This window comes from Planococcus citri, chromosome 5 (genome assembly GCF_950023065.1).
Source record: "Planococcus citri chromosome 5, ihPlaCitr1.1, whole genome shotgun sequence".
In the NCBI taxonomy this organism is placed as follows: Eukaryota; Metazoa; Arthropoda; class Insecta; order Hemiptera; family Pseudococcidae; genus Planococcus; species Planococcus citri.
This window is the reverse complement of record NC_088681.1, coordinates 28,607,785-29,081,130: the sequence shown is the minus strand read 5'-3', so window position 1 is coordinate 29,081,130 and position 473,346 is coordinate 28,607,785. Positions and strand designations below refer to the sequence as shown.

At 34.0% G+C, this 473,346-nt stretch overlaps 36 protein-coding genes, 3 long non-coding RNA genes and 2 other non-coding genes across 58 annotated transcripts; 17 read left to right on the top strand and 24 right to left on the bottom strand.

Moving 5' to 3' along the window:
- The first annotated feature begins 11,920 nt into the window (after nucleotides 1-11,920).
- Nucleotides 11,921-107,585, top strand: LOC135847264 (arrestin domain-containing protein 3-like). Its single transcript, XM_065366721.1, has 9 exons — nucleotides 11,921-12,271; nucleotides 24,015-24,304; nucleotides 44,050-44,172; nucleotides 64,400-64,530; nucleotides 95,806-95,901; nucleotides 102,373-102,552; nucleotides 102,672-102,869; nucleotides 106,344-106,458; nucleotides 106,547-107,585. The coding sequence occupies exons 2-9, from the start codon at nucleotides 24,193-24,195 to the stop codon at nucleotides 106,726-106,728; spliced, it is 1,137 nt and encodes a 378-aa protein (XP_065222793.1). The 5' UTR covers nucleotides 11,921-12,271; nucleotides 24,015-24,192; the 3' UTR covers nucleotides 106,729-107,585.
- Nucleotides 107,586-108,173: 588 nt separating this feature from the next.
- LOC135847127 (uncharacterized) lies at nucleotides 108,174-110,378 on the top strand. The gene is made up of 6 exons (XM_065366561.1): nucleotides 108,174-108,361; nucleotides 108,442-108,689; nucleotides 108,768-109,035; nucleotides 109,112-109,240; nucleotides 109,331-109,492; nucleotides 109,576-110,378. Exons 2-6 carry the CDS (start codon nucleotides 108,469-108,471, stop codon nucleotides 110,008-110,010), a joined length of 1,215 nt encoding a protein of 404 aa, XP_065222633.1. The 5' UTR covers nucleotides 108,174-108,361; nucleotides 108,442-108,468; the 3' UTR covers nucleotides 110,011-110,378.
- Nucleotides 110,379-110,835: 457 nt separating this feature from the next.
- Nucleotides 110,836-112,051, top strand: twr (signal peptidase complex catalytic subunit SEC11 homolog C twr). The gene is made up of 5 exons (XM_065366565.1): nucleotides 110,836-110,996; nucleotides 111,069-111,178; nucleotides 111,257-111,406; nucleotides 111,481-111,658; nucleotides 111,730-112,051. The coding sequence occupies exons 1-5, from the start codon at nucleotides 110,949-110,951 to the stop codon at nucleotides 111,778-111,780; spliced, it is 537 nt and encodes a 178-aa protein (XP_065222637.1). The 5' UTR covers nucleotides 110,836-110,948; the 3' UTR covers nucleotides 111,781-112,051.
- Nucleotides 112,052-113,262: 1,211 nt separating this feature from the next.
- Vps26 (vacuolar protein sorting 26) lies at nucleotides 113,263-116,548 on the bottom strand. The gene is made up of 7 exons (XM_065366562.1): nucleotides 116,265-116,548; nucleotides 115,959-116,102; nucleotides 115,637-115,872; nucleotides 115,401-115,565; nucleotides 115,227-115,333; nucleotides 114,944-115,155; nucleotides 113,263-114,851 (listed from the first exon to the last, which is right to left on the bottom strand). Exons 1-7 carry the CDS (start codon nucleotides 116,265-116,267, stop codon nucleotides 114,657-114,659), a joined length of 1,062 nt encoding a protein of 353 aa, XP_065222634.1. The 5' UTR covers nucleotides 116,268-116,548; the 3' UTR covers nucleotides 113,263-114,656.
- Nucleotides 116,549-116,718: 170 nt separating this feature from the next.
- On the top strand, nucleotides 116,719-119,388 carry TfIIFalpha (transcription factor IIFalpha). The gene is made up of 12 exons (XM_065366555.1): nucleotides 116,719-116,958; nucleotides 117,035-117,102; nucleotides 117,170-117,301; nucleotides 117,373-117,507; nucleotides 117,578-117,748; nucleotides 117,816-117,931; nucleotides 118,010-118,114; nucleotides 118,179-118,308; nucleotides 118,385-118,650; nucleotides 118,722-118,815; nucleotides 118,894-118,953; nucleotides 119,041-119,388. The coding sequence occupies exons 1-12, from the start codon at nucleotides 116,947-116,949 to the stop codon at nucleotides 119,264-119,266; spliced, it is 1,515 nt and encodes a 504-aa protein (XP_065222627.1). The 5' UTR covers nucleotides 116,719-116,946; the 3' UTR covers nucleotides 119,267-119,388.
- A 173-nt stretch (nucleotides 119,389-119,561) lies between these two features.
- LOC135847132 (uncharacterized) lies at nucleotides 119,562-120,600 on the top strand. Its single transcript, XR_010559089.1, has 2 exons — nucleotides 119,562-119,820; nucleotides 119,895-120,600. It is a non-coding gene; the product is annotated as an uncharacterized LOC135847132 (long non-coding RNA).
- Nucleotides 120,119-122,580, bottom strand: mtTFB2 (mitochondrial transcription factor B2). Its single transcript, XM_065366560.1, has 8 exons — nucleotides 122,206-122,580; nucleotides 121,974-122,125; nucleotides 121,767-121,899; nucleotides 121,553-121,692; nucleotides 121,310-121,477; nucleotides 121,072-121,226; nucleotides 120,700-120,999; nucleotides 120,119-120,623 (listed from the first exon to the last, which is right to left on the bottom strand). The coding sequence occupies exons 1-7, from the start codon at nucleotides 122,474-122,476 to the stop codon at nucleotides 120,708-120,710; spliced, it is 1,311 nt and encodes a 436-aa protein (XP_065222632.1). The 5' UTR covers nucleotides 122,477-122,580; the 3' UTR covers nucleotides 120,119-120,623; nucleotides 120,700-120,707.
- Nucleotides 122,581-122,896: 316 nt separating this feature from the next.
- On the bottom strand, nucleotides 122,897-124,344 carry LOC135847130 (putative OPA3-like protein CG13603). The gene is made up of 2 exons (XM_065366564.1): nucleotides 124,097-124,344; nucleotides 122,897-123,989 (listed from the first exon to the last, which is right to left on the bottom strand). The coding sequence occupies exons 1-2, from the start codon at nucleotides 124,236-124,238 to the stop codon at nucleotides 123,472-123,474; spliced, it is 660 nt and encodes a 219-aa protein (XP_065222636.1). The 5' UTR covers nucleotides 124,239-124,344; the 3' UTR covers nucleotides 122,897-123,471.
- Nucleotides 124,345-125,397: 1,053 nt separating this feature from the next.
- On the top strand, nucleotides 125,398-131,644 carry LOC135847129 (solute carrier family 25 member 45-like). Its single transcript, XM_065366563.1, has 7 exons — nucleotides 125,398-125,501; nucleotides 125,675-126,109; nucleotides 126,198-126,313; nucleotides 126,423-126,687; nucleotides 126,762-126,873; nucleotides 126,991-127,118; nucleotides 129,546-131,644. The coding sequence occupies exons 2-7, from the start codon at nucleotides 126,055-126,057 to the stop codon at nucleotides 129,785-129,787; spliced, it is 918 nt and encodes a 305-aa protein (XP_065222635.1). The 5' UTR covers nucleotides 125,398-125,501; nucleotides 125,675-126,054; the 3' UTR covers nucleotides 129,788-131,644.
- A 2,672-nt stretch (nucleotides 131,645-134,316) lies between these two features.
- Nucleotides 134,317-224,827, bottom strand: wdb (widerborst). Of its 3 annotated transcripts, none has more exons than XM_065366556.1 (12): nucleotides 224,605-224,827; nucleotides 223,539-223,971; nucleotides 159,363-159,559; nucleotides 154,355-154,456; nucleotides 150,537-150,629; nucleotides 149,989-150,119; nucleotides 143,277-143,336; nucleotides 142,580-142,793; nucleotides 142,072-142,191; nucleotides 141,749-141,978; nucleotides 135,190-135,321; nucleotides 134,317-134,631 (listed from the first exon to the last, which is right to left on the bottom strand). In XM_065366556.1, exons 2-11 carry the CDS (start codon nucleotides 223,675-223,677, stop codon nucleotides 135,237-135,239), a joined length of 1,371 nt encoding a protein of 456 aa, XP_065222628.1. In that variant the 5' UTR covers nucleotides 223,678-223,971; nucleotides 224,605-224,827; the 3' UTR covers nucleotides 134,317-134,631; nucleotides 135,190-135,236. The 3 variants fall into 3 exon arrangements, with proteins under 3 accessions (XP_065222628.1, XP_065222629.1, XP_065222630.1); XM_065366557.1 differs by having other exon boundaries at nucleotides 224,623-224,827; XM_065366558.1 differs by lacking the exon at nucleotides 224,605-224,827 and adding an exon at nucleotides 224,158-224,560.
- A 432-nt stretch (nucleotides 224,828-225,259) lies between these two features.
- Nucleotides 225,260-228,204, top strand: LOC135849070 (uncharacterized). The gene is made up of 5 exons (XM_065369226.1): nucleotides 225,260-225,449; nucleotides 225,674-225,811; nucleotides 225,880-226,077; nucleotides 226,155-226,267; nucleotides 226,349-228,204. The coding sequence occupies exons 1-5, from the start codon at nucleotides 225,423-225,425 to the stop codon at nucleotides 228,093-228,095; spliced, it is 2,223 nt and encodes a 740-aa protein (XP_065225298.1). The 5' UTR covers nucleotides 225,260-225,422; the 3' UTR covers nucleotides 228,096-228,204.
- Wdr92 (WD repeat domain 92) lies at nucleotides 228,191-229,966 on the bottom strand. Its single transcript, XM_065369229.1, has 8 exons — nucleotides 229,784-229,966; nucleotides 229,614-229,714; nucleotides 229,405-229,532; nucleotides 229,229-229,327; nucleotides 229,032-229,147; nucleotides 228,815-228,946; nucleotides 228,622-228,719; nucleotides 228,191-228,548 (listed from the first exon to the last, which is right to left on the bottom strand). The coding sequence occupies exons 1-8, from the start codon at nucleotides 229,964-229,966 to the stop codon at nucleotides 228,359-228,361; spliced, it is 1,047 nt and encodes a 348-aa protein (XP_065225301.1). The 3' UTR covers nucleotides 228,191-228,358.
- Nucleotides 229,967-230,605: 639 nt separating this feature from the next.
- Nucleotides 230,606-232,591, bottom strand: LOC135849072 (aprataxin and PNK-like factor). 2 transcript variants are annotated; one of them, XM_065369228.1, is made up of 5 exons: nucleotides 232,360-232,591; nucleotides 231,950-232,279; nucleotides 231,490-231,871; nucleotides 231,240-231,409; nucleotides 230,606-231,165 (listed from the first exon to the last, which is right to left on the bottom strand). In XM_065369228.1, the coding sequence occupies exons 2-5, from the start codon at nucleotides 232,260-232,262 to the stop codon at nucleotides 230,975-230,977; spliced, it is 1,056 nt and encodes a 351-aa protein (XP_065225300.1). In that variant the 5' UTR covers nucleotides 232,263-232,279; nucleotides 232,360-232,591; the 3' UTR covers nucleotides 230,606-230,974. The 2 variants fall into 2 exon arrangements, with proteins under 2 accessions (XP_065225300.1, XP_065225299.1); XM_065369227.1 differs by having other exon boundaries at nucleotides 231,950-232,264; nucleotides 232,360-232,590.
- Nucleotides 232,592-233,460: 869 nt separating this feature from the next.
- LOC135849069 (glutamate carboxypeptidase 2-like) lies at nucleotides 233,461-242,042 on the top strand. Of its 2 annotated transcripts, XM_065369225.1 has the most exons (17): nucleotides 233,461-233,579; nucleotides 233,760-234,020; nucleotides 234,117-234,314; nucleotides 236,285-236,441; nucleotides 236,533-236,649; nucleotides 237,267-237,389; nucleotides 237,469-237,613; nucleotides 237,701-237,785; nucleotides 238,188-238,366; nucleotides 238,668-238,787; nucleotides 238,928-239,074; nucleotides 239,184-239,346; nucleotides 239,448-239,586; nucleotides 239,681-239,906; nucleotides 240,008-240,089; nucleotides 240,168-240,251; nucleotides 240,327-242,042. In XM_065369225.1, the coding sequence occupies exons 2-17, from the start codon at nucleotides 233,881-233,883 to the stop codon at nucleotides 240,484-240,486; spliced, it is 2,265 nt and encodes a 754-aa protein (XP_065225297.1). In that variant the 5' UTR covers nucleotides 233,461-233,579; nucleotides 233,760-233,880; the 3' UTR covers nucleotides 240,487-242,042. The 2 variants fall into 2 exon arrangements, with proteins under 2 accessions (XP_065225297.1, XP_065225296.1); XM_065369224.1 differs by lacking the exons at nucleotides 233,461-233,579; nucleotides 233,760-234,020; nucleotides 234,117-234,314 and adding exons at nucleotides 235,038-235,567; nucleotides 235,642-235,774.
- Nucleotides 242,043-242,167: 125 nt separating this feature from the next.
- On the bottom strand, nucleotides 242,168-243,264 carry LOC135846473 (uncharacterized). The gene is made up of 2 exons (XR_010558967.1): nucleotides 243,003-243,264; nucleotides 242,168-242,827 (listed from the first exon to the last, which is right to left on the bottom strand). It is a non-coding gene; the product is annotated as an uncharacterized LOC135846473 (long non-coding RNA).
- On the bottom strand, nucleotides 242,389-242,460 carry TRNAQ-CUG (transfer RNA glutamine (anticodon CUG)). Its single transcript has one exon. It is a non-coding gene; the product is annotated as a tRNA-Gln (tRNA).
- Nucleotides 242,532-249,953, top strand: LOC135846464 (L-asparaginase). Of its 3 annotated transcripts, none has more exons than XM_065365566.1 (15): nucleotides 242,532-242,805; nucleotides 243,599-243,679; nucleotides 245,844-245,970; nucleotides 246,659-246,770; nucleotides 246,874-246,999; nucleotides 247,156-247,366; nucleotides 247,450-247,464; nucleotides 247,946-248,058; nucleotides 248,131-248,316; nucleotides 248,398-248,511; nucleotides 248,587-248,796; nucleotides 248,875-248,999; nucleotides 249,076-249,198; nucleotides 249,521-249,620; nucleotides 249,705-249,953. In XM_065365566.1, the coding sequence occupies exons 1-15, from the start codon at nucleotides 242,772-242,774 to the stop codon at nucleotides 249,849-249,851; spliced, it is 1,824 nt and encodes a 607-aa protein (XP_065221638.1). In that variant the 5' UTR covers nucleotides 242,532-242,771; the 3' UTR covers nucleotides 249,852-249,953. The 3 variants fall into 3 exon arrangements, with proteins under 3 accessions (XP_065221638.1, XP_065221637.1, XP_065221639.1); XM_065365565.1 differs by lacking the exon at nucleotides 242,532-242,805 and adding an exon at nucleotides 243,305-243,511; XM_065365567.1 differs by lacking the exons at nucleotides 242,532-242,805; nucleotides 247,450-247,464 and adding an exon at nucleotides 243,306-243,511.
- A 435-nt stretch (nucleotides 249,954-250,388) lies between these two features.
- LOC135846470 (uncharacterized) lies at nucleotides 250,389-253,821 on the top strand. The gene is made up of 5 exons (XM_065365579.1): nucleotides 250,389-252,108; nucleotides 252,204-252,324; nucleotides 252,670-252,862; nucleotides 252,938-253,124; nucleotides 253,279-253,821. The coding sequence occupies exons 1-5, from the start codon at nucleotides 252,011-252,013 to the stop codon at nucleotides 253,457-253,459; spliced, it is 780 nt and encodes a 259-aa protein (XP_065221651.1). The 5' UTR covers nucleotides 250,389-252,010; the 3' UTR covers nucleotides 253,460-253,821.
- Nucleotides 253,822-253,924: 103 nt separating this feature from the next.
- On the top strand, nucleotides 253,925-323,146 carry ERR (estrogen-related receptor). 4 transcript variants are annotated; one of them, XM_065365573.1, is made up of 10 exons: nucleotides 253,925-254,062; nucleotides 263,359-263,486; nucleotides 307,899-308,063; nucleotides 308,282-308,410; nucleotides 315,523-315,649; nucleotides 315,799-316,029; nucleotides 316,162-316,326; nucleotides 316,412-316,596; nucleotides 320,958-321,130; nucleotides 321,233-323,146. In XM_065365573.1, exons 2-10 carry the CDS (start codon nucleotides 263,433-263,435, stop codon nucleotides 321,396-321,398), a joined length of 1,395 nt encoding a protein of 464 aa, XP_065221645.1. In that variant the 5' UTR covers nucleotides 253,925-254,062; nucleotides 263,359-263,432; the 3' UTR covers nucleotides 321,399-323,146. The 4 variants fall into 4 exon arrangements, with proteins under 4 accessions (XP_065221645.1, XP_065221648.1, XP_065221646.1 ...); XM_065365576.1 differs by lacking the exon at nucleotides 263,359-263,486 and having other exon boundaries at nucleotides 253,932-254,062; XM_065365574.1 differs by lacking the exons at nucleotides 253,925-254,062; nucleotides 263,359-263,486 and adding an exon at nucleotides 269,264-269,803.
- On the bottom strand, nucleotides 263,726-263,797 carry TRNAA-CGC (transfer RNA alanine (anticodon CGC)). The gene has a single exon. It is a non-coding gene; the product is annotated as a tRNA-Ala (tRNA).
- Nucleotides 323,147-326,307: 3,161 nt separating the features above from the next.
- LOC135846465 (glycerophosphocholine phosphodiesterase GPCPD1-like) lies at nucleotides 326,308-336,476 on the bottom strand. Its single transcript, XM_065365568.1, has 14 exons — nucleotides 336,187-336,476; nucleotides 335,921-336,053; nucleotides 335,700-335,854; nucleotides 334,817-334,974; nucleotides 334,565-334,639; nucleotides 331,879-331,986; nucleotides 328,295-328,445; nucleotides 327,926-328,067; nucleotides 327,602-327,830; nucleotides 327,371-327,523; nucleotides 327,156-327,286; nucleotides 326,929-327,064; nucleotides 326,690-326,850; nucleotides 326,308-326,616 (listed from the first exon to the last, which is right to left on the bottom strand). The coding sequence occupies exons 2-14, from the start codon at nucleotides 336,049-336,051 to the stop codon at nucleotides 326,556-326,558; spliced, it is 1,791 nt and encodes a 596-aa protein (XP_065221640.1). The 5' UTR covers nucleotides 336,052-336,053; nucleotides 336,187-336,476; the 3' UTR covers nucleotides 326,308-326,555.
- A 140-nt stretch (nucleotides 336,477-336,616) lies between these two features.
- Dph5 (diphthine methyl ester synthase) lies at nucleotides 336,617-338,691 on the top strand. Its single transcript, XM_065365578.1, has 5 exons — nucleotides 336,617-336,856; nucleotides 336,936-337,169; nucleotides 337,253-337,373; nucleotides 337,463-337,594; nucleotides 337,668-338,691. The coding sequence occupies exons 1-5, from the start codon at nucleotides 336,722-336,724 to the stop codon at nucleotides 337,853-337,855; spliced, it is 810 nt and encodes a 269-aa protein (XP_065221650.1). The 5' UTR covers nucleotides 336,617-336,721; the 3' UTR covers nucleotides 337,856-338,691.
- Nucleotides 337,872-338,657, bottom strand: LOC135846472 (synaptic plasticity regulator PANTS). Its single transcript, XM_065365581.1, has 3 exons — nucleotides 338,513-338,657; nucleotides 338,264-338,425; nucleotides 337,872-338,181 (listed from the first exon to the last, which is right to left on the bottom strand). The coding sequence occupies exons 1-3, from the start codon at nucleotides 338,582-338,584 to the stop codon at nucleotides 337,957-337,959; spliced, it is 459 nt and encodes a 152-aa protein (XP_065221653.1). The 5' UTR covers nucleotides 338,585-338,657; the 3' UTR covers nucleotides 337,872-337,956.
- A 10,658-nt stretch (nucleotides 338,692-349,349) lies between the features above and the next one.
- LOC135848094 (uncharacterized) lies at nucleotides 349,350-351,284 on the top strand. The gene is made up of 5 exons (XR_010559312.1): nucleotides 349,350-349,616; nucleotides 350,397-350,527; nucleotides 350,667-350,746; nucleotides 350,824-350,919; nucleotides 351,001-351,284. It is a non-coding gene; the product is annotated as an uncharacterized LOC135848094 (long non-coding RNA).
- A 678-nt stretch (nucleotides 351,285-351,962) lies between these two features.
- Nucleotides 351,963-358,203, bottom strand: LOC135848080 (glucose dehydrogenase [FAD, quinone]-like). 2 transcript variants are annotated; one of them, XM_065367856.1, is made up of 2 exons: nucleotides 358,027-358,203; nucleotides 351,963-353,966 (listed from the first exon to the last, which is right to left on the bottom strand). In XM_065367856.1, the coding sequence occupies exon 2, from the start codon at nucleotides 353,936-353,938 to the stop codon at nucleotides 352,070-352,072; it is 1,869 nt and encodes a 622-aa protein (XP_065223928.1). In that variant the 5' UTR covers nucleotides 353,939-353,966; nucleotides 358,027-358,203; the 3' UTR covers nucleotides 351,963-352,069. The 2 variants fall into 2 exon arrangements, with proteins under 2 accessions (XP_065223928.1, XP_065223927.1); XM_065367855.1 differs by lacking the exon at nucleotides 358,027-358,203 and adding an exon at nucleotides 356,536-356,669.
- A 1,291-nt stretch (nucleotides 358,204-359,494) lies between these two features.
- LOC135846463 (glucose dehydrogenase [FAD, quinone]-like) lies at nucleotides 359,495-366,510 on the bottom strand. Of its 2 annotated transcripts, none has more exons than XM_065365562.1 (2): nucleotides 366,107-366,510; nucleotides 359,495-362,847 (listed from the first exon to the last, which is right to left on the bottom strand). In XM_065365562.1, the coding sequence occupies exon 2, from the start codon at nucleotides 362,818-362,820 to the stop codon at nucleotides 360,955-360,957; it is 1,866 nt and encodes a 621-aa protein (XP_065221634.1). In that variant the 5' UTR covers nucleotides 362,821-362,847; nucleotides 366,107-366,510; the 3' UTR covers nucleotides 359,495-360,954. The 2 variants fall into 2 exon arrangements, with proteins under 2 accessions (XP_065221634.1, XP_065221636.1); XM_065365564.1 differs by lacking the exon at nucleotides 366,107-366,510 and adding an exon at nucleotides 365,955-366,078.
- A 4,658-nt stretch (nucleotides 366,511-371,168) lies between these two features.
- On the bottom strand, nucleotides 371,169-372,961 carry LOC135848352 (glucose dehydrogenase [FAD, quinone]-like). Its single transcript, XM_065368252.1, has 2 exons — nucleotides 371,747-372,961; nucleotides 371,169-371,704 (listed from the first exon to the last, which is right to left on the bottom strand). Exons 1-2 carry the CDS (start codon nucleotides 372,894-372,896, stop codon nucleotides 371,169-371,171), a joined length of 1,686 nt encoding a protein of 561 aa, XP_065224324.1. The 5' UTR covers nucleotides 372,897-372,961.
- A 5,402-nt stretch (nucleotides 372,962-378,363) lies between these two features.
- Nucleotides 378,364-381,283, bottom strand: LOC135847857 (glucose dehydrogenase [FAD, quinone]-like). The gene is made up of 2 exons (XM_065367585.1): nucleotides 380,967-381,283; nucleotides 378,364-380,832 (listed from the first exon to the last, which is right to left on the bottom strand). Exon 2 carries the CDS (start codon nucleotides 380,802-380,804, stop codon nucleotides 378,939-378,941), a length of 1,866 nt encoding a protein of 621 aa, XP_065223657.1. The 5' UTR covers nucleotides 380,805-380,832; nucleotides 380,967-381,283; the 3' UTR covers nucleotides 378,364-378,938.
- A 3,930-nt stretch (nucleotides 381,284-385,213) lies between these two features.
- On the bottom strand, nucleotides 385,214-397,338 carry LOC135847856 (uncharacterized). 2 transcript variants are annotated; one of them, XM_065367583.1, is made up of 2 exons: nucleotides 395,284-397,338; nucleotides 385,214-388,726 (listed from the first exon to the last, which is right to left on the bottom strand). In XM_065367583.1, the coding sequence occupies exons 1-2, from the start codon at nucleotides 395,296-395,298 to the stop codon at nucleotides 386,417-386,419; spliced, it is 2,325 nt and encodes a 774-aa protein (XP_065223655.1). In that variant the 5' UTR covers nucleotides 395,299-397,338; the 3' UTR covers nucleotides 385,214-386,416. The 2 variants fall into 2 exon arrangements, with proteins under 2 accessions (XP_065223655.1, XP_065223656.1); XM_065367584.1 differs by lacking the exon at nucleotides 395,284-397,338 and adding an exon at nucleotides 391,537-391,660.
- A 1,849-nt stretch (nucleotides 397,339-399,187) lies between these two features.
- LOC135847861 (glucose dehydrogenase [FAD, quinone]-like) lies at nucleotides 399,188-401,649 on the bottom strand. Its single transcript, XM_065367590.1, has 2 exons — nucleotides 401,441-401,649; nucleotides 399,188-401,230 (listed from the first exon to the last, which is right to left on the bottom strand). The coding sequence occupies exon 2, from the start codon at nucleotides 401,200-401,202 to the stop codon at nucleotides 399,346-399,348; it is 1,857 nt and encodes a 618-aa protein (XP_065223662.1). The 5' UTR covers nucleotides 401,203-401,230; nucleotides 401,441-401,649; the 3' UTR covers nucleotides 399,188-399,345.
- A 2,346-nt stretch (nucleotides 401,650-403,995) lies between these two features.
- Nucleotides 403,996-406,834, bottom strand: LOC135847860 (glucose dehydrogenase [FAD, quinone]-like). Its single transcript, XM_065367589.1, has 2 exons — nucleotides 406,463-406,834; nucleotides 403,996-406,050 (listed from the first exon to the last, which is right to left on the bottom strand). Exon 2 carries the CDS (start codon nucleotides 406,015-406,017, stop codon nucleotides 404,155-404,157), a length of 1,863 nt encoding a protein of 620 aa, XP_065223661.1. The 5' UTR covers nucleotides 406,018-406,050; nucleotides 406,463-406,834; the 3' UTR covers nucleotides 403,996-404,154.
- A 79-nt stretch (nucleotides 406,835-406,913) lies between these two features.
- Nucleotides 406,914-411,118, bottom strand: LOC135847858 (glucose dehydrogenase [FAD, quinone]-like). Of its 3 annotated transcripts, none has more exons than XM_065367587.1 (2): nucleotides 410,943-411,118; nucleotides 406,914-410,046 (listed from the first exon to the last, which is right to left on the bottom strand). In XM_065367587.1, exon 2 carries the CDS (start codon nucleotides 410,008-410,010, stop codon nucleotides 408,148-408,150), a length of 1,863 nt encoding a protein of 620 aa, XP_065223659.1. In that variant the 5' UTR covers nucleotides 410,011-410,046; nucleotides 410,943-411,118; the 3' UTR covers nucleotides 406,914-408,147. The 3 variants fall into 3 exon arrangements, with proteins under 3 accessions (XP_065223659.1, XP_065223658.1, XP_065223660.1); XM_065367586.1 differs by lacking the exon at nucleotides 410,943-411,118 and adding an exon at nucleotides 410,655-410,936; XM_065367588.1 differs by lacking the exon at nucleotides 410,943-411,118 and adding an exon at nucleotides 410,125-410,607.
- A 4,627-nt stretch (nucleotides 411,119-415,745) lies between these two features.
- Nucleotides 415,746-419,246, bottom strand: LOC135846403 (glucose dehydrogenase [FAD, quinone]-like). Its single transcript, XM_065365481.1, has 2 exons — nucleotides 418,963-419,246; nucleotides 415,746-418,555 (listed from the first exon to the last, which is right to left on the bottom strand). Exon 2 carries the CDS (start codon nucleotides 418,520-418,522, stop codon nucleotides 416,660-416,662), a length of 1,863 nt encoding a protein of 620 aa, XP_065221553.1. The 5' UTR covers nucleotides 418,523-418,555; nucleotides 418,963-419,246; the 3' UTR covers nucleotides 415,746-416,659.
- Nucleotides 419,247-421,423: 2,177 nt separating this feature from the next.
- On the bottom strand, nucleotides 421,424-424,335 carry LOC135846402 (glucose dehydrogenase [FAD, quinone]-like). The gene is made up of 2 exons (XM_065365480.1): nucleotides 424,046-424,335; nucleotides 421,424-423,503 (listed from the first exon to the last, which is right to left on the bottom strand). Exon 2 carries the CDS (start codon nucleotides 423,474-423,476, stop codon nucleotides 421,614-421,616), a length of 1,863 nt encoding a protein of 620 aa, XP_065221552.1. The 5' UTR covers nucleotides 423,477-423,503; nucleotides 424,046-424,335; the 3' UTR covers nucleotides 421,424-421,613.
- Nucleotides 424,336-424,972: 637 nt separating this feature from the next.
- Nucleotides 424,973-426,789, top strand: LOC135846404 (uncharacterized). Its single transcript, XM_065365482.1, has 5 exons — nucleotides 424,973-425,501; nucleotides 425,609-425,739; nucleotides 425,872-425,954; nucleotides 426,323-426,421; nucleotides 426,497-426,789. The coding sequence occupies exons 1-5, from the start codon at nucleotides 425,361-425,363 to the stop codon at nucleotides 426,640-426,642; spliced, it is 600 nt and encodes a 199-aa protein (XP_065221554.1). The 5' UTR covers nucleotides 424,973-425,360; the 3' UTR covers nucleotides 426,643-426,789.
- A 757-nt stretch (nucleotides 426,790-427,546) lies between these two features.
- On the bottom strand, nucleotides 427,547-429,261 carry LOC135848508 (uncharacterized). 3 transcript variants are annotated; one of them, XM_065368422.1, is made up of 5 exons: nucleotides 428,995-429,261; nucleotides 428,748-428,884; nucleotides 428,559-428,677; nucleotides 428,362-428,460; nucleotides 427,547-427,995 (listed from the first exon to the last, which is right to left on the bottom strand). In XM_065368422.1, the coding sequence occupies exons 1-5, from the start codon at nucleotides 429,136-429,138 to the stop codon at nucleotides 427,739-427,741; spliced, it is 756 nt and encodes a 251-aa protein (XP_065224494.1). In that variant the 5' UTR covers nucleotides 429,139-429,261; the 3' UTR covers nucleotides 427,547-427,738. The 3 variants fall into 3 exon arrangements, with proteins under 3 accessions (XP_065224494.1, XP_065224495.1, XP_065224496.1); XM_065368423.1 differs by having other exon boundaries at nucleotides 428,583-428,677; XM_065368424.1 differs by having other exon boundaries at nucleotides 428,595-428,677; nucleotides 428,995-429,260.
- A 3,302-nt stretch (nucleotides 429,262-432,563) lies between these two features.
- LOC135848705 (uncharacterized) lies at nucleotides 432,564-434,337 on the top strand. Its single transcript, XM_065368670.1, has 5 exons — nucleotides 432,564-433,084; nucleotides 433,193-433,329; nucleotides 433,400-433,482; nucleotides 433,623-433,721; nucleotides 433,917-434,337. Exons 1-5 carry the CDS (start codon nucleotides 432,941-432,943, stop codon nucleotides 434,171-434,173), a joined length of 720 nt encoding a protein of 239 aa, XP_065224742.1. The 5' UTR covers nucleotides 432,564-432,940; the 3' UTR covers nucleotides 434,174-434,337.
- Nucleotides 434,338-436,569: 2,232 nt separating this feature from the next.
- On the bottom strand, nucleotides 436,570-438,409 carry LOC135848310 (uncharacterized). Of its 2 annotated transcripts, XM_065368200.1 has the most exons (5): nucleotides 438,165-438,409; nucleotides 437,502-438,059; nucleotides 437,331-437,413; nucleotides 437,117-437,215; nucleotides 436,570-437,001 (listed from the first exon to the last, which is right to left on the bottom strand). In XM_065368200.1, the coding sequence occupies exons 2-5, from the start codon at nucleotides 437,699-437,701 to the stop codon at nucleotides 436,766-436,768; spliced, it is 618 nt and encodes a 205-aa protein (XP_065224272.1). In that variant the 5' UTR covers nucleotides 437,702-438,059; nucleotides 438,165-438,409; the 3' UTR covers nucleotides 436,570-436,765. The 2 variants fall into 2 exon arrangements, with proteins under 2 accessions (XP_065224272.1, XP_065224271.1); XM_065368199.1 differs by lacking the exon at nucleotides 438,165-438,409 and having other exon boundaries at nucleotides 437,502-438,140.
- A 3,037-nt stretch (nucleotides 438,410-441,446) lies between these two features.
- LOC135847265 (uncharacterized) lies at nucleotides 441,447-443,094 on the top strand. The gene is made up of 5 exons (XM_065366722.1): nucleotides 441,447-441,735; nucleotides 441,879-442,015; nucleotides 442,097-442,179; nucleotides 442,318-442,419; nucleotides 442,616-443,094. The coding sequence occupies exons 1-5, from the start codon at nucleotides 441,592-441,594 to the stop codon at nucleotides 442,858-442,860; spliced, it is 711 nt and encodes a 236-aa protein (XP_065222794.1). The 5' UTR covers nucleotides 441,447-441,591; the 3' UTR covers nucleotides 442,861-443,094.
- A 13,484-nt stretch (nucleotides 443,095-456,578) lies between these two features.
- On the top strand, nucleotides 456,579-459,175 carry LOC135848006 (uncharacterized). The gene is made up of 5 exons (XM_065367770.1): nucleotides 456,579-456,818; nucleotides 456,897-457,033; nucleotides 457,709-457,782; nucleotides 458,352-458,468; nucleotides 458,675-459,175. The coding sequence occupies exons 1-5, from the start codon at nucleotides 456,678-456,680 to the stop codon at nucleotides 458,830-458,832; spliced, it is 627 nt and encodes a 208-aa protein (XP_065223842.1). The 5' UTR covers nucleotides 456,579-456,677; the 3' UTR covers nucleotides 458,833-459,175.
- Nucleotides 459,176-467,747: 8,572 nt separating this feature from the next.
- On the bottom strand, nucleotides 467,748-472,505 carry LOC135847629 (glucose dehydrogenase [FAD, quinone]-like). The gene is made up of 2 exons (XM_065367259.1): nucleotides 472,276-472,505; nucleotides 467,748-470,853 (listed from the first exon to the last, which is right to left on the bottom strand). Exon 2 carries the CDS (start codon nucleotides 470,822-470,824, stop codon nucleotides 468,980-468,982), a length of 1,845 nt encoding a protein of 614 aa, XP_065223331.1. The 5' UTR covers nucleotides 470,825-470,853; nucleotides 472,276-472,505; the 3' UTR covers nucleotides 467,748-468,979.
- Between the last annotated feature and the right edge of the window lie 841 nt (nucleotides 472,506-473,346).

The following is a 473,346-nucleotide window of genomic DNA, read 5'->3' as shown; positions in this document are numbered from 1 at the left end:
ACCCCAATAATAGTGGCTGTTGATGGCTGCGTTACTTATAGAAGGACGGATAAACACACACTCCAGTTCGTAGATGCCTGGGCACATCTCAAATTGGCCAAAAAAGGTAACTGAACATTAGATTATCCCTTTGGGTAAATCCAACTTAGAATGATTAATAAAACACATTAATCCCAAATCTGCATTGGGTGAAAACAAAGGAACGATGCAACTTGAGATAAATCTCGACTGTTGCATGCCGACAAATATACTTAATTACGCCTAACCTCCATTGTTGACAAGACTCATGCCACAGTCGACGGCTGGAATCAAGTGATCATACGTTCTCTTGGTCTTTAGGGTGTAGCGCAGTTTTTTTTTGGTTTTGAAATTTGGTGAGGGAATTTGATGAAAAAATGCCGGTACACCTTAAAAAACAGCAGGAAAAATTTTGGATCTGAGACATAAACCATCACTTTTTTTTAACACAGTTACAAATTTTAAATGTCTGATTTCAACTCCAGGTAACATGTTTAATAAAAAATTCAAATGTGGAAAGTACCTAAGTAGGTATTGTAATATGTAGAGGATTTCTGCGCCAGGAATCTCACAGTTTTATCTGTGGTGGAGGTACCCCTGGAAAGGAGATGTGGGCCCTTAAAGAGAGGACATTTTCGAAAGAATCGTAGATTTTTCGCTCTAGAGTGTACGTAATGTAATATTCGCGACTGAGGTTGCTCCAGTTGCTGATTGTGGATTTAGTAATGCAGTAAATTAGGACAGGTTTTCGTATACTTGTTTAATCTATAATGAAATTTTTTCCAGCTGTTGTCTGATATTTGTATAACCCGGTACAAATCATTAATGGGACAAAGTACATATATCTATGATGATTAATAAAGCGTACAAAAAGCAATGTTGAAACCAAGGTGTCGCAATGTGTTTTCGTTCGATAAATTTTCAAGTGTCACACTTAGAATTTATATTAAACGCGCCAAAATACGAGGTATATTTCAACGGTGGCTTTCTCAGTTCGCCGTATTATATTGTACGTATACGTCATATCTATGAATCTGAACGGTACGTAACCGTGTATAAAGTAAATACCTACGTCGTTGAAATGAGAATTACATTTTAAATCTGGTCAATTATTGCAAATAACGTCGAATTGTGAGGGTAAAAAAATGAAATAAGCGGGAATATTCTCACAGAGTGATGTATTGAATTCCGAAGTAAATTCAATAAGATAGAAAGACTTTTTCAATCTGCGGTGTACGCGAATATCAAAAATAACTTTTGATATTTCTGTCTCGAATTTTCAATACATCCCTACAGACGTGTGTCGAGTAAACAAAAATTACCCTCTAAAGGAATTGATAGTTGGTATATAGGATTTTGTAGTATTTGATTTCCCCCCCCCCCTACCCCCTTCACGGTATTCGTATAAAGTCAAAACTTCTCGGTAGAATTTTCTTCCAATTTTTGATTTGTTTGATGTTTTTTTTTCACCCTTACGTTTCGTATGCCGAATGTACTACGCGAGCTGCAGGTTGAGCACTGAGCAGGGGTGCAGGACTATAAGTTTCGCTTTTAGCGCGAGAGTTAGCTTCATTATAAAGTTTTTGATTGTCGTTAAAATTTTATTACGTACAGAATGTATATTATTTCCAGTTGATATATTCAACGAGCGATATTATACAAGTTCCATGTTTAATGAATAACTCCGTTTCAAAAATCGTCTTTAATTATTTTCCTGCTGCTGTTATATAAAAATGAATTCTTGCTTTTTTAACGCTCGCGTTGGTCCAACTTCTGTTGATTGTATAATAACGTGTTGCACTATAGGTTATGGGATATAATGATTTTTCTTTTTTATAAGAGTTTTTTGTTGGATATTATGTATTAATGCTGGTTTGGCTTTTATTCCACTTGGTATTAAAAAAATATTGATTATATTTGTACTTGGAGGATGCTTGTTGCCTTTTCATACAAAACAATATGGACATTTTTTCCCTCATGCAATCTACGTACTCTATGTTGCTAAAAAGTTGAATATTTTGGCCAATTTTACTTGAAATTTAAATTCTTTATTTAATTTTGACGCAAGAATTTAAAAAAAAATTCTACCAGATAGTACATAGGTAGGTACTCGTATAATTTTTGCAAAAAAAGTAATGAATAGGTACCTACTTATTTACTTCTTATCACAAAAACGCAGGTAAGTATAAATGTATGAATAGGCTCGTAAAATTCTTAGTTACCTTACCTACAAAGAGAAACACGCTTACAAATATGTGTACCTATATGCATAAAATATCAAACGTAAATCATCTAACATATTTTAATAGGTACAGGTACTAGAAACGAATAAAATAAGTACCTAACTTTCAAATTTCGCGCATTTTCAGAAGTATTTTACAGCCTAAAGAATTCTAAAACATCTGACGTCTGGTGATAACTTTGAAGAATTTAAATTTAGTTCAAGGATCGTTATTTTTTTTTTTTTTCTAAATTCACTGAAAATCAAACAAGCTAGACTGCGAACATTTGATTGAAGTCTTTGATGAAAGTAGGAACCTTAAATAATAAATCAAAGATGAACGTTTCACTTGCCTTAACCACCGATAATGTAGCCTACAACCCAAAGTACTTACAATATTTTTTTTTCAGATGCATTAATTATAATTAAAATTTAATAATTCGTTTGAAAAAAAAAAGTTAAAATTCTCTATCATTAAATTACCTAATATTAGTTGATACTATCTACGTAATGCAAAATATATATCGTATAAAAGATAATACGAAACATCGACTTCAAAAGATTTCATGTATAATAAGTATAACTCAATTGTGAAATTTTAATAAGGCTTAAAATCTTCTCAAACGTCATGCTAGTTAAATAACATACCTATACTTACTTACAGAAAAAACACATTCTGTAATGTCGAATCGATTAATTTGTCTATCTCTCTCTCGAAGGTGCAAAAGCTCACTGGTAATATTTGCGAATAAACGCAAAATCCGCAAATGAAATCAATTCAGAAACAGATATGTACTAATCTAACAACCTTTTAAAACGCAATTTTAATAAAACTAGAACCATTTATCAAACATGGCTTTGTCTACGGATCTCTTCTTGTTCCTTTTTTTTTTTTTGGTACTTTACAATAGGCATATCAAATAATGAATGAAAAGAGTGAAAAAGGCTAACAAAATGGTTCCATTCGATGGAGGAAAAAATCTGCCAAGTGAAAATGAAGAAGGTCGTGGAAAAAAGAGAGGAAAAACCAAAAAAAAAAAGAGACATTATTCGATAAAATACACCATCGCGTCTTAGGGTGCTGTTAAGAAAATCTGTTCAACTTGTCATTGTCGTTTAACTTAACACTAGGCATTATCGGTGTAAAACTTAAGGAATGGGTTGCTACAGATGATTTTTTAAAAACGAAAAACCATCACTTTTTAATGGGAATTGAGGCTGTTTTATTCGAGTTGGTAGGAAATTTAAAAAGAGAATTTTCTTTTTTACGTAGGAATTATGGGTAAAGTAGCCTGTATTTATAGAGAAGGGGGAGGGAGGAGATGAGGTTATCGATAAAAATGTTTGGAAAAAATGGTCAAATTATAGAATTTTGAAAAAATTGTATTTTCACGTTTTGAAATAAGATGTTCTACTTCAAGCAGTTCAAGTACCAAGAAAAATAAAAGAAAAAGGTAACTATTACACTTGAACATTTTGTATTCTAAAAAATTTTCCCAAGGAAATCAGAAAACTTTTCAAGGAGTATTTTTTTTAAATTCATAGATACCTATCAGAATAAATTACCTCATCTCATGTTTATTTCGATGATGTTTTATTTGCATGTAATACCACTCTACTAATACTCGTTTCCAGATATTTTCAATATTTTCCTTCTTTTTATTCATAACAATCTACCTACTTATTTTTCAAATAAAAATTTTTTTCCCCATTTTTTTCCCTTCGAAACACTTTTACTTAAAATTTAAACGTTGAAATTGAAATTTCATTTTTGACCCTCCAAAAAAAACTGTACCTACCTATGTAATGTAAATGGTTTTTATTTTCAAAAATCAATGGCGTCGGGAAGTCGAATAAAAGAGCACAACGTACTCCTAAATTTTTCAAAGAGGTACTAAACATCATTTATACATATACTTCCTCTCCCTCTTCTACAGCAAACTGAACAGTTGGTAAGAAAAATTGCTTTTTAAAGAGAATTTTTTTATGACCATTGACTTTCTTTACGCTGTGCAAAGGCTTCGTAGACTTCTTTTGTGGGAATTTTTTTTTGGCCAGTCATTGATTTATTAGTTAGTCTTGAATTTCGCTCATGAACTCGATTTACCCTTCAGGTATTTACTCGTAGTGCCTGTGTTAAGAGTTCATCCCCTTTATCTAAAAATTTATGGTGATGATACTGCAGAATTTCACTTTTTTGATATATAGGTACCCTGTATATAGTAAGGAACTCCGAAGGTGAAAATTTTTGCCCAATATCATAAAAAACTACAAAACGAAACAAAAAATTAAAATTATATCATCATTTGAAAAATATTTTTTGTTAATAGGTATACTTGGGTGTCTCATGTACACAATAAGTAGTAACGCATTTGACCGATATTTTAGAAAACTGAAAAAACTAGGGTAGATATCTATACTCGTAGGTATAAAATGCAAATCGGGTAATTAAATATGTAAATAACCTCGTTAAATGTGGGCTAACATACGGTACCGTAAACGTATAAAGGTGTGATGGGTTCTAATTGAAATTGATTTTATCGCCCGTATTTTATTAATAATTTATATGTACCTCGAGTTTGATCCGTTCTTATGTAATGAATATTTACCTACACCAGACAAAAAAAAATGTAACCCACCCATAATACACAAGCAACAAGATATTATTCCTCTAAACATTACTTCCTATCTAGGTACTATACACGATGACAGGAAATTCTCTACAACAATCGTTACCTATACTTAGCCTACCAACAGCACAACAAAAAATAGTACAATGACAAGCATTTTAATAATACCTACTCGACTTATCAACATTTAACGAATGTTGGAATGTTGACAAAGGATGTCTCGAATGTTTTTTTTTGTTGTTGTCCAGATTTTTAAAAACTTTAAAGATCCTTTAAAAAAAAAAAAGCATCCGTGCGCACAGACATATCCTATGAGAGTAGATATTACCTACCTATATGTTGCTACGTATTTCAAAGTTCACTTCAGGTATACTTACTCGTCAGTTATCCTTGATGTCAGTTAAATAATTGACAGCATGGTATTACCTTTTTTTACGGCTAAAATTGATACGTATCACCTTTCGTTTGAATTTACTTAACTTATACCTACCTGTGCCATCTTGTTGGGATCTATAAAGGTGAAAATTTACAGTAAAGGAAAATTGAGAGAAAAATACGTATCTTTCTAGGTACTAATGAAATACCTAATGCCTTTTTGTTTGGTTATGGAAAAAAGCTGAGGTGATTTTCCTAACGACATCATAAGTACCTAACTACCTACCTATGATATTTATGATTTAAGAATTATTAAGAAATGATACAAATAAAGCATAGAACACTTGAAAAGAAAGACCAATTTTGCCTATACTTTTAGGTCTTTTATTTCAAAGAGCTACTGAAAATTTTACATCAAGTTGTTAAAAAACTGTGCAGAATTAAAAGAAGATTCTCTGGAGACTCGGTACAACCAGCTACTTTTAACGCAATCAAAGCTTAAAACCAACTTTTCACTAGTTGCCAAGTTACGAGTATTTACCATAATTAGACTACTATGTTAATTACTGTAATTCTATGGTTAGAATGTATTAAACTTCCAATAAGCTCGCTGAGTTATTTTGAAAAAAAAACACACAGCTAATTCGCGTCGATATTAAACCACAGTTGGTGAATTTTCCAGCTACCAGTTTAACCGCTTACAAGATAATTCGTTAGTGAAATTCGAAAGCTCTGAAATTACTCCGATAATAAAAATATTCATCGACTCGTATAATCGAAAAAAAATCTATTCAAATGAATCGATTTCATTCGTTGCATTAGTTGGTTAAAGTTTCTCTCGTCAAACGTACCGATATACCATTTTTTCAAAACTAAGTCGAATACCTATTTAATTTGAAAAAATGGATAAAAAAGTAACTATGCTACGTGTAATCCGTTTAGAAATACGGATTACTCGGTGAAAAATGGATTTTGATTAAACGTTTAGGTATATATTTCAATATATTAGGTTTAAAATGTCAATTTAGCATTTGAAACGACTTTTGAAAATAAAGCTTACACGAGGTTATACGCAATACTCGATCTGGTTAATTCATTAACTAAAAGTTTACCTACGCGTTGAATTTTTCCTAAATTCTCTCGGCCCAACTTCACTAATTGAAAACTTGTTTGTATAAGCTTCAAATGAAAATTTCAAACCTATGATACTAAGCCAATTGGAAAACTACGTCATTGAAGTTATAATTATATTTTACATACAAAACCAAACGAGAAGTTTTGCTTTTTCCACCAAAAGCGAATATCACTACGCCTATAGTAGGTACCTAGCTACATGCATATATATAAAATTGCCAACATGTGTAACAAGGCACCTATACGAGAAAATTCACCAACCAAAGAGAAACCATTTTTCAATGAGAGAAAGCCACGATAACGAAGGCTATATCGTCAAACATTCGTCATACTGCATTGGAAATAGATTTTCTTCCGTTTTTTGGGGAGTAAATTTCGGCAAAATCGTTGATAAAATTATATTTACGTTGGATATTTATTGCATTCTTATTTTTTCCTTATTGTGTTCATGCGGTTATTTATCAAAGGTTCGAATCGCATTCGTATTAGAAAATTCGATGATATTTTTTTGTTCCTTCGGGATATAAATCTTATATCGGGCAGAAATCGCACCGAGCGAGCAAAAAAAAAACGGCGCAATCAAAAAGGGTAAAAAGGTTGTTAAAACAGGACCAGAAACTAATGCAATTTATGCACTAGCCCCGTACGAGTATTTTCCAAAACGAATTTATTTTTTCTCCATTTCTACGAGTTTTCTTTCATTTTTACCAGAAAAATGGTACGTACCCGCATTTTGTGTCGAATTATGAAGTCTTATTTCTTTTTTTTCTCTTTTAGTTATCGACAGCTTTCTATGTACAAGGAAGAAACGTACAAATACATCTAACAAATAAATGGTTGTTTTTTGCGATGTCGTTGTCGTTTGGTAAATACTCGAATTATAAATCATTTTTCGATATCTATACTTTCATATGTGTACTCCTTTATAAAGCTTTTTTTTCGTTATGCTTTTCGTACTCCACTTTGGTGGAAATTTTTAGTTTTTTCTATGAATCTAGGACATGTTTCGGTTTCTCATTTTTTTCCCTCTCTCGATACTGTCATGGTGACGGCTAAAAATGGCTTTTTTGAGGAGGATTTGAAAAAGGTTAAAATGTGGTAATAACTGAAGATGATCGTTTTATCTTAGCTTTGCTTCTATTTACTTTATTTTAAAGTAGGCCTACCTATGTTGTTTTTTTTCAAAGTTTGATAAACCAACAATTGGCAGAGCAGCTATTTTGATTGATCTTTTGATCATTTGGGTGGGAGAGAATGAAATAGGATGAATGGAGATGAAAGAGAGGAAGCCGTTTTTGTTTATCCTTTATCAACATCAACATATTTTATCTCCTTCAAAAGACAAAAGTGAGGTTGAAACAAGCTATCATCGATTTTTTGAGTAAAAATTGGATTTAAAATATAGCTCAACCATTAACATTTTTCTCTGAAAGTTCAACTTTCAAAATGAAATTTGAAGCTGAGGGGATTGGGAAAAGAAAGGGTAAGTAGAACCTATCCCATTCTGATTCAACCTGTGCCAAAAATTTTTCTAAAAGCCTGCCTCCCACATTAATTTTAGTCGGATTTTTAAGAAATGTTCCAATTTTTACAAATTTCAATCCTTATTGGGACATGAGTTTTTGATTTTTGTTTCTGCTCATGTTTTCACCATTTTACTTTACAGTGATGATTTTGGTCTCATTCGCTTTTTTTGTTGAAAAGGAATAAGAAACAATTTTTTTCCGTGAAGATTCCAGCAATCCAGCATTATTGGATGATATAGGGTGGGGGTCGGATTTAGGAGATGTGTTGACAATAGAGCCTTTTACAGTCTGTTTTTGATTGATATGGATATTGGATATACCTATTTTTTGAGCCGTGGGTCAGTCCAAAATTTTCATCACGCAGACTTTTGAAAACTTGGAAAAAAATTGTTCAATTCCTCATAATGTCTGACTTTTAAAAGTTTGGGAAAAATTGCGTTAAATTCCAGTCATTGCGCTAACTTTTGAAAACTTGAAAAAAAATTGAAGACGTCATAACAAAAAGAAGTATATATGACACATATGTCCTTTTTGAGACGAATCCGTATTGTTATTCTTTAGATCTTCCTCTATCATATGAGACCACCCCCACTTCACAAAGTCGAAAAACCAGTGAGCTATTGCCATTTTAAAACTACAAAGTCGATTAAAAATTTACTTTTTCATAGATAATGGGTTACTTGTGGTCGATTTTGTGTTGTTAACCATTATTCACCTGGTTTAAATCCAAAAATTTGCTCAAAAATATTTTTAAATCAAGAAAAAAAATTGGCCAAAAACTTGTCTTTTTTGCTATTTTTTTACTTAACATATTATAGCGATATTTTTTCAGAGATAATGGGTTACTCATGGTCGATTTTATGTTGTCAACCATTATTTACTTGGTTTAAATCCAAAAATTTGCTCAAAAACATTTTTAAATCAAAAAAAAATTGGCCGATTTTTTGCTTCAAAAAGGACATATAATTCGAAATGTTTGAGCGCTTACTACTAACACACAGTTTCCTCCAGACTGATGGTTCATAGCATTTTGTATGGTTGGATAGTGGGAAAATAAGATAAAATCGTCACCATGTTCAAATATGCACATTTCCAAACTTCACAAGCACTCAAACTTTCAAACAGCTTTTTCTTAAAATACAACTTTCACACATACATAATTATGATGTCCTTTTTGCTATGATGTCTTCAATTACTAAACTTCTGGGAGGCCTGACATGGTAGACAGACAACCTTGAGAAACCAGACAGATGAGTCAATGACCTTGATAGGACAAACAAGCAGACAGACGACCTTGAGAAGCCAGACAGGTGTACCTACGCAGCAACACAGCGGACAGATAGGCAAACAGACTACCATGAGATCCTAAACAGATAGGTCAGTGACCTTATAAGAAATTAGATAACTTGAGTCTGTACAAAGTACAAACACATCTGACTGGTACTGGGTGTTAGTCTGCAGAAGATATCAGCATAAACTGCAGGCTTGGTGTCTGGATCAGGCTGAAGACTTGATCCAGATGATCATGTCTGATCAAGCATTTGTCAACTTGACCATGTGAGATAGCCTCCATGCCAGTATGTGATACTATGATTGTGACTGTATTATTCTCCTCCTTGGTCTATGTGTTAAAAGTGTTAACACCCATTCAAGCCAAACCCAAAGGTGACTGGAACAGTTCAGCTTCATGCACCAAGCTGGAACTTTCTCTCGTCACTGCATGAGTAGCTGGGGCGCAGGCGAAGAAATACAAAAGAGAATTTAGTCTGTTATACTCATAATTGATGTACTCGTGGCACCATTTTATATACTTTACACACGTTCAGGCACCAAAATTTACATTGTGGCACCACCAAATGGTGCCACAACGTATTTTATTTAAAATCGTGTAGAATGTCATCAGGGCACTGCCAGGGGTCATTAGGCAAATTTTTGTACTGGTGCCACAACGACATTTAAAAGTCCCTTTTAATATACTGGTAAAATTATATAGTCAACAGACGTTGTGGCACCCATTTCAGGTCTCATTGGTTTTCGATGTATTCTTTTGTAAAAATTCGTTGTAAAATGTTTTGATTAGATGGCGCTGTTGCTTATACCCTTAATCATCACTCTATACTCATATAATATAGAGGCACTAGTTGGTTTTTATTAATGAATAAACAGTTGCCGGAAAAACGCTCGCGTAAATGACTAAGTTTTTTTCACTTGCTACCTGGTGCCACAACAACATTCAACTAAATGGCGTCATAACGCTGCAAAAGTAGATATTGATACTTATGTATGTCCTCTAACTATAGATGACCTAAGATGGTAATCTCGAGTACCTGATCATTACTTGAGCCCTTTGTGTGTGTCATGTTGTGATATGTGATAAATTGTTGCGATATTTATGTTTTTTACATCAAGCCCTTAAATTGTTGTGATATATGTTACTATTTTAAGAGGTCTATCACGAACACGGATTCCTTTTCATCATTGCTGTGGTATGTGTATAGTATTTTCTTAATTAAGGTACAATTAGTAATACTCTATCTTGCTAATTTGTGTGTATTGGTAAGGTGTATATTTGTAAATATACCACAAATATACTTACATATGAGTGTAGATATAGTAGTTTCGAGTTCTTATCTCATTGCAAGCGTCTACAATTAAATATACACTCTAACTATTATATCAGTTGTGGATATTGTCGAACCTATACTTGGTAGTTTGAATAGGTGAGACTACGTGAGACCCTGAGACTATAGTCTCAGGGTCTCACGTAGTCCAACTTCACATTAATGTATATACATTAATGTGAAGTTGGATTAGAAACCATAGGGAACAATACGCCTATTCTTTGTGAATATATTCTGACTTTAACCACCCATCAGACTAATAAGTAATTGTAATCATTACCGGAGAGGAGATTTAATTACTTGATTACACTCATTTTTTCAAATATCACTTGTATAGGTTTTTGATTTCAGAAAATTTCTGCTTGGAATATTTTGAAATTCAGAAAAGTTTGGCACCTAAGAACTAGAAAATTTCTAATTTATGTACCTAACAAAACTGCAAAAATTTTGAATTTTTTGAAATTACATTTTGTAATTTGAAGGGGGAAAAAGAGATGTAGGTTCAGTGTAAAAATTAAGAAATTATCTTATTGCCAGATTCAAGTTCCAAAATTAGTTTCACAAGGTAAAATATCATGAGGCTTTTTGATTTTGAAAAATTCCAAAATAAAAATACATGTCAACCAAATTTTTGAGGGGGGCCAAATAGCCAATATTGTATACTTAGAAGTATCTACACATGATCCACTATCGGTATCTAGCTGCCATTCCGTACTCCGATAAACGGAAACCCCCCCCTCTCTTTGCTCGTTCGTCGGTCTTCAAATTCAATGCTTTCCAAAGAAACGCAACATAAATAAAATCACCTTCTACACATAAAAATTTATACCTACTCGTACATAGAGGTACCTAATGTATCAACCAATGAAAGTGATTTCTTGTTAGTCTACAAACTTTCCAAAAAAATCACTCAAAAAGAACTCGTAAGAAGGTAATTTTTAAAGATTATCTTTCTCTTCGGATTTTCTTCATTTCTGGTCACCTGGACCTCAACTTTCACCAACGAACAAAGAAGACGAGACGGTATAGAAAACCACCTACCTACGTAAACAAGCAAAAGAAAGGAGAGATTAGCTTTGAAGAAAAATTCAATTCTAATCCTCAACCGTGTACCTGCCAGTTTAATGGTTCTCTCGACAGTATAGATGTGAAAAAACATTATTAACCATCGTTTCGTTTCTACAAACCCGGAATGTTTAAGCTGGCTACGCTACACGAGGCCGCAAAGTTTTCCAATTTTTTACTAGCCACTGGAAAAGTGTACAGTACACCACGTCAGAAGTGTGAGAAAAACTACGCTGACTTTTGTGTGAAGTTTTTCGCATGCGCTGCTGCGATGCTGTGTATAAAATTTTCAGTTTCATCTTCTCTTCTGTGTACAATGTTTATTGTGTGTACTGTGTGTATACGTACTCGAATGGTGAGAACACTTGGAGGCATCTTGCGCAGGATTCAACTGGAACACAACATATCTTCTTCGCAGTGTCAACAGATTGAGGAAAACAGTCTCCTTTCAACGATGATGGTTTTCGTTCGCGTGTCGCGTGTGCGCCGCACTCGTCACATTTCGCGTACGTTTTGAAAAAGAAAATCACCTTCGGTTCGCTTTTTTCGCACGTTCGTCGATTTACTAGTAGTTTTTTGTTATGTGATTTTTTCCCCCTATATTATTTTGATGTGAAATATTAGCCAGTTCGCGAGTATTGTGTCAGTGTTACCGGAATGATTACGAAATGTTTGCATTAGGTGAGTTTGCGACTTGAAAGAATTTCATGTATAGAATGGAAAAATTAGGCTCATCACGTTGAATTGTTTGTTTTTACAATTCGACTCGACTAGAATTTAAATAATTACGATTCCGTACCCAGATAAAGTAACATTTCCGAAAGTAATTTAATATAAAATGGGTATCGAATTAAACAGCAAAAGATCTACTTACCTTTTTCCCCCAATTAATTCGACGAGTTTTTCAATGAACCAGTCGTAACACGAGAATTGTCCCGGTTAAATGAATCGAGTGAGCTGGTTACAATTGAATGAATACAATTGGTATTGGAAAATTACCCATAAGGTACTTAAGTCGCGTTGACGATTATTGTATCAACATTTTGTATGTCGTGGTCGACCCAGAGAGGCACCTGATACGTTATAGGTAAATAAATACGTTGGTAAGCAGACAGGGAGTAAGGTATATTTGGGTGGTGAAAAATGTAAATTTTCCGCTCCCATAAACGAGGAAATCGTATCACATGTCGAGACAATTTGTGCTACATAATCTTTCGCTAAATATTTCCATAGATTATCTCGTCGCTTGTAATGTGTGCCTTTTAATCGTGTGTGCTGCAATAGTAATCCTTTCAACGTGTACCTGAATGTAATACTATAACGAGATTATTTGCGAACAATTTGGCAAAATGTTCATTCCAGTATGCTGAAAAATATGACTATACACGTAATGTAAACTGTTTACACACGCTAAGAGCTTTATTCTGGTAGTTTATGCGAATCGTAAATGTTTTTGTTTCGTATCGGAATCGTGAAAGTTCATTAAAAATTAATAGCCACGTTTCTTGCCACAGCATATAATACACAGAATAGGTACGTGGTCGTGTATCGTTACATTCGATTTTAAGCGAATCTTTGATGTTAAGAAGATTTAAAATTATTTTTTGCTCGTCTTGTTTGTTTTAACTACCTCGTAAAGGTTTACAGATTCGCCTTCTCGTCTTCCTTCCCTTGTTTTTTATCTCTTGCCTTTTTTGTTTCATGTAGATATACCACATTGGCACGCGATCGACGCAACTCCCTCGTGTTTTTTTTTTGTTTTGTTTTTCGAAAAACCAACATTTGATACACCTAATTCTAAATGTTCTTCATTCAAAAAAAAAAAAAAATGTAGGTACGTACGTGCATACTTTGTAGATTCTAAAGCCTTTTTAAAACGCTTGTAATTTGATATTTTATTTTTTTTTGCCTTGTCTTTTCTTGCCAGACATTAGGCAGGTATAATTTTTTATTGCTCGAATTTTCAGCTACAGGTGATATCGGAGAAGGACGCCTGGGTGAATAATAAATGCAAATGTTATTGAAATGATGTTATAAATGTACCGACTGCTCCATAACTGAAAGCTAACTTTTCGAAGAGATGCTGGAGCGATTCGAATTGGGTGTTTTGTTCGTAAAAAAACGAGGCCAGATATGGCAAGCCGATTGATTTAAAAAAGATCTTACTGGTTTAACAAGAGAACTACATATTTGAATTCGCAGCAACTAATGATTTTTATAACAAATTTTGCAGTTTTTTTGCAAATTTTTTAAGACATTTTTGTAGCCAAAAGTCAACATTCATTGGGTTTTCAGACTAACAAAATCCTACAAAACTTCATTAGGTTAACACTGGATCGTCATCAGCTGATCTCCTTCTGCGATTTTGAAAAACGGAATTCTTTTTTTGGATTTTTGGAGAATTTTTGAAAATTTAAAATTATTCAATTGTTTGAAAATGGAATTCAAAAAAATTTCAAGCGCAAGTACTTATTTTGCATAATTGTTTGAGATTTTTTCATCCCCCCCCCCCAATCATGAAATAATTTAGCCTGTTTCTAAATGTTTTAAATCCTGCAGTCGATTCCAAATATTCTCTAACAAAATCAGATTTGATAGGTAAGCTACTGCAGAGTGAACCAAAATCAAATTTAGCCCTATTAAACTTGGTTGATGCTTATTTGCTACCCCTATGATAATTTTATAAAAAAACGCACATGTTTTAAAATTGATCACATTACAGTAGGTATCTAATTCAAAAAGAAAATAATAGTCGAAGTATTTTGGCCAAAAGTGTAGAACTTTATCTTAAGCTGAATGTAACTCAGAAAAATGTCGAGCTTTGGGGGTGCCTTGTAGGAGGGATATTGATCCTCGAAGAGATGGTACATATTTCTGAAAAAAATCTCTATTTTTAGTCATTATAGCCAATTTCAAAAAATACCCAAAAACTTCCAAATGTTTTCACACCAAAAAAATTGGCAGCACTGTATCATAAAATACTTACTTATAGTTATTTGTAGAGGTACAAAAATGAAAAGTTATTTTAAATGACAAATAGGTAAAGGAAAAGTTTCTGATTGTGAGGAATAGAAAAATAATTTCTTCTTGAAAATCAATAAAACCATTATTAAAATGAGTCACTTGACATTTTCATTTTTCTCTTACAAAGAGGTAGAGGTACCTACCTATTTTAAAATTTGAATTAGAGAAGATCAAATTCAACAGGTGGGAGGAAGGGCGAGCAAATTCTTGATGCTCTCAGAAAAAAAAGGAGAAAATTATTCTTGCAGATTAAGGTAGATTTTAATTGTTTAACTAAATGCAGACACTCCTCGTTTGTGCTCCTTTATTTGTTCTGATGGTAATAATTATGATTGATTGATTAAACTATAGGTATGTACTTACGTGGAGATTTTGAAATTTTCATTTCTACACTCCATCCTCCTGAAACTTATGGGGGGGGGGGATCTAATAGTTGAACAAAGATAAGAAATAATTCCAAGTACCTACCTACCTTCATAAAATATTCTCACGGGTTATACCCTCTTCTAATTAAAGTAGGGGTTAAAATAATTAACTTGAAAAAAAAATCGATCAAGACTTAACTTACGTTAAAACAGAAGTTGAAAAATCCTACAACTTGCTTTAGGCACATTCCAAATTTCGTAATTTTTTAGCAAAGTCGCAAGAACATTTTTTCAAAATGGTGTCCACTCATTAGAAAAATTAATTTTTAATTACCGTACTAGGTAAACTTATTTTGTTTTCTTTCTTCGCGTGTTTTTATTTTCTAAATATAACCCATCTTGAAAATACTTACTTATCCTTATAATGTGCAGAAAAAAAATTGGCAGACTTGGTAAGACAAAAGAACGAACAATTTTCTAATGTACTTACTTTGGTACCTATGAAATACCTAATTGAATTAAATTTTTTTTTCTTAAAAAAATTGGCACCTAATTTAATTTTTGGAATAGAATTTTCACGATGTTTTTCAAATTATTATGTAGGTAGGTACCTATAGTCTAACGTTCAGGTATTACCGACTCCTTCTTACTATACTTTTCAATATTTAATACAACACGTTTATTACATTTAGGTACGATGGTTTGTCCAACTCCCGAGCGACATGGAGCTACTACATACAAGCACATTAGAAAATTAGAAGAAAAAGAACAACTCCGCGTGACGTGGTTCTGCCAAGAAAAATTTGTTGGGAATTGGCTCCGGGAATCTGAATTTTCAATGATTATTGACAAATTTTTGGTTTTTATGATGAAGAAAACCCAGTACAGTCTCAGGGTATTTGACATGGTTCCGAAAACTCAATATTTTTTTCACGTTTACAATTTGTCTGAAAATATATCCAGTTTGGTAGTTCTATACATTGAAAAATTTAATTTTCTGACCTTTTTCAGTTTGTATAGGTCTACACCTGCCTTATACATATTTTGAAAATGTTTGAAAAAATTGAATCCACTGGGATCTTTAGTAGGTAAGTCTTTGGACTAATGAAAATTATAATATGGACAATTGGACGTACGAGTATGTATATTTTTTTTGCTCGGACGAGAATCTTTATTAGATGAATTTCTTTCTTCATTCTCAATAAAAAAAATTCGTTTCTGGAATTGTTCTCCTATCACTTACTTGAAATCCTAAAAATTGTCCTTCAAGGTTACCAAAGATTTTTCATTTGTGCACACTCTTTTCAAACAGTAAAAAATGGAACCTTTACCCACACTTTTCAAGCAATCCAATAACGAGGCTCTCGCAAGGTAGTTCCTGCTTGTCATAAGAGGTGACTGAAAAAAAAAGAACAAAAAACAGAGGTTCGCTTCATTCCTCTTTTTATCTCGAGCGAATTGAATATGGCTATAAAAAACACATTCGAGATGTCCACCTGGAAATCAGCTCAGGTGAGTTAATGTCCATGTTTTCTGGTGAGATTTGGAGATTTTGGATTCCTGGAAGAATTGCAAATGTCGCTGAAGTCTGGTGTGATTCGATATGTTGAAGTCCATATCGGCTTCAGAACTGTTTATCATCATTTTTTCCGAAACGGTATAGATTTAAACAAGAAAAGACTGAATTTCAGAAAATCACTATTTTGAGATTTTTTGTCACTCATTTCTTTTTAAAGTCATGAGTTTTTGTAAGATTTTAATTTTTTACGCATTTTTACGTTTTTTTTTTCAAATTTTTTGCGTCATTTTTCTATTTTTGTGAGTAATAAAATTATGCATGCCTCGCTTAAAAGTAAAAAACTTCGATGAAATGATGAAAATTGAGGCCTGTTGAGGGTTCCACTCGATTTTTAAAGAGTCCCTACGAAAATTTAGCGAAGAAAACAGAAATTGATTTTTTGGTCGGGAGGTCCCTTTTCCCAGTCGCCCTCACTTATGGATTTTTTAAAGAAAAATTTAAGTCATAAAAATTCACTTAAAATAGACTTCCAAACGTGATGACAGATGAGTTATAACAGAGGTACATTTGCCCATTCGCGCTTTTTAGCATCTTACACAGTTTTTTGGTATTAAAATTGGGTCCTGCAACATAACTTTGTAAGACCCTCAATTTTTCGATAAAATGGCTGACCATTTTTTTTTTGTAAGCCACCCTATGGGAACCTATTCTTAAGGAAAAAATAAACGAACTCGATTATCAAGAAATCGAAGGTTTCGTTTTCTTAATTACAAGTTCAAAATTTTCAACTTCACTGTTCCTAAAATTGTGTCACATTAAATTTAAAGTGCTAAAAAATGAAAACAGTGGCAAGGGTTTGATTTTCAAAAAATGAAAAGAATCTAATGGGAACAATTTTTTGCTCCTGTTATTCATAAAAACTTTTTTGAACAAGAAATGATCATTGATCTTGCAATTTTTGCCTTCTCTTTATTTCCTAGGATGAGAACAAATACTTATTGAGAAGCCTCAAGTTTTCTCAAAAGGCAAAAATGACTACGATGGTTAAAATGGTCTGTGGCTCACATAGCGATGAAATTTTACGTGATAATTGGGTGATTTTTATGTTACAGTTTATGCATAAATTCATTTTTTCAGACTAGATCTTTTTCCTTCAGATTAGCTAGACTGAATTTTTTTCAGATCAAAACCGAGGATAAGTATATTGAGAATTTTCATTTAAAAAATCAATACAATTTTCTCTGCCTGAATCTTACCAAATTTTGATTTCCAAATTTGAATTTTTCGAAATTGGCTAACTTAATTTTTCAATGTACAAAATGCTCAATTGCACACAACCTTATCATCTGGAACTTTCCAGTAGACGTGACAGAGAACTTCTATCTCTCTCACATCTTCTCTCATGCAGATATCTGAAAAAGTATCCTCATTTTATATCTATAAATAACTGTTGAAAAAATTGTCAGCAACATTTTAATGGGTATCTAGAGACTTTATACTTCGTTACCAACCTAAATAAATTATGAAAATCAAAACATCATTCATTATATTTTTAACGTATTTTTCATTAATCTCCGCTACGAAAATTTCATAATTTGTATTTTTTTCCCCTTTATAAATATGTCACTTTTTATAGCTCGATCGGAAAAACTGTTGCGCATTTATTAAAAAATTCTTGATAACTCGCAGCGAAAATTTTTTTATTTCGTACCTAATAACCGTCGAATGAATAAATAACGAGTTAATAAAACACATTTTTGTCAACTACCGAAACTTTTTTAATAAGATATGAAATATTTTTACTTCGACTAAAAAAATGTTGACAATTTAAAATAAAAAAACAGTGTATAAAAATTCACAAAAAATGCGAAATTAATATCGAACACGACGTGTGCGTAATGGGAAAAAAATAATTAAAAAATGTACCTACCTATATAGTACAAACTTCATAGAAAAATTCATTGATTCGGAAAATTTTCTCTGATACCTTTTAACATGTGAAATGAATTTTTTAATTTTATTCTAAGCCTATATTTAAACACGTGCGCTCGTTTTATAAACCAACGGCCTAGTTTATGAATAATTTGCGAATAAAAAGCCAATTACGAGTTCGCATATCTCGTAGCAGAGAAAATTTTCCCATGTAGGTATAGCGAACGACTATATAGCGAAATATGTTTGTTTATTGTGATGCTTATGTACGAAAAAACAACAAAATAAAAATGATACCAGCAACCTTGTGGTATTTGAACTATAAGGTGTTTTTAAAAATTGACTCGAGAATACGAAAAAATGTTATATAATAAAAATATCGAAAAAACGTGCGAAGAATGCCTCACTCGACAACCGAATTATACGAATTTAACCCTTAAGTTTTTTTTTTGTTATGATAATTTGGGTTGTTTGCGTTATACTGCGGTGTTTTCCGTATATTACAACGCTATTCAAATGCTATACCGAAGAAATTAATATTCTCGGCGGTGTTTTTTCTTATTTGAGAATTTCCAACGTTTTACAATCATTTATGATTTTTATCACTATGGCGACCGAATGCCACACGCTCCCAGTCTCTTTTCTTTGCTAAATCTGATGATAAAATTGAAAAATACTTACGAATATAAGTTGTGATTCAAGAGTTGCATAATCAAACGTCGTAAATTGCGTTTTTGTTTGGGTTTTACACGAAAACGTGAAAATGATACCGATCCTTTATGTCCTTATTGTCCTATGTAGTTTTGACGGGTAAATCAGGTAGAAAGAGATTGAAACTTTTATTTCTTACTCAATTTTATGCATACAATCGAGCCAAACAACGTGAAAGAAAGTATAGCTATGCAACCTTGTAATGCTAGAATGCCTAATGAATGACTAATATTTTTGTATAGTTACGTAGTAACAATTGCCAGGAGAGGTCCTTTCAACAGTTTCAACTATCAACCGTTATCAACTTATCACACATTGCATCACTACAAGATACGAGTATGTATGTAGATGTACCTATAGATAGGCAAAGGCATCTTTCGATCATTGCACATGCATACCAATGAAGCAAAAGGGATCCGTATGAATACAGTTTCTTACGAAGTGAAAACAGTGACTCAACTTTTGAATGACTGATTGTGTAATATTGCTATAGTGGTGCAACGTGGCGTTTGATTGGTAACTTAGGGTACCTACCCATTTATTCAGCACGTTTGATTTAAAGTACTCACGTACTATGGAGAGATGTGTACCTAAAGGTTCCTATCGAATCGCAGGAATAGAGCATAGGGCAGTCCTCTCACTAACTGCGCTCTGAAATTAAAAAATTTGAGAATTGAATTGAAGCATTCCGAGGCATCGTTGGGCTTTATGACATTTTACTGAGATTTCTCAATCAAAAATTGAAGGAGTACGGCTGTTTCAAAATATTTAAAAATGACAATTGAGCACTTTAAGGATGAATCCAGTCGTAATTTCTGGAAGAAAACAAAAAAATCTTCTACTTTATTTTTCTGGTGAAAAAATCAAAATTTAATCAAATTGACAAGAAAAGCAGAAAGATTTGTTTGTATCCTATTTCTGACCACCCGAGTCCATTGGTGATGGTTTTGAGCCGTTTTGGAGCCTCGAGTGGATTTTTGGAGATTCTCCAGTTTTGCCATAAGTAGAGTGAAAATAAAATTCAGCTATTTATTCAATCAATTTAGGCTCATATTTTCAAAATCTTTATGTGCCGGTTCAAATCTAAAATTTTTCCAGTCATTATTTCTAAAAAAAAAAAAAAAAAAAAAAAAAAAAAAAACATTTTCAATGCAGAAGTTTTAGATTTGAACCAACACAAAAGAATATGAGCCTAAATCGATTGAAAAGCTCACAAACATGAAAAATCCAAATTCAGAAATGCTGAGAATTTCATTTTCACCCCACTTATGACAAAAATGGAGAATCCGAAATCCGCTGAAGGCTCTACAACGGTTCAAAATTATCACCAATTGACTCGAATGGTCAAAAATAAGGTACGTAAACAAAATTTTAGCTTTCTATATCGATTTGATGAATTTCTGATTTTTTTTTTTAAAAATAAGAAATGGACTAAATTTGAATTTTTCAAAATTTACCAAAAATCGAAAAATGACTCTCAGCATCTGAAATTTATTCTTATTGATGGTGTATTTTTGGGCCATTCTTTTTTATGCCTATGGCTCAGAAATTTTTGAGAAATGTCATTTACTCGTGTTTCAAAAACTTTTCTATGTACAGAAAGTTCCTGATTTTTGGAATTCTTCACTTCAAGTAATACGTTGATTAACCCATACTTACCTACTTTTGTCTTGTGGGAATGCCTGAGGTCAACTTTTTTGAATTTTTCAAATTTTCATAAACTTGCCATAAATTCAAAAATGACTGTTAGTAGGTATCTGAAATACTAGTTACAGTGGTTGTAGGACATGCCCTTTTGATCTAGGTACCTTACATCTTCAAATGAGAGAGTGTCAGTTCAAAAGGTTCCCTGGGCAGTTTTTTGAAAATGTTGGGTCTTCAATCAACTATCAAGGTATTGCCTCCCTTGTTCCAAAATTGGATCTTGCAATGCAATCGTGGTTGAGTGTGGCCAAGAACAATGCTCAAGTTGAAGAAATAATTTACCCATTTTCAAAAAAATCATGGTTCTTTTCACTCCATAATTTTAGGAAAATGGCCCAGTCTCAAATAAAAATATCTATGCTACTACCGTCAAAATCGAAGACCACTTTTAAAGTTCTCCTTGGCAGTTGTAAATATGTATCATCATCATTGAACTTTGACCTGGTGAGCTGTTTAGTCCATCTGGGAAACTGTAGAAGAATTGCTCGCTGATGTGTCATCAAGTTTTTTCTTCAGTCTTCCTCTGATCCTCCGCCTCCTGCTAGTTGGAGTGTACTCTTTGACCTTGGACTTTTAGAAGGGACTGCTTGTCAGGCATTCTATCAACGTGTTTTCACCATTTCTTTCTGTAATCTTTCACCTGTCCAATGATTGGCTCTGCTCCCAACTTGTTCAGGATGTCTCATCGACCGTATATAATCGACAAATATTTCAAATCAGCGTATATGATGCCGACTTTTTGGATGCAGAATCCAGGAAACGTTCCGCGCATGTGTCACTTTACAATTTGTTTACTAGGGTTGATTGCGTGGTTGGTTGTATAGGAGTGACGACGTTGACTGTGTAGCAACTGCAACGCTGAACCTGTGAACTGTTTCTCTCTCCGCCAGCACCGTAAGCATCATGTTTGGTGCATAAAGCAGAAGGTTTCCTGGATTCTGCATCCAAAAAGTCGGCTTCATCTTCGGCGTTTTTTTTTTTTTTTTACATTGAAATATTTGTCCATTATAATGGTCGACGGGATGTCTTCATTCCTTTTCCTATTCCATCTAGTAGGTATATCCTGCCATGGCTCACATGAATCTCATTTCCACTACAGTTACTCATCTGCTTTTTATATCCTTTCACATTGTCCATGTTTTGCTTCCATACAGCAGCATTGCCCACTTGACAAGAGATTTGCCGTTTAAGCCGAAATGCCGGTTGATTTTTGTAAATTTGCCGTTTACTAGGCGCGCAAAAATGACAGTAAATTTGCCGTAGAAAAAACACCGGTTAGAAAAAGCTACTTTTTATAAAAACAGCCATTTAAACAGCCGTTTTTGACCAGCGAATGGCAGAATTTTCTATTTGCCGAACTGCCGGTTCTCACAAATCAGCTGTTTTTTATTCACCGATTATAGTGCACATGCACAATAGGTATTCACAACTTCTTTTTAAAAAATTGAATAAAAGTATGAAGTGCGGTACATGTATACCGTTCGAAAACAGAAATATTCACCTTGCAATGATAGCTGCGTGGTTAGAGTATTGGATCGTCCATCGTCAGGTGGGAGTCCTGGGTTCGATCCCCGCTTGGGCTAGAAATTTTTTGTAGATTTCAGGTTTTTGTACAGCGATTTAATGCATTAGGTATTTAAACAGCTGTTTTAAACAGCAGATTTTTTCCTGGCGGTTTTTAATGGCAAATTTACTGTCATATTTGAGCCGGCTTTTTCACTGGTTTTTTTTTATCGGCGAATCTATTGTCAAGTGGGTGGTCTTGCCAGCGTATTGTGGATTCTTATTTGAGTTTCAGCTCTGACTTTTCTCAAGGGAATGTCTCAGTTCATCATCCCGTTTACTCTCAGGAATTTGTTGATCTTAATTGTGGATAGACCTCTCCTTCATAAGATAGTTTGCACCCGAGATACTTGAAGATTCTGACTTGTTCAGTTGTTCTACTAGTAAGTAGTCCATTTACAACAATTTTGCTGTGTATTGGCTCTTTCCCCTCAAAGGCCCATTACCTTTGTTTTTGACGCCAAGATTTTCATTCCCTACTTATCTCCTACTTTCTGAAGATTGTACATCGCTCTCTGTAAGTCATGTTCTTTGACAGCAAAGACCACCTAATCATCAGTGAATAGCAGGGTATTGACATGGGCGTCATTGATGTCTAGCCCTTTTGGCTTGGTTTTCAGCCATTCTTCAGTCATGCCGTTGAAGTAGATGTTGAACAGGCTACATGACAATGGGCATCCCTGTCTTACTCCTCTTCCTATCTTCTTATGCATGATTTTCCCTTTTGAAATCCATTTTGGCATTCCAATATTATTGGTTCCGCATGGCTCCCGATTCTTCTCGCCAGCATCTTTGCAAATATTTTGTGGGCAGCATTTAGTAGTCTTATTCTGCAGTAGTTTTCTAGGTCATTTCGGTCTCCTTTTTTGGAAATGAGTAAGTATTACGATTACTGTGAAAACGTCTTTGGGTATGGTAGCACCTGTTAGTATTCTATTGTAGAAAGCTAGCAGTCTCTTCTTAACAGTTATTGTGGTGTCCTTGAATAAGTCTGTTGGTAACTTATCACTGCCTGGGGCTTTTCCATTTCAGGAGCTTTTCAAGGCTCCATCTAGCTCTTCCCAAAAAAATGGCGCATACTCGATCTCATCATGGTTTGTCTCTTCAACTTCATCGTCAGGATTTGAAAATTTGCAAATATCTTATTTTTGGATATAAATTCGTGTTTTGAAAATCATTTCTAGGCAAATATTTCGCATTAATTATGCAAAAATACTGAAAAATATTATTCTCAAAACCGGGGAAATGTTTTGGAAGGCAGTGGTGCCAATTTTTTGATCATGTTTGCCAATTTCAAAAAATCAAAGAAAGTTGCCAAGAACTTACAATTTTTTTCAATTTTTTAAAGTTAGCAAAAATGATCAATTTGTGAGGAAGGGTGAAGGGAGGGGGGGTCAACGTTTTGCATCGAATAAAGGAGAAGAATCTCATTTTTATATTCCATTGCCAAAACATATGTACAAATCTATTGTGACCCTGAAATATTCGACATTCCAGCTTGGAAAGAACTATCGTTGTAGCCCAACAATGAGTAATTCTTACGAACTATTTTACCTATCAAACTCTGGTTGTAACAGAATTTCTTTTCCTCTGTCTTTTTTCACAGATACCATCGTCGAAAACGAAGTACTACCTATTCACTGCTCATCATATGTATCTCGAAGAACGAAAAAAAATTAATCACATGGAATATTCGACCAGAAATACCATCAACAATATTTCGAACCGCGTGATGAACTTGTGACACGCGAATTACATACGAGTAAATTCGTCACAATAACAATATGGATTACATTCGTGAATTCGACATAAGACTGGATCGAGAAATGTATTATGCCGGCGAAGTTGTAGCTGGGCACGTTTTTCTCGAAACTACAGAAAATTTTAAATTGAAATGTAAGTATCTTTTATGTTTAAAATAATATAATGAATTATTCATAAAGTATTGACTGGTTACTCGCGGTTAGGAGGTATTTTTCTCTCGTTTTTACACCCCCTTGTACCCCCTTCTTTCTTCGTTAACTTTCGTCGACGTGTAGGTAGGTAAACTATACATATACTTGGAGTATAGATAGAACAGACCTACCATACTACATGTACATTATGGTATACGAAACACTGTTGGGAAGTGGAAACTCGTAATAAATAGCGAAGCGCTGACTAGTAAACCAATTTTCTAATGTAATTTTACCATCGTACGTGCGATGAAGTAACGTAATTTTGACAGGTTTATCCGGTTTAAAAAAAACATGGCTTATAAAAATTAAAAAATGTGTAGAGGAAATGTCTATGCCTACGTGTGTGACTTATCAAGTGTAACGTATTTTTCCAGCTGTTTTTTTTTTTTTTTTTTTGGAATTTATTTTTCTGGTGTAATGTGGTGACGCGTGGATATAAGATGGGTAGAATGCTGGAGGCTTTCCTTTTTTTTAAAAGAAGAAGAGTAATTTTTCCATATCCAAAATAAGAGAACACCTATCTGGACTTGAGACACATTTTTGGTACATCAGTTTTTGTTTCATGAGCTCGAGTCAAGTTTACATGAGAGAGAAGTTTGAAATCCGATCCGAAAAGTTCAGATCGCTGCGTATAAAGTCTAAATTCGAGAAAATCTCGAAAAAGTGAAAAGCACTAGAACAAAAAGCTCTTCGACAAAAATGCAAACCACCGAATCCCAAAGAAAACCCTCTCGTTACCTCTTTTGATTTGAAACCAAATTCGTATTGTTGCTACAACACCACCGCGTCAACTTTTTCTCTCTCAGAGTAAAAGCAAAACAAGAGGACAGCAAACCGAGCTGTTATTTCCAATTCAAAGATCAAATTTAAAACACCGCACAAAATCACCGCACAAACCGTGTTTGCGGTTTTGTATTGAAATACGAGCGAGGGAAACACTCGACAGTGGAGAATATTATGCAAATGTATTCTTGGTGTGAAAGAAAATCCCTTATCCGTGTTAAATTATACACCGCTAGAAACAAGTGCGAGGTTTTGAATATTTCGATATTTTCAGTTATTTGTCAATATGCGGCTGGAAAACTGTACTTTTTAACGACACGAGTGCATAAATTTTAATGAACGTTGAATACGGTATTAAATAAATACTAACGGCAAAGTATATTCTTCAACGTACTTTCCTTATTTTTCCCCGAAGGATGAAAGTTCATCGTTCAAGAGCAAATTATTAAGCGCAGCATTCGCGCATTAAAACGTTTATATCATAGTAAATGTACAGCGTGTATTTGTACCCTACGTAAGTCTGTATGTATGCGCTTTCAACTTGAGAGAAAACGTGCTGTGTACTAAAATTTTTTCCTAACTATATCTTTGAGTGGTGGTGGTGTTTTTTTGAGGTAAATTGCTTCTCGCACATCGTTCGTGCATTTTGTGCAGCAGGCCAGTTGTACGTAATGCTTATACTGCTTACTCGTAGGGTATGTTGATGACTTTCGTGGAATTGATAATGTCTTTGGTGACTGATTCGATTTGTTTCCTTGCCACGAAAATGGGTTTGAGATTGAGTTAACGTGCTAGAAAGTAGGTACGGAAATTAAACTGTGTCTGCGTGAAGGTAATACGAATAAATGTAATCTTTTTTTCGCTTCTACATAGAATTCTACGTGTAGAAGTAGATTACCTACCGGTGTATTTATTCGTTTTTCTGTACTTTAATCGAACTCGTGTAGAGTGTTTTGAAAATGATATTTGGGATTTTGGGAACTGATAAAGGAATTTTACAGGGCGTTAGTCTCAGATTATTATTCGACTACACTAGATCAAAAGGTGTAAAAAATTGCTGGAGTTGATTTTTTTTAGACAAATTCAGTGGAAACCCTAATTATTTTGAGTTTAGAATCACAAAAAAAATTTAGCTGCGGAGATGAATGTGGAGGGGAGACATAAGATCCTCAAAGAAGAGTCGTTTTTGCTCCAGTACCTAAGTACCTATCCAACCTGTTTTTTTAAAAAAAATCCAGTTTGAAAAGATATGCTAAGTATTTGATATTTTACGCCGACCTAAGTCAATTACCATCAAAATCCAAGACCAGTTTTGGGGTTTTACTGAGCTCTTGAAAATTTGCACATTGCTCGCTTATTGTTAGCAAATTCGTAATTTAGACGTTGTTTCTTCTCAAAAGTCATGTAAAATAAAAATTCACCCATTTCTTTCTAAATTAACCTATTGATTTTTTTGAAATTTAATTTGACTCTCGAACATGGTATTGAAATTTTCAACGTCAAAAATATCTAGAGAATTCCTGAACCAAACCCTCCCAAAATTAATGCAGGATTTCCTGCATTGAAAAACTCGTTAGCTGGACTGCTCAATAGTGTATTTATGGCATAGGCTACTAGTGATGCAATTTTACTAACACTGTATTTAATTCATATAAAGCAAGACAGAGATAAGATAATTTTATCACAATTATTTTTCTAGTATGAGCTGCATCTCGACGTATTTTTGTGGAACGCAAAAAACCCTGATTTTTTTGAAAACTTTTTTTGCCCCCTACAGCGACCCTAAAATCTACTCTAAAAACTTCAAATCGACGTTGAAATGAGTCCAAAATCTGGAGAAAAGTCAAAAAAAGAGTACCTATTTACCGCTGGTAATTTTTTCAAAATTTCTCAAGTAATGGCCGCTGATCCATGGCCATAAAACCATTTGGAAACGTGGGTTTTCTCTCCTAAAATGGTCGATTTTGGTGCAAAATTTTTTTCTTCGAAATAATATCTACATTATCATCAAAGACACGAACTACATGATAAACCAAAGTTTGGACCAAATTCATCAATTTTGCAGGTTCTGCCGATTGAGATCAGTTACAAGAAAAACGTATTCTGTTAAAATGTCGTAAAATTAAGAATTTCTTCACTCGACAATTTTTTTGCATAATTGTCTCACAACCCAGTTTACAAAGCAATTTTTTGATGAAATTCCATATTATTTTCTCAACTTACAATATTATTTCAGTACCTACGAAGAAATGAAAAGATAATACTTTACATCCAGCCTTTCCAACAATCAAGATCAAAAATTAAATTTTTCATTAAATTACTTCCACAAGATTTTGTTTTCCATCCGGAAACAAGTTATGGAGAAACCTAGCTGTACTTTTCCATTTACTTTCTAGAACTTACTTGCCTTTATCTCGCACCCAGTAGTACCGTACATTTTAAAGCGCGCTTATCTGTAATATTTCTTAACCATAAACCCCGGTGTTATTTTCTCAAAAAGCGAAAGAAAAGATTTAAAACACTCAACTTGATTATTAAATTGAAAAGAAAAAGAAAGAAAAAAACTACAAAAACTACAAGAATAATTTCATAAAAGAAAAATAAACAAGGAATCGCGTCGAAAGCTATGCTCGATGAAACGCAAACTCTCAGATGAGAGCAGATAGTGATAAATACGCGAAATAAATTCAAAAGACAATAAAACAAATCTAAAAAGGGTGGAACTTGTTGCTGTAATATGAAATTATAAAAATTCTTCTCGTTTTACCCAAACTTTTAGCTTCATTGGGAAATTGAGGAGGCGTGTTTTTGATGTTATATAGCCTTATACCAGTAATGATTGACGGTGTGAAGTTGAATGGTTTTTACTGTGCGCCGAAACCTTATTAAAATTTATCGAGGTTTTGTTTTCTTTCTTTGCTATATTTTTTCAAATATGTTCCGATGCGAGAATCGTTCTGGTACATAATTGGTGTGTTAGATGCAGAGATGATCATAGCGAATAGCAGGCTTGCGCTGGAGGTGAATTGTGCCATTTTTGATTATATTGTTGGCTCGAGCTACGTTTAAAAAGATGTACTTATGTAGAACGATGAGAATGGTGAAATATTATCATTAATATGGATGTTTCGATTGCAATTCGCAGAGCTTTTTATTAAATGAGTCGGTATAGTGTGAACTACCTATACCTACACATTTAAACAAAATTTGTAGGTTTTGAAATTTTCATTCCAAATTTTTTAAAAATTACAAGTTCATTCTACATAGGTACTTCACCAGAATTAAGTTTACTCAACGTCTAATCTTCTTCTTTTCATGTCTGGGACATTCGGATCACCTTAAACTCTCCCCTTCCAGCTCTGCACCAGGTCTTCTGTGCGGTTGTTCATTTCTCCACACAGCTCCTCTCCAGTGTATGCAATGCAGCTGTGCCACATATACAAGGAAGTGGTCGTCATGCTGTCTTTGTCTGCAATCTGGACACTTCACATCATCCTGGATGCCCCATCTAGTAAGGTTTACTGCTGTCTGGACGCATCCAGCTCGGATCTGGTTCAGTGTGAGCCACTCAGCACTTGCCGAGTTCTCATTACATGTGGCCTTCTCCAGATCCGACCATCTTTTCTCTCTCCCCTCCACTGGATCTACTTTCATCACATGCGTCTACTTCATAAAACTCCTCCTGGACTTCAGCCTTGGGGTCACCTCTTTTTGGTTGAAGATAACATAATGGGGGGGGGTTTGTTCCTTTTTTGTCCTCTCTACATCTGCCGCCACACACCATCTTCTCCCAGGAGGTGCAATGCCGCATATTCTTGGTAAGTATTTAACACTGTTTGGTCTGAGGCAACCATACACAATTCTCATGGTGTTGTTGAAAGCTACATCGATCTTCTTAGTGATGTGCTGATCTGCCCTAAGTGGCGCATCCATACTCTGCTGTAGAGTAGCACAGTGCCATGGCTGTTGTCCTTAGTGTCTTTGGCTTTGCTCCCCATGTTGTTGATACCACCCTATTGACAAAAATTATGCGATAGCATGCTAAAACGCATGCTTTTATGCATAGCACAAGCATGCGTGAATTTGGACTTTTTTCAAAAAAAGCATGCGATTCTGCCTGCGATTATCATGCATAAAAGCAATGTTATAGCATGTCAAGTGAAATAAAAATTGTAAAAAAATTTTTGCCCTGGGCAGGAATCGAACCTGGGACCCGCGGCATTGATTTATCCGCGTTGCCTAACCCACTCAGCCACTTCGCTGCTTGCGAAGAGTGGAGTTATTTCCCCATAAACGTTTGCACTTTTTGGACTTGAGAAAAATTTTAAAATTTTTAAGTTCACAACGCAGAAGCATTTATGTGGAAATAACTCTTCACTTCGCAAGCGGCGAAGTGGCCGAGTGGGTTAGGTAACACAGAAAGTCGGAAACCATAGGTCCCAGGTTCGATTCCCGCCCAGGGCAGAAATATTTTCAATTTTTTTCAATTTTCCTGTTATTTTACATGCTGTAACATTACTTTTACGCATGCTATTCGCTTACTTTTACGCATGCTATTCGCAGGCTGAATTAGCTGAATTGCATGCGTTTTTTTGGACTTTCACGCATTACGCATCTACACGCCTGTTTTTATGCATAATTTTGTCAATAGGGCAGTTTCTGCAGTAAGTTGTTTCTTGCTTCCACCTTAAATTTGCTCTAAAAATGATATTTGAGAAAAAATTTATTTTTTAAAGTGACAAAAGAAAAATTTATAAATTGTGATTCAAGCAATATCCAAAAAAAGTAGATTGTTCAGTGATAATCTGCTGAATGTCGGCCTTCCATGGTACTCAGCACCTGAAATTTTGCGACTATCACATGAACAGTTTATAGCGCCAAATTGCTTCCTAACTTCAAATAACATTAGTATAATATGTTTTGAGTAATGCTTGATGGATTTTAGTCATAATTATGGCAACCAAAAAAATTTTTTTGTCCAAATACCACTTTTGGAGGAAATTTTTGTATCAGCACTATACTAATAACGCTGTAAAAAATGAACAACCCCTATTGACAAAAATTATGCAATAGCATGCTAAAACACATGCTTTTATGCGTAGCGCAAGCAATGCTTAAATTTGGACTTTTTTAAAAAAAAGCATGCGATTCAGCCTGCAAATAGCATGTGTAAAAGTAATGTTGAAGCATGTAAAATAGAAGAAAAATTTAGAAAAATTTTGGCCCTGAGTGGGGATTGAACCCTGGACTCTCAGTTTCTGTTTTTCCGCATTACCTAACCCACTCGACCACTCTGCTGCTTTGCAAAGAGTGGAGTTATTTCCCCATAAATGTTTGCACTTTTTGGACATGGGAGAAAGATTTAAAAATGTAATAAGTTCACAACGCACAAACATTTATGCGGAAATTACTCCACTCTTCGCAAGCAGCGAAGTGGCCGAGTGGGTTAGGTAATGCGGAAAAATAGGAATCGCGAGACCCGGGAGTGATCCCCGCCCAGGGCAACATTTTTTTTCAATCTTTCTTCCATTTTACATGCTTTAACATTACTTTTACTCATGCTATTCGCAGGCTGAACCGCATGTTTTTTTTTGGAAAAAGTCCAAATTCACACATACACATCTACATGCCTGTTTTTATGCATAATTTTGTCAATAGGGACGCATCTAAATGCAAAATAAATTTTGTCAGCTCTGGTCAAATGTTTGAACTAGATTTCCCCCAATTTTGGTGAAAAAATGTCTACCATTTTAAAATCTACACCCATGTGTAACTTACTTTTTGATTCACCCTCGCAACATGTGAGGGTCAGATCTAGTGTGATTCCTAGGTACTTGGGATTTTCAAAATTCTCCACCTGCACTTTGCCTTTGCATTCTTCAGGTGGAAACTACACACTTGAGTTTTAGATGGATTTGGTCTGAGGGCATTATCCACATAGTATGTCTCTAGTTTATTCAGGGTTTCCTGCAACATTCCTTGTACCTCTATGTATGCATCCCCCTGAGCAGTTGCTGCCAGGTCATCTGCATACAGGAAGTGTCTGGTCTGGTCTCCGATTGGCTGGTCATTCGTATATATGTTGAACAGGATTGGGGTGAGAACACTCCTCTGTGATAGCCCATTTTTTTTGCCCTCTCCATCTACTGAACATTCCCAGGTGGGTGACATAGAACATCCTATTACTGAGCATAGATTTAATGATGTGGTGAAATTGTGATCCTGGGTGACTTCGTATACTTTCTTGCACAGTTGATGGTGCTTCACAGTATCATATGCGACAGTTAGATCAACAAACACTGCACCTGTGATTTTCTTCTTCTCAACCCCATCTTTAATGTGTTGTATTGTACTAGGTTGGTATTGTGTCCTATACCTACTCTATTGAGAAGTAGTTGCTCAAATAGTTTATAGCAATGGCACAGGAGTGAGATGGGTCTGCTGATTGCAGGATTTGAATTTTTCTAAATGTATATCGTATAATACTATCTACAAAAATTGATTATTTTCCGTTGTTTTCACAGTTAGGAAAACACAACGAGCAACAAAGTTGGTACAATTTAAAAGGTTCAAATTACATCTCGAATGAATCAGATTACACCTTAATTCTCATTCAAGAATCCTTTTACTCCCGAGTTTATATTCGAGCCCGCGAAAATAATACGAATAATATTTATACCCCTGATTTTTTGCCATTTAAATGAAAATCCGCTCAACAAATTTTTTACGCCTCGAGACGAAAAAAAAATTACACGAATTTATACGCATTATAATAATACACGAAACGGTCTAATTAGAATTTACGATTTTGGACGCGCGTTGGAAAATATATTTTCATGATTTCGCCATCTCTAAAGGTGCTGAACGCTGTTTGCAAAATGCGAGAAGAACAATAAGAATTTAATTAATTTGAAACTGTCACCTCTTCAAAGCGCACGGAGAGACAAAAAATAACGATGTTGCCGGAGCAACTAACTATAACTAAGCACGAAGGAAGGTGAAATTTTTAAAACTTTTTTTTTCACACGCCTCCGCGATGCGAAGTTATAAACGATTTTTTAATATAATGAAAACACTGATAAAAAATTTATCTTCTTCGTTAACATATTTAATTGATGATTACGGGTAGATTGTTGAGCAGAAAAAAAAAGTATATCTACCCCGCGATGTTCTCTAAGGAGGAATATACAGCATAGAGGATATAAAAAGGTCGCAAAAACCCAGTTACTATCAAATACCATACCACGCGATCAACCGCGAGAGAGAGAGAGAAAGAAAAAAAAAGAAGGTACCTAAAATGAATTACGCGAGTTTGTATAAAAATGTATTATTACGAAGAAAAGTGTGTGGTAAAATACAATGAGATGGAGTATATTTACACGAAGAGTGGGGGGTAAAAAGATAGTAAACTTTACATAAATAAATTTAAGCTGACGCCAGCGTAATAGTTTTTGGAAGAATAAATGCACACGCGAGTACTTTTATATATAGTTACATAAGGAAGGAAACGAATAAGACGCGTTCTCAATTCTCTGTATAGAATTTCGCTGGCGCCACTTCAGCTGCCTTACTGTCCCACATTCTCGCCATCTTCAATTATCACCGTTATTCGGAGCTTTTATGAATTTTCAATTCGTTGTTAACCGCGTGTGAACTATTCGTGTACGTACGAGTATGTCGACATAGATGTTTGCCACGCTGTCAGAAAGGTGAACGGAATTGTTAAAGGTTTGCCAGAGAGAGGTTGTGATTTCAATTCGGAATTTTATATCTGGAAATATCGAGTGTATGGTTTATATGGCCCTGTTGATCAAACGGTCGGGTGCCGAGGAAGGAGACGAATCAATCCACCAGAAGCTTGTAGAGTCGTTAAAATAAGGGTCGAGTAGTAAAAATGAATTCTTGTTTTTCATTTAGCTTTGTTTACGAAACACAAAAAAGTATTGCAATTCGTGTATACGAGATACTGCGAGGAAACCTCAAAATACAGGCTATACAGTGTGGCTCGTAGTAACTGTTCACTTTTCGTTCAAATCGAACGAATCAAAGTTAGGTGGAGATAAACATTTCCAATTTCCATATATTTGTCAATTTTCGAAAGAATTTTTGAAAATCAGCTCCACCGATGGGACTGAAATTTATAAGATTTACTAAGGGAATGCTTTTAAAGATGAAATAGGCATGTACGTTCAAAATTAATTTTCAGCCTATTTCAGTCTTTTAAACGATTGTAAATCACATTTCAACCATTCTGGAGCTTTCAACGGATTTTTATTTTGCCCACCTCGTATTCTTTGTTCTTTACCCATTTTTAAACATCATGATAAAATTCTTGGTGTTCCGAGCAAGAATTAAAATTTTGATAATTTTTTCAATAGGTAAATGTAATTATTATTTAAGCCTTTTCAGCCTAATTTCTGTCAGAAATGATGGCTATTGTTTTTTTTTTAGTAATTTGTAAAATGTCGATTCATTTTATTTTTTATTTTTTGTCACAAAATGTTCATTTAAGTACTAAATTTACTTTTTTTTGTATGTTTTTCAGGAAAATTTTCAAATTGCATTAATTACTTATTCTTAAATTTCATCCATCTTTTGAAAATCATCTGATTTTTCAAAGAGAAGAAATTGTTCTTTTAAACCAGATTTTCAAACTAAAAATAATAATTAGTCTGGGTAAGTATACATTTTTGCAGCAAAAAAAGTGCTGAATAATAAAAGATGAAGAATGCTAAATTTTCTGATATTTTTACAAAATGAATGAGTGAATGAATAAATTTTATTTAAAGACGCCCAGCAACTTGGACTTTTTTTGTTGCGTTGTTCCAGAATCTGTGAATTATTTACTTACATTCATTGGTGTTAATAAAATTGCATAACTAGTTCGCCGTAAAAACACTGTCAAAATCATTCAACATAGATTCCAATTTAAAACGAATGATCAAGGACTTTTCCACCTGCTTATAAAAAAATCTTTACAATTTTTCCACTCTAATTGAGCTGAAATTTGACTCTCACCAAAATTTGGAAATTGTAGGTAAAAAAACGAGATTTTAAAGCAATTGTTAGATATGTAAAAAATTGAAACTTTTGTAATTTTCTACAAAACACAATTTTTAGTGATTTTTAGCAAAAAAGTGAAACTTAAGTTATTTGATTTATGAAAAAAATTAGAAATTTTCAAAAAAATTGAAACTTCTTAGAATTTTTTTCAAAAAAGCGAGATTTTTTAGCAATTTGGGAGAAAGCGAGAATTTTTGTCAGTTATTTGCAAAAAGCAAGTTTTTTTGGGAAATTACTGGCAAAGAGTGATACTTTTTTTGCATTTTACCTATTTTATTTTTTATTTTATTTATTTATTAAGAGCCATTTACAGCAACTTAGGCTAGGGGCCCTATATTAAGACAAACTTATGATTAGGGTATATACATATCTAGAAATAAAGTCACAATCAGTACAAAAAATGGGCTACCTGGGTTTTTAAATTTTAAATTTTTTTATCTAATTTAGTAGAGTAAAGAAATTTAATGACATTGTCTATATGAGTGGGGTCATCAGAAAGGAGGACTTGAAGTTGGTTGGAATTTAGAAGTCTGGAGCGTTCATTTTGGTAGGAAGGACAGTCTATTAGTAGATGAGCAATGTTTAAAGGGATGTTGCATTCTGGGCATGATGGAGGAGGCTGTTTGAGGAATATGAATTGGTGAGTAAGAAGAGAGTGACCAGTTCTGAGTCTGGTGAGAAGAACTTCAGATCTACGCTGAAGTTGTTCAGAAGTTTTCCACAAAGATGTAGTGTTTTTTATTCTTTTTAGTTTATTTGAGCTAGGGATTAGAGACCATGAAAATTGAAACACTTCATGCATTAAAGTTTTTGAATGGAGCTTTAGGTCTGATAGAGGGATTGGAATGTTGGCAAGGGGGAGGTGCAGGTGTGCTTGCTTAGCTATTTTATCAGCCAACTCATTACCATGAATCTGGGAGTGTGAAGGTATCCAGCATAGTATGGGTGTGCTATTTTGGAAGAGTTGCAGGAGTTCAACAATTTCAAGTGATATAGGATGTGAATATTTTGACCTATAGTTTTTTATTGATAAAAGAGCTGATAGTGAGTCAGTAAAAACTGTAACTTTATTTAATGAAAAATCAAGGGAATATGTTATTGCAGATTTAATTGCATATAATTCAGCAGTGAGAATGGTGCAAAGGGAGGGGAGAGCAATGGGAATAGAGATATCGTCATGAATGATAGCACATCCAGTGAATTGTTTGGTTTTTGAGCCATCCGTATATATGTGACTGTATTCTTTATACTTGTCAAGAAGAAGAAGAAAATGTCTTTTAAGTATGATGGGGTTGGTGAGATTTTTATTAAATTCTGTCAAAGATAGGTCAATGATAGGGTTAAAAGATTGCCAAGGTGGGGTAGGGTTTACTAGCAAATGGTGTATTTTGATGTTATTTTCTTCTACTTGTTGTAGAAAAGATTGGAATTTTACAGATAGTGAATGCATGGGAATCATATATTCCAACTTCAAGTTGAAATCTGGGTTTGATTTTATGTTCAAGTATGTTGATGTAGAAATGTACTGTCTACGTATGTCAAGTGGACATTCAGAAGCATCATTGAGAAGACTTACTGTGGGGGTAGTTCTAAATGCTCCAGTGGAAATCCGTACAGCTGTATTTTGGATAGTGTTTAGCCTGCTGAGGCGATTTTCAGGAGCATAGGTATAGATAGAGCATCCATAATCTAAAACTGGTCTGATGAGTGTGCGGTATAGTTTGAGTAAGGTATGACGATCAGAGCCATAAGAGGTGTGTGAAAGTTTCTTAAGTAGGTTCATTTTTTTGAAGCATTTAGATCGGATTTCTTCTATATGAGAGGACCAGGAGAGATTATTGTCAAAGTTAATACCTAAGTATTTGATAGTGTTGAGGGTTGGAATTTGAGTATTGTTGAAGTGTATGTTTAGTTCATGAGTACAATTATTTCGTTTGCAAATATGTAGGGCAGCTGATTTGGAATGAGAAAATTTTAAACCATTTTGTTGTGACCATGATAGCAGCTGGTCTGTGGCTTGTTGTAGTAGAGATTCGCCAAGTTCTATGTCATTACAAGATAGAGAAATGTTGAGGTCATCAGCAAATAAAGCTTTTTTGATTGGAGAGGGAATTGCTTCAGTGAGGTCATTAATTCCTACAATGAATAGAGTTGGGCTTAACACAGCACCCTGAGGAACTCCATTGACAAGAGAGTATTCATCAGAGATTTCACTTGAGATTTTAACTCTGAAGTGTCTATCTTTTAAAAAGTTGGCTATAAAGTGCAGTAAGTTACCTTGGATGTTCCATGAGTGTAAAGTTTTAATAATTTTAAACTTCCAAATAGTATCAAAGGCATGACTAATGTCATAGAAAACTGATAGGAAATGAGTTTTATTCTTTCTAGACTTGTTGATTTCAGAGTTAATGAAGGCTAACTGATGAAAAGTTGATCTAGAGGAGCGGAAACCACATTGAGATGGGGATAGTTTTTTGGTTGATTCAAGGATCCATAAAAGGCGCCTGTTTATAATTCTTTCAAATAGTTTGCAGAGGTTGGAAGTTAGAGAGATTGGGCGATAGCTGTTGATATCAAATGGGTTTTTATCTGGTTTCAAGAGAGGTAGAACTATTGCAGTTTTCCAGCAATTTGGAAAAGAATGAGATGTCCACATTTGATTGAAAATTTCCAATAGTAAGAGGGTCACATTTTCTGGTGCATTTTTGATGAATTGTAAGTGAATTAAATCAGCACCTGGGGCTGAGTTTCTAGCTGATGAAAGAGCTGTGTTAAATTCTTCAATGCTAATGGGGGAATTATAAGGTTCATTTGTAGCATCATCAATATGAAGAGTAGGTTCATTGTTTAGTTTAAAATTGAGGAAGTTCTGGTCAAGAGCTTCATCACTAGAGGTTTTAGCAAACATCTGGGCAAAAGCATTAGTAATGGTGTTGGGATCATAGATAGAGCAATTGTCTACTTTAATACATTTTGGAGAGGGGTTGAAATTTTTGGAGCCAAGTTTTTTAATAGCTGACCATAGTTTACTAATTGGAGTTTTATAATTAATATTTGAGATAAAATTCCTCCAGGAGGATTTCTTTGCTTGCTTTATAATGTATTGAGCCTTAGCTCTTAGTCTGCGGTAGTTAATGAGGTTGGTTTCAGAAGGATAATTTTTCAATAGTTTCAAGGCTTTCCTACGATTTCGAATGGCTAAGGCACATTCTTCAGTCCACCAGGGGACACTTTTTCGTTTGAATGGATGGATTTTTGGAATTGAAAGTTCAGCAAAGTGTAGAATATATTTGCAAAAATTGTCAATAATAATATTTATGTCTTGACTGAGGTCAATATTAGGGAAATTTAGGCATAGCTCTTTGAAAGCTGACCAGTTTGCTTTCTTAAAATCCCATTTAGAAGATGGGTTTTCATTGTGGTTGTTTGGAAGTGAAGAATCACTATATTGAATGAGTTGTGGTACATGATCACTGCCTGACAAATCATCATTATAAAATACTTGAAGAGAGTCACACAGAGATGAGGAGCCTAGAATCATGTCAATTGTAGACCAAGAATTATGAGATGGGCTGAAATGAGTAGGCTGGTCAATATTAAAAAGGGCTATGTTATCTTTATCCAGGATTTGTTCTAATATTTTACCTTTACTATTTGAGTAGATGCTTCCCCAAAGGGGGCTATGGCAGTTCAGATCACCAGTGATGAGAAAGGGAGAAGGTAACTGTTCTATGATTGAGTCAATTTCTTCCTTTTGTACAGATAAACTTGGTGGTAGGTAGACACAACATAGAGATAATGATTTTTTACCAAAGTGTAATGAAACTGCAAGAGCTTGTAAGGAAGTTTGAAGTTGAATTTGAGAGTGATTTATGGAATTTTTGACTGATAAAAGTACACCACCATGGGCGCGATCCATTTGATCTAATTCTTTTCTATAAGTGGAATAATTTTTAATAAAAAATTTTTGATTTTGGCGCAAATTAGTTTCTTGAAGAAGAATTACAGCAGGGTCATTTTGTTTTAAAAGAATTTGAAAGTTTTCATATTTTGAGTATATGCCATTGCAGTTCCAGTTCAAAAAATTTAGGGTCATCAGATCTTAATTTCCACCTACAAGCTACATCTACATAACAATAAATCAGACATGAACATTTATCTAAGACATAAAAATATAGAGATAAATAAACAAGTAAAGATTTGTAAATTATAGAAATTAGAGATCATCATCTGCTGAAGAGTCATCTTGAGGTCCAGGAGATGCATTGGGTTGAAGTTTTTTCTTGAGTTTTGTAAATCTGACTTTCATAGTACGAGTGTCTAAAAGCTGATAGTTTTCTTCTAGAATATTGATGATACCTTGGATGTCGTTGGTAAATTCATTGACCACAGGAATGGGAGATTCTTTACCTTTTACCATGTCCATCAGAAGGCTGAAGTTTGCAAAGTTTATAGGATACTTTTCTTTGTTGATCTCAAAATTACTTTTTATAGGTTTCAATAGCTCTTTGATTGATATAGGTGTCAAAGAGTCATTCGTCTCATTTTTGGATTTTTTAGGTATTGGACTTTTAGGTTTAGTTTGGTCATTATGATGGTTTTCTTCTTTAAGCTGGTTATCATTCTTATTATGTTGGAAGTTGGATGTCTCACTAGTGATGCTGCTGATGTCTGAATCAGTGGGAAGTGGTCTTTTCTTTGGAGAGGTTTCTGGAGAAAAGATTTCTGTCATATCGATGTAATTTTGTATAACTGGAGTGGAAATTGTTGCATTTGGTTGCTCTGGTACTCCAGTTTGGATAAATTTGTCATCAGGTTGGCTAGCTGAAGAATTTTTGGTAAGGTCAATGACTCCATCTGTAGCTGTTGGTTTGAGGTTTTGAATAATATCTTGGTTATCATGGTTGTATGTGCATTGCTTTGATGAGTGACCTAACTCATGACATATGAAGCATTTTATTTTAGAATCATTGAAAAATATCCGATATTGGTCATCCTCGAAATTTATAACAGTTGTAGTAGGGAGCTTGTCCGCGGATTCTTCAGTTACAAATATGGATCTACGTTCTGAAAGAATTGATCGTAGGCTTTCCTTCATTGTGAGATGTAGAAATTTGATATTTGTTGTAGGTATAACTCCGAGACCAGTAATTGTATCCAAAACAACTGAATGAGGAACATGTGGTGGAATATTTGATATAATGATTTTCTTGTTGTTTGTTACATAAGGTCTGGCTTGTAGTTTCTGTCTGTCAATTTCCAAAGTGCCACCACTGTTGAGGAATTCTTGAACAACACTTTTGGATTTCAGATACATTCGGACACGTTTATCGGATATAACCCCACAGTGTAAGATGTTCTCAACACCAATTTGAATTGATAATTTTTCAGCATAATAAGATGCATCAGTACCTGGTACATGAGGGAAGATGATTGCTTGATCTTTCTTGGGAAACATCTCAGATTGGACAGCAGATGCAAAAGATTTTGTTGTGGTACCTGGTCTGTAGTCAGAACCAGTGGTTTTGTTATCAGGTGGAGACATTGTAGATAAAAATGTTTTAATCCGGCTCAGGCGAGCTGAGACCGGAGTGTAGAGAACTTATAACACGATGCACCAGTTATCTACAAATATCAATGCGCAAACGATAAGATAAACAGCAAAACATGCGTAAATAGACGAAACCGAGCTCAACTTATGTAACAGCTAACGCAGCAAAACACGTCCGACTAGGTACACGTCTGATCTAAAAACTCACCTATTTTATTTTTGTCATAGTAGGAGTCCTTTTTTTGAAATTTTTTGATAAAAAAGTGACTCTCTTTGGAAAGTGTTGCCAAAGAGCGAGAGACTTTTAAAAAATATGAATATCGCTTGAACATGCATGATTTTACAGAACCTACACTTTTTTTATAGCGCTTGATATTTTTCAGCAATGATTTTATTTTTATTTTCTAATTCATTGCACTGTATTTTTTTCTCCCTCCATCCTCGAAAAATGGTATTCGAAATTTACTTCCAATACTACAAAAGCAGGAGGAAAAAAACGACTAAAATAAAATTGATTCGCCTATTTTACATCGCCATAGTCTTATTTTATCATTCGTGTTAATAGAGTTGCATAACCAGTTTGCCGTAAATACGTTATACAGCCTTTTTATGTTAATTGTTGACATTATACATTGCGGGGTGGATCGCGGAAAAGAAACATGTCGGAGAATTTTGACCTAGTTTCGAAAATGTCCCTGGAAGAAAGATATTTGTCAAAAATCGTGTTTATTTCACTCAATAGCTCCTTACCCAACTTGCTTTATGAAATATGGCCCAATTACAAAAAATGGTATTTGAGATTCTATGTCGATCTAGCCTACTGTTATGAAAGTTCAAGATTACTTTTAGGGTTCTAGCGAGCGAATTAACAATTTAAAAATGGTTACTTTGGGGTGAATTTTGCATTTTGAGATTTTTTTATCAAATAGTAATTTGCATTGATTATACCAAAACATTGAAAGATATAATTTTCTGATGGGAAAATATTTTTGAACGCGGTATTGCCAACTTTTTGGTCATTATTTCCAATTTCAAAAAACAACCAAAAACTTATAAATTATTTCGGTTTTTTTGAAATTGGCAATGATGACAAAAAATTGGCACCATCTCGTTCCAAATTGTATTTCCTCAACGTCAGAAATTATATTTTTTAAATGGTTTTTGGGAATACCTACCTATTATCTATTAATGAGGAATGTTTAAAAAAATTTTAAAATAAGGAACAAAAAATCAAATTTTTATTTTGAAAAAGATTGCAAGGAATAAATTTTAGAAAAATCGTCGATTTCAGAAAATATGTAATCAAGGTCTTATGTAAAGATATTTTTTAAAAATATAAAAAATTAAAATTTTTATAAAAGTAAGACCATTGAAATTTTTTTTAAGAATCAGGATTCGTTTTAACAAACTGGTTTGCCTTGTTTAGATTGTTCTGATCTTTAAATTGATTTGTATTGGACAAAAAAAAAGTTCTACACACAAATAGAGAAGTAGGTAAATAGAAAACTGATGAAATGAAACATCAAAAACTTTAACTTACAATTTGAATATCTGCAACAAAAGAATAAACACAGTATTGTGCGAATCTTGATATTTTTGTGCCTTTTTTCCCCCTAAATCTGCGAAAATCATATTTTCTGGGATTTTTGATTCAACCCCATCACTTTTCCATTCCATCGCCTTTGGATAAAATTACAGAATTTTTAGAATTTGAAGCTTGTAGTAGTCCTATTATTCATCAATGTCAAGTTTGAGTTAAAATCCTGATTTTAGATCGGACCTTTTTTTTAATCGAATGATTTCAGAGCTTTTGAATTACGATAGTGAATGTTCAAAAAATTTCCTTTCTACGAATAAACCCAGAAAAAATGCACTCATAATCGATTTGAGTATAAGCTCAATTTTTTGGGATTTCACGTGCAATTTACATTCAAATTTCAGATACAACCTCTTTATTTTTCCCTCCACAACTCTTTCGACTTTATAGAATGAGAAAACAACATACATACTCAATACAGAATCGCAATTTTGCTCAGATTCAACAAATTTTTCAATTTTTTGCGATATTTCACTCGCACAAAATGTAGACATATTTATATTCCTCGAATTACTTACACATCAGTTGAGCATATTTCTTGAGAATTACGCCGCATACTGTATTTTACATTGTTCCTAGATTTTCGCCTTTTAAACATGTTTCGTTTTTTCCGCGCCAGTAAAAATATTTCTACAATATCTTCTTCGACATCGTCTCGTCGTCGTGATTTCGAATAGAATCTCGTCAGATTTCTCGCAGCACACAACTCGATAAAAACCCTCGTAATAAAAACGTAATAAAAAAAAATTTAATCGGAGTTACGAGTATATACGTACGATATATGTAAAGCACGATGACATATCCGAGTACAGTAACTCTTTCGTACCGCTTAAAAGCAAATTTCGCATAAATTTCTCCCTCAGGGTTTATCACATACCGCAAAAGCCATTATATTAGAAAAATTTTACCCACATTCAATATCGTATAGCAAATAGTACGTTACGTAGTATATAAGACTTTGTGAAACTTGCCTTATTCCGTTCGTTCGCCGCTACACATAGCCTAGCATACTTTACTTTAATATTCAACGAAAACCAAGTCTTTTGGATGACCTTTTATGTAGACCTTATCGCGCGTTTTACTACAAAAGAAGTTATGCGAAGATTTCGTCTAGGCTATATGTCCTCTCCATGTTATATACGAACTTTCACATTCTGGTAATTCTTTTTATTTTAGGGCAAAAAATGAGAGAAAATAAGAAGAAAAGAAAAAGAAAACGAGGAAAAAATTCCTTTTTCATTTAAAAATTATCATGTTGGAAAGTAAACGAAATGTCTGGTTTGAAATTGATAACGTTGATGTTGAATTATTATCACTATTCGAAAAATGAAAAAAAACTGCGCGCAAATTTTCCATTTTATTTTCTGTTTTTTTGTTCTATATGTCATATGAAATGATAACTAGCTACCTTGCAATTCCATTGGGATAATGTTGGGGCATTTTAGGTGAAATTTTTAAAAGAATTTTATCTCTGTTGTAGTATGTGTAGAATGTTGTTTTATGCGATTGAAAAAACAACGAGGAGAAAATTCATCGGAGTTTTCATTCGAAATGATGTACATTTAATAGGTGTATAGCCAGGAATTTATTTTTCCCTCGAGGTGCTATCGAGCTCTCGACGGTTATGCTAAGTATAATTTTATGAATATCTACGTCGTCGTCGTCGTCGTTGTTGAAAATCTACAACCTTATGGCTTGGTTGGTTTATTTTTCCACTGTTGCGAATTTACCTGGCTGCAGGATTCTAAAGAGGCAAAAAAAAGGTAATAAAATGGTGTTCATTAGAACGCTTGGGTGCTATACGATGGGGATGATTAAAATTACCCAAAAAATCTAGGTAATCCCGGCGTGAAGTGTGACCGCCTGTTCGCCACGACGACGAACCCGTAGTACCAAAAAAGGAATTAACCTTTGTACGACAAAAGGGGTAAAATTTAATCACGTTCCATATAATAATTTAATCTGGACGCGTTTGCGAGTAGAAATTTTCGAAAAATATTCCACCCTTTGATAAATTCTCACCCTAAACTCGTCTCTCTAACGCAACGGTGCGTCTAAAAGTTTTTCTCGACGAGGAATAATTTTCAAGCGTGAAATATTTCCTGTAACAAGTTCGCTTCTCAACTGTTTGTCATCTTATCTTTAACAACATAACTCATGGAGCAGAAATTTTGAAATTCTTCGGGTATCGGACGCGTATACGCGGAAACTGTTGCAATATTTTTAATTCTTTTTTCATTTTCGCAGCCACCGTCGCGTTGTGCCGAATATTATAACCGAGCTTTTAATATTACAACGTAAATATTTGCCTTAAACTTTTTCCACCGATTTCGTGTAACACGTAGTTACGATCTTTTATTAAAACTTAAACGACGATGGGCCTTTTTTTTAGGTGTTGTTTTTTTCTGTCTAGAGACGAGAAAAGTTAAGGGGTGATTGTTTATAAAAAATAATACGTTTTTGGACGTTGAAAATGTGAGAACATATTTTCCATGATCACGTGCTCTTGTAATACAATACCTATTACGAGAATTGTGGAATAAATTGCCTAAAATGGCGAGAGAAACTACTTTTCGAAAATGATTACCTATATTGAAATATCTAACCTTCGGTTTGCTTTTATGTTTTAAAAAAATGCCTTTGGTAATAATTTTCACCTCGTCATATTGAAATGTACGACTCTTTGCAGGTATACGAATTGCAATGAGAGGCAAAGCACATGCTGAATGGAAAGCTATAATTAGTGGAGATCAAAGAAACATTGAAGATGATCAATATTTCATCGATGAGCGAGATATTATATATGGCAAAGGTATGTTTTCTTTTTAATTGGCTTCTAGTGTAACATTGCATATCTATAGGTACCTACATGCTCGTGTCGACCAAATGTGGGTCTATTATGAAATTCATATACCTACTACCCCTACTTATTATACCGATACATATGTACGAATCAATTGAACGAATGCCCCTCGCCCACTTGCATCGTATAATACCTACCTACATCAATTAAGATAATTAGCTAGTACATAATGTGGTTGATGCGACGCGTTCATTATTGAAATTAATTAATTTACAAACTATAAAACATGGGTATCGAAACCAAAAGATAGTTCATTGAAAAGCTCATTGATTTCACAACACAATATTTTGACTGAGTTTTAAAAACTTGAAAAGAAATAAAAAGAGAAGTCTGGCAAAATATCAAAAAGTCGTTTTTAAACATTTTCATTTATTGCACTTCATTAGTTTTTTTTTCTCAAAAGTCAAACTTGCAGATATCTAAAAGTCGGGTCATTCCACGTCTATTCGGCCAAGAAGTGGCAAGGGCGGGGGGCAGCGATTTTTTTTAATTTTTCTCCGTGGAAAGGCCTTTTGAAGAGATGGCCAGTGGCTCAAATCGCAGTTCTCTAGTCCGGTTCTGAAGGCTGCTAGGGTGTGTCAAAGTTTTCAGTCAACTTTAAATATCATCCATTTCTGCAGTGGATTACCTACTCGATAACCGCGATACCTACCAAAATGAAACTTTTTCCAATAGTTAGAGGTTTTGAAAGGCTTTTTGGTGATATCATAAAAATCAGTGTTGCCACTTTTTTTCGTACGAAATCAGCTCGAAAAGTTTTAAAACGTAGTTTTCATATTGTTCTGACTCTCAAAAATTCTGAAAAAAATATATTTTGGACAACTTTTTATGCTGAACAACATATTAAAAAATTGGGATGGCATTATGTTGTCAAGTTGATTTTAAAAAACTGAAAGTTTGCGAAAAAATGCGATTTTTTTATTTAAAACATGAAAAAAAGTTTTGACTGAAGAAATTCACCCATTTGACCCCTATGTTTACGTATCCGTTGAAAAAATTGAAAAACCCCTTTCACTCGGTGAAATGAACTCATTACAAAAAAATCGAAATTCGAAAAAATTCAATTTTCAATTCCAAACATCAAAAAAAGTTTGAATTCATTCATTTGTCTTATTTTGACCTCTTTTCTGACATATTTCATGAAAAAGTTGATAAAAATCACACTTATAGCAACAAAATTGTAATTCGTTCATTATTTGAATTTTGATTTTTTTTTGTGATGAGTTCATTTCATCGAGTGAAAGGGTTTTTTCAACTTTTTCAACGGATACGTAAAAATAGGGGTCAAATGAGTCAACTTCACTAGTCAAGGCTTTTTTTCATGTTTCAAATCAAAAAAGCGCATTTTTTCGCAAACCTTCAATTTTTCTAAATCGACTTTACAACATAATGCCATCCCAATTTTTTAATATGTTGTTCAGCATGAAAAATTGTCCATAATATATTTTTTCCGAATTTTTGAAGCCTTTTAAAACCCCTAATTATGGGGAAATGTTCCATTTTGGTAAGTATCGCGGTTATCGAATAATCCACTGCTGAAATGGATGATATTTCGGGTACATTTCCCCCTACCCACCCATTCACGGAAGGGGGTTAAAAACCACCTAGAAGGTTAGTGCTAGGTTAGTGCTGGTTAGTGCACGCATCCCCGACGTTAGTGCACGCCCCCTTCACCCCCATTTTTTAAAAAATATGTGGGGGGGTACAGGGAAACGTGGTACCCCCCCATTCACGGAAGGGGGTTAAAAACCACCTAGAAGGTTAGTGCTAGGTTAGTGCTGGTTAGTGCACGCATCCTCGACGTTAGTGCACGCCCCCTTCACCCCCATTTTTTAAAAAACATGTGGGGGGTACAGGGAAACGTGGTACCCACCCATTCACGGAAGGGGGTTAAAAACCACCTAGAAGGTTAGTGCTAGGTTAGTGCTGGATAGTGCACGCATTCCCGACGTTAGTGCACGCCCCCTTCACCCCCATTTTTTAAAAAATATGTGGGGGGGTACGGAGAAATGATTTACGAAAAAAGGGGAAGAACGTCGTTGAAATGGTTAAAACCCACATAGTTCGACTCAGTTTCGTTAGTGCTGGTTAGTGCACACACCTACACAATCACTCCTCCCCCCTCCTCTAACTTCCCCTCACCCTCACTATTACACGAAATGTTGGCATCTGGAAAAATGTGTGCTGTGTAAATATCGATGCTTCATTGTCTGTAAAACCACATACTTAGGTATACCATAAGTTTCAATCAGTACAGATTCAATTTTGACTTCTTTATTACAGATACCCTATAAGAGGGCTGAAATTATTTTTTCGGCAAAAAGTTCAACTGGGATATTCTGAAACATCACTCAAAAAAAAATTTCCACCATTCCCGTACGTACCTACCTACTCGACAACTCATTTTTTGAAATAAGTTCAAAACTAGATTTTTTACCAGAGACTAAGAGAGAGGAAACATTAAAAAAAAAAAAAGTTCAATTTGGAAAGTTCATGCATCATTCAACCACTAAAAACAGTAGAAAATTAAACAACTTCTTGAAAATCCCACTTCGAGCCAATGGGCAGTGGGCGCGCACCCTTCCCCCTCCCGCCCGCCCTTATGGGGCGAATAAATTGACAATATGCGTATCGTTTTCATATGAATTGAACCCGCTAAACACGAATATGAAATTGGATTTGTAGTTGCATCCCCCTAAGGAGTTTCTTCGAATGTAGCTTTTATAGAAGGGTTAAAAATGACTTCATATTCGTGTTCAGTGGGATTCTTCGCAAATATTTTGCATTAATGATGCCAAATACACTAAATGAAAGAATCATTGGGTGGGTCCCCTGAAATGGCTCCCCCACTCATGACATGAAACTGAATGAAACCCACATAGATTGATTGTCCACGTTAGCGCAGGTTAGTGAAGCTGCGTATTTCTGACGTTAGTGCAGCCACCCTCTCACTTTTTTGAAAAAAAAAATGTGGGGTGAATCATGAGGAATGATTTACGAAATACGTGTAAAAAATTATTGAAGCATCTAATTAGTTCGATTCATTTTTATTAGTGTTGGTTATAGAGCTTAGCGCACGCAATTACACAATTATTCCTCCTTCCTCTGATCCTCTCCCTCTCCCAATCATCAACTAGTTTATTTGCAGCCCAGTTACTATGTACATGAAAAATTTACCTCACAAAAAATTTTCAACTTTTTTCTTAAAGGGGGAGTCCGAAGAAACATTCCTTGCCCTTGTACTAAAAAAAAGTGGTCCTACCTAAATGGCGGCCATTTTGATTGACATGGCAGCCGAAATCGCAGATTTTGCGTTCCAAAACGTAGGACTTTCACGAAAATTTAAACCAAGACAAAGGTAGATCGAAAGAGCAGGCAAAAATTTATCAGCTGTCAAAATTTCAAAAGCTAAAGTGCCTTTTTCGATTTTTGGTGAATTTTTGAAAATCTAATTCAAGCCAAAGAAATGAGGAGAAAAAATCGAAATTTTATCAAGTTGACATAGAATGCTGAAATTTGGAATATATCCTTTTTTCGAACTGCCAAATGCCTCTACCAGATTTTTGAAACTTGAAACTCCCATACAAAACATCATCAAATGGAGTTGGAAAGCCGAAATTCATTCTGCAAACTCGTCTCAATACGCTACTCATGAAGTCGATTACAAGCGGATTTCAAGTCATTTTGGAGCCTCCAGTGACTTTTTGAAATTTACTGGAGCCTCCATTAGATGCCTGAAACTCGAAATTTCCCTATTGAAACCACCTGCAGTCAATGTCATATCCTATTGAAATTAGTTTGCTTACATTCAACAAAAAAAAAACCAGAAAGTTGAGCAATCTTATTACATTTAACGAAAAAAACAAAATTTTTCAACATACAATTTAAAAAAATTGTAAATAGGTATTAACGAGTAGGTACTCTAAGCTTATACTTAATTAAATTCAATAAAAAAAATTTTCCTTTATTTTAAACAATTTTATGTGTACCTACCTACCCATTTTGCAGAAATTAAACGTTTCTTTATTTTTTTTTACAATTTTCTCGTCAATTACAACTCAGTGGAGTCGTTTGCAAATATTTCGCATTAACGATGGCAAAATTTTGAAGGATAGGTATCATTCTCAAAACCGAGGGAATATTTTGGAACGAAACGGTGCCAAAGCTTCTGATTTTAAAAATTCGAGAAAATTTGCCAAAAATTAAGGAATTTTTTCAATTTTTCAAAGTTGGCAATAATCACCAAAGCATTGGACACACGTGCGTTCCAAAATATTTCTTCAGTCTTCTGAATGATATCTTTCAGTATATCCACAAAATAATATGAAGTCATTTTTAACCCTTCTATAAAAGCTACATTCGAAGAAACTCCTTAGGGGGATGCAACTACAAATCCAATTTCATATTCGTGTTTAGCGGGTTCAATTCATATGAAAACGATACGCATATTGTCAATTTATTCGCCCCATAAGGGCGGGCGGGAGGGGGAAGGGTGCGCGCCCACTGCCCATTGGCTCGAAGTGGGATTTTCAAGAAGTTGTTTAATTTTCTACTGTTTTTAGTGGTTGAATGATGCATGAACTTTCCAAATTGAACTTTTTTTTTTTTTAATGTTTCCTCTCTCTTAGTCTCTGGTAAAAAATCTAGTTTTGAACTTATTTCAAAAAATGAGTTGTCGAGTAGGTAGGTACGTACGGGAATGGTGGAAATTTTTTTTTGAGTGATGTTTCAGAATATCCCAGTTGAACTTTTTGCCGAAAAAATAATTTCAGCCCTCTTATAGGGTATCTGTAATAAAGAAGTCAAAATTGAATCTGTACTGATTGAAACTTATGGTATACCTAAGTATGTGGTTTTACAGACAATGAAGCATCGATATTTACACAGCACACATTTTTCCAGATGCCAACATTTCGTGTAATAGTGAGGGTGAGGGGAAGTTAGAGGAGGGGGGAGGAGTGATTGTGTAGGTGTGTGCACTAACCAGCACTAACGAAACTGAGTCGAACTATGTGGGTTTTAACCATTTCAACGACGTTCTTCCCCTTTTTTCGTAAATCATTTCTCCGTACCCCCCCACATATTTTTTAAAAAATGGGGGTGAAGGGGGCGTGCACTAACGTCGGGAATGCGTGCACTATCCAGCACTAACCTAGCACTAACCTTCTAGGTGGTTTTTAACCCCCTTCCGTGAATGGGTGGGTACCACGTTTCCCTGTACCCCCCCACATGTTTTTTAAAAAATGGGGGTGAAGGGGGCGTGCACTAACCAGCACTAACCTAGCACTAACCTTCTAGGTGGTTTTTAACCCCCTTCCGTGAATGGGGGGGTACCACGTTTCCCTGTACCCCCCCACATATTTTTTAAAAAATGGGGGTGAAGGGGGCGTGCACTAACGTCGGGGATGCGTGCACTAACCAGCACTAACCTAGCACTATCCTTCTAGGTGCTTTTTACCGCCCCTCTCAAAATGGGTGGGTAGGGGGAAATGTACCCTGATATTTCAAGCTCATTGTAAACTTTGACACCTCCTATCAGCCTTTAAAACCGAGCTAGAGAGCTGCGATTTACGCCGTTGGTCATCCCTTCGGAAGGTCTTTCCACAGGGAAAATCCGACCCCCTCCCCTTACCATTTCTTGGTCGAATTGGCGTGGAATGGCCCAGTTTATTTAAATCCAAGTGGGAATTTCAAAAATTGATGATTTTTTCAACTTATTTTTAAGTCTGACATCCTATGTAATAATTGTGATACATTAAGAATTCATCCTTATAATTTTTTCCAAGTTCTTAAAATTCAGACAAGATTCTGAAAAATCAGATACACTCTAAATGTTGGATATTGATTGAAATGGCATGATACCAAAATGTCAGAAAATGGTCATATTTTTCTGTTTTTAAAAATGTGACAAAATGTCGAGAATTAATTGTAATTTTTTTCCAAGTTCTCAAAAGTCAGACAAAATAATGTAAGATCAGGTGGTACTCTGAATATTGGATATTTATAGAATTTTTATGAGTTTTTGAAAGTTGCCATGTCAAAATCAAAATTTTACTAAATTGAGGTGAAAAGCTGAAATTATTTCTCAACTTGATTGGTGATGGCCTTGAGTCATTATTCTAGAGCCTCGTGAAGATTTTTTGGACTTATGTATGTACATGTAGCAGTAGAAATGATCACTTTTTCCACAATAGGCGGTAGAAAAAGAATGTTTCTACGTAATTCTACAAGGTATTCGTGACGTCATACGCATTTTATTTAAGGTATTCGTGACGTCAGCCGCAAGAAATATTCGCGACTCATCAACCCTTCCACGATACCACCACCAATTTGCTACCACCAATGAGACCTACGCGACGCGCGCCATTATGTCCCTACTTTCACACCAAATATCCGTCATCCCTGCCGCTTTTACATTGAACTTTTGCCTTTATAAGCGCCTGCATAAGCGTTTTTTCCTCAGTTGTTAGTTCCAACAACTCACCACGCTAGCTGTTCCAGTTGTTGTACGCATTCCTCCTCACGCTTTCGACTTCTTGCTGCCCAGTGGAATACCTTGGTGACCAAGACTTATGAAATACCAATTTATGCTGTGGATACGCTTTCTAAGGACGCTTGGAACTTATCCCATTCATCATGGACCAACATATCGAGTCATGCCTTACGCGTTCTTATATCTCCACCGTATCGTGGGATATAAGTCATGAAGGATCATAAATGAGGAACCGTGGAATGTAACTAGCACTCAGGCGTCGGGGTTAAAAGCTCGTCAGTAGACACGGCACTCCAGAGAACGCGATGTCCTTAACCAAGACCCCAACAGGGGGTTGTATATGAGCTTTTCGGTTTTGGGCTCAATATGCAACTAAAAACATTGAAAGCCTGCCACCAAATTACGCATTGGATTTATTACGTTTTCTATTGGAAGTTTATAATTATCATTTAATTATAGAAGTCTCATTCATGTAAGTATATGATTTGAGCAACCTGTGATATTACGTGTTTACGCTATCAATACATGAATTTATTATTTGGCTAATTAAGATGTCATAATTTCCTTTGTACGCTTTAACCCTGAGAAGATCTATTATCAGGGTTGCCTACCTGAACAACTTATGACGTTTTCTACTATTTTATGACTTTGTGCTTCACGATATCAAGTTCCCCGTTAAATCCTGTATTTGTTACGGTTCACGAGGCTCCTTAGGAAAGAGTCAGAGGACATAATGTTGGTGGATAATTGCATTTATGCGAAGAAATGCAATTATATCGAGAATCAACAAAAGTAATGTGTTCGAATATGCAATCCACACCCCTACATTGCGGACAAGGACAAGATAATTACTTTCTCCCCCTACATACATAAGTTTAAAGAAATGTGATTAAGTTATGAAACTTTTTTCAATTTTAATTTTTTGATTTTTTCCCTCAGTAATAAATTTTACTTTTCTGCATTAACTGCTTTCCATTATCAACTACCTTGAATTTCACATTAACACCTAGTTAATCAGATTTTTTAAACCGAGTAGGTAATTTCCTTCTAATATTTTGATAATTTCTCCTTCTCTCAAACGAACAAAATTTAAATAATAAAATCTATATATAAACCAACGAATTCGTCGAATAATAGGCGATACTTTCAAATGAAAATTGTACTTTAGTTTTATTTCAATGGTACAAACAATAATAGGCCCTGTGAAAAGTTATTTAAAAATACTGAAAATTGCCAGGTTATACGACGACAAAGTATTTTGTATTCAGGAGATGATGATGACTGTAAGAAGGCGGTGTCTATTCGTCAACACCTAATTATTGCCTTACAAAGAAAATTTGAATCGAAAAATTTCTAGAGGATAAATGAAAAAGCAATTTTTTATTCGTCTCTTTTACTCGCTATTATTACAAATTCTCATCGAGATTTGCTTTTAAAAAAATGGCGTCTGATTCATTGGCGTTATAAACAATTGTTAAAGGCTATAACATTTTTTGACATTAGCCTTTTTTTTTGGAAATGTCATTTTGTGTTCTTCCATATTTTGCCTGTTTTTGATCTAACTGTCATGTCATAATGAAGCCGATGTCAACGCAAATGTTTGAAAATCCAAAATCAACTTTTCTCAATGATTTTTATTATTTTTTTGAAAAAATGTAGGAATTAGAACAGGAATTTTTTGATTTTTGACGAATTTTTGGAGTTTGCAGGAACTGCAGAATACCAAAGTGAAAATTAATTTCAGACTTTTTGGGGGCTCTAATTCACAAATTTGGAGACTAATTTCGAAATTTGCAGGAGCTTCAAACTACCTCTATGCAATTTTTAAAAAAAATTCAGAGCTCGCAGGAGTTCCAAATTATAAAGTCTTTAAATAAATTTCAGAATTTGCAGGGAGGTCAAAAGTAAAATACCTATAAACAAAACTGCAGCGTTCCACCTCAATTTTCACCAAGCCAAGATTTCTTTATAAAAAATTGACATAGTTGAATTTTTAAAAATTCGTCAAATTTTGAAAAATGTAGGTAAGTCTTCGATTTTTCTTTACAGAGTGCGAAAAAATTTTTTCCTGTTGCCGGGAATACCTATAATAGGTTGATGAATAAAACCTAAAAATAAGAAGTCAATTCCAGGTGCAAACTGACAGCGAATCTAGAAGACAAAAAGGAGTGGCAAATCCTCGCTGATCACAAAATAATAAATTATTAAAGGGTACCTACCTAAGAAATTTGTATTTTAGGTGAATTCCGGAGTGGAGGAAGGAGGATGCCTCCCTGAACACAAAAAAAACTAGTCGAAAAGCATAACTTTTTCCTTCAGTTTAGTTCTCGTCTCACGGAAGTCTGGTAACGTATATTTTCCTCCCTTTCCCCCCTTTCACCGTAGGTACGTACGCTTTTCGAGCATAAATTTGTAAGTATCGTTTAACATCTGCCCACGTAATCTGAAAGGCAAAGACTTGGGAAATTTAACAAAACACGATTAAGTATAAGTGATACGGTGTATTCCATTCAAACGTCATGTCACTAAGCCATTTAAAGCTGAAAAGCTTCAATTCGGCGGTAATAGGCGTACGTTGCACGTAGATAATAAGGGGTAATCAGATATAGTATTTAAATTAATTTCAACACCGTGCTTGCGGAGGCTAGAGGGTGCAGAGGTGAAATGTAGCTTGTATATGCGTCACGATTTATTTAAGATAAGAAGCTCTGCTACTCTGTAAACTCGTATAGGTAGTTAGGTACCTACTTCTCGTAGCAGCGCTCGGCAATATAGATTACAGGTGAATAATAAGAAACAAGGAAAATGGCACAGCAGCAACGGTTACTTCGGTAAATACAACTTTACCAGCTGACTTTTCACTTAGTTTAATGTACGGGCTGAGCTTTATCTTTGGATTTGGTTAAATTACGCCCGTTCCAACCGTCTGCGGTTATTTTTCAAAGTAACGTCGGTAAAACTCGGTAATTGGTCATTTTGAAGCGTAAAAAATTGTCGAGAGCTTTTATGTCCGTAATTTTATAAACCATAAGGAAAAGCTATTGAAAATGTCAGTCGACGAATATGTACCTATTTTATTCGTCGGCTGGTTGTTGGCTGGCAGCGTTTTACCTCGTTTTGACAGTTCGCTAGGTTTCATTAAATATTCATGAATGTAATTAGGATTGACAAGGAAAATTTTACTGTACGGATTTGTCTCATGGGTGCTTTATTCCGGTATTAATACAATACTGTTTCCTCTCTCTCTCTCGTTTTATCATCTCTATACCAGCGTAGGCTATATACTCGCTACGAGCAACATTACACATCAAAGCGGCGATTTGTCCAAGTGAAAATTATTTCCAAATGGAAAAATTAACGTATCGTATTCGTTTCGATATACGAATTACATGTTTTCGTACTTTCGTCCTGCGGTTGCCATATACCCCGTAAAGTATTAGCCAAGTTGTATACCTACTATACGCCATCAGCGCCGCCATGTTTTTGTATAAATACCAGAGTAATTTACCGGCTGGGCACATGATTAAAATAGAACAAAGCCAGCATGTCTTTGCCTCTTTGGAACGGTATATATAAAGCGCTTGCTAAAATTAAATTAATAACAGAATTTCGCATGAGTTTATTTTCTAACTTAATTCAATAGATGGAACTGATGCATAAAATGACTTTCTCGAATAAGTGCCATATCGGGTAGCAGATTAGGTAACTTTTGAGCAAACTCGCTTTTCATGTGCAAATTCAATGTACCAAATTGTTTATGTGGACAGCTAAATAGGTAGCCTGCCTACCGTACTGGTCATTTGATTGCACACAAAAAATATGAGAAAAATAAAAATACTAACACAGTTGAAGAAAGAATTCCATAAGACGGGTTCATTATCACCCTTTGTTCTAAGAATCATTTTAAAAACATACAGCTACACTTGCCACTTCATGCATACAGTTCAAAAATTTCAACATTTCGAATAAAAAATTCTGAAAATAGGTATGTGTGCCTACCTCTTTATAGACTTGAATGCCTAAAAAGAAACCATTTTGAAAAATCCAGCATCGATTCTCTCAGGTTTTATGACTTATATATATAAAATAAATACTTGTTCGAAAATTATATTTTCACAAAATATACTACTCAAGTTACTTGATAAAAATTCCAAAAATTTTTACTCTTCTATTCTAGAAAATATTCGCGAAAAAGAATACGATGAGCATTCTTTTTTTTTCGAATGCTCGGAAAACGAGTTTTTAAAAAGCCGTTTCTTCATGAATTATTCGCATTTTTGATTATTCGCCAAAATATGCTCAACATTTCAAGTAACTCCTTCGATAAACGAGAGAAGCAATAAATCCATAAAACATTTTTTTTCATTCATTTTTAACCGAATACTATCTGCAACTTCGACATAATTTTTTCCTCTTTTTTACGAATTCGCGATATAAATTTTTTCGAAATGAAATTACACGAGGCTGCTTGGGTTTTCAAATTGTTGATATCGAACAAAGTTCAAGTCGAATGAAAAATCGTGGCGGAGAAATATTTCAGACTTTTTTTTTGTACTGTGGCATTTAAACTTATAGTCGAAGGTTGTCTGGCTAGCGGCGAGAACAAGGTATTTTTTTTGTAAGTTTTCGACGTGTTTATCTAAAACGGTATCACAAAAGATACACGTAAAAATGAAGGTTTTCATGAGAATATTTCGTCGAGTTGTGTAGAAAATTGAAGCTGAAAAAAATGAATGAAATTTATACTGGTGGTACCTAGGTATACTTATTTAGGAAAAAAGTGAAAAAACACTCAAATTTTGATTCCAAAAACATACACCTACTTAAAAAATAATGTCATGATTAGGATAACCTAATTTTCATTTTAAAAACACTCGTAAGCAAGGCCTGAAATATACGAATATGTCCCATCACCAGAATTTCATCTGCCCAAAGACGATTTAGATAAGCTTTTTTTTAAAAAAAAAATGTTGGCAAAAATATACACCCACCGAAGTACTTATTTATTCAGAGAAAATTACGAAAATTAGTCCTGAAAGTACATATAAACCCCCTCTCCTCTTTGACTAGAATTTTACCAATTCCGATCATTTTAAAGTCCGAAGCGCGATTTTCAACTTCTCCAAGATTTTTGAATTTCTCCAGAAGGTGCAAAATTATTTTTATTTTCTTCATCATCATCAACATCTTAGTCGCAAGCAACTAGTGTGCCCCAAATAACGACCGCTACTCCTCTCTAGCTGTCTTGAGATAGTGTGGCCACAGTCACAACTGAGACAACTATTTTCCGGACTGTGTCAGTCCATCTTGTTGGAGATCTTCCTCTCCATAGTGTCCCACTGTCCCAGGGACCTTGCCAAAGAGAATTCCTTTTTTGATGTTTTCCAGTCCTCTTCCGGCTATTTGTCCAAAATAACTCATTATCCTGGTTTCACATATTATTTTATTTAGCCTGGTTGGTTCTTGCAGTTGTTCCACAATTGATGCATTTGTTCGGTGCGCAGTGTATGCTATCTTCAACATCCTGCGCCATACCCACATTTCAACTGCGATCATCTTGTTTTAATGCCCAGGTCTTTGTTCCATATAAGGAAACTGGAAAAACTAGCGTCCTGATTAGTCTTGTCCTCGTTTTTATGGAGATTTTCCAGTTGGTGGTGACTTTTCTCAACCGAGACATCGCTGCTTTTCCAAGAGCTATTCTTCTTCTGATTTCCTTGGCTGATCCTCCATCAGCATCCACAAGTGAACCCAAATAAATAAATGAGTTCACTATTTCAAATTCATTCAGAGCTTCGGATTTGGTAAGTATCTAGCTCTATCAACAACCATGACCTTGGTTTTCGCCACATTTATGAGGAGTCCCATGTCCTCACAGACCATCCTGACCTGCCTAATCAGATCTGCCAGTACCTCTTCATGGCGTAATGGAGATTGGAGATTCTTCTTCCACCTATCTTGATGCCGCCTTCCCAGTTCTTAATTCTGTATATTTAGGCCTTTACGCTCGGTGGCGTAGTGGGTTGAGCCACAGCTTTCTGAACAAGAGGTTGTGGGTTCAAATCCCGCTAGAGACGCAGGCGTTAACGTGTAATGTATACATTTTAGTGCATTTAACATCTATTACATGTTAGGGGAGAGACGCCAAATATGGAATGTTGCCTAATATGGAATGCGACAATATCTCGAATGTTTACCATCAAAATCTACCGGCGATGGTCAGAATCGATTAAGCTAGTGAAATAACCTGGCTATACGAGTTTTGGTGGTGATCAGTAAAGTTGTCTGTGTTTAATTGACAAAAATGTGATTTGATATCAAAAAAATTTTTCTGTGAAAAATTTTGAATTGAAAAATTTTAGCAGAAAATTGTGCGAAAACATTTGTATGAAGATTGCTTCTAGAAGTGAAAAGTGAGTACTTTCAGAATATTTCATCAGTTTTTCTCGTAAGCTGCAAATAAAAAAGTTATGATCGTTTTTTATTCAGATTCTTTGGGTAGCCTATTATGGAATATGTTTTGTTTCTTACTTTTTAAGTATTCTTTCGATCATACATGTTCAAAACGTTAGTAATTATGCATCTTAGATGTATTTTAGGTCTCAAGTCGAATAAATTTGATTAAATACGCAATTTTATCCATTAATTTTTGAAAAAAATTTTCTTTTCAAAGTCGGATAATTTCACATTTTAAATTGATTAAAATGTGAATTTTGTTATTGTAGTCAAAGGTTTTAATTACTTATTACATTTCAAGTCAAATAAATTCATTTAAATACATATTTTTGCGAGTAATTTTTGAAAAAAAAACTATTCCATATTTGGGAACCATTTTTTCAAAGTCCAAAAATGACACTTTCTACAAAATTGGGAGTGGGGGGAAAAGTTTTTGGTTTTGAGAACTGAGCTTTTAGAGGGTGAAACTAGAGGGTTGCAGCTACCCATTGGTTGTTTGAGATCACCTTTAAGTTGATTTGGGGATGAGCAATCTCAATTTTAAAGATGGTATTCCATATTTGGCGTCTCTCCCCTAAGCTCCGAGCACCAGAACAGCAGTAGCAACAGAAATGCACGCTATCTGTTGCCGGAATCAAAAAGCTGTAACTGATTGAGCAACTATAGGTAGCAGTGATTACGGAACTCAGGGTTGTAAAAACCCGACTAGTGATGTATGAGCTACTTTGTAGATAGCGTAGAAAGCAACGGGAAACTACTACGTTGTAGTGGGGACTAGGGACTCCTAGTTACCTACCTAGTGGGGTAATTTATGCCCAGGCTGGGGGTAAGCTAACTAGATTAGCGCCTTCTGGTGGACTAGTTCCATCCAGAGGTAGACCCTGCCAAAAGTTCCTGCCTCTGTGCAGTTGTTTTAATCTCTTGGACATAGTAGCTTTGACACTGGCCACTAATAGTCTGTTAGAACAACGCTCAGCAGAGTAATACATTGTATTGTATCTGTCAGACGTATGACTGTCTGTCAATTGTGCTTAATATAATAAACGTTAATAAGCAACTGGATTGTTCCTTATTCGGTATTATATGGTACTTGTTGGTTACCTATACAGCTTAGGCTTGTTTAGTCCCGAAATCTAGTGGGGCCCCTTGGGAGTGTTAGGACGTGGAGGGCACCCCAGGGAGGGAAAGATAGGTATTACCCCCAACATTGGCGCCCAACGTGGGGCCCTAGGGAGTGTTAGGACAAAGAGGGCACCCCAGGGAGGGAAAGATAGGTATTACCCCCAACATTAGCGCCCAACGTGGGGCCCTCGGGAGTGTTAGGACGAAGAGGGCACCCCAGGGAGGGAAAGATAGGTATTACCCCCAACAACGTGAAAGCTCAAAACAACGTTGATTCCCCAGAATAATTGCAGTGGCATATAGGCATTCACCTCACCCTGGTAGGGTACCACAAAAATGCAATTTCCAATGTCCTGTAAAGGACAAGGAACCATGACAACGACGACGACGAGAGCCTTTAAATTACAAACTTCGAAAAATGATTTTCAATTGCAAACTTTAAGCTCCCGCAAAGTCCCGAATTACATTTCAACTTTGTAAGTTGAAGCTCCTGGAAACTCTAAAATTTAGGTAGGTACTTATTTGAAAGTCTCATAATTTGAAGCTTCTGGAAGCTTTTGAAATTCATTTTCAATTTTGTATTTTGGAACTCCTGCAAACTCCAAAATTACATACATTTCAATTTTCTAATTTGGTGCTCCTTCGAACTCTGAAATTGACTTTTTCAATTTTGTAAAGCTCCTGCAAACTTCGAAATTAATTTTCAATTTTGTAATTTGGAGCTCCCGCGAACTCCAAAATCACTTTTCAATTTCGTAATTTGGAGCCCCAGAAAATTCCAGAATTATATTGCAATTTCGTAATAAATTTTCAATTCTGTATAATTTGGAGCTCCTGCAAGCTTTGAAAAATAATGTTTTGGACATCATTGAAAATTACAAAAAATTCTGAAAAATAGCAAAAAACGAATCAAATTTTGGTTTTTTGAGATTTGCAACAATGACCAAAAGATTGGAATCACTGCAGCTGCAAAAATATCTTTCGATTTTTGGGCTAATTAAATCGAAATATATAACACTTCAACTCGCCCAAAAATAAGCAACTTGCAAATTTTCAACCGCTCAGTAGAACCCTAAAAATGGACTTGAATTTTAATGTCAATGGCCTTGGTCCACGTAGCATATCAAATCATCTTTTGGAAGTGGGCCATTTTTCACAAAACAGGTTGGAAGTGTGCTAGAACGAAAAAACCGCAATTTCTTCGAAAATGCCTCCTGTTTGAGGACCCAAATGATCTTCACTCCAGGAGCACCTCCAGAGCTAAAATTCTTTTTGAGTGACTTTAAACTCAAAATATACGAGAGCTTTTCACTGAATTTGGTCAAAATCTGAATGAAATTAGAGGCGCTGACTTATAGCCTCAAAATCATATCTCAAATCCTGTCAAGGGCATTTAGGGCATAGGTATAGTTTCGATAAGACAATTTAAAACTGAAGTGGTATATTGTATGAGGTCGTTTGTCAAGTTTTCAAGAACATTGATATGAATATTCGTTTTTTCTATTAATTTGAACGCAATTCCTCACCAGCTTGCCAATTTTAAGAAAACAAAAGACAAACTAGGCTATGAACATGTAGTGTGAATTTCGATTCTGAGCTTTTTAGAGTCACCAAGTTCAAGTATCCGTTTATTTTTAGGTGATTGGGCAATAACAATTTCTGATCGTAGAAGTATACATATAGGTAGGTAGGTACTCCAATATAATAATCGATTATCATACGCTGGGAGTCGAAGAAAAAACTACCAATATCTGTGAAAATATTAGTACCTAAATACGTATTTGGGACACAGTCGTAAAAATATGGCAATAACGATGTCAGACTCGAATAGCTGATACTTATTTTAATTACAAAACCAGACAGAAAAGTTATAAAACAAAAAAAAATCAATAAATCGACGATAGTATGACTTAGCTACTGTGGAAAAGCTATATGGTATACAGTACAAGAACGAGAACTGAAAACAGCTTTGGTTATTTCGTCGAATTATAGCACTGGTTCGCTGTCGCGGTATTAAAGGGTAAAAATTTCCAGACCATGTGCACGTCGTGAATTCGGTCAGCGTTAACTATTTCTGCTCAATGAAGCGCGTAATTGAATATCTGCGAAATTTTTTTCATTAAAAAGAGCGAATTTCCGTGCATATACCTACCTATTAAAAAAAAAAAAAAGGAAGAAAAAAAGGCTTATATGGTAATTGTTTGATATTCGACATTATAAAGCTCCAAAAGTAAAAGGAAAAAAAGTTGTACTTGCAAAAAAGTGTATCGAACGTAGCTCGAATATGAATTCGTCGCAATTACGAATCAGGCTACGTTTTACGGTTGAGAGATTTCGCCATTTCGCGTATATATACGTATCTGGATGCGATAAGCAAATAAGGGCGGAATAAGAACTGTTTGTATGGATGAAAATAATGCTCGAGATATTTTGATGAACGATCCCTTTATTTCAACTCGGTATCAGTAAAGGTTCCCTTTCAAGTAAACCTTATAGGGCATAGGCATTATCAAAGCAGCGAGCAGATAAAGTGTTAATGGATCCGAGCCGCCGAAACGTTTTTCCAAATAATTGTTACTATGGCCGTTTAGAATATCATTGGCGACACGTCAAACTGGGGCAAAATTACTGCCACAGACGTGAAAAATAACTCCTTACAACTTTATATACTAAGCCATTTGGGCAGAATGATTAATTACCGAGTTGTTTATTATTGTTATAGTATAAGTAGGGGAAAAATAGTGTCAAATGCAACGCGTAACGTTTCGCTCTGTACACACGATGAGCTTTTCATTTCCAGTTTCAAGTTGAGGTTGACTGGTGTTATGACATTTGTGAAATGCGCGGAATCACTTTGTTTTGATTATAGGTACCTGCCGGTGGTTTTCGCGGGATAAATCTTTGAGCAAAAGTTCGTCAACATTTCATTAATAGTGTGCTTGAATACGTATACCTACGAAGTAAGGGTAACCTGCAGGCCTATTTTAGCTAATTTGTCAGTAGTTCTGGGCATGACTCGGACTCCTTGCATAAAGCTCAGGCTTGATGCGGATCAAGCTGAAGACATGATCCAAATGATCATGTCTGATTGAGCATTGAGTACTTAAACTTGACCAAAAAACGTATACATTGATTTAAAATTTTCATTGGAGAGGAGACTTTACAACAATTTCTTTATTTTTAAATACTTAACACTGAATTGAAATTGTCAAAAATCACCTTCAAATCTTCAGAAAAGTAAAAAATATTGAAGATAAAAAAATCACGTTCAGTGGTTCCAAAAATACAAGTATCGATAATTTGACAGATACAGAAAATTTTCGTTGAATACTGTTTTTGAAAAAAAAAGGCCCGATCACTCAATTTATTTATTTCATCATCAGATTCCTCAATCTAACACCTATAAAAGTTTCTGGGGACGTAGGTACATTCCCCCTCTCATAGCCACTTGAATAAAATGTTGTATGAAAAACGTTTCTCTTTAGATCCCAAATTAATAAACAAAATTTGAAGGTCACAGAAGCACTACAAAAGTATTACAAAATTTAAAATACATTGCGGAGTTTGCAGGAGCTCTAAATTAGAAAATTTAAATTTTATTTCAGAAATTCAAATTTGAGTCAAAATATAGGAATAAATTGAAATTTAATTATGTAAATCGACCTGGAAAGCTGAAATTTGGTTTGAACTCAATTTTCGATCACCCGAGTTGATTGGTGATTGTTTCAAACAATTTTGGGGCCTCTAGTAGATTTTTGGATTCTAGTCGAAAAAATGCTGTATAATGTAGAGTGAAAATGAAAATGAGCACCTATTATTTCAGATTCGCCATTTTTGTGACCCATTCGATCAATTAACGTAAATATTTTATAACTAGCTCGATTTTGCGTCGGTTAAAATCCCAAATTTTCTCCTGCAATTATAGGGTATTCTCAAAAAATAAAAAAAATAAAAATAAAAATTAATTAAAATATAAAATTTCCATATTGTTATCTTAGAATTGATAATGATCAGCGATGATTGGTGTAATTACTCATTACTGTTTCGATGGTTTCTCTCATAAATATCACCTTAGGGGGGAGATTTATTCGACTCTCGACTAGCTCAGATGGGAGTTCTCTTGAGTGACCACTAAAGATTCTAAGTCATCAAGTACAGAAATGATCAACATTTAAATACCATTTATGTACAAAGGATTTATTCGGTCAAGACATTCACTACATCTACATTATTTATAACATATTGTAATATGTTATTTATTTATTAAATGCGTTCAATCTAGACAGATAGGATCTCCTGGCATATCATGGCAATTATACATGGAATTGATACCTTACTAGCCGAGCAATTTACTAAAGCTATGTATGCGAAATAGGTTCATAATGACGTGAGTGAGGAATCCATGCTCCATCCCTCACGTCTATTGACATCATCTATTAATTACAATAAAGCTATAATTAATATAGTGGAGACACCACCATGTAAGTTCACACTTACCAAACACTGCTCACTGTCACACCACCTCTTTTCCTTAGCCTACCCCAATAATAGTGGCTGTCAGTGGCTGCTTTACGAAGAGACACATGTATCACACGCTTCATTCAAGATGCCTAGGAATATCTTGATATGACCGCAAAGGTTATAATCGTGGGATCATTACCTCAGAGAATTAATTAATAACTACCAACGATTACGATAAAATCAAAATATTATCTTAAACACACGCGAGGTGGGTTAACCTGAAATAATGTAACTTAGGCCTAGGCCTGTTGTCACACATACAAATTACTCCTTGACCACATACTTCGACGAGGATCTTGCCACGGCCAATCGCAAAAACTAAGTGATGATACCTTTCAATCGACAGAAGCTCGTGCCTCCTTGACTATTGAAAGGTATTGTTCACTCTCTATGTTATAATATTTTCCCATGTTACTGGAACCCTCTTTACTAAATAGCAATAAATCACATCGCATAAAGGGTTACCCTAAGATCTATCACCTAGCAGGTGGAGGCAGATTGCACCATAACAATATAATTTTGAAATTTTCTGGGACTCCAAATTAGAAAATTTAAAATTAGTTCTGGAGCTCACAGGAACTCAATATTAAGAAATTTTCACATGAAATTCAAAGTTTTCAAAAGCTTTAAAAAATTGGTAATTGGTTCACTTTTCTCAAAAAAAAAAAGAAACTTGAATAATATAGGTAGCTGTTTTAAGGACCTGAAATTTTGATTAAGGAACTCTTAGAATATCATCTTTCGATCTAGCATGGTTTCGTTCAAATCTCTGTGTACCATGGAGTTCAAAAGGTTCCCTTGTGAGTTTTGTGACGATGGGGGGGGGGGGGTTATATACAAGATTATTACATCCGTACAGCGGGGGGGGGGGGTTCTTTTATTTGTAGTGAAAGTCTGTTTTGTTTCAAATGAGGATTTGGAACTTCAATGTGAACACTACTTTTTACTCTGGTATGAAAATTGTGATCTACAATTTTATTTATCGGTGGAATTTTGGAAAATTGAAAATTTTGTTGGATTCTCAAATTTTTTCTTTACCTATAGCTGGTCTATGGGTACTCATATTTTCTCTGAAGAAGAAAAAAAAATATATGCGAAATCAGTGACTAAGAGACCGAGAATTTCCTCTTGTTTCGTAATTGATCATTTTCACACAGTATTACTGCTCGTCGTGAGAATTTTCGTGCTGGTTGTGAATATGATATAACTTAACGAAGCTCGCATTATTGAGCAACGATGTTGATGTTCTATTTGAAAATACATGATTTATTTCAAACTTACCTATTCGCGAGACGCGAATCGAATAGAGGTATTTACATTGTATTGGTACTTCATATTCATCGTTACCTACAATACAGCACTCATTATTTACGGCGTTTAGAATAATGATAGAACAAAATCGAAAAAACGTATAAAAAAGGTACCTAGGTACCTATACGTAGTATTCGCAAATGCAGGTAACTCTAGCTAGGTACAGGCAAAGCTAGGTACACGTTAACGAGAGCACAAATATTTACGTTCGACAAAGTTTCTTCTGTAACGTAATGAAATTAGGAATGATTGAGTAAATATTTTATGTTTCAGAAAAATACGAAAGTAGTGTTCCAATATTACCTCGCGGAATCCATCAGTACGCTTTTAAATTCCAGTTGCCGGAATCCTCGTTACCGTGTTCATTTGAAAGTAAACCAGGTTACATCAGGTATTATATAAAAGTAAGTAAATGACAATTTTATTTTACAGTTCGTTACAACGCAAACAATCGCGAGTACAATTTAATATTTTAGAAAAGATTGTTTTCGAGTCAATAATAATGCATTTTACTCGGTTACCTTTACCTAGAATCTATTCGGCATGCTAACGAGCTTGCAAAATGTATCCTAGCAATATAGAGGAGACTGAGGTGCAATGCGTCACACTTTTTACATTTTATTTTTTTTTCTCTAAAAAAACAGTCTTGAATTTAATTGCATCATGAGATAGAGAGATCTTTTGCGCATATTTGAGATTTTTTCAAAATTTTAGAAACCTCATACTTTTGAGCAATTTTAAAAATTACTCTATGATTTTTTTGTAGTGACACTTCACCTCAAATTTCGCTAGGTTGCATCACATACAGATGGAGATTTGGCGAGTATGACACTTCACCCTTGAAGCATTTAACCCCAGTCTCCCATATCTATCATGCAGAGCGGAAATTTTCGTCGGTTGCTTTAAAAATACTTATTCTCTGGTGCAAACGGGTTCTGCGCCAGGAATATGCATTCTTTGCTGCTTTTCTCTAAAAATTACGCTACGAGATAATATTAAAACATGAATATCAACTGAGTTATACCCAGGAATGAACTACCTTCTTTATTTAATTATTTTACGACACAGTTTGCATCGTCGTTGGTATTTAGTTGGTTTAGGTACATAGTAGTAGGTATTTCTATGTAAGTAGATATTGGTACTTTCTTAGCCATCATTATGATACCATATGCCTACAGTAGTCTATCCACAACTACGTCGTGGGTATTTTTGTTGGAAATTTTCAGCACATTTTCTTGTTTTTTTTGTTGGATTTGTTACTATACGACGATAGGTATATTTATTAAGGTCACGATTCTGCAAATACCGTACCTATACTATACCAAAATGGTGAGATATCTTTTACGTTGACACATACGAGGTGTTTGTTTGACAGTGAAACGACGGAAAGCTATATGTGTTTGAAAAGTTACCTTACCTTTTGATGAATAAAATACACGTTTCTCGTATCAAGTTGATAGGTTTGATTGGGCAGCGGATATTGTTACGGATTGTGACGAGTAATGGGCAGATACATACGAAGAAGAACTACGCGTATCTCGTATGAATGAAATTTTTTCATTCTAACTTAGATGAAGGTACCTAGCGAGATAAAAGGGCAAATGAAACAGACCTTGAGAGTTTGGAAAAGTTCGGAAGAAATTTTTCACGATTTTGTTGTTTATAAGATTTCAGACGGGTGCAGGTATCTTTTCACTATTTTACGCTGAAATAAATAACATTGGACATTAGACAAGGTGGTGAATTTCGTTTAGTGCTATAAACAGCTTGTGAAGTTCATCGACTTTGGTACCTATCTTCATAGAGCAAGGGAAGTGCGGAATGGGCTTACTGAATGTGTATGTATCTACGATTTAATTAAAAATGTGTAGGTACCTACCTATTAAGGGAGATTGGGGGAAGGGGGGACCAACAAATTTTCATCATTTACATTGAAAACGTTAGGTTAGGCTAGGTTTGGTTGAACAGCCTCATAATTCAACTCATATTTGAGGTAGGAGTCTAAAATAGTGGATCGAATCGAACAATAATGATCATTGAAATAGATTTCATTTATTTAGGTATCTGGTATATTGAACAGGTATCGATCTAAGGTGATTGATCTCATTGGAACCAAAAAATTGTTGTTTGAAAAAAGTAGGCACTCATAAGAAATTACATCAAAATCAATTGAACCTTTCGTTCAAAAAAATATGTAATACGTAATAAATGAAGGTTATTCTGAACTTTTTAAGACCAAGTACATGTGTATTTAAAAGGATAAAAACTGAATTTTTTGTGAAAATACAAAAAAAAATATTATGATTAAAAGATTAATCTCTCGATCAGATCAATTTCCAACAAATGAATTGATCTGTTGTAATCGAAAAAAATTACCTCAACACTCAACATTGGAAATTTATCAAAATTCAAAATTCAAAAAAAAAGAACAGTTGAAATTGTAGTTGAAAGTATGCAGATAAATGATACGATATTGCAAGATTTGAGCTAATACGTATGGTACTAGGTAGGTACAAAATTGTTACAAAAAAATACCACTAAAATGATGATTTCTGCTAAAATGTCTTGTAATAGACAAATTGTTGCATCGCTAATGAAAAAGATTAGATCTGATCCGGTCTAAATAGATCATATCTGATCAAAGCTCTGATCTGATTAGGTCTGGGAAATATTTAGATCTCACTAGATCTGACCACATCACTGATGAAACGAGTCTGATCAGATCCAATTAGGTCTCCCTGGTTAAATGTGATCGCTGATCAGATCTGAACAGATCTAATTTGGTCAAAATTTTGACGTGATCAGATCTAATGTGATAAAATTGTATTCAGGGAATGTCTGAATATGATCTGATTTTATAAGATCCGATCAGGTTCCCTCTATTTAATTCAATATTTGGTCTAAACAGATTTAATCTGATTAAAATTTCGATCGGGTCAGATCTGACTAGATCAAATTAGATGAATGGAATGCCTAAATCTGATCTGATCTAATCTGATCTGATCAGTTCAGAAGAGATCTAGTTTGATCAAAACTCTGCACTATAGTCAAATCTGGTCTGATTAAATTGGATTTGGAGAATGTGTAGATCTGATCTGATGCAAGATATTCATATATCTGACAAGATACAAGCGAGCTTTCTGTATTGGACTAGCTCACGTCTGAACAGATCTAATCCAAAAAAAAATTCTATCTGAGATTTAGTCAAATCAAATTGTAGGTAAGTATCTAGAGAACGCGCAGAGCTGATCTGATCTTATCAATCAAGCTTGCTCGGATCTATTCAGATTTGACGAGATGATGTAGTCTGATTTTCTGAATTGGATCTAATCTGATCTGATCAAATTCTACAAAAAGTTCGATCTGAGATCTGATCAAATCGAATTGAACCAAAGGAATGTCCGGATCTAACATAATCAGATCAGATTCAATTGAGGCAACAAATACATAAATAAGCAGCGAATGAATGAATTTTCCGCTAGGAGCCCAAAGGGAAAATATTGACTCAAATTAAGTCAGAACAGATTTAGTCCGATCAGAACTCTAGCTGGCCTGATTAATTCTGCTAATTTCAAATTTTAAATTGCATCCGGAAAATGTCTGAATCTAAATCTGATCAGATCAAACAGGTCTCATGACCGGATCTAGTCAAGCCAGACAAGATGTAGTCAGGCTGTCAGGTTTTCTGTATTGAATCTAATATCTCGGATCTGATCATTGATGTTTGACTGTTCCTCTGAATTGCTGTTTATTTGTAGCAGTGTTCAATTTTTGAACTGAATTGTCAAATTCAATTTTAGAACAAAAAGTCAGAATTTGCCTCTAAGAATTATACCTTTCAAAAACATTTTCTTTGAACTTTTCTCAAAATTTCTGCAGAATTGCATTGGTAGGTACCTACTTTTTTTTAATTCAAAAAGTAGGTAAAAATAAGAAAGTTCACTCGTAAATTTTTCCTTCGAAAAAAAAATTGATCTCACTCAAGAAAATTGAATTTTTTCCCACTCATTCAATTTTTTGTTGTTGTTAAATTTAACAAAAAACGTGGAAAAAATTCAAATGTGACCTTGAAAGAAAGAAAAACGTTAATGCTTCGATTTTACACGTAGAATTTTCATATAGCAGACCTAGACTTCATAAAGAAACTCGATCAAATTAAATTGCACACCATTAAACGATTGAAAAACCTCTTACATTTGAACAACACTCCAAAAAAAAAAAATTAGTCCAACGTTCGGTAATTTTTATTTTTAAAAGACACCTATTCAAAATACGTGTTTTTCTCCTCCCAACCAGTACACGTTCTACGTCTGAATTTCTTCACTGGTAAAAAATTTTAATCTCTTTCGATAGCTGAACGGACTCTATGCAAATTTATTCTAAAGCCAAGTCGAATAATTTAGTTTTTATTTAATTATTTTTACGGGCTTCTTTTTTTACACAAAGATTTCGATCGGTTTCTTTTACATTTACTTGTATACTTCAAGTCCAATGATTCTGTGCTCGAGAAAATTAAAATTTTCTACGTTCGTCGTTTGATCAGTCACAATTTAAATCTTCAATTAATTTCATTCGTTTACGAGATTAATCGGCCTCGTTTCTAATTAATTTTGTTTTCGTCGCGTTCCAGTTATTTCTTTTCACCACGCTACGCCGACAATAAATAATCTTTATGCGAAATGAATTTCACCTAGAATTTCACTCCAATATTATATTATATTTTAAGCAAAAAAAAAAAAAATCAACTTGAAGGTCTTTTATATTCTTTTGTATAAGTAGGTATAAGAAATGTTAGTATGCTTCAAGTATAAATCCATGAAGCCAAATTCAGACCTAGGTACCTAATCAAATAAATGGATAGAGAATATAAAACGTTTATAGGTCTAACAAAAATTACTACTCAAATCTAAATCGCAGCAAAAAAATAAAATAAGATACTTAAGGATAAAAATCGTATTGCACGAGGAGATTAATTAATTTCTCAAACGATATCTCGCAGATCTTCATTTCGAATATTTGAAGATTATACTGGAATATGAACTATTAAGGAGTCCTATTTGGTGAAAGATCTGAATGATGGTTCAAATTCAAACGATTACCATTTTTTTCTCTACGGAATCACTCGTATAGTTCGTTATTTGAAAGACTATAATTTAATGCTATACTATTTCTTTTGAAGTATTGCCAAAGAAAATTCCAATCGGAAAAATGGACTTTTCCTAAAATCGTTGCTTTTGCAAAAAAAAAATACTTAACCATTTCTCTGTTGAACCATCTATCTTGTAGTATCCTCTTGAGTTTCGCAACTCTCTTAGGACTCGAAAAATACACTCGTATAGCTTGTTCTATTCACCTCGAAAGCTCATTTAAATTTCGAATACCTACCTACAAAGATATCGAGTAAAAAAGGTAGGTACTCATTCGATAAAAAAGGAATTAAAACTTGAAAAAAAACGCTTAAACTGAAAACAATTTGAAAAAGCTGCCATTTTCAGAGGTGAAATAAAAGTATATCCGGGCATAACGTCAGCTATTTCGAACCCGACTATTGAATAATGACACGGTTTCATAGTTTTTCTAGTAAGTATATATATTATTTTACTGTAGTGGGGGGTTTTTTCCATGACTATAGGACGACAAGCTGAAACGTGTAAATTTCTCGTAATAAAAGTGCAATCGAAAACGCGTAAATTTTATCGCCGATAATTTAATTTTAAGAACAGCCGGTTCCTATGTATTTGCGAATTTATGGCCGCTTCTTTCGGCGTGTATTTTCAAATAACGTCAATTTTTTCCAATTATTTTCGCGTTTTATTGAACCAACCGTTTGGCGTATTGTTCGAATTCGAGAAGAATATAGGTACCTTATTTCTTTTATATTCCTATTTCCAAAACGTCTCGAATTGGCGACGTCGTCATCTTTTTCAACATCCGCAAACAACCGAGTCGAATATTTTAATTCTTTACCGATGGTATTTTATTTTATCTGGTCGGGTTTTCTCGATTGTTTGGCAAAAAAGGGATGCATATTTTGAATATTCTCTATGGCATCTGTGTGTCGTTTAATAGCTGTAAAATGTGTATTATTTGGCAAAACAATTTTAACTGGGGTTACAAATCTGTCATTTTTAGAATTTTTTTTTCATTTAGAATTATTTTTAAACGTACCTTCTCAGAAACTTGTAGGTATTTCGAAAATTATTAATTTATTAATTTTTTTTCAAATCATGAGCAAAAAAAAATGTGTACAAAAATCTTGAGCACATTCTCAAATACAGTGGTCCATAATGCTGCAACATAGATAAACATTTGAAAAAATATCCTTAAATTCGACGTGTTATTTTATGTTTTGGCTGCGAGGAATTTAAATAATCTCAGATAAAGCTTTTGTATATACACCGACGACGTATTGCCATTTCGCGGTATAACAGCTAGCTACGTTTGTTTTATGCATAGACAAAGAAAAAGAGAGAAAAAAAATAGTGTTTCCAGACACGAAACACCAGAATATGAGAAAATGTGTACGGAATATCATTTTATCCTTTCGCTGTCTCCGGTGGAAAGTTAATACAAAGCATATTGTTTGTCTAGAGGGTTACTAAAAAAACCTAGATGCTTCGATTTTTATCGAAAAAAACACTTTGAGAGTCTTCGAAATTGACGTTTCTTTCGGCGATTAAAGTAATACCGCGTGATATTTTCTAGTCACGATTAGGTATAACTTCTCGCTTAGTTTGAGAATGCTTTCAGGGCACGAATACCGGGAGCTATGAACTAAGAAATTGATCAGGATGAAATTTCATGTGTGGGATGAGATCAAAAGTGGAAGTATAGGATTATTTTAGGGAAATATAATAGTGCATGCCAAAAAAGAGAATGCGTAACGACGACGAAAAAATTTACAAAATTTGTGTTTTCAACGACAAATTATGATGTTGGAACGACTACAAAGATTTGATTTTTTTTTCACTTTTTCAGAAGTTTTTGGTATAAATTGGTCAAAAGTTCACTTTTGAATTGTTACTTTTGGAATTTCAAGGTAACCACCTAAAACAGTCGAGGGAGTGCTCAATCTTCTTCTTCTTATCATGTCCGGGACATTCGGACTTTATCATACTCTTCCCGCACCAAGTCTTGGGTGCAGAAATGTGTTCACTTCTCCCCAAAGCTGCTCTCTAGTATACCCTCATAGAAAATCACTACTAGTGACTTCAAAAAATTACTAGCGTTTCTGAAAAAGTTACTAGTGATACCAAAAACGTTACTAGCGCTTGCACTGACGCTACTAGCGACCAACTTGACACTACTAGCGACCAACTCGTCACTACTAGCGACCAACTCGTCACTACTAGCGACCAACTCGTCACTACTAGCGTCCAGCTCAACGCTACTAGCGATCAGTTTGGCGATACTAGCGATTATCTCAACGTTACTAGTGAATGATTTAACGCTACTAATGACCGAGCCGACACTAGTAACGAATGAAAATAAAAGAATTACCAAAAACCATAATTTTGAAAATTTTCCGCTTGTGTCAGATCATTTTCCTTTTTCTTTCTCCGACCAAAATTAGATAGTAGCAAAATTGACTTCTCACATCACAAATAATGCGATGTTTTTACTTGGATTTTTTAAAAAAAAGATCCTCCGCTGCATTTCAGTCAAACTACCAGAAATCCTCAATCTAAAACTCCCTTTTTTTTCGCCGAATATCTGGAAATAATCATTTAACATTTTAATTTTTTGCCAAATTGGTTATTTGTGAAAATATAGAAATTATATCCTGAAAAACATGAAGAATTGTCAATTGTCAAGAACTTTTGTTGTGGCTTGCTCAGTTGCTCTGGCCCCATTTATATTTTTAATATTCGGAGGGGGAGGGAAGGGGAGAGGAACGGAAAAAAATTCATGAATTTTGCGAATAAAGCCTAAATTCCAGTCAAAATAATTAAAAAAAAATCGAGGTACCAGCCCCCTCGGGGGTTGAGAGGAGGGGAGAGGAACGGAAAAAAGTCCATTTTTGCGAATAAAGCCGAAATTGCAGTCGAAAAATGAAAAGAAAATCGAGGTACCAGCCCCCTCGGAGGGGGGAACGAGGGGAAGGGGATAAGGAAGGGTCCATTTTCGCAAAGAAATATCGAATACAAGTGTATGATACCCATTTAATTTTGATCCAGAAATATTAACACACCAAAAACTCAGTTTTAATTTTGTAAAAAATCATCAAACTTGAAATTTTTTAAAGTCCAGAGTGCTAAAAAGTGCATATAAATGTTTCAAACATCTCATCTTCTAACTTCCCCAGTGGCCTAGTTGGTTAGGCAGATGACTGAAGAGTGAGTGGTTGCGGGTTCAAACCCCACTCCAGGCATGAAATTTTTTTTGATTTTCAAAATTTTTTTGGGAAGAATTCGTTGTTCTAGGAGGGTCTACGAGTAAATAGCTGCCATTAACATGTTTTTGTCATGATTTTCAGTGCAAAAGGAGGTGGTCATCATTTTGTGTCTGTCTGCAGTCTGGATACTTCACATCATCCAGGATGCCCCACCTGGTGAAGTTTACTGCCATTCTGGCGCATCCAGCTCGGATCCTAGCTGTTCAGTGTAAGCCACTCTGCATAGGGCAATTTGTGTCCATTTGCCAAGTTCTAGCTACATGTGGCCCCCTCAAGGTCCAACCATCTGCTCTCTCTCCCCTCCTCAGGATCTATGTCCATTACATGTGTCTCCCTCATGAAACTCTTCCTGGACTTCAGTCTTGGGGGTCACTTGTCTTTGGCTGAACATGACATAGCAGGGTTCCTGTTCTTTCTTTGTCCTCTCTATATCAGCTGCTACACTCCGCCTTATCCCAGGAATTGTGATGCCACATATTCTTGGTAGGTATGTAACACTGGTTGGTCTGAGGCATCTGGCCGGACACCATTCTCATGGTGGTGTTGAGGGCAATGGTGACTTGGCATGTGGGGATCTGCCCCAGACAGCACATCCATACTCTGCTGTAGAATAACACAGAGCCATGGCTGTTGTCCTCAATATCTTTGGTTTTGCTCCCCATCTAGTTAATACAAGTTTGCACAGTAAGTTGTTTCTAGCAGAGCTGAAAACGGTACTCGCTAACAGCGGGTAACTACTGTACCCATAAGTACCATAAATTCCCACTGCTCGGTAGTAGCTGGTAGCGAGTCAAAAAATATTTACACCTGTTCACATTATAGCTGGTAGCATGTTGTATGCAGGGCCGGACCCATGAACACAGAAAATTTAGTGGCCTACCAAGATATCTCATTTTAGCGGCCCTGATTTTGGGCTCCTCAGTTGATCGGCCAAATTTTTTTCTCCCATTTTTTAAAGTGCAGGACACTGAGCATAAAAATTTATTCAGAAATTTTCTAAGCGACCCAGTTTTTACCTCATCAGCCCAAATACATTGTAGCCCACTGAGATTTTCTCGGTAACTCAGTGGGTGGGTCCAGGCCTGGTTGCATGTGTAGATGGTGTATCGGCATTATGTCGGGTGGGTCCAGGCGTGGTTGCATGCGTAGTGGGTGTATCAGCATTATGTCATCATTGCCAAAAATCATTGTCAAACGTCAATCACACTCAACTCACCTATGACAAGTGCCAAAATGTAACTCCCCCCACTTACACATTATCATGTTTTGTGGTGCTTGGGGTGCATGCGCAGACTAAGTGCAAAAACAATCGGGTTGTGCTCGCTATATGCTACAAATCTTTACCCAAATCAACTCAATACCAGCTACTATAGTGGGTTAACTGGTATTTTAATTTAACCAGATTACAGGTTAGCGGGTAGTGTAATTGTTTTCCACTCTGGTTTCTAGCTTCTACCTTCATTTTTGTGTTCTCACAGTGACTCTTATCTTATATATTGTATGTGTGCGTGTTCAGTCAAGCGTGATACCAAAGTATGTACTTGGGGTTTTCACAGTTCTCCATCTGCACTCCTCCCCATACCAGCTTCAGTGCGTACACATTGCTTTTGCATTCTTTAGATGGAAGCTGCACACCTGACTTTTTGGATGGATTTGGTCTGTGGGCATTGTCCACATGGTAGGTTTCCAGTTCATTCAGGGTTTCCTGCAACTTTTCTCGTACCTCTATGTGCATATCCCCTGTGTGGTTGCTGCCAAATCATTTGCGTATTGAAAATAAACTTGAAAATTTTGAAAATGAAATCGGGAATTCTGAAAATATATAAACATCAAAAACTGAAATTAAAATCATACAATAAAACAGCTCTGTGAATAAAATCAGAAACTGAGAATTCTAAAAAAGAAATACGAGTATGAAAATTTAAACTGAAATTAATTTAGTGTAAAAATCAAGAACTTTTCATGTGAAACAAAGAAAAACAAAAAATAAAATGAGAGTAAATCAGATAATAAAATTGAAAACTGAGATTATGAAAACAAAAACTGTGAAAGTTAATAATTGTAATTTTTGAAATGTTGTTGGACTTGGAGTTTCCAAAAATTTTAACAACATCAAAAATTAAACACAAAATCATGAACTTATTAAAAACGAAAATAAAAACTGAAAATGTAATGCTAAAAATCGAAAAATTGAAATGCAATAAAAAACTAGGATTGAAATTAAAAACTGAAAATTAAAAATTAGAAATTAAATTTCAAATCAAAAACCAAAAAATTTAACTGAAATTCTTGGAAATTAGACCTTCCATTCCTCCCCTTCCCGCCAAAAATAACCGATAGGTAAGTGAATTTCGGAGGGGGGAGAGAATCAGAGGAATAAACTAATTAGAATCGCAATCATGAATCTGGGTCAATTCAAGAGCAGTTTTCCAAAATTCATGCTTGCCCGAGTCGATTTTTCAAAAATTAACAAAAAAGTACGAAAATTGTATTAAAAGTTGCTACCATCGCTCCCCCTCCACCACCTGCTATTCTGAGCATATATAATACATATGCTCATACCTAGATACGGTACACGTGAATACCAGCAAGTACAAACGCCTTTAATTTTTATTACAGACATCCCCTCTTCCCATTTACCTACCAAACAGACATTTCAAAACTTATTACATTTCGCTAGAAATATATTCGCGATTTCTTTTCTAATTTACTTTAGCTTAAAGCAAAATGCATCTCTCGAGAAGCTGGCTAGGCTCACATAACCGTAATTTGAAGGTTTTAAAGAAATCTTTTGAATTAAGTTTAACGCGAGGGAAGCTTTAAAATGATGAAGATATAGTACTACGAACATAGTTACTTAGTAAATACGTATACCTAACATCGAGTCGTAAAAAAAAAAAGCAGAAAAAAAAGTATAATACCTACTGTATAAAATATTTAACGAGTCTTTTCCCCTTTTCTTTTGAATAAAGAATTACATTTGTAATATTCGATATTGTAGATACCTACGAATAGTATTTTTCGTACAGTAAAATACCTTTTGGGGTTATTTAAATTTTTTTTACTCGTCCGATACGGAGATGGTGAAGATTCTTTATCGATTACGTAGCTCGCGAAAGACGAGCGATGGCCATCATAAAGTAACGCTGATTTAAATATCAAAAGAGAATTTCCATCGGAAAGGAAAGAGAAAAATTTTGAAGGCAGAATAAATTCCGAATTCCGATTCTGTACAGCAAAGCGTGGTTTCATCGATGGCTTTGAAATTTGTCGATTTCATTCTCCCCAACGAATACCGCCCATGTCTAGAAATTCCAGCCACTGTATAGTTAATTGGGGTGCACGAGGGATGGGAAAAATAAAATAGAGGAAGAGACTCGCTGTGTCTTGTTTTACCAATGCTGTACTTACTACAGTAGTAGGAGTAGGAGTATTAAAAGACGACGATAGCGATGCACGAATACGCGTATTTGTAGTAAGTAGGTAAGCTAATCGTCAAAGAACAAACTAAAAGCTTAAGACAGCTTGTAAAAATAGTACTTAGGAGGTTTATTACGTTTTAAGAGCTAATGCGATGTAAAATTATCATAAGGGTGAAGGTCGACACAGACGTAATACCTACGTAGAAAACATACCTCCGTGTAGTTAACTAAGATTTTAAGTAAGAAATTACACCCTAGGGTACATATACAGCTACCTATACAGCATAGAGATTGATCAATTATACAATTGTAACGTTTAATCACGCATTGAATATGATTGCGAGAGAATGCTCGTCGCGCGCGGTAAACGAGTAGAAAAGAAAAGCTCGTCGACTCGGCTCGAGTGTAATTTATTTTTCCACTCGGTTCATTCATTTGTTGGGGTAATGGATGTTTGAAATTCTTTCAAGCTCGAGTAGCTATATGTACATTGTACGTACAATACAGTATACCTACTCGTCGCGCATAATAATAAAAGCCAACATTACATTTTAAGGTAAAGTATACAGACACACGGAATGAAGAATGTAAAATCTTGACGACTCGTATACCTACACACATACATATACAACGAAAAGATAATTTACTAAACCTATGCTGAAGCTTTATGTTTTACAATAATACATCATTTTGCAAGCTATAAAATTATATTTCGTATATACGGCGGCTGCTTATTGCTTTTCGTTCTTTTTGGCGTTTTAATAAACGAGAAAACGTGTAGGACGTATAAGATGACGTTTTACTATGGTGGATTTTTAAGCGCAATTACGAGTATTTCGCGTACACGTGTGTGGTATCTTTTCACGTGTCGGAAATATCTATTTTCTACATACTACGAGTATATAAGGTGACAACCAATGATGACGAGAGAAGTCGATGTGTGTAGTGTATAGATATATAGTGGTTTCGTGGCTATTCACCCGACCGACCTATAATGATGTACCTACCTATGAGTAAGGTAAAGGTATGGTAACCTCGCACAGCACATCTTTGTGTGTGGAAAAATTTCGTCGTCGCTTGTATAAGCATCTCCATTTACAAAGGTCCTAACTAAATGGTATTGAGCTCTGAGACGATGTCGCAGTAGGCGTGATTCTCGCTACAGGCTAATTGACCATTATTGTGAAGCTCGGAAGCTGTAACGATGACGATGACGCACAGAATATGGCTTTTATTCGAGAGAAAATATCCTGCGGTTTTTCTCCGCAAGTAATAAGGATACGGCGATGATGAAATATGCTTCCAAGTCCATAGCCAGTCGTATTCGTTGTGTGATATGAATTATTTCCAAAGAAAAGACGACGATTATGCGCTAGCTGTTTCCAATGTGACAATGCTGAGATTGTCTCGTCGTACGTCTCATCGTTTGCTTAAAATGACTTTATTTCGTATCAAGTCGGAGTATTTATCGACTCGATGTTATCTTTGGGAATATTGCTTCTTCATCCTGTAGAAAATGGGTTAGTGGGCATCAATGATAGATAAGTTGACGATCTAAAAAAAAAAAATGTTGAAAATTCGAACTTTTGTGGTCAAATTTTAACCTCCCCCTCCCTCCCTCCCTCCCTCCCTTCCTTCCTTCCTTCCTTCCTCCCACCCTTCAAGCAGAAGCATAAGGCTTGAGAATTCGATTTTTTAAGGAAACAGTGTGGGAAAAAACACACATCACAGTGGTCTGTGAGCAGTGTGAGCACCCACAAAACGGGCGTAATTCAAAAACTTACAATAATATTTTTTTTGTAGGGGTATGGAGTGGAGGGGTGAGGGGGGTCAAAAATTCAAAATTTGACCATAATGACGTGTGATATGTTGAAATGTATGTTTTCGAAGGTGTAGATCACGAATCTGACAATATTTTTTTCGTAGGGGTGAATGGTGAGGGATAAAGAGGGTAAAAACGGTGAAAAATTCAAAATTTGATTATAATGATGTGTGATACGTCAAAATGTACCAAGTATGAATAATTCAACTGAAAGTAAGTACTTTCCATCAATTTACTGGATTTTAGTTTTTATAAAGTATGTAATTATAGAAATAAAATTCATCTTGAAACCCCGTTTTTCTCCTACTCGGCTGCACAAATTGGAATAGAACAAATTTTCGCACGTAGATGCACGGGAAATTCCAGTGGCTGGTAATACTTGAGATAGTGTACATATTTCAAGATGTCAATTGCCATTTTTGACCGAAAGTGACCCAACGACCCCCACAGTCGATTGTAGTGAAAAATCATAGCCCCCAACAGAAAATTCTTCATCCCCCACCCTTCACCCATCCTACACCCTCGAAAACGTACATTTTGACATATCACACGTCATTATAGTCAAATTTTGAATTTTTCGCTGTTTTCACCCCCTTCATCCCCCACGAAAAAAATATTGCCAGATTCGTGATCTACACCCTCGAAAACATACATTTCGACATATCACACGTCATTATAATCGAATTTTGAATTATTCACAGTTTTTACCCCTTTCATCCCCTACCATTCAACCCTACGAAAAAAATATTGTCAAATTCATAATCTACACCCTCGAAAACATACATTTCTACATATCACACGTCATTATGGCCAAATTTTGAATTTTTGACCCCCACCCCCCATACCCCTACAAAAAAAATATTGTCAAATTCGTATTCTGCGACCCCAAAAACATAAGGGAGGATATCATTTTACAATTGTTTTTGGGTTTATTGTAAGTTTTTGAATTTGTTTTTGGATTTATTGTAAGTTTTTGAATTACGCCCGTTTTGAGGGTGCTCACAGCCCACTGTGCGATGTGGATATCAAAAATGATCAAATTATATCTCTACGTTTCAGCAGCACAAAAATTTTTTGAATAATTGATTCATTTCTGTTTTCTTTTGCTTCTAAAATAAAGGGGTATAACATCATCAATAAACTAATCTTCAAAAAAAAAAATTCAAACCCCATTTGTTTTAAAAATATGAAATCCTTACAGACAAATTAACGGTTCAAGTCAGAAACTCAAAATCTTTCCCACGGTCTTTTGACATCACCCCGTCACGTCTTCAAATCAATCTCCATCGTCAAAAAAAAGTCACATGACCTATTCTATTTCTCACCTACCTACAGTAAAAGGAGAAACAATAAATGTGAAGAATCGCTTTTGATAAAAAAAACTTTGGCTGTTACTTCCTAGTTCCTCCTCTCTTCTAATATTGAAAGTTCCCAAGTCTTGAAATACACTGTACCTATTAGACATTTTTTGAAACATGAAAATCTTTCAAATAATTTTAAGGTTTTTTAAAAATGATGCTGAAAAATCTGAAAAAATGACAACCTATTGGTTTGAGCTAACAGGGTAAGTGGAGAAATAGGCAAGTGAGATATTTACACCGAGAAAATTATTCTCTTACCCTACGGATTCCGGAATCTAACCTATTTATCTGAGGTACGTTTCTTGAAGTAGACGTCCCATTGAACATTAGATACGTCCATGCGAAGGTTTTAATTTCCAACTTTTCTCTTACCCTGTCTAAAACAAACGTTACATTATTTCACATAACCAGATTATCTACTAGAAATCGTAGTTTCGGCTTGAAACTCAGTTCAAACATTTTTGTGAGATATATGGAAGGAAACTTGCGTTAAGGATGCTAATTTCATAGTCAAGGGAAGAGATTGTGAGATCGAGGGAAACTTTTGAATGTTCATAAGCTTACTTAGTAGATATTCTGCTTCGTTCATTCTGGCATCGATATGTCTATAGGCTACCAATTTTGTTATTTTTGTAATTTTGTACATCTGAAAAAAATTCGTGAATAGGTTAAGTATACCTAGGTATGTAGTTCAGAAAAAATACTTTTTTCAATGGTACATAATTGATGTTGGAAATTTTTTGAAAATAGACTGGTATTATTGATCAGTTGATTGGATTGAAAAAGAAAGCAATAAAAACAAAAAAAACTTCGGAATTGAAATTCCATCGACATAAAAAATTTAAATTATTGCCCATTGAGCATTTCAGTGATATCGAATTTATGTTAAGTAATGTTAACGAGTACGTCACTTTTTTCCTTTCGTTTGATAGGTGGTATCAGCAGCGGAAACAATCGACAGTCACCTTGAATGATCGTAAATCATTCAATGCCCATCAGTATAAGAATTATCAGAACAACTTCTATCTCGTAATAATGATATAATGGTGTGAAAATTGACTTATATACCAACTAACTCGTATCTTTGAAGTGTTGAATGCATGTAGGTCTGACGGTAATATTTTTTTCGCAAATAAAAGAATTTTTCAATACTGAAAACTTTAAATGTAGGTAGTTAGATACCTGAATCAAGCTGTGTATAATTATTATCAACAAAAAAAGCTGTTCGTATTCGTGTTGGATTTCTTCACTAGCTCCCAAAAATACTGTCAAGGATGGAATTTTCTTATTTGTTCAGTGTTGTAGTTGTGGCAGTTTTCATGATTCACCAATGGGCAGATTCAACCGAAGCTTCACCGTTCGTAATTTTATACTTTTGATTAATTTTTTGTTCTTAGATCTTCATAGGTAATCCATTAGAAAAAGTTATTGAAATTTTTTTTAAAAATGAGATCAGAATGTGATTATTAGGTATATCTGACTAGATCTGGTTAGGCCAGAACTTTGATGTGGCCAGACCAAATTGAATCTGGTACTTACCTATAATCTATTGAATCCGGGGAATGTCCAGCTCTGATTAATTAAACAAGTCTAATCAGATCTCATTGGATTTCACATGAATGGATATGATTTGATCTGTTGCAATTTGTGCTATTGGTCTATTTTGGCCTTTGGGATTCTTTTTTTAATTCCTTCTAACGAACTACTTACAGTATTCTAGAGATTGATTTTTAAAAGTTATTGCTGATCCTGCTGAAGGCTTTCAACACGAGAAGAGAAATTAGTGTTACAAAGATAAGCATTTTGAGGTGTCACATGTTGGAATATTCTCATTTTTGAGCTGAGAAATTCCCTAATATGCGGGGGTAGTCTCATAATATTATACTGATTGTAACACAATTTTTGATATTTTTCATAGAGTTGGAGATCCTAATGTTGTAGAAGATTTTTACAAGCATATGTATTACAAGTGATCCAATTTCAGTAGAATGTAATGAACCAAAAAACTCGTCTCACTATTCAAAACAAAATATTCTACTGCTTCAAATTGGATATCTCTACAAATCAATATATTCAAGCCAGGCATAATGTGGATAATAAATTTTACCATTCAGTAAAAGTTGAGTGCCCACAGAATTTATAAAACAGTAAGAAAATCAGGTTTCATATAATATAAATAACTATGTCATGTCTTACCATAAAATGTAATCCCATCTCTATTCATAATAAAACCTATTGAAGCAAAAATTGCCTACCTTCACGTTGTATACCTGCCTACCAATCATTTTAAAAATATTCGTTCGAAAAACATGTTTTTTTTTACATTCTGCGTTGTTAATTTACTATAGAGCTGGTCGCTGGCTTGATATTTATAAAAAATATCACGTAAGAATATCGACATAAGTCGGTAATTATAGCCACTAAAGTTCTCGTTATACAAAACACCAATGAAAAGGGGAACTGAGGATGAAAAATCTGGTGAAAATAAAAGAGAGACTAAAAATAATTTGCGGTCGTAACTTTACATAGGATATTTTGCGATAGGTATTTTAAATCCTTTGGGTACCTAAAGTAAGCTCATATTTTTAGTCTGTGTACAGTGTGTCGCAAAAGTCCTACTCAACTGTAGGTGTAGGTGGTAATTTTTATACATACAAACAATGACATCGAGTTGAGGTAAAGTAGTTCAAAATTCTTTAACTGCAACTTTATCATTGCTGTTGTAGTTGAAGAACTGTACTGTAGCACCTACCGGCCTGATTTTTGAAGGTATGGAAATGAATTCTGTAGCCCAAACTGGTCAAGAGTAATGAACATTGCAGTTGAAAAACTGTTGAGTACATATCATGACATTTTTTCAAATTGACCTCATCCATGGCCCCCAGAACCACCCCCAATGAGTAGAGTCCCAAAAATTTATACAGTAAAATACTCGTTTGCAAAAGATATACCTATATTCCAATACGATCTTACTCTGAATATGGAAATCATTACCAATTTATTGGACTTTTACCTATTCGGAGAGGTTCTGAGGGCCATCGGAAAAGGTCAATTTGGAAACCAAGGCAATATTCGTGTTCAGAAAAATCGAAAACAGGTACAATTTCATGTGTCACACGAATGCAACTATTTTTTTGACATTTACTCCCTTTGGAGAGGTGCTGGGGGCCGCGTGAATGGAGTCAAATCAAAAATCTGACGTCATATTCGTGTTCGGCGTCACCAAAAATATACAATTTGGTATATCACATACCCCTAATTTTTTTTGAAAGTTTTGCCCAAATTTGGGGGTGGGAGGGAGTGCTCCCCTCCATTAAAAGATCCCATCTCGAAAATTAAATATCTCGAAAAAGCACCTGGGAATTTTTTCAGCATTTTAAATGGTAGCTCCCACTTACATCGCCATTTTGAAATTTGAACTTTCAATTTGAAAGTTCAACTGAACTTTTGAACATTTCACAATACTTAAAAAGTTCAAAATGCAATGCTCTTTCGAACTGTGAAATCAGTTTTGATCAAAATACGTATCATAATAGTTTTGGAGATATGCGCTGCTGAAGTTGAGTACCTCGAGACAATGTGAAAATAACTGAAGCTCCCCCCCCCCACCCGCCCACTGAGGAGGGTGGGACAAAACTGATTGGGGGTTTCTTACTTACCTATTGGGTGGGTATAGACATTGTAAGAAAAATTGAGCGAAATCGAAGGACATGACTCAAAAATGTTGGTCGAATTGAGCTGTGGAATGACCCGCAGCTCAAAAACTGTAAAAAGAAAATTCACTTTTGAAACATCCTGTGCCTTACTATAATATAGGCAAAAAAATCCCTTCAACGTTGATAACATTTCCTGGTGAAAATTGAACACTGCTCAGATGGTCGTTTAAATTACCTACCTTACAGTTATTATCAGTGTTTAAAAATGATTACAGAAATGATACTTTCGTGACATACTGTACCAATTCTGTAGCTAGTTACTTATATAAGTTTTCAACGCGGTCGAAGACTTGTCAAATGGTGGTAAAAAAGATACAATCAGGTTAGTAACATTTTACAGCGGTGATTAATGAAGATTCGTTATAACTTTGTTCGTATCAAAGATGAATTTAGCTTAGCCTACTCTGGCCAGGTCGCTTCACTTCCCATACAGGGATGTTTAAAAGAAGAAAAAAAAACTATGCGACAGTTTATGAGCAGTACAGATGAGGAAAAAGGAGGGGTAGCATGGTTATAATTTTTTTATCTCTAATATCCGTCCTAAATTGAGTAATTAAAGGTCAATTTAACGTTTTGCCTGCGTATAGATGGTTTGACATTCGATTCGATTAAATTTCAGTTGATGCTTGTACTCTAGGGTGCCATACGCCGAGTGCGATGCCGGGTCCGGGCTGGGTTTGTGTTGGGTGTGTGTGAGTGCGTCGAGGAAGAATACGCTACGTTTTCGATTGCTCCCCTAAAATACGCGTTTAATACGATTTTCACAGACTTGTGGCATCAAAGTTCAGGCAGTCGACGGAAATTGCGTCATTTTGCGGATTACACGAGGATGACGCGAATACAAACCGCGAATAAATTACTGGCGTTTGTTTTTCTCGCGTAATATCTCTCTTCTCGACTATACTCTTATACTGTATTGTATGTGTACAATACAATTGTATGTCAAGTAATTTCTACGTTGCTCTGTCTATGCAGTAGGTAAGTATACTTATGGTAGTGTACACTGTATCTACGCGTTCTTAATTTCATTAAATGTACTTCACGACGATGAAATACACTACTATTTTACTATGGTATGAGGTTAACGATGTACAATGTATTTGAAACAGTGTTAAGTGCCAGTAAACTTTGGTAGAATAGTGAAATTGTGTACGGTACGTTTTCTCTCAAATGCTTGAAACGTGCGTTTTATCCTCTTTGAAATTTTGAATGAGTATACGGTAGCGTACAGCTGCGTTGCTCGCTTAAGGCTATTTCCCTTTTTGCCTTTGCCTATGCCGAATAACGTATCGATAGATGAGTCTGTAGCTGTGAAAATGCAAGATTTTACTAGAGTGTGCCTATACTTAATTATTCCAAATTAAACCGGATCAATAGGTTAATACTGATGAAGAGTGAAAATCAATCAGCAAAAATTCGATGAACTTTGGGCTATGGAAATCGCTTTGCAAATATCCACAGTTAATTTGTGCGTAAGGTTGATAGATGAACATGGAAAAATGTGGTTTGCTTTTTTCTTCCGTCACTCGAGTATTGTACCTATTGTACCCTATTATGAAATTAATTTGAAATTGGCGAACATAACTATAACCCGGTGGACAATTTGATAAAACAATGTAAATTCAATTTTGCGTAAAATTACATACAGGCACTACAAATACATTCATCATGCACATCAATAGAGTTTCATTAATAGGCGTGACATCAAAATGTGTTGTATCCCACATTTCCTTTTCGATAGGCCGTACATTTCAGATGAGCTAAATTAACCATCAACTGAGAAATAATAAGCTACATGACGTTATATTATCTGGTCAAGTGGTCAAATAAATTGGTACTATTTGTAGTTAGGAAATGTCACATGATTATTATATAACCTACTAACCATAACAGTAACTATCCCTATACCGGCACAAACAATTTCAAGCCGGGCTAAGAGGTATCGAAATTGGTCTTCAAAATATGCCACCAGTCAAAATTTAAAGTGTTGAAATTCATTTGTCAATTTCTGGCAAACTTTTTCAAATTCAAATTTGGATCAAAATTTTTAGCAAATCGACCAAGAAAGCTAAAATTTGGTCTCTATCCTATTTTCGACCTCCCGAGTCGATTGATGACGGTTTTGAGCCGTTCTAGAGCCTCCAGCCGATTTTATGTTCCTCATTGGTATGTTTTCCAATATCAGTTCCCAAATTATTAGTCGAACCTACCTCTATTGATAGTTTCGTCCCTAGAAATAGGACCAAATTATATTTGCCCCAGGCCCGCATTGGCTCTCGACATCCCAGATGAAATGACATTTCAGTTACCAAAAAATGTTTTTTTTTTTTTTCATTTTCAATGGGTATTGCCAATTTATTTTTTTCGTAGTTACCTATCAAAAAAAACTGTTTTTTTGCTAAAATAAATAAATTATTGCAAAAAAAAACTTCTGCTTTTAGCACAAGTTTTTAAAACTCAGCTGCTTCTTGTCAAAATTGCCAGCAAGTTCTACTTTTTTGACAAGATATTGTAGGCAAAGACCTTTTATTAACAAGTTATCCAAAAAGTTCTGTTTTATGCCGAAATGGTCAGTAAAATCTTGTTGTTAGCTGAAATATTCGGAAAGTACAGCTTTTGCAAAAATTGTCAAAAAGTCCTAACGATTGTCAGAATCTGTCTAAAAAGTGCTGCTTTTTTCATTTTTAAAATCAATCTTTGTAATTTTACATTTTTCCTCTCGATTTCCTTTCCTATTCATTTTTTCAAGTTCTCTTTCATCATTGTCAGGTTTCCATATCCTTTACAGGACATTGGAAATTGCATTTAATGGTACCCTAACAGAGTGAGGCGAATACATTTTTATGAGCTTTCACGCAGTAGTTTCCTGTTGCTTTCTATGTTATCTATAGAGTAATTGATACATCACTAGCCGGGTTTTTGCAACCCTGAGTTCATGTAATCATGCTACCTATAGGTGCTCAAACCAGTTACAGCTTTTTGACACCAGCAACAGATTGCCATGCATTTCTGTTACCTCTGCTATTCTGATGCTCAGAGCTTAATGTATAATAGATGTTAAATGCACTACAATAGATACATTACACGTTAACACTTGCATCTCTAGTGGGATTCGAACCCACAACCTCTTGTTCAGAAAGCCATGACTCATCCCACTACCCACAGAGCGTAAGTTCTCTTTAAAAATAGAAAAATTCTGACCCAAAAAATGTGTAAATGATACTTACCTATGTTTATCACTTCTATAGATGCAGTACACAACATATATTTTTTTTCAGAATATTTAGTATGGGTAAAGGACCTCCTCTTGATGGGTCAATTGTTGGTCAAAAAATTGTTTTCTCTCATTGTCAAGCCAATTTTGGATTAAGTGGCAGGTCAATTTTTTTTAGGGTTTGTAATCTCCATTGAAAGATATAAGCTTATTGTATAATTTTATCATTCACTTTCATAAAATGTTGACCTGACTTTTCCATGTATAATCGCATAAATTACCTCTTGATTTTGGGACAATAATCTGATTTTGAAGCAATCCATGCTTTAGAACAAATTTTAGATGACAATTTTGGGATTTTTTTTTCAAAGTTTTTGAATTTTGGTAAGATTTGTTGAACACGTGTGTATGGTACTGTGTAGGACTGGGAGTACTTCTACTTACTAAAAGTGAAGACGTCTTCCTAAACCACATAAATGAACTTGGGAAACCCTCGTTCTTCGCTCAGACATACGAGTTCTGAGTAAAACTGTGTTGCTATGCAACTTGTAATAAAACACATAAAGTGCGCACTTGTAATAAGTTGTATTTAACAAGTAAAGTACAACTTAATTACTAAAACAATTGAGAGACAATACAGTACGTGGCACATAGGCCTAAAATAATTTCCCTAGCACAATAAGTAGGTATAAGAACGTTACGCGAGTAAGGCTATACCTATAAAAACTGTAAGCTGTGCCAACATTACAGCATTGGAAGTGGTCCATGAACCAAGTCCAATAGATGGCTCTGCCTTATGGAAGTTTCCATAAGCAGTGCTACCACTTCCAAAGGAGCACAACTTCCCATTAGGTGGAAGCTGCGGGCACATCCCCTCCTGGTACAGTACTTTTTGGATTTGAAAAAGATCTTGTTAAAATTTTTGAAAATTGAAATTGAAATTGAAATTTGTATTTCCTGCAATTACTGGTTTTGAGTTAAACTTCTAAACGGTTTTGGGTAAATTGCCGGGTAACTTTTTGTAAGTTTGACTTGCAATATTTTCATATCGAAGGATTTTTTCAACAAGCATTATGGAAACGTGTTTAAATTGAAAAGAATGTGAGAATTGTAACTGAATTCATTACCTTAATGCCAAATCCGAGTATGTCCATACAGAAAAGTACGATTTTACGCATCACTGATAAGGTTTGGATATGCTCGGAAGGGTTCGTTGAGTTCTGATTGAACATCGGTCAGCTTCGTGCATCTTTGGTGCTGCATTTTAACCGTACTCAGATGCAAATTTTTCAATTCAGGGCTTCCCAGAGTCTTATCAGAGACGCAAAAAGACGATTTTGTTTTTGATGGACATACACGGATTTTGCATTAAGGTAGCAAATTGCTCTGACCTCAAATTGAATTTTTTGGTATTTTTTTATTCACAGCTACAATCCTTGGTAACTCCTTTTGAACATGATTTCTAGGGTGAAATTTGACGCTCAACATATTTTGTTCTACTACATTTTTCGCATATTTCGCATAACTTTGCAAACAAAATGCGAAAAACGGGTGAATTTTTCAGTTTTTTTTGGAAATATGAGCCTTATGCAGACAAAATTTCAATTTTATGGATAGGTATAGGAAGAAAGTACTTCCTTGCAAAAGGCGAAAACAGTTTTTGTTGCCAACTCTTCAACCCGGAGCTGTGGTGGTTCAAAGTTTTCTTTTGTCAATTTTACCCCCCCCCCCACACTGTGATAAAAAATGTTTTAAAAAATCATGTTGAAAGACCCATGCTTCCCCCATACGTTCTGCGTGGTACCAGCATTTTCTCCCCACTACTCATGGATATCGATTTTTTCCTGCAAAAAACGCGTTTTTTAGCTATACTTACTGTCCAAGGAAATGGGTTGAGGAGTAGAAATTCCGCTCGAAAATTTTTTTAGAGGTACCCAACAATAATCCATCTTTTTCCAAAACTCGAATCTTCTATCTAAAATCAACAGAATTAGTGATTATTATTCAATCAAATTATTCAAAAGGTTCTTTGAATCAAAATCGTCACAGCCGAAATTATGGAGAAACTTCAAGCTTGGAACGAATGAGTTCTCGTGCCGGAGGCTTCAAAAAGACAAGAAATGAGAGAAAAAACCACTTTGGCTGATGGTTGACATTAGGTAGGTAGTAACAAATTTCAGCGTTTCATACCTAATATCATACGGTTTTAAAATTTCATATAGGGAAGGCGAGGAAAGAGTAAAATTTAAAAAAGGTAATACTAAGAAAACTTGAAAATTTTTTCAAATAAGAGCTGGAGGGCTGAGGTGTTTTCTTATCGTAAAAATTTTCAGTGCTTCGAAATCATAACTTCACAAAACAAGTCCTTGACCTTTTTTAAAATTCAAGTTAAAGCTCAATTTCGAGCCTGCAGCATAAATTTGTAGTTAAAAACAACACATTTTCCACGAAACGCGGATTTCTACCTTTTCAGTGGTTTCCAAACAATTAAACGATGCGAGTTTCCATCGAGTTACGATTTTGGCAAGATAAAAGGTACTTATTTTAGACTCTTACGTTCAAACCATAAAGCAATTATATCAGTGACAATTATACTCGATAGTGAGTATTCAAAATTGAAATCATAGATAATTTTTTCTGAAAAATGGTGTCCCTTCTCAAAAATATTTTTTCCAATTGTCCGAAACTTGGGAAAACTGTACTCGTGCTTTTTACGTAGGTACAATTATGTTGCGATAAAAAATTTTGGAAAAAAGTTCTGCAGTGATTCCAAAAATTTTGAAAACTTTCAATTTTGTGAATAAGGCGTTCTTCTAAAATAAGGATTTTTTGATCAAAGTTGAATTTCCCAATTTCCAAATAATTAAATCATCGTTTTTGGAAGCATTCCTTCTTGGCCTTACTCCCTTCCTACCTCTAAAAACCGTATGAAATATTTATCCGGTATCTGGAAACAAACACCTATAACTAAACGTAAACTAGAAAAACAGACAAGAAAAACGTACAGAGAAAGCGAGAGAAAAAAATGTGTTTATTTTATTGAATAGAAAAATTTATCATTACAAATGAGACGATTACTTACTTTTCCCAAATGGCCGCACACTTGACGTAAAACAAATCACCTCGAGGTACAAATGGATGGCGCGCAAACTGGCTGAAAAAATTTCCCGCGTATTCACGATTGGGAAGTCATTTATTTTCTTGTGTGTTGTTTTAGCGCGCGGTGGGCCAGGCGGGCCCAAGTTCGCAAAATATGATGTCGAGGGTTGCCAACTTTCTTCGCAGCAGCCGAATATAGTATTGCTTTTTACTCAATGTATAGTATACGTAGACGTACGTATAAGGTACCTTATACATATAACTTGTTACTTGTGTAAGAATGCTTGGCCATAGTCCAGTTTTACGATTGATGGTCAAGTACGAGTAGGTACCTCGCGTATAGCAAAGAATGAAAACATATTTTCCAAATTGTTTGCGAAAAATGTAGAAAAAATAATATTCCAAAGAATATATACCCGCAGCTTTTCTGTCGAGATTTGAAAATTTTTTTCTCCCTTATGACGGTGTATGAAAATTAAAAAGAAAAAAATTGCGAAAGTGGATCTGGATATACTCTCTTTTGCTTTTGAATGTTATTTTTTTTTCCTTTAAAGAAAGAAAAAAAAGGGTACAGAAAAGGAAAAGTATATAACGAAGTTCAAATATACGCGTCGTAGTATTAGGCTATGAAAGAAGAAGTACATAAGGAGGGGAAAAAGTAAACACATATGACCGGAAAATTCTTAATGCTTTTTATTTGGGTTTTTGTTGGCTTTTTCAAAAGTAGCAGCAACAACAAAGTAACTCTGTAACAAATTAGTTCACTTTATAGTTGGAAATCGATTAAATTAAACAGAGCCTGGCTTCGGTGTAATGAAACAACAACCTACCTCAAGATTGGCTGTTTCGAAATCGAAATCTCCGACTCGAATGCTCTTTTAAGAAAGATGAATAGGCAATCTAACGTGTATTTACAATCGTTTCGAAATAGGTAGGTACTTATACCGTACGTATGGATTCTTTCAATTCGACGTAATCAAAGGAGAACGAAAAGAGCTTCGTTAATTTGAATTTTTCCATTCTCGAAAAGCTGAAAAGTGCGTAGCTGTAGCCTGTATAGAATATAAGGCATCGGCGAAGAAATCAGATGTCTTTCGAATAACTATGTTACAGTGTCGACGAACGACGATACGAGCATTTGCTTTTAATACTATGGATTTGCGCGTTATCTCGAAGCCCCTTAAGCGTGGTCGAACAAGCGAAAATGTTAACGTTATTAAAACAAAGCAATAAAAACTCTCTTTCTAGCCCGTTGAACATTTAATGAAAAATTTAATCGGTTGTCGTTAGGCGTCGAAATTCGATTACTAAATTACCTATAGCGAAATACGGATGGCATAGTGATATCTACTTTGTTTGTATACGTAATACGATGAAACACCTACTTGTATCGAAGATTGTTCGTATTATTGGCCGGATATTTTTGCTAAAATTACACGCTTATAATTCGGTCTTATTTTCTTTCACTCGTATACAGTGATATTGACGTCACATTCAAACTAAATGCGGAATTAGGCTACCTCTTTTTTTCTTTCGATTTTTTTCCCGCCAATACTAAATTCATCGAAACGACTTAATTGAAGTTTTGTGAATTGACGACGGCGGCGATTTCCCTCCTGGCCGCTCTCCTGCTCGTTTGTTTACTCGGCGATATTAGTGTTGTTGTAGGTAGTAGTTTTACAGAATGGAATAGGTAGGTACGAGGGGAACTTGGGGGTGAAAACGATGACCCGGAATCATTTACAGGGGTAAAGTTGAGAGAGCGTCGATTGGTGATGTTGATTTTAGAAATTTTTCATCGTTGTTGAGAGAAAAAGTCCGGAAGCAGTTTGAAAAAATTAAACCTTACGCAATCAGCACTTTTTGTCTACGTTTTTACACGGTACGTTGATTCATTTGTAAAAATATACCTAGTTGGCGCGAATTATCATTATTATTCTTTAATGAGCTGCGATGAGATGATAAAGTTACAGCACGTGGAATTATTTTTTTCGCCCTCTTCGTGTTACGGAGATTCGGATATTTGAACCAGCTTGTTTTGCAAAACTTTTCGAGGTAAAATTTTACCTCAAGATGGAGCTCCTAAATGTACTACAGTAGGTTGTTTTTCTGATATTTTTGAACTTTTTGATGAGACGTATGGAAAATTGAAGTATAATTAATGATCTTCGAGCAGATCTGCAAATTTAAACCCACTTTGCTTGAAACTGTGCCACAAGAAATTTGAACTTTTCTGCTCTACGAAGAGACGAAAACACATTTGATCCCCTTAGAATGTTCAAATTATTGTAATTTTGAAGGCAAACAATTTTCTACAACGCTGCAAGTCCTCTTAATCTGTTTTCCAATTCATACAAATTTCTTCAAAAAAAAAAAAAATGAAACTCTTTGGACCAGACTGAGAAAATTTTAAACAGTGCCTATCCAAAAATACAACTCAAAGCAAAATTTCAAGAACTGAATTTAAATGTTCGATTTTCTGAAAAAATTTTACAATTTCAAATTTGCCTCATTTGCAATGAAAAAACATCAAAATTTTCTCCAATTAAAGTTCTCGTAGAACGCTGAAATTTGGTTTGTGGACTACTCTATTTTAGATTTGTTTTTGAAAAAAAATGAAAGATTCGCCAGTAAATAGCTAAAATTTAATTCGAATCAATTTTCAACATTCTGAGTCAATTAGTGGCGAGTTTGAACCGATCTTGAGCTTCTGCTTTATTTCATTAGTTACCTATTCATTTTTCTATTTATAGTGGTTTTTGAAAAATTTCTATGAAAAGGGAGAAAGGAAAAAAAGTCGGTAAAAGGTGTTGGAGTTGAAAATAAAAATCAAGTTACGAATTATTGCAAAAATTCTTCCTTTCCTTCCCCCCTCCCCACTCTCCTTCTCGCCACTCCCTTATTATTTTGTTGTTAAATAGGTATTTTTTTGAGGCAAAGTAATTCGTCTGCTTACAAATGAGGCACCTATCCCAACAAGCGCGATCATTTTTCAAAAAATTCGTAGAAATTGAGCATATTTTCGAAGGCAAAATTTATACGTTCACCATTTTTTCATTATTTTGTTCATGCAGTTTAAACATTTTTCTACTCTGTAATTCATTTTCAGTCACTCCAGAGAAATAGGTAATTTCCTCAAAAATTTGAAACTCGCTGGAGGCTTCAAAGAGGGGGCGATGGGACAAACACACCAAACAGTATCTTGTCAAAAAACTACTCGTTCGTATTCCTGCTTTGAAAATTTGATCTTTTTCATTTTTTCTAGAATTCATCAATTGCCCGAAAATTCACTTCTGAACTGGCACTCCAGGAATTTGGCAGTAACCACCTAAAATGATCGAGAAAGTACTCAATGAGCATTGTCACAAGTTATTCCCCCATCCACACCATGCGGTGGGGGTATTTTAATAATAAAGAAGAATAAACTTATGTCTCTAAATATAATTATAGCTTCACCCCAAGTCTAAGCGGGGAGGGGGAGGGAGGAGATGAGACGGATTGTCCACCGCAACCCAAACCCCTAGGCAGTTGCCTAAGGCCCAGTTTTCACTTCCCAGGTTTCTTTTCCATGCATACCTGTTCCAATCACAACTGAGCCCCCAACCCATCTCAAGGTGAAGTTTGAAGGGGGAGTGATTTCACCTAGGGGTGATCCCAACCAGTTAGGTCCCCTAGTTATTGCCACAAGGTTTATTTTGACTTTTGTGGGGCAGTCAATGCACTTGCTTAGGGCGCTTCTCATCAACTGCCCACAAGAAAAGATTGTTTTCTATATTATAAGTTTAGTTTTTGGTATTTACAAGTATAGATAAATATTATAGTAAATTTTAGGATTATCTCAAGATCCAGGTAAATTTGGTCCTGAGTATTTCATGTCTTGAATTTGGCTTCGGGCATAATTTTATTTACAGTTGACAATATTGGTTTTTGACATCTTGTTCAGGTAGTCAAAGTCATGCTAACAGGGTGCAAACTCTCAAGAGTCACCATAAGGCCCTTGAAGCACCCTAGGAGCGCTCTCTCAACTAATTTCCATCAAGTTGGTCCAAACTTCACCCTAATCTTGGCACTGTGATTTTTAGCTCTACACATTTGGCTGTCGGAGCTTTCATTGTTTGTACAAAGTCTTCTATTATCAGCTTGTCCTTGCCTCTTTCTTTGGTTACTGCATATAGAACGCAGTTCCCTTTACTGTATACAAAATAATACTATCAACTGACGATACTGGCAACTCTATTTAAAATACATTGAGCGTTTTTGTCTCAGTAATAGCTCGATCTGAACAGCCGGGATAACTAACTCTTATCAAAAATGCTCTGATTGGTTGGTTTATAACTGGTTTGAATCTCATGCATCGCGCATCCGCGAAATTCAAATAAGCAAATCAGATGCTTGGGGTAGTTGTGGTAAGATTTAGTTTCACCCTAGGCTGCTAGGAGGCTAAGACACCATTTTCGATGGAGTTGCCAGTAATTGTCAGTTGATAGTATTTGCTGTATATCTCCACCACATCACCCACTTAGGCACTTCTTGACTTTAGAGTGTCAATATTGCCAAAAGCTTGCCTAAATAAGAGCGCAATGCCCTTACTCATCTTGAAGTCTCGGCTAAAACAATGCACCAAGGTGTACTCTGGGATTTGCAGCATTAGGTTGTCTTCTAGTTCTTATATCGCAAATACTCCATTTGATCTGACTGATATATGTCCCCAGTTGTTCCTCTGGATCTGTGCTTCGCGTTTTTTTTTTGTTGATATGTTCAAGTATACTCTTCACCTGAGCTGGGGTCAGTTTGCCGGTGTGCAGTTCACTGATGCTTAGGTACTCCCTGTATGGAAGCAGGGAGGACACAGAAGCTGGCCCCACTGGGTGGTAGAATCTCTCCTTTATGGCTCTGAGCACAAGATTTTTCATTGAGGTGGTGTATCTGTGGTTTGTGAAGATCAGGCTGTAGGCCGGTGTCCCAGATCATCGGATACAACTAGCTGGTCCATGGCCCTATCAATTATCCTACACGCCACATTTTGGTATTTGATATCGGCGAAGTGCTTCCCCAGAATGGACTGGGGGCTGATCGGATTGCCCTTAACAGTTGGCTTTTTTGTATGATCGAAGAATGACCTCACCACTGCCTCACTGGAAGTCTTGAGTTGACATCTTCTAATGTGTGGCTGTTCTCATATGGTCCCGGTGGTATGACCCTTGTTCCAGACACCAGCCCCCCCCCCCGGGAGCTCTCTTCAGGTTCTGGTTTTTCTCCTACCACCAATTGTGAAGCCTCATGCCTTTCAGCACCACTCAACATATCGGTCGTCGCGCCACAAGTTATTGGTTTCAAAGTTTAATTTGGAACTTCCAGAGCGATTTGAAATTTCTAGATAACCAAAAATGAACTTTAGGACTTGAAATGTTGTTTTTAGTGGTTTTAGAATATGTTTTTTTAATCTAGCTTGATTTTGTTCAAAATTGTAGTACACCAATTGAAAAAGTTCTCTTTTTCAGATTGATTCATCCTGATTCAATCTAATCATGATCTCAATAATCTTGATCCATTCACCATAATTCGATGATTATTGTACTAAAAATTTCTCTTGGCAAATCCTAAACGTTTCATTTTCTTAAGGATTTTGTTTACCGACTATTACGAATGATTTGATCACTCTTGATCCTGATAATTTCAAGTGCCACACCACGAAGTACTACATACTACTATGGGAGATGAAATAATTCAAAAAAATCATACCCTTTTTCAATTAAAAAATCAATTGTACTTGGCTTGTAAACGCTTTCGGAATATTTTTCGTAAAAATTGTAACTTCTTACGTGACTGGAATAGGTAAAACTCGCTGATGAAATTATTAGGAGAATAAATTAATTTATTCGTCAATTAATACGCGCTAAACATGAAAACGCGGAACAGCGCGAGCATAATATCAAAGGGTTTTTCGCTTCGTGTTTCGTTTCCACGTACCTAGCTAATTAAACAACGACCAATGAAAATTAACGCTCATTTTAAACCAATTTGTTAGAAATTGAAAAGTTAACGTTAGAATGGGGTTTCTCTGTCTGTACATATATAAAAGAAACGAGAAACATGTACATACGTTCGCTCTATAATACGTAGATATACGTCTAGCGCGATTGAAATAGGTATACGTACCTACAGTGAGTAGATGAGGAACCCACTTTGGTATTTTTTTTTCACCCTATTTCGTTTGTAATTCTTCGCATTGTGTGGGTACCGCAGTTTCCACCAACATGGTCGTATCATCGATTAAAATTTAATTACGTGATGAAATTAAGAGCTCCATTTGTGTCAAACGGTATTAATTGCGGTGTTTTTGAAATCACAGCCGAATTGGAACGTCGTCGCTGCACGTAGATACTGTAATTAAATTATTCAATATCGTAAACCGCTTGATATTGCCTGATTATAACTCTACTGGAACGACTGTGTGAACTGTAATGTGTTGTATACTGGCAAGGATCGTCGTGAATTCCTGGATGAAAATTTTTATTTGTTATAAATTCTGTTACAAACTTACAAATAGGATGTATTCACGAATAATTATACGATATATGCGTGATTGCGTGTGTTTTGTATGCTGATCCCGATGTATTCGTAATCAAACGAATGTGTTTTGGTTTCAGGTTACGTTAGATGTACCATATGCGTCACCTCCTCAAGGCACCAAGTATTTCACAATTATCGGACCACATATTGACTGCATGGATGAACAATATTTGGTAAGAGGAAATTAACATTTTTGTTTCTAGTTTTATGTAGATTAGAAATTAATCAACGTACCTACATACATACAATAAGCATTTATAAGGAAAACGTACAACTTAATTTTTAAAGTATTTTCAATTTTTATAAAAATAAGAGAACTTTGAGTACTCTGCCGAGGGGAAGGGGCGATAATAAAATTCAATTTGAAAATTAATTTCTTGGAAATTGAGTGAAAATTGGTCTTTACTACAACTTTTTCACATTATTAAATAATCACTGAGAGAACTGTTTAGTAGAAATTTCGGTAAAATTTAGTAAAGTGGCCCTCTGGTTACCCTTTTTGTGAAATTTACTACATTTTTTAGTAGTATGTACCATAAAATGTAGTACAAAAAGTAATTTTTACTATGTTTTTCAGTAAGATGTACTATAAAATGTAGTAAATACTACAAAAAGATGACCAGAGGTCTCCCTTACTACAGTTTTTAGTAATTTTTACTGAAGTGATTTTTCTCAGTGTAGCTTTCAATTTTGTACTTGCCATCAAAAAATTGAGCTTTCGTACCTTGAAGGTTCAGTTACACCATTTTCTTTAAACCTCCGAAAAATGATTAAGTAATTCCTAGTTCAATCAGTCTTGAGATATGGGCCTTTATACGAGTATACAATTATACATATAGTCTACTTAGAGTCGCAAATAGATCAATATTAGATTAGATGCCAAAAGAATTGCATACTCGGTTTGCCGTAAATAATAAGGTGTATTTACGGCAAACTGAGTATGCAATTCTATTAACACCATCGAATAGGCTTCCTAAAACCTGTTCTTTATAATCTGAAATTATAAATGCAGTCGAACTCACTCTCTTATTTTCTTTCGTTAATTTCACAAGTTCTCTTTGAAGGCCTGTTTGTTTCAAATTTTATGAGAAATAGTCATTAGCTCATGACGAGTAAAATTTTCTTAATAAAGAGCAGATCCTAATTTTTTCAACTCGAAAGTCAACTTTATTTGCTGTTTTAATGAAATAGTCTGCTTCTGTTAGTTCTTCGTGTAATACGATGCCCCCCCCCCTCCTTCCCCCTTCGCAAATTGTAAAATCGAAAAATTTAGATCAAAATATTTTTATCTTCTAGCTCTTTCTTTCACAAATACATACGAGTAAATTTTAAATTTTATTGTCCATATTTACAATAATTTCAATAAATGAATGTTTTGAGTAAAAATTCTAATTTTGGACGCAATTTTCAAAATTTTATACCTAAATTTAAACAATAAGGACGAAAGGGAAGGAAAAAATATAAATGATCAGTAACTTTTCAGTGACCTTGATTATCTATCTTTCAAAAACTGACAATTTTCTATTTTATTGAGGTTTTATTTAAAAGCTATATAAAGTTTGAATAACGTTTCATCATTTTAAATCATTATGGTTCACAATCCTTTTCAATCTTTTTATTTGTAATGACGCGCGTGATTTACTACTTTTTTTTCTCGATTTCTTATTTTTTGACCTCAGAAAAATAAAAATATAATTTCGTTGCTGGATGAGTTTTTCTTTCAAAAATAATTTTTTTTCCAAAATTGTCATTTTATGTTATTTTTTTTTAGAATGATCTCTCCTCCTTATTCCCATTTAGCAACATATTGCAACAAGTTACTTGATATTTTTCAAATTATTTTTCGTAATTTTATATTTAGCATTGAATCATTTTTTTTGGTCGAGTTTGCAACATTTAATTGAATAGATGTAAATTCACATTTAAAAAAATCATTTTTCTAAAAATTGTTTAGTTTTTGTATCTTTTTTTAGTTTTTTTTTCTTAATGACTTCTCCTTCCTTCCCACCACCCAACGTTTCAACAAGAAATTGTAAATTAAATCACCTCGTGTTTTACTCGTACAATCATTTTTCAAAAATTAGATTCAACATCACATACCTAATTTTCACACATATACTTCTTCGACGTTTCTATGAAAGATGAAAATATAATTTCATCAAAATACACCTATTCTCCGCATAATTTTTTTTTAAATTCTGTCAACTGGAAATTTTTTTGAATTTACTGATCTACAAAGGACCGATTTTTATTTTTTTTTAAATTATGTAACAGTGGGGTTAGACAGGGCTGCTAGAAGAATGGATTATAATAATTTTCTCCTAAGGTGGTTTTCTGAAAAACATTCCTTTGAGAAGGAACATTTTCCAAATAAATACCTAGCTAACTCTAGAATAGGCAATCCTTTCTACCTCAATGTACATAGTGAGAAGGTACTATACTATAAATAAAGAAAGCCTTCTCGTACCAATTCGTCGTTGTTGTGGTTCCTTATCCTTACAGGACATTGGAAATCGCATTTTTGTGGTACCCTAACAGGGTGGGGCGTATGCCTATTGCCACTGTGATTATTCTAGGGAATCGACATTGTTTCGAGCTTCCACTAGTAGTTTCCCATTGCTTTCTAGTGACATCTACACAAGCACCTTGGAGCTAGCCGGGTAGTTTAGAGACTCTGAGCTCCTCAGTGTTGACCTCTATAGATGCTCGAACCAGTTTCAGCTTTTTGATTCTGCTAACAGATGGCGTGCATTATCTGTTAGCTCGGCTAAACTGGTAGTCCCACAGTACTTGGCGTGTAATGTTGATAATTGCAGAAAAGATTTTTTAATTACACGCACAAGCTTGCCTCTGTAGCTGGCAACTTGATTGTAAATGGAAGAATGCAATGTAGTTGTATTCTTTTCCATTTCAAATGCTGAGGTGATTAACACATCATCAACTATCATTTGGGATATTGGATTAATTAAAAAGCAGGGTAGACAACACTAGTGTGAATACAGCATACTCGGCAATAGTATACTTTGTAACATAAAAATAAGGAAAAGTACCTATTCAGATGACATTTATGACGTCACATTTATGACGTCATCTGCATACTTTCTTGATGGCACTATATAAGGGCGAACGCAACCCCGGTAAAAGAATTGAACAATTTACCTTAGATGATGAAGATACATATTATAGTTTTACTGTACACGTTGCCTTCCTCTCCCTGGCGACCCCAATACTAGTCACATCGGCAGGTATGGTTAGTAGATCCGCTTTTGTAGGGTTATCATCCCTGTCATCCGGATAGATTAGGGATGAGCCAAAAAGTACAGCGATCTTACGAGGAAATTAATGAAGTATCGCGTTATAGAAAGAAATCAAAGATACCATCCATAGATGGGTATATTAAAAATAGGGAGAATGAAACTAGCCATACCAGCCTTGTAAACATTTGTCACGACTGACGTTGATCCAGAGAGCTCGAGTGTCCTGGACCAAGTGATTTTTCTAGCATCACAATCCTTGCAACAAGGCTCAGATCGCGAGTACATTACGTAGCTTATTGCTCCTCCCACAGGATGAGTACAATAATAACCCACGCTCATAGAAAAAATTAAGCTAATAACTACTAAGGCGATCAGGGCATATCTGCTCATCACAATTACTATTCCAACTTTTTTTTCATTTAGAAATAAAAAGTTGCTTTAGCGACACAATGAATAAGAATTATGTTTACTGTCTTGAAAAGATTATCATTCATTTTCTTTACTTTTTTGGAAGGACATCATCTCCCTCTCCTCTGTGCAAGTTGTTTCACTAAAATTTCTTAAAAAAGATGGGTATATAAAAATAGTAAAAGCAAAAAATCTACATTTTACATAATTTGGACACCAATGACTAGAGAAGATAAGGTATATAAAAATGAACTCTCCTGAAACCAAAGAATCGAGTTAAATAAAAATCAATTTCAAGATTTCCAACTCTTTTTTTTTAATTTTATGAATATGATAGATCCTTTTCTTTTTAACGTTGAAAAAAAAACAATTTTTTGAAGTTGTCAAAATTAAAAAATGTGTTCTTATATTTTTTAAAACTAATTCAATTTTTTTAATGCATATTTTTTTGCAAAATATATATTTTTTTTTTATTTTTATTTTCATTTTTCCAAATTATACCTACTTATCTGATCAGACTGGAATATGATCTCAATTCTATTTCGATTTCTTCTTGATATTTTGTCAGAAATTTTTTATCATAGGGATTTGACAAGACAACTGTCGCGCTCTAGGAAATGGTAGTCAAAAACACTGGAACTAACGAAAGGTCCCGTTGTTATCAGCAATTTTCAACAATTTTCCTTCAATTTTCACAACATTACATTCCAATGTTTATACTGGGACCTTTCATCAGCCAATCATAAACAAGGCGACACTAGCGCGGCGCACCTCTGTCAAGTTCCTATTGCTCAATAATTTTAAATCCTAACAAAATAATTGTTACTTTTTTTTTTACTTTTTTATGATTGATTGAAACTTTGGTTATTCGAATTTATCTCTCTAAATTTGAAACAGTCAATTTCACTGCTTAGCAGTCACGACATTTTGCCTTTTTATAGCAGTAGTTTTTTTTTACTGCAAAACAGTGAAAAATTACTGAATTGGTCAGTCAAAATGATTTTTTACTGACCAATTCAGTAATTTTTCACTGTTTTGCAGTAAAAAAAAACTACTGCTTTAAAAAGGCAAAATGTCGTGACTGCTAAGCAGTGAAATTGACTGTTTCAAATTTAGAGAGATATGTATCTATGCTTTTTGATTGTTTTATTTAGCTAGAACAAGAAGCATGTAATATTGCTCTGCTAGTGCTAGTTGTGTTTGAAAAGTTCAAAAATGGACCGTTGCCCTTTTCATTGAAATTTCAAAAAAAATCACTCGATGGTACCTATCTTCTATCCAATGTCAACAAAAACGAATGCCTACTCGTTTCCATTCCAAGTACATTGTATAATCCTCTGCTTCATTCTGATATATTTAGGGTATATGGACTCAAATTACATAAAGCTACAGTGCAGTATAGCTTTGCCTCTCCTGACATATACTCTCTGGGTACATCATTAAAATACCCGCAGCTACAAACAGACGTAATGTAGGTATCGAATCTCTTCACAAAGGGATGTAATTTCACATCGTATAGAGTGTGAGATTTTGCGGGCACACTGTACCGTAATAATAATTTATTAATTGCGTTCTTCTACTCAACCAATCCTTTTATATGCGAAGAGAAAAGCGAACAAAATGTTCTCTGTATAGTCTACGAGTAGATATTCGTTCGCAGCAGCCGAAATCATCGTAACAACAAATTGCACTATCTCGGCCCCACGATTCAATATTTGCGAAGAATCAATTAAGTTGAAAGCTATAACTATACTGTAGTATTGATAAAAGCAAAGATGTCAGATTGAATGTTGAATTATTTTAGGGCAAGTTTGTCTCTCCATAATTAAGATGCAAGAACAAATTAACCGATCTGAAAGCCTAATTTGTTGCTACGATTACTTCATCGTTGCAAGGCTGCTTTTCGATTCTAATTTAAATGCAAGTTGTTCTCGACGTTTTCATTAAATTTTCAAGACGTACTTATTTTCAGAAACTTTCTTGGAATAGAATTCTTTTTGTTGTCGAAATAATTTTTTTTTGAAACTGAAAAAAAAAGGGAAAGAGGGAGAGTATCTTGAAATCTTAAACAAAGATTTTAAACCAGCGTTCAAAAATGTAAAAAATTAAAAACCGATTTAGAAAGTAAATTCGAATCTTACCGCGAACAAAAAAAAACACAGAATTCCATAAATAACCCCCCCCCCCTCCAAAAAGGATATCGAAACACTGGGAAATCATCGTTCGTTTACGATGTTTGCGTTTTCGAAATGACTCAAACGATACAAAGTTTGCGTTAAAGTTTCTTTTAACGAAAGAATTGTTGGAAATTCGTTACAAAAAAATATAATCTATCCTCGTTTTGAATGGAAATTTCGTACACGTAAAAAACCATTTTTATACAGAAGACGATGGAAATTTTCAACAAAGTTGCTCTATGGAACTTATAAAATGCTCGATAAATTTCATTTAATTCGGATTTTCTACGTAGAGGTATTTAAACGACTCGAGGGCGTGCTATTGAGGCAATTTTTCCAATAAACATTCTATCAATCGTAAAACTCGCTCCTCGCTGCCGCCGTTCGCGTTCGCGTTCGAGTGCAGATAGGCAACTAATCATTGGAGCATAAAGCGGACTTAATGGTGTTCGTTGACCGTCGTCGCACGTTATAATAGAAAACAAAACGATAGAGGAAAAAAAATTGAGAGAGAGATAGAGACGTGTAGTGTAGTAAAATCATTAATCCTTTTATATAAAGAATACCCGCCACAAAGCTCCTGTGAATAAAGAGAAGGAAAATGCCAAAGTGTTTTTTAAACGAGTAATTACCGGGTAATTTTTTCGATAGTGTAACGAGACCTGTTTGGGGTATACCACGGGGGTGTAATTTTTCAACCACGTCACCATACATATTGAGAGAAGATTGATGAGATTTCGCTGTATATATATATCGTCGTGTATTTTATAATAAAAAGCAACGGTTTTTTTTTATGTCGTAGAAACCAGTATCCGGATTGAATAAAAAAACAACTTGTTGTCTGTGCTGTAAAAGAGGTCCGATAGCTTTACGCTGCCAGTTACTCAGATCTGCGTACGTTTGCGGTGAATCAATTAAATTAAAAGCCACTATCGATAATCAAGGCGAAGAAGATGTTAGATTAAAAGTTAGATTATTTCAGGTAGGTACCTCTACACCTATCCTATAAATAGTATGGTCAAATACGAAATATAAATCGTATACTAGATTGGAACGTATACCTACCTATTCATAAGTAATATGTATTTATGATTGTTACAGCATGTCGAGTATTTCATATTCAGAGGTGTTCTGGGAATGTCGAAAGATATCAATCATTTAATTTTGGAACTAACCGGCGACATTGTCGCACCTTGTACGCAAATTAAATGGGATTCGGCGGATAGTCTAGTTGTTCCTATTATGCCACCGTCACTGTCCAGTAGTTGTAAATTAATTCATATTAATTACGTTCTTAAAGTAAGTTGCCATTTTAATTAAACAAAAATATATAGGCTCGCAACTTTGACGCAGTAGTGGCGGATTTGACTACAGGCAAGGGCGCATGAAACGACCATCATTTACTCCCCAGATCCCAGCAGAGCTCTCAAGTGAGCCTTTCCGCATTCTATATTATACATACCCGGCGGTAAAGCGCAAAGAGAGGGTTGATTTATGCCTAAAAACTATATGCATAGCGTAGAGTATAGAGCTGCTCTCGTAATATGGTTATTTTCCACCAACAAACGTGTGGTTTCTGCAAATGAATTTTCACTTATAAATAATGCGATAAATATAATCGAGTGCTTGAAAACAGTGGGTAAGCCCTTGGATTATTGAACCATCTCTGAATCTGTTTGTCTGGTCAAAGGTTTAAAAAAGGTTGAGTTATGGAATCTCTTTCAATTTTGCTTGACCATTTTAAAATCGTGCTTAACCAATGACCCTAATTTTCATTGGTTTATGTTTTTGAGATTTAAAAATTTATTTAGATAATTTTTACTAGATTTTGTTCAAATTTCGAGGTATGTACTTTATTATCTGTCGTTTTTAATCGTTTTAAAATAATTTTAAGAAGTTTTAACGACGTTTCATGAATTTTTCGTTGAATTTTGCTTTATAGAAATTTCTGATATTTGTACCTAACATTTAGAGTTCTTATGCAGATTTTACTTAAGTATACATATTTTCCTTTTCTTTTTTTTATGATTTTTGTTATAATTTTTTTCAAGTTTTCTGTTTTTAGCCAAATTTTTGTAAAAAATGATGGCTATTGCGGTAGCCCCGACTTTGGATAAAAAGGTTGGATAAGACCTGAAAAATTAAAACCACGTATTCTACTCATGAATAGGAGTAAAAAATGTTACGAGTGTATACACCATGGACCAAAACCTCTTCATTTCGGAGTTATTGACCTTTGAAGGGGGCCAGCTGTTTTCTTAAAATTGGCTATTTCGGCGTCTCTATTGAAAATTTTTGGAGGGTAGGTGGTGGAAAAAGTGAAAGTGAGATCTCAGAAATGTAGAGCACCATTCTTTTCTGTTTTGGTTCATAACTTGATGTTTTGAAGTCAGAAATGTGTTTTCTTACATGAAAAACAATCAAAACTCCAAGTTGAATTGAATTATTTCGAATTTTATTAATTAATGCGGTAGCACTTCTCATTCGACACTCATTAAACGTTAATTTCTCTTTTTTGGTCCACTGGATGCTGAATAATCAAATTTTTCAATTTTGACAAACTCTCTAATTTTTTATAAACTAATCACTTTGAAAGTTTCCTGGACTCAATTTTCAATTTTAATTACTTTTATATAAAAAAAAAAAAAAAATGCTATTCCTCAATAAAACGTGATTTATCTCAACCAATATGCTCACTTTGGCAACATCGCAAAATTTTTCACCGTAAATTACGATTTTGTTTCCTAAAAACAATAGAAATTGGTGGCTGGCAAATGATTGCACTTCAAATCAACTAATTTAAGAGGTAAAAAATTTGAAAACGAAATTGTAGTTGCGCTTCCCTGATTCGAATAGGCGAAATGTAAATGCGGTGTTGCCATATTCTACACAACTTTAATTGCAAATATCTCATTAAGGGTTGGTTTTTCAAAATTTTTGCAAAGGAAATTTTTTCTCAATTCGACGAGTAGAATAATTTATGTGGTTTTAATTTTTCAGGTCTTATCCGAATCACCCTGTATAGATTTATAGCTTTATAAGTTTCAGCCAACATTTTATGACCTGAAACCTGTTCTAATAGATCAAATACAGTCAAATTTGGCAAGTGGGGTTTTCTCAAAAAGTATATTTGACCCTTGGAGTGGGGAGGGTCAAAGTTGAAAATTACAGAAATGCCATTTCTTTGGAGGGGCATAATATAGTCCCAAATGGACAAAAAGGGTCCAAAATCACACCATTGGTCAGCACCTCCATTGTGATCAATATATGCAAATTTCAGCTTCCTAGGTCATCCCCACCTTATTTTAAAAGGGAAAAACCACTTTTCATCCCTATTTTTGGCCCCCTCACCCCTAAAATGTACCTGGAGGGTCCAAATTTTCAGCATACAATAAGAGGGTGCCCCTTGAGTGATTTTTGCAGGTTTCAACCTTCCAACCCTATTTGACCCCTCTCCAGGGTCAAAAAGTGGATTTTTGGGCTGTTTTACGTGTTTTTCGACGTTTAGGAAAGCCTACAGCGACAGCCCCTCCAAATTGACCAAGAGGGTCCAAATTTTCACAGTACAATGGGAGGATGTACCCGAAGTGCCTTTTGCATGTTTCAACCTTCCAACCCCATTGAACCCTCTCCACGTCTCCAGAGTCAAAAAAGTGAATTTTTGGGCTATTTTATGTGTTTTTCAACTTTTGACCAACGTTTAGGAAAGCCTACAGCATCTCCAAATTGACCTAGGGGGTCCAAATTTTCAGGATACAATGAGAGAGTGCCCCTTGAGTGCCTTTTGCAGGTTTCAACCTTCCAACCCTATTTGACCCCTCTCCAGGGTCAAAAGGTGGATTTTTGGTCTTTTTTAGGTTTTTCGACATTAGGAAAGCCTATACAGCCCCTCCAAATTCACCTAGAGGGACCAAATTTTCACAGTACAATGGAAGGATGTACCGGAAGTGCTTTTTGCAGGTTTCAACCTTCCAACCCCATTTGACCTCTCTTCAGGGTCAAAAAAGTGGATTTTTGCACTATTTTATGTTCTTTGACATTTAGGAAAGCCTACAGCCCCACCAAATTGACCTAGAGGGTCCAATTCTTCACAGTACAATGGAAGGAGGTACCCGAAGTGCCTTTTGCAGGTTTCAACCTGCCAACCTTATTTGAACCTTTTCAGTGTCAAAAAAGGTTTGTTACCATAGGTTTTTTGGAGGGAGAAGAAGAGAATTGGGGGAAACCGGAAGGGGGTGTGGGGAGACAAAGTCCTCTCCCCCCCAGCACAGGCGAAGCACAGGAGCGAAGCGAGGGTGCGAGTAGTTCAAGAGCCCTCATGTAAATACGACTTGTAGGTACGTGTCCATTAAAATTCTCGAACTGAATTTTCAATTTTTTACTGAATGATTGGAGAAAATATGCTCAATTGCTCATAGTCCATCCTATCGAGATGTTCATTGTAATAAAAAATGATGTGAAATAAGTTGCCTAATCGGTTTGCCGTAAATACGTATTTCGAAAAATGATCCGTGTAGACTAAGTTGCCTACTCGGTTTGCCGTAAATACACATTATCATTTTCCAACGTATAGAATTTCAAGTACAAGTTTCCTGCAATAAGAAAAAAATACTAAAAATTGTCTAAATCGTTGCCTGCATCGTACATGAAATTTTGAAATATGCGTTGAATCTGCCACCACTACGCTGTTTTAAACCTGTTGTCGATGTAGTACTATTGGTTCATCGCATGCTGAATAATACCTATTTACTGAACCTTTGTTTATTTCCTCAGGTAAGCCTTGAATTTGAAACAAAAAGTGACGATTTACCTATGCATTTTCCTATTACAATAGCGACTGTACCGTTCAGAATTCCTAATTCGAATACACAACCAAATATATATTACGGTAATGCATTTGATTAAGTTTCACGCAAGTACTGTTTATCATCATCTTCAAAAATAAAATGTATCTCACGTTATGAATTCATTTACAGATGTGGCTTCAGAGCATGCCGAAGGTGGCATGTACATTGCTCCAGAATTTCTACTTGGTCAAGTTTACGATGGTGCGAATCCAGAAACTATTGTACTTTATCGTCCTGTATACGTTGCTGTTCGTAAACCTCCTCAAGAAGAAGCCAAAGCAGGCGGTTCTTCGACTCCAAAATCGCAATGAAATTGAACGAATAGTACAATCGAAAAAAAAAATATATATCAGTATTATTTGATCGATATGCGATATTTAAATGACTCGTGATATCAACCTTCATTTTGAATTTTTGGTCGTCTGTTTCTGTAATACTATACGAATAAAAAAAATCTTATATAGGTATTAGTACAATAATGATTTTTTTGGATATGTTTTTCCAAGTTATTTGTAACATGTTATATTCTTTTTAAATAAAATGATCTCCTTTTTATCACCAATACAACTAAATGGAATAGAGTGCACGTGTTTTAAGTGCGTAATTTTTTTTTGTTTTTGTTTTTTTCTACGTATAAAAATTACCTATTTTAAATAAAGTATTGCGATGAATTACAGATACTCGCAATTTTATGTCCTTTTTCACTCGCTGAATACATGCCTATGTACGAATATAGGCTGTACACAATTGTACATTAAATGTGACGCTTTATTAGCGGATATTTTCAAAAAAAAATGCAATATATTGCGCATTTTCTCCTTCTTGTATTTATGTACCTATAATATGTTGATGTGTCCATGTCGGTGTGTACTTAATGCTCAATTTATTTAACAACTTTATTTTCGTTGTGAAGTAGATTTTTTTGTTATGGATCTGTTATCGTAGCTAAACTTTTGACTACGCGTTTTTTTGTTTTTTTTTTCTATTTTTACGAATTACCCATTATTGTAATTAAAATTGTGGTATTTTTAATTACGTTTACCTATGAATTTGTTTACACGTGGAGAATGAATTATTATGTATGTACTTTGATGTTATCTAGAGTTACGTAGAAATTGAAATTAGTTTGCGGTTATTTGTGTTTTAATAAATGTGACTACGAAGTTAATCTTGAATTTAATTCCTATGGTGGAGGGGAAATCTATTTGTGGTATAATTTAATATGTACTACTGAAAGAACAAAAGTAGGTACCTACAAATTGATCGAAAAAATGTGTTTGGTTTTTTGACTATTTTCAGGTTTTACTCTCAGTTTAATTTTCAGTTTTTCATTGTGCACAAGATACGTATCACTCGATCAGGTAATGTATCATTCAGTATCATGAGCTCAAGCTCAGGGCATCTGTGAAAGTTGATTTCTAAAAAAGGGAAGCGAACATAAAGATAAAGAGCTTGCTGATCTTAAAACAAATTTCTCTGTCATTCAAATTTCAAACTACGATTACGATTGAAAGACGTGCAGTAGCCCAGTAGGTACCACAAAAAAGACACTGAGCTGAGAAAAAAAATTGATTAAAAAATAAAAATGTTTAAATATTATTATTCATTATTTTTTTTAGAAAATGAAATGGATTTTATTTTTAGCACTCCTAGTGCATCTAAATCGTACTAGATTTGAGCACTTGCTATTGGGTGAAATTATTACCTACGTAAAAATATTACCGGGTTCGTTATTGAGCACCCTGTACTTTCTTTATTTACAAAATAATTTTAGCAAAATCGAGTGATTACAGAAATTTTACAAATTAATTTTTGTACAGTCCTGTATCCTCAAATTTCGAATTATAAAAATGTTACCAGTGGTTTAATATTACCTAAAAAATGGAATTCCGGTGACACCAGGTCAGGCAGACAGACTTTCTTTGAATTTTCGCTTTGTGTTTGGTGAGTATATTGACATAGTTTCTGTTTGCCATTAATTGCAAATTCATTTATCAAAATATCACCTTTTGATGTTATTTTAGGACATCGAACTTGTATTTAAGACAGCAATGGATGAGAATAAAGAATGCTTGAAACGCTCGCGCGATGAGGAGTCCTCGGACGACGTTTCGAATCTTAAGAAACGAAAAGTTGACAATGCAGCGTCATCATCTTTGAAAAGCGAAACATCAAACGAAGTAGATTCAGAGGGTATATTTTCGCTATCCGACGACGTTTTATTAATATTGCTCTCCTATTTAAACTCCACCGATTTGTTTCATCTGAGTCGGTCAGTAAGCGTTGGTTAAACTTTCAATATTTGATGTAGTCAAAACACTCAAGTGTTTTTTTCTTCTTCGACAAACAGGTGTGATCCTCGTTTATTCGATATTTGTGGAGATAAATCTTTATGGGTGAAAGTGAATGCAAATTGTGATGGAAGTTGTCCATCGCATAACGAGCAAGCTTTGTTTTTCCATCCAGCTACAACTCATTTGCGTTTCGTGAAGACCATAAGCAATGATAATGTTACGGTGGATACGTGTTTTAAAGATGATTTTTTCCATACTTTGAGTAATTATGCGCCGAATTTGAAATCACTGGTGATTGAGAATCATATTTTATGTTCCCCTGCGGTACGTTGAATTTTTTTCCATTATTCAGTGACTGGTATTTTTAGTGAATCGCATTTTTACTGATTTTAATTTACAGTTTACGTTGGAAAATTTGCCTGCGACGATTACTGAATTGAGATTACCGAGGGTTGAATTATTGCATTCCGATCAAGAAAAGAAGAGTAACTTGTTCCAAAATATTAACAAGATGCTTCCTAATTTAGAAGTAATTACATTAATCTCAGCTGACTCGTTCATAATAGGCTTCAAGCTTTAAAGCTACAGATCAGTAATTTCATATATTTTTCCGCTACAGATCGTCGATGCATCGTATTGTCAATGGTTCAATCCACATGCTCTCCTTGCATTGGGAAAATGCGAACATTTGAAAGAATTACGAATCGCAGGATGTCGTAATTTGAAAGATTTTATCCCTTATGCTAGCATAGCTGCAATAATTGGATTCCAACAGTTACATGTAGGATTTTATTCGAAACCCTATTTTTCTAAATTTTTTCGCTGTCAAAAACTTTTTCAATTAATGTGTTTTGTTTTCTGTAGACTTTGGATCTACGTTACACAGGTATCGTCGATAGAGAAATAGCCTGTTTCAATAAAACCAAATCTTTGAAGCATATTTTTCTCGAGAAACCGGACGATATAGAAGATCTCACATCCGACGAATCCGTCACCGACGTGTGTACTACATCGTTTTGTATGCGAAGCTGCGAAACCAATCATTCTCCGAATATAGTTTTCATTACTCGAATTCCCCAAGACGGCGGTACCTTTACGGATTACACGTTGGAAACACTCGTTGTCCGTAATTATCCTGGTATCACCGATATAACTTTGAAACATGCTCAAAAATGTCTCAAGTCGCTGAAATATTTGGACGTTACTGGATGCAGCTGTACTCCTCAGCAAGCGTCTATATTCAAGCAAAATCGTCCCGAAGTGGAACTTATATATGATGGCGTTGCGTTAGAATTGTGAGCTTATATTTTCATCTCTTCTTTCCCCTTTTGTAATTATTCTTCACTTCAGTATCTTTTATTTATTTTGCAACTTGTATATTTCCTTTTTTTAATGGTTGATTATCGTGTGAGTTTAGTCTGTATTTTATGCGCCGCTCGCGTGAAATGAATATTTATACCATATTATTCATACCTGTACTTGACGCAGTTTTAGTTTGTGATTGTTGCTAATTTTTTTTTTTTTTTTAATTATTAATGATTTTTCAGAGATGCGTTGTAGATTCTCTAATATTGTTTTTCTTTCATGTTCCTTATAACAATTATGTAGTACAATTACTGCCAATTTTGTCCTCTTCATCGCTGAAATAAATTGTATATTTGTTGGTAGTTGGTACGATTCTGTTCTTTTTATTTATTTCAAGTTAACTCGTTTATTCAAATAGAAAAAATAGACAAAAATTTTTACTTGAAAAAATTGCTTAACTCGTTTATTCAAATATGTAGAAAAAATAGACAAAAATTTTTACTTGAAAAAATTGCGTAAAAAATTTTGGTGTGACGGAAAATTTTCCTCTCGGTGCCCCTTTACCTGAAGAACTAATTTTTAATTTTTGACTACGTAAACGAAAATTGCACAAAAACTTTTGCCGTCCAAATTTTGACACGTCTTCATTATGAAAATTGAATGATTTGCTCATTCATTCACAAACCCGTTTCGATATTCGTAACCTAAATTGATTCAAAAGAAGAACGAACTTACTCATTCTTTTAAAAAAATTCCATAAAATTAAACGAAAATAGCAACATCACGATGCCATTTCCTCTCCCCTGTAAGACGCTGACCCGGCTTATCAGAATAAAAACAACTGTTTGGTGTCGTTTTAAAACTGACGTGTGTTTTTTCTCATTTAAAATTAAGTTATTTTATAGAATATACTTTAAAAAAATCAAATAACCATGATTCAAGGAATGTTTGAGGAAATAAAGCGCATGAATAAACGACAGGTAAACTTAATCATCTATTAACAATGCAAGTTTCACTGAAAACTAATGTCATGTAAATCCATCTTCTTGCAGTTTATTTATCAAGTTCTAAGCTTCGGTATGATAGTTTCATCAGCACTGATGCTATGGAAAGGTCTAATGGTACTCACTGGAAGTGAAAGTCCGATCGTAGTTGTACTCAGGTAAAATCCTATTACATCCTCGATCCACCGGAATATTCGTCCAAACTTGAGTTAAATTATGTTTCTGTGTTCGTTTAGTGGAAGTATGGAACCTGCATTTCACAGAGGAGATCTGTTATTTTTAACTAATAACAAAGAACAACCAATCCGAGCTGGAGAAATAGTTGTATTCAAAATTGAAGGCCGAGATATACCGATTGTACACAGAGTTCTGAAGCTACACGAAAAGTAATTCAGCAATAATTCATCTTGCAAGTAAATCTTATTAAATTATAATCGTTAATCGTCCATTGTATTCGTAGGAGTAACGGAACGATTAAATTCCTGACCAAAGGTGATAATAACAGCGTCGACGACCGAGGTTTATATGCTCCAGGTCAGCAATGGCTGACAAAAGATGATGTGGTAGGACGAGCGCAAGGATTTCTACCTCATATCGGTTTAGTTACTATTTACATGAACGAATACCCTAAAGTTAAAGTAAGTTTTCCCATGTTCCTCCCAAGTTTTGGTTTAAAGTGCCAAAGTCTAATTTATTTTTCATATTTCAGTACGCAGTATTAGCTTGTCTGGGAGTCTACGTTCTTCTTCATCGCGAATAAATTCAATTGATTGAGAAACAGTGTTCCAAAAAGAAGAATTTTATACTCTATATTATTATTTTTTTCCTTGTTGGTTGATGTAAATAATGTGCGAATTTGGAATTCATTTATTTGTAATTTATTGTGTAAATGCGTTGAGTTCTAAGAAGTCAAATATTCAATTTAAGTACGATCATTCTTGCGAATGTTCTTTATTTTTAAAATCTCTCGATTCCTCATTCTCATGTATAAAACTTTGTTTGCGTTTAAATTAAAATTTCTTCATTAGAAAGGTTGATGTTGATTTGAAATTGATCAGTGTACATAGGTATTCTAATTTGAACTGTTGTGTGAATTTTCGATTCGCAAGAGTGCGAAGATACCTATTCGAGATAACATCGTTGAAAAAAGTAGAGAGGAGGCAAGGATAACACAAAGTATCGGATGAAAATATTCTGGTAGGAAGTAAAAAAATCTAAGGTCATCCAAATTAAGTGAAACCAGTTTTTGTAATATTTTCGTAAAACTTGATCGTAAGATTTCGGAATTCTGTAATATTGAATTATTCCAGTATCTTTTTTCTAGGTACCTAGCTACCATCATTGATGTGTTTCATCGATTACGAAGCCTCAAAGTAGGCTTGAATAACCATCACTTACAGAAACTTGGATTCTTTACTCCTCCATTTTCGCTAGAATATCTACTTACATAAACTCATGTTTCGCTACTTGACGAGAACTAGGCCTCTCAAAGTTTTCCATTCAATGGGGTTTTGTCTCCAGAATGAGATTTCAACTAATCAAAAATCGGTCTGTGAACATTTGAATATTCAATTTTTTGGGAACATGTCAAGGTAATTGAGAAATCGAAAGAACAAATTTCTTAATCTTCAAAACTTAACAGAAATGAAATTTTTTGTATGGTTTTCTAGATAGGAGTAAATAAAATCTCATGACCAATGAAGAAGGTCAATGACATCTCAGAAACGCCGAGCCTCGACTTCTTCGAACAACGATGTCAATTTCATTACCTCGTTCACTTTCAAAGATGGTAAATTTCAAGAATAATTTTTTCAAAATATTCTCGATCAGTCACGCAGTATTCAAGTCAACGATTAGAAGTTAGAACAATTTTATGTAAAATTTGTCCCCTTGCAGCAATTGAAAAAGCAATAAGCAATTAAAATTTCATTTTCTGGGTAATAATTACGATTTATCAAGTATAGATAAACAATGTAGCTAGTTACACGTATGCTTTTGTCAAAAATTATGAGTAATGGCCACTGCTACATTCCAAAAACCCTGTTCTGATATCACGATATTATATGTATGTATGTTAAACACTTCTTTTTTTTTTTTAATGAAGAGATATGCAATCACCGGACGAACAGGATATTCTTTTTTCCTAGATTAGTTGGTGATGATTGATAGAACGTATGGAAACTCCGTGCAGTAAAATAAATCACATGTTTTTCCTCCACGATTATTAGAATAGATGACCCGATTTTCATTAAGTAATAATTTATTAAAATTGTCGAAAATGTACATAATAAAATCGACGAAACATACGTAAAAGTATTCGAACAAAATAAAAACGCACACACAAATGCAAATTCAACGGTTACTTTGTAGGTACCACCATAAAAATATGTAATAAATAAATACAGTATGTAATGTACTAATTTGGGCAGATGAATATTCAAATTACGCGTACAACCACATTTCGTAATAAAATTCAACTGAGCTTTTCAACTTTATGCGGATTGCATAGCTTCAGGCGGAGTTGCCTACCACCGATATAGAAGAAAATTTAAAATAAAACAGAATTTAACAATTTTAAAACGTTCATTCGGATGATCGATGAATTGTAACACCTGAAATAAGTAAACGTTCAAAAACTGTCAAATTCTGTTTCATTTCAAATTTGCTTTAGTCTCCTTGGCAGTCAAATCCGCATCAAGTTGAAAAGCCCACTTCATATTTTCTTTTACACTTCATATCGATGTTAATGAGGGAATAATAATATCGATTATTCTACTACGGCTATGTTTTTTCTTTATAATACAATAGAATAGAATGATAACGTTATACTGTATAAGAATAAAAAAAAAATAATATTAAAAAATAATCAATATAACGTTTGTTTTTTTAAAAACTGAAAAAAAAATTGTAATAAAATGAGAGAAATTAATAATAAATAATACGATATATAAAAAACCCGATATTATAAATAAATAATCGTTAATGTACATGAAGTAGTAACAAATTTACAAAATTCAACGAAAGAGGTCGTTCATCTGGCGTTGGATAAATTCTATGGGAATATTACAAGGCTACCAAAAAAAAAAAGGAGAAAAAAATTAATAAATTACCCTAAAACTATTCCGCGGGTACATAGGCCTACGTATGAAATAATACCATCGGTATAGTAAAAAGGAAGAAGGAAAGAAGTTGAACTAAATTGGACAATGGCAACGATAAAACAACTCGTAAACTTTCATTCGATTGAAACCAGTTCAAGAAAAAGACATCTCACTAGGATGATTTACAAATTTAAACATTATAAAATAACTAAATTGGTAACGGCACAGCTTACGCGAGTTCGATCATCGTAAACTATGTAACATTGTAACGAAATAAAAAAAAATTGTAATAACTAGGCCTATTATAAAAAACCACATTACAACACGGTACAAATAATAATTTATTAAGCACACGTCCTTTTCAAAAAAACAACTGTGCAGACAAAACGAAACGAACGAGAATCAGAGTGTGTATAATGAATATACACACACGACACACGTTTAAGTAAGGCGGAAATTAAATATCTTTCTATTACATCTAGAGAGGTACGTAATGTGTTAACTTTTCTGGTATCTATGTACAACGCGACGATTCTTAATCGTCGTTTGTAGGAGAAATGGCATCGTCTTCTTCCGGTCTGTTTTCTTCGCTGGGGGTCGAAATTGGATCGTAACGAGGAGGCTCGGAGCCTTTAGGACCACCCTCCATGGCTACTAGATGTGACGGTCCATGGTGTACTTGCGACGAATTTCTATGTAATTTTTCGCCTTTACGCCAAAGCGTGATTTCCTATCGGAATAATAATAATAATAGATGTAACCATTATGTTATCTTATCAGTAACATTGAGCAGATAACGTAGGAGAATAAAAATTAACGCACTTGTTGCTTAAAGTATCGCCTATCTTCTTCGTCCATTAGGACTAAATTCAAGTAGTATTTAACGGAGAATTTTTTATTTATATCGCGCATCGTCGGACTCAATTCGTACCCTGCCAAGAATACACGGATCGGTATACTTTCTCCTCGTACTGGAGCACCGTCCATGATTTCGTATTTAGCGATAGTTTCATTTTCGGTGAACATATTCGGCCCTGTCAATGAACATAACACGGTTAATTGACGGAAATATGAATTAGTTCATAATCACTTGTAGAATACAAACCAGAGCCGGTTGTTTCTCTCTTGATAATGGCGATCTCCATATGCTTGATTTTTATCCGCACCAGCAAGAAGTATATTTTACCAACGATCACATCTCTTAAATGATATCTATCGAAAGAAATGAACTAATTAATAAGGTCGCCAAACTAATCATTCTGTCGAGTATGCTACGCACTTGCACTTATTGTATTCGAATTCGATATGCAGACATTCTTCTATGCCCACCTCCATTTTGATACTGTTATTCATCTCTGGATATGACGACAGCGTGTGTACAATTATGTCTATCTCTTTAATAATATCTGAGATTCGTCGCACGATGGTAACACGTAAAAAGTACCTGAAAATATATCCTAGTCTCAAACAGATGTTCCTAATGACGCTGAACAATTCACCTAATCAAATACCAACCTTAAACGAACATTAGCACCAGTATACGATTCGTATGGTTTTTCCACATTTACAAATTCGAAAGTGTAAGACGTATTGCGTTGATTAAGTTCTCCTGGTTTAGCCAACTCTTTGACTAACGATACGAATTCGTGATGATTACCTCGGTCATAATATAGTTCGATTTGTCCGATGAATTCTATTTTAATACCTTGATGCTCGAGTTTACTTCCTGGTTTCTTGAGTACAATATCAACCTGAAAAAAGTAAACAACGCGTGATGACAAAATATGTTACAATTTTCGAGTGTCACAACATTGAAAGCGAAGCAAACTAGAGGTACCTTTCCGCTGACTGTTTCGCCATCGTAGTATAGCAAGTGTTTCTCTTTTCTACCATCTTCAGCTTTGATTTCGGCATATTTTCGAGTTTCGCGTCCGTCTAGGACGACATCAATATCGGCGCTCTGGCCAAAGCCGAAAAAGCTCTGAAATAAGCGTTATCAAATTAAGCCAATTTGAAGTCAACTTGCCAGAAAATTATATTGTGCGAATCGTGTGGCAAATAAACGATGTATAATTAATATGAAATACGCCCATTTTACACATCAATAATAACAAGTTAGACTAGATTATGTAATGCGTATTACCATGTTTTTTTTTGGTTAGTATGTCGTTGCTGTGATAAACTGTAATCAGAACGATTTCACCATTGTTGTTAACGATGTCGCGATTCCTATGTACTCATAATACCTTGTAAAACGCAAATTAATTAAACACTAGATAATTTAAATCACTGAAATAGAAACACTACAGTAAATAGAAAATCGCAAATAGATAATTCTTTCGAATTATTCTTGTTCTAGGATCATCATAATAAATAAGCTGCAGGCAGCATTTTTTTTATTCGTGTTTCATTTAGTTCGTGCACTTTTAAAGTGAGTTATTCGGTTTTGGTAGTCGTTCATCAGTTTCTGTCGTTCGCAAAGTAGCAAAGTGAATCATCTTTGCTTATACAGCGTTCCTATCGTGCAAAAATATAACTACTTGACCTAAATTTTTTATTTTTTTTATTTTTTGAGGGAGGAGTGGGGGGTTTTTGTGACAGGTCACAAACCAACCTGTAATCTTTTTATCAAAGTTGTTGAAACTTCCAAGTACCCAAGTTTCAACTTTGAGTATTAAAATTAAACTGGTAGGATTGTTCAGAAAATTTCAAAGTTCCGAAGCTAGTTAATTTTTAAAAATGAAGTAGGGAAATCTGTTTTTAAAAAGGTATAATATTTTGTTTATATATTGGAATAATTTTCTGCAGTAATTTGAAAAATCAACATGAACGTTTCGGTACGTATATCTTCTCTAAACCCTTAGAATATATGTTTTTAGTTATAATTATTTTTCATCACGTCGTTCTTTACAGTCTAGTCAGTCATCCGACAGTACTTCTACTGCTAGTTCCACTCAGGAGTTCTCCATTAGAGTCCCCAAGTAATTATAATTTAGCTTGATGATGCAATCAAACCCAAATAAAACTAATGATACTGTTTTAAAACAGGAACCAGAAAAAAAAATTCAACATTATGCGGTTCAATAGTAATCTCAACGTAGACTTCTCCGAATGGAAGCAGGTGAAAATGGAACGTGAAAACAACCGTGGAGAAAAACACGCTAGCGAAGAAATGCCTAAGTTTGTTCTTATCCTGTAATTACAGCTTTTACTTTCTACGTTAATATAATGAGATGACATTTCGTTATTAGGTACGGCGCTGGTAGCGAATTCAGACGTGAGGAAAAAGAAGAAGCCAGAAAGAAGAAGTTTGGCTACACTTCTAGAACTTATAACCCAGACGATCAACCATGGATATTGAAATGCGGAGGAAAAACTGGCAAAAAGTGGGGCAAACTTTTATTAGATAATTCATCTGAGAAATTACCTATTGTTTTTATGATTAATTTGATACAGGTTTCGTGGTATACGAGAAGGAGGTGTTGGAGAAAATGCAGCGTATTATGTGTTCACTCAAGGTAACGATGGCTCTATCGAAGCGTATCCTGTTTCAGAATGGTATAATTTTCAGCCCGTTCAAAGATTTAAAGCATTATCAGCCGAAGAAGCTGAACAGGAGTTTGGAAAGTAAGTAATACATATTCGCTTAAATGAACCATGCTATTGGGAAAATGATGACTCGATTTGATTTCAGGAGAAACCGTAGTTTGAATTATTTCTCGTTAATGATGCGTAAAAAATGCCGTAAAGATGAAGACGATGAGATAGATGAAGAGGGCAGTAGTAAGAAAAACAAAGGCAGAGGTAGAGGTGGGTTATTGATTATTTTAGTCAATACGTTAGAATATTATTTTTTGTGCGCATTGACAATATTGTGTATCTTGACAGATTTCAAAATTTCTGATATCGATGATTGGGTTGAATCGGACGATGACGACGACAACGATAGCGAAGATGACGATCCCGAAAATAAAGAAAGCAAAAAGAAGAAGAGTACGTTCTGTTACTCGCTAGTTTATCTGATTTCGTTCAATATTCAATTGATTTCCTTTTGTAGAAGAAACAGCCAAGAAAAAAGCTACTCAAAAAAAGAAAAAAACAAATACCGACGAATCTGCCGGTGAAGAAAGCGATGACGGTGACGAAGAAGGTCGAGAACTCGATTATATTTCAGATTCTTCTGAAAGGTTTGAAATTTCCTAAAGTTCACTTGCCACGTTATGAAAATGTATTATTACACAATCTAATTCTTATTCTACACAGTATTTCCGATCACGAAGCCAAAATTGATAAAGAAATGAAAGGTGTATCGGATGAAAGTGCTTTACGTAAATTACTCACCTCTGATGAAGAGGAAGAAGAAGAAGAGGAAGCTAAGAAAAGTGGTGATGAAGGAAATAAAAGCGAACAAGAAGAACCAGCAGCTGCCGAAGAAACACCCCAACCTGCCAGTAGCTCTAAAAAGAAACGTAAAAGAGAACCTGCTCCAACGAAACCTAGCACTAGTGACCCTCCTATTAAAAATGAAGGTAAAATATTGCAGTAAAAAAACAAAACTCATTTGTTTAACGTAATGTTGAATTTATGGATGTCTTTTCAGATACGTCATCAGATTTTAGTGCAGATAGCTCCGATTCTGAAGGAGAAAAGACAAAAAAAGCTGACGTTTCAATTGATGGAGCTTCGGTTTCATTGTAATATTTTTTATTCAAGAATTTTTATAATGGAAAAGTATTAACAATTCACGTTTTTATTCATTTTTTTCTTTTCAGAAACGACTCATTAGATGGTCCGGAATCTCTTACCAAGAAACCACGTCTTGAAACTCCTGGGTAAGTAACTCAAACTTTATTTACTTAGAAATGGAATATAAGTACGTAATCCATAGGTATATTAATTTCCGAATTTATAATTTCCAGCGAGGTTGGTATTTCCGAAGAAGCAGTCCGCAGATATCTTACGAGAAAACCGATGACAGCGAAGGAGTTGCTGCAAAAATTCAAGAAACCGAAAACAACTCTGACTTCAGAACAGTTGGTTATTGTTATGACTCAAATATTGAAAAAGATAAATCCTGTTAAGCAAACTATTAAGAATAAAATGTATTTATCTCTCAAACCGGAGAATCCGAAGCCTAAACCTTGATCTTTCATTTTTGTATTATTTGAAGTAATTGAATTATCGCGTAATTTTTTCTCTTCTTGATTTAGATAAATTATCTATTTTATTACAATTTTTCTATTTAAATATATTAATTTGCAATCGTTGTTACGAATAAGTTTTATTTCTTCGATGATACGTTGCCTGGATTCTGAAATCAGTAAAATCATAACATCTTACCACTGTCTTTTCTAGAGGCAAAAATTACTCTTCGAAAAGGATCGAAAATAATTTTCTGTAATTTGCTCCAATTTACAATTAACCTTCAATGATTCTTCGTTACCAGAACCAAAACGTGGCAAATATTTCAACAAGTCAGTCGCAATTTTTCGCCAGCTGAGGTATACGTACGATATCACAAAAGACACCTGCATTCAGCAATCATTTCATGACTTTCTTGTTCACGTTTACGAACGTTTTTAAATCATATACGATTCGAGAACTTCTTTCCTCAGTCAATTTTATCACCTATTAAATTGAAAATGTCATCTAATTCAAAAAAAATCATTCTCATCATCACCATTTTAATAAGAATTCGAGTAAGTACTAAAAAAATAATCATTTACGAAACATTTTAGGCGTCAATATTCTCAAATGAATTAAAAAATTTCAGATTTCTTTGCAATTGAATTTCGCCCAGGAACAAATAAAAAATAAACTTATCATTTCGACTGCAAATTTAGATCCAAAAATGAGAGTACAATTCGCCGATTATTTGAAGACTTTTATCGACTCAGCACCTGCGCCTATGATACCGCAGTTCGTGGTTAAAATGATGAACGAAGTTATAGATGAATACAAATCAGAATGTTTGAACAATTCAGAAAAAAAACTAGGTTCGAACTCACAAACGCCAAATTTAATGGACGTAGAATACATTTACGGTAACATTTTCGCGGATAAAGTACAACAACGTCTGACTCCAGAAGAGCTCAATCACTTCATGAAATCAGTAAACGAAGATCAACAATCCAGCAAAATAAGCGCGGCAAGGTATTTAACAATTCATCTGGAGAAAGAGCTGAAAAAAGTATCAGAACAATTCGCACAACAATTGGAAAAAGTAATCGATAAATTGGCGACAGATACAATCAATCATATAAATGAACTATAAATGAACACAAGTGAAAACCAGACGTCTGATCATTTGGTCGAACATGATGATAAATTTCAATTCAGCATTTTCTATTTTACGAAAGTTCATCACTGATATTCATCTTCCAATCAAGAATCTTCACAATATTGAAATCATGAACGAAACTATTCTGTACCCAGTAGAATCAATTTTTTGAATAATACAGGTACTTTTTGATCAGTCTTTTTTTTTACAGAAATTTGAAATCTGCAATAAAAATAACCAATGTTACACAAACATAGGTACATAGGTACTTGGCGATTACGATGACGCAATATCCTACCTCATATTTCATTTAACGTTATTGCCAGGTAGAAATGCGCCATCATCATCGTCTTCATATTCATCTTCCTCTTCTTCATCATGACCACTTGGCAAGTCATGAACCGCAATTTTCTCAGATGTTTCACTTTCGTCACTTTTATTTTTCCAAAACGAATAAAAAGCTGATTGAGGAAATTCAGGCCATTCGGTGAATTTTATGAATAAATCGAATAATTCGCTAGCACTCAATTCGTTAAACGTCGAATAAATATTGTAACCCATCATTACGACTCTGACTCCACTTCCTGGGATAATGGTTCTGTAATAACGATTCAAAATTAAATACGAATGTTTACTTTCGTAGAAAAATGGACTGAAATACAGAACGTACTCGAAATATGGCACTATTCGTTTTTTTCCGAGCATATTTTGACTTAGAAAGGAAAAAAAACATTGATACATGTTTTCATCTAATAAATGCGTTAGATTTTTCGCTTTTAAGGACATTCTAACGAAATACATGACTTCGTGATCGTTTTCGTATTTCTGCGAAAAAGAAATCAATTTACACCGTTATTCAAAATAAAGAGAAATACACGTAATTTTAAATAAAAGGAGACAATTTTTACCTCAATATCACGTGGCTTTGATTTCTTTGCTGGTTTTCTAGGCCAAGGTAAAAAAGCTCTTCTAGGGATATCATTTATAAGTAATTCTATATCAAATAGGAGTTGAGCTAACACAGAGAACTTCTGGTAACGAGGACTGTAGTCATTTTGAGGCGAAGCTATTAAACGCTAAAAAAAAAGACCGAAAATTATGAATACCAAACACGAAGGGAATTCCAATCAGAATATACAAAATATACTCACCGTATAAACACTAGGAGGTATAATAAGATAGAAATCTAGTTGACTGAATTTCGAAAAATAACGTTTATTCAATATGTGTTGAATCCACGCTACAATTAATCTCTTATAAGGTGCTGTCATTATCACATTTACTCTGACATCTGAAATCATAGAAGACAATTCGGTGAACGTGTTTTCGAATCAATATTATGATTAACAGCAATTGAAAAATTACCTTCAGGAATGTCACCGAATAGTAAAGCTTTACGATTTTTATTTTTAGGATCACCTTCTTCGTCCAATTTACTAATCCATTGTAAGCTGCTATCCAAGATTTCAATTTTAGAAGGATGCTTGTCTTGCAAATTCTGAAAATGAAAAATCATTTTTGAGCACATTGAATAACTTACGAGTAGATCGCTTTCAAGATGAATATATTTACTCTTAAATCTGAACGTAAAATGGTATCCTCTTCGTATAATCTCAAATATGAAACATTATGAATTAATTCCTTCGATAATAGACCGAAACCTGGATCTGATTCTAGCACATAAGCTCCATTTAGGTACAATTTCAGTGCACGACATATTTTATCTAGAAAAAAAAATGCAAATTTTCAGTAAAGTTGTGTAAGTTCGAACCACCAAGTGCAACAATAATTTGACCACACTTACTTGCAACAAAAGGATTGATGAGGATGTGCTTGCTGCTTACTTTTTGTTGAAAGAAATTTGTGGGGATCTTTTTGAATAAATGGGAAGCATCATTATTCTTCAAATATTCGTATATTTCATTGGCACGTTTTTCACTTGCAGTAGGTTTACTTTGGAGAGATACGTACTTCGATTCAGGTATATTCACGCTGAATGAACGATAGGAGATCATCAATAATTGACTTCTTTTACGAATATACTTGAATATAAACATGATGAATGATGATTTCATAAAAGCAATTGAAATTATTCAATTCAGCAGAAAATTGCGCCATGCTCAACCTGTAAAAATATTATCAGCTTGATTCAGCTGTTATCACTACAACGTGCACGCATGCGCAGAGATGAGCCACCATTCCACCAATCAGAACGGTGTACCCGAGGCTCCGAGCTTTCAAGCTCCAAGCTCTGCAATTTGCAATGTAACTTTCACACTTTCATGTTCTATGATTTCAACACTATTCTCAGTTCAACCATCAACTTTGAAAAAATAAAACAGAAGGATCATGGTATTCTACACAATTCTCTCTTCTAAAATCTGATGCAATGAACCCAAGTTTGAACAAAAACCTGCAGTAGAAACAAGAAAGATCTCAGCTTTGTCACAATCAAAATCAATCAAGTTAATTTGCGAACAAAAATGAGGAGAAACTTTGATTTTCAAACATTTATTCTTCAACACAAAAATGGGATGACATTACCACTATCAACAGAAACCAAATCACAAAATGGTACTGCATCAGTTCGGTTTCCAAATTCGTAATGAATCACAAAACTTACTCAATAGCATTGTGAATGAAATTTGAACCAGATCGCCCCATTTTTGCGATAAAATCAAACTTATAGACTGAACAAGCGTCCAAAAAAAATCGCAATTTATGCTTAAAATAAGGTTTTCTTTGATAGAATACCCGTATATTTAACGTAAAATAAAAATCGTATCCGATAATCGAACGAAAAAAAAGTGAAAAATGTACATCCCTTTTTCACTTTAATAAATCTCGATAACCCAAAATAAAAACATTGGAAAAATTCGGCTGATAATACGTAATCATTGGACTAGCATTAGAGATAAAACTCATAAAATAAACCGAACGAGAAGAGTGATTTAAAAAGAATTTAGTGATTTGCATAAAACAATTTTAGCATCGGGGCATGTCATTACACGGTAATAATAATACAACATAAACGACTATTTCGGGTGAAACTATTAGGAAATTTTATACATTATCTCTTCTTTTCATCATCTTTCTTCGTACCATCAAGGTTTGCACTTGTAGTTGCAGCTCCATCTTTGGTAACCTTGTTATCGTGTTTATCTGCAGGTGCACATTTAGAGGTATCTTTAGTCTCCGGTGCAGGTTTACTTTGAGTAGTATCTTCGGTAGGCGGTTTCGATCCACCTTTCCAAGGAATTCTAATCGTTTTACTGTCTATTTCAGCTATCGAATGCTCTAGCCTTCTGATTTGAGCGTGATGTGTTTCTATACACATACTTAGATCTCTAATTTTATCATTCATGGCGTCTATTTCTTCTTGACGCATAGCTTCTTTGGTAGCTTCTTTACGAACTTGTCTAGAATACTCGAGAACGATGACTCCGGCAGCGACTACAAAAACGATTGATTCGCCGAGTAGATTAGCTCCTAGTTCTATAGCCATTTGTTCGTTCAAAGGAGGTATAGAATCCGGCTTGCCCATGTTCATTACCCACATCTTTATTCGTACTTCGCACCAATTATAAACTATCAAGAACAGAAAATACAAAACAAAAGGTGTTAGGAAACGACGAACTATGCTGAAAAATACATTTAAAAAGATGTAAATATTGTTGAGATGAATAAATACTTACATTGTGCCGGTGGCATACAAACATAGGTACGAAAGAAGTAATTGTGTTTTGCTCTTTCTTTGGCAAAGTTAGCTATAGGTTTGCTAACTTGCCTCAGGAACAAAGCTCCAAGTTTAGCGATAGGAAAAACACCGACGACCATTTTAAATAATTGAATTTAACTACATTTTACGATAAAAACTACTCAACTTAAAAGCTCATCTTTCGCACATTTCAGTTTACTTGCAAGCAGCAAAAAGTTGAATGATAAGGTTATCGAAACAATGTTGCCATTTCGAATGGTAATATTTTCATAGCTTTGAAAATATGGAAATTTTCGAAATTACGTCGATATTCGGTAATGGTAATGGTAATGGTAAACAGAGATTTCAAAATTCAAATTCAAAAAATTTAAAATTTTTGCAAATTTTTAATTCTGCAGAAAAATTTTTAATTATTTTTATTGTATCTCTAATCTAATCTCCATCTCATTCCATTCCTCCTCGTTCTCCTCTTCTATTATTTTTTATTTTATTTTATTAGGTAATCAGCTAATTACTATTTTTTACTAATTAGAATTAGCTAATTATAATCACAAAAATCATGATTACCTATGCTTTTTGAAAATGATATAAAGTACTTAAGCAGATGTGGCGAGGAATCAGCACTAACCACCATTTCCACCAATTGAATTAAACACTCTGTAATCGACTAGACGACTACCTACCGGCTAATTGACTTCCGAAATTCTGAATTTGATTGAATAGGTAAATCTAGGTACATCACTACATCTAGATAATTTTTACAGCATTATTTTTTGCCTCCTGTGTCATGTAAATCAGTTTATTGACAATAATTAATTTTTAAATTAGCTCCCAGTTGGGCAAAAACTCAAAAAGCGTTTTTTGTTTCGTAAATATGTACCACTGTTTTTTTTTCCTTAAAACGTTTCAAAGTTCAAAGTTGACCTATGATAATGTTTAATTTAAAATGAGAAACTCTTAGCTCCTCAACTGGACTTGATTTAGATTTGAATGAAATATGTAGTATTGAAGAAAAGAGGAAACAAGGCACTAAAAAAAACAAAAATTAATTGCGGAAGAAGTGCAAATTACCTACAAAATATTTCGAAAAATATGAACAAAAACGAATCGATGGAAAAATAAAAAACTAAAAATTTTCCAAACTTGAACGTGCTTTTTTCTACTTGAAAGTTCGTGTACAATATAGCCTTCCCTAGTTCACAAACGTTGAATTGACCTTGTTAGGAAAATTCACGTGCGCAGGACATATTTTTGCAAAGGCTTTGAAAAATTGATAAAAATTATCAGACATGAAGTTGGGAAAATTCATCTCCCACAGTTTGATACATTACTTGAATAATTTTAAAAAGATGAAAATTCTTAGTACCTGTTTACAATTCTTGGTAGGTACATTTTTACAAACCTTTTTTTAAACCTAAAACAATAAAGATAATTATTAGGCATACCTAAATTGTACATTTCAACGAATTTTTAGCCGAACCTACTTCCTACTCCAGTACATTTTAAGATTGGAATAAAAATGTGGTAAATTTTACAAACGATTATGTTTTTTCAGTTACCATTTCCTAAAATATGTAGAAAATGATTTAGCCAGTAGCCTGCGATAGCAATATGAATAGTTTTTCATTCTGTGATAACCGAAGAAGAAGCTCGAGACATCTGCTGGATTCACCAATGAAGCGTTTTCGTTTTCTCGATCAAAAAAATGAAGTAATCGACGATAATTACGAGTAGGTACAACGAAAATTCTCCATCAGGTTATCAGTATATAGACAGGTGAACTCTGACCCAAAATAAAATTATCTGCTCATTATCTCTACACAAAAGCTTCTTCTGTGTCTGACTATATCATCACACTTGACTATCACGCTCTCGAAATGTTCTCATTTGGTGCTAATTTTCCGTAAAAGTTGTTCATCTCTCGTACTTGGTAAAATGATAGATATCGAATTTCTATCATGGAAAGATTTCACAGCAGGATGGGTTTCAGGTAAGAAAAAATTATAGTATTCGTGTATCTAAACAAAACAAAAAAAATACCTACCTGAAAGCCTATACAGGAATATTTTGATCCTCAGGAATATGCAGCACAGCAGTAGGGTATCCGATGGAGACGATAAAAGTACGACAGCAAATGACTCCAAATTTCGGATCAGCTTTCAATCAAGCAGTAAAAATGGTAAAACGTGAAGGAGTAAGTCACATATGTACCTACCTGTACCTAGTAATCTACATACCGAGTGATTTTTTTTTTTCAATGCCCTAATTCCATTCTACCTACATCTGCGTGTTGATCATTTCAGATGCCTTGCTTTTTCAAAGGTCTCAGTTACCCATTATGGACAACCGGAGTATTGAACTCGTTATATTTTGGATTCTACGGCAATTCTTTAAGAATGATCGAAGAAATGAAAGGCCAATCTCATCATCGAAATTGTTGCGAGTATGGGACAATTTACAAAGGCTGGCATTTTGATTGTTTCGTGGCTGGATGTATAGGCGGAACTGTCGCAACGTTAGTTAACACGCCGATTGAATTGGTTAAAACAATTTTGCAGGCTGATTCTAGTAATATACGAGATAACATGGCTTAATTCAATTATCATCATTAAATTCTAATCGATTTCATCCTATGAATGCAGGTGTGACGAAAATCAATACTAAGAAATTGACACCGAATGCTTGTCTAAAGAAGTTATTCAAGACGAATGGTGTACGAGGGTGTTATCACGGTGGCCTTATATTATTATATAGGTAGGTAAATATTGACAATCTTTTTCGTAAAAATTACTCCAACACTTATCCTTATAGATACATAAATAATTTTTGTAAATCAGAATTTCTTAGAACATACTTTTTTGTTATTTTTAGAGATGTTCCTACTTACGGTTTATATGCAGTGATTTATGAACATATCGCTTGTATGTTAAAAACTCGAGATAGATCGAAGGATCGATTCACTCATATTCTATACGAAGGTGTTGCTGGTGGATTATCAGGTATAATGATGGATAATTCATAGGAATTTAATCTGATGTTTTGAATTTTCAAACTTTTCTTCTTTCTCGTCTCTTGAGATATTGGATGGATCATTATACTCAGGAAAGCGCTTTTCAATAGAATTTGGCAAACTTTAATGAAATTTTATCACTTTTTAATTTCCATTTATACTTTTTTGATCGTGTTCAAGTACATAATCTTAAAAAATTTTCAGCACTTTTTCGTTCATTTTTGACAGCTTTCATTGAAATTGGATCACTTTCTTGTGATTTGCAGGGTTTTTAATTTTTTTGAGAATGTTTTTTAACATTATTTTAACAAATTTTCGACCATTTTTTCACGTTTTTTTAAAAAAAAATAACATTCGATGAAATTTTATCAATATTTTTACTCATTTTCTGTGATTTTTATGCTTTTTTTAAAACTCTTACATTACCTAGTTCAGCTCTTTTTTTCATGCATTTTTGGCATCGTTACTAATTTTTAGAGATTTCTACACTTTTTTTTTTGCATCATTTTAGTACAATTTTAACATTTATGTATCTATTTTTTCATGCATTTTTGTTGGAAAATTTCACAAAAATTTGTAGCTTTTTGACATCTTTTTGATACTTTCAATGCTTTTTTGACTGTTACACATCGTTTTAACAAGAATAAAGTAATTAAAATTTGGAAAAATCTGAATACTAAAATAGTCAAAACTCAAAATAAAATAACAACAACAACATAAAATCACAAACTTTTCCAGAATTATTCAAATAGCCAATTCGTCAACTTGTTTTAATTCTTGAATTAAAAAATTTTTTTTCAACTGAAAAATTCGTATCTAACTCAATTTTGAAGTGGGCATGACAAAATTGCAAAATTAAAAATTACACGGGAGTGTTTCAAAATTAATTTGGAAAAATCTGAATACTAAAATAGTCAAAACTCAAGATAAAATAACAACAACAACATAAAATCACAAACTTTTCCAGAATTATTCAAATAGCCAATTCGTCAACTTGTTTTAATTCTTGAATTAAAAATTTTTTTTCAACTGAAAAATTCGTATCTAACTCAATTTTGAAGTGGGCATGACAAAATTGCAAAATTAAAAATTACACGGGAGTGTTTCAAAATTATCCATAATTTTACAAATGTTGCAAAAATGAGAAAAAGTCTCAGCCTCAAAACACAAAATTTTGAAATCGCTTTTACATTTTTTACTCCTAAAAATTTTGAAAATTAATCAAAATTTCAACAATTTCAAAATAAGAAAAAAAATTGAAATAACGTAAAAAATTTGTCAACTTACCAACTCACCAATTTTCAAAACAAATAAACTTCGAGAAAATTTTCAGACAGGAAAATTGTTTAAAAACGAATAAAAATTAGACAAAATATTCTAAAATTATGAATTAATTTTAGATTGATAAAATACATAAAAGACGGATAAATCATTTTTCAAATTGAAAAATTGATTTGAAATTTAAAATCTTTAGAATTAACACCACTAAAAATTGAAAAAAAAAATTCTAAAATAGACGAATTAGTCAACATTTTACAAATTAGGAAAATCATTTTGCTAAATTCCGAATAAAATCTAAAAATTTGATAAACATTGGTCAAGCTAGGAAAAAAAGAAATGTATTTCAAAACTTTTTAAAATTTGTATCATTTTGTTGAATCCTAGAATTTAAAGTCTCGAAATTGTAAAATTCAAAAAAGTCATAAACATTATTATGCCAATTTGTAAAATTCAATCGAAATATCATAAAAATAATCCAAAACAAAAATCAAAAAAAAATCCTCAAAACTTCATGAAAGTTTTGATTTTTAAAATTTCATCCATCATGATCGAAGCTTTAAAGTGAAAAATAACCCATAAAAATTACATTTTTTTGACACGAAAACTTGAACTAAAATTCAACAAATAACGTAAAAATTTGAGAAAAATTTCACAATATTTTTTTTATCTTTAAATTTAAAATCTATTTGAATTGTCAAAATTTCAAAAAAATATTCGAATTTTCACCAAAGCACGAAACACTGAAACTAACAAAAATAACCAATAAAAAGTGACTGCAAACCCCCTTTTTTTCTTGAAAAAAATCAATTTTTACTTTTCAATTAGCATTTCAGTCAAATTTAGAAAAAAAAAGGATTCACTTCGATCGATTTCAAAATTAATTTTTCACCATATTCTTCTAAAGCTCAACTTCAGAAAATGTTGAAAATACCCATCAAGTTGATTATATTGAGAAATCGTCAACTTCTCAAAAATACTCGATAAAAAAATCCACATTTGAAGAAACCATCATCTCTTTCAATGTTCTCTATACTTTCAACTGAATAAACTTTCTATCTTCCAAAAAAAAAAATCCCATTCGTTCAAATTGCCATACTTTGATCCTGCAAACGCTCAACTTTTATTCTTTTTACAGGAGTAATAACGTGGATTTTGGCATATCCCGTGGACGTAATAAAAAGCCGATTCATGTCAGACTGCTACAATAAAAACCGAAGGTATTCCGGTATTACAGACTGTATCGTAAAGACTTACAAGCAATATGGAATTAGAGCTTATTACAAAGGTATTTGGATAGCGATTGTTCGAGCATTTCCGGTCAATTTAATTTGTTTCGTCACTTACGAGCAAACGTTAAGACTTTGTGCGTATTTTTAAAGCACGAAATTGTAATGTACGCATACCTACCAAAGTATACATTACATAATACGTATTTAAACGAGGAGGGAAAAAAATCAATATTTGGAGTTTTATTTCTTCGAGTACCACGCGAGTACTTCTAGATAGGCCGGAAATGAAATTTAAATAATTTCCATCAACACGCGACGTCATAGTTTAAAATAAAAAATAAAATATTTTTCAAAATGTACCTAAAATTTTACACGAAATCGCGTCTATCTGTCGGTGTTACCATTTGAGAGATTTTTACAATATTGTAAGTAGAAAAAAATAAGTCGAGAACGAAGGAAAAAATCATCATCAATTATAAAGCAACATAGATTTATATTTTACAAAGACTTGACTGGGTGAAATTTTCATTCTCATATATTTCACATTCGAATAAAAAAGTATCCCTTGTATTTTTTTCGTAACTATTGTAAGACGATAAAAATAAAAACAGTAATGACAAAAAGAAAAAAAAAACGTAAATCGTAACAGTAATAATAATAATAGTTTACAATAATGATAATGATGTAATAACAATTAATATAAAATAAAAATAAATATTAATCGTAAATTCGCCTAATCGTACGATTAGCACGTTATTTTTAAAACATTATTTTCAAAGTACAACTACACAGGAGTTTTAACTCTTTCTCGTTACACATTAAATTAACTATTTAACATAACTATCACAAGGACGCGTTATATACTAATAAAAAGGGTGATTATAAATTACATAAATTTAAACCTTTTTTTTTCCTTTTCGATATTTTTCATGGATTTTTTTTTACTCAATTTATTACATACTCTCTGATACACACGTATATAAGGTAACAAGTAATGCATATTCTAGAAATGAACGATCTACTAGAAAAAAATTTCCGCTGAATCTATAAATTACACGTAGGTATATATTTTTCAGTACAATACTTTTTCGGCTCCTTTAAAATGACCGAATAAGTAATAAACGAAAGGGCAACGGTTTAATTTGTAGATTTTTTAAACGAGTTGTACAGCAACCAATGTATGTAATTGCCATTTGCCTACGTTTATTTTTCTTCTTTTTCGTATATACGAACAAAATTCCGGCCACGTACCTTTTTCGATTAATATGCTTTTGACACATAGTTCATTCTTTTTTCTTTTTAGCCCAGTCGCCTTTAACAGGCTATAAAATTAGACCAATAAGTTGGTACTTTCAATCTCCCCCTGTCTCCTTCCTAACTCGGCATTTTCCAATTTCACGACCAATAACGTTGTAACGAATGGCATTAAATTTTCATCGGATTTTTTTTTCACGTCGTAATAGGCTTTTATGACAACCTAATTAAAGAGAAACATTTTAGTGAAACATTATTGAAAATTTTTACCACCCGGTGTGAATGAAGCCATTGATTGCAAGTTCAAAAACCTTTTCTAGGAACTTTTTTTTAGTACACGCGTTGATCCAAATCATGAAAGTGGGAACAAGTGGGAAATCGCCGAAAAAATGAGGCGTTTCCAAACTTGATTATTTTTATATTGATATTCGACGATGAATTCCTTTTATTTAATAAGTACATGAAAATTAATAAAAATTGACCATTTTGAAAATAGGTACGTAAAATTAAAATTAACGAGTTCGATTTTTCATTTGATTCCTCGAATGAACATTTTGAATTCGAAACTGCTAAAAAAATCCGTCGAAATCGATTCAAACAATTCATTTTCTCAAAATCCCTTCTCTTCCAACCCTCCCTGGAAAGGCATTAAAAGTCATAGATTGTTACGGAGTACGACACGACGAGCAATTTATCTATTCAAAAAAAAAAAAAAACACGACAAAATTACTTTTGATTTTTTTTTGAAAAACTCAAACCTCATTTTATACGTTGCATTTAAAATCAGGTCGACGAATTAAAGATACATAAATAAATTAATTTCAACAGAACAACTCAATAAATTTTTTGAACGAAGTGATGTTTCGTTCAGTAATATTTTGAAGCAATTTATTCGCGAAAAATTCATATTTATCGAACGTTCACCTAAGACTCAGATCGTATCCTGAAACACTTCTATGCAAAAAATTACCAACCAACGACTTCGACTTGTTCATTTATATGTTTTTAGAATGCATCGATTATGTACGAATTTTTTGCGAAAAAATCGTTCTTCAAACACAAAAATATTTTTTGACTAGAAAACCGTTCGCGAACGACTGATTCACCTTTCGAGAAACGTATCGTATTAGCGATACTTTATTTTAAAAAAAGAATTATTCACGAACGACTAGATCACTTACTGGCCAAAGCAATAATTTTACAAATGAGTCTTGACTGTCTTAAAGAATTTGTATTCTCAATGAATATTTTTCAAACATGATCGTTCGCGAATTACTCGTTAGTTTTGTTGTCATTTAAAAATTAAATCTTCAGTATTTTTTATAAAAATAATTTTTTCGAAGGAATTGTACGCAAATGACTCGTTCACGAACGACTTGATTCATTTCAAACGAATCATTCGCGAAGGAGTTTACGTTCAGTTTTCAAAAGAATCGTTCACGAATGACTCAATCCATTTTGTTGAGTGAATGGTTCACGAACGATTCGGTTTTTCAAATGAATCATTCGCGAACGATTCCATAACCAGAAGAAAATAATTTCACGGGCAATTTTCAAAGGAATCGTTCGCGAATGATTCGATCCATTTTGTTGGGTGAATACTGAATTGTTCATGAACGACTTGGTTTTTTCAAATGAATCATTCGCGAACGACTTCATAACCAGAGAACAATTTTGCGTTCAATTTTCAAAGGTATCGTTCGCGAATGATTCGATCCATTTTGTTGAGTGAATCGTTCACGAACGACTCGGGTTTTACAAAAGAATCATTCGCGAACGACTCCATAACCACAGAACAATTTTGAATGCAATTTCCAAAGGAATCGTTCGCGAATGATTTGATCCATTTTGTTGACTGAGTCTGAATCATTCACGAACGACTTGATTTTCACAACAAAAATAATTCACGAACGAGTCGATGTTCATCATATGAAACATTCATACTTAGACAAAAACAAAATGATTCGAACATTCGCGAACGATTCTTTTGAAACATGTTCTTTGAAATGAGACCGAAATGGGATATTTTTACACGGATTCGAGGGTAATTAATTAATTCCACAACAATTGTGTCGTTCGCGAATGATTCGTACCTAGCTGAAAATGATTCCTTTGTTTCAAAATTCATTTTTTCAACGTCTTAAAAATTTAATAAAATGTAAAAAATTTAGTCAAATTAAAAAAAAAAACGTCGTCGTTTGAAAATTAGCTGATCATTTCTTTATCATCGTTCGCCACCTCAATCGAATAAGATTTATGCAAATAAAAATACTTTCACTGGGTTGAGTGATTCATACACTCAAATAAATACTTCTAAAATCGAATAATTTTTGTAGCAATAAATCTTTAGAACCAAATCGTTCGCAAACGATCGAAAGAATAATGTAATTCGAATAAATATAAAATCTCAAACTGAGACGAATTTTAGATTATTTGAGATGAATCAAAACTAAAACAAAGAATCGTTCCTCGCGAGAAGTTCGTTAATAAAAATAACGATTCGTTGAGATCCGTAACATCCCTTTAAACGTGAAAAATTCCAATTTCTTTCAGAACTAAAATTAATAATCAACAGCTAACGGGTCAAATTAAACATCTTCGTTAGATCTATAAACGAACTACAAAAAAAAAATCACGTATTTTGAATCTCTTCGCAATCCAAATCAAAAACCCGCGTAAAAAATTCAACGATATCGTCATCAAATCATAAAACTGATCGATTTCATTGATCATCAGCGCCGATCCAAAACGCATAAAAATTAAGCTCAAAACACCCTGTAAGACACCGAAAAAATCCCCAAAAAAAACATCCCCACACAAAACCATCCATCCCAATCGCACTTCTCGAAGAGCAAAAAAAAAAAAAAACACCCCAACACACCCGCACATCGTATGGCCGAAAAAGAAGAAGAAACGTTCGCCGTCGCAACAGTACAAATGACAAAAAAATACATAAAGTAAAAAGCCGGCAGAATTTTCCATTTTGCACACCACAACGTCAAGACGCCATAATAAAATGTAGGTATAAATCACTTAAGGAACATTATAAAATACGAATATACACACCGATTGCACTATTTAAATAATAAAAAATCACATAAGAATCGTTAAATGCCACAAAACAAAATCGAGCACGTTAAAATAAGAATTTTTTTTTCAATTTAAAAAAAAACGCGTTTTTTTCCTTTCCGTAATAAATTTAAATTAGCCACAGGAAAAAAAAGTAGTAGTAGTAGTAAACATAGTAATACATAAAACAAGAGACGAGAAAGAAAAAAAAAAGAATAAAACCACACAATCGTCAAATCCAGCGGTTCTCAAACACGTATGTATAAATCGAAGCCGCTCTCTGCCATATTTGCTGGCTATGCTCAATGCTGGTAACAAAAGGGTACGTAGAAAAAAAAAAAACTTTACACAACAAACGCTTTGTAAAAATATTGTCTAATATTGAAATAGGTAGGTAGTTAGATTATACAGATACGAGAAAAACACCTCGGTTTGCGGGTCGAGCCTCGCCAAAGACATCGAAATTCTACATAGATTGATACGATAGGTAGGTAAAGGTATCTCTAGACCTACATCACACACCGGTCGAGCGAATGACCCCGATATTTAGATAAAAAATTACCCGATACGGAGCGTAATACATAAATATCGTGAGTAAAAAACAACATTTTCGAACTTCTCTCTAAAAGCACATAATACTCAATTGAAAACGATCCGTGTGTACTCAACCTGTTATACAAAACCAAAAATAACAACATTAAAATGCGATTAAGAACAGAAAAACAGAAAAGAACAAAAAAAAATGCCTAAAAATAAAACACCAAAGAGCTACATCTCTCAAGCTTGAGAACCGCTTTAAAACAAAAAGAGCTAAAAAAAAAAAGAAAGAAAGAAAGAAATCCCCGGCATAATCCACATGCTTTGAAGAACTTACGAAATTGTTATTTTTTGTTTTCCAATAAATAGTAGTACATCGTATATAAAATAAATGCTGAAAAATCTCTAATTTACACTTTAAAAAAAAAAAGAAAAAAAAAGAAATAGTAACACAACAATAACAGTGAAATATTAAAATTTATACACACACACAAGTCACCACGCGTATAGTAGAAAAAAAATTGGGAGTTGAAAAAAAAATCATATTTTTTATCGTACAAAAAAAATCGTAAACAAGGAGTCGAATCTCGATGAATGACGTAACATTCGTAAAATACTCGTTTTAGAAATTATTATAGTAGGTATTTATATCGTAATCGTCGTATTTGTAAAAATATTCTTTGGACGTACCTTAATTACTTTAAAACTTTTTTTTAAACTGATAATTATTCTCTAATCTAATCGCCTTTCGATTTACTAGAAATTTCTAATTCGGACAGTCTTTTCCATAATTCGTCTCTTTCTTTTTCACGTTTTTTCTCCCTAAAACACAATGCCATACAACACAAATAAAAAATTAGCTAGTATAACTTTAACGTCGGTTGTTGGGAGTTTGCTGTGTTAATAGCCCGAGTAATTTGGGATGAGAAATATGTAAAATATTTAATAGAGAAAGTTCATGTTCTTTTTTTCAAATCTTTGATGAAAAGCTTGGTTCATATGGTAGAAAGTCAACTTCCTCACTTCACTTGCGGTCATCCAGAAAAAGGCTAGATGAAATTTCTACCAAAAATCAAAAGAGTTACCAGAAAGCAATTTGAGGAGAAATTATAAATGCAAGTGTTATGGGGAAAATACGTAAGCGAAAGAATAGTTCAAAGTTCAACCAAATGCCCCACAATTTTAGAACTCATTTGAATGAAACCATGTACATTGTACAAAGTGAGTTGGAACCTAGAACGGGAGAGGGAGGCGACAAATAACAGAATTTTGAAGTAGAAAAAATATGCTCTGAATTTAAAACAAGCTAAACAAAACTGAAATTGGGGGGAAAATTTTTAAATCATGAAAATTATGTTTCCTGGAAAAATAACAGAAAAAGAGATTTTTTCTTCAAAAAAGAAAAAAAAAGTCATGCCAAAAAAAATAATTTCCAAAATTGATTAATTTTGTTGAATTTAAAAAATGAAAAATCGAAAAATTCAGACAAATTTGAAAAAAATTTTTAAAAAACATTCAAAATCACATTGAACGCTTTTCAGAAAACGAAAAAAAAAATTGAAAAAAATTTCAAATAATAAAAAGCTGAAACATTTTTGTGATCAATAAAGTGACTACTTTATACTCTACATTTTGAAAAATTAAAAAAAAAGTAATTTTGTGATAATGAAAAAACTGAAACGAAGCAAAAATACTTCAAAACTGATCGTAAAATTCCAAAAAAACTAATGTATTTTTTTCTGAAGGTGAATAATTACAGACTTTAAAAAAGGTCAAGAAACGATGGAATGAGCCTATGACTGAGGTGTAAGCTACATACGAGAGAAAAGAGCATGAAGAGTTCAACAAAAATACAATTTAACATTATAGCTCAAAATTTTGGAATTCATTGAACAAAGTAACTTATTGTTAGAAATTTAGGTAAGTAAGTCCTATAATCTGTGGGTGGGGGAGGGAAGAGGGGGGAAGGAGATACGAGATGACAACAGAATTTTGAACTGAACCCAGTTTGAAGAAGAAAAAATGTTCTAAAATGGAAAACAAACTGAAAAAAACTTTGAAGCTTGAAAAATTGTTTTGAAAAAATAACAATTTTGACTTTTTAAAAAATCAATCAAAAAAGTCAAAAAATCAAATAAAAACAAAATTATTCTTTCAAAAGCGTCTCAAATTGTAAAACATTCTTTTAAAAAAAAACAGTTTGAAATTTTTTTTTCATAATAAACTTGAAAAAAATTGAATCTAAAAATTTCGTAAGATTTGAAAATTATTTTTAAAACTTCAATTTTGAAAACAAAAACAGTCGGAAAATTTTTTTTTTTGAAGAGAAATCAGAGAAATCAAAAATTGAAATGATGAACAAAAAATTTATGAACACTTGAAGAACAAAATGTTTACATTTTGCTGAAACATCAGAAATGATCTCTGAAAATATAAACCCTCTACCACTAAAATGGTAAAACAATAACTGAAGTATTTCTCAATGGTAAAAAAAGCAAAAACTATTTAATAATTACTTCATTAAAAAAAACTTTTTTTTAATTACGTTTATTGTTGTAATTTTTCCCCCAAGAAAAACAACAAAAATAAATTTACAAAATTCATTTTAAAAAAAACTAAAAAATTTTCGAAAATGGATGAAAAATACATAATAAAAATAAAAACAGAAAATCGAAACGAATTTTGAAAATACATAATTATCTATCATTTTGCAGAAATTCTGACAAAATCAATCAAAAAATTTGGGACATTATAACATTTTTTTAGAGTTCTTGAAATGAATATTTTCCAGGGCAGGGTACCAATCACATGCCAGTCACATGAAAAAAATACTTTCAGACAAAAACTACCCACTCCCCTCTTTCTCAACTTAAAAAACAACAAAAATGTCATTTTTTGGCAAAATTATAATTGAACGAAGAATTAATTCGAGAGAAAATGTAGAAAAAATCATAATTTCAATTTCTGTTTCAGTTAAAAATTTAAAAAAAATTTGATTGAACATGATTCAGCATATTTTGTGACACATGATGGTCTCAATTGGACTCTTTGGTCATTACAGTCGTAATCGAACTAGAGATGAATGAAATAGGTACACTAGTAGTAGTCTGGAGTATTTTTTCACATCTTATTTCAATTTTTGAAAAAATCCAGCAAAATTCCAAAAAATATTTGTATCACACGAGGACGCCAGTTAACCAAGAAAGTTGAGATTCCACCATACAACCAATAATCATAAAAAATTTCCAACACTTTGAAGCAAAAATAAAACCAAATTCGTTTCCAAATCCTAATTTCTCCCGGGCTACGTAACACAAATCAATTATACAGACACCAATGGGAGGTAAAAAACTAGCAACGATATAACTTTTCCCATTTTTTTTTTGAGACGTATTCGTTGCGTGTTTTCCCTCCTTTCGATGTGTTTTCTTTTTCTTTCCTTCGTTTGCACAGCGTTTAGTATTCCAGCGAAACGTTCACGTTCGCTCGAACGCGTTAAAACGATTTCGCAAATTAATACCAACCGACATACTACATACATACTATGTACGAGTACATCTACATCGTACATAGCACAGTACACGCGCCCTTGTGTAGGCAACGTTCATTAAACGCCCAGCAACCGTAAGAAAGTACACAGAAAAACAAATATAAACAAAACATCATAAGCGAACATGTTATAAGCATAAACAATTTTTTCACCAGCTTCGAGCTCGCACATACATTCACTCTATCTATCTCTCTTGCTCTGCTACATCTATCATCGTTATCGTCGTCTTCGTGTTTTTTTTATTCTTCTTCATATATTACATCGATTTGGTAGAGAACCTTGCGAACACCGTGTCGCGATTCGCGAACCAACGATGAGTGAATTTTTCCATTGTCTTTTCGTTAAGTACCTACAGACCTACGTAGGACGGTACGGTACTATACGATGACGAGCAATGGAAAAATTAAGTATTGATGATTCGTGGCAGTACTTCACTAGCTTTTAATATTAAAAATCGATCCAGAAAAGAACGAGATGGGTTTTCTCTCAGTCATCAGAGCGACTGAATAAAAAACACAATTTCCAAAACCAAAATTATCGTAAACATTTTTGTAAATTTTTGAAGAAAAATCTTTTTTTAAAAAAAATAACCGATTCAGAAATTTGCATATGAGAGGATGAGAAGGAAGGGGGGGGGGAGGAGATTGCTTTCTTCTTTCGCTATCAAATTTTAAAAAGCACTTCTTCTGGCTCTTCTTTCAACAATTTTTTCCAAATTTATTCAGAAATAATAACGATTGATTTTTAATGAGATCTTAGAAATTTTCAGTTGGTAAATTCATTTGTGAAATTCAATCTGCTGGTCTGGGAAAAATTTACCATTTCAAAACAAACCCAATTAAAATTGTATTCCCATCACATACAATCAAAAATGAATCAAAAGCTCAGAAAAATACATAGGTATAAGCTAAAAAAAACCAAAATGTTCCCAAAAAAATTAATCATAAAAAATACAATTTTCCACAAAGCTACCACTTTCCTTTAAAAAATTCCCCCATCAGCACTCAAAAAAATAAAAAAATAACCAAAGATCTTCATTTCCTCAAAATCAAAAACCACAAAACCGCATCACTTCCACAAAATTTCCAAAAATGCAATTCAAAAAATCTCTTCAAAATCAAGAATAGATTTTCGTAATGAAATAAAAAAACTCCCCGAAATGGAAATTTTGCTCAAATTCCACACATGAATTTATCGAACCCGATTAAAAAGCGGTTTGCGGTTTTGTGCGGAGAAACCTACAAAAGGTACACTTTATAAAATATAAACTTTGATCTCACGAAGCTTTCTTAAAGCGTAACAAAGCTTTGAAATCAAATAAAGGAAAATAATAGAGCCAGTACACACGAAAGAAAAAAAATAATAATAGAGAAGACAGTAGAGAGAGAGAGAGAAAAAGAGAAATAAATAAAAAGCAAACACACAATCACACTAACACTCCCGTTTGTTTTTATAAAAATAGTAACTTATCGTCGAATATTCCATTTCAAAAGCACTCGACGCAATTATAAATAAGTTCAAATTAATCGTAAAAGTTTTTCTGAAATGTTGAAGAATCTTCGAAGAACAAACGCGACGCCTCGCTCGTCACGCTGCCGATAAAGGCGAAACAATGAATTTTCTTTCCTGCTCGATTTTTGCCCCCCCCCCACCCCCACCATATTCGACGTATGAAATTTCGAGTAAAACTTCGCTAATGCAATTCTTATCGATAATCTATTTTTCCTGCTTCGGCATAGCCATCGGTTTAGTTTAGTTCACCGTGTAAAAATACGCGACATCGAATCTCTCTACACAAGCTTTTTCCAAGGTCAAATTCAAAACTCGTTGAAAAAAAATTCGTTCGAAATTTTTTTACTCGCTAAGCGTCGAATTGCGAAACCTATTAAATCCTAAACAATGATAACGTAATGAATAAACATCGCTATACAAGCACGAAATTATGTATTATGGGGGCGCGAACGAGGAAAGTTGCACGCCCCCTTTATTCGTATGGTTATTCAACGGAAGCCCTCCATTTTAAATACCTTATTTGAGGAGAAAAAAACACTACCTACATTTGAAAAAAATGACTATAAACGAATAATTTCCAAACTCGATCGATTCGCAAGGACGAAAATGAGAAGGAAATTTTATCGATGTTCCTTTTTTTTTTCAATCTATCTTCAAAATTATTAATTTACAACTAATACATATCGAACGTTATTATTTTTAAAACACGATTACCTACATAGGGAATTATTAGTTTGAAAATACTTCCAAGAAAATCGCATTTTTTCAAGTTCCTATTTACATCACCCTGACTCTTGATATCACAAAAAATTTAGCACATGGACGAGTAAACAAGTAGAGGAAGCTCAAACAGACCGAACAAAATGACAAATAACCGATGGTCTTGTTTTTAAAAAAATTTCACAATAATTCAATTGGATAAAGAAAACTCCCTTAATTCGATATTAATATTACCGGTGAAGAATTTGCCCAACGATGCAGCAGGATTTCTCATCCAATCCGATCTACAAAAATTCATGTCAACGTGTTCTTTGAGCTGTACTGGTGAAAAAATTCACTTTTTAGTGATTGTTGAGAAGTAAAAAGGCTGCCGTTGGACGGCTGCGATACTCCGAGTTCTACACGTCGGTTTTTAAAACCGCATGTTTCAAAATTCGAGTGCATTTTTCAAAGAATAAACGAAGGTTTTCTACATTTTTTTAAATATGACAGAGACTATAGTAAAACATTGAAATAAAATGATCCCACGATGGAGTGGTAAAAATTTGGGCACTTCGAACCAATACTTACTTACTCCCCCTCACGTGCGACATCATCAAATCTCACTATTTCAAATTTTTTCAGGGCTAAAAAAGTTGAAAGACATGAGCGAGCAAAATTTTTTAACGTGAAAAAAAAGACAAAATAACAAAAATTCCAATGAAAATCTAATGATGAGGGATTTTTTGGCAATTATTGCTATCCAAAAAAAAAAGATACCTTTACCAAATTTTTGTCAGGAAAAAGAGACAATTCAATTTTGTAGAAAGCAAGAATTCTTCATTTTTGGCAAAATTATGACACTTTTTTGTAATTTTTTGATAAAAAGGTGACCTTTTTTTGAAAAATGTTGGCAAAAGTTACTCAGACAATAAATCGCAAAACGGCAAGGCTATTTGGCAATTTTTGGACATTTTCATTAACAAAACGAAACTTTTGAGCAATTTTCAGGAAACAATTCTCGGAAAATGACCTCCCCCCCAAATAATGAATTACAGGAGAAGGGAGGGGAAAGTGTGTGACGTGTTTTTTGAAAGCCAAAATGAAGATTATCCACACACAATTATCCAATCACCATTTTATAAGAATTTTAGTCCCTTTCACTTCTCTTTCGTACAAATTTATCTACTCTTCGTTATCATATCTCCAAAAATTTACATCCCAGATTTTCTCCTATCGCAAAATTCTTCGTAAAAATGCACCCGAATTTGAACCAGTGAATTATCACCGAATCGTCAAACGATCACAGAGTATCTTCACTAACTTACACCTCTACTTCCCAAAATACTTAAAAAGTAACTTATTACATTTCGCTATACGATACTTAAAAGTACATTAAACTACATAGGTAACGTACGAGTAGATATACAATTACTCGATTAAAAACCGATCCCAAAGAAAAATAATATCCTTAAATTCTTCACTTACTTTTGCCTTTCAGCTTTATACGATGCGGATAATTCATCGAAGAGTTTACTATTCATCTCCATGAAAGTTTTCAAAACATTATAAACTAACGCTACAATAGTTTGATTCCAGTGCTCTTTACTGATACGATATAGTGCCGGAAACATGATTGGCATAATTACAAAATTATTTTCTTCTATAAGACTCATGATATATTCATTGTTCCAAAAATATAAAGCACGTTCGGCCACCTGAATCGTGAAAAAGAAAATCGATTACAAGCTTATATTGATATTATTACCCTTAGGTTTTTTTTTTAAATCATAAAATGTTTCATCACTTACTTGAAAATGTGGACTTGAAACGCATTTAGCGATTTGTCTAAATAAAGGTTCTTGTATTTTTAAAAATTGCGTAGGTTCGATTACATCCAATATTTCTTCCATTTCTCCCAAAAACATCACCTGTTTTCAAAAAAAAAAAATCAACTTATTAGTGAACGATTTCATTCATACATTCTGAGCTCGGATGAATTGAATCAACGTAGGACTTTCCACAAGTTTTCCCCCCTAAAATTTCTAATTCAAAACCCCAAAATGAAGGGGGGGGGGGGAGGTCGACTGCAAAATAAAATAGTTCTAATTCAATTTTTTTCAACTCAATAGGAGAATCTCTCAAAAATTAATTTTTTTTATTACCGTATTACATGAACTGGAAACCAAATGGGAAAAGGGTGTATAATAACCAATTTCCAAGGGGGGGGGGCGCATTTTATTCAAAATTCTGTTCAGTACCGACCCAACTGAAATGATTTTAAGCAATAATAACGATAAATCGTAACTCGAAACTGACCTCTTTTTGACTACACGTTTTTGGCCAATACTTGAGCAGGCCTTTGACAACCGGTTCCGTCAGGGTTGCGTCTTTTTCCAAAAATTGCACCACGCAGTACGCCAATTGGGCGTGATACATCGACAAACATTTTACTTTATGTAATGGAATCAATACTTTGATCAGGAACTGTTTATGTTCCATTTTTAAAGGTAACGCAAAACCATTTATAATGCTGAAACAATAAAAATATTAAAAATTATTCAAACATGGCGATTAAATTACACTATCTTACGATTCTGGCGCTTTAACCTTACACTCTGCGTAGTACCTCTACCTATTCTACAAACTTGATCCCTTGTTCGAGTTAGAAATTTTCTATTAATGTCGCAGTCGAATGGTCGACCGAGAGTGCACGACTTACAATACGTGCTGCATCGAACACGTGCACACGAATAAAACGACAATCTAATAAAAACAGCCAGCGGGCATCGCTTTTTTAATGCCACGCGAGTCTGCATCAGACTGACAAAAGATACGAAAGAAAGAAAGAGAAGAAATTACTCTTCGTAATAAGGCAATGTAGTAATATACCTCCTAATATGAAATATCAACCTTATCTATCCATTTTATGAAGGTACTCGAGTGCACTACAAAAGCAAAAACTCGGCGAGTAAGAAAAAAAAAGGCAAATAAGGAAAATTTTCACTTTACGTACCTGCCTAATATTTCTAGTAATTCTCCGACTCCGTTAAAATGTTCCGTTTCATAAATAAACCTGAAATTAAAACAGAAAAAAACATTTAATTCGCGAAATTTTTAAATTAAATGTTCTCGCATCTAGTTTTATAATTCGTATAAGTACGTAAGAACGATAGCGAGGAAAATGTCAAAGAGTTAATGCGGATAAAATAAATCCCATCATTTCTACGTACGTAGGTATCGCACAACCACACGGTAGGATTTTTTTTTGCCCTGGAAGTGGAAAATTTACCAAGTTTCATGTAAAATTTACACATTATCTTTCGTAATACGACACTCGTCATTGAAAGCAATAAAAAGTAAAGCCATTGCGGAGACCTTTTTTACCTTGGTGCGTTGAAAAAACGACGCTACAGACCTTTAAAATCCAATCTCATCCCACACAGAACGCATACAGCTTGAAACCCATCAAAAGAAAATAAGGTGGGTACATGGAAAATCAATTTTACTAACCTTTATTTACGTAGAAGAATGAAAATAGCAGATATACTCATATTCGTTAAAATTTATAAATAATTGAATGAAAGCTCACTCTTACGTACGTGTGCTTATCCCACATTTCTTTAATAAAAGAGATCATTATTTTATACAAATGAAAGAAGCAAAAGAAAACCATCCAAGTGTTCATTCATAATTTTATGGTAAAATGTTCATTTTTTTTTTTTTTTTCTAATTAGGTACATATCAACAGAGTGATCCAAGAATTGTTCGCCAAAAATTAAACAGCAGATGGGTATGACAAGCTGCTTTATCATCGAAATCAAAGGGGCAAATATGATTTGAAAATTAAGAAGTTTCAAAATTTAAAGGTTCATGAAAGGTTGAAAATATTCAAATCAGGTTTCCTCATTCAATTTTAAAGATATGCAACTGGTCATAACTGATTTTCTTAGTTCGTTTCTTTTAATGTTACGTATTTGTCTACGTCATTGTAGTTGAATTTGACAGACAAATTTCAGAAACACCCTGAATATTTTTTTCAAAATTTTAACCAAAATAAAAATCAATACTTAACAATTAAGTTTGCATTGGAAAAAAATGGTATTCAAAAAAAAAATCCAAAAAACTCAGAATTTACATTTTTCAAAAAAAAAAGTAAAAACAAATCCCTTTTAAAAATATTGTAAGAAACAAACGATAAAACCTAACGTAATTTTCTAAAATGAAAAATTCAAATATCGAATAAATGATTAATTTGAAAAGAAGACGAAGTTTCTAAATTATTTTGCATCATACAAAAATTCTAATGCTGCAAACAATGTTTCTTTTTGCTAATGTGGAATCTTGTGAGAAATCCCAAAATGAAAACAAAGAAAATTGACCAAGAATCAGAAAAATAAAGAACTTTCCCAACAAATTGGGCATTTGATTTTTTTTAAAAAGCAGCCTCTAAAATAAATTCAAAATTCGCATTAAGGTGCAAAGTTTAAAATATCAACATTTTTTTTTTTTTTTTTTTTTGAAAAGTAGGGTAGAACAGAAAAGAAGTGGAATACATTTTTCAGGATTCTAAATTGAGATTCAATAATGGTCATTTTCTAGTCCATCAAATCAAAAACTATGTACCAGTTTCACTAATTTTGAAAAATTTAAGCTTGTCGGTCAATGAAAAATATTGCTATCAACTCATTGAATAATCCCTACTTTTGAACTCTCTGATTAAAACGACAAAATACGTACTTCCTGGTGAAATACACACCCCTCAATTTTCAAAATCCATTGTTTTTTTTCAATTTTCAAAAGTTTTCTTGTCAATTCTCAATTTTTACAGTAGATTGCTTTTTTCGTGATTTTCGAGGATTTTGATAGTATTTTACCAATTTAGATGTTCATGACAATTTCGCCAGTTTTTTGTACCTTTTTGGCCATTCTTTTGTATTTCACATAAATCTAATAACATTTCATTTTTTTGGGGGGAAGGGGGGATTTCCAAATTTTTTCCATTTACGTCTGTTTTTTTAATTTTTCAGAATTTTTCAAGATATCTTACCGAGACTTCTGCAGATTTTCATCCTAATTTCGCCAATTTCCAGAAATTTCTTGTTTTTTTTTTTCAATTTTCATTTTAAAAAGAGAAAATGTTCAGGGATTTTCACGGAAAATTTGCCATTTTTTTCGAAATTTTTCGTCAATTTTTCATGTAGGTTAATCGACTTTTTTTTCGTTATTTCTAAATACTTTTATGACAATTTTTACAATTTTTTGGTTCAGAATAGGTACCTTATTTACTATTTTATTTGTATGGAATTTCATTTTAAATAAGATACAGAGCTTTTCAAGGTCCTCAGTTATCTGATCGAAAAATATGAAAGAAAACGAGAAATCTGAATGAATCATCAAACGAGAACAGGAAAAGAACCTCCATCATTTCTTCAAAGACACGACGAAGAAGGTAAGTTATCCCATTCGGTATCAAGTATTCCTTACAGTTCGATTTAACAAACCACGGAGAAAAAAATTGACAGGTATAGGTACATAAACATGGAAGTTTCACCTAGTTTCTATATTTTAAGGCTTTTCATAGCTCGAAATAAAAGCACACATTTGAAACCGAAGCGACACAGATTCGTTCGTTTATCGTCCCAAATTCGTTACACACGAATGACCATAAAGTTGTATGAATTACACGCGAGTACACCTACGTCGATGAAAAATACCGAATTGGCATGCTACATATATCTCTAGCGGTCAATTACTTCGGAAATTCTTCCGTTTCAGAGATTTTTTTCCCCTGCTCACTTGGGGAATTTCAACTCTTTTTTTTTTTTTGAAACCCCACGAAGCCGAAGTTAGCAAAACACCTACGTGCCAGTTCCTGGCGACCTACACTTTCAAGCCGGCTCAGTGTACTTCACTTGGTAAAAAAAAAAATCTTCCACTATAAACACAAGCAGGATGAAGTCGCAACAGGGCGAACCCGCCAACGCACTTGAGCCTACTTTGAAACAGAACCCTTCTAAAATAAAGGCGAGAGCTCATCGTAGCGAATTCATTTACTTAAAATGTCATTTTCAATTCGAGATGACAATTCGGAGTCGATGAAAAAAATATATCACCGTCACGATAGCGCAGATCCTTTTAATTTTCAACGCACGTGCGAAAACTTCCAGACAAGCATGAAATACCACACGTGGATATTGTAAAGTTCCTCGAACGTTAGTACATACTCGTACAAAATGTACACGTCGCGTCGTATGGCTCAAATTATACATCTGTCGTGCCTAAAAAGGTACCTTTCCAAACCTTCGGCTTCGAAACACACGAAACTTGAATTTATGGAAAGGGTCGGTAAAATAAAAACGAAATAGAATTTTGGTTTTTCAATTTATTTCTCGATTTTTAGCGAATTTCTAAAATTCAGAACTCCACCACTCGTGTCAAAAATGAGATTTTTGAAACTTGTTTTTCAAAAAATAAACACTCGTGGTTTATTTAAAATTCTCTTTCTCAAATGCCTTTTCAATTCTAAAGGTACGCAATTTAGTTGGAGAAGCTCTTTTAAGCACCTTGAAAAATAATACCATGTACTGTATTCACATTCCACATCTAAAAAATTGTTCACTCGAAAACATTCAAAAACCGCAACCTCCTCGAAAGTTAAGATAAGCATTCTATACACAAAAGTATACAGCAGACATTTGACAAGGACATTCTGTACAACGTTTCGTTACATACACATACACAATAAAACTTTACGGAGTAAATCTTGATTTTTCTAAAAAACCGATCGTCGTTCCGGCTCATGCCAAGTTCTCTCATCATCGCGTACTTCTACCTACGTAATAAGAAAAGACCTTTTCATCGATAGCGTTCAAGAAGACGACGACGATGTCGTCGTCGCAAACGAAAAAAAAACGCACCATCGCCGCAAATTATTTTCATAATTGAATAAAGCTCGAATAACATTACAACGATAACCCATTTACCGTTGACAAAGGTTCACGCCGAAGTAAAAGGGTTTGAAATAAAATTAAAAGCGACGTCCTGCCCTCTGTCTTTCGCTTTGGCGAACAATCTGATGATGTTTTCGCGATTGCGAGTCGAGCTTTTTACTCAGCGATGTTCGCCGTCGTCGTTTAAACTTCGTTATCGGCCAATTTCACGCTCGTACTATGAGCAAAATGACACTGAAGGCGATCATCGTAGGAAACCGCCCTCAAATTCTCTCTTTGATCTGCCCCGTCGAATACCGATGCGACTTGGAGATTATTTACTTAGCAAAACCGTACGTATATTATACGAGAAGTTCCTAATTCCTCCACCTCTTCATTCGAACGCATCCCAGCTCTCCCTGCCCTCATTCGTGTTAATTTGCTGCTTTTAACTCGACATAGTAAACTGTACTAGTCATATCGTCTCTTTCTCTCGCCGGACTCTAATTAAACGCCATAAAGTTACGTAAACAAGTACCTAAATATACCTATACCTTTACCTGTCCCCTGGTCCCTTTAATTTCGCTTTGCTCGTAAAGATACGGATAAGTACGACCGAATGATTAACCACTATACGTTCGAGTTTGACCAAACATCAAATATTTTCCCAATTTAGGATACATATCCCTTTTAGAGGTGGTATTTCATCTAACCACAAGTAAGTACATGTTTCTCCCCAACACATGAATCCGATGAGTGCTACACGAGTGTATGTACATAATTTACACGTCATTGAGAACCATGAAATTGGATGACAAAACTTCCAGAATGCCGATCTCGAAATGTACTAGTCATAGAAGCATCCTTATCGATTTAATTTTACTTTTCATCTTTGGCTTTCTTCATGAACCAAACCTAACTTGGACAGGACAAATCAAGGAAAATTTATGGAGACGAAAAAAAATGAAGGTGTTCTATAGCACGAATTAAACCATTCATTTTTCAATTCAAAACGCAACTTTCTTCATTTTTTCTAATTTTTTTTTAATGAATAATTTTTTACTGTGTTAATCGATATAAGTAAGTATTACATACTACAATTTTTCGAATTTTTGATGAAAACGTTTTTAAACAATTGAAAATTCTTCAATTTTTTTCAGCGTTTTGTTCTTATGTATTTTTTAAAATTTCAATGAAGAAAAAATCCTCATCATTTTAAGATTAGATTACAAAAAACGAAATGTTTAAGTCTGACAACGATTTAGAATTTTAAATTTCTTTAGATAATCTCATCAGAAATCCTTTTGAGCTATTTTTCTTAATTTTTTTTTGAATTTTCGTCCCATTCTGGAAAAAAATTTTCCGGTGTTTTTCCCTCTCAATTTCTCCAGTAGCAGAGGCTTCAGTTTTGTAATATGTATTAATGTTTCAGAATAAATTGAAATTCTGTTGTTTTCATGAGAATAATTTTCCGATGTTCATGACTTTTTCTGAGTAGGCCTAAGTATCTGATATTTTAGCTTCAGCATGAGAGCACTTCAACCACCAGGAACATTTTTGGATCGGACAGAGAAAAATTAAGAGCATCTAAAAATGCACCAGCAGATCAAATTCTTGATTAAATTCCATTTTTCGATTTTAAGCTAATTTTTAAAACCTCAAATTCAGCCCACTTTCCACGAAACATTTTTTATTAGATAAAATAAGAGAAGAAAGTTGAAATTGTATGTGTTCTGTATTTTTTGATCACTCAAATCGACTGATTGTGGAATCGAGTCGTCTTGGAACCTTCAACGGATTTTTGAGTCCACTAATTTGAGAAAAATTGACATAAAAAACACCAAAATGAAATTCAGCACACGAATACTCGAATTTGCCGACTTCGTGGTTCCTTTAATCGAATTTGGCAATATTTCCAAAATTTGTAGCAGAGTCGGTTCAAATCCATACTCATTTCGATTTTTTTTTTTGAGAACTGAAAAATTCAAAAACCGACCAGAGGCTCTAGATTAGCTCAGAAGAGCCATCAATTGATTCTGTACTCAAAAATAGGCTGTAAAAGAAATTTAAGCTTTTCACCATGACGCAACTGTAAACAACCGAACCATTCATTCTTTTTTTCAACCGTTGGAGAAAAAATTTTGGATAACAAACTAACAGAAAGGAATTTTGGAAAATTGTTCCCAAATCGATCTAAACGATCACAGATATTTTTTATCCGAATTTACAAGTTCTGAATTTCATTTTGGCTCATTTTTTTCAGCAAAAAATTGAAAATTGAAATCGAACATATAAAATTTAATCTAATAGTGTATTTTTTGATGTTTTTTTGATTTTATTTTTGTGAAAAATCACTTATTTTTATAATTTTTTGACATTTTAAATAAATCTTACTATATCAAATATAGAAGCAGTCCCTCCTCACCTCTTCCCCCAAAATAAAATCAGCTCAGTCCAAAAAGAGTAACAAAAATATGGAATTAAATGGAATAAATTCTTTTTTTTTTTACAGAAATGAAAGAACTGTTGCAATTTATCAAGCAAAAATTTATTTTGGGCTGATTTCTGAAAATGATGGCGAATGTTTTTGAAAAAAGAAAATTGTAAATTTTCATACAGGTTGTTCTCAGAGTGATTTTTCAACAGATTTCGATTTCAATCCTGAATAGCAACGATAAATTTCTACAGCAGTACATTTTGATTATTTCATTACTCTTTTTCAAAATCTTCACTATCGTATCATCGAACCGAATAAATTTATAATTTACGTATCACGATCCGAGCAGGAACACTTACCTCAAGAAAATATTATTAATCTGTTTACGTATGAACGCTCTTAAGCCGAGAAATTTCCCATAAATACGATGCAGAACAGTCTTAAGGTAATCTCTTTCTCTAGGATCTTCGCTATCAAACAATTCTAGTAACTGAAACAAATTTGAAACGAAAAAAAAACATTAATTAATCGTCCATCAATTTATAGTTCACTGTTGCTCATTATCATTAATACACAATATAAACCACGAGCTAAAAATACCAGCAAACAATAATTTTACATCTCTATAAGTAACTCTTAATTTTGTCATCTTCATCGTCACGTCACATTTTCCAAATTTTTATTTCTGTAACCAATCAGATCACAATATCTAATTCGGTAAACTAACAGAACTCCCCCTATAGTATACTTTTTCGAGAATCCATACAAAATTCAAAATGAATTCCAAGGAGAAATAAAAACGCTACAGCGAATAAAGGAAAGCATTTCTAAGTCATATTGCGTAGAAAATAAAGAGTACAACGAGACAAAGTAACAAAATTTTTGTACTAAAAAAATTTCGTCTTACCTGTAAAACAAATTTTTGGTCAATAACTCTTTTGCCAATCGTCGGCTGAAAGTCTTGTGATTCTAAAAATTTTAAGAATAATTCGTACACTATCTGCAACACACGGATTAAACACAAATCATCATATTAATACGAACATTCGATAAAAGTATAAGTAGATATCTATTCTATTCAAATACATATTAAGTAGGTATTTATGCGATATTAACTTTACTAAATATAGCTAAGTAGCTGACTGAATATTTAACAAATTGAAAAATCTAGTCTATATGTAGTTCGAGCTCAACGTCACCAGAGAGAAAGTCGGCTTTTCCAACGTACAAATTACAATTTCCTCGTGCATGACTTTTAATGCAGCAGCTCACAAAGCAACAGCGTAATATTTTACCAAAGTTGACAATTTGCCTCACAAAGAACATCAATCCTTTAGCCAGCCGTCATTTCGACTGCACAGCAGCCCCTTGCCTATCGTCGTATACGCCAGTCGCGACTTCTTTTTACCCTGACATATTGCCCTGTCTTTCGCTCTCCTTTTACCCAGACCATTATACCGGTACAATGAAATAATCCCTTTGCGAAAGTTCCACCATATTTTCCATTTTATATACGTACGATATTATGCGAATATCGTTAGCGAGTGGAATAGGCGTAGATATACGTAAATGTATGTAGCATACGTGCATATTACACATCCTACCACCAATAACGAGAGAGATGAAAAAAATTACGTTTTTCGCTTTTCCATATTATAAGGTTTGTGAGTAGGTACATAGTATATGTTGGCTCTCGTTTTTTTTTCATTTTCATTTTTTTTTTTGCCTTCATTTCATATCCGTTTAAAATATCGTGGCGTAGTTAGTCTCATTCTACGAGTAGGTACGTTTCTCCGGCATTTCACCCTTTCCTCGGTGCGGGGGTTTCGTTATTTTTTATTCATTAATTGGCGGTTGTGGTGGCGGCGATGGCATCCTCGAGCCTCGACGCCGACGGTAAACCAAGTCGAACTATTGCCAGTCGTTTCGCCAACTATAGACGAATTTACCATTCGCATATTAAACGTAAGCAAACGGAATATTTCCGATGAATTTACATAAATTACCATTACAGCCAATATGTGCAGTACATTACATAGCCTACTACATGTGCGAGTATATTACTCGTACGTATGTATGTGTACATCTATGCATAGGTACTTTTACGCTCGTAAAGCTCGAATGTAATGACGTAATCGAGCGAAAGGGTGGCAATTTGATTTCGATTCGGTATCCATTAAATAGTGCATTTTCAGGTATGTTAAGTATCTCTTCAATGTTCAATTAATTCGAGTGGATGGTAAGGAAAAGGTACGTATACAACTACGTAAGTCTAGGTACTCGTTTACGATTGATACACATCGTATAATCGTAACTACGATTCAAAAAGAATCATTTGCCGAAAAATGAATAAATTCAAGAGATAAATCTTCTTCAAGACGAACATTTGTCCAAAATGATGAACGAATGTCATAATACAATTTTTTCGACAGGCAGAAAACGAATCACTTGTCATAACGAATCGTCCATTCATGTCCAAAAAATACGTCTGATCTATAGTCGAATCATTCACAACCAAAAATTCATTTTGATCTACAGGGTGTTTTTTCATGAAAAACTCCCTTCTTACCACAGCATAGGCAACCCATATTGAGCTCATGTGCACATATTTGCCTAACCTCAGAATAAAAGGGGCTGAATTAAGCTCTCACAAAACAAAATTCTTTCAAGGTGAGGAAATGCACTTTGTTGAGCTTAGCTAGTTGATTACGAAGACTCGTACGAAGCAAAATATTCGAAAAATATGCTCATTTGAGTTGATCATTTTCACCATTTTCCTTAAAAATCTCGAACATTTTTTTACGCTTCAATATTATCAAGTAAGTACATAAAAAAATGCCTCAAAATTGGAGCCAATTCCAGCAAAAAATTGTGAATATTGAACATAACATTACTGAAAGTGATCGAATATCAGAATCAACCTTTTTTCAACCAAATTTTCAGAAATCTCTCCACTCAACCCCCTCCCCTCCCCTCATCTTCACTCCCAAACACACAAAAAAATTTACAAAGTCAAATTTTCACAGGAAAATTTTCAAAAAATTAAAATTGGAAGAAAATTTGTACACTAAGTATTTTTTAATTTTCAATCAAAATTATTGAAAAAAAAAACGAATTGTACGCTGAATTTTTTCATTTTTTCCCTACTTTTATTTCCTGTTAGACACCTTGAGAATGAAATGATCCTCTCAAAAATTACATTTAAAATCATAAAAATCACGAAATCAATAAAAAAAATTCACTAAAAATTTTCCAAGATTTCTGTCTGAGTTAAACGGTACTCGAGACATGAAACATAGTAAACAATTTTCAACATGACATAAAAACAACTGAAAACTATTGAAAATCGTTTTTAAAAAAAACATCGAAAATATACTCATCATTTCATCAAAAATCGCTTGAAATACGTCTTAAAAATTACCAAAAATTAGAGTTCTATGTCACCAAAATTGAATGAAAATTTGTCAAAAATTTCAAACTGATCAGTTGTTGAACATTACCAAAATATTTCAATATAGTTCGATTTCTCAAAATGACATTCAACAAGCGACTTGTTTGATTAGGTGTCTTATGCTAGATCTATTCAACCACTCTCGACTTGAAAACCCACCAGTTTTAGCCCATGCCCATTTCGGAGCTCCTAGTAAATTTTCAATTTTCTCCATAAATTTCAAATTATTTTGAAAAAGTCAAAAAAGTATTTTCCCTAAGAGTAACTTCGATTATTATTACTGCCTATTGGAGAGATCGATGTAATTTTAGCAAAATTTCATTCTATTTTGGATGATGTAGGAACTGTAATTTTCGATAATTTCTTAGACAGAGCTTTTTTGTGGGGGAGCGCGGGGGGGAGAGACTAAAGGAGAGTTCAAAAATATCAAAAAATTGCCATAAAAACTAAAAAAAATTTAAAAAAATTTTTGGTAACTTTTTCAAAAAATTATGATTTTTTTTTGGTCACAATTATGCAAATACGTATGTACAAAATTTATCAAGGCTGTCTCATTGAAATTTACTCGTAAGAGCCATGGTTCATTTTTAGTCCTTTCATTTCCAGAGAACACTGAAAACTCGTTGCAGGCTACAGAATGGCTCAAAAATGCTTCTTTATCAGTTGGAGAGTTGAAATGACGCAGTTGAGTACTACCGTTCTCACTGGATTCAGATTTTTTTCAGTTTTCTGATTGTTCATAAGTTCACCAAAAATCTAAAAATGAACTTCGCCATTTAAAAGTGAAGTTACAGAGGTTTTAGGGCATGTTCTTTCTATCCAAGTTGGTTTTGAGGGGTTGCTTCAAGTGATTATTCCCTCAAAAATAGATTCGTATGCATTTTTAAATGGTAAATTCCTCGCGAAATTCTAAAAAATATATCACTGGGAGAAAATACACTGAAAAATGAAAAAATAATTCTTACAGTTTTTTCCCTCAGATTTTGGGTCCTCCTTCTACACATTGATTCAAACTTTTCAAAGTGGATTTTAAGCCAAATGTATGAGGTACAAAAAAAAAATAGAAAAAATTCAGGGTTATTACTCTCAAGTAGGTACTTCCACTTCTCGAATATTCCTTCTCAATTTACACTTCTTCATTCATTCTTCAAATTTTACACCAATCAAGCGCAAAAACACCGACCATTTTCCAACCTCATATTAAATAGTTGTTCTATATTCTTAATTTCGTAAACGATTTTTCGTAACCAGTTCAATTTACATACAATACTCACAGCTAAGTGTGGCCAGGCAGCTTCTAGCGTAGGATCGTCTTCTTCTGGATCGAAGTCTGGATTCTCACTCGGAGGTAATGTACGGAATAAATTCGCGGAGATCTGAAACACATTAATAAAACGTTGACATGTTAATTTAACGCACAAATGCTACACAAAGTAAAGCTTACATTACATTTACACATCAATGAAAAGGTCTCCTTGTCAAGGTGTACCATCATTTAAACCCATTTACCATCTTTCCTATACGTATACGAAGTACCTCTACCTGTACCTACCTATGCATTCTTTTGATTCATTAAAACGTACAACATTTAAGCTAATTTAGCATTTAGTGCTTCGATCCGATGAATGATTAGATAATACAAAATCCTTTCGAGCAAAAGAGTATTTTCAACACGAGTACGTCTACGTATGTATAATTTCGACACGTACTGCAATAATTTTTTTTTCCGGGCCGATTCGATAATATTCTACGTAAGGTTATTACTGTCGTCTCTTCGCCCTGCCGGACAATGGTGCGCATTTTCACAGTATTTATTTTTCATAGCACGCTTAGTTTCATCAAATAATGACGATTATTTATTCATCGCTTTTTTTACACGACTAAAATTAACGCGAAAAAATTTGCTTCGAAATGAGAAAACTGTCAACTGAAAAATGACATTTTTCCCCGTTTAGTTAGGAAAATTTTAATTTTCAATTTTACGCGTTTGGAAAATGAATTGCACGCGAACGTTCGGCGTTAATGAATTGATTCTTCGAACCGTTTGATGAAAAACAAAAAAAAAACAAAAAAAAAAGGTTTAAAAATAATGAAATGTCGATGGCAGTTTTTGTAAATATCTTTTTTTGCCGGATTTCGTGTCTGGAATAAGAGTAATATTAGGATTATTCAGCTATTTTAGCTCTATTTTAAAAATATGATCAGTCATGATTCTAATTTTTTTTTTTTTTAATCAATGTTATTTCGTTGTCGAATCAACAACATTGATCAAGACACGGTGAACTTGAATGAAAAATGGTTGTGATTTCAGGATATTGGAGGTAAGTAAATGAAAATATACCCATTAGCCATTACATTTTAGACAAAAGTACCCGAATAAAACGACCAACGAGGAAAATTCGGCCAACAGGAAAAGGAAAATCCTTCAGTAAAAAGGGTTCATTTTAATGAACGATGATCCATAATTTTCTGCGAATATAGTATTATTTTTCATTTTTCATTAATTAAATACTGTATAACGTCCGACTTGTCCTTCGTCCGACACTTCAACGAACTCCTATATCTACTTCAGGATATACGAATTCGATGTTTCAATAAGTTTTCCAACACCACTCGAAAAATTTCCCAATTTATTGCCAAAATTTCCACTAGTCTGGCTCTTTTCTCTAAATCCATAAATTTCAACCGTATACAAGAAAAATGACATTCGATAAAAACCTATCTATCGCACAACTGGCCATTAAATTTCTTCGGAAAATTTTCTAATCATTTTTCACATCGAAGTAATTTCCTTTTTTGATCTAATTTTCTTCTTTTGTGTACATTCTTGTACGTCGCCCACGGTCATAGACGAGTAACCCGATCGATCATCTTTCTTTTTTTTCGCCAGCTTTTTTTCAACGGCCCGATTCTCGTTTGGAGAAAAACCACAGACGAAACGAACACCGTTGGTATTAAATTATATTTTCAATATCTACCTACTCGCGACAAAAATTCGAATCGATTTGCGATAATTCGTCATACATGTGCACTGTGCAGGTATACTACGGTTGTATATTTCGAGCTGGTAGATTTTATTACTATGACACTGGATTGTTTTGAAATGTACACACGTAGGTACGTACAATACACATAGTTTCGCTTACCTCATCGTCGTGTTCAATTATCACACGTTACATTACGCACGTTATTACGACCTCGGAAAATACCGCGATACAAAGAACGAGTAAGATTTGCATTTTGGAAAATGTTTTTCTCGACTTGTGAAATTTTTCGAAACGACAATTTCACAAAAATATAATTTACTTGCATGAAGGCGTTTCGTTTACGTAAGAAAATGGAATGAACTCAAGCAAGTAGTTTTTTTTTTTTTTTGGATTTTTTCGGAAATTGTGAAGAAGGAATGGAGAAAATGTGTAATAATTTTGTTTCGAGATTTCTTAGCAAAAGTTTCGTTCAGAAAACGTAAAAATAGAAGAAGTCTGTCCTTCAAAATTTTGAGTCAGAAAAATTACAAGTACAAGAAACACAAGGAATAAGTTGATAGTTTAATTATTTAAACGCTGAATTGAAATACGTACAAAAGTATATTTTTGTTTAAGTAACAAAAATATAAAATTAAAATTCAAGGTGTTACGGTTCAAAATTGTTCCCTCTTTTATCCTCATAAAAGGATGCATATAAATTCAGCTTGATAGGAACAAGGACAGTAACTTTATTCAAAAAAAAAAAAAAAACATGGGAACTTTGCATCAAATTATAACAAAAATTATTCAGAAAAATTAACCTTAAAAGACTAAGAGTCGAATTTCGCCCACAACTTCACGAATCATAAGACCATTTAGAATTCTAATAATCCTTCTCTTGCGTATGAATCGTTTTCACTTTGATGTTCGTTCGCTTTAGAAAATTTTGAACCTTTGGTGAACTTTTTTTAAGACTTTCAATCCAAACACATTTAAACCGGGGTTTCGATTATATTTTTAAAAATACAATTTTTCGTTTCAAATTCATAAATTTTTTTCTTGGAAAATCTGAAACAGAGAGTAGAAAGGAACGGAATGTGAGCTAGATAAAGCGTCTATCAAATTCATAAAATAGAATTTTTTGACATTTTTTCGACCTGGTGCTGGTCAATTTTTTTAATGATGTGCCCCCCCCCCTCATCTCTCAGTTAATTAAATGTTTTCCCATCATTTTAAAAATGAGAAGGGAACGTATTACCGAATCGAAAAAATGAAAAAGAATGACATTTTGATGACTTTTGAATGACTTATTTAAAAATTATAGTCCAAAATCTGAGATTCAACTTGAATGGGCAATTTTGATGACCCTTATATTATTATCACGAAAATTCATCAATTTTTCATTATTTTCCACAATTCTTCGTAATAATTGAACATTTTTGATATATTTTGCTCAATGTTCACAATTTCTTATCAATTTTTACTCAATTTAATCATTTCTATGACATTTCCAAAAAATTTCGAGCGATTTTCAAAAAATGTTGCTCAGTTATGTTCATTTTAAATTCAATTTACGATAACTTCAAGTACATAACTACATAATTGCCAAATTTTGCAATTTTTATTATGTTTTCGTAATTTTTAATAATCTAAGCGATTTCAGGACTGGTACTCAATTTTTTCCAAAAAAAAAAAAGAAGTAACTTTAGTAATCAGAAAAAGTCAAAAAATGACCGAAAAGTGACCAAAAAAGTACAAAACCTGAACAAAACATTTAAATACAGAAAAAAAACTTACGAAAAAAAAACACAATATCAGACATTGAAATGTTGTGATTTTTAATAATAATTATAAAAATTGAATCATTTTGAAACTTTTTGATGGAAAAGCGAGATTTTTTGGCAATTTTTGGAAACACAGTGAGAATTTTTGCAGTTTCTGGAAAACAACCCAGTTTTCGGCAAAAAGCAAGGCTTTGACAATTTTAACCAAAGGCAGAGCTTTTTGGCAATTTCTAGTGAAAAAAACGAGACTTTTTGGACAATTTATGAAAAAAAAGACTTTTTGAAATTTTTTTGCAGAAAACAACAATTTTTTAGCAATTTTGCTGAGAAGCGAGAATATTTAACACAAAACAAGACTTTGACAATTTCAACAGAATGCAGGGCTTTTTGATAATTATGGGCTAGAACGTAAAACGTTTTGGCAATTTTTGGCAAAAAGACGGGACTTTTGAATTTAAATACCTAATAAATTCAAAAAAAAAAAAAAAAAAAAAAAAGGTAAAAAGCCAGAAAGCCAGAATTTATGTCAAAAAGCAAAACTTTGACGATTTTAACCAGAAACAGTCATTTTTGGGAATTATTGGCAAAAAAAGACATTTCTTCGCAATTATTTAGGAAAACGGAGACTGTCTGGAGGTCTTTGGCGATTTCAGGTAAAAAAAAGCGAAAGGAGACTTTTCAATTTCTAAAAAGTTGGTTTTTAGGAAATTTTTGGCAAAAAGAACGAGTTCGGGACATGAAATATTTTTGTCAATTTTTGAAAACGCGAGAATTTTGAACAATTTTTGGTGAAAAGCAAGATTTAGGTACAATTCAAGTAAAAAGAAGGATTCTTGACACAAAATGGTCCCAATGCAATTTTTCATATTAGAAAGAAGAAATGGAACAAAGAGGAAGAAGAAGCATTTACATAGAAATGGGAAAATTCAACACCTTGAATTCTCGAAATTAAAAACATGAGTAAATATCAAAGATTTTGAAAAAAAAGTCGTTGACCGATCTGTCAAAAATGATATTCCACGATTCAAAATTCGTCAAGTAGATCGGTTCAATTACTTTAATATTCATTCATCTTCCCCCTCGAATATGGAGAATTGTCATAAAACGTTGACATATTGCAATTGGAGTCCCGATGCCTGCATCAGAAACTTAATTGTTTGCACTATTGTAGACACTGTACCCGGAGGGCACAGGTACACTGGTACAGTGTCTATAGTTTTGCACTGATATATTGGGGAACCTTGATTTCCAAACAAGCTGACCCAAAAAAGACTTTTTATTTTATCACTCGATATTTCAACTTTTACGTACAAGCAAAATTTTATTACTGAGAGATAAGTGGAGAGGGTGATATGACACCTTCCATTGTTCCACGTTTGCTAAAGACGCTTGCTGCTTGCAGGAAAATGCATCGGAGGGATTTCATCAACAAGTCTGTGTTTATTTTGAAAACAGCTGTTTTCATTTTCATTTATTTTGTTCTCAAGAATATTGAGAAATTGCTTACATCTAATACGACAATTCCAACTCACCATTTTAATAATCTCCGGGTAGACGGATTCTGTAAGGATGCCCCTTCCTTGGGATATATATTCGACCAATTCGTTTAGAGTATTCCTTTTAATTTCTTTGCCTTTTAGATCGGCGGTGGGATCGATGAAATCGAACGTAACGCAGCACTGCCTCAGCTTACGAATAAATAATTCTTCCTGTTCTGACGATGGCACATCTACAGAATAACAACAGCAAAAAAAAAACAAACAAACAAAAAACCCATTAGTAGATCATAAAGTAAGTACCTCTACCTATGTGAATTTTTCAATTTTATTATATTTTTTCATCGCAACAATCGTAACACAATTTTCATTTACTTGCGCTCAGCGTCATATTTCGCGTCGTTGATTGACGTCACTCGGCGTACCGCACCATTTCGCGTCAGCCGATCAGAGAGTTAAAAAAAATTCCAAAACTGGTTCGTTTCCGTTCTTTTTTAAATGTATGTATTTCGACCTCTCTTTCTACGAGTAGTATCACACACTTTAGTACATTGGTTTACAAAGCCGGTCGGCGGTCGGCGGTCTCGCGAATCGTGTTCGAGGCTTATTTGTATTTTATAATACACGAAAACACGCTTTAAAATTCGCGCTACAAGTATACGTATAGCCTACGATTTGATAACGTTAAACACACACGTGAGATTGGCGGCGGTCGCACCAAACGTGTCATACTTGTACTCATTATAACGGTAATAAGCGACTAAGCAGCAAAAATGCCATATCTGTTCGGAGTTGCGAGCTGCCTTGTAGCCTGTAACCGTAGCCGTTTCGGCTCTGTGGTTTCCCTCCGGCTGCTCCGGTGCAAAAATCACACATATACGCGACTATTTCTTCGACGAAAGAAAGCAAAACTTCGCGTCAACTTTTTCACAGAAAATGGCTTTTTGAGAAAAAATATTGTATTTTCATATAAACTATAATACTGTCTGCTCGGCCGGTATACGTACTTCCAACTGACTCGGTTAATTAAAACGACCTAAAAGTACAGGTATCGTACTCGTTTAGTTTTCTTTTCAAACTCGTGTACGGCGAGACGCGATTCCGGGTCCGTTCTTTTCATTTTTTTGCTCGTGTTTTTCGGTTCCCATTTCATTTACGTGAAAAATAATTAAAACTTTATCATTAAAACGAGCGTAAAAATCGAGTCGACGCTTCTTAATTACGTAATACGCGCGAATATTGCCTTCTTTTGACAGGCAGCTCGACAATGCGACGCATAGTGGACCATTTTTATTTTATTTATTTTTTTTAAGAAAAAAAGGCACGCTTCTGATATTATTTTGATAATAAAATGAATCGAAGTACAGAGACTTCGGACTAAAATAACAAATTTTTCAATTATTTCAGCGTTCAGAAAAAAATTTGCTTTTCAGCAAGTCATGCCCTTGGCTCAATCCAGAATGGCGAGCTGAGCTAAACGATACGCTGGAGGCAGCTCCCCTTCCGCAGCATAAATTGCAAATTTTCGACGAAAAAAAAAATCACGTTTTTCAAAACGAAAATTCTTGATCCCCCTCCCCCCATGTTTTCTTTTGATCGTCTATCATCTGTCCAAAATTATCACGGAGATAAAATGAGGTCAAAATTGCAAATTTATAAGCACGATGAGACGTAATTTTGAAAAAACATGTGTAGACACTTTCTTTCTTCGAAGCAGAATTCAAAGTTGAAAAATAAGCGAGTCATTTATAAAATTAGCATATCGAGCAAACTTTCGGTGCATTTCACCTAAAATTGAAGAAAAAGTCACGTTTAACTTCATGAAAAAACCTACATATCGCCCACGAAGAGAAAAATTAAACAGAAATTCCCTTGATTTGTTCTTTCTTGACATAAGAATTTTTTCAATAACTTTCCATCGTGTCCTCGAAAAACTACTTTAATTTCACTCTAGGTCTTTTTTACCAACGAATTTTTCCGCCTCATCGAAAAAGGTCTTTACATGGCGGAAAAATTTAACCAAAAACGTTTAAGTAAAGCAATCAAATTAAAATCTTTAGATAGTAACCAATCTGTTACCCTAAGAACCCAGCTAATTAAAAAAGAAAATACGAAACTTTGAAAATTTCAAGGAAAGTGACTTCCATTATTGGAATTTTCATCATGGAAATCTCTTTCTTTTCAAACATCGTATGTTCGTTCAGTAATGGCAGAAACAGCGATGTAAAAATTCCCTCGATTAAAGCTTCTTCTTTTACGAAAGTGTTTTTCAAAGACAGTTAAATCAGGTACGAAATTTTTTTCTTCGTCATTTAAAACGAATAAAGCGTGATTTTCAACTAGTAAATCACTAAATAAGCACATAGATTATACGAGTTCGGCTATTCATCGAAAATAACTCGACCTTCTGCGAGGAAAATTAATTACCCAATTTAGCTAAAATAATTGATGAAAATTTCGCAAAATTTCAAAAACAACTCTATCAATACGACTTTACCATCACTGAAGGCCTGTCTCGTCAAATTATTTCCTAACCAGTGTCCAAAATTAGACGCTTCTCACGAAATTGTGTTATTTTCACAACATTGTTACTATAGTCGACGAAAAAAAAATTGTAAAAACCTTCCTAGTCGACGTTCTATTTGCATTTTTTTTTCGAAACTTTGCTTATTGACGCACACGTCGTCGTTTATTTGCGAATACTTTTCTCAATCTCGGTTTGATTTTTTCTTTTATCTATTTGACTATTTACAATTTACCGTTTCTTCGAAACAACTTAGCTCACATAATCGTCATCTAAGATAAGTATAAATTCGCGTCGTCGCCGCATACTAGAAATGGGATTCTTTTATTTTTCATCTATATAACCATAATGTGGTATAGAATCCATTACAAATCTAGCTCGTGTACCGTACGAGTATCAGTCGTCATATCGTACCCGGCATGGCACCTCTTTTACAACGTCTCACAATAAGGCGATAAATTTACGTTAAGCTCGCATCATCTTTATTCCTTCTCGGCAAATATACGAGATATTCGACCGAAGTAAATTTTCTTCGCCGCAACGAAAACATGTAATATATAAGGCCAAAAAAACGAAAAAGAAAAAAAAATCAATTGTTCTCAAAGTCAGCTCGACCAAAGTACATATATTCTAAACGAGTGACATTTCTCAAAATTTAACTCGACTCGATAAATAAACGTAAAAAAAAAGGCCAGCACCAGCGAAAGGTCTACACGAAGACGAGCAGTTTTTCAGCTTCTTGTGTATAATTGACGAAGAACGTTTTACTCATTTTTAGCTTCCTGTCTGTTGTATAATTCGCCAGCATATCTTCCTTTCTTATTCTTCTACGCCCTGTTTTTTTAAATATACCTTTTCGCTGTAGAAATTTTAAATTTGCTTACTGTCTTCGCTTAATGAACGAAGATCACTTCCGACCTTGCCTCCTGCTTCCGTGCTTTTGTGAGCTTAAACGAGTTCATACCTTTTAAAAGGTTTAGCGAGAAGATAACGTTATAATATCGTACGCATGAATTTTATAGTCAACTATAATATAACTTCGTAACACGAGTTTATGATACGATGACTTCCTCGTCCCCTCCTTTTTTTTATTTATTAAAATGAATCTGCCTCGCTTATAAGTTCAGTCGACAGAGAAAGTATTTCTAATTTTCAACGAAACAGAAACTAATATAGGTGCATATTTGAAAGAAAAAAACTGGACTGGAATTTTTTATAGCACAAGTTCGTTAACGAAAAGAAATTTTTCACGTTTCATTATTCTTACCTTACACGAGTAGGTTTATTTCTAATGTTATTAATTCCACACCGCGTGGCATAATTTTTCAATTTAATTAACATGGAGAATTTTAAATCAACCATTTCTGTAAAAATTTTTTCAGTTTATATTTTCGTTCATAAACTTTTTTACACCCATCAAAATTCTCATATTTTTTTTTTAAAGGCGGGGAATGAAAATTGCCAGCTGCTTCTCTGCTTTGCTCGATTACTTGTTTCAATATTACAAAATTTTTCAAAAAGTTTTCTGATAAAGTAATACCTACAAATTGAAAACAATATTTTAAAAGGAAGCAGGAGAGATGCACAGAGAGGAGGGGCCTCAAACTTCTGAAAAAATTCTCATCTACGTCTCCAGTTCTGTACCAGCTTAAAGTTTAATTGAACTTAATTTTTGAATAATTGCTCTTGTTCACCATGGTATGTATTTCGAGTGAAAAACTAAAAAATACATCAGAATGAGTCTCCTAAATTTTAGCACCGAAGTAGGAATTTCGAATTGAGGCTTATTATTGGCAAGCTTCATTCTTTTTACTTCTGATACCAAATTCACATCATAAAGATACAGTAAGCAGGGATGAAACTACTGGAGGTGAAAGGAAGGGTACATTCATTTCTCTACTCAAAAATTCATCAAAAAATCGGAAAATTTTTTCAAAAATTGACCATATTTTGTTTGAAATTGGCAAATTTTACGACTTGAGCTGAAAAATTATGTTTTGACAAAAAAAATTGGCGAATTTTTTGTTTTCACAACTCGACAGTAAACTGTAAAAAAATTGAAAAATTGACAACAATGTTGGCAATTTTCATAATTTTGACGACTTCCCTGACATTATTTCAAAAAATTTGCAGAAATGACTGTAAAAATCAGCAAATACTATTTTGACAAAATTTTGTAAAAATTTCAAAAAAATTGCCAAATTTTTAAAAATTTTTAAAATTGACTGAATTCTAAAAAATTAGTCAAGTGTTGAAAGTGCAACAAATTAATGAATTTAAAAATCCGAATTTTATTTAGCAAGTAAAAAATTTAGAAAGATTTGATTCGTTGAAAATTTTTCCGAAGTAAAGCTAATTGCGTCAATTTTATAGTAGATGCTTGGAAAATGATCTGTTCGGAGGCAAAAAATTGAATTTTCATTCTTAAATTACACGTATTTTTGTAAGCTTTTGCTCTCGCTTCGCTTGGATCTGTTCGATTTCCTTTTCCTAATTTGAAATTTCTACAAAAATCATATTAAATTCTGAATTTTCGAAGACAAAACAAATACTCGTAATCTCCTCACATAAGAAATATCGTTTTTTTACTTTTCAAGATACAAATTTTCGAAAGCTTTTGCGCTCATTTCTCTCGGGTAAATTCATCTATTTTTTCCAAAATGAAAACCCCAAAAATTTAAAAGAGAAAATGAAAATTGCTATAAACTAGTTATATGAACATATCAATTGGTAAAATTGGTATTTTGTCTGAGGCCAGTCAGAAATTTTCAATCTGACCCTCTCCCTCCCCCACCTACAGTTTCGTCTCAGACTGCAAAGCGTTATAGAAAATTAAAAAAATTTCAAAATTTCAAAATGTAAACTTTCCAACCCTTCATCACTTCCTCAATTAAAAATTTCTTCAAAAATTGCGATTTTCAAGAAAACGAGAAAAACAAATTGATCGTGATAATTTATGATGGAAATAAAAACAGGGTTGCCGCAAAAAACTTTTCAAAAATGCTTCTCTGAAGTCCAAAACACCTGCCACAGTTCAATTTTTGTTTAGAGCCAGCTTTGAAATACGTATACTTTCAATTGAAAAATACAAAGAATGGTTGACATTATTTCATACCCTTTTAAATAAAAAATTCATTAAAAAAAATAATAATTACAAAAGCTATATTACCGTTATTTTTAATTTGTCACATTTGACTCATATCATCATATTAAACACGAATAAAAACATCCATCGAACATGATTTAAGAATAAACTTTTCATCCTTTCGAATCTCTCATGATTAAATTTTCCGGTCAATATTTTCCATTACTCTAGACACCTTTACGACCAAAGCGATTCACGTTCGATTAAGGCACAGGTACATCTCTAATTCCAGCCATTACGTATACCTACGTATATTGCGAATTTATGTAGCATTGGAATAAATTTCTAGAATCGGATTGTACATACCTAATAAAATGATTTTAACAATTTTAATACCCCCCTAAAGACTAATATTTCATTAAATTACAACTTCACGATAACAGAACAACACACAGACGAAATTTACGACGACCTTTTGGTCTCTACATGTAATTCTACATAGCTTTTCTCTCATTTCGCTCTCTTTCTCTCTTTCTTTATTGGTCTTCTTCCGAAAAACCCCATCGACCGGAAAAATTACCGGAATTCTTTTTAGCAGCCTTGGCCGAAACATATCCGTGTCTCGGTGGCTCTTCTAAAACAAACCAGACACACCTCGTAAATAATAGTATCAGTTAACGATACTCGTACTACGAGTACATACAGCGAAGATTAAGTAGTAAGTACTTGTAACATAGTTTTTACGGCGTAAATAGTGTATAAAAATAAATTACTACGATAATAATATCATCATGTATAGTATTATAGTACCTTCGTTCACACTTCACACACTGCTCTTCGTCGTCGGAGCCCTATGCTCAGTGCTCACTGTTTTATTTTTTTTTTTTTTTATCACATCCGTCGTCTGTCGAGTTTTCCATATCAATCATCATGTTCTCGCGATTTCATATCCCGCGACCATACGATTAGTTTTCCGTTCATCGCGTCCTCCTATCGTTCATATCGAAATTTAATACATAATTTATTATTATCGTGTCCGCACCAACTTCTTCCAAAACAATATGCAACATTTGATACGTGAGCCCGCAACATTGATAGTTCTTTCTTGTGTGAAGAAAAATCTCATAGGTACGCGAATTTTAATCACACATGAGGACAACAACACGTGGATGGGTAATTTGATCACATGTGTATAGTGTCCCTGTCCATGCACAATGCACATATTTTCTCGATCTCGTTGATCAATACACTGGACGTTCAGGAGGTTTTGAAACCAACAATATAACACGTAGGATTTTTTTATGCCCTTAAAAACACTGAATATGCAGTTCACCCCCCCCCCCCCCTTACACAAAAAAATATATAGATCTTCGGGTTTTTTTTGCCATAACAAGGTATTTGAAATTTCTGGACAATTCTGATATTCTCGTTATTTTTTCAAAAGACCTCTGAAGATCAAAATACGCTAAAAAAATATGCCTGAATTCGCATTTATGACCTGAATTACAAAATTCTCATATGCCTTTCAAAAAATTCATCATTTTTTTCAATTTTTTCTCAACTTTTCCCAAAAATGGCATTCTAGTACCTATACGAATTGAAAATTCAAATGCATGGTTTTTTGATAATTTTCCATCTTCTTATGACTAGTTTAATAAGGCAGTTTTGTCGAAAAAAAATTGCCAGCTATTAGACGAACATTAGGTATAACATATTTCCACAAAATAAGTTCTTCAACTCTAATGGATTCCAGAATGAAAGACGATTCACGAAACACCCTGTATTGTATACCGGATAAATATCCAAATATAGCGAGTATCAATTCTCGTCGAACAATATTACAAAATACCATCGCGGATATGATATCACCTCGATGAATTTGATAAAATCGAGATAGTTTACCATTATTTTCGTAACAACGCGCACGTAATTAGCAGATATTTCCAACCATTTAAAAAAATTCGATAAAATACACGGTCAATTCGAAAACGGTGACTATCGGGGCGAGAAAAAAAAATATGGATTAGTTGCACATTGAAAAACCAAACGCGAACGAACCTTTTTTCATTAGCTTAATTAACTCTTTCGAAAAATTATTATATCGATGGTACATATAAAATAACGTTACATCGCCGAAGCTGACCAGAGCTGAGTAATCTTAACGATAGGTACGTAGGGATTTTTCCTTTCACGTCGTCGATTTATGAAAAGTTTTCTCTTCTGTATGATTACTTGATTATATAATAACCTTTGATAATATACGAATAATTTTTTGCACGTGAATGTGTTTATTTTTATTAGGTCAAGTTTTCAGAGCGCGTGTGGTGTTCGAGAATCGATTACGAATTTTGCCATTTTCAAGTGCATTTATTGATTTTGTTTTTTTATTTGTTTCCCCCTTATATTTTTAAATAGCTTCGAGACCGATTTAAATTAATTTATTCCAAGTAATAAAAGTGATTCCGAATATACATGAACTGATGTTAGTATAGAAGCTAAAAATTTACCAGTAAGGAAGCCAAATGGAAAATCAGAATGAAATGCTGATCGATCTCAAAGACCTGCAATTCAATTAAAAGATGCCTTAAATGTTACTAAAGGTCATAAAAACATTTCGACTAAACTTGCCTTGTTCCTAACACCTCGATTGAGAGTCATTACCTAAATCTTTGAGCACGACGAGGAAAAATTGGCAATTTTGAAATTTTTCACGTCACACTCCGAAAGTTTTTTTTAAAAAATGAATCCTGCAAAGACTGAGAAATTTTACGAACACCAGTTATAAATTTCAATAAAAGAAAAACGACAGTTTTCCTATATAGTAACGAAAAATAGTTCTTACCTACATTTCTACTTATTGGATCACGAAGGCTCATCAAGCAAAAGACAGAAAAGGACTTCGTAACAATCGTCATGTCAAAATTTACCATTACGTTTAATTAATACCACGACAACGATGAGGCCGAAATTAGGCACCACGTCAGTCGTCAGTCGCAAAACATCGTTCGAAAATAACTTCAAAGTAAAATCTCGCTTTTAAAAACTTTACGAAGAAAAAAAATCAAAAAGTTAGTACTTTGAAAGAAAAAAAAAAGAAAAAGAAAAATTGCTTCTAATTCGCATCATCTATTCTTCTCCCTTTCTAAAAAAAATTAATCACCCGGCAATTTCGACGACAGTAAAAAAAAAAATCAATAATGTAAATTCAATTTAATCAAACTACTCGTTTTTTCTCTCTCGATCGTACAACTTGAATTTCACTTTTCAAAAAATAATTCGCCGATAGGTACTTAAATGAAATTTTTTTACATTAAACTTCAGTCATTTCTGTATAGTAACTCAACTTGGAAATAAATTCGACTCCGTAACGATTTCCTATTTCCTCGACGGTTACATTGTTGTTTTCAATTTATTTTAAATCCGTCGTAATTAATTTTATGCGTTTTTAATTGAATATTTCTTTACTTTTTTTTTTCCATTTCAATTACGAATTCAAATATCTGTACCAACTCGGTATTTATTTAAATAGAAAAGAAGTCATTTTTTCCTAAATACACACGGAGGTATATCCACCCAGTATTTTCATACTATAATAAAGGGACGAGAGCTTTGCGTTGAAAAAAAAATGCGTGGTCGATTCGTGTTTCCGAAACATTTTGTATAGTCATTAGACCACTAAGAAGCCGTAAAAAATGCTCACGTTTCAATTTTTTTTTTCATTTCAGAGATTCCTCGTGAAAGAAAATATAAGAAAATAGAAAATGATTACGTAATCTACATATTATATCACTGTCATACATGTACTGTAAAAACAAGGTGCTTTCAAATTTTTGGAAAATTCAAAATTTACACTTTTTCTCGAGATTCTGATCAGATCTGAAAGTACACGAAATTCATCGAGGAGATGACAAAAGGAGGGAAGAAGGGTGCAAGAAAAACCTTGAAAATATTCAACCTCAAAAATATGGAAAAAATACAAGAAAAAAAATTATTTTTCTCATTTTAAGGGCTTGATAACATGTCTACGTTTTCGAGTAATTTCCATATTTTTACTGTTTCGACTCTACCCCCTCCCCTATTCGAAGATTCGGAGAGTCCGTCTCCCATTTGACCAAAATTTCATAATTTTTCATCACTCATTGTCATTTCACTACCTCCAATTCGCTACGGCACCATTTTCCTCCCATCTCCAATTATTCGAAGTTTTTCTACGCAAAAAAATTCGTACAATTGTTGCAGCACATCAGAAAACCGAAACTCTTTCCCCATGGTCAAAAAATTGATACTTCAGTGCGTGCCAGTAATAAAAAAAAACGATTAAATCGTCTAATAAGCAGCATTATTATTCGTTCAAATTACACGAATCACAAGAGTCATAATAGACCTATAATTTGATGCCTCGTAAACATCAATTTTAACTACCAACGTTACAATTGGCGAATCGCCGCCCCTGACTGGTATCCAGTCACATCAAACACACAAAACGCGAATTATTTTCCCTTTTTAATCTACGTATATCGAGCATAGATACCCACGTATGAAAAAAATCCTCTTTAAATCGCGGGAAAAAAGGCGATAAATCATTCGAGTACTTCGCCATCACACCTTCATCGTGCGGAAACATCCGACATGCGATTTTCGTCGTTCGTCATCAGGGTATTAGAAGGGTAGGGAAAGGGATGGGAAAACATTAAAAAATATACGCATATTGTACAAATTTTCGCGTCATTTGTTCGCGTATTTAGACATCCCCAGAAACAGTACAAAAGTTGTCAACGATAAAAGGTTTTCTCGTAGCAATTTTCTCGCGTGTTTTTTTCCCTCCCTGTTGTTTTTTTTTCTCTCGCAAAAACTCCCGAGTGGTGGAATTCACTTAAGTTGGTATTCTTTGCGGAGCGTTGTGTTTATACACGAATAAGACGACGCGGCCCGAGCCGTATAATTTGTACCTTCTTTATACGCCGTCTAATTATATTAATTTGCAATCTAAAGTGCAACTTATAAAGTAACTAGGCGAGAAAGCCGTATTAAACGGGCCAAAGCAGCTCGGGCTCCTCTTTCGTACACACGCTGATACTTTTCAATATGGACGCGCGACGGAGGCGATTACGTTAAAATTTAATTAATCTCGCAACGTTTTAGTGTTTCCATCGTCTGGAAATTTTCGCCTTATCCGGTTCCATTTTGTCAAATTATATATTGTGCCATTTCGCGTCGCGAGTATACCCTTCGAATTCTCTTCATCCATCATCGCTATAATACAGAGCACAAATTTTCTTAACCGTCTCTTCTTTCTTTCTTTTTTTCAAATTTTCTTTTCCATTTTTCTCCGAATCGACGACGCTCCGTAACATGCTATTAATAATAATCGATAGATAATAAATTATTATTACGTACGCGTCCGTCGCCATTCCATTCACCGCTCGCGTATATTAATCAAATCAACCACCACCGACCACGATAAATAAGTACACATAACACAGACGTCAATGTTTCGGCTAACTGTGTCATTCACCACGTATACTCATTTACCCGCTGCCAGCACTCTCTTTCCATCACCACGCAGTGAAAAATCAATAAAACATACGCATACTGACGGACTCGAGCACTTAAAAAGGTGTACTATGCGATCGCTATCACGAAAGCACTGACCTTTTCCCATACTTTTGTATTCGACGTATGAACACTTACCGAGCTTTGACGACGCATTATCGGCAAGAAAGGCGAATTTTTCAGGTCGACGTAACTTCCGTGCGTGTAATATAATATGCACAGTACGTCCCAAAAGTCTTAAAAAAGCTGTGATAACTTTTGAGCGACTCGAGTTAGACTTAGTCCCGTAGATACTTCCAATGGGGATATAAAAATTCATCGTTCAACAGTCACGCTCTCACAAGTCAAGAAAGGTATTCTTTTAATGCAAAAAAATCAAGCTCAAATAGTTTCTGCCACCTCGTGTCAACTCAACTATAGCTATGATTCGAGCACAAATCATACTTACACTAAGGTTGGATGACTTTTTCAAATTCTGACAGTGGGAAGGGGAGACGAGTGCTCAGGATAAAGATGATATCCGATCAGAAAACTAAGATCATATTCGGGTTCACCGTCCATGAAAATGAAAACCTATTAATCGATGAGTTACACCCCTGAGGTCAAGTTTGAATTTTGACGAGGGGGTGGTGGTGGTGGTGGTGGCTGAGAGTTAGAAACGGATCCCATAAAAAAAATCAAAGTCATATTCGTGTTCACCGGCTCCAAAAAAGTGCCAATTCACGAATCGCATGCCCCATATTTTTTGACATTCTGACCCAAGCTACCCCTCTTTACTAGTGCAATGCCTATCTCGAGAATTATGCATGCAAAATCGACGTCAAACGCCAGGCAACTTCAATAAAAATTCCGGAATCCAAATTTAAATTAAAGCTCCTTCGGACGGTGAAATAAATTCAGATTTACAAACTGAATTCTTGGAATTTTTTCATTTTTTCATTTTATAACAATATAATTCTGTGCTTTCCCCTCCACCCTCATTGTTTCATCCGAAAATCAAATCTTTAACAAAGTGTCCTCACTCCTCAAATTAAAGTAAAATCAGTATTTTTTCTTGAAAAATAAACTTGAAAATTCAAAAAAATTCATCCACAAGACGTGAGCAAAACAAAATAAATTCTATTTCAGAAAAAATTATCGTGAAATCCAAAAAAATGATCCGCGATTTCCGAAGCAGTTTTTGGGGGTAAGTTAGATCAGAATAAGTTGGAAAATCTTAAACGTAAATAATGCCGATTTTTTTCTGGCATTAAACGCGAAAAAATCTTTTTAAAAAATCCAAAACAAGTATCTCTTTATTATATGTATTTCTAACAAAAAAAAAAAAAAAAAAACGAAATCGACAATATCATTTCATCAATACCCATTACCCTAATAATTTTAAAAACATGAAAAAATATTCATCGGAAATTTTTCGAAAATTTAAGAATAGTTTGAGAGATGTGAAAGTGAAAGATATGAATTTTAAAAAATGTTAGAATGCAAAGGCAAATTTCAAGAGTGATTCTGCAAGGCTTGAGTTCAACTCAAATGAGTGAAATTTTCACCATGGGTAAGGTAGGTTTTGATTTAAAGACCCCAATTTTGGCAGAAAGGGTCTCAACACAAACATGAAATTTTCTTGGAAAAATTTTTTTTCATAAATAGCATTTGAACTTTATATCCAAAATTGGAAAATATTTGGTCCTATAGAGTCCGAGATATGTCCCAAAAAACAAATTTCTGGAATTTTAGGACTCCACAGAGGCATTTGATAAAAACTAAAAATTCTCAAACAGTACTCACTCCACACAAAAAATAATACTGACGGGTCAATTTCGATATTACACATAAGGGCACTAAATTGGGGAGGAGGTTTAAACGTTGATTAAAAATTGTTTTAGCCACGAATTCAAAACATGAACAGATTTCGTCTTATAGGGTTGAGGTACGCCCCAAAAACCAAATTTGTAGACCCCCCCTTAATTTTTTTTTTTGCAAAAAACTGAAATGAAACCAAAACATATATGAGTAATTGAGTACAATAATCTCCTCACAACGAGTACTCTACAGGAAAAATATGGTTTGGGCCAATTTTGATTTTAGGGGCCCCAAATTTGAGGGTGGTTCTAAGATCACCAGGAAGTGTTTTTTCTATTCCGTTTTAACCACAAATCCAAAATTTGAACTAAAGTCCGTGTACTATCCAAAACTATTCAACATCGCCCCTGGACCCCTGGAACTGCCTGTAGGACAAAATCCTGCAAACTTTTTATGACTTTTGAAACATACTGTAGAAGTGTACACGTACGTAAGACGGCAGGGTGTAGGAACATCATAACTAGCAACTCGTATCGCAATACTTTTCTTATAATATGTAATATACATATGTATTAGTAAAGAACGCGTGCTTCAGATACGTTTATTACACACGTATACTCCCAGTCGATTGCAATTGGAAACTTTGTCGGAAAAGCTCTTCGCTATCGGCGAACTTATCGCGTCACGTCGTCGACCACGTCGCGTCGCGTCGCTCGCGCTCGCGCTAGTGCTTCGTGTCGTCATTCTCATTCCAATTTGTTGCAACTTTGAAAGTTGCGAATTGCACCGCTTTCCTCTGTCAAGTTTTCCGCAAACAAGAACACGACATATCTACTACATTAAGCAATGCGAAAATATTTCGAGCATGCAATGCACGACACCACTTACACAGTGTTTAACGGAGAGTCGGCGACAAACGCGGTGCAAATCGGTGTCACTACGTGCAGTACTTGTGTGCAGTAGACGTAAGTATTATCAACGTACGAAAGAGAAAGAATTCGACAACTATTAAATTCAAAGAAATTCGTCGACGAGTGACGCAGACAATCAATTAAAGTAGTTGTCGCGCCACGCTAACTTCGTAAAATCGCTGAACGCGAGAATCCTACAATCCTAGTTCTACAGGACGGTGAAGAAGAAGGGGGAAATGAGTAGACAGAGAAATAAAAAAATTTACGTTTCCGAATCGTCATTAATTTCATTAGGAAACAAATCTTTCCTTGAGCTCAGAATTTTTAAAAATGTTGATCCTTCCTTCAAAAATACTTGAAGAGATCCATAAACCTTAATACAGCCACTCTGAAGAAATTTAAGAATTTCATAAAGGAAAAAATCAAAAACTCAACTCAATCAATTCTGAAGGATTTCATGTTTCTTATGGATACCCTCTTAATAAAAACTCCACAACGAGAATTTTTTCTATCATGCAAAAGATAAGAATAAGTTTTCCGATCGACGAGCCCCACCCACCCAAAAAAAAAAAAAAAAAAAAAAAAATGAAAACCAACCCAATCACTATACTCGCGAAAAATATAATAAAATCAGACTACCAGTCAAGTGGTAACATTGCGTCGGATCGGGATCGCGTTTCATCTGCTATCATTCATTAAATTTTTATTAGCATTTTTATTAAATTTTCTTATACATAAACGATTGAAATTGTAAGAGTATATCTTTTCAAAGAAAAACGGTATCTCGTCTATGTCAAATTCTTTAACGTAATTCTGCCAACTCCCCCGCACTACATACTATCTTCATCCTATGCATATTTCACCACCAAACATAACATTCAGACGACTTTTACAATATACGAGTACGTATATTCGATAAACTTCTGCTTTTCCTTTCGCCTTGCCATGCCATGCCACCGACGACGAATATTTTTTAATAAAAACCTCGCGATATAAAAATCTTCGCCGATGTTTTTTGATATAATAAAGAAACGAACGCTTAGAAATAAAATTCATTCATCCACAAAACACAACGTTTGATCGGAAAAAATGCCAATTGTAATATTTCTATAACGAATTCCTCTCGTTTCTATACTCATACGACAATCACTCCGCCAATTTGCTTTCGCCTTGCCTTCATTCAATCACGCAGATTCGCTTGCCATCGCGAAGCAAAACGAAAAAGCTTCTCGCGATATCGAAAATAATAACAAAGAGAGGAAAAAACCGACTTCTACCACCTTTTATAACAAAACGATGAGCGACGAATGCTTATTCGTAGACAGTAGGAAATTCTACATAAATGCTTTTTTCGATTTTTTTTTTTGGGGAGGGGGAGAAATTTCAAAATTTACCTTAAAAGGGGAAACATTGTACGTAACAGACGTAAGTTGAACATTTTTGGACGAAATACTGAAAAATTGAAAGAATATCAAAAAATGCATTATGTAGTAAACAAAATTTAAGATGCATAATTTCATTTTTCAATTTGTAACGAATTTTGGAAAATTTCAAGTAGGTTCATTTTCCATGAAAAAATCAAAATTTGATGGAATGGGGAAATTAAGATTATAATGTAATCGATTTTCAACCCCCTCCCCTCAGAAGAACGACTGATGATCGTCTCAAGCAATTTCGAAGCTTTCAGTGAACTTTCAGATTTTTCAGTTTTTAAAGAATCTTACATAAAAAAGTCCTATTACAAAATTCAGCACCTACAATATCAAATTACTAGTTTTTCTGACTTTTCCGATTAATTCGTGCACAATATTTCAAACTACGTAAGTACAATATCGGCTGGCCTGTTCAATGATTTTCTTTAAAATTAAGGAATCCAAAAATCTGCCGGAAATTTTATCTTTCGAACTTGGTTAGTGGTAAATCCAACCCCAAAGTACACCAGACGTTTGATAGGACACCCTGTAGACTCGCTACGACCTCTAAAGCGCAATTTTGAAAGGAATACCAGGCGCTTTACCGCCACCAGCTAAACCGTTACCCCATTTTGCGGTTAATGTTGTGTTTTAAAAAGCACGCAGGCTGGCAGACGTATGATTTATTTAACGCTGGTTCATCACACTATCATCGTACCCATCATTTTGGCTTCAACGTAAAAAGCAAGATACATAGTATCTACATACCGTACACATTTCGGTTCGTCCTTACAGCAAGAGAACGAAAAGGAGGAAAAGCGAGAAAAAAAACGCAACTTTACACACCCTTATGTATCCTTGTGATTCTCATAATATGAAATCGTCAGTCGTCTTCATAGGCGGCACACGCATGTGCTCGGTCCGCGTGACTACCACCGCGCCGCTTGGTCTACCGCATCCTATCAAAATTCCGACACCTGCGGCGGAAATGCTTATCAAGGAATTTTCAGCATATATAAAGACGCGAAGCTACCTTACTTCTATACACTGTACCAACGCAAGAGGTCACGACCGCGGGCCATTTTACCCCTTTCCCTGCTTCGACGAATTCGGCGGTGGAAAATTGTATTCGCCTTAATCATCGAGCTAAAATGTGCACGTATGAGAAAAGCAGCTCAATTGGTGAAAGTTTAAAGTAAGCCATGGTTTCTTAAAAAGATTTAAAATGTTTTCGTTGAATTTCAGGTATTTTTTCTACCTTCGAAGATGTTTTGAAAACACCTCAGAACATTCACTCCCAAATTTGAAAAAATACAACCACAGCTCACAACGAACAGTTTTTTCTAATACTCTATGTAAATGCTCCCCCCCCCCTCCAGACTATCCTCCCATTTTCAACGTTTAGAGCTGTGAGGAGATCAGAAGTTAAGAGCTCAAGTGCTATTTTGAAGGGGAAAAAAGTTTCTTTTCTCCTTCATTAGCCATACAAAGCTGATAAAATCTGCGTTTAAAATCGAAATAAATTAAAGAAAAAATTAGCAGGTGGATCTTATGGCAAATTTCATCCACTTTCAAAACATTTTTCAGTTTTTCCACAAAAAATGATATTTGTATTTTTTTGTAAAAAAAATTTTCAAAACAATTAAGGAAAACATGATCACTTGGTTAAAAATTTTCATTTGACTGCAGAGGACGAAAATCAATTGAGCCACCATAAGGTAGAGAATTTTAAATTACTTCCGTGAAATAAATAAAAATTTTCATTAATACTAAGTACAGCCTAAAAATTTGCTACAAATTAATGTAGCCTTATTAGGCGCACCTACTTCAGAATCAATAATTTGAATCGATTAAGCAAAATACTTCTAAAAAAGTAGAAAATGACTCACAAATAGGTTCGTACTAAGCTGTTCTCATTTCCACAGCTAAATTCAAATTCAACTCACCTGCAACAAAGAAAAAAAAATTCTCAATTAGTTTATTAGGTATAATTACGTAATCATCTTAAAATTTAGCTTATTGTACATAGTCAGGTAGAAATCTTTAACAAATTTCGATTTTTTTTAAATTGGTAATGACCAAAAAATTGGCACCACTGCGTTCCCAAAATATTTCCCCAGTTCCAGGAATGATATCTTTCAATATTTTGGCATAATTAATACGAAATATCTGTGGAGAAAAATTTTCAAAATACGAACTTATTCAAAAACAAGCGATTTGCAAATTTTCAAACGCTCAATAGAATCCTGAAAGTGGTCCAGAATTTTGACGGCAATAGCATAGATCGACACAAGAATCTCAAATATTTTCATTTAAGCCGGGATCATTTTTCCCAAAACAGGCTGGGTTGCAGCAGGAGCGAAAATGTTTTCTGAGTTATTTTCAACTCAAAATGAAGTTCTCTGCTGAATTTGGTCAAAATCGGTCGACTTTTTTTTCTCCCGGTCCACTTGAATGGTTTAAAAGTAAATCCAATGAATAAGGGTCAAGCTGGAGGGAAAAAATTGGAATTTTTGTCAGATCATTTCAAGTTCTGGATCCTACGTACTCTTGTACTACAGCCTTTCCACCACTTACTGAATTACAAAAAAACAAAAAGAGAGTGCGAAACGATATCCTGAAACCCGGGTTTTAGCAAGAAAAATTGAAATCGGTCTAAATTCATCATTCCTTCATCGTCGTCGTCGTTTCCTTATAAGCGGTAGGCCTATTGGCCTGTCTGCTGCGGTGTGGAACCTGTTGAGGATGAGCCTGAGGTATCCGTGAGTTTCCTCCTTGGTCTCCCTCTGCTTCTCTTCCCCGTTGGTGTATATTGGAGGACCTGTTTTGGTGATCTTGTTTCCTCCATCCTTTTGACATGATTTCTCCAATCTTTCCTATACTGTTTTATCTTCTTCATGACTGCCTTCACTCCGAGATCTGCTGTTATTTTCTCGGATGGGACTCTGTCTCTGAGAGTCACCCCTGCCGTTCTCCTCATGAACTTCATCTCTGCTGCCGTTATTCTTCTTTTATCAGATTTCTTCAGTGCCCATACCTCGCTTCCATACGTCATCATTGGTATTGCTAGGGTATTGTACACCTTCAATCTTGTTTCTTTTCGCACCTTACTGCTTCTCAGGGTCCTATTTATCAGTCCTGTGACTCTCAGGAACTTTGCAATCTTTCCACCAACATCTACTTCTCCCTGGTATGATATCGTGTTTCCCAGGTATTTGAAATTGTTGACCTGTTCAATGATTTTTCCATTTATTACAATCTTGCTTCTTACTGGCTCCTTTCCTTTGAAGGCCATTGTTTTTGTTTTCTCTGAAGATATTCTCATATCGTACTTTTCTGATGTCTTTGTTAAATTATACATTGATCTCTGTAGGTCATCTTCTGTTTCGGCTAGTACTGCTTGATCATCTGCGAATAATACTGTAACAACAGGAAACGGATCGTTCCTTCAATTTTTCATAAAACAATAGAATTCTTGAAAATATTTACTAACAGAACATTTTGAATGAAAAGAAATAGACAACAATCCATAGAAGAAAAAGTGCTCCAGAAGTTGATTTTGTCTGTTTTATTATCGGCAATCGAGAAAATGCTCTGCAAAATGAAGGACGGTATCTAACCTACCACCTGTCCCATTTAAAAACGTGCATCTTCAAAATTTTCACCTTGCATAAGGGTGGAGGTGACCTTCAAAAAGATGATTTTGGGACGTGTTCAAAATTTATGTAAATCACAAAAACTCGACTGATTTACGAAGGGGAACTTCTATGAAATAAAATTGAAAAAATATGAATCTTTTTTTTTCGAAATTGACTAAAGTGGGCTTAATAGTTCCTTAAACACATAAGTACTATAGGTCACGATTTTTTTACACACTCTATTACTCGTCATACCGCATACAACTGTACGCATTTTGAGACCCCCTATTTAATAATCTACTTAAAACGCGCGCGTCGCGTAAAATTGTTAATCGTTATCCCATTATTGCGAATTCTACACCTCTGCCACAAAGTAAATTCAATGTTTGATAATATAAAGATTACGAGCACTCGCTAAACCGATAAAACAGCCGCAATTAAAAATACACCCAGGTAAGGTACATTTTATGTAAAGTACCTGTGGAGGGCAGGTAAAGGTAACGAACACAACGCACACATGACCATAATGACCATACACAAGAACTGATTCGATTACTTACACTAATACTCAACTCACACATTTAAAATGCACGTCTTCACCTCTGCTCATCTTTCCCTCTTTGCTGGTATAATGTATCCGATTCAGTAAGAAATCCGAACAAATTCAATAAAGCTTTTACACACGTTGACAAATCACCAATTCACTGATACACGAAAAGCCACAGTCAATGGGTCAATTCGTCATTCTATCTCTTTCCCCGTGTATCTGTTTTTTCCTCCATCTGTGCTTTGCGGTAAAGGTACGTATCAATTTAGTTGTCTATTTCGATGGAAGTCCTTTTTTTTTCGCTTTCTATAGAGGTCATCCAATATAATCAATTTTATCCTCCTAATGAGCGAACTGTGTTTTCGTCATACCATACTCAAAATACGAAGATTTTTTTCGACCTTTTTGTTGAAAAAAAGCAAAAAATTCCCTGGAATCGCAAAAGCCTATATATATGTAGCTTAGAATATACTAGTGAAAAATTAATGAATCTCAACCGCGAGGAGTTCATTTTCCAAGGATGGATTTTCCTCTTTTATTTCGATCATTGTTAAGACTTTCTTCTTTTTTTATTCGTATAAAACGTATTATACGAAATCGAAAATAGAATAGCGAGCTAGGCCTCTCTGTACCTTCCTCCCTTTCTAAGTACCTCACCATTAATACTCGCCAATTCGAAAGACGTGTTTCGCAATTCGATCGTTATCTGAGGTACACATAGACATACTTTTTCGACAAGTTTTTGTCGCATTTTAAGAATCTTAAAAAAAATCCATTGCGTTTGTATAACGTAAATTGTATGGTATGTGCACATTACATATACGACCATGTATGTAATACGTATTCGGCTTCGTATTAAGGATATATTTTTCCTTCGGGACAATTTGACCGAAAATCATTATCTTGGGGGTTTCTCTCTTTTTATATTCTTCTTCTCGGCGTATAATTTTGACAAAGAATGGTTTTTCTTTCGTTCTTCTCGCTAGAATTTTTTTTTTTTTCGATTACCTGTCGAAAATATAAACAACCTTCTGGAAAAGATAGCGAGAATATAAAAGGAGAGGTGAAGGAAACACCACGGTGTATGTTATTTTCTAAGAGAAAAAAACCTCTCTTTTTTTTCTTTTTCTAAAGGTCACCGCGCATAAAAAATGAAACATTAGAATCAGAATGAAAACGATGAATGGAATATACTGAATGGAAAAAGGAATTTTACATCAGTGTTGTTCGGAATTGGAAAAGAAAAATTCGTGAGAAAGATCATCGAGCGAGGCGAAGCAATACGTCTTTTTCTTTTGTATTTTGACGGTATTTTTTATTTCAATTTTGAAAAATTGACAATTTTGCAAAATTCAATAGAAGATTTTGTAAGCTATTCAAATCTTATACAAACCATCCCGGAAAGAAATTTATTTTTAGTTATTCTTCCGTTATAAATCATGATGGAAAAATGTCGTTCAATTTCATCTCAACTCGTTTTTCATTTAATTATTTTCGTGAAAAATTTGCAGATTATCGAAGCATAAACATGTTCAAGCTGGAAAATTCAAATTTCAGATTAAAAATTCATCAATAGATACGTGATAAATTTATTCGAAGAGTAATGAAGGGAAAAGTACTTGAAATTTTAAACTCAGATGATTGAGACAGAAATTGCACTTTACAAAAATGTCATCTTGTGTAAGGAAATCGAGATTCCCAAATTATTTCAAAAACTACGAAAATTCGACTATTTTTCAAAATTTTAAAACATTTTACATAAGTGAAAAAAAACTGAAAATGCTTCTCAACTCGGAAGTTGAGATCGAAAAATTTAATCAAAAATTTTCCTTCTAATAGCCCACAAATTCCGCCATTTTCCGCTAATTTAAAATTCGCCCAAATTTGTTCACTCGAACGACTTCGTTTACGATAAACTTCACCAGCATCTTATACTTAAAAATTCCATGAGCACCTGGAACACGCTGCGTCGCCCTCGCCCCAAGTCTAATGAAGTCGAAACGTCAAATTGTACGAGCTCTTGTTTCTCGACGAATTCGCATTCCTGGCATACCACTCGTACTCGAAACGCCTTACTCAGTTTATTATCTATACAGATACGACAAAGAAGATAGATTTTTCACCCAACACAGCAGAGCGGAGGAGAAACAAAAACTCAAATTTGTCAACATTTCCGTCGTCTGTGTCCGTTTAGGTACGCTACACTGTTGAACTTCGCCCTTCTTAAAGTCCTTTTTTCATTTAACGCTTACACACCTTTTGGAAAAGAAATGTATCTGGGTATAGAAAAAAAATAAAACCAACACGTATCAGCAAACAGAAACCAGCCTTTTACACAGCTTTCTCCGCATTTTCCATCCTCCTACCCTACCAAACAAACAACGCCAAAATAAAACAAATAATCAAACTTGCGAAATTCGTTGACCGCTAACAGATGGCGCTGACGTTTCAACTTTTTCCGACACATCTATCTCGAGTATAAATTAAAGCATAGCGAGAAAGGACAGCACTGAGAAACAGGCAGAAGATCATTTTTAATAGGCGACGACCAACATCAACAGCCATACAATGTTTTATGCAGCTTTGCCCAAAAAGCCAACACTATACAGGGTGTTTCGTGAACGAGTACTCCCTTTCAGCGCAATATTTAGACCATTAAGATCGTGGATATTAAACTGTTTTAATTTCACATGATCGGAAAATGAGTAGTTTCCTAGTCGGTTTTGTGGTTGGAAAATACGTCTTTAACGCATATATCAAAACAAGCGCGGAAAGTAGTTACTTTCCTCCCTAGGGAGGAAAGTAACTGTTTTCCGCACATGTTTACAAATTCGAAATTTACATTTTTTTAACATTTCTGCATTTATTTTCCTCTCATATGAAATTAAAATAGTATACGCGACAGGATTGGACAGTAACGCGATTAACTTGTGCGATTTAAGTCGCTCGGCTTCGCCTCGCTCCTTAAACTTCGCACTCGTTAATCGCATACTTTCCGCTCCTGTCACGTAATGTACTATTCTAAAATGAGCTCACTGAGGGGAAACAACCAACCGAATTACAGATTGAATTAATGTTTTATTTTTCTTCAACTTCCGTTGTTGTTATTATTATTCAATTTAAATCACCCTTCAAGCTTCAAATTTAAAAAAAACAAAAAAACAAAAAAACAAAACTATTTCAAAGACATAATAAAATTCAAGACCACAAAAAAATGTTCAGAATTTTATTTCTTTTCAAATGAGCTGCATTACCAGAATTTTCCTCGTCTCACCTTTATTCCAGTAGATTCAGGTTCTCAACAAGAAGTTCGGTTATTTTTAGAGAGGCAAAAATTAATTTCCAGAATAATTTTTAAAATCGGAGAAATGAACGATCGACTTTGATTAAATATTTCGGAATATTTTTTGGATCAAGTCTCGAAATTGATACGTAGATTTTTGAAAAAATGATTTTATATAGTGCGTTTATTGTGTAGGTTGTGGTTGATAATTCATAAGAGCAATGGCAACTTACTCACAACTTGAGAAAACAGCTCCCTCGAGAAAATAATGTTCTGTTTCAGTATTAAAATTTCATTAACTGGATTGAAAGACGATCACCACTTATGAAACACCCTGTGTACACAACCCCCATTCCCTTCTCTCTTGTCTTTCATACTACTTCTTATGCTTACCAAAATGGAATTTAATTTCGCATCCACTTTTCGCGACAACAACACTGTTGAGCTTCACCACATACATTAGAATATACACCTACCTATCTAGGGTAACCAAGACCACGACAGAGTAACTACATCGACTAACTACTTAAACGAAACCGTAAGGCATAAGGAAAACACCCGCCGCCATCTTGGCTATGGAACAAACTCTTCTGCATATACTCGTAATAAAGCTACCTCTCACAATGATATTTAATTAAACAAATTAACACAGTGGGATATACTATACGTCTACTAGGCATGGTATGTCTACGAGTATGGTATAGTATTCGGCGGTTAAGCTAATATATTACATCATGATACATACGAAGAGTTTACCTTTAAACATCCTATAAACCAACTTTCATCGACATTAATTACATTAAAATTCGGATTCGGTGCGTTTTCAAGTATGCTTCCAGGGATACCTTTACCTTTAAAGCACCTACACTATGTTCGTTCTAATCATACGCACTTTGCAATACTACTACACTATATCTACCTACGATCTACATTAACACACATACACACAAACACCTGTCAAACATCTACATAGTACGTAGACGTTATATAGGCATATTTATTTCATTATACTCGTATACTGGCACATTACCCAGATAACTAGGTAGGTACATACATTTATAAGTATTCATACGCCACATAAAAATCGTCTACACTAATTAATCGAATCAATTTCAACACGCAAACACTTAACGATACCGAATATATTTCGTCATTCTATACTAATCTCAACATAATTGTTTTAACCGACACGACATGTACTGTATCGTACCTATACCTACCTACACCTACAGACGACTACTGCAAGTTATACTACTTTTATCTTACCAACCTACCTACCAATCTGCTCATTATTTTGTTCGATTACCAAGCTTGTTTAAAAGCAACATAACGCATCGACGTTTTACTCGATTTCGAGTGTTTTCAGAAACGATACAGGTACGAGTATACCACGAATTCTTCGCTCGGTAATACTCATTTCGTCCTTCGTCGTCGACTCGTGAAAACACTTGGCCGGAAAATTTCGCGTTGAAAATTTAGTATATATTTGCAGGCCAATGGGATAAGTTTATACTCGTAGACTAGAATTGAATACCCGATGGGGCGGCGGAGCGGCGTTGCGGTGTATTTTCAATTATTCCTGAAAAGAGGTAGATTTTTACCAATGTTTACCCAACTATAGAAATATGGATCGAATGTTGCTAACCATATTCAAGTTATCGAGGAATTCAATTCATTAGGAATTAAGTAGGTATTTTCGAGCACTGTTCTCGCGTATTCAGCTATATTATACAGACAATCGTATGGTATATATAGCTATCTTTTATTCTACAAATTTACGTAAATTAGAGGATAAAGAAAATGAAAATATGGCCATTACCCTTTTGTTTGAGTACTGAAATCAGAATAAATACCTATCTGAGTTGAAAAATTTTTTATTAACCTAATAATTATGTATAATTGTATATGAATAGGCTAACATGTATTGATCAGAATTTTCACAACTCGAAAATTCTAACTAATATTTTTGAGAGATATCTGAGAGAATCGATATAACACCAAATTTCCAACATTGTTTCAAATTGATAGAAAGCAGTAGATACACCACCTACATTTTCAATTTTTTTTTTGCAATTTTGTCAGCACCGCTTGCTGGGGGGGGGAGAAGTCAGCAGAATTCGATCGAAAAAATAATGTCAAAATAAAATTTAAAAATGTCTTCATAATTTTTCAATTCCAAAATATTTTCAACCCCCTCCCCCCCTCCCGATCGATTTTTCCCTTTCTTTTCAGGTTCTCTACAACAAAATTTTAAAATAAAAAAATCGAGACTTCAACAGGACGTTTTTTTAAACATTTGGGATTTTTCAAGAGGGGGAGGGGGTGGGCGAGACAAAACATTTTTTCGCTTTTCTATTGTCCTAGGTTCTTTACTTTTGATGGAATTGGGCGAAAAAAAAACTTTTTACAACATAAAAAATTTTTAAAAAATATAAAAAAATTAATGCAAAATTTGAACGATTTTTGTGAAACAAATTTCCAATTTTTCGAAATAAAACAACGAGTCTTTTTAAAGTAAAATAAGTAAGAGATACGTAAAGTAACAACGTTGTTATTCGAAAGGTATAATTCTGACTAACATTCATAATTATAACGTATAAAAATTTTGATTTCTCCTTCAAGTCTGGAATTTTTTAATCATCATGGAAAAGAGAAACAAACTGGCCCTGGCGAAACGAGGGCAAAAGCTTTCAAAAATTCATGTTTTGAGAAGTAAAAAAAAAAGTTTCTTTATGCATTACTTTTCTGATTCAAACTTTGAACATTTCTTGAATTTGAACAATAACTTGTTCATTTGGAAAAAGAAGAGCAGTTCTAACAAAGTCGATAAATGAGCCTCTTTCTACAAAATATTTTTTATGAGTGACCTTTTTTCATTTTTCACTACTTTTCAAGCAAAATTGCTAAAAATCACTACTTTTTCACTACTTTCACTACCCTGTAGACACCCTGTCTAAGCACTGATTTTCGTACATCGAAAAAACTAGAAAAAAAATAAAATCTGAAAATTTCGGCAAAATGGTCCTCCAATGAGCAGGGCTCGCCCCCTCTCCCCCAAAAAGTACTTTCGTAACCATAAAATTTTGAAAAGTAACCAAAAACAATAAAACACTTGAATGCGGAAAAAAATCTTTGCAAAAACTACAACTTTTCGTTTTTAAATTAGAATCTGAAAATGAAACTTGATAGAAGCTTGTACAATTTTAGTAGAAAGCAGGACTTTTTGGCAATTATTACCAAAAAAATGATGAATATTCGAACACGGAAAAAAAATTATGGATAATTTTTACTATTTCATACAGTAACCGGATCCCATTCAAAAATATTGCGATTTTTACTACGAGATTAGTAAATTTTACTATGAGAGTAATAAATTTTACCTAATTCTATAGGTAAAATGTATTTTTTGGCTGAGTAAAAATCACTATTATTTTTGGATTGGATTCGGTTACTATACTGAAATAGTAATTTTTATTGTTTTTTTTTTTCAGTGAAATGTTTCAAAAAAGTTGAACTATTTTGCAACGTTTTGATCAAAAAGTGAGGTTTTTTAGCGATTTTGGGCAACACAGTGAGAAACGAGAATTTTTGCAATTTCCGTCAAAAAACCGACACATTGGATGAATTTTTGGACAAGCGTGAGACTTTTTAAAATTTTATGCAGAAGCCACAGTTTTAGCTATTTTTGGCAGAAAACGAAACTCCGACAGTAATTTCACCGAAAAGTAGGGCATTTTAGCAAGCCAAAGGTTTTGGTAATTTAAGCCAAAAAAAAACTTAACTTTTGAGAGCTCATTTTTTGGGGGGGGGAGAAGTGAGATTTTTTGTAGGCAATTTTGGTGAAAAGGGGGATTTTTCGTAAAATTTTTGGCAGTTATTGACAAAAGAATACTTTTTCGTAAACAAATGAAGCTTTTTGAAAACTTGGAAAAAAAGAGATTCGTTACAATTTTTTGCAAAAAGCGAGTAAGAAACTTTCAACTAAACTGAATTCCAAATTTCTTGAACAAAATCCACCTCAATTTTTACAATTCTTCACCGAACAGCATTTCACGACTTCAGACATTCGGGAACCTCGGATAATGTAACAGTTAACGAACGGAATTTGCAGGCAGCGTGACATTATTAATAGGTACCTACTTGTTTAATTATTCTTCGACTAATTATAATGTGTGGTTAAATCGAGAAATTCGAGCACGAGTCGACAGTTGACACACAAGAAAGTTATCAAAATTTCATCGTATTATCAACGCCCATCTAACCACATCTGCCATTGATTACTGAGAGGATTCAATCGGTAGGTATACACGAGAAATGTAAAACGCCAACATATAGGCACACAAATACCTCAACGAATCCTTTCCTTTCCTTTTTCATCCTATACGTATACACAGAGACACATATTGTACTCGTACATAACAAAGTATACGAGCTGCAGGAGCAGAAATAAAAACGGCGGCGATTTATCTCGTATAATTCACGACGATGCGCAGTCTGTTTGGCAATATTCGAATTCGAAGCCGATGCCGTTAACAATAAAGGCTTATCGGTTTACCTAACAATCAATAAGACGTTGTAATGATGCGTATATATTTTTTGGCGTACGATTTATTTCGGATACTTTGTTAACAACCTATTCTTATGTGAGAAAACATAACGATACCGATACAACGTCGCCGGAGGACCAGCAGAATTTTTCAGTTGGATGATTCGACGAAAGTTCGTTTCAGGTTGGCAATCTTTTTGACTGCGAAATAAAAGATTTCTGCTTTAAAGCGCATTCGTCACGAGAAAAATTCTGCCTTTACCACCTCTATATTTCAACGCATACAATATAAACCACACCGTCGTCGTATAATGTTAAATCCTACTCGTCTCGAGTATTTTATTAGGCTTTCGCGACGAACAAAATAAAGAAAAGCTCATTAATATCATACACAAAAAGTATTTAACCAAAGCAACAATTTCACGACGACGACGTCGTTGTCATCGAGGCGCGAAAAAAAATAAATAACCGAGTTCAAACGGGATTTATTTACCAGACTACGGGGTCCCGGAGCACAATCCTCTTTTTGAAGCCGACCAAACCGAGCGAGAGGTACGAGTAAAAAAGAACAAATTTACGGCGAAAATTACCCCTGGCCGCGCTGTCCTTCTGATACTTACGCGAGAGATGAAATGAATTCTAAATCATTCGCGTACCTTTTTTCCTCCTTCATCCTCTTCATTTCATTATTCAAATTTCACAAAGGTTTATTTTTGTCGCGTACTCTTTTCTGCTTTCTTTTTTTTGGTCGATTATTTTTTTTTTCGCTCCTTTGCAACGACGATGCGTGCTGCCTTTTTTTCCCTACTCGAGCAATATTGAAAGTTATATGTAAATTTTTTTCCTCTTTCGTACATACGTTTATTTTTAATTTCATTTCAAGGTGATTTAGTGTCCGAGAAATTCTACCAAAACCATTTCAATACTAAATTCGTATAGCAGCTTGATTTTCTTTCCTTTAGCCCTCCTTACCTTACCATCAATAAAAACATTCGAACGGTTTCGTTCGTCTTGCGGATAGTATAAAAGAAAAGCCGAAAATAAGTTATAACAAATCTTCCGAGCACTTTTGCCATAAAACTGTTATCTCAAAATTTTTTCTTTTTTTTTACATCGATGTTACAGCTGCTGCAGCCACCACTGCACCGCGCCGCTTAAACACGACAATAAATTTTCCAATACTTCTCCTGCGAGAGAAAAAGGAACGGAGAATTAAAAGGAAGCTCGAATAATCTTCAAATCTAATACACTTAGCAGAATGTTCAAGAAGTTTTACTGTCCGATCGAAGCCAAGCTGAAGCTAAAAGGTGCAGATAAAAATATTGCTTTCTATTTTCTGGATACGAATTCGTTCTATTTAAAATCTTTACAAATTGCATCGATACGGTAGCTAATCACTTCACATTTCATTCTGAAAAAGTAAAAACTGTACATGGGAATCTGCGGACCATTTTTAAAACGAACCTCTTCCACTTTCCCCATTGACATCGAGACTGGACAAACAGAATGAATATTGAATTCCAAACATCGTGGGAATAAAATTATACTTAGTAGTTTTTCCCACCACTGTTTTCAATTTTCTCCATTACATATTTTTTGAAAATTAGATGTCTGTTGAACGAGAACAGGAATTCATGATTCAGAACTACTAAGTATGTACTCAAAAAACCTCCTCGATCCATCTGTACAATCCACCATGAAACAGTGTGTCTAATAAAGTTCCCAGAAAATGTAGGATTTTCGCAAGAGCTTTTCAAAATTTCTGCTCCTTGAACAGAATTTCTCTCTGATTCCCTCCTTTCTCTCCCACTCACTATACAGTCTCACACAAGAATATTTTTCAAATTCGTTCGCGAATGATTCACCAGAAACTAATTAATTCGTTCGTGAATGATTCGCTAAAAAAATGAATAAATGGATCAATTCGTTCGCGAACGAGTCACTTACGATAATGATGGCGTAATGCCAGGCTTGAGGCTAGTACTCTTCGTTCGCGAATGATTCACCAAAAATTATTCAATTCGTTCGCGAACGATTCACTTAAAAAAATGATTAAATGAATCGATTCGTTCGCAAACGAGTCACTCATACAAATCAATTCGTTTGTGAATGATTCGCCAAAAATTAATCAATTCTTACACGAATAAGTTAATAAAATTCAAAAAAAAATAAATAAATAAATAAATCCGTTCGCGAACGAATCACAAGAAAGTGTAGCAGAACCCTCTTTATTTCCAACAATTGTCAAGTATAAAATATATTGCGAAAGAAAACATTAAAAATTGATAAACATCAACTTAGACGTTCAAGTGAAGCAAGAGAAATGTTTCTGAAATCATAAACTATTCATCCCTTTAAAAGTCCATTTTTTAAAAATTAAAAAAAAATCTTGCGCGAATATTTTGATATTTTAAATTTTTCAAACCCTTGTAAGCTACCTACTTTTCAAGTTAACTACCAGAATTTTTCAAACAACTCGAGTCACTACCTTTTCCTCATCTTTTGAAAAACATTTCAACATTACACAAGATTTCCCCCCCCCAACCGTCCTTCAGCCTCTCATGCCTTGTAATTCGAGTACAATAGGCAGACATCAGACAGAAAGGACGAAATCGACGCCGGAAAATTATTCGATTTTAAAAGCCTTTGCCAGAAGCTCTTACAAAGGTAGGAGTAAAGAAAGTGCCGGTCGTTGAGCCAATTTCGCTCTTTCTTCCAGGTCGAATAATCCGCCCAACACTCGAATTACATTGCTAGCTACTTTTCTCGCGTTAATTTTCGTCTTTTTAAAAGACATCCAAACCTTTTTTTTCCTCTTCCATTGGTCGTTAAAAACTGCCGTTACACGAAGAAAACCAAAAAGAGGAAGACAATTTTTGCGAGTTGAAAGTACCTACATACCCGGTGCAGGGTGTGGTGGCGATCGCCGCTGTCGCGTCGCGTGGTTTAAAATCTCGATCGTGTCGTAAAAACTTCCACCTTATATAGAGATTTCTTTTTACAGTGTACGCGGGTACTTTGCCGCACGTAAAACTCTTCTTCTTCGCGACATTACACCAAAACCCATATCATTAACTGTCTCATCTTTGAAAGAAAAAAAAAAGAAGAAAAACTTCGCCGCCAGCCACCGCGTAATACTAATAAACTGTTCACACGTACTGCACATTTTATGAATCGAGGAAGGAAGGAAAAAAGCAGGAAAAAAATAAATATATTTAAAAAAAAAAAACGAATGAGCCATAACCTCATTACCATAATGCACAACAATGTTACGCCTCAGATGTTGCAAATTTAAAATTAATGGATAATATTACGGTTATTTTTCGCCATAACGAGCTCCTCCAATTAACTCGACATCATTTATTTCGATGTTGATGTCACATTCTGCTATTTTTTATGCTCTTTTTTTTGTTTTTGTTTTTCTTATATCACGTATGTATATTTTTTATTTATTATTATTTTATTGTTGTTGTTTTACTTCGTCTTCGAACGGCGAAAACGTGTGGCAGTTTTAAAGACGGCGAATGGTAAAGAAAAATCAAACGAAAACAACATACAGTAAGAATATGTATGTACCTAACCTATATAATTTGAATATTTTATCTACTCCATTGTTAAACAGCCAACGAAAACTTTTCTTCGATACATGGACAGATCCGTAAAAAAAAGTAATTTTCCAAATAATTAATATGAAGTCAGCTTTTGTATTACTTTTTCCATCAACAAGGGGGAGGGAGACTCGTGTACATCTAAATGCCACAACTCATCCAATCAACCCTCATTTTTATGGAGTAAAAATCAATATTCCAGCTGATATTTTGCTATCTTAAACTTGGATTTCGAATTTAATAATTAAAATCTAGGAACCTAATATGTATTTACAGTTGTCATCGTCATGTCACAATTTGTCGCTTATATTATTCGAAGTCATCAATTATAACGTTTGATATTTGAACAGTGAAGTTTGAAAGAAATAATACAATTGTATTTACAAATTCAAACCAACATTTACTCTCAAATAACGATGTACAATCAAATATTGCCATATCGGTGTAGGTGAGCAAATTGGAAACCAGAAATTAACAAAACAATGCAGAATATCTGAATAATGGAAAAATATGCGAGTACCTATTAGAAACTTCTGATACATGGGTCTCCATTTGATTTAGAACCATTCTTAGGATTTTTTCCTCAAAAGGTAGGTTAATACTCAAAACGATGGTGCATTTTTGACGTTTTTTTTTTTTTGGAAAACTTAAGAAAATAATTTCAAATGAACGGGGGGGGGGGGTTGGATTTTCACCCTTCACGATTTCCAAACAATCTCTCGACTGTACCCCCTCCCTACTCTCAAGGTTTAAACTTGAAAAACTTTTTTTTTTCATTGGCTCACTTTCCTCATCTCCATTGGGGGGGGGGTAAAATTTCTATTCAAAACAAACAACACACTAATCGAAGACGTACAAATTTTTTCAATTCGCTTTTACGTGTTGAGTCGTGAATTTCTATGCAACAACGTTTCATGGAAATTTTAGAAACCTTACAGGAAGGGGGAGACAGTCTAGAGGTGATTTCGAGTTTGCTTGAGAGAGAAATCCAACCCCTAATTTCATTTGAAATTATTTCTATTGCAGGATTAGTTGAATCAAGAAATAAAAATACTCTTCTTGAAAAATGACAATTTTGGATGGCATTTGCATAAGTGGTAAAAAAAATCAAAAAGGTACGTACTACGTAGGTAAAATTGGTCTAATTTGTTTTCTTATTCTTGAACGAATACAACACAACCAATTATCGTCAAAAAAATGACAAAATGAAGAGTGATATTCCAAAACTCGCTTTGTCCATTTTTATCAAAGTTGGGTTTTCAGTGGTACCTGGTAGATGAAGTATTAACTCACATTCCTACATCATCAACCTACCAAAATGAGGTGTTAAACTCACCTAAATAGCCAATTCACTAAAAATTTAAAAAAAAATAACGATCCAAAACGCGTTTTGTCCATTTTTATTGAAATTTTTTTCAGCAGTATTTAGTGAATGAAATGTATACCTACACTCCTACATCATAAATCCACCCAAATAAAGTGCTAAACTCGCCTAAAAGCCAATTTACTCGTTTAAAGGGAAACTGTTTTTCCACTCTCCTGAAAAGTTGTGAAAATGGACAAAGCGAGTTTTGGAATATCACTCTTCAAATGTTTTTTTTTTTTTTTAAATTTTAAAACCGTGGTACAAAAGTGATGGTACAAGTTGGAGACCCAAAATTGTCCCATCCCTACAATTTTTGGAGGCCCCTGCCAATTTCCCAAAAAAGTCACACAACCAATAAGTATTCTGAAAAAAACAAATGAGGGGGGGGGGGGATTCTCCACTCTCCACACCATATACTTTGGTCCGGAAATGAGCCGGTTTTCCTCGAGTAATTTCTATTGCAGAACGCGATTCAAAACTCAGCTTTCATCAAACCTTCCATTTCATCTAGATCAGTGCAATTCCTTCATAGATCGCGATTTCCTTCGTTTTTCCAACTCCTGTGGCCTGTTTCAAGAGATCTTCATCCTCCGCCTCTCCTTTAGGTACCATCATGTAACCGCCAATTATCATTTCAAGATTTCAGAAAGAAAAACCTTGAACAAAGCGACATTTTCCTCCTCCCTCTCTTTCCCTTCTTCTCTACCTTTGACACGAGAATTTGCATGCGTTAGTCACCAAAACCAATACTCGGTAATATAGACGAATATCTGCTAATGAAATGACAATGACACTCGGCATTCTTTTGTTTCCGTTGACAAAGCTTTCGCTCACTGGTTTGTTTTCGAGGGTATTCAGCCCAAACTCATCATTGGTTGCATGGAAACGATTCGAATTCCACTATAACTAAAACCACACGAATAAAAACCAACTCGTGTAAATTGTGGATACCCTATTCGATTGATCTAGAAATTAAAAACCGTAATACGCGTAGATACAAATACGGTTTTGTAACTCGTCCACGTATAAGTGTTCCCCGAATAACACGTTGATCCGATCAGGATCGTCCATTCTTTTTTTCTACCAACGAACCGTGAAAAAAGCTGAAAAAAATTTCCACTATACGCTACGCTTATGCTATCTTTGGCTATCCTATACGACGGCGACGTGTTTGAACACTTTGATTCGAGCTTTTTTTTTTCAATACACGTTCGTATAAAAATAAACGTTCCAAATCATCCCTGGAAGCGGGTTATAATTCAAAATTTTCGTTCAAACTTGAACCACATATCCTCGTTTACGTAATCCTTTCACAAATACCGGATTACCATACTAGGTAAAAAAAATTTTCCTTCCGATACGCGATCAATGTGTGCCCGTCCCTCGACTCGGAAAAGTCTCACATTTTGGAGGACGTACCCACTACCCACCGAAAAAAGCAAGCCCCCGTTACAGCCGGGTGAGAAACGAGATCTCGCGCCAGAGATTTCAAAGGCCGGCGCAGGCGTAACTCGTTCACGCCGCAATCGATACATCCTTCTCTTCTATCTACTTCTCTATTCTTTTTCGTTTCCCGGCCATCGTCGCATATTTGCCGACCCCTTTTCGCCGTACCAAAGTCACCAGAATTTTACACAGCCTATATTATATATACTTGATACTATGTAAAGCTCACGCCGCTGTATTTTCAGCTCTCGTGATGTAGGTGGCATAGGTATCTCTATATAGTGGAATCCCAGAAATACCTTTCGGTCTATCAAGGTCGGTGTCGTCGACTTCGCGGTGAATTTGCACAGAATCGAATCGAGTGTACGGAGATTGTACTCTTTAATTTTCAAAACACTGATCGCAGCAAGCAAAAAAGTACAAAAATAGACACGCTTATCGCTTTTATTTGATGTAGGTGTAGTTTATTGCTATAGGAGATCAACTCGAGTGGTTGTACTTGCAATCGCATACCTCTGACGTGACATGAAAATAACGTTAAATGGGTTATCGTGACTACAAAATCTCACCATGTAAACACCTCTATCAATTGGGAAATTTTCATTCATTCGTGTTTATCCAAAACATGAGTCAAAGAGAGACTTCTTTTCTTTCTACGTATTATACCGTTCTCAATTTTATTTAATTGAAAAATACTTATTGAATTTGAACCAAAATGCAAATTCAAATGCTGAATTTCATTTTTCGATTTTTTGAAAACTTATTTTCCTTAAAAAATCAAAATTTTGTTCAAATTGAAGCAGAAAGCTGAAATTTGATTTGTACGTTATTTTCGATATCTATAAAATTATTAGTCGCAGTTACAAGCCAGATCTGCAGATTCCCAAAAAATCTCTCAAAAAACTTTGTTCTCGCGGCTCCTTTGATCGATTTAAGCACAAAATCCGCATTTTTATGGTGTTTTCAGCAATTGAAAAATTAGAAAAATCCGCCAGTCTCTCAAATAACTCGAAACTTGACATCACCGACCGATTCGAAAGACTGAATTAAAAATGTTGACCTTTTAAATAAAGAAAGAGCTACTTTGAATTTTCAAAAATTCAAGGAGATTCTACATTTTTAATGCACTTTCTACAACAGGGAAAATATTATGACCAAGAAATGGAAAGTGACACTGACTTTCAAATTCTTGGCCAGAATTTTTTGAAATTGATTAAAAAATCATCGAAGCAGCCAAAACAAAAGTTTATTCAACTAATTAGATATCTCGTCTAAGTACTCAAAAAATGAGAAAAAAAAACCTCAAACATAAAAATGTGAAAAGAGCGGATGAAAATGCAGGAAATTTCCCATTTTCTTATTAGCTTTCATGTTTTCATCAGCAAATAGCGAATTATCAATCTTCGTCCAAATCGTACAACACTGACACATGACATACGTGATCAGATTCGAAGAAGCCTAACTTCTATTAATTCATTTCAAATAAACACGAAGAAAACGACGAGATTTCAACGTACATAAATTTTACGACGACTGTTATCGTTCTTTCTTTCGAGGCATTTTCCTGAAATATTTTTTTCCCTTCCAAAATAGCCTTAGCTAGCGGCTTCAAAGTCAAAGAACTTTCTAAATTCGTATCCGGGGGTAAGGCTTTGTCGAGTAATTTTCATTAAATTGCGCGAGAAAATTCGCCATTTGGAAAAATTGCCAAGAAAATTTCAATTTAAAATACTCGAATGCGAAGGAAGGGTCTTTTTAAAACACCATCTAATGAGTACGAAACCGAACAAAAAGCCGAATACCGAGTATGCTCGTTACGTTGGCTTTTCCTCAATGAAAAGAATTCTCTTCGAAAAGATTCACTTGTTTATAATTTTACTGGAAAACTTTTTTTCAACTTTTCAACTAATAAGAATTCCGACACTTTTTTTCATCAATTTTTTCACCAACATAAAGAAAAACGCGAACGAGAAAAAAATAAATAAAAATACACAATTAACAGATAAAAATTTTTCTTCAATTCGAAAAACATTTTGAACGACCGACGAGACGATGTAATGTAATTCGTAAAAATATTTTCATTGCTTTTTTTCAAATTGTAAATCGCAACGTTCCTTTTCTGGCTAACAAATCGATTACAAAAATACATGTAAAAAAATTAAAAAGAGCAAAAAATCGACTCGTTAAAGAAACTAATTCTTATAATATTACGGTAATTTAAGGACGGCTGTAAAATTATGGCAATGTTTACTAATCTCTCTTTAGAGCTTCATCTATAATTCTCGATTAAAAATGCTATCTCGAGAATTCTGTTGAAAAAAATCACCATTTTTCAGCGATTAGTCGTCTAATTTTATTCTCGATAACGTTGCATTTTAATAAAAAAAATTCTCCATCATCAAAAAGCTCGTATTACAAGAAAAATCTCAATAATAAATAAATATATTAGTTCTTTCATCATCACAGCAAAAACAAATCGACGACGTGTCATTATTTTAAAAATTAGCTTTTGAAATCTACGTCATCCTTACACACTTCCCTTTTTTTTTTGGTCTCATACCTACACATTTGCACACTTTCATCGTAAAAAGAAAAAAAAAACTTGAATTGAATTCATTATTCGTCGCAAAAACTCTATTTCCATCCGAGCGTTGGTTTTCAATTCGAATCGCGTCAATTTTCCGCGTCCGCGTCAATACATTACCTCGGGGATTCCGTAATTTTACCTTTTGATTTCGCCGCAGCAGCCTAAAATAAATAACGAAATTAATTTTCAATCCTCGTCCGCGGAGGCCATTTCTAATTAAAGACCTTCGTTCGTTGTACGAACTGATCGAGCAACTCTGTGTAGTTTTTCAAATCCGAACGATAAAAATCTTTCGATATACGTATAAGAGAAAATAAACGCTCGGCTACCTTTACCTTTTGAGGAAAATTACCAAATACCTTTTCAATTCAAAACTTTACCGACGAGTTAACCTATATAAATAACTAATAATACACTACGCGTTTGCAAAAACAAATCATTTTTCAAATCACGTCAATTATTTCAAAATCGACAGCCTGTAGGAAGGTACCTTAATTTTTCTCCAATACAATAGGTAATCGTATTTTGGAAAATTTTCGATGGCCTTACGGCTTATACAGAAGCTATTTAGGTAATAGAACCACAAATCATGCGTCATGTTGTGATTTATTAAGCTTATGTAGGTACTTTATTTATCGATTGATAAAAAAATGATGAATTATTTTCAAGTAGGTAGGTACGAACGTAATTTTGGTGAAAGAATCGTAAAACTTTTTCAATAATGTTACATCGAATATTACCTACAGATACGATGAGGGATTTAAAAATTCATTGGAAAATACCTATAAGTATAACGAAACAGAGTCGCTTTTCACAACAAAAAGGTTAATGTCTTTCTTTGATAAAAAATTGATTGAACGGATGAAAAAAATCTAATAATGCTGGGCAAAAAACGTACCTAGTTCTCAAAACCTGCAAAGGTTCTGACTGTCAAATTCGAAAGAAAAAATTGGGAACTAAATGAAAAGAGAATCGAGTTGTCAAATGAAAAGTTTTCTGCATCATTTATTAGCCCAGTAATTCTGAACATATTCTACGAAAAAATTCCTAACAACGAGGAATTTTTAAAAAAATGGTGAATTCTGTCCATATAATACATACTAAAAGTATCCACCCTTGGATGATGAGCATCGCCCAAGAGAAGTTTTTAGAAATTGAAAATACAGAATTGGCACCAGCACAGTCAATTCCAAAGTATCAGAAATGATATCTTTCGATGTTTTGGCACAATAATTAATGCAAAATATTGAAGAAAAAAAATTCAAAACACCAATGTATCCAAAGATTAGTGATTTGCAAATAGCAGAGTCAAAATCCTGCGACACTTTTTTCTGCTATTCGTCACAATTAACAATAAGATAGAAATTTCAAGAGTATTTGTTATATTCAGTCCTACAGTTAAATTCCCTCGATTTTTACTAAATCAATCAATTTTCATTTGAAATTCTACAAGACGAATTTAAAGTTTCCACATAATCGAGATAGTCCAAAACAAAATAAATAGGTAGAAAAACAAATAAACATAGGTAAGATTTTCTTCATTTCTTTCTGGTACGTGCTACGAATAATAATCAAAATTTTTAAGTTTTTATTATGTAGTATGTACGTACAAGTCAACACAGTTTGAGAAAACTGGAAAATTTCCACTCCACGTTCGCACCAGTGTCAACAAAATATGAGTGCGAGGAAAAAGGACAAAGAGAATTCCAGCGATTTTTCACAACCTTTCGTTTGTGAAAACTGGCAGATAGGTGTTTTAGCATAAGTACTTACTCGATTTCGAGAATTGAATATTTTTTTGAAGAAAATCTTCGATAATTTTTCACCAGTAACAAAATGCTGTAGTTTACGTAGATTGAGGTACGACATTATAAACTCACCTGAAACAGAAAAGAAGAAAAAAAAACACGTTATTTATTTCGTCTACAAGCCAACATATGCATATTATATTTCTCATAATTAATTCATTCTCGTTGGTTTTCCACGAATACAAAAAAAAAAAAAAAAAACAAGTACCCTTTCAAGTTGAAAAAAAGCTCACTCGGTTTCTTTGTCGCGTCGTATGTAGTGAAATTTTAATACAGGTAATTTCAGCGTCTCGATGCAATCATCTGAATAAGAAAGAAGTATCGTCTGGGGAATTTGCCCGAGTTACTTTTACTTTCAAAAAACGCTGGTATTACGAGTATGATATTTTTAGAAAATAACAAATAAATAACTTCCTCATTCGAAGCTATTAATCGTCGTCGCGTGAGTTGAAAAAAAAAAGAAAAAAAGAAAAGGGTAGTAATTCGCATCATTACACATTTTGGTAGACCCGTAATCGTAATACGAATAAATTGCGAATATTTCAATAAGCACGCTTGATAGCTTAATTTTGTACACATGTATGTTGCGTACCTCTACCTACATCGCTAGCTATCATATCAATATAAAAGTCTCGTAAAGTATGCAACCCTTTAAAACGGATTATCTCGGTATATTACACGAGGCAAAAACACTCGCCACAGCGCCATAAACATTCGTAAACAACTCCTATTCGCGATGTAATTTACACGAAGACGTGTTATAGGGTGTAACACTCGCAGTCACACATATAAAAGGAAAAAAGGTACCGAAAGCACACATACACGAAATCCTGTCAAAATGTATATCCACTTACTATCCTCGTTAATAAAATCGTTTTCATTTTAGGGTGTTTAGCACGTGGTTTTATCCCTCCCCTTGCACCTGGCTGCCAGCTAAGCCGCAATTCTACGTACATGAGATCCTTCTACTATGTATGTATGCGAGATACGAAAATACCCACACGACGACATTAGGTTGCAAATTAATTTCCATCATTAGTTTTTTTTTCAACTTATCACCTCTGAAAGTAAATGTTAAATTTGACTTTGAGACGAAAAATATGAGAAATGAACACAGAAAAGAGTATCAAACTACACTTGTAGCATTTTTCGAATATCTGCACAACTACACAAGCCCATTCTTTTTTGCACCGCAGCTTTCAGCGTATTTCGAATGGATGTATAAAACGTAGGAAAAATAACACGTGAGGAGAGCACGGTGCGCGGGGATTGTTTATCCTTATAACGTTGGTACATATGATATGGTAAATTTTGCATCACATTACGGGTATATTTTTCTTACGGCTTTTCTGGGATTGAAAGGATAAAAATATACGAATGAAGGTTAAGTGTACGTATCGAATAAATTCATACTACGCATATCTAGCTATATAGGTAGGTACCTCTACCTACATTTGAGGAATTGTCGTGTCGATGTACTTATAGGAGAGTATGCTACAGTCGTTAAAACACACCCTTATTTTGTTCTGCATGATTAAGGATGAAACCTACGGATCGTCAGTTATTTTGTGAGGAGTTCAGGTGAAACAACGGAGGCATGGGAACGAAATATCATCACACGAACAAATGATCCTCCCTCGAGCTAAAAAAAATACGTTATTTCTGCGTTAACATTGACGTGTTTTCGTGTTGGAGGTTTAAAGAAAAAACGTATCGCGAATTTGGAAACAAAAAAATTTGTTGTAGGTATATTGATATTGAAATGTCAATTTTTAAATGTCCTTTAAAAAAATGACTGGAGAGAGTTTAAAAAATTTCCATGAAAGATGAAATTGAAAAAAAAATTATTAAAAAATAAACATCATAAAAATTATTGTTAAGAAGTCTAGCTTTTCTGAACCTTGAAAAAAAACTCAATCAATTGCTCAAATTTATCATGTCCAAGTTTTGAAAATGACTTTCATTCATATTTTGTCAGACTTTTCGTTTTCTTCGGAATTCTAAGCAATGAATTACTTACTAATAACATGATCTAATGATCTATGATTTATAACTCGTTAGAGAGGAAACTACTCGCATTTTTGTTCTTTTTTATGACATCCACAAATATCTCAAAAAGAGAGACACGGTATCTAACGGATTTTTTCTGCTGAAAAAAATCACCATTTTTCCACTACCTTTTTTCAACCAAATTTTCAGAAAGCTCTCCACCCACTTGATTTCCCCCTCCCCCCCCACATGCACAAAAATTAACAAAGTCAAATTTTCAACCAAAAAAATTGAAATTGGAAGAAAATTTGTAAATAAAATATTTTTTAATTTCAATTACATAAAATTATTTTAAAAAAACAAGTTGCCAATTTTATGTAAAATAATTTTTTTTCCAATGATTTGAAGGTTTTTGTTGCGTGTTTGAATTTTTTTCACTATCTTGTTGACTAAATTCACTACTTTCACTACCCATTTTTGAAATCACTACTTTTACAACCTCTTAGATAACCTGGGTAAGGTATCCCAAATATTCAACTAGCGCAAAAAATCTAGAGTCGGACAAATTCAGATCGAAAGATCATGTAAAAATATATCACCTGCCAAAATTTGAGGGATCGAAGCACATTTTTTTTTGATTTTTGGTGAATTTTTAAAAATCAAAATTTGGTCCAAAAATTGGAAAAAATTGAAATTTTACCAAACTGACCTAGAAAACTTGAATTTGATACGTGTCTTATTTTTGATCCACCAAGTCGATAATCTGTGGTTGACTCCACCAAGGGTAATTTATTAAAATTTTGATTGTTTGATTTTGGCCAAAAAATGGAGTAGGATTCTTGTTGGTTTTTGGCAATATTCGGAAAAATTGAATTTGAAACTGTGTCTCACACAACCCAGATCCTTACTTGGGTCTGAAAACACCCACTGATTGAAAACTGTGTCTGACTCAACCATAAGTATTTTCTTGGGTCTCATTATAACCCCAGATTAAGTTGAAATTTCTACAAAATTTTACCAAATTGAAGTTGAAATCCTAAAATTCATTTCATATCTGATTTCAACATGCTGAGTCGACTGAATGTAAATTCAAACCGTTCTGGAGTCTCTGGGTACATTTTTGAAAATTCCAGTTTTCCAAAAAAACACCAGAAAACCTATCCAAATCAACTTTAGCAATAATATGTGATAGTGATTAGTGATCCACTTGATCTATTACAGACTATTTGTCCAAAATCGGTATCTGCCAGTTTGGAATAATTTCCAAAATGTGACTGAAGGCTCCAGAATGGCCACTGCCTAGCTCAATTCTTTGAAATAAAATTTGTGTTCAACCTATAATTATGATGAAAGTTTTCCCCTTTCAAAATTTTACATTGAACTCCTTTCTTCCTGTTCCTCCATAGCCCCTCATATTGTTAGAGGAAAACTCTCGACAATTTCTTCTCAAGATCATTTCCAAAATACGCATAACATCTCTTTGAAATACCATTTCTTTTCATGTAAAATAATTCTAACGCACAACACCAACGATATCAATATCATGAGTAATTTTATTTAGAATCGAATCATGTAACACGTACAATTTTTAAAATTATCATGAAAACACTTCTGTCTTATCTCAAGACGCTGATAAGATTCCTGTATGTAAAAAAAAAAAAATGAATTTACAACTCGCACGTTTTTCAACACAATTAACTTATGCTGTAAACTGCATTTGTACAGCAAAGAAGCGTCAACTCATTTGGGAAAGAAAAAAAAACAGCTGTTCAAGGGTTATTAATGCCCTTTCTCTCTCCTCTGTTGAAATGAAGCCGCACAAATAAGACCTTAGCAATGATTTCTCTTTTTTTTTTGTACCAAATTTCTCAAGTTCTGTACAACAAAAGAAGAATAAATTTCAATCTGTTTTACATTGAACTTGAAGAAGAGATTCTTATCCCTTCTCTAATCAAAAAATTGTTCAGCATTATTTTATGACCTGTTATTCACAAAAGAAAATGTCTATTGTTCTAATTTTTTTTTTTCCAAATTCCGCGATCCCTGCCACATTGGGTTCTAAATTTTAGGAATTTATTCTTCAAATGCTGCAGCATAATCGGTTGAGAGTCACATATGCAGATGCACATTATACTGTGATTCGCCATTTTCAAACATTTCTCAAACTCCGGAATGACCCTACTTTCAAAATTTATTACTGACTTTTTTTTGGCTACTTATCACGACTTTTGAAACTGATGACTTGGCAAACCCCATCAATCAACGGTTTCTTCGTCAAATCTAATATAAGACGACCACATGCACCTCCTCGGACACCGAATACACTTATCAGAAGGCACACGACTCGATTTCCTCGTACTGTCTACCGTCACGGGAGTTTTATCTAATTTACCATCTCGCAGTCCTTTTATAAATCAATTACAAAGCATCGTACACCGACGCGTGTTAATTATAACCAGATAAAACTGGTTGTTCAATTCGACGCAACGACCGGCCGGCTGGCACCGACCAGACCGCGACGACGATGACGGACTCCTGTGGGACACGCTGGGCCAAGGCGTCTTCACTGCCCATCGTAACTCGTATAAGAAACACATACACTGTAAGTAACACCGAGACATTAATAAATACTCGAGTAGTATTATGTATCAAGTCGTCGCGCCGCCTTCACAAACCAACCAATTTTTCTTCCATACTTCGATAATCTCTTGGAAGCGGTGCGGCGCGGCCGCGGCGGCTCACGGCTGACGCGGTGTAATTACTAATTAGTCGGTAATTTTGATTAGTTCGCGCTTGAAATCGGTATGATGCCGCCTTCTCGGGTAAGTAACGCTTCCGCGAGCCGGTACAACTCGTTGTATTCGCATACAGAGTGTACCAGTTTGGTTCTGAAGAACCAACATCAACACCAGACGAGTAAGATCCACTAAGTACAGTAAAGAAGTTTATAAATTGACTTAAAATTTGATATGAAGGTAACAGGATCAGAGGTTAATGACCCTGCATTTTTTCAATTTTTTTTTGACCACAATAACGACCTCAAAATCAAATTTTGAAAAATTTCAGGTCCAACTTCTGGAAAAGGAGCATCCTCCAGCAGAATGATTTTCAAGCCCTCTCCTCCCTTTCGACACATCTTTGATTAATTTTTCTACATCTAGACCTACTTGGTTTTTTCAACTAGCCAAATTTTTTCATCTTTCTTTTCAAACATTTTTCAAGTTCAAATATTTTTTCAAAAATGGAAGTCATTCTCACCTTTTTTTTTTTTTTTTTTTAGCCATGATTGAGAGAATTTTCATCAATAATAATACCCACGAATTTTTTCCCAGGTGTTTCGTAAATTCGCCATTTTCAGCCAAAAAAATTTCAAAATTGAATCAAATATTCACCATAATGAGCCTGTGATGAATTTTTTGAATTTTTTTTGCAAAAACTTGATCGAAAAAAGTGATATTTTTGGAAAGGCTGGCATGATCAGAAGATATGAAATCAATTCTTTCATGGAAAACTTCGATCATTCAAATACCCTCCATACAAATCCAGTCAAGATACCATTCGCCAGTAAAAAAAAAATTTAAAAATAAAAAATGTTTTCGAATACAACAGAATTGATTAAAAAGTGAAGTTAGAATTCTTGAGTAGGTAATCGATTGACGGCCAAGGTATTTTGGTGGCATTCAAGTGCTCAAGGACGTTTTGAGCATAATCATTTTTTTTCTAAATTACTCATTTCGCACCCAGCTCATATTGACCTAAACAATTGCATAAAATTGATAATCAACTTGCACCCAAACAAAACCAGGACACCTTGTATACTGCGATATACTGCAATAGCGCATTTATCCGAGTGTAAGCAAAAAGCCAGGACCGATCATCGCGTCCACGCCAGCATATCGGCTAACGCTCGTATCGGTATACAAATGTGTGAATGTCTATCTATACCAAGTCTGAAAAACTTGGCCAACTTCGAAATAAAGGTCAACCGATTACGTTGGCTTTCGTTCAAAAGTGAACCGCCGCCGCGTACATATTTTGATCGTTTTTCAAACGAACACAGAAATTTGTACGTTTCAACCGAGCGTTAAATTTCTGAATACATCGTACCTCGTCGTCATCGAACCATCCACCACTTCTTCGCCCTACCGTCATATCTCTTTCTCGCATACATTAGCACTATTTTCTTTTCCTTTTTTTCATTTTCTTTTTCTTTTTCACGTACCATGTATTGTATACCCAATTACCTGCGTGTAATTTTACCAACTCCCAGAGATCTGCTGTACCTACACGAATTCCCACAAATCCAAATTACTCGTATTTTGAATGTAACTTCGCAACCTTGATTGAGTTCAAATTTTTCTTGAATGAAATTCCCGCACTCGATCGAACTTCAATTTATCAATTTAGTCTCTTGTTTTCTCGCTTCTCGCCCCGAAACCATCCTACCCCAGTGTTACACCGAGTAACTCTGCCCCATCTGCGAAAGTTATCGTTCGCGTATCTTCATCAATTTAATTTTCGCATCATACGAGAACGATTCTCAGCTTGGCAACGGTCAAACACAATTACGCGTATGTGGAATGCGACCGTATGATATTGGGCTCGCGTCAGTGTGTATATATATACAGCCATACCCATACTCATTTACTTACGTATACAGCGTAAATATACCAATTTTCTTATCACATACACAACATTTATACTATAACGAGTTCGAAGCCAGCGCGCAATGTACCACAGATACCAGCGACAAGAAGCAAGCGGGGGGTTGAAAGTAAATGAAGGAAGGCAACGTGTGCGCTGTGCGATAAATATTAAAAAATTTTCAATACGTTAACGAGTTCTATAAATTGCATAATGTTGAAAAGTCTGTAGGATATAACCCTTCGGCCAGATCAGCGAGTATTTATGCGAATTTCGCTCCAATTTTTTCGCTCATTTTATCTATTTTTATTTTTACCTGCGCGTAAGGAATAGTCAATAGGAAGCAGATCGACCCATCATCTCCACTTCTTTTACATACGATACTAACCAATCATAAAAAAAAAACGATCGAATCGATTTTCAAGATTATTCTAGTATTAGGTATGTATATGTAAGTATAAAAAAAAATGAGGCAGAATTGGGAAAAATAACTTGAAAATCATTTCAAATCACAAATCGTCCTGAAAAGAAATTTGGATGGAATCCCAAAATATGATTCGGGTCATGAATCACAATTTTTTCCAACTTCAGAATGCTGGAGGGTCATTCTAAGTCAATCCAACGAAGAAGTGGTAAAGGGGGTCGACGATTTTTCTGAAATTTTTCCTGTGGAAAGTCCTTCAGAAGGGACGACCAATGGCGTTAATCGCAGCCCTCTAGCCCTTTTTCAAAGGCTGCAAGGGGGTGTCAAAGTTTTCAGTGAACTTGAAATATCATCTATTTCAGCAGTGGATTACTCAATAACCGCGATACCTACCAAAATGGAACTTTTTCCAATAGTTGGGGATTTTGAAAAGATTTTTGGTGATTTAATGATAAAAATCAGTGTTGTCACTTTTTTTTGTACAAAAAATTAGCTCGAAAAGTTTCAAAACGTAGTTTTCACATCGTTTCGACTCTCAAAAATTCTGAAAAAAATATATTATGGACAACTTTTCATGCTGAACAACATATTAAAAAAATTGGGATGGCATTATTTCGTAAAGTCGATTTAAAAAAATTGAAAGTTTTCGAAAAACATGAAAAAAAGTTTTGATTGGTGAAGTTGGCCCTATTTGACCCCTATTTTTACGTATCCGTTGAAAAAGTTGAAAAAACCTTTTCACTCGATGAAATGAATTCATCACAAAAAAATTAAAGTTCAAAAAGATTCAAAAAATGAACGAATTTCAATTTTTGTGCTATGAGTGTAATTTTTATTAATTTTTTCATGAAATACGTCAAAAAGAGGTTAAAATAAGACAATTTATGAAATTGAAAATTGAATTTTTCGCAAAAGTTGCTACAGGAATCTGAAATTTCACAGAAAACGGAGAAAAATTGCCAAGAAATTTGTAAAAACGTTGAAACAATTGATTGAACAGAATATTGCAAAAATTTTATAAAATATTGAAGAAGTGTTCGAAAATTCACGAAATTTCATGAAAGTTACATGAAAATGAGCATAAATGGCGGAATTCATCGCACGAATCAAAACAAAAAATTAAGAAAACATCATCGCAAAATTGGCAAAAAAAAAAAGTATGAACACACAGTACAGACACACAAATTGAAACAAAATTGAAAAAATATCATGAAAATCTGGTAAAGAAGAGCAAAATTTGCTTAAAACGCAAATAAGGACCGTTTTTGTTATTTTCACTCTCCTTTCTTTTTTCAACATTTTTAACTACTTAGTTATGAAAACTAAATGCAGCAAATTTTTTGGGAACGGAATCGATAGTTTTGAATGAGTTGGTAGTAATTACTCGTATAAATGAGCGTGAACGACAAACGTCCAATGTTTCAAATTATCGAACAGCAACAAGGAAATGATTCGAGATATTTGATCCAAATTTCGGAGAAAGACAAAATTTTTGAAAATTGTATGTTTCAGAACTCTCATAAGCGAAATTTCAACTGTCCAAATTAATTTTTTAATTTTTAATGAATTATTGAAAATTTTAAAAATCAATATATTTTCTTATTCAACGGCGCGGCGAGGCCAGTTTACGCAAAAAAGTAATTTTTGAAACGTGTATCAAGGGAAATTAATGAAAATTCATCCACGATTCAACATCACTTTTCTAAAATCGAATTACGTTTAACCAATCCAAAATGTCCAGAGAATTTTCATTTTTTTCGTAAAATTTCGAAACTGAAGCCTTGAAATTTAATATGAGTCACTGAAAATTTGATTGCTGCCTAATTATCTCTTGAGAATTCGAGCCAGACATCGCAATTAAGAATAACTTTTTTACTTCAATTAATATGGTACAACAGAACTTTACCTAACACTTCTGACATCACCATTTCCATCAGTACCTATGGTTTTTTCGAAAATTTGAACGCAGTCAAAAATTAGAAAGAGAAAATTTTTTTCATTTTCGAGGGGGAAAAAATCTAAAATTTGACTAATTTCTACCTCAAAGAGGGTCACTCAAATTGGTGAAAATTTTCGACATTTAGATTTAAAATTTGTTTGAGTCGAGAATTCGTGAAAAAAAATCTCAACACTAGAACACATCTCACCTCAACAGCAAAATACCTTTCTCAAAAGCAGAACGTGCTCGAAAAACAAAGACAACAATATAAAATCTCAGATTTTCGTCCAAAAAAACAACCCATCCATTGAAATCAGCTCTTCAAACTCAATTCATTCCGCTTAATACATCTCGAAAAAAAAGTGAAACTGCTTTCAATCGACCTTTCTTGAAAAATCATTAACACAGGGTTAATTAATCGAAACAGGAATCTGAAAAGAAGTAGAAAAAAACTCTAGTAAATCTCTTCTTTTCTAACTTCTTTAACAACCATGGTCGGATAGGCAAGGCAAAGTGGCGGAGCAGCGCAGCATGCAAAAAACTCGGTCAAAAAAGCTCTGCAGGAAGAATAAGGGGAACGCGAAAGAAGGTACCACCTCCGCGTGAATTTTTTGTTTCTCGAGTTTTGTTTCGCGAGAAGATTTTAATTAACGAACTACTCCGGCGGCTTTTTAAAATCGTACAACACGTCGAGCTTTTAGATTAGCGCGAGCAGCTTTTTTTATACATAATATCGCGCGCGTTTCGGCGTTCAACTCGACGGTTCTATTCTGAATTTTTCGTCGTCTCGGTTATCAAGTATTTGAGAAAGTTGACTGAAGCCGAGGGGGCCGAAACTGGCAGGCAGGGATACCGGAGGTCTCGGTATCGTAATGTAACTACATCGTGAGCAAATATCGCAGCATCTAGCAAATTTTTCCCAAACAAACAACAACAACAACTATGACAAGTTATCGTAGTAGGAAGTCGAGGAGGCAAACAACAAACTTGACAAAGAAACTGCTGCGCTTCGCCTTCGCCCACCGCGTCCTTTAGATTCGTGAAAACGTTGAAAAAAAGCAGACGAGCTGAAAAATGGCGATAAAAAGATGTTCGTTTAATGAGAAAAAATGGTAAACTTTGCAAAATACATTATATCTTGCTGGTTGGATATCGCAGCCGATCGATATTCTGGTATAATATTCTTCTTTTTTTTTCGCCTCCCATATAGTACATTACATATAGAACATATACCTGAATCTGTAAAGTTAACACGACGGCGGTAATGTTTATTTTCATGAAATTTACTCGACTGACGCATAAATCTACATATCCCACTTCCTTTTTTGTTTCTTTCCTTCTTTTTCTTCGACGTATCTATATTCCATTTCGAAACATCTTTATTCTACATTTAAAAAAAAACGCCACCGATAAAAATATACCCCTATAAAAAGGCAACCTAAAAACAAATGGTTTTCATTTCTCAGCATCCAACATTCGATTAGTATCAAATCGTTCGCGTAAATTTTGTTTAAATACCGAGATTTAAATAATTCTCGTCGAATTACGAATTGAAAAAAAAAAGGAAAAAAACCACGAATACTAAATGGACGTAATTTATGGCGAATTGAAAAATACACCGAGACTGATACACCACTAAACAGCGCACAGTTTACATTCGATTCGAGTAAACATTTTCATTTTTACGTCGTATCGTTTTTTCACTTTTTTTTCTTTTTTCAAGTATGTTTGAATTTGACTGATGTTTTTATTTATTTTGTATCTTAAGAATTGTTGACTCGAAGCTGCTTTTTTCATCCACGCTGAAAAAAAAAACGCCGAAGAGCAACTTGATCTAGTATAACGTTCGAATTCATCGCAGGTAGGGCAAAAAAAAGTATATAAGAAGCTTTTTTTTTCAAGTATGATGGTTTGGTCATATTAGTAAATACTTGAAACAGGTAGGTATAAGGTAAAGTCAGATATATCTAGGAAGGAACTTTGCGATAGGAAAGAGAGAACAAAAAGGGATGGGAATTGTTCGGAGTCAATTTACGTCGTGTCGTTTCGTCCAATTTTCCATATACGAGTATCTCATTCTCGAGTTTCAACCGAGCGAGGTAAAAATTTTCTCGCCGATTTTCGATACGATTTTTTGATGGGATAAGTTTCTTTTTTTGTGCGCGTATTTTCACTTTTATTCGTATCTTTTCAACTAACCGTCGATATTTCCTGAATTTTATGCTTTTCTTTACGAGATAGGTCGCGAGGATTCTCGCCGTATTGACCGAGATAAGAAAACGGAAAACTTGGTGTTTCCGTTATATGTTTTAGACGTGAAAAAATTCGCAAATTGATGGCAATGTTCATAATAAATAAAATGTTCCGGCCGAACTTCGCTCGTCGTCTTCATCATATACTTGGTACAAATTGGATCTTGTCCTGTCTTGTCCTCTATTCTGATGTTTTTTGCCTTGTGATAAATGCATCCTTTTCGGCGATGGTCGCTTATCTTACGTCATCACAGTTCGATAGGTTTTTTTTGACGTAAAAAAGATGAAAGTTTTCAAAACTTTTGACCCTTGTAAATCGAGATTTGCTCAAAAGGGAGTCTCGATTTTTTGAAAAGAAAATAAACCAAAACCTCCATAACCAAAAATTCAGATGCCTAAATTGATTTTTCGTATTTTTAACGAATTTTTGAAAATTCAAAATTGACCACTTTCGACAATTTAAGTTTTCTAAAAAAAATGATTATTATTATTCAGAAAAAATAACGGAAATATTCTGAAAGTAATAAAATAATCAACTTCCTCGAACTGAATAAAATTTCACCATTTTTTGTCTCTAGAGCCTTCAACACGATTTTCGATTTATCCACAATTGAAAATACCTCCAGAAACCATGGAAATCAATTATAGGACATCTGAAAATTAAGTTCTGGATTATTCTCGACCTATACAACGACGTTTTTTCTGCATTTGGCCCAATGTACAGATTGACTTCTCAAATGAGTTTTTTGACCAGAATATCGAGGAAAAAATTCAAAAAATCGAAAATATGTCTTATCACGGAGAGATTTTTGAAATTTGCACGAACGACATTGTCTCATCTAAAACTAATCCTCTCAAATTCGATTACAACCGTTTCGAGTCATTCTGACGTCTCCAGCGCGATTTTTGGTTCTCACTCCAGAATTTTAAAATTTCTCCACAAGACGTCGAAATTAATTTGGGCAGCTGCGGATCATTTCATACCCATTTGACGAGTTTATTCACATTTTGCTCAATTTTCAGATGGACACCTGAAGTGCGTTTTTGGATCAGAATAAGTAAATCTAATGATAACTGGACATTTCTGGTCAAAAGACACCTCGAAGCGTCCGCCTAGAAATCTGCTCAAACCAAGACACGAATTCTTCACAAGTTAACTTCAATAATTGCAGAATCATTAGCTCATTTCCTAGAACAATGATTAATTCAGACTTCTAAAAAAATCACAAATAAAATGAATTTAGAATTTTCGCCTTCATCAGTTATCTTATCACTATTACCAAAATCTTATTTCACTTTCTCATAAGTCATTATTTTTCACTTGAAAAAATCCGAACAGTAAAATTTCTAATAATTTACATAAGCAAAAAACCTGACAATTTGTCAAACTCAGCATAAAACCCAACTTATACGAGATCTATGACTGAGCTTTCGTTCGTTAGTAGAGCATTGTCACAATGGAACGTAATTTCTACACGTTTACTTATTTAATGAAAGAAATATCGACGTGCAATGCATGTTTTCTTAACATCGACCAAACTTTCCATTCGAAGATACGAAAAATTTACATTTGACAACTGATAAAGCAGGTTTCCCAGATACCAATCCTATCAGTCTACCGTCGTGAAGTAATTTTTTTAAATTTCTACACGATTCAAATCAGCTAAACGTCGCATAAGTAAATAACCATTATTTTTACTAAATGAACATTCTCAACCATTAGGGAAAAAAAATATGAAAAGGTTAAACACCTCGAATAGGCGATTTTCAAACACCTCGTTCGATAATCGATAATCATTCGCCCATTTTCGGGCCTTAAATTACGAACTGTCGGTGTTAAAATTCGGCACCGCGTTGCTTTTTTTCAAGAGTACAGCGCATAGGCAGATAGGGAAGCAGGGGAGGTGTTAAAATTCCCACAATTACGTCTTGATTGACAACATCGACCTCGATTTAAGCGCGAAAACTTGTTTGAAATTTTACGAGTGAAAACGTGGACGTAAAAACGGAATTCCATTTAATCTTCCACCCCTTTTTGGACCTGCCGAGTAGCACGCTGACGCGCTATCAAGTGCTAAAGGTGGAGTTGGTGGAGGTAGCGGCGATGGCGGGATCTTTGACGAGGCCGATTAAAGTTCGCGTGACCAAGTTTTCGCAGCCAGCCAGCCACCAAGTACATTGTGATGGCGCGTTAATCGACGAAATCGCCGCCGCAGGTCGCTGCGAGTAGGCAAAAGTTATGCAGGTAGTTTTAATGTAGTTTCGAAAAGAGTTTTTACCCTTCGATTATATGCCTAGATATGGGTTAAATATGTATGTGCACAGCACTACAGGGTGTCTCGTAGAGCTTTCACCATGCTTAAGGTACGTACGTGAAAGAAAACAAATCATGCTAATGGAGTGGTTACCTTGACGCCAGACGAGAAATTTTTTGGAATACCCTTCTCATCCCTTTCCCTTCAAAAAATTCAGCACCATACAAAGAAAAACTGAAACAGCATTCAAATCAAGACGAAATTTCAGAAACTGAATTTCATTTCTCGATTTTTGAACAATACTTGAAAATTCAAATGCCAGCTCCTTTTCTATAAAAAAATTCAAAATTTGATCAAATTGAGGTATAAAACTTCTAATGTTTTTACCATTCCTCCAATTTTCAAAAAATTCAACGACAAGAGCTTGAATAAAATTGAGCCTCAATAAACTCCAAATTACAACTTTTCTGGAGGCTTTTTCGGTTCACTAAACTCTCGCTATCTCCACCACACGATTTCAATTCGATCGAGTTTCAATTTATTCGTGGAAAATGGGTGAAATTTGAATACCCTCCTCCAACCCCGTACAAAGTTTCGTTCTTGAGGAATTCTTGGCACCGTCTTACACCCTAATTTCCACGAGCTCTTCATAGCACATTTCTCTCATCTACTAAAGTAAACTCTAAAAAATAACAAAATAAGTAGATAGCAGGACAATTACATATACGTATGCCCACGTCTGTTCACGTAACTTACCGTCAATTGACTTATTTTCAAATCCACAATAAACTAGCGACATTTTACCCAAACATCGACGTTTACCTTATTAAAAATTGATTTTCCGTCATATACGTCGCACATCGCACGCCTTGTTTTTCGCTCAACAGAAGAAAAAAATATAATTTCGCAATTCTATATTCCTCGCCGTCGACTTTGTCGTCATCGTCGCCGCCGCATTGAAAAAATCGAAATCATCGCGCTACCACGACGTCTCCTCTTTGCCTCCAATGCATCAGACATAGCGACCACACCGTCGTGATGGCTTTTTAAAATATTTAGCGAGCAACGCAGATCTACCGCCATTTCTTACCCTTGCTCCTTTTCCTCGCTCTCTTTTGCTCTTTTCGCACAGGCTACGGAAATTTAAACTGTCGCCGCGCGTTAAAAACCATTCGCGCGATCAATTTTCACTGTAACGACAACACAACGCTGATTAGCTTTGACAGTAAATAAGAGTAATTGATTCTTCCGCTTTCCGCGTCTATAAATTTCAGTCGTTCTAATGTTGAAAACGCGCCATCCATGCCATCCTCGACGAGTAAATTTCTTCTTCTGTTCGTCCCTCCCTTCGTGCCTCGAATATCCTGATATAAAATCGACGTGTATTCATTTTAAATCTCTGTATATGGTATAGAAATTGAGACAGATTTCGTGCAAGTATCAATTGACGAGATACGAATGGCGGAGGAAAATTGTCGTGTTTGGGTTTCGCTACGATTGAAATGAGTACTTTTATTTACCTACATGGGGGGCCCCGTGAACCATAAACCATCTGTCAAATTTTAGAAAAGAGAGAACATGCGAAAAAAGTCTCTAAAATTCAATTTTTATTCTGATATTCATTCCTCGAATCGATTTTTGGCTAAATGAAAAGCCATGTAGAAACACTCTGTGCAGTAATTAAGAGTCAAATTTCGATTATTCAGGGATCGTACTGAAAAAAAACTAAAAAAAACTTAAGTAACCAAAAAAGTGACAAGACGTGAGCAAAGTATTATAAGAGAAAAAACAACCAAAACATTTCATTACAAAATGTAAAAAAGGACTCTGACAATTACTGGCAAAAAAACAAACCTTTTTTTCTAAATTGTTGTCAGACAAGTGAGACTATTTCACAACTTTTTGATGATAGAGCAAAACTTTTTGGCAATCCTGATGAGGTGAAGTTTTGACTACTTCTGCTAAAGGTAAAGTTTCTTTGGCAATGTTTGGCAAAAAAAACGAGACTTTTAAACAATTTTCGGAAAACATTGAGACGGTTTGGAATTTTCTGCAAAAAGGTGTCAATTTTCAATAATATTTGACAAAAAAGTGAAACTTATGGGCAATTTTTGGCTTTTTTTGTGATTTGGTGAAAAGAGAAAATGCAAGTCAATTTTAGGAAAAATCAAGACTTTTTGAAAAGTTACTAATAAAAAAGCGAGACTTTTGGGCAATTTTGGGAAAAAAGCGAGACATTAGTAATTTTTTTCAAACAAGCGCCAATTTTTAGCAATTTTTGGCAATTTTTACAAACGCTGAGATTTTTTGATATTTTAGATAGAAAGCTAAACTTTGACAATTTTAGCCAAAGACAGAGCTTTGAAACCGTAACGCTGAAAAGGAAAAACAACCTGTAATTATTGACTTGTAGATACATAGACTATCACCAATTCAACATTTTCGTTTTTTTTCCAAAAAGTAGGGTCAATATTTAGAAAAATTGAATTTTTTAAAATTGAAAAAAAGCACATATTTTTTTACAAAAAAATAAACAAAATAATAATTTTGTACCCAAACAGTAGCCAAAAAGTAACTAAAAAGTGACTGAACATGGGAAAAACATTTTAATGTAGAAAAAACAATCCGTTTTTACTGTAGAAGAATGAAACTCGATAGAAACTAGCACAATTTTAGCAAAAAACAGGGATTCATTTGTTACAAAAAAGTGGCACTTTTCCTCAATTTTTCTAAAAAAGTTGAACATTTTGTAACAAGCAAGCAATTTTTGGTAATTTTGCCAATTTCTAGCAAAAAACGAAACTTCTGACATTTGAACAACGAAAAAGCTTTTTAAATACATAGAAGTGGTTTCTTGCAGAAAAGCAACACATTAGGACAATTTTTGATAAATGGTGAGACTTTTTTGATTTTTTTGTCAAAAAAAAACACAATTTTTAGTCATTTAGACTTTTAGCAACTACGTATTTTACCAAAATACAGGACTTCTTAGCAATTTTTGGTAAAAAAGCAAAACTTTTGGCAATTTTGCTAAAAAAGCTAATATTTCTGACCATAAATTTGCAAAATGCAAGATTGAAAATTTTTGCAGAAAGCGTGGTTTTTTTGGAATTATTGGCAAAAGTGGTACTTTGTGAAATTTTTGGCAAAAAAACGAGACTGTTGGGTAATTTTTGAAAAAAAGTGAAGCTTAGAAGCGATTTTGCTAAATAACGAGAACTTTTGTAATTTTAGCAGAGAGCAAGGCTGTTGTAGCCAGTCGGAAAGAATAAAAACGCGTATATACTTTCACATATTATTCATTAGCAGGGCCAAATTTGGAAAAAATGGATTTATTTTCAAAAATTTAGAAAAAAATTAATTTGGTGAATAAAATTAAAAAAAAAAACTAAACAAAAGTGACTTTCAGTAACTTTGATATTTTTTAATTCATTCGAAATAAAGTTCAACCCTCCACCTCCAACCACCATTTCGATCGAATCTCTTCCATCAAAACAACTACACAGTATACAGACACTACATTCAGCAAAGCAGGTTGAACAATTGAACACATTCTACAACCAAATCATCATCATCACACTTCATCTCACTTTCATTACCAAAATGGACGAAAATTTCCATTGATCGTTCCATATAAGGAGATTATGATTAATCGACGCATCTGCACACCTCGCCTCACTCACCATCATCAGTCTGTTAGAGCCTTACAATACGCGAAGACCACTCCTAAGGAAATTCTGTTCTCGATGCGGGCAAAATTTGATCATCGACGAGTAATAAACGCGAATTCGACGTAAGAGTGTATAAATTTAAGGCACGCGACGGGGAAACAGGCGGCAGTGGCGACGACAGCGGTTTAAATTGTGGGCGTAATGATGACTATACTTACTACGGATTCGCACCACATACGAGTACACGTTCACATACCCACCGCATTCTTCTCGGTCGACGAAAACGTTACCTCGTATCGACCGAGTTAAAAATACCGCCGTAATATACGAAAAATTTCCACCACCGACCACCGCCATAACGCCCCATTCATTCATTCCTAGGGGGTCGATGATGATTGTTTTCCTATATCAAACAATTCATTTTTCATCGCCCGTAAAATTTATTATATTAGTTCGCTACATCATCGCACCAAAAACCTTACCATACGTTCAAGAAACGCCGCCGTCGCTCAGCGTTAGCAAAAGGAAGGACGAACGAACGAACGCACGGACGGACGGACGGACGCCGAAGATGCGAAGAGGAAAACCCAACCTTCGAGACAATTTTTCAGCTTCGTGTAATTTGTCGACGCGACGTACCTTACCAGCCTACCACCGTTTCGAGCAATGGGAAAATAATCGACTATATGTTGTACTCTTGTACAGTAAACGAAAAACAAATGCCCGGGGTCAAGGACGAGAACACGTGAATTCTATTCTAAAGTACTCGAATTGTAAGCAGAGCAAAAGCAGAAAGAAGTACAGAGGGAGTAAAACACGGCTGTTCTTTCATCTTTCCAACACCGCATTACAAACATACGAGCTAATTTTCGCCAGCCTCGTCTTTTTTTTTCAGCTCGATGCTTACGTTTTTCCAAAAAAAAAAAAAAGTTGAGAGTTTTCGAAGGTTTTGTACACATGTATGTAATTTTCAGCCGCTAACGAAAAACTTCAAATCGTTTCATTTTCTGTGGAAAATTTCGCTCGACGGAGAAAATCGGCTGTTTAACGTCGATTAAATACGACGAAGAGAGGAACGATGGTCGTTTTTCAAAGGTCCTGGGTAATGAGTATAGAGCTGTGATACAGATTCGAGGTAGTCTGTTCTGTACGATCTGAACAGAGTACATGCCGACGAATTCGTTCGTCCAGTCGATTTATTATCTCTTTCGAGAATCTACCCTTCTAATACGATCCCTTGCAACGTCCTCGAAATTTTCCTCTCAGTCTGTAGGTACATGAATCGAACCGAGAATTTAATTTCCTCTAAAATAGAAAAAAAAATTTCATCCGCGTCACTTTTGAAAAATTGAACGTTTTCGAAGATAACCCAAGCAAGATTTTTACCTGACAAACAAATCTCATTAAGGGTTCGTGAATATTTTTTTAGCCAAGGGTCATTATTTGAAAAAGATTTCAAGTTTTAAAAAAATCAATAAAATTACGAAAAAATTAAAAAAATTAGAAGTACCTAATGAAGATAAATGTTGGAATTCATTTAAAAACTAAAAAAAATGACATTTCGGAGGCAAATTTTCAAAATGATAAAAAAAATCATAACCAAAGTTCAGAAAAAAAACGACGAAATATTCTCTGTAAAAATTTGATATAATTTTCAAAAATACAAAAATCTCATCAAGTAATACCAATAAATTTGTACTGAAAAATTCGAAAAATTGGAACACATTTATTTCAGAATAAAATGAAAAAAAAAATAATAATATAAATTTTGACGTTTCATTGGAAAATAATAAAAAAAACTTCGGAACATTTCCTTTTCAGAATCAAAATCCAAAAAAAAAATATCACCATAAACTGTAGCCTATTTCAAGGTGTCTTAAAGTAGGACAACATGCAAAACAAAAACAAAAGCAGAATTTTTGCAGAGAATTTTTTTTAATGCTTTCATTTTGAGAAAGGGGAGGGTAAAAGTTGAATCAAGTCCAAATTTGTTCATGTCAAAATTTTTCACCAGAAAAAATGAAGATAAAAATCGGAGAAGTTTTTTGCATTTCCAGCAAAAAAGGATAATTTTTTGGGAATTTTGGCAAAAATAAACAGAGATCTTTGAAATTTTGGCAAGAAAGCATGAAAAAAAAAATAGTACGAAACACAAGCAAAAAGCAAGACAATAGTATGGAAAGCAGGATCAGCAGTACTATCGACACCCTACATAATATTTTATGATTTTGTTCCCATTAAGAAAACGTACAAGACTGACCTATAATATTTTATAAAAGATTCATCTTTAGAGAAAAATTCAGAAAAATCACAAAATTACTTTTCTGTTCTGATAAAAGTTGTCAGGCAGAAACTAAAAATTACAGATGAAAAAATTTCCAAATAAAATTCAACTTTCATCCAATTTTTTCAAGATTTGTATGAGACAAAATGGAAACTTATTTTTCAAATACGTACTCCAATCTTTCTAGTACACATATTCCAGTAAGAAATAATGGCGAAAGAGATGAAAAATGATACACGGCAAATTGATATGGCATTTACTATCTATCTCATCCGCTGAATTTCCCAAGATGCAAAACAAACAGGAGTAAATTTCTGCTTACCTCATCCTTCTCTCGGTATTGTACATTAATATGAGTATTTTTATCAAAACAGAAAAGATATGCACTTTACAAAAGTAATAATAAAATCAGGGCATAGATGCGAAGGAGGAATACTCGAAATTCAAAAAAATCGTAACAAATGCTACTTTTTTCATACGTACGCTACAGACAATTTTCGTTCTTATATTATTTTTTCGATCCTGAATGTAAATAAATTACTATTCATTTATTCTTTTTCCTCCTCTCTTCGCTGTTTTACGATATTACAAAATTGAAAAATCACACAGCACGTTACATGCAGAACATGTAAATTTCAATTTCAATATCATTTCAAATCACTTCTGTTCGTCACAATTTGAAGAGAACGTCATGCGCCAGAGACGAAGCGAATGACAAGAAAATCATAATTCATAAAGAAAATATGTGATAAAAAAAATCAGAAATGAAAAAATTACTTCCTAATTTCTATTTGAAGAGCTAAATTACATCAAAAAGACCCTAAAACACATAATTATTCATGCAATTAACTCTCACGTGTTTGAGGCAAACGTGAAGGAACGAATTCATTAAATTTACTTTCTTCCTTTGGATACTCACACATCTGCGTCAACCACCCGAATTAAATGGATGAAAATTTTTTCAAAAAATAGTAGGTCAATGCTACATTTTAAAAGCTACAGTCTTCTCTTTAATACCTCACTAGGCATATTTTTACACCGCGCGAAGGTTTCCAGAACCCTAAAAAAATACCACCTAAATTTAAAGAACAAGGTCGTGTAAAATTCTATTCATCTTACCTGCCATGCCGTCGTTTCCAGCATTAAAATTTAAATTTACGGATGAAAAATTTCGTTTCGTGCGGAATAAATTTTCCCTCAGCTCTTTGTGTTTGCTTTGAAAGAAGATCAACTAACCTAGCAACCCGGCATTGCTCAATTCACAGACCAACCTTCACCCTTGCTTCCATTCAAAACTTCAGATACTAACAAATATTAGCAAACTTCCCATCTCCGGTGAACGTTCCTTCCCACGCATCGAACCCGGTTAATCAGATCGCGAATCCGGTAAGTTAATCAAAAATGCTCGACACAAAGCTCGAGGCGATTTGGGAAAAATTTAAAAAAGCAATTCACCGTTTTGGAGAAAGCCTTCGTATTCGTTCTTCTACGGACCAACTGTTCGTAAATAATTAAAACACCGTAGAGTCTCCGATACATCATTGTGTATAAAATTTCGCTCGACAAAGTCGACCACCTACGTTATTTTCAAACTGTTTTTCACCCTTTTGTCGAGCTCAAATGTTGGACGAAAGGCAGTCAACACGTTCGTGTCTGTTACGAAAATTCGGTCGAAACAGGGAAAAAAATCGTATTAGTTCTCGTCCGGTGACGATACCGACACCGAAACGATATTTCGAAAATTAGCAATAACTTTAATAACCCTTTTTTTGCGATAAAAATCAGCTATATTTTTTTATTATTTTATACTCAAAGATCGAAAAACGCATTAATCTTCCTTTCTTCATCTCATAACTGAATTTTTATAGAAAAAAATTTTTTTCATAGCAAAAAACATCAAACTTGCCCGAGAAAATTATAGGTAAGACCAACACTTTTTTCGACAGAAGGATATAGACCTACAGCAAATCTCATTCGTTCTTTTCCTAATATTTTTTCCCTCTGAACCGAAGTGAGAATTTCAAAATTCCAATTTATTTTCCAGGTTTTCCATGAAATTTCCTGGTTTTTCGCATTTTTTTTTTACACATGGCAGCCCTATAAATAAACAAGGAACGTTTCATTTGAAATATTTTTTCACTTATCCATTCAATGCTCTCAATACTTTGAGCAAAAGAGTAATTTCATTTTAGTAAAATTCGCTGTGAAAATTGGTTAAGGAAAAGTAACCTCATTCGAATGCCTGAATTGATGCTGCGGTGAGTCATCCTCACCATACGGTGCGAAATCGAATTCCGGCGGTATAACCTTTCGAAATACGACGTGAGATAATGGGATGAAGGTCGCAGGGAGAAGACAACCGGCGAAGGGGGTTAAATTCGTCATTCATCCGAAAGGGTCGCGCGCACCGTTACTATGCTAATTTTTTCCTTCTTTTTTCTCATTATACACGTTCGCGATTCGAATTTTCACGTAATACGCTAATAAAATTGTACGGCAATACTTTATACGTTTGTACCTCTACCCCATCGTTTTTATTTCACTATACAATGCAGTTTTTTTTTCTCTCTAGAAATCGTACAATGTAAAACGAGCAAAAAATTGTAATTATTTTGTTATTCGAACTTTACTTCGTTCGTAAGTTCGCGGATTGTTTCTTTACGTAGCGATTTTGACGTGAAAAAGAAAACACCTTTCAATCGGATTACTTATTGAAAAGTTGATAGTTGTCATTTCGTACGATATTTTTGAATAGAGTTCATCCGATTATTATTATCGTTTACGACATTGTTAACTTTTTCGACGACGTTCGACGCTTTTTAGTAAATTGTAATCGTACTAATTTCAATAGAGTGAAGTCAACTTTTATACTATTCTTACACTTTTTTTCATACAATAATTTCTTTCTTCTTCTTCGTAAGTTATTTCTATTATACGAATATTGTTATCGATTTTTATGGAAAAATTATACTGAAATGACAGAAAATGAATAGAGAAAAAAAAACAGTTCACAAAACTGATACTTAATGAAGAGTAAAGAAGTTCACCATTCATCACACATGAATAAACAAATGCAAACGAACTCGAAATATTTTTCGATATTAATTTTATTACAGTATTTCTACTTTTTTCAATATCATGCTTCATGCATTCTCGCAGTCTGCTATTTCTCCCCTAGAAGTACATAGTATAGATATCATTCATCATTAAAACTTGTAAAATATTTTAGAACACAGTGGTTCCAATTTTATGGGCTTTATTGCCAATTTAAAAATAAAAATCGAATAAAAATAAGAAAAGGCTTGCAATAATTTTTCGAATTATTAAAATTGGCAGTCATGGCCAAAAACTGGGAACCACTGTTTTCCAAAATACTCTACCAGTTTCAGAAATTATATCTATCGATGTTTTGGCATAATCAATGCATAAAATTCGAAAAGAAAAGAATTTTCAAAACACGAATTCCCCTCCCCTCACTAAAAAAGGGCAAGCTGATCTGCAATTTCCATAACCGCTCAGCGGAGCTCAAACAGTTGTCTTGGATTTTGACGAAAGTGGTCTGGGTCGAAGCAGAAATCTCGAATACTATCTTCTGGAATTGGGCCACTTGGTAGGGACTGGAGCAAAAAAATTTTACAATTTAAAAACATTTCATTACGTAAGTGAAGAAGGTATCCCAACTGGCAAAAAAATCTTTAATCAGGCAGAACTGGATCAAAAAAGCATACAAAAATGTATTGGCAGATGCTAAACTGCATTTTTGAGCGACTTTTCAATACTCTGATTTCGGTCAAAAATGGAGAAAAAAATCAAAATTTCATTAAATTGACTTGGAAAGCTGAGATTTAGTACATGCACATCTTCATTTTCGACTGACCAAATCGATTGGAACATGTTGAGTCGGTTGGAGTTGATTTCAACCCATCAGCAACATTTTGGAAATCTCAATTTTTCCAAAAATATGGTTCCGAACTGGCAGTCACCAACACAAATCACGACCATACCTGGTGAAATAATTTGGCTAGATTTTATGGTTTTTTGGAAAACTGGCCGAAACCTCGTCGCTGGAGGCTCCGTACGGCTTGAAACCACTTCCAGTAGACTCAGCACGTTGAAATTGAACTATAGTGAGAATTCTAGCTTTCCGGCTCCATTTGATAAAATTCAGTAGAAACTCCAACTTTGAAAAATCTGCTGGAGCCTCCAGAACTGCTCATAACTGTTCGAAGCCATTTCCAATAGATTCGCAGGGTCACAACTAGGGTATATACTAAATTTCAGCTTTCTAGGTCAATGTGGCAAAATTTTGATTTTTCTTCAATTTGATTTTCAAAAATTCACCTAAAAATCAAAAAATGCGTTTTAGCACCTGAAATTTTGGCTAGAGATCAATATTTGTTTTTGGTGGCGTTGCGATACTTTCAAGGCCAATCAACATTTTGATTGAAAATTTTAGAAAGAAACCATTCTTGCGTCGAGATTGAAGTAAACTGGACAAATTTTTCTCTCCTTATTCTCTGAAAGCTTCTATAAAATATTAAATTTCAAAAATTGAGCATGGGTGGAAATTATTTGAAGAATGTTGCTAAAGAAAGGAAAAACAAGAACATAATTTTTGGAAATTGAAAAAATGTGACCCATTTGATTATTTTTTTTATCAATTTACATATGGCAAATATTTGGAAATTGCTGGTTTTCGGTTTTTGGAATTAGACTGTTGGATTTGGTTGACTGATTTTGGAGTTCAGTTGTGAACAATTTTTACTCCTAGTAGAGAATATCAAAATTTCATTTATTGATCATCACAAGGAAACAATGATACCACAATATTAACAATGAAATTACCAAAAATACAAAACATTCCAAAAAATGAACCAAAAATATGGCAAAGATCGCATAATTTCATCTCAAACACAACAAACTAGAAAATGAATTGAAAAAAAAATCTCATCCCACTCCTTTACAAAAAAATAGAAAAAATTGCGGGGTTAACGATATAATTCCCATTCAATTACGCGACGTTTGACGATGTAAAAATTAATTCTCTCCGAATATTACCTCAATGCATTAATTTTTAACGTAACAATCGTCATTTTCAAGACCAGATGCCACCTTGAAATTCCTACACGTTGATTACCTTAAAAATCGCGCGTAACACATTCCCATTTAAAAAACTTTTTCACTTCTGCACATTTTCTTCGCTTATACCATATACCATATAACGCCTCCGCCTTAAAAACTGATATAATTCATATGGGAATTACAGCACAGTTGAAAAATTCACTCCATCAAAACTGCAAACTTTTAGCGTTTTATGTACGTATTTTTAGCTCGAATATCTCGGACGATACGAATAATAAAAAGCTCGCATGTTTTAGCGAAATGAAAAAAAAATCAACTATCGAAAGTTCTGCTGGAGAGGGGGGGGGAGGCAGGGAGTATGGCCAAAAAAATGGATCAGTTCGAGCGGATTTATTCAATTTGTAAAAATAATTGGTATTTTTGTGTGTAAGTATAGCCATTGTAGATACCTACATGATACCTGGCGAGATTACCGTATAAATTTTTATGGCTTTCGGTCTCATTAAAAATGCAATGCATTAATTAAAAAAATCTTTTAAGCAAAGAGGGAATTTAAACATAACAATGACATGTTTGCCGCTACAATAACACGTTGGTTAATGATTAAATTTATTAAGTATTTCAACTAGATAATTAACTACTTTTAAATTTACGCACGCGAAATTTTGTTATAATATTTAACGCGTTTGCAACATTCGATTTAATAATGTGGAACAAAAAGCCGACTTTATAGTATACTGGTAAGTTGTAATACGAATCGAGGAAATAATTTCCGAAATGAAAACACGCCTGGTACTTCGAGATGAAGAGAAGAGAGAGCATAGTGATGGAAAAAAGAAGCAAGAAACTCCTACCTTGTGCTTGCGAAAAAAAGTAAACTTCCTCGAACGAGCCAGAGCCAGTCGAACTTAAAGTGTACGAAACCGAAATAAAATAGAATAACTTTCGGTTAGGTGATATTTTAATATTTTATAATGAAGCGCTGATACACTAACTGAATACGAAATTAGTTTAAAAAGTTTGCCAAGTTGAAAATTTTTAACGCTTTGGTGTACAGCAAAGGATGATGGTTCGCCTCTGGTGGTATCAAGAGTAAGTTTTAATAAGAATTTCAGCTCGGCGATTGTTGACGAATTTGATACGAGAGGAAAATTTTATGGCGCGGAAAATTCTCCCAATAGAGACGAATTTTTCCACAAATTGATTAAGGCAGCTCGCAGCTCGCAGCTCGCGTTATAACACACTAAATCCGGACAGAGAGTCGAATTACGTTATCTGTATTTCGCGGATGAGTGAAACACGCTGCTTGAAAAGTGTAGATAAGAATTTTCAATTAAAACAAAATGCACGCTACAAGCGCATATGCCCGGAACGTGAACGTCGAAATGCTTCTTGGCTTAACTTCGACAGCGCCTCTTCCAATTAAATCTCTTTCACTAATGATCGATTATGCGAATAATTACTCTTTACGTTTTTCGTTTCCGCAAACGGCGCGAGCCGGAGCTGAAGCCGGATGACCGGCGCTTGAAAAATGTATCTAGAGTGCGGAAAAATTTACCTTTTAGTAACGGTAATTGCTGTAGTTCGACATCGGTTGCTGTCCGGTATCTTGACGAGCCTTGCGACTTCTTCGATTTCTTCTTCAACGATCGTTTGGCAAAAGGATCTATCCTGTCGACAAATGTACCGGAAGACATGTTGGTTGCGAGAGCAGGAACGTAACTTGGGGTGGAAAATAAACCGCACAATTAAACAAACGAATTAAACTTAATTATCGATCGATCCGACAGATAACTCTTCATTAAATAGTAAAACGTATCACGAAAGCACGAACGTTATCACTGATTAGGTCACAAATAACGCGAAAATCAAAATCATCGGACAACACTAACACTATGTAGTTTCAACAGTTACATTTCTAATCGAATTTTTCATTTATTCTCGCATCTAACCGACGTATGGTATTAGCAATTCATTCAAATCCGTTTAACCTAAAACAAAAATACAAAATTTTACTAACACAATGCCACACTCGTATATGTATCTACCGGTTGGTGTTCTATTAAAAAAAAAAGTGACAGAGAAAAAAAACGCTAACTAATTGCAATATACAGCGTTTCCGCGAAGGTCACGAATATTTCTCTATAATATTACTGATAACATGAAAAAAAACCTACACGATCGAAAAACGTTTTTCGTACAAAATCGATAATATCAAATACCGAATCGAATAATACGCCGAAATCCACACTGATAAACATTACGTGAAATTTATTACGGTAAATAATTTCAAATGGGACTACATTTAAATCAATTTTAACACACGTAAGATTCTATATAAACATGTATACGTTCAATTTACAATATTTATTTCATATCTACGTTCAACGGGTCGGTCAATTTGATGATGCACGGACGGTTAATTAATAACCTCGACGAGAAGCTTTGCACTTGCAGATAGAGTAACTTGAAAGCATTTTCAAACAAATTAGCACTACGTATTACGTTAAAACTACACAGTTTTTAAGCAGAAACATAATTCAAACAACCGATTCGAGTTTTCCGACTATAGATTATATTTATTACAGCGAACTGACATAATATCCTTGTGGTAAGCTACGTACATGTATTGATAAATTTACCATTGGGCATTTTGTTTTCATGTCGCTACGGATATCGAAGATTCGAAAATAATTAAACTGTACATTTAATACACGTTGATAATACTTCGTGGTATTAATTTATAAATAAAACATTTTGCACGAACTACACCGCACCAAACGAAATAGAAAAACTCGCCTTCTATCTAAATTACTTTTCACTAACGTGAACTCTCATGGTTGACGAGAAACATCTCATACGATTTCATTCGATGTGTTCTCAAAGTTTCATCTGTGATATGAAACTCCAGCTGAGAAAAGTATTCGAATAAAAAATTAAAATACGGTTGAGTCGCTGGTGCGTATGAACTTTGTGCAAGTTTCTATGTGTTTCTCGAACGAACTTTCAATTTGATTATTTTCAATGATTTGCGGATGAATTTCATTGTATGGGTTATATTTTCATTGCTAATTAGCTCATAAAATTGATTTAATCAATTTTAAGACCGAAACTTGAAAATTACAATCAATTTTGGCACAATAGAACTCCTTTTGACAGTTCTGAAAGGAAATTCGCTCAACAAAACAAAATCTCTGATACAAATTTACCGTAAATTGCGTAATTTACGTTCGATTTTCTGTTTTCTCTATCGTAGAAAATTTTATACATTTTTTTCGCTGGAAAAAATGGATTGATTCGCAATGGCGACTTTGTCGGTTTTCCAGTGAAATGTGATAATTAATCGCGTATTATTCGGTTTTACTCTAATGTAAATAATTGAATATTCAAAAATTCAAAAGTCGGATATCCAATTTTTCAGAAGACTTCCTGGGAGTTCACGATGCCTCCCTCAACAAAATCGGAAAAGGTATTTTTGATGATGAATCTAATACAGAAAAATTCGAAGTACTTGCAGAAGTTGCAGAATTTTTTACGTGAAAAAGCAACACGGTGATCTATACGAATGTTGACGTTGTTATCAGTTCTGATTTACAAAGCTGTGTTATCAACATAATATTTCATCGAGAAATTGCTTCAAAATGTTGACGAACTTCAATCCTATGATAAATCGTTTCACTTGCCATGTTATAGGCAAAACAGAAACCGAAAACACAGCTGTATTGTGCTGTCTGTATGACTGTATTCGGTAGCCGACAATCGATGCGAAAACATATCCTGAAAAAGAACCATACTATCACAACCTGTTCATCGTTACCAGATTTTCTAAAGGTTGACTTACTCGTCACTTTATGTAGGTATGACCCTGCCTTATTAAACAGCAATTCTTTGTGTTTCAGAATGTGTTACCTCCTGAGAAAACACTTGCTTCTAAAGTGCAGCAAGTGAATGATGGATTTACCGCAGAAATCTATTTACCCACTATTGTTACCAGAGAACTTCTTCACCGATGGGTGGATACTTTTATGAAAATTAATAGTTGTACTTACGTGCGTTCCAGGGCTTCTAAAAATGCTACAACTTCTATAATTATTCAAGTGAGTTACGAACGTTTTTTCTGTTTTCTGATTGAATCTCAAACATTTTCACGAACTTATTTTTGTGACTTTGACAGGAACATTATCAATGCGAACACCATACTTCTCCTAATCCTGTTAAGAGAAAGAAAAAATCCAAGGGAACAAATTGTCGAAGCACTTTGTATGCTGTGTTGAAGAAGAGTATTCAGTAAGATACTGGACTCTTTTATTTAAAGTAAATTTTGACTATGAATAATGAACATACTTATAAAAATTTTATTTTTTACAGAAATATTACCTGGATCCATATAAATTTCGTTCACAATCACTCGTTAACCTCGCCAGAGCTTTTACGTTTCAAGAAACCTACCGAAGATATTCGACAAATATTTATAAAAATGTTTGAAGACGGAGCAACTCCTGCTGACGCTTTAAGATATTTTGAAATCCACGTTCGAACTCAATTGAGTGAAAAAGAATACAAATTATATTCTGTCGACCGAAGCAAAGTTCCTGATTATGACTGGGTGAGGCATTTCTTCCATAAAACGGTTAAAAAACAGTATATCTCGACAAGAACACCGGAGTATTTAAAATCAGTTCAAGAAACAGTCGAATCCATCCAAACACCGGGTGTACTTTGCCATTTTACGGAACTGGATAACTATAGTTTTTTCGTCATAATCATTAGCCCACTGATGAAACGAGTTTTACAAACCAAACAAGCTGGAGATTTTATTTTCACCGATAGCTGCGGCAGTGCGGATAAATTCGGTCTCAAAGTGGTATTTTTATTTACTACGATTTACTCGACTGAAGCTCCGGTCGGCGTAATAATAATATCTCAAGATACTACTTGGGCTCTTATCCCAGCTTTCAAAGCATTCCTTGATTTAATTGATACCGATGCTTTCGATGGAAGAGGCGCGAAAGGGCCGAGCATCATAATGATCGATGACAATCTAGTGGAAATATCCGTCGTTCGATCAGTATTTACTTCGTCTAGTGATTTCTTCAGCGTATCTCATTTTCTTCGCTCGTGCTATCGATGGCTTATGAAACCAAAGAATAAAGTCAATCTGTCCGATCGAAAAACCATCTACTCTTCAGTCAGACAAATGGTTTACGCTGTCGATGAAAGAACATTTAGTAATTTATTCGCCAACTTTACACAAAATCACGACAGTAATATTGCCGTAAAGAGATTCGCTAGACAAATATTTGAGAAACGAAAGAAATGGGCTCGATGTTTCCGCACCGAAGAGGTATTGAAGTACGATACCAACTACATCGTAGATTTCGAATTACGAGTTTTGAAAGAACAAATTTTTGCTAAAATTAAAACGCAATCTGCTTCCCAGCTAATTAACTATATAATCAACGAGTTTAACGATTTTTACGAACAAAAATTTTTAGACTGTTGTTTAGGTAATATTCGATTTTTCAAAACCAAAGAACTTACTGAAGATGATCTGAACAATTACGTACTTATACAAGTTTCTGATAGTCTTTTTGTGGTTTATAGTAGAAATAAAAATGTCAAGTACGCTGTTAATAGCGATATCGGCGTTTGTACGTGTTACATTGGAGTCTGCGGCACTTTCTGTAAACATCAACAATTGCTCGCTAAAAGTAAAACAGCATTCTATGTTCCAATGCAGTACCCTACTGATGATGAATCTAGAAGTATTTCCTATTATATTTCTGCTGGAAATCTAAATATTCCTGAGAATTTTTCTACTGGTACCATCAGTGAAGCTGTGATTGACGATATGGTTGAAGAAGTAACCGAAGAAATAATCGAAGAGTTTCCTTATTCCGAAATTATTGAAGAACATGTTTGTGATACAGAAATAAACGATCAACTGATGCAATTAGATGCGCATAAAAAAGATATTTGCCAAGAAGTAGTGTCGCAAGGTACTTTTTACTTGGAAGCTTTAACGAATATTAATCAGCAATTGAATTTAGTCAAAGATTCCTCCTCCATGTTATTACAAGTGATTTCTAGTTTTAATGAAGACGAAGAAATTTGATGTTTTCTTTCTTTATCGTGAAACTTACAACTCTTTTCTTTTTTAAATTACGTGCTCCTGTGATTCAACATTTTTAAAAATAAATAAACAATAAGTTACAAATAAACGATTTGTTTTATTAAAAAATTTTACGCATTACATATTCGTATCACATACAACAGAATGAAATATCAAAATGACTCCGACACATAATCGATTAAACGCTCGAAAAAATACGAACAATCGCATGAAGCAGAATAAAAGTAGTTTTTCACCGATCAATCTCATTGCGAATACTGATTTAATCTCGATACAATCATTAAGCGAATCATTTGATCCATCGATGAACAAACAGCTAAACCAATTTTATCGGGGCTCCAATCGAAACTGGTGATGCACTGATTAGTGACAGTATTATTTTGGATTACTTTCAAAGCACCAGAATCGCTGCTGGGATCATCGGAACAATAATTACTGCAAATTAAAATACATTAGTTGGATTGAAATACTTTCAAACTGCTCGACAATAAAAAATAATTTTCCGTACTATTTCCAAAGACATAGAGATCCAGAACCGCCACAAGTCATGAAAATATCCCTGTTCTGAGGTAAGTGTTTTCCACACCATACTGTAGACCTATGGACCTAGAAGAGTTGAATACATAAATGAATGAAGCATTTCTCAGCCTACACACTATCTTTTAGTTCTGGCACCGTAATGAAAAGAAAATCGTTCTTACTCGTTCGGTGATTATAGGATATTGATAGGAGGATCTATTTCTCATAATGCATAAACTTATATTATCTTCTAGCCCAGTAGCAAGCAATTTATTCATTTTAATATCCTTTCGATCAAATTCCAAAGAACAGATCTGAAAAAAAATGACCGTTAATTATTTTTCAAAGGAAAAATTCAGTTATTTAGTATCTACAGAAAATATGCATTTCTATTCTTACTCCATCTGGTAAATTAAATTCATCGCTGAGAGCCATGTTTCTTAAATCAAATAATTTGAGATCACCGTTGTCGTAACCAGCGCCGACTATACGCTCCTGAGAATTGTAAGCGTTACCTATCCACAAAAAAGACCGTAAATGTTAGAATAAAGTTGATAAATTGATATGAATTAATTAAGAAAGTAATATGTAGATACCGAAAGTAACAGCCCAACACTGCCGTTTCATTTCATCCAGCGGTTCCATAATTGCAACCGGTTTCTCTTTCTGTCTAGGATCCCAGACTTTTACAAAACCTAAACATTCCATGTTCAATACACAGTCAATTTTGTACATACAGAATAATTTCTTCGATATTTTACGGATTACGAACCATCGTAACTTCCGGTGACAATTTCTGGAGCACCGCAATGTAGAGATCTTCCTGCTATACCATCAACGCTGAATATAACATTTTGATGCGCCTTAACTGAATAAATTGAGGTACTAGTTTCTAAATCCCTACAAACGTTTAATAAAATTAACACATCTCTTACTTAATCTACATCATGTTTTGGGAAAATGTTGTTTTGTTTATCTTACCATATATCTAAATTCCCGCAGAAATCACCGGTAGCCAGATGCCTATTTACCAACGAAGATGCACCAAAAGTTCCACATTTGATCGATCTATCGTGTTTTTTCTGAAATTCATTCGTGCAAGAATTAAAAATAGTTGATAAATTGAATGAATATGTCAATACGATGCTCACTTCTTTAATGAGCTCAACTTTTCCATTGTTCAGCTCATAGATTTGTATCACACCGTTAGAGGTTGGAGTAGCACCTAAAGTAACAAATTTGGCGGAACATGGAATCCAAAGTGACTCGAATAAGTTATAATTGACTTCCTTTTCGGCGTAAGTGGTGATACAAACACTATCAAATTTATCCATTATTGTTAATCAACTCTTAATAAAAACGAAATAAACAAGCAGATTTTGAAACCGTTGTTATGGTAACAAATAAACGTGGTGTTATTTCACACTTATGTACATTGGAATGTGAGTGAATAAGTACTCAGGTACATATATGGAATATAAAATATCTGGAAAACATTTCCATATAATTATCTCACACTTTGAGCCCGCAATTTAATTCACTCGAATGCAAATTTTTTCCGAACAAAACCTCCAAAATTGTTATCAGGAACAAATTTGATAATGGCAAACATCGATACATCGATAAACATCGATACTACCATCGACTCTCGACTACTTTTATTTCGATTGAGAAATTTAAAGAAATTAAAATCGAAAATTAAGATTCAAATTCAAATTTGAAATTTCAAACTCACAAGCTGAAATTATCTAAACCTAAAGACTAAAACAGAATAACAAAAGTCTGAAGCGCTACTCCTACTCTCTTCGATATTATTTTTTTTAACGTTTCGAAATCCAAAAGCTGCGGTTATCTGAACTGAAGTAACCTTATTCTGAACTCAGAAACCTATGATCTGAAGGAACTTGACTAAATACAACTTGCATTGATCTTCCTTCACACTCGACATTTCGACTTTTAAAAATTTAATAAAATGCAAAACAGAACTTTATATTTATTCAAGAACGACATACACACTATCATTGTTCGAAAGTTAAATTTGAATAAAATATACGTAAATATAAAAGTAACGCTACAAAAGAAAATATGAGCAATTATCAATATACATAGACTATGTATAAAAAAAACAATTCTAAATTCTATGTCAATCCCTGAGATATTATACTTCGATGTAGAACACACAAAAAAGTAAATACAGGAACAAACGCTTATACTGCCTAAAATAATAAAGTGAAAAAAAAAGAAATAAAAAACATTTGAAAATCTCATCTGGTTAACGAAATGTATCACATTGAAAAAGTACAAGTAATAAGAAATCCTCCGATGAATATTTCAATCAGCAGTTACGCAGCTACTAGGCTATCATCAGCATCAGGTTCGAAATCCGTTTCATCAGAATCCGTATCATCGGAAGAGTCGGGATGAAATTCGTCAGAAGTGCCATCGTAATCTTCGTACAGATATGAATCATCGGAGTCGCTTTCATATTGAACACTGGTTGTCTGAGAAGTAGCATTTTTTACTTTTCTTCTTCCTAATAAAAATTAATACACATTTGTATCTTCAACAATACGAAACAGCGAAAAATTGATGAAAATGAATACTAACGTGTATTGCTCATCGTATTATCGGGTGACCTATCGTGAGTAAATCGTTTCCTATGTTCTTCGTTCTTTCGGTAACAACGAGTTCCATACTTACATCTAGGTTTTTCAGGGCTTTTCAAAGGATCACTTCCGGGTGGATGGGAAAAATTCACTCGATGTAGAGTGCTCAATCTGAAACAAACCAAATTTTAAAAATTTCACTGTATATCAGCGAATACAGACTTAAGAGATGTGAAAAAAGGTATAGGTACCTGTAACAGCGCATCCCATACCGACAAGCTGGTTTCCCATCGGTAGATGATGTAACGCAGTTGGCTTGAGCACCGTTTGGAGGTGATCTAGATACAGAAGTAGATGGAACTGAAGACGTTAGGATGTTTGTAATAGCACTACTCGGATCTCGCGGAGGAACAACTGGAATGTAATTAGACAGCGTACTGGTACCAGCAGTACTCTGATCAACAGTTGAATTTTCATTTTCTTTCTTGACAGCATTAGTCGTGTTTTCAGTCTTGATATTATTACATGGGATTACAGGTTGGCTAGAACTGCTGGAGGTGTTATCAGTACCGAGTTCTGTTTTAATTTCAGCTCGATTACGCTCTGCGTTTGAATCGGCCTCATCTTTACCGCCTAAAAATATAAGTACACATTGAAAATAAATGACCCTTGTGAACCACTAATTGCATGAAATAAATGAAATTCAATTACCTGACTCGGTTTTCATAAACACTGGTTCTAGGGGTTCTGTCTTCACGACATCGACACTATCGGTAAGTGAAGCGATGGAGTCATTGAGATTATTCGAGTTGTTAGGCGTCGAACTAGCGCCTGAGGCCAGAACACCATTGGAAACAGAAAAGGAATTCGTAATCCTTATCGACGAACAACTTGCCTCCTCTTCCAAAGGTTCGGTTTTTACTTTCTTTCTATTATCAACTTCATCGGCGACAAATTCGTCATCTTGCGATTCTGTTTTAATTTTAGTTTGAACATCTAATTTAATGTTTGCTTGATCTCCCATAACTGAAAATAAGAATGCTGAGGTTGAGAAATGAAAATTATGTTTGGATGAATTAGTAAATGGTAGTATGGTAGTAGAAAAGAAGCTAATCCCTTACCTGGTTTTCCTCCTTCAAATGAACATTGACTCAAATTAATCGACACGAAGATCTTTAGGTACAGCAGTGGGATTATCTTTATCTGTTACAAAATTTTCGCCAACATTTTTATATAGATTAAACTGGAATTTTTACAAAATTATTATTTAATGTTGATAATTTAATGATCATGTTGTCTTGTTTTCAATGTTTTGCAACAAAATTAAAAATTGATTACAATTACAAATGGCGCGCAAAACATTTTAATATCTAAAAATTTCCTATAGATGTCGTTCTCGTTAAGGCTATTCTCTACCCCAGTGAAAACGTTCGAAATATGAAGCCGATTTGTTCGTTATTTTCATCGTTCGTTCATAAGATTGCATGTAATCGAGTGAACGAATTTAGTCGTACTTATGTCCCGCGACCCGCTCCCATCTAAACTTCAGACGGGGATTTCTCCGTGAATTTTCAAAATTCTTTCAATTTTTTTTCACCAATGCTAATAATTTATCATTAAAAGCGAGGGTATGTAGCCATATTTTCCAATTTAGCTTTTCCAACGGAGATCTGAGCATCAATAATACCTCCATTCAATTCCCAATGACGGCCACAAAATGACATAAATCAAAAATATCTCGACATACCCTCGCTTTTGAATGTTTTCTGAGTAAAATAAACCAAACCCCCACGAAAATCCGTCCAGTAGTTTTCGCACAATCCCCGGCCAAAGTTCGTAGTTTTCATCAAAAATCGCTACTGGCTACTGATAACAGGGGTAGAGAATAGCCTTAAGTGAATCCGTAAAAACCGCAGAGAAAAACCAACAATTTCAATTTTACTATTCATCTTTAAATTTTTATAACTTTTTTGCTGAATCCTGAATTACTATACTAGCATAATGGATAGAAAAATGTTTCTTTATTTTAATAAAATTCACTCAAGAGAGTCAAGGTACATGGTGCAATAAAGAATGGACAAAATTAAATTTCGAAGCTTGTTGTGCCATGCGCGAACCTGCGGATGAGAATTGAAGGAAAATAACGTGAAAAGTGTGAAAACAACGGAAGTGGCGGAAAATTCAACACCCACAATTGACAGACCCACTGAAAATCGTTAAAATTCAGCGAAAAACGAGATGATATTGCGCTGAAACTGATAACGATACCAAACTTTAATACCTAGATAAAATGTTATTGTTATTTTTATTAACAGATGTTCACTTGAATAAATTTTAAAAGGTAAGCTTTTACAGAAATTTTATTAATTGTAGCTCGTATGATGACTACAAGGTACCTGGGAAACCTCAAATTAGATTTGAATCATTCTATTCTCTGAGCACCTTTACATAAGTGTCTAGTCTACTTACTACTACCGAGCTGACTATAGCATGTCTCGAATGTTTCTGTTTCTTTTTTCAGAAAATAAGAAAAACTTTATACGTTTACTAATGTATCAAATCATTATCTACATCATAGTGATCTAGGCTATCTCAGAAGATTCTTTCATCCATCAAAGAATTCAACCATAACCTGAATTTCGATGATGTCGGGAGCTCCTTTGATTACAATGCGAGAAACAAAATTTAACAACAATTCACATTTCAAAACTTTATCCGATGAAGATCTTTTTACTGACGAAGTTGAACCATTAAACAGTATCTTGTCTAAATTTAAATATTGGTTTGTAATTTTTTTTTTACATTATTCTTTCTACTAACAATTAACATTCATAATTCTCTCGAAGATATAATATTGAAAATTTGTTTGTTGAAATAGGCCACGAAATGGAAATAAAATATATACGAAGAAATCCATGCTATTTTGCGGTTTTCTATTATTTACCTTCGGATTTCTCATTGGTTTCTTTATATTTGGACGAATAAGTTTTTCTTTCAACGTACTTCCAGCAGATAGAACAATTTCCATACACGACGTGCAAGAGATATTTCAACGTTCCATAAACGTTCATCAAACGTACGTATTTTTCTTTGTTATCTTTTCGGTTCAATAAGAGATGAAAAATCGAAAATTCAATTGAAAGTACAACAACGTGGAATATTTTCACTCATATATGGAGTGTTGCCAAATAACATACATCATTTTTGTCCCAAGGATAATGCTTTCGAGTGTCTATTTATTTCGCATGTGACTATTTATACACACGACTTTTGGAATAGAGGCCTATGAATATTTGTTAATAAATAGGTACCTACCTAATTATTTAATAGATCATTGATGTTTGATGAAAATTGAAAATATCTGTTCAATTAGGTACCTAGCCGAAGTACCTAATCCTAATCAGTATAGTGATAAATGGGTGTTGATAATTTACTTCATTGAATTACCAAAAATTAATTCAATTTCTCAAGTGGCAGATCATCTTTTGATTTGTTTCATGGTATGCCTACCCGATGTGCTAAGTTTACACATCACAAATTCAAGTCTATAAAGATTATCGAATAATTCACAATATATGCATAATTTATTTTTGATGAAGATCCAAGAATTCTAGAAATCTCACTCGTTATATTTTTAAATATAATAGTTGAATGTTCGATTCATTCTTCATTCATTTGGTAAAAATGTAACTTATTGGCAAGACTAAAATGTGAAAATTTTCCACGTTATACATATATATTATTCTTAACAAAGTAATAAATTTAAACTCATTTGCAATCCTATAGCCCCTTCAATTTTTAACATTTGCCAAAGAAAACAAATCTGCTTTGTGACATAAACCTTGGAACATTTCTACTTAACTGATACATCCGTCAACACTTTACTCTTTAAACAGAAGTTTTTCTTTTCCCGTGCCGATCGCATAGGTTCTTGAATTGTCCAGTTGAAAAAAAAATATAACCAACGTACACGTTGTATTATTGCTGGTAAAATAATTAATTCTGTCTGTTGTATGGACGAGTGAGGGAGAAAAACACGAAAATTTTATTTTAGTTAATGTTATGAAAGATTTTTGGCGCGTACTGTTAGTTTTTGTTGCAAACTAATGTTTGCCGGCGTTATCATTTTCTCTAATTTCGGCTTATTAATAAAATTAAAATGTGAGAAGAAAGTCATCCTATTATTGTGTCTGTTTACCTTCATCGGCAACATGAATCGCGTGCTTAGTTTTCCTCAGTCACAAACCTGTGATAATCCGTCCGAAGTTGTATCGAAACGATTTTGTTTTTCGTGTATTTTTTCGGTATCTTTTATATCGGTTATTTTGGGTAAGTGTATATGATTAATTTTTTTACCAGTAGAATAATTCTAATTTGAGTTCAAACGTTGAAAAATGTAATAGGTTATTTACTGGGATCGAGACAAACACCACTTCATCCTGTTCGATCTTGTAATATCTCAGATCAAAATCGAGATAATTTTGGGAAAGATTTCACATATGCTGACGTACTTGGAAAATTAGAATTATCAAATAAGTAAATCAAATTGGCAGTTTTATTGTGTTAATGTTTGAAATCAATTGCCATTATCACTAATCAAAAGCTTAAGATTGTCGCTTTACGTCACTCAATTATAAAAACTCAACACCTAACTTTAATCCAATGTATAATTCTGCATCAACGAAAACCATACCCTCACCTCCACCGCCCTATCTATAGTTACCTACTCAATACAACATTATCGCTTAAGCATTATCATATTTACGGCGCAAGTAGGCAATTATTTTAACATCCAATGTAAAATGAAGATCTTGATCAGATTCCCTCGGTCTACTGAGAATTGATTTATTTTTTAAAACACCTAATTGATTCGAATCAAACTCAGTTGTGAAATTATTCAATTATTTCACACATTTCACACCTGTTTGGATTGGATCACATGCTCTGCTAATAACTGCTCACGTGCTCACTATATCACTCTAAAATGGTAATTTAAGCTAAAAAAAGAAAAAAACTGCAGAAAATGATGATGCTTTTATTTTTTAGAGATTCCAATGCGTCGAATCGAATAACTATCTACACAAATTACGAAGAAGCGTTACTTCTGAAACAACACTTCGAAAAATACCAATTTGACGAGATATCACCTATAAGTACTTCAAATTTATTGCTTACTTTCAAAAATAAATACTCCCCAGATGCGGTAAGGTGCATCAAAACTACCGACTTTAAATTAAGCACAAGTACCTAAATTGTTTACTTATAAATTAAATATTTATGAAAATTAATTGCAGTTGGAAATAGTGGTAGATAAAGGAGAGTTGAGATATCGTAATGCCAGAAACGCTACGTACACGTATGTAATTCCAGATGATGCCAGTGAGATTAAAAATGTCACCAATCGCGTCTCAGTAAGTACAATTTAGACAAATCCATAAAGAAATTTCAAGTGCACATAATAACGTCTTAAAATAAACAATAATCAATAACCGACTACCTAATACCTATCTGAAATTGATCAAGTGGGTATAAGTAAAAGAAGATTTGCGTTCACGTGTTTAAACGGTGCCTGAAGAGTGAGATTTTAGATTTTCACGATTAGGCACCTGGCACCTATTCCTTTTTAAAACTCGAATAAAAAATTTTAAAATATCAAATGTTGGCGAAAAAATACCTACTTGTATTTCTTTTTCGCCTTCGCTCACTTTTAAAAAATTTAAACATGAATTCTACAACCTCACTTGGGAACTTTACAGCTTGTCAACTTCCATCAAGCTCAAATTTTATTTACTGAAAAAGAATTGCACATTTTCTCTAAGAAAAAGAAAAACAACTTTCAAAATCATTAAAAGTATTATTTTTGGATTTGAAAAAATTTACATTCATCAGATTATAAATAAGTAGGAACATATTATATTACCTATTATAGTTTTTTTAATTTTTTTTTTTTTTTTAAAATAAAAAAAGGCATAAAAGTTGAAGTAGCTGTAGCTAAATCAGTAGATTGCTGACCAGTTTATTTTTTCAGGGATTACCAGTATATGGGAACTATGGCACACTAGACGATTTCAACTATTTAATGGAGAAAGGGATATCTCTCCGAGGTTGCATAATTTTATTAAGATTGGGCAAAATACCAATTTTAGAAAAAGTAAGTACCTATTTTGAATGATGATTTTTATAAGAAAAGACATCGTCAGTCGAGTAAAATTCATGTCATAAATTCACAGGTAACTACTGCTTTGAAAAGAGGCGTTAATGGAGTTTTGTTATTCGCTGATCCGCAACAATATCCGTACGTTGATATGTTTACAGTGACCGAAGAAATATCACCTACACTTTTGGCCAATCTACAAAAAGTGTACAACTCTTTAGGTACCTATTATTTTAGTATCTGTCTGTAGGTAATGCATTCGTTAAGCTATTGTATTAAAATTATTTTAACGTGTTTTCTGCTTGCAGAAATACGTCAGCAAGATGCACTTTATGACAATAACGGTATCCCTGTTCAAATAATTGAAGCGATGACAGCTCAAAATATTTTAAGGTGGGTACATCTGCGTTTATTATTGCTTCATATTTTTATGTTTGAGCTCAAGTGTCCAAAATAAGGCAATGTGTACGTGTACCCCAAAGTTGTCTTTTTAGTGATCAACACTGGAAAAATTAAGAGCCAAGTAGGGAATTTGGTGAGTTTGATGATTTGTAATGAAAGGTTCAACATTATTGCAATCATAGAAAATATTTGCAAACAAAGCTGAATCGGAAGAGCATGCAAACATACATCTACAGTCAAAATTTCAGAGGCCAAAGCGCATTTTTCAATTTTTAATAAATTTTTTTAAAAAATCAAAGTTGCCACATCTGGGCACTTTACCTTACCTATTATTATTGTCTACCTCTATCTAACTATAGTAAGTACCTACTACATGAAAAATAATTATTTCAGAGAAATGGCTGTTATTAATAAATCTCCAGACTCATGGCGAGGTTCTTTGAACGCCCTGTATTCCATTGGACCAGGATTTGTATTTCAAAGTGGCAACCTAATTTTGTATTCGTATTTTATCAACGTAAATTACACAAGTTACGATATTGCTGCGTATTTAAAAGGCAGTCACGAGCATGGTAAGCAGCAGTCACCCTCAAAATGCTTAATTTTTTGTTATCATTTAATGAGAAAATTTTCAACTCCAATTTAATTTTTCTCACAAAATTTGAATCGCAATTCAAACGTAAAAACGTGAAAAGAAAAAGAAACCAGATACCTAATTGCAAACGATGAAACACGTAATATCATGACCCCCTAATTCCGAAATTACTTTTAAAATGATAACATTTTGATAATAAAACATCACTTTGGTGATCTTATTGCTTCTGTTAAACTGCTTTAATTTTTTGAATCAATTTTATTTTATCTGTGAACCAGATCGTTACATTATACTTGGAAATAGAAGAAGAACATTGAAAAATGACGAAAAAACTTTTGGAAGCACCAGTACTTTAATGGAGGTGTCGAAAACATTATCAGAATTAAAAATTAATGAGGGTATATATCTAATTATCTAAGTATATTTTTCTAATACAGATCAGTACCTAATGATGATTACTTCCTAATTGTCACCAGGTTATTGCTTATATCATACCTACTTATTTAATTTATTTACGTACCTATACCCTATTTTTTAGGATGGAATCCAAAAAGAACCGTAGTATTTTGTAGTTTTGGTTTAGAAGAAGCTGAAATGTATTCAGAAGATTCTTGGGCACAGATGAATAAGCATATTATTAAAGAAAGAGCGGTCACGTATTTAGATATAAGAAAATCAATGAGTGGTAGGCATAATTTATGAATGTAGAACACCTATACTCTTACTTACCTGAAGTTGAAAATGCACTTCGTTGAAACAGATGACTTGAAATTTTGAAAATTAATTTTGTTTAGGTTTGGAATATCTGAACGTAAAATCGAGTCCAATATTGATGGATTTATTCGAACGTGTTTCTGCTTTAGTTGAAAATCCAAACGCTGAAGAAAAAGTAGGTGAAAGAAAATCTCTTTTTGATGTATGGCGCCTTCAGAAAAAATTCATCTACAGCGATTACAGGTCAGCAAACAAATCTGTCGAATTTGCCAAATATTAAAAATATTGAATTACCTATCTTCTTTTTTTTTTTTTTTTTTTTTTTTTTTTTTTTTTTTTTATAGGCAGCAAATTCTAAACAGTAAAACCAATTTGACGAGATCACAAATAAATCCAAAATTTGAAAGTTCAGATTCTGAAATCGAAAATAGATTATTTGATTCTTTTGAAATACCAATTCTCAGCGTGGGATACACCAATGAGGTAAGTCAATATTGTATTGTCATTTCTTTGTAACATAGGTACCTGACATAAGATATGATTATTCATTTTCACATAATGCGTTCATTTTTTACAGGAAAATAAACCTAATACGAATGAGAATGCAAGCGGTGCTGTGAATATCTTCGAATACGAAAACGCAATCGATCAGTTATGGACTTTATTGACGTTTTCACATGCCAATAGTTTACTCATACCCTTGAATATCTCCGCATATGGCTCAATTCTCAATAATTTCTATGAAAAATTATACTCTGAAAATGAAAAACACCTGAAAAATATCAATATAATAGATAGCTTCAGTAAGTTTAAACCCTATAAAGAAATCATTGTTAAGATTCCATCAACACTTGTACCTACCTAGTACCTACTCATATCTTCAAATGAGCTTTCATTTTTCTAGAACATTTTGGCGACTCATTGAGCAATCTGGCTTCCAATATTACATCATTCCAAAGTAATTTTCAAACATTCGACGATTACAAGTAATGTCTATTAAGTAATATCAAATATGTCTCTTGATGTGTTATAAATTAATTGAGTTCATGTTAATCAATATACAGATTATTAGAATTGAGGATATTGAACGATAAATTGATGCAAATTTACAGACTATTAAGATGCAATGAACTGAACGAAGTTGACAAGTAAATTATCGTATTTATAATCGATCGAGAACATGTAACATGACTCGTATGACGACTCGTCTTTTCAATTTTCAGACTGCCAATATCGATAGAAACCCAGTATCCAGTTTTCTTATCATTACAACAAGCTTTAAGCGGAGCTCAATCGAACACTAGTAACTTAAAAGAAGCTCTGAAAAAATCTCACAACTGTGTCGATGAAATCAACTTTTTATTAAATGAAGTTAGCTCGTGAATGAATCACGAATAAATCATACAGCTGAAATGTACTGCCAACGAAAACTAATAGGTTAGGTACCTAACTGTATTTAGGAGGTGGTTGCGCTGACAGAAGCAAATTTTGTTTTGCGACGAAGTGACGATTACGCGCATGATTTTACCAATTTTTACCTATTTTATTGTCCGTTCTTTAAATTGATAAGTACATACCTACCCAAATGTTGCATTTACATTTGATATATTAAATCAAATCTCTAGCATGTAAATTGTTTGAATATTTGAAAAATTGAAGATTTCAAATTTCTCTAAGGAAAAATCTTCAGATCGTGGATTATTAAACGTAATTTTGAAACACGTGTTTTCATGTTAAAAAATTCACATTTTGGAAAAAAAAGGGCAAAAAATGGCAATCTAACGTTGCAAAAAATAACAAAATTCTTCGCTATTCTCGGTCAAAATTTGACATATCAATTAAAAAGCCATTAAAATCAAATTACTTTCTTCTCCCTCTTCTTCAAAATTATAAAATATACCTACGTTGAATGCGACCCAAAAACATATCCACCTTGAAATCGATGGCATTTCTAAAAGCTTATTGACTGTTATTAGCCTACATTGCATGAAGATTCTACAACCTTTACTCTGGTTTAGATATTTACACCTGTTTCTATAGTGAGATTTTTACGTTATTAGGTACGAATATTATTATAGTAAAAGCCATTACCAATGAAATATATGTACGAAGTAGGTAGGTATTCTTCAAGAAATTAGCATAGCTATTGAATGTACCTACGAGTATTTATAATTATCATTTAATTACGTGTACTTACCTATTCTGAAAATTTTCAAAGACAATACGGGGGATGTCTATAAACATGACGTATCTTTTTTTTATTCGTTCGTTTGTTGTTGTTTTTTTTTTACATATCTTCAACTTTATTCATTTCATTCAATGAGAATAAGGCAACCTTGATGTTAAAAATAAGTTACCATTCTGTTAAAAAAAAAAATCATTCGATGTGATAAATTTTGTGATTGTCCACTAACCCTAAACCAATGCTCAATTTTATTCTAAATCAAAATTATCATGGAGTTGTCTCATTGTATCCTAAAATAATGAGAAATTGAGAATTCAAATCATTTTCTGGATTATACTGATCATACTTCAAGACATAACTAGAATACGTGTACTTGTATCTTTATACTTAGGTACCTTGAAAAATCAATATTGCTGCATATTTTTTAAGCAATTGAATCATTCATCATAGGCTTTTACTCGGCTGTGACCTCCGAATACGTAATAAATCCAATATACAGTGTAATTTTTCAAAGGAAAAGAATCTCAACTTGAAAGATGATCAATGATAATGATATTTAAACGTTTTATTTAGCTTGTCGTAGAATAGAATTCTACATATTAAATGAATGAAATATGCTATAATACTTACCTATGTATACCAAGGCCTATGTAAAATTGTAACTATTTCATTTTATTCATATGTATTTCTTTTTTTTGTTTTCGTTTCATGTGTGTGTTGAATTTTAAATAAATGTCGCTTATAAAGAGAAAAATTTCTTCTTACAAGTTCTTCACTTTCATACAGAATTTTTGAAAGCATATTTTTGTCATGTGACAATGTGAACGTCCTCTACGTAACGTAAATTCAACAGGATAAAGAAAATGAAAAATACATCAATCAAAACTAATTAAATTTTAATAAATTTCATCGTTAACATATTGACAAACCATTAGGTAGGTATAGAATATCACGCAATAAAAACATGAATTCTGATGATGGCGAAATAGAACAACCGAAGATATTACGAAATTGTTTTGTAAAAAATCAAAAACCTCATTTACACGACGTATTCGGGACCTTAGAGTCTAAAAAAATTATATTTCAGTAAAAAAAATTACAGGTCCCACCGAGATTCGAACTCGGATCGCTGGATTCAGAGTCCAGAATGATAACCATTACACCATGGGACCTACGTACGCGATAGGCCACTAGCAAGCATTATAAACGGTATCCCCACCCGCGTTCCGTTTCGGTGGTGAAATAATCCAAAATACCCCGGTTTGCCGAAAACTTCAAACGAATTAATTTTAGAATTGATTCCAATTAACTAAAAATGACAATCAGGTGCTGAAAATTGTAATGAAAGTGACGTCACGACATGAATTCGTCACGCAGTCTACCATTATTGATTCCGGTCTAGTTTCACCGCCGGACTAAATTCATCATCAGTTCTTCGTTTTCCAAACACAAAATTTGTGCGAGGTGTTTGTGGTCAAAAGACATGAATGGCACCGTGCTGAATAGAATTCTACGAGGTAAGTACTTCGATTATTGTTTCTGAAATCAAAATTGAAATACATCTTCACAATTTTTAACCTTTCTAATCTTATGCACACGCTTGAAGTTACTTTATGACATTGTTATCACAATAAGTTTTCTGTACCTGTGGTCTTATCTGAAATTTATAAAAAATTAAGATTAATCGATAACTTAATGGTCTTACAGTACTTACCATCTCATAGAAATTATGTAATCGTAGGTTTCCATTATTTTTATCACTTTTGCTAATAAAGAAAACGTATCATCTTTCGATTACTTACTTGATATTTTAAATTTAGAACGGCCCCAATTGATCACTTTTTCACGGGTTATTGAACTTGACTAGATCGAGTTAAGGGTCATCATTTTTTCAAATATTTTATGCTTACATTGCAAACTTGTACGAAAAATTAATTGAAAAGAAACCTCTAGTTTTAATTAATCATCATTTTATCCCCACCACTGACCGTTCTCATAGTCTTAATGTTGATACCGGTTATTATCATTATCAATTTTGTGTACAACCAACTTCAGACTACACTTACCTACTTAAACTTTTGTGAACTAAAAAAGTGAATTTTTTACCAGTCAATATACAGTTATCTTTTCGTCTTGATTAAGAGTGGTTCATTGGTGTTTGTAAAAAAAATTTTCTTGAAAGTATGCCCCAATTAAATTCAACGGAGGTGTTTGTTTCCGATGGTAGTGATATTTTTATTTTTATTTTTTTGTGGTGATTTCTTGATGAGTTGGATTTTTAATGATTTATTTTTTTAAACTTTATTTTAGGTCAAAAAGAAAAATTAGAATGTCACGTTTTAGTGATATATGTTGGAGGAACTATTGGAATGATGAAAAATGCAGAAGGAGGTAAATATTATTGATATTTATTTTAAAATTTGCATACGTACATAGCTTAGGTAGGTACTTGATTAACATTTTGAAAGATTCAGAAGAAGATCGCTGCTTGGTTCATTAAAGTCTTTTTTCACTCTTTCATTCCAAAGAACTATGTATGAGGTGTCTACTCCTTAAATTGGACGAGAAAAGTCATAATTTAAAGGGCTCACAAGTCACAACACACAAAATTTATGAACTAAAAATTATTTCTCCCTATTTATAAGATGATCTGGGAAAAATGTCTCCTACGTATTTAACAAAAATATCCTAATTTTTTTAGGGGAAAATAGATACCTATTGAAAAGATAGTCAATTACCTACCTATTTATTTATTTGACTTTTCCTTGTTTTCAAATCGAATCACAAGAAATTTCGCATTTAAAATTTAGAATATTATGCTCGATTTTTTTTTTTTTTGACCAAGTAATAATGAACATGAAGAAACAGGAAAAGTGATCAGATTTGACCATAGTGACCCAGTTTTTTGAGAAACGTTTTGAAAAACGTTGGAAGCTTGGAAAAAATTAGTACCTAAATGAAGAATTCGCTGTTTTTTAGACCTGATACCATTTTTTTCACAAAATGATAGAACTCATTTCACGAGGAGAAATATGTTTACTTTTGATGATATTTTTTTGCGTAATTTTGAGATGTGGGTTCATAAGAAATTTAAATAAATTAAAAGTTCATGCAAGCTCAATTGCTCAGTTCCTCACATAAAGTTTTGAAAAAAAAAATGAAGAAAAAAGGTAGGAAATATAACAATTTCCTTCACTCGCGATTTTTTAAATAATTTTCAAAATAGCTCGTATAAAAATGCTTATTAATAATTTATCAAGTTTTTTTCTCAATTTGATAACGCTCCAACGAAATTATTTATAGTTTCGTTTCCAAAAATGTTCCATGAGAGCTCGAAAAAGTTGGCCTACTTAGAGAAGTTCAGATGCATGGTAAAAGTTATCATTTTAGGTCGTTTTCTCCAGCGTGGAACATTTAGTTTTGATTTTCATTAAAATATCGATATTTTTTCATCAATGTACTTAGTACTTACCTATACCTATTTTAAATTTTTTGATCTGGCTGACCATTCTTGATTCTTTTTCTTGTGATGTTTAATGTTACACTCACGACTTCCAATCTCTATGTTTCTGTACTCTGCTCCTACTTGCTCGTTTTGCTGAATTAATTCGACTTGAAGCGTAACAGAAGGGAGGATTATCTCTCAATCGCAAAGGGCAAAAGATGCTATTTTTGATCTTTTTTTCTTCACATGTAACTCCATGTAGGTAAGTACATACCTACAAAATGTCATCCAAGTTTGCTTAGTTGTGGAGGTATCTCATGGCAAATTTCAAATTTTTTGGACAATTCTACATAATGTATCTACATTTTCTATATAATAAGTAGGTACACTTACCTATATAGAGTAAATTTTTAGAATTTTATAATTTCTTAGAGTCGAAAAAAATCCACGTTATGTTTTTAAAATGATTGAATAAGTTCCCTTCATTAATTTGTTTTTTCCAAAGAACTTAATTTGATTTTGAGTGATTGAAGGGCTGCCCAAGAAAACAATCCGAAATTGATGGCGATAATAATGGCAAATTTTATCGATTTTGAACGTTTTGTTTGGTTTATGATACTACGTTTTGGTAGGAAAATCTATATTCCAATGGTGTATGAAAACATAGATAACTTGCAGGCTTTATTAGGTATCTAAAAATAAATCTTTCACTTTGAAGCCTGCTGCCTGCTTTACAATTTCAAAACAATAATAATAATAATGACGACAACGATGTAATTTCATCCTTTAGTAGGTTAAAATTCGAAATGCTACCTACCTATTTGATCTAATTGTAAGCTTACAGGGTGCCCAGAAATATCGAGTACCCCTAAAAAAGTTTTCTCCAAAAATACTTCGGTTGGTCACAGTGAATGATAATAATAATAGCACATGATTGGTTGTTGGACTGGAAAGATAACATTCCACCAATCATATGCATCTGTTCCACATTGCCAACCTATATTTTTAATGAAAAACTTTCTTAGGGGTACTCGATATTTCTGGGCACCCTGTATCTTCTTTAATTTGTATTTCAATAATAAAATTTGAAAATTCATTAATGGATTTCAGTTTATGCACCAAGTTCGGGTACCATGGTAGCCAAAATGCGTTCCGATCCTAAGCTTCATGACCACAGTTACATGACCAAAAGAAACGAAATTGAGACAGCTCATCCATACCCGACCTTAGTTTTACCGTAAGTATCATAACTACATAATTAAAATACATAATAAGTAAATACATCATAATATTATTTTAAAATATCTATTTCTCGGAATTTTCTCAATTTCTACTGCGTTCTTTAAAAATCTCCCTAACATGACTTCTGCAGTCTGCTTATTAATATCACGCTAGTCTTAACGTGATTGAGTCGTTTTAAAACGATGGTTCATTTATAAGTATCGTACAGTACCTAATAAATTGGTAATCTTTTCTACTTGAAAATCAGACTTTGTGTATTATTATTCTGGATAGATGTGACCTTTTCGACTGTACGAGCCCGTGAAAGGGTACGTTTGCGTCATTTTAGATCATTACTTGTATGGTATAGGTAGGTATTCGACATAGTGCCTCTTATAGAGAACATTCAACCGACAGATGACTGTTCATGGTGTTCACGTGCCAGAGTAATTAGCTGTACTTGAATTCTACTCGATAAAGCCCGTGCACACCTTTTGTAAATTTAATTAAGCGAGACTGTTCGTTGATATAGAGATATGAATAATCTGTAGATAGGTAACACAGAAGTATTTTAACTAAGTATAATCTTTATCAAAAATATTGTACAGGTTTTGCGTATAAATTTTATTCATTTTCAAGAGGTTATCTAACTTTCGTTTGTTATGAATGAAATGTCTTTGATTGTGGTAAATTTGGGTTTTCAGTGAAGTTCATCGAATGCGCAGAATTGTTTATTCGGTTTACGAATATGATCCTTTGATTGATTCATGTAATGTGACATCTTCTCATTGGGATAAAATTGCTACTGATATTTATGTAAGTATAGGAAACGAAAAAAAAAGTAATAGGCAGCTAGATATCAATTTATTTTTATAACTTCTCACTTTTGTTACCTAATTTTTTTTTTTTAATTCCATAGAAAAATTATGAATTTTACGATGGATTTGTTGTACTGCATGGCACCGATACTTTATCTTATACTGCTTCAGCTCTCTCATTCATGCTTGAAAATCTTGGAAAATCAGTCGTTATCACTGGATCACAGGTAGCTTAATTTATCTAAAAGTAACCCACTCAAGATAAAAAATTTCTATGGCTTTTACCTAAGCGGTATTCAAATTAAAATGCGTTTTTTTTTTGTGTTCCTACTTACGAGTATACCTACTTATCAATTAATTAATGATATTTTTCATTTAAATAGATCCCTATTTACGAAACCAGGACAGATGGCAGCGATAATTTCATTGGGTCTTTGATTATTGCCGGCAATTTCACTATTCCTGAAGTTACTGTATTTTTTCACAATAAATTAATGCGTGGCAATAGGACAATCAAGTTTAGTTCAAATACACTCGATGCATTCACATCACCAAATGCTGCTGAATTGGTCACTTTAGGCACTGAAATCATCGGTAATTTTTTAGAATTTAATTTTGATCTGATTAAAACGAAGATGAATTGTGACTAAATGCCTCGTCACCTTTTTTTCTTTTAGCCAACTACGCACTGAGCAAGTAATCCCTTTTAATTTTCAAAATTGGCTTTATAAGTACAATCATGGCCTAAAGCTTTTGATTGGTTATCAAATTGGGCTGTAGTATTGATAAATAGGATTATTTTGGGAGGAATGGAGGAATGCTAAGGCTAGTTTCCTTTTTATTTGGGTTAGGCAATTTCATATACATTTGCGCGCTGCTATTGTATTTGAAATATTTGCGGCGCATTCTGATTCATATTTTTCATGTCTTTTTTCTCTCAGTTTCGAGTTTCGACTTGAAAATATGCTAAGTGCTTTTTGGTTTTTATTTTTTAAATTTGATTTTTGAATTTTGATTGCTTTTTATACCTATTTATTTTGCCTTTTTAGTTTTTTTGAATTCCTGCTATTTTATTTTATTTTCAAATTGATGATTGCATGTTCAGCAATTTTAAATTTTATTATGACAATTTATAAAATATTATTACTTACAATGCGTTTTTTATCATTTTAGTGAATTACGATGAAATTTTTTGTTACGTGAATATGGATAAATTCACCATTCAAACGAGATTGAATGAAAATGTTGGCCTATTACGAATTTTTCCCAACATATCTCTGCACTTGGTAATTGTTTTTTATTATACAATATGAAATTTGTTTTAAAACTTCTAGACTAATTGACTTTTTTTTCTTTAGGTGAAATCGTTCCTACACTCTGAAATGGATGGCATTGTTTTGGAAACCTACGGGTCCGGAAATTTCATCTCCAATCGTAAAGATTTGATTGTAGAAATAAAGAATGCTGTCAAGAGAGGAGTAATCGTTGTCAACTGCACCCAGTGTTACACTGGCAAAGTGCATAGTAATTATGCCACTGGCCAAGTATGTAATGGGCTACATCTTTTTTTTAAACCGCATTGTAATTTCTTCAATATTGAATTGCTTAAAATTTCAATTTTATAGATTTTGAGCTCTGTTGGAGTTTTATGTGGTTACGATATGACTTCTGAAGCAGCACTGACTAAATTATCGTACGTTCTGACGAAGAATGAATGGAGTTTGGAGAAGAAGAAGGAGGTAATTCGAGTACAGTTCAAATAGGTGCCTATTTTTAAAAAAATATCTTTTTAAACGATTGTCCTACCTTGGCAGATGTTTTGCACCGTCTTAAGAGGAGAAATGAGCACAGAGAGAATAAAAACTGATAAAGATAATATCAACTTGATGGACGTACTCGGAAGTTCCTTAGGATTATCATCGAAACGTGAAGTTATGGAATTAAGTAATACTATATTCCCAGCCCTAGTCACAAATGCTGTAGTTAAAGAAGATATTAGTCAACTAGATACTCTCAAGTCATGTGTACGTAAAAAAAAATGACTAGAATATTTTAAGATTTCATTTTAAACACAACATAATCATGGTAATTTTATTCAACAGGGAGCGAACTTGAATGCGCCGAATTATGATCACAGAACAGCTCTGCATGTTGCTTGTTGCGAAGGAAGTATTACAATGATAAATTATTTACTCCATAATGGATGTTTACTTCATGTAAAGGATAGGTAAATTGAAATATTTGATAAAAAAATTCTAACTTGATGTATTATTTAATAATTACATTCTTATGAAATTTGGCAGAAATGGTCGTACTCCTCTTGCCGAAGCTGTGCTTCACGATCATCATGAAGTTATCAAATTCCTTAGAAAGTGTGGAGCTCATTTTGTCGGTTGCCTGAAATATATTGGAGAAGAACTGTGCAGGTGAATAAATTTGAAAACTGAATTGAATTATAGGTACCTCAAAAGTATAAAATTAGAGTCTGTGGATTATTTTTTCATCAAGTATTTTTAACAGATTGAAACAAGAAATAAGACGATCGTCGATCATCAATTAAAAATTAAAATTTTGGTAGTGGTACTTACTTTTCTTCCTTGTTGTTTCAAATCAAAATCTTAAATCACAAAAAATAGTTTTCACCACCCCCTCCCCCCTCCTTGATAATTCTTTTATACCTACTGAAATAACAATTTTGATCTCTATTTCACTTGATCTCTAATCGTAAGTTGACATTTTTTGGTACAGTGCTGCAGCTCAAGGTTTAGTCGAAAGATTGGAATCTTACTACTTGGCTGGAATTGATTTAAATAGTCCGGACAGAAGTGGACGTACTGCTTTTCATATGGTACGAAATTACGAATATCATTGAAATACTCTCTCAATCAAAACGCTGGTGTATTCTAATTAATTCAATTTTTTTTCTTTTTAGGCTGTGATAACTAACAATATAAAAGTTGTAGAGTATTTATTGAGTCGCGAAGTCGCGCCCAAAGTTCAAGATAGATTTGGTCAAACAGCTTTGGAAAACGCCGAATCGCTTAGAAATACAGACATTTTAAAATTACTGTCCCCATGAAATAAAATCATCAGTTACTTACAAAAGTTACCCATATATTGTTACATTTTAGGCCTCAGTATTTTTTATATTTCTCTTGTTTTTATTACATTTTTCCCTAATTTGGTTTTTTATTTTACTTTTTCGTAATTCAATCACCGTCAAGAGTGATCATGCTGCGTTATCTAAATCATTTTGCGTACTGGTACATTTCTGGTTGAATTTCTGACAAGTTCCATTTTCTGTTTCCCTTGAAGTACCAATATTCTCCAAGAAATTCCATATCCAGGTGTCTTCCAGAATGAATTTCAATGAATAAAAACTGAAAAAATATAGCTAGATCAGTTAGGTATTGCAGAACATGGAGCAAAAAATCATGCTTTGGAAAATCAAAATCACACGTAGGTACCTGCTGAGAGCATCGAGTAATTTTTCAACTCTATTAGCTTTACCTTGTTTGACATTTCTTGGAAGCAGTATAGGTATTAAGTGCGTGGCAGAGTGCTTTTTGGGTGCAAGAAAGGAATATCAAACACCATTCCTACCTATTTGAAAAAATATAAGCTTTAAATGTGCTGAAAATGTAGGTACCTACACAAGCTGCATAATAAAGTGAAATTTCTACGAATACCCTGATATGACTTGCGTCATTATTAAACGTTTAAAATCGCGTCAATCTATCGCTTGATGTGGGTATGTTTTTATTAGGTAATGTTTCAATTTTTTTAAACATACTGTCAAGTCTGAAATACAAGGTAGACATTCAAGGACTTAAGAGCTTATTTCGTTTTCATAAGGGAAAAAATTTGAATCGATTACATAAACACTTACACTTACTTACCTCTCATTAAAATAGTTTTCACGTTTTCAGTCGTGTCTTCGTTATCACAATAAACATAATTTTAGCAGAGGAATATCACAATCACAGACAAGTATGTACATTTTGAATTTTGCAACTGATGAAAACATGTTGTTGGATTGAGAATTCCTTTTGGCTAAAATTTTCCAACTACCTTTACCTAAGTAGTACCTACATGCCTAATTAAGAAAGTAAAAGTCGAATATTTTTTTGTGGAATAACAAGTGTCTGGGTCAATTCAATTCAAATAATCGTCAAATTTATAATACCTTTGGAATTTTTCGTAGGAGTGAAGTTGAAGTTGATTTGTAAAACTTGTAGACCGGTATGGGTTTAGAAGAAAATAAGTATTTATTTTTATATTTTTCTCATTTTTTTGTTGAAAATCCTGCCTTTAATAGGAATGAAGTTGATGCAACTTTTGTCGGATAACAAAGAACTGCAAAAACGATTTGGAAAAAAATGGTGTACCTAGGGTACACATAAATTGGTAGGCAGGCAGACTTCTAGTGAATATTCGTCCATCAACAAGGTTGATTGGGTAGTATTTTACATGTTCCTGCCACTCATCATATTTCGTGATCACAAATACATACAATACCCAGCTCATTGATTGAAAACGTTTCCTCTTTGGGCACAATACAATGTTCTAAGGTACAGTAGGTACATACGTACATATTTAAATCGTTTCATTATAACCTTGATTGCTGAAGATGAGCAAGATTTTGTTAAATGCTCAGCAATGCAAAACTCATGATAATTGATATCAAACAAGTATCCAATAAAGTTGGCTAGGTAACCAAATCTTTCTCAAATAACAAACTCTTATTGCTTATAAGTATAATGATCAGTGAAAAATGCATATCGAAATTGCAAGATCTTGTCAATGCTTTACTCCTCTTTTAACCAACAATTAAACTGTTTCAGTTTGTGACCATAGACAATGTTGCAGGAAGAACAGTTTACTGAAAACGAAAGTAAATTTTAAACTATACAAGGATGGACGTGATCGAGCTGTTGGCACTTTTACTACGTTTGATATAATCTGTGTTGACAATTCTTACATGAATTCATTATATTATAACTATTTCATAATTATTACAATATATTTAATTTAAATATAAAATCTGAGATTTAAATTACATTCTTATTATTACTTTGATGTGCTTGGTGTCAACATCTTAACGTGCTTATACATACAGGCATACCTACCTAGTACCTACATACCTACAGTTTTTAAAATAGTGCTGAATAGTTACCTTTCTTGTTGTGAAATAAAGAATACATATTTTTTTATTATTTTGCCAATACCTACTTCAAAATGAATTTGTCTTTTTATAAATTATCTTCGTTATATGTGATTTATTTTGCAATTAGTTGTGTGGCAGAAATATCTAATGATATTGAAGATCTAAACAGGTATTTTTTTGTTTACATTTTCATTTCTTACAAATTACTTATTATGATTCGTTCCTTGTGCCTTTTGGTTTTAAAAATACAAATATTTTATTTAGGAATAATTCACCTAAACCTGTGAATTATTTGAATTACGCTTCTAACGAAGAATCGTCGTTTCAGAATTCTGAAAAACCTCTTGTAGCCAGGTTCACGTATCCGACTGGTGCCACTTTAGAGGTAATACCTACTTACATTAATTAATTTTAAAATTCCTAGTATTTTGCTTTAATCCGTCATTTTTAATGAGATATCGAATATACTTGATAAAATTATAGAGAATTATATCGAATTAAATAAAAATTATTTCAAAAAATGATTAACATTATCTTATTTCAAGTTACTTACTGACTTTATTGTTTAAAAACTGTGTAAATTATGCACATATTTATCTTTAAAAAAAAATCATCACAGTCATTTTTATCACTCTTTTTATACTTACATTTCTCTTGAGTTGAATTGATCATTCATATATTCATTTTTTATTATTATTCTACTGACTGAATTTAAATTCATTGTTTCAAGGGATACGGACCTCATGTCTTAGGCCACGGATTGTACCCTCAGAAATTTGACATCGCCGGTTTATTTCTAGGATCCATGTTTGGACTCTGTGCATTACTCTTCATTCCAAAATTAATACACATTTTTATTCCAGAATTAGCAGCGTATGGTCACTACGCTCACGGAGCTACACCTTTTGGAAAAAGTGGAAAAAGTTGGAAATTTTTATGTTGATTTGATGAAATTTCTTTTTTAAAAAATGGTCAAACCTAATATTTTTTTGTTTTAGACGTCGAAGATTTGCCTCAAGGTGTTAACCAAATTGTGTATCAGTTTGATAAAATAATGTCAGAATACAACATTAATTCTTCGGAGTGCATGCAGAAAGCAATTTGTTCTTACGTTCAATCATCTCGCAGTCGAAATAGCCGAGCTGAATACCTTGATAATAATAATGTGACTGATAATACAATAAGGTGATTTACACGGTTCTATTGTTATAATTAGTAAAAATTGCTTCATTTACATATTGCTAAAAATTTTGCAATTTATATCAGTCGACTTCAATACTAGTCTAATTATTACACACACCAATTCGTTCGATGATGCTGAAAAAGAAATTTTTTTCAGTGACAGTTTAATCAGTTTCTTAATTGATGGTTCGAAATTCAAATCAGCTATCGATAATGGGAAACAACATGTGAGTTGTAGTGTATTGTATCCGAAATGCCCATTTAATCAGAACAGTATCAGCAATGGAATCAAAGAACTTTTGCTTCAGAATAATATGTCTGCAGGAAGTCATCAATAGTTGAAAGTGGTTCGTTTTTTTAGGCCTGTGTGAATAACTGCGGAATCCTTACGAAAAGGCTGCCCTTGAAAAAAAATTGCGGTTATTATATTATAAAATAAACGCAGCATTTAATTTTTTGATTTTTTTTTCTAATAAAAAAATTGTTGACCATTTTTATTTTTTGCCAAAAACTGATCAAGCTGTACCTAATAATAGTTCATGTTGATGACATAGTCATTTGATCTCTAAAATGTGTAAGAAATAAGAATGATTACAAAAGTAGCCTAATTTTAATATACGAAGTAATTTAATTTAATTAGGTATTCGTAATTACGTACAAAATTTTAATTTTTAAAAACTGAATAAAATTTAAAAGTGTTTCCAAATCGTTCCAATCCAAATTCCAAATGCAAAACACACATGTCAGTGCTACTCCTAGCGGCATAATCAGGAAGTTGAAGTACTGATATTTGATATTCCCACCTATCTTTGACAAAGTGATATGATCATATCAATAAAATCATCATAAAAAATAGAAATGAGTTTTATAGTCGTTATCAGTTAATTAATTATTAAAATAGTACAATATCATGAAAGAATAATGTTCAACTACTCATCGAGGTAAGACGGTTTAACGTAACGTATTCCTTAACGTATAATATAAGTTTACCTAAAAATAGAACGATGAAAAAAATCACTTGGTAAAACCGGTAAAAATACTAATATTATTCGATCTGTGCGAATATTCGGGCGTATTTGTCGTCTATTTATTATATTTGAACTCGGTGAAGCGAATCTATTTCAGATACATGTCATTTTTCATCGGTATATTTCAATTTGACCGAGTGTTGCAACGGAGCCTATTTATAGGCATGAAATCCACTCGAACTCCACCTTTCGTACGGCTGATAGTGCAGTGATAATGGTGTAGATACGTATTATACTTTTTCTAAACGCATACTCGAACCAACTTACGCCCCAATATTTACAAAAAGTTTTACGTATTTGGATGGTAACGTTTTAGAGTAATTTTTCACCTGATGGTAAATTTCATTTCGATAACTTTCACTCCACCCATTACCGAGCCAGTTTCCTGTTCAATTAAAACTGCTCTGACGCACAGTGTTCGTATTTTAAAAATACAATTCATGTTCTTATGTAAACTCCATATTTATATACATCTACCGACAGATAAGTGTACGAAAAAGATTCCCCTACGTGGTGGAACAACAGAACAGAGCTGCCCAATCACACGGTGAACTTTCACCATTTTTTTTTTTTTTTTTTTCAAACATAAAAGCTCGACGATAACGCACCATCGTGTAATTCTCGACCGATAAATGTACCTATAAAAGAAAATTCATTAAAAATTTCGATAAACGGCGATACCAAAGGTTAGCTCTTCGTGTTAGTAATTAAAAATTTTTCACCATGAAGGGCACTAGTAAACTTTCAATTTTGCAAAGAAATTTCGCATGCGATTTGGGTTAAAAAATTAGATTTATCGGCAAGTTCAAGGTTTATGTTATTTTGAACTTTAATCCTTACCAGTTACCATCGATTTCCACACACTCGCACATATGCACATTGTTGTTGGAAAAATTTTCAAATACGTTGCGATTTTTCTCAAACGCCATACTATACTTAGTTATTCTCGCAGAAATAAATTTTTTTAATTGAATTAATTAATAGTTGTGCATCGATTCCAAGGTTGTCACTTGATCGCTAACCGTACAATTAATCGGATAATTATTATCGTCTGGGTAGGCATCATCATCGTTTCAAAATTCAACAACTGAAAGCTAATCGTAAATACTTATTGTACTCAATGGGCAATATAGAGCGGAATTCAAACCTACTCGTTTTTATTATTTATTTATGCGATAATTCATTTTTATTTTCGAATTAATTTTCATTACACAATTTTTCATGTCGGAGTAAGTAAGTCATTTTGACTTATTGGTCGAGCTCGAGTGATAATATTATGTAATCTGGCTATGCGACGTGAATGTAAATATGTAATTCAATAATAATACTTACATAAAATCAACTTTTCATGCATTTAGTGTTTGCAGCTGTAGGTACTGAGAAATTTTATCAATCATTTTCATTTTGTCTCGGTCATTAAAATAGGTGTGTTTTTCGTCGAGTGAAATTTTACCTACCTTCTTTTTATAATCGGGATTTAAGATTATGAGCTGAATTTTTATCAGTCATGTTAGGTATACTATGTTTTGATTACCTACCGTGTAAAATGCCCAACAATCCCAGTAATTTAGAATGAGTTTTTCTTTTTAATTAAATTATTCGGATTTTTAACGTTTATTAACCCTGTGAGTGCACACTTGTACCTATAACGCACAATGCACAAGGCGCGAAATCCGCGCCTCTGCAAAATTTCAATTTTGAGATCAATCTGGAGACCGAAACGAAACTTCTACATGAAAGTAATTTGTAGCCCTATTTTATCCCTTTTGAATGCCGCAAATCCCACCTCGATTCGTTTCCTCTAACCCGAGCTATGGCAATTAGAAGATAGAGAGTTTTGCTGCTGAAGGGTGGGTGGCGAATAACTGGTTTTGTAGTCATTTCTCCGCTGTTTTCGTCACGTTTGTTTGTCATGCTCGTTCTGTGGGGTAAAGTAGGACTATTAAACACAACGTCATTGTTTTCAAACATCTCCTTATCTTTGCTCGCCATTGTGAACAATTGAACATCATTTTACTAACTTTGCTGGTTTTACATTTGAATTCAAAATTTTCGAATTCATCTTGTTTGACAAAAAAGTTGATTTTCTGGGCAAACCGTACATCCTACGAAAAAAATAGTTATGATCAAAATTGTAGAGAATAAAATTTCCTTTCAGATCAATGTCATTAGTTTTTCTCTAGGAGGCTCCGTTCTCGACCTACATGCGAAAATGTGGTTTTTGATAACGTTAACTGACTTTTAGCCACCCTTTTATTTAAAATTCAGCATATTGAAAACCCCTGGTTTTGAAAAAGGACAATTGGTCACTAGTAGTTCACAATAATACCCGAATTGAAGCGCCCGACCGTTGGGGCCCCTACTCTCATTACTTAAATTGCAGCGGTGGTAAAAAATTTGAGAGGCGCGGATTTCGCGCCCTGTGCATTCAGAGGGTTAAAACGTGCCTACCGTAAGTTTAGAATAATCCTAATAACTTTGAGAAAAATTTCCTTTTTTTTTTTGTAAATCCAGTCTGTATTGGTATTAATGATTATTATAGCAGAAAGTTTTGAAGTATTCACATTCATTTTTAAATGATTATCTTCACCTAGATGTTTAATGTCCAGTCTTTAGGAATGAATGTGTTATACTGTATCTACGTACTATATTTTAATCACTTCAAGTTTATCAGATTACCTATCAATTATTTTAATTGCCATAGTTGCGAAAAATTCTCTATCTTAGTCATATTCGAAGCTTCAAAAGTCATCATTACTAATACAGTCTGATTTATGACTTCGTAATAGATAAAAAAAAGGATTACTCTATTAGTTTTTCATTGGGTTATGTTATAACAGTTATAAGTACCACACAATTATTGTTACAAAATTAAGAATATAAAACAGAAAAGAGGGAGAAAATTTCTATTTTTTTCCTTCCACGATTTGAATTTCAATTGCTTCGCCTGCGATGACATTAAAACATATATTTTCTGGGGAAAAACATTAAAAAAAAAATAAACCTCTGAAAAAATTGGGCAAAACTTAAACTTGAAATCTGAAGCTATAAATTTTCTTTATCAAACAATCTTCTGCTTGGTATTATTTATTCAAATGAAAAAAAAAAAAAAAATCAGCAATTTATATTTTTCAAAATGGGTAATTGAACCAAAGACCAATTTTTTTCTGCGGTTCTTTGTTGTAAACCACAACTTTTTTCGAATCCCTCCCCTTCCATTCCATTCAACCCCCCTCCCCCCACCCACAAAAATATCGTAGACGATCCTGTCTAAAATCTTCAATGAGTTTGAAAATTGAACTGGACGGAAGAGAATCGGAAGAGGATCCCAAAATACCCCACCAACGAAAATTTCAGGTGCGGAAATCTATTTTTCGGTTTTAGGCAAATTTTTGAAAATTCAAATTTGTCCCATTTCGCACAAAAAAAAACGTAATTATCAAAATTTGATCACATTGACATAAAAACCTGAAATTTGGTTTGTGCCCTATTTTTGAATTCCGAGTCGCTTGGTGATGGTTTCGAACCGTTCTGGAGTTTCCAGTAAATTTTGAATTCTCCAGTTTTCAAAAAAAAAAAAAAAAAAAAAAAAAGGCTATAAAGCACTTGTAAACTTGGATTCAATATCACTGTGACCTTTTCGATCGATTTAGGCTCTCGTTTTCAAAATCGATCTGTGCCGGTTCCAATCCAACCGCTCTGGAGTTTCCAGTAAATTTTAAGTTCTCCATTTTTCAAAAAAAAAAAAGCTATAAAGCACTTGTAAACCTCGATTCAATATCACTGTGACCTTTTCGATCGTCTATGCCGGTTCCAATCCAAAGTTGTCTCCAGCGATTATTTTTTCAAAAAATTAAGGAATCCGTCGTTTGCAAACATGTGATCAAAAAAGGATGAAATTTGCTCGTTACACTATTTTCGACCTTCCGAGTCGATTGGTGATAGTTTCGAACTGTTCTGGAGCCTCCAGTGGATTTTCGCCGGTTCTAAATAATCGCTCGAAAAAATTTTGGATTTGAAAGGGTCGCAAACGTGGCAAATCTGGGTTTATACGCGTTGAATTTCATTTTCACCCCAACTTACAGCATTTTTTTGAAAACTGGAGAATTCGAAAATCCACTAGAGGCTCCAGAACAGTTCGAAACCATCACCAATTGACTCGGCAGATTAAAAATAGCGTACAAACCAAATTTCAGTTTTTTATGTCAATTTGATTAAATTTTGATTTTTGCATGAGATATAGCCGAAATTTGAATTTTAAAAATCAGGGTGTCTAACAGGTACTGCAGGTACTGCAAGTACTGTAAAAGTATGCATTTTGAAATCCTCGGTACTGCAAGTACTGCAAAGTACTGCATTTTGCCTGAAAAGTACTGTATTTTTTCTCAGAATTATTGATTTGAAATTTTTTAAAAGCCAACCTCAAAATGAATTAATTGGTGAAAATTTAAAAAAAAATGTTCATTTTGTACCTCAAAAGATGGCAACACTTGTTAAATTAATAAGTACATACATGTAAAAATTTTATCGACAAATTCCAACCAGTTCAAAAATATATTTTTTCTTGGGGGGGAGGGGTCGGTGTAAGCTGGATAAAAAAATAGGGTAATGCAAAAGGTACTGTAAAAGTACTGCATTTCTTCGGAGAAATTTTGTTAGACTCCCTGAAAATTCGCCTAGATTCGAAAAATGGATTTCAGCACCTGAAATTTTTACTGATGGTGTATTTTGGTGTACTTTTTCGATTCTTTTTTCTTAGATTCAAAATTCTTTGTGGTGATTGAGATATTTTCCTTGTAAGGAAAACTATCGTGCGAGGGAGAACATGGAATAGTCACTAGTCAAGTCAGGATGTCCAATTATTCATTGTTCAAATGGTGCCGCAATGCTGGTTATGTCCTTTTTGTAAAAACTTGATTTTGTATAAAAGACCTGCATTTTGATTTTGAAATTTTTTAGACACCCTATGCTAATTTCAACTATACAGAACTTGAGCTCATTTTATAGGTACGATGGAATGAAAACAATGAAAAAACATGTCCCGTATTTTTAAAAACAATTTCAGGAAGTTTTAATTTGAATGGGAGACTATACCCAGGAAAATGTTGAGCTTCCTGTCCGTACGGGGTACTGCGCCAGGAGCCCTCAAAGTAGGACATTTTTGAAAAAAAAAGTTGTGTTTTTCCATTTTTGGATACTGTGACGGTTGAAAATGTGCTATTTCAGGTTTTGAACCCCCTGACTCGATGACTTTGAAATTCAATTCCACATTAATGTACCCGTTTGTTTTTTTAAATATTTTTGAATTTGGATCAAAATAGGATACCCTTGGCTTAGGCAGTCCAAAAGAGTCAAAATTCCGTTTTGAAAAGTTATTTGAGGTCTTCGCTGTAATTTCTAAAACTTTTGAGTACAGCTTTTCATTTTTTTCATGCATTATTAAAAGTTGAGCTTTCACTCTAAATAATATTCTGTTTTGAGGTTATCAAATTTCAACGGTTTATTTCGAATCCCAATCCACTGTTAAAATTTGTACGCTTAATTCATTATTCTTTCAATTTCGAAGATGACCATCATGTTGAAGAGCTTTTTTGGTCAAAAGAAAAGGTTCTCCAAGAAACTGTGAGGATACTTGTTTTAGAAATTCTGTCCCTATATAGGCGCAGGCGTAGTACCCACACCACATAGCCTCAAAACTGCAATAAAAATTGATTCGAAATAGATTCCTCTTTCGACTACGTCTCTATTGAATTCCAAATAAGTATTTTTAGAAATGAAAAGGGAAAAAATCAATTCAAAAAAAGATAACGATTGTGTTTGAAGTTTTCAACTGCGTGTGTGTATTGCTATGTGGCACATACAAACGAAGTGTTTATAGCTCGATGTGGAGAAAAGCTAACGAAAACATAAGCCACTTTAATATTTTATTATTGGTTTTTATTGCAGACAATACGAGGCTTAGGAGAGATAGATGTATAGGTGTATATTTTGGCCGCTCCGCGTTATCTCTGTTTTTACGAAATAATAGCCCAGCAGGGTATTAAACAAGGTACCCTTTTGAGTATATTTTGAAAATGAAACGGTTTCCGATGACGAAAGCACCAGCGCGTCGCGTCCGCCTCGGATCTCGCTCGTATATTTTCCACAGTCGGAAAAATCGTGCTCGAACTTTCCCCGTTGAGAAAAATTTATTATGGGCGAATGCGATGTTACCGAATAGTGTACTCGCATCCTGCGAGTTTTTCCGCTTTTAGCACCGCGAGCAACGTTGCCAAGAATCGTATTCAGCTCAGCGGCGCGAACGAAGCAGCGATGCATCGGATCTTCATTTTCTTCACCCTCGCCCTCTACCTCTCCTTGGCCAAGTTTTTTTTTTCGTTTTTTAAAACCTCCCTTTTACCTCCCCACTTCACCGCTCATAATTTACCTTGATGATTGCGTTGACTGTGACGTCACGACTCGTTCGGTTGTATTGTAGTGTACGTAATGATGTTTTGGTGATGGTGTGTGAATGTGGGTAAGTGTGTGTGTGTGTGTGTGTGTGTGTGTGTGTGTGTGTGTGTGTTGTATAAAGGCGGCTCGCAATCAATATCGCTTTACGCTTATTTGGAGGCCACGGCCAAGGACAGCTGTGTACCCCCTTACCCTTCCTCGTACATCTACGATTGCTATTTGTTCCTTCCTCTTTCTTCTATCTTTGAATTATTAAACGTTCCGCAGTTCCGATTCTCTCTCTTTCACCCGCCCCCTGCCCCCTGTCACCCCCTGAGCACACTCTATGTGCAACTTTATATCGGTGAATTTTTTATGCATTAATTTTTTACCACCATTAACAAAATTAATTCGCGGCGATGGTTTTCAGTTCTTGACTTGAAGCCCTAATCTTTTTCATTTTAGAAATATTGGGTTCTCTCGTATTGGAATGCTACAGCTCCAGGGGGTTTAACTTGTTTCGATGTTTTTTTTCTTCTTCAAGGGAGTGGGCATGGGCACCATCCTAGAGGTATATCGATAGATGAAAAATCAACTTATATTGCCTTGTCTCCTCGTCTGTGTAGGGCATAGGTAAAGGTAGATTATGGTGAGCTTTTTATCATTTTATGATTTGGAGTATGCGAATTACGCATGGAAACGAACTTGAGATGATAACGTTTGCTAATATCATAAGGCTATTGCATCAATTAACGTATTTTTCATAATTGGCAGATTGTTAATTAATATTATGTCGGTTTTACGTTCGATTCTTCGATTATTTTTGCCTGAAAATACTGATAAATAATGTATTTTATCAATACGATGATAATGTGCATTTTATCTAAAGTTTTCTTTTTTCTTTCTTTTTTTTTTATGAAAAGTATTTTAGAATTTTTTAATTCCGATGAAAAATTTCTGATAACGTGTTTTATTGAGTATGCGATTTTTTTTCGCAGAATTGAAATTTATTCGATTTCAGATTTTGTGATAAAAAGAGAAAGGAGGTTACATGAAAAAAAAAAAAAAAACTAAGAAAGAAAATGATCGAGTTCGTATTTAATTTACGTAGAATGTCCCAAAAAGAAATCGTGCAGTAAAATTGAGCTTTCTAATTTTGATTCAAATATTTAAATTTGAAAATCAGAGCCTCCCCCCCCCCCAGATGCAAACTAAGCACATCCTGCTGGTGGGAACTTCAATATTCTATCTATCTATATTTTGATTTTTGAAGAAAAAAAAATATTTTTGCCAAAAAAATGATGATGAACGAAATTGTAGAGCATAAAATTTTCTATCAGTTGTGTGTTCGTTCATATTTTTTTGAGAGGGGGGGGGCAAACATTGTTTTGGATGATATTTTGAGCAAAAAGTTTTGGATTGTTGCAAATGGGTCATCCTGTGCACATTTTTAATGTCTTGAAGACAATCCTCAACCTTCAACCTGTAATGCTTTAGAGAGAAACGAATAAATTTGCTAAGCTTTGTCTTGGAGTAGTCTCACACCCACTCCGGACTTTTTTGGTGCACTCTGCTCAAAAATACCAAAATCAACTCTTTTTTTGGTCATCCTATAGTTTTGAATTACTTCAGCTAAGTTCAAGTTCAATTTGTCTCTTTGTCAGAATTTCCAAAATGTGTTGTATGTCACTTCTTTGTGAAAAATTAAAATTTCAAATTGGTATTTCCCTTTTTTTTTCAAAATTTGCCCAAAAGTCTCGCTTTGTGTCCAAAAATTGCCAAAAATGCTTGATTTTTTTGCCAAAACTGTCAAAATCTCTCTTTTTGTTTTATTACTAAAAATTTGTGAAATGACAGTTCACTTTTAAAAATTTAAAAAAAAGCTTAATTTTTTGCCAGTGATTGCCAAAAAGTCCTTTTTTTTCAATTTTCAAATGAAATGTTTTGGCTTTTTTGTGACTTTTTTTCTGCTTTAAAATGTTTTTCTCACGTCTTCTATTTTTTTGGTTACTTTTTTTTTTAACTTTTTGGCTACTAAATGTTACTTGAAAAAAAAAAATGAGTTCGAGCCTCGTGCTTGTATTTTTATTTGATAAAATACGAAATTACAAATTGAGAAACAATTGGCATTTTACGTGTATTTGCATTATTATGTGTACCTTGTGACGCAAGTAAAACTCAGGCTCCACATTTTGTGAACTAAAATTTTTTGAAAGAGCCTGTAACACTGGTTAAATTTTCGACCCAGATTTTCCTGTATGTATTCATCATCATGTAATAAAAGAACTTACTCGGGGGAAAACACCTGGTCAAAAAATCAAGAGAGCTGTGACTGTGAATTTATTCAATACAAATTGGATCAGTAGAAAAATGAGCCTCCATTTATTTTCATAATGTACATATAAAATTACCCTTGTGTCGATACTTGGCTATTCTCATAGGTATCGAATTTTTCCACGAACTATCTCATTTATTAATTACTGTTGTGTATTGAAAGTTACAAAATGACAAGTGTAATTTTCACCTAGTTTGTCGTACATTTGGATCATCGATGATAAAAAACAAATTCAGATTCGTTGAATATTCATCGTCGTTCTGGTGTAATTTTATGGCTTCTGCATTATCGTCATTATTGTATTCTGATTTACGAGTAGTAATCTCATCACGATTCCAAAAATAAGGATAAAATTTCTGCGTCATCGAAAATTTCATTTTTTTATCTCGTAGTAATTTTGTGATTTTTCTGTTTACCCATTTTTTTTCAAATTTTGTTTTAGGTTTTAAAATGTAGCATATACGTAAAACTCAGCTCGAAGATTACACAATCATTTTTTTTTGTTTGCTCAACAAAATGCCAATGGAAACGTCATTGAAGGATCGAGTTCTCATGGAAAATAAATTAAAAGTGAGTTTAAAGATTTAAAAAAAAATTTCCTTATGTTAATTCGTATTTTTAAAATTTTATACATCGCGAATCGCGTGCTTAGGGTATTTTTTCCATCATCCCTGTAATTTCATTTTTCGTATTTAGACGTTAAAAATTATTTAGCATGTCGGAAACGCGAAGAAAAAGGTGTATTCGGGTGTAATAATTTACGTAGAATCGATTTACAGCGAAAAAAGTGTAAAAAATTTTCAAAAATATGGAGGTACTGGGACTTGAACCCAGGACTTTCCGCATGCGAAGCGGACACTCTACCGCTGAGTTACACCCCCTTCATTGAAAGTTGGTCGAAATCTGCGTACAGAAACGTTGGCGGCGCGTTACACACTGTTGCCATTCTCGCCAACGCTAAATGTATCCGACAATATAATGATCGAGTTACTCTTCGCGGATGCGCGTTCGTAGTACCTACCTAATAATTTTTTTTTATCTACTGTACTCGACAGTCTCGACTACTTACATAAAAAATTATTGTTTCTCGTATCGTAATTCGAATATGATAATATCGATATATTATGTATAAGAAACTGGTTTTGCTTTTTTGTAGCTTATGAGAAACTAGCGTATGGCGAATTTTTTTCGAACTTTCGTTTCATACTGACAATAAAGTTCAAGGCTACGATAACGTTTTTCGGATCATTAATGTGGAAATGTGCGGAGCGAGACCTTGAATTTTTGAAACTAAATTGTATGGCGTGTGGCCAGGATGGTGAAGGCTTTTGTATAAGATGCAGCAAAATGTTATCTCCACCGTTTTGAAAATTTAGGAACGTGTATGACCCTTTTATATTGTACCAGGGCTCGATTCAATCGAACAGGGGGCGTTATTTTGCCAGGCAGAGCTGCACAAGTATCCAAATTTGTTCAGTATGGGTAATTGGGTAGGTAGGTGTATTTTATTCATTTCGGGGTAAAATCACTCGTGAGCTCGAAATTTTACCTCGTTTTGGAGCATTTCAAATACTGATGTGTTTTCGTGAAAATAACAGCGTTCTTATTTGTTTACCAATTTTCTTGATTGATACGAACCTGTCGTCTTCGATCTGCGCGAAATAATATTGTGGAAAATATTGAACACTTGTCAGTATAGTTAATTGGAAATGTCTTGTTAAGTTTTAAAGTCGACTGTACGACGTTTCACGTCTTCTTGTCTTTGGGTTTGTTTTTTGCTTCAATACATCGATGTGTAAGTAAGAATAACCAAAAAAAAAAAAGAGGTAAAACTCGTCTATTTTGAGAAAGACGGCAGAAACTAAGTTGCAATCTTTTTCCAAGAAGGTTTTATTTAATGGTAATTCTGAAAAAAAAGTGGAATAATCAAAAATAAAGTTGGAAATTTGACATGAAGTACATTTTGATTGAAAATAAATCAGATTGGCAGGTTTCATTTTTTTATCCCTTCAATACCATTTTTTTTTCTATTTCTTTCTAAGATTACGTTGTCATATGATTAGGTAATTCATTTCGAAATGAAAGTTGGTTAAAAGAGAGAGAGAGATATGTTTGATTTTTTGTTCCATATTGAAGCACCACACTCGAGTACTCAAAACATTGCTGATAAAATTTGAGTGGAAATCGCTTGAGAAAAGTCAATTTGAAATTTTTATGAAAGATTGAAAATATATGTAAACTTTCGATTTGACTATTTCTTCCCATCTAGATGGTCAACCCAACAAATTTTCTGTTAAAAATTGAAATTATTGGTATTTGTAGTCAGAAATAAAATCTACTTGTGACATGAGAGAGAGGGGAAATAATTTAATAGAAAATAGGTACCTACCTTAGATTTTGATGATTTGATAACTACGTACCTCTCAAATTTTTCAAGTGGTTTGAAGCAAAAAATATAACACACTGTGAAAATAATAATTGGTAACTTTTGGTAATTTTTTCCTTTTAGTAAAGTACTGAAGTTCATTAAAAAAAGTGTCTCAAAAATTCAGATTGTCCAACTCTCGTTTTCTGCCAAAAATTGCTATCTTTTAACAAATTGGTTGAAAGAACTCGTTTCTTGCTGAAAATTGATAATAATTGTCGTTTTTTTTTTGGCGAAAAATTCTAAAAATTCTCACTTTATTTTTAAAAACTGAGTCTTGCTTTCTGCCAAAAATTAAAAAAAAATTTCACTCATTTCTCCAAAAAGGCTAAAAATTCTCGCTTTTTTACGAGTGACAAAAAATTTTCCTTTTTTTTTTCATTGTAAAAGTGTCAAATTTTTACTCAAAATTTTGTCAAAAATTGCTAAAAAGCCTTGCTTTAATACATGTAGTGAAAAGTCTCGTCATGTGTCAAAAATTCCATAAAGTCTCGTTTTTTTGTATTAGCATAAAATTGTTGCTGCTTTGCAAAAGTACCAACAAAATTTGTCTTTTCGCCAAAAAATTGCTAAATTGTCTCACTTTCTTGTCAAAACGTTGCAAAAGGGTCATTAGGTACACGTCAATTGGACCAAGAAGTGGTAGGGGGGTTCAGCGATTTTTTTGAAATTTTTCCTGTGGAAAGACCTTCCGAAGGAATGACCAATGGAGCAAATCGCAACCCTCTAGCCCATTCTTAAAGGCAGCCAGGGGGTGTCAAAGTTTTCAGTGAACCTAAAATATCATCCATTTCAGCAGTGGATTACTCGATAACCGCGATACCTACCAAAATGGAACATTTTCCCATAGTTAGGGGTTTTGAAAGGCTTTTTGGTGATATCATGAAAATCAGTGTTGCCACATTTTTCGTACAAAAAATTAGCTCGAAAAGTTTCAAAACGTAGTTTTCATATCGTTCCGACTCTCAAAAATTCTGAAAAAAATATATTATAGACAACTTTTCATGCTATTGCTGAACAACATAATATTAAAAACTTGGGGTAATACCATGCTGCAAAGTTGATTTTAAAAAATTTTAAGTTTGCGAAAAAATACAATTTTTTGATTTAAAACATGAAAAAAAGTTTTGATAGGTGAAGTTGACCCATTTTTGACCCCTATTTTTACGTATCTGTTGAGAAAGTTGTAAAAACCCTTTCACTCGATGAAATAAACTCCTCACAAAAAAATCAAAATTCGAAAAAATTCAATTTTCAATTTCAAACATCAAACAAAGTTTAAAATTCAGTTGTCTTATTTTGACCTCTTTCTGGCGTATTTCATGAAAAAGATGATAAAAATTACACTCACAAGTTCACAACAAAAAAATAAAAATTTTGTTTATTTATTTTTTTGAATTTTTTCGAATTTTGATCATCCCTTCAAAACGTCTTTCCACAGGAAAAATTTCAAAAAAATCGCCGAACCCCCCTACCACTTCTTGGTTCAATTGACGTGAAATGACCCAAAAATATCTCTCTTTTTTATCAATAATTTTCAAAAGGTTCTGCTTTTTTTAATGCTAAAAGTGCCGAAGTTTTGATTGAGTTTCATTATCAGATTTCGATTGAAATATTTTGTTTCGTAATTTTTTTTGCATAAAATGTTATTCAAATTAATTTTCTGCATGAAAATGTTTTACTCACGTTTTGTAATTTTCTTCTTACTTTTTGGCTATTTTTAAAAACTTTTTTGGTGGACAGAATTACTTACTTTTTTTTTGTTGAAAAAATTGAGTACCGGCCCTGCATTTGGAGTTAGCGAAAAAACCAACTTTTCAACTCAATTCTGCAAAGATGTTATTTTTTCATTAATTTTTGGAGCATACTTATCAATATTTTTTTGGACTTGAGTTGCTAAAATCTTGAGTTTCAGGATTTTCGACATGCTCTAGCTCTTTCTGAATGTATTTTTAAAAACATTTAAATCTGAGACAGATGGTTGTAGTGGTTTGCTTGCAAATTTCATTACAATTTTCAAAAATAAACTTTCAGAAGGAAACCAAATTTTAAAAATTGTTGAGCATTTTCAGAAGTACATAGAGGTATGTACAGCCTGTACAGGAGTTGAAGAGCTGAGAGGTTCTAAAATTGAAAGCTGGAGGGGCACGTGGAAATGTTTTCAAAAAATAAATGAGGATTTCTCGCTTATTCCCCTCAAAAACCTGAAAAACAATGCGCCGAAAGTCATCTTCAATTTTTCTGGTATTTCAACCGTGCTCGAATCTGAAAAAATCAACCAATATATTTGAACTTATCAAGTTATCGCCTTCATCTTTATGCCACTAGATTTTTAAAACCGGTTTGAGTTTTAATTTATCAAAATTTGGGACCTTTTTATTCCTCGCTTGGCAGTTGGCAGAGGAGTCGAAACCACAGTATCGAAACCACAGTTTGAAAATTAATTTGTTGAAAAAGGCAGGCCTCATCCTTGTGGCAAGATAGGTATATGTATGTATATCCCTTCCGATCTTTGGAATGTGAGATCCCACCTCGAAAATTAATTTGTGGAAAAATGCAGGGCTCATCCTCGTTTCAAGGTGTTCACTGGTTACCTCTGCCCACGAGATCCCAGAAAATTACAGGTCTAATCCTCGTGACAAGGTACATAGTTTACCTCTGCTCCCATTATCCCAGAAAAGGGCAGGCCTCAACTCGTGACAAGGTATGTAGCCTACCCCTTCCCCCTTGGAAATGTTGAGATCCCATTTTGAAAATTATTCTTTTAAAAAAGGCTTTACCTCATCCTCGTGGCAAGGTATATAGTTTACCTCTGCCCCCAAGATCCCAGAAAAGGTCAGGCTTCATCCTCGTGGCAAGGCGTTCACCGGTTACGGCGGTTACCCCTGCCCACGAGATCCCAGAAAATGACAGATCTAATCCTCATGGCGAGGTATATAGTTTACCTCTGCCCCCGAAATCCTCGTGGCGAGGTACATAGTTCACCTCTGCTCCCATTATCCCAGAAAAGGGCAGGCCTCATCCTCGTGACAAGGTATATAGCCTACCCCTTCCCCCTTGGAAATGTTGAGATACCATTTTGAAAATTATTCTTTCAAAAAAGGCTACCTCAATATCGTGGCAAGGTATATAGTTTACCTCTACCCCCAAGATCCCAGAAAAGGGCAGGCCTCATCCTCGTGGCAAGGAATGTAGTCTACCCCCCGTCCCCTGCGGGAATTTTGAGATCCAAGTTGAGTACCATAAGACCTCGGTGTATGGCAGATATCAGATAGGAGGACACTCTGTTTGCAATTTTTTGGTGGTGTTCGATGCTCTCAGCTCTTACTTATACTGATGGTCGATAATTTATATCTCTGTAACGATTGCAATGTAATATGTAGGATTGTAGGAATAGAATGAAGGAAAGTGAGCAAGTCTGAAATGCTGAAGCTGAAGCTGTAATGCTGTAAATATTGAGAGAAGAGATACGAAAGGCTCCATTGGAGAGAAATGAGGAAACTCTAGCAGCTCTCTAGTCTCTGCAGTTTGCAGCCAATGCAGCCCAGCTTGAGTATAGGTGGGTTAGGTACCTTCGATAGTGATATTTGTGTACATGGGTTCGTATGACGTGGTACATACATGCGTTTTGCGAATGTATTTGCAGCTTTTCGCTCCCCGATACTATAATACTCGAATGTGTAGTATGTTTCGGTCGCGGTATACTACATACAAAAGGGTATATTCAGACACATTCGCATTGTACACTGCGGAGAGTATACTGTGTATAGGCCAGGCACTATACACTATACAGTGTACAGTGTACACACACGAATGTATGGCAACTCGCTGCTCGCTAATCCAGCGCCGCACCATACACCGATCTCACAGAGCTGTAATCATTACGGGTACACGCACACATACAGACGCACAGTCGCACTAGACGAAACCTTCAGCCTTCGTCGCTCAGTTCAAGTTCAGCTCCTTAACTGGCGGTTGTTTTCGTATCTTTTGGTCGGTCCGGGTAATCGTAGTATACACGATTTTTTGAAATTTTCGATTCGCCGTCGAGATTTTATTTTATTTCAATTCTCGCGCCGAATGGTTCAATTTTATTCATCTTGAAATTTTTTTTCTCAAATTCGTCGAAATCCTGCTTAACTAATTTCATTACCGTAACGTAACACATTTCGACGTCTCCGTATTCGATTTTTTCATCTCGCATTATGCGTTAGAAGACGAGTTATTTAATCAGTTTTATTATTGTTTTTAACCCTTTTAGCGCAAGTTTAAAGGCTAGAAATTAAATTTTACAAAATGACATAAATGTTTTTCTAATTCGATTTTTTTGGTGCTACGATATCGTGGCTTGTGGAGTGATTTTTTCTGTACGTTTCGTCTGGGCTTATCCAGCTCATTTTGTTGGTCAGTTTTTTGATACTACAAGTTTACCCAAATGATGGAAAATTGGATGGTCGATGTGGTGAGTGTGCCTTTTATAACTCATCATTGGTATTCTGTCATTTTATTTTTTGTTTATCTCGAAAAAATTCGGTCTGATTTAAAAGTTTACTCAGTTCGATTACATAATAGGTAATAATGAGCTAGGTACATTCAGCTTATCATCGTGAACTTCCACTTGTGATTGGTATTTAATTATTTAATTTTGGAATCCCTTTCATTATTACACATTATAGGCTATTAAGGAAAAGATAGGTACTATTACATTATTGGAATATAATTAGATTATTACATATTATCATCGTGAATCAACAATTTTTTTTCAAATAAAAACACAATATAGTATTGATAACATACTCGATCGACGCGGTTAATAATTAAATAATTGTGTAACGCGAGGTACTGGTACTATGAGTATATCCTTTTCCCCTCCACCCTTTGCTGATTGCTCCTCATCATCAGGCTGATGATCGCTGCTGCCTTATTGTGTTTCCATTTATAGAGAGACACACGGTATATTCTAATTAAGTTGAAAAATATAGTATATTGTTGGTTTAATGCGGTTTAATTATGCAGGCTTGTTAAATGTTAGACTTAGGGGTTAAAAACTATGGAGTTTTTGTTGATAGTGGTGTTGGAGTGAGAGAGAAAGAGAGTTTTTCCGCTTCTAATTCCGAATACTGTAAGCCAAGTATCAGCTCGTAGTGTACTCATTATTTATTCTTTAATACTCGGTATAAGTACTTCGACGAGTAATTTTTTTTCTATGTAGGAAGTTGATCGTATAAATTACCTATGTCTGTGTTTTGATTTCACATTTTTATACCGTCAACAGCTATAATGCTTACTGCGTTCGCTTCGACTTGTCATGTATCAGCCTATCGTTTTCATTTCAGAAGTAGGTACCTTACCTATACCTAACTGCATGCTGGAAAATACGATATTACGATACGGATGTGCAATGTGGAGTCCTTTCGTGGGAACTTGCTCGAAGGTGGAAATGTGTGTGGTGTGTGGTGAGCAGGATTGTCATCTGACTGATCTGACAGATGTGCTAATGTAATGCTGATGCCGGTACATTGGATGTTACTAGGGATAAAAAAATCTTCCAAGATGGTTTTATCCTTAAGTGGGCGGTGCTGGAGTGTTTCTTTTATCGTCAAGTGGTAGAATGTCGAGTGTTGAGATTGTTTTTAGAATATTGATAAGTGAATTTCATTTTAATCGTGTCACCTATAGTGCTTGAAATTTATACAGATGTGAATTATTGTGGAAATTTTAGGTGTTTTTGTTGACTCGAGTATTTGAGAATGTTTCAAAAGATAGAAAATGTCGCGAAATTGTGTTGCCACAAGTTTATATAGGGTGTCCCAGATGCCTTTGCCATCGATCGTCTTGTCATGATTCAAATTCACGTACCTGATATTGTGTAACTCATTTTGAGAAATGAAAAACGTCGTATGGAGAAGGGTTTCTGCATTTTAATTTAGGCTTTTGGCCTTATTTTCTTTTCAATTGAAAAAAAAATGTGAATCATTTCAAAATGAATATAAGCAAATGAAAAGGAATGAAATTGAAATTGGAAAATTACGAGTATGCAATTTTAATACGTAATTCTAATTCAAATGAAGAATTTGTGGTCTGACTCTGACGTAAAAGTTTGACGAAAAATGGTGAAAGATCACATGAATCGAATGAAAAGCAAAATTTCTGTCAAACTACTCTAAATGAAGGATATCGACTTTCGATATTCGCAATATCGATATTTTTATTCGATGTTATCGATATCTTGATCATCGATTTTTTTAATGAGGTATGAAAGTTTTGTATTTTGAAGGAAGAAATGGCCAGCTTGTATCTATGTCGTGGGTTGTCAGGAAAATTACCGTAACAATAATTTTTTAGAAAATTTGAAAACATTTCTCATGATTTTCTTTTTTTTCTTACATTTTTTCAATGAATCGAAAATTTGTGACTTTTCAATTTGAAAATCGATCAATGAAATGATGATTCGGCAGATAAATCAGATTTTTCTTCTTTTAAACAAATAAAATAACTAATCAGTTTTTTTGAAAAAAATTGAGCTTTTTAAATTGGGAATTAATTTTTGTACCTGAAATGTGTTTTTCGATCGAAGATTATTCTGGTGGTGATTTTTTTGTTCGTTTTTCTCAGTATAGTTTTTCTTTCAGTTATTTTTCATCATTTTTTGAGGATTCAAGCAGGACAATTCCTCAGAGAATTTGTCCAGAAATCATAAATCTTCAAGATCATTGAATTTTTTATTCACGTTGGCAAGAAGTTTAAATGTCAAAAAAATCTTTGATTTTATTTGAATTTTTCAAAAACCATGGTTTTTTAAAGAGAAAATTGGTAAAATACTCATCAAGTTGAATTAACTAGGAGATGGGGGGGGGGAGAGAATTTCATTTCGAGCGAGAAGGTTTACTGACTCTCAATTCTCATAATTGCTCATCAGGCTCAGCTCTGGAAAATTTAAAATTCATTTTATTGCTAAAATTACCTAAGTATCTATAATTTTTTTTAAATTTTCAAGTCATTTGTGCCAAATGTAAAAATTTTAGCAACACAAGTGAAAATCAATTCAATCAGTGAACATTCATTGTGAAACATAAGTGTTAATTGTTGGGATTCGTTATTCAAAAAAAATTCTCGACAAATCATGGCAACGATGTAAATACTTACGAATGTGGTTAAAATTTCAGTCTTGAAAATTATGTAAGCTTGAAATTTATTCAAATATTCTATCCTTGAATGAGCTTTTGCTAATTGGTGATTTTTTTTAGAAATAATGAAACGGGAAATTTTCTGGAAACATTGGATCGGAATACTTGAATTTTTCAAATCGGGTAAAAAAATGAGAAAAAAATTGATACGAATCAAATTTATAAGTGTGAAAGGATGAATTAAAAATTCAGCATGTATTTCCAATTACATCCGGCCACTTCATGTTTTTCCCCTATAATTAACATTTCCTTTCTCATCAGGTAGACTCTTCAATTAGACGATTTTTTTTCAAATTTTAAACCCAATTTGTCTCAAATTAATACCTATATCCGCGCCTGTTACGTTTATGTACGATTGAAAATTCTTCTAACTGAACTTCACCTTTATTTCGAGGTGAGGGCTATGACGATAATTTTCAACGTCTTGGTGAAAAATTACAAAAAAATAACCATTCAGGGGGGAAAATGATGTAAAATATACTTGGCACTATGCGCTGGCACAATTTCGCTGGCGAACATTTGCGAAAGTGATGCACATTTTTTAACACATAAACAAAACAGTTTAGCTAATTAAATTTGATTAATCTCCTATCAGCCGTTTGGAGCATGTTGCTTGGAGGATTTCAAAACACTTTGATCGTATGTTAAATTGTAAATCGTTTCAGAGGTATCAGATTGCTCCGTTGTGGTAAACTTTTGTATGCACTCGAGAGTACATTTTCACATTCATGAGGTTTTGAAAAAATTTAAATAGAAATTGAGAGCTTTGTAATTTTTTCGAGAAAAATATACGTGCAGATTTTAAGCCCATTTTTAAAATATTTACCAAATTTACTCACAGTTTCACCCTCCCTCCTCCCAGATATGATTTTTAGGAGGAAGTGGACGAATTCCTGAAAATGATTTTGACCTTTCTGATCTTATTCAAATTTTCAATACGAAGTGAAAAAAACACTATCCTATAATATGTATCTTCCGCTCTACTTGAATCAACTCATTGGAGCCAAGACGCTGAGGTTTTTCCCTTAGAAAAAATTATTCCACCTCACGAACCGCGAAAAACACCGCATAAAATAAACCATATCGTGCAATTCAAAAAAGGAAAAAAAATGAAGAAACAACTACCCGAACAAAACGAAGCCAGTAAGGTGCACTTCGCGTATACATTTTCAATTAACATTTTACCATTGTCGCGATGATACATAGGAAGCATAAAAAAAAGGCGGAAAATGCACTCGTAATGAAAACTTTGTATACAGTACAACGCAAAAAGCAGAAAAAAAAAACTCGTTGAAATTCTTCATCTGGGCAATATTCTACGCGTTTGCTCATCAATTAGTATACTCGACAACGTAATTGTCATGGTACGAAGATTTAATTTGCAACATTGCAACGCGATGCTGTTCCTCTACACATCCATAGGGTGCAAAATTGCAGCCCAGCGACGTACCATGTAGTACGACTTTGATATTATACGTCAATTAAAATTTAAAACGGGCGACCTTTACGTCCAGACTGGATAGAAATTTAAACAAAACATGAAAACGCAATTAGTTTTTTTTTTTTTTTTGCTAGAATCACGCAACAATGTATACACATGATTGAATTTCAGTGACAAACCAATTCGGTTTGTTTGTAAAAATATATACTGACATATGCGACGAGTGTAATTGCTTCGAAAAAAGAAATATCGGCAGAGAAGAGAGAGGAAGAGGATAACATGACACGTTGAATATATCGATGACCACTAGACTAATTTAACTGGTGAGGTCGCTTGGCCTTAGACAATGATGATGATACTCGACCATGATAATTACAATATTGCATTCGAGTATTTAACATCAGCTTCACATACTCGTACAATGTATTATTAGTGGCATAGGTTGCTGCATCTGAGCAGATCGAAAGGCAACAAAAAGCATACACAGATTTTTGTTGACGAGATGCTGCGACGATGCTGGCAAACGAATCAAGTACGTACCTGGTAATACGAAAGAAATACCTATTCGTGAGCTGCATGTTGCTCTGCATTGAAAAAAATTATAAAAAGAAGTCGACTTTTATGCTGGAGGGAGATTGTACCGGGTGGACCAGATACTTACCGGTGTGCTGACTGCAGCAGAGTATAGCTATACCAGCAACATACTATTCTTGGTCATAAATGCAACGAGTTACCTCGCTCGTAAGCCGACGTTAATCATGAAAGTAGTGTCTGCTGCTAATGAATCCCTCCTCATCGTGTAATTAAGCTGGCGAGCCAACCCAATCCCAAAGCAGCGATGAGAAGGTATCTTGCAATATGACTAAACATTTCTTCCACAACACCAGCCCATACCCACCAATCTACCTACCCAACTTTATACGTATTTATGATTTATGTCACTTCTTGGTGAAGTTTTTTTTTTTTCGAAAATGATTATCGAATCAGAAGATGCTCCTAGCGTGGTATGTCTTTGAGCTGAAGCGACATACATAGGCGACATACGTTGCTATATTAATCTACCCATAGCACGTTTCGTTTACTTACTCTATCAATATTTGACTATAGTACCTATATTGGTTCTCAAAACTAACCACAAGGACATTTCTGCCGATACCTATATACCTACCATAACCAATATGGCGAAAAATTCGAATGAACATAAGGTATAGGAAAATTCCCGTATAGTTCGAGATTCGGTTTATTATCAATTTTTCAAGGTTTGGTCAACTGGTGTATCGAAAAGTTACAGAAAAAAATATGAGGATCGTTTGGAGCCTCCTGTGGTTTTCCATTGCGAAAAAAATGACGCCTAGAAGGATTTTTTACTCAAGTTATTAGAGTTTTTTGTGTTAAAACTGTTTTTAAATGGAGATAAGTATTTTCAAAATCCACGTTTTTAAAGTTTTTTGTACTTCGTCATCAATTTTCAAATTGAATCTCACTTGAAATTATGTTGGGATCTAGAATTCATCTAAAGAAACAACTCGTGGGTAGCTTAGCTTCTTCAATTGAAAGAAAACAGATTATCAATCAGAGCTGTAATATTTTGTATGTAGAAATAGAACTTTTTTGAGCTCTCTGATTTGAATTTACAAAACGTTGTTTTTTTCAAAAAATTAGAACTGAAATTTAGGAATGTCAATTTCAGTCAATTAAAGTTCTTTCAAGTTGACCCAAAGTTAACAAAAGTCAACTAATGTTAGTAAAAGATCAATAATGATTAATTTGAAGTTACTTAGAATTGATGGAAGTCAGCCTTGAATAAACGCGGAATGAACTGAAATTGACTAAATCCAATCCGAAGTCGACTAAAGGTACCTAACCCATAGTTGCATAAAATTAATGAAATTGATAAAAAGTCAACCAAAGTTGACTCAAGTTTACCTAAATTCATTCAAAGTCAACTAAAAGTGGACGAAAACTGACTAAAGCTAATATAAAATTGACAAAAGATGGCAAAGGTCAACTTAAAGTCACATAAAATTAATTTATGTAATTGGTTTAAACTCAACTAAGCACAAGTTGACCTAAAGTAAAATATAGAAGTAAGTTGACTAAATTAAATTAAAATTGGCGAAAATTGATTAAACTTGAATAATCTAAAGTTGACAAAAGTTGACCAAATGTGATCTGAATTTGTATGAAATTGATTGAAGTAATTTGAAGCCAATTCGAGTGAACTCAAGTTGGCACAAAATTACACAGAAAGTGAATTGAGAGTTGATTTAGGTTATATTCTATCAACTACTGTCAACATTTATCAACATTGGATTGAATTTAGTTGATTTCAATCAATTTTGGTTCTACTTTAGTTGACTTTCATTGACATTATGCTATTTTGAGTTGACTTTCGTTGCCTTCAGATCACTTCGATCAATTTCATGCAACGTCGGGTTGAGTTTAAGTCAACTTCAGATTAGCTTTGGTTGATTTTAATCAATTTTGAATCAATTTCAGTTCATTTTAGAATTTCAGGTTGATTTGAGCAAACTTAAAGCCATTAAACGCTTGGTGATGTTGACTCTTGGTCTACAGAAGTTGACCAAAGTCAACTAAAATTAACCTGAAGTTGATAAAAAGTAAAAGTTGAATTGATTATAAATTTTGTCAAAATTTGTGAACTTTAAATTGAGTTCAATTAATTTTAATCAATTTTGGTTTGATTTTGGATGGCTTATTTCATCCACTTTTACTCCAACTTGAGTTGACTCAGCTAACTTCAAATCATTTCAATCAATTTTTGTGAAGTTGAGTTGATTTTTGATCAACTTCAGAGTAGCATTTGGTTAATTTTGATCAATCGTGGGCCAATTTCTATTCATTTTAGGATTTCAGGTTGACTTTAGTCAACTCAATGTCATCAAAAACTTGTTGAAATTGATTTTAAGTCTGCAGAACTTGGCCAAAGTTGACAAAAACCAACTAAAAGAAAGTAAAATTGACCTAAAGCAGTAATAAAAGGCAAAAGCTGATTTGAATTTGATTGAGATTGACAAATATTATCTACCTGAAGTTGACCTACTCGCATTTTTTAATTCGACCGATCATTTTTTTTCGATTTTCATTATCGATTGGGGGGGGGGGGTTGAAGAGGGCAGGGTGGCTTGTATATTGTTGTATAAGTAGAGTAATTTTTTGGTATTCTTAATAAGAACATTTTATGAACTTACTATGCTCACGAGTACTACGTTACCTTCTAAAAAATTTCAAATAGCCTGTAATAGAGGGACAGGAATAATATTAACGTTTTATTAAAAGCGAAATCGACGAATCAGTAGTAAACTGAAAAACATTATAACAATTTGAACAACCCTCGCTGGGTATTTTATTTATATTACAGGTAGGCATAAATTAACGAGTCATCTATGTACATTATCGAGTATTCTTTTTTCTTTCCTTTTTTTTTTTTTTTGGTCGTCTTTAATATTCATCGCATCAAAGGCAAGTATTGGGTCTAGAAAGATGTTACCGCCGGTGCTAATAAAATTGTAATTCTTGTGCATTAAAAACATGAAAACGGTCCGGGTTTTGTTTCGATATACCTACTCGATATCTTTGTGTGAAGGAGAACAAACGACGACGAAAAGGGATCTATTATGATGAAAGGTCACGTCTCGAATATTTACTTCCTGGATGCTCGTCAAAAGACCATAATGGTCAAAAAAAAAAAAGGGACATCCTTATAGATTACTAGACGGTTGTTTGAAAAAGTCACGTTGAAGGAAACCAGCATTTCGGGTCGAATTTACTCTCGGCTGTCGAAGTAGGAAATTCATTCTATAATTTCTTCTAATTACTTCGACAAGTACCTTGAATTTTTCACCATTAAAAAATCATTACCATATACGAGTATTAGCAACCAGTCAGTTAAAAATTCATTTCTCGTATCGACGAACTCGCAAATCGCTGGTGATCTGTTTACCGAAAGTTGTAATCTCACCTGCACCGAACACAATCAACGATCGTTACGACAACGATAATCAATCATCGAGGAATAAAATCACCTGTAGGGGTAGCAGAGTAGCAGAAACCAGGGTCGCTTTTATGAAATTAACAACTACGTATAATCGGAAATTTGTTCTGCGAACTGCTGCAGTACTCTATAAAATGCCATTGTTATTACGACGAGTAGCTTAGGTAGGTACGTACACAGGGGGCGAAGATTTTCGGGCAGATTGAAATCTCCGAGGTACCGTCGTCGTAAATTTGTAACTGTCCCGTTAACGTTACCGATATCTGTTCGAAAATGGTTTTATATATGGAAGTTATTTATTCAACCAACTGTGTATAAATACTCGTCGTACTATACAACAAATGTTTATACGGAATTACGTAAAACGATAATATTTCAATTTACGTACCACCCACGGCGTCAGGCTGCATTTTCCAGCTAGACAATTTTATCGTACGTACGATTTTCTTTCAATTTTCACGCGTATATCGGGTGTAAATATACGTACGAGTGAAATTACACCCGAGAACTGGTTTCATAATATCGAGCCACAGCTGAATGTACGAGTTACGAGTACATTTTGAAAACACACATACTCGTATGAAATGATTTTTTAAAAACCCGTTAACGAAGGCTAACCGGTGTCACAAAAAAGAGCCTGTTTCCACCCAATGATCCTATACTAATCAATAAGGAACAAGAGAAAAATCGTCGAATTTTCATTTCTATCATCGACTTTTGCTCAGATCTCATAAATCATTGATCTTTTCAAGGAAAAGCGATCGATATGATCACTTTTAGACGAAAATGGTTCTTGACCTTAGACACCGATCATCGTATAGGTTAAATTCACCCCACACCCCTTCATCTATGTGCATTAATTGCCTCTCTCTTCTTTCTCCGTGAGATTTTAATCCATTCGAACCGGTTTGAGTATTAAAGCTTTTGAAAATTGACGTTTTTGCTGATAAATGTTCAACGAGGGCGGCGTGATGGTGATTTGTACCTAATCTTTTGATTTTTTTCTTCTTTCAAAGTTCGAATTCTTCGAATTTATCACCGTTATGCGGTAATCATAATGTTCTCGTTGCGTTTGTTTACTGCATTTATGAAGCGAAGTACTCTGCTGAACCTGAGATCTTCTTGATATCGTGACGTGAATTCGTACGAATGCTGGAAATTATTTGTGTACCTGTTCTCGAGGTCTTTTAGATTTGCTGAGTCGTGAGCTTGTATGATTATATAAAGTAATGGTGGTTTGAGTGAAACGATCGGTTGTAATTAGCAGATACGAGTTTGAGATGCGAGTTTGCTCTGTCAAAAGGTGAAGTGCAAAATCAAGGGGATCGGAAATTCGGTGTTGGATTCCAATTTCAAGTGGAAATGAATTTTGCTTCTATTGAAGAAGTAAGCTGTCACCTTTGTCCGGCCTCCTCCTTCCCCTTCGTTTGGTTTAGTCTGATGTTGTAAACTAATCCCGAACAGTTTCATTGACTCTTATATTGAAGCCCCGAAATTATTTTTGAAAATTTTGAGATCCGCTGTTAATAAAATTTAAAAAAATAGTTTTTTTGGTCCAATTTTTCAAAAAAATCTTCTTCGATCTGATTAACTCGAGAAACAAAATGAACGAGCCCGAGTTTGATGTCTGAATTATTTACGAGCGAAGTGATCAAACAAAAATAACTTACAGACTATTTCAATAAAAATGTCAGATCTTTGTCAACCCGATGTGATCTGAACGAATGAATTTTTCAAGAATGACTTGATATTTCCATTTTACTTTTTCCATCGCAGAAAACAGAGTAATAATTTTAAGGTATCAATTCTTATCGAAAGTCGCGGAAAAATTTTTCTATGAAATTTTTGAAACAAACCGAAAGAATTTTAAAAACATTTCAAAACACATCACTCACATCAGACAATTTTTCGTTTTTTTTGCGAATTTTCGCAAATTAAAATTTGACTTATTAATTATAAAAATATCAAAATTCTGTGAAACTTATACATTTTTTTTACCTCCTTTATCGATTATTAGTTGCCTTAATGAAATAAAATTTTTTGGATCGAAACCATCGACAATTGATTTGCAAGGTTGAAAACGAAGTATGAAAACACATTTCAGCTCTTGACGTCAATTTTTAGAAATAATTTTGAAAATTTACAAAAAGAACCACAACTTTTGAATTCTGATTAGAATTTAAGATTATGTTGGGGGGGGGGTCAAGAGGGTAGAATCGTACAGTTGGGGATAAAGTCAGACCCAAAGTATATAAAAAAGTATGTATATTTTATGCTGCAGTTTGAAGGCTTTTGACCCCCCCCTCCCTCACACCTCTCAAAAAAGAAAAACGTTCACGTCATTGGGTTTTTCGCCCTTTGAAAGAGATGAAGATGACCATCGAAAGTTTGGAGGTTCATTTGAAAGGCTCAAAGAAGTATGCTTCCTGCAGCAGGCCTTCAAATAATTTTCAGATGAATTTTGTGTGATGTGTAAAACCTCAATATCTTCTCAGTTCTCATGATTACAAAATGTTTTTAATAAAGTACTTCTACCCCTGCTTCTCCTCAGCAATTCAAATAAAAACTTCGAATTTGCTTCAACTTTTGACTTTATGTAAATTTTTTTCAAATTCAATGCATAATTTTTGAAAATTTTTGGTTTTCCATGCTTTGTTTTTTCAACTTCTAGCCAATGGGCTCTAAAAAAAAAAATTCAAAACGAAAATGATCCAATTTCAAGGATCTATAGTGTCTTTTTATGACTAAAAAATATTGGATGCTAATACCATTTCAATTGACTGTAGTTTCCAGGCATCCTGATTGTAGGTAGAAATAATTCTTCGAAATTCAGCCATTCGGGCGCTTTTAGCCAAACTCGTTCGTGTACCACGATACATAATTATTTATGTAAGTACGAATTTCACGCGACAGCGACAGACAAATGGCAAATGGTACTATGAACTCAACCAGACTCGAAATAAAAACCATCACCATCCCATCGTAATAGCATCGTCACGATAAATTGACTCGACAAACATTACAATGACTATAGAATAGACAGCAGACACTCCTTTGGGCGATGATTTTTCATAAAGATCGTCAATCCGTGACGTCAATATCGTGGTCTCTTCTCTGCTGCATTCGAAGAAACGTCAAGCCAAGAGACACTGTGTACAATTTACCACTAGTAGAATAAAACCCAAGTAGAAAAAATTACTACCTTAGGCCCAGTGGTTAGCAAATATAATATATTTAAACATACTGATCGGTTGACTGAATCTTGTTCAAGTCCGACGCAAAAATTTACCTCTGCCTTGGCCTAACATAAGAATAAGAAGTTCATGAACAAATTTTCCAACAATCGAAAGTGCATTTTCATAAACGTGGCAACGTTGCTTCGGAGAACTGGTCGAATTAGATAACCGGTGTTTCGCATTATAAAGCCCCAGAGAGCGCGTCTGGCGAGATTTTTTATTCTCTCATTATAGGTACTTACATTTTGCCTTTTGGTTAGTGAGGTACATGGTATCGAAATATACCAAGAGATCGGATTGTTAAGTTGCTGTTGGAAGATTAGGGAGTGTTGACGATGGTAGGGTCATGGTTGAGGATACTGAGAGAGGTGAGGTGTGTGACTTTTTGACTCGTCGAAGAACGGGTTATGGTACCTACTCTACCCAGAGAGGTCTTTCTCTCTCTCTCTCTCTCTTGTTGGTTGTATAGATATGCGGTATGTACGTATATGTATAAGAGAAGAGCGAACACAATCAATGTGACGAGGCGAAAAAATGTACGAGAAAAAAATCTGGTTTTTGTCAATGAAACTTCACCTGTCAACCAAAACAAATCAACAATCGAAATTTTTACATCGTCATACGAAAAAAGACGTAGAATTTACCAAGCAGACATAGGTTTCCCGAGCTGGGGCCAAAGCCAGCGAATCAGCCAACCAGTGCAATAGCTGCGTTAAAATTCTAACCGCGTGTAAAACTTACTATACTTGATGAAACCACAGCCGAACAATAGCGACCAGACCGGATCACTTCCACTATCATGAAAGGGAAGTACCCGTACCAAGTGTCAGAGGTAGGAACATATTACCCATTGTGTTATTTTTTTCGATGGAATCTTAATTCACCTTACGGTAAGGCAAGAGGTAGAAGTGTTTTTCCATCCAAAGAGTTAGACGTGAGAGGACACGATATGTGCGATTCGTCTTCCTATCTCGTATTTTTCTTTGCTCGGTTAAATCCGATCTGATGACATAATTTGTCCGCCTATAGGTATCTGTCTGCTCGACTGAAAGTAAAAAAACAGATTTTTTTTAACCCAAAACGAATCTTAGATGAAAGCGAAAGTACAAAGGCCAATCAACAAGTAAGTTTCCCTTGTTCAGAAAATTAGGAAGTGAAATACCTAGGAACTTGAAATTTTCAGGGAATCTTGATACAACCGTTGAGCACCACTCTGCAAAATTTTATTCGGATCCATTCAGTAGTTCATTTACAATGAGAGTTTAAAGATGTGATAGGAGTTTTATAGCGTGTCCGAGGTTTAAGTGGCTCAAGGAGGAGTAAAAAAATTTTTAATTTCGAAAAAAATACGTCAATGGATTTTTACAGATGCCTACTGATCCTCCAGGAAGAAAAAATTGTTCTAATTTGAACAATATATGAGTGGTGCCGAAAATCCGGCGGGAGCACACGAGTGTGGTAAGTGATCACAGGGTAAGTTGCACAACTAATGTTTCAAAAACGAACTCAGCAGCAAAAATTTCTGAAATTATACACAATAATCTTAATATCAGTATCAAAAACATCATATGTGAGAAGAATTCTTTATATTTGACTGCCTAAAAAACATTATTGAACTTTGAAAGTCATTTTCAGTACCGCAAAATTTGAATGTGCTGTATCACAAACAAAATTTCGCTGTTCATGTTGCTGCATGTCAAAAGAATTGTCAGAATTTGTGTAAGAATGATGTAAACAAGTTCCTTAACACAATGGTAACCAAAAACAGGGTTGAGTGCATCACTATGCCTCGCAAATTTGGCATAATCCCCATTGTGAAATCAAATTTAAGTATCAACTCGGACCCGCTATAAAACTCCTACCACATCTTCAAACTCTCATTATAAACGAACTACTGAACGGATCCGAATAAAATTTTGCAGAGTGGTGCTCAAAGGTTGTATCAAGATTCCCTGAAAATTTCAAGTTCCTAGGTATTTCCCTTCCTAATTTTCTGAACAAGGGAAACTTACTTGTTGATTGACCTTTGTACATACCTACCGTACGTAAAATCACATTATGATCAGCTTCAGCGAAACGATGTTTTCCATACATTCGTGTATTTGTACTAACAAGATGAACTGGGTCACGAAATCCCAGCCAAATCGAACTTTTGAAATGCAACTTCAACGAAAAACTTTCGCTCACATATGTACACGAATAATGAAAAGTGAAATCTCTAGCGACCTCAGAGTCAAACAATAAACGCAAAATAAATTTGCTCGAAAATTTCGTATTACCAGTGTAATCTAGCCAATCAGGATCAGGATGTCAACGTTATAAACAAATTTTGATTTCAGTTCATTTCGTCTGTTTTACTATCCATTCGTTTGTCTGCCGGTCTGCGACAATGTATTTTCCTTTTTTTTTCTTTCAGCTCATTCGAAGCTTTATGGTTTTTGATTGTATGTTTCCTTTTTGAAATGTATTCCACGTGGCCTTGAAATGCTAATAGTTGGCGTTTAAAAAAAAATTTGCCATTGTTATACAGTCGTAAAAGCGCGCGATGCTCGATGAGACGGTCGCGTCAGTCAGAACCTTCGTAGTTTCGTAATTAATCTCGGATTTGATTTCTTTGCCGGATTAGTCGCCGTGAAATTTTGATTGATTGATGGTGCGAAATAAAGGTGGGTTTTTGCTCGAATACGAGTAGGATTTAAATAGATTGCGAAATAAAATACGAAAATTTTTTTTCGTCCTGATCGAGGCAGTTATTGAATTTTTTTCCCATAAAGGTTTTCTGCGTGTTTTTAAGATCGGAATAACCTTCGAGAGTGCATTTTTATTGTCGCAATTTGGAGTCGCGTGATGGTGTTTTTTTGAATGTGTGGGGTCGACATTTTTTTTTTTTGGCTCGATCAATGATCTATTTAAATTGATTTCATTACAATGTTTTTTGCCCTGAAAAAAGTGCATTTGATTTTTTTGGTGGGTGAAAGCGGGAGGCCCATGAAATTCAAAAATTGAGGAGAGAAAGGGTCAAAAAGAATTTGAGTTCAATCTTGAAAGCTCGGTGGGCACGGTTTAAATTTATGATAGGTACCTATAGGTGATTTATTTTCTGAATTGGACGTTTTTACTTGAAATAAGGAGAGGAGGGGGAAAGTCGATTTTGAAAATTCATAATTCGATTTTTTTGAGGGGAGGGGAGGGGGTAAATAGTGTGAAAATTTTCATTATTTTTTTTGTTTTTTGAAAATCGCTTGTTAGAAAAGATGGAGGGAACATTTTCAGTTCTGAACGCCTATCATTTTATAAAAAGTAGATTGCATGGGACGAAAAAGGATGAGGTTACAAGTTATTATTTTTTTTTGTTTGATGATAAATTATTATTGGCGATTATTTTAGGAAAATTTTAAAATTCGTTAGGTCTTGGTTACATTATTTTGCCTTGAAATGATCAAGTTCAATATTTTGTGGTAACTATGTTTATTTAAAAAATTTTTACCGTATTTTTTTTTGAGGTTTTTGATTAGTCACTTGTTTTTCTCATTATACCGGAATAAAAATACTTATCTATTTTGGTTGAATACTTATACCTAATTTTCTGAAAAACAATAACCTATTTGCGTGGTATTCTTTTTTTGAGAGGAAATGAAAATGGAATTGAAAGCTGAATCACGTCTTTTATTTTAAACTTGGCAGATCACAAAGATATCTTTAAATCAGTGAGACTGTGGTTAAGGAATTTGTGATGATTGTTTTTCATCATTTTCAAATAATTTTGACGATATTTCGATGCATATATTTTTCTAAATATTTTCCTCCATTTTTATACAAAATTTTGAAATGTTTTATGCATGGTTTTATGTGTCTTGAATTTTTTAAAACTAGAATTTTCCAATTTAATTGATTTTTAACAACTTTTAACTGAACATTAGCAGAATTTTTAATCAACATTGGTCACTAACTTTTTTTTTTTTGCTTTTTGTTTCAGGTGAGTATTGAATTTTCATCATAAGAACAAACGAAACTAGAAATCAGTAAGTTTATAAAGAAATCACTCATTTTTATGTACAACTGATGCAAGGAAATTTCCTACTACCAAGTTTGGAAATTGATTTCGACTTTGTTACCTATTTTTTTGCAAACGTAGGTAATTTGTTTTTGCAATACTGAAGATAAGCAACATCTTCATTGTGCATCGTGAAAAAAAGTAGGATGATTTCAACCAAATTCTGTGGAAGCCTTCATTTTGAGTTGAAAATCGCTGAATTTTTTTTTTTGGCTTCAGAGGTGTTTTAGAGGCGTGAAATGATGGGTTCTCAAAAAAGTGACATTTTCGAGAAAGTCGTGGTTTTTCGCTCTGGCTACATAACCTATTCTGGCAAAAATAGTCCAGTTATAGAAGATGCTTTGAGATTCTACGTCGACTTACGCCATTCAAACTGAAATCCAAGACCTTTTTTAGGGTTCTACTAAGCAATTGAAAATGTGCAAATAATTCTTTTTTTGAAAAATTTTTTTTTACAAATATTTCGCATAAATTATGCCAAAATATCTAAAGATATAATTTCTGAAACTGGAGAAATATTTTAGAACTCAGTATTGCCAACTTTTTTTGCCATTATTGTCGATTTCAAAAAAACAAAAAAGTTTCCTGTTTTGGCTACTTTTTTAATTTTTGAAATTGGTAATAATAACCAAGAAATTAGCACAACTGAGTTTCAAAAGAAATGCAGAATACTGAATCTGCACATTTGTTTTTTTATCACTTCTTGAGGTTGGTTCTCGTTGTCCATTTTATTGTATTCTGTCCGTCTGTCTTTACTATGTATGTACGATTACTTTGGTGTGCAACCAGTTGGGCCATTCCAGCAAGCCTCATAGGCTCAGTCTAGGGGAAGCGGAGGGTATTACAGGAATACCAGCATAACCCAGAGGTGGTTTGTCTATTTCTGTGAATTCGTTTCCTCATTGTTCGGCCGACGTGATCGATTTGGACGGAGTTCAAATGATTAGTAGGAATATCATATTATCATAACGATATCATTGTTATTCAATAATGGTACGATATGTATGTACTTTAAAATTGAAGGTGCACGCATAAGTTTCAGGGTTTTCACAGCCTCATCATGAGACGAGAGAAGTCAATTAGATGCAAAAATTTGAGCCATCGTAATTCCTGGAGCTGGAATCATTTTTACTAAATTCTTCGAATGAGAAATTGAAAAGACATTCCTAATTTCGCTTGGAGCGTCTGCTTACTTCATTAAGATGGCTTGTTTGTTTTAAGGCTTCTCTTCTTTACTTTTCATCCGAATAGATTTGAGTGAAGGGGCAAAAATTCTAAATCTCAAAAAGGCTCAGCTCATGTAGACTGTTTCTGAGATGGTTGGAAACGAGAGACTGAAACTCTCAAAGAGTTGTATCTAGAAAATCGTTATTCTGCAAAGAAAACCGAGCTGAAGACGATTGATTGCTTGTGGTATAGCGATTCGGAAATTCGACGTGTGGGTAGGTTTATACCTCGGTCTCGAGATAATTATTGCCATCTAGATAGCAGCGATTATTCTCGAGTAGAGCACACACACTTGTGTAGAAGATAAACACTCGAGAAACGTCTTATATGTGTGGGCGAATAACAAGACCCAGGGGTAAGGTAAAGGGTTATTTTGTTTGCAAAATGTACGGCTCGTTTTTAAGTAAGAGAGCAGATTTGGTCTTATGTGCGAAAAATACGCGATAGATAAGAAGGTGCTCTGCAGAAAAAGAGCTGTAAAATTACGAAATAAAAGCTCGGAGCTTTTGTATACTTGTACGAGCAAAAATACACATAGTATAGTATAAGGGATGATGATGATAGGTGTGATTATGCAAATGACGCTATTCGGTATTCATCCTCTCAGCTGTGCTGGCATTACGAAGCTCGTAGAATTCCACCTTAAAATTGTATACTACCCACGATTACGTAGTTCACCTATTTGAAAATTCCGTCCGTCGAGGAGGCCCGCGAGACGAGGAAGGGTATGGGTAAAGCTAAAGCAGGTCTAGAAGTACTCGTAGTACATAAAATAGCCGAGGGCTTTCATTTTTCCTGCGCCTTTGCTGGTTCACAACGATGAGGTTTCATTAGAGACGAATTCGTGTAGCGAATTCTCAAACTCGGCCTGGCCATGAGGATAACGTTTCAGCTGAAATAATTGTGCAGGCTCTGCTGCCATTACGGCAGCAGCTCGGACGCAGGGCTTTGGGTACAGGGTGAGGAGGCGACTGAAAGTTTTTTTTTCGCACAAAGCTGCGCAAATAGAGAGGAAAAACAGAACTTGGTAGGCTACGAAGGGCTAGGCCGAATGGCGCGATGAGACGCGCGGGGTCTAGTGCGGAATCTGCGGCGGCGGCGGCATCAGGGCCGCCGCGTAATACGACGTGCTGGGCGTCGTGATGTTTTGTGATGGAGAGCAGGCGAGGTACCGGGTATAGCCTTGAACTTGACTGGTCGTGGATGAGCGCAGGCATGCGCACCTACGCCCCGCGCCAGCGTTATTTTCGTGTCGCGCCCTCCCCAACACAATTACAGGTGAGGTCGCAAGCGATGCCGCCGAGCGGCGCTCTTCTGCTTCTCCCGGTTCCTCCGGCTCTCTGTGCCGGTGCTCTGCTCTGCTCTGCTACCTCCTCGCGGTCGCGGTGTATATACGAGTATGCTCACCGCATATACACTGTTCTTTTCGCATCCAAGGCCATTTCCACGTAACAGAGAGCGTCAGCGTCGTCGTCGTCAGCGTCACCGTCACTTTCCAAGCTCGACTCCAGCTCCACCAGCTGATTGCTGCGCGACTTGGCGGCTTCGCGGCCACTGGGCTGGAAAACGGTTTACCTGCAGCGTGGTACCGCGAACCGTAGCATAGCTGCAGGCTTCAACCAGCCTACACACTGTTCGGTTCTTCCAGTTTCCAGTTTTTTTCTTCTTCATTTTTTTTTTTGGTCGCTTAGGCCGGTTAGACTGGTCTAAGGCCTTAGGCTAGACTATTGTGTTGTAGCAGAAATACATAAAATCGTAGCACCGTAATTAATTCGCATTCGCTTTTTTTTCATTTTCTTCCTTTCAATCTGTGAAAGTGAATGATCTAATAGCTTTTTTCGGCCAGTTCAAGTATTGCAATGATGCTGAGAGTTGTATTGGTTTATTATTGGTTCCTGCCAGAGTTCATCTAACCGGGCAAGGCTGGGTGGAGAGTGAAGAAGGCAGAAGGGCAGCTTGCTTCGAGATAGTCCAAATCGTGGGTCAAATTCCGAGCAAAAAATTGATCTGAATTATACGATTGAATTCGAATTTATGGAACTGTAAGCTGGTCAATGTGTTTGCAATATTATCGCTTACTGTCTTCATTTGAAGATTCATACAGTGGTGCCAATTTTTTGGTGATTATCGAAAATTTGCAAAAAATCAGGAAAAAAACTTGCCAAAAACTTGAATTTAATTTTTTCATTTCTTGAAATTGCCAATAATTACCAAAAAATTGGCTCCACCTGTGTTTTAGAATATTTCCTCAGTTTCACAAGTAGTACTTTTCGATGTTTTAGTATAATTAATGCGAAATATATGGAAATTTTTTTAAAACACCAATTTACACTGAAATGGGTGATTTGAAAAATTTCAACAGTTCACTGGAATCCTAAAAGTGGTCTTAGTTTTTGCTTGCGATAGCCTAGGTCGACGCAAAATCTCAAATGCTAATTCTGGAACTGGGCTATTTTTCCCAAAACAGGGTGAGCTGGGGCTAGAGCCAGAAAACCACGATTTTTTTGAAAATGTCCTCTGTTTGAGGAACCATATTTTTTCTGAATATCTTAGACTGAAAATGAAGGCCGAGTTTGCTCAAATTTCTCCTAATTTTTATTTTCGCGATCCCCACCCTAATGATTATTATTGAGATTGTACCAATGGTTTGAGCAGTACGTTTGCTCAACAATTTTTTTCTCTCAAAGATGACTGAAAATTGCATGAGAACTGAGCCTTCAGGAGAAAAACTGATTTTTCATGTTTTAAGAAAGGAGGAGTGACGATAAGGCCATTTTTTGGGTCCGCACAGTTTTCGACTGAACCACTCTTAAAATGTTGTGATAAATGCCCCAAATACGACTCCGTGGTTAGTTAACCCAAAATGACCATTTTTTGGGCTCCAGGGGTTCCCAAAGTTGTGAATAAAATTATTTTCAAAACCTTTTTTAGCGTAAAACATCTATTTGAACCCGATAAACGTCATGCGAGGTGATTTTCTTATTTTCGATCCTCGGGGACAGAAATTGGGGGGTTTTGATTTTTTGAAAATTTTGAAACCACCATTTTGAACCTACCCCTTTGAACCCCGCTAAAAAGCTTTTTACAGTTTATTAGTACCTGAAAGACCTCCATCCTACCAAATTTTGAGTTCAATAAAATTTTCCGCTGGTACTCAAAAATTCAATTTTCCAATTTTTCGTAATTTCGATATTTTGGGAACCCCTGGAAAACTAGGAACCTGCGATTTGCGCCAAACGTAACGTCTTGAGGTATATATTCGTTTATCTAGATGAAAAGGTTTAATTAAGCTCCCCCAATATTCGTAATTTTGAACCCCTTTTTTAGAGCCCGCCACTTTAGGCACCCCTGAAAAAAAGCGTTTATGCACATTTTTTCAAATAAATTACAGAATTTACATTTAGAACACACTAGCAAGAGCTCGATAATTTTTCATTTGATTTTTCCTGTAACATTCAAAATTGAGCTATTTTGGGTCAAATTCTGACATTTTTACTTCGTTGAAATCGTGAAAACGTTATTTTCACGTCTTTTCGAAGAGTTAAATCTCAGAATTTGATCCAAAATAGCTCAATTTTGAATGTTACAGGAAAAATCAAATGAAAAATTATCGACTTCTATGAAAAGCAACTTTGAGAAAATACAGTAATATTTTTCAAAGAATTTAAAATCTGAAATTTTACAAGAATCTTTTACAGAATTTTTTTTTTTAATTTTGGAAAAAGATGGCTCTTTATTCAAGTTTTGATAGAATTGGCGTATTATTTTAGAAAAAATTGTGCACGTATAAAAATTTGGTCGTGTGTGTGGGAGGGAGTGTAAATTATTTTTCAAAAACATGTCGTTTTGAAAGATTCAGTTTTAAAGAATTCATGCAAGGTCTTATTGAACTCATTTGAAATATCCAATGTGGAAATTTTTTCATATTTGATCATCTACACTAATTTTTTGATCACGAGCACTACCAGCAGGAATGTATTTCAAATACGATGCACATTGAGAACTTGAATCTAAATTCAAAAATGAAATGTTTCTAAATGCATTGAAAATTTATGCAATATCCTCTTTATTTTTATGGAAATTTCTCGTCGTCGTATTCAAATTTTTTCATAAAAATTCATAGTCGTAAAAAAAGTAAGGTTGGTGTGAAATTTTTTTGTACCTAATCGTCAAAAAAAAACTTCAGAAAATGAACCTTATACACCTACGTACTCGTACATCAACGTAATCTATAATTTTTGAAGATGGATTTCACAGGCCCAACCTTTTTTAGGAGGAGAGAGGAGACCCATTTGAGGGAATAGAGCATCGTTGAAACAAGTTAGAGCACTTGGTTTAAACTTTGGAGAAGCCCCCCTCCCCTCCTTTACAAAAAAACTATTGGTGTTCTGGCGAAATAGTAGCTCTACCTATATGCAGTCAAAATCATGCTAAAAGATAAAGAATCGATAGAGCTGTTTAGAGCACCGAGTCCCAAAATTGACAATTTTCTGTGGTCAAAAGCTCAAAATTTTGCCTACCCTTCGAATATGTAAACCAAACTAAGCAACCTGAAAATATTATTCCCGTTTGTAAGTCGTGCTTGTTGTTTTGCGAAATTTTCATTGTATGTACGTACTTTCACCTCGATAGCAATTAGTGTATTTGCCTAAAAGCCCGCGTAGACATTTAACGAGAGAGGATACCCCCAGCAGTCAATTTGAGGCGACCACTAAAGTTGATTTGTCGTCCAGACGACGAGCATTATTTTCAATAAAAGCCTCGTTACCATTACTCTAACGTGTTGTCGGAAATTCGAATTAAATTTCAAGGATGACATCGTTTGTTTTAAAAAAAAAATTGTCCTCGTGTGACGTCATAGTATGTTTATGTATTACGTATACGTCACCAATATGTGTGTCGCGGACTCGCGAAGCTCAGACAGAAACCATTTTTCATGATGTCATTGCTACACATGTGTTTGTGATATTTTTTTTTTTTCGTTTTTCGACTTATTTTACGATCGACGATATGTCGCGGTTTTATGATATTGTGGTGCTGGACTTACTGATGCTCGAGCTGGCGTCTTGATAATATTTTTATTAAATTGCTTATGTTTTGGTGGAATGAAATTTAAACTGATTTTTAGGTCGAGTATAATTATTGCTACGAGATAGTCTATACTGATAATTGAACGAAACATTAGTATTTATTTGGGTTGTTGGGTTTCGAGGAAAACATTGTATTTGAGATTATTTTTGTTGTTTTTTTTACGACGTAGGCGTGTACGTGATGTTTGCATCTATCGAATAGCGATGTTTTTCCTCTCTCTCAATTAGGCATATAAATGTACCAAAATGAGAATTGTTTGATGTCCTGTAAAAAGAAGAGATTCTAAATTAGTAGAATCAGTTGTGATTTTACGTGTTGATCAGTAATCTCCACTTCTCCAATTCTCCACAGCAGTTTCGTTTTGCATTGAAATTTCTAATTTGGGCTTTCGACAAATTTCAAACGATGGTAGAGTTTGAAAAAACCGAATAAAATTCCATTTTGCAGCTAAAGAACTGAAAGAACTCTATTCTGAGGGTGAGGAGTTGAAAAAATTCCTTTCGAAAAATTATATTTTGAGTTTAAAAAAATTTTTAAATTTTGAGCTTGAAAATTTTTTTGAAAAATTGTAGGTAAAATTGATTTTTTTTGAGTCTGAAAAATTTACCATAAATGTATGGAAAAAATTCCGTATTGAACTCGAAAAATTCAAACGATTTTTGTTCTGAGCTGAAAAAATTGATAACATATTTCATTTTGAGCTTAAAAAAGGAACGGGTCCTTTCTTTTATTTGTAACCTCCTCCGGGAATGATATCAGACTCAAAATGAACATCTTCTAGATAAATAAAAATTGCACACTCGTACTGGATTGAGAAAATAGAGACGAACTTGATTTCTCGAATACAATTGGAAAACCTAAGTAAACTACAAAACTGCATTGTCGAGTTAGTCATGAAAATAATAGAATCTGAAGTCAACAATGGGAAATTTTCACCCATTCGCTTCTCGAATAATTTTCCTACAGTTCGTCTATGGAAATTCCTATCAATTTCTGGAAAGCAGATCGCCTTGAAGTTATTTTTACTCCTTTACCTGATTCTTTCCATGCTTCTGATTTTTCTCAGAATTATAATAACTCGTCCTTTTCATTGTGCAAGAAAAATTATTCATACCTATAAAAGAAAATTATTCGAGTTAGCATAACTTAGTGTAGTACTTAGGTAGGTTAGTTGGGTACTTGTGTGAAAAAATTTTCCAAATCACGTGGTCACCGATTTCGAATACACGTTATTAGCACAGATTTCTTAATTTAGCTAATTTTCTTCGCAAAAAAGATAAACATGCGTACGGTCGTCGGTGAATCGCGATGATAACATATTTATCTAAAAACCTGAAAATAACTCTATCACGCGGTAATTAAGCTTATACTTGTACGTGAAAACACAGGCGAAGAAAAACATAAATTAATCGGAGTTTTTCTTTACATCATTTTCATTATTTTTTTAATCACCTACCCTTATCTTACTATTTAGCTGAAAAACGTTAGAATAAAATTCATTCTCGCGATCTTTTTCTTATTTCAATGCGGCCTATACACACATATCGTAATCGTGTATCGCACTCGAACATACATTGACGTAGTCTTTGACACGACACCGGCACCGCCGACGAATATTGAAATTTTTTTATACGAGTACATTGTCTATTTGTGGTCAAACCTTGACATTCGAATATGTTTACGTACATTTTCTCGGCCAATCGATTCTTTAATATTGAATTAACCATTTCGCGTGAGAGTGTGCTTGTGCGTAATATTGCTACCGCTCTGTCTCGGGCAAATGCTCACGATGACGGTTTAATTAATTAAAAGTTCACGCCCAAATTTAACGAATGCGGCGGACATTTGGTTCGATAATTCTGCGGTACGCGTGTAAGCAAGGTTGTAAAAGGAAAAATATCATTTAGATTTATTACTTAAATCATATGGCTTTTCTGAAAGTGGATGATGGTAAAAGAAGAGGTTAGAGAGGTGAAAAAAAAATCGCTAAAAATTTAGCGAGGTATTAGAAACCTCTTCACTTTGCAGTTTGCAGGCCCGTGTTTTACGTTTGAAATTTTCAAACTGTCAAAACTTTGTGAAAGGGTGGACTAAAATTCATGGGGGGGGGGGGGTGCAGAACTTTCTGAGTTTGTTTCTAATCGATTTACATCAACTGCTGCGGTGCTTACGTAGAGCTCGAGGCCACCAAGCCCTCCTCTCCTTATCGGTCATGTTTCAGACCTTAGGATGTCCAGTCTTTTTGAAAAACCCATATAGAAAATTCATGTGGGATGAACGTCGCAAAATAACCCTTTCACCAGCTCAGCTGGTATAAAATTGAAAAAAAATGTCAACTCGTGTCAACGAACGAATATTCTATACGAATTCAAAATTTAGCTATTCAACCATCTGCGATTCTTCATCGGATATTTTTTATGAGAAAAACACACCCTTGCCCAATTCTAAATTTAATTCGGTTCCCAATTCGTGGTTTATTCCATTCCCGTATCTATAATTCACCCACGTTCACGTCAACCTATCCACATATCCAATGAAATGGTATTAGGAAAAAAAAAAGGAAAAGGGTAGTCGACTCGACGTCCGACGTATTTAAATAATATAAAAGCCCAGCACAGCGGGCATTTTATCAGCAATAAAAGCCTTTAATTAGGGAACGATGAGATTCGGGTATCGGACCAACTCTCTCTTAGAAACGGAAACCTGACGTAAGCATAAAAACACCCTTAAATGACACTTGTGTCTTTCACTGTAGCAGGGGTCCGAATAAATAAAATTTTCGCGAATAGTCGTAAATTTTATACGAGCACGTTTACGAGCGAGGGGCGCGCAACGTTCCAGGTTTTCTCTTTGTTTACACCCCATACGAATATAGCTCTTCATCTGTCAATACCATCGAACTTTTCAAATACAAACACAACGATGACGACGATCCCGGTATTTTTGAAATATAAATCTACGCCTTCGAACTGCGAACTAATGCTAAAGCTGAAAAAAAATTGGAATTTTACCAGACGATGTTCTAGTACATACATATATTATCTAATCAAAAAAAAAGCTGACTATCGAAGTCAATAAAATTATTTATACAATAACTTAATAGTATGTAGTGTTGTATTTATAATAGATATACGGCACACGTTGAGCCCCGTGTGCTTCACCTCGTCTTGTGGAAAGTTACTAAAAACTTGTTAGAAAACGTTACTACGTAGGTACAACAAAGTTGTACATATGTATCCTATGTTGGGCGTATAAGAAAGTGAAATTTCGAGTTAATTTTACACGATGCGGCGTTAAACTTTCACGTATTCGAGTCGAAGCACCGAGTACCTCGATATTGAAAGTTTATATGTGGCCCGAAGGCCAATTACCTTTGAAATTTTAATACACAATCTTGGATCATTATTAATTTATCGAGAATTACCTATATGAAATAGGCGCTTGATTTACCCCCCCCCCCCACCCTACGAGATTGCTCACATCCATATGAACGTTTATAGTTTTTGAATTCGTATTTCAAATCAAATTATTTCAAAGAGCCGAATTTTGGCAATCACTTCGCATAGGTATTTAAATTGCCTAAATTCATTATTCCGCATAATGGTTTGTTTTTTCAATAAATTGTATTGTATAAACACTCGTACTCGAATTTTGTGTCATTATTTCGTGTAAATTACCAGAATTTATTATCCTGTATGGTGTGTTTTTTGAAATTGAAAATTGTCAATATTGGGATGAAAAAATGAATTTTGAAAAATTTTGACTTTGTACTTGCCTAATTACAAGTCAAGCATTTCAATTGGAACAAAAATTTTTGAACCGGAGAAATGGGAATCGAAAGAGGATCTCAAAATACACAACCAACAAAAATTTCAAGAGCTGAAATTCATTTCTCGATTTTTTGAGAATTTTGGTAAATCCAAATTTGACTTATTTCTTATGAAAAAAAAAACACAAAAATTTGGTTAAATTGCCATAAAAGGATAAAATTTAGTTTCTACCATATTTTCGACCTCTCGAGTTCATCCGTGATAGTTTCGAGCTGTTCTGGATGCCCTAGCGGATTTTCGAATTTTCCAGGTTTCGAAAAAAACGCTGAAAGTTGGATGAAAACGTAATTCAGCACCTGTAAACTTGAATTGTCCATTTTTGTGACTCTTTCGATCGATTTGGGCACATGTTTTCAAAATCCTTTTGTGCTGGTTCAAATCTAAAATTTTTGAAATTTTAATTTTTTTTTCAAAAACAATCACTGGAGAAAATTTTGTATTTAAAGCATCACAATTTTTGAAAAAAATGTTCTTAAATAGATTGAAAAGGTCACAAAAATGATACGATTTGATCTTATTTTGATTTTCTTTCATAAGATCATAAGAAATGGGTCAAATTATAATTTCAAAAAATTTGTCAAAAATCAAAAAAAATAATTTTTGCATTTGAAATTTTGGCATTTGGACCACTCATGTCATGAAGGAGGGGGGGGGGGAGTGCTGACTGTTCTAAATCTAAATGTTAAAATCCGACTTTTCGAACCTGAAGAGGAGTAAGGGTAAAAAAAATTGGGTTGAAAGGCTGAAACCTCCGGAAAAAATTTATCAATGACTTCCTTTTTGCTTTCGTTATCTATGGCACCTTCTCACTCGTTGTGTCAAATTTGGATCATTTAGGTCAATTTGCGGTGGCTAGGGGGTCAAAAATAAAATAATAATCGAGTTTTTTCCACTTTAAATGGAGTAGGGATGACTTAGGGCCTGCATTATGGTTCTCCAAAAAAATAACTTTTCTGGGATTTTCAAGTTTGATTTTCTTCACTTCAAGAGTCAATACACTTTTCTAGGAGAAAAGTATCTAAAAAAATACTGCTATTTAGAGTTTTGGAAATCCGTAGACACCGTGAAAATGTGATTGTTTTTCAGGTGAATGAGGGGGGGCGGGGTACGAAGTTGAATTTTTGTAGATACCTTGACTAGCAACATAACATTTAAACAATTTGACACCCTTTTCCCCGATATTTAGGTAGGTATAAATGTGTAGTTAAAATTTGAAGGGCTTGAAAAATTGAAAACGTTGGGTCCGGAAAATATTCGGCTCTATACCAGTTGCGCTTTTCCCCCTATTTTTTCGATTTTTTTTTGGTCAGTTGCGCTTTTCAGTAGAAGCAATAATTTTTACCCACTTGCGCTTTTCGGTTGTTTAAAATTCCGAATGTGTTCCCAAAATTGAAAGAATTGAAAGATACAAACTGATGAACGAACGAACGAATTATTTTTATTACATACCTAACATACCTAATCCGTCTGATCTCACCAAGGGGAGCATTTTTTTTTATTATACTCTCGTAGGTACTGTCTACCTACATACACGGTAATGGGGTAATATAACAGAATCTAACTACCCGCAATTTTTGCAATTTTTTTTTTGAAAATGTAAAATTGCCAGAAATGTGGTGAGGGAACAGAATTTTTGCGGTCCCCTCAATTTTGAGGAAAATACTCAGGTAGTTAGATACTGTGATGCTAACCATTGGTACGCGTCACAATATCTAACTACCTTAATTTTTTTGCTTTAAATCGCGGGAGGATGTGTATGGTGATTCTCCTTAATGACGAGGAACATTCTCGTGATGTTACGAATGCCAAAACAACGAGTCGAGGCTTTTTACATACCTATTATAATTTTGGGGAATATTCGAGCAGAGTATCAACACTAGATTTGAAGCAATTTATTGCATTTCTTACGTGTTTTTTTATGTACACTAGTAGAAAATGAGGAACAGAGACGAATATAAAGTGAATAGCTGTTACCTGTGATCAATCAAAGAAAAAATTGAGGTAGTTACATACTGTTCTATGCACCATGGGTATCTATCATAATATCTAACTACCTTGATTCATACGTGAATATTCAATATATGTACTGGAAAAATGAATCTAATTACGCTGTATTTCAGCATTACGTGATTAATTATATTTTTATTCATTTTTTTTTGAAGAAATACTGAGTAAAACTATGAATTGATGTGAAGTAAACGTTTGCTCGTGAGAATTTCGAGGGGTATCGGTCACGGGGAGGCTGCGGAGGCGCTGAGACCATCTCCTTACATCCACACGGAGAGGATTGACACATATGAACTCTGTTCATAACCAAAAATATCAGAAATTTCGAATAATGAGGCTAAAATTTGAGAAAAGCGACCTTAAAGAGGTGCGCCCCCAGCCTTCCCGTGCCCGGCGCCCCCCGTAATTCCCCCGAGCGAAGCGAGGGGGAATTACGGGGGGCGCCGGGCACGGGAAGGCTGGGGGCGCGCCGGTGGACCAGTGCTATCTCCTTACATCTAGACAGACTGACAGACCCATATGAACTCTGTTCAAGTATTCATGACCAAAAAAAATTCTGGAATTTGAGACATGTAACTAAACGGGTAGAAGAGACGCGCCGCGCTTGCGCGGCGCGCGCCCGCAGCCCCCCCGCGACCGGCGCCCCCCGAAATTCCCCCTCGCTTCGCTCGGGGGAATTTCGTGGGGCGCCGGTCGCGGGGGGGCTGCGGGCGCGCCGGGACCATCGCCTTGCATCTGCACCATCCCTACACACACATATGTATCAAGCTTTGTTTATAGCAAAAAATGAGGTAGTTAGATTCTATGATGGTCACCCCATGACATTTGGAACAGTATCTAACTATTACTTCAAGTTTGCTTTTAAAAAGCATTGGTAACTGCAGCTATAGAATGTTATACTTTGTATTTTATGGCATATTCTTGCTCCTTGCTCAAGAAAACAAAAAAAAAAGGAATAAAACATGAATTCATGCAACACATTACCTACAGATTTTTTTCATTATTTTTCAAAAAAAAGCCTCGATTCGTTGTTTTGGCATTCGTAACATCACGAGAATGTTCCTCTTCCGCACAGTAATCCAATATCAACACCATAAAAGAACGACTTTGCACAAACATACTCGTACTATCAAAATTTCCAAACTTTGAGAACCCCTGAAATTGGTTTTTAAGAAGCGCAAGTGGTATTTAAAGAAGCAGGCTTGGAAAAGCGCAACTGGTCAAAATAAATTGAAGGAAAAGCGCAAGTGGAAATCACCGAAATATTCTGTTGCTTTTAAAAATTAATTTCTGAACATAAATTACGTTTCAAATAACGTGTCAGTGCTTTAGTTTATTTTTATAAAATTTTTGTTGAAAAACAGAATCATATTTAGTTGAAAATTTGGAAAATATCTGTATCAAAATGAAATTTAGAAAAAATTTTCATTTTCATCCCTCCACTTAAATTTTTTTTTGAACAAAACTGTTGAAAACCTTAAAAATCAGTGGTCATTTGATTATTTGTTTGGTTATTTGTTTGATTTTTTTTTTTCATAAAAAAAGGGTACTAAAATTACTTATTTTCGAGACCAATTCTGTTCAGAAATTTGGCTGACTATGAGAAGAAGGGCATAGAAAAGTTTTTCGGAGATGCCTTACGATTACGCAAAGAGCTCCTGAAATCTGCTGAATCTTTAAAAAGTGAAAGATTTCTTGTTGAAGAATCTGATGCTATCCTGATGAGATTGGATAAACTTGAGAAGTCTTTCGATGTACTTACTTTAATTATCAATTTTATTTTTTAATCGAAAAATTAAATTAAATTTTGTAATATAAAATAATCCTTTGTGCACTCATCTGCTTATCAAAAAATATAACAATTTGCACATATAAATATTTCAAATTAATGTTCAATTCTTATCAATGATAAAATTGATATCAGTAGGTAATCAAATTCATTGATGTAAAATCATGAAAAAATCAAATAATTCCTCGTTAGTAAGCCTACATTATTAGGGTTTTTTCAACTATACGACAATAATAATAGTCGAAGACATAACATTATTTTTATTTTCGACATTCATAAAAACCAGTCGAGAATTATTGGTCGTTTGAGCTCGCGTTTTTTTTCTACATCATTTAATACATATTTCGGAAGTTATCAAGCTATTATTAGTGGTGTATAAATCGGCAGCCTAAATGGCGTAAATCACATCCTTTGCGGCGGCAGTTTCGTTAAAATCGAGTTATTTTTTCGTCTGTTGAACTGGCACAGATTACTTTATTGACGCCAGTCAAGTCACCGCGAAGAACCAAGAATTTTTTCTCTTTTTCGATAAAAATGCTATCGTGTACTTATCGATGTGCACGAGCGAGGTACTTCTCTTGTAGGTATCGGAGGAGAGAAAAAAATTTTGCAATTTTAACGCTGCGCAAAATTTGGCGGCGTTAATTCAAGGCCTTGTTAATTATATCGCAATACATGTGCGCTTATCTCCGGTGTGTGTATCGGGTTCGCTTTGAAGTTATGGGTACGCATCCACGTAGTCGATTCTAAGCGTCATGTCATGAAATTAAATCTACATGTGTAAATCGTCATGTAGTACTATTTTTTCCCCTGCGTGTTTGCATTATCGACGAACGTCTCTGTGCATCGAATACAGGCAGTGTTCGGAGATAAGTTTCATATATTGTGATGTAGGATGTAGACATAATTTCCAAGTGTATTTAGGCTAGAGAGAATTTTTTCTCTCGGAGATATGATAGGCGCCATGATAAGGCAATTGGTCACATTTTACATATTGATAACTCTGCTTTAGAATTACTCAGTCATTAGACTAGACATGGATATGAATTCTAAATACCTATGAATGGTTATACAATTGAACGAGAGAATTGAAGACTTAAGCGATTATCTCAGGTATGATGTGACTTTACGAGACAGTCGATTGTGTATGAATTTTTGCTGGCGTTTGCGAACTAGGTTTTGCTCCTCTCTTTCTCTCTCACCGTATAATGTCTATAATGAATAATAATTGATGATGAGTCTCCATTGAAATGGTTTGTTGCATTGTGAGTGGATCGAATGGCATTGACATTGGTATATTTTTCAATGGCATTTCAGAGTTTTTATGCATTAAGAGCGGAATTTGCAAGTAGACAGTTCTAATAAGACGTACAAGTTCTTCAAAAATGATCGTGTTCGTATTTTTCCAATGACGAGTTTGAAGACTATCTCAGCCTAATGCTGACTCTGGCTCATGGTGGGGCTAATTAAAAGCTCAGTGGTGATTTGGGAAATTCGTCTCTTTCTTGTAAAATGTTTACTGACTTATTCAATGTTGTCAATTCATACTAAGAATGAAGTTTGATCTTTCCATTTTTGATCTGAAGTTTTGCTCAATGGTCTTGTAAAACTACCACCTTCGCTTCCGTCCCAGCCCTCGAGAGTAGGGGGGAGTGAGAGGGACGAGCCTCGTAATTTTCACTTTTCTGTGATTTATTGTGAACCAGCCAAGTTTCAAAGGTTTTGATAACTCGAGACTTGGAGAACTTGGAGCCAATCTGCTTACAGGGTTTTGAATAAAATCCATAGAAAATTCAAAAACAATAAATGAAATTTTGAAAGCTTGAAGTTGTCGGGCTTTTACGGTAAAAGCTTAACTTCTCAACACAGTTGCATATAACATAGAAAAATTTGCAAAAATTGTACATAGTTACAACTCCTTTTTTCAAAAAATGATTTTATTCAAAATCAGATATTTAAAAGACGTTGCGAGGAGAGGACAGGGATGAGGGTACGAAGGGTGCCAATTTTTATTATTTGAAAAAATTTTCGATTAATATTTTTTTGATCTGATTTTTTCAAACCCTGCAATCTGTGTCATAATCCAAATTTCAAAAAAAAAACAAAAAAAAAAAACAGAAATAACATTTGTGTTGCCTTGTTTATGCCCCTCAATTTTTTCAAGGCTCTCTTCTGAGCTCTCCTTTCCCCCTCTCACCTTTATATTAAAACTGGTGAAAATGCAGCAAAAAATGAAAATTTCGAATAACGAAACGTCAATTTTCGTTTATTTGAGGGCACCCATTACTTATTTTTGCACTTGGAAGGGGAATTTGCACCTAATATTCGTTTTTTGACACGATATAACTCAACTTTTCAAGGCAAACAAACTAAGCTCTCTTGTAAAATGGCCTACGTTTGAAATTGAAGACGCTATTGGCAAATAAATTTTCAAGGGTGGCCCAAACTTTTTATAGGAAATTTCATACTTTCGAAATTGACTAAAAGTTCAACTTTCAAAAATTTTGAGGAACTTCCTAAAACAAAATAATTTTATAATGAAAATGTTAAAGAAATATTTCCAAACACATTGTCAAAAGTTGAGCCCTTCAAGTATGTATATTATTGGACTTTGCTTGGTAAAAAAAATTGAAATATGTATTGTTAAACAATGGTTTTTAAAGAAACAGATAAAAACAAATTTCCTTCTAGAGAAAGATAGGGGAAGGGGGAGAGGGGGGTTTGTATGGAAGAATAAAATTTGATTTTTTTTCTTGGTTCTGAAGCTGAAGGCTAATGTCGTGAAGTTTCTTCCTTCGTCATTCTTGATTATATGTACATAGTACGAGTAGATACAAGAAAAATGATTTTTTTTTTGGTTTATAATATGCCCCCAACCCATAAGAAGGGGGGTGAAGCGAGAAATTGAGAGAAAATACTCTTATTGAGTGAAAACCTTATCACTTGAAGATTTTCCCAGGAAAGTGTCGCCTTCGCCTGAATTTCTCAAGTCTGAAAAAAAGAACATTGAAAAATCAAATTATTTTGGTTTGAAATATTTTTACATCGTGTTTCGTTCTATATTTTTATTAAATTTTTTTATGGCTGTGTATCATTACAATAAATCGTCGAGACTACAAAGTGTTTTTTTTGGATTGGGGGAGGGGGAGTGGATGAAATACGCAGATGGAAACTCATAATATGTATAAGAGGTCGTAGGAAATGAACACGTTTTGAAAATTCCCTCGAAGCAGCGCAAAAACAAGGATAATGAAAAGTGTAAAAATTAAAAAAAATCACAAAAGTATACCAAGTATTCAAAAATGTAAAAGTTTTGCTTCAATTGTCAACATTGAGTTGGAAAATTAATGAAATGCCTCAAAAATTGCCAAAAATATAATTAAAAAAACGGTGAAAATTCCTTAAAGTTTTGGATAAAAAGTTGCTTAAAACACTAAAAATCACTAAAATACAAAATAAATCGTCTGAAAAAACTTGTGCAAGTTCAGAAAAAATATTTTCGAAAAAAAAATTTGCCAAAATTTTTGACAAATGGAAGAGGATTTAAGCACTTCTCTTCACCCTGCCTCAATCGTGCCTTCTTGCTTCTGTTATGTTTGCTAATCTTGTGAATTAAACTTGAAGCCTGAAGAATGGGGGGGGGGGAAGAAAATTTAGAAAAAGTGATATGGTTATCGAATTTTATTATTTGTTAGCTAAGGCGTTCATTCTGATTTTGTTTCCCAATTGACGCCAAAATCAAAATTAGACTCTTCAGAAAGGTTGAATTCTTTACTTCAGTGATGCACTTTTCAAAATTTTAGTCCCCAATCCTTCCCTGAAGGTTCACTAGTTCAGTTTTGGTTTCCAGGTTAAACAGTTATCAAAAATCAGTGCCTTTGAAAACCGAGATTCTGACACCTACTCACATTTTTCAAAATTTTGGGCTTCAACTCCCTCGAGCAGGATACCTTTTCATCCTCTAATCTTTCAAATTTATTCAACCCACCGATTTTTTTTTTCAAACCCCAATTTCTCGCCAAATTTCGATATTTTTTTTACGTTTAGAAAAATATGCACATATGCATGTACTCGAGTTGCGTCGTCGTCTACATGTACGTACGTCGGCGATTTGAAATTATAACAGCGGCGGCAGCGGCAGCGGTGCTGGTGTGGCGGAAAAACAAAAATAATTTTTCGAAGGTTACAGTACGTTTATCGTTGATTGGGCGTATGGCGTGTGTATTCATAATGGTGGTAAATTCTCCCATACACACCTGGGACATAAAGCATTGAGCAATTTACCAGCGTATAGACAATTTAGGCACATATCCAATCCTGGCCTCCAACGCGTTTTTACTCAATTCGGACCGTATAGCGAACACAGTTCGTAGTTCGTATTGCGCGCTCGTGCTCAGATCGTGAGCTCTGTGGTGTGCAAAAAAAATCCACACAAACGTAATTTTTAATCTACAACGACAATAACGACGGCGCTGATTTGTTTTATTTTTTCAAAAAAAAAAAATACACTCGTAAGAATGCATCGCGCGCCAATCTCGATTCTCGAAGAAAACAATGTCGATTCATGAATTCATACAAGAGTAGTAATTTTTCCAGTTTTTTTTTTCTGTAACAATAAAATAAAGGTAGTGGTTTTGTAACCGAGAGTTATTTATAGAAATATTTTTTTATTTCATATTTGTTTGGAAAAAAATACGTCGATGTGGTATTTACATCTTCGAAGTATAGCCTATACAATACCTACCTAAGTATTTATAGATGGGTTTGAATTTTTCTCAACTATTGTTGGCGAATTTTTATTCAAATATTTATTTTTTTCATGTTTTTATACCTATACTACGTTCGTATTCAGTACGTGTAATTAGATCTATACGATAGAATGGGGTTGGAGAATTTGATTATACATCTCGAGTAAGATGAATTTTCTCACCATTGGTGATTGTTTTTCCTACACCGGATGGATAGGGTAGGGTACCGACGTCTTGTTTTCGTTGATGAAATTCTATGTACTTTACTCATTCGCTGAAAGCGTATCGTCGATCAGCCGAAAAATATTGCTTAATTGTAACATTTGCTTTATCTCACGAAATAGCGATATTTTTGATAATGTATTGTTACGCGATTACAGACGTAATATGGACGAGGTTTTTTTTTTGCATTCGCCTGTTTGTTTCAACACATTATACTACATACATACATTGCGATAAGAAAATAATAAATTTATTTTTTTTCTTACGAGTGAAATTACTTTTGAAGGTTTTGATCTATATTGAAGCTCTGTTGTGTGATTGGGAAATTTGTTTCTATGATGTGCTTAAATGAGCTTCTTGGGATTTTGTTTCAGTTTTCGAAAAAAATAATAAATTGGTCAGAAAGGTCGAAAATTTTTCTCTAAAATCATTTGAGGTCTAGAATTTTTCATGCTTTGCACAAAAATTGAGAATTTAAATCTCCAATTGTACATATATATTTCAACAAAAAAATCATCAACTGTAGGCATTTTTATTAGTTTACCCCTCTCCCTTCCATAAATTCACTAGATACATTTCACATTTCTATTTTTTAAAAATTATGAAACGTTGGAATTTTAATTTTTAATGTGTGTGTCTCTTCTTGAAACAAGAGTAAGACATTTTCAGCGAAAAATTGATAGGACTTTTCAAAATTGAGCATTACGTTTTTAAACTAAAAATTTTGAATTTGATTCGTCATTTTTGGAATTTTTTCAGGTCATTACTTTTCAAAAAAATGTAGCACGTGCGATGTTTGTACAAAGAATCGGTTTTCTAAATTTTAAAATGAAAACTCGGAAATTAATTTTACGTAAAAAATTGGAAAACATGAAAAATAATCGTGAAAAGTGGTTCGTGTAAGTTGTCGAAGTCGTAAAACGTGTGTTTGAAGTTCACATATAGTTTACAGTACGGTTAGAGTTTCAAAAATGAACAAAATTAGTAAAAAAAAAATTGAAATTTTGAATATCTTTAAAAGAGACAATTTTGGAATTAGCGTTGAAGAAAATTGTGAAAATTCATTCCAAAAGGCATCAATTTCTCAATCGTAAACTTCCATCAGTTCTTTGTAAAGAAATTCTAAAAATTTACAAATCTTTACTGCACTTGATAAGTTGATGATTTGAAAAAATTTACTGGGCGATGGAGAAGGATAGAAGAAAGGAGAGGTGCCAGAGAGGGAAGAGCCGAAGAGGGGAGGTAGTAATGAAAGTCGGTATAATGATAGGATACTGTTGCTGGAGCATTTAAAAATCATAAAATTTGGTAAAAGATTTCTGAACATCAAAAATTGTTCAAATTGAAATATTTCAGAAATTTCTAAATATTTGAAGTCTTATGTTTTTTTTCTCAAGCATGGGTAAGTTCCTTACACCAGAATTTTGAATTAGAAGGGACGGGATGAGAGGGAAGGGGAAGCGAAGAGGGAGAAAAAATTACTTGGATGAAAAATTTTTCAAAATTGAATTCTGAGTGAACATTTTTTTGTAAGTTTTGTTAAAATAAAATCGAAAAGCAGTGATCAAAATAATAGATAATTGTGAAAAGAGGGGGGCAGGGTAGGGTAAAGCATTGAAAAAATACCTTAATAGAGTATAGAAATCTCTGGAAAAGGCCACTCGAGAAGTTCGGCTCTGATTTCAACAAAAAATGGATTAGAGAAAAAAAAATTTCAAATAATTCATTTTTTTCAAGAATGAAAAATTGTGATTTTTCATGTGTATGGATCTGAAGCCTTCTGCGAAGTTCAGAGAGATTTTGATTTCTTAAATCAATTTTCGAAATTTTTCTGAAGTTGGAAATTTATTTACCCAGGCATGCAGCTGAATATTTGGTTACGACTTTTGTACTTTCAAGGTACCCAACTTGAAAAATGGAAATTGTTCGTTTCAGAGATATGTAATTTTCAGCCAAGTCACAAAAATCTGGTTTCTCAGCCATTTAAAATTTCGAAAAAAAAACTCATGGAAATCGGCCTGTCAAAATTGACTACTATCAGGACTTCTTTTTTCTTTTCCAAAATTACAAATCTGATGGAAAAATTAGGCTCGAGTTATCTGGCTGGAATTTTCTGGAGCAAACAATTTTCTTATTTGGTATCTTGATTTCTTAAGTGTAGCTGAAAATCACATTTTCGATTAAAATTATTTAAAAAAATCAAAATTATACTGGAGGCTCGGTTCTATATTGACTGAAAATGCCTAGTCAAAATTTTCATCAATTTCACTGCATGAATCCAAACTTTAAAAGTAGTATGTCCTTTTTTTCGCGAAAAATTGCACTTCTAGATGCAGAAATTGAAATTATCTTTACTAAAAATTCGTCATTATTGATCAAAAAGACAGATCGACCTTCTTAAATTCAGGTTGGGGAGGGGGAAGAGGACTTGGAACGTTTCACTTGATAAAAATCAAATTTTCGTTGAAACGAAATCTGATCCAGATTTCTCCAATTAGGTCCCATTTTATCTATATGATGGCATCTCTGAAAACTGTAAAATTTTCAAAAATCTTATTCAAAAATTCTCATTCTTAATCTTGATATATTCCTGTTGTATTTTATGCATGTCTTAAGATCGATGATTCTTCAGATCATTAAAATTAGTTAATAAATTTGGTAGATTGACACTTCGATTTAAATATCCTCTTACTCAAAATTTCGATTCCTATTTTTAAAAAAGTGTAAAAAAAAATAGGTCAGAAAGAACATCATGGGGTGGAGCGGTGCAATTATGAAAAATTGCATAAACTTTTACAAATTTGGTTATAAATTTAGCGTTGTACGTTCGATTACTTTCTGCCAATTCGATTAATTTATAGTTAGCTATTTTCCATTGATTTTCCCTTACCTATTTAAAAAACTTTTCTCGATTACTTGCAATTCTTCTGAGAATTTCGTCAAAATGAGAAAAAATGTAAACGAGGTAATTCGATTAACGAGAAAAATATCGATTCCGTTATCGTATCATTTCCCACCTGGATATACGAGGAATATTTTTATCTATCTACTGGGGTTCATCTTGCACACCGGAAAATAGACCGGAATCCGATGGAATGGAAAATAACTATCCATCGGGGTACGTAGAGAATGTAATTGTACATGTACAGATTCCTATTACGTATAGCCGGTTAGAAACGAGTAGATTTTTCATATTTATTTGAAAATTTACGGGGTTTATCGTACTACATAATATGGTTGTATGGCGTAAGTACGGAAGTATTTCTGGTCCATTTGTATCGAATATGTGGTTCTGGTACTTTTAGAGCTCATGGTACGTCGAGATATCAACGTTGAAAATATCCGGTAAACCACCCGCACCCTCCACCGTTGCCTCAGGTCGAAAAATTTTCAAACTCGAAGCGGATTCGATTCGCAGCATATGTTATAGCGATAATTCACGATAGTGCCAGGGCGGAAGGGAAAGGTAGAAAAGCCATTTGAAAGTTTCTTATCACAGAGACGAGTGATTAAGTGAATCGAAAACCTTGAAAAAATTGTGTATGTTGTTGTATGACTCGATGTATACGTATGTATTTGTGTAACGACCCGTTTAACTGCTTGACATAGCGTCCAATTGGCATGTACCTCTGCCTGGTCCCGGTGCCTTCTCAGTTCTCACTTTCGTCTCTACTTATCGCTCATGTGGTCGAATTTTTTCAATGTTATAGGTTTCCATGATGAACTCCACTCCTGTGGAGGCTGATGAGATGGTGGCGATGCCGTTGATTAAGAAAGAAGAAACAGACAGTAAATCGTGTTTTCAGCCGTGTTCTCCATCCAGTGTTGCCACAACGACGTTATATTCGCCGACCACCACCGTCTTACCCACCGATGTAAGTACCTCTACCTACCTTCTACGTACACGTGAAATAAGTACATTCGTATTATTCATGTATGTACCTTCAGTTGGTTCAATTTTTTAACCACTGATGGGCTGGCTGGTTGCTCTTGCTGTTGCTTTTTTGTACTTGTTACTTTTAAAAAAATTAAAACTTAGTGTAAGCTTTCGTTTTCTATACTCGTATGCTTATTCCATTGATACAATTTTCAGTTGAAATTTGGAGACGAGCAATATCTAGAAATTAGCGAGAACAGGCCAATGTCACCGGCGAGCCCAGATCATCAATATTGCTCAAGTACTACGCAATCCATCGGAGATTCGATTTTCCCTCATGTTGAGGTACGTTCTGGTTTGACATTGAGACTTTTTTTTTATCGCTCTGGCGACCATAGCCTAGGTCAATATGTATTAAGTTGTCCACTTATCTGTCCCCTTCTTTAAATAGTAAGATAATCAAAGTGCAATAAAATGATCTGTTTTGTTGGAAACATGGTCACGATTTTAAAGAAGACAAATTGATGAATGTTCTCTCAGTAGTCGACTTTTTGAGAAAACGCTGAATAGGAAACTGAATCGAGTTTTTTGATTGGATGGAATAATTTTTCAAAAGTCTAGTGAACTTATACAAGAACATCTCGGTTACTCAGTCACTGAGTCTGAGTCACCGATTTTCCTAATTTTTTGCCAGTGCATGGGTCTGTTGAGGCAGTTTCCAAAAAAATTCAGCAGCCCAAACAAAAAATTGGAGATCCTACCGTAGTTTTAAATGTTCTAGAATAGTCAAAAAATGGTAAAAATTGTTTGAAAAATCCACTGGTCACCAATATTCCAGAAAAAACATTTTTAAACCCATTAACATTTTGTAGGGCCCAAATTTTTTTCAAAAAAAAATTTCAAAATATGTATTCGAGGTGCTACCTACACATTTTAAGGGAATCTTTTGACGTTTTGATATGAATGAGGAAAATGCTCTAAAAATACTGGCAGAGTTCCTCATCAAAATTCGATCTTGATCGGAAAACGATTAATCGATCCCTAAAATCGATTTCATTGTGATTTCTCATCCCATATGATCGATAATATTCCGATCTCATCACATGTCTAATATGAAAAATAAATTTATATACTTGACCCCAAAAATGTACTTGCCCATCAGAAATCGATTATGACTGAAAATCGATCAATCGAATCCCAAAATCGATTTATTTGCAATCTTCGATCTCATCAAATGTTTGATATGAAAAATCAATTTACTTAATCTCAAAAGTATACTTGCCTTTCAAAAATCGAGTATGACTGAAAATCGATAGATCGAATTCCAAGATCGATTAATTTGCAATTTTTGATGTTTTGAAATACAGTCGGCCCCGCTTATTATGGATCCGCTTAATAAAATCACCCGTTTAATGCAATCAAATTGGTCCCGATTTTTTGTACCTAATTACACAGAAAATCACTCGTTTAATGTAATCAAACTCCCCGCTTAGCAGAATCATTTTTGAAAATATTGAGGTATTTTTGGGAAAATGACTTGTTTTTTCATACTTTAAATCAAAAACTTTGGAATTTTTCACTTATTATTCTCTTATTTTTGAATTTTGATTTCTAACAACTTTCTCTCAAGTGATAATAAAGGGAAAAAGGTCTAAACATTTGAAAATTTGAAAAATAGATATGTTATGTACCTAAATCGCGAATTTTGGAGTACCTATCGTAATTTTAATCCATTTTTTTAGTATGCATGTACATTGTGAAGTTGTAGTAAATTTTTTTATGTGAAAATTGTGTTTTTTCAAAAGTTCGCTTTATAAAATCACCCGCTTAATAAAATCAATTTGCCTCGGACAAATGCGACCATAATAAGCGGGGCCGACTGTATTTGAAATGAAAAATCAATTTACTTGACCCCAAAATTATACTTGCCTATCAAAAATCGATTATGACTGAAAATCGATAGATCGAATTCCAAGATCGATTAATTTGCAATTTTTGATGTTTTGAAATATTTGAAATGAAAAATCAAATTTAGCTTTAAAAATAGACTTTCTGATGAAAAATTTATTATGACCAAAAATCGATCAATCGAATTCCAAAATCGATTTATTTGCAATTTTCGATCTCATCAAATGTTTGAAATAAAAAATCAATCAATTTAACCTCAAAAATATACTCGCTGATCAAAAAATCGATCATGACTGAAAATCGATCAATCGAATCCCAAAATCGATTAATTTGCAATCTTTGATAAAAATGAATTTATCTCCTGAAATAAACTTTCTGATCAAAATCGATCATGATAAATCAATGTTTTAGCTTCAAAAATGAAGGTTTCGATTAAAAATCGATCATGATCGAGAATCAATTAATTAAACTCTGAAACTCGATACGTTTTTGATTTTGATCTCATATGATCGATATCGATCATATCCGAAATGAAAATATCAACTTTTTTGCAAAATTGACCAAAATCAAGTTTTTCTTTCAGAAATTGATCGATCAACTCTTCGATTTTCTTTTTCGATTTCAAAGAGTTATAAATCTTGTCAAAGATGATTTTGAGAACTCTGTAAGACATCAGTGAGAAAAGGTGTTGGTATTTTTGGGTCTAAAATTTGAAAAAAAAATTTTTAAATACCCCAAAATTTCAAAATGCGTGATTGAGATGTCAGTCACTGAGTCAGATTATCATCACCAACGCGTTTTGAGGACTATACTTTCGTCATGAGTGAGATTAATATAGTTTTTAGGTACACATTTTTTCAAAAAAGTGCTCCAAAATCTGGAAATGTGCGATTGAACATTTACAACTCCGGGAATATTTTTTCTAGGTGATTTTCCAACTACCACCAAGTTCTTAGAACTTCTTTCGACATCCATACAAGTGAAAAAAAGTGTACTTTTTAGGACATAATTTTTTCAAAAAAAAAACCGAAACTTCGCGATTGGGCAGAAATAACTTTAAAAATCTTCATTCTTGGTCAAATTTCTCCAAAAAAAAAAAACAAACAAACAAAAAACTCCAAATTTCTTCAAAAAAATCCCAAAATACATGACTGGATGGCTATAATTCTGAAAATCTTTCCATCCAGGTCGTTTGAAAACACGTTTTTTTATGTACTCACTCCTCTTGTAGAGGAGGAAAAGGGGGTTTAAATTTTCAATTTTGATATTTTGCGTTTCAGTTTTCGATCATTGGCTGAACGATAGACTATTAAATTTACACTCGAATTAAGTTTGAAAAATTAGTCCAACTTGATAACACGTAAAATACTAAATTACTCGATTATCGATTTATCGATCAATTACGCTACTTTGTAACTATATAGGTCTATAGCTGCTTTGAAATTTTTTACGAATTTTTTCAGATTAAAAAAAATTGAATATTCAATTACGTGCCTATTATGGTAACTCGGTCATCGATCGTTCTCTTTTTACTCGACACTGATATTCAAACTTGCTCGGTTGATCGATCTGCGATTTTTTCCCCCGCACATGTTTTCGTTATCGCGGAAAAAAAAAGAAAAAAAATGTATATTTACCTATACTTCGTTAGCAAAAATTTTTTCTCCGTTTTAATTACAATCGCCAAATTTATCTTTTTTAATTAATGAATGTAGATCGCTAATTAAACGTTTATTGGTCGATTAGATATGAGAATTTTTTGCAATCTGCGTAATTAGAATACACGTTTTGTATTAACCTTGACCTTGCTTCAAACGATTACGTTATTTTTTTAAATATCACTTTTGATTTTCAAATTTTTTCCCCCTTGACCATTTTAACGCAACCGCACCGCGTCGCCCGCTCGCCCCACCAAAAAACTAGTTTATAGTGCATTCCCCTCCGGTCTCCTCGCTTCGCACGCCATCAACCGCGACTATGTTGTTGATACGGTGTAAAAAAAAATTCGCGACTTTTTTAATTTATTCTTCGGAACCGGTTTCGTGCGACTGAGACGCGTTGAAAGGGCTAATTCTAATTACAATACGCCGGCTAAATTAGATACCGGAGTTCTTTTTTTTTTTTGCGGCGGTGCAAAGAAACTAGAAAGAAAAGCCCATGAGATCGAGCGTGTCAGATTTTTGAAAAATTTAATTATCGGGGCGGTTTGTGGTCATGTGGGAGGGAGGGGGGGGGACAAGATGCACGAAAAGTTACCATTCTGCGAACGATTACGTGGAATGATAAGTATAAAAATAGGTGTATTATTACACGATGCCGATCCGGTTTACTCATACATATAGTATACCAATACCACGACCAATAGCATCACCAAAGTATTGTAGGTAATCTGCATAAATGATGTAGACAAGCATTATTAAAATGAGGCATTTCCAAGTTGACATTTATTTATCATCTCATCGAGTTTCCTGTAAACGACAATGCTGCTCGTTTCGATTTTTTTTTTTTTTTTGCTTTCATTTTCATAAATGCGTATTGCTCTTGCTCATTGGGTCGCATTATTCAAATGTACATCGAGTCTTCTCTAACGTGTAAGATGGATGTGAATTTAAATTTATTGATGGATGCGAGAGCCCGACAACGACGTATTGTACCTACGTTTCGGATCAAAATAAATGACGTAGTTGTGTGTTGAAATCTTGGTGGGTTTTTATAAATATTTAAGCATCACCTGTTTTTTTTTTCTTCTGTTTGGTTTCGATTGATGGCGGATAAGCTGGAAATACGTTTAAAAATGATGGCATAGGGTTTTGAATAGGTATTGGGAGATGGTAGATTGCTGGACGGATTTGAAGAGGTTTTTTTTTGGCAAGATTAACTTTACGTTTGGAGTGATGTGTGTTGCAGAAACAGTTTTTTTTTTCATCAAAGATTTATCAACTGATGAAAAAATAAATTTGTGAAAAATTCGAAAAAATTTGAAAGTTCCAGGGGCTTTTTATTGAACTTTTTTTTTGGGGGGGGGGATTTTGGTCATGCCTGTGCTTGTGTGATATTTCTATGAAGAGTTTGTCTGAATTGACACCGAAAAAGAAATAATTTAAAGATAAAAAATGAAAACAATTCCAGAAAAGGCAGAAACTTGGAAAATCGTTTCTAATTTAGAAGGCAAAACACTGATCTTTCTGACTCCTCCCCTCTTCCCTCATTTCAACTGTTCAAATGGAATATTGAGGATTCTACGAAACGTTTGGAAAAAATCAAAAATCCATTACTCGACCAAATTTCTAGTGACCAATTTCAATGTTCAATTTTGACAACTTGTTAAAAATTCAATTCAGAGCATTTTTCATGAAAAAAAAATTAATAAAATTTTATCAAATTGAGGTGGAAAGCTGAAAGTTGGTTCATACCCTATTTTCGACGTCCTGAATCGATTTGTTGCAGGTTCGAACCGTTTTGGAGCCTCTGGCGAAGATTAAGGTTTGCTATTTTTTCGACAAACTGCCATAAAAAATACTAAAATGAAGTAGCAATAAGATTTTTTGGAAAAAAAAACTCACAAAAAAACGAAACAGCTGTCGTTTAAGATCAGAGCGACATAAGAAGCTGAAATGTGGTTTATTGTTCATTTTTGACCCCCCCCCTCCTACCCTCCCTATCTTTCATTTTGATTAAATTTTGATTTTTTTTTAGATGTTCAAGTCTTTGAATTTTCCAAAAATTCATCAAAAATGAATGGGCGTGAAGCCTCGTAAGGAAAGTTTTAATTATGGATAATGTTCTTTGCTAAATTCAACTGAATGTTTATACAATCTCAAATAAAAGAAGTGTGACATAACTTCAGAACGATTTTTGAGTTTGACGTTGTTTTATTTGTAACTCTTTAATGAAATTTTTCAATTTTTCAAAATTCAGATTTGACATCTAAACTGAAAAGTAAGCTATGAAATTCATTGAGATTTTTTCAAAGTTCTTTAAAAGTCAGAGTCAGGCCAAATTATTGTAAGTTGAAATGTACTCTCATGAGTCATGAAAAATGATTAGAATTTTTTCAAAGTGTTTAAGAATATAATATTATAAAATGTTGAAAATGTCACTTTTTAAAAAAGTTTTCAAAAGTCTGACTTAATGTCCAAAACCCATCAGAATTTTTGTGAGTTTTCAAAATACAGCACAATCTACTCTAAACGTTGAAAATTGATCAAATGAATGTCAAGTTGATGAAAGTCAATCAGATATTAAGCATCAAGTCAACTTGAGCAAAACACATCCATGATTTAGAATTTTCCATTGAGAAGAAACTTTACACCATTTGGAGGAGGGGGGAGGGTACATTTTTTTTTAAAATGTTGTAAAATTCCAAAAAAAACTCATTTGTTTTTCGCTAATGTCAAAAGTGGCCTTCGAAACACAATGATCGTGGGAATGTGGCCTTGATGAACGATTTTCAGAGTTATGGCTGCCCAATCGCCTATTTCAAGTTTTTAGAGTTTTTTTTTTTTAAAAATAAAATTTGATCATAAGAATACACTTTGTTTCTCATGCCAAAGGTGGCCCTTAAAACGCGTCAAAAAGAGATGAAAATACATTGAATTGAAACAAACTTCAAATTTGGAAAGATTATTTTTCAATTTTCTTTTTTTTAAATTTTTTTAAGTTTAAATAATCTTAAATTTTTGAAATTATTAGAACAAACTTTTATTTTTTGGCATAAAAACCAAAATCCCAAATGATTGGTTTTTATGTGAGATGATATTATTTTCATTAATTTCATTCAATGTGTTCCTTATTTTGTTGAAGAATTGAATTTTAGCAAAATTTGGAAGTTTTGGGGTCATTTTATTTAACGATATTTTTTTGAATTTTGTTTTTGTCCTTTATTATTATTAAATGAGAAAAGAATGCTTCAGATTTTTAACATTTTAACAAAAATCTAAACAGAACAACGATTTTTTTTTATCGATGGCTAATTTGACTGTTTTTTGATTTTTTATGCGTTTTTACAAATTTTTTCAATTCAAAAAAATTATAATTTTCTTGAGTGTGAAAATCCATTCTTGAAGTTGAAAGTTTTCACTTCCTATACTCGTGTTTTACTACGATTCGGTAATTTTTTGAAGTTGGACAATTATGTGTATTTAAATGAGATTCTTTGTTCAAATTTTAGGGAAAAAAGTCTCCAAGTATTTGACTTTGACTGAAATCTATCAAAAATTGATTAAAAAGAAAAAAGGCATTTGGCATCTTTTGAAATAAATAGGGAAAATGTACTCGTCACGTTTTGGGAATGAGCGACTTGATTCTTGATCTATCAATACAAGAAATCACTCGAAGACACCCAATGATGTATTTTTATTGCACTTTTTTGAACCGTCGATTCTAATTCGTAAAGTACTGACGAAAATGTAAACTCACGTAGATAATTTCTATGTAGTAATACCTTATTCATCTAAAAACGTGCATGATAATAATTTCGTTTTTATACTTATTTCATTTTGTTGTTGAAAAAAAAAAGGCTTTCACAAGTTTTCGCTTTGTTTATTTAGGAAGGTATGAAACAAGATGACTTACCAAGAAGATTATGTTTAGTATGTGGCGATATTGCATCCGGTTTTCATTATGGAGTTGCCTCTTGCGAGGCATGTAAAGCATTTTTCAAGAGAACCATACAAGGTAATTACGTACAAGATTATTTTTCAGTCATCTTCAAATAGCGTTATTATTTTTTTGATTTATTAAGACGTGACAGTTTTACGACTTTTTTTTTTTATTGTCGAACGATTTATTTTTTATTTATTTTTTGGTTCGGTTTGTTTTCGCAGGCAACATTGAATACACCTGTCCGGCGGCCAACGATTGCGAAATAAACAAAAGACGCCGAAAGGCTTGTCAAGCTTGTAGGTTCCAAAAATGCCTTCATATGGGAATGTTGAAAGAAGGCGTTCGATTGGACCGGGTTCGCGGTGGAAGGCAAAAGTATCGACGAAATCCAGACATGTCGCAATCTATGCAGAGTTGGCCTTCTGTTATAAAATCTACTCCTTCGTTAGAAGGTACGTGTGCCTAAAATCGATACCGTCGTATCATCGAATCTGCACCAATTTTTTTTGAACCCGAGAAGGAGGAAACGATCGTTAGAATTTATTGCAATTTTTCCTTATTTTTTTCTGTCCGGTGTGTTGCAGATAATAAAATTCTAAGTGCCTTGACTACGTATGAACCAGAAATTTTGTTAGCTGCGCATGAAAGTAACGTGGTTAACGACCCATCTCTGAAGATCATCAATATATTGAGCGATCTTTACGATAGAGAGTTGGTCAGTACCATTGGCTGGGCTAAGCAAATACCAGGTTGGAAAATTTCGAATCGATTATGCCCATAATTTAATGGAGATTTTTTTATACTAAGAGATGTTTTTAAAATTTTTTTTCGCAGGTTTTACGGAATTGTCACTTAATGATCAGATGAGACTGTTGCAGTCTACGTGGGCTGAAATTTTAACTCTTACGATGACTTTTCGTTCACTCAACTATGGCCATGGTAAATTGAGATTTGCCTCAGATTTCGTCCTAGAGGAAAGGCAAGCTAAAGAGTGCGGAGCATTAGAAATTTACCATCTGGTATGTGTTAACGAATGATCCTATCCCTGTGTATTTTTTTATTTTTTATTACGATGCTGTTGTTCTGTTCTGTTTAATGTGGTAGTCTCACTTTAAGGATTTGTATTGGGACTGATGATTTTCTAATGCTTTGAAACTGAGATTTGTCTACCGGAGCATTTGAAAAAATACTTACATTAAAAAATATTAAAAATTCCTGCATAAAATTAGACGTGGAGAAAACTTGCATCTTTTCAATCAGATAGTCTCCGGGTTCACCAACAGTTCCGTCATGGATAGATAGGGTCTTTTTACTTAAATTGATTGGAAATCAAATACCGATTAAGAATGAATACTTGGGCAAGGACTCGAATTTTGGACCATTAGGCTAAGAAAGATTCAAAGTCTAGATAATATTCCGACGCTCTTTCAACTGATAGTGAATTATCCAGGCGTCAGTACAGATAAAAAACTTCGTTCATCAGTGATAATTATGACTTATATGAGTCATGTTCAGATGATGCTTATGATAAATGGTCATCAAAGTGAACAAAATGTGAAGAAATTAAACATTTTATTTCAGATTTTTTTCGACATGAGAACCTCTCGAGATGTCCGGCTCTAATTTTGAACAAGACCTTGAATTTCTGAAAAAAAAAACTGAAATAAAGTGTAAAAACCGTCTGAACCCCCATAATTAAAATTTCAGCTGCTCAAATTGATCTTTAGATCTTAAGCGAATTTTTGAAAATTCCAAATCCACCATTTTTGGTGATTTCTACTTTTTTATTGAGAAAAATATTTCCGGAGGAATTGAAAATCGCCTTAAGAGGTTCTAGAATGTCTGGAAATTGTGAAATTCGATTCAGGGGAGTTGGTATATTAGTTTTAGAACTGATTGTCATCATTTTTTTTTTTTTTTTTTTTTTTTTTCAACATAAATCGTTGAAAATGGTCAGTTTTTCCTATTAAGTAGGTAAACCATTTTTTTAAAAATTTTATTTCAAAATAAAAGTTTTTGTTTTTTTTCGATAGTTATTGCAAAAATGCTTCTGTTTTTTTGGTAGTAAAACCAGTACACTCGTCACTTTTTCATCTGTAGTCTGACTGCTTAGTCAAGATTTTTGCTGAATTAGAATTCTTTAGGACTGAGCGAGAAAATTATTTCTACGTTTTGCCTATTTTGCACATTCAAGGCGCCTGGTAATCTTATAACCCAATGCCACGATTTAATTCAATCTGCAACTTGTCATTCGTAACATTTTATTCAATTTTAATGTGCTCTGTAGAACAGGTTTAAGTTATGTAAGTTGGAATTTTGTCCATGTTGCGTTTTATATACTACCTAGTACCTACTAGTTACCTGTATTAAAAAGTGCTGTACCATGTACTGCAACATTATGAAACTTCCCACAGACATAGACAGCAGGCTCTTACTCTATGAATTTGCTAAATGGTCAAAAATACGATTCTATTTAACCTGACATGTTGTAGACGATGAAGAGCTCTTTATCTAAATCGTAGATTAGATGGACACAAATTTTAATTATCTGGCTTCTGGAAGGTTGAAATAATTGTAAAAATTGTTGATGCCTTCAACATGGCGTTAAATAAGCTCACCAATTAATAACTTTTATCAAAGGTACTTATGAATCATGTTTGATGTTTCGTTGATATCAGTGAATGCAGTTGTAGATAAGCTTCTCATGTTACAGAGTGTCCAAGTGTAATGGGCGTGATAAGAAAAACATAGGTAACCAAAAAAGAGAGAAAAACTCCTCAACTCGGAAAAATGATTAATTATAAAATGCACAAAATTCACTAATTAACTTCATTAAAAATTATCATTTTCAAAAATAGAATATTTGAAATAATTGTCCATTCGTTAAAGCGAAGCATTTTTCAAAAAAAAAGAAAAAAAATTGGATTGAATTTTTTATTTGCATTAAAAGGAAATTTTTTTTCACCACTTCTTTAAAAAAAAAACATTCTAAAGAAAATAATTCCCCTTATTCTTATAATAATTTTTTTACTAGGTTAAAAAATAAAAACGATTCCACAGTTTTGGAAGTGGAACCTGAATATTCAGAGCGTAATTTTGTCATCCATTTTTCTTTATTTTAGGAAAAAATTTCAATTTCAACAATTATTTATGAAAATATTTATCTGCCGGATGTTTTTTTTTTTTTTTTTTTTTTTTTATGCGTTTATAATTACAAGATTATTACACCCTACGTAAGATTATATTAAATTTGTCAGGTTGTGTTTTTTAACAAGAGTAATAAATTTTTCCATTTCGGAGGGGCTGTCAGGGATGGAGAGAGAGTATTCATCTATTTGGAGAGCTAATCGATCTTGGTGTAATTGGGGACAATAGAAAAGTAGGTGTTGAACAGATATATGTTCAAATGAGCAAAATTGACATGAGGGCTTGGGGGCTTTTAGGTAAAGATGGTTATGTGTAATTTTGGTGTGTCCAATTCTCAGTCTTGTCAAGATAACTTCTTCAAGTCTATTTAAGTGGGATAGGTTTTTCCAAGGATGAACTGATTTTTTATGTTGAAAGAGCTTGTTGGTTGTTTGTTGGGACCAGAAATTTTGCCAATTCATGTATATATTTTGAGTGAGAAAAGATTTGATGTCGTCAGCTGTGATGATGTTAAGGGGGGAAAAAGTAGTTGCAGATTTTGCATAAGTATCAACAGCTTCGTTTCCAGTGATTCCAATGTGGCTGGGAACATACATAAACTGGATAATAAATTGGGAATTTTGTAGCTCAAATAGTTTTTCAAGAATATTTTGAACTATAGGGTGATCAGAAAATAGGTTTTGTATAGAAATCAATGAACTTAAGGAATCACTTTGAATCAAAAAATGTTTGTTATTTGGTTCAGAGGTGAGTATATCACAGAGGCAATGATAAATAGCAGTGAGTTCAGCAGAGTAAATAGATAAACAGTTTCGGAGTTTGAACTTCCGAAAAGTTTTACAAAAACGTACACATTTTATCAAACTTTTTCGAGCTTTGTTAATTTTAATTTTTAATTTTTCACTACTTTTTTTTTGCTAGAAAATGCTTCCATTTTTTGAAATTTTATTGGAATTCAAAGTATATTGTTGCCTTCTGATCATTTTTTTGATTGAAAACTTTTTCATATTTTCAAACTTTTCAAAGTTTATAAAATATACTTTATTTTGACTCAAGTTTCCAACTCTTTCATGTGGAAAAAAGGTAATGATTTTCCATGATCATTTCTTCAATTTATAAATTTTTCAAAATAAGTTTTCACATTGTGATTAAATTAAAGCATTATTAAATTTACAAATTTCTTTAAAATCATAATTTTTCCATTTTTTTTTTTTTTTTTTGAAAATTCTTTAGTTTTTAAAGAAATGTTTTAGTTATTTTTTTTAATCGATTGAAAAATCGAATAAGATTTTTTGAAAATTCAAATTTGACCCCATCTTCCTGGAAGGATACAAAATTTGATCAAATTAAGTTGGAAAGGTGAAATTTTGTTTCTGACCTACTCTTGACGTCTTGTTTTTTGGTCAAAAACATAAAACAATTTTTCTTTTTAAAAAAAATAATAACGAAAAAAATAAAATTGAGTGATTTAAAATGAACGCATTTTTTTAAAAACTATTCTGAGGTAACATTACTTTAAAAATTGTAATATCTGAAAAAAAGTCCTGCCAAAGCGAAAAATATGATGTTACCCTGTTCGTGAAATATTTTGTTTTATTTTTCCATATAAAAAGGAAACTTATCAGTCACTGATTTTGCCAATTTTTTTACCGAAGCATGGGAGCTCATTGAGAGCTTTTAAAAGATTTCAGCTGCCCAAACAGAAGATAAAAAATTTTGGGGTTTAAAATTTCCCACAATTATCCAAAAATTGCATAAACTGATGAAAAGCCTCGAATAGTCAATTTTATTATTTCTCCTGAAAAATTCAATTCTAGTAATACTTACTTCAAAATCATGTCAAAAGTGGTTTCTAAAACGCGTCAGTTGTTGAAATACGACTTCAAGTGTACATTTTGTATTTTTGGGGTATTATGCTGAAAAAAATTTAGGCTTGAAAAATTATTTTTTTCACTTGTGTTGAAAGTGGTCCTCAAAAATGCATTAATGGTTAGAATATATACAACCTATAAAGAAGATTCTCAAAGTTATGTTGTCCAGTAGTAAATTTTGAGACTTGAATTTTTTTTGAAAAAGTTGTTGGTATGATTCATGAGGTGAAGTCATTTTCAAAAATTCTTCTTATTTTTTCTACATCAGATTCTTATACTTAATATTGGTAACTTATTAGTACATTTTCGTATTCCGAGGCATTTATAATTTAACTCATTTTTCTTTCCATTTTTTATTACAGTGTATCCATATAATCGATAAATTAAATAAACTATCCATCGCAAAGGAAGAATATTTCTTATTGAAAGCGTTGGTATTGGCAAACTCGGATGTACGATTGGAAGATGCTTCAGCATTGAAGAAATTCCGAGACAGTATACTGGCAGCATTGTGCGATTGTGTTTACGTTATTAGGTACCTAGACTTCTTATCTATCTACCTTGCTTATTATCCGAGCAATTTTTTTCTTTACCAAATTATTCTGTATATTTACATTTCTGTATTATTCTTTTACAGACCGAACACGTGCATAAATCACATACAAAATTTACTACTTTGTTTACCATCGTTACGTCAAGCTGACCAGTACATCAGACGATTCTGGTGCGGAGTACATAGAGATGGTAAAGTGGTCATGAACAAGTTATTCATCGAAATGCTTGAATCTTGTTCACCGCGGTAATTGTTAACTAGTTAATATTTTTAAAAAAATATGAAACAAAAAACCGTTTCTTGAAACTGAGTACGGCGTATTGAGAAGAAATAAAAAGCCTTTAGTCGTATAGTTATATTAATGTTTAGACGACTGTAATTTGATTAGCTTTGTTTTTTTTTCGGTATCTTATAAGATGAAAAATCAAGAGCTTATTTGAGTGCTAATTATGTACCTTGTTAAATAATTGTAATAATTGTTTTAATTACGCAATCCTCTTCAAGTAAACGAGCAATTTACCATTAAAAAAATAAGCGCACGAGTTAACTTTCATTAGAGATGTAAACGTTTGTAGATGTGAGAAAAATGATCGCCAACCCTTCGTGTTTTTATTTTACAAAAAATGATTGAGCCTGGAGCGAGGGTGATTACAGACTGCGTAGGAATGACCAACGATCTCATGTTATTTTATAGGTTCGGCTATGTAATTTTTTTCTATTCATCTTCGAGAATCGAGTCGAGATGATTGTTGATGAAAAACTTGGATTTTCTTGCTCGTTTATTACTTACCAGAATGTATTTTATTTTAAATTTTAGTTCTATTATCGTAATAATGAATAAGCATTATTAATGTTTCATGTACGTAACGAGATGGTTAAGTGAATATTTTATAATAATTCGAGATGGTGAAAATTTTAATACGATCGGTAGAATGGGTAAATCTGGTTTCTGATTCGATTATGTACTTGTATTGTTATTTCAACGTTATTTAATACTTAATTTCGAGAGAAAAAAATCCTGATTAGAAAATTATTTCTATTTTTAGTTTTGAAAAACTAGTAATATTTCGACGACTGTTTTTTTTTCAATTTTTCAAATTGTATTTTAAAATCGAACGATTCTTTACGAAATATTAATTTTAATTAATAATTATTGAATTTAATTCTCGACTTGGAAATGCGTTTTTCGACTCTAGTTCTGAAAATAATTAAATTTTTTTCACGAAAAGTAAGGTATTTTGGTGTAGGTTTTTTCAATTCGAAATTCTTCAAAAATTAAAATAACAGTGAGAATAATTTAAGAAGAAAAAAAAGACAATTAATTGGATGGAATCAGATTTACCTTCCTCCTACCACGATCTCTGTTCGAAATAATTCTGTGTAGTGGGTGTTATTTATTTATTTTTTTTTTGATAAAAAGGTTTTAATTTCATTCATTTTGAGTTATTTTGTACGCCTATGATTAGAAAATTCTTTTTTTTTTGGATTATTTGTTAATGTCAAGTGATAATGGCGCTTTTAGATGCTTAAAAACTTTCAAACATTGTAAGATGAAACAGTGTAGAATAATATTTTTTTGTTCACCTCAATGAGGGCTTGTTTTTGTTCGGCTACTGGTCTAGCCAAATTCGGTAAGAGGTACGATCGTCAGTAACTCTCTAAATAGATTGTGTTTATGTAATTTTTTCTCTTTTTTTTCACGAGATAATAATTTATCACGGTGAATGTATTAATATTTATAGTTCTTAATCATGTTAATTTATAATAGATCTTGTAAGATGATCGTACGTTATTCGAAAATATTTAAATCAATATTATAACACGTAGCTCTCAAAGGAACACACAAATCGCTATAATTGTTGTTTACTTGTTAAACTGTGATTTTGCTAAAATCTTTAAAGAAAATATTGTGATATACGATTTTGTTATTTCGAGCAAATCACCTTTGAAATATTATAGCGGTTAAGAAAAGATGCGAAATAAAACAATGGAAATTCACGAGTGTCATTTTTTTTTTTTTTCATTTACATATTATTAAAGCATGAGTTTCGATTGGCAGCATTGATTGATTTATGCTAATTACAGTGTGGTGTTAATTCTCATCTGATATCTTCGTAATTTGAGCTCTTTAGTGCAGGTCCGTCATACAAGAGTTCATGAGATGAATGATGAAAACCATACCTAGGTGCGAGGAAATAGTTTGGGTCCATAAAAATACAAAAAAAAAAAAAAAAAAAAAAAAAAAAGGCAAAAGGTTGGTAAATTTTGAAGAGCTATTCAGGCATGGAAACAATGATTAGATGAAATAATATTGAAATTCTGAAAGAATATTTCAATAGATATCAATTTTTTTGAATTTGAAATTCAGTGAAATTTTCCATCGAAAATTAGTAGTCTGTTCCTCGATAAACGTTTTTCAGGTTTTTACTATTTAAATACCTACATCACGATCGTGAAATAATTATATTAAATTAAAGCGCATGATTTGCTTTTATAAAGGTACCTACGTAGCGTTATTATGCATTTAATGAAGAAAAAAGAACCCCTAGTTTTTAATTTGTTGTTATCGTTATGGCACTTGTTAATGATTTTAAGTGATAATGAATTTTTTCCTTTCCTCTTTCGTAAGTATACTTACATATAACTTAGTTATTGTTATTATCAAGACTGAAAGTACAGGGATAAAACAAAACACTTTATAGTTATTGTACCTAACGTAATTAAAGTAATAAAATTTTTGTAGAAATCATATCCATATTTTTTTTTTGCAAAGTTTTTGAAATCAAATGGTTGAAATGGTGATTTGGTTAGAAATTAATCATCAACAGTATCTGCAAATCTGTATGTTCAAACTTCGAAGTATTATGCATTGATATTTAGATACTCCCTTCCCCTTCCTCTCCAATGTACTCACATAAATATTAAATACTGATTACCTATTCATGAATCATGACAATTTGTTACCTAGTTTGCAATAAATTGCACCTTATTTATCTAATGAGGATTCATTTTACAAATCTGCGTGCAACGTAATTACTGCCAGGTCTGTTCGTAAATAGTAAGTACGAGTACGTAATGTGATACCTATTAGATTCGATATTTGAGATGAGAAGCAAATTAAAATTATGATGAGTGAACAAATACGAGTAATACCTACCTCTGTGGAATATTTGTTTTTCGATTGTCTGCTATTGAATTCAGGTAGGAAAAAGTCACGTAGTCAGTATATTGAATGACCAAGCAGTGCCTTTTGTTCCGAGGAAATTTTCACACAACTGATCTTTGAAAGGAATGTCAAGGTATCTAATAGGAAAATCTACGACGTACGTTCGCGATGACGTTGCATTCTCTACTTGAATGGAATTTGTAAATTTTCATTTACGATTTTATTTTCCAATGGGAATGGATTGAAGAAAATGACTGACGAAGGAACTTTTTAAACCAGCACTCTCCGATTTGAACTTACACTGATTTAGATCGAAAGAGCAAGTTCTAAAATTCCCCCAATCAAGATTTCAAGTTTTAAAATTAATTTTTTAATTTTTGATGAATTTTTGAAAATTAAAAAAAATTGATAAAATGACAATTTTCAAGTTTTTTCATCAGGTAAATAATGAATAAATTTTTGAACAAATGTTAATATGTAATTCTTTCTAAATTTAACGTCCACAAATCAACAACTGCTAGTTTTGGGCCATTCTGGAACCTCCAGTGATTTTTCAATGTTATCTAGAAACTTCAAATCTCTCTCTCTAGAGGCCAAAACTGAACTTGAGGACTTATACAACTTTGATCAGTGCTTATATTGGGCACTCTTTCGACCGTTTTAGGTGGTTATCTCGAAATTCCAGAAGCGCCAGTTCAGAAGTGAATTTTTGACAAAGTAAATTCCAGGAAAAGTGAAAGTTCAATTTTCAAAGAAGATACGTATATAACGACCTTTTTGGAGCCTCCAGTAAATTTCGAATTTCACAGAAATTTCAAATCGTTCTCGAACGATTAAAAATAAACTGACCTTTCCACGTTGAAAAATCGCTGGAGGCTCCAGGATGGTCCAAACTAAAAATAGTAGGTAGTTGTTCATGCGTGAGAGTTGAATTGGAGGAATTATTTACAATGCTAATTTTACTCAAAAAATTCATGATTTATGAAAAAGTTTAAAAATCGTTCTAAAAATACAGTTTTTTATTTTTTTATTTTCAAAAATTCGCGAAAAATTCAAAAATGAACTTTAAGACCTGAAATTTTTGTTATGGGCGTTTTAAGACACACTATTTTGATGTACATACTTAACTTGGTTTCATTCAAACCCGAGTGTATGAGTTGATAAAGTTCCCCTTGTGGACAAAATCAGGCTCATGAACAATTTTTTGAAAATTTATCAATTTCAGTAATAGGAGTTAAATTGCACGATTTATCAAAACTAACATTCTATTCGCTGTCAATGATCTCAAATTAGTCAAAAATTACGAAAAATTTCAGAAATTTCAAAATTTTTTCAAAAAAGTGAGAAATTTTAGATAAAATTGTATTTTGCGCCTACATATTCTATTAGATAGGCAACTGCAACAACACGTTTTTCAATACACATGAAAAGCTTTGTATCTAGACCTAGAGAATTGAAGATCCATCGCTGAAAACCGATTTCAAATTTGTGCTGAGTAATCTTCAATGACTCCCCTCCCCCCTCCCTCTCCTTCCAAGTTTAAGCTTAAATACACCTCATAAAAGTGATTTCAACTTGACGACCGAGGTAATCAAGACAATGCATCATCAGGTCCTCCTGAATTCAAATTTTTTTGGCGTCTTTCAAGTTTTGTGATGAGACAAGAGTGTTCAATGTGCAGAAGAAATGATTTTTAAAACAAAGATCTTGTATTCTTAGGTCAGTTAGTTATTTAAATCGCTTATTGAGTATTTTTATTTTAATTTAAAAAAAATAAATTGACTCAATATTCCGGAATTTCTCGACACCCTGTACATCAGACACTATCTTAAATACCTTTTAAAATTGTTAATAATTAAAACAAAACTGAACTTTTAATCGTGAATCGCGATTTTAACTTTAGATTGAATTTGAAACAGTTGAAGACAATAATTATTTAAAAGTAGATAAAAAATTATAGCTCTTTACTAATCCATAAAAAAAAATCAAAAAATAACTAAGGAAAAATTATATTTAAAGATTGCCAGCATATGAACAAAACAAGATGCTCGTCAATACAACAACTTTACAAACACAAATACTGATACGGAATATTCCTTAAAATGATTGAAAGTATACATACTTGTAGATTTTAAAAACCTACTGAAAAAAATTTAAAACCATTTTTTAAAAAATGTTCAATAATACTAGCAAAGGTTCAACTTTATAGAACAAATACACTCGAAATTTGAAATCTTTTTATCAATTTACAACAACATTCTGGAACACATCCTTCTTCAATTTCTGACCATACTGATCAATTCTAAAAAACGAAAAAAAAATCATAAGCAAGCGTGAAAATGAAACGAAAAATCGTAATTTTAGCTATCATTTACCTGTCGAAAATAATACCATGTACTCCTTGTTCGCGAAGGGTACATATATTTTTCTCGTCGTTATTATCATCACCCCAACAAAACAGGACCAAGTTGTTATTCAACACGTATTTAACATGACTATAATTAACCAGAAGTTCTTCGCTATGAGCCACAATACCCTAAACAAGTAAAAAGAAAAATCCATTAAAAATCAAATATCCAAATTTTCAACGATATTTTAAAATCTGTATTTTTACCAATAAATCAGCGTAGTTGGCGAACTTGACGGCGTTTTCAACGTTACTCATTCTATGATCCGAATAAGGTGGATATTTTTTCGTCTGTCCTTGAGTCAGGAACATCACCGGGTATTTGTTTTGTTTCATTCGAGCCCTGTAAAAAAGACCAATTTTGAGAATTATTAATCTCGCATTAACGAGTGAATATTTCTTCGGGTTAGTTTTACGTATCAAGAAAATCGTACATCAGGCAAACATCCGGATTGAAGGAAGAAAATACGATATATCTTCTTCCGGCATTCGCGTAGACTACTTTTAGAATTCTGTCTACGTATTCGTTCATATCAATCGGATGGTCGAGTTCGTTGCTTCCGTCCTGAGAACAAACGAGATAATTTACTTAGATCGTATAATTCGGAATTCAGTCTCAAGCACTTCTCATCGCAAAAAATAATCTCACCATTAATTCAGAATTGTATTTGATTTCTATATTGAACCCAATTTGCGGATCAATTGCTTGAAGTACCTGCTCCAGCGATGGAAACGGGGAATACTCTTCTTGATCGTCATTTTCGAACGAAAACGTTAAATTACTTTCGTTCACGTGATGAACCTGACCAAAGAAAAAAATAAATTAAATTCGTTTTAAACCCGAGAATGATTCGAATTCGAGTCCGAGCTCAAAACTTACTTTGAAATCTTTCAACTCCTCGTATCGTAGCTTATGGAAAGGGAATACCATTTTTCGACTGTTCTGATCCATTTGCTCTTTCTTCCGTACATCCAACAGAACATGGAAATCGTGGTAAATTGTAGGAACTAGATCGTTAGTTAGTTGAACATCGAACTCGATGAGATGGGCACCACACTGACCGGCCGATTTAAACGATCCGATCGTGTTCTCGCGGAATTTCGCGTTTCTGCAGATTGAATATAAATAAATAAGGTGTAATTCTGATCGTGACAATCGAAACAGTTACTACATATTTTACTGTACATGAAATAATATACAAACTTTTCTTTAACTTTGGAATAAGATACACCGGAACCTCTGTGCCCAATTTCAAGACCGGTCCACGAATTATTCCAATACTTGGCGTATGATACTTTGAATTTACAGCTTAAATCAGCGGTTGGCCTGATGATTAAATATTTAACTGAAAAAGTTGAAAAATAATAAAATTGAAAATCATTTAAGACATGAATTGTAAAGTACAGAAAATTATTCATGAACGAAAAGAGCCCAAGGCATGGCCGAAATTTTGTGCATTTTCTATCTTAGTTCTCCTCCTCTGGAGAGTAAATTAAAATTTTACTGATTTTTTTTGCTCCGACAAAAATCATTTCGCTGAGCTAAGAACGATAAAATGATGATAAAATTTACCAGAAAGTGTTCCAAGATATTCACGTTGCTCAGAATGAATTGGTATCGTGAAACTTCCATGGCTATTTTGATTTTTATTTTCCAACACGGCGAAGCTGTAGTACTTTTTTACTTCCGATTCTTCTAAATCGACGAATTCGATTTTAAATCCCTGAAAAATACATTAGGAATAAGGTTAAAGTAATGCAGCTCACAAAATAATACACGACAATCATCATTTTGATGCAAAAAAAAAAAAATCGACAACATATTTTTCAAAATGGAAAATTCTGATTTCCGCGGAAAAAAATCATTTTAAAAAATTTTACCTTTTTTTGCTTTAAAAATAAGCTGATTTTCAAAGAGAAAAAAAATCAGTATTTTGATTTTAAAAAAATCAATAAAAGTAGGCAACTTATTCAACACATTTCAAAAAATCTGAATGAACGAATAAGTTGGGGGGGGGGGGGTTACACCCGTGTGAAGCATAATTTTTTCATTTTTAAAGTAGGTAATCTGATGATTGAAAAAAATTATTTGAATTTAGCTTCTCAGAAATCGGTCACGTTCCTTTTTTTTCACGAAGGTAGCCTTCGAACAGAAAACGTTTGAATTAAAAAAAAAAAAGAAATGAAAAATTGGTAAATAATTTATCAGAATTTTTTCCCCACATTTGTTCTATTAAATTTGAAAAAAGTTGACGAATGATTAAAATTGATAGGGTGGATGTAAGAAAGGGCGGGGGTGTGGTTTGAGGAGTGAAAAAAGGGAAACTATTTTTTGCCAAATAATAAGTGGGAAAAATTCCAATCTAATGAGAAAAATTGACAAAATTTATCAAAACTTTCAAATGTTGTCATTTCTTTATCCTTGCTCCTTCAAAATTTTCAATTCAACGAAATGTTAGAAAAAAAACAACAATAAGCAAAGGGCATGGGGTGAAATTAAAAATCAAAATTTACAAAAAAATATGCCTATTTTCAGAAAGAATCGACAAAACAAATAAGTAAAAAATTTTAATTTCCAAATACTTTCTTAATTTTGAACTTGAATTTCTTCTGTTCCACGAAATAAATATTTCAAAAAATTGACCAAAAATTGGGTAGGTAAATGTAGGAAAAAGAAAATAGAACGAAAAATCGAAATTCAAAATTTGAGTTAATCTTATCGAAAACATCAGTTTCATAATTATGATGACTTTCTGTGGGATTGTCAGGAAAAAATTTGAATATTTCTAGAAAACTCAAAAAATTATAAATTAAATTCAAAATCAATTCTCCTTTTCCAACTCAAATTTCTCTACTTCAGGAAAACACATTTTTATAAAATTGTAACGTTGAGTCATTAAAAAAATGCACAGTTGCCAACCCCTTATTTTCTACTACAAAATTTCCCTTTCAACAAAAAATATCAAAAAAATAAATACGAAGATGAAAAATATGGAGTTAGAAGGGGAGAGTGGGAGGGAGAAGGGTAATTGAAATTGAATTTTTGTGTCATCGAGAAAAATTGGTTTTAAATTCAAAAGCTATCTGTTTATTGAAATAGCCTGCATATTTTTGAAAAAATTGTTACGGAGATGGAAAAAGAACGAGGAAGAAAAATCAAAAATTAAAATTCAAGTATAAAAAAACACAGTTGCTAGTTCTTAATTTTCCACTAAAATTTTTCTGTTCAATGAAGTTTTGAAAAAAATTAGGAAAAATTGATATGAAAATAGAAATGGCAAAAGGGGAATGGGTATTAAAAATTAACATTTCCGATATCGAAAAAATCTTCACTTTGTAATCTGAATTTTTATCAAATGGTAAAAAAAAAACCGGAATATTATTTATTTCAGAAAAGTTCATGAAAATCATACAATTTTTAAATTCGTTCTTTATCAATTTTTCATTTTTTAAGTACTTAATATAAAAAGTTGAATGAAAAATGAAATAAAAAAGGGTTAAAATAAATTAAAAATATTACAAAAACTCACTTTTGAAAAAAAAATGGTAATTTGAGAATGACAAACTAAAATTGGTTTTTAGCTCAGAAACAATTGAAAAAAAATTTTAACTTCAGAACTTTTGCAGTAATTTTGGACGTTTTTTGGGTCTCCATCTCCTTCGCCTCTCCTACCCATATGATTTTTCAAGGAAAAGGAAGGGGAATATGAATTTAGGATTGAAATAAGATTAAAACGTTGAGAACATTCCTGCTCAAAACTGATATAGGCAACTTATTTAACATCTTTTTAAAAAAATGAACGTCGTTTTAGGATTACAGCCAAGAAAATCTCATTTGAAGTGTTTTTTATGCAATATTTCAAGGTGATCGAACAAGATAAAAGTATTATCCTGGTTTAGCTTTGATGTCAATTGCACGATAGAAAGCGATACAATTTACAAATCGAACATTATTTTCTCGAGAATAACGTTGTCGTGTAACACTTACAGGAAAGCAAATGAAAAAATTATAATTTTTACACGAACAATACGAAAGTTTCAACCTTTATGGGATCCTTTGTTTACCAGTTTTGTGATTTAAAAAACATCAAAAGAAATTACTGCACCTATTCATTTTTTCTGTTGCCTATTGAATTTAAATAGCGAAATTGTTGCACGATAACTTACTAAGTCTACTTTGGAATTTTTTTTAAGCGATTGAGAAATAAACGTCTACACGTTAATTTTGCAGAATTTTTCCTTAATTTTTTTTTTAATTTGAAAAAAAAAATGCGAATCAGATTTCAGTGCTGTTTTTTGAACAGAGCAATTTTTAAACTTCATAAAAAAAATGAAATTACGACTTTTACCATAAACTCAATGACAATGACGGTACATAAAAATTCAATTTTAATGCAAATGCAATATACATTGCTATTTGGCAACTCAGCTTTCATAATATAGTAGAACATGGTGTTTCATAATGTTTGTAAATACATATGCGAAAATATGCTTTTCAGTTTTCACGATGAATTATTCGCAAATATGTAAAACTACGTCGCTTCATTTCACTTCGAATGATAATAAAACTAATTCAACATTCAGTCACGTGTCGTATACTATGCCTTGAGCTAACCCAACATTCCTTCGAAACATGATAAAAGTACTCGAGTAACACGTAAACTATAAAGACTAGGTACTCGATGTCGACGAACAATATCATAAAGTGTTTCCAAGTCAGACTCGAGGGCAAAAAACCGTATAAAATATCTGACGATATTATCTCGTCATTACTCATTTACGTACGTAATCATTCGCAGAACATGAAAATTTATCAGCGAATTAAATCCATACTCGAACCACGTTTCTTGGTTCGATTAAACTATCGAACGAGTAGGCCAACTACATAAGTTAAGTACGTTAATCAAAAAAAAAAAAAAAGTATTCGACTCGCGACGGGGTCAAATTCCAAACGACATTGGGTGTTCGGTTCTTAGAAAGGCTACCCAAATGGTTTAAATACCTATCAGATGATTAAACACCAGTCAAGGATATATAAGCAAGCAATATGTACCATCAAATCTAAATAAGCTACAGATATTCTCAGTACCTACTATTTACACGTTACAGTACATTAAAAAAGCAAAAAAATCATACCTATCTCATAAGTATACTCACTAGTTTATCAATGGAAAATGCGCGTGTTATAAAAATGGTCGAATCTGATTTATAATACGCGTATCCATTTTCTTCTTGCTTACATAATCTTCCGTTTTCCTCGCAAACCTGCGATAAATCATTGATTAATTCAAAATGAATTGGTTAGCTAGGTAGGTGTAGATGTAGGTAGGTATTTCGCTGATGCTGTTGCAAGTTCGCCAACTCTTTGTCTTTCGATCTCTCTGCGATTAATTAACAACCCATACAATAAACTGCACAGAGAGATACGAATTCTGTAACAATAATATGCGTTCAATTGTTTAAAAATCTCGTTTTCTTCAGTTGCAAACATCGCTTACCATATTATAATGTGTATTTTAAAATCGTTATAATAAGAATCGTCGCTATTGGCCCGTGGTCCGTTCAGTTTTGGAATTTTTTCAATGCACCCCACTACTCATTCCCTCATTTTTTTTCTCCTTCAAAATGAGGACTGGAGAGACACGAATAGGTCGAATTCAACAAATAAATGGATATTTAAGCTCAGAAATATCGCATTAGTGGGAAACAATACGTCACATCACATTTTCATCAAATTATTTACATTTTCCCCCAAAATTAGGCGGCTAGAGGGGTTATTTATGGTTGTATCCAAAAACTAAGAGAATATTCGAACTCAGCGTCCTTGAAAACCTAACAAACGATACGTCACACACGATTTCTATTTTTTTGGTGTTTTGGCCAAGTTCGAGGTCATTAGGGGGGGGGGGGGTTCTGAACCGTCGGATCGAAAAAATGAATCGATATTTCAACTCTACGCATTCAAATCAGTAACAATCGATACGTCACTTCGCTTTTGAATTTTTTTAGAATTTTGACCAAAATGAAGGCTCTTGTGCCCCTTCCCCGCAGCTAAAATCTCATTTTGAATTATTTTGGAAAATTAGATTGTTGAAAAGAAAGTCAAAAACTCAACAAAGACTTCTCTGCAATTTTTCAAATTTTTAAATGGCAGCTTTCAAACTTCAATTTTTAACTCATTGTAAAAAGTTGAGCTTTCATCTTGAAAGTTGAACTGTAAGCTTATAAAATTACAATTACAGGTTTTGAATCCACGATTTATTAATTTTTTATATTTCAAGAACAAATTTGCTACAAGTTAGGGGAATCTTAAGCTATGAACTTTCAAAATTCAGCAAGTTCATTTTCAAATTTAATTTTTGAAGCTACAATAACTGAATTTTATTATGAAAAAATTGAAAAAAATAAAATTGATTTTTTAAAGTCTTATTTTTCATTTTATTTTCTCAACTGTTTTTTTTTTTTTTTTTTTTTTTTGGAATTTCAGCATAATATTATAAACAATTAAACATCCTCCCCCCCACCTTAAATAAATCGAAAAAAGTATTGAGAAAAAAGACAAATGAATAAAATTTAAAAAATGAAGAAAAAAATGAAAAATTACTTGAAAAAAATATTGTCGAAAGTGTTTATGTTGAAATTCCAAAAAATAATTGAAAATGTCAATAATTATTAATGAATACAAAAATAAAAAATAAAAAAAATAAAAAATGAAAAAAAATTCAAATTTCAAATGAAAATTTTTTAAAGTATAGAATGTTGAAATCCTTTATAATTATTATTAAAAACAAAGAAAAAATGATTAAAAAAAAAAATGAAAAATAGTTCAAAAAATTTTTTTAATAAATGAAAAGATTGATCGATTGACAAAATGTGAAGAGTCAAAATAAATTTAAAACGATGAAAAAAATAAAAATAATTAAAACAAAAAACAACAAAAAACTGAAAGATTATTGAAGTTTAATTTTTTTCTTTTCAAGTTCTAAGACATTTGAAGAAGTTTTTTTTTCGCTCGATATAAAAATGAGAAATGAATACAAAAAGAACTCGAGAATAAAAATTGAAAACCCCCCATTTTGGTTACATAAAAAATAAAGGCAAGACGATTTTTAAGAAATGATAAGATTGAAAAAAAAAGTCTTTTAGAAGAAAAAAATCTTTTTTACAGTTGAGTATTTTGCCACAAGTCGAAAATTTTGAGAACTCCTACATCGTTCAATAATTTTGATAAGTTGGTAAACTCGATTACAGATGAGTTTTGCATTATCAGTTGATTTACTCGTAATTGCAAACAAGTTTTAATTGATGTTAGGTCGTAAAGGTTACGTATATCGTCATTTTATTTAAACGAGTACTTCACACCTCTTTTTTCCTATTCCATTACGAAAAAAAAAAATAGAATAAATTCTTCACGTGGTTTTTACATAAGGAAAAATTCAACACTTCTATTTTTTCATCATTAACATATTTTCACCAAAAAATTTCCACCTTACGGAACAGTTTTTTCTTTCAGTGTCAGTGAAACGTATCGCTGATGAGGAGGGAAGAGGAGCGGGGCGTCTTAGTCGATAAACATATTGCTACCCAGACCTCAGACAAAACTATATATTATGAGGCAAAAAATGAACAAAGAGGGAAAAAAACGCTCGATAATATTTTCCAACACGCGATTTCAACGACGTGGCAACGCAACGATATTTTTAGAACTTGGTCAATACACAACGACATACGCGTGTCATATTCATATGTATAATGCCACGTTCACTTATGCAAACGAAGCTGTAAAGTACACCTATATCTTCCGATAGAATGTTACCTAGTTATATAGTAACAGAATACTAACCGATAGTAAAACCTCGGAACAACCAGCACCGGTATTGATATCGCAAGGCAAAGCTGACGATAATTTAATATTGACCTGAGGGGAAAAAATAAGAGAAAATTAATTATTCGTAACTCGGAAATGATTGAAATGCGTACAAATAAATACATCCAAAAGTGTAGATTATTTTCATAATACATATGTGAATTTTCTCTTCTCTTTAAAAATTATCGTACTTGATTTTACTCGTATCAATTAATCGCAGTGGCTTACTTTTTTATTTTGATAATTTGGAGATTGCCACTGGATAGCATCTCGATTAACGCTCAATTGTACAAATACGTCGGATGTGAGCCAGCCATTTTCTATTTTCTTTGTGTTCTCAGAAAGGCCAAAAACATCTACTTTTGTCTCCGATTCTTTGAAAACACCTGCGAACAATGGGCGAAAGCGTATAAATAGTACGTAGAATAAATGACGTTTGAAAATGGACACAAATATTTTGTACATTATGTAACGTAAATGGATAACATGACGAATGATTATTTTTCTTTTTTGTTTTTTGCTTATCTAGGTGCTTTAGTTGTTTTGATACCAGGGGTATTTTTCTTATTTACATTTCTGAGAATTATCTGTTTTCTAATCTTTTGCTCGATTACGAAAAATTGATAAAAGTCATGATTTTGCCTTTGTCCATCTTCGCCATCAAAATGACCAATTTGTAACGTATTTCCACACCTTAATACTTGAAAACATATTCTAATGTTGTATTTTTTTTCAATTCTACTTTAGAAGTTTGATTAATAATTAATTTGCACAATATTGCAACACCACCTTTGACCTCAATAGTAATAAAATTACGTTCCCGACGTGGCCAAATCATCGGTACCCAACAAAGATCTCTCTTCAAAAGGGAGAAAACATCAGATTCGAAACGAATAATTCAATTTTAAATTCGTTTAGCAATCATTCGTCATCAGTCAACTTTTCTGGCATTCGTAATAATTTTCATCACGATGCGATTAAGCCAGCAAACGGGAAACTTTAATCCAGTCAATTTATGCAATAAATCACCGGAAAACAACGACTTATTGGATGAAATTTCAACCAGAATGATTTAAAAAATTTAAACAAACATGTCCTGTTTACTACTCACTGGTACTTTGGATGATTCGAGACTGTAGATTTGTTTCCCAGTAGTGAATCATCGTTTTTGGCGGACTGGAATTGATAAATGTACACAGAACGTACCTGTAATGGACGTCTCGATCGGTGGGAATATCTGCAGAACCTATCCACGAATTTGTAGCTCTGTGAAACGAGTCAAAAATTAAGTAACGCAATTTTAAAATCGATTAATATTACGAATTGACCAACTTGTCTAGTTTCAAACGAAGTAAGTTGTTTGGACACCAATTTCCTAAAGTCTCGCAGTCACCAGAGACGCATATGATGCCAACATTATCGGGGTCGTATTGAACTCGGAATGTCCAAGATTTATTAGCCATTGCTAGAGAAAAAGAAAAACAACGTATAAGTAACTCAAGCTTGGTACTACAAGAAGAGACACAAATGCATAGGTCAGTGAAGCGATAACTCACACATTTGCATATTAAATTCATAAAATCGAAATGTATTCTTACCAAACAATTGTTTAAAACGAACAAAATGGATTAGAGAGTTACAAAAATACTAAAAAATTGCTCTTCACACGAAGAGCAAAATGGCACGCGAACGACACAGATGTACTTGGCAAAATGTTCGCAAAATGAATGAACGAACCCTCGAAGCGTGAATTTTAATTTGACATTTCAAATATATCTAAATTAATTCATGATCTTGACTAAACCTGTAATTTAAATTCATACTCGCGACAGAATTTCTAACTTTCGCTTATCATAACGTAAACAGCGCGATTGGCGATTAAAATTTTTTTATTTACAATCGTTCGATCTGATTCAAGGACGAAGAAAGAACGAAAAACGAACGAATTCGAACGAAGTTAAACGAACGATTTGTTTTTGTTTTGTTAATCAATGTTGCCATTACGTTAGAAATAAATAGTAAAACTACGAATCGAAAAACACGTGATTGATAAAAAAATGATAACAGGACGAGCTGTGAATTTTCAAATTTTCCGGCGTCGGTGTTTCTTCTAATAATTAAAATCGAGTGAAAATGTTTTATTTAATCGGAATTGGTTTATACGATGAGAAAGATATCACTGTCAAAGGTTTAGAAATAGTCAGAAAAGCCAGCAGAGTTTACCTCGAACACTACACATCCATAATATGGAAGAGCAAAGAAGACTTGGTGAGATTTCACTTCCTCTTGAGTAAATTTGCTTATTCATTAGTCATTACGAAGCTATCCCTGCATTCTTATTTTCTAGGAAAAATTCTACGGTTGCAATTTAATCCTAGCCGATCGTGAAATGGTCGAGATGAACTCCGATGAAATTTTGCACAATTCAAAAAACGAAGACGTCGTATTTTTAGTAGCTGGTGATCCTGTTGCAGCCACTACTCATACAGATTTAATTCTCAGAGCGAATGAAAAAAATATCAAGACACAAATCGTTCATAACGCATCGATTTTCAATTCGGTTGCATGTTGTGGACTACAGGTTTGTAAAAATATTCCTGTAAATTATCTTATTTCTCATACGAAACGATGAGCTTACCTAATGATATTATTCATCTTCTGCAGCTTTATAATTTCGGTGAAACCATATCCATTCCTTACTGGACTGATTCTTGGAAACCAGACAGCTTTTGGGAGAAATTAAAACGAAACGTAGACGCAAATCTTCACACATTATGTTTATTAGGTTAATGATCTATTTTTCATAGCTCAGTCAGCATATTCGTCGCAGATTATTCGATAGTATTACCTATTACTTATACCGATGTATTTCAGATATTCAAGTCAAAGAACCTACTCCAGATAGTTTGACGAAAAAAATTAAGCAATATTTACCACCACGTTTCATGTCTGTTAAAGAAGCTTCCCACCAATTAATGCAGATACTTCAAATGAAACCAGACTCGAGTTAGTAATTTTTTCTCTATTCGTATTCTCAAAATTAGAAGGAAATTAATATACGTAATCTTATGTAATTCAGAAATTACACCAGAAACATTATGCGTTGGATTAGCTCGAGTTGGAGCTAGTGATCAAAAAATCGTAGCTTGTTCGTTAGAAGAAATGCAATCAGTGGAACTTGGTCTACCTTTACATTCCTTGGTAATAGCAGCTCCAAAGTTACACCCTTTAGAAGAAGAATATTTGAAACAATTTTATATTTCTTAACCCAATAAACGATTCATTTCGTAAAAAACATAACAATTTATTGACTAATATACAATCCATATTACCGAGAAGCGAATTTCAGAGAGGGAAAATCGGCGACCTTAAGAAATAGTACATCTAGATCCAACAGAAGCATCGATACCTTTTTTCATATCATCTTCCCTGCCGATAAAGTAACTTTCTTCTCTTTGTTGTTCAAGATGTGGTGGTAGAGGAGCATTCCAATTACGAGGAGGACGATTAGTACGCGGTTTCCAAACATCATTGTTTTCGTGTAATTTTATTCTATTATCTAACGTCTCCATTTCGCGTTTGATTAGCCGAGCCTACGATGAAACGATTACGATAATTAGCGTTGGATTATATATCATATGTATTTTAAAGTTTAAATATTTGAAATAATCATACCCCAGCAGCGAAATCGTCTTTCGCGTACTGTTTGCAATCTTTGTAATTATGGTACCATACATTACAATCTGCAAATTGGCCATCTCTGTAATATTGATAGAAGCGTGATTTTACTGCTTTACAGTTGGCGTATTCTACATCGTATATTGTACAAGGTCTGATCTAATAAAAAATAATGAAATGAATTAGAAACTCTGAGTAGTTAATTTATAAATATGTAATAATGTAGACGTAGAATGTTAAACTTACCATCCATTCGTTATTATCAACAAATTTTCGATCTTCTTCAACCTTCTGCAATTCCGGACTTAATTGTGCCATTTGGATATTTCAGCACGAGAAATTTCGCATCTGATTAATAAATTTTACTGATCTAAGCTGCCTATGATCAAAATTTAATTTCTTTCATCATTATTCGCTACTATCAATTTGCCGAAAAACGAATTTCTTATCAGTTCAATTTTTTTCGACAAAAACAATGTTACCAACTGATGAACTGACGATGATTTTCGTATCACAACAAGGAACTGAAACCGAACCGAATCAAGTTTAAATTTTTAAATTAATTTTTTTTAATATTTTTAATAAATTAATAATAGTTGATTATTTTGAGATTTTTGAATTTTTCGACGAATTTTGACTTTGAGGTTTATTATATTTTCCAAGTGGAGCAAAAGAAGTAACTGAGTAGTAACTCCTAGTCCTAACTCAAATTGTTGCAATTAATATTAAATAATATTTATTTTCTATTTTGATTTTTTATTTTTTTAAAAATATTTTTTTACGAATTTTAAAGCGAATGAATTTTACGTGAATTGGAACTTACTTACTAAAAAAGGTTATTTTATTATTTATTATTTGATTTTTGATGTATGAAAAAATTATGTATGGTATGGTATTATTGAAATGGTATGCTCAATATTGATATTGAATACTCAATTCGTCAACGGTGCATATATGTACATGTAGGTAGAAATAAGATTTCTTCCCTGAAAAAAGAATTTATTGATGGAATTATCAGAATTGTTTGGTTTGGTCCTGAGGAGGATTTTGTTATAATAATACAATACATATCAATCACCTGAAATATGGTTGAATATTATAAAATCAATAATCAAACTTGAACACCAATCATTTTTTGCAAAAAAAATCAAAATCACAAAATGTAGGTGTAGGTACATTAGTTGGAGTTTAACCAGGTTGTATAGCTTTGGGTACGCCGGTACAGACTTCTTTCATCTCATCACAGTTCTGAATCCAGATTATTTTACAGCATATAGGTATTTTTCATTTGTCATTTTATTCTGTTTTTTTTTTTTTTTTTTTTTTTTTAAATAGTATGTTAATTTTTTGTTAGTCTCGAGGCCGACGAGTTCTATCTTAAGATACCATAATCGAATTTAAACATCTATATGATAGCCATGTGTTCCAACTAGGCACCTACATTTACATATCTTTGCAAATCTCAAAAAAGAAAACATTTTTCAAAACCATAGACCTATCTATAATATCTACCTACCAACAAATAAAACAAATTAATATGGAAAACGTACGCCAACATAACATAACATTCCTTCGCAATTCGGTTTACTTGGAGTGATTTTTCACCGGAAAATTTACACCTAATTCCAATTAATGACAAAAAATATAACGATGAGAATACAGAACTCGTCAACTTGAAAAACCAACGAGGTGATGGTTTTGATATTTCAATGGAGAATTCCCTCACCTCCCTTTTTAATAACGTAGTACGAGCTGTGCTTCATCCTGCTCATTGTAAATATGAAGTACACCTTCATCTCACGTTCCTCTATCATTTATATGAAAGTGCGTGAAGTACGCCGTACGCGATGCCGTGATGCGTGACTATAAATCGGAGCGTGTTTCCAAGTGAAAAAAATTGCACCTCGAGATTTACACCCGACACGTTTTACACAAGAAAATTTCCTCATCTAAAAAATAATAAGCTTCATTCCCACCACGCAGAGATCACACAAAAATTCCATTAATATTGCCGAACACTGAAACTCTACTCGTAGGTAGGTACTGATATTGTTTCCAGTCGCTTTCTGAAGCTTTGAAAAGACTGTTAAAGTGGACTGGACGGTGGACATTTCGGTGGATTTGATAAACACCATCGTAAAAGTAGGTATTTTCCTCCCGAGCGTGAATTTTTTCTCGTCCGTTTCTATTTTCCCCAAATGTGGATATTTTACGAGTATATTTACAATGTCGTTGTCGTTTGTGGTGCGAAAGTTTGCTCTTTTTTTTTAGCGAATGGGTAACTCCACGTATATAAAATATATTCGTCGAGTGTATAATATGAAAATAAAATACCAAAAATATTGTCGAGTTGACAACTTTGAAATTGTACTCGGTTTATATGGCGAAAATGTTGCACAACTCGTAAAACCTAATGGTACTGAGATGGCACATACTATTCCAATACAATTAATACCATCTTCATAAAATTTCATTACCTATAAGACTTTTTTTTATTCATTAACGAAAATTTTGCATTTCTTTCTTTAGAGCATATTTTGCGTACGTGTTTGTATGATTCGATTAGAGTCAAATATTGAGATCCATTTATTACAACACCTATTTCAAGATTTTAACTTATCAAGTACCTACCTACCTATATGCAAAGGTTTTGGGACAAGTAAATGAACCCCTATAGTAGGCTATATATAACTCTTGCCTAACTCATTTACTGTCGTGTTACGAGTACCTATAGGAAAGTTATTTCTTTTCCGAACACCCTAAAAACCACCTCAGGTGAACTGCATAATATTATAATAGGTATAAACGATGGGTATCATATTAAACCATTTTGCGTTGGTAAAAGTTGCCTGTAATTTAGTCAGATGTTCATAAAAGATAATTATCGTATCAAATGCAGCACCTAACATTTTGTCGAATAGAATTTGTCCGGACAAAACTTCAAACTCGAATTTACCACGACGCTAATAACGTTACCAGACCAAAAGATACCGCGACGACGACGGGCTATCTTCCACAAAAGGACAATCAAATTGGCAATTTCTATGTAAATTGGGCGCTGCTCATTTCAGTTCAAGTGCGTGTTTTCTTCGCGTTTTCAAATATAGTTTTTGTTTCGTTTACAAAAGTCCTGCAAAAGAATCTAGCGCGAAGAATAAGAAGTCTATTTCCGGTACAAAGAGAGGAATAGCTGTAGGCTATTGTTCAGACTTGATTTACATATACAATTATCTACCCTTTTATCTTTTTCACCCTTGGAGAGCAATTTTATCTTTATAACGCCTTCTCGTGCCATTTTCATTGTATATATGTAATGCAACGGTGACGTTTTTGCAATAAAAAATTATATTCCATTTTCTTTCCTGTGCTTCTCATTCCTGTTTTTATTTATTTATTTTTTTTGAAAAACTTTCCAAGTATTTAATGATGATCAAATGAAAGCATATTCAATTTGTACTTACTAAATTGAAAATATTCGAGTGTACATTTTACCATTTCCCAATCATGTAAGAAGTATTTGAAATAATTTAAATAAAATTCAACTTGAATTGAAATATTTTAAAATGAATTATAAGTCGAATTGAATTTCACGTACATGAATCATAAAAAATTCAAATACATAAAATTTTAAAATGAATTAAATTAAATTATCATAAATTGCACCACAATCAATTTCAAAATTGAAATGAACTATTCTAGAATCAATTACATACATAATACAAAAATGAATAAATAAAATTCAAATTAAACTAAATTTCATTTAGTTATAAATTAAAATAAATCAGGTATTTTAAATTAAATTAAATTAAATTAAATTAAAATCAAATAAATTAGATTAGGTAATACAAAGTAAATTGATTAAAGTATCTCTAAATCAATTGATTTAAAATAAAATGAAATAATTTAATTTAATACTTACATACTTACTTGAAAAAAAAAAAAAAAAACATTAAAGTAGGTATCTTCAGATACTAAAAAAAGAAATAGGTAGTGAGAAGGAAAGTAAACCTGAAACGTTTCAACAATAAGTCTTTCTTAACAGAAGACAAATTTTCTCCTACAAAACATATGAAAGGAAACGTCATATCATGTTACCTACCTACTTTTTAAAGTTGGCCTCTCGTGTAGGCACGTTAGACCTATTCTTGAACAAAATTAAATTTCCTTCACGTCGTTCATGTAGCATTTTACAGTATATCGTAGCACCTAAGAAAAATTGATAAGTTCTCGAGTGCCGTAGACGGTTTTTAAATGTGATACATAATTTACACGAATTCATAAAGCTTTTGACATGTCTCGTAACTGACACAAGAATAGACAAGCTTTATGTACAATAAATGAGTGAAAAGCAATGAAACGATACATAAAAGTTTAGTTTTCTAAAAGCAAAACTTTCTAAATGGTGAGATCTTTTATCGTAGGCTAGGTAAAGCTGTTTTCTATCACCAAAGCGTAGAATTATAACCTACGTATGTTGGAAAAGTCACCTGTCAGCAAAAATTTCCGTATACAGAGTTATTCAGCATTCTATACCTACACAAATAGAAAAGTACCTCGTAAAAAACATTCTAAATCACACCCTGTATTATATACCTTTAGGGTGCTCTATGTTGAAGCTCGAAACGTGGGAATATTTAATTATACAAAATGAACTACCTACCTACTCTTCGCTTGAAATATACTACCTACCTATGTTTGTTTGTTTGTTTATATATATTTTTGAATCCATTTTAATAATCTAATCCGCGAATACATCATCCTTCCAGGTATTTTTTCTCAAAGAGGAGAGGTATACGAGGGGAAGTCAGAGTTCTAAATGACGTTTTAAAAAAATGGGAGGCAGTACCTACCTAAATTAAATTTTATGAAACCCGCTTCATTGAGTATAAGGTGAGTAGGTATCTTGTTGGCGAAAATTTAGCGCACAAAGCGTCAAATAAATTTCTGCGGTGAGCACTTCCGCGATTACCGTTTTAATTGCCTTCTGGCAATGAATCGGCGAATTTAACACACACGTAGGATTTGCGTGTACATAAAATACATGTCACCATAGCTGGTGATATTTTTTCTTTTTGTATTTCGCAGTAATTTCCCGATTCTGTGCGAAGATTAAAATCTACGTTAAATACGAAAAGCAGAATGTAAATGGCGAAAAGACCGTTTTTAGTCAGACATTTTAATTAAAGGAAGAGGTCTTCCTTAATTAAACAACCTTTCAGTTTTAATTACTAGCGTTTACTTAACGCACGACCAGCCTCTTATGCATGCTGTTTGTTTTCAGAGAGTTTTAGCATTTCTCTTCGAGCGTGCTTGTTTCATTTTCAATGGCAAAAAATTCAAATTATTCGATTTGTTATTCATTTGGCAAGCTGAACTTTGCGAACGTGTCTGTAAATAAGAAGTAGGTATTTTGAAAAAATTATCATTTTTTTATCTTATTGCGAAAAAAAATTGATAACGAATGCGGTTTGTCGATAACACCTCAATATTCTCTAGCGAATTACCGAGTCTAATTTGAATTTGACAGGCTTACCTATTTTTCTCAAAACAAGTTGGGTAGGGACTGGAGCGAAAAAAATCGAGTTTTTTTGAAAATGTCCCCTCTTTGAGGATCCATACCTCTCCTCCTGGAGCACCTCCGAAGCGATCCTCAATGTGAAGTAAGGTAGGTGTGGGTATGGTTTTTTTTTTGAAAGAGTAGGAAGAAGGGCCAGCATTAGAAATTTATTCAATCAATTTTTTGGATGCCCATTTTTTATTTTCATTTTTAAACATTTGAAGGGGGAAATTTAGTATCCAGCGGGGGGGGGGGTGGTTCAGCTGAAGCTGTTCCCCTGGATTTTCAATATATTGGATTTACATTAAGATTTTGTGGGGCAGTTGATGCACTTGCTTAGGGCTTCTCACTGACTGCTCAGTGCTCAGTGCTCACATGATTTGGTCAAATTGTATTCACAAAGGACAATATTCATATTTGACAAGTAAAAATTACAGTTTTAGAGTAGATTTGTATGGTTTTAACTTGTATCAGTTGTTGTACCTAATTCGAGTTTGGGATTTTGGTTTTTAGAGTCATTAGATAAAAGGACTAGTCTTGCATTTACCAGAGCTGTGGGTCTATACAATTTTGGGGTTAGTTTTTGGTTTTGGGATCACAATTTATTCATTTTGGGATTAGATTTGTTTTAGTTTCGTTCTTCTAAATTTTCATTTTGGTTTTGGGATTGAAAAAGTTCAAATTCAAATCATTTATTTTGAGTCACTACAAGCGGCATTTATACAAGTCAATTACATAGGCATTGCTTATTGAGCTAATTTATAATAAATGCGCTTATGATTATCCAACATTTCCGGTTATTTTAGTACGTAGGGGACCCTGCCCTATGAGGGCACAGTTCCTAAGACGGTGCAATTCAAATTTCTGGCATCTGGCAACACTGATGTAAAAACCAACTACACCCTGTCATTGTGCTTCACATCTTTGACTTTTCAATGTAGCAGTACCGGCTTGAACTATTACCTAGCTTTCTTGAGAATGTATTTTTGTTTTTTTGCTTAAAAATTCGATCATTGCAATTTTTTGCTGGAAGCTCTTCCAAGTTGGTTTCATTACTAAAAGTGACTGAAAGCATCTTATAATGTGCAAAATTTCATCTACTTCTTAATGCGCTACTCAGTTTTTTCATTAGTATTTATGTTCATTCAAAATTGAGACTAAAATAAAATCTGAATTTGTATAACCAGTCTTATGATGGTGCAGCCAAAAAAGCAGGAGCTTTTCATCAACAAGAACAGGCAGATTTCAGTGAATCATGTAGCAGTGTATATAGTGTGCCTAATGTTACATGTTTCTGTTCAAAATATTTCATAAAAATGTAAGTATTACTGCGAAAAGATTGAAAAAAACAGGATTATCAGCCAAATTCACTGCAAAAACTAACACTTAACAGCCTTTAAACAAATAAATTGGGGTAAATTAGGGATCCTAATGCTTTCAACATGATAATTTCAATTGAATTCAAACGATATAGTTACAGTTTTACTTTAAGATTGGATTTGTACCATCTTAGGAATGAATTTGCACCATCGGCGCATGCCTCATTTGACCTTACTTACAATTCATTCGATTGAGACAAGAGCTTGAAACCAAAAGTTTTACATTTCTGGTGGTAAGTAGTAGATAGTCTGAGGGACCTTCCATCAAATTTTTGTCCATTTTGGTTGGATACTTTAGGAGTACCAGGCTTCAGAAAAAAAAGTGTGCCATCTTGAGGCAGGGTCCCCTAATAAAGAATTTAATACCGTCAAGTGGGGTCGCTTTGATAAAAAAAATGTTTTCGGCTCTGTACGCCATAGAAAGATGTTTTTGAAAAAATTGCACCACTCAGTGTGTAAAGTACGTCAAAATGCACCAAATGACCTTTTTGTTTTTTGTTTTTTTTGTGCCTCAAAATTGCCCTCAAAGGCCGTATCAAAGTCACCCACCAGATGGGGCCACTTTGATAGGGGTTCTTTTTTTTCAGAAAATGATTTCTCATCACCTTTAGACCTACCATACAAAATTTCATCAATTTTGGCCGAGAGGAAGTCATCATATTATTGTATAAAGTGATAAAAGCCCCTGTATTTCCTCAATTCTTTATAAAATTCAGCTTTTCAACAAAATTTTTAGATATTCAATAAAATACCTTTGCGACCTATCAAAATGGGATGAAATTTCACACTGAATCTGAAAATGGCATTGATTTTCACTTTAGTCTCAAAACTTAAATTTTTAATTTTTAGCCTCAAAAATGAAAAATTGATAACATACCCATTACCCACTGTCCCACTGAGAACAATGAGCCAAGGATTGGAGGCACCTCAACCTAGAAACTCAAAATTTTTGGAGATATTTCCCAAGGAGTGTAGCTTTACGATAGACTATCAGCCAATGTTCTATTACATATCTGAAAATACTATAACATCAACTTATGTTGAGGGATGAAAAATCTTTAAAAATTACCACTTTTTAAAAACTCGATTAAAAGCAGGGACGAAAATGATTATTTACCAACTCAACACCGTTATCTTATCAATTCACCATCAGTGTAACCATTATGTAATTTGACGTTTTACTCGCTCCACAGATCAAAATGTGCAGAAAAATAAGCGCTATCGAAGTCCCCTCGCCAAATCAAAGCGACCCCGCCTGGCGGTAAGTACTTATATGTAATGATTGAAAAAGTTGTTTCGGTTTCAGGATGAATCGGTTCAGGTTTTGGGATTTTCAATTTAATTCCAACCAATTTTAAGCCCAAATTAACGAATGGACCCTGCATGGGGGCTAAGAAATGGGGGGTTTTGACATGAGGAATCCGATGGTATAATTAGTTAGTTTCAAATGCATATTTTGCACCCTTTCGCTCCCGACAGCTGATATGGAAAAGCTTCCTGTGGCCCAACCGAATTTTTTACGTTTTTTGCCCTATAATGGTGTACAGAGATAGGATAATGTGAAATTTTGTCAAAGCGATGCTCCCCACCCCTTTTTTGACCCATGTCACACATGTGTGACATTGGGCAACCATAACCTAAAATTGAGTCACAATTATGTTTTCATAGAAATAATAATTAATTTCAAGTTGAAACAACTTTATTTATGATTATTTTAGTACTGCAAATTCAATTTTTGCAAAATACTTCTGTTTTACAAATAATTCAATCAGTTTCTTTTTTTTTTCAACACGTAAGTATGAGAAAATTAGACGTTTCCAGCTGTTATTATCAACTCGAAAATTACGTTAAAATCACTTACAGCTGTTTCGGAACATAAAAGTTACCATTCGAATCAAAATTGTAACAAAAAAAAAAAAAAAAATCAAGAAAAAAAAATATTTTTTTTTACTGGATGTTGGTAACACTGCGTCGACCCAAACCACAGGAAGTCTTGTCTGGGTATACACTGCCCAATGGTGTACAACTTGAAACGTTTTGATAGCCCAATACAGATAAAATCGCCCTAGAAGAGAATGAAAACGATGTCACATATGTGTGACGTCGGGCAGTTGAAGACTTCCAGTATGTCACATATGTGTGACTTCGGGAGCGAAAGGGTTAATTTTCAGAGTATGTAATTGCCATTATAATCTGAATGAATGATGATAATGATGTAAAATGACGATAATTTATCAAAATTCATAATCACCCCGCACCCTATTGGGGGAAAGATCAAAAATTGAAATCCTGAAACCAAAACGGTTTTGTTTCAGTTCCAGGTTTTTTTCAGGTTCGAATGAATTATATTGGTTCTGGGAAATTTTCCATTTTGGAATCAAGAAAAATAACGATTTCGATTTTGGATTTGAATTTTGAATCGGGATTTAATCGATTCCAGTTTCAGTATCGTTTCAGTCTCACAGCTCTGGGTGGTAGATAGAGATACCCACCTTCAAAGTGCTATAAGTAGGTACGTAGGTACCTTAAAAAATGACCTGCTCCATATGATTTTATTTTATTTTTATCAATTTGATTACATTGCATTTTCAATTAAAATATCAAGTTGAAAAAAAATATTTTCAAAATAAATTAAACTAAAAGTAAAAGTATTAACTCCAAATTTTAATAATAGGTAGGTAAATTAAATTAAAAATAATACCTACTAAGTATGTTTTTTTTTCATTATTTTTTTACACAGATTTTACAAGAATCCATAATCTGAATTCTGGGTGGATTGTCAGTTCAATTCTGATGAAGTAAAATCTAAAATCCATTCCCATAATCTACTACCCCGGTAGATTATGGATTTAAAAAAAAAAGGATTTTGACAATCCATAATCCAGATTATGCAAAATCTGTGTAAAAAAAATACTTAAATAAAAATATTTTAACACAACAAATTTTACAGTCTCAAAATATGAAATTCAACAAAATAAAAAACACAATCAAGAATTCCCCAGGTGAAGTTTTCTTGTAATTAAATATACAACGAGTAGCTGGCCATGTTTAATAGCAATAATATCGCGTTCGTAAAACCAACAATAGAAGACGAATAACGACAAAAACACACCTTCTGTAATGAGATAAAATGCACGCGAAGAATCACCATCAGCACACGAAGTGGCTGGCGTTGGATATTCAAAAGCTTCGCATTTCTACTTCCCCTCCCTCTCACCTCTCCGCAGCGATTCGTATTTACTCGACCAGTTAATACCGGTGCACGGAAAGTTGCACGTTTGATAAAGGAAAACGTAGCTACAAATCTTTAAAGAAAGTTCAACGTTGTCTTCTAAATGTTAATTACACTCGGTAGTATTTTGCAAAACAACTTTCAACCGAGTTCCAAAATTACGCTTGATTTACAACTACCTACCCACCTTTACAACCATTACTGAAAATCTTTTCTACAAACTACTTTCTTAAATAATTTTGACGGATAAATTACATTTGTTCGAGGCGGATTGCAAATTCCTTTGTACTTATATGTATATTGGTGGTACATGCATGCAACAGTATTATAAGTAAGAAAAGGAACATATTAATAGCCTATGTAGGATTGTAGGTAGGTTTTTACGTACCTACCTGAAAGAAATGTGGAAGTGAGCTTTCATATACAACCTCATTCTTGGAAAGACTGAAATAAGAAATTCATTCAATATTATCTGGGTCTTGAAAAAATTTCTGTCTCATTTTCGAATTTGTCACAATTTCTTTGGTTTATTCTTCATATTGTTTGTTTTTCGTTTCGCTTTGAAAGAGAATCTATTGAAGGTATATTTGCAAAATTATTGTTGATACTATAAGTAGGTATACCTATTTAAAGATTGAAGAAGTTGATAGTAGAGTTTATGCGATAGATTGTGCTTTTAATGTTTATCCACTCGAAAAATTTACCCAAAATACATAAAAATGATTCATTTAATCATTTTGTAAAGAGAAAATTTTGGACGAAAGTCCTAGAATTTTTTTTAAAATTTCTAATATTGATCCAATTTACTTACATTCGAGTGTTTAGAAACACTCAAGATTGAAATCGAGTAACGAGTTATTATTTTTTTTGAAATAAAAATATCTTACCTTCTATAAATACAGTACCTAGTGCTTGAAATGGGTTATTCTTGATGTGCTTACTTGGAAAAGCTCGAAGTTTCTTTCAATTACCAGATTATTTTGTTCATTTTAGAGCCATCTGGGCTTGCCTATAATTTTTTGCACCATGATGAAGTTCAGTTTATCAATTTGTATCTGTTTTTTAGTGTTTTATAATGGAAGTGCAGCAGTAATAAACAATGAAAACTTGCAGCCAACCTTTGGATCATTTTTTGGCTCGTGTCCTGAAGTAAAGGGAATTCCTCGTTCTCTCTTTGAAGGCGTAAGTGAAATATTCAATAACCCATATAGGTATTGTTATTTTTAAAATCTGAATTGAGGAGGTGGATAGCAAAACGCAATAACTCCAAAATTACGAAAATTGAGTTTGATATCTATCCTTATGTAAAATTCAACGGCGAATCCATTCCCGGTGTCAGATTTTGTCCATCAGTTGAATATCATAGCGCAATCGAGGAAAACAAGTCTGATTTTAGAGCTAAATGCACTGAAAAATGAGATTTTGTTTGCAAAACGCAATAACTCCACTACTTTTTATACATTTCAGTTGCGCAGATGTGGTAACACTGTTTTTTTTCATCGGGTGGGTACTGAAAATCGTTGGGTAAGAGTTACTTAAAAAAATAGTGCTTTCGTTGCCACTCTCTGAATGCCATATCACACACAGGAATTGTTTGAATTTCACATTCCAGTTTTTTAATTGTTTTTTATCGAAAATTCTCGATTAAACATCAATTTTTTCAAATAAAAAATACGTTTTTTTGCAGAAAAACACCAAAAAAAAAATTTTGCGTTCAAAACGCAATAACTTTTTTTTCTTTTCCTCACTGTGCTTACCCAGGTGACCGAAATTTTGAAATTGAGTGGAAATTTTATTTGTGGCACCTTCCCCTTTCATTTGACACCAATTTCGGAACTCGACCCCCCACCCTTCCCCTCCTGACAATTTTTCCTAATTTCCCAAAAAAAACAAAAATGGAGTTATTGCGTTTTGCTATCCACCTCCTCAATTGAAATATCATAATTTTTTCATCGTTCGAAGTCTGAAAAAGAATGGTATACGCATCGTGTGCTGGGGAACTCGCCATTAACGTATGTGAGATGCCTATCCAACAAATTTGATTTCAAAACAGAGGACAAGCCCAGCATAAAAACACAATTTTTACTACCCATGTGAGTACTTACTTATTTGAGAATACATTATTGATTATTCAAAATTCCGAAGGAATTTGTAAATTGCTCCTTTGTTCAAAAAGTACAGAATACAGTTTCCTGTAATAATTCAACCTTTCTTACCTACTTCAATTTTTAGTTTACCCATATCGTTCGAAATTACTGGAGACATTCGTTCTTCGAATCCAGGAGAATATACAGTGAATTATGCTCATGAAGGTTTGTAAAAATTGAATAATTTTTCTAAATCAGATTTTATACCTACTTATTTATTACCCATTCTCGTATGGTTTCAGTGCTTGGTAATATACTTGGGAAACTTGTTGTGACGCAAAATCTTGGCAACACTGCAGTGGTATGGAACTGTTTGGACTTCAAATTTTTCCACTTGGGTATGTAGCGTACTAAAAAAGCTCCAATGTAGAGTATTGAACTTAAATATTTTTGATTGATGTTGTTACCTTTTTTTTCAGAGAGTGTTGAGGTGTGGGATACGACTTCTTCCGATTCCCTTATCTCAGGTTCATTAAACAGGGCTACTCAAGCTGGTGCCAGAAGATTAGGTATTCCACCGTACCCTAACCCCTTTTCTGAGATTGATCAGAAATCATGCAAATGAATCCTATTGTGTAATCGATTGGCCTAATATGTACTTGTATTAATGACTAGGTACCTAGTACCTACCTATTTTAGCCTCGTCTTCGTGTATCCAAGTACCTATACTTACGTACAATAAAATATATGTATATTAGCATTATTATCATTTGAGTACCTATACCTAGGATTTCATTTTGTTCTACAGTTCGTGCCCATTATTTAAAAAACTGGCCCGAGAATCATGATTTTGAAGAATTGATCAATTCAGTGGTCTTCATCGAAATCTTTTCTCAAATGATTTTTGAACCTTGAAAAAAAGTAGTTTGTAATAACGGTGAAATTAACAAACCCACAGTTGGGATTTTGAAATTATCCATTGGAAGTCGGTTCTTGGAGCTCAGAACTTCAGTAACAAAATTTTTAGATCGCTATGTAGTGTACACCTTACCCCTCCAGAAAAGATGGAATGAAGCAAATTCTACTAGTTAGGTACCTAGTTCAAAATTCGGAAGTAAGACTTCTTTTTACCTATTTTTCCCAGGGATACTCTTTGGTAGATATTAGGTACGTACCCATATCAATCTTTGGATTATAATTTTTATTTTTTATTTTTTATTTTTTACTTTGCCTAAATGATTTACCTATTTGAGCTGGAAGAATTCCAATCAATTATCTGTTGGTTTTATTTGCATTTTTTTCAACATGAAAATTTAAAAGATAACTGATGTTGATTTGCAACAATTTACTAAAACACAAGTGTCAGGAAATTGCAAATACGTACGTAACTACGTACGTTCATTTTACCTATCATCGACTTATTTCATCTTTTGAAAAAGAATCCGAGAAAACATATTGTATTATAAATGTGAAAAAAATTACAACAGAGAGAAATTTACAAAATTTTCAACTAAATCATTGGTATGCACTTATAAAATAGACATGTTTTTACAATTCATTACGACTGGACTTACCGAGCCAATCTTCCTTTATCATATCTGCAGCCTTTTCGCCAATCATAATCGCAGGAAGGTTGGTATTTCCACTAACTAATTTTGGCATTATTGAAGCGTCAGCAACTCTTAAACCTTGAACACCGTATACTTTGAGTCTGGGATCAACCACAGCATCTTTATCGCTTTTAGGACCCATTTTACAAGTACCCACAGGATGATACACAGTTTGGACGAAGTTACGAATAAGGCATTCGTAATATTCATCTGACGATCGCTTCAAATCTTTGCAATCGTTATAAGGTTGAATTTCAACAAATTCGCAGCATGATTTGAATGTTTCAGTATTTGTGAGATTTAGAATTACTCTTACCCCTCTTATAAAAGTTTTTATGTCATCAAATTCGGTCAAATACCCAGCGATGAATTTGGGAGGGTCTAATGGATTATTGCTGTTCAGCATTACTCTGCCTTGGCTTTTTGGTCTAAGCAATGTTGGCAGGAACTGAATCAATTGATGTTTCTCGTTTGCTTTGACGTATTTCTCGACAACTTCATCATGAAAATTGGCAGTTTTCAAAAATGCAGTCAGAAAGTCACTTTTAACAGGATAACTCATATGATGTATTTGAATATCTGGATAATCATCCGTTGTATTCAGAGTGTCAACGAATGCCATCGTGTTCAAAATGGTAACAGATCCCAGGTCAGTCCTTTTAGTCAAATACGAATATAATAGGTCGAGTGGGGAAACTTCTTTGAATTCTTTGGAAGTTATTTTAGCCAATAAGTTGAACAAAAATATATGATCTTGTAAATTGTAACCGACTTTCAAGTCATTTATAAATGAAATATTCAAGTCTTTCAAATGATCTCGTGGACCGATTCCCGAAAGCATTAGAATCTGCGGTGAGTTCAGTGCCCCTGCGCTCAATACGACTTCTTTCTTAGCTATTATTTTTTTATAAACATTATTTCGGAGTACTTCGACACCGTAAACTTTCTTATTAGCATCAATTAATAGTTTTGTGACTAAGGTTTCTTTCATTACTGATAAATTTTTTCTATTTTTAATAGGAGCTAGATAAGCTTTGGCAGTATTCTGTCTAACGCCATTTTTCACAGTTCCTGGAATTACAGTAATCCCTGTTTTCTGATTTGCGTTCATATCCTTAACATAAGGTAACCCTGTTTCATTATATAATTTTATCGCCAACTCTCTAGCAAATTTATTACCAAGTAAATCTCCTTCTGGAAAATCTTCTACGTGAAGATAACCATCGTATCCATGAGCCTCCTTCTCCATTGACTCCGAATTCGCCATCTCTAACTTCTTGAAATATTTCAGAACGTTTTTATAACTCCATCCAGGGTTTCCTAAACTTTCCCAGTTGTCGTAATCTTTGGCATTGCAGCGTACATATAATAAGGCATTGATCGAGCTGCAACCTCCCAAGAATTTTCCTCTAGGCCAAAGACATTGATTGCCTTTCATACTTCGGCAACTTTTTTCTGATTTTTCCACTTTGTAATTCCAATCGTACTTTGGTTCACCCAGAAGTGAAACGAACATGGCTGGGATATCAGATTCAACCGGCGGATCTGGTCCAGCCTCTATCAATAATACTTTCCAGGATCTTATTTCACTCAATCGATTGGCCAATGCGGATCCAGCAGAACCAGCTCCGACAACGATGAAATCAAATTCATCGTTCGACTGGATAATCTCTGCACCTCGATCAGCTGGATAAACTGTGCTCAAATCGCAGTAGGATTTCATCAAAGTTGACAATAGGTAAGTAAATAGTAGCTGAGAACTTCCTACACTTACGCTATTTGCACAAATTCCACTGGCGGATTCCATTATACGGTATGGATGGAAAGATCAGCACCTGAAATGTGCATTTTTGGTATTAGCTATTGTAGGATTATATTTTCCGATTAATTTTTGAACACTGTGCAAATGACGACTTCTTTCATAGGTAGTAAGTATGTTTTTATGCTCATTAGTCCTTATGATGGATAGGTATCGTGATTTTACCATGTGGGTCATTCCAAGTCAATTCAACCACGAAGTGGAAGGGGGGAAGTCGGCGATTTTTATGAAATTTTTCCTGTGGAAAAATCTTTTGAAGGGATGACTAATTGCGCAAATAACAGGCCTCCAGCCTTTTTTAAAGTCTGCTAGAGGGTGTCAAAGTTTTCGGTGAACTTGAAATATCATCCATTTCAGCAGTGGAATACTCGATAACCGCGATACCTAGATACTAAAATAGAACTTTTCCCAATAGTTAGGAATTTTGAAAAGTTTTTTTGTGATATCATAAAAATCAGTGTTGCCACTTTTTTTCGTACGAAAAATTAGCTCGAAAAGTTTCAAAACGTAATTATTTCGTGAAATCGATTACAAAAAATTGAAAGTTTACGAAAAAATGCGATTTTTTGATTTAAAACATGAAAAAAAGGTTTGATTGATGATGTTGACCCATTTAACTCTTATTTTTATGTACGTTTCCCCACTCCTTTTAATAAGAAAAAAATCGAAAATAGGGGCAAAATAAGGGGATTTTCACCTTGATTTCGCTTTGAATGGGGTGGGGATGACCCAGGAAGCTGAAATTTTAATATGTTGATCACAATGGGGAACTGACCGATGGTATGATTTTGGACCCTTTTCATCCATTAGGGGTCATGTTATGCTTCTCCAAAAAAATAACCTTTCTGTAATTTTCAACTTTGACCCTCCAGACTCTAGAGGTCAACTCTAGCTCCCAAAAGAATCCCATTCCCCAAGTTTGACTTCATTTTATCAATTAGAACAGCTTACAAGTCCCAAGTCATAAAATGTAAATTACTCGTAGATATTAAAATCACGTCACTTTTAGGGATCGTAGCGCCACCCCTCTTAAGGCTAGGGAGTTGGTCGATAGCTCATTTGATAGGTATCGGAGAGGAGATGAAATGATCATTGAACTCATTTCACTCAAAATTCAATATTTCAGGAGTTTTGGACGAAAAACTGATTTTGGGGGGATTTGATCCACTGTGGGGAGCTTAGCTCGTGGGGTAGGGGCGGGGACTTTTAGTATGTTGTTCAGCATACCACCCTAGACAATATTCATCAAAAAAACCTTTGATCGCAATTATGTTTGGGTCAAATTGCATTTTGACTGGGCTATATACATATATGCGTTGAAAAAGTTGAAAAACCCCTTTCACTCGATGAAACGAACTTATAACAAAAAATCAAAATTCCAAAAAATTCTGTTTTCAATTCCATACCTACATCAAAAAAAGTTTTTTATTCAGTTGACTTATTTTGACCTCTTTCTGACGTATTTCATGAAAAAGTTAATAAAAATGACACTCACAGCAAAAAAATTGAAATTCGTTTATTTTTTCAACTCAGAATTTTGATTTTTTTGTGATGAGTTCATTTCATCGAGTGAAAGGGGTTTTTCAACTTTTTCAACGGTTGCGTAAAAACAGGGGTCAAATTGGTCAACTTCACCATCAAAATTTTTCTATGTTTTAAATTAAAAAATCGCATTTTTTTTTTTGAAAACTTTTAATTTTTAAAATTAACTTTACGAAATAACGCCATCCCAATTTTTTGATATGTCGTTTAGCATAAAAAGTTGTCCATAATATATTTTTTCAGAATTTTTGAGAATCGGAACAATATGAAAACTACGTTTTGAAACTTGTCGAGCTGATTTTTCGTACGAAAAAAAGTAGCAACACTGATTTTTATGATATCACCAAAAAGCCTATCGAAACCCCTAACTATAATTGGGAAAAGTTCCATTTTGGTAGGTATCGTGGTTATTGAGTAATCCACTGCTGAAATGGATGATATTTCAAGTTCACTGAAAACTTTGACACCCCCTAGCAGCCTTTAAAAAGGGCTAGGGGCTGTTATTTGTGCAATTAGTCATCCCTTGAAAAGCCCTTTCGACAGGAAAAATTTCAAAAAAATCGCCGACCCCCCCCCCCTTACCACTTTTCTTGGTCGAATTGACGTGGCATGACCCACGTATAAAATTTTGATAATAGGTATCGGTGACAAATTTAAACAGGTCTTTTATTTCAAAGAAATAGATGGCATAAAAAAATGTAGCTTAATCAATAAATCAAATCAATTTTTCGTGAAAACGATTTAAACAATCCCTATGTGTATGGTATAGGTATTCTCGTGGAAAAATTACACCATTCAAAATTCTTCAAACACGATTTCCTGCTTTTTGCAAATTCTGATCCCAGACATTCTGTCTACAATACATATGTGACCCTCTCTGACAAAATCGACCATTTCGACAAAAAAAGTGTCCAAAATAATGACGTTTAAAATGAGTTTTATGGGTTGAAAGATCAGATTTTTGAGAAAAAAACATTTTTTGAAATTTTGTCGAAATGGTCGATTTTGTCAGAGCGGGTCACATATACACATTTATGACTTACCTACATATTGGTTTGGTAGGTATACAAATTAAAACTCACATCAATATAAACACGTTTTCTTTAACACAAATACGTACCTACATGTAGCTCACCTACCTACATTTATAGAGCTACATCGGTTCAAAATATTTTATGGAGGTATTGTGCGATAATGGACACCCAGTGACAGAAATTTACCGTCGTACAAGATCTTTAAAATGTCTATACCTACTTCTATTTCTTGGAAAATTCATAATCTCTGGCTGATTAGTTCATGTGTCATTTGGTATTCGTAATATTCGATAAAACGGACAGTTGCATTCGATTGTGCAACTTTGAGCTCTGATTGTCGTAAAGTTTCCATTCATAATGGAGTGCATGTAAAAGTTATTCAGAATTTTGTAAGAAGTGGCAGATTATTTACTTGAGAGAAAAATTTCCTTATAAATTTAACACTATAGATCATTGAGGTTTGAAAAACGATCCCCCCTCATTCGATCGGAAAAAATAATGGGAAAGAAAAGTTCGGAGTATCAACCTTTTTAGAAAAATTCAATTTTGAACGAAATTGCGATCTACGTACCTACCTGTGGACAATGGTAAGATTTAGAAGGGTTGCGATCAAAAAACAAAGTTGAAATTTGAGCTCGTCAGTGCCTCTGAAAACCTAACAAACGATGCCACACAACATTACCGTGTTTTTTCATCTTGAAGCCAAATTGAAGTCCCAGATGTGAGGATTGGAAAGGTCGATCAAAAAACTAAGTTGGTTTTCGGGTTTAGTGCTCACAGAATCCACCCCTCTCTCTAAACTCCAGAGCAAAAAACGCCCCTCTTTTGAATTTTGATGCTCGTTCGTTCGAAGTGTTTTTTCGAACTTTCTATCGCAGAAGTCCATGTCCATTTGGGTGAATCACCCTCAAAACAAGTGAGCAGATTTTGACCAAATTCAGCAGAGATGTTCATTTTGAGTTGAAAGTTGGACACAAAAAATTTTAGTTCTCAATGTGCCCCTGAAGAGAAGATATGAGCTTTCAAAGAGGGGACAGTTTTCAAAAAAAATCGTTTTTTCGCAGTAGCCCCCACCTTACTTGTTCTGGAAAAAATATTTTGGAAGATAGTGATGACCATTTTTGAACCATTATCGCTAATTTCGAAAAATCAAAAAAATTTCATACGTTTTTGGACACCTATTTTTCTCGAATTTGAAAAAAGTCAACGGTAAAGTGATTGGCTCATTTTTTAAATTTTAATCCAACCTCTGTACTTGTTCACCAATTTTTTTTTTTTTAGAAATGTGATCAAATTTGAGGACTTTTGAGTCACAAAAAAGGAGGTCTAAGAATTGAAATAAGTGCCCGTTAATTGATCAGTTTGTACAACAAAAAAAAAAAAAAAAAAAAAAAAAGGAGAAATATTTTCAAATTTTTAAAAAATTTTCAAATCGTTTGGATTTTATTTATTTACTTATACCATAATTGACCAATTAAAATTGATCTACTAACTACTTACTTTGGTATTCTTTTTTGAATCTTCCAACACTAAAAACAAAACCAATCACTCAAATAAGAAAAGACATGGATATCGATTTTTTAGTTATGTTCTACATTCACAGCAGATTTTCTACATTGAAATCATAAGATGACAAATGAATCACACGAAATAGTTCGATCGAGACTGGACCAAAAATCTGATCACCGAGAATAAGCAGACACCTACCCTACATACAAAAATAATTTTACGACTATATTATCGAATGTGATACGAATTTTGATAAATTTTCAGCTCACAGATATCCGTCAACACCTACTCTTTCCAAAATTCACGAGAACACATCTATTCCGACACATCTGTAAAAATGATTAGGTACTCAGTATAATTATCTCGATATTACGATCAGCTTCATCATAACTAGGCCTATACCTACGTAAGAAAATACCAAGAAAACATACATTTCGTTAGAAACAGCCGAACAGGTACCTAGGTACGGATAGGTACATTCGACATTGATTAAGATAACGAATATTCCATCTAGAAAATACGATATGGAATGATTATAAGATAGGTGTATTTAGGCACAAATACCCATACAATGTATGGATGAATTTTCGAAATCTGTTTCCGCCAATTAGTTAGGTGAAAATCCATATCTTTATTTGGCGATTATTCGAAAGATAATAGTAGTTTGAACAACGTGTATCAAGTGTGTGATTAACTGATTACATATATAAACGAGTGCAAAGTGTGTTCCACGAGTCTTTAAACGAACGTGAGGTATTAATTGAACGAGATTTTAAAGAATGCATTTTGATCAATTTAGGCGCATGTTTTTAAAATTTTTTGGTGCCAGTTCAAATCCAAAATTTTTTCCAGCGATTATATTTTTGATCCTTTCATTTTTTTTCATGAAAAATGATCCTCTGAGTTTTTAAAAACTCGCCATTAATCGAAATATGAATTATTTCAGCACTTGAAAATTTTCGCTGGTGTTGGTGTATTTTATGGTCCTAGCTCGATTTAATTCTCCATTGTCGGCTTCAAAAATTTTTGTGATGGGTTGAGACATTTCTCTTGTCAGGATCCATCTCTAAGACCACAAAATATGTATACCTAGTACCTACTACCTACATTGATTTTAGTCAAGTTCTGCGAACCAATTCACAAACATCAAGTGGCGGAAGTGGAGGAGGAGGGAGTCGCATCGAGAATGCATTCATTTAATATTTATCAGTGTCGGCACTGTCGGCGTTGGGTTCCTCGGAGCATGTACATATAATTTAAAAAAATTGATGAAATCTTCGATAAACGAATTTTTCTTCCGATAACATGTGATACATTCACCTGCAGAAGGTGATCTTTACATCACCTATATTAATGCAGTAAAGATCTTTTTGACCTGATTAACTTTATAACGTATGTATCGTGAAATTATTTAGCACCGAGGATTTATTTTTCTGAGAATTTTTCGTCAATCACTTGAAACATGGTGGATTTATTTATTTACGAAAAAATTCATTATAACAAATTATAGGTACCTATTAAAAAGATACACAATTTTAGTTAAATTTATTGATACCTCATGACAAAATGCACAAAAAAATTGTGTATCTTGACTTTGACATGAACATTACTGGAGAACATCTTACTCTTCCTTTTAAATCATAATAATAGGCAACCACATGAGCAAAAAAGTATACCAAATTGTATTTTGTTAAAAAATAGAAATGAACAATATACATATTTGCTTACCTAATAACTTATGTACAAAGTATCATAATACTTATATTGCTTCAAATTGCACGAAACTGGTATTTTTGAAAAAAAAATAATAATAATGACTTTTCAATTTTACGAACTTTGAAAATCTATAACTTCAACGGAAAAATAATTCAACAAAGTTCAATAAACTTTATACACAACTTCATTTACATTAATTCATGGTTATTATGTAGTTACGAGATCAAAACGATCGAAAAGTAGAAAATTTAGAGGCCGTTGAAGAGGTGGCGTACCAACGACCATCGCGATAAACAAATAAAGGTTCCACAGAAAAGGGGCCTTACACTACCTAGTCATTTTTTTATTTTTATAATTTTGAATATATTAAAAATTTAAAAAAATTAATTTCACCATATTCAGTGATGAAAAAAAAAACAAATTGGAAAATATTTGATTGTAGAAAAAAATTTCAAGTCTATTTGAACAATAAAAAAATGACTAAGGCCCCTTTTCCATTTAACCCTTCAAATAATGTACAAAATAAGTAAATAAAAAAAATACAACTACGCAACACCGCCCCCCTCCGTAGCAGAAAAACAAATTTGTAGCTATCAAATTCAATTTCATAATTTGGTGATTTCTGATGAACTAAATCAATTGTGTCTAAGTATTACAAATATCTTGGAGTGAAAATGAGACAATTTCAAAATATTGTGGGGCCTTTGGCAAAATAAAAGTATTCATTTTCCCAACTTTGCGAATATTTTTTTTCTTTCGCGAGGTATTTATTTTTTGTAAGTTCAAAAATAAATTTCGAAACGAAACTTACGCTGAAATGGAAATGACGTTATGTATTATTTTCTAGTAGAATCATCATGGAACGAAATGATAATAAATATGTATTTAAATTTTCAAATAATAAAGCTGTCCTAAAGTTATAAAATGTTCGAGTTGGAACCGTTTTATCGGCAGTACACAAACATCCCAAACTTATCGAGTACCCACTACCTAATACTCAAGCACTTTCTTCTTCTTCAGAATACGATTTGATAAACAATTGAATTCGGTCCCTATTTAATATTTTTCATGATTTTTTGGAGGGTTTTTAAACCTAATTTAAAGCTTAATAAATTAGGTATCTGAGAAAAAATTATAGCAATTTATAAAAATTAAATCAACTCACTATACAGGTAGGTACCTACCCAGGAAAGTATTCAATTTCTATAATTCTTTATGATTGAGATCATCGTGCCAGTCTTCTTTTATCAAATCTGCAGCCTTTTCTCCGATCATAATCACAGGGAGATTCGTATTTCCATTGACTATTTTTGGCATTATCGAAGCATCAGCCACTCTCAAACCTTTCACTCCGTATACTCTGAGTCTGGCATCAACCACAGCATCTTTATCGCTTTCAGGGCCCATTTTACAAGTACCCACTGGATGGTACACAGTTTGGGCAAAATTACGAATAAGACATTCGTAATATTCATCCGTTGCTGGCTTTAAATTTTTGCAATCATTTAGAGGTTGAATTTCGACAAATTCGCAGCATGATTTGAATGTTGTGGTATTTGCGAGCTTGTGAATTAATTTTACACCCCGAATTAAAGTCTTAATATCTTCGTATTCGGTCAAATATCCGGTAATGATTTTTGGCTGCTCAACAGCATTATTACTGTTTAGCATTATTCTGCCTGTACTTTTAGGTCTCAGTAAAGTTGGTAGGAATTGAATCATATAATGTTTCTCGTTTACTTTTTCAAACTTCTCGATAAGTTCTACTGGAAAATTAGCACTTCGAAGGTATCCTCGTAATGCGTCAGTTTTAACCAAGTAATCAAAATGATGCACTTGGATATCAGGATAATCGTCAGTGGTATTCAGAGTGTCAGCAAATGCCATTGTATCGAGAGTGGAAACGGATGCAAATTCAGTCCTTTTACTCAAATACGAATACAATAAATCGAGCGGTGAAACTTCTTTGGATTCTTTGACGGTAACTTTAGCTAGTAAATTGGTCAAGAATATATGATCTTGTAAATTGTAACCGACTTTCAAGTCATTAATTAATGGAATATTCAAGTCTTTCAAATGATCTCGTGGACCAATTCCTGAAAGCATGAGAAGCTGAGGTGAGTTCAATGCTCCGGCGGTCAATATGACTTCCTTCTTGGCAATTATTTTTGCATGGACATTATTTCGAAATACTTCAACGCCATAAACCTTTTTATTATTATCAATTAATACTTTAGTGACCAAGGTTTCTTTCATCACCGATAAATTTTTTCTATCTTTAATAGGGGCTAGGTAAGCTTTAGCAGTATTCTGTCTAACACCATTTTTCACAGTTCCTGGAATTATAGTAACTCCAGATTTCTGCTTTGCACTCATATCTCCGACAAAAGGTAATCCCAACTCATTATATAATCTCACCAATAAATCTTTATCGAATCTATTACCAAGTAGATCTCCATCTGGAAAGTTCTCCACATTGACATAACCCTCATATCCATGGGCTTCCTTTTCCATTGAATCCGAATTAAAAATCTCCAACTTTTTGAAATATTTCAAAACATTTTCATAATTCCAGCCAGGGTTACCTAGACTTTCCCAGTTGTCGTAATCTTTGGAATGGCAGCGTACATACAACATACCATTAATCGAGCTGCAGCCTCCCAAGAATTTACCCCGAGGCCACAGACACTGTTTGTTGATCATACTTCGGCAGCTCTTCTCTGATTTTTCTGCTTTATAATTCCAATCATACTTCGAACCTAGAAGGGTCAGGAAAATGGCTGGGATATCGGATTCGATCGGAGGATCAGGCCCAGCTTCAATGAGTAAAATTTTCCAGGAGCTTATTTCACTCAAACGATTCGCCAATGCGGGTCCAGCTGAGCCAGCTCCGACAACGATGAAATCAAATTCATCGTTTGTTTGGATGATGTCTGCACTTCGATCGGCTGAGTAAACAGTGTTGATACCGCAGTAGGATTGTATCAAAGTTGACAATAAGTGAGTAAATAGTAGCTGAGAACTTCCTACACTTACGATATTTGGACAGGTTCCGTTGAAGGATTCCATTCTGCAGCGCAAACGGTAGTCTGGCTCCTGAAAAGCAGAATTGGTGCCAGTGAGTGAAAATCAGAAGTGGTCTTGGAGTTTTTCCCACTAATTTAATCGAGTAAGTGTCTATTTACCTAATAATACTTTTGAAATCTTTTGAAACTAATTTTTTAAATCTATAGCTTTCAAAATTTTCTGATCGTAATTTTTTTGATCTTTATTAATATTAGTATTTTGGAATTTTTTATTTTTTGGTAACCACTGTTCAGTTGTTTTTTGACGATTTTTTGAATCAATTTTTGTCCGAAGTTGATTTTTTGATTGTTTACGAAATTACAAAAATGACAAAAATAGCTTATATTTATGTATGAAAAGAAATGAATAATCTGAACCGGAGGTCCTGAATTAGTTCTAAAGAGGTTGCAATCGATTCGAAGGTCAGCGATTTTAGCATGAAGGCCAATTTTTAGATTCCATCTCAACACAATTTTGCCATTGCCTCTTATTAAAAAAGTTCAAAAATTCAAAAAAAAAAAAATTCAAATAAGCACGAAATATTTTATGTTGTTGAACCCCCCCCCCACCTATTTAAATTTCATCATTTCTATACTTTCTGGAGCCTTCAGCGTGAGTTTAGATTTATCCTTGGTTACCTATGCCTAAATGTTGGTTGAAAAAACACTCAAGTTTCCTCCTGAAAATCGACTCAAATGGGAATAATTTCGTTACCTAAGTAGGTCAAGAATGAGCCACAACTTAATTCTTAGCTGCCTAAAATCAATTCCGGCGACTTCTGGAAAAATTTTAAAATTTCGGAGGAATTTAAATTATCCTTGGAGCTCTATAGGATCGCTCGAAAAGATGAAATTCAGTTTTTGGGAGTTGATATTGGTTTTAGGTTTAGTTTTAGTATTCATTTTTTCATCATTACTGAACACAAATATTTTTTTTAGCATAGAGATCAAGAAAATTCGCCAAAAATCGAAATACGAATTCGGGCAGCTTAAATTTTGTTTATCAAAGATAGATTGATTTAATCACCTGTCAAAATTTCAAGTGCTAAAGTGTCTTTTTCGATTTTTGGTGAATTTTTGAAAATCAAATTTAGGTCAAAATCGAGGGAAAAAATCAAAATTTTACCAAATTGACCAAGAAAGCTGAAATTTGGGATATACTCTATAATCAACCTGACAAGTCGATTGGAAACTGTCTCAGTCCGTTTTGAGCAGTTCTGGAGCCTCCAGTACATTTTTGAAACTTGAAATTCGAACCACAAAATTTCATCAAATGGAGTTGGAAAGCCGAAATTCATTCTGCAAACTAATTTCAACACCTACGCTACGAAGTCGACTGAAGATCAATTTCAAGTCCTTTTGGAGCCTCCAGCGCCTTTTTGAGAATTATTGGACCCTCCAGTAAATTTTTAAAACTTGAAATTTCCACAAAATTTCATCAAATGGAGATTTACTCTGCAACTAATGTCTTCTGGAGCCACCAGCAACTTTTTGAAAATTACTGGAGCCTCCAGTAGATTTTTGAAACTTGAAATTTCCCCAAAATTTCATTGAACGGAGATGGAAAGCCAAAATTTACTCTGCTCTCCAATTTAAACGTCCTCTGAAGACAACTTCAGCCTTCAGATGGGTTCAAGTCATTTTGGAGCCTCCAGCGACTTTTTGAAAATTACTGGAATCTCCACCAGATTTTTGAAACTTGAAATTCCCACAACATTTTATCAAATGATGAAATTCACTTCGTAAACTAATTTCAAGTCGACTGCATGGTGGTTTCAAATGGTTTTGAAGCTTCCAGCTACTTTTTGGAAATTTCAATTTTCCAAAAAATGCCATACAACCTTTCAAAAAGTCGCTGGAGGCTTCAAAATCGATTGAAAATGCCTGAAATCCATTTCGGAATAATGCCAAAAATGGGATGTCAATTGAATATCATCTTTCTACTTCAAACAGTGGCGGGAAGGGTGAATTTTTAAAATTTTAAAATACGGAAATCGATGCACAAAAATATATTTCAAACTGAAATACACCGATTTTAAAAAAAATAACGGGTGGGTAATTTATCGGTCATGAAGGTCATTAACAAGCACCAATCTCGAACACACGTGATTAAGAGTAATTGAACAGGTTTTATGACGTTTTTTGGAAAATTTAAATTTCAAAAAAGTAGCTGGAAGCTCCAAAACCACTTGAAACCACCTGCAGTCGACTTCACATCGTATTGAAATTAGTTTTCAAAGTAAATTTCAGCTTTCCAACTCCATTTGATAAATTTTTGTAAGAATTTCAAGTTTCAAAAATCTGGCGAAGACTGCAGTAATTTTCAAAAAGTTGCTGGAGGCTCCAAAACGACTTAAAATTCATCGGCAGTCGACTTCTTAGTGCATTAAAATTAGTTCGCAGAATAAATTTCGGCTTTCTCCAATTCCATTTGATGAAATTTTGAGGGAATTTCGAGTTTCAAAAATCTACTGAAGGCTCCAGAACTAAACGGAACGGGCTGAAACAGTTTCTAATCGATTTGGCAGGTCGAAAATAGGGTGTATCTCAAATTTCAGCTTTCTTGGTCAATTTGGTAAAATTTTGATTTTTTACCTCGATTTTGACCTAAATTTGATTTTCAAAAATTCACCAAAAATCTAAAAAGGCACTTTAGCCCTGCAAATTCTGACAGGTGATAAATCTCTTTCGATCTACCTTCGTGTGGCTTAAAAATTGTTTTGCAAAGTCCACGTTGGAACGCAAAATCTGCGATTTCGGCGGACCTGTCAATCAAAATGGCCGCCATTTTGTGAGTGGGGACACTTTTTTACTCACCCTTCATGAAAAAAGTTGTCCTGTGGGTCGACGGGGGGGGGGTGGTGCAGTTGATCCTTATGCGGGTCCCCCGACTATATAATTTGTTATTCCTATATCCAGTAGATACATACTCGTAGGTAGTGGTACCCTAACGATTTATGCTAAAACTATTATCACACAATGCACTGACAGAATCTGAATTTTTAGATAAAAAATTTACACTTCTTTGATACCTAATTATTTTTAATGCAAAATGTTCAATTTTTTCAAAGCAAATAATTTTCAAAATAATTCCAATTTACATAGTAATGCTATTATTACTTATTCGGAATACATTACCTATTTAGAAAACTATCAATTCCAAAACCGTATCAGCTCTATAAAATTATTGTAATGCATTTTTTTAAGAACTAGGCAACTCGGAAATTATAAATTACAATAACTAAGTACCGTAGGTACATGAGAAAGTGTAGTAAAAATCGAAACCATACCTTATAAGCATACAGCAGCAACACGATAAGTAAACAAAACGAGAAACCGGTGGGCAATTACCTAGGTTAAATTTAACCGCAGACGACCGACTACAGCGACATGTTGTTCAGAATTGTCTAAAAATCAAACGCGGTAGTTTATTTCGTAATTCAAAGGCAAACTAATTTAACCGTTTAATTACATATTTATAATTTGTTAAAACTACACCAGGTATTCCAAATCTTGTAAATCCAGTTTAACAAGTGGATTCACGTGCAGCAAAAGTAACCACATTTCAACAAGTAAAACGGTAGGTAGGTACTAAGGTACCTAAGCTTCTGATTGACGCATGCTTCTTATAAACACAGCATTATTAGCTCGTCGAAAAAAAAATGTCTGCATCGTGTAGGCATGCGAGCATTTTTAAATTTCATCTTATCGTTTTAAAATAAAATAATTTGAAGCGATTTTTTGGTCATGATTTTAAGACATGTAATCAAACAATCGATGTACCTAAATTTATACAATCTTACAATGATACGAAAATTACAAAGTACATATAATGAGAATTTACGAAATACCGATGCATTCATAACATATTGGTCGGCATAATTAATTACGCGTAGGTAGGTAATTAACTAAGTACGCATCGAATTAAACCATACAGGTACCTATAGATACCTTCATACACAACACTGTCTTCTTTGCTCTCTTTCATTAGTAGCAGTTTTATCAACTTATCACACTCGTAGTTTCTTGTAGATTTAGCTACGAAAACAATATAATAAAAATTGGCACACGAGTACCTACCTACCTACCTACCTCTTTGACGCTATTTTAAACAATTTGAGTTCGATTCGTAGAAAAAAAAACAAGCAGGTAAGGCACTAAAAGAATCTCAGAAATTTTGTCCATTTACAATGAATTTCAGTGAATTTTATTTTGAGAGGATGAATTGGGGAGAAAAGGCAGAAACTGTTTTACTGATTTGGCAGTATCACATTTCAAAAATGACCTACTTTGAGATGTTTGCCGACCTTCTTTATATCCCAGGTGAAATAGATACATATGTACATTAATGCATAACGATAAGTTGAAACCTGCGTCATACATCTTATCAAATTAAAGCTGATGCGAAAAGTTCAGCATAAGTGCGCGAAAATTATTTACATTTGTATAAGTAGAGGCTGAATAGACAAACTTTAAGGTCGGTTCATTTAATGATTATCTAATGACCAGATTAATTTATCCTGCAAACAAATAAACCATAAAATTTTATATTAAAAAAAATGAAATGAGAACTTACTTATTCTTTTTGAAATCAATTAATGTATGTTCATGTGAACGTAATTATAGTAAATAAAATTTTACTTTTTTTTTAATAGTTTGGTCATTAAATTCTATTTATATTATTTTAAGTGTTATTCGTTTAATTATTCAAAATTTATCATTTGAAATTTTATTTATATTAATTTTATTTATATCGAAAAAACTTTTCTTCAATTTACTATGCACAAAGACACAATTAATTAAATGAAGAATAGCTTTAAGAAAAAATTTTAAAAAAAAACAAAGAATGTAGGTAATGTAAGTATAATTTCTCATGCAATACCTACGTTATTATTGAAGGCGCAGAGACTTGGATGTTGGGTGAGGATCCTTTCGTCGAAGGAGTTCCGTAGTGCACACGATAGGTAGGTACTCGTCTGTTATCAGCGAATCGATTAACCCTTAAAGACCCAGGCTAATCCTGAGATGTTGGGTGAAAATGCTTTCAATTTCCTGAATTAGATCATCACAAGCATCACTTTAACCCACAGTTTGCCTCCCAGCCCCTTAAAGCCGTCTCGTAAAAGCCGTACCGATTTATTTAATTTTCCTTGAAAACCGAGAAAGCAAAAACCCCAATGAGGTCAATCATGGAACTGAATGATATAGTATCATTAGGTGTACTGAATGAGTGAAAGCATATCGCCAAAGAACACCCCACCCCTTTTTGGGGGGCAAATTTTCAAAAAAGTTGGGATAAAAAAATTGGACCCATGCTCCATTTTTGGATAAACATATTGATGGTAGACCCTTCACAAAATGAAATCATGAAAGGTGTGAAAATGGTGGACCAGAGCGATTTTTTGAAAATTTGATTCGCTTGTCTCGATAAAAACCCGAAAAAACAGAGCATGAATACGCAAAGTACATAATATGGGAAATATTATCAAGTAGGCTTGAAATGACAGAAACAAGAATTGAAAGGAACACAGATGCTTTTAACAGCACATAAGTTCAGATAATCTACAATCCACCCATCAAATCTGTTTATCACTCCGTGGATATTCTTTCTCGATATTTGTCACCAAATAGTTACATCCTACAAAGGTTAGCAGTACGACTGTTTTTCTGCAGAAATATCGAAATAGGTTTATCTACCACTTTGAAAAGCTTTACACAGTCAAATTGCAGCACTCCCTGGCATTTCATAATGTTCAAGCATTCATGAAGAAGTCACTATCCCACCTTGATCATAGATAATGTAGTTCTACATCATGAAAATTGCACGAGCAGAAGTCGTCGTTTATAAGCATGAGATTGTGTCTAGCTTATGACTACAGGATTCAGGGGATTTGAGATTCAGTAAAAAGCTTTCAACTATTGTTCAACCACAACTCTGACCTTTTGAATGTTTTGAGAAATTCCTGCTGAAGTTGATATTCTTTCTCGATATTTGTCAACAAATAGTTACATCCCGCAAAAGGTTAGTGGTACGATTGTTTTTCTGCAGAAGTATCGAAATAGGCTTATCTACCACTTTGAAAAGCTTTACACTGTCAAATTGCAGCTGTTTCTGGCATTTTATAATGTTGAAGCATTCATGAAGAAGTCACTATCCCTCCCCGATCATTGATAGGCGGAGGTTATACTGACAATGTAAGATGCGGATGAAGATGTCTAGTCGCACCTGATTGGTTAGTGATAGTAAATTGACCAATCAAATGAAAGATGCGGCGATGAAAAGTTAATTTGATTCAACTTTTCATCTTCGTCCGCATCTTTCATCTTCAGTATAACCTCCGCTATAGTGAAGTTGTACATCTTGAAAATTGCTTGAGCAGAATTTGTTGTTTCCAATCATGATATTTCATGATGTTGAACTACACTATCAATGATCTTAATGTAGGTAATGAAGAGTTAGTTACCTTTGAGATTAATCTGCATTCTCGAGCTGTGATAAATTTTATTTTTGAGCGAATGAGAAAATCAAGGTTTTGAAAAATTATTGATGGAAAAATAAAAATATCTACTTATTTATTTTGTGCAGAAATTGACAAATACTTGTAACTTGGAGAAACCAAAAAAAAAAACAACATTATGTTAAGATTTTTAAACAGGAATATCCTTCTCAGGCTTTTGATAAATTATTCAGGATTAAAAAACTTTTTCAAAAGGGTCTAAGTATATGTGAAATAAAAACAGCTTGAATAAACACTATACATTTCAAGACCTTCTTACAAGGGAACCCTTGAGGTGTCACATTCCGATTTGAACGGGACCGCGATTTTTGGAGAGAGCATAGTCTAAAACCCCCAAAAACCAAATTTTCAGCTGCCCAAATTCATTTTTCGATTTTTGGCGAATTTTTGAAAATTCAAAATTGACTGTTTTGGCGCTATTTATGCTTTTTTTTTAAAAAGTACGTACTTGATCAGTAAAAATAGTCAAAATAAGTCCCAAAACTAATATTAATTACTCAAATCCAAGTTTCACCATTTCCAGCCATTCTGGAGCCTCCAGCGCGATTTTTCAATTTCTCTGCAGAATTTTGAATTTGCTCCAGAAGGCGTGAATAAGAAGTTGGGCAGCTAAACATCGAGTTGTGTATTAAACTTGACCTGTTTAACGAAATTATCCACATTTGAGCCGATTTTGAGAGGGACACCTCAAGAGTGGTTTTTTGAGGTGTCACTCTCGCTCCAAAACGGCTGGAAATGGCAGAATTTGCGCTCCGGGGGTTAGTTTTTGAAGAAATACAGCGATTCGCGTGAATTTCGAAAATTTCCACACAAACGGGAAACATTTGATTTTTTGGATTTTTTAATTTTGAAAAAAGTTGATCAAAAAACCACTCTTGAGCTGTCCAGCGGTGGCAACCTAGATTTCGCCTGGGTGTAGCGAAACTGGGTTTGGTTGGAAGAAAAAAGTGTCGATTTTTTCTGGATGTAGCAAAAATTTTTGAGGTTCTCAAACTGATTGAAAAAGAACAAAAAAGAGAGATTTTTCACTGTTTATCAACTTTTACCACAAAAATTGTGTCTGTGTAGGTAGTCAACTAGCAAAAAACGAACAAAGCGAATAGTTATTGCTAAAAATTTGAGTTATAACAATGTAAAATTGAAGAATAATTTTTTTATGGGTGTATCGAATTTTTTCTGGGTGTAGCAAACTGTTTTTCTGGGTGTAGCGAACTGCTTCTGGGTGTAGCGAGCTGCTACACCCGCTATACAAAGGCTGCCACCGCTGGAGCTGTCACTCCTAAAATCGGCTCAAATGTGGATAAACTCGTTAAACAGGTCGAGTATAATACACAACTCGATTTTTAGCTGCCCAACTACATATTCACGCCTTCTGGAGCAAATTCAAAATTCTGGAGAAATTGAAAAATCGCGCTGGAGGCTCCAGAATGGCTGGAAATTGTGAAATTTGGGTTTGGGTAATTATTATTAGTTGTGGGATTTATTTTGACCATTTTTACTGATCAAATTCGTATGTACTTTAAAAAAAAAAAAAACACAAATAGCCAAAAACAGTCAATTTTGAATTTTCAAAAATTCGCCAAAAATCGAAAAATGAACTTGGGCAGCTGAAAATTTGGTTTTGGGGGTTTTAGACTACATATGTTCTTTCCAAAAATCGCGGTCCCGTTCAAATCGGAGTATGACACCTCTAGAGGTTCCCTTGTTAGACCTTTTTCTATTTTGTTGGTAAGATAATTAATACAAAGCAATAAATCATAACAATCAACACTTTAAATTTAAACCAACACATACTTATTGAAAATACAGGTAGGTAGATTCTTACCTACTTAATTCACTTTCTGGTATGCCTGGATTTATCGAGCCAATCCTCTTTTATCAAATCAGCAGCCTTTTCACCGATCATAATCGCAGGAATGTTGGTATTTCCATTAACTATTTTTGGCATTATTGAAGCATCAGCCACTCTCAAGCCATTCACCTCGTATACTCTGAGTCTGGCATCAATCACAGCATCTTTATCGCTTTTAGGGCCCATTTTACAAGTACCCACTGGATGGTACCCAGTCGCGATAAAATTACGAATAATACATTCGTAATACTCATCCGTTGTGGGCTTCAAATTGTTGCAATCAGTTAGAGGTTGAATTTCGACAAATTCGCAGCATGATTTGAATGTTGCGGTATTTGCAAGCCTATGAATTACTTTTATGCCTCGAATGAGAGTTGTTATGTCATCAGAATCGGTCAAATACCCGGTAATGATTTTTGGCGCGTCAAATGGGTTATTGCTGTTCAGCATTATTCTGCCTGTACTTTTTGGCCTGAGTAAAAGTGGCCAAATTTGAATCACATGATGTTTCTCGTTCTCTTTTTCTTATTTTTCAATAAGTTCCGTTCGCACACGGGCACTTTGTAAATAAGCTCTCAATCCAGCATGTTTGACAGGATGACTGAGATGAAGTAATTGAATATCCGGATAATCATCTGTCTTATTCTGAATATCAACGAAAGTCATCATATCTGGAACGAACAAAGATCCCAATTCAGTCTTTTTGGTCAAATACGAATAAAATAAATCGAATGGGGAAACTTCTTTAGCCCTAAATTCTTTGGAGACTATTTTAATCATTGAATGTATCGGGAAAATATGATCTTGTAAATTATAACCGACCTTCAGATCATTGATTAATGGGATATTTAACTCTTTCAAATGATCTTGAGGACCGATTCCTGAAAGCATGAGAAGCTGAGGTGAGTTCAATGCTCCTGCGCTCAATATGACTTCCTTCTTGGCAATTATTTTCTTATGAACATTATTGCAAAATACTTCAACACCGTAAGCATTCTTATTGCCATCGATCAATACTTTAGTGACTAAGGTCTCATTCATTACTAATAAATTTTTTCTATCTTTAATATGAGCCAGGTAAGCTTTGGCTGTACTCCATCTGACGCCGTTTTTCAGTGTTCCTGGAATCTTTGTAAGTCCTGATTTCTGCTTCGCATTCATATCTTTGACAAAAGGTAATCCTAATTCTTGATATAATTTCATCAGTAACTCTTCATTGAATTTATTACCGATTAAGTCACCATCTTGATAATTTTCTACATGCACATTACCCTCATATCCGTGGGCTTCCTTTTCCACCGACTCCACATTAGCAGTTTCCAACTTCTTGAAATATTTCACAACATTTTCATAATTCCAGCCAGTGTTTCCCAAACGTTCCCAATTGTCGTAATCCTTGGCATTGCCACGTGCGTATATATTTGCGTTAATCGTGCTGCATCCTCCCAATACTTTTCCTCGAGGCCAAAGACACTGATTGTCAATCAGACTTCGGAAGGCATGTTCTGATTTTTCTACCTTATATTTCCAATCGTATTTTGAGCCCAGAAGTGTAAAAAACATGGCTGGGATTTCAGATTCGACTGGCGGATCAGATCCAGCCTCTATTAGTAATACTTTCCAGGTACTTATTTCACTCAAACGATTAGCAACCGCTGCTCCAGCAGAACCAGCTCCGACAACGATGAAATCAAATTCCTCATTAGTCATTAGATTGAATGATTTCTGCGCTTCGATCGTCTGGATAAACAACTGAGCTCAAATCGCAGTATGAATTTGTCAAAGTGGACAGTAGGTGAGAAAACAACATTTGGGTTACTCCCGCTCACACTGTTTGGACACGTCTCATTTATGGAGTTCATTTTGTTGCACAAACGGAAGGTTTGGCCCCTGAAATGTGCAAATTAGTGTTAGAGTAGGCACAGTGAAAATATTCGTATCTGTATTCATTTTTATTGGCTTTGGAAAATCGTACCTGATTAGGACAATACAAGTAGGTATCTGCTTAAAAACACGAACGACGCACTAAAACAACGCCTCGCGGTGAATTTTTAAAAAATCTTCGCGGATGTTTTATTCATGATTCTATGGCAAACTAATTTAACAGCTCGATCATTTATAATTCATTTTCGATTTACAGTAAGTACGCGTAAGTATCATAATGAATGTTGCAAACTCATTTTATCAACTGGTGGAATTTATTTAAGTAGGTTCCATAGAAAAGTAACGTCTTTCAACCACATTCACTAGGTATTGAAATGAGGATGAGATATGTTTTTTTTGTCTTATCAATATCATTATAAAATTCTAAAACTATAATTGAATATTTTTCGTTGTGGTTGGACGAAAATATGTACGATAGTTTCAAAGATTTTTGCATTGTTGATCCGTAATAGCTTAAGTATTAATCCGTTAGGTAATGCTGACAAGTTCTAATTAGTGAGACCCTTAATGAGATTCGAATTACTTACATATTGCATGTATGATCAAACAATTAGACACCTAAACCTACGTACGAGTAGGTAATACACACATACAATTGATCAGATTAAAATAATATCTCTTACGTTTTTTTGCTCGTATTCAATGTTTCAGGAGAACATTATTTCAGCTAAGTACATACTTAAAGGCAGCATGCTTTGTGAGCATACAATATTGAATCTGCAAAAATTCATTCTGTATTCGTTCGCGAATGATTCGCTGAAAAATGAATAAATTCGTTTGTGAATGATTCACCAAAACTGAATCAAAATATCGAAAGAAACTTGATCAATTCGTTTGCGAATGATTAACTAAATAATGAATCAATTCATTCGAGAATGATTCACTAAAAAATGTATCAATTAGTTCGCGAATGATTCACAAAAAAATGAATCAATTTGTTCGCGAATGATTCACTAAAAATGAATCAAGCAGTCCGGTCGGACTGCCCCGCCAAGCAAGAAAAAAAAACGAACACAAAAAAAAAACAAAACGATAATACCAAACGTGATGACAGTCCGGCCACTTACTGCTTATATTCCCTGAACAACTAAGCGTATTTTCGATGATGAATTTCTCGCGAATAAAAACACGCACGAATCTGATTTTTTGATATGTTGTTGGCATCAACGAGAGCTTTAATTTGGTATGCTTACAAACTTTCTACGGTAAAAAATGATGTAGATTGGAATACCCAAAGTTGGCATTTTGGGGTAATTTTTGAAATCACTAATCTTCGTGTTAAGAGAAAACTACTGAACCAATTCAAGTCAAATTTCGTACACTGGTGTAAATTAATGAGTTATTTTTAGATACAACGTCAGTTTTGAAAAAAAATTATTTTTGACCCCCTTTTTCTCAATTTTAAAATTTCTATCCCCCCTAAAACACCCCCAAAATGAAAATTTTTCGCGGTACCGTAAAAAAGGGTCATCTACATTATATTCGCCATCATTGTGCAAAATTTCAAGCAAATCGGTTCATTTGGAAAGGCTGTAGCCTTGTCAACGGAAATTTAAGCATGAAATTTCGTGATGAATATTTCCATTTTTCATCCTAAACCACCCAAAAAATGAAAATTGTTAGCTGTAACATAAAAAAGGGTCATCTACATCATATTCACTATCAATGTGCAAAATCTCAACCAAATCGGTTCATTAAAAGAGGCTGTAGCCTTGTCAACGGAAATTTCAGCATGAAAATTCATGAAAATTTCCGTTGACAAGGCTACAGCTTCTCCAAATGAACCGATTTGCTTGAAATTTTGCACAGTTGTATTAAATGTGATGCAGATGACCCTTTTTTATGGTACAGCAAACAATTTTTATTTTTAGGGTGATTGAGGGTGAAAAATGGAAATATTCATGAAATTTCATACTTAAATTTCCGTTGACAAGGCTACAGCTTCTCCAAATGAACCGATTTGCTTGAAATTTTGCAAAATGATAGCGAATATAATGTAGATGACCCTTTTCTACGGTACAACGAGAAATTTTCATTTTTGGGGGGTTTTATGGGGGAAAGCAACTTTTAAATTGTGAAAAAGGGAGTCAAAAATGATTTTTTTAAATAACAAACGTTATATTTTGAAATAATACCCTAATTTAAATCACTGTACGAAATTTGACTCACATCAGTTCGGTAGTGTTCTTCTAGTGAGAAACTTTGTGATTTAATCAACAAATTATTCTAAAATTGTTGGTGTACCCGAATTCCCATTACTAATTTATAATAATCTACATTATTAAAAAAAAAAAAAAAGTCGTGATATCAATCGAAAATACTCTTAAAAAGCAAAAATTCCGCCAACCAAAAAAAAAAAAAAACTTACCTATAAAAAAACAAAAAGAATTGTCAACAAAAATCTGATATTCTCAACTTCTTGGAGTATGTACCCAAATTCGCATTAACAATTTACAATATGTACACATTTAAAAAAAAAGTCGTGATATCCATCAAAAATACTTTTAAAAAGCAAAATTACCGCCAACCAAAAAAAAAAAAAAAAAAAAAAAAACTTGCAAAAAGAATTGTCAACAAAAATCTGTTCATTAAGTAACTTTATTGAAAAAATTCATGATATCAAAACATCGCCAAGCAATTTTCATTCAGCAGTTGTGATCAGGAATTGATATGGAATTTCAAATTAATTTGGTACTTACTGAAATAAAATATCCATAAGTTTGAGAACTGAATTGAAAAACCGGGCCAAGCGCCGGCGGAATTTATCGGTCCGGTTTTTCAATTCAGTTCTCAAACTTATGGATATTTTATTTCAGTAAGTACCAAATTAATTTGAAATTCCATATCAATTCCTGATCACAACTGCTGAATGAAAATTGCTTGGCGATGTTTTGATATCATGAATTTTTTCAATAAAGTTACTTAATGAACAGATTTTTGTTGACAATTCTTTTTGCAAGTTTTTTTTTTTTTTTTTTTTTTTTTGGTTGGCGGTAATTTTGCTTTTTAAAAGTATTTTTGATGGATCATTCTCTTTCCAGGAATATTCCTCTTTTTAATGGCAGAAAAATGTATTCCATGAGACCAAACTTAATATACCAAATTCTTTTTATGTCGGTTTTTTTTTTTATTCATTATTACCTATTTGAGTCTAACGTGATTGAACTGGTCACAAGTGCTTTTTCATGAATTTTTTTCAAAACTGAAAAATCCAAAAATCCACCAAAGACCTCGAATAGCTCAATTTCTTCCTCCACATAAACCGATTTTGTAATCAAGAAATATGTAGGACACACAGTAAAAATCAAAAAATAAAATTCAGTTTAGTATATTGATCTAAATTTTAGCGTGGATGGTGTATTTTTAGATAGATAAGCTACTCTTTCAAATAAACTTTCCAGTTTCACAAGAATGGTGTTGGGCCCAAGTGTCATGAAATCATGAGTAATTATTCTGACTGCGAATGCAACTTGAAAATATGTATTTATGTACAATGTTTTACATACTTACCTTATACTTAATACCCATGTACCTAATCAGCGGGTATAATTTGTAATTCTACACAAAAACATGAAGTCATGAAGCAAATCGAACAAACACGTGCAACGTGCATATTCATTAATTACTTATTTATGAATCTTTTGTAAATTATTACCCAGGTAACACACACACCGTAACCTATAACTATCAATTTGATCACTAGCGCCGTTCGCAAACTTATAGAAAAAATATCTTCTTAGGTAGGTTCCTTTAAGTAGGTAAACGTCATGTCTAGAATATTGAATATTATGTACTATGTAAAAGAATTAGCAACCAAATTATATTTGTATTTGCAGTGCTTGTACACATAGATAATGGAGAAGTCGAAACTTGAAGTTCCCGATTTTATGAAAATCTTTCATATCTATTGATAAAATAATTGAATAATATACTCACCTATACGATCATTTCAGCGAAGCGGTGGCGACAATTTCTTGAGAAAATCAAAAAAAGATTATATTTTTGTGTTTACCTCATTGTTATTGTTACTTAAAACGTTTTTATTCAAAGTGGGGAGATTATCCCCCTTTACTCTCTCTTGATTAGAAAATTGGACTACGTATAAAAATTGTGAAAAAATATTCTAGGCTATAAAAAACAGACTAAGTATAGGAATAGATGTACGAGTATATGTATTGTAATAAAAATTAGATTCGATAATTGCAAAAAAAAGATGCTTAAAAAATTATGGTAATTCTATATTACAGGCAACGAAATTTATCAATCAAAAGACAGTGAAAATTAGGTTGCTGTTCGCTAAATTGGTTCAACTTTCACAAAATGCAAAAAAATTTATCAATTTTCCCTGTAAAAACGTTGACTTTACTTACCTATACCTACTTGGTGTTTTTTTTCAATCAATTCTGTAAAAATGCGCATTTTTTAAATTTAAAAATAAATTTTAAAAAATGATGAAAACACGACTTTTTTTAGAAAACAGGTTCACCGCCATATTTTATTATAAATGAATTTTCTTTCGAAAACAGTATCTATACCTATATTTTTCTACTCGTAAGTATATATTACATAATTTTTTTAGTAAAATCATTTTTAATATTTTAAAATGAAAAATTATAAAATGTCAATACAAAAAATTAATAAATTTAATAGGTATTGGTATAGGTAAATATTTCAAAAAATGTATATAATTAGGTAGGTACATAAATATTAAATATATGTAATATTTTTTTCTCAAATTTTTACATGGGTGATTTTTGAAATTCAATTTCCTATTGGGTCTTGGCTCAGTATAGGCTCGTGTATTAAAAAACCAATAATTATGAGAATTGGATATCAGTGTCTTCATAAAATTCAGCACCCAATTAACTATACCCCCTTAGCCCACATAAAATTTTCATTTTGCTCATACCAAAAACAGTAAATACGTCGCACAAATGTTTTGTTGGTGGGAGTGGGGAGGGGGGGGGGGTCAGTAAGAGTTTTGTGTAAAAAAAAATCAGTTAAAATTCGTAATCATAGCGGTCGAAAACATAACAAACGATACACTGCATAGTAAATAATATTTTTTTCAAAATGTTGTCTTTCCTTTAGAAAGCTTTTCACGGGGGTAAACGAAGCTGATTTTCTTTTGGGGGGCGGTGGGAAGGGGAGGATGAAATGTGTATACACATTATTCAAGAATTGAGCTTCACAGGAATCACTGATTTTTTGAGGCATAAAATTTTTGGAGGTATTTTTCATTTTTTTTTTTTTTTTTTTCAAGTAATAGTACATTACATTACTAGATTAATAAAGTGGGTGATTATGAACGAGTGCAAAGTTACTGCGCGAGTCGAAGACGAGCGCTGTAACTTTGCTCGAGTTCATAATCACACACTTTATTAATCGCGTAGTGTAAGGTGCTTTACATAATAAACACTCGTAACCTCACCATTTTACACTTCTGTTGTTTAGATGCAAAAAATTTGCGTCTATGAGTGACCAAACTTCACCGGTTAAATTTGTTAAATTATGTCCAAACGTAACACGTACGTAATGGCGAGTTTCGCGGCGTTGCCACATAACACTAGGGATATAATACGCTCATTATGTACGTGTTTGACCCGACATTAGGTCGCTCATAATGACGTACATTTTGCATCTAGCGACAGAGGTGTAATGATGAGATTACGAGTGTGTATTACGTAAATGCCTATACGTACGTACCTACTTATTGAATCTCAACAATCAACATTTTAAATTTAAACCAACTGACAATTATTGAAAATACAGGTACCAAGATAGATTTTTACCTACTTAATTTACTTTCTACAATTCGGTATGCTTGGATTGATCAATCCAATCCTCTTTAATCAAATCAGCAGCCTTTTCTCCAATCATAATCGCAGGAATGTTGGTATTTCCATTAACTATTTTTGGCATTATTGAAGTGTCAGCCACTCTCAAGCCCTTCACCCCATATACTTTGAGTCTGGCATCAACCACCGCATCTTTATCGTTTTTAGGGCCCATTTTACAAGTACCCACTGGATGGTACACAGTCTGGGCAAAATTACGAATAATACATTCGAAATATTCATCCGTCGATGGCTTCAAATTTTTGCAATCATTTAGAGGTTGAAATTCGATTAGTTCACAACAAGATCTGAATGCTTTAGTACTTGAGAGGTTACGAATTAATTTTATGCCTCGAATGAGAGTTGTTATGTCATCAGATTCGGTCAAATACCCGCTAATGATTTTTGGCTGGTCAAATGGGTTATTACTCTGAAGCATTATTCTGCCTGAACTTTTTGGCCTAAGTAAAATTGGGAGAATTTGAATCAAATGATGTTTCTCGTTCTCTTTTTCAAATTTTTCAATAAGTTCCGTTGGCAAATTGGCAGTTTGTAAGTAAACTCTCAATCCATCATTTTTGACAGGATGACTCAGATGAAGTATTTGAATATCCGGATAATCATCAGTCTTATTCTGAGTATCAACGAAAGTCATCATATCTAGAAGGAACATTGATCCCAATTCAGTCTTTTTGGTCAAATACGAATAAAATAAATCGAGCGGAGAAATTTCTTTAAATTCTCTCGAGACTATTTTAATAAATGAATTAATCGTGAAAATATGATCTTGTAAATTATAACCGACCTTCAGATCATTGATTAATGGAATATTTAAATCTTTCAAGTGGTCTCGCGGGCCAATTCCTGAAAGCATGAGAAGCTGAGGCGAGTTGACTGCTCCTGCGGTTAATACGACTTCTTTTTTAGCGATTATTTTTTTATAAATATTATTTCTAAATATTTCGACACCGTAAACCTTCTTATTGTCATCGATTAATATTTTCGTGACCACGGTTTCTTTCATTATTGATAAATTCTTTCTATCTTTAATCGGAGCTAGATAAGCTTTGGCCGTATTCCATCTAACGCCATTTTTCACCGTTCCTGGAACCATTGTAATTCCTGATTTCTGTTTCGCATTCATATCTCTTACAAAAGGTAATCCCAACTCTTGATATAATTTCACCAGTAACTTTTTATTGAATTTATTACCGATTAAGTCACCATCTTGAAAATTTTCTACGTTCATATAACCCTCATATCCGTGGGCTTCCTTTTCCATCGACTCCACCTTGGCAGATTCCAACTTCTTGAAATATTTCAGAACATTTTCATAATCCCAGCCAGGATTTCCCAAACTTTCCCAATTGTCGTAATCTTTGGCATTGCCACGTACATATTGTAATGCATTAATCGAGCTGCAACCTCCCAATACTTTTCCTCGAGGCCAAAGACACTGATTGTCAATCGTACTTCGACAGCTTTTTTCTGATTTTTCTACCTTATATTTCCAATCATATTTCGAACCCAGAAGTGAAAGAAACAAAGATGGGATATCAGATTCGAGTGGCGGGTCGGGCCCAGCTTCTATTAGTAAAACTTTCCACGAACTAATTTCACTCAATCGGTTCGCCACTGCGGATCCAGCAGAACCAGCTCCGACGACGATGAAATCAAATTCATCGTTAGATTGGATGATTTCGGCGCTTCGATCGTCTGGATAAACTGTGCTCAAATCGCAATATGATTGTGTCAAAGTGGACAGCAAGTGAGAAAAAAGTAATTGTGTTAGCCCAGTGCTGGCGCTATTTAGACAAGTCCCATTGAATGATTCCATTTTGCGATACTGATGGAATGTGTGACACCTGAAAGGTGTAAATTAGTGTTAGAATATGGGCACAATAAAAATATTCTCACCAATTCATTTTTGTTGTCTTTGGGTCATGTTATTAGGCATAAAAATAACAAAGGGTATGCGATGAATAAATTAATATCGTACCTGATTAGGAAACTATAAGAAAGTATACGCTTGAAAAAACATACGACACACTAAAACAAAGCCTTGCGGTGAATTTTCTAAAAAATTTCGCGAACGTTTTATTCATGATTTTATGGCCACTAATTCAACAGGTCGATCATTTATAATTTTATTTGATTTACACTAAGTACACGTAAGTACACTATAAAATGTTGAAAATAACTAATTTTATCAACTGGATGTACTTATTCAAGTACCATAGAAATAGCAACGACTTTCAACCGCATTCACTAGGTATTAAAGTAAGGAGATAAGCTTCTAATTATAGCGTAGCTTGTATGTATGATTTTTTTTTGTCTTATCATTATAAAATAAAACCAGAATTAAATATTTTTCATTGTGGTTGTACGTACATATGAAAGTAGTGTGAAATATTTTGACATTGAACCTTTTTAATCAGGTAGCTACTTAGGTGTCTGATGATAACTAGTTCTAATTAGTAGGTGGGTAGGTATATGACCTTGATACGAACTGAATTATTTACATATTACGTCTATCAATATGTCGCGTTGGTACCTCCATTTTTTTCCTAAAAAAAAAGTTTTTAAAAATTTGTATGTAAGTGGTTTTTTTGGGACTTGATGAGATCGTGGAACCAAAAATATTCAGATTTGTTTTACGTACAAAAACATATGTAGGGCGAAGTACCCATCTATGGTTAAACGAAGACATTTTTTGTTTTCCAGTTTTTATTGCAAGCAATAAAATTAGAACATTAGTGATGTAATTATTTGTTCACAAAATTTGGACATTATATTTTCCATATTTCGAATAATTGGTTTGGTCACAGAATTGCCATAAAAATTAATATTAAAGTTTGAAATCAAAAAATGAAAAATTTCCATTTTTGGCCATCCACGAAACCTTAAGAAAATGGCTGTTTGACTATTTTCCCCATTTTTTGCTACCCTGCGTTTCCATCCATAGCCACGTCCATACCAATTTTTGGAAACTTTTTGAGATTTCGCAATAAAGTAAAGAAAATGACTGTAGAACATGAAACTATTTTTTTGAAAATATGTAGTAAATAAATTTTTATTCTCAGCCTGTTTGGCAAGTTCAACTTTAATAAGAACCAGAGAAAATACTTATGCGTACCTACATAAGTGTAAAATAAATTATAACATGATATTACAATATTATCGCATTAAGAAGTAAAAATGCTGAAAACTTGCGTTTGTTCCTTCTTGTATAGAGGCAAGTGCATCGATCATGTCCTTTTGATGATACCTAATTAAAGAAAATTGTAGGTACTCTTTTGATGGCATTTTCAACTATAGGTACCTACTTGAACAAAAACTAACAAAATACTAATTAAGAATTTTGCTGGGGATCGGATTGTAAAAAAAAAAAAAAAAAAAAAAAATACTGATAGACCAACATACATACAAAACATCGGAATATCGGGGGTGGCCAAAAAGATAGCTACTTTCCATTTTCAGAGTTCCCAACTTGGTCACTCGAATTATTAAAAAACTTCATCTACAAGAAAATCAATCGGCATCATTCGTCAAGTATTTTCTCAATTTTCATGCCTACTAGACCACCTTAACGTGGGCCCTTCTGAGCAACATGTTTGCAAGAAAACTTGACATAAGTACTTTACTTACCTATTCCAATTTTCGACTTGGGAAATTAAAATTATAACAAATCGGAACACGGTTTTTTTTTTCAGATGATATTACATCTCATCAATCTATTGAAGCGAAAAATTAGACCACTACATATTTCTTAAACTGCGAACATGTGATTGTTTTTTACTCTTCCTGCTATTTATTGTAGGCAACCACATTTACATTGAAGTATATCAAATTGTATTTTTAAAAAATAAAAGTGAATCATAGCTTCCAATTGCGCGAAACTTGGGTTCTTAAAAAAATATTATGTCCATTTTTTCACAAAAAAAAACACCACATAGTTTTCTAACTACCGGAGTTGATGAATCAAAGTTCTATGTCTTATAAATCTTAAGGTCAGATGTCCCTTACCCAGAATATTCCCATTTTTAATGGCAGAAAAATGTATTCCATCAGACCAAATTTAATATGCCAAATTCTTTTTATGCCAGTTTTTTTTCAATTCATTATTACCTATTTGGGTCTAGCTTTATTGAACTGGTCGCAAGTGTTAGATTTCATTAGTGCCTTTTTCATAAATTTTTTTCAAAACTGAAAAATCCAAAAATCCACCAGAGCCTTTGAATAGCTCAATTTCTTCCTCCACAAAAATTGTTTTTGTAAATTAAGAAGAAGGGCACGCAGCAGAAATCAACTTGAAGCTTCCTAATACTTCAGATTTTTAAGAATTTCCTTTTTGGCAGAAAATAGAGCGAATTTGAATTTTTCAAAATTTATAAAAATCAAAAAATTAAATTCAGTATAGTATGATCTGCTCCGCGAGGGCACAGGTTGTTGTCGCTAGAGGTAGTCTCTAGGTAGTAGCTCGGATCATCAAGAGGAGCCAGTCCCCCAGGACAGATGAGAAGGCGAAGACAACACCAGGGGTATTCTGCGCGTCCACGTCGTGCGGAGTGGTAACATGTTGCTGTTCGATGGACTCGGAATCGATAAACATGGCTAAAGCAGAATTCTCCAGTTGGTGGAACGACGGGGAGGAGTGGCAAGACGAAGGCCAAGCCTCTACATAAATCCGGATTACAAACAAGAATGCATAAGAGCTGCAGAACACCAACAACTCACTCGTTCCAGCCCCAGGGAAGCGCAAGAGCTTCAGAGTGAGTAGGCGAATACCAGCGCCTAAAAACTGGCAAATTCGGCTAAGGGAGTAAACCCCAACAGAAAATCATGGTGGAAGGCAACGGGAAACCAACACCATTATATTTCCCTAGAATTATATGGACATCAATTTAGCAATGGCCCTAAGTCTCCGTCAGGCTGATCCTCATCCGCCAAGGCAGCCGGATAGGGTGCTAAGAATACGCGGAGTTAAAACAAGGCGGAACAACATCAACGTCGCAACCTGGAATGTACGAACTTTGTATAAAATTGGACAACTTGCTAGTGTAATTAAAGAAGCCAGGAGATTGCAAATCGACGTGTTAGGAGTAAGTGAGACCCGATGGACTGGAAACGGTAGATACCGGGTAGATGAGAATTATGAAATGATCTTCGCTGGGAAAGACACACACGAACAAGGTGTGGGTATATTAATACATACCAGAATCAGCGATAAAATCAGTGCCATAATTCCAAAATCAGAGAGGATACTACTCGTGAGATTGGAGGTCAAGCCAAAACCAATGGTGATAATTCAAGTTTATGCGCCAACAGCGGAAAGCAGTACAGCAGAAATCAACAACTTCTACAACGACCTAGAAGAAGTGATGAGATGCTCGAAAAACAATGATGTTGTGTTTTTGATGGGAGACTTCAATGCCAAAGTTGGGAAGGATCATGGCAGCCAAGTTGCAGGGAGATACGCACTTGGAGAGCAGAATGAAAGAGGTGAAATGCTCGTAGAGTTTGCTGAAAGACACGATCTAGTAATATGCAATACCTGGTTCAAGCAGCATGAAAGAAGATTATACACTTGGGTCAGTCCTGGAGATCGAGTCAGAAACCAGATAGACTATATACTTGTAAAAAGAAGATTCAGGAACACAGTGAAGAACTGTCACACATATCCTGGTGCTGACTGCAACTCTGACCACAAACTACTGGCTGCAAAATGCCAGCTAGTCTTGAAGAGCCAGAAGAAGAGCAAAGAACGATACCAACAACTTGACATTGCAAAAATCAAATCAAAAGAAGTTCAAAAGAAATTCCAAGAAGAACTGGAAAAGCAAAAGGAAGACAGGTTGGAAGAAGAACAAGGTATCGAGGAAAAGTGGCAAACATGGAAGCGAAAGGTTAAAACAGCAGCAGAAAAGTCTATTCCATTCAAAGGAAGAAGAAAACACAAACCATGGATGACTCAAGAGATACTGGATCTGATGGAAGAACGAAGACAAGCAAACAGACCAAGTAATGAATACACAGTGATAAATAATCAGATCATGGGAATGTGCAGAATGGCCAAAAACAAGTGGTATGAGGAGAAGTGTCAAGAAATAGAAGATCTGGAGAAAAGGCACAACTCTAGAGAAATGCATACCAAAGTGAAGCAGATGATGGCCACTGTGGTGTAGGAATTAGGAATAAGAGAGAATTTTAGAACTAGGAACAAATAATGAGAAGATAGGTATTAGGAAATTTTATGATTAGGAAATATTGGGATGGGTTTGGATTAGGATAAGACAAACCTACCTAACCACATAATACAAAAATGCTCTATTTTAATTCAAATACACGAAGATATGTTTCAACCAATACTCAATCGAAAGAAAGGGATTTTATTTACAAGGTAGGTAGAACCTACATCATACACAATCTTAGTTAGAACGTATCCCAGTGTGAAAATAAACTCGAAAAGTAAATTGAATTTACATACATTTCTAGACATTGCAAGCAAGTCGAAATAGTTGGAAATCTACTAAATCTATACCTAGATTATTCAGATTGAATCACTGTATTAAATCCTTACCTAGATTATTCAGATGAATTCTAACTACTTTACCATTAACCTAATCATTACCTTGACCATATCAATCGTAGTTGGACTGAATCTATTCATAGATTATATCGTAGCCCTATACTTTGAAATAAGAACCTAAATGCTGACCAACATATTGGCTAGAGGATTTCCCTCAGCCCTGCCGGTAACTCGACCAGGAAACTTACTCCATTAGAATTGATGTCCAATTAATTAGTGAAATAAATTCATAGCAACACAAAATAACACTCGCGTTACCGGAGAAATTATATCATTTTAATAAGTTCAATTTTAAACAAAATACTCGAATTCAGCCATGTAATGACTGGTAAATTTAAAGATAAAAAATTACAGAAAAAATACGAACGCACGTTCTTAATCGAGTGGAAAAAACATACTGAAGAATAGGTAGGTATTACCTATTGTCATAATCACTCGAGTTTCCCACCATAGATTTTAACCTTGAAATGGGCTCATTGAATTTATGTACTAAGTTTTGCCTAACTATTTCTATTCAGGCTCGTCTATAGCACATAATTTCTCCCCCTGCCAAAGAGAAAATCTGTGGAAGGGAAAACTCGAATGCAAGACTGAAAAATTACGTTAAACTATTGAAAAAACAGCTAATCTAAACTCGAGTATGATTAACAATGAAAATGTAAAAAAAAAAAAAACAAAGAAAAAACAATAACAAAAAGAATAACATGAAAACGACTATCGCCAGAAAACACACTATCCAAAAACGAAAAATGAAATTACAATACAATAAGATTCACGATGATAACGTAATAACTCGAAACGGAAAATACAAAAGAAAAAAACCAAAAATTTACAAAAAGGAAAAATTTTGAAATCGAATCTTATTTCTTCTTTTTAATAAGATATTCTTCTACCGGATAGAAGTTATCTCGTACTCTAAACCGATCCATCGCTCGAAGGCTTCTGAGAAGACCAATCATTCGAACTCGTGGCACCTTTTCTTTACACCTGACCGTTCTCGAATAGGGGATTCCCGGCGGTCCTCGAAGATTGATTGAAACAGCGACAGGATCGTAACTTTTGATCAGCGGACCGATGTCTCGTACGCCTAAGATTACTGTACCGTGATGCGCTTCTACTTTCTTCGTAGTCTTGAAATTAGCGACATAACACGGGAACCAATGAACATCGTTCTTGTTACGTTCAATACCGGGAGTCAATCTTAGTGGTACATTGACCTTTCGTCGTACTACTAACCGGAAATCATCCTTCCAAGGTACGTAAATAACCTTAGGATGGTGAAGGACTTCGAAATCGAATGAGACATTCTTGTCGAAAAACTCGAGTGCGGCAATATTAATCAACGATACCTGCAGCGTAGGGTCGATGATTATTTCGACGTAATCGTTGGCTATTTTCCCTAGAACAGTGACGAGGTGTTTCATGTTGGTCTGATTCTGGTACGACCATCTGGGACGGAAAACATGCTCACGTGGGTAAACCTCATCACGATAAGTCGAACGGACCAAATTCAGATGGTTACGCCAAGTAGTGGCCTCAATTTCAATTCTTGGCCACTCAAAAGACTGCCGTTTCTCGTAATATTCAAATCTCGGAGTCACGATCTTAAAATGAACATATGTTCCTCGTATCAGTGCTTCCCATAGGTCAATCGCTAAATAGATAAACACTCGGTCTGAAGGATCCCACTCGAATTCATATGGCTGATAACTATCAGGCCATTGTTGCGGAACGTATGGTCGGAGGTTGCATTCAGGAATCTCATCGTCGCCTATCAACTCTGGTGTGAAAATTTGAATTCCATCGATTTCAGCGTAGTTCAGTCGAGGAAACTTGGCCGTGACATATGCTGGTTGTGGTGGTGGAAGAACGACGGGAACCACAGCAGCGACGGGAACAGCAGCAGCGGCGGCTTGGGCAGCTGGTTCTTTTTCATCAGCTAATGGAGCTGGTGGGACGGATTTTTCGGCGTTATTATCGGTAACATTATCAACCTGCATCGCGTCGGTGGATTGAGTTGTCGTTGCTGATGGAGCAAACGTTGAACTCAAAGTGGCAGCGGTGACGTCAGTTGAAGTCGACGCAGAACTCGAGTCATTTTCGCTAATCGGTAGTGTTGATGGTCGGTTCTGCGGTGGAATCAGATCGTGTAGGTTGAGATCGGCCATAAGAGAGTTCTGACGGAGAGTTGCCAAAATGCTATCTACTGATGGGTCATCTTCGCTAGGTTTCGGTTGTTGAAGTTGATACGTTTTTGGCTCAGGAAACCGAAAACCAACGGTTTTCTTTTCACCGGTACTGTCTTCTTCGGTGTAACTTAGTTTTTTCGCCGGTGGTAAACCTTCGTCGGGGCTCTTCAGTGCACTCTTGAGAGGAGCTGGTAATCGAGTAAGCGACACTGACAGATTTTCGTATTCTGTAGAATGAGTTATACGAGTATCATTCTCAAAAGAGGTGATTGCGAGCGAGCGATTCGTTTGATTCAGCAAATCAAGATTCGTTTCGAAAACATCGTCACTACCGCTATCAGAGATGTTAATCGGTTCTTCATCCCGTGTCAAGTCAATCGCCGGTTCACTCGAGTTCGATACAACAGGCTCTGGTTGACTCTCAATGTGCTCGAAGGAGAAAACAGCAGGTGGACGAATCAAATCATTCTCGGAGAATGCTCGACGAATATTGGCGATTAAATTCGGTCGTTGAATCGGTGTAGGAAGAGCGGGTGGTATTGGTCGATAGAGGGTCTCCATCTGCTCGAATAAAAACTCTGTTAGGCCTTCGACTTCGACGGCTATGCGGGAGGATAAATCTTGAATATTCGGCGTCTCCTTTGGAATGAGGCACCTTTTGCAAGGCGATAGGCGATCGGCGGTAAAGATGGCTAGAAGATACTCTCGTATATACAACTCTACACGTTGAATTTCAGCTTCCATGATGTGTCGAGATAAAGACGCAGGTAGATCGAGTGAGGAAACGGAAATCTCGATGATCTCAGCGATTGGACATCTGACGTTTTGTTTCTTGATCGTAAGAGTATCTTCCTGATCGTTTCGGATTACAAATACTCGAGTGTCGAGATCTTCAGCTGAGAACGTTTTCTTTAAATTCTCAGGACTCGAGTTAATGATCGGGTGTATATGGCTCTGGCGACAGGTCGCGTACAAATCATTCTGTGAACATTTTAAAACCATACACGAAAATAGATTAGAGTAATTCTAAGAGAGGCTTTAAACTTTTTACATGCTATGAAAGAATTATAACTAAAAATAAATTAGAAAATAAAAGAGAGACAGACATAGAAGGCTTAGACGAGTAGACAAAGGCTCCTATTCTATCGGCGGTTGAACAGTGTCATCGGTGGCTGGATTGTATTTACGAAGATGACGGATATTTTCTCGAATAATATATCCTGGATTTTTTTCATCTTCGAGTTCGTAAACGTTGATGAAAGGCTTTGTGATGACTTTATATGGGCCTTTCCATTGGTGTGATAGTTTTGCAGCTACTCCTTTCTCTTTCGATGATACTGGTCTATTTTTTACAAACACTCGTTCACCCATATCCAATATCACAGGTTTATGAACTTTATGGAAATAGGCTTGTCGACGTTCATGATTCTTTTTCTGGTTTTCGAGTATTCGCTGGTTGATATCGAGTGGTAATTTTCGTTGTTTAATTATATCGACTAATGAATCGGGTACTAATCGTTTACGTACTGCTTCATAGGGAATGCAACCTGTTACAGTGCTTTCGGTATAGTTCAATTTACGCTCGATATCTGGTAAAATACGACACCATGATTTTTGTTTATCGGCGATATACTTTCTCATACTCGAACCAATAGTGCTCATTATTCTTTCTGCAGGGTTACTATTCGGAGTATACCTTGATGTATACCGAATTTGAACTCCTCTTTTTAACCAAAATTTTCTCCAATACCGAGAGGAAAATTGTGGACCATTATCGCTGAGTACTATTTTCGGTAATCCAAACTCGTTAATCCAAAGAATCATACGTTCGAGTATATTTGCTGAAGTCACGACTTTTAATGGGTATAATTTGACGAATTTGGTAAAATGATCTTCGATCACGAACACAGTATCGACGCCAGCTGTACTACTTGGAATTGGTCCAAAATTATCCAAACACAAAATCTCGTTGAAACGTTCAGAAGCGAGTGTTTGGATTGGACCATACAATCGAGTTGTTGATCTCATTGAAATTTGGCATGAGATACAATCATTCACAAATTGGCAAACTTGCGTTGTTAAACCAGGCCAATCAAAATGTCTTCGTATAATGCGAATCAATCGAGTAATTCCAACATGACCGTATTCATAATGATAGTGTTGAATTATTTCTCGTTGTAAACTTTTTGGAATAAATATTCGCCATTCTTGATCATTGTGATTCTGATAAATAACCAAGTTCAATTTTTTATCAACTCGAGTACGTTCAGGGTATTTCTTGATACACGCTTGTACTATTTCATCATTATTCTGGATTGATCGAAGTCGTCGAAATTCGGTAAATAAACACTTTGGTGTTTTGTACTCGAACAGAAAAATGGTGAAATTTTTGTTGTTTTCGGTAATGTTGAAAGTATACCTAGACAAAAAATCTGCAATAGAGTTATCAGCTCCAGCGATATGTTGAATATCTATTCTGAAGTTGTCTAAATACAGCAACCATTTCATGATCCGATTAGGCAAAAGTTCATTTTTCTTCAGGTATGTTACCGCAATGTTATCAGTGTATAAATGAACTTTATTTCCGGCCAAAAGATAGTAATTTTTGGCGAGAAGATGGATAATTGCCAAAAGTTCGAGTTCCATTATGGAATAGGATTTTTCGTAGCCTTTTAACACTCGAGAAGTAAATGCAATTGGCATCATAAGGTCTTTATCGTTCTTGCGACTCGGTTGCATTACTACACCAGCGATAGCTTTCGTAGAAGCGTCGGTGTAAATGTAAAATGGCTTTTTGAAGTCCGGATAGGTCAATAGTGTTTCATTTGCAAGTTCTTTTTTAAGCAATTCGAAATGTTTGATATTTTCTTCTGTCCATACTATTGCACCTTTTCCAACCGTAGTCAATTCGTAAAGAGGAGCACACAGCACGCTGATTCTAGCCATATATTCTCGGTAGTACTGAAACATACCGAGAAATTGCTGGAGGCTCTTTACGTCTTTTGGCAACTCGAAATTTAAGATTGGCTCAATCTTTTCGGGATCCACTTGGACACCCTCATCGGAGAATATCATTCCGAGGTATTTTATTCGAGTTTGACACCATTGGGTTTTCCGAAGATTGAGTGTCATTCCAGCCGCTTTCACCTTTTCGAGGAAAATACGAATATGTTCGAGGTGTTCTTCGATAGTTTTCGAGTAGATAATGACGTCATCGACGTACACACCGGTGAAATCTTCACAACCACGTAACACCAATCGAAGAGCATAAACAAAAGCAGCCAAACTATCTTCGGTACCGAAACCTACAACCGTCATAACGAGAGGAATACCATCGATGGTGAATGATAGAACGCATTGTTGATCCTCAGCTAATTTTATTTGGAGGAAACCATTATTGAAGTCAAAGATCGAAAAATACTTCATGTCCTTAAACTTCATCCGCATGTTGTTAATATTTGGCGGTTCAGTCGAGTGTCTGAGAATGTATTCATTTAATGGTCTTCCATCCAAACATATACGAACTTTTCCACCTCCTTTATCTACATAGACGAGACCTAACTTATAAGGTGATTGTCTTTCAACCACTTTTCCTTCTTTTTTCCATTTTCTTATAATTTCATGGACACCGTCTTCGTAGTGATGGGGAATAGGTCGAGATTTACACCATACTTTATGTGGAGGGGGAAGTTCGTTACCTACGAAAGCGAATCTATGTTCGTAACAGTTACACAAACCGATTCTGTTCTCAAAAGTTTCATAATTATTATGTATGTGTTTTCTTAACGTACCTTTATTTTTACTCGTGAGTTCTGTACCCTCGACAGCTTCTTCTATTTTATACAGCAGCTCGGTACAGATGACATAGGAGGGATTCTCACTGATCGAAAATATCTCTTCAGGTTTTGTAGACGTGATATACTGGACTTCTTGTAAAGGATATTGTTTCGGATCCTTTAGTAACTCGAAATTCATCGCGTTTTTTTCTGAATCGTTATAATGAATCTTGAATGTTTTATTCTGGAGAGCTGTTATCGTTGGATCGGTAAGCTCGATGTAATTCTTTGACGTGTGAATTACTAACTCGAATGATCTCATTAAATTACGTCCCAAAATCAACGGTGTATTCAGGTCCTTGACGATAAATGCCTGAATGTTAAAAACACTTTTATTAGGTTTTTGTGTTGGAAAACTCATCGGTACATAAGCCATTTTCGTGATTTTTGGATGAGCTTTGGTAGCAGCTAGCGAAAACTTTTGACCCATACCGTCAGCTTTAACTTCGCTTTTCTTCAGTTCAGGGTAAGCTGCAACGATTCGCTCGTATACACTCTCATTCATAAGTACATGAGAGCATCCATTGTCAATTAATGCGTCGACGTCAATTTTACCAAATTGAACTTTTATTTTCGGCGACACGTCTTTATTCGAGTATTCAATATCGACTGGATCGAGTACGTCGAGAATACTATGGTTGAGATTGAATACAACTGGTTCATCAGTTTTACCGTACATGCTATCGAGTTTCTCGTCTTTCTTCGAATCTTTATACGGCTGTGTTTTAAAGATATTGACTCCGCAATATTTCTTGAAGAAACTACACAACTCGTAGTCCAATTTGTTCAAATTGAAGGTTTCCCAGCTTGCGTAATCTGGTTTCGATCCCGGTGATGCACCATTAGGCTTGTAGAATTCTTTTTTAATATCGTAAAGAATAGCACCATCTGACGTATATTTGAACCATTTCTTTTCAGTTGGTACAAGCTCATTGCGTTTCACAAATGGAGAGAATGCATTCCAAAAAAGACAATTGTCTTGCTTCGTTGCAGTGAAATAAATCTTCTCATTCACTTCTTCGAGATTCTTCCAATAATCAAGACTTATATTGGGAAAATTCACAGGAGCTATCAACGCAAATACGATATTTTTAATTCGATAAATATCTCGTAGCGTAACGACTAATTTTTTCAATTCATTTTGAAACTGAGAGCTATCAAAATTCTTGAACATTGATTCTTGAAGTCCAAGATGGATTAACGCATGTTCAGTACCAAAAGGTATGTCAAAGGTGTTTTCTTCTAATAATTGATTCACCTTTTTTGCCGTCAATTTATCACTAACTAATGAGTATTCGGCATGATCGGCGATATTCTTAAATTCGTGATATCTCAGAAATTTATACATGACGTTACTTCCAATATATGCAATTCCATCACAGAAAAGATACATCTTTTCTTTATTCGGAATATCAGGTACGACTGGAGGAATTACTGGAACTTCTTTGTTGTGTACTATAGCAGCTTCAAAGGTCGGCTGGTCGGAATTAGAGGTAACACTGCGACCTTCGGTGTTACCTAATTCAAGTTTAAATCTTCGAGTGAAATGGAAATATCGCAAACAGAAAATTCCTCAAGATTCGGTGGATTTTTTCGATCATATGGTTGAAGGTTATGGTTCATATCCACATAATGAACGGTGAGACCAGGTTCATCGAAATTAATCTCATTTGCACTCACCACTTTAGTAAATTGAGCTCTTCCACCTCGATCAAAACGTTTCAGGATTTGACCTTTATCGAATTTTGTGAAAGGATTTTCTTTCTTCGGAGGAGCGTTCGATCGATTTTCACCGGAACTGTTGCTTTTACTCGAGTTGGAATCTGATTTCGAATTTGATGATGATTTTGATGATGAAGATGATTTTACTTTATCCATCAATGGTTTCGCAACTTGGTTATAATACGATTTAGCATTGACGCTTCTTTTATTCGCTGTTCCAGAATTTTCCATTTCAGTAATCGCTTCGATAATTTCTTCGATCGTATCAGTTGGCTCGGTTTCTTTGAAAATTTCGCGATATTCTTTACCAATTTTTTCGGTCAATACTTGTGCAACCCATTTTGGTGTAACCGAAGTATTCCATCGCATTCTTCTCAGCCAAAAAGTACAGAAATCAACCACACTCTGATGTTCGTTTTTCACTTCTTTTTTAAATTCTTCGATATCGAGTTGGTGATTCATGATAGTGGAAAATTGCTTAACTAATTTTATTGCGTTTAAATGCCACGGTTCGTCGATCTGTAACGCTTTTTTATAATTGATCAGATCGGTATGTTCGAGAAAATAATCAAGACAAAGGTTATATTCTTGATTAGTTTTGACCAATTGACGGATTTCGTTCTCGAATTCGATGAGAAATTCTTCGACTGTTCGGTAATCATCACCAGCTTTCCACTTCGTAACTCGAGCTCCTTCGCAGATTTGTTTTACATTCTTTTTACTGCCAGTATTGTCAGTACTCGAGAATTGGACAGGTGAAATGACCAATAGTGATCGACAGTCTTCAATTGGAAAAACTAACTGTTCATTTTTTGCTTTTAAATGAAAATGTCGTTGTGGAATGGTTAAACATGATGGTTGAGGAACAAAATCACGACTTCCGTCGCCTCCACCACGACTTTGCCTCGAATGAATCGCAAATTGCTTGGCAATATTTTCCGATAACGTTTCATTATTTATCTCGATAACATCCATTAATAAAGCAGCTGTTACTCCGCTAGGACCTGGAGAAGCTCCATCTGACGTGGAAGCAGCAGTCGTGTTAGCGAGAGACATACGCTTGGTGACTTTTGTTTGTAGCTCTTCGTTTTTCTTTTTAATCGCCGCATTCTCGGCCAATAATCGTTCATAATCTTCTTGAGTGAACGACATTGTAGGTATAGGTTGGTTTTCGTCTTCGTCGAATACGTCAACTTCTTCGATTGGTATTTCTACTTTTATACCAGCAACGTCGTCGTCAGTTGAATCGAATGTCTTAGGAACTTTATCACGAAAACGGGATTCCTTAAAGAAACCTTCTGGAAATCGAGGTGATCGTAAATAATAGAGAGGAGTTGGTCGAAATAATTTCGCTCGTCGACGCTCTTTTTTCTCTTCTGGATCTAACTCGAGTGAAGAAGATGAATCAGAATCGAAATTGTCGAATTGTCGTGATGTCTCGTTCAATCGATCTCGAATACCGCTTAACTCGTTGTCAATCGAATCGTCAGCTTCTTGATCTGGATTTTCAAATTCGTTCAAATCGTCGAGAGAAATTTCGAGTGCAATATTACTGCTATCGATAAAACTAATAACAGCTGGATCGTGAAAATGAGCACTCGCAGAGGACTCGTTGAGTTCAATATCAGGTTCGTTTGAATTATTCACTGTTGAATAAGCTTGATTATTAAACACTCGAGTTACCATATGGCAATGTTGAGTCAGCATTATGGTCCCTAACTATCTAAAAAATCCCTAACTAAGGATCCCTAGATTCCCTACAGACCAAGGTAATGATCTCACAAGTAACACAACTAACTCTAAATCGTTTGAAAACACTTGATTATGCATGAGAAAACCAAAGAAGAGTACATACCCACGCAGGCGCCAGGTTGCGGAATTACAACCAATTTTGGCATATCAAATATTTTCAAAACGAAACACAATACATATAAGAAGAATCAAAATAATGGTAAACAAAATAACTAGATCTAATTTTACCTCAAAGGAAGCCATAATCGAAAATAAACAAACGAGATAATATTCCAATATACTAATCAGCTACGTATTCGGCTGGAACATCAAAATACTCGAAATACGACAAGCTCACGAATCTTTCGAACTTCACTTCACATACGAAAGTTTATTAAATCATTAAATAGAAAGCTCGAATAAAAATACGATCGCAATAATCGAATCAATTTTAGCAAAAAATAAAAATACCGCACTAAAAAACCATACGCATAACGCAAACTACTCGAGAGATGTTTACAGTACGAAGGAAAAGATAATACTCAAACCGAATGCGTTTCAGATTGCGATCGAAGATTCGACTAGAAAGATAAGAGAATAACAAAATGGCGATTTACAAAAATAATACAATAGCTAGAAACTACGACGAACGTTTCCTAGAAATTTTGTTCAGCCGGATACCGATTCTTCTACACTTACACAAACACATATCTTTTTGTATTTTTTATTAATTTTCTTAGAAAAACACGCATCTTAATTCTAAAGGCATAAGCTGAATATGTGGATATCCAGACATATGCGGGAAAGGGGGAAGGAAATTTAGTGGCCTTTATCAAAAACCTATCCTAGCCGAAGCTTTACATAGTACCATTCGTAAAACTAGTTGCAACATGTTTTATTATACGTTAAAAATACTCGATCATTTTTCTGGTACTCGGAGGTCTTGATGCAATTACTCGATATCGTTATCTCGTTGATGGTGGTACATTTCATTACATGTACTATACCAGAACGACTAGTACAATTCGAAGCTGGTTTCTTCGTGTATTTAAAATATGCTTTCTAACAAACTGTTCCCTAAGTGAAGTAGGTACCTACTACCTATTCGATACCTACTCACAGGCGGACCGCACTTCTCATCAGGCGAAAGCATAGCACAATAGATAACGCGCTCGAGTTACTATTCTAACGGCCATATTTTATTGGTTGAAAGAAATCTTCGTGTCCAACATGAAACACATGTGTAAAGTGGAATTTTGACACGAAATTTTCTGAAGATGAATTTTGAATAATTAATACCTAAACTCATTAAGCCCTAGCCCCACGTTGGGCGCCAATTTTTATATTATGTGGTGTAGGAATTAGGAATAAGAGAGAATTTTAGAACTAGGAACAAATAATGAGAAGATAGGTATTAGGAAATTTTATGATTAGGAAATATTGGGATGGGTTTGGATTAGGATAAGACAAACCTACCTAACCACATAATACAAAAATGCTCTATTTTAATTCAAATACACGAAGATATGTTTCAACCAATACTCAATCGAAAGAAAGGGATTTTATTTACAAGGTAGGTAGAACCTACATCATACACAATCTTAGTTAGAACGTATCCCAGTGTGAAAATAAACTCGAAAAGTAAATTGAATTTACATACATTTCTAGACATTGCAAGCAAGTCGAAATAGTTGGAAATCTACTAAATCTATACCTAGATTATTCAGATTGAATCACTGTATTAAATCCTTACCTAGATTATTCAGATGAATTCTAACTACTTTACCATTAACCTAATCATTACCTTGACCATATCAATCGTAGTTGGACTGAATCTATTCATAGATTATATCGTAGCCCTATACTTTGAAATAAGAACCTAAATGCTGACCAACATATTGGCTAGAGGATTTCCCTCAGCCCTGCCGGTAACTCGACCAGGAAACTTACTCCATTAGAATTGATGTCCAATTAATTAGTGAAATAAATTCATAGCAACACAAAATAACACTCGCGTTACCGGAGAAATTATATCATTTTAATAAGTTCAATTTTAAACAAAATACTCGAATTCAGCCATGTAATGACTGGTAAATTTAAAGATAAAAAATTACAGAAAAAATACGAACGCACGTTCTTAATCGAGTGGAAAAAACATACTGAAGAATAGGTAGGTATTACCTATTGTCATAATCACTCGAGTTTCCCACCATAGATTTTAACCTTGAAATGGGCTCATTGAATTTATGTACTAAGTTTTGCCTAACTATTTCTATTCAGGCTCGTCTATAGCACACCACCCACAAGAAAAGGAGAAGTGGAATAGCATATATGCGAGGAAAAGACGGAAAGTACTGTGTTACCAATCAAGAAACTGAAGAGGTCTGGATCAGCTATATACAAGAACTGTATGGAGATGATACACGTCCGGCTCAATTTGCAGTTTCATCCACAGAAGAGGCACCACAAATTGAAATGTGGGAGCTGAGGAATGCTGTGAAGCGAGCCAGAAACCACAAAGCAGTGGGAGAAGATCTCATACCAGCAGACTTGATCAAACATTTAACACCAGAGTATGAAAAGGAGCTGCTGAAGATAATAAACAAAATATACGATGAAGGCACTCTGCCTAAGGACTTCAAAGCAGTAAATTTTGTACCAATACCAAAAAAGAACAACTCGCAAAAATGCTCTGAATATAGAACCATCGCACTGATGAGCCACGCACTGAAGCTACTACTCTCCATCATAAATGCCAGAATTGAAAAGAAGATAGATGAAAATCTAAGTGAAACACAATATGGCTTTGTAGCAAAAAAAGGGACGAGAGATGCAATTGCCCTGCTGAAAGTGATCATTCAAAGAGCACTGAATGCAAATAGGGAAATCATTGCTTGCTTCGTCGATTATGAAAAAGCATTTGATCGTGTCAACCATGAGAAGATGTTGGAGATCCTGGAAAAATACAATATCGATAACAAAGACCTGCAAATAATCAAGAACCTGTACTGGGAGCAAAGCGCTAACATCAAGATTGGAACTGAGTACTCGGAGAACGGATGTGGAATAAAGAGAGGTGTGAGGCAAGGATGCCCCCTCTCACCCAGGTTGTTCAACGTGTACGCAGAAGAAATAATGAGAGAAGCGCGAATCGAACGAATGGGATTCAAGATCAATGGCAAGAGAATAAATGAAATAAGTTATGCAGACGACAAAGTGATCCTTGCTGAGACAGAGGCGCAGATGCAGAAAATGATCAACCAAATCAACAGTGCTGGATTAAAATATGGAATGAAAATAAATGCAGGCAAGACCAAGGTGATGAGATTTACGAAAGGAGATGATAAAGAGGTCAAAATCAACATCGGATCACAAGAAATTGAAAATGTAAAGCAATTCAGGTACCTTGGAGCACTGATAAACAACGATGCTAGAGATCATAAAGAAATCAAATCACGGATTGGAATGGCAAAGACTGCTTTCAACAACCTTGCCAATGTGCTGGGAAATCGAACGATGAGTATTGATCTGAGGAAGAGAATTATGCGATGCTACGTATGGACCGTTCTGAAGTATTCCTGCGAAACATGGACCATGAGTGCAGAATGCGAGAAGAAAGTATCCGCTTTTGAGATGTGGTGCTATCGAAGGCTACTACGGATCTCATGGAAGGACTTCGTTACCAACAAGGAAGTACTAGCAAGAATAGGAGAGGAGCGGAAAGTCGTAGTTGAAGACATCAAAAACAGAAAGCTAAAGTATTTAGCTCATAAAATACGAGAAAACGGTATTTTCATGCTAGCGGTACAGGGGAAAATCCAAGGAAGATCGACGAGAGGGAGGAAACGATCGGAACTGTTAACAACAAACTCACCGGCCAACTCCCCCTGCAAGACCCTGAAAGAAACAATTAGATACGCTAGATACCGGCTAATATAGATGGACATATACGCTATCTCCTGTAAAGGAGCGCGACTACGACGACGACGATAGTATGATCTAAAATTTAGGGCGAATGATGTTTTTTTCAGATAGGTAAGGTACTCTTTCAAATTAACTTTTCAGTTTCTCAAGAATACTGATAGGCTCAAGTGTCATGAAATCACGAGTAATTCTTCTGACAGAGAATGCAAGGAAAAAATCGAATAAAAAAAACTGTTGAAATTTTTTATGTAAAAACTTATCTATGTACTTATGATAATGAAGAATTAAAATATGTTAGTACGTGAGAATAAAATTAAATAAAAACTTACAAAATTTCAAACCAAGCTCCGCTTATAAAATACAGGTGCCTTTTTATTTTACAAATTTCTAGATATAGTTCACATTGAACCAGTCATCTTTGATTAAATCTGCTGCCTTTTCACCTATCATAATTGTAGGAATATTGGTATTTCCACTCACAATTGTTGGCATTATCGAAGCATCAGCCACTCTCAGCCCTTCCACACCGTATACTTTGAGTCTGGGATCGACAACAGCATCTTTATCAATTCCAGGTCCCATTTTACAAGTACCCACTGGATGGTACACGGTTTGAACAAAGTTACGAATAAGGCATTCGTAATATTCATCAGTCAATGGCTCCAGGTTTTCGCAATCATTTAGAGGTTGAATTTCGACGAATTCGCAGCAAGATTTGAACGCTTCGGTATTTGAAAGATTGTGAATGAATTTCATAGCCCGAATAAAAGTTTTTACGTCGTCTGATTCGGTCAAATATCCAGAGATGATTTTTGGCTGGTCAAATGGGTTATTACTCTGGAGCATTACTCTACCCTGACTTTTTGGTCGCAGTAAAGTGGGTCGAATATTAATTACAGAATGTTTCTCGTTTTCTTTCTCATATTTTTTGATAAGTTCTTCCGGGAAATTGACACTTTGCAGGTATGTCCGTAAGAAGTCACTTTTAACCGTAAAAGTAAGGTGAAGTACTTGAATATCTGGAAAATCATCGGTAATATTCTGCGTGTCGACATATGCCATCGTGTTTAAAGTGGACACGGATCCCAATTCAGTCTTTTTGGTCAAATACGAGTATAATATGTCGAGCGGGGAAACTTCTTTGAAATCTTTGGAAGTAATTTTAGCAAGTAAATTAATCAAAAATATATGATCTTGTAAATTGTAACCTACTTTTAAATCACTGATTGAGGGAATATTTAGCTCTTTCAAATGATCTTGTGGACCGATTCCTGAAAGCATGAGAAGCTGTGGCGAGTTCAATGCTCCTGCTGCCAATATGACTTCCTTTTTGGCGATTATTTTCTTGTAAACATTATTTTGAAACACTTCTACACCACGTGCCTTTTTATTACGGTCGATTAATATTTTTGTGACCATGGTTTCTTTCATCACTGATAAATTCTGCCTATCTTTAATAGGAGCTAGATAAGCTTTAGCTGAATTCCATCTAACACCATTTTTCACTGTACCTGGAGCCGTAGTAATTCCAGATCTTTGCCCCGCACTCATATCATTGACAAAAGGTAATCCCAATTCTTGGTATAATTCCACCAGCAACTCTCTACTAAATTTATTGCCAAGTAAATCTCCTTCTGGGAAGTCTTCCACGTGAACATATCCCTCAAATCCATGAGCTTCCTCTTCTATCGACGACGAATTGACACTTTCCAACTTCTTGAAATATTTCAGAACATTTTCATAATTCCAACCAGGGTTTCCCAAATTTTCCCAAGTATCGTAATCTCTGGCATTTCCACGCACATATTGTAAAGCATTTATCGAGCTGCAACCTCCCAAAAATTTTCCTCGAGGCCAAATACATTGATTACCAATCATACTTCGGCAACTTTGTTCGGATTTTTCTACTTTATAGTTCCAATCGTACTTTGTTCGTAGGAGCGTATCCCCCAAGGCTGGGATATCGGATTCGATCGGAGGATCAGGCCCAGCTTCTATTACTAATATTTTCCAGGAGCTTTCTTCACTCAAACGGTTTGCCAGTGCAGATCCAGCTGAACCTGCTCCGACGACGATGAAATCAAATTCTTCGTTCGATTGCATTATTTCTGCACTTCGATCTCGCGGATAAACGGTGTTGATATCGCAATAGGAATTAACCAAAGTGGACAGTAGTTGAGAAAATAGTACTTGGGTGAATCCTATGCTCACAGTGTTTGGACAGGTCCCATTTAAGGAGTTCATTTTGCAGCACAAATGGAAAGTTTGCACCCTGAAATGTATAATTGGCGTTATTGTGCTGGATAAACAATTGTAAACTGCTTTTAAATTTAGTGCAAGGAAAAAAAACTAGAAAATTAACATTTCTACAATTTCTGATTGTGCTCTTATGACAACTTATTTGAAAAATATCAAACTAGGTAGGCATATCAGTAGGATATACCCACATAAAGAATAATGTCTATTCAAATTGAAATCATACCTCAGGTAGGTGGCCAGGCACACAATATAGGTTGATAGGTATTCGAGAAGAAAATGAAAAGAGAAACCAAAAGTGGTAATTGCAACTGGGTAAAATAATTTTATTCAGAATTTTTTAAAAACTAATCGCGACTGTTTGACAGGTACATTATTAATTCAACAGGTCAATATTTATTCATAACTTGTCTGGATTACGGGCTATGGTGGGTATTTATACTAAATATTGTGAATTCGCTTAATCAACTTGAAGTACTCATTTTGCCTAGCTACATACATTTTTCAGCAAAATTCAATTCTAAAGTTTGGAGATAACACATGTACTACTGATTAACGCAATTCCTTTGCCTAATAGAGCATTGGTTCCGTAAAAAATGTCGTTAAGTACCTATTTATGCGAGAATTTTTCAGCTCTGCGTGTTTATCTTATCGTTTCAAAATGAGTGAATAAAAATTTGCCATAGGTGGGTACCTACTTGAAAATATTTACAATATTTTACGTAGCTTAATACCTATATAATCAGTGGATATAATTTATAATTCTACAAAAAAACATGAAGTCATGAAGCAAATTAAACAAACACGTGCATATTCATTTACTTATTTACAAAATGTACTACATATGGATCTTATGTAAATTACTACTCAGGTAAACAAGCAAATATTAAAAAGTGTAACACCTGAATCGACTTTACCTACCCAGTGTTTTTAAAACAAATCTGAGAAAATGTGCATTTTTAAAATTTGAAAAAAATTAATGAAGACATTTAAAAAAAACCGTTTTGCTGTCACCTTTCTTGTTAAATGAATTTTCTTTTAAAAACAATACCTAGGTACCCTGTATTTTTTTCTAATAATTTTTTCGATAAAATAATTTCTTTTTTCTTTTTTTTCTTTTAGGTGACTGTTTAGGTGGTAAAACAAAACTATAATTTCTTCTTTTTTCAGGGAGAGGGGGGTTAAAAATGTACAAACACATGTTTCAAGAACTGAGTTTTTGAGGAGAAGTTTTCATTTTTGTACTCGTAAGTATATTTTTTTTCAAATTAAAAATTTCATTTTGTTCTAAAAATCAGGGTTGTGCCGTAGAATACACCATGTAGAATACATGGGCATTCTACGCGTAAAATAGCACGTGTAGAATAGCCTGAAACAAATGTAGAATGCGTAGAATGCGTAGAATGCGTAGAATGCGTAGAATACGACGTAGAATAAACATGCAGATTATTTTTATTTTTTCAAAATACTTATATTTTTTTCATTTTTGACATCATTTATTTTAATGCTTATAATGTAAAAAAATGAAATGGTAATAGTAAGGTTAAAAAAAAAAAATAAGAGGAACAATAGGTAAGCTAAAAAAAAACGAAATAGTAACAGTATAAGGTAAAGAACAAGAACAAAATAGTAACCAGCAACGTATTTCAAATCACCTGCTTTTCCTGTAGTTTTTATAATTTTGAAATTAAGCTCACCTAACACAGCTTCATTCGGCTTCGGCATTATGATTACTAGTCTTATCACTTTTTCAGTTCAGTTCATACCTAAGTCTATTGATTTCTTTTCTCAAATCAAATTCCTAATTGTTATAATCAATTTATATAATTCAAAAGAAGAAAACCCAAATTCATATTTCAAATTTCATTTCCTGAACAAAAAAGTTAAACTTTCATTTTTCAAAAGTGCATTTTTGGTAAATAAACAATTTGTTTGGCTTTCAGATGGGTGGTTTTGTTGCATTCTACATTATACGCATTCTACACCGTATTTTACGCATTCTACGCCCATTCTACACATTCTACGCGCATTCTACGCATTCTACGCATTTTACGCATTCTACATCAAATTTTACGTATTCTACACCAAAATGTAGAATAGGCTATTCTACGCGTAGATGCCCAACCCTGCTAAAAATCACTAATTTTTTTGAGACTTTAAGTAATTTTTGTATTTTTGTTTTTTTTTAAAGGAGAAAATTCAAAATTTTTACTGAAACCTTCTGAAATTACCATTTTTTTTTTTTACAACTCGAAACGTTACATAATTGTCTTGCTTGTCTCATTCTTCCTTCTGATGTTCCTATTAGGCAACCGCATGCATATAAAAGTGCGCCAAATTGTATACGAACATAAAAGTACACTTTTTTGATTAACCGAATACAGCTCATTGAGTCAAATGAAATACGTACCTTAAGTAGAAAATTCCCATCTCAATTTCACAGCAATCAAATTTTTACAGCACGAATTTATTCAAAATTTCAACTTGGAATAAGTTTGACATTGAAATAATTTCAAGAAATAATCTCAAAAAATGAATTCTTGATCCAGTTCCACATTGGATTGGGTTTTCAAAAAATTTGCTTAGCTTTACTACAATTTTAAATCAAGTCAATAGCTTTGGTTCTCATTTTACCACATCCATCACTATTAAATCTCTATAAAACACATACTTATTTCCATATTATTTTTTGTAACACAAAAATTGAAATGTTTGATCTTCTAAAGAAAAATGCTGAAAAATTTACCAAATCTGTCCATTTTAAAAAATAATTCACGTAGGTAAGTGTGCGAATTTATTCTAAACGTTTTTTATGCAAATATTGAACAGAAATCACAAAAAAAAAAATACAAAATAAAATTCAAGATACAAAATTTCAAATAAAGGCAGCACTGACAACTCGAAGAAGCATAGGCCTATACTCATCTATTTTAGAAATTTTTACAATTCTGTATGGCTCAATTCATTGAGCCAGTCTTCTTTTATCAGATCTGCTGCTTTTTCTCCAATCATAATCACAGGGATGTTGGTATTTCCACTAACTATTCTCGGCATTATTGAAGCATCAGCCACTCTCAACCCTTCCACACCGTATACTTTGAGTCTTGCATCAACCACAGCATTTTTATCGCTTTTAGGGCCCATTTTACAAGTACCCACTGGATGATACACAGTCTGAGCAAAATTACGAATAAGACATTCGTAATATTCATCCGTTGATGGTTTCAAATTTTTGCAATCATTTAGAGGTTGAATTTCGATTAGTTCACAGCAAGATTTAAACGCTTCCGTACTTGCGAGTTTACGAATCAATTTTATGCCTCGTATGAGAGTTGTTACGTCATCAGATTCGGTCAAGTACCCAGTAATGATTTTTGGCGGGTCAAATGGGTTATTACTTTTGAGCATTATTCTACCCCTACTTTTGGGTCGCAGTAAAGTTGGATTGATGTGAATCAAATTATGTTTCTCGTTTTCTTTTACATACTTCTCGATAAGTTCCTCTGGTAAATTAACAGTTCTCAGATAATCAGGTAATGCGTTAGTTTTAACCGGATGGCTGAAATGATGTATTTGAATATCCGGATAATCATTTGTCATATTCTGAGTGTCAACAAATACCATTGTATCAAGGATGCCCATAGATCCCCACTCAGTCTTCTTAGTCAAATACGAATACAATAGGTCGTGTGGGGAAACTTCTTTGAACTCTTTGGCGGTGTTCCTAGCCAGTAGATTAATCAGGAATACATGGTCTTGCAAATTGTAACCTACTTTCAAATCATTGATCAGTGGAATATTTAAATCAGTCAAGTGATCTCGCGGACCAATTCCTGAAAGCATTAGAATCTGCGGCGAATTCAGTGCCCCTGCGGTCAATATGACTTCTTTTTTGGCAATTATTTCTTGATAAACGTTATTTCTAAATACTTTGACGCCATAAACTTTCTTATTGCCATCGATCAATACTTTAGTGACCAAGGTTTCTTTCATCACTGATAAATTCTGTCTATCTTTAATAGGAGCCAGGTAAGCTTTGGCAGTATTCCATCTGACGCCATTCTTCACTGTACCTGGGATCGTAGTAATTCCAGATTTTTGTTCTGCACTCATATCTTTGATAAATGGTAATCCTAATTCTCCATATAATCTCACCAGCAGGTCCTTATTAAATTTATTATGCGTTAGATCTGCATCTTGAAAGTCTTCTACATGGACGTAACCCTCATATCCATGGGCTTCCTTTTCCATCGATTCCCAATTAGCAGATTCCAACTTCTTGAAATATTTCAGAACATTTTCATAACTCCACCCAGGATTACCTAAACTTTCCCAGTTATCGTAATCTTTGGCATTACCACGCACATATAATAAGGCATTGATCGAGCTGCTCCCTCCCAGTACTTTTCCTCGTGGCCAAAGACACTGATTGTCAACCATACTTCGGCAACTTTTTTCTGATTTTTCTACTTTATACTTCCAGTCGTATTTTGTACCTAAAAGTGAGTTGCTTAAGGCTGGGATATCAGATTCGATCGGAGGATCAGGTCCAGCTTCTATTAATAATACTTTCCACGAGCTTATTTCATTCAAACGATTCGCCAATGCAGATCCGGCAGAACCTGCTCCGACAACGATAAAATCAAATTCATTGTTCGTTTTGATGATTTCTTCACTTTGATCGGCCGGATAAACGGTGTGATCACAGTAGGAATTCACCAAGGTCGATAATAATTGAGAAAACAGTAATTGGGTTAGTCCTGTACTCACACTGTTTGGACAAGTTCCATTGAAGGATTCCATTTTGCGATGTAATTTGGATTGAGATATCGATATCTGAAACATAATTGGTTTCAAATTATTGCCTATGATTATTTGAGATCATTTTTATCAATTTTATTGCGTTTGAGAGCTAGTAAGAGCACCTATTTTCTCCAGTTTTCCAACGTGTCTAATAAACTTGTCATTTTTAAGCCTGTTCAAATGTACGTACCAAGGTAAGTACTACAAGCACAATTTGGAAGAAACACAATTCATATGCACCAAAATGAGGCAATTTTCAGATGAACGAATTCGTACACACCCCATTTTCCCTCCTTTTCATTTTCCTACTCGAAAAAATAAATGAAAAACCATCGATCTCAGAACGTACATAGATGTTACCTATGCAGCTGAAATGAATTGGTAGGTAACCCTAATTTTGGAATTTTAAATTAAGCATATTTTAGTACAAAAATTCAAATCATACCTTATAAACACACAACAGGTATCGAAGAAGGAAACAGATGGAATCCGATGGTCAGTTCTGCGATTCATATAAAACGATGTCTCATTCGAAGTTTTCTAATAATTAGGCACCATACCTTCATCAAAAATCCAATAAAAAACTGATTCAATAATTCAATCATTCAAGATTGGTTTAAACGTTAATTCAAATTATTAACTTATTACTACATGGGAAGGTAGTAGTTATTCAAGCGTAGCTTATAAGCAGTAGAAGTAAGTTTTCACTTTCAGAAACATCCACGATTGAAATGAAAAGATAAAATACTGATTAAGGTAGCAAATATACACCTATTAAATAGAGTAGGTACCTACAATCATGTATTAGCTCAAAAAAAGTTTGCCATTGTTCATGAGACTTTTCACCTTTTGCCGTTTTTATCTAATCGTTTTAAAATAAATTGAAATAATTCTCGTTAAGACTGAAAATATTTATTCGTAAGATCTTACAGATTGTATGTAATTGATTACGTACCTAGTTGAAATTTGTTATTTTATTCAAAAAAAAAAAAAAAAAAAAAAAAAACATATTATACCTAACGTGTCGCAATATAATACCTAATCAGAATTGCTCAAATACACATATCTATAGACCTACCTATACGTAGGTACACAACCAAATGATATAACGAGGAATTCGTACTTAAACTAGTTACATAACAATATTTAGATAGTACTTATACATACCTAATTTCACAAATTTTAATGTCAGAAAAGTACTCAAGTATGTGTATTAAAAATTTGGGGTAATAAAATCGTACGTTTTACTGAAAAATATGACAACGTTTTCGAGAATTTCTTTCAGATGCCCGAAAAAATTGAAAAAAAAAATGTATTAAAATTCACTAATAATTTAGAAATGAATGTTGGCTCTCATAATGGTTACAAGATTTTTAGCAAAGCTTTTATCATCTAGCTTAGTTTTATCTAAATCGTAGTTGTCATGTCAGTTCAAGTGATTCCGTTATAAAAAATGATTATCATTAGTCAGTTCCATAAATATTGAAACGTTGGATTGGTTATTTTATCTATTTTTCTACGATCTCCTACTGATTTATATTAGGCAACCAAACACGCACAAAAGTACAGCAAATTGTATTTTAATTTCAATTCTGTAAAGATCCAAGTTTTTCGCGAATGAATTTAGGTAACAAAGGAACAGAGGAACCGTGATTTTTGGAATGAGCATGGTCTGAAACCCTTCAAATCAAAATAGTTGCCCAAACTAATTTCTAGATTTTTGGCAAATTTTTGAAAATTCAAAATTGACAAATTTTTACAATTTGGACTTTTTTTGAAAAAAAAAAAAAGAAAAAAAGGTACCTGCAATACTTATGAATTAAACACTCGAAATGAACTTCATCGTTTTCTGTATGCCATTTTTTGGAGCTTCTTGCGCGATTTTTGATTTCCTCTGTATTTTACTACAAGAAGAAAACAATCACTATACTTATTTCAAATAAAATACTTAAACAGATGTAAGTAGGCAATAAGTATACATGTATAGTTAAGTGCAAAAAGTCAAAATAACCCAACATTGAAAGCTCAGACAGGATTGAGGCTCACCTATCTAAATTACAAATTTGTTAGCAGCACTGACAGCTCGGAGAAGCATAGGCCTACTCATCAACTTACATATTTCACAAATTTTTACAATTCTGTGTGGCTGAATTCATCGAGCCAGTCTTCTTTTATCAGATCTGCCGCTTTTTCTCCAATCATAATCACAGGAATGTTGGTATTTCCACTAACTATCCTTGGCATTATTGAAGCATCCGCTACTCTCAATCCTTCTACACCATAAACTTTGAGTCTGGCATCTACAACAGCATCCTTATCGCTTTTAGGACCCATTTTACATGTACCCACAGGATGATACACAGTCTGGACAAAATTTCGAATCAGACATTCGTAGTATTCATCTGTCAATTGCTCTAGATCTCTGCATTCTTCTAGAGGTTGAATTTCGATAAGCTCGCAGCAAGATCTAAACACTTCAGTATTTGCAAGCTCGTGAATAAATTTTATGCTTCGTATGAAAGTTTTTATGTCATCATACTCGGTCAAATATCCAGAGATGATTTTTGGTGGGTCCAATGGGTTAGTACTCTTGAGCTTTATTCTGCCTGAGCTTTTTGGTTTCAGTAAAGTCGGTAGAAAATGAATCAAATAATGTTTCTCGTTTTCTTTTACATATTTCTCAATAAGTTTCTCTGGTAAATTAACAGTTCTCAGGTAATCCGGTAAAATGTTAGTTTTAACCGGATGGTTGAAATGGTGTATTTGAATATCCGGATGATCATTTGTCATATTCTGAGTGTTAACAAATGCCATTGTATCAAGGATGCCCATAGATCCCAACTCAGTCCTTTTAGTCAAATACGAATATAATAGGTCGAGTGGTGAAACTTCTTTGAATTCTTTGGCGGTGTTCCTAGCCATGAAATTGATCAAAAATATATGATCTTGCAAGTTGTAACCAACTTTCAAATCATTGATCAACGGTATATTGAAATCTTTCAAATGATCTCGTGGACCAATTCCTGAAAGCATGAGAAGCTGAGGCGAGTTTACTGCTCCTGCAGTCAATATGACTTCCTTCTTGGCAATTATTTTTTTATGAACATTATCGCGAAATACTTCAACACCGTAAGCTTTCTTATTTCCATCGATCAATACTTTAGTGACTAAGGTTTCTTTCATCACTGATAAATTTTTTCTACCTTTAATAGGAGCCAGGTAAGCTTTGGCTGTATTCCATCTGACGCCATTCTTCACTGTACCCGGTGTCGTAGTAATTCCAGATTTCTGCCCTGCACTCATATCTTCGACAAAAGGTAATCCCAACTCTCCATATAATTTCACCAGCAACTCTTTATTAAATTTAACATCCGTTATGTCTGCCTCTTGAAAGTCTTCTACATGGACATAACCTTCGTATCCATGGGCTTCTTTTTCCATCGACTCCGAATTAGCAAACTCCAACTTCTTGAAATATTTCAGAACGTTTTCATAATTCCATCCTGGGTTTCCCATGCTTTCCCATTGATCGTAATCGTTGGAATTACCACGCACATATATTAAGGCATTGATCGAGCTGCACCCTCCCAACACTTTTCCTCGTGGCCAAAGACACTGCTTGTCAACCATACTTCGGCAACTTTTTTCTGATTTTTCTACTTTATACTTCCAATCGTATTTTGAACCGAGAAGCGAGTGGACTAAGCCTGGGATATCAGATTCGATCGGAGGATCAGGTCCGGCTTCTATCAATAATACTTTCCACGAGCTTATTTCACTCAAACGATTCGCCAATGCAGATCCAGCAGAACCTGCTCCGACAACGATGAAATCAAATTCATTGTTTGTTTGAATGATTTCTTCACTTTGATCGGCCGGATAAACGGTGTGATCACAGTAGGAATTCACCAAGGTCGATATTAATTGAGAAAACAGTAATTGTGTTAGTCCGGTGCTCACACTGTTTGGGCATGTTCCATTGAAGGATTCCATTTTACTACGAGGTAATTTAGAGCAAGATATCAATGTCTGAAACAAATAGGTAATTGGTGATTGGTGTCAAATTATGGAACTGAAGGCCGATATGTATTATAGGTATCTAAGTACCTGTATTAAAGATCACAGATTTTTTAAAAGAGCGGGAAGTTCGGAGATGGATGTTGTTTCATTTTTATCAATTTAAATATTTTTTCAACAATGTCTCATGAATTTGTCATTTTTCAGTCTGCTTGACATCGTAGTTTTATGTAATTTTGTCGACAATTTTATCACATTTACCGAATTATATAGGTACTTCTTTTTATCTAGGTACTTCTAAAGTACGTAGGTACCATGTTAAGTGAGTATGTGCTTACTACAAACACACTGAATGAAACCCAAAAATACGATTTTTCATATGAATCAAATAGAGGCAGGCAATTTTTAAACCATTTTTTATCAAAAATTCCCCCATTCTCTACAAATTTTCAAAATTCCTTCGTTTCATTAGGCTATATTTAAAAAAAAAAAAAAACATGAAAAATCATCAGCCTCAGAATGTACATGTTACCTATGCACTGAAGTGAATTGATAGGTAACCCTAATTTTAGAATTTTGAATTAAGCATAAGTTATTTCATTACAAAAATCAAATCATACCTTATAAACACGCAACAGGTATCCAAAAAAAAAAAACAAAAGAAACTGATGAAATCCAGAGGTCAGTGTTCTGATTTATGTAAAACGATGTCTTATATACGAAATTTTTTAAAAATTAGGCACCATATACTCATCAAAAATCCAATAAGAAACTGATTCAATAATTCAATCATGGATTATTTGTTTAGCTATAGGTATCTAAGTGCACTAAACAGTGAATCCAAATTATCAACTTGTTCCAAGGGGAGGTAGGTAGTAGGTATTCAAGTGTATGAAATACATACCTACCTAATGCGCATTAAAAGTAGGTTTGTGACTTTCAGAAACATCCACGATTGAAATGAAAAGATAAGGTACTGATTAAGGCAGTCAGTAAGTACCTATATCTTGAATAAAGTAGGTAAACAGTCATATTAGCTCGAAAAATTTTGCCATTGTTCGTGTGATTTTTCACCTTTTGCTGTTTTTCTATATCCAATCGTTTTAAAATAAATTTAAATAATTTTCGTTAGGCAAGACTGAAAACATTTGCTCGCAAGATCTCACAGGTTTTAGTTAAGTAGTTTCAATTTGTTATTATTTATTTTAAAAAAACTGTATACTTAACGTGTTGCAAGGTGTAATCAGAGTTGCTCAAATGCACATATCTATAGACCTACACCTACGTAAGGTACTCAAACTAAGTAATGATAACGTGTAATTGGTAGGTACTTAGAATAGTCATACAACATGTAGATAACACTAGGCAACAGCAAATTTGTGTTCGGGTTGAAAATGGGCTTAATCAATACTTTAGACCCTAAACAAACAGAGTGAGTTTTTTAAATTTTAGTTGTTTTTGTGGTCAGAAGAGATGATCAAAGTTGCAAAAATGGCCGTTTTTGCCCTACTTCAAGAGTTCGTAGCGATATTAGTATTGCTTTGCTAAAAAAAAACAAGGTCATTTTCGGACTCTACGCACTTTTTTAAGTAAACTACTTTCTCCGATTTTTGATTTTCGAAGTTTCAAGCGCATAAGACTAATTTTTTTAAACACGAAAAATTCAGTTTGAACTTCGGGTGAAGACAGTTCCGCGCCACGATTACGTGGTGGAGTAACGCCTGCGTCGCGCGCTTCGAGTTTTAAAATATATTTGAAGAGTGATATTCCAAAACTCGCTTTGTCCATTTTTATCAAAGTTGGGTTTTCAGCAGTACCTGGTAGATGAAGTATTAACTCACATTCCTACATCATCAACCTACCAAAATGAGGTGTTAAACTCACCTAAATAGCCAATTCACTGAAAATTAAAAAAAAAATAATGTTCCAAAACGCGCTTTGTCCATTTTTATTGAAATTTTTTTCAGCAGTATTTAGTGGATGAAGTGTATACCTACACTCCTACATCATAAATCCACCCAAATAAAGTGCTTAACTCACCTAAAAAGCCAATTTACCCGTTTGAAGGGAAACTGTTTTTCCTCTTTCCTGAAAAGTTGTGAAAATGGACAAAGCGAGTTTTGGAATATCACTCTTCATTTGCACAAATAAAAATCTTCCTTATGCGCTTGAAACTTCAAAAATCAAAAATCGGGGAAAGTAGTTTACTTAAAAAAGTGCTTAAAATCCGAAAATGACCTTGTTTTTCTTGCAAAACAATACTGATGTCGCTACAAACTTTTGAAGTAGGGCAAAAACGGTCATTTTCGTAACTTTGACAGTCACTCCTGATCACAAAAACAACTAAAATATAAAAAACTCACTCTGTTTTTTGTTTTAGGTTCCAAACTATCCATTAAGCCCATTTTCAACTCAAACACACACAAAAAAAAATGAAAATTCTTATCCATTTTTCTATAGTCTCCTACTGCGATTTACATCAGGCAATCATACGTGCACAAAAGCACAGCAAATTGCATTTTAATTTCAGTTCTGTGTTCTGTAAAGATCAAGTTTTGATTGTATGAATTTACTAAAAAAAAGTACATTACTCTATAAAAAAGGAACTGAGAACTGTGATTTTTGGGATGAGCATGGTCTGAAACACTTCCAATCAAAATTTCCGTTGCCCAAATTAATTTTTCAATTTTGAGCGAATTTTTGCAAATTCAAAATTAATTATGTATTTTCGACAATTTGCGCTTTTTTGATGAAAAAAAATTAGCTTCGGTATGATGAAAATTACTCTCGAAGTACATATGTCGTATTAACGACTCGAAAGGAATTTCATCAATTAATTAAAGAGTTTAATTCACATTTGAGCCGACAATTACTAGGGTGTTTTCTGAATATAGCATTCTCTTGTTAAATACCTAGAAACGTGCCAGTGAAAAAACACTCTGAAAATCGAGCCCAGTTTCGATAAATTCACTCCATTTTCTTGTATCTAAATTCATTCATACATCTTCTAGAGAAATTTTAAAATCCTGGAGAAATTGAAAATTTCGCTGGAGATTCCAAAATGACTGGAAATGGTAAAATTCAGGTAGGGGGAGTTATTATTAGTTTCAGGACTATTTTCATCATTTTTACGAAATAAATATGTACTTACATTTTCAAAAAAGTACCCACCTGGGTATAAATCACCGAAAACAGTCAATTTTGAATTTCCAAAAACACATAAAAAAATCAATTTGAGCAGCTAAAATTTTGGTGGAGGTGGAAAAAGTGTTCAAACACGAGGCAGACATCCTGAGAGGATCCCCAGTATAGGAATTTCACTTTGGAACTTCCTGGATCAAAATTTCACTAAATGCTTACTTTCAAAAATTGAAATCAATTTTTTTACAGTTTCAAATTGAATCAAGTTCTTCACCAACTCGGATGAAATTACAATGCAATTATACATAGAATCAGAAGCAGGTATCTAGCACTGTATGCAAGTATTCCTCTGATAATAAAAGAAACCAGCTGAGCTTGGAGAAAAGCGATGTAAAAAAAAAACAAAAATTTTCAATGTTTTTTACAAAGCGTAGATAATAATTATTAATAACAAATCACAGGAAGAAAAAAATCACATAATTTCAAATTACTTAAACAGACTTAAGTTTAGAACAGCTCACTAAGTAAAACTAGACAGCTGCGCTTAGCGCAGCTGCAACAGTGTGCTTCGCTTATTTTGTTACAAAAGTAAAACCCAATTTTGAAAAGAACAACGCAATTTTGATTTTGAAAACACAACGCGAATTTGAAAAACAAAGCACAACGCGGTTTTGAAAAAACGCAATTGGGATTTCAAAAGCAGAACACAATTTTAATTTTGAAAGCACAATGCAATTTTTAAAAAAACACAACTTCCAAACAAAGCACAACACGATTTTGAAAAAAGAAGCACAATAAGATTTTTTAAAAAAGGACACAGCGCAATTTAAAAAAAAAACAAACAATTTTGAAAATAAAAACGTAATTTCAAAAAAATAAGCACAACACGATTTTGGAAAAAAAAGCACATAGCGAATTTGAAAAAAAGCACAGCGCAAATTCAAAATTAAAACGCGATTTCAAAAAAAAAAGAACGCAAATTTGGAAAAAAAAGCACAATGTGAATTTGAAAAAAAGCACAACGCGATTTCGGAGAAAAGCACAACGCGACTTCAAAAAAAAGCACAACGCGATTCCGAAAAAATCACAATGTGATTTCGAAAAAAGCAAAATAAAGCACAACGAGATTTTGGGGAAACAAGCACAAAGTGATTTCGGTAAAAAAGCAAAATAAAGCACAACGCGATTTCGAAAAAAAAGCACAACGCGATTTCAGAAAAAAAGTCAAAAATAGCACAACGCGATTTCTGAAAAAAGTCAAAAAAAGGAAAACGCGATATCAGAAAAAAAGCACAACACAATTTCGAAAAAAAAGCACAACATGATTTCAAGAAAAAAAGCAAAATGCGATTTTGAAAAAAAAAACAATAAAGCACAACGCGATTTTGGGGAAAAAAGCACAACGCCATTTCGGTAAAAAAGCAAAATAAAGCACAACGCGATTTAGAAAAAAAAAGCACAACGCGATTACAAAAAAAAAGCACGACACGATTTCAGTAAAAAAAAAAGCACAACACGATTTTGGAAAAAAAGCATAAAAAAGCACAACGCGACTTTGAAAAAAAAAGAACTGAGTTTCAAAAAAAAAGCACAATGCGAATTTGAAAAAAAAGCACATCGCGAATTTGAAAAAAAGCACAACGCAAATATGAAAAAAAGCACAACGCAAATTTGAGAAAAGCACAAGCGATTTTGAAAAAAAAGCACAACGCGAATTTGAAAAAAAAACCACAAGCAATTTTGAAAAAAAAGCACAATGCGAATTTGAAAAAAAAAGCACAACGCAAATTTGAAAAAAAAACACAAGCGATTTTGAAAAAAAGCACAACGCTACTTTGAAAAAAATCACAACGCGAATTTGAAAAAAAAGCACAACTTGGTTACAATAAAAAAGCACAACGCAAATTTGAAAAAAAAGCACAACGCGAATTTGAAAAAAAAGCACATCGCGAATTTGAAAAAAAGCACAACGCGAATTTGAAAAAACAAGCACAACGCAAATTTGAAAAAAAAACAAGCGATTTTGAAAAAAGCACAACGCGAATTTGAAAAAAAAGCACAACTTGGTTACAAAAAAAAAGCACAATGCAAATTTGAAGAAAAACCACAAGCGATTTTGAAAAAAAGCACAACGCGAATTTGAAAAAAATCACAACGTGATTTAGAAAAAAAAAAGCACACCGCGAATTTGGAAAAAAGCACAAGTCGGCTTCAAAAAAAAGCACAACGCAAATTTGAAAAAAAGCTCATCGCGAATTTGAAAAAAAAGCACAATGCAAATTTGAAAAAAAAAGCACAAGCGATTTTGAAAAAAAGCATAACGCGAATTTGAAAAAAATCACAACGCGAATTTGAAAAAAAAGCACAACGCGATTTTGAAAAAAAAGCACAACGCGATTTTGAAAAAAAAGCACAATATGAAATTGAAAAAAAGCACAACGCGAATTTGAAAAAAAAGCACAACTCGGTTTCAAAAAAAAAGCACAACGCGAATTTGAAAAAAATCACAACGCAATTTAGAAAAAAAGCACAACATGAATTTGAAAAAAATCACATCGCGAATTTGAAAAAAAAAGCACAACACAACTTTAAAAAGCACAATGCGATTTTGAAAAAAAAGAACGCGAATTTGAAAAAAAACACAACGTCATTTTTATATAAAAAGCACAAAGCGATTCCGAATAAGTACACTATGCTATTCTGAAAGCTCCTGAGTTGAAAGCATATGCGACTCCAAAAACGCTACGGTACTGAGAGAACCTCTTGGGAGCACAGCAAAATCACAAATGACTGGTGGGTTTTGATTCCGAAAGGGTAACCACATGCTTGCGGTGTCTAGGTACTGAATGTGTGTAAATGAAACACCTGCAGGCGATCTAAAAACCTTTCTCAAAATTGAACAATAGAGAAATGTTTTAAATTGAACAAAGGGAAAGATAACACTGTAGATAAGAATATTTTAGGACACCTGCGGTGTTACATTTTAAAACGGATTTCGGCTTCCCTTTTGATAAATATAACACCACAGGGGGTCGGCTTCACTTTTGATAAAACCTTTTCCTTTGTTCAATTTTGAAAAATAAATTCGAAAATTGAACAATAGAAAAGATTTTAGAACCCCTGTGGCGTTACATAAATTTCGAAATTTAACTGAGGTCGGCTTTGCTTTTGTCGGCGTTCCTTTTGATATGGCCCTTTTCCCCTTTTTATTCTTTTTTTGGTACAAATTTTCATAATTAATTGCAATTACTCAAGAAGCTAATTGAGTAATTGCAATTATAATTACGGCGTTCCATGCCTCACATTAAACCACACCTACCTACAAAAATTTCAAAATAATCGGTCCATCCATCTTAGAGAACATTCGTTCCAAAGAATTTTTCCACTTTCAGACCGAAACTAATAGTGTGCTACGCACACTAAAAATTCAACATTGAAAACACAGACCAGCCATGTCTATTTATGGTATACATATTACAAATTCTCACAATTCTGTGTGGCTGAATTCATTGAGCCAGTCTTCTTTTATCAGATCTGCTGCTTTTTCTCCAATCATAATCACAGGAATGTTGGTATTTCCGCTGACTATTTTTGGCATTATTGAAGCATCAGCTACTCTCAACCCTTCCACACCGTAAACTTTGAGTCTGGCATCTACAACAGCACCCTTATCGCTTATAGGGCCCATTTTACATGTACCCACAGGATGATACACAGTCTGGGCAAAATTTCGAATCAGACATTCGTAGTATTCGTCTGTCAATTGCTCTAGATCTCTGCATTCTTCAAGAGGTTGAATTTCGATAAGCTCGCAGCAAGATTTAAACACTTCAGTATTTGCAAGCTTGTGGATAAATTTTATGCTTCGTATGAGAGTTGTTATGTCATCAGATTCGGTCAAATATCCAGAGATGATTTTTGGCGGGTCCAATGGGTTAGTACTCTTGAGCATTACCCTGCCAGAGCTTTTTGGTCTCAGTAAAGTTGGTAGAAAATGAATCAAATAATGTTTCTCGTTTTCTTTCACATACTTCTCAATAAGTTCCTCTGGTAAATTAGCAGTTCTCAGATAATCCGGTAAACTATTAGTTTTAACTGGATAGCTGAAATGAAATATTTGAATATCCGGATAATCATTTGTCAGGTTTTGAGTGTCAACAAATGCCATTGTATCAGCGACAGTCATAGATCCCAACTCAGTCCTTCTAGTCAAATACGAATATAATAGGTCGAGTGGTGAAACTTGTTTGAATTCTTTGGCAGTGTTCTTAGCCAGTAAGTTCATCAGGAATATATGATCTTGCAAATTGTGACCAACTTTCAAATCATTGATCAATGGAATACTTAAATCTTTCAAGTGATCTCGTGGACCAATTCCTGAAAGCATGAGAAGCTGTGGCGAGTTCAATGCTCCTGCGGTCAATATGACTTCCTTCTTGGCAATTATTTTCTTATGAACGTTATTGCGAAATACTTCAACACCGTAAGCTTTCTTATTGCCATCGATCAATACTTTAGTCACCAAGGTTTCTTTCATCACTGACAAATTTTTTCTGTCTTTAATTGGGGCCAAGTAAGCTCTGCCTGTATTCCATCGGATGCCATTCTTCACTGTAGCCGGAACCATTGTAATTCCAGTTTTCTGATTTGCGTTTATATCATTAACAAAAGGTAATCCTAACTCTCCATATAATTTCACCAGCAACTCTTTATTAAATTTAACATCCATTAAGTCTGCCTCTTGAAAGTCTTCTACATGGACATAACCCTCGTATCCGTGGGCTTCTTTTTCCAACCTCTCCGAATTAGCAAATTCCAATTTCTTGAAATATTTCAGAACATTTTCATAACTCCAACCAGGGTTACCTAAACTTTCCCAGTTATCATAGTCTTTGGCATTACCACGCTTATATAATAAGGCATTGATCGAGCTGCACCCTCCCAATACTCTTCCTCGAGGCCAAATACACTGATTGTCAACCATACTTCGGCAACTTTTTTCTGATTTTTCTACTTTATAGTTCCAATCGTATTTTGAACCTAAGAGTGAAAAAAACATGGCTGGGATATCTGATTCGATCGGAGGATCAGGTCCAGCTTCTATTAATAATACTTTCCACGAGCTTATTTCACTCAAACGATTCGCCAACGCAGATCCAGCAGAACCAGCACCGACAACGATGAAATCAAATTCATTGTTTGTTTGGATGATTTCTTCACTTTGATCGGCCGGATAAACGGTGTGATCACAGTAGGAATTCGCCAAGGTCGTTAATAATTGAGAAAACAGTAATTGACTTACTCCTATGCTCACACTGTTTGGACAAGTTCCATTGAAGGGTTCCATTCTGCGATATAATTTAGATTGAGATATTAATATCTGAAACATATAATTGGTGTCAAATCATCGAACTGAAAGTAGGTGGTTCGTATACGAATTATGTACCTATCTATATTTCGAGTTTACTAATTTTCTCAAAGAGCCGAAAGGAATTGAAATTTTTACAGTGTAGTTTTAAGCAACAATTTTTCCACATTTTTTAAATGTACCAAACTAAGTACGAGTATTACAAACACGATTGGAAAAAAACCAAAAATAATACCCACTTTTTATATGGACCAAAAAGAGGCAATTTTCAGATTAACGAACTCCGTATCTGCACACCACCATTTTCATATAAAATTCAAATTTTTCCTCGAAAATTTTCAAAATTCCTCTTGAAAAAAAAAAAAAATAATAAACACCATCAGCCTCAGCACGTAACAGTACAAAAATTCAAATCATACCTTATAAACCCACAACAGGTATCCAAGAAGAAAACTGAAGGAATCCAGAGGTCAGCGTTGTGATTGATATAAAACGATGTCTCATTTGAAATTTTCTAAAAATTAGGCACCATACTTTCATCGAAATCCAATAGAAAACTGATTCAATAATTCAATCATTCGTGATTTGTTTGAACTAGATGATATGTAAAAGTATAAACAGTTAATCCAAACCATCAACTTGTTACTACCTACATAGGAAAGTGGTACGTTTATTCAAACATAGGTACCTTATGAGCAGTAAAAATAGCTTTTGACTTTCAGAAATATCCATTGAAATGAAATGAAATGAAATAAAAAGATAAGGTACAGATTAATGTAGTAATTATTTATCTTGAATAGAGTATAGAGTCATATATTAGCTCGCAAAAAGTTTGCCATTTCATGTGATTTTTCTCCTTTTGCCGTTTTTATCTAATCGTTTTAAAATAAATTGAAAAAATGTTCGCTAAGACTGAAAATAATTACTTGTAAGATCTAACACATTGTACAGTTAATTACGGTGAGTTCCGCTTAGTGTGTTATCGCTTAATAGAGAAATTCGCTCAATGGAATGGAAATCGTCGGAACGGAACGGAACGTTTGCGTATAATTTTGCATGCAAGTCTTATCGCTTACCATATTGTAGTGAAAACGAGCATTACCTACTCGTAAATCCGGTTAATAAAGTTGACTAATCTTAAGAAGTTGGAAAAAATCATGAACTACAGCAAAATTTAACAAAAATTGGATGAAAAAATGTTGAAATTAGTGAAAATTGACAAAAGATGATGACATTTTTGTAAAAAATTTATAAAAATCGTAAAAAAAAAGGTGTTCAAAGCATTATTAAAAGACTAATCGTACCTAACTAAAAAACAGAAACAGTTACTTACAATTTGTTAATTTATTTCTTAAAAAACATATAAATACCTACCTATCTAACGTATCGCAAGGTATAATCAGAATTGTTCAAATACACGTATCTAATAGCCCTACCTACATACTCAACCTAATGATAACGAGTATACCTACTTAATTGGTACTTAAAATAATTATATAACATGTAGATAATACGTACTTATATCTAATTTCACAAATTTTTCCGTCAGAAAAATATTGAAAATTTCGGATAATAAAATCGTACGTTTTACTGAAAAATATGACAACGTTTTCGAGGATCAATTACTAATACCCGACAAAGTTGAAGGCTCCTACAATTTTGGTTACAAGATTTTTAGAAATAGCTCCTGCCATCTAGCTTGATAGTTGATTTTATCTAAATAGGAGTGTGTCATGTCAGTTCTGGTGATTACATTGTAAACAAAGATATCATCGGTCAGCTCCATGAAAATTGAAACGTTAAATAATTGGTTGTTTCATCTACAGTATTTTTCTATAGTCTCCTACCGATTTATATTAGGCAATCATACATACACAAAAGCGTAGCAAATTGCATTATTTAATTACAATTCCATAAAAATCAAGTTTTTCTTGCACTGAGGAACCGTGATTTTTGGGATGAGCATGGTCTGAAACACCTCCAATAAAAATTTCCATTGACTAAATTAATTTTTCGATTTTTGGCGACTTTTCGAAAATTCAAAATTGACCATTTTTAACAAATTGTGCTTTTTCTGAAAAAAAACAAAAAAAAAAAACAAAAAAAAAAAACGGGTACAGTAAAAATGATGAAAATTAGTCATGTTGTGGTTTATTCTATGCCTGTTTAAAGAGTTTAATTCACATTTGAGCCGATTTCCAGGCAATAATTTCGAGGGTGTTTTCTGAATAGGAGGTAAGTCTAAGTATAGATAAATTCACTCCATTTTTATCTATCCAAATTCAATACACCTTTCGAAGAAATTTTAAAACTCTAGAGCGATTGAAAATTGCGCTGGGAGGCTCCAAAATGACTGGAAATGGCGAAATTATTCGGTCAAGGGGAGTTAATAGGTATAATAAGTTCCAGGGATAATTTAAACATATTTACGAAATGAATATTTAGGTATATTTTCGAAAAAAGTACCTACCTACCTGGGTATAAATCGTTGAAAACAGTCAATTTAAAATTTTCAAAAATTCGTCAAAAATCGAAAAATCAATTTGAGCAGCTGAAATTTTAGTGGTGGTGGAAGATAGGTCAGACCATGCTCTTTCAGAAAATTACGTGGTAGCGTTCAGATTGGAGGAAGATACGCTGAGAGGTTCTCCAGTAAGAATTTAACTTTGGAATCACCTAGATCAAAATTTTACTTAATATGAACCTCACTCCATTTCAAATCGAATCAAGTTTTTACCAAATTTTCTCAGATGAAATTTCAATATTCAATCCGTCAAAATTGATGACAGCAAAGCTTAAACACAACAGTAATGAAATCGTAAGTATTTAGCACTGTCTTCAAGTATTCCTCTGATAATAAAAAAATCAGCGATGAGAAAATTGATGAAATGAAAACTAAATTTTTAATGTTTTTTGCCAAGTGTAAAAATAACAAATCATAGGAAGAAAAAAATCACAAAACTTCAAATGACTTAAACAGACGTAAGTAGGTAGTCTAACCAAATACAAAAATTCAAATAAATTAAGCATTGAAAACTCAGACAGGCCGACATATCTAAATTCGAAATTTTTACAATTCGGTATGACTAAATTCATTGAGCCAGTCTTCTTTTATTAAGTCTGCAGCTTTTTCACCAATCATAATTACGGGAATATTGGTATTTCCACTAACTATTTTTGGCATTATTGAAGCGTCAGCAACTCTTAAACCTTGAACACCATATACTTTGAGTCTGGCATCAATCACAGAATCTTTGTCGCTTTTAGGACCCATTTTACAAGTACCCACTGGATGGTACACAGTCTGGGCAAAATTTCGAATCAGACATTCATAGTATTCGTCTGTCAATTGCTCTAGATCTCTGCATTCTTCTAGAGGTTGAATTTCGACAAATTCGCAGCATGATTTGAACGCATCGGTATTTGAAAGTTTGTGAATGAATTTCACGCCTCGAATAAAAGTTTTTACGTCATCAGATTCGGTCAAATATCCAGAGATGATTTTTGGCGAGTCGACTGGGTTATTACTCTTGAGCATTACTCTACCCCTACTTTTGGGTCGCAATAGAGTTGGTTTGATATGAATCAAATGATGTTCCTTGTTTTCTTTTTCGTATTTTTCGATGAGATCTACCGGTATGTGAGCAGTTGTCAAATACCTCCTTAAACCATCAGTTCGAACTGGATAGCCAAAATGATGAACTTGAATATCTGGATAATCATCAGTCGTATTCCGAGTGTCAACGAATGCCATCGTATCTAAAATTGACACAGATCCTAACTCAGTTCTTTTAGTCAAATACGAATACAATAGGTCGAGGGTGGAAACTTCCTTAAATTCTTTGGAAGTAATTTTAGCCATTAAATTGATCAAAAATATATGATCTTGTAAGTTGTAACCAACTTTTAAATCATTTATCAATGGAATATTTAAATCTTTCAAGTGATCTCGCGGACCAATTCCTGAAAGCAACAGAAGCTGAGGCGAGTTTACTGCTCCTGCAGTCAATATGACTTCCTTCTTGGCAATTATTTTTTTATGAACATTATTGCGAAATACTTCAACACCGTAAGCTTTCTTATTTCCATCGATCAATACTTTAGTGACTAAGGTTTCCTTCATCACTGATAAATTCTGTCTATCTTTAATAGGAGCTAGATAAGCTTTGGCTGTATTCCACCTGACGCCATTCTTCACTGTACCTGGGATCGTAGTAATTCCAGATTTCTGCCCCGCACTCATATCTTCGACAAAAGGTAATCCTAATTCATTATATAACCTCACCAACAAATCTTTATCGAATTTATTACCAAGTAGATCCCCATCTGGAAAGTTCTCCACATTGACATAACCCTCATATCCATGAGCTTCTTTTTCCATCGACTCCCAATTCGCAGATTCCAACTTCTTGAAATATTTCAGAACGTTTTCATAACTCCAACCAGGGTTACCTAAACCTTCCCAGTTATCATAGTCTTTGGCATTACCACGCACATATAATAAGGCATTGATCGAGCTGCATCCCCCTAGAAATTTTCCTCGAGGCCAAAGACACTGATTGTCAACCATACTTCGGCAACTTTTTTCTGATTTTTCTACTTTATATTTCCAATCGTATTTTGAACCAAAAAGTGAGTGTGCCATGGCTGGGATATCAGATTCGATCGGAGGATCAGGTCCAGCTTCTATTAATAATACTTTCCACGAGCTTATTTCACTCAAACGATTCGCCAAAGCAGATCCAGCAGAACCTGCTCCGACAACGATGAAATCAAATTCATTGTTTGTTTGAATGATTTCTTCACTTTGATCGGCCGGATAAACCGTGTAATCGCAGTAGGAATTCACCAAGGTCGATAATAATTGAGACAGCAGTAATTGGGTTAGTCCTGTACTCACACTGTTTGGACAGGTTCCATTGAAGGATTCCATTCTGCACTCAGATTGAAATGCTGACACCTGAAATGTACACCTAATGTCAAAATATGGCAGGTAAGTGGTTCACTTCCCTCTACGGATTGTTTTGGTTACTTTATAAGAGTTTTTGGCCATTTTTTTACCTTCTCATTTTCACAAATTTTTAATTTCAATTCGTAATTTTTTCATCACAGTATTTAATATGTAGTTGCTTAATTAGATATTTAATGTACGTACCTAACCTAACAAAATGAATTATAAGTAGGTATGTATTTGCATTTTCATAAAAATTGTTTCCCACCTTTGATAAAATTAAAAAAAAATTAGATGAAAGAATTTAGTTATACTCTCCAAAGTAGGTATTATTCTTATAAATAAAATTTTCGATTTCGTTTCTTTAGCATAAATTTCCAAAGTTTATTAATTATAGTTTTATTATTCAAAAAAAAAAAAAATTAAAAAGATCACCAACTCCAAAATTAAAACTGGTATGTAATGTTTTAAAATGAATTGTTATCGCAACACAGACTTGGAAATTTTTAATTACCCACCTACTATTAATAACATAATAATTTAAATCATACCTTATAAAAGCACCATCGTATAACTGAAGAAAATTAAAGAGGAACCGAAAAGCATACGTCTGACTGAAACAATACTACATTTGGAATTTGCTAAGAATGAAGCACGATAATTTCACTAAAAATTGAATTGAAAACGAATACAACAATTCGATCATTTATAAGTAAATCAGTTTGTTTTTGAACTATCGTTGGTAAGGTAGGTATTAGGTAAACAGACTAAACGCTGCTAATCCAGTTTATCAACAGGTTATGTATCGAAGTGAACCTTTATGAACAATAAAAGGTAATAACTTTCATTAACATCTGTTATTGAAATGAAAAGATAAGATGTTGATTAAAGTGGTGCCTATCTTAAATAGAGCATTGGTTCGACAAAAAATATGCCATTGTTTATTGTTTATGGTAGTATGGATCTTCACATTTGCTTTTTTATCTTATCGTTTTAAAATAATCAAACTAAAATAATTTTCGTTATATTAACTGAAAATATTTACTTGCTTACTAAATCTTACATAACTAATTAACGATTGTAATTCGTAATCTTACAGAAAAACATAACGTCACGTCATAAGATACATACATGTACAATCAGAACTGTCCAGTTACGTGGATCTGGGTCTGGGTACCTCTATACCTACTACTTACCTAGTACCTAACTGAATGGTAGCTGCGAGTATACCTTTATAAAAGTACAGTACAACTGGATATATTTCTTCGTTCTTCCTGACGTACACGAAGAAATTCATAGGTAAGTACATATGTAGGTAAGGTACCTACCTATACGAATGTCTAATGATATTATCAATTTAATATGACAAACCTACCAAACTGAAAATATTTCATTCAGGCATGTGTGATTTAAGAATGATTCATCGACGATTCATCGTCTCATCATGTCTTCTTTCAAAATGCAAATATCAATATATTTAGGTACGTTACTCCAAAGTATACCAGGTATGAGCTGTCACAACTTCCGTATTTTAACGTCAACGTACTGGTGATTAGGTGCTCAATTTTTTATCAAATCAAATATGAAAATCGATATCCTAAGCTTTGCAAGGGGATTTTTACATTTTATCTACAACGTTAACTTTCCTGTTTACCGAAATTGATTTCGATAAATACTTACTTTCATGTTTACGATTGGCACATACAGAGTTTAATATATATTATATTAGGTACCTACGATTGTTACTAAGCATAGGAGTATCTAACAACATATTTTTTTTAGTTGAAAATATCCTTAAAAGTGATAGTGCTGGTACCATCTCAATTGTTCAATTTTTCATAATTTTTTCATTGATTAAAATTTAAAATGATTAAATCGAGTTTATTATTGATTTGCACGATATTCGTTTCGTTTCAAAATGTTTACTCGCAAATGGATGATTTTGGAGGACTCTTAGGATCATGCGTTGAACCAGGAATATCTACAAATGGTTCTGTCTACGGCGATGTAAGTGAGCTATAAAGTTTTTTTTAAAAACAATTAGATAATCCGTAATAAGCATTACTGCCTATATTACCTATTTCTTATGTATGTGCATCACTGATTATTTGTAGATTGATGGAAAATGGTATACTCATTGGGTATTGGGCAAGTATTCTCCTTTAAAATTCTTCCAGTGCCAGTCTAATAAGATCGATGTTAAAACACAAGATCCTAAAGTCATAAGTCGATTTGCAATAACAGCGTAAGTATAATCTCAGAAAAAATCGAGCTGGGTAAAAATATTATAGAATTTTTCAGCTTTTTTTAGGTGAAAAAATTTGTTTCTAACAATATGAAAATAGTTACTTGAGCACCTACTTATTTCTTTTTTCAGCATTCCATATTCATTTGAATGGTACGGTAATGTTAAACCACTCAACACGAGTCAAGGCGAATATACTTTCAATTACGATACTGGTAATTCATTTTCATAACGATTCCAATTCTCATTCTTTCATTCATTACTTTACCATATCGTTACCTTAAAGACAATTCCATGTACCTATGTCCATAAAAGAAATCCATTTTACGTATCACTGATAAGGCTCTGACGTGTCTGGAAACAGAAAATTTGCATCTGGTGGAAGCAAAACTGAACCACAGAAGATGCATGAAACTAACCCATGTCTGATCAGGACTTCCCAAACTGTTCCAGGCACGCAAGAGCCTTATCAGCGGTACGCAAAATGGAATTTAAAAAAAATGGGCATTCAAGGAATTCCCTTTTAGGTAAACGTATGTGCATATTTACCTACCTATTGACATTCATTCATTATTGAATTCAGTTCTAGGATACATTCCTCAAAAAACCGCTTTTCTACGAAATTATAGCGCTGGAGCAGCTTTATTATGGACTTGTTTAGACTTTCAAGTTTTTCATTTCGGTAAAATTTGATAAAATTGACCTTTTTTTTAAAGTAAATTAATTTTGTCTTCATATTTTTTTTTTTCATTTTTAGAAAGTATATTGGTGATGACGAAATATCAAGATCCTACCGATCCTCATATCGATGATAAGATTTACCAGGACATGGAAAATACTCTCAAGAAATCTGGAATTTCTCCAAAGTCGTTTGTGAAAATTGATCAGTATAATTGTAATTAATTGTAAAATCGGCCCAAAACATGGAAAATGAAATATGAAAAAATGAATGTACATCATTATTTATAATTTATGGAGTGTTTGATTGTTTTATTCAATCATTCCTAACTTAAAAAAAAATATATTATTGACAATTTTTTATTTCGGTAAGATTCAGAAGATCCATCATCACCTGACACAAAAAGTTCTTTCCCGAGTTAGCTCAAACACTCAGAACTTACCAGGTAGGGTCGTGTCGTCGTGACATCTCCTGATACCTATTAGAATATGTGCTTCGTTCATCTTTATTGTTGAACGTGTTGCCTACTTTTATATTTTAAGGGACAAAAATGTTCAAAATAAAAAAAGTAAATGAACGGAATTTTTTGCTCTTCAGCTCATTAGGGCTGAAGAGCGAGGTATCCTAATCGGCAACAAAAACTTTAGGTCTAGACAATTAATCTAAATCGAAAGAGTATGTAATAAAAATATCAGCAGTTAGAATGTAGCATTTTTCGATTTTTAAAATTAATTTTCGACTATAGGTATCTCTGGGCAAAAAATGTGAAAAAGATCAAAATGCCACCAAACCAACATGGAAAGTTTTTTGATATGGTACCTACGACGTAAGTATTCTATTTTATTCAACGTGCTGAAACGATTGGAAACGGTTTTTTTAAAAATCATTTTGAGAAGTTCTGGAGTCATTGAGCAGATTTTTGAAGAAGCGAAATTTTCTTAAAATTCAGTTATAATGAAGCTGGTGAATTGAAATTCATTTTATACCCCAATTAAAACACGCTAACTTGACTGGAGATAGTTTAAAGCTATTCTAAAGCCTCCAGTTACATATGTATTTTAGATATTCTAAGTTTTCAAAAAGTACCACGAGAACTGGTGGCCAGAAAAAACGAAGACTAAATTTTGCTTTTAGTATGCTTTATTAGTTTCAAACTGCTATTGATATTACATTTAAGTATAGGTACCTAAATTAAATTATAGGTAAAACATACATCACAAGATATGTAGTTGTGGATATGAATGGTATGAATGAATCAATAGGTACGTACCGAGGTACCTATTTTATTAAAATGAATAAATGCGGAATTTCGGATACTGTCTAATTTTCTGAAATTGACTTCAGCTGTTTTAAGAATTTCGCTGGTAACACCGATTGCAAATTTTTGGAAGCGTACTGAACAGAAGAGCCTTTAGAAGAGGAAAAGTTATAGTTATCGCAACTCTTCTGAGCGATCTGCTCAAACCAAGTTGGCGAAATTCCAACTTTTACGAGCGAATCGTACAAACTCCTGTATACGTCAGGTGGGATTCTTGAATCATGGGCATCTTGATACTTGGTCATCAGTGCGATGCTTTCTGTTAAGATTGGAAAATGAAACACTGAATCAATTTATCCTTCTAGACTAATTCAATATTATGGGTAGGTAGGTAGCTATAGGGTGCCTAGAAATATCGAGCATCCCAAAGAAAGTTTTTCATTAAAAATATAGGTTGGCAACGTGAAATAGATGCATATGATTGGTGGATGTTATCTCTCCAGTCCAACAACCAATCATGTGCTATCATTATTATCATTCACTGTGACCAACCAAAGTATTTTAGTATGTAGAAAACTTTTTTAGGCGTGCTCGATATTTCTGGGCACCCTGTACCATAATATGTACACGTATTTAGGTACCTACCTATGTGTAAGTAAGGCTATAAAAGGTTATGTTCACTTACCAATGTGAAAATCACCAAAATCTAAACAAGTCCATGCCAAAGCAGCTCCTTTACGAGAAGTTTGTAAAATTTGAGTATATTGGGTCCAGAACCAGTTAGCTGCAGCAATATCGAACAATCGAGATTAATATAGGTAATCGAAGTGATAGGTATTATTACTTGACGCGTGATTTCAATCATATAGGTACTCTATGTACTTAGATACGAAGGCTTATTTATACATGTGTACTTGCCTGCCATAAACTCGAAATCGAATTTGCCAATTTTCGGATCAATTTCCAAAACTATACCCTCCAATTCAACTGGTATCTGAGACCTGAAAATGAAATTTATTCGATTATTTTGGACCTGTTTTTTCAATTTTTAATTTTACAGTTTATACCAACTCTGGAATCACGAATCGGCTTGTAACATTGGCAGTGTCTTCTTTCCGTTTGTGGATAATTTCGTTAGTTTGGCATTCGAAGACTTTCCAAGGCGAGTATTGGCCTAATACGTAGTGCGTGTACCATTTTCCCGAAATCTATCGAACAAAATCCGCAACATGATTACGTAGATTTACAAATTCTTTTAAGGAAATAGGTAGTATTAAAAATCACTCGAAGGTAGGTAGTTTCTGCTACCCGTACTTGCCTGGTAAAAAGAAGAACTGGAAGTTGTATCGATTGGACTTGCCGGACATGGTCCCCAGAAACTTCCGAACTCATCCGGCGGCGATGAATTTCCATTCTGAACCAGAATAAAAATGGCGCAAATGAACAGACTCGATTTTATCATTTTTAATGATGTAGTACGAGTAGGTAGTCTTTGGATTTGGATTTTTAAATCGTCAAACGTAGACGTACAGAGACACGAACTTTCTTCCGTCACACACAACACGACAATATTGAAAAATTCACATCTCATGGGCTATTTTATATTGAAGAATCATGTGTGGGTTACCTGTTTTCCACAAATGAGAAATACATACTTAAGTAGTTTTCGTATCTCGATGGTATGAAAACACTCTCCACTGCCCATAACCTCTCCATATTTTTCATTCCACGAATTACCTATTTAGATAATTCCGAATGCTGGCACTTTTGAGGTACCAATTTTTCAAGTGAATATCCATTTGGAAATGTTACAAAATCCTCCGCTCAGGCGTTTCGTCAATAACGAAATTATTTGGAGAAACGAAGTTGGCAGACCTCTTATGCAAAAATTTACAGAAAATACGTAAATTACTTGCATAGGTAATGTATGTAATCTACTTCAATTATTTGATTACGTTAGAGATCCATCTAGGTACTTGGAAAAGATGCATGATGTCATAAGTACATATTTCAATTTTTCTGTATAGGTAGGTAAATATTTAACATCGCAGTACTTACTCGATTTTTCAGTTGACCTCTGTTTGAATATTGAAGAAATGCAAAAATTCATTAGAAATTTTTGCTCGAAAAAATTAGCAAAAGAAATTAATTTCTACGAATAGCTACGAATAAATAAATAGAATTACAGACATGCGTTGCTCTTACTTTTTATTTCATTTTTCAGATGAGGTCAAAAAAATTTAGGTTCACCCAATTTTTTTAGACTTCAAATCAGCCGTGTTTAAATCGATTTTTGCAAAGGAAGTAGGTATAGGTAGCCTTCCCTAGAATCTCCAAGTGGTACACATTCATCTTATAATTATCTAGGTATTAAATAACCAATAAAAACAATTTCAGTTTCTCAGCCGTATTTATTTTAATTTTCTCCCTTTAATACCCCATTAAAAGTTTTATCAGTTCATATTACCCAGAAAAAACCAAGAAGCAATTTCAAATATGTTGATATTCATTTCTCAGTCGATTAAACGCCAAAATTGTCACTTTTTCAATCATTTTAAGTAACTCAGATTTTTATAAAAAATTCAACAAAGATTTAACATCAACATTCAACATTTCTACTGGTTTTTGATAATTTTTATCAAGACAGATTTTTTTCAATTTCAACAAAGATTCAACACCAATAATTTCACAATCATAAATCTAATTCAACATAATTATGTATTATTTTTTGTAACTATTATAAAAATTTATATAAATAATTGAATGAATAATTAGAGCTTCAATTCCTTAATTGAAGGGTTCCTTTCCAAGTCGGCCTAAGTCCATTTTTTTCGTTTCGAGAAAAACACAAATAAGTGTTTTTCTCGCCCTTCCGCTTCAATAATAAATGATGTGATTATATGGTTGTGAAGCTTGATCTTTCTGCTTTAAAGTACCGTATTGGTATTTTTTTAATTTTGCGTATTTTCAGCTCCAGAGCGCGTCAGACAGTCAGAAAAAGTGGACTTAGGCCCATTTGGAATTATCTGATGTTAAAAATTTCGAAAAAGAGCTGAAAAACGCGTTTTTTCAAAAAAAAATTCAAGAATCATTAATTTGATACATTTCTGAAACAATTTCATTCGAAGCACCTTCAAATTTTGTCTCTCGAAAATCGTTGAAAAACTTGAAAAAAAAACCGGCACAACCGCACTTGTATACAAATACTCGTAAAAAATGGATTTAGGCCACTTTGGAATAATCAGCTGTTTTTTCGAGCCGGCAAAACAGCGCTCCTGAGCGAAAAAAGTAACGCCAGGTGTTGGGACAAGGTGATAAAGGTGTTAACCGACCTGTACCAGCAGATGGCGCTGCTAACTCAAAAATGATAAAAATGGACTTAGGCCGACTTGGAAAGGAACCCTTCAATTTTATCTATACAAAATTAAATGTAAAATTTTTAAAAAAATGCAAGTGTATTCAGGATTTTTGGGTAGTTGTAGTAGTCGTTAAATCGAATTCTTCTACAGGAGCCACAATAATTTTTATAGTTTCTATGATAGGTTTGTCATCAGTAATTTCCATTATTGCCAAGGCACCTTCGATTGTTTTCTCATTAACAATTTTTGGTAATGAAATTTTAGCACGACCAGCTCGGTTATTGCGTTCATTACAGAATTTTTCAATGCATTCAGCAAATGCAACTTCAGTCATGCCTGCATCTTCAACCTTCTTTTTAAATTTTTCAACTGCTGGAGTTTTCAGACTAAAAATTGTTGACTATCTAACGCGACGTTGTTTTCCTTTAAAATCCAAACCAGGGGCTATAGTTGATTCTAAACAATCTATTCGGTAAGTTAATCCAATCACTAATCTGTATTTATCAGCTTCATTCTATAAAAAATAAACATAAGGTTACTAAGTATAATCAATTCTCAGAATGCATGATCCAACAGTTAAATGTAGGAAATGCTGATAATTTTATTTTTGTGATTTTTTTATAAAATAAATTTAAAACAAAAGTACCGTATGTAGGTAGTTGGGTACCTATTTCTTCATTTTTTTGTTCACTCTAATAGGTAATGCTAAAAAGAATTCCAAAAATTGATTACCTTTTGTATTTTCAACCCTCCCTGATCTTCCAAGAGCACGTCATTTTTTGTTTCAGTCTTGATGGCTCTTTTTACTACTTCCTCTAGTTTTCCTTCTAACTTATATCTTATTGGAGCCTCCTTAAATTGGTTCAAAATTTCATTAAAATCATTCATTTCCTAAAAATACAAACCCATTTGTAACGAGATACTGAAATGAATCCGTAATCAAGATACCACCATGGCTTACCTCTACTTTTTCTCTAAAACTGAGAGTTGTTGTTTCACCTGTAGGTGTTGGTATATAGGTTTAGGTACATCTTGATGGAATTATGAGATATATGTATTACTAAAATTTTGAATGTTCAGAACATTTTATACACTTTTAAGAGAGTTTAAAAAGTTGTTACAATTGTGTAAGTTACACTAACCGCGAATGCCACATACTTAAGTACCTAATTTCAATATTGAATGTTGAGAAATACATATTCGATCAATATAGATGGATTTTATTAATCTAATAATCTTCGTTCAAGTTATCTTTTTAATTAGTATTTTTTAATTTTTTCTTGTGAGGCCATTTGGCGTGAAAAACGCTCGAAAAATTTCCAGGAGTTCGGGGCTTAGAAAATTCTTCCGAAATACCAAGGACGAAGTTGTATAAAATCAAATTTCCTTTCAAAACAACTAAGGATGCAGATTTATCGTAGAATAAATTCTTCTCTGTTGGGAAAAAATCATCGAAATTCAAACTTGATTTTCCAAATATTTTCATGAGTAGGTAGGTAAATACGTAGGTACGAATGGACTCACATTGACGTTATATCCGCCAACCGCCATTTCAAATGCAAACTGAAATTAAATTTTTATCCAAGTGGGGTTCCACTCAGAATAATTTCAAAAGTAGCCCTTCCTTTACTTAGATAGATGATAGGTAATTCTAGGAAATGACATCAAACAATCAAAAAATCGACACGAGTGTATTCAAACAATTCAGATACTCTTATGAACGCCTCTCCTTTTTTTTGGAGATGTATCCCACTGACATTTTTTCTATAAAATAGCCCATGAGATGTGAATTTTGCAATATTGTCGCGGTGTGTCTGACGGAAGAAAGTTCGTGTCTCTGTAGGTACGTCTACGTTTGACGATTTAGAAATCCAAATTCAAATTTCTCGTTCTGCATTATTCAAAATGATAAAATCAAGTTTGTTCATTTGCGCCATTTTTATTCTGGTTCAGAATGGAAATTCATCGCCTCCGGATGAGTTCGGAAGTTTCTGGGGACCATGTCCGGCAAGTCCAATCGATACAACTTCCAGTTCTTCTTTTTACCAGGCAAGTACGGGTAGAACAGAAACTACTTTCGAGTGATTTTTAATACTACCTATTTCCTTAAAAGAATTTGTAAATCTACCTAATCATGTTGTGGATTTTGTTCGATAGATTTCGGGAAAATGGTACACGCACTACGTATTAGGCCAATACTCGCCCTGGAAAGTCTTCGAATGCCAAACTAACGAAATTATCCATAAACGGAAAGAAGGCACTGCCAATGTTACTACCCGATTCGTGATACCAGAGTTGGTACAGACTGTAAAATAAAAAATTGAAAAAAGAGGTCCAAAATAATTGAATAAATTTCATTTTCAGGTCTCAGATACCAGTTGAATTGGAGGGTGTAGTTTTGGAAATTGATCCGAAAATTGGCAAATTCGATTTCGAGTTTATGGCAGGCAAGTACACAACTACACATGTATAAATAAGCCTTCGTATCTAAGTACATAGAGTACCTATATGATTGAAATCACGCGTCGAGTAATAATGCCTATCACTTCGATTACCTATTAATCTCGATTGTTCGATATTGCTGCAGCTAACTGGTTCTGGACCCAATATACTCAAATTTTACAAACTTCTCGTAAAGGAGCTGCTTTGGCATGGACTTGTTTAGATTTTGGTGATTTTCACATTGGTAAGTGCAAGTAACCTTTTATAGCCTTACTTACGCATAGGTATACCTAAATACGTGTTTTATGGTAGAATTATAATCGTGATCAAAAACTACATAGATACATACCTACCTGTACCTACCTATCTACCTATCCATAATATTAAATTAGTCTAGAATGATTAATTGATTCAGTGTTTCTTTTTCCAATCTTAACAGAAAGCATCGCACTGATGACCAAATATCAAGATGCCTATGATTCGAGAATCCCACCTGATGTGTACAGGAGTTTGTACGATTCGCTCGTAAAAGTTGGAATTTCGCCAACTTGGTTTGAGCAGATCGCTCAGAAGAGTTGCGATAACTATAATTTTTCCTCTTCTAAAGGCTCTTCTGTTCAGTACGCTTCCAAAAATTTGCAATCGATGATACCAGCGAAATTCTTAAAACAGCTGAAGTCAATTTCAGAAAATTAGACAGTATCCGCAATTCCGCATTTATTCATTTTAATAAAATAGGTACCATCGGTACGTACCTATTGATTCATACTATTCATATCCACAACTGCATTTATCTTGTAATGTATTTACCTATAATTTGATTTAGGTACATATACTTAATTGTATTATCAATAGCATTTTGAAACTAATAAAGCATACAAAAAGCAAAAATAATGTAGCCTTGTTTGGAAGTTCCTGAGGACCATGCTCCGAACAACTGATAAACACACTACTTGTACTTTTTCTTTCTACTATGTTATGTACATACATAAGTATGGCCTCAGTTGTCATGATGGTGCAGCATAAATTGCCGGAAATTTGCAATCTTGGCTTTCCAAAAAAATCATTTTTTTCCTAACTGCGGTGGAAAGTACTTCATCTTTTCCAACTTCGCAAGAATCACTCGGATGTAAAAATACACGTACTTTCCACCCTCGTTCAGGAAAAATTACTTCACTAAACTCGGAGAAAAAGTGATTTTGAACTCGTGTGAGTTGTTCTGTCGTTAAAAATCACGTTTTCTGCCTTCGTTGAGCAATATACTTGTATTAGTCAGTGTTTATTTCCAATCCCCTCTCCCCAACTCGAGTTCTTATTTCGCACCTTGGGTGTAATATGGTTATATCTAAAAAAAAATTGAGTTTGACATTTTTGCATTTTATGGGGTTTGTATGACCCCCCTCAACCAAAAATAACACTTTGAGTTGGCCAGTTGGGTATGTACATAATCTAGATCTTGTAAAAACGCAAATGGCCTAACTCAAAATCCCAACAACATTGCAAGTTGTTTGGAGTTATAAGGGCACATCTCAAAAAACTTCGCCTTTCTTGAGTAAATTTTGTACATAACTTACAAAGTGTAAAAAAACAGTTTCGATTGTTTTGAATGTTCGTCAGATAGAAATAGTCACAAGAAGTGTATTTTTTATTGGTTTGTACCAAATGGAAATTTTTTTTTAAATTGATCACTTTTCAAAAAAATAAATTTGCACATATACCTACCTACTTGATGAAATTTTAGTTTTTTTTGAGAAAACTCAAAAACTAAACACTCTAGAAAAAACTAACGACATTATGTCGATTGGAAATTTAATCTCTACAACCTTGTTTACATAAAAATTTTTTTTGAACGCTTCCTTTCGCCTCCAGATCAATTTTAATGAAATGTTATAACTCAAAATGTTTTCCAAACATTGAAATTTAATATTTCCTCTTTAAGATTTTATTTTTCAAAGTGTTCTTATGCTAAATGAAGGTACGATACCAGATCTTTAAAATGAAGTGCTATTCATTCCTCACAATTAATTAATTATAAGTCGATGAAAATAATGAATCAAGTTTTAAAAAAACAGAAAATCATTCTCTTGTAAAATTTCACTTTTTTGAGATGTAACATTATTACTCTCAAGGTGCGATTTCACCATCTCAATAAAACAATATTAGGTACAGAATTATCATTTATCATTTATCATAAATGTGTTAAAATGAAAAAACTAATATTTCGAGAGCTCTTTGAATTTTACAAAAATGTGGTGGATCGGCCAAAGTGAGGTCTTGAACACCGCTTGCTGAAGGAAGGTCCATATGTATGTACAACAGATTAAGTGATTAACAAAGCGTACAGTGATGGGGTACCATAGTCTATCCTTAACGAAGAATTTCCCATTTCAATTATCAAAATCCCCCCTTTTTCCTCATTTTTCAATCTCTAAAAATTCCCACTTTTTTCTCCAGAATTGTTTGAAACAAATTTTTGATAACTCGAAATCTATGACATTTACAAAAACTTTACAAGAGTTCTTTTTTGTGAAGAATGAAAAAATGGCACTAATTTTGCAAAATTTTTGAAATTCCATGCAGTAAAACCCAAGATATTAAACAAATGAAAAAAATAATGACAATTTTTTTGTTTTCAAATTGAATTAAATTTCAAGGTTTTTGCAAAATTGGTCATCTATTTTCATTTTCTACAAAAAATTGCTCTTGTAAAAATACGCTTTTGCAAGAAAATGGCGGGAAAAGCCGAAACTATAAACCGAAACAGCTAGACTAGAACAGACTTGTGCCGTGGAGAGGCCCGAGGGTGAAGCGGAATCAAAAGTTGACGTAACAATTTGAAATGCTTTCCATGTCTTATTGAGATCATGCAGCCATAATTTTTTGCTGGCTTATTGTTAGTCAAAATTTGAAAAAAGTAGTAAAATAACTCACTCTATTTCAGATTTAAACTACGAGTAAGTATTAGGTAAAGTACCATACCTACCTTAAGGTTCCAGGAGCTCTGTAATCTACGTAGTACGTACCTACCCTCTTAAAGAAGAGAAAAATAGGCAAAACCATTAAAAATCAAATATGTGCTTTTTACACGAGTATTATGCTTTTATAATGTTTATTGTGAACAGAATGAAGAATAGTTCGATGAACTGTACTCTAAAAATTACAACGGGGTAAATATACCTACCTAATTACCTATCTAATTAAATTCTGATTACAAATTAACTAAAGGTACTACGAGTAGATAAACACGGGTCACATCTAGTTACGTAATTATTCAAATCAGGTGAAACTTCATTTACTTAGTTGTTTTAAAAAATCCGTTGGCACGAAATGTCGCAAACTTTTGGCCACAGAAACTGGTTGAGAAGAAGAAAAATTCTGATAATCGCAATTTTCTTGGACAATTGGTTCAAACCAAGTGGGTGAAATTCCAGCCTTTAGAAGCAAATCGTGCATTTTCCTGATGATGCTCGGCGGGATTCTGATATCGTTGGGATCTTGATACTTGGTCATCACCGCAATACTTTCTACAATTTGTTAGAAAACAAAATGATCTTGAATTAATTTTTGTTTCTACTGAGACTTCATATTTTCATTGGTAAGTACCATATAATCAAATCAAGCCAGAAATAATTTACTCACCAATGTGAAAAATACCGAAATCCAAACAAGTCCATGCCAGAGCAGCTCCTTTACTGGATGTTTGTAAAAATTGGGTATTTTGAGTGAAGAACCAACCATCTAAAATTGAAATTACGAATAAGGCGCTTAATATATAAAACAAATTCTCAACCCTCGGCAGTAATCACTTCATTATCTCACCATTCAAACTACTCGTATATGCTTACAAACCTACCTGTAATGTAGTCAAACTCGAATTTACCGATGCTCGTATTGGCTGCTAAAACTGTACCATTCCATTCAACTGGTAAATCTGCCCTAAAATTATAAAATTTTCAATTACAATTAGGTTTCTACATATTTCGGAGATTTATCTCATATAATTTCACATTCGTTGGCTACTCACCCTGATATGATGAATCGAGACGTAACATTGGCAGTTTTTCCCTTCCGCTTGTAAAGAATTTCGTTGGTTTGGCAATCGAAGGTCTTCCATGGGGAGTATTGACCCAATACGTAGTGTGTATACCATTTTCCCTTGATCTGGTTAATACAAGTCGTCGTCGTCGTGGTTCCTTGTCCTTTACAGGACATTGGAAATCGCATTTTTGTGGTACCCTTACAGGGTGAGGCGAATGCCTATTGCCACTGCGATTATTCTGGGGAATCGACGTTGTTTCGAGCTTCCACTAGTAGTTTCCCGTTGCTTTCTAGTGACATCTACACAAGCACCTTGGAGCTAGCCGGGTAGTTTAGAGACCCTGAGCTCCTCAGTGTTGACCTCTATAGACGCTCGAACCAGTTTCAGCTTTTTGATTCTGCTAACAGATGGCGTGCATTATCTGTTAGCTCGGCTAAACTGGTAGTCCCCCGGTACTTGGCGTGTAATGTTGATAATTGCACGAACGATTTTTTAATTACACGCACAAGCTTGCCTCTGTAGCTGGGTTTGAACCGGGTACCTCTTGAACGGAGTAAGTAATCAAATTTTAAAACTTCAAAGTCTTCAAAGCTAGTAAGTAGCAATACTGGTAATAATTTACTTGAAGGTAGTTTTTATTCAACTTACCTGATAGAAAGACGCACTAGAATTTGTGTTAATTGGACTTGCTGGACATGGTCCCCAGAAACTTCCGAACTCGTCCTCCGGCGATGACTTTCCATTCTGAATCAGAATAAAAATGGCGCAAAAGAACAAACTCGATTTAATCATTTCGAATATTATACTTTACTTTCAACTTTATAGAACCGAAAAAAGTACGAACAGTGAGACGAATATTCCTCAGTCAGATACAACACGAAAATGATACAAGATTTGCACCTAACATGTTATTTTATTGAAAAAATATGCGTGGGTCACTTTTCGGAAAAAATGGATTTCCTATTTTGATGTTTTGAAAACATTTGCGTCAATATTTTTAATCGTTTGATCTTGTTTCCCCGAATTACACCTACTTATCTGTATCTGTGTGTAATTCACAATGAGGCTACTGTAAAGATAATTTTCAAGTGGAAACCCACTTGGAATAGATGCCCAAAGTTTAAGTTACTTGTATGTACTTAAAATGGCGGATATTACGTCAAAACAAGATCATTGCTCGTGCATTAAATTAATTAGAAATATTAAACTGACGTATTTCCTTACCTGTAATGAAGATTTACAAAAAATACGTCATAACAATTATTTACCGTTAGCTTGTACAAATATACCTATCTACATACGTTCGGAGTGGGTAGGCAAATGGCAAAGAGGGCGGATTTCAAAGGCAGAAATTTTTAACCTTGAATTTAAATAAAATTTAAAAAAAAATCCAGCTTCAAAATAAGAAAATTAAAGTTTTTCATCCATAAAAAGCACTCTTAAGGACAAACAAACTGTATCACTGGTCATTTTATCACTTTTATGTACTTCAATTTTAATTGAGGCACGATTTTCCAAAATCTGAAAGTTGTTTTTTTCAAAAATTAATTCTGAAAGTAGGTATAGGTATTGTGAATTTGAACCAGATCTCGATGAGAACAAGTATTTGAAAATGATTCTCGAATAAATGAAAGGAATCGCATGGATACAATTATTCGAATTCGTAAGGTTGGCTAAAATTTCATTTGGACAATCTTTAGTGACATTTTTTCAAAACTGCAGTTAATTTAGACATTTGCTGGAGGCTCCAGAGCGGCTCAAAATCGTCTTCGTTCTACTTTAAGGCTGAAAATTGGATGTAAATTCAAATATCGGATTTTTTACCACGATTTTATCAGATTTTCGCTATAGGTATACCTAATTGGGCCAAATTGAGATATTCAAAATTTGCCAAATTTTAAAAAGAATAAAATTCGGAATCTGAAATTCAACTTTATGATGGTGTTTTATCATGACCATTGTCAAAAATTATTTCATAGATACCTTACCTACTACTTATATAATTATTTTTTAAAAAAAATTTCTCACAAAAAAGCTAATAAATTCCAAATTTAAATGAGTTGCAGCCAAACTATCATTATAGTTTTCAAATTTAAAAACAAAAAAACAATAGAATTTCTGTTTTTAGATTATCCTATGCCATTAAATTAGATGGCAATGATGAGAAATCTATTGTGATGAATGATGATCTTGTTAAGCAGCTGGAATAACCGCATTACTTCCCCTCTTCTTTCCAAATTTTTTAAAAACCGATTCGGAGTCAACGAACATGTGTTGCACTCTGGCGGTGAGATGCATGAAACAGATGTTATCATGCTGAAAGGGGGACATTTCCATACTCACGCACACTTACACACGCGCACACACGACTAGTCGAGATGCGAATGAATGCGATTCTCTGCAAAAAGTCCCCCTTTCAGCAAGTCGATGGTGGCGCCGCCACGAGATGTTAACGCCGAATTTCAAAAATACACAGAAAATTTTTAAACATTAAAAATTGTTAGGGTTACATTTTTTTTGAAAACTTCTCGGGGTGCATTATTCAGAATTGTAAAAAATCAGATGAACTACTTGTATTTGGGAGGGGGGGGGGGGGGTAATTTTTACTCAGCATAGAAGCTGAAAAATAGTTGCTAAATACATCCTTGGCAGTGAGAACGTAACCTGAATGGAAAATTTCCAGAGTTCTGTGGCTACCCAATAAGAAGTCCCTTTTTTGAAAAATTCGAGGCCACAGCATCCTCAATTTTTTATTGGCACAGCTGAAATTTTCTTAGAAGGTCGCTATGGCCCCATGCCCTGCTGGTAAAAAATTATCCAAATCAATGATTGAGCAAGCAAGGCGTTGCTTATTCGTCTGCTTATATGAAAAGAATTTTTAAAAAAAATGATAAGTAGATGGTGAAATACATTTTGGTGAAGGAGCAAAAATAATTGGATTTTCAGTTTTTTCAACTGAAAATTTCTCAACTAGGTAGGTAACCGGATAGAAAAGTTGGCAAAAGTGAAATATTTTTCATTTGATTTGGGTGGGTATGAAACGTAGAAACCTTATTATACTTTGATCCATTTTGAAATGTTTCAAATTAATTTTTTATGTTTCTTAAAACTTGAAATCTTTTTCAGTTTTCAAAAATTTATTAGTCCCCTCCCCCCCCCCGCAGAACCAGTTATATTTTTCTAGGATAACTTTCTAGAGAAAAATATTGAAAATTTATTGCAGAGTAATTTAAAATTTTCCGTCACTAGTCCCCCATCTTCTCGAGGAAACTGTAATGCTAGGAATGAATAGGTATGTAATCCAATCTTCACGTAAAAACGTAATTTTGCTACGACTATGCATTTTTTGAAAAAATGTATGCATTTACTTGCTTTTATTTGTGGTTTTAGATTGATTTTCACACAAAAATACGTATTGATAGTTTCATCTGGCTGCTGGCTCTCTTTGAAAAGAAATAGGCACGCAAATGGAATCAATTTTTGTCACCTATCTAATTCATTTTCTACCAATATCAGATTTTTCTGATTCAAAAAACATAGGGAAAACAGAAACGTCACCATTGCATTTACCAGTATTTCGTAGGTGAGCACCTAATGATGGGCAACAATGTGTGTACATACAAGGTACACGCAAGTATGTAGGTAGATACTCGTGTTCACATGTTACCTGTATAAATTTCACAACGAAATGATGCGTTCAGTTTAATTATTTTAGTGAATTGACGCAAGTAGGTACAATATCCTCCTTTTCTATAAATGGAACTTAGTGTCTTTTTCAAGTAGTTTCCACTTGAAAATTACCTCAAAAATAACCTCAGTATTGAATGAAAATAAGTGAACAAAGGAAATTGATGTCGATGAATGATTAGGGATTGACGCTAATCGAATGTCTCCGAATCGTCAAGATATAAACACCTCGTCTCTTTTTCAAAGAAGTAACCCACGCAGATTTGATCAATAAAACTCCATGTTAGGTGTAAATCTGATACCATTTTTGTGTCGTGTCTGATTGAAGAACAATCGAATCCACGTAGTTTTTTACTATTCTGGAAAAATCGTACGTGTAAATTTCAAAATGATTAAAGCGAGTTTGTTCTTTTGCGCCATTTTCGTTCTGGTTCAATATGGAAATTCGTCACCGGATGAATTCGGAAGTTTCTGGGGACCATGTCCAGCGAAGCCATCGGTCAACATCTCTTCCAGTGTTTCTTACAAACAGGCAAGTAGAATAAAAACTATACTTTCGAGTGAGTTTTTAAATACGAGATACCTACTAATCTACCTACCTATAGGTACCTGCTACCTAAATACTTGTTTTAAATCTCTGGATATTTAATCAAATAGTCATATTTTGTTGTATAGATTACTGGGAAATGGTACATTCATCAAGTATTAGGCCAATATTCGCCGTGGAAGGCTTTCGAATGCCAGAATAACAACGTTCTCTATAAACGGAAAGAAAAAACTGCCAATGTTACGAGCCGATTCGTGGTACCAGGGTAGGTAGTCCAGAAGTATTACACTCGGTACTTATCTACCTATTTTATAGAAGATTTATTTTTCCAAAAATTCATGTTCAGGGTAGAACTACCAGTGGAATGGAACGGTACACTCTCGGCTGTCAACTCGAGTATTGGTAAATTCGAGGCTTATTACATCACGAGTGAGTATCCGTACTTATGAACAAATTTGGTACTCGATGGTTGTTATCACGTGATAACTAGAAGCTCAATTGACGTTTTACGTACGATTATTTACATTTTGATAATTAAATAAATTGAATGCAATTTTTCGTTTCTAGACGATGGCTGGCTCTTTTTGGAAAATTCCCAAATTTTACAATATTACCGTAAGGGGGCTGCTCTGGCGTGGACTTGTTTGGAATTCGGATTTTTTCACATTGGTAAGTTTATAGTACCTCTTATTGTGGCGGTTTGATTATTTAGATATTACTGGCTGGTAAACATTTCATGTGTTAAGTTACACAAATGTATTTACGTTTATCAGCCAGTAATATCTAAATAATCAAACCGCCACACATGTAAAACCGCATAGGTACTGTACTAATTCAATGCACTCGAATTATTTTGTAATATCAGAAAGCATATCAGTGATGACCAAGTACCAAGATCCCAATGATACCAGAATCCCACCATTCATTTACACGAATATGTACGATTCTCTTCAAAAAGCTGGAGTTTCGCCTACTTGGTTTGAATTGATTCCTCAAGACAATTGCGATAATCGGAGTTTCTCTGTTTTTCAAGCTGTCTCAGTCGCCAAGAATTTGCAGTCTTTTGTGCCAGCAAAGTACTTGAAAAAATTGAATGCAATTTTTGCGTAGGTAGCTAACTTGAGAGTGTTAGAATCGTCATATTCATGCATTCAAATCTTTGGATTTTTCAGTTACCTATGTAAATTACCTGTATAAATATTTCTGTTGTTTTAATTTAATTGAAATTTCTATTATTTTAAAACTTAAATTCAGTGAATAACTAATTAATAAGTATGTTTTTAATCAGTAGAAAATGAGGTACGTAGCACTTTGAAACAAATAAAAACATGTAGCAAGCAGATACGCAGCCTTCAATTTCATTTTGGTAAGAAGGTAACTATTTTATTTTTCAAATTACACTTCACCTACAAGAAAGACAAAACCCACGAAAGTTGACATTGAGATACCTACCAAACAAAAGAATTTTTAAGAGTAAAACAAAAAATTAAAATAAGAATTTACCTTTCAGTGAATTTTAATTTTCACATTAAATTGAATTTCAAACAAATAAATCAACCATTCGCAAGATGGGTCATCGATATTTCGCCTACTTTGCACGTCGTTAGGAGTCATCAAAATAAGGACGAATGGTGCAAACCAGAGGTCTGTGCAATTTTTGTATAATTTATCATTCGGCTATTTTTGGAATCACGTTTTTTCATTCATTTTTATGAGACGTCAACCTGATTTTTCTATACCTAATTGTGTAAATTACCTCTTGATTTTGGGACAATAATCTGATTTTGACCCACTTGACAATAGATTCGCCGGTTGAAAAGCCGGTGAAAAAGCCGGCCTAAAAATGACAGTAAATTTGCTGGTAAAAAAACACCGGCCGTTTAAAGTGGCTGTTTATTTCATTAAAACGCCGAAAAATCTACCAAACTACAAAAAATTTTGAACCCAAGTGGGGATCGAACCCACGACTCCTGCGTGGAAGTCCAGAGCGCTCACCATTCAGCTATCACAGCAACGTTAAAATGTTTGTTTTCAAGCGGTATACATGTACCGCACGTACTTTCCTTTAAATTTTGTGAAAATGAGTTGTGAAACATACGTCGCGCATGTGCATTGTAATCAGCGAATCAACACGCGGCTGTTTCTATAAAAGTAGCCGGCGACTTTTTACTAGGGCTAACTCATCGATATTACACTAAATGGATACCCAGCAAGTCCATTTACCCCGCCGCCAAGAACAACAACGATAGCTTATTGGCTTATCTAGTAATTGATGCGATTTTTTTCTGCGCATGGTATCTGATTGGTCAATTTTAATTTTGAATTCAAATTTGGTGGCCGCGTAGATCCGCGTAAATTTGAAGTTGATCGCCTCTTCCCCCTTGCAAAACGTTTCGATGGGCATCACTTGCGCCGAACGGATGCGCCTCAATAACCTCACCTTTCCCCTGTGAACTTCGCGATCACCGCATTTCCCACCCGCCTCTCTACATGCTGTGTATCCATTTAGTGTAATATCGATGGGCTAACTGGCGATTCGGCAAATAAAAAAAAACTGCAATTCGCTGGCTGTTTAAGTAGCTGTTTTCTTAAAAGTAGCCGGCGTTTTTTTCACCGGCAAATTCACTGTCGTTTTTGAGCGCATTTTAAGTGGCAGTTATGCAAAAACAACCGGCGTTTCGGCTGAAAGCGGCGAATTTATTGTCAAGTGGGGAACCAATCTATGATCCAGAACGAATTTTAGATGACTTTTTAGCACAATTTTGGGATTTTTTTTCAAAGTTTTTGAATTTTGATAAGATTTGTTGAACACGTGTGTACCTATGGTATACTTGTTGGATTTGAAAAAATTTGTATTTTCTGCAATTACTGATTTCGAGTTAGACTTCTGAACAATTTTTGGGTAATCTGCCCATTCTCAGCAACTTTTTGTAAATTTGACTTGCGATATTTTCATTTTGAATGATTTTTTTTTCACCAAGCTTTGTGGAAACGTGTTTAAATTGAAAATAATGTGAGGATTGTAACATGAAATACTCTGACCTCAATTTGAATTTTTTTGGTACCTATTTTTTTATTCACAGAGCTCGTGATTACAATCCTTCCTCACTTCAGTAGATGAGCATTTTGACAACCTTTTCAACACGCTTTCTCGGGCGAGATTTGACGCTCAACACTTTTACCGACTTTTCGGAGAAAAGTGGAGTATTGTATTTGTTGCGATAGTGGAAGTTGGGTCGGGGAGTGACTTTTCTTTGCGTTTCGAGGGTCTGGGATCACGATAGGCTCATTCCCAAAATTTCAGGTTTCCTTATATAAGGTTTATATACTTAGATATGCAAACGGTACCTCTACGTCACCTTTTATATACTCACGCGTTCTCTTCGTCACCGAAATCGGTGACGGAGGCGTTTTGCTGGTGACGAAGACGTTTCCCTGTGTATACCAAGTCCAAACGGTTTGTTTTCCCCTGAAACGTAAAAGGGGAAAAGTTTGTCTGGTGACGAAAAGGTCATGTATACACCTACTGTATACAGATTTTAAAAATTTTGTTCCATCAACACTGACATACCCTCGACGTCACCGCATATAAACAGTACCTTTTGGTCACCACCTTTTTAAATGCTCCCAGTTGTGTTATATTTTCGTATTCGTAGCCAGCATAGTTGTAATCTATTAGGCAAGGCAGCAGGTGACAATTTGGTATAGTCAATATCTTTTTAAATACACAAGGTCACGGAAGAGATCAGTTTATAATCAGAGGCAAATTGGTACCATTCTCATAAATTTTTTTTGTATAAACTTAAAGCATGTAAATCAAGTGGGGAAAAGAGTATAAGCACTATTATAACTGTGCTGGTTACGAATATGAAGTAAATACACCTCCGGAGGCATTTAAAAGCCTGGTGACCAAAAGGTACTGTTTATGTACGGTGACGTCGAGGATACTTAGGTCCATATATATATATATATAAATATATATAAATATTCTAGGGGGTAAACTCGTAACTTTTTTATAGATTAACCAGCAAACTCATAACGTTTTGACAAACTCGTAACCTTTTTAGGACGTGACTTTTGGATGAGGTGCCATATGAATCTACAAGGTGTGGGGAGTCTACTGGCAAAGTTTGAGCAGGGACGTGAGATTGCCGTTTATACACTTTCTCTTTTGACTCAATTTTCAAATGAGTGCATAGCCTAAGTATTATGTACAAGGACATGAGGAAAAGGTGTTTATTGCCAAGAATCATTTTTTACGTTTTTTACGTTGTTTTTGGTGATTTTGGTGGTTGAAGATGTCCTCTTTCACATGGCGTGGTCAAAAATCGTCTAAAATAAATTTTTGACTGCTCAATTTTAATTTAGAGTTGATCATATAGGTCCGAATTTTCGTGTTTTTCAGTCTAAACAGTGATTTTATGGGAAAAGTATGCATCCTAGGAAAAAAATGCAATGAAGGAAATTGTAGAGAATAAAATTTTCTTTCTGCTCAGAGCTGGTTATTTTTCTGTGGGATGCTTTGTTAAAAAGCTATTTGCGAAAAACAGAGACGTAAGGGACTTTTTAAAAAAAAGCTTTTCTGAAAAATTGATGTTTCGGCAATGAGATACCTCTCCACAGGTCACCCAAAAATCAAGTTAACGAATATAACGCGGCCTAACATCGAGTACTATCAGGCCTATGGGGTGACGCGTCGAGTGCATGCACAGCAACGAAGTTATAGGTGGGACGTGAGTTTGTATTTTATACAAAAAGTTATGAGTTTACCTGTATGCGGCTATATATATATATACAATTTTTTTTTGAATTTTTGATTTAATTCGAAAGCTACGAACTTTTGGATCGAAGTGAATATGCGAAATTGTAGAGATCGTAGAGGCCTACTTAGATTTCAAGTTTCATCAAAATCGGTTCAGCCGTTTTCTAGGTAATGAGTTTTGAAAAATTTCGAAAAAAAATTTTGTCGCTCGATAAACTTGGAAGCTGCGTTCTTTTGGAACTTGATGATGATGCCAAAATGTTCGGCTAGTAGCCTAGTTGTGACATTTAAAATTTGATCAAAATCGGTTCAGCCGTTGCTGAGAAATTAAATTTTTAATAAATTTTGTGCAAAGTCACCCCCCCCCCAAAATTTGAAAAAGCTCAATTTTGTTTTCGATTACGTAAGAAAGCTACGAACTTTTGGATCATGGTGCAAGTGCGAAATCATAGGAATGGTGATGGACTTGTGATACTTCAAGTTTCAGAAAAATTGGTTCAGTCGTTACTCAAGGTAATGATTTTTAAGTGAAAAATGTCGAAAAAAAATTTTGTCGCTCGATAAACTTGGAAGCTTTGAACTTTTGAAACACGATGATGGTGACAAATTGTCCGGCTAGTATCCAAGGGCTGACATTTTGAGTTTCATCAAAATCGGTTCAAAGGTTCCTGAGAAATAAATTTTTAAATGAATTTTTAAGTGAAAAATGTCGAAAAAAAATTTTGTCGCTCGATAAACTTGGAAGCTTTGAACTTTTAAAACACGATGATGATGGCGAAATCTCCGCTAAGTAGTGTAGTTCTGAAATTTCAAATTTGATCAAAATCGATTCAGCCGTTGCTGAGAAATTAAATTTTATGTGTAAATTCACCTCATCACATACGAGTACTTATATAAATCTATATATTAAAATTATGACCGGATTTTTGTAATACTGAGATCTCAGGAATGGCTGAACCGATTTTGATCGACAAAGTCTCAAAAAACAGCTTTTGACCCGTAGATGTGCAGGTTTTTATCAAAAGTTCAAAAAGTTGCGCCGAAAAGCTCAAAAAAGCTCAATAATTGATTTTAGCCTATACGTAGCGCATTCAACGTGTACAGAGAAGTACGTATATTATACCTTGAAAGAGCATCGAAAGAAGTGTAATGTCGAAGAAACAAGTTTTCAAAAAAGTTGCGCCTTAAAGCTCAAAAAAGCTCAATAATTGATTTTAGCCTATACGTAGTGCGGTTAATGTATACAGAGAAGTACGTATATTACACCTTGAAAGAGCATCGAAAGAAGTCTACTGTTGAAGAAAAAAGTTCACAAAAAAGTTGCGCCTTGAAGCTCAAAAAAGCTCAATTTAATTGATTTTAGCCTATATTTAGAATATTTGTCGTATGTAGAGAAGTATGTATATTATACCTTGAAAGAGCTTCGAAAGAAGTCGAATGTTGAAGAAAAATGTTTACAAAAAAAGCTGCGCTGTAAAAAGCTCAAAAAAAGCTCAATTATGACCGGATTCTTTTGACTCTAAGATCTCAGCAATGGCTGAACCGATTTTGCTCGACGATGTCTCAAAAAAAAGCTTTTGACCTGTAGATGTGCAGGTTTTAATTAAAAGTTCAAAAAGTTGCGCCATAAAGCTCAAAAAAGCTCAATAATTGATTTTAGCCCATACGTAGTAGTGCATTCAATGTATACACAGTATAGTACGTATATTATACCTTGAAAGAGCATCAAAAGAAGTCAAATGATTAAGAAAAAGGTTCACAAAAAAGTTGTGCCTTAAGCTCAAAAAAGCTCAATAATTGATGTTAACTCTATACTCAAAGCCTTCAACGTACCTATACAAAGAAGTACGTACTATATCATATACTTTGAAAGAGCATCACAAAAAGACAATCTTGAAGAAATAAAGTTTCAAAAAGTTCCAGGTCAAAGCTAAGTGAATGCTTGAAAGTTTTGAATCATGACCTGATTCTTTTGTCTGTGAGATCGTAGCAACTGCTGAACCAATTTTGATAAATAACATATCGAGAAAGGCTTTGAAGTGTAGATGTGCAGGTTTATGTTGAAAGTTCAAACAGTTACACTATATGCTCAAAAAAGCTCAATAATCGATTATGCCATATTCGGTGGGTACACAAAAGTACCTACATTGTACCTCAAAAAGTCTCCGCGGAAAAAAAACTTATGACAAAAAAAAACTTTCAAAAGTTGAAAGTTGTGGTCATGCAGTATTTGATCTTATTTGGTGTGTAAAAAAAATATACAGATTGTACCTTTAGTCCAGGAAAAATAACATTCCATTGGGAAAAGTGAGGTAGAAAGCTGAATTTTGGTATACAGGTCCATTTTTTGGTGCTGAACACGAATCCGATGAGTCCCCGGTCGTCCCTGGTGAGCTTTCTCCCCTATTGTGGATCTAAGCCCCCCAAAACCAGTTTTTTGCAATTTTCTCCCCCGCATTGCATTTTAGCGAAAAATGAGGTTAGACACAAGAATCTACGTCAAATTTCCGATCTAGTGACATATCAACTTTTCTTCTACCCTCAAGGGGGTTGGAACCACAACCATTCAAAAAAGGGGGGTTCCCTGAAAAATACAAAACGTCTATAGGCGCCTAAGAGGGGTGAAATGGTCCCCGACAGCGTTTGAGTTGATATTAGCATGAAAAGTGGGTACCATAGAGAAACCTCCGCGCAAAAAATTTTAGATCCACACCCCCTCCCCTTTTTGCGGAACCCTCCTTTTTTGAAATTTCAGTATCACTTTCCTCAGCCCCATTTCAACCGATTTTGAAAATTTTTCTGGAGGTTATGTATATGCTTGATAGGTAACCCCACAAAAATTTTCAACCCCCTCCTCTCATATTTACCCCCCAAAATGGCGTTTTTTTCATTTTTTTAGGCCTATTAACAATCAAGATTGCGAGGTAAAATTTTGTAAACACGTTTTTTGGATGTATTTTTGGCCCCCAAACATCATATACTATATTAGAAATTTTTGCTTTGGTGCGCCGTGGTAAAAACTTGAAATAATGTATCGTAGGGGGGTGGGGGTGAAATGGCAATTTTGAAAAAAACAACTATCAATGAGTAGGGTATCGCTTTCATATGATTCGATACCGCTGAGCACGAATATGACCTCAGATTTTTTGCTACACTCACCTACCCCCTCCAGAGCCCCTCAGCCCCCTCAATTTTCACAATTTCCGAAATATAGTTATTTTGATGATGTTGGTGTCGTTTTCATATGATTCGATACCGCTGAGCACGAATATGACCTCCAATTTTTTGCTACACTCACCTACCCCTCTCCAGAGCCCCTCAGCCCCCTCAATTTTCACGACCCTCAATTTTCACGATTTTCGAAATATAGTTATTTTGATGATGTTGGTGTCGTTTTCATATGATTCGATACCGCTGAGCACGAATATGACCTCCAATTTTTTGCTACACTCACCTACCCCTCTCCAGAGCCCCTCAGCCCCCTCAATTTTCACGACCCTCAATTTTCACGATTTTCGAAATATACCTAGTTATTTTGATGATGTTGGTGTCGTTTTCATATGATTCGACACCGCTGAGCACGAATACGACCTCCGATGTTTTGCTACACTCACCTACGCCTCTCCAGAGCCCCTCAGCCCCCTCAATTTTCACGATTTTCGAAATAAAGTTATTTTGGTGATGTTGGTTTCATTGCTATGGGAAAATTACATAAGTTCATTGTTATTGTACATAAAATTTCTCGTAGAATGAGCATGTATGAGTATGTATTTTATAATTCAATGACTACCTACATAAAAAATCACAAGAAAAAAATATGGTAACGAAATACTCATAAAAAAAAGTGAAGAATGTTAATTTGTGATTCACTTAATCGTCATCATCACTAATGTCATCATCTGTGGTATAACTTTCGTCGCTGGAATAGTTGTAATCGTCATTTTCTTTCGAAAATCGTGAAAAATGAGGGGGCTGAGGGACTCTGGAGAGGGGTAGGTGATTGTAGCAGAAAATCTGAGGTCATATTCGTGCTCAGCGGTATCGAATCATATGAAAACGACACCAACATCATCAAAATAACTATATTTCGGAAATCGTGAAAATTGAGGGGGCTGAGGGGCTCTGGAGGGGGTAGGTGAGTGTAGCAAAAAATCTGAGGTCATATTCGTGCTCAGCGGTATCGAATCATATGAAAACGATACCCTACTCATTGATAGTTGTTTTTTTCAAAATTGCCATTTCACCCCCACCCCCCTACGATACATTATTTCAAGTTTTTACCACGGCGCACCAAAGCAAAAATTTCTAATATAGTATATGATGTTTGAGGGCCAAAAATACATCCAAAAAACGTGTTTACAAAATTTTACCTCGCAATCTTGATTGTTAATAGGCCTAAAAAAATGAAAAAAACGCCATTTTGGGGGGTAAATATGAGAGGAGGGGGTTGAAAATTTTTGTGGGGTTACCTATCAAGCATATACATAACCTCCAGAAAAATTTTCAAAATCGGTTGAAATGGGGCTGAGGAAAGTGATACTGAAATTTCAAAAAAGGAGGGTTCCGCAAAAAGGGGAGGGGGTGTGGATCTAAAATTTTTTGCGCGGAGGTTTCTCTATGGTACCCACTTTTCATGCTAATATCAACTCAAACGCTGTCGGGGACCATTTCACCCCTCTTAGGCGCCTATAGACGTTTTGTATTTTTCAGGGAACCCCCCTTTTTTGAATGGTTGTGGTTCCAACCCCCTTGAGGGTAGAAGAAAAGTTGATATGTCACTAGATCGGAAATTTGACGTAGATTCTTGTGTCTAACCTCATTTTTCGCTAAAATGCAATGCGGGGGAGAAAATTGCAAAAAACTGGTTTTGGGGGGCTTAGATCCACAATAGGGGAGAAAGCTCACCAGGGACGACCGGGGACTCATCGGATTCGTGTTCAGCCCCAAAAAATGGACCTGTATACCAAAATTCAGCTTTCTACCTCACTTTTCCCAATGACCCTTTTTTTTCATCTAATTTTCCTGGACTACTTGAAAGAGCACAGTGAAAAAACCATTCTAGACTGTAAAAAGCTTTTAAAAATTGTTGGTAAAAGTTCAGCGAAAGTTTAAAAGTTCATTATGAGTCGGTTTTTTGTCACAGCAAGATCTCTGCAAAAGCTGAACCGATTTTGATAAACAGCCGCTTGATAGAAAGGTTTTGAATAGTACATAGATATGCAGGTTTATGTTGAAAGTTCAACAATTTTCACCATGAGCTAAAAAAAGCTTGAAAACCATTTACTAAATTTTGAAATGTGAAACGAAGTTACGACAAAAAGTTGATTTTATAATTAAAAAAACATTCAGGGTGCATCGTCAACATTACCTCATGTCATGAACTTTAAAGCTTTCACTGAACTTTTACCATAAACTTTTGAGTTTTTTTCTGTTAAAAATTGTTTTTCAACTTAGATCTTTCAGGGTATAACATAAGTATTTTTGTCTGCCCATCAAATGTTTTTTCAGCTTACTACACAATTTTTTGTACTTTCAACATAAGCTTGCACATCTACACTTCAGAGCCTTTTTACTGAGAGGTTGTTATTTTAGGTCAAATACCACATGTCAAGAAGTTTTGAGCTTTCGCTTAGCTTTTTTTCAGAAATTTTCAAAAGTTGATGGTAAAAGTTGAGTGAAACCTCAAAATTTCTTGACATGAGATATTTGACCAGATCAAGTCATATACATACATATATGCAAGGTTGAAAGTTTTCACCAATTTATGCAGAGGGTGAAGCAGATTGAGTCATTTGAGTCGAGACTTTGATAATCTTAGCAAACAGAAAAAGAACTACTGAAATTTTTGGTAATTTCTGATAAAAAATGATTTTTTTAAAACTAAAAAACAAAACATTTTTGTAAATTTAAAAGAAACAAGATTGTTGATTTGGTAAAAAAAAAAGAAACTCGCAATTTTAGCAAAAAGTAGCAAGTTTGGTAGTTAATGACAAAAAAAATGATGTAAGTAGTTTACATTTTTTGCAATTATTTTTGTTGCTTTTATTAGGTAAAACTATAGGGTAAAAAACGAGTTTTTTTTTGATATTTTTGGTGAGAGTTTGCAATGTTGCCAAAAAGGTATCATTTTTTAAAAACTTTTCAAGAGATGAAACCAGGACTTTTCGCCAATTGTTGGAAAGAGTGATAATACTTTTTCGCAACTTTTATTGAAAAACTGGACATTATTTTGATTTTTGATGAGAGTGATTGAGTGTTTTTAGAATACATTTGGGGAGAAAGCGACGCTTTGGGGTAAATTTTGGACTTTTGGTGATAAAAGTTGAAATTAAGTACTTATTGGAATTTTTTGCGATAAAACAATTTTTTTTTCTGATAATTTTTAAAAAAGCCTCATCAAGAATTACAATGTTAGCCAAGAGCGGAACTTTTTGAGAATAAGATATAAACAAAGAAAGACCCCTTCAAAACTTTTCAATAATTATGTATTGCGAAAAAAGTAGAACTTTTTAGTAATGATCACTTAACAGTTTCTAGCAAAACAGGTAGATTTTTGAACAATTTTTTGGAAAAAAGGTAGGCCGCAGATTTTTTACAAATTTTATTAAAAGCAAAATTTTTTATCAATTTTTGCCAAAAAGCAAAATTTTGATCTGTACTTAAGGGGTTATTCTCAATACATGGTAGTATATCTGTCCGCCTGCCAAACTTCAAACACATAATTCAGAGCCATTTGTGCATGGAATAGCTTCAAATTGGGTATAATACGTTTTTCAAAACATTTTGAACAATCCTGTGCATGCATTTGTCGATACGTTGAGTAGTTTTCAAAAAAATACGATTTAATGAAATGTTGGACTTTTTGAGAAAAAATCCAACGTTTCTTAAAACTGTATTTATATTGAAAAACTATTCAACGTATTGACAAATGCATGCACAAGATTGTTCAAAATGTCTTGAAAAACATGTATTTCAAATTTAAGCCCATTCCATGCATCCGCGGCTCTAAATTACAACATTAAAGTTTGTCCCATAAGACCAATGTAAAATAAGCCATTTTGGTTATACTACTACTATGTATTGAGAATATCCCCTTAATAGGAAAAAAACAAGGCTTTTTGACGATAATTGTAAAAAAAATTATACCTTTTTGCAATTCTTTTTGAAAAAGCGAAGCTCATTTTTTTGAATTTTCCAATAACTAACAGTGAAAAAATCGTGATCATTCTACATATTAGCTACTGAATTTTTAAAATGTACATTTACGTTTTGAAGAATCGCGCAATATGCGCGATCAACGGGTTGGCTAGTATTTAAGTAAAGACTTGACACACGAATTCATTTAAAATTGAACTTTTAAAAAAATTATTTCTCAGGAACGGTTGAACCGATTTTGATGAAACTCAAAATGTCTGCCCTTGGATACTAGCCGGACAATTTGTCACCATCATCGTGTTTTAAAAGTTCAAAGCTTCCAAGTTTATCGAGCGACAAAATTTTTTTTCGACATTTTTCACTTAAAAATTCATTTAAAAATTTATTTCTCAGGAACCTTTGAACCGATTTTGATGAAACTCAAAATGTCAGCCCTTGGATACTAGCCGGACAATTTGTCACCATCATCGTGTTTTAAAAGTTCAAAGCTTCCAAGTTTATCGAGCGACAAAATTTTTTTTCGACATTTTTCACTTAAAAATTCATTTAAAAATTTATTTCTCAGGAACCTTTGAACCGATTTTGATGAAACTTAAAATGTCAGCCCTTGGATACTAGCCGGACAATTTGTCACCATCATCGTGTTTTAAAAGTTCAAAGCTTCCAAGTTTATCGAGCGACAAAATTTTTTTTCGACATTTTTCACTTAAAAATTCATTTAAAAATTTATTTCTCAGGAACCTTTGAACCGATTTTGATGAAACTCAAAATGTCAGCCCTTGGATACTAGCCGGACAATTTGTCACCATCATCGTGTTTCAAAAGTTCAAAGCTTCCAAGTTTATCGAGCGACAAAATTTTTTTTCGACATTTTTCACTTAAAAATCATTACCTTGAGTAACGACTGAACCAATTTTTCTGAAACTTGAAGTATCACAAGTCCATCACCATTCTTATGATGCCAGACTTGCACCATGATCCAAAAGTTCGTAGGTTTCGCGCGTAATCGAAAACAAAATTTTCAAAAGCTCAAAGCTTTCAAATTTGTCGAGCGACAAAATTTTTTTTCAGAATTTTTCAAAACTCATTACCTAGGAAATGGCTGAACTGATTTCGATGAAACTTGAAATCTCACTAGGTTTGCTCGATTCCTATTAAGTATACGACCCTCAATTTTTTGTGAATCATTCGTGAACGAATTGATCAATTTTTTGAAAGCACCATTCGCCAACGAATCTTTAATTTATGAATAAATTCGTTCGCGAATGAGTCACTAATACGAATCAATTCGTTCGCGAATGATTCATTGAAAATTGAGTAAATGAATCAATTCGTTCGCGAACGATTCACTTGTACGAATCGATTCGTTCGCGAACGATTCACTTGTACGAATCGATTCGTTCGCGAACGATTCACTTGTACGAATCAATTCGTTCGCGAATGATTCACTTATACGAATCGATTCGTTCGCGAACGAGTCACTTATACGAATCGATTCGTTCGCGAACGAGTCATTTATACGAATCGATTCATTCACGAACGAGTCACTTGTACAAATCGATTCGTTCACGAACAAGTCACTTATACGAATCAGTTCGTTCGCGAATCACTGTTTAAATAAAAGTGGATCAATTCGTTCGTAAAAGATATTTATTTTACGAAAAGTCGGTCTTCTCACGCTTAATGCGTGAGAGTTTTTTGTTCTATAGCCTATACATTTTTCGCACATTTCGCATTATTTTGCAAACCAAATGTGAAAAACGCGTATTTTTCAGGGTTTTTTGCGAATATGAGCCTTTTGAAGACAAAATTTTAATTTTATAAAAAGACACATTTTAGCGAAAACAGTTCTTGTGCCCAACCTAATTCAATCCGGAGCTGTATTGTGGCGGTTCAAAATTTTCTTCTGTCAATTTTACCCCCACCACTATGATAAATTTTTTTGAAAGAGATCGTGTTGAAAGACCCAGGCTTCGCCTACATATTCCGCGTAGTACCAGAATTTTCTCCCCCCCCCCCTACTCATCGATACAGAACTTTTCTTGCAAAAAACGCGTTTTTTTGGCTATACTGTACGGGGGGTGGGTTGGGGGCCAGAAATCCCGCTCGAAAATTTTCATTGGAGGTATCCAACTATAAAGCATCATAATCTTCTAAATCTGGGAACAGGGCCATTTCGCCTATCTTACCTGGGAATGCTCTTTTCAGTCGGTATCTTTAGCATACACCACCTTTTATAAATCAATTCGAATCGTCGCTGGTAGATCCTGAATGTGGGTAGCAATGTGAATGTATGCACAAGATACACGCTACACTGAGAAAAATCACTTTAGTGAAAATTACTGAAACGTTTAGTAAGGAGGACCTCTGGTCATTTTTTTGTAGAATTTACTACATTTCATAGTACAAACTACTAAGAAACGTAGTAAAATGTACTTTTTCTACTACATTTCTTAGTATTATGTACTACAAAATGTAGTAAATTTTACAAAAAAATGACCAGAGGTCCTCCTTACTAAACTTTTTAGTAATTTTTACTAAACAGTTCTCTCAGTGCAGTAGATATCTACTTACTTGTGTTGTCATGTTACCTGCAATGTTATTTATTGAAATGATGGGTTAAGATTAATTATTTTCATGAACAGATAACTGACGAGCTCTGACGCAAGTAATATTCATCCTTTAAGCACCTGCAGAAAGAAAATAAGTGATTTCCACTCGGAAATAATCTCAAGAGGAGCCAAGTAGGATATTAGGTAATTGAAAATATCTACGTAAATCTAAGAAATTGACGTCAAATGATTAGGGATTTACGCGAATTGAATATCTTCAAATTGTCAAGATTATGGAATACCTTGTTCTTTTTCATGTGAAGTAACCGGCGCCGATTTTATCAATAAAATGGCACGTTAACTGTAAATCTTTCCTTTTCGTGTCGCGTCTGATTGAAGAACAATCGTGTCCTATACATTTTTTTAGTGTTCTGAAATATCTACGCTTAAAATTCAATATGAATTGGACATGTTTGTTGTTTTGTGCCGTTTGTGTTCTGGTTCAATTCGGAAATTCGGCGGCAGATAGTTACACAAACTGTAAAGAATGTACAGAGTTATCGAGAACCAGCGACAGAGTAAATGTTACTATGGAGCAGGCAAGTAAAACAAAATGAACCACCTACGAGCGATTTTCAGCTTGAAAATCTAACCAGTTGGTATTTGTTTCTCAATAGGCTGCCGGTGATCATAAAGTTCTGGTAACCTGCTACATGGAAAGTGGTCCGACATTGTACCCCAAATCCCACAATGTTACATATCAAAATGGAACAAAAAATCGGGGTAGACTTAATATGAGATTCGAAATTTTACAGTAGGTACCTACTGAATAATCAATGTACATTATAGGCTGTTTTGCGGGCCCCAACCTCTGGCTTGCGCCCAAGCGAATTCATCGCAAAAGTGATGAATTTTCGCACATTTTTGCGCTCTTGTTTTCTTGGGACAGATGCCGATTACGAATCGTACATCTAGCTTGTTCTAATGTTATTTTTAAAAAGTCAGAAATTTTAGAAATTTCCTGTCCTTTTTTCGCTTAGGCACATATTTTTTCCGAAAACACAAAAAATGTGTAGAAAATTGATCATTTATCTCTTTAAATACCTAACAATATTTTCAAAGTTCAAAAACCATTTTCTGCATTTTTGACAACTATTTCTGGTGTTTGAACGAAAAAAAAAAGGAAATCCATTTCGTCTAACGAAAAAAATATCTTATAACATAGGTACATATTTAAAGTTTTCGTTTAACGTTATGTTTGGATAAACCTAAAAAATATCGGTTTTTGTTTTCGTTTTTCGTTTTTGCAATGCCGGTAAGGTAATGTTATCAAAGACCAACTATAGACTTCAAACTTGGACACAAAAAAATAAAAATTTTCAATCAGTGCATTAGGGTGTAAATTGTTGATAAGAAGGCTTAAATCTCGTTAGTTTTGTTAGAAAAATCATAATAAAAGGACTAAATTTCGAAAAAATTTTATTTTTAGGTTAGGAATTGATATCATATTCAGTGGTGTCATTCAAAATAATACAGATTCCTTCAACGGTACACTTCGGTCGTGTAAGTACCCATGCTTATGTACAATTTGATGATTATTACCATGTGTACCCATGATTACGCCGAATTCGTGCTGTTGCCAAATGCTCGCATTCGGCCAAGAAATTGCCTAATGCGCGCATTAGGCCGAGTGGTAGTCGAATTCGTGCGCTTCGTCCATTAAATTTAAAACAAGTTTTTTTTTTTAATTTTATGGATGGTCAAAAAATACTTTGAAATACATATTTTTGTTCAAAGTTCATAGCTACATTAAAAAAAATTACCTCCCTATCTCAAATAGGTAGTTTTCCAGGTCATGGATTCGTCAACAGAAATTTCAGAAAGATTCTAACTTTTAAGCTATTATTGATGTACCTACCAACTAAAGGTAGAGGGGTAAATTTTTTCCAAATTGTAGTTCTAAACTTACACTTCGAACAGAAATATTTCTGGCTTTTTATTTTGACCTCTCATTAAAAATAAAAAACATGTTTCAGTGGACATATTGCACGAATTCGACAGACTGTGTGAATTCGGTGAACACACCAATATCACGTGAAGTTTTATAATTGAACATGGTTTTCTGTTTTTAGGTGATGGTGAGGTGTTGATATACACAGCTACAGTTGTGCGGTATTTTGATAGCAATGGTAAACGTTATTATCTGGTATATGCCTGTGGGATCATCGTAACTAATTCTGGAAAACGTGGTAAGTACCTATTGTATTCTCTTCACTCTTTTTTAGAGTACCTAATTTTCAGAGTTCGGAATTAGCTTCTTCTGATGAAAATTATAAAGTTTTCGGCTGGCTTTGGCTTTCAAATTTATACAGCTTAGGTTTCTTTTAGCTTCTAAATAGATAACTGAATTTCGTAAAAATCGCAAAATAATTTATGTACATAATTTTTCTTATAGTTCAATTCGAAACCTACCAACTGATATCGCCAGATGGCTTTTTAAAGGGCCTTGATTGCAAAACGAAAACAGAAATCGAGGATGCATTTGACAAACTCAAATGTTATCTGGTCGTTTATACTCCAGATAATTCTTCAAATTCAAATGAAAATCCTTGATAAGGCAATGACGTTGACGTGGGCAAGAGTGTACAACTTTATCAAATTTCCAATTTCATCGGGTTTTTAATAATTATGGACATCCAGCTACTTACAAGAATAATTTTGAACAATAAAGCAATCATTGTCATAATAGGTATAGATTTATTGTTCAATGATTATGATTATTTATGAAGCTGAAAATTTTTTTTAGTAGTCGCATTCACTTATAACTTACAAATCCATAGCATATATGTACCTATTTAATTATATGTAGGTAAGTAATATGGATGAGTAAGTTATACCTAGGTATTTATTATTCAACATAAGTTGTACTTTGTAGCAAATAAAATCATAGAAAGCAGATGTGCAGTCTTTAATGTAGGTAACCCATCATCTTTTATAAATAATATGAGAAGGACAAAACCTTGGTAAAATGACAATCATAATTAATCAACTAGGTAGTAAATACCTACAATGATCAATGTTGCCAATCCACATAAAATTTCTCCCGCTACGCTCAATATTATTGAAGCCCCTTGTATTACCAGCAAAACAATAAAGTGAATTTCAGTTTTATTTTCTCAATAAAACGAAGAAAATTTACATATTAAATCAAATTTTTATAAAATAAATTACTTACCTACTTGAGAGACGTTGGGCCGCTTTCGAGGGAAAAATTTTGTTTGAACAATACAAAGAAAGGTGCACCCAAGGTGGTGATGGTACGTTGTAGTATATACTAAGACGAACCTATGGTAAAATTTTCAGAATTTTTCTATGCATAGGAGGGCAGAGGGGGGGTGTTCTAGGTAGAAAAATATCCGTTTTTGAGGGAAAAATTGTTTTTGACCAATACGAAGAGGGGTGCACCCAAGGTGGTGATGGTACGTTCTAGTATATGCTAAGACGAACTTACCGTGCAATTTTCAGAATTTTTCTATGCATAGGAGGGGAGAGGGGGGCGTTTTAGGTGGAAAAATAGCCGATTTTGAGGATATATATTTTTTTTACCGATACAGAGAGGGGTGCGACCAAGGTGATGTTGCTAGGTTGTTATATACCTTGAGACGAACTTACGGTGAAATTTTCAGAATTTTTCTATGCATAGGAGGGGAGAAAGGGGGCGTTTTAGGTGGAAAAATAGCCGATTTCAACGATAAAATTTTTTTTACCAATACAAAGAGGGGTGCACCCAAGGTAGTGATGGTACGTTGTAGTATATGCTGAGACGAACTTACCGTGCAATTTTCAGAATTTTTCTATGCATAGGAGGGGAGAGGAGGGCGTTTTAAATGGAAAAATTGAGCAGTCAAAAATTTATTTTAGACGATTTTTGATCACGCCATGTGAAAGAGGACATCTTCACCTTGGGTGCACCCCTCTTCGTATTGGTCAAAAACAATTTTTTCCCTCAAAAACGGATATTTTTCCACTTAGATGGCCCCCCTCTCCCCTCCTAAGCATAGAAAAATTCTAAAAATTGCACGGTAAGTTCGTCTTATCATATACTAGAACGTACCATCACCACCTTGGGTGCACCCCTCTTTGTATTGGTCAAAAACAATTTTTCCCCTCGAAAATGGCTATTTTTCCACCTAAAACGCCCCCCTCTCCCCTCCTGTACAAGAAAAGTTCTCCAAAGCTTATTGGGTATGTGTCAGTTGACGGTCTGGTACTGTGGTGTGCTCAAAATACGATTCCTGTAACTTTACTGCAAACTTGCACAGTGTAACTTCGCCTGCCGATTTACCAAGGCGAAGATTATCTTGCAAGGTAACTTCAGGCACATTATTACTGTTGAGCATTACTCTGCCCGTACTTTGCGGTCTGAGTAAAGTTGGAAGGAACTGAATCAAAGTATATTCTTCGATAAGCTCTCTAGGTAAATTAGCAGATTGCAGGAAGCCCCTTAAGAAGTCACTTTCGAGCGAATAGCTGAAATGGTGCATTTGTCGGTTGTATTCTTAATGTCAACGAATGCCATCGTATTCAAAATGGACACAGATCCTTGTTCAGTCTTCTCAGTCAAGTAGGAATACATTAAGTCGAGTGAAGAAACTTAATTCTTGGTTTGTCTTGAATTTATATCTCACAACATTTCCATAATTCCAACCAGAACCAGGGTTTCCTAAGCTTTCCCAGTTATCATAATCTTTGTCATTGCCTACCACGTACATACGAGTCTACTTTGTACTTCCAATCGTATTTTGAACCGAGCAGGGCGTAGAATAATGCTGAAATATCAGATTCAATTGTTGGATTTGGTCCAGCTTCTATTACTAAAACTTTCTATGAGCGTTTTTCACTCAAACGGTTCGCCAATGCGGATCCTGCTGAACCTGCTCCGACGATGATGAAAGCGAAGTCATTTTTTGTTTAGATATCTGCAGTATGATCAGTTGGACAGTAAACTTTGATAACTACAAATAAAATTCTACAAAACTTGCAGATCAAATCTTCTATTCAATTTGATCTGATTTGATCAAATTGGATAAATTTTAATCAAATTTTATCGAATCATTTTCCTATGGGATTGGTTTAAAAACTAGGTATCAATTGAAATAAAAATATAAATACATATGAAAGCACAAAGATGAAATTTTGAAGAAATTCCCAAAAATAGCTTTTTTCATATGGAACAACATTTCAAAAACCGCGGTGATGTTTTTGAGTAAATAATTTTCAGCGATTGTGAGTGAGTAGGTAGAAAAATACCTACCTACATACTACTCTGAAAAGTCGAGTATTTCATCACCATCTTGATAGGACGACAAATAAAATTTCTTTCTTTCTTTCTTTCTTTCTTTCCGAATACAAAGTAGACCACAAATTTACAAAAAATACATAGCATTTTTTCGGGCACGATTTCTTAAAAATCATGATCAAAAATCTCGACTTTTTTAAACGTAATCGAATATTTTACCACTTTGTATTGATGGAAACGAAAAAAATCACCTTCACACCCCTCTCCTCTCAAATCGAAGTTGAATTCGTCTTTAATAGGTAGAATTTTCGTCAACATACTCGCAAAATATTCTATAAACATTAAAAAAATATATTTTTGAGGGATTATTTTGCCGAATTTACGTGCATCCAATAAAATTCGTTTTCAAACAAAACCATTTTGTAAAATTTTAAATATATACTTACATCGTAAGCAAAAAAAAAAAATAATAATAATAATAATAATAATAATAATGCCTAATTTGTCATATAGTTTGAAAATTTCTACACAAATGCAAAATATTAAACATAGGTAGGATTAATTCACTCATTTATTCATTCATTATTGATGTAATATTTTTGAAATATTGCTTCGGTTATTTGTAACAGATAACTTACTAAAAAGCTATAGCAGGGTAATTTCAAATTTTCTTTCAGTTCTACATTCTTAGTGGCAAAAAAAAATTGTTGAACCCATCTACACAATCCTATCATCATTAAGGAGGTGTGCAGGTGGTATGACGAGGTCGGTGGTCCACACATTATGGTATTTGTACATCTTTGACCTAGAGACCTTTACTCGTAAATCGACATTGGTTAAACAATACAAAATTTGGCACGTGAGTAAAGGTTTCGAGTACAAATGACACCAATTTTTCGAAATAAATTTTTAATAAGTACATAGTACCTTTACCTAAATACCTACTTACCTTTCTTGATCTCCAAAATAGTATTTTGAAATTTCAATTAAGTCGACTACTCCAACTTCCTTTTGCTTCCTTCACCGTCACTGGGAAAAGTGAATTACAATCTCTTCCTGGCTACGAATTTCTTTTAAAAAATGGCTAAATACTCACCTACTTATTGACTTTTATTTGCGATTTTGGATTCATTTTCAACGCGAAAGTATTAATAATCTCATTCGGACTCCTTTGAAAAGCAATATGTAGGTACGTGAATGCTATCAATTTTTGTTACCTATCTACCTCGTTTAGGTACCTATCTATCCATAAAGTATTTTTCTAATTGTTATATGTAATCCAGAATGTATGTAGATAACAATGTATGCACATGGTGCATGCCAGTATAATACCGGCTTGTAAATTTTATATTAAAATGATGTGTTAAGCTTACATAATTATTTTTAGGAAAAGATAACAGACAGTATTCATTCCTTTTGCAACTATAAATAGAAAGTTGCATTTTTTCCAAAATATGATTTCCACTTGGAAATAATCTCTCAAGAGTAGACAAGTTAAAAATACCTACGTAAATCGAAGAAATTAACGTCGAATGATTAAGGATTTAAGCAAAGTCGAGATATGTAATACCTTGATCTTTTTTGATGAAGTGACCGGCGCGGATTTTATCAATAAAAAGGCATGTTGGCTGTAAATCTTTCCTTTTCGTGTCTTGTCTGATTAACAATCGTGTCGTACACATTTTTTTAGTACTTATTCTAAAATATCTACGCTGAAAATTCAATATGAATTGGGCAAGTTTGTTCTTTTGTGCCATTTGTGTTCTGGTCCAATGTGGCAATTCGGCGGGAAATAATTTCACAAGCTTTGGACAATGTGATACAGGAATAGGGTCATCCGACCCGCCAGTCAATAAGACTATAGAGCAGGCAAGTAAAACAAAATAAAGTACTTTCGAGCGACTTTTAACTCGGAAATCTAATCAGGTAGTATATTTTTTTTTCTTAATAGGCTATCGGGGAATGGAAAAATCTGCAGTATTGCGGCTCACCTACCAGCAGCGGTATCTTTGTACCCATAAGCCACGTTATTAGCCATACAGGAGGAAATTCTGCCAATCTTACACTCAAGTACTATCTAGTAGGGTAGGTAGGAACTAAGTAATTAAGAATGAAATACCAACTCGTACGTCGTCATACTAGATGGGTCATTCCACGTCAATTCGACCAAGAAGTGGTAAGGGGGGGTTGGCGATTTTTTTTGAAATTTTTTCTGTGGGAAGATCTTCTGAAAGGATGACCTATGGCGCAAATCGCACCCCTGTAGCCCTTTTTTAAAGGCTGCTAGAGGGTGTCAAAGTTTTCAGTGAACTTGAAATATCATCCATTTTAGCAGTGGATAACTCGATAACCACTATACCATACTAAAATGGAACTTTTCCCAATGGTTAAGGGTTTTGAAAGGTTTTTTGGTGATATCATAAAAATCAGTGTTGCCACTTTTTTTCGTACGAAGAATAGGTAGCTAGAAAAGTTTCAAAACGTAGTTTTCATATCGTTTCGACTCTATACAATTCTGAAAAAAATTTATTATGTATTGAACAACTTTTCCAGCTAAACAAGACATTGAAAATTGGGATGGCATTATTTCGTAAAGTCGATTTAAAAAAATTGAAAGTTTCCGGAAAAAAATGTGATTTTTTGATTCAAAACATGAGAAAAAGGTTTGATTGGTAAAATTGACCAGTTCGACCCCTATTTTTTCGTATCTGTTGAAAAAGTTGAAAACCCCTTTTCACTCTACCTATAAAATAAACTTGTCACAAAAAAATCAAAATTCGAAAAAATTCAAAAAATAAACGGATTTTAATTTGCCAAAAGTGCGATTTTTATCAACTTTTTCATGAAATACATCAGAAAGATGTCAAAATGAGACATCTGAATAATTTAAACTTTTTTTAATGTTTGGAATTGAAAATTGAATTTTTTCGAATTTTGATTTTTTTGAGATGAGTTTATTTCATCGAGTGAAAGGGTTTCTTCAAATAGGTACACTGAAAGAAATGAACAGTAATAGTTACATTAAAACGATGCACTCAGTGCATTAAAACGCGGTAATTTTAGTATAGGAATGAAACGCATTAATCAGTACAGATTTAGAGAAGTAACTATTACACAGAAGTGCAGTAACCATTCCATCGTTTTTATTCAACAGTATTTAAAAAGTGGGGCTGGAATTATCAATTTCAAGTTTCTCAACACATCTAAATTATTTTCACTGTAACGAATTTTTTAAGACCTAATTTCGCTACGAAAATATTTTCCTACCTAACCGGGATTCGAACCTGCGACCTCTCCTTCTAACTGCCTGCACTTAACAACATGGCCTCGAGTAGAATGTTTAATTCAGGCCCTCGAAGCATTTATAAGTTTTTCACTGTTTGGGAATGTTTACTATGGACAATGTACTACTGTATTCAGTAAATCATTACATGGTTCTCAGCCATGTTTAAGGAATGTAATCATTGCTTACTATACGATGTAATTATTACCCACCAAATGATTTTCTGAATACTTACCATGTCTGCAGGACTGAGTCCCTAAAGAAATGTAATGAGAACATAGAAATGAATTTTGGAAGGTGATGCAATAAATCCATCCTGGTGATGTACTCATTCCATTGTTTGATGCATTCTCTGATTTGAACTATGTAATCATTTATCATTACATCAAAATGAGGTAATTTGAAAATTACTGTACTGTGCAGTAACCATTGCATCAATTTCGGGACTGAATACAGCGTTTTGAAAATCATTTCTTTCAGTGTACAGTTTGCATATTAGGTAGTTTTTGTAAATCTATAAAAATCATGTATAAGAGGATAAATTTTGAAAAAATTTCATTTTTAGAACATCATTACTCATAAACATGCATGCTACCGTTCATAATTATTCAATGGGCTCAATCGAGGGTGATGCTTATACGCGTAAGTATACTCATGCTTATATACATAGCCGCATACAGGTAAACTCATAACTTTTTGTATAAAATACAAACTCAAGCCCCATCTGTAACTTTGTTACTGTGCATACGCTCGATGCTTCACCCCATAAGCCTGATATGTACAGTAGCGTGCAAACTACTTGTCTGAGCAGAAAAATCGCGATGTTACCCCGTTTTTAAAATGCTTGCTACAACGATACCTCTAACAATTTTGAAAAATTTTTTATTGTGGGTGAAAGCCCTATCCTTCAAGAACATTTTGATGTGTTTGAACCAAAAAAAAAATTTTCCAAACGCTCACAAAAGCTCTTTGAACTAAACATGAGAGAATATTTAGTGTTTTAGTAAGTTTAACTTTTTTTATTCAAACGCTTGCTCCTGTGAAACCGAGCGTCCTACGAAAATTTCAAATATACCAAAATGTAGAGAATTTAATTCTCTTTCTACGTAACGTCATCCGATTTTGCTAGGACGTACGGTCCGTCCGGCATATGCGGAAAACTAAAACACTAAAAATTCTCTCATGTTTACTTCAAAGAGCTGTTGTGAGCGTTTGGAAAAATTTTTTTTTGGTTCAAACACATCAAAATGTTCTTGAAGGATAGGGCTTTCACCCACAATAAAAATTTTTTCAAAATTGTCAGCAGTATCGTTGTAGCGTGCATTTTAAAAACGGTGTAACATCGCGATTTTTCTGCTCGGACAAGTAATTTGCACACTACTGTAGTACTAGATGTTAGGTCGCGTTATATTCATTAACTTGGTTTTTGAGGACCCCGTGGAAAAGTTTCTCATTGCCGAAACATCAATTTTTCAGGAAAGCTTTTTTTTTCAAATCCTATGCATCTATGTTTTTTGCAAATACTTTTTGAACAAAGCATCCTACAAAAAAATAACCAGCTCTAAGCAGAAAGGAAATTTTATGCTCTACAATTTTCTTAACTGCATTTTTTTTCTTAGGATGCATACTTTCCCCGTAAAATCAATGTTAATTTTGAAAAACACGAAAATTCGGACCTGTATAATCAACTTTAAATTAAAATTGAGCAGTCAAAAATTCATTTTAGGCGATTTTTAACCACGCTATGTGAAAGAGGAGATCTTCAACCACCAGAATCACCAAACAGAACGTAAAAAATGATTTTTGGCAATAACCTTTTCCTCATGTCCTCATACATATTAATTAGGCTATGCACTCATTTGAAAATTGAGTCAAAAGTGAAAGTGTATAAACAGCAATCTCACGTCCTTGTTGCTCAAACTTTGCCAGTAGACTCCCCACGCCTTGTAGATTCATATGGCACCTCATCGAAAAGTCACGTCCTAAAAAGGTTACGAGTTTATCATTATGAGTTTGCTGGTTAATCAAGAAAAAAGTTACGAGTTTGCCCCCTACAATATTTACTTATACCTACTCGTATATACTTATGAAATTTGATGATTGCCATGCATTCGAGCAGTTGCCAAATGCGAACATCGTGAAGTTTTATACTTACTTGTCTTTGAATATCGTAAAATTGATATGATTTTTCATTTTTAGTTAATAACGGAACAATGAAATACCGAGGCAGACTCCTGAAATGTTATACGAAGTGTACTTGTCTGGCAGACATTTGTACAAGCGGCGGATTATTCAAACACCGTACTGTATTCTCTTCATCTGTTTTATTTAGAGTTAATTTTTTTATAAAATTATAATCGTAATTCAGTGCACAGGTTACTGAATCTCGAAAAATTGCGCAAAATAATTCACTAGGTAACCTAATTTTTCTAATATTTTATAGAGGCCATACAACTGCTGTCGCTATGTGAGGATTTATCGAAGTTTAATGAAACACAGAGAAAAGAAATAAATGATGACTTCAAGAAATATGGATGTGATCAGGTGATAACTGTTGATCCAGGCAATAACCCTGACAGGAGTGTGCAACCTTGTCAATATACCTATTTAATCGATTCTTTGAATTGGCTCTTGGCACAGATTCAAGGACAATAAAGCTATTGTAATGATTGATTTGTAGCAGTCGATAGCAAATAAAATCATTGGAAGCAGATGTGCAGTATTTAATTTCATTTCTTTTTTGAATAATACGAGATGGGCAAAACCTTGGTAAAATGACAATCAGAATTAGCTAGGTAGTAGGTACCTACCTATCAAAAGAAGTACAGTGCTGTACAAAACACATTGATCATTGTTGCTAACCCACATAAAATTCTAGCCAGCTATGCCCAGTATTATTGGAGAGCACGGAGTGTGGTGATTAAACTCGGAATAACGGCGTAAACGGACTTTTCGAATGTTTTTATTAACAATTAAACGATAACAACTTAATTATTCGGAATATTCGGTTAATTACTACGGACAGACATCTTACTTCTAGGTAATACTAGCTAAGACTCTCTATAGCCTAACGGATCACTCTGGAGCAACATGTTGATAATGTGCTCTTCGAGGTTATGCTTTTAGCTACTGCGTCGAGTGCTAAAAGCCAACAACAGCGGCGAGATGCAACGATCTCGTAATTACGGCGTAAATATGCGGAAATTCGCTACACGGAGACCCATGTATTACCAGAAAAAAAAATAAAGTGAATTTTTATTCTTATTTTATCAATAAAATGAAAGAAAGAAAATAATATACCTACATTAAATCAAATTTTTATAATAGTATACTATTTTAATTTCATATGAGAGGAAAATAAAAGAGAAATTTTAAAAAAATTGTCAATTTAGAATTTGTAAACATGTGCGGAAAACGGTTAACTGTTTTCCGCACTGGTTTCGATAGATATGTTAAAGATTTATTTTCCAAACACAAAACTGTCTAGGATTAAAATTAATTACCTACTTACCTACATAAGAAGCATTGTTGAATTATACTCATTTCAAAATTTTACTCAATCAAATTGAGATTTTATGTAAATGCATACTTTACATAGCAGATATGCTTTAGTTCAAATTTTAACCCTTTGACGGTTTTCTAGGTTTCCATTTTTGGGAAACAAATTGCTTTGAAGAGTGTAATAGGGCACTTTGCCCGATTGCCCAAATCACGAAAAAGTTGAGCTTTCAAAAAAAAATCATTTTGGAAAATACTTTGAAAAAGCTCAAATCCTTCATTTCTAACAAAACAAATAAACATAAAATGGAAATTTTTTTCAAAAAAAAATCAACAATATAGTGACTTTGACCAAAAAATAAAAAAAAAAACAAAATCTAGGCTACTAAGAGAGGATTTTTTATCGAGTCATAAAATCTTGTCGGATCGAAATATGACACAAAATTTGAAGAAATTGTGTGGGCACTCTAATTCCATGCCACAAATCATCTATAAAATATCAAGAATTCAAAAATGAAAATAAATTCAACGAAGTCTGTATTTAATGATTCTATTGGGTAATATAGGTACCTAAAACAAATAATTACCTCAGAAAAAATTACAAAACCTTAAACCAATTCATCATGGAAAAATCAACTCAATTAATTGCTCAATACCATTTTTCTAGACTTGAATCAACTTCAATCACCGGGCCAATCTTCTTTTATTAAATCAGCAGCTTTTTCACCAATCATAACTACAGGAATATGGGTATTTCCATTAACTATTTTCGGCATTATCGAAGCATCAGCTACTCTTAACCCTTTCACCCCGTATACTCTGAGTCTGGCGTCTACAACAGCATCTCTATCCATTTTAGGCCCCATTTTACAAGTACCCACAGGATGGTACACAGTTTGGGCAAAGTTACGGATAAGACATTCGTAATACGGATCCGTTGACTTTATGAAATGTCTACATTCTCTTAGAGGTTGAATCTCGATAAATTCGCAGCAAGATTTGAACGCCTTGGTATCGGCGAGCTTACGAATAAATTTTATGCCTCGTATAAAAGTTTTTATATCGTGGAATCTGGTCAAGTACCCTGTGACAATTTTAGGTGGATCGAATGGTTTATTACTGTTGAGCATTATTCTGCCAGTACTTTGTGGTCTAAGTAAAGTTGGAAGGAACTGAATCAAAGTATGTTTTTGGTTTTCTTTTTCATATTTTTCGATAAGTTCTATGGGTAAATTAGCAGTTTGCAGGAAACCCCTTAAGAAGTCATTTTTGGGCGGATAGCTGAAATGGTGTATTTGAATATCCGGATAATCATCTGTTTTATTCTCAGTGTCAACGAATGCCATCGTATTCAAAATGGACACAGATCCTAGTTCAGTTTTTTCAGTCAAGTAGGAATACATTAAGTCGAGCGAAGAAACTTCTTTAGATGGTTTGTCTGTAACTCTAGCGAGTAAATTTAGCAGAAATATATGATCTTGTAAATTGAATCCGACTTTTAAATCACTGACTAATGGAATATTGAAAAATCTCAAATGATCTCGAGGACCAATTCCTGAAAGCATGAGAAGCTGCGGCGAGTTCAATGCTCCTGCTGCCAATATGACTTCCTTTCTGGCGATTATTTTCTTGTAAACGTTATTTTGAAATACTTCTACCCCATAAGCCTTTTTATTACGGTCGATTAATATTTTTGTGACCATGGTTTCTTTCATCACTGATAAATTCTTTCTATCTTTAATAGGAGCTAGATAAGCTTTGGCTGTATTCCATCTGACGCCATTTTTCACTGTACCTGGAATCGTGGTAATTCCAGATTTTTGCCTCGCGCTCATATCTTTCACAAAAGGTAATCCTAATTCGTTGTATAATTTCACCAGCAACTCTCTACTAAATTTATTGCCAAGTAAATCTCCTTCTGGAAAGTCTTCTACGTGAACATAACCCTCGTATCCGTGAGCCTCCTTCTCCATTGACTCCGATTTAGCAATTTCCAGCTTCTTGAAATATTTCACAACATTTCCATAATTCCAACCAGGGTTTCCTAACCTTTCCCAGTTATCATAATCTTTGGCATTGCCACGTACGTATAATAAGCCATTAATCGAGCTGCAACCTCCCAAGAGTTTTCCTCGAGGCCAAAGGCATTGATTGTCAATCATGCTTCGGCAACTTTTCGGACATTTATCTACTTTGTACTTCCAATCGTATTTGGAACCCAGCACGGTATAAAATAATGCTGGGATATCGGATTCAACTGGTGGATCAGGTCCAGCTTCTATGAGTAAAACTTTCCAGGAGCTTTTTTCGCTCAAACGGTTCGCCAATGCGGATCCAGCTGAACCTGCTCCGACGACGATGAAATCAAATTCATCGTTTGTTTGGATGTCTGCACTGCGATCAGTTGGATAAACGGTGTAGATATCGTAGTAAGAGTGTACCAATGTTGTGAGTAGTTGTGAAAATATTAATTGAGAAGCTCCCACACTGACGCTACTATTTCGTGTTTCGTTGTAGGATTTCATTCTGCTGCTCAGAAGGGAAAGTAGAACACCTGAAATGTACAACTGGTATGAAATGCAAGTAAAATAATCTACATATAAGGTGAGTCTGAGTACATATTTCTACTTATTAGAAATGAAGATAGGCGATGGAAAGTCAGAAAATTTGAATGATATTCTAAAACCTGGGATTTTTTTTTCTAATGCAATAGTCATCGAGATTTAAAAGTTGAGGGACATTTCAACAGGTAAGTACATACAAAAAATTTTGAACCACACCAAACATGACCAAACTGAATCGAAAGTGCGTTGAAAAAATACATCACGAGCCAAAATTTTCAGGCGCTTTATAGTAAGTGAATTTTTAAATTTTGGTGAACTTTTGAATATCAAATTATAGAGGATCAAAATACCAAATTGATCTAGAAAGCTAAAATTTAGTAATACTCTATTTTATTCGAAAACCTCCTAATCTAACCTTATTTAATATGATTTCGAACTTTTTAAGCAGCTTTTTGGAGTCTCCAGCAAATTTTTGAAAATTGGAATTCCCACAAAATTTTACTAATGAAAAATAGAAAGCTACAATTTTCTCGTCACCATAATTTCAACATGCCGAGTTCACTGGAAGGAAGTTCAAGCTGTTCTGGAGCCTCCAGTGACATTTTGGAATTCCAGTTTTCCAAAGAACGTCATAAAATATGCACGTGAAAATCAACTTTAACACTTATGCTCGCGATTGATTTTTGTAAGAACCACTTGACCAATTAATCACTAGTTTTCTAAAATCGTTATGTGCCAGTTCAGAACTATATTTTTTCTCCAGCAGTTTATTCATACTTACAGCCTATTTTTGATATATTTAGTCGATTGTTAGTGGTTTCAAGTTTTTTTGGAGCCTCCAGCAACTTTTTGAAAATTCGGTTCCTCAAAGAAGCCATAAAATCTATCCAAATTAACTATAGCACAACGTTTGGTAATGATTTGGTATTTATGGAATTTTGTTGGAATTTTTTTTTGGAGAACTGCAATTTTCAAAAATGTTACTGGAGGGGAGGCTTTGATTCAGGATGTTAAAATTATGGTACGAAGTGAATTTAAGCTTCCCAACTTCATATTTTGGTAACATTTTTTGGAAATTTCAACTTTCAAAAAATCTGCTGGAGCCTCCAGAATTGCTCATAACGCGTTGAAATTGTTTCCAATCGATTTGAGGGATCAAAAATAGGGTGTTTATCAAATTTCAGCTTTCTAGACCAATTTGGTAAAATTTTGAATTTTTCTCATTTTTTCGTCCAAATTTGATTTTTAAAAATTAACCTAAAATTTTCAAATTTTTACACATCAACGCTTTGAAAAAAATTTGGTAAATGCTTTAAAATAGATACCTACCTACATGGTTTTAATGACTACTTTGAAAGTTCTAAATTAAACTATATCATTTCCAAATGTAAAAAAATTGAATGAAATCATACCTTAAATCTTATAAACACACAGCAGATGCACAAGATGAAAACAAAACTAGAAATCGAAGAGAAATTTTGTGTACTTATATCAAACTCTATAGAACAACTGCAACATTTTTCAATCATGAAACGTAATTCCAAGAAAACTAATTTTACACTTCAGCAATCATTTTATAATTTGTTTGATCTACGTTAGGCTCATTTAGGTACTACATTGTGTAAAATTCAGTTTATCAACTATCGGCGTAGGTGCTCAAGTACAGAAATAGCATAAGTAACCTTGAAGACCGTCAATACTACAATCGATTCCAATAAAAATTAAAATTTTAAATGTTCTTCGCAAATTCTACCAGCTTAAATCTAGGTATATGTACTATGAAGTGGGAGGCAGCCTGACACCATCAATCAAACTGAACAGGGAAAATTAATTATAAATTCTTTTCTTACAGCCTTGTTTAGGAGAAGCCTATTGACACAGAAAGTTACTCCCTATTTGTAAATTTTATTCGTAACTTTAAACGGGAAAAAAGTTGATTTCCTATCCCTTCTTATGTTGCAATTATTACGTAGTCCCTCGAGCTATGAGTAAGTATTTCTCAAATTTACATTGCAAGGGAAAGCGGGAATGTCATAGCATAGAAGAAGTAGGTACATTGACAAAGGTATGATCAGTTCTTGACTTTGGAAGATGCTTGGGCTTTCACTGAATCACTATCGAAAAGTCGAGTATTTCGTTGTGAATTTTTTTTTTAGGAAATTACGATTGAAAAATACTTGATGGTCTTAAATAATTATTTCAGACACTATTTACAAATTTCAGGGTTATCAGTTCATCATTAAATATTAAAAATTTTCAACTTGCCAACTTGTCGCTCAAAATTTCCAACTTTTAACAACTTTCAAAATGCTCTGGAGGTAGACCCCCGCCCTCCCCCCCCATGGTAGCTTCGGCCTTCAACTTGACAGTTCAAAAAATTGTAATAAAGTTCAAGTATGGTGTTGGTAAGTGTTTAAGTAATCATTGAAAAAACAATGTTTGTCTCATAAATCGGTTATCTTTTTTCATTGTAAAGTCAAGTT

What these genes read in the sequence shown, in the direction of transcription:
- LOC135847264 (XM_065366721.1), top strand. Translation starts at nt 24,193, where the DNA reads ATGGATTACATTCGTGAATTCGACATAAGACTGGATCGAGAAATGTAT. An exon ending in ACATCAGGTATTATATAAAA is followed by an intron (nt 64,531 to 95,805) that starts GTAAGTAAATGA and finishes TTTTGGTTTCAG; the next exon opens with GTTACGTTAGATGTACCATA. An exon ending in ACAACCAAATATATATTACG is followed by an intron (nt 106,459 to 106,546) that starts GTAATGCATTTG and finishes ATTCATTTACAG; the next exon opens with ATGTGGCTTCAGAGCATGCC.
- LOC135847127 (XM_065366561.1), top strand. Translation starts at nt 108,469, where the DNA reads ATGGATGAGAATAAAGAATGCTTGAAACGCTCGCGCGATGAGGAGTCC. An exon ending in GATTTGTTTCATCTGAGTCG is followed by an intron (nt 108,690 to 108,767) that starts GTCAGTAAGCGT and finishes TTCGACAAACAG; the next exon opens with GTGTGATCCTCGTTTATTCG. An exon ending in TTGGATTCCAACAGTTACAT is followed by an intron (nt 109,493 to 109,575) that starts GTAGGATTTTAT and finishes TGTTTTCTGTAG; the next exon opens with ACTTTGGATCTACGTTACAC.
- twr (XM_065366565.1), top strand. Translation starts at nt 110,949, where the DNA reads ATGATTCAAGGAATGTTTGAGGAAATAAAGCGCATGAATAAACGACAG. An exon ending in CCGATCGTAGTTGTACTCAG is followed by an intron (nt 111,179 to 111,256) that starts GTAAAATCCTAT and finishes GTGTTCGTTTAG; the next exon opens with TGGAAGTATGGAACCTGCAT. An exon ending in GTTCTGAAGCTACACGAAAA is followed by an intron (nt 111,407 to 111,480) that starts GTAATTCAGCAA and finishes TTGTATTCGTAG; the next exon opens with GAGTAACGGAACGATTAAAT.
- Vps26 (XM_065366562.1), bottom strand. An exon ending in GCGAAACAGTCAGCGGAAAG is followed by an intron (nt 115,873 to 115,958) that starts GTACCTCTAGTT and finishes TACTTTTTTCAG; the next exon opens with GTTGATATTGTACTCAAGAA. An exon ending in GGCGATACTTTAAGCAACAA is followed by an intron (nt 114,852 to 114,943) that starts GTGCGTTAATTT and finishes TTATTCCGATAG; the next exon opens with GAAATCACGCTTTGGCGTAA.
- TfIIFalpha (XM_065366555.1), top strand. An exon ending in TTCTCCATTAGAGTCCCCAA is followed by an intron (nt 117,103 to 117,169) that starts GTAATTATAATT and finishes GTTTTAAAACAG; the next exon opens with GAACCAGAAAAAAAAATTCA. An exon ending in GCTAGCGAAGAAATGCCTAA is followed by an intron (nt 117,302 to 117,372) that starts GTTTGTTCTTAT and finishes TTTCGTTATTAG; the next exon opens with GTACGGCGCTGGTAGCGAAT.
- mtTFB2 (XM_065366560.1), bottom strand. Translation starts at nt 122,476, where the DNA reads ATGAAATCATCATTCATCATGTTTATATTCAAGTATATTCGTAAAAGA. An exon ending in CAAAGCCACGTGATATTGAG is followed by an intron (nt 121,227 to 121,309) that starts GTAAAAATTGTC and finishes TCTTTTTCGCAG; the next exon opens with AAATACGAAAACGATCACGA. An exon ending in CGAATAGTGCCATATTTCGA is followed by an intron (nt 121,000 to 121,071) that starts GTACGTTCTGTA and finishes TCGTTATTACAG; the next exon opens with AACCATTATCCCAGGAAGTG.
- LOC135847130 (XM_065366564.1), bottom strand. Translation starts at nt 124,238, where the DNA reads ATGGTCGTCGGTGTTTTTCCTATCGCTAAACTTGGAGCTTTGTTCCTG. An exon ending in TTGTATGCCACCGGCACAAT is followed by an intron (nt 123,990 to 124,096) that starts GTAAGTATTTAT and finishes TGTTCTTGATAG; the next exon opens with TTTATAATTGGTGCGAAGTA.
- LOC135847129 (XM_065366563.1), top strand. Translation starts at nt 126,055, where the DNA reads ATGATAGATATCGAATTTCTATCATGGAAAGATTTCACAGCAGGATGG. An exon ending in AAATGGTAAAACGTGAAGGA is followed by an intron (nt 126,314 to 126,422) that starts GTAAGTCACATA and finishes TGATCATTTCAG; the next exon opens with ATGCCTTGCTTTTTCAAAGG. An exon ending in GGCCTTATATTATTATATAG is followed by an intron (nt 126,874 to 126,990) that starts GTAGGTAAATAT and finishes TGTTATTTTTAG; the next exon opens with AGATGTTCCTACTTACGGTT.
- wdb (XM_065366556.1), bottom strand. Translation starts at nt 223,677, where the DNA reads ATGTCTTCCGGTACATTTGTCGACAGGATAGATCCTTTTGCCAAACGA. An exon ending in ACCAAAAATTTGTTTTACAG is followed by an intron (nt 150,120 to 150,536) that starts GTAAGACGAAAT and finishes AATTTGTTTCAG; the next exon opens with TTACTAGAATTGTTTGATAG. An exon ending in TATAAAGCTGAAAGGCAAAA is followed by an intron (nt 135,322 to 141,748) that starts GTAAGTGAAGAA and finishes ATTGTGTTTTAG; the next exon opens with GGAGAAAAAACGTGAAAAAG.
- LOC135849070 (XM_065369226.1), top strand. Translation starts at nt 225,423, where the DNA reads ATGCCTCCCTCAACAAAATCGGAAAAG. An exon ending in CGTTACCAGATTTTCTAAAG is followed by an intron (nt 225,812 to 225,879) that starts GTTGACTTACTC and finishes TTTGTGTTTCAG; the next exon opens with AATGTGTTACCTCCTGAGAA. An exon ending in GTGTTGAAGAAGAGTATTCA is followed by an intron (nt 226,268 to 226,348) that starts GTAAGATACTGG and finishes TATTTTTTACAG; the next exon opens with AAATATTACCTGGATCCATA.
- Wdr92 (XM_065369229.1), bottom strand. Translation starts at nt 229,966, where the DNA reads ATGGATAAATTTGATAGTGTTTGTATCACCACTTACGCCGAAAAGGAA. An exon ending in ATCCTATAATCACCGAACGA is followed by an intron (nt 228,720 to 228,814) that starts GTAAGAACGATT and finishes CAACTCTTCTAG; the next exon opens with GTCCATAGGTCTACAGTATG. An exon ending in TCTCTATGTCTTTGGAAATA is followed by an intron (nt 228,549 to 228,621) that starts GTACGGAAAATT and finishes TTTAATTTGCAG; the next exon opens with TAATTATTGTTCCGATGATC.
- LOC135849072 (XM_065369228.1), bottom strand. Translation starts at nt 232,262, where the DNA reads ATGGGAGATCAAGCAAACATTAAATTAGATGTTCAAACTAAAATTAAA. An exon ending in TATGGGATGCGCTGTTACAG is followed by an intron (nt 231,410 to 231,489) that starts GTACCTATACCT and finishes GGTTTGTTTCAG; the next exon opens with ATTGAGCACTCTACATCGAG. An exon ending in TAATACGATGAGCAATACAC is followed by an intron (nt 231,166 to 231,239) that starts GTTAGTATTCAT and finishes AATTTTTATTAG; the next exon opens with GAAGAAGAAAAGTAAAAAAT.
- LOC135849069 (XM_065369224.1), top strand. Translation starts at nt 235,345, where the DNA reads ATGTTTGCCGGCGTTATCATTTTCTCTAATTTCGGCTTATTAATAAAA. An exon ending in ATGTCACCAATCGCGTCTCA is followed by an intron (nt 236,650 to 237,266) that starts GTAAGTACAATT and finishes TTATTTTTTCAG; the next exon opens with GGATTACCAGTATATGGGAA. An exon ending in CAATATAATAGATAGCTTCA is followed by an intron (nt 239,907 to 240,007) that starts GTAAGTTTAAAC and finishes TCATTTTTCTAG; the next exon opens with AACATTTTGGCGACTCATTG.
- LOC135846464 (XM_065365565.1), top strand. Translation starts at nt 243,472, where the DNA reads ATGCCCCAATTAAATTCAACGGAGGTGTTTGTTTCCGATG. An exon ending in AAATTGCTACTGATATTTAT is followed by an intron (nt 246,771 to 246,873) that starts GTAAGTATAGGA and finishes TTAATTCCATAG; the next exon opens with AAAAATTATGAATTTTACGA. An exon ending in TCGTTATCACTGGATCACAG is followed by an intron (nt 247,000 to 247,155) that starts GTAGCTTAATTT and finishes TCATTTAAATAG; the next exon opens with ATCCCTATTTACGAAACCAG.
- LOC135846470 (XM_065365579.1), top strand. Translation starts at nt 252,011, where the DNA reads ATGAATTTGTCTTTTTATAAATTATCTTCGTTATATGTGATTTATTTT. An exon ending in TTTTGGAAAAAGTGGAAAAA is followed by an intron (nt 252,863 to 252,937) that starts GTTGGAAATTTT and finishes TTTTTGTTTTAG; the next exon opens with ACGTCGAAGATTTGCCTCAA. An exon ending in GTGACTGATAATACAATAAG is followed by an intron (nt 253,125 to 253,278) that starts GTGATTTACACG and finishes AATTTTTTTCAG; the next exon opens with TGACAGTTTAATCAGTTTCT.
- ERR (XM_065365573.1), top strand. Translation starts at nt 263,433, where the DNA reads ATGCCAATGGAAACGTCATTGAAGGATCGAGTTCTCATGGAAAATAAA. An exon ending in CCACCGTCTTACCCACCGAT is followed by an intron (nt 308,064 to 308,281) that starts GTAAGTACCTCT and finishes TACAATTTTCAG; the next exon opens with TTGAAATTTGGAGACGAGCA. An exon ending in CTGGGCTAAGCAAATACCAG is followed by an intron (nt 316,327 to 316,411) that starts GTTGGAAAATTT and finishes TTTTTTTCGCAG; the next exon opens with GTTTTACGGAATTGTCACTT.
- LOC135846465 (XM_065365568.1), bottom strand. Translation starts at nt 336,051, where the DNA reads ATGGCTAATAAATCTTGGACATTCCGAGTTCAATACGACCCCGATAAT. An exon ending in AATCCGGATGTTTGCCTGAT is followed by an intron (nt 327,065 to 327,155) that starts GTACGATTTTCT and finishes TCTTTTTTACAG; the next exon opens with GGCTCGAATGAAACAAAACA. An exon ending in CCAACTACGCTGATTTATTG is followed by an intron (nt 326,851 to 326,928) that starts GTAAAAATACAG and finishes TTACTTGTTTAG; the next exon opens with GGTATTGTGGCTCATAGCGA.
- Dph5 (XM_065365578.1), top strand. Translation starts at nt 336,722, where the DNA reads ATGTTTTATTTAATCGGAATTGGTTTATACGATGAGAAAGATATCACT. An exon ending in TTGCATGTTGTGGACTACAG is followed by an intron (nt 337,170 to 337,252) that starts GTTTGTAAAAAT and finishes CATCTTCTGCAG; the next exon opens with CTTTATAATTTCGGTGAAAC. An exon ending in TCACACATTATGTTTATTAG is followed by an intron (nt 337,374 to 337,462) that starts GTTAATGATCTA and finishes GATGTATTTCAG; the next exon opens with ATATTCAAGTCAAAGAACCT.
- LOC135846472 (XM_065365581.1), bottom strand. Translation starts at nt 338,584, where the DNA reads ATGGCACAATTAAGTCCGGAATTGCAGAAGGTTGAAGAAGATCGAAAA. An exon ending in TTGATAATAACGAATGGATG is followed by an intron (nt 338,426 to 338,512) that starts GTAAGTTTAACA and finishes ATTTTTTATTAG; the next exon opens with ATCAGACCTTGTACAATATA. An exon ending in AAGACGATTTCGCTGCTGGG is followed by an intron (nt 338,182 to 338,263) that starts GTATGATTATTT and finishes GTTTCATCGTAG; the next exon opens with GCTCGGCTAATCAAACGCGA.
- LOC135848080 (XM_065367856.1), bottom strand. Translation starts at nt 353,938, where the DNA reads ATGGAATCCGCCAGTGGAATTTGTGCAAATAGCGTAAGTGTAGGAAGT.
- LOC135846463 (XM_065365562.1), bottom strand. Translation starts at nt 362,820, where the DNA reads ATGGAATCCTTCAACGGAACCTGTCCAAATATCGTAAGTGTAGGAAGT.
- LOC135848352 (XM_065368252.1), bottom strand. Translation starts at nt 372,896, where the DNA reads ATGACTAATGAGGAATTTGATTTCATCGTTGTCGGAGCTGGTTCTGCT. An exon ending in ATTGAGAGCTTATTTACAAA is followed by an intron (nt 371,705 to 371,746) that starts GTGCCCGTGTGC and finishes AATAAGAAAAAG; the next exon opens with AGAACGAGAAACATCATGTG.
- LOC135847857 (XM_065367585.1), bottom strand. Translation starts at nt 380,804, where the DNA reads ATGGAATCATTCAATGGGACTTGTCTAAATAGCGCCAGCACTGGGCTA.
- LOC135847861 (XM_065367590.1), bottom strand. Translation starts at nt 401,202, where the DNA reads ATGAACTCCTTAAATGGGACCTGTCCAAACACTGTGAGCATAGGATTC.
- LOC135847860 (XM_065367589.1), bottom strand. Translation starts at nt 406,017, where the DNA reads ATGGAATCCTTCAATGGAACTTGTCCAAACAGTGTGAGTACAGGACTA.
- LOC135847858 (XM_065367587.1), bottom strand. Translation starts at nt 410,010, where the DNA reads ATGGAATCCTTCAATGGAACATGCCCAAACAGTGTGAGCACCGGACTA.
- LOC135846403 (XM_065365481.1), bottom strand. Translation starts at nt 418,522, where the DNA reads ATGGAACCCTTCAATGGAACTTGTCCAAACAGTGTGAGCATAGGAGTA.
- LOC135846402 (XM_065365480.1), bottom strand. Translation starts at nt 423,476, where the DNA reads ATGGAATCCTTCAATGGAACCTGTCCAAACAGTGTGAGTACAGGACTA.
- LOC135846404 (XM_065365482.1), top strand. Translation starts at nt 425,361, where the DNA reads ATGATTAAATCGAGTTTATTATTGATTTGCACGATATTCGTTTCGTTT. An exon ending in TACTTTCAATTACGATACTG is followed by an intron (nt 425,955 to 426,322) that starts GTAATTCATTTT and finishes TATTGAATTCAG; the next exon opens with TTCTAGGATACATTCCTCAA. An exon ending in CTTTCAAGTTTTTCATTTCG is followed by an intron (nt 426,422 to 426,496) that starts GTAAAATTTGAT and finishes TTTCATTTTTAG; the next exon opens with AAAGTATATTGGTGATGACG.
- LOC135848508 (XM_065368422.1), bottom strand. Translation starts at nt 429,138, where the DNA reads ATGATAAAATCGAGTCTGTTCATTTGCGCCATTTTTATTCTGGTTCAG. An exon ending in AGCCGATTCGTGATTCCAGA is followed by an intron (nt 428,678 to 428,747) that starts GTTGGTATAAAC and finishes TTTCATTTTCAG; the next exon opens with GTCTCAGATACCAGTTGAAT. An exon ending in TTTTGGTGATTTTCACATTG is followed by an intron (nt 427,996 to 428,361) that starts GTAAGTGAACAT and finishes CAATCTTAACAG; the next exon opens with AAAGCATCGCACTGATGACC.
- LOC135848705 (XM_065368670.1), top strand. Translation starts at nt 432,941, where the DNA reads ATGATAAAATCAAGTTTGTTCATTTGCGCCATTTTTATTCTGGTTCAG. An exon ending in CGATTTCGAGTTTATGGCAG is followed by an intron (nt 433,483 to 433,622) that starts GCAAGTACACAA and finishes ATATTGCTGCAG; the next exon opens with CTAACTGGTTCTGGACCCAA. An exon ending in TTTTGGTGATTTTCACATTG is followed by an intron (nt 433,722 to 433,916) that starts GTAAGTGCAAGT and finishes CAATCTTAACAG; the next exon opens with AAAGCATCGCACTGATGACC.
- LOC135848310 (XM_065368200.1), bottom strand. Translation starts at nt 437,701, where the DNA reads ATGCGATTTCCAATGTCCTGTAAAGGACAAGGAACCACGACGACGACG. An exon ending in TCTCGATTCATCATATCAGG is followed by an intron (nt 437,414 to 437,501) that starts GTGAGTAGCCAA and finishes TTATAATTTTAG; the next exon opens with GGCAGATTTACCAGTTGAAT. An exon ending in CGAGTTTGACTACATTACAG is followed by an intron (nt 437,216 to 437,330) that starts GTAGGTTTGTAA and finishes TTTCAATTTTAG; the next exon opens with ATGGTTGGTTCTTCACTCAA.
- LOC135847265 (XM_065366722.1), top strand. Translation starts at nt 441,592, where the DNA reads ATGATTAAAGCGAGTTTGTTCTTTTGCGCCATTTTCGTTCTGGTTCAA. An exon ending in AGCCGATTCGTGGTACCAGG is followed by an intron (nt 442,016 to 442,096) that starts GTAGGTAGTCCA and finishes ATTCATGTTCAG; the next exon opens with GGTAGAACTACCAGTGGAAT. An exon ending in CGAGGCTTATTACATCACGA is followed by an intron (nt 442,180 to 442,317) that starts GTGAGTATCCGT and finishes TTTCGTTTCTAG; the next exon opens with ACGATGGCTGGCTCTTTTTG.
- LOC135848006 (XM_065367770.1), top strand. Translation starts at nt 456,678, where the DNA reads ATGAATTGGACATGTTTGTTGTTTTGTGCCGTTTGTGTTCTGGTTCAA. An exon ending in ATGAGATTCGAAATTTTACA is followed by an intron (nt 457,034 to 457,708) that starts GTAGGTACCTAC and finishes TTTTATTTTTAG; the next exon opens with GTTAGGAATTGATATCATAT. An exon ending in CAACGGTACACTTCGGTCGT is followed by an intron (nt 457,783 to 458,351) that starts GTAAGTACCCAT and finishes TTCTGTTTTTAG; the next exon opens with GTGATGGTGAGGTGTTGATA.
- LOC135847629 (XM_065367259.1), bottom strand. Translation starts at nt 470,824, where the DNA reads ATGAAATCCTACAACGAAACACGAAATAGTAGCGTCAGTGTGGGAGCT.